This window comes from Enhydra lutris, unplaced genomic scaffold (assembly GCF_002288905.1).
Source record: "Enhydra lutris kenyoni isolate GAN:26980312 unplaced genomic scaffold, ASM228890v2 scaffoldscaffold6, whole genome shotgun sequence".
NCBI classification, from domain to species: domain Eukaryota; kingdom Metazoa; phylum Chordata; class Mammalia; order Carnivora; family Mustelidae; genus Enhydra; species Enhydra lutris.
Genome location: NW_019154090.1, coordinates 41,140,389 through 41,650,790, shown reverse-complemented (window position 1 = coordinate 41,650,790; position 510,402 = coordinate 41,140,389). Strand labels below are relative to the sequence as shown.

The window sequence follows — 510,402 nt, the reverse complement described above, 5'->3', positions numbered from 1 at the left end:
AAAGAAAGAAAGAAAGAAAGAAAGAAAGAAAGAAAGAAAGAAAGAAAGAAAGAAAGAAAGGAAGGAAGGAAGGAAGGAAGGAAGAAAGAAAGAAAAAAGAAAAGAAAAAGGAAAAAAGAAAGGCAAGAGCAAACTCCAGGGACTATAAAGGCCGTCAGGCAGAGATGAAATTATCCTGGACCAGGTGTCAAGAGCATCTGCTCTTCTTCCTCTATATTGTGATATCTTCACCATCTATACTGGAGAGGGATCAGCTATTTGTCCTGTGTCTAGCTACAGCCTGTGCCACAGACCCCAGGTGACTGAGACTCAGGACAGCAGGAACCAGAAAACCTTATGCAGACCTACCATTCTGAGCCACACTCTCCATCCAGCCTGTGCCCCAGAAGCCCTAAGTCAGGAGATGGAGACATCTTCTGGTGCTTGCCTAACGTTAATTCACAACTGTTATTTCACAACTCACTTGGTTCTTTCACCTTGTAGGTGTCCTTTCCTTGTCAGGAGCCTCAGGAATATGGGATCTGGAGCACCCAAACCCAGATTCCAACCCCTCATGTGTATTTTAGCCATTGTATACCTTCCTGTTGCTCAGAGTGTCCATTTTGAAAAATGTAATAATGTAATACAAAAAAAAAAAAAGCAATACTATGTCACATGAGGGCAGAGGTTTTGAAGAGAAGGGCAGGAATGTTTTCTTTTTTTTAAACTTAAATTCATTAGCAACCCCATCCCGCGCCCCCCCCCCAAGAAAAAAAGATCTCACAAGCTCCATTCAAGGTTGTAAGCCATAACGAGCAGGGGTTAAATTCAGCCTTCCTTTCAAAATCTACATTCTTTTAAGCTTCAGGTATGAGGTAAAGTAACACATTTCCAATTAGGCTTTAAATCTCCAATTACATATCTCTTTTAAACAAACCCACAGTTCTAATAGATGAGAGCTGCACGGTATCTTTCCCCCCTTCTTGGAACTGAAGTGTGCACTGAGAAGTACATCACACCTATAGTTATTAATGTTTAAGTAAATTCTTGCTCCAAGGAATGAGAAATGTCAACCTTAGGCTCAATGCACGGAGTTTAAATTTTAATGGTGTGGGGGAGGAAAACATTTCCATTCTTACCTTCTAGGTTCTTTGGCTGGCCTAATAACTGAATTGACGTAAATCAGATTAACAGGAGAAAAACAGATTTAATTTCGTACACATAGGAACTCATTGGGGTGTGGGACTCAGAAAAGTGACCAAAGCTGGCAGCTTTTGCCTTTCAGACAAAGAAAAACTAACTTGTGAAAAATTGACAAAACCAAGGGATTTGGGTTTCGGGGTAGCTATTTAGGGAAGCCGTAGCCAGGTTTGTTTATGCAGACTTCCCTGCCCTGAATTCTCTATCTCTGATGACCAGGATGCCTCCTCCCCTCCAGGTGCAGGGAGGGTATCCTTCCCATGGGGAATTTATTTCCTGCTTTCTGGGGGACAGAGGAGAGTCAGAGTGCCCTTCTTGCACAGGCTCTTTCTTAAGTAACTTTAATTCAAAATAATTGATATTGGGGTGATATATTCTGCTCCCCTTCAATTGTATCCACAAATGTACAGATACTCCATAAATATATCTGTGTGCTTAGGAAGCTCTCCCAAGAAAGGTTAAACAGGATGACAATGGCAAAGGAGGGGAATAAAAGGGAAGAGATTCATGTGGGGTAAAGACAGATGATGCTATTGAAATTGACAGTGCATACATTACTGAGGGGTAAGGAAGCACTATTTTTGCTTGAAAAATAATGGGACATTGTAATCATCTTCTGGAAGAAGCTGTAAAGCTAGGAGGACATGATAGCTGTTTGAAAAGCAATTAAGCAATCTCCTAGAGGAGACTGAAAGGGCTGTAGGAAGAAATGCAAAATAGCCTTCAGTTCTCATCACATGTCAGCCCTTCACTAGCCCTGAGCCTTCCTGGAGCTGAGGAAGGGTGTTTGGTGAAATGTTACACCAGGAGCGAGGCCACACACAGCTAGATCATGAAGCAAAAGGACCGTGTTTCAAATTATGAGGAAAGGGAATTGCTGCTGCTCATTTGTAACAAGCTGATTGCAAAATGGAGGTTCTCTCTATGCTGTTGTTGCTCCAGAAGGTGTGGTGTCTGTGTGTCAGGATAACGCAGCTCTAACAGTCTGTTACATTCAGAAAACAGGGCACCTGGCCAGCTCCGTCCGTAGAACCTGTCACTCTTGATCTCAGCGTCATGAGTTTGAGCCCCATGTTGAGGGTAGAGATTACTTTTTAAAAAATTATTAAAAAGAAAAAGAAAAAAACAAAAACAAAAACGTGGCCAGATAATTGCTTAGGTCTTCCTAGCGTTTGTCACTCATACACAATTCCCCCGCTGATTAATAACACCCCTTAGAGTAGGCTTTCTCCACCCGGACATTACTGACATTTAGATCAAGATCGTTCTTGGTTGGGGGCACTCTGGAGCACGTTTAGCTAGCTAGGCTAGCCTGTTTAGCAACACCACTGGCCTCTACCTGCTCTTTCCCAGTAGTGCTCTCCCTCTCCTGTCGTAACAGTCAAAAATGTGTTGGGCGCCTGGGTGGCTCAGTCCGTTAAGGGTTTGACTCTTGATTTAGGCTCAAGTCATCATCTCAGGGTCCTGAGATTGAACCCCACATTGGGCTCTGCCCTGGGTGTGGAACCTACATAAGATTATTTCTCTCACTCCCTCTCCTTCTGCCCCTCCACCCACCAAGTGGGGGGAGGGGGAAATGTTCCTAAACATTGCCAAATGTCTCCAGTAGGGGGAGGGGTCTGAGGTTACCACTAGTAGAGAATTACTCTGTTAGATGAAGTAGAAAACTTTTTTTTCTAACTTGCATGGTGTCCTGGACAGCTTCTGAGCTTGAAGCCAGGTGGTCCAGGGGCATTCCCTGCTCTCATGCTTCGTAAGTGAATGATTTGGAATCTCTTTCAGCCACTCCATGGCGCCCCTGGAGGCGGCTGGGAGTTGTGCTGATTGTTTCCCAGAGGAGCGTTTGCTCTCCCAGCTCAAGGCACTGTTGCTGCTTTTCTATTAATGAATTAAATCAACTAAAACAGTCTATAAGCTCTGCAGAGAGACATACGAAATAGGTCTGAAAGTGAAATGCCAGCTTCCCCTAATGTGTGAATTTTCAGATCAGTTGAATTTATTGTAAGGTCAGCTGTAAAGGTGTATTACTACCTCTATCTATGCCATGTGACAAGCAGATTTTAAGACTCTGTGTGTTGGAAGGAAGAGGTGGGGTTGGAGAGTCGTCGTCTCTGCCCCCCCCCACAAGGAGGTGGCCCTGACACTGAGGATTCTGAATGCTACATAGTACGCTCACACCAGGGGTTGCTGACTCAAGTCTGGAAATGTCTCTTTGTGTGCCGTATTCTGAGATTACCACTGGGTGTCACCCTGGTCCCACCAAAGTTCCCACCACAGCTAACTTGCACATCAGAACTTCAGGGTCCGTGAAAGATGATCAAGGAGGAAATCTGAGGTTGGATTAGCCCCACCACAAGCCTTAATGGACGATGGGCCAGAAGAAAGCTCAGCTTTCTTGACAGATCCAGACAGCCTAGCAGGTGGACCCTACTGCCCTCCAAGGCCGTGGTGGGATCAGGCAGGAGCTGGACACTGCAGGGACTTGCTGGAGGTTGCATTCTTGTTGAGCTCATTCCTTATCCTGCCTCCCTTCTCCCTTGCCTGTTTCCCTGGAAGCCACGCTTCCATGAATCACTGTACACAAATCATGTCAGACTGCGCTTCTGGGGAGCCTCATGCAAGACACTGGTGTACAAGGTGTTCTTATCTGCCTGCTTCAGGCAACAGTGGGACTGGGGGACACATCTCACCTAGAGTCACCTTCTCCTGCAGGACAGACCAGCACCGCAAGACTATCCAGCCCACCCACCCTCCCTTATCTGCCTACTGTCCCTTGTGGCCTGATTGAGGCTGGCGCCCAAACCTGTGTGTCTACTTATGGCCCCTGGGCGTCAAGGCTCATGTTTTGTGTGCTAATCCATGTGTGGCATTAGTAGTAACAGGAGGCTCAAGGAAAGATCTAGGATGAGGGCGGAAAAAAGAGCCTTAAGTCATTTTGCCACCAGGGGATGGGGAGAGAAGTAAATTAACTCCTGAGTGACTGAGGTCCTGCCAGGTGGGTAGGTGGACAGCCAGGGACAACAACTTAGGCTTTCTGCCTTTGGTTTGTAGAAATCTCAAAGCCCACACGGGTTCCCCCCACCCTAGCCCCCACAGTTTGAAGAATTCCTCAAAGGGATTAACATTGCCACCTCCACTGAAGCTTTTGGCCAGGATAAATTCCCCTGCTGAAGGAAAGAGGAAAAAGGGGAGGGAGGGCAAGAAAAGAGGAGAGGCAGGGACTGTGGGTGACGTATTAGTAACAGGGCCTCATCTCTGCCTCCCAAACACACTCACTTGAGCGCAGCGTCTGCTTGGCGAAGAAATGATTAAAACAATTGCTCACATGTGACAGAAAAGTCATTTACATTTAGAAAAATATTTAAATTACAGCTTGGGAGCTTCTCTGTCTTTGTTAATGATGGGTTAGAGGGAGGCTTCTCGAAAGCGTGCGGATCGATATGTCGTTTTTCCCCATTAAATTACTGATCTATGGTGGTATTTGCAGGTTACGCGGTCAGACACTGTAACACGGGAAGGCCTTTACAGTCCGCAAAACTGGATTTCAAGGATAGGACATGGAATAGTATTAGCTTGTGTAATTTCTCTCTGACTTTTTTCCCCCTCACCATTTCAGACAGATGAGGCTGATGGTTGAAGAAATGAGATTTTCTTCCTGGTGCTCGCTTTTATTTCTTCTCTCCACTCAGAGCTGAAATACCCACTTCCTCCAGAGATTTGTTTAAATACTACACGAAGGCGTTTAATATTTCCCTGTATTAAATCAAATCCGGGAGGGCACAGGCATCTCCTCAGCCAATAAACATGAGAGGCAATAAAAGCCCCCATTTATCTAGGGTCAGGAGTGGGGGAGGCTAAAGGCAGCTCCATTTTGACTTCTCTTTCTTTGAGGCTTATGAAATCCGCTAGGGTTTTCTAAAATTTGACTGCACAAAAAAAAAAAACCACTGCTGAATTTAGTCACGCCACGAACAATGAACTAAGTCACCTGTGACTCAAAAATTTTTCACACCAACTGTCTTCACAAAAGCAGTTGGGGCATGCGCCCCAGCAACTTGGATGTTTCTGGTCAAGTTGACTTGAAGCCTGACATCCCAACCATCACCCCACTTACTCCGTGTCCCCATAGCAAGTCTGAAAACCCTTGCTAGGCTTGGTTAGGAGAGAGTCTTAGAAGTTCAGGGTTGGGGGTGGAAAGGATGGGTTTCCAATCTTAGTATCTGCTGGGGATTCTGATGGTCTCTCTTACAGGTTTGCAGAAAGGAGAAGTAGCATTCCCAACGACTTGCCTCTTGAATAAGAGGTATGGCTTTTAACAAAAAGAATTGATATTCGCAGGAATATGCTACCTGACTTGCAGGGAAGAGTTCTCAGCACTTTTCCTGAGATAATCAGAGGCCTGCCTTCAATTGTCCTTTCTTGACATTTGCTGGTGTTTGCTCCTGGGAAGTGGCCAAGGGAAGGAATTCAAAAGCTTGTACTCTGAAAATGAGGTGTCCTTCAGATCTATAGACTCGATAATTAGAGCAATGTTCCTTGTTTCTGCAGGACTGAAAGGATTTTACTCAACAGGACCCCTGGCCACTTATTTATTAGTCATTCCAAGCAGATGTCACCATCACAAACACTCAGAAGTCGTATCTGCCGTCAAGTCAAGTCGCTCTTGGCTGGGCACCAGATAACACAGAGAATCCCGGGGCTCGCTGCCATTTGCAAATTCTCTGAGAATAGAGGAGGATGAGGGAAGGAACGGCTGGAAGTTGGAGAGGGCTGGGGCTCTGTCCTTCCAGGTGTTTCTTCAAAGTCTCTTTGACAGAGCACCAGAGACATTCCCCTAATAATGATGGCAGGGGACCTGTGCCGTCCCAGACATCACAAACAGCATTGGTCAAGTTTTACATGTGTGTACGTGTGCGTGTTTGTTCATATCTTCATGATAAGTATTTGTAGTATGCCCTGCGTACAACTTCCAGAAAGCCATGGGGAAAACACAAAATATTCCAGAAAGAAAAGATGCTAAAGATATACTTTTCATTCACTTAAAAAAGAAAGAAAGAAAGAACAGTTGTTCTTCAAAAGTTTCAAAAATGCTTGAAAAACCTCTCATCTAGAAGTTCATTTTACTGCCATTTATCACACACCCATCGTATACTGTGTACTGGTACAGTGCTGGGTGATTTTACGTTCTGTATCTCATTTAATTTAATCCTCATAGTTACCCCCCAAAGTTAGTTATTATTATCCTCAAAGGTATTCTTATTCCCATGCTTAGATGAGTCACATGGGAGGAGAGGTCTTCATGAACATGGCTACACAAACAAGAAAAGACTGAGCCATCAGGCCATGTGACCAGTGAGAGCCCCAGGGGGTCTCGGGGCTACAACACACATTACAGTTACTCCACTGGCTTCCCCGTGACATGGGGAACCCGCCAAATATAGCCCATTCAAATTATGTGGAACTATAAAAATCACTAGTATTTATTACAGGATTATTTAACATCACAAAGGTGTAGCCAGTAAGAAACCATATACTCTGGGGTATCTGGGTGGTTCAGTCAGTTGGGTGACCAACTCCCGATTTTGGCTTAGGTGGTGATCTCGGGGAGGTGAGATCGAGCCCTGCCTGGGGCTCTGCACTCAGCACATAGAGCCCGCTCAGGAGTCTCCCTCTCTCTCTCTCCCTCCGCTCCTCCTCCATGCCAAAAAAAAAAATGAATAAATACATTAAAGAAACCACTATTGTAGACATCCATTCAGGCTCACTAGCATGCATTCCACACCCATGTGTACTTTTTAGAGAAGGAATAGAGTCTCGGGTGGGTGCCTGGTGTGGTCCGTGGAGCTCTTCTCTCTTCCTCACACCATGTGCTTCGGGTCTTGTACAAGGCTCTCTTCCGAGGGAGGGTTAAAAGGCCTGGCCAGAGATGTGAACTTCCAGCATCAGGAGAGCCAGGAACCATACTTACCCTCGCAGTTGGAACGAGTGCCATCAAGCTGTGGAAATCTGAGGTGGGACATGCCGCTTATGAGGCTGCTTTCCCGAGAGATGTTGTTATTTACACCCTTGCTGGGATGGTTAGACGCAAATGAGACGACCCAACTTTGCCGAGCCTGAATACAATTAATTTCTGTGCTAATGTCCATCGGGCTGTACGTCTCAGAGATAAACAAATATATAGAGAAACTAATATAATGATTCTTAAAAAGTTGGGGCGCCTGGGTGGCTCAGTGGGTTAAAGCCTCTGCCTTCGGCTCACGTCATGATCCCAGGGTCCTGGGATCGAGCCCCGCATCGGGCTCTCTGCTCAGCAGGGAGACTGCTTCCTACTCTCTCTCTGCCTCTCTCTCTGCCTGCCTCTCTGCCTACTTGTGATCGCTCTGTCAAATAAATAAATAAAATCTTAAAAAAAAAAAACAAAGGTGTGGGGGCCCTCAGTGGGATGTAAATGACCCTCCCATTAAGAATGAAGAGCTGTTAATGAAGGGATGTGGCCAGAACTGGGACTTCAAAATTACACTCACACACGCCACACCTTGTCACCAGATTGCCAGTGGAACGACTTGGGACTCTTTCAGGTAATTTCAGGTGTTTTCGGGGTTTTTTTGTTTTTGTTTTGATAAATGAAACCACAAAAAACAAAACAAAACAAAAAAAAAAAACGCATGCAATCTGGAACTATCTTCGGCTTAGAAATCCCAGATGGTCTGAATGGGAAATTACAATTTCTTATCCACAAAGCCTCTGGTAGATTACTACACAGCTCCTTGAGGGAAGGTCACTCTCCCTTCGACCCTCTCGGGTCAGATAATACTGGCTGTCACTTAGGGGTCCCACTCTCAGGGGCCCCCGTCTTCTATTTCACACCCCATATGACATTTAAGCCTTGCAATAACCCAGCAAGGAAGATGATGTGAACCCCCTCAATAGCCAAGAAAAAGGAGGTACAGCAAGGTCAGAACTTTATTCAAGCATGCACACATAGGGAACAACAGCTCTGAAAGAAATGGACAGCCTGCCTTGTTCCCTGCTGCCCTGGGCTCTGGGCTCACCCGACTTCTCTGAGCCACCAATTACACAGTTCTCTTAAACAAGATTTCATTTCATTTTATTGCCTGCCGGGTCTTCCCTGCCCTGACTGTTCTCACCTCGGATGAGTTTCAGTGCTTTTCTCGTCTAGCCCTGGTAACCCCTTTGAATAGCTCTGCTTGAGGCCAAGTCTCACCATTTGCCCTAAATTGGCTCCTGAATCCACTGGCTGTATTGTTTCCCATGTTCTGTGAGGTCAGGGGTGTGGAAATTCTTTTATTATTATTATTATTATAGTTTCAGGGGCACAGTATAGTGATTCAACAATTCCAGACAAACTCAATGCCCATCACGGTAAATGTAGTTTTGATCCCCTTCACCTATTTCCGCCCAGCCCTCCACCTGCTTCCCCGCCGGCAACCGTTGGTTTGTCCCCTAGAGTTAAGAGTCTGTTTTTTGAATAAAGAGTTAAAAAAAAAAAAAAAGAGTCTGTCTCTTTTCTTCTTTCTTTCTTTGTTTCTTGTCTTGTAAATTCCAAATACATGAAATCATAAGGTGTTTGTCTTTCTCTGACTGACTTATTTCACTTAGCCTAATCTGTGTGGTTGCAAATGTCAAGATTTCATTCTCCTATATGGCTGAGGAATATTCCATTATAGATACATAAGGGATGATGAAAGCCTTGGTTTTCTCCCCAGAGGAAATAGTACAACTATATGGAAAAATGAAACACTACACAGATACACACACCTAGCCTCAGCTTGGGAGTATAGAGGAAACCTACAAGCTGAAGTTCCCTCAGGGATCCCTAGACCTAGTTGTTTGGGTTTTTTTGTTTTCTTTCATGTCTGTTGGGGGAGGTCACGGAGAGGATGTGACCACCAGTTGACCCTCGAGCTGGACACAAAGAGCGGTAGAGGTCCCCCACTCATCTTGCTGCCGCCCACAACAAGCCTGTAAGTCCCCTCCTTCGGGAAATGGCCCCCTACCCATCTGGAGTGGTCTACCTCTTTCCCAGTCTCCCCATGCCCTCCCAGGGCCCGGTTCCAGATTTCTCAGGAGCTCCTGAGGTTGCAAAGCAACAACGTCCATAACTGAGAACCTCTTAGAGGCAGAAGATACCCTTGGTCGTAGTGGGAAGGAAGGAAGATTCCCCAAGAGGCCTCATTGTCCTCCAGACTCTCACTTCTCCACCCCTTGGCCCCCCTTTCTCGAAGGTAGAGGTCTGTAGACACTAAGCCAGTGCCTACAACGTGGGGTGGATGTGGGGGTCCTGGTTTAGGAATGTGGAAATCCTGCCTGTTCAATCTTGGGAGAGCTGCTTCAACTCCCAGGTGCTCTTGTTTTTTTCATTTATTTCTTTATGTGTCGGAGGAGAGTAGAGAACTAAAATGAGTGTTGCTTATAACCTTTAATGTCCAAGGGATTCAGAACACGGTACCGTAGAAGATGCCCTCTGGTGTATTGATAATTTTGAGCTGAAGGTGGGAGAGAAAAGTGCAGACACAGGAGGGGCTCTGATCTACCCCCTTTCCACCTAAAAACAGGCCATAAAATTTCCCACAAAGAAGGTGCCCCTGGTGCGCAGGGAAGGGGACGTTCTTATCCCTAGGCCCTGAGAGTCAGCTCTGGAAGGCACCCACGCAAACGATCCCTCTGCCATCACCCTTATCTTCCACTTCTCTCCTTGTATGTTTCCTAGTCAATGTCCCACGATTTACTGCCCTGTGCCCAAGCCACTTTGTCTTGTCACGTCCCACAATTTGTTGTTCGTTGTTGAAAAAGGTATATAAGTACGTGACTCTAACGGCTTCTTTGGGTCTTCATTTTCCCTTTGAAAGTTCCGATCTCCACGTAAAAACATGAAATTAAACACACATGCTTTCCTCCTGGTAATCTGTCTATGTCAGTTTAATTCCTAGGCCCAGCCAGAGACGCAAGGAGGGTAGAAGGTGGTTTCTCTTTCCCTCCCATGCATCCATGAATCTCGAATTTGGGGGTCTTGTGAAAAAATGCAGATTGTGATTCAGAAAGTCTTCAGTGGGTTCTGCCTTCTTAACCAGCGCCCAAGAGAGGCCCATGTAGCTGCTGGGCCAGGGATGGCCCTTTGCCATCTGAGGGGCTAGCTGGTGTTTTAAAGTCCCTACATGTACTTCCATTCTGGTGATGCAGCTCAGCCCCCAGAAGATGGAAACCAATCAGGGACCCCAAAAGTCCTGGGTGAAATTGGTTCTGGTGAAGGGGAGGCCGGTGTGGCCAGGAGGGACTGTAAGCCCAAAGCCCTGCTCTTGGGGGGAAAGCTGGAAGCACGAGGCCAGACAGATGGGGACTTTGGCAGACAAAGGTTATCATAGGGATGCTGGGTGTCTTGAGGGATAATGGGGTACCTGAAATGGGGGAACCAGAAAGTGAGAGGCAGATAGAAACAGAGGATAAATGCTTCTTATCTTAAATTGTGTCGACCTTCCTAGTTGCTGCCTGAAACATTTTATGGCATGCAGTAAGACAGAGGCAGTGGACTGATGGGTTTGGGTTTGGGGGGCTTTTTTGGGGTACCATTGCACATAATGGAACCTCATTAGAATTTGGCAAAAATATATTCACCCCAAATCATAGTGGACACAGATAAAAAAATGACCCTGGAGTGCCAGTCTCCATCTTGTCCTAAATGCTCTCCTCCTCATCCTGGTGGGATGAACAGATCACAGAAAACTGAGGAACCAACCTCATTTCCAAGCTCCTTCTAACTTTTGACGCCCCCAGGTGAAAAATGCTTTAAAACAATTTTTAAGTCAGAAATTGTCAGTTTTTTTGAGTACAGGCATTTTAATTACATGTAAACAGACTCATGACTACATCAAAAGAATTATACTAGGAATGAACAATCAAAGTAAATTTCCAATTAAATGTAGAGAAACTTGTATGTCCATTGGGACCACCAATCCCCCTCACCAGATTTCTTCCCACATCATCCTTGACTCGGGGACATTGCACAGGAAGAGGAAATTCGAAGTTGAAAGAGAAGTAGAAAAATAACCCACAGACTTTTTCCCCCTGTCTCTTGATTGGAAGCTCGAATGTTTGCAGTAACAGCACTCACAAAGGGGAAACTATCCCATTACAAATATTTCATAAGCTGCTCCTCCCTTATTACAGACACACATACTTACTTAAAAGTAAAGAGAAAGAGGCAGAGTCCAATATCTATGAGTCCAAACAACTCGTCCATTCGCACCAGTTTCACATCTCAAAGGCATCAAATATTAAAAGTAACAACAATCCTGGCATATTCCTTGAGGATATAGCCCCTTTGGGTACATTATAACACTCCCAATGGCCAGTAAGACAAATAATTAGAAAACAGCATGTCCAAAGTAAGACCTGTCACCTACCAAGTTTGTATAAGGAGCCAAAGAACTGGCAAGAATTACAGTGAAGAAGTAATACAAATGAACCGTCTTCTGTATGCATTCCTGTGTAAGAGAGGATTCTCTAGGCTGAAAAAGAATTTCTGCTTTCAATTCTCCCCCTTGAGCCAAACATCGCCCTGACCTCCAGGTGGTGGGAAGACCAGGCCAGCAGAGAACTGAACAGAATTTACTCCTTCATCTACCACCACTGGCCCCCAAGACCCAGCCCTCCTGTAATAAATAAAGCCTTGAAACAAAAGTCAGAAATTAGGGACACATATTTTTTGTTGTTGTTGTTATTTCACTGTTTATATTGTTTGGTGTTTCCTTTTTATTTGCAGGTCTAATTTCTTACTCACAGAAGAAGTCAATATCCTGGGGAAAAAAGGCAAAAAAAAAAAAAGAAAAAGAAAAAAGAAAAAGAAAAGAAAAAGGTTGAACTGAGTAGACAGAAAACAAATGCATTTTCTTTATTTAAAAAATCATAGGTCATCAAAGGGAAATCTGGATTTAAAATAAGGTTGAACCCCAAAGAATATGACATAATTATCACCTCAAGTCAAAAACTACTTAAAATGAAGGTTCTCAAATACACTTTTAATTGGTGGTTATTTGACACATTCAAGCTCCATGCTCAGAAGGGATGACAAGTGAGTCCCGTTTGTGTGGGTTGGGCAATGTTTTGAAGTTATTTCATGCAGCAATTAGCTCCAGGAGAATGTCTTCAGAACAACCACCTTGCCAAGTAGCTCAAAGGGGATCTTTTATGTCTCTTCTGGGGTTTGCAAGACCCCAGGGCATTGGAAAGAATATAATTCCTTTTTCAAACATAAGTAGAATCTATCTATCACAGAAATAAGGCATCCAAAGATTTTTTTTTCCAGAATGTTTTGATTCGATTAAATACAGGTGCTGAATTTTTCCCAGCCCAGGTGCTTTAGTAAATAAATATAACCCTCAGTTAAGAGTCCGTGAATACTATATTCCTTTCTTTTTTTATGACATGGACTCCTTCCTAGGATAACTTGTATCTAAAAACAAAGGGGGTGGGTTCAATAACCTTTCAACAGTGGGAATAGGTGTAAATGTTCGCCCAAACCTCCCTGTCCTCGGGGAAGCCTCCACGGCAAGTAGGGGGGTTGTTCAGTGAGTCTTGTAAGAGACGTTATGCATTTTTTTAAAGCTTTTTTTTTTAAATTTTATTTACTTATTTGACAGAGAGAGAGAGAGAGATCACAAATAGGCAGAAAGGCAGGCACTGAGAGAGAGGGAAGCAGGCTCCCTGGCTAGCAGAGAGCCCTACGAGGGGCTCGATCCCAGGACCCTGAGATCACGATCTGAGCCGAAGGCAGAGGCTTAACCCACTGAGCCACGCAGGCGCCCGACATGATTCATTTTTAACACTTGCCTGCATTAGCCTAGGATCTGAGTCCATCTCTGGCCTCAGAAACACTTACCGTGGTGGGGACTTCCTTGGTGGCTTCTTGGTACACGTGTTGCTCCTCGACCACGCTGCTGGGAAAATAGCCCAGGGTGCCCATCTCGTCCTCATGGTCATCTCCATAAACCTGAGTGCCCAGAAGAGTAACAGTCAGGGGATTGCGGATGGAGGTCCACTTCTAGAAACCCTCTGGGCTCGCATTTGCTGTGAATGAGAATTACAGAATTGCAATGTCCCGCTTTTTCATTCTGGGTTCCAGGGGCCTCAGATCCAACTTTGAAATTTGAAGCTCATTCACAGCCACTGAGTCAAGCCACAGAAAGTGTATCTCTGTTCCTCTGTGGCCCCGTCTTCCTGGTCTCACTGAGCATTCCTTTATTTTATGCAATCTTGTGAGCTGCCCGAAATCTTTTTGGAACCCATAAACAAAGTCAGTACTTTTATTTTTTTCTTTTTTCCTTTTTTAAATTTTATTTAATTTCTTTTCAGTGTTCCAAAATTCATTGTTTATGCACCACACCCAGTGCTCCGTGCGATACGTACGCTCCATAATACCCACCACCAGGCTCACCCAACCACCCCCGCCCCGGCCCCTTCAAAACCCTCAGTTTGTTTCTCAGTCAGTACATTTCTTAAGAACAAAATAGATACTTTTATTTTAAAGAACAGGTCTTTCTCAGTTAAAAATTTGAATGCACAGATACTTGAGTGAATTTAAGATTTAATCATTCATTCCTTGAGAGTCTGTCTGTGGGGCTGCAGATGAGAACAGGAAACCAGCTCGGCTTCATCCCTCCCTAGGGTCCACCCCCTGCCGGTTTTCACTGAAGAAAGCAGATTCTCTGGAACTGAGGAGAGTGTTAGTTTCCTTTAAAATGTTGAAGTGGAGCCTGACTGCCAACACGCATGCCTTTTCCTTGGCAAATCCGTGCAAACATTTTTGAGTAAGTTTCAAGCTCTTTGGGGTGTTCAAGCCCCCACATGGTTGACTAGGTCTTGACAACACATCACACAAACCTATATTTGGTTTTGTTATGAAATTTTCTTTTTTTCTTCAAAATGTAACAAAAGCAAATGTGTGTGAATTTCGACACTTGCATCTAAACCTCTCCATTGTTCTTAAGAGCTTATTCCAAACACTGAAATATATTGAAGGTAGATCAGAGAGAAAACATTAAGAGCAACCTATGTTCAGATGTGTGTATATTTTTTTTAAAGCATTTTTATTTTTTTTTTTAAGATTTTATTTATTTATTTGACAGAGAGAAATCCAAGTAGGCAGAGAGGCAGGCAGAGAGAGAGGAGGAAGCAGGCTCCCTGCTGAGCAGAAAGCCCGATGCGGGGCTCGAACCCAGGACCTGGGATCATGACCTGAGCCGAAGGCAGCGGCTTAACCACTGAGCCACCCAGGCGCCCCAGATGTGTGTATATTTGAAAGGATCTCATCTTACACTGCCAGCCCAGAATTCTCCAGCTCCATTTTCTTGCACCAGCTTTGAGTAAATGTAAATCTGCTGTCCTTTTTTAACATTAATGAACCTGCAGTCTGGGGCATTGTAATCTTCTCGAGCTCGGGACAGAGAAATAGTGTCTGGAAGAAAAGAAACATTGAAATGACTACATTTTAGTCTCCTGGATTTTGTTCGTTCGTTTGTTCCTTCCTTCCTTCATTTCTTCCTTTCTTCCAGATTTATTTGTGTATTTGAAAGAGAGAGAGAGAGAGAGAGAGAGAGAGAAAACTCATGGGGAGGGGGAATTGTGGAAAAGGGAGAGAGAGAGAGAGAAGCAGATTCCCTGCGGAGCATAGAGCCTGACTCGGGGCTTAATCCCATGACCCTGAGATCATGACCTGAGGCAAAATTAAGAGTCGGATGCTTAACCAACTGAACCACCCAGGTGACCCCAGTCTCCTCGATTTTCTAACAGTAAAAAGGCTAGGCATATCAGAAAACTAGGAAATCAGAGAGATCAGTAATTCCCAGTTTATAGTTCCCATTCAGTTCAAGAAGAGTAATATAGCCAAGGTCTGAAAGCTGAGAATCTTAACTAAGTGAATTCTCCATAGTAAGACACCAAAGGTACAGACCATGAGAAACAGAGCTAGCGACATACACATTAGAGAAGATTCACTTAAAGCCAATTAGATGTTCAGCTATTAGTGGATTTTTTTTCAATTCTATAATAGAAAGATAATAAAAGGCATAAAAAAGGTCCTTACACACGCACTCGTCATCTGCACACAGTTTCTTGGAAGCAAGTCTGTCCATAAATATTCCATGCACGGCACATATGGCCACAAGACCTGGGAGGGAAAATAATAATAGCCTGGCCATCTTCCTTTTTTGGCTGTTTTTGCTGTCGTCCTTTAACTAGAAGTGGAAGCTGACTGCAGTGGTTCCTGTCTTTTATGTGGAAGCCAGACATCTGGGTGAGTGCCCCCCCGGCCAATGGGAAGGTGCCCACCGTTCCTTCCTCTGCTTTCCTAACAGCCCCTGGGATCCAGGGGCTTATTTGCATCTGATTTTCCAAAGAGACCCAAACTCGAGGTCTTTTTCTTTTTTTTATTAATACACAAATGATATCCCAAACAGTCCACCATCGGTAAAGTCTTTTTAGCTGTGGTATATTGCCCTAGCAGGGAATTGTGGAAAGAACTATGAGAACTTTAAATCATTTAAAACTGTTTTTTTGGCTCCATTTTCATATTCTTTCCACTTAGGAGCAAAGAGGTTCTAAGTAGAGGAATCTGCTGAAGATGAGAGATCCATATCCTTAGGACACAGTATGTTCGTTGAAACAAATCCGATTAGTAAACATGTGGATTTATAGACTAAATAAATCAAGGACGCTTAAGTTTACAAATCACCCATGATAGAATTTCCAGAAGTCGTGTCTGTCCTGAGGCAGATATGGTTTGGAACACATGAGCCATGACCATATCTAGACCCCAGCAAATGTGGAAAGGAGGACATAGATGAGTTGGAAAGAATGGAACCATCTTTTTTTTTTTTTAACCCTCTGGGACATTTGAAATTCAGTCTCAAAACCTGCTCCTGGGTAGAGACAGAAGAAAGCTAGAGGCTCTTGTTACCGCCCTTCTCCCTGCTTCTGGGAATCTTTCCCATGGAAAGAAGAGTGCTGCTAGAAATCACCAAAGTTGAAGGGCCAATACCCAGCTCCCATCTAGTCAACAAATATTTCCTGAGCGCTGTTCCAGGCATAAGAGATATAGCTGTGAATAAAAAAAATTCCCTGGCCGCAAGGATTTACTTTCTGTGAGGAGAGACAGACAATAGGTTGCTGCTTTTTCTAGTGTTTGGGGCTGGTGTCTCTTTCATAAGATTCACACACACACACACACACCCGCACCATTGTTTCTAGAATAGAGGTCCCTGTCAGGATGCCCTGTCAGACTTGGCTGATGACGAGATTTCAGAGCAGAACCTCCCCCTCCTCCCTCCCCCTAGCGTGCCGTCACCTCACAAGATGAGGGACAAGCATTCAACTTACAAAATAATTTTGTACAAAACTAGGGATAAAATGGTAAAGCAAAAATATACTTACAGTATTATTTTTTTCGTAAAAGGTTTTATTTGGGAGTGGGATGTGAGTATGTATGTGTTGTTTTCAGAGGACAATCTTTTATACAGCTGGCCCAGATTTAGAAGCTCATTTAATTCAATATCTTCATTATAGCTAAAGATACTACAGCCTCTACAGTCCAGAACTACTTTTTAAAAAAAAAAAAAAGATATTGTTTTATTTATTCATTTGAGAGAGAGAGAGAGAGACAGAAAGAGCACAAGCAGAGGGAGAAGCAGGCTCCCCGCTGAGCAAGGAGCCCCATGCAGGACTTGAACCCAGGACCCTGTGATCATGGCCTGAGCTGAAGGCAGACGCTTAGCCAAATGAACACCGAGGTGCGCCCGAATTGAGATTTTAAATTCCTCATTTCCTGTTTCCCTTCAAGGAAAAGATGAACGAGAAGTCATTTCCAAAAGCAGGTTGCCCGTGCTTTTTTCCTTCCTTATAAGCTAGGCGCCTAAGAGAGTCTCTGGGAAAACTAAAGCATTGATTAAATCTTCTTAATCCTGATCAGGCAGCCATTTTACAGTCTGTGCCGGTCTCAAGCCAGCCCTCACTACAGGAGAGCTAGAAGACAATTGCCACTTAAGAGGCATTTAAGGGAAACAGGGATTGCCACCCCGTGTCCAAGCGCCCCCACCCTTGCCCCCACAGCAGGGTGAAACATGGAAGAGATCCTCAACCAAACCATCACAACAACTTAGCAAGCTAAGGCTGGTATTCACACCAAGCCATTATTGGCTACTGGAAGGTGGAGAAGCAAAGAAAAGAGATGTCAAGCCATCTGAGCACATCCCAGGCAGGCCTGGGATGTCCTAGCTTTCTGTAGCGGGCAGAGGTAGGATGCAAATGAATGTTTTGCTCTCAGTTGGAATTTAAACTTACAATAACTTGCGAGCATTTGTCCCTGGAGGCACACTCCAGACCTTGCAGATACTGGGGGTCTGGAGAAGGACCTTCTCTGTCCTGAGCAGGCTCACCTCCTTCATCTGGATTTCCAGGTGTATTCTCTGAGCCTCTATTGCCCCAATGACATTTTCTTTTTAAGATTTTATTTATTTATTTGACAGAAAGATCACAAGTAAGCAGAGAGAGAGAGAGAAGCAGGCTCCCTGCTGAGCAGAGAGCCGGATGCGGGGCTCAATCCCAGGACCCTGGGATCATGACTTGAGCCAAAGGCAGAGGCTTTAACCCACTGAGCCACCCAGGCGCCCCCACAAATGACATTTTCTGCTCTCGTTCCTAAATTAGTTTTCAATCTGCAGTTCTTAAAATGGAGCCCATGGCTCCTTTAAGGTCTAAAAACCAGCTTGGGCGGTGGATGGGGTGGAAGCAGCCCCCTTGCTGTGACCTACAAGGCCTTGCATGATCTGGCCCCGAGGCCCCTCCGGTCACTCTCTCCCTGCCATATAAGCTGCTCTGTCTTTTGAAAATGCAAAGCTCATTTCTACGTTAGGCTTCCAGAGCTGATTGCTGGGGAAGGTTTCACTCCACAGACCGGCCCTCCCCCAGATAGATGGGTTTCACACAGCCATTCTTGTCCTCCTCCAACTCGGTCCATCCATCGTGTGACCCTGGCACACCGCCTCGTCACTTATCACTACCTGACAGGCCTTCTTGATTTACGTGGAGGTGATTTGTCCCCGTACACCACAGTGAAAGCTCCGGGACATGGGGACCTTGTCGATCTTGCCCTTCGCTCTATCACCAGCACCCAGAAAAACGGGTATTCATTGAATGAATGACCTCCCTGAAGTTGTGTGCTTAGGTGTATACATACACGTTTTTTGTTTTATTTTTGTTTTTCCTGGGGAGAACCCTTAGGATTTATCTCAAAAGAGGTTTTTAACACCCCAAAGCCAAACTCACTAAGTTATCAGGGCAAAGACTTGGGTTTTGTCACCAAAGCATAGCCCCAGAGCAGCAACTTCAGCATCACATTATAAATTAGCCTCTCAAACCCCACCCCTCAGGGTGCCTGGGTGGCTCAGATGGTTAGGTGACTGCCCTGGGCTTGAGTAATGATCCTGGAGTCCCGGGCTTGAGTAATGATCCTGGAGTCCCAGGCTTGAGTCCTGCATCAGGCTCCCTGCTCAGCAGGGAGTCTGCTTCTCCCTCTGACCCTCCCCGGTCTCATGCTCTTTCTCTCTCTCTCTCTCTCAAATGGACAAATAAAATCTTAAGAAAAAAAGAAAAAAACCCACCCCTCTCCTCCAATCCTGCTAGATCAGTCTACAGTTTAATAAGCTATGAAAATGATTTGGAAGAACATGAAAGTTCGAGAAATATTGATCAAGGGCAAATCAATTATAGCACCAATTTTTAAAAAAGACTTTATTTATTCACTTGTCACAGAGAGATATCACAAGTAGGCACAGAGGCGGGCAGAGAGAGAGGGGGAAGCAGGCTCCCCACTAAGCAGAGAGCCCAATGCAGGGCTCGATCCCAGGACCCTGAGATCATGATCTGAGCCAAAGGCAGAGGCCTAACCCACTGAGCCACCCAGGCACCCCAATTACAGCACAAATTTTAAGCCAGGGCTTCACACTCTTCATTAGATCTTTACTGGATACAATATTTCCAAGGATAAAACGCTTGCTAAATACCCAAACAGAAAATACTTCGAGCCTTAAAGTTCAAAATGGAGATAGGAACCTCTTGCAATGTTTTCCTTAAAAAACAACAACAAAAAAAGATTATTTGAGAGAGAGAGAGAGAAAGAGTGTGAGCAGGAGGGAGAGGAAGAGGGAGAGAAAATCTAAAACAGACTCTGTACGGAGCACAGAGCCCAATGTGGGGCTCGATCCCACAACTGCAATATCATGATCTGAGCCCAAACCAAGAATCAGACACTTAACAAACTGAACCACCCAGGTGCCCCACAACATGATCCATTTTCACACCAGTTTCTTTTTTTTTTTTTAAAGATTTTATTTATTTGACAGAGAGATCACAGGTAGGCAGAGAGGCAGGCAGAGGGAGAGGGAGTAGCAGGCTCCCCATTGAGTGGAGAGCCCAATTCGGGGCTTGATCCCAGGACCTTGGGATCATGACCTCCGAAGGCAGATGCTTAACCGACTGAGCCACCCAGGTGTCCCACACCAGCTTCTTCTTATCAATATACTGCCTTTAATACAATTTGAACTAATGGTCTAACCATTATAACCTGCTTCGAAAGGTAGAAATCTGGTTTGTTAGTTCCTAACTCACGTTGGAATCACTCAGGGAGCTTAAAAATATTGATGACTGGGTTTCATGGCTAGAGATTGGGATATAATTGATATAGGGTATAGGTTAGGCATGGGCTTTTGGAAATGTTTCCTAGATGATTCAGATCCGCAGTGGAAATTAAACTCGAAGTTGAGAACCACAATAGATGGGCACATCTTACTTACTTACTTTTTGGAAAACTCCTGGCAACTCCAACAGATGGGCACAAGATCCCAACATGATCAAATCATCTTCAAAGGGTAGTTAGCTCCTTTTTTCTTCCCCCTCTTCCCTCTTGAAGACTTGCTTCCCAGAATTTGGTTATATTCCAGGAGATTTAAGCAAATAAGTAAATGCATTGATCACTGGGAGCAGAGGACTTACAAAGAAGGAAAAGGAGGTTGGGGCATCTGGGTGGCTCAGTGGGTTAAGAGTCTGCCTTTGGCTCAGGGTCCTAATCCCAGGGTTCTGGGATTGAGCTCCTGCTCAGCAGAGAGCCTGCTTCTCCCTCTCCCCACTGCTTGTGTTCTCTCTCTCTCTCTCAAATAAATAAAATCTTTTTTAAAAAAGGAAAGGGGGAAGCCCAGAAGAAACCCAGCATTGTCAGATTGCAGTTAAGGGTACTGCTGGAAATTCCTTTTTCATATAATTGTATAGAAACAGCCACAAATACAGACATAGAGATATCTCTCTATACCATTAAGAAAGGTAAGGACAGGGCTGCCTGGGTGGCTCAGTGGGTTAAGCCTCTGCCTTCAGCTCAGGTCATGATCTCAGGGTCCTGGGATCGAGTCCCACATCGGGCTCTCTGCTAGGCAAGGAGCCTGCTTCCTCCTCTCTCTCTACTTGTGATCTGTCAAATAAATGAAATCTTTAAAAAAAAAAAAAAAAAAGAAAGGTAAGGACAGGTTGAAGAATGCATAGGACACTGAAGACACAACCACATGGGACATGATCCTGGATTGGAATCCGAGATCATTTTTGGGACATCAGCAAAATGTGAATCAGATTGGATACTGCATTAGTGTTATTTCCTGATTCTGCTGGTCACATGGCAGTTCTGTAGCAGAGCAGTCTCGTGCTTAGGAAATACACACTGAAGTATTAAGGGGTGATGCAGGGTCAAGGTGGCACGACTCCTGAATGGTTCAGCGACGTTTATGGAAGCTGTGTACTATTTCCGCATTTTTAGATACATTGGAAATTATATCAAAATAAAAAGCTTTCAGAGGTAATCAGATGTTCATAAGCTCTTTATTTCTAACAGTCCCAAATTAAAAAGAACCCAAATGCCCATCTACTGTAAAAACTGCTAATGCAGGGGCACCTGGGTGGCTCAGTGGGTTGAGCCTCTGCCTTCGGCTCGGGTCGTGATCTCGGGGTCCTGGGATCGAGCCCCACATCGGGCTTTCTGCTCGGCGGGGAGCCTGCTTCCCCCTCTCTCTCTGCCTCTCTGCCTACTTGTGATCTCTCTGTGTCAAATAAATAAATAAAATCTTAAAAAAAAAACTGCTAATGCAGAGGTGAACTTCAAAAACATTCTAATGATTTTTTAAAGTAATCTCTACACCCAACGTGGGGCTCGAACCCGCAACCCTGAGATCAAGAGTTGCATGCTCCACTGACCAAGCCAGCCAGGGGCCCCCAAAAGTATTCTAGACGGGGAACAATTATACTGATAGAAAGCAGATCACTGGATGCCTAGGGTTGGGGTGGGGAATAGATTAACTGCAAAGGGGCAAAGGGAGCCTTTGTTTTTGAGGAGTGATGGAACGCTCTCTTGATTATGGTTATTACACAACTGTATAAAATCATCAAAATCCATCAAATTGGGTCACCATCCAAAACTCACTGAAAATGGGTGAATTTTATTGCTTGTAAGTAACCCAATTTAAAAAAAATCTGAGGGGCGCCTGGGTGGCTCAGTGGGTTAAAGCCTCTGCCTTCAGCTCAGGTCATGATCCCAGGGTCCTGGGATCGAGCCCCACATTAGGCTCTCTGCTCTGAGGGGAGCCTGCTTTCTCCTCTCTCTCTGCCTGCCTCTCTGCCTGCTTGTGATCTCTGTCAAATAAATAAATAAAATCTTCAAAAAAAAAATCTGAATTGCCCATTTCAAGGAGTTTAAAAGCAAGTCCTGAAAAAGGCCTATATAGTCCCATCTTACTCTCCCCTCCCTCGCTCTCACCCCACTCCAGCTACACAGACCTTTCTACTTCCGCTCATATAGACACTCAAAGCAGAGGCATCTGTGAAACCTTTTCTCAGACAAGGTAAGGACAGTCAATGAGAGTAAGAAGTTAGAAAATTAAACAGCAACTAGCACTGCTCGAACATCTCAAGAGCATGGTCCTTTTTCTAGTAATTCATTCTTAATACATTTTACAAGCAAACATAAACTTGGCAAATAAGTTATTCAGTAAGTCAGGCTCTAGGGGCACCTGGGTGACTCAGGTGGTTAAGCCTTTGGCTCAGGTCATGATCTCAGGGTCCTAGAATCCAACCCTTGTCAGGCTACCTGCTTAGTGAGGAGTCTGCTTCTCCCTCTCCCTTTGTCCCTCCCTCTACTTGTGCTCTCTCAAATAAATAAAATCTTAAAAAAAAAAAAAAAAAAAGAGAGAGAGAGAGAGATAGAGATTCTAAATGTGGCAGCTTTGGGAATAAAAACTATTTTGCTTTTTCCTCCTTATGTATACGGAAGAGTGACCTGACAAAAATCTACATAAGTCTAAAAGTAGTCATCCCGTTTACAATAAAAATACAAACTTTTATTCAAAGAAATATTCAAAGAAAAATATGAAAAAATTATCAAGTGTCACTTATGTGTGCTGTAGGTGCAAAATTGTCCACTTCTAAAGATGCCCATGGTTTTACAAGCTGGGGACTGAATCACAGCCTTAGGTATGAATCAAAAGCTAAAGAAAATGAGCTTTGGTGTTTAAGAGTTAGACACTGATGTTTGAGAATTACAAAGAGGTATTAAGATTAGAACTGGCAATTTTTTACAAGTCAGCCTATTTATCTTAAAAAATTTTCTAGACTGTAAATTCTTTCCCTTGGAGGGAAACCTTCCTAAAGAAGAGCGTAGATTAGACAAGCAGGTATTCCTTAGGAAAAATTCTGCATCAAGAGGATAGGAGCATGAAATAGGAAGTTCAAAGATAGCATTCTCTTTCCTTGTTTTCCCAGAAAACATGTTACTCCTAGATGGCCTTTAACCAATTAAATGCTGAAGGAAAACCTTTGTGAAATGCCTACGACCAGCAAATTATACTCATTTATTTGAAGAACACAAGTTCAAATTTGGTTCCTGTCCAAGTCTCATTTTCTTCTAACACTTAAGGCAATTATTTTTACCATTAACACCAAACACACACACACACACTCTTACCATTACCACACACACACACACACACACACACACACACACACACCCCCAGCAATCCATATGAAAAAAAAAAAATTACAAAAAAATCTAATGAAGGGCTTGATCTAATTCTCCTTTTGTTAAAATGATTCAATGGGGGCATCCGGGTAGCTAAGTTAGGTGTCTGACTTAGGCTCGGGTCCTGGGATTGAGTTCTGCATCCCTGCCTCTATCTCCGTACTCAGCAGGGAGTCTGCTTGAGGATTCTCTCTCCCTCTGTCTCTGCCCCTCCCCCTATTCTGTTCACATTCTCTCAAATAAATAAAATCTGGAAAAAAAAAAATTCAATGGTTCTTTGCTATTAGCTGCTCCAAAATAATACTAGGAAAGTATCCAATTATAGTTTCATATACTTCCTTTTTTTTTTTTTAAAGATTTTATTTGACAGCGAGACAGCGAGAGAGGAAACACAAGCAGGGGGAGTGGGAGAGGGAGAAGCAGGCTTCCCGCTGAGCAGGGAGCCTGAGGCAGGGCTTGATCCCGGGACCCCAGGATCATGACCTGAAGCGAAGGCTGACGCTTAAAGACTGAGCCACCCAGGCGCCCCACAGTTTTATATTCCTTAAGAGGTGCTCCAGACTAGCATAAACATTTGGTAATAGGACAATGGAATAAATGAAGTATTAGGTAAAGAATACAAATAGAAGTTTATTATACAAAATTGAGGTCTTCATATTTCATAGTTCACTAAGGCTAAACAAAGACTAGGTATTTTTTAAAATCATTCACAAAAATTTCACTTTCACTCCCCCCTCACTCCAACTATTAAAAAATGGCCTGACCAAATGTTATCAAAACAAACACTATAAATAACACCAAGTCCTTTAAAGACAACTATCCAATATGTTATTTCTTGGCATAGGTGATCTTCATGGCGTGGGACGGTGTGATTTTAAATCCCTGTAAAGCATCCCTGGCAGCTCCAGCCTGTCCGTCATTTTCAAATTCAACAAAAGCAATGTCATGCCTCCCAGGTACCAAACGTACTTCCTTGAAGCCAGGAAACCTGCAAGAGGAGAACAATTTATACACGTAAATATATAAAGGATATCAAATACATAAATGCTCAGTGTCTAAATCAGCAACTTCCCAATGCCGATCTAGGAAAAGTATCATATCCTACCAAGAATCCTGAAGAGGCTCAAAGAGTCTAAAATATAATTAATAATGCCATGAAAGAAGTGTAGGTGTAATGTAAGCTAGTTCAATTTTGTCATTGTACCAAAGCTTTGTTTTCTGTTTTACTCATCAATTAGAATAATTCAAACATTAGAGGTAATTCAGCTTTCTATTTGCCAAATCTACAGACTGGCTTCAACTTACATCATTAACCCCATACCAAATCAAGGAAGCTACAGGAATTACTGTTGTGATACACAAAAGGATTCAACCCACAGAAGAGCTATTTGTCCTGTTGGGAGGCTTTCAGAACTGACTGGTTTATGAAAAACTTACTGATTAAACAGCATGGATAACATCATCTCATTAGTCTCTTCTGGTAAATTATTGAGGAATAAAATATAGTTTGGAGGGTAATCAGGGACCTAATACAAAGAAAAAAGGCAAAGTTAGCTTTAAGTATAAAAAGTATAGCAAGCCACTTCAGAGAGCTACATTCCAGTTTATTAAAGATTATGAATGTAGCACCACATCAAACACTAAAGCTAAAACACAGTGACACCAGAGAAATAAACATACACCTAACAGCAACTAAGCAGACATTCAAGTCACTTCATACAGATCTGGATAATTACAAATTTTATTAAGTTTAAGGTATTTAATAGTATTTAAAACAATGTTTAAGTTTTGAGCATCCAGAGTCACTTGTACAGGAAAGACTGTCAATTAGATTACATAACGAAAGAGCCAAACAAAGCTAGGAATGGCAGCAGTGTTGCCCGACTCCAGCTGGTTACCCCAGTAACACTCAGATTTCAATCCTCAGTTACTGTTTACAATCTCCAAGCATTTAAGAAAATTCAGAACTACCACTTTGAGTAAAAGTCACTACTACTTGGCGACTTTTAATACTGTCTGCAAGTAAATGGGATCTACAGAGCATCTAGTTACAACCAAATGGAACAAGTATTATTAGATGTTAAACTAGTTATCTGATACCCTAAGCTGCGGTTATAGAGAATTCTAGGGACAGGGTCATCCTGTACCTAAGAGCCTCTCTGTATTCAGGCTACTTTCATGAAGAGAAAAGATGACGTTTAAGGCTTAGAGAATTAAGTGCTGGCATTTGTAAACTGAACTACAACTGCTGAAAGACTCCAAAGGAGGGAGGTGGATAATAAAGGAAAATGCACAAAACTTCAAGTCAGAGAAGAAAAGCTCTGAGGTGTAAGGAATTCTCTGGACTTAAGAATCTTGTCAGACTCTAAGCATCCAAGGAACCAAGGGGAAACCATCAATATCTAATTAAGGCTTTCTCTTTGAGGCTTCCATCAGGGGAGATTTGCTAAGAGGTTTCTAAAACCTATATATAAAGAGACATATACTTGTTCTCAGAAGCCAGAGCAAGGGTAACTATAAAACCACCTTGCTCTATTAGAAAAGACAGTTCAGTGCTTTGAGCAACTGGTATGGAAAGACAGCCTATTCATCTGGCCAGTTTCCCCAACCTGTGTGTTTGTAAAGCCCTGGGCTTTGTACATACTGTGGGGAAAATAAAAATGTTCGCTCCCAGCCTTTGTAGAGTTTAAAATCTGTCATTTCTATTCCATCACTGAAACATTATGGAAAGAAAGGAATAAAGTCAGATGTCATTTTTTTACCCCCTTAAAAAAATTAAAATGTTTTGAGACGTGAGTTTCTATATTGAAATGTTATATAATTTAATGTCTTATACAAGGAATTTTTTTTCAGTTTTTGGAGAGAGGCAAGTTGTTGTATATTACTGGTTTATAATTTTACTTTAAAAAGGAAGCACCACATGGAAACAAAGATTACCTGAGGATTTGGTGTTGAATTTCCTTGGGTATTTGCTGCATTTGGTGCTCCCTAAACAAAAGAAATAGAAAATAGTTAAATTGCTGATTGCTCTAAAAAAGCAACAGGTGATTATAATTTTAATTACCGCATAAAAATAACATTAATTTTTAAAAGACCACCTACTAAATGGGAGAAGATATTTGCAAATGACATATCCAATAAAGGGTTAAGTATCCAAAGTATATTACCAACTGATGAAACACCCAAAAAACAAATAATCCAACTAAAAAATGGGCAGAAGACATAAACAGACATTTCTCCAAAGACATACAGATGGCAAACAGACACATGAAAAGAAGCTCAACATCACTCATCATCAGGGAAATGTAAATGAAAACTACAAGGAGATGTCACCCCACACCTGTCAGAAAGGCTAAAATCATAAATACAAGAAACCACAAATGTTGGTGAGGATGTGAAGAAAAAGGAACCCTCGTACACTGCTGGTGGGAATACAGACTGGTGCAACCATTCTGGAAAACTGTATGGAGGTTCCTCAAAAAATTAAAAATAGAACCACCCCACGATCCAGTGATCACATTATTGGTTATTTACCCAAATAATACAAAAGCACTAATTCAAAGGGATACACGCATCCCAATGTTTACAGCAGCTTTCTTTACAACAGCCACCCAAGTGTACATCGATAGACGAATGAATCAAGGAGGTGTGGTGTATATATACAAGGTAATATTATTCAGCCATAAAAAAGAATGAAATTCTGTCTTTTGCAACAACATGGATGGAACCACAGGGCATAATGCTAAATCAGTCAGTCAGAGAAAGACAAATACCATACATTTCACTTATATGTGGAATTTAAGAAACAAAACCAACAAATAAAGGAAAAATAAAAAGGGAAAGAGACATAACAACAAACAGGCCCTTAACTACAGAGAATAAACTGATGGTTATCGGAGAGGAGATGCAGAGAGGGATGAAATAGGGGACAAGGATTAAGGAGGGCACTTTTCTTGAGGAGCATGGAGTCATGCAGAGAAGTTATACTATACATGTGGAACTAACAACACTTATTCTAACCCTACTGGAATTAAAATCTTAAAAAAAACACATTAATTTAAAAATATTCCTTATTCCATTTAATTTTACGTTAAGAATTTACACTGTATCTGAGTCAAACTTTAACTTGTCAGTTAATTTTGAAAGATCTAGTCCAAAATTTTAAAGACTGTATCATAAAACTTAACCTCTAACCTTTAAAATTATGGAGAAATATATACGAAAAACAAAGAACCAGTCTTCCCCTTTTTTTTATAAAAACAATTAGACAAAAGTCAAGCATTATACTTCATGAAACTGATTTCTAATCACTTTCAGTCCAAAAGTAACTACATTTTGGATGATAATCTCACTTTTATTTCAAATTAGATTTTTGAATCCCTCAACTATTCAAAGAAAGCAGCTGTGTGGAGCACTCAAGATTAAAGATAGTATCTACAGCATTACTGGCAGGCAGTAGAACTTGAGAAGCCAGCAGATATTAATATATTTTGAAGAATGATGGAACTAAATGTCATACAAATTCAAATAAAACTGTTTAATATAAATCTGCATATGTAAAGGTTTATATTTAATTTGGGGCTTAAAGATAAATATTGGAATTCCAGAACTCAACCAATTCCAGCTTCTAGAAAGTGCACCTTTTAAACACACATAGGCACATACAGATACCCCCCTCCAACCAAAAATCATCCCTTAAGTGGAAAACGGACATCTCTGTCAAGTTCTTTACACCAACAAACCTAGGAACTTTGTTCATCTCACCTGACCAGGCTTTTTGTTTGCAGTGGTTGCAGTCTGTTCCACAGTTTTTGCTTTTTTCTTTTCCTTCTTCTTTTCTTTGTCAGCAAAAGTGCCACGCATTTTAGATATTATATCAGAATCTGTTTTTGCATACTGGATTCGCTGTTTTAATTATTTGGAAACGGTTACTATTCATTATGCTGAAGGCTGTTTATACTCTTCATTAATATTTCAAATTTCATTACATAAATACACTGCAAGCCGGTTTTAAACACACCCCTAAGGAAATCTGTTAAATACACTGAGCACCAAATGAAAATAAATTGTGATCTCTGATTCACAACTTAGACAAAGTTAGACAACTATGCTTATTAGAAGCAGACCCATAGATTTTCATATGGGAAACACAGAACTGTGAAACATCTGCACCACAGGTTCTCTCAATTTTATGAAACAGAGAAAAACGCATTGGAAAGTTGTCTACTCCTTGGTAAGGACTCTCAATTAAGGGGTCAAGATGTGTCGATTAGCTGTGGAATGTATCATATGGAATTTGTTATTTCCACAAGTAAAGTACTAAAGATGGAGAATGATTTCCCTTTGAATCCAATCTATGATTTTTAAATAAAATGACTAATAGTGGCAACAACTTAAACTTTAAAATGCTTTGAATAGAAACAAAGAATGGCATATCTCAGCTAGTGCAACCGGGCCAGCAAGAACAGTATGCCAGCGAGACAAGAGGTTTGTGTTTAAAAACCCTAGTCTAGGAGAGCATTTCGTGAATTTTATCGTGCATTCTAACTACATGGAAGGCTGCAGATGCTGATGCAGTAGGTCTGAGTGAGGCCCAAGATTCGCAATTCTAATAGGCACAAAGTGGATGATGGGTCCCACGAGTAGCAGGGCCCTGACCTAAAGCATTATCACACAGTTAGATTCAACACCAATCACCCAAATTTTTGCTAGGAGTTAAACTATTTTCTAGGGCGTATTTATCTGCAAACTGCAATTTCTATTTCCAGGAAACATTTCTTCTCTGGAGCTGAATGAGCTGAAACCAACTCTCTGCCTATACCAAAACACAAGAGTCCTACAAATGACTATCTAAAATTGCCTTACAGAGTTAAGCGTTGCATCTCAGTCTGAAAGGAATGAGTGACCTTCTGAAGTAGCATGGGTCTGAAAGCAAAAATTTTGCTTAAACCAAACGAAGTCTCTTTTTTTCTCCCCTAGAGATGTGTGTGCTGGGGAAACAAGAGAGGAGCATCCTAGCCTCACCTCAGCACCCAAAGCTTTCTCTGGCTACTCTGGGCTGCTGTACCATAGGGTTTCTAAGTGGACTTATCCCTGTAAGCAACTGCTGGTTTTGCATGTCATCATCTAATCAGAAGGATAGGCTTAGACTAACTGACTTAATCCCAAGGACTCCCTGCCATCTCCTCTGTCTTCAACCTTCTCCCTGACCTGAACACATCTTGGGTGACCTGTCCTTATGACAGAGTCACCTGTGAAAATCTCTGATCCCAGTCATCATTCTTAGCTGGCTGGTCTACACTAGTGATTCTCAACCACAGGTGGTTTTGTCCATAGGGGACAACTGGTGCTCTGAATGGAGAGAGTCTGGGTTGTCATGCTACTGGCATGTGTGGTACAGGGATGCTGTTAAACCCTCTGCAATGAAGGCGACAGACCACCACAACAAGAATTATTCAGGTCAAGATGTCAAAAGTATCAATGCTGAGAAACCCTGGTCGAGACTAAATACCCATAAGGGATAAAAAAGTACACCCACTGCTTAGAGAAGGAGCAAGGTTTATATTTATGCCAAAGGTTTCATAACAGAAGCCATTTAGGAAGATGGTTCTACTTTACTGAGGCATTTTTTGGCATTAAATAACCAAATATCCTTGAATCTGGGTAATTTTGTTATGAGTTCCAAGTTACAGCAAATTTTGCTTACTTCTGATCTGGTATGTTGGGAGTTAAAACAAAAGAGCAACTAAAACCACCTGAATAAACACAAAGCAAGACAGCTCAAAGAACATTCTTCTTCCTCTTCCAAGATGCTGGAAATTTGGCAGTCTTCCTGCCTTGAAAGCCTTCCTGAAGGCAGAGAATGGAACTCATAAAATACTTTCAGTGCATTTTTAGTCCACTGGACTTTTTCCATTGACTTAAAATAATTAGTTGGCAAAGTGAAGCCAGTGCCAACAATTTCTAGCTTTCCTGTATCTGAGTAACCAGCGCATGCAAACTTGTCATCTCAACTCAACAAAACAAAATCCTCTACAGGATGAAACTGTTCCTCCATATTAATGTAAATTTAGATTTAAACTAAAACCCAGTCTTATGCTACTGCCAACTGCAATCTTCTCCATTATACTATTTCTTCATACTTACTAAGACAGACAAACTTGTTTCAGGAAATTCCAACTTATTAAAAAGAGTGTATGTAGGCACAATCCCAGTTTTCTGAGGTGGGCCTTTCCACACAGCTGGTGCCCATCAGATGGGAAGTGATGGGAAAAGGGGAACTGGATAGAAAAGGAGAAGAAAACTTGCTCTAGTAATAGAGAAAAAATGCCCACTCCTGAATTAAACAATGTGTTACGTAAAGGCCACTGACCATGGCATGAACCACTGAACACAGCCAACATTGCCTCTTTTTGTAAATCAGGTCTTGTTGGAACACGGCCACATCATCTATGGCTGGTTTTGCTGCCATAAAGACAGAGTTAAACAGCTGCAGGAGAGATCATCTGGCTCACAAAGCCTAAAATACTTACTATTTGGCCCTTTAGGACAGTGTGCCAACTCCTAGTTTTGGGGGGAAAAACTGTAATACTGGTTGTCAGGTTAGGTTTCGAGGCTTTGTACTGCCATCAGTTGTACTAATATAACCCAGACTGGCACCTAACCTTTCTGTGCCTGATTCTTCATTTCTAAAATAAAGGGATTAGACCAGAATCTGCACTACAGACCATGGGCCAAATCCACCCAGGCCATGGCCTGTTTTTGTATGGCCCATAGGTTACGGACTTTGTTTTTTCCTACAGTTTTAAAGTGTTGTTAAAAAACACACACAGACACAGGAATATATGACAGAAACTGTTTGTGGGCCATAAAGCCTCAAATATTTACTACCCAGTCCTTAATAAAGTTTTTGATAACCTCTGAATTAGCCTAAAGGATAGCCAATCTGCTTGCATTTTATAGGTACTGAAAATGAACACAGGCACACATCCAGTCAATGGCAGAATCAGATCCAGGGCCTGGAAACTCTGGACCTTGGCTCTTTCCTCAAGGTCTCTTTTCATTCCATTCCAGTCTCAGGAAAAAGCACTAGGAATCCGTACCCAAGGTACTCTGTAGGTACACAGGGTTCCATTGATTAAAAATAATTAGTTGGCAAAGTGAAGCCATGCCAACGATTTCTAGACAGTGGCCTCCTAACTGAGTTCCCTAGTCCCTCTCAGCCCTCTCACAATCCAGTCCTCACCCAGCCGCTAAATGTGAATCTCAGGTCATTCCTGAGGTTAGTACTCTCTATGCATAACTATTTCACTGTTGCTCACCGTTTATTCATCAGTAAAAACCTAGGACTTTAAAACCTATTGAACTTTTCTTAGATCACTGCTTTTTCGAGATTGCATGGCTTCTGATACGTATTTTGCTATGCTATTTTCTGAAACTTCATATTGATCTCCTCTTTGACCCATGATTTTTGTGTTCCGTATTGTTTTACAAGTTTACAAAGGTTTCTTTTTCATCTTCTGAGTTAACTTACAGTTCTGAGATGAGAATATTGCCAATACTGTCACTATTTTTTAAACATTGTACACTTTGATATATTTTGTTTTTGCCCATCTGAACTATAATAAACTAGTGAATTATAAACTCTACTATTACTGTGTTTCTAGAAACACAAATGTGTAAATAAAATAAACCCAAACTTGCTTTAACAAATAATTAAAAGCAGAAAGAACAGCCATAATTTCAAATGTGTATCTACAAACCTAACATACCATTAACAGTGATTAAAATAATACTGCCTTACCATTGGTTTACCATAAAATGGAAATCCTTGTAACTGTCTCAAGGCATTTGTGGATGAGCCCAGTTCCTTAAAAATAACAAAGGCTTGCCCCCTCATCTTCATCGTCTTTAAAGCTACAATATCTACAACGTGGCCAAACTGAGAAAACAGGGCATACAGGGATCTCTTCAACTCTGAGCAAAAGCAGAGGGGAAAACAATTTATTTGTGAAACAATAACAAAACTCTTCATAAAATGATACTGCACTGAGTGCCCCCCATCATGCATTTACTTATTTACACAAAGTTACATATTTTAATAAAATCACATTATACTACTGGCCATCTGGTTTTTAAAAGTTGTTTCAAACCACTTTATCTATGAGTGAAAACACATTCACCAAATTTTCAGTCCTTACCTATTTGTTTTTAAAAAACCTTAAAATTCTCACACAAAAGGAACAAGCCATTATTTCAGGTACCGACAAAGATTACTACATGAGAAGCTTTGAAGCAGTACAGTTTTTAAGACGCTAGTAATTAAACACACTTTGGTTGTGAACAAATGTTTTTTAAAAGCACTCACCTTCTTTTTTAATTTTGTCGTTCATATTGTTGATGTAAATTGTATGATTTGGTCTGATATCCATGTCTGGAGTTAAAATGTTCAAACTGCCTAAGGAGACAGTAAATATTCTGTTATAAACAGGGAGCATTAACTCACACTGTTGTGTGGTATCATAACACAGGGACTATTAACGTCTCAATTTTCTTTCAATCCCAAATGTCAGAAAATACCAGTTCGTGAGTAGTCTTTAAAACTCCAGCACTTGCTAGCGCCTTCCCCGCCCCGGCCTTTTTTTAGTGTTTTATTTAATTATATGAGAGAGAGAGAGCACAAGTAGGGGTGAGATGCAGAGGCAGAGGGAGAAGCAGAATCCCCATGAGCAGGAAGCCGATGAGCAAGGGGCCCATGAGGGACAAAATTCCAGAATGTTGGGATCATGACCTCAGCTTGGGATCATGACCTCAGCTGAAGGCAGATGCTTAATGACTGAGCCACCCATGCACCTGGATTAGCCCTCCTTTTTAAACAAAAACAACAGTTCTCAAGCTCAAATCTTGGTGGAACACCAGTACCCAGGCAGATTTTAATAACATTTCACCCAATATATTTATTTTTATACTTACCTTTCACTTGCAACGAACAATAGTTTTTTCACTTGCCTAACAAAATAACTTTTTTTTTTTGGACAGAGACAGGCACAGTGAGAGAGAGAACACAAGCAGGGGGAGTAGGAGAGGGAGAAGAGGCTTCCTGCTGAGCAAGGAGCCTGATGCGGGGTTCAATCCCAGGACCCTGGGATCATGACCTGAGCCGAAGGCAGACCCTTAATGACTGAGCCACCCAGGCATCCCTAACTTTTGTTTTTTAATAAAATTATATTATTTATTTACGTAGGATCCACACCCAGATGGAGCCCAATACAGGGCTTGAACTCAAAACCCTGAGATCAAGATATGAGCTGAGCTCAAGAGTTGGATGCTTAATTGAATGTGCCACCAGGCACCCCACTTAATGAAATTATTTTTAAAATAATGTTTTAGGCTTTAAGGGAAATGAGAAAGAATCTAACAAACGTGTGCCCAGTAAAAATCATTAAGAGAACATATTAATGAAGTTTGCCCAGCAATACTTCTTGAGTACACTTAAAAAGTGCTTTCCTACCAGTTACTTAATTTATACACACCATCACCAGCTGTCCTGACTAGAAGATTAACTCTAAAAGACTTGAAATTATGGAATTCAGAAAGAGCAGTATGGCATGATGGTTAAGAGCTCAGATTCTCGTACCAACCTCCTCTAAATTCAAATCCTATCTATGCTTATTACTAGTTGCTTGACTGAAGACAAGTTCCTTAATCTCAGGTCCACGGCTGTAAGATGGGGCTGGTATAACAGCATTTATCTATCAGAACTCAGAAGACTAGATGAGATAAAGTTCTGGCACAGCTCTCCAATGGGCATGGAGCACTTCGAGTAGCTGTTATTAATGGCTAGTACATGTAAAGTACTTGCCTGCCCACCGTTAGACTAACCGTTAGCTAATAAACAGCAGGCCTGGGGTTCCACCCTTGTTCTCCTCGTCTTTTTGCACTTTTCTTTCACACTCACTTCGCTATTTCATTTTTTACACCGTTTTTAGTTGCCAACTGTGACCCTGTTTTATTTCCGTGGGTGCCCCTCAAATTCCTTCATTTCACCAATTTTAAATCCACTGTGGGCGAACAGTATAGGAAGCCTGAAAAGGAAAGAGCCTACAGAGGGACTGCACTAGCGCGCAACAGGTGAAGGGTAACGCTTCTCAGATTTGCGATCCCCTAACCTGGAAGGGCTGGGGTCGCGAAAACGACAAGACCAAAGTGAGAGGTCAAACTGAAGGCGGAGCTCTCAAAAGGGAGGCTCTTGCAAGATTTCCCGCGAGGTCTGAGGGTGGTGTGGACCAGAGCAAGGCACCTGGAGTCCAAAGGGAGCCTCCCACCTCTCCAGCCACAGGCACGTTCGACCAAAGCCCCAGGAAGCGATCAAACGATCGCCGACCCCAACCCTTCCCACTAGAGACAATTCTCCTAAATTTGTAGGCCTAGCAGGACCAGCGCGGCAGTTTCCAACCCCCACCCCCACTCCCTCGCCAACACCTCCGCGAACTCGGGAGCAAACACACGCCATCCCCAGCACCGAGCCCCGTCCAGTCCCTGTTCCCACAAACCGACGTCCGGCCGAGCGGCGACCCACAACCCGGAGAACCGAAACAGCGAAGAACGCGTTCCAACTCACCAGAGGCCTAGGCCAGGTCCCAACAACCGAAAGCCGGAAACGGAGCCGCTACCGGAAGTTACGCTACCACGCACCTCAATCAATCGCCGACAAGTCCAGCAGTCGAGCTCAGAGTCGATCGATGCCTTCTGGCTCCAGCGGCGGCGGCTGGGACTCTTTCTGCGCATGCGCTTACCTGGCGGGCGGGAAGGGTGGCTGGGGAGCAAGAAGTTTGTAGGAACCTAACGGATTAAATTGGAATCCTGGGGTCGTGCAGCGAGGCGATAGGGAAGGTCGGTGATTCTTTACCCAGCCACGACTTTGTGTAGTTTTACCCCACGCGACGGTGCCTTTCATCTTTCCAGATCCTGTGTAGTTTTATAGGCAGCCCCTCATGCCAACTACCTGGGAAGGTTCCCTGGTTTCGCCCTTCTGAGAGCTCTGAGGCATCTGGTTTAACATCACCTTGAGGGCCCCTGGTACGTCCCCCAAGGGTCCTCTGATTACTGATGCTCTTGAGGGAACGCTTCTTACCATTCTGCTGATGAGCTTGAATCCCGGAAGAACTCAGGTTGAGGCTTCAAAACAGAGGGAACTATGTCTTGCTTCCTCTCTCTCACGTGGTAAGGCAACCACCTCGAATAATTGCCAAGCAAGCACCCCTAAGATCATCTGCCTAAATTCACTGGGGGGGGGGGGGGGGGGGGGGGAGCCCCTACCACTCTAACCATATTTTCTCACAAAATGCCTAGATTGTTCTTGGATAATACAAATTGTTGATGTTGATGTCTAGCTGAAGGGGAATCCAAAAAAGTACATGCGGTTATTCTTATATTCATCGAATGTATGTAAAGTATCATCTGAAATACGAAGCGGTTGTTAAGAGCCAAGGGAAATCTCATCTTGTATCTTCTGATAACCTTAAAAATAAAACTTACTTTACCAGCAGTGGGTTTACTTGGGAATGGCAGGGAATTGTAAAATTCAAGACAAGCGAGTACAGCCAAACCACTGGCAAACCCCACAAACACAGTAGGGGAATGTTATTTTTATGGAGAAGGAGGAAATTGGAAGGGATTGTTTTGAAAGAAAGTCCATTGTTAAAAAGCAAGATATCTGGGTAATGAGGGTTTCTCATTGGCTGAGTTGCAGAAGTAATGAATTTCTTAGAAGAGAGGCATTATACATCTTTTTTCTTTTGGGACCTGTAATTGATTATTCTTTCCCACTGAGGATTCTTTCCTTTGGCCTGTGATTGATGCTAATTTTGGAGTCTGTAATTGACAGTTCTTCTTGTAATTGACATTGAGTGGTATTCCCCTGTCTAGCCTCCCCAGTCCACTTTAGTGAGGTTTCCCTTTATTAATTTTCATGCTTCCCCTTAATTATCTCTCTGAGCCTCCTTTCCTCATCTGTAAACTAAGGACCATAGTAATACCTCCTTTTGGAGCTATTGTGAGGATTAACTAAGCTAAATGTGAAGTGGTTAGCACACTGTCAGACACAAAATAAATTTTTATAAGTGTTATTTCTAAATGCTGGCTATGATTTGTACATATGAGGAGGCCAAATTGGTTGGTTTTATAACATGGGCATTTTTGTTTTTTAGAAGACCACCTGAAGTTGGAACAACCTGAAAATAATGTAAGCTCCTTAAGCGTGGGGGTTTTTTGTCTACTTTGTTCACTCAAGTACCCTCAGTAACTAGAAAAGTAACTAATAGTCAATAAATATATTGAATGAATGAATGAAACTTCATGAAAAAACCAAGCAGCACTAAACAAATGTGATATTTTATGAAGATGCACTTAAGTATAGGACATAAACAATCACAGAAAAGCCTTATTTTCATATATATATACAAATATATATATGTAATAGAAGAACTATAACTAGTTATGTCTCAGTTAAGGAATTATGAGGGAATATAAAGGGCATATCCTTAACATGTTAAAACAGAATATAAACTAAATAAAATAATTTCTGAGTAACAAAGGTTGAGCTGCCCTGCACATTAATATGGGCATCTGTGCCATTAATTATTTGTTTGATGCTACTGGGGATAGCTAAACTATTTCTCTGAAAATAAGCTATAACCTGACAGTATTATGCAAGTGCTTCTGGCCAAGAACTTATCATAACTATTAAAAGGGAATAATGTCGGACTTTGCCAAGATGGGAAGAAAATACCACAGGAAATACAGAGACCCAAAGACAGACTAAACATCGCGTTGCATTAACAACTAAATAATGGCTACTATACATTACGCCATGAGAAAGAAATCATCTAATGCCAACTGCATGGTATTTCCCAGGTTCTTCTCAAAAGAGCTAGTGCATTTGCCTGTCCTTGGGCAGTTGCTCCGCTCTTTCTAATAGCCTGTTAATGGTCCTCCATAGTTTCCTGAATGATTTTGAGAAACTGGTAATTGAAGGCAGGAATGAGAAAGGAATGAAGAGGAGAGAGGAGCTTTTCTGGTCTTGTGAGAAGCCTTGCATGGCCTGGTTATAGAACTCTATTAAGAGTGTTATAATAGCTAAACCTTGGTCAGACGTATTATAAAGCAGCTGGGGCTGGACACCCAGTTCCTGGACCTACTCTGAAAGCGTTAACAGAACTATAGTTCTGTTAATTGCGTTATTAACTTAGCTCCACGTTCTGTTTTTTTCCCTACTTAATTATGTTTTATGGACCTCTTATCAACCATAAACTTTGCCTTTCCCACTCCTACTCCACTCCTACTCCTACTGTTTACCCACTGATTGTAGTAACCTGATGGGGATCTGATGATGCTAACATTTTTATTGAACTTATCTGCTTACCTGGTCACCAGGTCCCAAAGGGTGCCTCATTGTCTGAAAGAATGCATACCTCTGGTTGTGTCAAGGAACGCCCTCCCCTCTCAAGGTTTCAAGGAACCTTTCACCCTCCTCTGTGTATTCACCTCCTTCCCCAAACATATATAAACTGTCCCTAGGCTCAACTGGGCAAAGACACTTTGCGAATGATCCCCTGCCTTCTCCTTGGGCTGCCCTTCTGATAACAAAGCTCTCTTTGCTTCAGAGTCGGTGTCTCAGACATTGGCTGGCTGTGCATTGGGCTCATGGACAAGTTTGAGTTCTATAACAGAACTGTCATTCCTTTATAATGAAATTCACCTCTTGAGGATCAGATCAGGAGTCAGTGTCAAAAACTTACGTGTTTTTAAAAATAACAGAAGAGTAAATGGGTTTCCTTGGAGTTCGACTCAGTTCAGTCTCTCACATTTCAGTTAAGCAACATGATTTACTTTCCTGTGGAACAGGTTTTTTATCAAACAAAGCCCAGAGGCAGTGCTATGACACCTTGTCCAGGCTTTATGTGTCTACTGATGATGAAACTCGTTTATTTTAGGGGTAGCAGAAAAATGCCTACAAACAACAGGGAATAAAATGGTGTCAAGACATCTAAATTACAAGGATGATAACTGAGGTGTCTCCTAGTGACTTGGAATATGCAAGTGTTTACTTACCTTATCTGTACATGGTTTATGTTTCTCATTAAATGTTTTCAGTATCTTGCTGGAGTAGTTCTGAGATGGAGCCATGTTTAGAGGAAAACGCATCATAAAACTGGTGGATAAATTTTGGCTTATTTATGTTAAGAGCCACAAAATGTACGACCATTTGTTTGTACCTTCTTTCTCTCCCCAGGTGGCAATTACATTAAGAAATTTATGTAGAGTGAAATTATTTTCACAACAAGCATTAAACAAACCCAGGCATTATTGTTGAGCACTAAATTAGGTTTACCTTTTCCTAGCTGGTTGAGATTATGTTTGCTGAAACTTCCTAAAAAGCACCCCTACCCTTGCAAATTAGGGAGGAAATCTTCACTTCAGCCCTTCGATTTTATTCTTTTTGGAAATATTCTTGTTTTCAAGGAAGAAAAAAAAAAAGTCCCAGAAGTGACTATCACTTCTGATATGTACTACTGTGTTAATGGTAATGCCAGAGTGCCATTCACATCCCCAGGAATAATACCCTCTCCCCCAAATGGGTGGGTTCTGAGCTAGGCTGTCATAATATATGCATTCCTTAAAGTCTCAAAGCAGTAGTTTGCCTGTGGAGACCTGATAAATAATCCAAAGAGCTTTGTGTGTTGGGAGGGGGGACCTGAACTTCTTATTGTTTAATATTATGATACATGCAAGTTGTTCTTGGCATGGTGTCATCTGACCTCCCCTGAGGTCCTTGAAAGTAATGTCACAAAGCTGCCATTCTCTTCAAGACTGGAAAAAATAAGGTGCCAGTCTCATTAGGCCCACCTAGCAAGCAAAATATTATGAAGATAACAATTTTTAAGTAGAGCAGGTTTTGTTTCTATGATTTAAAATGTAATTTTTTTTAGTCTTGAGCCCTGTGACAATTGGAAAATCCAAATTTGAAAAAAGAAAGGTCTTTTTTTTTTAAGATCTTATTTATTTATTTGAGAGAGAGAGAGCATGAGAGAGGAGAAGGTCAGAGGGAGAAGCAGACTCCCCACAGAGCTGGGAGCCTGTTGCAGGACTTGATCCCAGGACTCCGGGATCATGACCTGAGCCGAAGGCTGTGGCTTAACCAACTGAGCCACCCAGGTGCCCCAGAAAGTTCTTTTTTAAATGTTGGAGCTCAGTTATGGAATTTCACACATGATACAGAATTAATTTTATGGATTTACCTCAGATATCCTAATCCAGCGCTTCTCAAACATTCATAACCACACAGGTCACCTAGAGAGTTTGTTAAAATCAAATTTCAATTGAGTTGATCTGGGATACAGCCTAAGAGTCTGAAATTATAGCAGGCTTCCAGGTCGTGCTGATGCTGCAGTTCTCCCATGATATTTTAGGTAGCAAGATCCAAAGCATTTCCTCTTTAAGAGAATTAATTAATCCATAGATTATCCAGTATCTCACAATAGTTAGCTCTGAAGTCACAGAGCTACGATCAGATACAGAATACTATCTTCCTAAGCAAACACAAATCAACTATTTCTTTCAAAGGAGGTACTATTTATCTGAAGCTTTATTTTAACTGCCTTTTACTGGGCATTTGGAAATAAATTTTAGGTAAGTGCTTGCTTCAGCAGCACATATACTAAAATTGGAAGGAAATAAATTTTAGGTGAGAGTGACGAAGTCTGGAACTTATATTCCTTATTGACAAGAGATTGCTTCATTGTTCATTAGGCCCAGGGTCACCTTCTAATTCGTGGTACTCATCATACCTGTGCACAAACATTCTGGTTCTTACCTCCTTCCAGGCTCATGGAGGGCTTGAACTTGTCCACAGTCTTTGAAAATCATCATAGTAGCGTAACTTGTTTTAGCTAATGAAACATATCCCAAGACGGAACCTCTGTCAAGTGTAGGTCCCTGAGTGATTTCAATGATCAGGCACCTCCCCTACACACACATACACACACAGCATATGCTGCTTCAAATTGGTCATGTAACATAAGCAAGAAATAATTAACTGAGATTTTGGGGGCTATTTGTTAAGGTGGCATAACCTAACCAATCCTGACTTACATACTAATTGAAACCATCTCTGAGAATTAGTTCTTAGAAAGTTCAAGAGTTTGGGGATCCTGGCTGGCTCAGTCAGTAGAATATGCAACTCTTGATCTCAGGGTTCTGGGTTCAAGCCCCATGTTGGGTGTAGAGATTACTTAAGTAAAATCTTTCAACTAAAAGAAGGTTCAAGAGTTTTACAGAAGTAGTTTCACAATTAAGGACTGTTTTTGAGTACATAAGAAGTTATGTAGCTGAGGTGGCTCATTTCTGTTGAAAGAAAATCAAAGTAATGAATTTATAACTGCAATTGGCCCTTGAACAATGCAAGTTTATACTGTGTAGGTCCACTTTGCAGATTATTTTAATAAATTCAGTATAGTACTGTAAATGTATTTTTCTCTTCCTTACGATTTTTTAGAAATTTATTTATTTATTTTAGAGAGAGAGCGCGGGAGGTGGAGGAAGGAAGGGGCAGAGGGAGAGAGAAAATCTCAAGCAGGCTCCACACTGAGAAGAGAGCCCAATGTGGAGTTTGATCGCAGGACCCTGAGATCAAGACCAGAGCTGAAACCAAGAGTTGGACACTCAACCAACGGAGCCACCCAGGTGTCCCTTCATTATGATTTTCTTAGTAGCATTCTCTTTTCTCCAGCTTACTTTATTAAGAATATAGTATATCTCATATATAATATACAAAATATGTGTTAGTCAATACTTACATTATCAGCAAGCCTTCTCATCAACAGTAGTAGTTAAATTTGGGGAGAATTGAAAGTTGTATGTGCATTTTCAACTGCATGGGGGTTCAGTACCCCTAACCCCCACATTAGGGTCAAATGTATATGATCCATGTTTTCAGTGGCCTTTATGTAGTAATTAATTCTAGATTTATTGGGCACATATGTTAGATGACTATATAAGAAAATAACTTGAAGCCTAGCTGAGAGAAGAATCTGTGGTTGGTAGCTTTTTCACATACCTTCAGAGAAGGGTTCTAAAGAAATAAAGAGATGTCACGCTCACAGTCTAATTTTAGAGTGGTCAGAATCATCTTGCAACAAGAGACCAAGATATATATAAAACATTTCAGGCAAGATTTAACATCATGAGACAGTTTGGATGCTTATCACAAAGAAGTTGAAAGAAAAAAAATGAAGCCTCTAGTTTGAATTGCAGATTATTTTTGGACAATACAACCCTGGAAATTATTTCTGTCTAAGGAATCCAAAACAATTATGTAAATGAGGCTAGTACTTGCCATTCTATTTTGTTTAAGGTGAATGGGGATCAGTTCAACTATTGTAAATTTCCCTAATATCCACTGGCAGAAACATCATCACATACAGGTTAATGAGTTTATTAAAATGGATGTTGAAAAAATAAATAATATTTATCTATTATTGATATGGGATAGTCTCTCCTTAATCAGTCTTTTATTTTTTCAGGTTTAATATGAAGCTACTTTCTGACATTTAATGTTACCAAATTACTTCAGTTCCTGAGAGATATTAATATAACATAATATATTTTGTCATTTCAGTAGAAGATTCTGAGTAAGACCGGTCAGTTGAGAAGTCTGAAAGAAATTAGTTCTAAGCTATTTCCTCGTGACTGAAATTGCAAATGTCAGATTCCATTACAAGCGGCCAAGAGTAGAAGAGCTTCTCCCTTGCTTCATCCCAGGGTATCCCAGAAGCCTTTGTGTAGTGTTAAGCTTTAAATAGCTTAAAACAGGACTAAGACTTTGGGACACTCTTATCTTTATTCAACGAACCCCATGCTAACTACCGAAGACATGATTATAAGCAGCACAGACATACTAGCTGGTCTCATGGAGCTTCTCATCTCTTGAATGTGTCAGACCAATAAGTAAATGCTTGCGAACAGCTACTGTGGAGATGTTCCCATTACTCTTGCTGCATAACAAACTACATGAGACTATGCCTCATGGACTCTGTGGGTCAAGAATTCAGTCAGAGTGTGGCTGGGTGATTCTTCTACTCCTGGATTGACTGCAGTCACTCCGTGGGACTCAGCTGGTGGATGGACTGGTCTAGAGGATCCAAACAGCCTCGCACACATGTTTGGTGGTGGGAGAGCCTAAAGGACTAGCTCACATGGCACACACAACTGGAGCACCCATGCATGGTGTTTCCAGCCTGGTGGTCTCCGGGTAGCTGAATTTCTTACATAGGGACCAGGTACCCCCAGACCATGTCTCAAGAAAATTAGGTGGAAACTTCGTGACATTTTTGGACCTAGCCTGGAAAGTCACACAACAAAACTCACAGCAATTTCTTATTGGTTAACAAGGGAGTCATAAGGTCAGCCTAGATTCAAGGAGAAAGAAATTGGATTCTATTTCTTGGTGTGGGAATAGCAAATTCACACGGTAGAAACCTTGTGGGAAGGGAGATACTAGTATAGCCATTTTAATTGTTAAAGAATTTGTACTTAGAATTAGCCAGCTGAACTAAGTTTAGATGATTCCACTTTTGTTGGCAACATCCAAAGCACCATAGTCAGGAGCTAGTTGAATAGATGCTTTATTCTCTTCATCAGATTTGTTCAAAGTGTTGACCTTGACCCCATCCAGTATCAGTGTCTTAGAGCTTCTTCATAGCCTGTTTGGTCTGGTGCTTGTTGGTTTTGACATCCACAAGGAAGAGAAGTGTGTTGTTGTCTTCTGTCTTCTTCATGGCTGACTCGGTTGTCAGGGGGCTTGATATTGGCATAGGGGTCAAACTTGTTTCTCCTGGGGGTACTCTTCTAGGGCTATTTGGGTTGCCGTTAGAGCCATAGTGTCTTAGGCTATCAAAAGTTGGGTGATATGAAGATCTTCTTTATGACTATCTTCAAAAATACAACCTTCCAGAAAAAGAAAGAAAGAAAAAATGGAGTTGTAGGGAAAGACTTTATAGAACTAAAAATAAGAAAGACGGGTAAGAAAGACAATAGGAGGAAGACAATGGAGACCTCCATAGGCAGAGTAAATACTTCTTGCAAAGGCCCTATGGTGAAAAGGAGTTTGCCAAATTTGAGAAACAAAACAAAACAAAAAACAGCCGGAGCTGGAGTTTGGAGAGTGAGGGAGAGGGTAAGTTTCAAAAATCAGGTAGTATCTTGCAAGCCATGTTAAGACATCCAGACGCTCTAGTAAGAGCAGTGGGAACAAGATGTTTAAGCAGAGAGTAGCATGATCTGAGGACTTGCATGGATCTTTCAGAATAAATTGGAGGGGTCAGTTCTGATCTAGTTAGGAAATTGTTGCAGTGTCCATGCTGATGATGAGGGTTGCCTGAATTAATATGGCAGACAGATTTGAGTTTCATTTAGAGACATAATTAAGAGATCTTTCTGTGGATTGAACGTAGAGAGGATAGGGATTGTGAGATGTATTAGTTTCTGACAGCTGCTGTAACAAAAGTCAAAAGTGAAATAAAATGGAGTCAATTATGTCAAGGGGTCTTAAAATGGAGCCAGGAGGCCATTAAGAAACTGGGCCCTTTGCATACTCTCATTGGGTAGAACCATGAACTTTAGAACTGGGCCAAATCCCAGAAATTCCTAGGACTCTACAACTTGCTACAGCAACAGACTTTTGCTTGTGACAGCCTTAGCAACCATTTATGTCTACCAAGATGTTTTCTGCCACCAACACCAATCAATATCTTTATAAAGGGGGCACCTGGGTGGCTCAGTGGGTTAAGCCTCTGCCTTCAGCTCAGGTCATGATCCCAGGGTCCTGGGATCGAGCTCTGCATTGGGCTCTCTGCTCAATGGGGAGCCTGCTTCCTCCTCTCTCTCTGCCTGCCTCTCTGCCTACTTGTGACCTCTGTCTGTCAAATAAATAAACAAAATCTTTTAAAAAAAAAATCTTTATAAAGAACCTATACAGGGCGCCTGGGTGGCTCGGTGGGTTAGGCCTCTACCTTCGGCTCGGGTCGTGGTCCCAGGGTCCTGGGATCGAGCCCCACATTGGGCTATCTGCTCAGCAGGGAGCCTGCTTCCTTCTCTCTCTCTCTGCCTGCCTCTCTGCCTACTTGTGATCTCTGTCTGTCAAATAAATAGAATCTTAAAAAAAAAATTAAAAAAAAAAAGAACCTATACAAGCATTCCATTCTGTCTTTAAAAACTCCTGGCTTCTCTTCTCTAATGGGACACAATGTGGGTTACTACCTGAATCTCTGCTCCCCAAATTATAATTCTGAGACCCCAAATAAATGCCTCTGTTGTTTTTTTTTTTAATGCCTCTGTTTTTATTTCAGCTCAGCCTCTTTTCTTGGTTGACATAAACTACCACAAATTAAGTGGCTTAAAACAACAGAAACTTATTCTCTCATAGTTCTGGAGGCTAGACATCTGAAATCAAGATGTCAAAGGGTCATGCTTTCTCCAAATGTTCTAGAGAGGAATCTACTTCACGTCTTTCTCTTGGCTTCTGGTGTTACCAACAATCCTTGGTCCCTTAGCTTGTAGAAGACACTTCGGTTGTCATATGGGGGACTTCTGTGTGTCTGTCCCTGTGTCTCTTCTTTTCTTCTTATAGGACACTAGTCATATTGGATTAAGTGCACACCCTGCTCCAGTGTGACCCCATCTTAACTAACTACATCTGTAAAGGACCTATTTCCAAACAAGGTCACACAGATACCAGGGGAGGGACTTCAACTTACCTTCTTGCGGGGTATAATTGAATCTACAATATGAAGAGAAGAAAGTAATGACCAGAAATGCCTCTCAGATTCCAACGTGCATTCTCAGGGGAGTAGTAGTAAATAATGTTGAGGCATAAGCAGACTGGAGGAAACAGTGGGAAATCCAGTGTTCATTTTAAATAGGTTAAATTTCACATGGCAATGAGATGCCCAAGTGGAGGGTTCAAGCAGGTAGCTGGATAAACAAGTCTAGAGATTTTGGAGGGGAAATCTGGTTAGGAAGCCCTATGGAGAGGGAACTATACCCTGCTGAGGGACAAGCAAGGGAGTGCAGGAGAACTGGCTGGTGAGAACAGAGAGAAAAGCCTAGAACCCAGGGGACCTCCATCCAATGTCTCAAGACATCCAGTGTCTCAAGACCTTGAGAAAATCAAGGTCAGTGTTATGCTAGTAAATGTTTAACAACTAGTTCTCCAGGGGGAGGAGAGAAGAGGAAAGCCCTGATTTATAGAATCGGCCAATTTCTGTGGTATAAATATGGTATAAATACTCCTACTATGATCACAGACTCGAAAAATTCCTGAAAATTTAAAAACTGGTTGCTTACAAGCTGGAACGAGCTGGCTCTGGCATATCCCTGAGGTCAAGGCCCTGGTTCATGCTACTAGTTGTGTAAGCTGAAAAATCAGCTTATCCTTTCTGAGCTTTAGTGTCTTTATCTCTGAAATGAATGGCTGCTCCTAATGGTTTCTTCAGGGTTCCTTCCTGCTCTCCCATAACATAAACCCCAACAGTAAAACTTGGCTCAGTTTTGATGGTCATGGGCCCTTTGAGGCCCAGGTGTATGGGCAGAGCGTGTGGTATTTTCCAGTAAAAGAGCTGAATGGGTAAGGCCTAAGTTGTGACACTCCTATTCTGTGCCTGTCAACTCCTGGCTTTCAGATGTATACGCACACACATAAAGGAGGAAGACTGGAAACTATGCTCTGAAGTCCTGTTGGCAGGTTTAAGCTCTATTCATCTCTGCTTAATTTGCCTTGGACAAAGTCTGCCCTTAGGTGTGAAAAGGTCCATGGGAGTCCTAGAAGAGGACCCAGGCCATTTAGATAGAAGATTCTCAAGTCCCTGGATCCAGAGCATAATTTAGTAAGGAAAGGGATATAGGTTCCGGTTTTTACAACCAATTTGACCCCATGAATTGGGAGAGGCTCCTCTGACCCTCTCCCCTAAGGGGATGCTGTCGAAACACATGGAGTATATGAGTTAAAGTAATAGGAAATAACCTACTTTGTGTTTGACACGTGTGTATACACACACACACACACACACACACACACACACACGGGCATGCTTTATCCTGTGGCGGACACCAGACATGCATAATATACCATCTCTTCTCATAGGCAGGACAAACTTGTTAAGGAAAGGAGACACTTCAAGAGTGTAACTGATCCAAGAGACATTTTATGAAATGTACAAAATGGGACATGCCTTGGCTCCGTGGAGTGCAGAGAAGTGGGGGGAATTCGAGCTCAGAAGCTCAAAGGAAACCACACAGAAGTAGCTCTGGGAATAGACAGACAAATAAAGCATTCATAGGTCATATTCAGGAACAATGAGCAGACTATAGCAGCATGTTAGAGTTGGAAAGCAGTGCTAAATAAACTGGAATAAACAGTGCTGACCAGCTTCTTTCTGTCTTTGATGCTAGAAAGTGAAGAGCCATTGAGGATTTGCTTTCTTTTGATGCTAAAATAAGTCAAAAAAGTTACTCAGAGATTTTTTAGGTTTTTTTTGCATGCAAATTGACCCTTTGCCAAGGAGATGATCCAAAGGCTGTTAATGGGCCAAGGCAAAAAGGAGGATTTATGAAAGAAAGGAGAAAGAAAAGAGAAAAACTATGGATGGTCTGGAACTATGAACCTTGGGTTACTTGTTTTGGGTAAACTGATTTGCTGGCAGCTGGCAAAGAGGTCAGCTGGACCATCCGAACTTGAGCAGGCCAACTGGACATTGAATACAATCATTTTATTTCTTTGTGGATGTGGGGAAAGCCCTTGAAAGCTTCAGTGTGGCACACACATGTCTCTGCATAGTTCCTTCATTAGTATGTCCACCTTCTTGAGGCCACACCACACTGTGTCCCTCTTCGGAGGTGATTTAGTGACAATATAGGAGACTTTGAAAATCAGGCAGAAAATCACCCTTTTAATACAATTTTTCTATCAGGTGGGTATTACTTCATGATCTATTTCATGTGCTTATTTGCATAAGTGTAATTCTGGTGAGTACCTAATATTCATATAAAATCTTGGTTTTTATCATCTATTACATCACTGCCCTCTGAAGCGTTCTCTATAGCTTCATATCACTTCTTCTCACTCCTAGCCCCTTGGGGAGTGGGGAGCTGCTTGGCAGATGGTTAAATGCGCACCAAAAAGGTGGGTGGGACAGTATTTAGAGAAACAAAAATTCATAAGAATCAAGAAAGAGGTCCTGGAGCCTGCATGGCTCAGTGGGTTAAGCCTCTGCCTTTGGCTCGGGTCATGACCTCGGTCCTGGGATCGAGGCCCACGTCAGGCTCTCTGCTCAGCAGGGAGCCTGCTTCCCTCTCTCTCTGGGCCTGCCTCTCTGCCTACTTGTGACCTCTCTCTCTGTCAAATAAGTAAGTAAAATCTTTAAAAAAAAAAAAAGAAAGAAAGAGGTCTGTATATAGTGGAAAATTTGCTTGTGGAGGAGGAATCTGGCTTGCTCTGAATGGTTCCAGAGCTCTCAGTTGAGACCAAGAGGTAGAAGTCACAGGGAAACATATTTTGCCTTGTAGAGCGCAGCGAAAACCAGGCCATCTCTGGGTGCTGAGTCCCTGTGCATGGAGGAGTCCAGGTGAAACAGGAAGGACCACCTACCGGGGACATGCCTGCGGGGTATCTAAGCCTGGCCTGTGAGATAGGAATGAATGGCATCTCAGAACCTGACATTCAGCTTGGGTTGCTCTGGTTTTCCATAGTCATGAACAAATCGTCTTACAAATTAGTTGCTTGAGACTGCAATAATCATTTGATTATTCTCTCTCACAACTCTGGGGGTTGACTAGGCTCAGCTAGACAGCTCTTGCCAGGATATCTATGTCACACCGTGGCTGGGGTTGAAATCATCTCAGACACTCCTCCCTCCTATGTCTGAGACCTGAGTTGGCAAGATTCAAACAGTCGCAGGACTAGAGTGCTGGGCATTCTTTGGCAACTCTCTCTCTCCTTCTGTGTGTCTGTTCAGTGCTGTGCCTGTAGGGGGTGGACCTCTTACAGGGCGGCTCAGAACTAGAAATGCATGTGCCAGGAAAAGGACTGAGAGAGAGTGCACACTCATGCACATGTGGCAGGCAGAAGTTGTGTTACTGTCATGATTCAGCCCTCAAAGTCACATAGAATCTCTCCTGCTGTTATCTGTTCATTGAGACAGTCACAGAGACCTGATCAGTTTCAAAGGAAGAGGGCATAGACTCTACTCTTGATGAGAAAGTGGAAAATTCCTTTTTTTAAAAAAAAGATTTTATTTATTTGAGAGGAGTACATGAGCAGGGGGAGGAGCAGAGGGAGAGGGACAAGCGACTCTGTGCTGAGTGCAGAGCCCAGTGTGGGGCTCAACCCCATGACCCTGAGATCATGACCTGAGCCAAAATCAAGAGATGGATGCTTAGCTGACAGAGCCACCCAGGTACCCCAGGACCAGAGTTATTCTTGTGTTCACTTTAGAAAATACGAACTGCCACCTGAACTTTCTAGAGGAAGACTTTTCCCACATTTCTCGGTGGGGGTGTCAAGGTGACATAACTCTAACTCTCTCGAGGTGCCTCAAGCTTCTGGGCCAGGGTTGTCTCTAATATAAAGGTCATCACAGAGGTTTGCAGTTTTTATGTGAGGAGAGAATACTTCTTACTTTCCCCAGTTCCTGAGATCAACCTAGAACTGAAGGAAGGGGAAGAAACAGGACTGATGAGATAGTGGCATAAATGAGCGGTGCAGGGAGCCAGACATGGGCCTAGGTGCATATCCCTCTCCGCTGGGATTCCTAGGGAGAGGGAGACACCATCAGGACCCACTGATTCGTCTTCATCTATAGGTTGGGAAAGATGGATTATACATTTCTACTCATCTGCATCAGTGGGACTTAGGTTCAAATGCTAAGAGCAAAGATTCATTTGCAATAGCTTAACTCACAAAGGTTTATTATATAAAATACAACCAAAAATCAGCTGGCTAGGGCAGTTCCACAAAGTGTTCATGGGTCAATCTTCCTTTTATTGTTTTGTTCTATTTTCTTGCTCTGTTTTTCCATTTCCTTTCAAAAGATCACCTAATGGTTCACGGTGGGTACTGGAGTTCCAACTATTATATCCACATTCCTGGCAGCAGGAAGGAAGGAAGGAAGAGGAAGCATATCTCACTGTCTTTTAAGTAGGCTTCTCAGAAGTCTCAAACTATACTTCTATCTATATCACTTTGAACAGAACTTCGTTTTATGGGTTCACCTAGCTACAAGCAAGCCTGGGAAATGTAGTTTCTCTGCAGGAGATGTCTGAGGTCTTGCTTCCTAAAGACAAAAAGTGAAAATTACTATTTGCCTTATCTGTCAAATTTTAACTTAAGGGATAAGATGCCCAGTTAAATGAATCATAGAAACCTTTCTAGTGACATGTAATTGTGCTAACATTTCTTCTTTTTGAGTGCCTTCAAGAAAGGAGAGATTTAATTCAATGTTTCAAAATCTGAGATGCGAAATAGATTTTGTGGAATCTATTTCCACTCTGAACAGTTGATGACAGCATACAAATCATGTTTTCAAACCACCCGCATCCTTGCCACTTCCCCAATTTGCCCTTTTGGTCTAAATGACTGAAGTCACAGCTAATGCAAGATATGAGAGGACAGTTTGAACCTTAAAGGATGGCACTGACTCTCTGAAGCATTCAGTGAGCTGATCCCTGAGACTCCCATCGAGGTGTTGGCAATTTAGGTAATTGTTGCTATTAAGACATTTGCTCAGTGTTACATACACACAAATGTGCATGCCCATCCACCCAGATAATATCAGGAAGTATTTTCCTAGCTTCTCCACCTGCTAACATCTTAAACTTAAAGGCCCACCTGAAGTCCCGTTTCATTCCCGAAGCTTCTCCCAGAACATGTGCTCTCCTATGTCTCCCCTCTCTGTACTCAGGGACTGGTTCTACTGTTTGCATTTAACTGTTAGTACCCAACATTTAACATTAAGAGAACGTCTAACTTGAGTCCCAAACACTTTGGGACTTCAATGTGGCATGTTAGTGTCATATGTAAGATTCTTATCTCCCCAGGTTGAGTGTGAGCTCTTCAAAGGCCTCATACTTGTTTTGTATCATTCCGTTAAATACTTCCCAATTGATAAGAGTCCTGTAGATTGCTCTGGCGCTAGGCATCTAGAAACCAAAGGAGTATATACTAACCAGGTCATGGAATGTTTCCATTAAAGGAAAAAAAAACTTACTTAAAAAATTTTTTTTAATTAAACTTTATGCCCAATGTGAGGTTCAATCTCATGACCCTGAGATCAAGAGTCACCATGTTCTACCAACTGAACCAGCCAGGCACCTCCTTACTCCAACAAATCTTTGAGTCTCAAAAGCAAACTAACACATGTTCCAGAAGAGCTAGAATGGAAAAGACAGACAATACCATGGGGTGGAATCATTGGAATGCTCAAATGTTGTTGGTGGGTGTGCAAGTTACAGCCACTTAAAGAAAACTGTTTGACTGGACCAACTAAAGTTGGATGTAGGCATGTTTTGTGACCGGGCAACTCCACCTTTCTCCATGCAAAACCAGCAACAACAGCAACACAACAACCATGCACTAGAATGTTCAGAGCACTGTTTGTAATACCCTTAAACTAGAAACTGCCCCTATGGCTTTCGACAGTATAATGGGTAAAGACATTGAATAAAATGTAAATTCGCACAATGGAATATTATGTGATGACAAAAATGGACAAACTATCACGACATACAACAGCATGGATAAATCTTACAAACATGACGTTGAGTGAGAGAAGCCAAGCATAAAACAGGCCTCACTGTTTGATTTCATTTATGTACATTTCAGAAACAGGCAAATGAATCTAGCCTATTAGAAATCAGGATAGAGATTGTCTGCAGTGGAAAGGAGTTGCCCATGGGAAGGGGCTCAGGGAGGGTTTTGAGGGTGCTGGGAATGTTGTATTTCCTATCTGAGTACGGGTGACATAGGTACATTGAAACACAAACTGAGCTGCACGCCCATGATTTGTGCATTTTTATCTGTGTTGCATCTCAATAAAAGCATACTAGAAAATAAACCCAGAAATGACAGGCTGTGGGATACAGTAGGTAGTCACCCGTCCCAACCTGCCCATGTGCTCTATGGGGTACCATAGATGGAGGGGCTTACCAGAAGACCTCCTAACTTGCCTGTAGCTCTAGCATCCTATGCTTCTATGATTCTATTGGGTGCCCATTGGAAAAATACTAAGAAATGTCCTTTGACTTTAGGTCCCAGAAGGAAATTCCAATTGGCAGGGAGGAGCCCTGGGGCCAGCCATCCTCTGTGCCTGAGCCCACTGGTGGGTGTCCCAATTCCTGGGAGCCATCCATGCACAACCGTGCAGAGCATCCTCAACAGAAGAGGCGAGAGGCTGGGAGGCAGGCTCCAGTGGCACTTTCTAGATGTCCTCCTCCTCCTCCTCTCTTCCATCAGCCTCTGTCTCCCTTACTTTGTCAGCAGCTTTCCCTCCTGGCACCCTCCGTTTTCAGGGCTGAGAGTTGGCTGGGAGAAGTGCCTCTTTTCCTTTTCCCTCATTGGCATCTGTCTCAGTTCTTCTTCTAGGGCTGCTGCTGTGAGGCCACATGTCCTGTGTGTGGTGGGTTCCCCACCCACCTAATAAGCTAAAGTCACCCTGTTTGCTTTTCTTAATGACACATAACATTTCAAAGTTAAAAACATTAAAAACTCCCTGTCTGCCTTATGTCTTAATGGAACACTTGTCCATTTCAACGTGCTTCACTACACTGACAACTCAGAAAAAAATCATTGAGGGTTGGGGAAAAAAATCAAGAATAGAGGTGCTACAGATGGTCAGAAGGACCAAAGGGGAAGATGGACATTAAGTAACCCCGCCCAACTCATCACTTAGTTATTAAGCACTCTCTGCTCACACCTGGGGCCAGGTTACAGACCATGCAAACAATGCCAGGGGTGCCCCCCACAAGCTCCTGACCTAAAGGGCATGCGGGATGTGGGCAAATGTAGAGGTAATCAACAACAAGAAGTCACAAATGAAAAATAATGTAGTGATGAACTGGAAATGACAGGGGGATACCAAGGGGCATGGGGGTCCCCAAGACAGTGCCAGTTGGATAAACAAAGACTCGTGGAAGGCAGGCAGGTTAAAATTGGAAACACTTCCAGTGCAGCCCAAGTCGGAGGCTGGTTGGGGAGATTAATGTGGCAGGCTGGCTCCATAATCATGAAATTGAGACAGCATGAAGTTTGGCTCTGTGAGTTGCACTTTTCCTGGAAGTGAGTTTCACTTTTCCTAGGAAGATGATTTCCTAGTCAGGGGGAATAAACAAGGGTGACTGTGTGAAGCTGAGGAAATTTTCTTTTTTTGTGTGTGTGTGTTATCATAAGTAGCACACTTTTATTGAAATTATTTTTCAAGAAAAATGGTGAAAAGAGAGGGATTGTTTTATGCTTTTCGAACCCCTCTCTTGTCTGGCTCAGCAGCGACTGCTGACAGCTCCGTCTGTGGATTCGCGGCTTTGGTTGAAGGACGAGGACAGCCAAGCCCCACGCAGACGCAGGGCTGGAGAGCAAAGGCATATTCTAGTAGCGTTTTCAGATACTGCGGATCCTTCTTCTTTGATATTACACCAAAACTCAGCGAGTTAGAGACCCTGCAGCTTAGTCATAAAACTGAAACCCTATGGATACCTTCCGTGTGTCGTGCTAAGACCCACTGGGAGGAAATTTTCAAACAAGGAGAAGTCCGATCTAGTCCATGGTGGAAGAGTTGTCAGGATCAAAATCATGGAAGTTCTACCACTCGTTGTACTTGAAGCATTCAAGGACCTGGCCTTTCCCCCTCCCACCCCCAGTGCATGGTCCGGGCTGAGTCCTGCATCTTTGGGTCTGATGCGTTCACTGGGACTCCAGGGGTGGACAGTGGGGGAAGTAAAGAATATTGATTTATTCCTGCCACCCTCCCTTCCCACCCTGATATAAAATACCAGTCATAAAACAACCTAATCCGACTGTTAAAGGATGAGCCAGATGTGATGGGGTCCGTCTCATCAATTTTTAATTTGTGTGATTTTCTGGACTGAAAACCAATTGGATATATAATAGAGAGAAATAGCCCAAGTTCTATGGGATCTTCATGCAGTAGACTCACGATGCTTGAGGCTGGCTCTCACTGCAAACTTTAAGGATCATCGTCTAGAAAGCCATCAGAAGATGAAAACTGATACAACACTGAATAGTAAACGTCCTAAGAGTCAATGTTTTTATGGGGTTTACAGGGGACGAGTTGGTACTTCCAACCACAAACCTGTGATAGAGTCACTCTAACAGTGCATGTTTAGAGAAATAAAGAAACTCAAGAAGAGGGATGTCTGTTACTTCATTCATTCATTCATTCATTTAGAATGAATTTTGAGGTCCTATTGCCTGAGTAGACACAGGAAGTGCTCAATTGCACATTAGTGCTGAACATCTAGGTGGGTCTCATTTTTAACTTAGTCACCTCTTTCAAAGGGCTATTTCCAAAGAGAGTCACATCCGGATGTACTGGGGGTTAGGACTTTAGCAGAGGATGGAGGTAGGTTGGGCATGGACACCACTCAGCCTATTACAGCTGGGAAGACCATTTGATCCCTTGACCAAGATCATGGGACCCTGACTTCATCTGTCTAAACTGAGGCCTGAAGGTTTCTTCTCCCTAGCAATGTCAGGAGTCACAAAAAGTCTAAATCCTGAATGCATGGAATGCAGTAGAAGAAATACATTGAGGCAAGTTCCCACATTTGTGATCCAATGGTCCACCAATCGCAGTACAATGATGACCTGTGCAGACCAAGGGAGGCAACTGTGTCCAACTGCCCAGACTGTTTGCTAAAAACACTGAAAAGGAAACATCTGCCTATACTATATTTTTTCCTTTTTTTTTCCCCTCCCCCTCTGAATGCTTCGAAAGTGAATGAAGTGGATTTCAGTAACGCTGCCACACAAAGCTGGATTCATGCTTTCAGTAATCCCTTCTGTGCTTGTCACATCCATTCCTGCTCTGAGGCACTTCCAACACTGTTGATTCATTTTTCCATGAATCTGAATGAAGGTAATACGGTGGAGCCAAGTTGTTCCTGCTCTTCCGGGTGGGATTTCACGGTCTATCTGCCAACCCATTAAAGAGCACCCACCCGTTCCAGTTTTCCGGATTTATTCTGATTGTAATTTCTCTTAGTCTTCTTAATCTTGAAATAAAGACCGTTTGGACCCAGCAGTGTATTTTGTCCACTACAATATTCATTTACTTCCATCCCTCAAGGTGATTTGGAAGAACATTTGAAAATGTGGAGAAAGAGGGTGAACGTGGCTGAACAATCACACGGCATTGCCTACACAAGGCTTTGAACATGCATCCCCCACTTGAACTTTCTCTATTCTTTTAGAAGGCAGGGAAATAAACAGTTCAGATGCAGCCAGTCTTAAGAAGATAAAGATCATTGTATGTTTCTATACAATGTTTCTTTTCAAACACTGTGTAAATATCCAAGCTTGGAAACCCAGGTACTACATGGCACCATAATTGCTTGTCTGGAAAGGCTTCAGATAATTTGGTGCAGCATCTAGCTCCCGCCTGCTTTAAGTTAAAAAGGCTGCCTTTGGTGGACAACAGAGAGCAACCATCTGCTTACTCAGGAGAAACTCCCTTTTGTGCAGGAGAAGACGCTGGGAGGACATGCATTCTGTGTCGAGGTCTAATAGAGATTCCTTCTATCACTTAAGAGATCATTTTACATCCCATTGCCTCATGTTCCTTCCCATTAAGGTGGCAATGCTTCACCAGGTTCCTCGCTCACAGGAGTCTTATGCAGAACAATTAAGGGTTAATTAATTAATTGGAGAACAACCAAGCAAGAGAGATAATGGGGATTTCTGCTGCATTTCCTTAGCTTTGGGTAAGGCCACTACTAAATCAATTTTAATCAGAAGCTTTGGCCTCAATTTTTCATTAGTAGTCACACTTCAAGGCTTAGAATGAACATGAATCCCGTGAATATAATTTTTCCCATATCAGATATTTTCCCCCCTGCAAGAAAGATCTCTACTAACTACCTCACTGGGTTAATCAATAAGTTATCTTGCATTAAATTTTGTAGTTCTATTGTGAGTCAATGAAAATGACAAAGGTTTTTTTCTTTGCTATTTAATGTGGAGGGTTTTTGTTGTTGTTACTGTTGCTGCATATTTAAGTTAAATGGGAGAAATTCCATAGTCCAATATGAGTTTGCTTATTTCCATCTTTTATCTTCAGAGATAGTCCTGGCCAGAACCCAGGACAGAATAATGACAGACCTTGGATGCAAAGTCAATGACTTAAAAAAAAAAAAAAAAAAAAAGATCACCTGCTGATTATCCAAATGCTAGTTTTCTAGGGTGAACATGACCTGTTTTCCTCCCTCATCTCCCTCCTGGTGCTCACTCTGTTGATGGAAGATTGGCTGGAGCTCACATATGTAGACCAAGAAGGATGCATGGATGGATTTGCTCCCTGCTGCTGGGAGAGCTGGTGCTAGTTCTAAGCTCAGCCCTAAAGCGCTGTAGTTCAAGTGTCTTTAATGTTCCAGATCAGTGATGCCCAGGTTCAGGTGGCTGAACTTTCATTTCCTTATCACCCTATTCTATTCTCCTTTTTTTTAATTTTTATTTTATTTTATTTTTAAAAAAGATTTTATTTATTCAATTGACGGGCAGAGATCACAAGTAGGCAGAGAGGCCGACAGAGAGATAGAGGAGGAAGCAGGCTCCCTACAGAGCAGAGAGCCCGATGCGGGGCTCCATCCCAGGACCCTGAGATCACGACCTGAGCCGAAGGCAGAGGCTTAATCCACTGAGCCACCCAGGTGCCCCCACCCTATTCTATTCTAAACAGAATGGGATTTCTCATTCTTGTCCTGGAGAATGCAAGATGGAGTTCCTCCCCCTTACCGAACAACCTGCTTTCCCTCCCTCATGGCCACAGCACATCATATCACTTTCTTCCTGAATGTAGAAAACCTCTAATGTGGGATAGAGGTACAGCCTGCCCTGTTGCAGTTTCCCAAAGAAAGATGGTGCTACAGTCCTCGAAGAAACATATTCTTCTTCCACTCAGTGCCAATCAGCAACTTTTTATTTCAGTTCATTCAACCAATGTTTATTGATGATCAACATGTGACAGAGCTAGGAGTAAACTACTAGGAACACAAAGAAGATATCAGACACAGTCTGTCCCAATGAGGTCAATGTTAATCTAGGGGAGGAGAGCTGCATAGCAAGGCAAGAAGGTTAAGTCCAAATTCATTAGTTTGACCTCTCCATAGGAAATATGGTCAAAGACTGAGTTAAGAGATAGAAAAAAGTCCAAGAGAGGATGAACATTTTTCTTCGGGGATAAAGTATTCAAAGTCTGAATCTGGAAATATTCAGAACTCATATTCTTGGAATAGAAATTCCTGTACTTTCATCAGGTTCAGAAGAATTTTTTTAAGTAAACTCTTATAGATAAATGCCGAATTTATTTTTACTAATAATGGAGCAGAGGGACCTCAGAGATAACCCAACCCCCTCATTTTAAATATTAGAGGATCTGAGCTCCCAAGTTAATGATTTGCCTAAACTCATGTTAATAAAAAAGAAATGGTGGACTGGGTCTAGAGCTCAATTTTCCTGTCCAAACTCATGTTACTTCAGGATAAAAAAAAATTACTATATATTTGTTGTAATTTCCTGCCACATTCTTTCTTACCTTCAAGTTTGTGGGGTACTCTTTAAGCTACATTAATTGACTTAATTAAAAATGTAACCTGGTAGATTGGAAAATGGTCTTTGTTAGTGGGTCATCAGCAGCAAGAGAGGTGGGACAGAGCAGCTCTAGACTCACTTGCTCTTCAGGTAGCCTGAACATTTATTAGTGTGGAAAATGGTCTTGGTAACTGGCTTTAACTAATGGGGCATGAACAAGAGTGAGGGTAGCTGAAGCCTCAAGGGAGCTCATGCTTGGGGCTTGCCCTCTGGCTTCTGTTGGAACTCAGCCTTCATGTGACAGAATGAACACAATGTGCTGCTGATGAGAGACACATGGACCAGTCAGACCAGTTGCCTCATCAGCTAACAGCCTAGGCAGCCCTGGACCAAAGCACCAACTGGCTAAAGACACATGTGTGAGCCCAGTTGAGCTCAGCCAAACCTAGCACAGAAAAACACCCAGTCAACTCCTGAGCTTAAAAAAAAAAAATGCCTCTAAGCCCCATAAACAATGGGGTTGTTCATTGCAAAGCAAAAATAGCTAATACAATGGATATAAGACGAATAAAAAACATTGCAGAAGTGAGTTCGAGAGGGGAGAGTGCACTGTTGCTAATCTGAGTAAATGGTGAGAGGTTCCTTTTGAAACCTACACTTTATATTCAAGAGAATAGAACCTTAGTGCCAAATTTGCTGTTTTATGAAGGAAAAGGCAAAAGTTCTATGCTATCCTTTCTTCCTAGGAGAAACTTCCTCATGGGATGGATACAAGTTCTCATTACCTTGTTTCCTAATTTAATCTCAAGCCTTGGCCAATAACTGGCCGCTAACCAACATGAAATCACAAATAAAATTTCATATTAAGAGCACACAGAGGCACGTACACATGCATGCACACACATGCCCATAGACAGACAGACAGACAGACACACACACACACACACACACACACGATGCTGGCAGAGGCAGAATTGTGCCTCCTCTTACAGGATCATTTATCCGGGAGACTGCATATTGTGATCTCTTCCAGCCAGAGCTCTGTTTACTGTGGATTTCTGCCAAGATAACCCTTGGCATTCTTCAAAGATTTCTCTTTTAACAAGAACATCTCTATAATGCAATATGCTTTCCAGGGGTTGAAATATAACCCTGATAGAATATAAAGATAACTCCTTGTAATAAATAAATGCAGCACTATTTCCTGTGTTCTTTGAGGACAAAACTTAAAAGAAAAACAGTTTTTAAAGTCTATTCAAAAAAAGATAGGGTCCTGACAATATTTGGTAACTTCTCCTTTCCACTGCACCATCTTAGAAGTTATGGGAGAAATGTCTATCTAAAAACAAGTACAGTGTGGCAATTGTGGCCATTGCTGCTATGAACATTGGGGTACAGATGGCCCTTCTTTTCACCACATCTGTATCTTTGGGGTAAATACCCAGTAGTGTAATTGCAGGGTCATAGGGTAGCTCTATTTTAAATTTTTGAGGAATCTCCACACTGTTTTCCAAAGTGGCTGCACCAACTTACATTCCCACCAACAGTGTAAGAGGGTTCCCCTTTCTCCACATCCTCTCCAGCATTTGTTGTTTCTTGCCTTGTTAATTTTTGCCATTCTAACTGGTGTAAGGAGGTATCTCAATGTGGTTTTGATTTGGATTTCCCTGATGGCTAGTGATGATGAACATTTTTTCATATGTCTGTTAGCCATTTGTATGTCTTCAGTGGACAAGTGTCTGTTCATGTCTTCTGCCCATTTTTTGACTTGATTATTTGTTTTTTGGGTGTTGATTTTGAGAAGTTCTTTATAGGTGTTGGATATCAGCCCTTTGTCTGTAGTGTCATTTGTGAATATCTTCTCCCATTATGTGGGTTGCCTCTTAGTTTTGTTGACTGTTTTTTGCTGTGCAGAAGCTTTTTATCTTGATGAAGTCCCGAAAGTTCATTTTCGCTTTTGTTTCCCTTGCTTTTGGAGATGTGTCTTGAAAGAAGTTGCTGTGGCCGATGTTGAAGAGTTTACTACTTATGTCCTCCTCTAGATTTTGATGGATTCCTGTCTCACATTGAGGTCTTCCTACCAAAGTTATTCATTAAGTGAAATGCATAGAACCCCATCAACCTCATCATTATCAACAAATCATCAATTATCAACATAACACATGGAATTTTTAAAAAAAAATTTTTAAATTTCTTTTAAGTGTTCCAGAATTCATTGTTTATGCACTGCACCCAGCGCTCTATGTAATATGTGCCTTCCATAATACCCACCACCACGCTCACCTTCAACAGACTAATGGATAAGATGTGGTCCATATCTACAATGGAATATTACTCAGCCATCAGAAAGGATGAATACCCAACTTTTGCATCAACATGACTGGAGGAGATTATGCTGACTGAAATAAGTCAAGCAAAGAAAGTGAACTATCAAATGGTTTCACTTACTTGTGGAACATAAGGAATAACATGAAAGGGAAAGTGAAGGGGGGGGAATTGGAGGAGGAGACAAACCATGAGAGACTATGGACTCTGAGAAACAAACTGAGGGTTTTGGAGAGAGGGTGATGGTGGGATGGGTGAGCCAGGTGGTGGTTATTAAGGAGGGCACGTATTTCATGGAGCACTGGGTGTTATACATAAACAATGAATCTTGGAACACTGCATCAAAAACTAATGATGTATTGTATGGTGACTAACATAACACAATAAAAAGATAACTTTGGTAAAAAATAAATAAAAAAATAAGAAAAAATACATAATCAGTTTGGAAAATAAGAAGATGTGTTTTCGGTAGATTAGGAGGAAAATAAAATTGTACTATAAAGAGTAAAGACCCACATAGGAAAGGACTGCTTTAAAATGTGGGGTGCCTCCAGCCTAAAGGTAGAAAAAATGGGGGTGGACAGGACCTGGGTGGGGTGGCTTCTGGATCACTGGTTGGGATAATTCCAACAAACAAGCCAGATGGTTGACCCTTCTTCCCTGCCTACCTCCCCACCGGCTAGATGGTGCTCGTTGGACTGTCCTCATCTAAGTAAAGTCAATCTGGCAGCTAGATGGGAGAGGCAGAACACAGTCCTCAGGAAGATGGTGACCAAAAGGAGTATTGGAAATTACTCATGCCCAGAAGATGTCATGCCTTGCCCACCAGCACACACTGTGTCTAGGTCTATGCCCAGACCTAGACAGTGATGGCAGTGTACCCCACCTTGAAGCAGAGCCTTCTCCTCCAGCAAAATCAGTCATGGGGGGCCATGACAGACAGAATAGTCCCAGAATCAGGTCAGCAGGAAATCAGGGCAAGAATCTATAAACATTTGTGTGAATCCACAATATGGAAAAGGCTCACCAAACTCAACCAATGGAGAAACACAGTTAACACAGCAAACAGAAGAAGCTAATCCCTACTCTTTGGTAAATCTTAGAGGATACTGTAGTCATAAAAAAAAAATCAATTAGAGATCTAGGAAATTTTTAAAAATATATTCTTAAAATTAAAAACTGAGTAATGGGGGGAACAGCAAAATAGACATTGATGTAACATCAATGGCTGGCCTGGGAGAGGAATTCTGCCAGAATGCAGGCAAGAGGACAAGAAATTATAAGACATAGAAGAAACACTAAGGGATTTGGAGGAACAAGTCAGAAGCACCAACATTATCTAGTAAGCATTCTGGGAGAGGATGTGAGGACAATCTGGCTGCGACATCTGTCACCCCATTGATCACCAGGGTTGATACGGCTGATCTGGCTGACTAGGCAGGTGTCCCCTTCCTCCCTCACCACTCCATGTGCGTCCCTCCCAGTCGAAGAAGACGACCTTCCCCAATAGAGGAGAGGACCGTTCTTCGGTCAAGGGCATACGAGTAACTGTGCTCCCCTGCTAGAACCTCCAAACAAGCTCTCAAGGTCCCTTTGTAGGAGAACGTAGGGTAGTCAAGCTTCCAAGACTCCAGACACATCCAAGTGAAGCGCTGTGTGTGGCAGTCTGCCTTTCTTAAAAAAAAAAAAAAGAATTCTGAGAGAGACTAGAGTGAATGGTGAGCATGAGAACACTCAAAGCCATAATAGAAAAGGAAGTCCCAGAATAAAAGAAAAACACCACTTGAACTGAGAGGCCTTGCTCTACGCTATTGACAAGAGATATATCTATACTATAACCATTGTCAAAGGTTGAAAATAAATACATGTAAAAGCTCTACTAGGTAAAACCTACCAAAAGAGGGCTGAAGAATGGTATTTCTAGGCAAATTAGAATCCAAAAGCATTATAGGGACAAGAGGTATTTCATATTGATAAAAGGAACAGTTGTAAACACTGCAACAGCCATAAACTCTAGGTCCCTTATTTCCCTGCTTCAAAATATGTAAACAAAAAATGAATTGAAGAAGAAAAACTAACAAATTCATCCCAACTGACACTGGTGATTACATCTGGGGAGGAGGGTGAGATTGGTTAGACAATAAAGAAGACTTTTCTAAGTCTGTATTATGTGAAATTATGTTTGCAAATTAGATGTATCTATATATTAATTTTATATTTAATAAATTTTAAAAATAGGATATAGATATATATATATATATAAAATATTGTACTATACTTAATAATACTTTGCCTATTTAAGTAAGGAATAATTCCAATCCCAGCCCAAACTGACCTTCCTCCCTCATCTACTAAAATCTGGTTTATCTCTGCTATACAGCTTTCATCACTAAATTTCTTGCCTGTTTCATGAAGGAAATTTCTGCACTGTTGTCTGGTTATTGTTCAGTGAAAGTCAATCACGTAACTTCAGTTGGAGTTATCTTGGATGAAAGGGATTTTTCTTATATTCTAAGTAATAGGGGCGTCTGGGTGGCTCAGTGAGTTGAGCATCGCCTTCAGCTCCGGTCATGATCCCAGGGTCCTGGGATCCAGCCCCTCATCTGGCTCCTCGCTCAGTGGGAATCCTGCTACTCCCTCTACCCCTCTCTGTGGTCACACACACTTTTTCTCAAATAAATAAATAAAATCTTTAAAAAAAAGAAAATGTTTTGTAATGAGGGCATATAATGTGGCACTTTGTGTTATCTCATTTAATCTTCTCAATGGCCCTTTAGAATCAGTACCAGTACAGATCCCATTTTACAGATGTGGCAGTTGAGGTTTTTTTTTTTTTTTTTTTCAAATTAAATAACTTGTCCAAATTCCCAGCGCAAATAAGAATAGAAAAAAAACCAATAATTGAAAGTAGGTCTGCTTGATTCATGATTCTGAATTTTAACCACTGTGAACGGGTCTGGGCACAAAGAACCCGCTCGACATAGGCTGCAATGATTAATGGCTGATTTCACATCTCAGGAGCAGTCCTCCTGTTTCGTGACATCAAGCTCTCCTATGACATCAAGAGGAGGAATCAGAATGGGAAATTGTGAAGTGTCATAATTAACAGTTTTAAACAGCGGAGGATCTCAGCGATCATTTTACAGGTGAGGAAAATGAAGCCCAGAGAGCTTAATCGAGTAGTCCAAGGTTAGTCCAAGGTGACAGAGCTCGATCCTGGGAGAGCTGGGACTGAACCGAACTCTCCTGGATCCCAGATGCAGCATGATGGAAAGCAACGTCAGAGTGGACAGCAACGTCAAAGACGTGGCTCCTGCAGCTTCCAAGCAGCCCTCCTGCCGTGTTGTGGGCTACAGCTCTTCCAGCTGTGCAGTCTTTACGGAGCTGGGGTACCATTCCCAGCCTCTGAGACCCAGCACCTGTGTCTTGAAGGGGGCCACGCGACTCAACGCTGTTGGCTTTTCCAGAACGAAGGTGAGAAAATCAGAGGTTATTCCAGGAGCAGAAAGCAGGACCTCAGACAATAAAAGGGGCACTGAGGGGCGAAAACCAGCGAACAGTCACAGACGGACAACAGGAGGATCCTGAGAGCATCCAGACGGCAGAAGTGGGACTGTCGCCGGGAGAGAGTAGCTTCAGACAGCGACACCCAGAGGTCTGGATGAACGTGAAGCTCTGGCCATAATTCCAGGGCTCCCGTTTCTCTTCGCCCTGTTGGGGGTGCCTCCTCTGTGAGCCCTCACAGCGAGAAATACCTCGTTTTGGGCTTTGTCTAGGGTTCAAACTATAGTCGATGAGGTGACCCGTGAAATAAAATGGCTTTTCTTTTTCTTTGTTTTAAAAGATTTTATTTGAGAGAGTGTGTGCAGGCACGAGGAGGGGCGGTGCCGACAGAGAGGGACAAGCAGACGCGACACCCCCCACCCCAGCCAAGAAGGGAGTCCAATAAGGGGGCTGGATCCCAGGACCCTGGGATCTCGACCTGAGCCAAAGGCAGATGCTTAACTGACTGAGCGACCCAGGAGACCCTCTTTTTCTTTTTTAAGAATACCAAAGCGTTTTCTTTAAACCATGTATTTCAGACGCACAGAGATATTTCAAAAATGAAACCATGAACACCTGCATGCCCTTTGTCTCGACTCCCAGAATTTTGCCACATTTCTTTCTGTACTTTTTCTTGCTGAACCACTTCAGAATTTCCATATATCCTAACTCTTTACCCTTGAATACCTCAGCCCACATATCCTAAGCACAAGGATATTCCCCTCTTGTGATTCAAACACGATGACCAAATCCTGGTTATTTTACACTGACACATGATTATTACCTAACATACAGTCCATGCTCAAATTGTACCAGTTCTTTTAATAATGTTCTTCATAGCATTTTTTCCCCCGATCCAGAAACCCATCTCAGATCCAACGCTGCATATGATTGACATTTCTCTTTAGGCTCCTTTAATCTGGAACCGTTCCTCAGCCTTTGCTCTTCATGACCTTGACATTTTGAGGAGTACTACCCGTCCCTCCTTTGGGGTTTATCCAGTGTTGTCTAGTGATGAGAATCGTTCAGTATTTATGGCAGGCCTACCGCAAAAGCAAGGTTGTGTTCAAGTGAAATGGTTTTAATCACAATAATTTTATAAGATATTAATCCTGTCAGATGTTCTGCTTCTTACGTTCAAGAGCATAATGCTAAATGACACCAAATTAGCTAGGAAGCGAGCCCCGAGGAGAGAACACCATCCCCAAAAGGGAGGTCACTCTGTTGATAGCATTCTCAACTACCTGCCTGTTCAGTATGCAAAGCAACTTCCTCTCAATCCAGCTCTTATCACGCTGACCTCTTTATTTCTACCACGATGACACCATTGAGCAGCCTTAATTTCTCTATAAAAGGGAGGAAAAAAACCTACACGGAAAATTATTCCCCATTTCAGTCTGCCCATAAATGAAAATTTGAAAACTCTCATTGTCAAACATAATCATTTCCCTTTGGAAACATCATAGTCTTCAAAGAATTTGAGGAGTTGAAATAATTAAGTCAACTGCCTAGTTTTCACCACTGAAATTTTAAAAATGATGAGGTAAGCATGTAATCTTTAAAGATATCTATTTCATTGTGTGCTTATAGCATGTTTGGGTTAAGGGCCTTTTGTTAAGCTTTCATTTAGGAGGCTCAAAGTTGAGTTCTGAAAGCTTGAAAATGCCTCCTGCGTTTACTGGTTTCTATTTCCCAAATCTGTCCTCTTCTTCCCTTCCAGCACCTGCCAACCCCTCTCCAAGATTCCTTTCTTCAACACTGTCCTAATGGTTTCCTGACTGCAATCAGCCCCCTTTCTTGCTCCCCCATAATGCAGCTTCCACAGAGCAGACAGTCTGATTCCCCTGGAATGTAGACATTCCCCTAAATGCCCAGTGACTTCCTCTCCATTGTACTTACTTAAAATCCCAGTCACCTACGATAGCCAACAGAACTACCCCTGCCTCTTTCTCCACCTGCCTTGCCTCCTGCTCTCTGCCTCAATCTGCCTCTCCCAGTCACACTAACTGCTTTGTTCCTTGAGTGAGCCTCTCTCATTCACCTCAGGGCCTTTGCACTTGCCAGTCTTTCTGCAGGGAACCCTTTCTCTTTAGCTTGACCCAAGATAGTTCCCTCTTGGGTCTCTACTTAAACATCACCTCATCAGAGAGGCTTTCTGTGATGATGCCACCTGAAGTAAACTCCCCCCAAATCAGTCACTTCCTCCTGTGTTTCTTACTTTCTGAATGTCTTTCAAATTCACCCTGCTATTAATTTTGTTTATAATTTCATCATGTAGCTCCACTACAACATAAAGTCCACGGAAACAACAGCAACAAAAAACACGTTTTTCTTGCTCCCTGCCAAATCTTGAGTGCCTAGAATGCTTTCTGGCATGGGATGAATGCTCAAGAAATACCTGTTGGAGGAGTGAAAGAAAGATTACAGATTACAAATAGCCATCACTGAAAGGGGCCATTTATCTGGTGCTAGAACAAAACACCCGTCACCTTGAACACTTACCCACCTTGGTCACTAGATTTACCTCCAAATGTTTTAGCTGTTTCCAAAGATGGTTCCAGCAATTAATAGGAAATGAACAAGAATTGAGGCTGAAGTATAAGGGAATAAAGACATAGAACAAAAGGGCCTCATACAAACGTATGTTCCATGAACTGAGAATATGGTTTATTTAACCCACCTTAAGTAAGGACGGCAATAAATGAACTGGAAACAACGAAGCTTAGGAAGTAGGCCATCTACTGTATGTGATGGCCACTTCCTCTCCCGCTTCCCACAGCCTGCCGCCCACCTTCTGTGAGTCTCTATAGCATTCCATCTTCCTTCTACTCCTGTCCCTGAAGGTAGACATTCCTCCAACATGGATGCAATAAACAGTCTTCTTTCTATATACACCTTGTCTCTCAGAGTTCTCATTGATGTCCATAGATAGGCCCATCATTTTTCTACCAGCAAATCCCAGATTCATCTCTCCAGTACATTCCAGATCATTGCCAGCTGGAATTGCTTTGGCAATTTGAATCCTTCCTAGAACTTCTCAGCAGGTCTAGTTTGTCCAGATGGCAAAAAGCCCCTAATTTCCCGTTATTCAAAAGAGTCTCTTAATTTCTGCCAGGCAAGGATTATATCTCATTTATGATATTATATTTTCTTTATGATATAATATATGATTATATCTTCTTTATGATAGAATAGACCTCCACTCAGGCAAGTTTGAAGTCCCATAACTTTAACAGAAAATAAAGACTTTACTATGTTAGGGGATATACACACATTGCATGGTTATTTCTGGGAAGTAAACTACCCCAAAGTTAGTGGCTTAAAAAATAACCATTTTCTTGGCTTTAATTCTATTGGTTAGGCCTATGGCTAAGTTTTGTCTAGTTGGTTCTTCTGGTCTTGGCTGGGTTTATCATGCATCTACAGCCAGCTGAAGCTGTTTATCTCTGTTTATCTCTGCTTCCTGTGGTCTCTCATCGTCCAGGAGGCTAGCCTGGGCTTATTCTCAGGGTGATGATGGAAAGGATCCCACAACAGTTAAAAAAAGAAAAAAGGAGTGTGTAGAGCAACTTGACTCTAGTGCTTGGAACTAGCACACAGCCATTTCTGCTACATCTAATGGCCACACAAATCATAACATCAGCCCAGACCCAAGGCCTTCATCTCTCGATGGGAGATGAGGCAAAGTTACATAGCCTGGCGGTGTGGACACAGCAAGGGAAATTATTGTGGCTATTTTTGCCAACAGTTCACCACAGTGAATAACGGTGGGCTTGCGGAATGCATCTCTTCGAAGTATGCTTAAAGAGAATATACAGACAATAGTAGACAGGCCAGGAAGCCTAACTTCTTTTTCCATAAGCCATGACCTCATCCTCCCTAAGTGCGCTTCAGGTTGCTGCTTCACAGGAAGGAAGTTGGAATTGCAACTGTTCCAGAACAGCTGTGACCCAGTGGGGTCCTATCTGGTCCCCCGTTGATTCTCTGGAAGCTGGAGGTTCTGATAACCACAGCAAGGAATGCCTGAGATGGCAGTCTCTGCAGATCTGGCCTGGAAGGGCTCAGTTAATCAATCACTTGCCTGAATGGGTGACAGAAAGGCTCAGCTCAGCAGGATGGCTTCTGGGGTGATGCATTTGGTCATTCCTTTCCAGCCTGCCCTGTTGCTATGACAACCGAAGGCTGCCTCTTAGATTCATCAAATATACAGGGGCATATCTGAAGTGCAGGAGAACTGCTTTGATGGACGTGGTTTTTTTGTTTTTTGTTTTTTGTGGCTTTTTTTTTAATCCTAACTTACAACACGCAGGTGGTACTTCCTGAATTTTTTTCACTGGCAGTCCCAGATGGAAACTGACATGCCTATCAAATAATATTTAGGCTTTCTCAGACAGTTAGAGGAAGGTGCTATTGTAGTGTTTCTCAATCCTGGCTGCTGCTTAGGATTCCTTGGAATGTTTTTCAAACATATTAGAACCACACTAGCAAGAAATAATAATTGGATTAGGGTGGGGCCCCTTGATGATTTTGTTTCTATTTTTATTTTTTTAAAGATTTTATTTATTTATTTGACAGGGAGAGATCACAAGTAGGCAGAGAGGCAGGCAGGGTGGGGGGAAGGAGGCTCCCCGCTGAACAGAGAGCCCAATTCAGGGCTCGATCTCAAGACCCTGAGATCATGACCTGAGCCTAAGGCAGAGGCTTAACCCACTGAGCCACCCAGGTGCCCCAAAGATTTTGTTTTTAAAGCTGCCCAAAGTGACTAACGTGTCCCTAGATGGGGACTTGAATGGCTGTGCAGACGTAATGAACTCAAAGTCCTAAAGAATGATGTTGAAAAAGAACTTGTAGTTACATTTGTATTTCTGTATGTTTGTATTTGAATTATGGTTCCACCACCTTCTACCTGCTTGGGTCTGGGAAATCGCAGAATCTCAGTGTGCTTATCCACATAATGGGGTCACTAATAACGCCTATTGCATGCCACTTGTGAGGACAAGAGATAGCATTTTTAAAGTGTAAAGTAAAAGACAATTAAAAGAAATATTAAATTGTAAGGAATGGCCAAGAACAAAGGAAAGTGCTTGGAAAAGCACCTCCTTGTCCTCCTCCTCCTCCACCATCACCACCCCCACCTAGCATGATGATCTGCCCACAGGTGGCACCAGGACCCACCTGCCATATTAGTGATGACAACACTGGACCCATAGAGGCTGCAGGACTCAACTCAAGGGCCCTTAGTTTGATGGAAAAGGCAAAAACACCAGGTCTGACCTAAGTGCTGGGAGCAAAGGGTAATCATAGGTTCGGTCATGGGGCAGCATCAGTCGAGGTATCTTTCTGGGGAGGAGAGTAGGAGAGAGGGTTACCTAAGCCTCTTCTGAATGAGGAGAAGCTGGATTCATCTTCAGGGTACATCCAGCTCTATTTTGGAGCTCCGTGCCTTGTTGGCCCTCGGTGCATGAAAATCAGTGTCCGATGTGAAAAGATGCTGAGCTCATCTTTAAGTGGTTCAAATTACAAGTGCTGGAACATTCAGAGCAAAAGGAAGTGGCCTTGAAAAGTGAATAAGGCTTGGAGAGGCAGAGGGAAAACTGAAAGGGAATGGCTTTTCAGGAACCAACACAAAGAGGAACTGGCTGGCACCTTGGGACTTGGGGAAAATACTGGCTGGAACCAGAGAGACACGTGGGGAAATCAGATTAGACATGTCACCTGGGTCCAGATGTGGGACGGCCTTGGAGTCAGGCAGAGAAATACACAATTTGAAATGGTGGGAAAGAGGCAACCATTGAATATTTTTGAGCCGAGGTAATGAAAAGATTTATTTTCGCAGTAGCCCTTGAAGCTGTAAGGTTCTTGGGGGGACAACTGTGTGAGACACAATAGAGATTTATTTGAAAGGAAGATCAGCTAGACTTGGTACCTAACGAGAGATGGGGAATAAGATCGGAAAACCATTTCTAGTGTGAATTAAGAAAAACAGGTGGTCAGCTTCTAACATTCTTTAGCTAAGTTCTAGACAATCTCCACTTTGGCTGAACAAGGAAATCATCTGGATATTGTGTTCAAATGCAGACCCACTCAGTGTGTCTGGGCCCACATTCTGCATTTCTAAGTAGCTCTTTCGTGAAGCTGGTGTTGCTGGTCCACGGATTAAACACGTTCCCAGAAGAAAAGTTCTAGAACAATAGTTTCCAACTTGACTGTGCACACGAGTCTTCTGGAGAGCTTTTAAAAACCCAAACACCCAGTCTGGACCACTTCACTCAGAATCTCTGGACCAATGGGGTGCAGGTATCGGGATTTCTAAAGCTCTCCAGGGGTTCCCTCATGCAGTCTAGGTTCAACTGAGCATTGGATACTCTCGATTTCAGAGGTTAAAAGAACACATTTGAAATGTCTTCAAAGGTTTCCTGGGTATATTCTCCAGAGCAAATGACTTTCTCAAGACTTTTTTTTTTTCTTTTGGCGGGTGGGTAGTGGTTCCTTAAATAACCTTTAAAAAACAAACAAACAAACAAACAAACAAACTTGTGCACATCTGGGACATCTGGGTGGCTCAGCCAGTTAAACGTCTGCCTTCAGCTCAGGTCATGATCCCAGAGTCCTGGGATCAAACCCCACGTCAGGCTCCCTGTTCAGCTGGGAGCCTGCTTCTTCCTCTGCTGCTTCCCCTGCTTGTGTTTCTCTCTCTCTCTCTCTCTGTCAAATAAATAAATAAAATATTTTTTAAAAATGATTGGGTAACTTAAAAAAATTAAAAAATTAAAAAACAAAAAACTTGTATGCGTCCAATTATCAACAACAACAAAAAATCACAATGTCCATTAAGATGCCAGGTACGGGAGTAAAATAACAGCAGATCTTTGAGGCTACTGCAGCGAGTACATTTTTCTAAATGGCAGAGTGGGAGATGTCTTGCAAGGCCTGCAAATCCCAGTGATTTATGAGCCCGAATGCACAGTGCAGAAGCAGCCGAATTGCTTCAGCTCATCAAAGAAGCTTCTCTCTGAGAGTTATTTTGAAGACTTCCTGCTGTGTGTTCAGTCCTCATTTCTGTAAATCCATCTCCGAATGGTCAGGGCTCCTCTGGTCCCATTTCTAACAGGAGCCTGGGCTCAGCCCTCTGCCCCTTGTTAATCTTTACCAGTCTGGAAAAACACACACGGCAAATCCTATGCTGAGTAGCAATTAAACTGCTTTACAACAGGCTGCAAATTTTGGCTGTAAAAGAACGTTCCTCCCGGGCTTTCTCCCGGGGCTTTCTCGCAGCGCCCTGAGGTTCATAGCAAGTGGTCTTCGTCCAGGTGGGTATTAGAATTACACAATGCCAGGCACTGGGCAGAGAAATTTAAGAGGCGGGGCAGAGACCCTCACCAAATGCGTGAGCCCCTTTGAATCTGATTTCTGCTGGGCAGCCGGGCTGAGAGAGACACAGAACTATGGCATTTCTCCCTGCATGCATAGAGAGCAGTGTGGGATCATGCAAAGATCCATGGTTCGGGAGCCCGGGGACCCAGTTTTTGCTTGAATCTCACAGTTTTAAGAGCTGGAGTATTCTCATTATGTAATCTGGAATCAGACTGCCTATTTTGGAGGGATTGTTATGATCGGGGATATGCTGGTAGATGTCTGATGCCTAGCTCCGGTGGGTGGAGGGGGCCTGACCTGTACTGTTTGCCCATTTCGGTGGTATTAATACCCCCACTGTAACCCATTTCAGACTCCTAACCTGACACTCTTGAACCTGCAAGTGGCAAGCCCTCCATAGAATGCTCACCGCTCAGATACAATGACTCCCACTTGCAGAACTTCCAGGCCACGGCTGAAAGTAAAATGCGGTGAAGTAATTAGAAAGTGAGGGCTTTTACATATTTATCAACTCTTAAAAATACCGTTTGTTGAATTCTAAGTTTGTGCAGCTTGATCTTCAGTCATGGATGTTTAAAAACCAGTTGGCAAATGCCTGGAAATGTTCAAATTGACTCTTGCAGGCCAGGAGAAGGTGGCTCCAGTCTATTCCAGGTCTGGATGACCTCATGAATTATCATGTGAAAACATTCAGCATATTCATTAAGTGTAGGTTTGCGAGGGCAGTCAGAACACAGGAGAGCAGATTTGGTGACTTAAGCCACGGAAATTCATTTCCGAGCTCACAGTTCCAGAGCCTGGAAGTCCAAGTTTAAGGTGTTGGTAGGGTTGACTTTTTCTGAGGCCTCTCTCCTTGGTCTGCGGATGGCCACCTTCTTGATGTGTCTTCACATGGCCTTTGCTCTGTGTATTCTTATCTTCTTACCTTATAAGAAGAATATCTTCTTCTTCTTATAAGGATGCCAATCCTACTGGTTTAGGGCTCCACTCTAATGACTTTATTTATCCTTAATTATCTATTTAAAAATCCTGTCTCCATATGCAGTCATATTGGGAGTGAGGGTTTCAACATATAAATTTGGGAGTGGGCACAATTCAGTCAATAACATTTAATAAATATAGGTTGAATATAAATCTAAATGGTGGAGTTTCAACAATGAGCTGAGAATAACCTATCTTCTTCTCTTACAAGTATTAATTTTTGGATTTTTTTAAAAGATACTATAGGTAGACTTGGGCTATCTATGTCCAAGAAAACCTTGGCTGGGGGGTCTGTCTTCACTATGCTGAGGCTTACAGGCAGATGGCCCAATGAAGTGCAAAGGGCTGTACAAATGGAAGATTATTGCTATGGTTACTATTTCTTTTTCTATTGTAACTGGTTGTTGTGGTGGTTATTTTCATACTGGCTAAGATTTCTCTCCAACTCATGTACGCCCTTAGGGACACTCTTAGGCATATAACCGTCCATCACGTATGTGATTACTCGTGTTTTGTTCTTTTTGCTTCCTTATGCCTAGAGGCTGTGGAGCATAGAGGTTAAGAGCTCAGTCTCTAAAACCAGAATGCCTGGGTTTGAATCTCAGCTTCACAATTGTATTGTCATAGGTAGAAACCACAGGTATTGTCATATCATGTTATGATTGCTGCAGAAGTTGAAGGACACTATCCAAAGATCACCAGGAATACAATCATAATTGTATTCCTGGTGATCTTTATAAATAAACACTAAGTTTATTTAGCTCACTGTGGCAAAGGAGAACACACAGAGAAGCCACAGATGTCTGAGTAAGAAGGAATTAAGGTGGGATTATTGTAGGACTGGTCTTGATAGTATTTCTAGGAAGTTTGAAGGAAGTGGCTGGAGGTGGTGGTTGAAGAAGAAGGCATTTTTGTCTGGGTCCTGTCGATACAAGGGGGTCGTACAGTGATTGGGAATCTATATCATTTTTATCTAGAGGGTCAGATCATTAAAGCAAGGTGAAAGCTGTAAGTGGCAAAGAAGCTGGAGTCCTTTGTGTCAGTTCTAAGAGGGGAGAATCCAGTTACTTTTGTGGCTCTAGAGTGTCCTGGTCTTTGTCTTATTTAAAATATTGTCACACAATGAATTTGTCTGATGATCATTTATATTCTTTGAGCATTGTTTATTTCAATTGGAATCATTATGGTCTATGGATATTTTCTCATAGGTGTCTCAAAATAGTATTCTCACCACTACTTAGTTATTACTATAAGGTATTATATAATAATAATAATAAGGTATTATAATTATTAAAGAAGCATGATTTAAGGCATGAATAAAGAAACATATCACATATATTTTGTGAGATATACACACCTATATGCTATCTTGACAAGCATAGCCAGTATGAGTGTGGGTTTTCTTTTATTTTGTGCAATTTAAAAACATTATTCCGAGAAGGAATTCATAGGCTTCACCCAACTGTTCAAGAGGTCCAAGGAACCCAGAAGTTTAAGAGCATGTCATAGCCCGACCCTCTCATTTTATGGACCAAGTAACAGGTTTAAAGAAGACAAATGGTTATACTGTACATTGATGGCACAGCAAGGATGAAAATTTACCTCTTCTCTGTCCTAAGAAGCAGAAAGGAAAAGGGAAAAGAGTATGAAAGCCACAAACTTTGGAGACCGACAGACAAGCATTTGTTGGGATAATAACACTATCTCAGCATGGGTCTCCTTGAATTTAAAACAAGTGGCAAAGCTTCCTTAGTATTTTACTGAAGGGGGCAACCCCAGGCACTGAGAGTGAGAAGAAAAGGAACATGAGACAGGGATGGAAGGAAAGCAAGTATAAGGTGGTTACTGAATTTACTGCAAGAAATCGCAGACAATTACTCAGTCAGGAGGGTGCCCAACAGCAGCAAAGAATTGAAGTCACAGTCAGAGTGGATACTAATGGAGGAGGCACCAAGTCCTAAGTCCACAGCCTCAACCTGCCTTCATACTCCCCTACAAGTTTGGCAAGAACACATTCTTCATGGATTATCAAGAGGTAAGATAATGATGGTTGCAGCAACATTCTCCATCACGAGATGCTTGGAACTGAAGAATTTTGGACAGGTGCATACATTGGACTTAATAGAATATCTCTCTCGTGCCATTGTCGTGAAGATTAGAAATAAAACATTGAACTCAGGAGCAAATTCTGTAATTGGAATATACAACATAATTGGCAGTATCACACCTGTATACACCTCTGGCATTCTTTCCACCGTACCGTGGAAACTTCCCTCAATGACCTTTCCTCAAGGAACTCAGAATATGGTAGTCTCTTACTCAGAAGTCTCTTATTTCTTGCTTGGCTGCACATTGGAATCAGCTGGGGAATTTCAAAAATAATGATGTCTGGCTCCCACCCCAGTGATTCTGGCGCCATTGACTAGGGGTTCAGCCTGGGCATCAGCTAATCTCAAAGGAGGGTTTGCGCCATGATTATGAGAGCTTGAATGCCAAACTGAAGACCTGCAGCTTCTTTAGTGGGTCTTAATTTTATTCCTCAGTTCAGCTCTCTACATTCCTTGGTTTTGTTTTGCTTTAAAATTCTACTCTGATTGCACCTTCTGTGTGATCTAGACAGAGGGCTCCTGACATTCTTGCCATTCCCTTTCCCAAGAGGCCCTGAGAGAGAAATTTCTGTCTCTACCAACTTCATACAGGCAGTACATGCAACACCATTTTTTCCCTCCATCACAGCCATTCAGCTGTACATGTGAATGACACACCTGCTAATTGTGATTTGGTTCTAGGCATCGCAGTGGCAGTAAGTCTAAGCTAAAGCTAAAGTTTGGGGGCCAATGCTAATTGAATATCACTCAGGAGTAAGTGACAAATCTCTAAAATTAGTCACCAGGAAAATATTTAAAGGAGACCTAGACTCACAGGATTTCAGATGTTGGGAAGAGGGGATAAAACACTTGGACTAATCCCTCTCCATCTCGGATGAGTCCTTGCAGACGTGTGGCCAAAGCATTTGATTCAAGTAGATTAGCTTAACTCCCAGCTTTTCAGAAACTCAGCTATTGGAGAAAAGGAGGGCCATTTGGGGTCCTCATGAGGTTCACCAGGTGATAGGGAGTTGGAGTACAATGAAGCTGCCTGTTGTAATGAGAAACACTCAAGACATTGTTATTCTGCACACAAATGAAGAAGGAGATTGTTATTCAGGAGGCTTGTAAAGAGTTACCTTATTGCTATTCAAAGGGCACTTTCTCATTTGAAGAAGTCAAGGAAATCAATATGCTGTAGTGACTGAGGCATTCAGAAGCTCAAGCCACAATAGAGAATGAGCCCCTCTGCCCCCAAACCCACAGATCAAAATCAAAGCTCCAGTCTTGCTTGTAAGAGTAGAGACTTGGAAAATACACAAGGCAGGAGCTTGGCCTTGTTCCCCAGAGACATAAAAGGTTATGGTTTTTTCAAAGGATAAGAGAAAGCATCAAAGTCTGAAAATAAACATTTGAACTTTTTTTTTTTTTTTTGAGAATACTTATCTAAAGTCAATGGAAGCTTTTGAGAATGGCCCATCGTTTGATAGGATGTGTGTGTGCACACGTGTGTGTGCTATTAACAATGCCTGCTGCATCCAATATCAGCAATATATAATTTCTTTTTACTCTTGACTTTGAAACAACATTCAAACCAGATGTGGGAATATAAAAAGAGAGGTCTACTGGCATCACACAGCTCCTAAAAAACCCATTTCCTTAGTTTGCTATTTGAACATGGGAAACATATGCAAAATTTATTACCTCTTATTTTTGTCATAAAATTGAAATAAAGCCTTTATGGAGTATTTACAATGTTCAGGTGACTATGCTAAAGCTTGAAATTGAAACACATCTTTGCTATTTTAATATTCAATTCAGTTTAACCTGTGAATTCAGCCTTGTGTTGGGCACCTGAGTGACCAGCTGTCCCAGTTTGCCTGGGACTGTCCTGGGACTGATACTAAAAGTCCTATATCCCAAGAAATCCCTCACTCTCGGGCAAACTGGGACAACTGGTCACTCTATGGGGCACTGAGGAAATTGCCAAAGAAAGAAAAGTTCCTAAACTTAAGGAGTTCACAACTTAATTGGATTTAAAAACAAAGAAATCCAAATCAAACTGACAGATACCACTTCAAGAAAGAATACGATTAATACAAGCTTAGTCTATGATTAACATGGAGTAATGCTGAAAACAAGTACTATGGAAATGCTTATGAAAATAAGTGCTTCAGAGGAAAGAGAAAATAAATGCTTCAGAGAAAGAACTTGTTTTGAAGTTCTTGAAAATATCAGGTGTTGGGTCAAATATTTACTGAGGGATAAGCATAGCACTGAGGAGGGTATAAAAATGTCAAGCAAGGCATACACCTGCCTAGAGACTTGGTTGTGGTCTCTGCCACTCATCATACCATTATCATGAGCAAATCACTTAATGTTTCTGAATTTTGATTTTCATTTTTGTTTGTTTATTTATTTATTAAAGATTTTATTTATTTATTTGACAGAAAGAGACACAGTGAGAAAGGGAACACAAGGAGAGGAAGTGCGAGAGGGAGAAGACGGCTTCCTGCCCAGCAGGGAGCCCAATGCAGGGCTTGATCCCAAGACCCTGAGATCACGACTGGAGCTGAAGGCAGATGCCTAACTGACTAAGCCACCCAGGCACCCCTTACCTGTTTATTTAAAAGATTTTATTTATTTATTTGAGACAGAGCATGAGAGCACACAAGCAAGGGGAGGGGCAGAGGGAGAGAGAGAATCAGACTCCCAGCTGAGCAGGGAGAACCATTCGGGGTTCAATCCCAGGACACTGAGATCATGATCTGAGCCAAAGTCAGACACTTAACCAACTGAGCCATCCAGGGGCCTGCTGGTTTTTATATTTATAAAATGGGTATTATAATATTATCTTCCTTATCTACCTCATAAGGATGTAGGGAGAATCATATGAAATGTAGTGTACATAGAAACATTTTGAAAACTATGAGAGGTAATATAATTACAAAGGAGTAAGCCGATGAACAGAAATATAAACCCACAATACAATTTCAGTGGTCTACATTAGTGCTGGCCATAGCTACTAGTGGCTATTTGAATTTAAATTTAAATTTATTAAGGTTAAATACAATTTTTAACAAGTCAGTTCCTCACTCACCCTAACCACATTTCAAGTCCTTAATAACTATACACGGCTAGTAGCTACTGTATTGGATAATGCAGTGATCATGTCCATTATCACAGCAAGTACTACTGGACACAGCTGGTCTAGAAATAAGTGTCTAAAATTTTATATGTTGAATACAGTGATAATATATCTTTGAGGTAGGGCCATTTCTATATAAAAGCAGGAAGGTAATGATGACCCCATACTGTGTGGTCATAACACAAGTTGTGGTAGTCATCACTGCTGTTTACCATTTATTCCACTTCTCTTTCTTTTCTGGGCAAATGTTAGCATTGCACTTGCTAGAGCCTTTACTGTTGGTTAGGAACATGACCAATCCCTTTCAATAAGCTAGGAGCAAAAGTCAGGTATGTCACTTCCAGGTTGAGCTTTTAATTATTAATGGCAAGCCAGCTAGAGCTCTCTCCTCATTCTTCCGTAGTTACTAGAACCATCCCAGATAATGGCTGCTGATCACCCTGGGTCCCACAGGGAAATCGATCTCACAGAGTTGAATTGCCAGCTGACCCTCGATGGACATGTAGAAGGACCAAGAAATCAATCTTTGTTTGTATCAGCCATTGAAAGTTCAGGGGTGTTTGTTATTTTGGCATAGGCTAGCCTATCCTGACTGATACTTTAATCTTGAGCTAAGAACAACAAAAGACCTGATAGGCTAGGTCTCTGATCCTAGTTACTCTCTAGCCTTAACCAAACACACACACACACACACACACACACACACACACACACTCAGACTCATATGCACATGGAGTAAAAACAGAACAAAACACAAAAGATACAGCAGAGCCCCACGTACCCACAAAGGCAAGCAAGCTGCTCTGCCTTACTTCCTTGCCAAGAGAAGATCTGAAGCCATTTGTAATGCACAGGTTACCACAGCCAGGTTTTAGAAGCTGAGGACAGTGTTCTTGCTTTCTTTTATGAGGCTCTGGATAGTACAATTTCATGAGGACTAGAGTGGGTATAACTGGAACCTGACTTTTCCAAGGTGGATTCATACACTATTTACTGGACTGTACCTCTAGTCTTAGTCTCTCCATCTGTAAAACGAAGGAAGCTAGAAGAAAGACAGCCATCTCTTGGGTAGAGATGATTTCCCCTACTGAAGGGAAGTGTGGGATTTGCTAGGTTAATGACAGAAAGTACTTAGGTTTTGAAGAATGGAAAACGATATATTGGCACAAATTATTCATGTTCTGCTGCCTGATCCCAAAACAAAGGTTCCATTTTAAAATGCCAGGCAGTAATTGAGCTTTTGAAATACATTGCATATTAGACTAAAGAGATGCCATTGGGAACACTTTGTGAAGAAACTGCAAAAATCTCATCTTTCTATGCAAATAGACTGAGGCATCCCCATGGACCCATATACAATACCCTACCTGATGCTTTCATCGCTATTCATCAACATTGCTTAGCCCAGTGTCTACATGCTGCTCCCACCAACTTCCTCCTACCACCCAATTCTGTAAAGCATAGAGCCTGTTTGCAAGATTATTGGCTGTCACAGCTACAGAGTGTCTAAGAGAAAAAGGAAAGACATAGACATTAAATGCCTCCTTTGAATGAGATGTACCAAGCATTTTTCCTTCACATTAGCTTTTGGACCTTCATAAGAACTCTGAGAGGTAGCTAGCATGATTTCCATTTTTTCCCATGTGAAAACCAAGACATAGAGATGTTTCATAATGTGTTTGTAGCAGATTTATCATTCACACACACCCATTTACCAACAGGCCGGTGGCTTCTAATCACAAACACTTGTCAACTTTTGCCTGGTTTTCTCCTCTTGTGTGTGATAACACAGAGGCATGCTTTAGGCACTGCCTCCCAGAATTCCCCAGACAGAATGAGACACACTTGCCCATTGTTGTAAATTACTCATTAACATATCTTGTATAGGCTTCCTTTTCCTCACTGCTTCACTTCCCCACTCCCGTTCTAGTGCTTCTTAGAATCACCTCCTAAGTTCACTACTTGTCCTCAAAGCTTTTTCCCAAAGTCTGCTTTCAGAAAGAACCCAAGGTCAGACAATGTTCAAATCCATATAATTAATAAATGTTATAACCAAGACTCAAATTTGTCTGACTCCATACATCAGGAGAGACCAATTTTTCAAATGTTCTCTTGTCTCCATTCCAGACCATTGTGGTAGACACTGACAAGCCACAGAGGTAAAAGAAGATTAGAGCAGTGAGTCGTGGTCTCCACCAATGACCCCAGCACCTACCAGGGCCTTGACTTGATCCTTCCAAAGGCAGCATCCCCACGGGAAATCTGCCCCCAGAAAAGTCTTCTTGGCCCTTGAGCATCTAGGAAAGTGAGTACCACAACAGAAAGACACCCTTCTTGAGAAATCAAAAAGAATTTGGAGAGAAAGTTTCTGGGAACTCATTTTTGAGATCTCTCAATGCAGCGCAGGTGGCTGCATTCATAAACAGCTAGAGTTGTTAGTGGAAGAAATTCTACTCTGCTATTACCACTTTAATCACAGTTAAAGCATGGCCAGCCACCCCATCACCAGCGGTATCTCCACTTGCCTACTCAAGTCATGGCCATGAACCCAGTTATCTATGCTTGGAAACTCCCTGCAAGGATGCAGTTCCCTTACTTATCAACCACATAAAGCCATTTCAGGAAGAAAAGATAACCTAAACTATTGAAGACTGATTATCTTTCCTTGTAGCTTTTCCTGTTGATGCCTCACCAAATTTGATCTGGCATGTCAACTCCCATTTGGATGTTACAGTCTATGCCAAGTTGAGAATGTTTACCTCCATGACTGCCTTCACCAATGACATCACACATCAGAAAATGAGAGTCAAGAGTCTGGCCCCTGGACAGAGAGCATTGCCTAACACAAGCTGCAACTGTAGCAGGTATTTAATAAATACACATAAAGGAAATTGGGTCATGGTTTTCCATCTAATAAGATGCTTGAGCTAAGGTCAAATGATCTAGTTTTTTCATAAGAGAGATGAAGGGAAACGGTGATGAGAAATAGCCAGAATTTCAGTTCACAGAAAAATAACACCTTGCTCTAAAGTATCTGCTGCCTTGATATCTCCAAATGACTTTTTAAAATTACTTCATATTAAACATGGCTTTTGCCATTTTTAAGATTAATGAAATAGGTCTTAAAAGTTTTCATCACTAGAAAAAAATTTTGTAACAAGGCATGGCGATGGGTGTTAACTAGACCTATTGTGATCACTTTGCCGTATATTCCAACATCAAATCATTATGTGGAACACCTGAAACTAATATAATATGTCAATTACATCTAAACTTTTAAAAAATGGCTTGTACAATTTCTAAAGGCTCCCTCAGGTCAGAGAGATGATCATTTGAGCACTAATAAAGATAATAACTGAAAATGATTGAAACTTAACAAATATATTTAAATACATGAGTTTGTGATTACTTAAAAAATTACTTGGAAACCACTGGGGGAAGGAAACAAAACAATACATCTCATGTTTTTGAAAACTGGCAAATAAAGGTAATGCATTAATAAAAAAGTATGAAAAAAGTCCTGCATCCCATGCTGTGTACCAACAGAGGTCCAGATCCTGACCTATTACCTTCCAAGTGGTGTTGGGAGGCATTTTATTTTGTACTGAAGTGGACTCCGCCATATGCTTTCTTTTTCCACTGCTGGCTACTGCCCCCAGCTCCACCTGGCTCCACTGGGGCCATCTTCCTTTCACGTGTCTTCAGCTCATACGTTTCTTTAGCCTTTCCTCCATTGGCCCCCATTCAGCCTTTTCCCCATCATCAGCTTTTTCCCCCAAACACAACACTGTCATGAGCCAGTTTCATTTGGAAGACTTTAATTAGATTCTTGGTGAAATGGTGGCAGAAGAGAGCACAAAAACCAACCAATTAAAATTAAATAACAGACATCTCCATTTTCAAGTTCTTTGATCACACCCTTCTTTGGAGAATCTCTCCCATTTTCTGCAGACTTTGGCTGGTGTCATCCACATAGCTTGGGTCACCCCTCCTTTTCTTTCCTTTCAAATTTCTCTCAAAACACCTCTCCCCATCATCAAAACCCCCACCAACCTCTTCAAACTTTCTAAAACTTTTTATTTTATTAAGGCAAATAAGTTAACCCCTTCTTGATTAAATCTCTCCCTGTCCAGATTGTCCCCTTGAGAACTTGACAGATATAATCAAATATGCCCATTTAAATTGCTTTTCTTAAACAAAAAAGACATTTCTAGCTAATTAGAATTCTGGCTTCTTGATGGTCTCTGTGACTCAAACTCTGGTCAAGTTTTGTTTTTAATCTTCTCATTATAATGAAAAGTCTCTAAAATTTTTAAGCTTTTAATTTCAAGTACTCATTGGTGCTGTTAATCAAAGATGCATTATGTATACATTTCAAACAAACTTTATTAATCAGTCTGCCAATTATTTTTTATTTTTTGTGGTCTATTTCCCCCGCAGGCACCAGCCATCAGTTACTTTTGATCCAAAGTGCAAGCCTTTCAGCCTTGTTCATTGTAGTATTAGTCTATGACCTTCGAAAACAGACTGTTGCTTTGTTTGGGGAAAAAAAAAAAATCTAATTATGGTAGTTAAATGAACTGGAATTAATTAAGTTGTGGATACTTGACATTTATAGTTAATTAGTCAAATCTATCATAAAAATAAAAATTGGGCCTTTTATCTCTCTGTTTTATCAACCATGCTGAGAATCAATAACATTTCCAGAAGTAGGGGACAGGATGTGGGGGTGGGCAGGACCAAGTCCCACAGCCTGTTTGACCCAGAAGGAAACTCAGGACATTATTAAATGATGGCTAGAAATTTCTTAGTCAACTGGAGGGAATAGGTTTGGGCATTTGGAGGGACTTTGGAGATAGTATAATCTGGGGACATTTGCACAGAAGACTTGATACATCAAGGAAATGGGGGCTTTCTGCAGTGCTTGAAGGTTGAGTCTCCATTCCTCCACAGTCTCTGTGACCAAGATGAGCACTGTCAGCTGCAGCCAGGAGATGAGGGGCTGGGAGTCCACGTGAGGCTGGCTAAGGGTACTCAAGCTCCATGACTCTTCAGCCTTCCCTTCAGTCAAGGGAATTACGTATGAGGGATTCAGTTCATGGTGTCACCATGTAGGTATTAGATCACAGAAATATCAACAAACATGAAAAGATGAGGGACTTGTATTTTATTTGGGGGACCCTTACATAAGCTTCCAGTTGCCTTCCAGGATGGCTGGGGTACTTCATATTTCCACCAGCAATGTGTGAGATCATACTTCTCCCAGAATTGTACTGATATTATTGTTCTTCTGAAATTGTTTATAATCTGATGGATGTAATGTTTCTTTGTGAGGCTAATTTCAATTTCCTTGATGACAAGTTAGCATCCTTTCATGGGTTGACTTTTGGCAACATCCTTTGGAATTTATAGTCTTGGTGTATCAATTCCAATTTATTGGAATTATATAGTCTTGGTGTTTCAATTCCACTTTTGGAAACCAATTCCAAAACAATGATGCCATCATATGTAAACACTTATATTCATAACAATATTGTTCACAGCTAAAAACTGGACACATGCCAATGTCTCTTAATAGAGAACTGCTGGCTAAATTATGATATGTTGATAGCAGGAAGTATTATATAGGCACGAAAAAAGAACAAACAAGAGCTATACCATATGACAGGTAAGGATTTCCTTATATTGTTAGTGGATGAGTAAAGTAAAAAGTAGAAAGTAGGCACAATAACATCCTATTTTGGGGATGTAATGCCATCCCTGAACCCAGGCAGGAGAATCCTTTGCCCAGGGTCTTGTTCCAGGCCTTTTCCAGAGTCTCTGTGTGTAGAGATAAAGGGCTGTGCTTACCCAGGGAACGTATGCTTCCATTCAGACCTTGGGACCCTGAAATTTCCTGTTTCAAGAGCTCTAAACCCGGGTCTAAAGTCCACGAGGACCTCTTCCCTTGATCTTTCCTCTGAAGGGTGTCCATGCTATGTTATGCACCCAGAGGGTCAAAGGGAAGCCAAGGGGTAACTTTTTGTGGAGGATGTGAATAGAACTTGAACTAGTAGACTGAGGTGTCCAGGTGTGTGGGTATAAGGTCTCTTGCTGTGTTGGACAGAGTCAGGGCTAAGAAGGGGAAGGGACAGACCAGGGACTGAGGATCTCCATATATATTCTTGCCACAGTCCTATGAATATTAAAGGCAGTCCACCCACAGACATGTGCATTTGACCAATGACCAATGATACTGCACACTGAGAGGACAAAGGCCCCAGAGAACAGGTATCCCTCCAAAGAGAAAGCAGACATCAAGCTATCAGCATCTGCAGAGAAGTTCTAACTAGAGCCCCAAGCGTAACTCTGGCAGAGAACAGTCTGGACATTCCCTGGCAGATTGGACCCATGAGATGACCCAGAAATGCATCCGAAAGTCCAGCTCAGCCTCAGAGCCTGTCCCTTACCCACCCTGGATCAAGACTGTGGATACGGCTCAGAACCCACTGGGGGATCTTTCCTCTGAGTGGCGTCTATGTTTACCCAACACAAGGCTACAGATTTCTCACTACAGACAACAAATCTGGGCATCACCGAACCTCTGCATGTATTTTTATACATGGATACCTCGGTGAGGTGGTTCCTGTGTAAAGACACGAGTCAGGATTTTACCCAAGAGTGATAAAATCCAGATACGGAGCATCCCTTCCAGACTCCTTTTCAATGAGATCATCTTCTCTGCAGATTTTTTATACTTCACAGAAAAAGTTCCATGGCAAGAGATGTCCTTTACTCTTTTTCTTACCCAAATGCTTCAGATATTTATTTGGGCTACAGATGTTGAAAATATGTGAAGTTATCACATAATCATAACATGTTTCTGTTTGAATGAAACATTTACTCCAGTAATTTTTCAAAGTTTTTTTTTTTTCAAACCCTAAAGCAAAAACAAAATGGATAAAAGCTCAGCTGATCTAACTGAATTAGAGCTGGGGATTTCCATCTCCACTCACTGGCTTTCCCTGATCCATCTCTCCATGGAAAATTCTGGGATGTGGGATGAAGTGGTGTCCTCACTAAATCCCTTGCCTATTGAAGCCTAACTTAAATATCACAGATCAAGTTCCTTCTTTTTACTTTAGGTAGAGAAGTGGTTATTAAGAAGTTAACCCTTGGAAGGAAGTAAAAATTCATTATTGTGCAAAGTATGTGAAATATTCGGATATAAGTATAATAATAGCTACAATAGTCAGCCCATTATGAGCACTGTAGGCAAAGCACTGTACCAAGTCTCTTACCTCTATTACCTCATGTAATCTTCTTAACAACCCTATGAGACAGATGTTAATATTATTCCCATTTTCAGATGAGAACACTGAGGCTTTAGGATCCAGCAAGTGGAAGAGCCTGAGTTCAGAGGTGCGGATACTGATGCCAGACTTTTTTTTTTTTATTTTATTTTTTCAGTGCTCCAAGATCATTGTTTATGCACCACACCCAGAGCTCCATGCAATACGTGTGCTCCTTAATACCCACCACCAGGCTCACCCCTTCTCCCCCACCCCCAAAACCCTCAGTTTGTTTCTCAGTCCACAGTCTTTCATGCTTCATCTCCCTCTCCAATTTACCCCAACTCACTTTTTCCTTCCTTCTCCTAAGGTCTTCCAGGTTATTCCTTATGCTCCACAAGTAAGTGAAACCATATGATAATTGTCTTTCTCTGCTTGACTTATTTCACTCAGCATAATCCCCTCCAGTCCCGTCCATGTTGATACAAAAGTTGGGTATTCATCCTTTCTGATGCTGATGCCAGACTCTTAACCTCTACTCTCTACAGCAGAGTTTCCCAACTGTGGGCGCCACTGACAACTGCAACCACATTAAGTCTGGTTCTAGCAGCATCCCTGGCCTCTCTCCCCACTGGATGCCAATAGCACCCTCTCAGTCATGGCGATCAAAGAGGTCTCCATACTTTACCAAATGCCCCCATGACAGCCAAATCACCCCCACTTGGGAAACATTGGTCAACAGATAGACTAAGTACTCATAAAAATATTTTATGGAGTGTCATCTTCACAGGTGGCCCAAATGAATCGATAACATGGACCAGCTATGTTGCTGATAGAAGACTCCATACAATAGCCACTGTGGGGAGTCACTGATGAAAGAAGTTGATCTTGGGTACTCAAAGCAACAAGTGTATTGACTACATCCCTTCCAGGCTGTCACTGGGTTGCTCCACGGGCACTGGTCCAAGTGTCTCATGCATATTAATCTCTTTTGGAAAAAACGTATCCAATATAGGGCAGTTCCAGATTTGGGGGGGCCCGGAGATGATTCGGTTTGGGGGTCCATTTGAGAATAAAGGAATAGAAAACGTCTAGGAACACAAAATTCAGGACAGAGCCTTGGAGGGGCTTATGTAAGTAAGTGAGGGAGGCCCCTAAGCTTAAGTTTCATTTGCTTTCCTGTAGATCCACTTCTGCACGCATAGAAAAGGTCTTAGAATTCTGCCTCTTTTATGCACACATCAAAAATCCCGATGTAATTTAGCATAGCCACTTAGCATTCTTCCATGCTCAGGTGGCATCGCCGTTTTCTCTTTTATGATGGCCTTGCTCTATCAGAGTGATGGAAGCTTCCTTGTTGCACTAAGATTTATGTGCTCTCGCCTGAAAATACCCTATCCAAATTATGGGAGGGATTTTTCTTGCTTAGTAGCAATTTAATATGACTGGTGGAAAGTAAAACGGAGTAAATACTTGAAAAAGTAAGTTCTGCTTCACTGATGAAAATCATATTGCCGGTCTGAAGTAGCCAACTTTCTGACTATTAAGAAGAATTATGTTTCGCTACCCTGCTCGTAAAGTGTCCTGTGGAAGTCTTCTAATCAATAACCTTTCCTTCGCTTTATTAAGTACAGAAAGTGATTGGGTGGAAAAAATCAACTTGATAAACCTCAGCAATAATTTAATTTGCCTTCTTTAAAATTTCTCACCCAGCAGGCAGGAGTAAAAACTGTGGTGAAAACATTAGGGAGAAGAGTGGATTATGGTAATAAGGAAAGGCAGCCTGTCCCATAATGCCCACCTCGGATCGTTAGCACGATTTCTACTTCATTTGCTGATCTGAAGAAAGGCAGCAGATCTGTAGACGCCTCGCTTTACCCAGCAGGTCCCGCCACACTTCCTAATTAAGAAGAACAACCCCTACCCTGCTTTCCCTCCTCAGGTTCATATCAGGCTCCATCTTTCTTTGCAAAGCATCCAGTGGCAAGATCAAGGCAATAAAGTGATCCATCCCCATCTCTTCTTCTCCCTCTGCATCCTCTGAAAAAGAGCAAGAGTAGAGGTTACATAAATGCTGCTTTCTAGGACCTTCTAGAAGGGATTCTAAAAAGATCCCTTGGTAATACTCACAACCTTAGAGATAGATTCCTTCACCAACAAGAGTCTCTGTGCCCCAGCTGCCAGGGGTGTGGTTAGTACAGCACACACAGCTGTTCCCTTCTCTGGAGGACCGCCCTTGCTCAAAGGTGCACTTGTTTGCTGGGGCTGACTTAACAGAGAACCACAGATGGGGAAACTTAAACATCAGAAATCTGCCTCCTTACAGCTCTGGAGGCCAGAAGTCCAAGATGAGGGTGTTGGCCACACTGGTTTCATTTGGAAGACTCTCCTTGGCTTGTTGACAGCCATCTTCTTCTGGTATCTTCTGGTGTCAACTTCTGGTATCATGCGTGCTTGCACATGCGTGTGCTCTCTCTTTCTCTAGGATAAATAAATAAATCTTTTTTTTTTTCTTTAAAGGTTCTATCTCCAAATATAGTCACTTTCTGAGGTATGGGGCATCAGGACTTCAACACATGAATTTGGGAATAGAGGGGACAAATTTTGGTTTATAAAAAGGGGCACCATGGTAACACAATCCTCAGCTGTTCACAGCTAACAAGTGACATGGGCTTCAAAAGGCTGGCCCTCTTGTCTCAAGATCAGACCGACTCTGTGGTGACTCTGTGCTCCAGAGTTCCCCACGGGATCAAGCCGAAGCTTGTCCGCATCTGAAACCACTCTGCTGCTTAGCTTTGATTCTCTGTCCTATCCTGCTCCCCTCACTTCCTTTCTCCTGGAAGTCCTTCCCCAAGAAACCATTTTCATAAGAATACCCATCTGGGGCTCTCCTTCCAGGGAACATGGTATTTTAGGACTGATCAGAATCTTAGAAAACAGAAGACCCAATTTCTGGCCATGGTGCAACTTGTTGTTTAGCCTTGGGCAATCTGAGCATCATTTTCCTCATGTATAAAATGATGGTAGAGATAAGATGAACCCTAAAATTCTTGCCAGCTCCTGTGGCCGTATGTCTTCTACAAACCGCCAGTACCCCCATATCTCTGTGGTAATTATCGCATCCACTGCAAAACTTATCTCCGTGAAATTGGACTCCTTAGCTGATGCCAAGTGTCTTGTCTTATATTTTTTCCTCCTAGTTTAAGTGGCTAAACAAGAGATGATAAGCAGCTACATAAAGCTGCTACCAACATTGCCCCAGAGACATCCCCAGAGCCTTCCCCATCTTGACCAACTTTAGGGAGAACATTGTATATACCCACATCTGTAATAGGCAAAAGAATTCCTTAGAAAGTATTAAATTGCCAAGTAAAATAGCACAGGAACATTTGTCAATCAATCTGCTAAAACCAGTTTCTTTTCCCATCTGGCATTTGAACACATACCAAGGCTAACTAGTCCACTAGATGGAATTTTGTATTTCAATGAAACTAAAAAGTTATCAATAACACATTATTATTTTATGTACCATTCAAGGAAAAAAACCCACCAATTCCCACTTAGACATGACACATTCTTATCTGCTAGAATCTGTTAATCTAATGAAAGAGAATTTTATCTGCTAGAATCTGTTAATCTAATGAAAGAGAACTTTGTATTCATGTTGAATTTTTTATCTGTATGAAATGAATTAGATTCATTTAAACACATTTTTTCCATCTATCACTCAGACATTAGAAAAGGAAGGTAGACAGGAAATATTATTTAAGATATTCTTAAAACTTCTTCAGGGACGCCTGGGTGGCTCAGTTGGTTAAGCAGCTGCCTTCGGCTCAGGTCATGATCCCAGTGTCCTGGGATCGAGTCCCACATCGGGCTCCTTGCTCAGCAGGGAGCCTGCTTCTCCCTCTGCCTCTGCCTGCCATTCTTGCTCTGTCTGCCTGTGCTTGCTCTCTCTCCCTCTCTCTCTCTCTCTGACAAATAAATAAATAAAATCTTTAAAAAAAAAAAAAAAACTTCTTCACATTTGGAGCTTAATTCTGAATCACTTCCAACTCCATTTTATCAGTGACTCTGTTGATGTCATCTTTCATGTCAAAAGCAAAAGTGACGAGTCACTTCTTAAAACACATGCCCCACGATTACCTATAGGCTTTTCTTCTAAGCCACTTATGCTATTGTAAGGGTTTTTTGGCGGGTGTTTTGTTTTTTACTTTTCATTATGGAGAATTTTGAACAAAGCAAAAAAATGGAAAAATGAACCACACTTCCAGCAAATGCCATCCACAACTTCAAGCACTTTCTGCTCCCCTGTCCAATTTTGAAACAAATGTCTGACATATCATTCCATATGACATGTCGTTCTGACATGTGTCTGAAATATCATTCATCCATAAATCTTTCAGGATGTATATCTTTAAAATCTAGTATTATTTTTAATAGAATCTCAATACCCCTTCAAATGCAAAGAGGAATTAATAATTCCTTAATATCATCAAATATCCAGGCAACATTCGAATTTCCAATTATTTCATGAATATTATAACCTTTTCAAAAACTTTAAAAAATAAGGATCTAAATAAAGTCCTTACATGGTAGTTTATTGATATGTCTTTAAAAAGAAAAAAAAAAAAAAACCTCTCCCTCCACTTTTTTTCACTGCAATTTTTTCTTGAAGAAATTGGGTTGTTGGCCCATGCAGAGTTGTCATCATCTAAATATTGTTGAATTATCCCTGTAGTGTAATTTAAAATATCCCTTTGTTGATTGTGTTTCCTGTTAATTGTTTTTGTTTTTAATCTAAAAGCTTGATCCCAAGTAGGTTTGATTTTTTTTTTTTTTTTTTTTTTTTTTGGGCAGGAACACTCCATATATACTATTGGATTCTTCTGTCAGGAGGCATATAATGTCTGATTTTCTCTTCTTGTGATGTTATCAGCTCTTGATGTTTAATGCCAAGATCCATTAATTCATTAGCAGTTGCAAAAAAAGGTGACATTCCAATTCTAGAATTCTTCTTCATCTCAAGGCTACGAGTTTCTGTAAAGAGACGCTTTCTCTCAGCTACCAATTCTGCAAGTTTTAATATGTGCACCACACAGTGATGCTTATTTCCAGGACCAACTGGCCATGCGGGAGTGAAATAATAATGTAGGTATGCATAGAAGGGCTGTGTGGTATGAAAATAATTCCTTCTTTGGGCATGGCAATCATACTTGTCACTGAGTGGTCTCACATAAAGAGCTGAATGGGAGTCCAGGACAGTTGGGAACAGATGATGCATTTCTCCTAACTCACATTTTCTTCCAGAGTTCTGCATGTGTGCATTTGTGTGTACATTTGTGTGTATATTTGTCAATTGTGAGTTGAACTCACATAAGTTAAAAGCAAATGTGGTGTATAATATTACAAACTTTGTTATATTGTAGGGGTTAGTTCTGTGTACTGTGTGTTTCTCTCCCCTAAGATTAGAAGCACACTTACATGATCTTCATCAACCTCAAAGTCCTCAAAGTCAAGATTCTTGCAAAAGTCACATGCCTTGGATCCCCTCATTCTTAGCTCCCCTTCTGTCTGAGTAGTCCTTAGTTGTGTTCTCCCAGCCACTGCCAAGACAGGAGCCCTGCACAAAGATGCCATGTCTCTAGTAGCTGGGGATCTTATCTATACTGTAACCTAAGCCCTGTTTCCATGGCTCCATGGTGCTCAAAAAATCTAAGCAAAGTAACTATTATTATCCATGTTTTTACACGAGAAAATTGAGGTTAAGGGACATAAAGTAGCTTATGAATAGTAAAAGAGTTAGAGTACAGTTAATGTACCTCTACATTTTCCAAACTAGATTCCATCTAGTATCTCTTTTTCCAGTATAAAATTTTTTAAATGAAGTATAACCTATGGAAAAGTGCAAAAATCACAAGTGCATAGCTCAGTGGGTTTTCACAGAATGAACACAACCATGTCCTCAGAAACCAGCTCAAGAAAGAGAACAGAACTGGTAGCCCCTTCATGTTCCTTCCAGTTACTACCTCATCGAACAGTAAATGTATAAACTTCCAACAGGATAGATTAGCTTTATCTGTTTTTGAACTTTATAGAAATGGAATCATACCAAGTGTACTATTTTGTGTCTGGCTTCTCTCACACAACACGAGGGTTCATCCGTCCAAGAATTACATTTCCCAGGCTCCCTTGCAGCAAGGCAGGGCCATGTGACTAGTTTTGGCCAATGGACTTTGAGGGAGAGTATTACCAGCAGGCATAACTGGTAAGAATCTGGTGTGCCTTCCTCATATTCTCCCTATGCCTTCAGTGAAGACCCCTGAAGGTGTGTATTGAGCCTGGTAGTGTTTAAGCTGGAAGGATGCTGAATGCCTAGAACACTGCTCAGACAAGGAGGGCAGCCTAACTGGGAACATCCACATTTGACTTTGCATGTGTGAGAAATAAACTTCTATCATAGTGAGCCATGAAGGTTTGGAAAATATTGGTTATGGCAACTGGCCAACCCTGATAGATACAGGTGAGCTCCTGGGTCTCTCTATCTTTCAGGACAAAGTTTCAGAGGGAGCGATCCAATGTGGCAAAAGAGTACTTTTCCCTCATGTCTATCTTGCCCCTTTGAAAAAATGATTTCTTTAGCATAGGAAAAGAAAACTGAGCCCCCAAGTTTAAATGTCAGAATAAGGGAGTGGGGGAGGTAGGGAGAAACCAGCTATAAAATAAAGGAATAAAAAAGTAAGTCTATGAAAGAACTGAGAAACACAAGATTGTATTATGATGGAAGGTGTTCACTGTTTTTTTTTTTTTAAGGTGAAGTGTAGTTGACACAATGTTACATTTGTTTCAGGTGTACAACGTAGTGATTGGACAAATCTATTTGTTATGCTGTGCTCACCCTCAGTGTAGCCACTGCCTGTCACCATACAACACAGTTACAGTCCCATCCACTATATTCGCTAGGCTGTGTCTTTCACCCCTGTGACTTATTCATTCCATAGCTGTGGCCTGTACCTCCCACTCCCCCCACCCATTTTGCTCATCCCCTAAGTGTTCACTTCTTACTTCCTTTATGTTTAAAGAACAGAAAGTCTTTTCTCCTACATCTCTATTTCCACATGACTGGAGGATGATAGTGTGTGTTGGAATGATTACAGATTTTTCAGATGTTTACTCCTGAAAAAATATGCCTGGATGGTTCCTGTTCTTTTCATGGCAGGGAAGACAAGTGAGGAGCGCACTTGAATTTTTAATCTAGAACAAAGGTTAGCGAACTTTTTTAGTTTGTTTTTGTTTTTGTTTTTAGTTTGGAGCCAGATCGTAAGTATTTTAGACTCTGCAGGTCACATACAGGCTCTGATGCATATTCATCTTCGGGTTTTTGATTGTCGGTTTACAAACCTTTAAATGTGTACAAGCTGTCTTAGCTCAAGGATCATAGATATACAGGCCACTGGCTGGATGTGGCATGTGAGCCATGGTTTGCCACTCCTGGTCTAGAACGTGACTCACTTTGACTTGGATCCTGATGCCTCTGGATCCTTTCCACACTGTGGAAAGAACCTGCCTTCTAACCCATAACCTGGAGCAAAATTAAACAGGGTGATTTACTCATTCTTTGGAGGTTGCTGGAGAACGGAAAGAGGCTATTTCCCCAGCTTCCCAGCCCAATAATCCTCAGTGAGTTTAGTGGTGAAGAGCAGTCAATAGCCAGAGGCCTGGCAGCCGTGGCTTTGAATCCCTCTTGCCTCACAGGAGGTGGATATGGACCACAGAACCCATGATTTCCTCATGCCCTCTGGCGGCATAGCATGTCCTGGGTGCTATTAACACGAGGATTGCTCATTTCGATTCTGGCTAGGTCACTTTGTAATGGTGATGTTTTGTTTTGATTCTAAACCCCAGAGGCCAGGAGGCGGCCTCTCTAGTCACTGCAACCTTTGAGTTAGAGGCCACTGAGTTCCTAGACTCTCCCAATGCCTGCAACTTTTTGCCCTAGAGTCAGTGTGAGGCCCTCAGACAGATGCTACTAAGCCATTGTGGACACTTTCCCCAGATAGTTGTTTCACTCTTTCTCAGGGGCTTAAATTCCCAGCTGCTCCAAGTGTGGCCTCTGAGCCAGAAACCTCAGCATTCCCTTGAAACCGGATCAAAATGCGGACGTGGGACTCTGCCTCAGAACAATTGAATCTGCATCTGCATTATTAACAAGACCCCCTGGTGATTGGTATGCACATTCAATTTCAAGGTGCAGTGCTGTATCATTCATTTTGTAGACAGTTCAGCTGTATACAAGGTTCTCAACTCCGTCTGTACACTGAGCCATGCAAGGAACTCGAAAACATGCAGCTGCCTGGGTCCCACCCTCACAGTCTCCAATTGATTTTTTTGAGGTGCACATTAGGATCACGTAAGCCCCACTACAAATCAATTAAATCAGAATCTCTGGGAGTGGGTTTTTGATTTAGCAAATCTGCCTCTGCCCCTGGCCCAGACATACTGGCAGTTTCTGTGAACAGCCTGCGCATTTTGGTGTGGGCTGAAGGAGACTTTGTAGTAGGGCTTTCTAGTTAAATACCGCTACATTACAAACTATCCCCGAAGCTCAATGGCTTAAAACAGCAAACATTATCTAGCTAATGAACCTGCTATTTCGACAGGGCTCACCAGGGACAGCTTGTCTCTACTCTAGACAGTGTCAACTGGGACAGCTTACCTGGGAACCATAGGATTTCCTTCCAAGATGGCAGCCCCATGTGTCTGGCAATGTGGTTTTCTCTGTATGTTGGTTGGGAGCTCACAGGGTGCTGGGCTTGGGTACTCTCCATGTGGGGCCTTTCCACTGGCTGCTGGAGCTTCCTCACAGCATGGAGGCTGGGTCCTTACAGTGAGCGCTCCACAGAAGAAGCAGGCAAAAGCTATGTTGTATTTTATGACCTAACCTCAGAAGTTGCATTGTATCCCTTCTGCCCTAATCATGAGATTCAGGGTGAGGAAATAAATGGGAGTAGTATAAAGTCATACTATCAAAAAGAACATGTAAGATGGAAGCGTATGTTGCAGCGATCTTTGAAAAACATAGGTGGCCCACGGCAGACCAACTAGAACATGTTTATATGATGATAAAATGATCAGGGTCAGAACTGTCCCATCAGTTATAACACTAACATAAAAATCTTTCGATATCCAGAAGAAAGAGAAGCCTAACACCAGTATCTAGAGGCTTGCTTTAAACTATAGTGAATTCACAGAAAATTTGAGATCTAGAAATGCCAACCAATCAGGGAACAATGGTCATTGAAAAGATAGTTTGCTTCTCACAGTTCCTGAGAAGAGGTGGCATGCCACATTGTGGGGTGGGGGGGAGTACGTGAGAAACTACTCAGCTTGGTCACATGCAGAGAGAGAAGGGAACTGTGGGCAAGAGCCCATCTGTGGTATCTGCAGGAAAGAAGAGCGGAAGCAAGGTCAGCAGGCTCAGGATTGGCTGGTTTGAGTATTTCCACAGGCCCTGGGCCATAGGAGCTCTCCCTGGTTGTCTGGTCCTTAACCCTGGGACGATCAGGCAAGTGGACAGTGGCCCGGAGAGTCAGAGCCTGTAAGACCTGAGGTCTCTGCAAGACCCCCAGATATCAAAGCAACAGAACAGATAACAAAAGACAGGGTTAACACAATTCTCTGGTAGGATCTATGTTTTTCTTGGGTCTTTTTTAGATCGTCATGGTAACAAATGTCACACAAATGTCATTCAGCTAATATCTGAGTGGCTTAATTGCTCATTGTTCTCCTTCATCTTACACAAGAAGGGACCCTTCTTGGTTGTTGCCCCCAAACTAACTTTTGTAATACCCAGGCAGAAGACTTAGGTCTTGGCAATGAAGAGGATTAAATCCTATCATGAGGGCTCCAGAGGTACAGAAAAAAAAAAGTCTATACATAATCCTATTATAAAGGATTAAGTAGGCAGAGGAGTCCGTTCTCTGTGTATAGAGAATCTATGGGATACTTCCTTTGAGGGATACCAGTTCAGTGGCCAAGGAGGTGAAATTTAATAGGATTATTAAAGTCTATCTACCCTAGAATTTTCCCTCCCTGTCCATTAAAGGGAATTCTGGTTCTCAACACTCATTCTCTTGCCCAGAATCTACATTCAATGAGGCTGTCATCAGAAAAACCTGCTCGGGCCATCTCCATGTGGCTGGGTTTTCTTACAACACAGCAGCTGGGTTCAGAGAGGGAGCATCCCAAGTGACAGCATTATAAGAAGTAGCCAGTCCGAGGATGCGAAGAAAGGGGAACCCTCCTCCACTGTTGGTGGGAATGCAAGCTGGTGCAGCCACTCTGGAAAACAGTATGGAGGTTCCTCAAAAAGTTGAATATAGAGCTACCCTATGACCCAGCAATTGCACTACTGGGTATTTACCCTAATGATACTAATGTTATCTTTAGATACTAAAGATACTAATGTGATCCAAAGGGGCACATGCACTCCAATGTTTATAGCAGCAATGTCCACAATAGCCAAACTATGGAAAGAGCTTAGATGCCCATCAACAGATGAATGGATAAATATACAATGGAATACTATGCAGTCATCAAAAAACGTGAAATCTTGCCATTTGCAACATGTGGATGGAACTAGAGGGTATTATGCTAAATGAAATAAGTCAATCAGAGAAAGATAATTGTATGATCTCACTGATTTGAGGAATTTGAGAAACAAGACAGAGGATCATAGGGGAAGGGAGCAAAAAATGAAACTAGACAAAACCAGAGAGGGAGACAAACCATAAAAGATTCTTAATCTCAGGAAACAAACTGAGGGTTGCTGGAAGGGAAGGCAGTGGGACAGATGGGGTGGCTGGGGGATGGACACTGGGGAGGGTATGTGCTATGGTGAGTGCTGTGAATTGTGTAAGACTGATGAATCACAGACCTGTACCGCTAAAACAAATAATACATTATATTTTAATTAAAAAAAAAAAGAAGTAGCCAGTCTTCTTACAGGCTAGGCCTAGAACTGACACAGAGTCATTCTGATACATCCTACTGTTTTAGCAGCCCCTGGGACAAGCTCAGGGCATAGGGAAGAAGGACAAATTCTACCTCACAAAATGCAGTGATGAAGAATCAACAGTCACCTTTTTTTTTTTTTTTTAAGATTTATTTATTTATTTTAGAGAGTGAGGGAGCATAAGCGGGATAAAGGGCAAGGGGAAAGGGAGAGAAGCAGACTCCCTGCTGAGCACAGGGCTCACCTCAGGGCTCCATCTCTCATGACCTGAGCTGAAATCAAGATGAGCCACCCAGGCACCCCACAGTCATCTTTAATCCATCCCACAATGTGAAGCCTGACGACAAACCAGACTGTCTTCTAGATTCTGAAAGTTCCAGAAACAGGGACTGTTATGGGCTGAAGACCCAACTTGATGCTAATATTATTCTTTTTCCTCTGCTTGGCAAAGGAACATTTTACTGTTTATTCTTGATTCATAATTTCATCAGGATGTGCTAAAGTGTGTGTCTTTTTTCATTAATCTCATTTGGAGCTCCATGAGCACTTTTATCTGCAAACCAAGTCTTTGTCAGACAAGCGAAGTTTTCAATTACGTGTGTGATTAACTCCCTTCCATCTGTTTCATCCTCTCCATCTGGAATGTCTATTAGTCTCTCGTAGGTCTCCTAGTTCAGAACTCCAGATCTTTATTTTTTTCTCCTTGCAGCTTCTATTTCTGTATTATTCTTTCTGTTTTGAGAGAGATTTTTTTTTCACTTTGTACTTTATCTTCTCAGCCACAAATTCAATTGTTAGCAGAGACCACTGTTTTCCATTTTTCTATTTACCGGGGCAAGGCGGTGGCGGGGGGCGGGGGTGTTTGCAGGGGTAAGGATAGGCAACACACCTGAAATTTTTATCTCCAAATTAAATATGAATAAAATCATGCTGTTCAAACTCAGGGAAGCCTTTTGCCTATAATGTATTGTTCTCTCTCTGTGTGTGTGTGTGTGTGTGTGTGTGTCTATAACCTATGGGTGCCGAGGTTTCCACTTACACGTGGCATTTATGAGAGATTAGATAAGTGGGCATCTTTCCCTTGGCCAATTTTAGTACATAACCTTTAAAACTAATTACAACCGCTCAAAATGTGTTTTAATATAATTAACATGAATGATTAATACCTTAATATAGAATACAATTGCTTAAAATTATAGACATCTGGTAAGGACAAAACAAGTAAGTGATGTATTGTATGTTGCCTCAAAAAAAAAAAAAAAAACACAGAGAGAGAAAATTGTAACATTTTAATGAAATGCAAGGATACAGAACAGGTAAGATGACCCAAATGATGACAGACCTTTTCCTTGGGGACAAATCCTGTGTGGGTTTCTTCACATCTGAGTCTCTGCCTATAATTATTACTATATTACAAGTGATCTGTTTTATTTGTTCAGTTGCTGACAGTAAAAACAGGAGGCAGATGTGGGGTGAATGAATAAAATAGTAGCAGCACTTCTTTAGGGGATGTTCTTAAAATGTGAACCCTGGCCCAGCAGCAGCAGAGCCTGAGAACTTTGGAGAAATGCAAATGCTTGGACTGCACCCCAGACCTACAGAATATGGAAACTCTGAAAGTGGGGTCCAGGGATTGGTGTCTTCACAAGTCTTCCAGGCGACTGTGATGTATGCCCAAGCTGAAGAATGTTTTCTCCAATCTGTAGTGCAGTCCAATAAGGCCCAAATCGTCACCTTTCCTATAGACCAGGAAGCTGACACGAGTCACAAAGGTCAAGTTTCTTGTAACTACTCCCTTCTATCCCAATGCACCACACGTTCTTCATTCTCCTCAAACCTCTCCCAGTTCACGCTTCCACACTCTTGGACAACCGCTTAGCTCGTATTTGACATGCCTTAAAAATCATTAAAAAAGAATTATCCAGGGGACGCCTGGGTGGCTCAGTTGGTTAAGCAGCTGCCTTCGGCTCAGGTCATGATCCCAGCGTCCTGGGATCGAGTCCCGCATCGGGCTCCTTGCTCGGCAGGGAGCCTGCTTCTCCCTCTGCCTCTGCCTGCCATTCTGTCTGCCTGTACTTGCTCTCTCTCTCTCTCTCTCTGACAAATAAATAAACAAAATCTTAAAAAAAAAAAAAAAAGAATTATCCATGTAGGCGAGTTTTCTGCTTCTCAGGGTCAATTTTAGTAATTTGTTTCATAAACATTTATGTGTTTATTGTAGGTCACCAAATGTATTATTCAACATGAATTACTTTTTATGTCCTCTGGAGTACACCCAAGGTCCTTTATTTGCCACAATAATTACTTTGCTTACATTTTTTCTAATGTTTTATTATAAAAAAATCTTCAAACCAAAAATGGAAAGAACTGTACAATGAGCCTCCAGATGCCCACCATCTAGATTCTATAATGGTTGGTGTTTTGCTTTATCACAAACCTATCTATCAGTCCATTTTATTTTTTGATAGTTATTACTATGTTGTATATATCAGTACAGTTTACCCCTAAACACTTCAGTATGAGGATTATTAGCTAGACATCAGTATTTGTTTATTTTTTTTTTAAGATTTATTTTGTTTATTTATTTGTGAGAAAGAGGGAGTGCATGTGCAGAAGCAGGGGGAGGAACATTGGGAGAGAATCTCAAGTGGTCTCTGTTCTGAGCGCAAAGTCTCACTAGGGGCTTGATCTCATGACCTTAATATCATGACCTGAGCCGAAATCATGAGTCAGGCACCGAACCAACTGAGCCACCCAGGTAGGTGCCCCCAATATTTGTTTGTTTTTAAGGTTAAATTTCCAAACAGCGAAATGCTTGAATCTCAACTGTTAGATTTGATGAATTTTGGCAAATGCATATACCCTTACGCCTTGAATCCATTCCAATCCCCCGGAGTGCCGGTAGGGAATAGAGAAAGCTGCTATAGAATGATCAACTCTGAGATCAACTCTGAGATGTGCTGGATATTTATTGAACAAAGATAATCATTAGGTATCCAGTCAGGTAAGAGTCATGTGTAATGGAGGAATTAAAACCAGCCTCGAGCACCTCAATTCTAGAAGGAAGTAAAATAATATCAGAAAGACCTGGAGGGATGGTGTGGCCCAATCTCTGTGAATTTGATTGGGCAGAGGAAAGAGAAGACCTGATATTCTTATCACCTCAAACCATATCATACCCATGAGCCACTATCAAAGAAGACAACTTTTAAATAAAATATAGCAGCCAAGACTAGCAGAAAAGCCACAGCATGACTGGTGGAGATAGCGATCTCCGTATACAAAATGAAGATGAAAAACTGAGTAACGTGGTCTAAAAGGTAAATTTTATATGCTTAGATAAGGCGAATAATTATTTTACCAATGCAGAAGTAAAAAGATAGGAATAGCCGCAGCTTCCTCATTTTGTATAGGGCTTGTTCAAATTTTAAGCCAAGAAGTAGAAATGGGGCAGATGAGGAATTTTCTCTCCTGCTCCCTTGTTTAGCTGTGGCACAGGCCCCACCTCCCTCCTGGAACCAAAGCCCATCCCAGAAACATGCAAAGGGGTCTCGGTAAAGTGATGAAAGCCGGCCTGAGTGTAACCACCTACTGGAATTATGTGAAACAGAGACTCACCTCGGCAGCGGAACATTTTATCTTGTAAATGCTTCACTCTGATGCTCACATTAAAAAAAAGGGGGGGGAGGTGTAATGACTGAGCTGGGCTAGAACCACTGAGACATGAGAAATGGGATCCTGGGGGCAGAGTAGAGGGGCCAAGAGGGCCCCTCCAGTGGGCCACACGGGAAGGGGGAAAGAAAGCGAAGGGAGAGTCGGCCTCCTTTACCTCCCCTCACTAAGTTAACAAAGGACTTTTTCTTAAATCCTCACTCTCATCCAGATCCTTGTTTGCTCGCTCCACTGGGCTCTCAGAGGCCTGCACCTTCCCTGCAGCCTGTGAATTTCTTCATGTCCCTGGCCTTCCTCTTCCTTTCTACAAAATGGAACAGATCATTCCCGAATGCAGTAAGGCCTGGGCTGATGAATTTGTAAGGTCGGGATGAGGTTTGACTACAACAGGATAAAACCATTTTGGGGAGTGTGGCCCAGGCCAGCCACTCCTATGGGATACAGTCTGGCCCACGGGAAAGAGGCCCTCTACTGTCCCACACACCTTCGTTTCTGAATGCAACCACTAGATTACTCTTCCGTGAGGCAGAAAGCTCCCCCTTCCACCTGCAGCCTTGAGTTTTCTCTGTGAGGGTCATGTGGCGTCTCTGTCAAAGCTGCAGGGGTAAGACATACAAGGAACTAGTGACAGTTAGTCCTTCCACCAACTTTGACATAGCGGAAACTGACCAGACAGATGGCCTTTTCATTCAACATACCAAAGAATTTAATCTCTCTGAATTAAATTTTCTCTATTAATTAATTCATACACGTTTTTCTTTAGAGCAGGGATAGAAGCCACAATGTCTTCCTCTCTAATGGATCCCATGAAGGGCCATGGATGCTCCCTCCCTCCCTGGTGTCTGTAGGGACCATCCCTGTGTAATGATTCTCATACAAGGTCTCGGATACCAGTGAAGTCCAGGACTCCGGCCAACAGGTCGACCGCTCAGCATTAATTTAGCAGATGGCAGGTACCCCTGTAGCTCAGAACCAGTGCCGCCAAGCAATAAATACCTATGTTTCTTTTGAAGCTTATTTAATGAAATATAGTCGTGTTTCCTCTATGGCATAGCAATCAAGTTATACTTCGCAAGTGAATAAACCATTGTTCTTATTCTATTAGGAACGTCTTCTCTGTGATTGGTTCCCCCAAGAGTCTTGCTTGCTCAAACCCTCACCATGATTGGCTATATGCAAATTAGCCAACCCTGATATACACTGACCATAGCTATGATTAGTGCAGATATTGCTCTGCTACCCGATTTCCCAAACTGGTCATACACTTCATGGATTTTGTAAACCAGCAACCGTTACAGGTTAGTGATGACATTTAATGACAGCGCATCCTCATAATGTGAACAGCCCTCACGTGTGCGTATTGACAGTGAGATGTGACCAGAAAGGGTGTTTTAAAGTCATAGTTCATATATTTATTAACCTTAGTCTCCATAAGACAAATGTCAAGTTCTCATAGGGTCCCCTCAGTGCCCTCCTCACTAGGCTGGAGATGAGAGTGGGCAACTTGCTTCTCTCCTCCTCTTCTAAACACTCTTGGTGAAATAAAAGGAGAAAAAAAAAAGCCACATCCTTTTTATACCCAAGATGTAGGTGTTGTCTTCATCACTGACCAGGACTTTGGCATAGGTGACCTAGAACCTTGCTACAAAATGTGGGAGAATTTGGCATCTGTTTTTGTTTTATTTTGTTTTAAGCCCTTGGAGGACTTGATGGAAACTCACAAAAAAGGTTCTGCTTTTAACATCCTACTAAATATTGCTGTTCTGTTTAAATAAAAAGACATTTAAGTTTGTAAGAAGAAAACCTATCCATGAAACATTGCAAAATCAATTAGCCCAATATGCCAAATGTAAACAAGCAACAGACGTGCTTAAAAATTGTAAAGAACATGCTTATCTTGGTGACTTGAAGACCCAACAGATGCTATTATGAATAAGCCCACTGATGCCGTTTTAATAAGCTAATATCCCCCCAAACATCATTTGTAAAGGGAAAAAAAGGGAAAATTGACTTTTTCCTCTGTGTTGGCTGCTGAGATTACTAAAATAACACACACACACACACACACACACACACACACACACACAAAAGCTTAGAGTCAATAGCTTGTTTTATTTTTAGTGAAATGAACTCATCTTCAAAATGGTCATCATTTCATTTTGACCCTCTGTGTAGCACATAGACTTAAATATCTAGGTGGGAATTGGCCCTGGATGTCTGGCTCACCACTCTATTGCGTCACCAGTGCACTCCACATTCAGGCACTGGGTCACCTTCAGTGACACTTGGCCAAGACACCAAAACCAACCACTTGCTCCTGGTGGGACATGGAGGGTGGCCCTTGGTCAGAACCGGCTCAGGGACAAGGTGTGCTGCACTTGAGGATTCCAAACATCGGCCTCCAAAAGAAGGAGCAAATAAGTTGAAGGTAAGGTCAGTCCTCAGGCATTATCTGTGGTGAAGAGGAATTAACTCTGAGGTAGGGTGCTCAGAGCTTGGCTGAGGTCTGAATCCCAGCTGTGGCTGGCAGCATCTCTCTAGTGGGCTCTGTCCAAAGCCTCTGAGTCATCAGAGTGGTCTGGAATAACACTGGAAGATCAAGACCCATTATTAGTAACAACTGGCAGTGGTCAGGATGCTGGAGTTGACCTTGAGGCTGCAATCATTTATAACATCATCAGTCACTGGCACTTTTGCATGCAAATGGGTATGAGATCACCATTGAGACTCCCAGGGATATTGGGCAGATGGAGAAAGCCTGAAGGTGCACAGGTGAAGGAGAAGAACATTGATTTTGGACAGAAAAGCCTCTGAAAACACAATGTAAGTAAGAACGCATAGATCAACTGTGGGTAGCTGAGGAAGGAGGAGATGATCTGCCCATCAATTTGTTCAACCAGGCAGAGAGAGGAGTGTGACAGAGGGCTCAAAAATTTTGATTTGCATTAGCCTTGTGTCTTATTCATTTTTTTGGACCCATTTTCTTCCAGCTCAGCTGGTCCAGAAAGAATTGTGTTTATTTAACATTGAGAAGCTGGATCCCTCTGGTTCCTACTTGCTTTGAGCAGCAGGAGAACCAAAAAAGAATGAATTCTGAGTACTCAGAAAAATCAGATTTGTAGCAATCCACTGGAGATGGTGTTTGAGAAGAGTTTATTCAAGGGAAACTGGAGCTTTTAGGGCCTGCCAAGGCCAGTGTGTCCTGTGGTGTTGCCCCATGGATTGGCATCCATGCTTCCTGTCAAGAGGCGCCCACCCTCCCTTGCAGTCTGCTCAGGAAGCCCCTGTCTTGATCAGGTCTTGCTATTCAAAGGGTCATTATTCAGCATCATGGCTTCTGCCTCCTCTCTGCCACTTTTTGACCATTTCACTGCTTGCTAACTTTGCTGCCAGGAGGCAGGCAGCAGGGGAAATTAAAGGAGCTGAGCCACGAACCCGCCATTGTTGCTACTGCTGATGAATGGTTGGGATGAAAGGAGATGGAACTATGCCCCAGGTGGAGGAGCAGGATATTCTGAGAATTTTTCAGAGCTCATTCTATCACTCACATGGAAATTTGACAGCTAACTATACGGAGGTCAGAAGTAAGGCAAGACTCAGACCAAACAAGCAAAAAATACATTTATCCTAAGTGATTGTTTTGAGAGTTTGAAATATAAGTTTATGCTAAGTGATTGTTTTGAAAGTTTGGTTTTAGAGTCTAAAGAAAGAAGGGAAGACAGAGAAGCAGTGGTTTTGAATACGAGGCTCCATGATGGTGAAGTAGCTAAGTGACTTCTATGACTCACCAGCACTCCTTCTGGTGACTTCAGGGAAAGCACTTCAGTCAAAGGCTGTCAGTCCATGAACTTTTTGTCAACCTATGAAAGAAAAATTGAGTTTGGGAACTCTTGGGAATTTGAATTAAGCACCCTAGAGAAATACTTATTTTAGAAAGTAGTCTTAAGACTAAAGGAGACTTCCTGGGCCGTGTTCCGGTAAAGATGACAAAGAAATGGATAATCGGAAGAAAATTGAAAGATGGAAAGAAGTAGACTCATTAGCATGTAACTGAGTCATGTTAGTTGGATGTGTAAAGACTTGGAAACATCTGCTGCTGGTGTCTCTGGAGCTCTCTTATGAATCTGCATTTTTTGCTTGGGGAAATAATTCTTCAAAGAACATTCCTGAACACAGGGGCACATTTCTGTTGGGCATATACAAAGGAGTAGAATTGCTGGATAACAGGGTATGCAAATGCTTTAGTGTTTATGGATACAACCAAGGAGTTTTCCAAAGTAGTTGACCATTAGCTTTCTCTTAATGCCTCCTTATCCCTGCTCCTACAGTTTTGTCCAGTCCTTACCTGCTGCCATCATCCATCTCCCATTACTTGGAATTCCAAGCTTGCCTACTGCCTTTGATTGTCCAAGGTTTGTCTGAACACACACATACCCTAACCTTGCATGACACTAAATGTTCTGGAGCTTTCTCTTTGAAAAAGAAATATTTCCTGAAAACCTACCTGTATTCCTCCAGTCCCTAAAATGGCAGGCTAATTGCCTCCAGGATCAAGTTTTTCTTCACACAAGGTCCCTTAAAGACTCAAGGGCACAGTATACCTGTTGCTGTTATGGTTGCTTGGATTCTGATGATTCTCTTTCATGTCTGACTTGATCCACTGTTGGCTGAGTTCCATTAAATCTAATGTGTTCTGTGATCCAAGCCCTCTGCAAGTACCCCTACAAGGGCAAGGTCACATTGCTCCTGTACAAACTCAGTGCATTGGCACTCTGTGCTCCAGTGTCCCATCCATTGCCACCCTCTCTTGGTGCCCATCCCCTGAAGATTTGGTGCCTATGGAGCAGTGTCATTTGGGCTAGGTGGCTTCTTTGGGAGAGGCACCATCTAGGAATCCAGAACAATGTCAACTTTCACAAGTGGACCTTCTGCCCATGACCCAGGGTTCCATCAATGCTATGCATTTTCTTAACATAGTGAGCTGCCTACCCAAGAAGGAAAAAGCACCAGGGGAAATATTTGGGGGAAGGCAGATCTTTCACACCATCCTTCCACTTCCAACTCTTAGCTGCTCTCTGTGCTTCAGTGATAGTAAGCAGCACTCCCAGGTCCTGCATTTCACTAATTCATTAAGAATCTAACAAGGTTGGGACTAGTTCCAGTGTACTTTTAAGACATAATAGCAATGCTTTTTTTTGTTTATTGAATTTTAAAAATTAATAATCTAATAGAGTACCTAGATTAGCTTACAGTAGTAGATATTAAACAAAAGTATGTTTTTATTAATGTTTATATTATTGATGTATTAATTGTGTTTCTATATGCAATTCAATGCAACAAATATTTATGGACCATTTATTATGCGTGAAGTATTGCAAATAAATTACAGTTTCAGCTTCCAAAGGAGTCGCAGAATTTAGTCCTTAGGGAAATGATTACTCTTGAGGAGTTAGGAGCCATCAAGGATTTTACTGTTAGTATTTGCAGGTCAGTTTGCCCAGAAATAAACCGTGAATCAAAGACATGAGGGTAAGTTGTGGGGGAGGAATTATAGATGTTGCCAACATCTTGCCCACACCTTGCACTCATCTCGATAGACCACAGTCGATGACCGAATACTGGGAGTTGAGAGAATATGGTCAAAGATCAGTCCCTTTGAACTCAAGGTATGACAACCCTGGGATGGCAGTCATGCAAGAGAGCCCCCACATGAGATCAGGCTGAACCTAGACTTCTCCTAAATCCACATCCTTGCTCAGATCCTCCCCCTGCTTATCCTGCTTCCCTCATGAGCTAAAAGTATTTTCCCTCAAAAGCACTCCCTCAATTAATTACTTGTGTGAGACTCCCCATCTCAGGCTCTCTTTCTAGGGAACCTGACCTAAGATAGGAGGGAATCCCAGGAAGCATCAGTAGGAAACAGGTGAACTGATACAGAGAAGGAAGCCAAAAGAATCTGCAGTATTAGCAGATCATGGGGACAACAAGGGTTCAAATCCTTTAGGGTATGGTTACCAAATAAAAATGCAGGATGCTCCATTAAATGAGAAGATTTAACAAACGATAAGTTATTTTTCTTTTAGTAGAACATTGTCCCATGCAATATTAGGATATATTTAATGAAAACATTTTTTCATTATTTGTCTGAAATTCAAATTGAACTGGGAATCCTACATTGTATCTAGCCCCTCTCTGCAGACCTCTAGGAGAGAAGACAGCCTAGAGCATGCCTCAAAGTTGGCCCACTCAAGGGATGAGGGACCTGGGGTATTTATCCTCCAACTAATTCATCACTGATGAAAGGCTACACCTGATGGTATTAACTCGTTGGTTCTTGTGGTTGGTTCCTGTTGGTCTGGTGATGGACTGCGATAAAAACCACCAAGCAGAGAGTAACAATCTTGCAGAAGAATGCTCTTAATTGGTATTGGAATGGTGAGTGCAAAAGGACACAGGCAGGGTGCCAACAGTACAGGCAAAATTGGACCTTTCCTGAATTCCTGACAGCAAAGTTAGATAAAAGACAGAGAACTGTCTTTCCTCAGTTCTCTGGCTGAGTTCAGATTATGACCACAGGATGTGAAGGAGAGAATTAGGTTGAAAGGAACTAGCTGTTGTGTTAAATTACAGCAGACCGAAGGGTGTGTGTTTGTGTGTGTACTTGACAGAGGAAAGGTGGTGTTTACTAATCCAGAAATGGCATGAGAAAATGAAAATTTCCTGAACTGTCATTTTCACCAAAAGTAACAGTGCAATTACAGGAAGTGTCTGGGTAGTTCTAAAAGTCTTTCTGAAACAAGGGAATAAGTTTGCTTTCCATTTTCAGTTAGAATAATAAAGCCAAGTGATTGCCTCTCCATCATCAAGCCCAATTAGATTTTCAAAATTCTCTTTACACCAATAAGTGTCAATACTATGGATATGTATTTTTATCATCAGTTCATTGAGTTTCCCTATGCTATCTGCTCTAACACAAGGGGAGTGTATATTTTCTCTTGTTTTTACCATTCTTTGGGAATTGTTTAATCTCTAATCAAAACCACAATAATGTGCTATCTCTTTACTTGTTTCATAAATGTGTGTATTCTTCTGGTCTAAAGGGCCATGGCCTCACTTGGGAGCAGTACAATTCATTTAGACAGTGGTGAGAAATCTTTTTTTTTTCCCCCTGGGTTCTCTTGGCTCAAATTCTAGTTCTAAATTATTGGGAATAAATGTAATTTGGTCTTGTGACATGTGATATATTCAACTGCTTTAGGGAGAAATCATAAAATATTAATGAAGTGAAATGTCTTTTAGTGGCATGTCAGAGGTTAGAAGTTGAGTTTCATTGTTTCTAAATAATGTTAAGAACATTCAGGCTTCAGTTCTTTTTTTCCCTTTTTTCCTGTTCTTAAAAGGTGAGTATTATATTTGATTAATTTTTAAAGTCATGGTAATGACTAATAGCCTATCCAAACTGGACCATGAACCAGCTAGACTAAGCCCCATTTGTATCTCTGTCTTTAGAAGCAATGTGAATGGACAGTAGCCAGGACAACCATGTACATTTGTACAGGTTGTCTACAAAGATGTTCAATCAAGTTATTGAGTTGGGGCAAAAATCCAGCCATATTCCATTCATGAAGTCATGTACCCTGGGGCAGGGATATTTCCTTCTTAGAGGAAGGGGCAGTTTCCTTAAAAAACACAGAGGCAGGGGTGCCTGGGTGGATCAGTCAGTTAAGCATCTGCCTTTAGCTCAGGTCATGATCCCAGGATCCTGGGATTGAACCCCACATCAGGCTCCTTGCTCACCAGGGAGTCTGTTTCTTCTTCTCCCTCTGCTGCTTCCCTTCTCATCCTCTCTAGTTTGCTCACTCTTTCTCTCAAATAAATAAAATCTTTGAAAAAAAAATGAACACAGAGGAGGCCAAATGAACTATTAAAACTCCTAGCCATAGCCCTCCAAGGCTTGGTTTCTTCTAATTTTGAAACCAAGATATTTTGGCATTCCTGGCAAATTTTTGACCTCTACCTATTCTACTGCTGTGCTTCATCAAGACATGGTAATTTATTGATAATACCCAGGATCTCTTCATTGTTGTAGGGTCCTTCCTCTCAAGGCCTTCAGAAAATTCCAAAGTCATCTAGTTGTTCCACAGTGCGGGGGGTGGGGGGGAGGCAAATGTCCCTATTCTCACAAACAATTTGGGGTAAGGAATTTTCCAGGCCATGTAAGAACTGTCCATCACCACAGATTTCTCAACCCAGAATGGGTATAACACTGTTTGCAACACAGCCCTTTTGGGGGGATAATTCTGTGAAGACAGGCTAGGATTGAGTGGGGGAGAGCAATTCTTATCACCTTGAGGCTGTGACATAAATCCAGGGTGTCCAGAAGGCTAGTGCCAATTTAAGTTTTAATTGTTTTGGAAGTACAAATGCTATAAACTTAGGACAAATGGCATTTGAAAGTTAATTATTGGGGTGTCCGTTTGGCTCAGTCTATAGAGCATGTGGCTCTTGATCTCAGGGTTGTGAGTCCAAGCCCCACATTTGGGTGTGGAGCCTACTTAAGAAAAAAAAAAGAGGGATGCCTGGGTGGCTCAGTCTGTTAAAACGTCTGACTCAATTTTGGCTCAGGTCGTGATCTCGAGGTTGTGAAATCAGCTCCGCATCAGGCTGTGTGCTGAACATGGACCCTGCTTAAGATTCTCTCTCTCCCCCTCCCTACTCCTTTTCTAAAAAAGAAAAAAAAAAAAGAAAGTTAATTATTAAAATTTTCAGGTGGTAATATGTTCTTACTAAATTTAACATAACCAACTACCCTGCCTTATGTATCGCTATAGTCCATTTTAAACATTGTAGATTTTATCAGCTGCTGTTCAGTGATCATCCAATAAGAGAGGCTTCACCACATATATGATAGTATGGACATGACTCCCCAGTGAGACAGCCTAATGGAGCTACATCAGGCGATGCCATTGCCAAACAAGAAGAATCCCACGACAAATCCACTGGCCTGAGAGGTGTTACCTGGAAAACTGTTGCATGTAGAAAACTCAATTGAAGATGTATGGTGTAAAATGTGTGAAAGTGAACTTAAGCAATCACACTGTCAAAAGATTTTTTTTTTTTTTTTGGTAGATGGTAACATTGACACTTCTGAAGTCATTCATACTTAAAACTACACAGAAACTTCTGGAACAGGCCATGTGGTTCTGTAGGATGATGCGAAACTTTCACCTAGTACCATATTTAATGTGCCCAGAATGCCACGAGGTCAGCTTTCTGCCCCCTCTTTATGATCCAGTAAGCTGGATCTCCAGTTCTGGGCTGTTGACACAGGGGCTGCCAGCCTTATGTGGCTACTGAACACTGAAAAATACTAAGACAGAACTGGTATGTGATAGAAGTCTAAAACACATACAAGATTTTCAAGATTTGGTAAGAAAAAATCATGTAAAATATTCATAAAACTTTCATATTGATATTCATTGAAATAAAAAGAGTTCGGGTTGGGTTAGAGAAAAAATTTTCAAATTCATCCTACCTATTTATTTTTAATGTAGCTGCTAGAAAATTTGTAATTACATCTGAGGCTCACTTTATATTTCTGTAGGACAGCACTGTTCTAGACCCATGCATCAGCACTGGCTGCCCACAAAGAGAAGTCTGTTATGTGTGTGTTTCACAGCGAGGGATTCACTGGATTAATGGAAGGTATTTGGGGGCTATTTCAATTTTCTGGAAGAGTGTTGAAGACTACAGAGTTTAACCTAAAGGATTTGTTTCTAATGATTAAATTCAGGAACCATTTTGGATGTGTAGTAACTTATTCCACTGAGAGATAAAGTCAGAATGAGGGCTGAGAAGACCTCAGAAAGATGCCCTGTATCTAAGCTGTTGCTTTGCCTCTAAGCTTTCAGGAACCAGCTTCCAGAAGCTTCCATTTCTCTGTCAAGCTAGGAGGTGACACCAGAGCACCTGCAAAGCCATCAGCAGGGGCCAGCAATGTCGGATGTGCAACTGTTGCCAGCTTCCTTCATTAGGGCAGGAGAGGAGAGCTGGTTTGGATTATAAACTCATTTCCAGCTCAGTCATGCTTTTTGACTGTATGTTAGGAAAACTAACAAATACCAAGAAATCTTACATAAGATTCCATCTGGGTGAAAAGATTTTTTCTCACCTGGGAGCAGTACTTAAATATGTTTATACCTCAGCCTCTAGCTTAAGGATCTGGACAATTAAGGCGGCTCCTACCTGATGGCCTAGAACCTTCACTTCATCATCACTAGAGTGGAAGAGAGTAACACCCACCTCATGAAATTATTTGTGTGAACAACAGTTATGAAAAAAAAACCAAACAGCCATGAGGTGCATCAACTAGCCTTTGCTGCATAACAAATGATTCCAAAATTAGCAATTTATCTCAAATTATCTCAACATCCCATGGCTGTCTTTATGGTTTTTCTGCACTGAGCTTGGGCTCATTCATGCAGCTGCATTCAGCTTCAGGATTGGTTGGGCCTCTCTCTCCATGGGGTCCTTCATTCTCTAGGGGGCGAGACTGGGCTTCCTCATATGGTCATGGCAAGATTCCCAGAGGGAAGCACCAGTGTACGTGCACTTATCAAGCCACTACTGTCCTCCCATTAGCTGAGATCTCATTGGTGAAAGCAAGTCACATGACCAACTCCAGCCTCCTTTTGAGTGGTGTTAATACTGGGTGCCATGTTGCCTTAAGTGCCATTTTTTAAACAATCTACAGCACCAGGCTACCAGTTACTGAATCTTTACTATCGCTAGACACGGCGATCTCACAGATCTTATGTCATTTAACTTACAACCTTGGGGAGGTTGGTGCTTTTAGCTCCACTTACGGATATGACACAAAGGCTGAGTGAGATGGAGCAATGCTGCTCAGGGTTCGGTAACTAATAAATAACAGAACCAGGAGCTACTTACTGGCCTCAATCCCTCTAAAATTTTGTTCTAAAACCACTAATTACACCTCACACTCAATATTAGGGGAAAGAAGGAAAAGAGAAGATTCTACTCTCTGCAGTGCCTTGAATCACCCTCAAGGACTTCCTCTGGCCAGAGACTTCGAGGTTTCAAGAAACAAAGCAAAGAGCTAAAGGCACGGGACAGCCCCACTTAACAGCAATCCGAGATGCCTCACCTTTTCAAGGGTTTGCCTCTTAGCACGAAAAACCAAAGAACATCAGATGGGGGAGCCTGGAGTGACCACGGCTATTCCACACATTCTGACAGCTCTGAAGTTGCAGGAGCTGGTAAGAACGGTGAAACTCACTGAGATTTCAGTACTATTTGATTTTCTCCCCTTTCTCCCGTTCCCCGTTGATTTTTTCCATGTTTATTTCTAAACTCCATACCCGAAGAAGCAAGATATTAGACAAATTAAATATTCCACCCAGCCTATAAAGTCAGTGAAAACGATCACAGACAAGCTCCCGCAGAATGGGGGTGCCATTATCTTTCTTAGAAAATGGGATATGGCTTGGCAAGTGAGCGTCGCCATAGAGAGGCAGAAACCCTCTCCTTAGATAAAAATCTCATTAATAATTCTTTTCTCAAACAGGAAAGGAAGAAGAAAAGATTTGTTGAGATGGAGACTGCAGAAGCAGATAACAGCGATCCCTGGCTGCAGCCCCGAGATGCTGGAGGAAGGCGCGGAAGGTTACGTCAAAGAGGATCGTTAATATTCATGGCGGCATCTGGTACTATGTTGCCAGGAGACAGTAATGAGAACAGAGCATCTTCCAGGTCTAATGGCACTGCGGATGCCACATCAATCCCGCCGTCCCCAGAAATGAGATCTCTATCATTTGCAAACACGGAAGCGTTGGTGGCTTGGCTGTCATTCCAGAAGGTCACTAAAAGATATGCAAATGAGATGCCCATATTTCTTGGGCTGACACCTACCAGGTTCCCTGCACAGCTCTGCCTTCACGGACATCTTCTGACAAGGAAAGTCATGCAGGGGTAGAGGGAACTGGGTATCTGCTCTTGATCCTGGGAACACTTTGTGAACTTCTGTCCTCCTGGATTAGGTTTACCTCGAGATAGTCTCTACATGAATATCTTTGGAGGAATTTATCCTTGTCAATTTTGTGCTCTCAAAACTTGTGTGAATGTTTTAGCTTCCCCAACTGTAAGCTCCTCAAAATCAGCCACCAAAATAGGTAATCATAACCCCCTAAGCCCTGTGCTTCCTTGGGTTCTCCCAGGAGCAGACCCTGAGAAAAGATTCAAATTATTCATTTCTTCCCAGGATTAATGGGATTCTAAATGGGGGAGTCGTTTCAGGATCTTATCCGTCTCTACTTTCCCCCTAATGGAGCTAGAACTTTTCTTTGTACATGTTTAGAGACCAGGTACGTGTAAAATTCCTTTTACATTTGTATCAAAATTTCTCAGTTCCCAGTTATGCTCACCACAACTTGGTGGGCTATTTATTTTGTGTTTGCCGCATATGGATGAGGACACATGGTGAATAAAACTAGAGGAAGTCCTGGACCTCTTGGAATTACCTTCCAGTAGGGAGTGGTGGGGGAAACAGACAATGAGCACACATATGCATTAATTCATTCATTCATTCACTTAGTCATACTTTCAGCAGGTAGTTATGGATCACCTATTCTGTTCGAGGCATCCTTCTATGCCCTGGGGATGCAAATGGGATGAAACAAAGTTCTGCCTTCTTAAAGATTTTGACTCAGTAGGGGACAATGAAAACTTAGAAATCCATCATAGGTGGAAATAAATGCAGTGAACCAAAATAAGACAAGAAGAATGACTAGGGCTTGGTTGTATCCTTTCACCTGGTGATCAGGGAAGTCCTTTCAGAGGAGGTGACGTTGAGCAGAGACATGAAGAAGTCACCCAAACCCTGGTGCCCTGCGCCGGCTCATCTTGGCTCCCAAGTATTGATGGAGCACATATCTTCTCAACTCCATTTTCAGTGACATCACGCTGGGAGCATAAAATTAGCCACGGTGAATTTGTACACCACAGATCAGTAAGTGCTATGGATCAAGACTTTTTTTTTTTCCCCAGAGTCTGTTATTAAGTATTTATCAATACCCGATTGGATGCAAATACCCAGGGAAAGAGTTTTCTTGGCAGAAAGAGCATCCAGTACGAAGGCCCTGGATGGCAAGAATGCTTATCAGAAATGTCAAAAAGATCAGTATGCCTAGAACTGGGGTCCTTACCACCTAGGACATTTTTAGACTTAAAAGTTTTGGGGTTCTATCTCAGACCTCCTGAATCAGAAATTCCAGGGCCCAGGAATCTGCATTCGAAACCCTGCTGCAGGTGACTCTGCTGCAGGGGAAAGTTTGACAACCAGCGGTCTAGACTAAGCACAATTATGAAGCAGGTCAGGGGTCAAAGCAAGGTTGGAGAGTGAGGCTTGATCACAGGGGGCTTTCTGGCTTTGATAAGGACTTGTGATGGTTAACTTTATACATCAACTTGCCTGGGCCACAGTGCCCAGATGTTTGGCCAAACATTATTCTGGATTTTCTATGGGTAATATTCTGGATAAGATTTACATTTAAATTGCTGGATTTTGTGTAAAATGGATTGCTCCTCACAATGGAGGTGGTTCTTATTCAGTTAGTTGAAGGCTTAAATAGAGCAAAAGACTGACTTCCCTGAGCATGGGGGAGCTGTGCCAGCAAATGGCCTTTGACTTGAACTGCTATAACAGCTCTTCCCTGGGTCTCCAGCCTGATGGCCCACCCTGTAGATTTTGAAGTTGCCAGCCTTCGTAATCACATGAGCCAATTCCTTAAAATAAACCTCTCTCTCTCTCTCCCCTGCTGGCCCTGTGGTTTGGCTTCTCTAGAAAACCTTGAATAATACAGGACTCAAGCTTTTTCTCTTAGTGAGGTGGAACACTGAACAGCAGGAGGACAGGAAGAGGAAGAGGTTTGAATCAGAAGCATGACATTAACTGACATGTTTTCAAAGCTTCCCGCTACAACTAGGGCCCTATGGCTCCAGAGCTAAATACTGACTTCAGCCATTTCAGACAGCTAAATGCAACATGTGATCCTGCATTTGAACTTGGTCCGGGAACAGGACATCAGTGAACAGATGGTGGCATCTGAATAAGGTCGGCAGGTTAGTTAGTAGTGTTGTTTCAGTGTTAATTTCCTGGTAGTTGGTCTTCATCTGTGATGTATTGAGAGGTCCATGTTTGGAGAAGTTGCGACAAAAGTGTGCAGAAATTCTTTTGCCCACATTTTGTAAATCTTGTATTATTTCAAAGTGAGTATTTGAAAAAGGAAGCAAAAACTAGCAAAAGCAAAGATCACTAGCTGCTCTTGAAGAGCAGACCGTGGGGGAGCGTTAATAGTGGCTGGGACTCTGATGGGGGTAGCAGAGAGTAATAGATAACCTAGAGATAAAATCAGAAGTTGAAGTGGTCATAACCTCTGGACTACAGTGGGCTTTCTTGTTTATTGATAAAAGTCCTCCATCTCAAAAGGGATTAAACAAAAAGGAACTTGTTGACTCCCAGGACAGAAAAGTCTGATGGCAGGTGTTAACCTTAAAAATAAAACAGCCAGGGGCACCTGGGTGGCTCAGTGGGTTAAAGCCTCTGCCTTCGGCTCAGGTCATGATCCTAGGGTCCTGGCATGGAGCCCCACATTGGGCTTCCTGCTCAGTGGGGACGCTGCTTCTCCCTCTCCCTCTGCCTGCTGCTCGCCCTGCTTGTGCTCTCTCTCTCTCTTTGTGTCAAATAAACAAAGAAAATCTTTTAAAAAAAATAAATAAAATGAAACAGGCAGTTAATTTACCAGCAAAATGGGTTTATTCCAAAATAGCAGAGAATTGAAACTTGGGACAAGCAAGCTTTGGCAAAACTATAGGCAAGCCTGGAGAACAAAGGAGAGGAACATTCCTCTATAGAGGAAAGGAGGGAGTTGGGGGGTGGGGGACAGGAGTTATAAGCAAATAGTGTAACGGGCTAAACTGAGAGCTCAAAGTGTTGCCAGGCAAGGGAAAATCTTTCTTCCTCCTGCGGGGGGAGTAAGGTAAAGACTTCCAGTGGAGAATGCAAGACCTCTCTTCCTGTCCTGGTTTGTAATTGATGTTAAATGGCTGGGAGTGAGAGCTCCCCCTTCTGGCTTACCTCCTCCATTGTAATGAGGTTTCCCTGTATTAATTTTCCCAAAGATACGGCCGGCTTCAGGAGCTCAAATACCATCATTATGGCTCAACCCTCCTTTTCTTCATGGCACATTTCGGCATTCCTCTATATTGACATAATCCACAAGCTGACCACAGCGTCTTTGGGCTTACATCCTTTTTAAAGCTGGTAATACCATAGGAAGTAGGGCTCCTCATTTCCGAGTGGTCCAAGGAGAGTCCCAGAATTAAATAATTAGGCTCACCTCAGGTCATTTCCCCATTGATGGACTAATTTTGAAGGAAACCAAAATATGTCACCTCAAAATACGCCTCTTTGACCTAAAAATTATTTTGAGCTGAAGGCAATTAGGAAGCAGTAAACACAGAAAAACCTTCCCCTCTCAGCCTGAAAGCCTGAAATAAATTCTGCTTTTACTAGAGACAGACTCTTATCAGCCCATTGGGGCACCAGAGGAATCTGCAAACAAACTTGTTAAATTCACCCTTATCTCCATAGTCACTTCCCCATTTTACTGCCCCAGCCCAAATCCCTCTGTCTTGTCAATTCTTCCCAGATTTATTTCTTCAGCTAGGAGGTATAAAAGCTTCCTGCTCTGGTCACTTCTTTGGGTCTTCATTCTCAGCCCCCAAGCAGACATAAAGATTTAAAATAAAATGTGTATGCTTTTCTCTTGTTAATATTTGACAGTTTCCTTTTCAGACCCAGTCAGGGACCCTAAGACGGTAGAAGAGAAATTCTTCCTGCACTTGGAAGGATCCATAGAACACAATGACTGGCCAGTACTGGGTCATCTGACCACCAAGGTGGCTAAGGCCAGGGGCGAGGAGGGGTCATTTTCACCTAAATCTGTGGGCCAGGAGTTGGGGAGGGGTGATTTCCCTTTAAGAAAAAAAAAAAAAAAAAGATGTTATATCTGGAGGGAGATGGATGATAGGAAAATTAAATTAACTTAAGTCCCATATGGTAATGTGGGTAGGACAAATATTTTAGTATTTATGGACAACTCAAGGTGATTTACTTAGAATGATAATGGTGAATAAGTATTTAAGCAGGTGATCCAACCTCTGTCTCAGAATTCTTACTTGTTCCCCCATGGTCAGTCACAGAGGTCTGTCCTTGGAAGGGTGTACATCAGTTCCCATAAAGATAATTTTTAGTCACTGGAGTTAAGAAATTAGGCTGTACTCACTTTGTCTTTAGTTGTCAAATTGCTCTCCAAACTGTTGAGAAGAGTGAACACCAAACTAACTTAAAACTTTAAAACCTTGAAATTTTAAAAGCATCATCCTTCCTTCTTCCATAAAGTTCTTCCCCAATTGCTGGAAGTGAGACTGTGGTTCATTCTCCCTGCCCTTTATTTATTATCCTGACATTCAGTTATTACTAAGGGAAGTGGGGAGCCAACTCAATGTCCTCTAGGAGGCCAGAGCTCCCTGCAGCCCAGTGAATTCATCCGTCTTCCAGTCTGTACAGCCCACCGACAAGGCTGGGGCAGCAGGGCAACAGACGGCAATATCTCTGGAGAGGATCAGAAAACCTCCCACCAGCAGCTAACTGGATTTTGACCTGTGTCAGCTCACAGAGCCCTGTCCTGAGTCCAAGGGATGACCAAGCCATGGGGGAAGGGGAGGCAAGTGAGGCTGGTGGGTCTATAGGCTGGTTGCCCAGGGAAGGAACTACCTACCGCCCATCCCACCCTTGTCCCCCTCCCACCCATGTCCCCCTTTCCCTCCCCGGCTCTGCCCGACAAGTTTTCTGCCTTTGGTGTGGACAACGTGGGCTTATGGTCTGGTCATCACGTTTGGACATCCAGAATTCTACTTGTTCATTTTCCACGTCTGCTGACAGACTCAACCCAACAAATGTATGTCAGAAAGATGCCAGCTTACTAATGTGCAAGAGAAGAGATGCCTTTTCAGTATTCAGAGTACTCGAGTTCTCCATCCAAGACACTGTTTCCAAGGATGAAGGTAGATGGAGAGTCAGAGCAATTATTAGAAGGCTGATTGCAGGCATTGCAGGGAGGCTGAGCCGCAGAGCCAAGGGAGATGGGAGGTCCTGTCTGATCCTTTACTCTGCACATGGCAGAGTCTAGCAGGTTGAGTCAGCCACGAAGGCCCTTTCCAGGGACAGAACTGGGCTCAGACATCACTAATCCATCACCGATCTCATTCAGGCCAAGCCTAAATACAACTAAATAGGGTATTCCAAATATCTACAACCAAATTATTGGAGGTGGCACAAGAGATGGTATCTCTTAGGTGTGTCTATTATGTAGTAGGCGTATATATAAGTTAGGTATATACACGCACACACACATTAGTTTGAGGATTGTACGAAAGTAGGTTGTGACCAAATTTGGCTTAGGAGTGGTAGTTTGCCAATCCCTGACTAAATTATAGGCCTTATTTTAAATACTCTGGTCAAGAGATACTAAGCAAAAGGGAATGGATTGGGGCGCCTGGGTGGCTCAGTGGGTTAAAGCCTCTGCCTTTGACTCAAGTCACGATCCCAGAATCCTAGGATCGAGCCCCACGTTGGGACTCTCTGCTCAGCAGGGAGCCTGCTTCCTCCTCTCTCTCTGCCTGCCTCTCTGCCTACTTGTGATCTCTGTCTGTCAAATAAATAAAATCTTTTAAAAATTTTAAAAATTTTTAAAAAAGGGAATAGATTTCTGGTACAAAACACAGGCAGCCACTTGGAATATTTGGTACCTGTCATGACTAAAGGTGCTAAGACCTGTTAAAAAATTTCAACTTTGGTTTTTTGGTTTTTTTTTTTACTTTTTTATTTTTCCTAAGATTTTATTTATTTATTTGACAGAGACAACACAAGCAGGTGGAGTGGCAGGCAGAAGGAGAGGGAGAAGAAGGCTCCCCGCCGAGTGGAAAGCTGGATGTGAGGCTCCATTCCAGGACTGGTCCCAGGACTCTGGGATCATGACCTGAGTTGAAGGCAGAGAAGCTTAACTGACTGAGCCACCCAGGTGCCCAGGTCAGTGAGTTTAAAGATTTTAAACTGAGTGAGTTTAAAGATCTAACTGGCATTATTCAATGATTTAAGAATCAGGCAGCATCTTTTTTAGCAAGTAGAGAGATGTTCCGAAGAGTTGTACAAAATGGAAGGTGAGGGGGCAAGGAAGGTATTAGCAAAAGAAAAGAAAGGGCAAGGTCAGCTTCTCTTAGGGAGAAGATCAGGGGGTTATAAGACAGATCACCTTATCTTCCTTTGGGGCATGGAGAGGGCCCATGTGGCAGATTACCTTAACTGGTGCTGACAGAAGATTCCTGACTGGCCGGTTAAGACTACATTTCTGGAGGAGGTTAAAATTGCAGTGAGGTATTAAGTCCAGGTTTGGTGACTTGGCATAAGAGGGTCTTTATAGAATAGAACCAGGTGGAGTCTACCTTTCAATCCCCACATACAAAGAGTGAGGGTATTTGGGGAGTTCCAAATTCAGGGGTCAGGATGCTTCTATTCTCATTAGCATGTCAATGACAAGGTCAGAATCCGAGGTTCAGAGACCAAGGTGCCAAAGACAACCTTTCCAGTTACTTTGTCTACTGCCCTTGGTTTCTCTATTGCAAGATTAGTAGTAAAACCACTAAAAGATCTACATTCCTGTCTTCAGGGACAGCAAAGAGGAGAGCTGAGAAGACCTCTACCTCCAGTCTTGGACAGGGTCCGCAAGGCCGAATGGCAACGGTGGGGACAAAACCCAGGGGGAATCCTGAGCCTCAGGCATCAGCCAGGAGGGAAAGGAGATTCATAGAGACTGGGCTTCAGACATGACACTGAGCACCATGCAGTAAGAAGATGGGTTTCTTCTCTCCAGTGCCAAAAAACAAGTCTAACTCTGATTTTAAAGCATGAACCGAAATCAGAGTCCTCAAAAATTCTATTGCTGAAAGTATGGCACCCCGGCTAGAGAAGGTTTATGGTCTCTCTCTTGCCTCCCTCACTCTTGCTCTCTCTCTCTCTTCCTCTCTGGAAATGAGATTCACAGTGAAACGAATTCTGCCCATGTAGCCTACTGATGCAGAGAAGCTCTGTTGTCGTTACAGTCCATTAACTTTCTAAGGCTCCTCTTTCGGAAAATTGTTTTTGGTCACATGCCTTAAGACAGGAGAAAAACACTCTTGGAAAGCTGCAGAAGCTTTAAAAGGATTCGAGAGGCTTTCAAAAGCACTCCAAGCCATTCTAGGTGTCACACGTGTTGACATATCCCAGAGAACCTACTTCACAGTATCTTCAGATTTGGTCTAACAAATTCTCCTCCCCTTTTCTGCTGGTGCCACGGCTGAAAGAAACAGAGTTGAAGGCAGGCCAGGTGGTGAGTCTGGCATATTCCCAGCAGCCAGGAGCATTGGTGCGGACTGACTCCTTTTTCAAATTGAAGAGATGTATAGAAAATAAAATAAACAAAGGGACAAAAGGACAGAGCCACCTGGGATGCTGCTATACCACATTTTTTGGAAATTGACCTACCATCTCACTGAGCTTAGAACATAGTCTGAGGTGACTTTGGTCTCCTGCATCCAGGGACAGGAGAAGGGGCAGGAGAAGAGGACATCATGCATTCCCAGCGTGGCTTCCTTAGTTCCCAACAGCAATGTGAATTTCCAGAGTGTGAAACATCTATATTAAATTAGCAGTTCTAACGCAATATTAAAGACAAATATAAATGTTTCAAGGCAACCTCTGTTGGTTATTAATCATTTCATTATCCATTAATGAATCGAAATGATTCATTTCTTTTAACGTATGATTAATGCGTGTGAATAATTCAGAGATGTTGTCTCCAAGTAGAACTTCTTGGTCTTTGTCCTTCCTCCCTTTTTCTGATTCAGTAGTGGTTTCAACTGCAGTTGCCCAAGCCACCCTATTTCACACAGAAAGGGATCTACTACAGGGAAGCAGGTGCTCCCAAAGCCATTGGGAGGATGCAGAAAGGCTTGAGGTTGAATTTCCAGAAGGACCTTGGGAACAGACCTCCTTAAGGAGCTGTTGCTGGGGCCATGTTCAGGTAGCCATAGATGCTCCCCACAGCCCCAGGTCATATGGGCTCTGTAACGATCTGAGGTCAGGAAGCCATCACCACACCATTAGCTCCATGAACATGTCACCTTGGCTGTGACCCCTCCTGGTAAGTAGGTTTCTCCTGCCTGCTCTCTGAGAGCCTGGGACCTCCACTATCATGGCTGCCAGCAACTTGCTCTCTCTCCTTGGCCACACTCCACTACAGACACATAAGAGGGAACAAAGAAGCAGGAAAACAGTCTCTATCTTCGTGTTGCCTTCGAATACTCTAGCTGTCTCCTGAAAATAACTGGGTTACCCCCAGGGACAATGGAGTCCAGCAAATGTAGGCTTTATCTTTCAACCTCTAGCAAGAAGGTTAGAAGTAGGTGGGGTGGAACAGAGTAGACAAAACTGGGATGTCTGCTCGACCTTCCCTTCTTACATTGTGATATTTTCATTTAGAAACTTCTTTCAAAGACTAATGGCAGCCAAAGTGTTCCTCTTTCCAGGTTGATCTATATGAACTGAAAATTTTAAATGATAGGGTTCTTTATTAAGTTGTCAGATAACAAGCCTCAGGATAGATTTATAAAATTATACCATATTAGAAAACCTATGTGAACAGTGTGTATGTGGGCTTTTGTGCAGATGTGTGCATATACACATATGTACATGTACAAAACATGCTTATACAAGAATCAGGACTGTGTAGGCACAGACATAAGTGGAAGCAGAACACAGAAAAGTCTAGAATGATATACATTGCACCCATCAACAGTGATCAACTCTGGGTATAGAAATAAGGCATAATGTGGGAGAGAAATTTTTTATTTTTATAGCTTTGTAATATTTGAAAGTTCTTTTAAAAAGCTATATGATGTTTAAAGTATTTTAATATATTTTTTAAAGATGTATATATTTATTTATTTGAGAGAAAGCACGCTGCAAGTCTCCTGCTGAGCATGGAGCCCAATGTGGGGCTTGATCTCCAAGACCCATGAGATCATGACCTGAGCTGAAACCAAGAGTCAGATGGATAACTGACTAAGCCACCCAGGTGTCCCTAAAATAGTTTAATACTTTAAAAGTCTTGAAACCGTATCATCTGTGAAGAGTTGTGGCAGAGACTTCTGGGGTGCTGATCTGTACAGTGGCTCCATGGGAATCTACATAGGTAGAAACATCCATTACACTGTACACAAAAGACTGTCATAGTTTACTATACATGATTTATTCTTCAATAAAACACTCAAGTAAAATAGATAAAAGATATAACAGTCTCAGATACTTGTAAGGTATGAGAGAGCAATGTGACAGCCACAGCTAAATAATGTCGAGTTATGTGGCCTTTGGCAAGTTATTTAACTTCTCTGAAACTCAGTTTTATTCATCTGTGTAATGGGTATTATACTAGTTGCTATCTCAGTATGATAGCAAGAATTAAACCAGTTAATTTATATAAAATACTATGTTGCCTGGATTATATAATAAGCATATAACAGTAATTCCGGAGAGAGTCCTTGTTCTCATCTATCAAAGTAAGTATGTTATTTTTTCTATGTCTCTGATAATAAATTACCACAAACTGGGCGGCTTAAAACAGAAATTTATTTTTTCACGGTTTAGGAGTCCAGAGATCCAAAATAAAGGTATCAGCGGACTGGGAACTTCTGGAGACTTTGAAAAGAGAACATACTCCATGCGTCTCCTAGCTTCCGGTGGTTGTTGTCGACCCTTGGCATTCCTTGACTTGCGGACTGTCAAATTAATTAGACAAGGAGGCCATTACCGTGAAGTGGCCCTACCGCGGGGGTGGCCTCTACCTACCGCGGGGGTGGCCTATAGAAGCAAACCAAACCTCAGCCTATAAATGCCCCAGGGTTAGGGATTGGCAACCTAAGGGTAACCAATCACAGGCAACTGGGCTTTAAGCTACAGCCAATCAAATCACTTCTTTTCTTCGCTTCCTTGCCTTCTCTGTATAACCCTTTCCCTCACCGGATCCTGTCCTATGGGTGCTCCTTTTTCCGGTTTGATGCTGCCAGACTCGAGTTGATTTTTGCTCCAGTAAACTCTCCAAATTTGTAATATGCCTCAGTTTATCTTTTAACAAGGTCCCGTGGACTTCTGCCCTATTAGCCTGTGTCTTTGCGTGATCTCTTTCCCTTACAAGGACACCAGTTACTGCATTTAGGGCTCACTCTAATCCAGCATGACCCCATCTTGACTCTGAAAAGACCTTATTTCCCAATAAGGTCCCATTCTGAGGCTCTAGGTGAACCTGAATTGGGGGGTGACACTATTCATCCCCCTGCAGCCAGGCGTCATGATGGAGAACGGTTGCCAAGAAACATTTAAAGGGCTTCCTGGGTGGCTCAGTCCTTTGAGCGTCTGTCTTCGGCTCAGTTCATGATCCCAGGGTCTTGAGATGGAGTCCAGCATCCGGCTCCTTGCTCAGCAGGTAGTCTGCTTCTCCCTGGGCCTGCCGGCTTCTCCGAGACCCTGCTGTGCTCTTTCTCTCTCTCTCTCTCTGATAAATAAATAAATTAATTAATTAATTAAAATTTAAAGGGTAAGGGAGTGGGGAGGGTCTCTCATTCTCCCCAGAGGCAGCCAGGAATCAAAATTCCTGACTATCCAGCATTTGCAGACTTCTAGTTTACCAGGTTTTTTTAGTGAAAAATAAAGTGCCAAGGGAGGCTAAATCACAAAACTCCTATGGCTACGATCCAGCCTGTTATCTTAACAGCAATATCGTTTTGCATAATAAGATGCAAACTTTTCCCCACGATCAATAATAAATAAATACTATGAACTCCCAAGTCTTGTGTAAACTCTCTATTTGTTTCCTTCCCTTTTAATAGGCAAGACTGGCCTCTGTGATACTTGAGGTTGCTTTTTAAATGTGCCACTAGAGGGAGGAAAGGCTGTATGTTTGTTTTTGAAGTGCATATTGCAGGGTAATGAGGTTTTCTTTGTGCAATTACTGCAAGTCTGAGCTCCGTGCGTGTGATTGCAGAGTAATTCTGTCTAAATGTTGGTGATGCACACCGCACCGCAGATCAAAGCGAAACAGTATAAATCACAAGCTGGTTTCCTATTAAAAGCATATTGTTTGGACAGAGATGGGAATCTATAACAATTGAAATGCTTTCTTTAATCACTGAAGTTCAAATTTACTTTTAAAATTGCGCTTTTGCAAAGTGAGGCTGGCCATTGCCTTCCACGCAGAGTGGCTTCCAAAGAGAGCTGTGGTGCAGGCATTTGGGGAGAAGGAAGAGACAATGGAGAGAGTTCAAGATTTGTACTTTGCAGCCCCATATGTGTGACCTCTCAGGCTTGTTTTTATGCAAATGTGGGCATCATGCTGCTAAGCAGAGGGGTCTACCCTGAGAAAAATACCAATAATAATAATTAACACTTTGTGGGCGCCTGGGTGTCTCAGTTGGCTAAGCATCTGCCTTTGGCTCAGGTCATGATCCCTGGGTCCTGGGATTGAGCCCTTCATCAGGCTCCCCACACAGCAGGGGAACCTGATTCTCTCTCTCCATCTGCCCCTCCCCACCTGCACTCCTGCTCTCACTCCCTTGCTCTCAAATGAATATATAAAAAACCTTTGAAAAAAATTAACATTTAGGCATTACTTATTCTGTACCTGCACTTTACATATATCTCATTCTTCCAACAAGCTTTCAAAGTAGATAACCCATTATTCTCCCCATTTTACAGACAAAGAAACTGAGGCTCCTGTTCACAAAGGTAGATACCAAAATTACATGCAGGGTCCAGAATCTTAACCACGATGCTATGGAACCTTCCAAGGGAACTTACCAGGCTCCAAGGCCTACCCAGATGTTTTAATAGTGTACCAAATCACTCTATGCCTATTTTAAACTAAAATTTAAAAAAATAAAAATAAAAATAAACCAAAATGGCAACACCAAGTACTGATGAGGATGAGAAGCAACTGGAACATTCTTGGTATGATTCAGTCCCTTGGGAAACAGTTTGGCCATTTCTCCTATAAAGTGAAATATAAAAAGACCACGTGATGCAGAGATCCTCCTTCTAGGTGCTTATCCAAGACAAATGAAAACACGTCTGCATAAAAACCTGCACATAAATGTTTACCTCTGCTTTATTCATATTTGCCCCAAACTAGAAACCATCCAAATGTCCCTCAGTTGGTGAATGGAAAAACTGCTTACCAGTTCTGAAAAGGAATACTGCTTAGCAACTAGAAGGGACAGACTTCTGCACAAACATGGATGAATCTTACATAAATTACGCTCAATGAAACAAGCACAACTCAAAGAACTACATTCTGTATGAGTTTATATGACATTCTGGAGAAGGCAAAATTCTAAGGATTGAAAGTAATCAGTGATTTCCAAGAGCTGGGGGTGGAGGAAGAACAGACCTAGGGAAGGCATGAGGGAATTTGGGGGATGAGGGAACTGTCCTAGGTCTTTATTGCCATGGAGATCACAGGCTTCCCATTCGCAAGCCATCTGAAGACAGACTGTGGAAGTGTGGATTTAGAGCAGAGAACATAATAACTATCATAGGTGTATACTCAGAGCTCATTCGTTCATTCGCCAAATGTTTTTTGAGGCTCAGATACTCAGCCAGGCAGGGCTCCTGTCCTGAAGGAGCTGAAACCAAACAAGAAAACATAAAGCAAGCTAAGCAGGGATCCTGGGGTGTGTGTTAGGTTGGATCAGATATAGGACTTTCTCTGGGGTGGGGAGGGGACATCTCTTCCAGGTATCAGACACTTGGAGCAGTAAAGCTAGCACATTATTGCTCTGTATGACATCGAGACTCTGACTCTCTTCCTAGGAAAAGGACGGACTCCGTGCTCTCCTGACATCCCTGGGTCACCCTATGAGATGGGCAGAATCTGATAGTTTGAGTTACCTAGAAGGAGTCCTTCATGGTGTTGTTAGCCCAGCAAATCCTGATGGCCAAGCTTCTCTGGGTTCCTGAGTGCTCCAGTCTCTCCTCCATCCTCCCGAGTTCCTTATGAATGAATGAATGAATGTGTGAATGAATGAGTCCAAAAAGTCCAGATCCCATTTAGAACACTTTAGATGAACTCCCATTGCCTTTTGCTTATTACATATACAGATACATATGTAGCCATCTTCATAAAGGTTGACTTGACTCAATTACCCAGCTTCAAGACAATTTTGATTGTTCAAGCTGGCTTATTACTAACTGTAGACAAAATGTCCTTTGGCTTAGAAGCCTGTCTTATGCTCAGGCAAGACCTTGTTCCCATCCCAGTAAACTGCCTTCTAAATGAAGCCTAGCTCAGGCTCTGCTAGTGAACCTGACATAAGCCATCAGTTATTCCTACAAGTTCTCAAAGTGAATCATTGTAGGTGCCCCCAAAGCAATTAGGTGCAGTCACCACCTGCTGCTGATGGGTCTGCTTCTATGAAAACATCACTCTCCACACTAAGGATGACATCACCAGGTGTGCTCAGAGTTTATAATCCTCAGGGAGATGGGCTCTGTGAGGAACTTGGGGGGTAGAACGCAGTGCCTAGGCATCCAGAAGGGCCAAAGAAGCCCCCATTCTGTATGAATTGTTTCCATCCGTGGTGATCCAGGAACTGCTACCAACCCAACCCATTAGGCCTGAGTAAATGGGCCATGTCCTTGTGTCAAAGTCAAAGACATAACAGTCAGGAGATACTTGGGCTGATGGGCTTGACCTTCCCAAGTTCAGTTTTCTTCTTAGTGATTCTGAGTGTGTAACACTCTATAGGAGAGTGTGAGTTTTGGAGCTCGTTCTGAAATAAGTGGTGGCTTATAAATCACTTAAGTTCTCTGTCCCTCGATGTTCTCATCTGCAAAATAGGACCATGATACCCACATCACAGTCTACTTGTGAAAATCACATTAATCCGTGTGAAACAAACAACACGAGGCCTGGTTCTGTTCAAGTGGCAGCATTGTAGGTTCTTATTAAGGGGCTGCAACTACCCTTATCACAGGCGTGGTCTTCACTCTCTCTGGTCCACTCTCCCTATTTTATTCTCACGTAAATGAGCACAAATATTCACAGTCCACCTGGCCTAGAGCAGGGAGACACTTTGCTAATCCCCACAGCCACTTGGAATTTCCTGTATCTTACATTGCTTCTTCTTCCTCCCCTCCCCTTCCTTTGCCCTCTTTCCATTCCTCTTTTGTCTCCTCTCTTCTTCCTCTTTCATGGCTCTTTCCCTGAGCCATATGCCAATGTTAGTAAGAAGACAGGCTAATCCAACTTTGGAGATCACATAAAAGCATCACAGACCTGCCTCTTATGCATTCAGCCTATGAAAGAGGCTCTCACACCCCGCCGGTATCCCCTTGGCACTCATCTTCTCCATGGATGTCCTGCAAACACCTAGGACCCCCCATGGACTTTCTTTGTCAAGCTCAGTCCATCACAGGGTTGTCTGAAGTGCTAGGGTTGCTAGGAGCAACCCCCAGACCAGAAGAAACAAGAGTTGGAGGATTAATGCCTCCATTTCCTTGCCTCTTGGGTATATCAATTCTGAGGCATGTTCTTCACAGTCTCATGGATGTGCCAAGCAGGAGTGAACCCCAGTCACTCACGGGAGAAGCAACCTAATCATTAACACGCCTTGGATTTTCTCCCCCCGCTTCCCATCTTACTTGTCCTCTCTCCTGCTGGCGCATTCTAATACTTATCTTGGGTTCTGCTTGGAGTTGGGGAGTGGGCAACTTGACATAAGACACCACCCCAATCCACCCAACATTTTCAACCTCAGGTCGGTCCCTCCCTGTCATGATCTAAGAGCAGGAACCAGGCATCCCACGCTAGAGAGAAGAGATGTAGTGAAGATCTTCCATAGGGCACCTGCTACCAATTGTCTTTGTTTGTTTCAAATAAGAAACATCATTATGGTCATAACTCACTGGGTATTATTAAATCTTTCTGGCTCTCGCTTCCACAGGCATTTGTCACACAGCATTATCTCTTTATTATTTAACCATAACAGTTTTCTCATTTCTCGAAAGACATAGTACTGTGAACAATGAAGACAAAATTGGCTGATAGGGGAAATATATTGGGGGTACCAAGAGCTCACCAACAAAGAGTTATTCAAACATCTCCCCAGTACAGTTAAAAAAAGAAAACCAACAAATTGTTCCATATCAACTAATGTGAAGGAAGGTAGGTCGGGGGAAGAAAGAAGAGATTCCTTGGAAACATTCTCATTTTTCTACTCCCTGGCCTGTAACAATTAGATGTCAACCACAAACACCTATTCTTCATCCGTTCCCTTTTGTATTTCTCTCCAGCCAACACTCCTGCCCGAAATCGGAAAGCTGAGAGAGGTAAATTTTTTTTTTCTTTCAGCAAACTTAACACTAATGGTCAAATTTAAGTGACAAACATTCCTCATGATAAAAATAAGGCCCAAAGCTCCAACACTGGCTGCACATTGTTTTCCATTCATCTAAACCCTTATTATGAGCAGAAGCTAAAGGATATAGTGAGCGGAGACTTCCACTAGATGTGTTCATTGTTAATTTTAAAGTTTTCTGTGAAAAAATATAGAAAGCCTACAGAAAGGTAAAATCATTCATAATTTCTCATACTTAAAATATTTTGTATTAAATAAGAAATTAAATAAATTCTTCCTCCCAATGCCTCCAATCACCCCTTCCCCTCCAGGGGGGGCCATAATTCCACTGTGACAGACATACCTCTAGCCCCCTTGTGTGCCCACCAGGTGTATTGGTATTCACATTCACCCCCTGCTATTTTTCTAATGAAAATAAAGGAATGTGCTCATATTGTTGAGAAATGTATTTCTACCTAATAGATTGTGGACATCCCTTTAACAATTCACATATAAGTCTATTGTGCCCTTTGTAATAGTTGTATAGTATTCCAGGCTTAGCTCTTCATTTCCCAAAGGGTGTTTAATGAGAACCACTCCTCTGAGATGTGGACTCTCTCATATATGTGGGTGTGTGTGTGTGTGTGTGTGCACGCGCGTGTGAGCGCACAGGCACATTTGTGTAAATTGTTTCAAATTATAGTTCACCCTTTTGCAGATTTACAGTGCATATTAAGGATTTTGACAGGTCCTGCAAGCCCCCAATTTTTTATTCGGTAACACAAGGATCACAAATTCCTTGGATCACAGAATCCTCTGTTATGGGAATGTCCAGCACTCAACCAGAAAGCATACCCTTGAATATACTCAGAGAAGCATTCATTTGGAACCTCCTAGAATTCATCTAAAGTCAGAGGAGAAACCCCTTGAACCATATGGAGTCAGAGAAAGAAGACAAGGAGAAAGTGTCAGGGCTGAATCATCCTGGGGACAAATACTAAAGAGAAAGTATGGTCAGAGATCCAGAAAAAGCAATTCACAGACCCATGAGATGCTTGCTGCCCCCATGTTCTGAAGCCTTTGAGCTGTACCCGGTGTCACCCTGATAGAACAGAATGTCCAGCATGAAGAAGGGGCTGCTGGTTCTTTCCTTTAAGAGCTTCTTAAATGGGTGAGAGTTCAAGGGGAGCAGATTATGCCACCCCAAGATATGCCCCTTTGGTATAAGGATTCTTTTGAACTGATTATTTTGAGAAATTACAGATACAGGAGAAGCTCTGAAGACAGATTAGAAATTATCCTTTGCCAGAGGAAGTTTCCATTGAAAAAGCCTTTGCCAGCAAGAGAGGTATTACCAGAAATATCTGGTCAAGTTACCTGAGAGCCCAGTGTCTCCACCGCAAGGCACCCTTTGTTTATCAAAATTTCCTTTTCTCACCTTCCCCTCTTTGAAGTCCGGGATCCTTACTGCTTTCCTTAGCCTGGGCCTGGAAGCCTCAATCACCTGGCCTCCTTCTGAGTTTCCTGTCTTTGTGGGGCTCCTTGACCTAAGTGCATACATAAGAAACATTGTGGGTTTTTTTTTTTTTTTTCTCTCTCTTGTTAATTCTTCTTTTCTTACAGGGGCATCTTAGCCAAAGACTCAGCGGGGTAGAAGGAAAATTCTTTCCCCTTCCCTACAGAATCACTGCGGAAGAAAGAAAAGCAAGGAGGAAAGAAAGAGCTAGCCACCCAAAGCCAGTGTCATCCTCCGATCAAGCCCCGTGGATGAGAGACTGGGAATAAATACCACGTGACGTCGTAATCTCTTCAAGCAGAAAGTCCACCAGGAAGCTTCTTGGAGTGACACCAAAGTCCTCTGCGACAGAGAGACCACAACTTCTCTAAAAGGACTCTGGAAAGGTAGAAGACTTGTTAGGCCAGAAAGCACACACAAAGCTGATTATTTCCTCTCCAATTTCTTGAAAGATTGATATTGGCTCAGCAAAGCCTATTAACAATGATGCTGTAGGTGTTAAAATAACAACAACAATAATAAACAACTTGTTTCGCAGCCTTTTGAGGCCAGTAGAGAAAGTTTCAATAGCACAAGTCAATATGGGTCAATGCTTCTGCCTGATTTTTAGTAATAATACTAAGTTATTTAGCGCTTACTGTAGTCAGGCTCTAGGGAATGAAAACTCACGTGAATTAGCTCATAATTCTCAACCCTCTGAGTGAGTACTACATTATTAGGTCAGGAAAGGGTTTACTGACTTGGTTGAGGTCATACAAATGAGACTATATGATCCTGGACAGTCTGATTCTAGACTGTTCCGTTCCAGTCTACACTGCTTCCTGGGATGTCCGTTTCTCTCCCTGGCAGCTCAGAGTGAGGCTGAGTCTTGCTCCGTCTTAAATGCCTTGTGGGTCTATCCGATGCCAGGTGCAGAGCTGCTTCCTGGACCTTCGCTCATGTCTAGATGTCCTCGTTTAGCTATTGGTCATTGCTGCTTCTCTTGGATTTCCTATAAATGTGACATTTGAAAAATTCTAATGCCACTGATTAACTCAGGAATTAAAGGGAAATTTTCTTATGCCTTAGTCCAAAATGGAAAGGAAGATAACATAGACTTCATGGCCCAAGACAGTGAGAAGTGGTGTGAACCATCCCTGTTACTCAGAGTGAAGGATGGAAGCTGGGGATAGAGTGAGAAAGTGTAGAAATGTGTATGGTTACCAAGGAATCAAGTGGAGACAAAGATGTTACTCTCATCTCTTGAACTGGCCCCTCACAGGGCAATGAGAGGCCGGTAAAGAGCTTGCATTTGCTATGTTGGTTTTGTTTTGTTTTAAGATTTTATTTATTTATTTGACAGAGAGAGAGAGAGATCACAAGTAAGCAGAGGCAGCAGTGTGGTGGGGGGAGTGGGCTCCCCACTGAGCAGAGGGCCCAATGCAGGGCTCCATCCCAGGACCATGAGATCATGATCTGAGCTAAAGGCAGAGACTCAACCCACTGAGCCACCCAGGTGCCCCACATTTGCTATATTTTTATTCCAGTCTGACTCTACCCTTGGTTGTTCTGGTTGATGGGATGGGGAAGGGAAGAAGACAAAGGAGAATAGGGAAGCACAGTTCTAAGCTGGTGGTAGGAATCTTCTAGAAACTGAGCAGAGAGATGGATGTGTCCAACCTGGCTCCGTTCTCTCTAGCCCACCCATAGACACACATTCACCTAACTTACCTTTAACACCAAAAAGAAAAGTACTAGTCATGTGGACACAAGTAAAAGCGGAAATGGCCCTCCAGGACCCTCTTCTTCCTCCATGGCCCCAAATGGGAATGACTCAGGGCTCAGCTATGTCCACCTTGGAAGGGAGGAGGGCATGAGGCCCCTGAGTCCTCCTGATTCAGGGTTGGCCTCACAGGCCTCCATCTTCCCCAAAGCAGACAGAGCTATAACCCTAGCCCCAGGACCTGGCCTGCTCCCCATGCTATCCACACTCTCAGGCCCAGCCTCTTCCGGGCTGCCCCATGAAGCAGTCGATGCTTCCTGATAAGCTTACCTCCCCCCAGTGCCCAGAGAGAAGGACTTGGGCTGTCATTGCTCAATCCCTCTTCTTTCAAAGGGGACAAGTTTGATAGAACAGAAATTATTTTGGTTGGATTTATAATGGCCAATAATGAAAAGTATCCTTTTCATTCAGGGTATATTTTAAGCCAATATATATCCACTATAAGATAACTAACCATTAATTAGTGTGTGTGCGTGCACGTGTGTGTGTATACACATCTATATATGTATATGCGTGTGTGTATTTTTTTAAGGAAAGCAAACCATTTATACAGGAAAGTTCCATATACAGGCCAGAGGCTGCCTCACTTCCCTTCATCGGCTTTACTTAACCCACCCCAAGATTAGAGAATAATATGCTTGATTTTAAGAAATAAGCTCCAGGGGAGAGACAAGTCTTTATCTGGGAAAATGCCCTCAGGCATCTCTGAGTGAGAATTTGGAAGCTCCACAGTAGAGCCAGACTAAAGGAGATGAGCGCCTTGTTTCGGGGGGGTTCTGTACTTGAAGTGAGAGGAACATGGAGGGTCTGAGAGCAGCCTGAAGAGCAGGGGACAAACCCAGGGAAGTTTTCCGACAGAGACAGGCAGCTTCAGGGAAGATGGCAGGATTTACAAGGAAGGTCAGCTCATGCAAAAGGATGGGGAGTGGGGAGTAGTGTTATTTCTGAGCTCAGATCGTCTAACATTTACTTTTGTTAAAAATAAAAACCATAGGCTCAAAATGGTGTCATTTAGTCAGGTCACCAAACCAAGTTTTAATACCTATCCTAATCATAGCTTCAACCTTCATCAGAAATGCAGTTTTAACAGGTCAGTCAGGAGTTTGCTGGTCAGCACCAGTGAGGAAATCTGTCACATCAATCCCTCTCCATCCCCACAAAGGAAGATGAGATCATCTGGAGGATTTGACCTCTTGTTCTTCCCCATAAGGGAAAATGACCTTGCTTAAAACAATCCTTGTCTTTTGCCAATAACTTCCTTGCCCCCACCCTCCTTTCTATAAAAACCTTCCATTTTGTATGACTCTTCTGAACTCCTTACTCACTCGATGGGAGGCTGCCCAACTCATGAAAGGCTTAATACAGACAATTAGATCTTCAAACATAGTTGAATTTTTTTCTCCGTCTTAAAGTTATTTGCCAGGCTTTTATATATTTCTTTTATTATACTAAGTCTTTTGTAGGGGAAGGAAAACTTTCCACTACTCTTCAAAAATGTCTTCTATCTGGTCTAAGAATTAAATTGACATGAGACAGGTTAACAGAAGAAAATTAAATGTAATTTCACATACCCAGGAACCTCATATACAGGAGAGGCTCAAAGGAAGAGGAAATGAGGTTTATGTGCCATCCTGAGCTAAGGAATGGGATGGGGGCCTGGAGCTTCAAAGGGGAGGAAGATAATTCACGGGGCAGTAAGGAAGATGTTTGGTAATGAGACATTAACCCCACCATACAGATGAGTCATTTAAATAAAACCTACCTCTTATAACAACTCTAATTCTGGGAAAGCTCCCAATTGAGATTCTTCTAGGCAATTAAGGGAAGGACAAAAATGTCTCTTGAGACCATAGGGTCTCATGTGCTTTCAGCTCAAAATGGTCCACATGCCAAAGTTCACATTCGGGAGAGACTTAACTCTGAACCCTTCCGCTTTGAAAACTCAACTGGACTAGCCATGGTTCCACAGAACACCTCTGTGTTCTACAGCTGCCATGTTGGACAGCATGGATTTAGATCACTAGAGAGAGGCCATGCTTTAAAAATGGCAGAGTGCAAAGTAGAAGCAGACTGAGTCCCTGGATTTGTGGAGCTGCCCTGACAGCTCTGAGTAGCTTATCTCTAAACTCTGTTTTATGTTAGAAAGGAACGTTCCTGTAGAGATGGTTTACATTCTTAAACACACACACGTGTGTGTGTGTGTGTGTGTGTGTGTGTGTGTGTATGTATATAAAAATATATATATGTCTTCCTTAAGCTATTGTTGCTTTTGATTTTCTGCCACTGGTAGCAAAACCGAATTCTCATGGATTCACAATACTGTGTTTTACAAGGTCCCCAATCTGCTCCCAGCCCTGATATGCAGCAGGCACATTAGGGAGAGTGACTCTGCTGTGCTAAGCAGGAAAGAATCCACAGAGATGGTCCATGGAGACCCACATCAGGGTTTTGTTTGGCCTTCCCAGTGTTGGCTCAACATTTAAAAATCAGCAATTTCACCTAAAATCCAGACTTTTAGCTTCTCTCAAAATATCAGATGAACTGGCAAGGCTGAGCCAGCCCTGACTGTCTGAGGTGGAGACCCTATGGTCCTTTCAGACAGGCCTGTACTCTCCATTTGCCATGGTCCCTTTTTCACTTTTCTTAAGACCACAGGTCACGGATGTTTTGTAGGTGTTGGCTGTGATCTGGTCCAGTGTCTGCAACCTCCATCTTCCATGGCTACTGTGTTTGACAGCTGTCCCCTTCTCTTTCTCAGCCATGGGGAAGCGGCCTCCTAGGAGGCAGTGTGCCATCTTCCACAAGAGGCACCTCCTTGCCAAGGACTGACTGACCTAAGTATGCAAAAGGCTGGCCTTCTTGCCTCAAGGTAGGACCAACTCGTAGCAGGATTCACGCCAGAGCTCCCCATGGTACCAGGCTGCAGCTCAACTCCAGCCGAACTCACATCGTGGATCAGCTTCTTCTTCTGCTCTACCCGGCTTCCCTCACCCCTCTCCTGAGTGTGCTCCTCCAACAGAGCCAGCACACCAAAATTCCCAGACCTGGTGCAACTTCCAGCCCCTTGTACCAATCTGAGTTTTCACCCTTGGATTAGGGAGACACCTGAAGTGTGCTTAAACAGTTAAAATACAACTTCTGCCCCAAACAGGGCTGAGTAGCTGTGCAGAAAAGGCATGCTTCAAGCAGTCACAGTCAATCTTCAGAGGTCAATACGACTGTCAGTTTGATGGGTATCATGAGGGACCCAGAATGCATTCTTGCAGTAGTCTGAGAGAGTTATTGTTCTGAGCAAGCACATGATTCCTCATTCCGTAGACCTGGGCTTACTTGTCTCCTAATTAGTGCTCACCCTGACTTGGACGTCCTTCCTCTTGTCATTAGCTAGGCAAACAGCTTGTCCACAGTCAACGCCATGGAACGGCTCTGATCCCAGACTGCTGCCAGGAAGGACCAGCATGTGGGGGCGACTTCCTCCACATTTGCCTTTCCAGAAGAGCTTAGTTTCTGGGCACAGGATAGCTAGCCCATTATTTTAGACTAATTAGGTAATGCTCCATCTTCATACTCTGCTGGAAATGACTGAATCTCTAAGAGCATGCATATGGCATCCGTGGAGTTTCTAAGAGAACCTACTGAGAGAAACGTCATTGGATGAGAGCCTCCAGCTGCTACAACTTCAGATCCACTCAGCATTCACACCAGGGCTGTGCTGCTGCCAGCAAATGATTAAACACTGTGGGGGTGAAGAAGCAGGGCAACCCTTGTTCTGAGGCTCCCCAGGGGCCTGGCTGGGACCTGAGGCACATCCTACCGAGTCCCCCTCCTCCCCCCCCGGCCCGTCTTTCTCTGGAGTCAGGCCTGTATCTGCTCAGAAGTCTCTCCTTGCCTCCTACTGTGCCCTTTCCCTTTGCTTCTTTACAGGCATTTCCCCCAGGAAATTTCTAGCCTTTCTTAATCCATCCTGGCATCTGCTTCTTGTAGGACCCAAGCTGACACATTAGATTTAAGCCCTGTGGTCTGATTTGTGGAGCTATGGGTGGAAAGTGAAGATCAAGTACAAACAAGACATTACAATGGAACCCAAGGCAGGAACACCTAAAATTATGGTAAACATTTGCTAATTGGCACAGAAAGGTGTTTATGATTAAGTAAGCAGAGGGGTTATGAAACAGTACATATACATATTCCAAATTTGTTTTGAAAAATGTCTATATAAAAACACTTTAAAAGGCTCTAGGTTGAGATGTTGACTGGTTGGCGGGAGTCTTTGTTCTCGTCTTTTTTGCATTTTCAAATTTCCCAGAATCAAATTTGTTTCAGCCCAGAGGAGGAGTACCTTAGAGCCTGGAGTACTTCAGGAAGATCACAATGGCCTGAGATCCCACAGAGCCCCAGGGCCACTCCATGAAGGCACACCATGTGGGCACCATGTGGACAAGGGCCTAGGAATGAAGGGATCCTGGAAGCATGAAGATCTGAGGAAGGTCCCAAAGAGAATATATGAGAGATTCTCTTCCCCTTGTCAAAGCAGGGATCATTTCAGTGCCTATCCCTACCAGTGTCACCTATGTGATTCCCATGTCTTCCCTTTATGACCCTATAGATCTGGTTACAGGTACTATTATAACTTATTCATTCATGCAACCAAAATTTATTTATTGAGCTGTAGTCTCGACTCAGGCTTCTGTTAAGCTCTAAAGATTCTGGGACATGGCAGACACCAACAGTTGCATCCCAATATCCATTACTTCCTTTCTTTATTAAGAAAATGCCCAGTTTGTTCAGGGCAGCAATGTGTCTAGACACAAACCTTGTGCCCCAGCCCCTTTGCAGCTAAGAGGGATCTGGCTCAATGAGCAGGCATCTTTGCCCATCAACCTGTACCCTTCCTCACCTCTGGAAAGTAGACTGGGTGTTGGAGAGGAACAAACACCTTAGGACCATAAATTGAACATGAGAGACAAAGACCATATATTAAAGATTTTGGAACAATAATCTTGAAAGAATCCATCACTGGCAGCATGATCAAATCACTAAAATGGACCTATAGACTTCTTGTTATATGAGAAAAACAAACATCCTAATTTGTTTAAACCACTGTTTTGTTTAGTTCCTGTAATTTTCAGCTCAAAATCTTAAGTGGTACAGAGAATGAGTCATAAGCCCTACCTTATGTCTGGACAGAGAACAAACAAGTAAAAGGCGATTGTAACCCAATGCTATTAGCAGTATAGAAGGGAGACACACGGTTCTCTGGGAGCACACACTGAGAACAACCCAGAGAAGGGGAGCTCACAGAGGATGTTCTAGAGGAGACAAGATTTGGGTTGAGTCATGAAAAGCAAGAAAGGATTAGGGAGACAAAGGGAGGTTCGGTGTGAGTTTCTGGTTAGAAGCAGCTCCCAATGGTTGGAGTAAAGAATGATAGTGTGTAGAAAGGGGGCAGGGAGGGCAGAGATAGGCCTGGGGTGCACATCTTAATACCATACTCAAGGTGAGGAGCCAGACTTTTATCCTTAGGACGATGGAACCATCTGTTTGTATTTCAGTAAGAGTATCTGTCCTACTCAGTTTGGGAAAGGATGGGTGGGGTTGGGTTGGGTGACGCACGGACAATGCTGTCATCCAGGCTCTTGGTAGCCAAGAGCCTCTGAGGATGGAAAGGGATGTCAGGACGATGCCTGAGAGGGAGCAGGAGGCCATCCCTGCATCTGAGCCCTGAAGCATAGGAGTTATATAAGAAGGAAGAGTAATAATATAAAAGCATTCGGAGAATATGCAATCTGGGGGCAGAGCCAGGGAGGGCTCAATAAGGCCAGACATAGAGGGAACATTTGGGGATGATGTCCTGTTTACCAGCGTGACATTTCTGAGGTTTAGTGGGAAGGTCTGACAGGGCAGGAGCAATGGGTTGGCGGGTCTGAGCAGAATCCCTAGAGCCATGTGAGCAAAGCGAAATAAAGGTGGATAGCCATGTTTGCCACTGATGGTGGGGATGTTAGGCATAGGGGGTTGGCTGCTTTCCAAGAGAATTCAACCCTGCAGTCTCAGCCTAGAATGACTCACTCCACTAACAAAGGCAGGTGACACCTACGAATATGCCTGGAAATGTGGATTTTAACAAGGCCTCTTAGGACTTCTAGTGCCCACTAAAGTTTGAGAACCACTGGTCTAGATCTGTGTTTCTCAAACTTAAATGTACATCCTTTGAGAATCCTGCAAAGTGCAGATCTGGGCTGAGAGTGGAGAGCCTGCATTTCTTTTTTCTTCCTTTCTTTCTTTTTTCTTGGAGAAAGAGAGAGGGATAGTGCAAATGGGGGTGGGGGAAAGGGAATGGCGGGAAAGGGAGAGAGAGAATCTAAAGCAGACTCCATGCTGAGTGTGCAGACTGATGTGAGGCTCGATCCCATGATCCTGAGATTGTGACCTAGGCCAAAATCAAGAACTGGACACCTGACCAACTGAGCCCCCCAGGTGCCCAAGTCTGCATTTCTGATGAGCTTGCAGGGGCTGCTGCTGTTGCTGGTCACCAAACACACTTTGAGTAGCAAAGATCTAGACAAGAGAACTTGCTGAGATTGTAGAGAAACACTTTTCCAAAAGATCAAGGAATTGACTGCTTGAGCCTACAGAAGGCTGAGAGATGATTTAGTGGCCTTGTTCAAAGGATGTTAATTTTTTTTTTTTTAATTGAGGTCAAGGCACTAGAGAAATGGGCCAGCTTTGAAGCAGGCATAATTTAGGACAGGCTGATTTTCCCCTGGCTTAGGTAGTGAAGTCTTAGGAGAGCTCATCTCAGGGCTTCTGCCAGCTTGGGATTTCCAGAGATTTCACCACCCTGCCAACATCTAGAGTCTCTGCCGTACTAAGTCTGAAGACGACGTACTGGAAGCAAGGCAGGATGAAGGTAAAGGTCGAGTGAGTTGATTGACAATGGTGGAGGAGTGGTGGAATGTTAAGGAACACCACCAGTAGCTGTGGCTTCTCCCAGTTCCTAAGGGAACCTTGTTGGGGGTGGAAAAGGGCTGGAGTGCATGCCACAAATGCACTTTGTCCCACTTGACTGTCAGCTGAACCTGGCAAGGGCAAACCCGAATGCCTTCAGATGGTGATGTGTGAACCAGCAGAAGAACGGTCTCTAGGAACCACCTCCCAGCTTCAGGCCAGTGAAAGACAAATTTATGTAAACATAAGCCCTTATCAGCTCCCACCTTCACCTGGGTCTCTGGGCGCCATTCGCCAAAGCTTTCCCAACTAACAACTCTCTCCAAGAGGAAAACTACAGAAGAAAATGCCTATAACATCTTTCACACACCAGACAGATAATATGAATGGTTGTTAAATTTACCTGGCTGTGGAATCACAGTATCAAGGCTTGAATACAAACTCCAGTATTCACTAGCTGTGTGTTCTTGGGAAAATTACATTACCTCTCTGTGCTTCAGGTTCTTCATCAGTCAGCTATATTTGTGTTCTCCCTTTGGCCAGGCTATGGGCTAAGGACAGTGCGTGCATTTTGCTCAGTTTTTGTCTTCCGGTGGCATCTGGCTGAGAAGTTTCAGGTGCCCCACAATTCATTATATGATTTAAGTTGAGAGCTTCAGGCAGTAAGTGCCACTGGCTTTCTGGAGAGGGAGGAAAAAGCGCCTGGACACTTCTGGCTGTTGTGCTGGGAAAGTTTTGGAGAAGAGAGGCCATTCAGGCTAGGATGGCATAAACATACATTTCAGAGGAAGCGACAACTGCTGGGGTCCAAATGATGTCCTCAGGTTTCAGGCCCTTTCTCTTGCACAACTCAGGCAGCTTCCCCAGCATTGGCTCCTTCTCCACCTTGGTTCTCCGCACGGTGAGCGCACGGAGCCTCCACTCTACGTCACCTGAAAGAGTCACGGTTCTTAATCATTCTAACGAGTCCTGGAAATGAGCCTTTCTAGGACTCTGATTGGTGCGTGAGCTGGTACCGCTGGTGAGCATCTGCTCTTATTGGCCAGGCCAGGGTCACATGCTCAGCCTGGCTGCTGAGTTGGGGTGGGGCCAGCAGTACCTACTCCTACACCTTGTGGGCTGTTGGTGGAGGGGTAGTGCACCAAGGAAATAGCGGTGTTGCTACCAGAAGCAGTGGGAATGTATGTTGCAGGCGGAAACAACATCTGACTCTCAGAGCATCCAGCCCTGTGCCCTTAAATCCCTGACTCTTCTCATATTCCTATTCTCCCAACCCAGGATGCCGGACATGGTTGGCACCTGGCCCACACTCCAGTTTCTCTTATCTTTCCACTGCCTACATCGGATTCCTGAGCTCAGCCCAAAGGATTTAGCAAAATTCAGGGAAGACCAGAGTCAGTGACTCCAACATATGGTGCAGCCCCAGCCCCTATTTGACTTAACTTGGGTCTCTATGGCCAATGTTTATTCCATTGTTTCAATGAGAACAGCTGCTCTACAAGTGAGATTTTTGGGAAGTATTCAGAGACTAGGGATGCTCTATTCCCATCCACACCAATACCCATGTGTCTTCACTCTTCCCACCTCTGGTAAAATAAAAGCAGCTGACCAGGGTGTCCTCAAGCAAAGGCCATAAGACTCAACCTTGGCTTCCGATGGTAGTTGAAATGTTGTACTACTCTGACTATAGCAGGGGCACGGGGGTCCAAGAGCGCCTGGCAATGGAGGTCCCACCCAGTCCAGGTTCAGCTACTCACTGCTGGCAAAATCCAAAGGCAGGGAAACAAGTGGGGGTGAAATGGGAAAGGAATTTATTTAAATGAGGTCAACAGAGGGAAGAGAGCGAGCAGACTAGCTCTCAAAGACCGTCTCCAAAGTGCCAAAAATACTTGCAGGTGCATATAAGGAAAATGTGGGACAAATTTCAGTGGGGACATGCAGGTGGGCAGTGAAGGTCAAATCCATCATTGCCGTGTCTTGCTGGCTCAGGGCCATCCTTATTGCTTGAGGGGGTAGTTTGGGTTCCCATCAGGCGATAACTCTGCCTGCAGGATCTTTTGCCTCGGAGTTGAGGTAAGCTGGAAAGAACTTAATGAGAAAGTCTGAGGTTGAAATAGAGGTAGTTGAAGTCCTCTCTTGTGACCACTTCATCTATTTTTGTGACTCTCCCACCATCATCTCTCTTCACTTTTTCCCTACTTCCAACCCCAACACCACATGCTTCCCTCACCACTCACTCCTGTCAAATCAGGCAGCATCCCTGCCAAGAAGAAGTAGGGATTGCCCTTAATTTTAAGGGATCAGAGGCTCTGCTTTTCTAACAAATCCTTCAATCAAATCACAGCCAGGTAAGTAGCAGAAGCAGTGTTGATGAGAGGAGTGGAGAAGCAGTGTTCACAAGAAAAGACAGCCAACAGGCAAATCACCTGAGCGAGGTAGGACTTCTGGGAACACAGCAATGAGGGCAGGAAGAGGAATAGAAAACAAGATTGTGATGACTTGCATTGTTACATCTTGAAAGGTTCTTTAAGTGCAAGCAAGACAGACTCACTTGGGTACAAGAATGGAAAAATGCAATTTATTAGAGGGCTATGAGTGCCCTCTAATAATAGGAAGACAATATGACCAGCCACGTCTGAGAGAGAATGGGAACCAGAATGGTTTTGAGACTAGACAGAGGAAACATTTTCTTCATTTGAGTTTCAGATTTCCTGGAGGCTTCTTGGCCCCCTCCTGAGAACCCACCAGGAATGGCATGTGATGGAGAGAAGCTGGTCCCAAGGGAAAGCTGAGGAGCTGTTAGCAAAAGGCAGGCAAAAAAGCAATTCTGTATTGCAGAGGTCATCAGACTATATTTGTGGGCTTGCCATTCTGTGCTGTTTCTCTATTTTTTGGTGAGAACTACAAAGATAAAGTTTCCAAGAAACACATTCAGTAACAAACAACATTCCCCGGGCATTTTACTGAACGCCTATGTCAGACCGTCCGCTGGTCATTGCACATAAAGGCACAAAGAAAACATTATCATGGCCACTGAGGTTTAGGAGCAGGTGTCTGTGGGATTGATCAAGGGCAATGCAATATTGTTTCTGCTGTGAAAGAGGTGTGTACAGGGAAAATGGGAGTCTGAGGGGGCGTGGCCAGGTCTGCCAAGACCATGGAGACTCAAGAAAAGCATCCTCTAGGAGGTGACCCTGAGTTGAGCCTGGAAAGGTGAGAGGTTCAGCAGGGAGACACTTGGGTCAAGTAGCTTTTGGGGTGGCATTCTAGATCGATGGGGAATGCTCAGAGCAAGAACAAAGGCACAGAGCCACCAAGTTCTCAAATGCTGAGGATGAAGCAGGGTGTGGTTAAAGATAAGGCTGGCCTGGAAATCAGGCCAGGCAGGACCATGGAAAACCCTTGTAGTCTTGGTGAGAAAGTAATGCTCCCTGCTGCTCGTGGATCCATTCCAAAGTCCTGGATTTTGGACTTTGGAATGGATCCGCAAGCAGCAGGGAGCATTACAAAGGTTTGAAGCAGAGAAGTGACATGATCTGATTTGCATTTTAGGAAGATCCTGCTGGCTTAGAATGAAGACTGGAAGCAGACAAAGAAGATTATTACAAAAAAGCAATAGCAAGGAGAATGAAGAAGAAACAGCAAGTCAGTGCGATGTTAAGAAGGAACCATTTACAAAACTTAGAGCTGATTTGTTGAGGAAGGTGAGAGAGAAGAAGGCACCCAGCATCACCCTCAGGCCTGTGGTTTAGGGAACGGGCAGATGTTGACACCTTTCTTCAAATCCAAGGTTTCTGTGGAAAAAAAAAAAGAATAGATTTGGGAGAGAAAAGTTTAAGTTCAGTGTCAGATATTGGATCCTGAGTGTCTGTGGGGGCACCCAAGAAGAACTCTCCAGTAGGATGTTGGATCTTAACATCCCAGGGAAGAGCGACATCAGCATGAGGCAGATGGATGTATGGAGTGTTTGGGCAAGAAGAAAAGATGGCCTTAGGGATGAGTGATTAGGAACAGAGAATGAGGAGCCAAGAGAGGAGCCAGAGAAGGAACTGTCAGGGAGGTAGGAAGAGAACAAGAGTACTGTTGGAGAAGCCAGCAGAAGGTAATATTTTCAGAAGATGAAGTGCCCACCAATGTCAGAAGTTCATAGAGTTCCCCCACAATGAAACTCAAGAAAAGTCCATTGGGTTTGACATTTGTAATGTCATTCTTGACCGAAGATAGATATTTTCCAGTGGAGTGGTTGCTTCAGAGGCCATACTGGGGTGAGTCCAAGGGTGAGCTGTGCATCAAGGAGAGGGAGCTATGATCCCTAGGAAGCTGACTCCCTATATACCTCCCCATGCCTGTGAGCCTACGCTGCTGGCTCCAAGATGATCTGGGGCTCTGAGGAGAATGGAGTAGAAATCATTCATTCATTCATCCATTCATTTATCTATTTGTTTATCAAGAGTCTACTACAGGGACGCCTGGGTGGCTCAGTTGGTTAAGTGGCTGCATTCGGCTCAGGTCATGATCCCAGCATCCTGGGATCGAGTCCCACATCGGGCTCCTTGCTCGGCAGGGAACCTGCTTCTCCCTCTGCCTCCGCCTGCCTCTCAGCCTACTTGTGATCTCTCTCTCTCTCTGACAAATAAATAAATAAAATCTTTAAAAAAAAAAAAAAAGAGTCTACTACATGCCAGCTACTGTGCTAGGCACCGAGACCAAAAAGATGAGGAAGACCCAGCTGCAGCCCCAGGGACTCATGTGATTTCATTGGGAATACACACACAAAGATCAGATGTATTGCTCTGTGATGGAGTCTGTGTTATAGCGGAGTGATGAAGGATCATAGAAGTCGTGGCAGGCTTCATGGAGAAGTGACAATTGAGCAGGGTGTTTAAAATCTGTCATATAGACAATGGTCAGCCAAGAAACCTTTTGAAGCAAGGGTGCGATATGATCAGATTTTTGTTATTGTGTTATGCATAAAACCGATGAATTTTCATAAATTTAATGCTTTCCCATAGCCAACATCCAGACTAAGAAGCAAGACATGACCGGCCCCCAGATGCTCCCCATATCTCCTTGTAGCCACGGTTCCACTATTATCATGATTTCTTTGCCTCCTGCCCTATATACTCACATTAAAAGATTGTATAGTACACATTTGTGTCTTCTGTCTTTTGGCAGTCATTACGTCTGTGTGATTCCTTCCATATTGCTACATACAATACCGGATGTTCACTCTCTAAATCGTCTTTTGGGAAAATCTGACAAAGATGTGAATGAGTGGATTGTGAAACCCGGTCCCTTCCTATGCTTTATGGTCCTGGTACATAGAATTAACCAATACCCTTGACTCCTTAACCCTAGCCGAATTTAAGGGGGTGGCTTTGGATCTCCCCATTTCCACACCTCTCTCCTTAAGATTCATTATTTATTCCTCAGATTGCTGACAATGTTCACTTAAGTACAAGGTCTCTTATATGTCTGTGGGTGCACATGTGTGTCTTTGTGTATGTGTGTGTGTGTGTGTGTGTATGCATATGTGTGTTGTCATAGAGGGAGAGGAAGGGAACTCTGTAGGGTATGCTCCAGCCTGTGCCCCATTTGGGGGGTGGCAGGTAAGGCTGACAGGCTGTCCCAGAGAGTGACAGGCCTCTTTGCAGGGCACACAGCTGTGATGGACAGAATGGGAAGTGGGGCCATGGACAGAGTGGCAGAGTGTGAATGATGGAGCCTGAGCCCAGGCTGTCCCCATAATGAAGGGACCACCCTCAGAGGAGACCTAAGTCATTACTGTCATCCTAACTGCCACCCTCTCGAATGCTCAGGAAGCTTGCAAATCCCAGAGCAATTCATTCCCCATTTCTGCTGGAAGAAAAATGAGAAATCATACACTGGGAGGAATAAGTAATTCCTGCCTGTCTGCTTAAAAATACATCAAGACCCTGCAGAGAATTTGCTTTCAAACCAAGGCCTTCAGACACTGAGCTGTCGGGCGGCTTCTGCTGCCAAGGTCCATGCTGCCTGACAGCTCCCCATAAAATTCCTGAAGGAAGAGGTTATACTACTAATAAAACCTACCCCCGGAATCTCTCTTGGCTGAGTTTTGTCCTATGAGCCTTTTATTCTTCCCCTCACTTATTGAGAGGTAAATATGCTTGTATTCTCAAGAGCAGCTCTAGATGCAAAGGAGAGCTGGCTCTTTTCTCTTTCCACCAAGAATGAAGATTTGTTCCTTCTTAAATTGACAGTAGACACGTTTTGAGAACTGACCAGCTATTTGAAAGGACTCCAGTGTAAATCCAATAGGGCCAAGAGCCTTGGGGGAGAATCAGTCTGGGGGGTCAGGGAAGATGGTGACTTTCAGCCTCTGAAATATGCATTGGCTTTCCCTCTGCGAGCCTCTAATCTAGCACTTTGCCATTGCTCTCTCTCTTGCTCTCTTGCTCTGTATTTGATGAAACTTCATATTTGAGAGAGTTTCATTATCGTGGCAGGGTGGCCGGGGGGTTAGAAACAACATCTTCCAGTAGCCTTAGGATGTTGATTGGGAGACAAGACGCTGAGAAGTAAAAGGGTCTATCCAAGAATTTCCAGCTACTTAAAGATAGTTTTAAGATCTGTTGTCTCTTCCTTCCCAAACTGAAGTTCCTCTTTTCTATTTACTTCTCAGCAGTCTTCTAGTGAGAGTTCTCTGATAATCCCCCATCACCTCTCCATGATTAATAATCACACGAGGTTATTAATGTCTGCTGATGGGCAATGTGGAGTCCCTGAGTCAACACTATCTGCATGTTAAGAGCTACAGGCACGCCTACCCCTCAGATGGTCCTCTGTGTGATTTATGGTGTCCCAAAGTCTTGCCTGCTCAGCGCAAGGTAGATTGAACTTCTCCAGCCCTGTCTAATCAGGTGTGACCACACGACCTTCCTTGACCAATGAAATGGAAGTAGAAGTGACGTGTCACTTCCGGTGCAAACTGTGGGAATCTCTGTGAGATTTGCCACATTCCTTTGTCCTGCTTCAGCAGTTGTACGGGTGTGTCAGGGTGGGTCTGGTGACCCATGTTAGACCTTCAGGGGAACGAAAAATAAATTTTGTTGGATGAAATCTTGAGATTTGGGGAATGCTTGTTACTGCAACATAACCTAGTATGCCCAATTCTGATAAATATGCTGTAGAATTTCAGGCATTGGAAATTGCATGCCCGATGGTACTGGACCGTTAGAGGTCATGAATTTGTCACTGTATCCTAGAGTTCTGTAATCACCGTGCTCCAAGCCACAGTTTGGGGCATCTTGAGTGTACCTAGCTGTAACTGTCCCTCAGAACAATGTATTGCTTAGTTATACTGGTCTTCAAACATGCTTAAACATGTACCAGCACCAGGCCTCAGGGGGAGAGGATGATACACGTCTTTGAAGCAATCAGCTGGGAATGCCCACCGGCTCAGGGTGGAACACCGCCTGCTTCTACTTTCTGTTATCTCCCCTTCTCTAGAGATCACCTGTAGTTAATTAGATGATCCCTTTAAATGTGTTTACTCAACCACAAATCCCACACTGCTAGATCAGGCATATTTTGCTTTTCTTCTTCCTTATCTATAATCTCCTTGGACTCCTTTGTTGATTGTTATCTTGTACCTAATAAATATGGGACTGGGGAGTTGTTCCAGACTGAGGAGTTGTTGGGGCAACAATCTTCTCAACTGACCACCCCTGCTCCATTTCTCTTGCAGCTGACTTGTTTGTGCCTCATTCTTCTTCCATGCACCATCGGGAAGCCGCACCTAGCATCTTGGCTGTACTTATCGGGGGCATTCATTGACTTGAAGGTGGAAGGAGTGGGTCCCTAAACACCTGTTTCATTCCTCTTCAGGGCTAGACAGCACTAAGTGTGTGTGTGGCCAGGTATGGACTCTTTGGTCAGGCCTAGAAGGTGATGTAGTTTGGGCTATAAACCCAGGCTGTGTACATTATGGGATTGTAATTGACATTCCTTTGCCCTGATTTGATTTTTCCCTGTGAACTACTTATATTGCTTAGACATTGCTTTCCCATAAAAATAAAACATAAATCTTTGTGGTCAGTGTTTCAGAAGGCAGTCAAATCCATCCCTGTATATTCCTGATTAGAGCCCCAAAGTTATCCATTGTAAACTCATTTTCACAGAGTTTAGTGATGGTCCCTGCCCCAATATTCACAGTCTAGCAAGAAGATGTCACATTTAAAATTAACTAAAACAAGATGGGATCGGGAGGGAGACAAATAAGAGACTCTAAATCTCACAAAACAAACTGAGGGTTGCTGTGGGGAGGGGGCCTGTGGAGAGGGTGGTTGAATTATGGACATTGGGGAGGGTATGTGATATGGTGAGTGCTGTGAAGTGTGTAAGCCTGACGATTCACAGACCTGTACCCTGGGGTAAATAATACATTATATGTTAATAAAAATAATCAATAAAAAATATAAAATAGAAAAAATAACTACATGATATATGATATAGGAATATTTTTTGCTTTTGAATATGTACATTACCAAAAATGCAAATAAATTCTTAAATTAAAAAAATTAACTAAGACAAAGCAAGGTACTCTGTATAGCCCATTCATTCCATAAACATGCAGTGAAGACTGCTATATTCTAGGTAATAGAAATTATAGAAAGTGTAGATGTATCATGCTAACATTTAGTGATAGAAACACTTAGGAGCAATTGTGTTTTTCTAGAGCAAGAAAGGTGTTCTGGATATTATTGCTTCATATCAAACCACTTCCAAACCTAATGGTTTAACATGGCCATTGTTAAAGGTAAGTTGAATTCACAGTTTCTGTGGGTTGGGAATCCAGGCAGGGAAGAGCAGGAATGCCTTATCTCCTTATCTCTTCTTCTTGAAGTTTGGGAAGACACTGAAGCTGCAGGTGATCTCAGGTGATCTCATGATCTGGGACTGGAGTCAATGGAGACTCCTTCATTCACATGTCTGGTGCCCGAGATGGGATGATTCAAAGACTGTGTTGCTAGGACTGACAGCCTATATGTGGCCTTTTAATATGACTTGAATTTCTCATGGTATGGACTCTGGGTCCCAAGAGGGAGTATCTCAGAAGGAAAGTCAAGAAAATGAGTGTTCCTAAAGAAGCAGGTGTAGCTGTGAAAGTCTTTTGTGACCTAGACTCACAAGTTTTGTAATGTCACTTCCTCTGCATTCCATTAGCAATAAGTGAGTCACTAAAGCCAACCCAGATTCAAGGGGGTGGGGCACACATGCCATGTCTCAATGAGAGGAGTTCCCAAGAAATTCTAGATGTGTTTTAAAACCATCACAGTAAGGATACAGAGCTTGCTAGGTGTCTGATTATGTTCCATCTTTACCTTCTTAGTATCAGAACCTCTGTATTGTTAGTTAACTCAGATTTTTTAAGCCTACATTTCCCAGCCTCCCTTGGAGGAGTCATGAGAAGAGACCTTCAGGTCTCTTTAAAGAATAAGTTCTTTAAAGAGTCTGCTCTTCTGGAAAGTATCATGTTCCCTTCTCTACTTCTTGATTCTTCCTTTCTGGAGTAGGAGCTCCAGTAGCCATCTTGAGACCATGAAGCAATCTTCAGGATGGAAGCTACCCAGTAAGAATAACTGAGTGGAACATTAAAGAAGACCAAGTCCTGGGAGACACTGTGGAGCCAACATGCCAGCCCCAACTTTCTACTTAGGAATTTCAGGTCATGAGAGAGAAAAATAAACCTTTATCTTATTTGGTAATCTCTATCATCCAAATCAATTCCTAATGGACACATTTGCTAAAGTGAGGAGGAGCTTGCCAGATGAACAATGTGAGGAAGAACATTCCATGCAGAGTGAACAGTATAGTTAAAATATCAAGGAAGTGGAGAAGTCTATGGTGAAGACATTACTTTTTCTGAGAAAGAAGGTGTGTTACACTTGCTTGATAGTGTCTAGTTGCAAATTATATTTGATGATTCCAGAGATAGAAATAATGGAGCTTCAAAAAAGTTGAAAGAGGTAGGGTGGCACATGAATATTTCACAAAAAGTTGTACTTAAAGTATCTTCTCATTTTGTATTATAGTTAATAAAGAGACACAGAGAAACGCCAAGTCACTGTGTAAGTGGTCAGTAGCTACTTGGAGACTTTCCAGCTGATTTTAGAGATGACTCTACCTCAGTCAATGACAAGATATTGTAATTCTATGACTATGTTGGTGATGTTATTCTTGACCTTTGTTTTAGGATGACACATTAGTATGAAGTTGCTCCAAGTACCAGGAAATGAAACCCATATACATTGTAAGGGATCAACTTGATGTAATTAAAAACAATGAAAAAATAGTGTTCTTGGGCCAATGTTGCATTTTGCATTCAAATTTTCTGAAATGACTTACTTTCAGAGGCTCCAAGAAGGCTATACGATTTCTAAAAGCTAACAGGAGATCTTAATTTCTTGGGTACACCATTCAAAGGACAACTAAAAGAGATAAGACAAACTCTGTATATACTTAATTCCTGAACAAAGATCCAAATCCCACCTTTGGCTGCTTTGCTGAGAGAAAATAAAATGCAATGGTAAACACACGGGATCCCGAGGGCCAGCTCCCTGAATAGCTGTGTGACCTTGGGCTAGTAACTTAGTCTCTCTGTGCCTCAACTTCCTCAATATAAAATGGCAATAATTTACGCCTACTTGGGAGATTCATCGTGAACTTTGAGAGAGGTCAGTCTTGCAAAGCGTTTAGAACAGTGTTTGAAATGTAGGGAGAACTCAATAAATGTCAGTTATTGCAAATGTTAATTTTCAAATTATGTCTCTTAGAATATCATAGCTCCTTTGGGGACATGCATTGCCATTTTCATGCAGTGCTGGTCTAATGTCATTCATATAATCAGTGCTCTCAGTAAATGCTTGCTGGTTGGCTTACACAGAAGAGTTGGCTTACACATACACTGGAAAGGAGCAGGGCTGGGAAGACATTTGTTGTTGTTGTTGTTTTAGATTTTATAACACATATTCACCATCCAGAAATCCATTTTGATTCATTCATGGCTTATTTTACTCTTCAAGCTTTTTTCTTTTTTAACTTTTTTAAAAAATGTCTTTTCTGTGTAACAGAATTCATTGTTTATGCACCACACCCAGTGCTCCATGCAATATGTGCCGTCCATAATACCCACCACCAGGCTCCCCCACCCTCCCACCCCCCGCCCCTTCAAAACCCTCAGATTGTTTTTCAGAGTCCATAGTCTCTCATGGTTCATCCCCCCATCCAATTTCCCTCACCTCCCTTCTCCACTCTTCAAGCTTTTAAAAACAAAAATACAATTTAAGAGTTGATTAGGGACTTCGATAAGTAAGGCAATCCATTTATTCTCAAGTTATTTGGTGCAGGGATGATATTTGTCTAGGGAAGGCTTTTGTTGTAGCTGATGTTTGGGTACCATTCTCCACTCATTCCCAACCACTCTTCCATCCATTGGTTCATCCACTAAGTCATCATGGAGTCCCTATCATATGCTATTGTCAGTGTTAGACAGTGGGTCTATGGTGCTTTTTAAATCTGTGCCCTGGTGATGCTTACGATCCAATGGGAAGACAGACTTCAAATAACCACACTGAGAAATGCAACATTGTAATCACTAGTGCTCTGAAGAAGAACAGGTATGGTAATTTATCTTGACACATAAGTGTGTGTACATATGTGTGTGCCTGTGTGTGTATGTTCACACACTTGCATGCTTACATACATATATGGATATGCACAACTGTTCAACATGCATTTTTAAGTCTTGAGTGTCATGAATTTAGTTAGTCTACCAGTTCAGATCTAAACCAAAATGCTACTTTTATGTAATATTGGTATGAAAATAGACAATCACCTTTTCTTTGTGCATATTCTGTCTCTTTTATCTTTCTAGCTATTAATAACAGCTACTTGTTTTTTTTTTAAGATTTTATTTTTAAGTAATCTCTACATCCAACATGGGGCTCGAACTTACAACCTCAAGATCAAGAGTGACATGCTCTACTGACTCTAACCAGGCACCCCAATAACAGCTACTTGCTGAGCACTAACAGATACCGTGTTAAAAGCTTGAATATTCCTAACAATACTATGAGGTAGAAACTACCATGATCCCCATTTCCAGGTTAGGGACTGAGGCATGTTGAGTTCGGTATCTTGTCCTGCATCAGTCACATGACACCTTGAGTCTCTGGCCACCTGCTTTTGTCTTTCCTCACCAAACAGAGTAGAAAAATGGATTCTGTGGAAGGCAGAGATGTGCAGGGTTCTTCAGGGGCAAGAATGTGGTAACAGTTCAAAGAGGAGAGCTTGGGAGAACCACAGGGTTGGAATCTTATTCACCAGCTGGCCCCTTGCTCTCCCTGAATGAGCTTGACTGTTCTACCACTTCAATGGCCTCTTCTATTTGAACAGCCTCTCTTCTCAGTCCCATGTTGAACTGGAAGACATGAATTGCCAGCTCTACTCAGGATACCTTAACCTGATGGTGTCTGGCCCTTCAAGCTCAGTAGGACCAAACTCGTCATCATCTCGTGTTCTCATTACTATCGAAGGCATGAATTTCAGATTCCTCTTCAGCTTCCTCCACCCGCAGTGTGAAGTGGCCCACAAGGTGAGTTGATTGCATCTCAGAAGCATCTTTTTTTCTTTAAAAGATTTTATTTATTTATTGGACAAAGAGAGAGAGAGAGCACAAGTAGGCAGAGTGGCAGGCAAAGGTAAAGGGAGAAGCGACCCTCTGCTGAACAGGGAGCCCTACGTGGGGCTCGATCCCAGGATCCTGAGATCATGACCTGAGCCAAAGGCAGACACTTAACTGACTGAGCCACCCAGGCCCCACAACGTCTCAGAAACATCTTATTTAACCTCAAGATTCTTCCATCCCATGGCTCTTGTCTGAGGATGAGGTGGTTCCCATAATCCCCTTTGAGGCATGTCTTTCTCTGCGGACATTCCTCGTCTCCTCATTTCCCCAAATCTGAGTCCTTCCATGACAAGACAAGACACCCATTTACCCTGTGCTCCCTAGCTTGGGTGCTGAGAGTTATTTCCATGCTTGAAATGTGAATTACTCTGGCCACGCTTGAAGGTCCCAAGGGATTTCTGCAACAGGAAAGTGGGTCACATTTCTTCTTTGGGAATAGATACTGGTGTCAGCAGATGCACCAGTCTTTGAAAATTGAACTTGGCAATTCCTCAAAAGCACTTGGATCCTCCCCAACGCCATGCTAGTGGGCCCTCTGAAGAGGGCTGCTTCTGACTGCCCTGAAGTAATCTGTGAGGAAAGCCAGCTGCTCTGAGAATCTGGGGCCAGTTTTTCGGGGGCCTGTGCCAGGTTAGGTTTCAGGCTGTGTGGGCGGGGCCTGCTTGTACATGCCTGGGTGGGCGGCAGGTGGCATCTAAAGTTCCCAGGCCGTCAGGTAGGGAAAGCATGTCCAGCCACAGAAAGAGGTGAAACTACTAAAAACCGTTAGTGGTTGGGACACTTCACAAAGGACTAAATTTAAAAAAAAAAATGATTTCTATGTCTGCACCAAATATTAGTGATCATGAACACTTACAAAGAGCTTAATGGTTTTAAAAGTACTTCACATATGGTATCCTGTTTGGTTCTTTTAAGAATTTCAGATGAAGGATTTATGATCTCACCATGTACCTTTCCTTCAAAGTGTTTATCGCAAGGACAATTATGTATTTCTTCTGAGATTCTTTTTAAATGGCTATCTTCCGTATTAAACTGTAAGAATCGTGAGGACAAATCTTATTTGCACTCAGCATTCCATGCCTAACACTTACAGCAATGCCGTGGCGCATAATAGGTGCTCAATTACTATTCAGTGAACGAAGGAATTCAGTAAGAAAATGAAATGACTGTATGATAGTTGTTGTATAGCAAACATCACCTAAAGCAAAACATTATCCCTGACAGATATGCATCTAGGACTTTTGTTTTCAAGTGAAGAGAGATTCTAATCTTGTTATTGTTTTATTCTTGTTCTCATTTTACCTGTGCCTAATGTATCAACAGACTTTGTAAGAATTTTTATTTTGAAATAATTACAGATTCTGAGGAAGTTGCATGGAGATCACAGGGAAGTCCCATGCACATCTCTTTCCCCCAATTTTGAAATCTTGCATAACTATAGTACAATTCCAAGCAAATGTTTTTAAAAGCTGTGTTTTAGAAAAGATCTTGAAGGAAACAAACCCATTATTTTGAAAAGATATCTGCATTCTCATGTTCATTGCAATAGTATTTGCACTAGTCAAGACATTGAAAAAACCTAAATGTCCACTAATGGATTAATGAACAAAAAAGACATGATGTATATATATAGTGTGCCTACAATATACATTGTGCATACACACACACACACACACCTTATATCTATCTACATTAAGTATATAACAATATATATACATTATATATAAATATGTAACACATATGTAATGTATGTATTATATTCATACACACACACACAGTGAAACATTATTCAGCCGTAAAAAAGAAGGAAATCCTGCCATTTGTAACAACGTAGAATGGATATTTAGGGCATTATGCTAAGTGAAGTCAGTCAGACTCACAAAATCAAATACCATATAATCAGGGCGCCTGGGTGCCTCAGTCAGCTAAGCTGATGATGATGATGGCTCAGATGATGATCTCAGGGTCCTGGGATCGAGCCCCACATTGGGCTCCCTGCTCAGTAGGAAGCCTGCTTCTCCTTCTCCCACTCCCCCTGCTTGTGTTCCTTCTCTCACTGTGTCTCTGTCCAATAAATAAATAAAATCCTTAAAAAAAAACATATGATCTCACTTGTATGTGGAATATAAAACAAAAATGAAAATGAAAACAAAACCAAACCGAACTTGACAGATACAGTGAACAGACTGCTGGTTGCAAGAGGCAGGGTGAGGATGGGCAAGATGGGTAAACTTGATCATAAAGGTACAAGTCTCCAGCTGTAAGAGAAATAAGTCCTTTGGATGTGATGTACCGCATAGTGACAACTGTGAACAAAACTTTCCTGGATTGTATAATTGAAAGCCGCTAAGACAGTAAATCTTAAAAGTTCTCATCACAAGGAAAAAATGTTGTAACTTTTTGTGGTGATGGCTATTAGCTAAACTCATTTATGTTAATCATTTTGAGATATATATGCATATATATACATATATACCTATATATGTATATCTCAAATCATTATGTTGTACACTTTAAACTAACACAATGTTATATGTCAATTATATCAGTAAAAAGAAAAAGACCCAGAAGAATAGAATGAGTCATACTTGATAAAGAGCCATCTCCGTTCACTGAGGGCTCATCCTGTAAAAGCCCCTCCCACGGTCTGGATAGTCCCCTATGTACTTAACTGAAGTGGATGTGGAAGGAGTTGCCCAGGTGTGTGTAGACCAGGACCCAAAGGCACGCTTAGCTGTTCCTCACCTCTGTTTTCCTTGGAACCTCCGAGGCCCTCCCCCAGGACTCGAGAACTACACATCCGAGTTGGCTTTACCACTTTGTGCAGTGACCGAGTCTGAGATATTCATCTCCGTGTTCATTAGCAGTAGGACTTAGGGAATAAACCTGAACTTGTTTCACCTCTGTGAATGGTACTTACTAGAATGGAAAGTTGTATCTTTGGAGGTTGGTGTGAGATGCATTGGATCAATCTCCCCTTGCACTGTATATTATTGTCACCAAAAAATCCTGAAAACGTTGAACAAATCAGAAGACTAGTGCATGTTTTTCTTCTGTAGTGCACCTAAGGCGCTGTGAAAAAGGTTGGCCAATCATCCATCCCATCTGCTACTCCTTAATATGGTAGGAATTCAATGCTCTTTTTTCCTCCAGCCAAATCGAGCTCCCCTGTGGTAGATGGGCATAGAGCTCGTGGATGGGCTGGAAGTGTCTGATTTCTGTAACATCCTGTTACCTTAACACCTACCCCAAGCTGTAGAAATTCTTTACTTGTCTCCCCTCAGTGGACAAGTGGGAATATGAAAGCTAGGATCGTAACTCCAATAATTTTCAGTGTTTATGGATTCAGTGAAGAATGAATTAAATCAATACTGAATGGCAATTCTTGATTTCTTTTGAATACAATTGGAAATGATGAACCGCCCGTCTTTACCAGCCAGCTCCCCTGGCCAAATTAAACCTTAAGCCCAACCTGCTCCCATGTCTCATCGTTTCTTGGTGTCATCTTGGGATTGCTTTGGGTGCAGGACAGATATGGTTTGGTTTCTGATGGATTGTCTCCTTCTTCACCTCCTCACATCTGATCATGAGTCAGGGTGCAAGGAATGGAGAAGACTGTAGAGACCCAGGGAGGGAGACCTAGATGTCACTGCAGTGCTGAAGCACATGACCCTTTCTGGGTGACCAGAATATTATACGTAGAGAGAATTGGCCATGCCATACATCCCGAGTCAGTTCCTTGAAGCTCAGCTGCTTCCCAGAAAAGATATTTAAAACATTTTGTCTCTCGCTTTGCCTTAAGTTATCTGATTTGACTGTCCCTACAATTACCAAACTAATCAGACAATTATCCATGTATTTCAGCATCGCTCATATGCACAGTGTGCCGACCTGAGATTGTAAAATGAAACTGGGATTTTTTTTCCCCTGGTTATCTGACAGTTTTAAAATTATTGCAGAAATGTGGGCAGTTTTCATTTAGTTTATTTTACTTGTGTCTACTAGGATATTTTAGAATACTTCTGAATCCTCAACCCAGGCAGCCTGCGAGGGTCACAAAAGCACAAAGGTAGTCAGGCTGAATAAAATTCAGTTTTGTCAGAATTTGCGATTAGCCCAGAGACTTCTCAGGCAGATAACAAGCTGCTAAACATTAAAATTTGAAATTCCTCAGACAGAAAGATAAATTTAACAATTGATTTTATAAACAATACTGAGTTGTATCGTTTGGGACTTTTTTTTTTATTCCACAAACAATGTTGCCTACTTGCCATGTTGAGCTTCTGTAAACAAATGCTTGTCTTGTAAGCCAATATTCTAGGGGCTGCAGCATCCCAACAAGCATGGTTGGTGTGTGTCTCTTGGATGTGTCTTCTATCATTCATTTCTCTGGGTTTGGAAGTCTTGTTTCAGTCTATTCCATGCTGTTTCTTTCCAACTTATTTAGTACATATAGACTGATGGGCCTCACTCTAAGTTCCATGGGGTTAGGAGAAAATAAAAAAATAAAATATAGGGGCGCCTGGGTGGCTCAGTGGGTTAGGCCTCTGCCTTTGGCTCAGGTCATGATCTCAGGGTCCTGGGATCGAGCCCCACATTGGGCTCTCTGCTCAGCGGGGAGCCTGTTTCCCCCTCTCTCTCTGCCTGCCTCTCTGCCTACTTGTGATCTCTGCCAAATAAATAAACAAAAATCTTAAAAAAAAATAAAGGACAGTATGTTGGCTATGGAATGTATCATACTGTTACTACATTACCCTGATAAATAAGGCGATCTGGATAGCTACTTGGTAACTGGTGAAAACGGCCCATGTCAATGAATGACACTGATGAAGATCTGGACTTGAGCCATTTCATGTGCTATGTGAGGCACAACAAAGAAATGGCAGTAAGACTTCTTCTATCTTGGTGAAGATGACCAAGGTCTGCCAAGGATAATGGATCCCATCTTTCTAGGTGGACTGCAGCTAAGTATACAGTGTGTGGACGGGAACTGGGTTCCTGTTGCTGTTCATTCCCAACCAGGGGACAGCTCTTTCTCAAAATCACATATAAAACAGCCCCCTTTCTTATTTCCCTTCTGTTATACTATGCCCTCACTCTCCCCAAGATGAATGGTGCTAGTATCAAATCTAGAAAGCTAGTTTGAAGAGCCTTTCACAGTGTCCTGTTCCAGCGCTCTGACATTTTTTTCTGGTGCTGGTACATGTAACTATATATTTTAGCCAAACATGACTGGAATGTTCTTTTTCTTTCCCATAGTAGTCAGTGTGTTCATGCTGTGCAACAGAAGGAGAAGAATACTTATTTCCATATTTACTTTGTTTGTTACTTCACCCCCAAGTGATTGATCATTTAAAGCAAGGTATTTGGCATTCTTCTTGAAAAGCACTAAATTAAAAAAAAAAAATAGAAAAGAAAAGCACTAAATTAGTCCTTTTCTTCTCCAATGCTGCCTTTCAGCATAGAGATGCATATAGTGATGTTAAAAACAAAATCAAAAACAAATAAAGCTTTTGTTTTCTTAAGCCAACTCTATTGAGACATTCACATACCAATTCTGCTTAGCTATTTCACAGGCACAGTTTGATGGCTTTATTTTTTTTTTAAAGATGTATTTATTTTAGAGAGAGAGAAAAAGAGAGAATGAGCATGAATGGAGGGGCAGAGGGAGAGAGAGAATCTCAAGCAGATTCCATGCTGGAGTGTGGAGCCCGATGCATGACTCGATCTCACAACCATGAGATCATGACCTGAGCCAAAGGCAAGAGTGGGGAGCTTAACCCACTGAGCCACCCAGGTGCTCCTAATGGTTTTTGGTATACTCGCAGAGTTGTGCAGCTTTCACCACCATCTAATTTTAGGATGGTCTCCCCCCCCCCCCCCAAAAAACTTTGTACCCATTAGAAGTCACTCCCCGTTGTCCCCCTCCTTAAGCCCCTGGCAACCACTAGTCTATTTTCTGTGTCTATAGATTTGGCTATTCAATACATTTCTTATAAATGGGCTCATATATGATCTTTTGTGACTGGCTTCTTTTCCTTAGTGTAATATATTCCAGGTTCATCCAGGTCATAGATATATTAATACCTTATTTCTTTTTATTGCTGAGTAGTATTCCGTTGTATGGATATACCACATGTTGTTCATGTGTTCATCATTTATGGACATTTGCATTGTTTCCACTTTTGAGCTATTATGAATAATGCTGGCATGAATGTTTTTGTAGACATGTTTAGATGGACATGTATTTTCATGTTTCTTAAATTTGTAAATGGGGATGGAATTGCTAGGTCATAGGCTAACTCTTAAGTGTAACATAGAAAACTGCCAAATGGTTTTCCAGAGTGTCTAGACTTAGATATTTAAATTTTAAATGTAAAATTCTCACCACCAAAGGGTTCCATGTTTTCCACATCTTTGCCAACGTTTGTTATTGTGAGTCTTTTTTATTATAATTCATCCCAGTGGGTGTGAAGTAGTATCTCATTTTGTGGTTTTGATTTGCATTTCTCTAATGACGAATAATGCTGAATATCTTCTCATGTACTTCTTGGACATTTGTATATCTTTGTTAAGGAAATTACTACTCAGACCTTTGCCCATTTTTTATATTAAGTTGTCTTTTATTGTTAAATTTCTTGTCTGAGTCCCTTAACAGACATATGATTCACAAATAATTGAAAAGATTTTCTCCACTTGAGTGGACTGTCTTCATTTTCTTGTTGGTGTCCTTTGAAATACAAACATTTTTTATTTTGATAAAACCCAGTTTAATCATTTTATACTTTGGCATTGGCATTTTTGGTATCATATCTAAAAAGCTACTGCTTAACCCAAGGTCATGAGTTTTCTTCTGATGTGTTCTTCTAAGGATCTTATAGTTTTCAGCTCTAACATTTAGGTCTGAGATTCTTTTTGAGTTAATTCTTGCACATGGTGTGAGGAAGGAGTCCAACTTCATTCTTTCAAATGTTGATATCCAGCTGTACCATTTGTTGCAAAGGCTGTTCTTTCTCCAACGAAATTGTCTTGGCACCCTTGTCAAAACTCAATTGACTATAAATATAAAGGCTTATTTCTGGATTCTCCCATTCTGTTGATTAAATGTCCATCATTATCTGGTACCACCTTGACTTAATTATTGTAGCTTCGTAGTAAGTTTTTAAATTGGAAAGTATGAGTCTTTTCTTTTGCCTTTCTTTTCCAAGACTGTTTTGTTATTCTGGGTCCTTTGAATTTTCATAGGAAAGAAGGCCAGCTAGGGTTTGGTAGAGACGGTGTTGAATTTGTAGGTTAATTTGGAGAGTACTACCATCTTATTATTTTGTCTCTCTATACATTTATTCCTGAGTATTTGATTCTTTTTGACGCTAATGTAAATTTCTTAAATTCATTTTTGGATTCTTCCCTACCAGTGTAGAGAAATACAATTGATTTTTTTCATTAATGTTGTATCCTGCAATCTTTCTAAACCTGATTTTCTGTATATAAGATCATATTCTCTGCAAGTACAGAGAGTTCAATAATTCTTTTCCAGTCTGACTGCCTTGTGTTTTTTTTTCTTCTTTTTTTCTCCTTTTCTCTCTCCTCTTTTTTCCCGAATTGTCCCGACTAGAACATCCAGTATAATATTGAATAAAAGTAGTGACAGCAGACTCGTCTTGTTCCTGGTCTTAGGGGGAAAGCATTTGATCCTTCACTATTAAGCATGAAGAAAGCCCTTGTGTTTATTACGTATAACTGCTCTCACTTTACGCTGGAATGTTCTGGATAGAGGGATATAGGAATATAGATATGGATATCATAATGTAAGGCCAACCATCAACTTAATCACTGGGTCTTCCTTTGCTTTTTTTTTTCCTTTGTTTTATTTTATGTTTGCCCCAGGTAAGGAAACCTAAGCTTACCATGTTCATTTCTCCTGATCTTCTTTAGCATGCTATCATCAGCAGTCTGCTGCAAGTCCCTTCTCTTGTTTTATTCTTGTTCTTTTCCTCTTTATTCCTAATTCTCATCTCCATTTTCCTCCCCCCTCCTAGGCACCCATTCTCATGTGCTAATGTACATCCCTGATATGCCTGCATTCTTTAAAAACTCTTAGCATTGTTTTCTGTCAATGTGAGATTTTAGGGTACACGAATGGTATTAAAGGTCACTTGCTGTCTCCCTCAATCTGTTTCCTGATTTTTTTCCCTTAACATTTTCTCTTACCATGGCTCCTTGCCACTGAATGTATCTTCAACCTGCTGTTTCTGACTGCTTCGTTGTATTCCCTGGCGTGTCCACTAGTTTTGTTGATCTTGCCCCATTGTGGGCACCAAACTGCCTCTTCCCACCCCCTGTACCACACACCATGCTGTGATGAAGATCTTCATTCATATTTTCTTACACGCCTGTCCAGGAATTTCTCTGAGATATTCAAGGAAGGGATTTCTGCCTCCTTTGGCTTTAACATAGTTAATGGAGTGAAACAACATCAGTTTATTTTCCAGAATGGCTGTCTGAGTTGACATTTCCAACATTGTGTGTTTAAGTTCTTGGTTTACTCACAAACACTTGTCTCTTTTCTCTCTTTCTTTCTTTCTTTCTCTCTCTTTCTTTCTGTTTCGCCTTCCTTTCTTCCTTCCTTTTTTCTTTAGCATTTTACATTTTGCCATTCTAAGGAGTGCAAGGTAGATTCCTTATTTTAATTGTTATTTCTCTGATTTCTAGTGAAGCTGAGGAGTGTTTCATGTACTTCTTTTCATCCTTTCATTTTCTGCCTGCAAACTGCTTATCTCTATTCTTTACCCCATTTGATTTCTTCCATTTGACTTCTAGATTCTCCCTATTAATTTACAGGAGTTATTTATATGTTTTAAACACTAATCCCTTATCAGTTTAAGTATTGCAAATATTGTCTCCTAGGTGGTCATCTATTTACCTATTTTTAAAAGATTTTATTTATTTATTTGAGACAGAGAAAGAGAGCATGAGCAGGGTGAAGGGACAGAGGGAGAGGGAGAAGCAGACTCCCCACTGAGCATGGGGCTCAATCCCAGGACCCTGAGATCATGACCTCAGCCGGAGGCAGATGCTTAACTAACTGAGCCACCCAGGCATCCCTCTATTTACCTATTTTTTATTGATATTATTATAAATAAACATATTTTAGTTTTGTGGCACTAATAGACTAAAAGGATGACAATGGTCTAAGCTTTTTGTAACTTAAGAATATATATGAAAAGATTTAGGCACATGAGCAATTGGAGTGTCCATCTTTTCAGATCCTAAAGAGGTCCAGTCACTAGCAATATCACACACACACACACACACACACACACACACACACTACTACCCTTTTTAAATTACTGATTTTTTGGTTCAGTACTCAATGACTTCTCACTGGTTTCATTTCATATTCTTTTTTTCTCTTTATTTTGAAGCAACTTTCTAAATGAACAGTGGTCACTGCATTTAAAAAACATCAACAGGACACCTATTACGGTGACAATTATAAAAAAAAAAACAGAAAAGAACAAAGGTTGGGGAGGATGTAGAGAAATTGGAAACCCTGTGCACTGTGAATTGTGCAATGTAAGTGGTATAAGCTTTGTGGAAAATGATACGGTTGTTGTTCAAAAAATTAAACATAGAAGGCCATATGACCTAGCAGTCTTGCTTTGGAATATATACCAAAATACCAAAAGAATTAAAACCTGGAAGTTGAATAGATATTTATACACCCACATTCACAACCATGTTACCCACAACAGCCTAAAAGTGACCAACCAACAGACAAAGGACCAACAAAATGTGTTATGTACATACAATGGAATATTATTCAGTCTTAAAAAGGAAATTCTGACACATGCGACAACATGGATGAACTTTGAAGACATTATGCTAAGTGAAATCATCCAGTCAAGAAAGGACAAATGCTGTCTGATGCCACTTAGATGAGGCAACCCAGTTGCCAAATTTATAGAGCCAGGAAGTCCAATGGCAGTTGCCAGGGGTTGGGAGAAGGGAGGAATGGGGAGTTATAGTTAGCTAATGGATACAGAGTTTCAGGTGGGGAAGATGGAAAAGTGCTGGAGATGGATGGTGGTGATGCTTGTACAAAAATGTGAATGCGCTTAATACCACAGAACTGCGTGTCTTAAAATGGTAAATTTTAGGTAATATATATTTTACCACAATTAAAAAAAAATACCCAAGGACTGGTAGATGTCTGGCCATAAGTGTTGCATCCACCTGGAGGTGAATTAAAGATGTTTTGAATCTGGGAGAAGTAACAGGTCACGGGACCTTTCGCTCCTTCCATGGAGGTATGTCGGGCTCGGTGGAAGCCTACTGCTCAGAAGACCCCTGGGATGGAAAACTCTTTGCAGAGTAGAGCTAGCAATCTGACACCTGGGACTTAGTAGATGTTGTGACAGGCTGTTGTTGAGTGAAGTAGGGTTGGGGACCAGGACATTAATGGTGTGGCTTCCTAAGTTGGCCAGAGGCAAAAGTGAGAGGGGGAGAGTACTGAGAACCATTCTGATAACCTCACTGTGGCCTGACCGCAGGAGACCCCTGAGCTGAGCGTGCCTTAGTGACAGGTAAGAGATGCACCAGGGACCCCTACGGCCATCAACATCAAGTGTATCCTTAACCTGTTTAAGCAACAACTTGCCCCCACCACCACATCCACCTGTCTGAGGGTCTTCTTCCTGCTTACCCGTGAGCTAACGGAGGTCTCCGTCTCTCCTAGCTGGCCGCCTGCAGATTCCCCGGTGTGCCCGGCCACGTGCTACCCAACAGCTCTCTACACTGAGCGGAGGACCATTGCACCATCTTTTTCAAAAGGCAAAATACCCAGGGATAAGGTAGACCCCGGAAAGTCATTTCCCTTGGAAAGAGTTCAAGGAGACTTGAGGCTTACGGTGGTGATGAACTGAGCTATAATTGTGACAGGCTAATATTGGGCCTGGGTGCAGCAACAGACTTCAAGCGCCAGAGAGCCCGGGAAACAATGTCTTTTAAAAAGATGAAGCACAGATAATGGTTTTATTTTGTCTGAACCAAATAGGAAATCACATCCCAAACCCTTTCAATCACCCTGCGATGTCATTACCCCACTCCATCAACACTGCTCATAACCCCTGACAGTGACAAGAAGACCTCCATGATGGCATTTATTTCAGGGAAATGGATATATTAGCTACTTGTGTGACCTCGGAGAGGCAACATTCGCAAGCTGAGAGGCATCCACAGGAGCTATCCCTCTTGGTGGGAGTGAAGTTGAAATGTTGTTGCTGGAATTAGATCTGCTCTGGAAAATAGCTGCATGGGAGAAAATGCCAGTCCTTCCCCCTCGCCCCACGCTCTCTTCACGCTATTTTCTGCATTCGGTTCGGCCTGGTCCCGTGATAAATGCTGTCCTCTGTATTCAGCAAAGGAAGAATCGGGGACTGCCTGCTCCACTCTGGAACTTCACTAGTAACTGACCTTTGCCAGGCAGACTACAATGTCCTGCTCTCATCCTGCCTGACATGGCCTGGTGTTGAGAACCCCCGAGAAGGCTTTGTGCGTGCCTCAGAGAGCAGGTACTATAGAAGACCAATTCTCCTCTTGCTTTTCTCATTCCACTCCTATTCAAATAAAATAATTTTTTATTTAAAAAATTATTTTTAAATTATATTATTATATTATATCATATTATATTATATTATATTATTACATTATAAATTGTTTATAAATTATTCTTAAATTTTAAGTAATCTCTACACCCAGTGTGGGACTCAAACTCATGACCCCAAGATCAAATGTCACATGCTTCCCCTCATGAGCCAGCCAGGTGCCCCTCCAGTCCTGACCTTATAATTTATGTTTTAAATACAAAACCATGCACACCCGGTACGAGGAATATCAAGCTGTAAAGCTTTGCAACGCCACGGTTCTTTGGAGGTAACATTTCTAAGGGGGTTTCCAGATCTGGAGTTTGGGGACTAGGACATTCAATGCTTCTCTTGCTCTCGAGGAAGAGGTGAGGAAGGAAGACATGCACAGATGCAATGACAGGAAAGACTTGATGAGGTCCTAGGAACTACAGACACTCAAATGGCGATGGTCATTATATAAGCATCATATATAAGTGGTGCATATATGTGTGTACATAATTCTTTTATGTAGACACAGATATATATACAAACAGGTAGTGAGATATAGTCGTTGGTATAAATATAATTTAAGACTGAAAAATCTTACAAGATAGATAATATTTCTATTTTACAGATGAAGAACTTTAAAATTTTATGAGTTCAAACTCTTTGCCCCCAAACACCCCAAACTGAGATTCCAACTCAGATGGTGCAGGCCCAATGGCCATGTGGTTTTTCATCTGCCCAGTGTCTGTCCCCTTCTTCTGGTGATGACATCACAGTTGGTCTTCTTAGGGGAATCAGGCTTCTCCCATGCTGCACAGTCTTCCAGTGTCAGTCAAAGGGCAAGCTGGTGATCACAATCAGGTTAAGTGGACTTTGTCTCCTCTGAATCTGAATCCCGAAGGGAATGGCTTAAGGATGGTTGGGCTGATTCATCGCCATGGTCATTGCCTAGAGAGTCTGTCCCATTTGTTTCTGCACTGCAAATCCTAATGGCCACTGGGCCATGTCCTTTCTGACAGTTGCTCCTTCAGGCTGTGCCTCCATGCCAAGAACTTCCCTGTATCCTAACAAATCCTGTTCTGTGTAGGTCGGCATGTTGGACATGGGAGGGTGCCACCAGGTGCCCTCTCTAGTCCCAAACACTCCTTCTTCTGCTGCCACTGTGTTGGGCCCTGATGGCTCACAGCTGAGGCCTTCTTGGCACTTGCCCTCAAGCACACAGAGCTTCCTCACCGAAGCTGACACCCTCTTCCAGGGTACAGCCTGCTGGGGTACAAAAGCCAATGCCCTTGTTCAATCTGGACAAGCCCAAAGGCCTTCCCGGGGCCAGAGCTCCCCTTAGGACCCACCGAGGCCTCTCTTGCAATTACATCACAGTTCAACTTCTCCTTCTTCCTGCTTCCTCTCCCCACTCCTTGCGGGTGTGGCTGCTGTGAACACTCCCACTGCTGTTTGCACATTTCTGTCAGAGCCCCAGGAACGTGACAGGACAGTAGATCTGTCTAAACTTCTAAGACTTGCACCAGAGACCCCTAACTGATTCAGCCTATGCTGCGCAACTCTCCATCTGTTGGCTGGGGCCCCCATGACAAAGTACCCCAGGCTGAGGGTCTGAAACAACAGACATGTGTTTTCTCACAGTTCTAAAGGTTTAAAGTCTGAGATCCAAGAGCTGGCAGGGTGGGTTTCTCCTGAGGCCTCTCTCCTTGGCTTGTGGATGGCAGTCTTCTACTTTTGTCCCCACAGGTCTTCCCTCTGTGTGCATCTGGTTTCTAATTTTCTTGTCTTGCAAGCACACTAGTCCTTGGATTGAGGCCTACCTTAATGACCTCATTTTAATGTAATTATCTCTTTTAAGGCCCTGTCCCAAATACAGTCACATTCAGAGGTACTGGGAGTGAGGACTTCACCATATGAATTTGGAGAGGTCACAAGTCAGCCCTTAACAGCCTCCAAAGCCTGAGTTCCTGTGACAAGTCCCTGTGGTTGAGAATTATATGGTTTGCCATCTAGGCTGTGAGCAGGGGAGTCTGAGTACTTGACTCTCTGTGTGTAGCTCTCTTCAGAGGCAAATGGGATACAAGTGCAGTCTCTAAGTCTGAAACCAAATGAGTAAGTCAATGATAGTACAGGATATGTCCAGTAGGAAGTGGAATTAAGAGGTACTGATTTTAAGGGAGAAAGAACCGCTACTTCCCTTTAAATGCAGCCAAGCTCTCAGAGCAGCAGAGGTGGGATAGGGGAGGAAGATGAGTAGGTCACTGGGGCCAGGGTAACCAGAAGCCATGTTGTAATAAATCAAGTTGGAGCCTCTTTTCGATTATTATTACTATGAAAACCATGAAAAAAATCTATTTTATAATTTTGGTAATAGGAAGTGCCTTTGAAGAAAGTCACCATATCTGGAAGCAATTTTTAAAAGGGATATATGCAACCACATTAAAAAATCACCATTGGGGGCACCTGGGTGGCTCAGTGGGTTAAAGCCTCTGCCTTTGGCTCAGGTCATGATTCCAGGGTCCTGGGATCGAGCCTCACACCGGGCTTTCTGCTCGGCCAGGAGCCTGCTTCCTCCTCTCTCTCTCTCTGCCTACCTCTCTGCCTACTTGTGATCTCTGTCGGTCAAATAAATAAATAAAAAATCTTAAAGAAAAAATCACCATTGACAGGACATGTGGGTGGCTCAGTGGGTGAAGAGGCTGCCTTCAGCTCAGGTCATGATCTCAGAGTCCTGGAATCGAGTCCTGCATGGGACTCTTGGCTCAGTGGGGAGTCTGCTTCTCCCTCTCCCTCTGTGCTCTCATGCTCTCTCTCTCTTGCATAAGTAAATAAAATCTTTAAGAAAAAAAATTCACCATTGAAATCCTGAATGACATGCAGCTGATTATGACCGGAGACAAGTAGGGAGCTTTGGGAAGCCACACCACCGAGGGTTCTGAACATGTCCCTCTGGTCCCTTGGGCTGGAAGTGCTTGACATCAAGAGGAAACTGTGTCCTTGCTTTTGGGAATGTGTTTGCCTATGTCTGGGGATGTTCCATCAATACCCATTGTCTTCAGTGGACCAAGTGGGTCCTAGCTCTGCCTGTGGAAATGGTTTATACTTCTCAGCCAAGGTCTTGCTGGCTGATGCACCTGCATTTGTGGCCGCTTCTGCTCCCGCTGCTGCACAGCTTTGGCCAAGGTTAAAGCAAAGGCCAAGTCAGAGGAGTCCAGTGAGGATAAGGGACTAGTCCCTTTGACAACTCACCAGAAAGCAATCCGCTCAGCCCACTTTTGTTTGTGAAACAAGGAAATAAAGTCTTACTTCTTTTTAAAATAATAAAAAAAAAAGGCATGGGAACAAAAACACAACAAAGCAACCCAAAATGGTAAAAAAAAAAAAAAAAAAAGTGTTTAAATAAATAGTACTGAAAATGCTAATTTCCCCAATTTATAAAGAATGTCTACAGGGTAACGAAGAAATCATGCAATTTACTGGGCAAATGATGGAAATAGCTCAGAGACAAGGAAATGCAAATAGTTCCTAGACATTTGAAAAACTACTGAATGACACTAAAAATGAGAGAAACTCCTCTTAAGTCCAATGAAGACCTCTTGGGATGTTGTATTTTAGCTATCAGAATGGTAAAAGGTAAAAAAAAAAAATGTAAGCACACTCAGGACTGTTGGGGGTGTGAGGAAACAGGTATGCTTATATGTCAGTGCGGGTGTTCATTGTTCCCTTATCTGTGATGGCAATTGGGAATACTCAGGAAAATAAAAATGCACACACCCTGTGACCTAGAAATTCTAGAAATCTTCCCACAGAGTATGAAATGGAATGTTCACAGAGTTCTCTAGTTCATCGGTAAAAGAGTGAAAGAACTGACAGCAATTCTGGGGCAGAAATGGATTGTTGTACTCCAATACCCACTCTCCCTTCCTTCTTTCTTAATAGATCCCAAACTTCAACAGGCTCCTATGAGGGTCCCCCAATAATGGGTCTGTGATCAAAGGCGTGAGACTGATGCAAAGCGAAGGTCAAGCAAAGCTTTATTTCGTGCCAAGCATGGAGAATCAAACTGACCAGTCAGGGCTCTCTCTTTTCCAAGAGGCGAGGACCCTTCCTAGCCTCACAGACTAACTTTTATAGAGGTGGATGAGCCTGGCTTATACACAGGTGGCCAATGAGATTGCAATACACAGGGGAAACTGCACAGTCATGTTAGGTTGGCAATATGGGTGGCCAATTGAATTTCAGTTTACCATAGTAAATATATGTGCGCCCTACTGATTGGATGTCTCCACCCGGCCTGGCCTGCCCTTGTATCTGGGCTTTGCAAGTAAGTTCTTCTGGCAGGGGCAGGGTCAATCTAAGTTTACAACCAAATGGCTCCCTCTGGCTAACCAGGCCCTTACAGCTCCCTAGATTGTGACTGCATTTCCCATCCTCCTTTTCAGCTAGGTGTAGCTTTGTGACTAGGTTTTGGAAAATGGGGTATAACTGGACGGACTCTGTGAATTGGGAAGTGTCCTTCTTGAGGGGGAACAGATCAACTTTCTTCAGCCTGGAATGCAGAAGTGAAAGCTAGAGCTTCAGCAGCCACTTTCAAACCCAAGGGGAAAGATCTTCAGTCTTTGTGACACTAATTACCAATACCAGCCCTGAGCCACCTAACTCTGCTCATTTTTTTTTTTTTGAGATATAAATGTCTATCTTTGTTAGGCTAACTCATTATTTTAGATACCTTAAAAAGGATTTTGGTAACATTGGATATTAAACACTCTTTAAAAGAAAGAGGAAAATTTATTAAGGCTCTCAATAGTATATCCAAGTATAGAGAGATGAAATGCTTTACAATGTACATATTTTATATGAAAAAAACAGGGTGCAAAAGGTGTTGCAGTGTGTTGTTATTTCTACAAAGAATATAAATATCTAGATTGTATGCTTGTCAATGTATTGTATATCTCTTTCTGGAAGGGCACAAGACACTGATGACCCTAGTTGTGTCTGAGCAATGAAATGGGGGGAGTGGGGAAGGAATGGAAGAGACTTCTATCTCTACCCTTTTTGTACCTTTTCAATTCAGCTTTTGTGCATGTATTATCTATTTAAAATAAATAATAAACTTAAGAAAAATGGAAAGATGCAGCTGAGGTTGTTGGCTATGTTCCTCTGGGGATGAGGCAGAAAAATGGAAGTAGCTCGAGCAGGGGGATAGAAGGGACATAAGGAACTCATGGGAGGTGACACATGCATTACGGTCTAATTGCTGACGGCACACCATTAGACCCAGCAGATGGGGCAGACAGATGCAAATGAATAAGGCATTAGCAGGGAAATCCAGAGAGAAGCAACAGGCCAGGGAGGAATTTGTGTGACAAATCCGAGCAGACCAGGTTCTGACTATGTGTGTTTCCTGCCCAAGTCAGAAAAATCAGCTGTAGTTACTTTTAGAGAATAGCAGTGTATGGTTCTGTGCATATGGAGGGCAGAGCGGTAAAGTGATTGAGTTCTTCTGCAATCCCCGGAGTGTGACAATTTGTTTACTAGAGCAGAGCATTTTTTTTTCTCCCCTTCCTCTAGCTCAGAGTGTTCTTGATAGATACGTTCTTGAAAGTAGAAGCCAGAGGGATGTTGCATTTTCTGGATACAGAAAACACACCTGAACAAGGTGATTAAAGGTAGGTTGTTGAGTGTTTTAAAGATGCCAAAATGAAGTGAGGATCTTTAACCTTTAGACATAACCCGTAGGACCACTGCAGGGAAGACACAGGACTCTTGGTTTTAATGATGGCACAAGGAAATTGGCATGGATGTTGCTTGGGATATAGACAACTAAGGAAAATTGGACGGAACCGGTAAAAGTAACTCCAGTCAGGACTGTGAATATAAACTGCCTAACTGGCATGCAGCCAAGTAGCTCTCGTGCATATAGTGAGATGTTGGCGATCAATTTTAACTCTTTTCTGAAGACTGCAGTGAATTCTATGAACGTGTCTGCTCCGCTTGGAAAATCTGTGCCAGGCACCTGGTGAAATGACTTGAAAGAAAAGACAGCAACTGGCATTGCCAAGTTCTGGTGAGAGCAGGGAGCCTCTAAAAGTCTCATACACTGCTGGTGGGAAGGCAAAATGACCGAAGTACACTGGAGAATGGTTTGGTTTTCTTTGAAAAATTGAAATTTAACGAGTTTAGCATAGAGCAAGAGATCCACTTCCTGGTTTTCTATCCCAAAGAAATGAAAACTTAAATTCACACAAAACCTTGTATGTGGATGTTTACAGTGGCTCATTCATAATTGTTAAAAACTGGGAACAACCCAAAGGTCCTTTAACTGATAAATGGGCATACAGAATGTGGTATAATTAAGTACTGCTCAGGAGTAGAAAGGAAGGAACTATTGACACACACAACCACATGGGTGAATCTCAAGTGTATTTGCTAAGGGAAAGGAGTCAGACTTGAAAGACCACATACTGGATGATTCCATTATATGACATTCTAGAAAAGACAAAGTATAAGGATAGAAGATGGATTAGCAGTTGCCAGGGGATGGAGATAGAGAGAAGGTTTCACTACAGAGGGGCACAGGGGAATTTGGGAGGATGGGTCATGGTATAGTTTTATATTTTGATTATATTGGTAGCCACACATCTGTATGCACTTGTCAAAACTCCTAGAACTGCCTTTTAAACATGGTGAATAATACCGCATGAAAATGATACCTCAATAAACCCGACTTTAAAATAAAAAGCCTACCGGGGTGCCCAGATGGCTCAGTTGTTTAAGCATCTGCCTTCAGCTCAGGTCCTGATCCCAGCGTTCTGGGATCAAGCCCCGCATCGGGCTCTCTGCTCGGCAGGGATCCTGCTCCCCCCCTCTCTCCGCCTGCCTGCTTATGATCTCTTTCCCTCTCTCTCTCTGTCAAATAAATAAATAAAATCTCAAAAAAAAAAAGATTAAAAAGATAAAATAAAATAAAACCCCTGTAGCTTGAGGGAGATTTCTGGGATGGTGTACCCATGTAAACATGCATGGTGTTTACATGGGTATAAATATATAAAACAATTCATTGAACTGTACACTCAAGATCTGTATGCTTGATGGACACCAGTGAAGGCATTTTACATCTTATTTAAAAAATAAATGAAGAAACAAAAATAGCCTGCCACACCTAATATTTATGAGATAGAAAGATGGGATGCTGGAACAGAGAGGGTTGAGTGACTCTCTACAGCCCTTTGGGATTGATATAAGACCCTGACTATGATGTTTGAGAATAGCAAGCAAGAAGGCTGTGGACCCCCAAAACAAATGTGACAATATCACAGTCTTGCTTAAGGCTGACTACTTTTTTTTTTAAGATTTTATTTGTTTATTTGACAGACAGAGATCACAAGTAGGCAGAGAGGCAGGCAGAGAGAGAGGAGGAAGCAGGCTCCCTGCTGAGCAGAGAGCCTGATGAGGGGCTCGATGAGGGGCTCGATCCCAGGACCCTGATCCTCAGGACCTGAACCAAAGGCAGAGGCTTTAACCCACTGAGCCACCCAGGCGCCCCAAGGCTGACTATTTATATCAGTGTATGTTTGTGTTTTGATTGTTTTTCTTCTGTTTCTTTACTCAAGTCTACTTCTGATGGCTGTGTTTCCATTTCTAGCAATTTTTACAATGAATGCTTAGTTGGAGAGTGCAAAGAGAAGGCCTGGCTCTGAGGACACAGACATTTGGGTTAGAAGCTATATGACCATCGGCAAATTTCTCCATACTTTGCCATCTGGCAGATTTTTCCTCAATGAGTCACACATTTACACAGAAGGCTTAGTGCCTCAGGGATCTTCATGAACATTAATCTTTCAGCAATGAGTATGAAACATCCCACTTTGTACTAATACTCCTTCTTGAGGATTTGACTGGTTTCTGGAACATACTTTCTGGGGTGGTAACAGAGAACCATAAAAACTCCATGGCCTCATTATCACATCATTTGCACGGGGCCAATTGATCTGTATGATATAAATTCTGTTAATTCTTCCCTGGAGTGCAGTGGGGCAGAGTTCCACTTAGTTTTTCTTATATAGAACAAAAAACGGCTACAGCTCCCAAGCATCCTGACTTTATTCCCAGAAATACAGAGAAGTTCAAATGTGTGCCTGCCCCCACTGGTAATGGACTAGAGTCACATGGGAGCATGGCGGGCTTGTCTTAACATGGATAGCAAGAACAGTCATCCTCCACCTCTGAGGTCAGGGAGAAAGGAAATTTCAACACGTTCTTGAATACACCAGGATAGGAGTTTAGCAGGTTTTGTTTTTTTGTATTTTGAGTAGGGATATAGAGTTCATGCTCAGGTTATTGGTCACTGAGAGATTTTGGATCCAATGCTGCTGTGGGCTCACTGTTGTGCATCTATGACCTGCTACCATCAAACCCTGGACGTATCCCAGAACTATGAAATGTGATATTGGCCCCTTAATTGTCTATCATGAGCCTGGGGGGGCTGCTTTGCTGTGGCTGAACCCTGTACAATCTGTCAGCCTTTAAGGGCTTCCGTTTTCTGGTTCAGAGGTGCAACGAAGCAAGCTGCTTGGAGCTGTGCCTTCAGTCATCCTACCACGGTTTAAGTAGTCAGTGTGGGTTAACAGTGTGAAGGTTCGATCAGGTGAATCCGATGAACAAAGTATTTCATTTCCAGGCTTAGTTTTGCCTGGTAGTGTTTGTCTCCTTATGTAAAGAGAGTGCAAATTACTATCCCATCATCTTCTCTACTGTATTGAATTATCAATATAATTGTAATCAGCACTTCTGGAAAGTGCTGATGGCCTATTTTGTACTTGTTTGTGTTAATCAATGTTAATTACAAAGCAAGAACAGGGGTTAACAAATTATAATGGGTTTAATTAAGCTTGACAGTAACAAATGGCATAACCTTTATGTTATGACCTGGTTAGAGGAACAAAAAAGGACAAAATGAGCCAAAGAATCATCACATAGAAATTCATATTTATATATTGGTTATCTACAGAAACAGAATAACGTAATGAGTTTATTGCTTTTGCTAATTATCAACTTCGACATTTACTGATCTGGCAACACTGAAGTACAGAGAACTCTAAGACCTGTTCTTTAGCCTTGAAGGATTTATAATCTGATGGGAAGTGAGACACAGAAAACCAAGGCTTAAAATTCTCCAGTGAGGGGGGCCTAGGTGGCTCAGTGGATTAAGCATCTGCCTTTGGCAGCTGAGGTTATGATCCTGTGGTCCTGGGATCTAGCCCCATGTCAGGCTCCCTACTCAGTGGGGAGTCTGCTTCTTCCTCTTCATTTCCCCCACCCACCTCCTCTTCATGCCTGCATGCACTCTCTCTCTTGCTTATTCTCTCTCAAATAAATACATAAAATTGTAAAAAAAAAAAAAATTAAAATTAAAGTTCTCCAGCAAGCAGCAAATGAGTGCTGCCAACTCTGGTGCGAAGCATTTGGTAGAGGGAGTGATCACTGTGAGTTCGTAAGCTAGGGGAAGACTACAGATGGTAGAACCCAAAGGATGAACTGAGGGTAGGAGAGGAAGAGAGGAGATGGCATTCCTGCTGGATGCACAGCTGAATCAAAGGTATGTCAGTGGAAATGCAACGGATGTGTTCAGAGAACACATCTTCTTCCATGAATCTGCTTCATTGATTTAAGATCCACCGAGATGGGTGGGTGGTGAGGAAAGTGATCACCATAGTCTCATTGCTGCTCTGAACCTGCCTGCCTGTCTCATGTGTAAACATAAGAAATGGCCATGAAGACTCTTCTAGCTCCAGATTATATGTCCAAAGCCCTTGATGAGGGCCCTGGCTCACAGCTGTTTTTTTTTTATGTCACTCATATTTCTCTTTTTAAAAGTTATTTATTTATTTATTTGACAGAGAGAGAGAGAGAGGGAACACAAGCAAGGGAGAAGGGAGAAGCAGGCTTCCTGCTGAGCAGGGAGCCCTATGCAGGACTCAATCCTAGGAATTGAGAACCCTGGAATCCTGACTCCAGCAGAAGGCAGATGCTTAATGACTGAGCCACCCAGGCGCCCTGTCACACATATTTCTATATGAGTAAAGGTCTCACGATTCCCCATATCCATTGAAAACATTTCTCATTATATAAGATACGATGTATCTGAACGCAGGCAATTTTAAGACACACACACCCGAAACCAAATGGCTTAAGCAACAAACTGGGTTTTTGCTCATGAGATTTGTCAGGGAGGAAAAAAAGTTTTTCTTTACTCTCAAGTTACAACCTGGGGTGTGTGAATTAACCTGGCAGAAGAGAGGTTAACAGGAGAAAGGGCTTATTTTGTCTGCACATGGAGGGCATCACAGAAAGGAAATGGAAATTCCCCAAAGTACTCTGACCGAGGCGCTTAATACCATTTTAACAAAGAGTGATAAATTGCAGAGGAGACTAGACAAAGGAAAAAGGCCTGGGCTTCCAGTGTATTATGAAAAGGTATATATATGAGGGAAACTAATGGAAGATGAGGGGTTTTTTAAGTCTCTCTCCAGTAATAGGGACTGTTCTTATTTGGTAGGGGAGAGGAGAGAAGAAGTACCTTCACAAAGGGGATTTTATGTCTGGCTTCTAAGCAGATGGGGGAGGGAAAAGAGTTCTTTCTGAGTTTGCTTCTTCTAAATTGCCTTCAGCTTAACATAATTCTTATGTTAGAGTGACATATTTTGGGGTAGAATATTCTGATCCCCTCAGTCAACAACAAGTGGTCTGGATGGGCTCTGTGACTCTGGGTTGCCCTCACTCATTCATCTATGATCAGCTAATGAGTTGGCAGGGGCAGGCTGGGGCCCTGTGACCCCACTCCCATGTCTGGGGGTTGGCTGGCTATTAGCTGTGACACTGGGTTTGACTAGGTCACCTCATCATCCAGCAGGCTGGCTTGGGCTTCCTCACACGGCAGCAGTACCCTCCCTGGAGTGAGACTGGAAGGATGGAAGGCCTTTTGAAACCTAGGTTTGAAGTAACACAGTTAATTCTGCAGCATTCTGTGAGCAAGATACCAGGGCAGCCATATTAGAAAGGTGGTAAAACAGACTCCATCCCTGCTTGGGGAGTTGCTGCATTGTGACATCGCAATGTGTAAGTGTAGGAGGGGAAGCATTTGTAACTATCTTAAAATCTCTCACACTCTGTTTTAGGTAAAGAGGCTTTCTCATTATTCCCCTACTTTCCCAACGCTGAACATTTGTTCAGTGTATTTTTTTCTGGCTTGGAAGTCAGCTCTTCACCCATCTTGGAGTTCAAATTCCATCCCTTCTGTGAGGCCCATCTTCAAAGCTAATTCATCCATGGAACTTTTCCCCATCCCTTCAACCAAATAACGGTTCCTCACTCTGAGTAGTTGAAAGGCTGCCACAGATGCAGAGTCCATAAATTCTGAACTATTTGTAACCACAGGTATAGTTATACGCAATTGAAACAATCTTTTTTTCATCTTCGGATATGAAATGACTATGATTTAGGGTGATCGTTTCTATTAAATTGAACCTTCTGTGATTTCTTCATTCATTTCTGCTGTAAAACCTGGCATTCATAGCTACCTGCTATAGCTTTGTAGCAAAATTTCTATGCATGATTTTGTGATTATCTTTACTGTTACTTTGCTGTTCAGGTTTCACACTCAGGTTCCAAAGCACACTTTTTCAAATTACCTTTGCATTTAATGTTTAGTATTTTAGAAGATTCTAAATTTACCTTTGTATTTTATGGCTTAGAAAATGAAAATGGTTCTGGGTTTGGATTTGATATCTGTAATTTCTGTCTCTGAGACTATTATGCATTTGTTTGAAGACCAGAGAACTCATTTTTGTTTACTGGCTCAACTGCATTGCCCCTAAATTCAACTTAAGTTGCATAGTGTAAGAAACCCCCACAAGGAGATATTAAGTGCATTGTGTGATAGAATGCTTGAGGTCGGTACTTCTAGCACATAGGAAAACAGATGGGTTTTTGAGATGTTGGTTGTATCCTATGTTCCAATTTAAGTGCACCTGTTTGCTGTTTATCAAGGTTTTTTAAAAGTCATGTTTGTGAGAGAGTAAATCAATTTTATTCCTTAAAGTCTGGGGGAAGAAATACATAACTGGATATATAGCTGATAGGGATGTCGTATTTTTTTTTTTTCCTTCTGATGGTATTTTAAGATGATTCAAATATTTTGAGGCGGAGTGAACATTCTATTCTAGCGCTATCTCACTTTGAAATGAACAAGCAAAGACTCAGGGAGTTTCAATCACTCACAACTATTTGACAGTAAAGAGATTGCTAAACATCAGAAAAAGACAAAAGAAGAACAATAAATGAAGACCCAGATAAACTACATCAAAACAAGTAAAATACTCCATCCCCACCGCTGGGTGCCTTTGAGTTGAAGCCTAACTGCCTAGTCAAAATCTCCAGGCCAGACCTCTGGGTTCTAGTGTGCCCGCGGGGCTGCGATGCTGTTTTGTGTCAAATGGCAATGTCAGAGGAGGGGAGTGGGTTTATAGGCATGGGTAGGCTGCTGGGAAAAAAATTAAAGAACGAAATACTGAATTAAACCTCACAAGCAACCAACCAATAAAACCCCAGGCACAGCAAATCGCTCTGATTAGTAAGCGAACTCCTCCTACAAAGTTTAATTCGTTGTCTTTAAAAACTGAGCTCTGGCGCAGCAGGGCGTGGGCCCCTCAGGTATCCGTGCGCCCAGATCCGACCCCGGCAGGATGGTCGCGAGCACTGGTGCGGATGATTCGCGCGGGTGTCAGGCTGCACCGTCCCAGGAGGGAGACGCGCGGCTGTTTGTCCCCAAGCAGCTCCCATATAAGGCGGACCCCGCCCCTGCTTGGGGTAGCGAAGGCGGTGCGCCGGCTCCCTGGAGGGGCCTCGAACCAGCCCGCCCCTATCGCGCATGCTCCGGGAGGCCCGGTCCAATTTCCGGCTCTCCTTGTTTTCGTGCAGCTCGCACTGGTCAAATCCGCACACAGCTCTGCGCCCTCAAAGCCGGGGGGAACCCAGGGTTTACAGGGCTGTAGAAGCAAATGGGATGCCAATTCCAAGCTAGCCGCCGGGCTCAGGAAAACTGGGGAAATAATGACTTCATATGCGAGTGGGTCACGTCTGCCGACATCATCTCACTTAATGCATTAGCCAACTCCATGCAGTTTTCAGTTTGCTGTAAAGGCAAAAGCCTGAGGTGCACCCGCAATGCAGGCTGGAGGACACCCAAAGCTAGTGTTAGTGTAGGAGCTGGGACTCAAACCGGCAGTCCCCGCTTCACTGCCCCTGGCTTCCTGTCAGCTGCCCGAGGGGGTTGGGGGTCCTGGGGCTTGGACCGGCGTGGGTTATTTGCACCCCAGGGACCCGGAATGGGGCAGTAGGAGGAATGCCGAGCTCAGGTCTTGGTTATGGCCGGCGCCTAACCCTGTGGCTCACAGCGGGGCTCCTGGGTGTGTGTGCACAAATTCATGAATGAATGGCTGAATGAGTGAATTCACATTCTTCAGGAAGGGTGGGGGGAGTGGAGTGAGGAAGGACTCAGAAAAAGAGGCTAGGTCTGCCCTCTTAGGACTTCTTAGGTCCTAAGCTTTAAAGAGAAGGTCGCTCTCACCCAAGAATACGTTATGATTGAAACTGAAAAAACAGGGCGCCTGGGTGGCTCAGTGGGTTAAAGCCTCTGCCTTCAGCTCAGGTCCTGATATCGGGGTCCTGGGATCCAGCCCCGCATTGGGCTCTCTGCTCAGCAGGGAGCCTGCTTCCCTTCCTCTCTCTGCTTGTCTCTGCCTACTTGTGATCTCTGTCAAATAAATAAAATTTAAAAAAAAAAAAAACCAACCAAAAACTGAAAAAACAAAACAAAAAACTACTGAACTGTAACATAAGTGCCAAAAAGTACTATGAAGATCTGATTTCAGACAATGTAGCCATTCTCACCAGCATTTTTAAAGATCCAGCACCCTTTTTATTTTCATTTCTCGGTGTCCCTGAATTGAGGGATCCAAAACACACACTTTGGGTGGGTAGACTGCAGCAGAGAAAGCCCTAGTGAATGGTGCTCCCCACAAACAGGCTATGATAATCTCTGTCCCTCAGCTTCTTGCTCTGTACATCGGATGCGCTAACTCCTGCACGGTGGGGGTAAACCCAGGTCCCTGTTAAGGCCTGAAAAACCGTATTTTCCGTCATCGGAGCCCCAGGATTGAGGTCTTTGCTCTGGCTCTACATTACTGCGACCCCTTCCTCTTCTTCCTCCTCCCCTGTTTTTCAGGTGGTAAGGCCGGGGTGCAGCTTTCCTGAAATCACTCCTCCCCGGTAACCCTTGGTGACTTACAGGTCACCTCCTGCAAGAAGGTTCTTCCCGAATCCGCGACTTCGGGTGGCGGCGCTCAGGCATCCCAACCCCGCCCCTCCGCGCCGCCCGACCGCCGCCAAACCCTGGCGCGCGGATCACGCGGGCCGGAGCGCTCTGGGCATGCTCAGTCGCCCGGCAGGTGGGGCCGCCGCGGGACGCCTGGTCCGGCCGGGAGCAGAGGGGCGGGGGCGGAGGGAGGGAAGTGGGCGGGAGCCGAGGGCAGAGTCGCGAGAGTCGCCGGCGGCCGCGGGGCGCTGGGCAGGTGGGACCCCGCGCGGGCCGGGCCGGGATGAGCTATGGCATCAGTCAAGGTGGCCGTGAGGGTCCGGCCCATGAATCGCAGGTGAGTTGGGGGCTGCCATAGGCGGCCCCTCGATGCACCCCCACCCGGAGTAACCTAGTGTCCAACTGCCCTCAAGGGCCAGCCCGGACTTAAGTGTCCCGGGACGGTCTCTGGCCCACTGGTTCCTGGCCGTGGCCTCTGGGGGCCTGGAGCACTTCACGCTTTGCTGTCCCTTTTACGCTGCCCTCTTGGAGTCCCTGGGGCTACAGAGTTCACGAGGCCAGATTCCTGACCCATTAACTTGTGGAGGTTTACGTGTTCCCCCCTTTTCAGAAGCGTCAAAGGATCACTTTCATGAAGGCTTGAAATCCTTGTTGGGGGTGATTTAAGAGTGGTCATGGGACACCGCAGCCCTCGGGCGAACTTCCCTCAGTTGTGTCAACTCAGGAGTTCTTTATTAACAACAATGTTTTTAATTGCTTAGTGAGAGATGATGCTAGTTCCCTGAATGTGAACCCTGACTTCTAATCGGTAACTGAGCAGTTCTTAATTTCACGTTCAAGAGTGGATGGCAAACTTTAGCAAAGTTTTCACTTCAGGGGGAAAAAAAATCAAGGACACTTAGGCACACGTGTTTGAAATCCGCTGATGTTAAGAGCGGGGAAGAGTTATAAACACATTTAGAATCTAATCTTGTATTTTCCTACAAGATAATGCTTTTCAGAATGATTTGACTATTCATTGAAAAATAATCCCCCTTCTCAATGACCTCTTTATAATCAGTATAGAAAGATGCTTTAGAAGAGTTACTTTTTAAATTGGTTTCATTTTAAAGAATGAAGTAGACCTAGATAGGATGTGTCCTTCGGAGTTGACAGGCCCAGTTCATGCAAGGCCATTTGTTTTTTTTGGCTTCTCTGTCAAGTTGTTGGATATTTGACTTACCATATGGCCTTTACACTTTCTCATATCAACTTGTGGAGGTCATTGTTTGGTAGTTCTGACAGCTGATTGGGGCATCTGAAGATCATAAAATCAAGTGATCGCCAGAATCCTCTTTGGCTCACCTGAATCTGTTTTTTCTATTGGCAAATAGGGAATCTTTATTCTGGTTGGTAGATGTTGAAAACCAGTGCTTTTGTCATTTTAAGTTATTTGTAAAACTTTTTAGGGAAGGAGTTTGACTTTTATGTAAGTCCAAGGGGAATATGGATGTTGGTATGTATAGCCAGTCATACAGGACAAACAGACCCCAAAGTCATTTAGATGATTTAAAAAGATTTTTCTTTATTTTGGATTTACATGTATAAAGTTCCTTTTTCTCTTTGGAATAACATGAACACATTCTAGAAGATTGTAGTGAGTGACTTTAGAAAACACCTACCAAATGCGCAGCCTTGTCCTGGGTGCTATAGCGGGGATAAGGTGAGTGAGGATTAATGAGTGTCTTCTAGGAGCCCAGTATCTAATGTGGGAAGGACTACATACTGGCAGGACTCTCCTAAAACATGGGGCTGGTTGGAAGTGATGGTCCAAGTGCATTCCTTTGCCACTGTAGGCCTGGAGCCCAGTTATATGGAGGAGCTGCAGGAAATGTCCAAAAGCCATGTGCTTTGAGGTGATAGATTGAAGTGATGGTATTTGTACTTTCAAAAGAGAACTCTGGTGGTGGCATCAGGATTAGGGCAAGACCCAAGGAAGTGGCAGTCTGAACTAAAGGTAGAAATGGGAAGGCTGGTTAGATACACTGAGATGATTTCCAGGCAGAATTAAGAGGATTTTGCAGATCCTTGGATGGGAAGAAGGGGAAAGGCGAAGAATATAGAACCGTTAACTAAGGTTTGATGATCAAGGAGGTGGAAGAGGTTTGGGGAAGGTGAAGAGTGAGGTTGGTGTATTCTGTGTTAGATCTGTAGAGTCATATGAGATGCAGTTAAGTGTCAGTAATAAGCACAGTGTTGCCACAGAGTGAGTGCTGCCCTCGTGTTGACCCTGTTGATGATCTCAAGTGTGGGGAGGGCATCTCTCTGGTGGTCTTCAGTAGACTGTTAGAAACATGGGTTTAGGTCTCAGGTGATTTGAGGATGGACATTGGGAAAGCTTTTGCACATAGATGACAGTTTAAGAATGTTACAGTGAGATTTCTCAGGAGGAGAAAATCTTATCTTTATGTATATATAGAGATATATATATATACACAGATATATATATATGCATATATAGACACACATGCACACATATGTTTACATGTGTGCAAATATTTGTGTGTGTGTATGTATATATATGTATATATATATGGTTAAAAAATGTTACAGTGCAAAGAAGAGGGTTGGATCCTGGGATATGCTTTTCTTTAAAATTATAGGCAGAAGATTGGCTTGCCCTTCATGGAGGAGAACCAGCACAGCAAATTGTCATGGCAGGGAAAGGAGCAGTGTCTCTTGAAGGAGGTGGTGGTTGTTGGTGTCAGATGTTGCCAAGATGGTGCCCTGAGGGTGTGAGTGAGATGAGGTCTTTGGTCTTGGAGACAATAACGTTGGTAATCTTCCAAAGGGCAGTTTCAAGGAGAGACAATGATCCAGAAGTTGTCAGTGAAATGGAAAAGGGTATACAAATGGCCAGCCAAAAGTACCTGACTAGACATGCAAATTTATAGTAGTAGTAAGAAACCATTTTTTATTAGTGAGGTTGGTGGATGTTGACTGAACATCAGGTGCTGGTGAAGGAATGGTGATGAAATCATAAAGGGTCAGAACCTCTGAAACTTTCTTACTGGGAAATTTGACAGTAGCTCTCAAGAATAGAAATTTATAAACCTACCGACTGGGCAGTTTTCTTTCTAAGAATTTATTTTATAGATTATATTCCTACTTACAAAGATGTATGCATCATCCATGAACATGGGATTGCAGATGTAAAATTTTTGCTCTGTTAATCTTTAGAGGAGCTTTAGGCAAAGAGGGAGCAACCAACAGGAAGGAAAGACCTGGGGTATTGGGAGGTGAGGAATGCTGTTACAGGCTCTAAAAGGGTGGAGGCCAGGGGTGAGATGTGACCTTCTGAGCCAGGCCTTTGCCGTAACTGCTACTTGCAAACAAGCATCCAGTGCTTGATTCAGGCTAAGATGTGATGCCTTTGTTTTTACTACGGTGGTGCTTTGGGTTATGTGGCAGAAGTAGTTGTGAAAGAGCCCTTACTTTGCATCACATAACAGCAGCTGCCTTTGCTAAGAGTTCCCTCTGTGGCACTGGTACAAAATCTAATTTAATCTTTGTAACAGTCTTAGTAGGTACAGACTATTACTGTCATGCCATGTACAGATTGGGAAACATAGTTAATTTGCCCAAAGTCAATTTCATAGTCAACAGCTCTACTTTTTGAAAATGAGTAAAACCTTTGCCAAAACAATTTGCTCATAGTTTTTTATGGGCAAATTTTAACATTTATGTATTGTCTTTTTATGCCTTATGTATGTATTCTGTTTCCTTTGAGATTTCTTCCATTGGTACACTGGTTTCATATTTTACAATTTTATGAGATTTTTTTTTTCCAACAAAGTTCCAACAAAAATAATGATTTGGTAACTAATTTGTCCATTTCCTTTTGGTTTCACTTGTTTTTTTTTTTTTCATGAAAACACTATATGATTCTGTCCCTTTTTTTTTTTTTTTTTGAGAGTGTGGGAGTGGTGGGGCCTGGACGGGCAGAGGAAGAGAGAGAATCTTAAGCAGGCTCCATACTCAGTGCAGAGCCCGATGCAGGGCTGGATCTCACAACCCTGAGATCATGACCTGAGCCGAAATCAAGAGTCCAACACTTAACCAACTAAGCCACCCAGGCGCCCTCCCCACCAAGGATTCGCGAGTGCCATCTATCCTGTCCCATTGATTTGCCAGTGTTGATGGGGCTGGGATCTGAGGGCAGACCGCGTGGGTTCCAGTTCTGGCTGTCATTTACAAGTGGAGTAAAATTTGAGCAAGAGACTTAATTGTTCTGAACCTCAGTTTTCACAGCTGTAAAATGGGTGATAGTAATTGTACATACTTGATAGGTTGTGAGGCAAGGTCGTTCTTCATATATTTCTTTTACTGTGATTCAGAGATGACACATTTGAAATCGAAGCTCTGTGGATATGTAAAAGATTTATAAGGTGTTACATGCAATTCACTCATATTTTCTGTTCTGTCCTGTTTTATTCTATTGTCTTGTTTAAAAAAATGCTATTTCTAGATCCACTAAATTGACTTCAAGATCTATTAATGATTTGCAGTTGGCAATGTGAAGAACAACTGTTGTGAGGTTCAAATGAGATCGTGTATGTGGGTAACACTGTCCACACAGTGCTGGGCATGCGGCAGGGGCTCTGTAAAGATTAGTTATTGTTATTACTGTTATTTTTTTATAATTTAATGATTGTAACTTTATTCAATAACAATATATAAGGTTTTTTTTTTTTTTTTTTTTTTCCGAAAAAGTATTTCCTGAGTGCTGGCAACAGGCCAGGTGATAGCTTTTTAAATATACTTTCTTATCTGATAAGGCAAGACCACCTCATTTCTTCCCTTTTTTGACTGTTTTTAGCTTTCCTTTCTCATTACCTTTTCAGGTGGAATTTACAGTCATGTTTAGTATGTTAAAAAGAGAAGAAAGAAAAAACCACCAGTGGTATTTTGACTGGGATTGGCCTCTTTAGGGTATACTGAGTTCTTCTCATTTTAAGAGTGTCAGGGACTAGTTCACGATGGTATCTTGCATCTCTGATGAAGACAGCAGATAGCTTGGTGTTAGGGATGGAATACGTCTTGCTCTCTTTTTTACCGTGGCAACTTTCTTTCCTGCTCCCACCGATTGAGTGATTGAGGGCTTTTTATGCCCATTTAGAGGCGAAACTGAGAGCCCTCACGTAACAGTGCCTGGCGTCTGGACTTGAACCAATCTTTCTCTCATTTCTGAAGCTCCTCCATTATACAGAACGCTTAGATGAGAGGAGGGGAGGGGACCGAAAGGCAAGTAGGGACGCATACAGTTACCAGCGGTCTTAGACCACCTGAAGCGTTGTGTAAGAATTAGTTGAGAGGCAGGTAGACTGGGTGTTGTTAGGACTTCCCTTGTTATCTTGGGAGTTTGGGCTTTCATTCTCCAGTTCGCTGGCTAGTATGGTAGCTCTTGGCCCCATGTGGCTATTTCAGTTAACATTAAGTAGAATTTAAAATTTAGTTGCTCAGTTGCACTAGTCACGTTTTAAATACTCAGTAGCCCACATATTGAACAGTGCTGATGCAGAGCTTGTCCATCATTGTGGAAAATTCTGTTGGATGGTAAGACTGAACTGGCTTGAGTCCCAGATTTATGACTTCTTAGCTTCCTGCCTTGGCATGGAAGTGCCCTGTGCTTCAGTTCCTTCATGTGCAAATGGAGATCTTCACAGGACCCACCCCGTGGGGCTGAGATGGTGACTGAATGCACTTAGGCTAACACTGTTGGGCCTCAAAGCGAGTGCTTTATAAATATTGGCTCTTATTTTTAGACCCTGGAGGCTACTGATGGTTTAAAAACAGGGATCTCATTTGCCATTTAGTATCTTCAGAAGTTTCATCTAATAGCAGTGCAGGGAAGTGCTACCAGGACCAGCAAAAATGACCTTTTATATACTATTTGCCAAGCACTGTGTTAAGTGCCCTTTATGCACTATTATTATCCTATCGACTTTCCTTTTGTTCTCAGGGATGCAAGACTCGGGGCTTAACTGTCTGTATGAGTGGGCAGAGGTCAGTGTAGGAAGACCGTAAGGAACTGAAATATGACCCATGACAGTGTGATTCTGGACTAGATTGGAGTTGTAATAGGCGTTAAAATTCAACCAAGTGCATTCAAAATCTAATAGGCTTTATTAAGCAATTCGTGAAGCAGGCAGCATCCTCATCTAGCAAGTAGAAAGGAGCTCCAAGGAGTACAAAATGGAAGGTTTTTATAGACAGGAGGTTGGGGCAAGAAGTGATTAACAGAAGAAAGGAAAGGATTGTTTCAGGCAAGGTCACCTTCCATGAGGGAGAACAACAGAGTCTTATTGGGTGGATCACTTTGTCTTCCGGTGGGGGATGGAGAGGGCCATGTGACAGATTACCTCAGTGGTGCTGACCAGAAAACTGATGGCCAACTGCATTCTGGGGGAGGTTGAAACTGCAGTTAGGTTAGATGGTAAGCCCCAGTCTGGTGACTTGGCCTAGCATATGTGACTCCATTTTGGAAATAGGAACCATAGGGAAGGGCACAATCAAAGGAAAGACTTGTAAGCAAAATTCTAAAGAAGCTTTCACTGTGTTTTCTGAGTGTGAAAATAATACATGCTTATTAAAAAAACGTATGTTCTACAGAAAAGTGTACCAAAGAAATCAGATAGACAAATCGCTCAACTTCCATGATCCGGGGATCACTACTTGTAAACTTTTGGTGCATTGGGATCCAGTCATTTTTCCGTGTTTGTGTGGCAACATAATGTATACACTATTTTATACCCTACTGTTTGCATTTGCAAGAGACATCCTGAAGACCAATCAGCAGGACACAGGGAGGCCAGACTCAAAGATGAATGAGTGGTTTGGGCTGTTAAGTGGAAGAATGCCTTTCCCAAAGTCAGGATGCCACCATGAGCTGGTTGGGGAGGAGGGACATGGTGGGGAGTTGAGTTGGCTCCGGCTGCTGGTGGGGGAACCAGGAGTAGGGACCCAAGAGGTGTCAGCTCTGTGATGCACATTTGGATGTGGGTCTCTTAGAGGCGATAGTGGATGTAGTGGAAGTGAGTTTGGTTACCAAGGAGGACAGTAGTGAGGAAGGAAGGGGATAGTAGAACGGCATAATTGGCTGTGTCCTGGGCAAGTGGATTTTACTGGGTCTTTAGGGTTCATTTCTTTTTTTGTAGCACACTGATTCCCAGTGTGGACCAGGGACAGCTGAGAATCACTTAGGCTCTTTTAGGGCCTTCCCAAGGTCAGAACTACATTTGCAGTAATACTAAGATAGTTTTCCCTTTTTTACTCTTCTCTCCTGGGGTTATGGTGGAGTTTTCCAGAAGCCGTGGGGTACAATAATGTCATGGCTCCATGTGCTCTGCATTCTGTGTTTTAGAAGTGTCTCAGTTTTGGGGTGCCTGGATGACTCAGCTTTGGCTCAGGTCATGATCCCATGATCCTGGGATCAAGCCCCGCATCGGGCTCTCTGGTCAGTGGGAAGCCTGCTTCTCCCTCTTCCACTCCCCTGCTTGTGTTCCCTCTCTTGCTGTGTCTCTCTCTTTCAAATTAAAAAAACAAACAAACAAACAAAAGAAATGTTTCCCTTTTAATTTCTTGTACGGTAACTCTCAGTAGATAGTACTCCTGTTCTGCTCCTTCCTGTGGGGCCCAGGGCCTGGCATGGGCCCCATCCCTCCTGGGCATCTCAAACCTAGGCTAGGCAGAGGAGAAGTGTGGTGGTGTGTGTCTGTTTTTGTTTTAAGGGAGAGGAACAAAACAGGTAGAGAGGTAGAGGGTTGGGGGAAGAAGGCTGCTGGGACAAGGGAGGGAGGGATGGTGAGAAATAGAGCTGATTTGGGGGGCACCTGGGTGGCTCAGTGGGTTAAGCCTCTGCCTTCAGCTCAGGTCATGATCTCAGGGTCCTGGGATTGAGCCCTGCATCAGGCTCTCTGCTCAGCAGGGAGCCTGCTTCCCCTGCTCTCTCTGCCTACTTGTGATCTCTGTCTGTCAAATAAATAAGTAAAATCTTAAAAAAAATAAATAAGCTAATTTGGTATTAACTTCTGCTTTGTTTTACTCATGGAGGCTGTGGCTGAGAGAGAGATCAACAGTGTATTTGCCTTTTCTGTCTGTCTGTCAGAAGTTATTTAGAGATGTCCAGTTGTGCAATGTATAGTGCTTTGGCTTAAAGTTGATTTGCTTTGTTTGTCCTCATTTCATGATTAATTTTGTAAAGTATTTCAATAGCCTTTGCTGTTTTCGTGGGATGCAATCTTGTTTTGTGAAGGGAAATGTTAGAGTTAAACGCCTGCAGCCTGGGGGAGGACGTGATAGTGCCTTACGGTCCCCAGCCCCCTTCCCTGGGACCGAGAGCCTCTGGTTTATTTTGGTGGCTTGGACTACCTTCTGTCCAGCTCCAGTTGCAGAGACCGTCCAGGATAAAGTCCTTCATGGGAAGGTGGGCATCGTTCCCTCGAATTCAGCCTGCTGATTCACATCAGGCACAGAGGAGGTTACTAGGAGCAGGGCCTGGAAGCTTTCTCTCACTCTGCTGGGCTGAGCGCTTGTTTCCTGCTCTGTCCATTTCCAAATACATTCATTATTCATTGTTGCTGCATAGTAGAGGGGAAATAGCTATTTCTATGATCAGCATAGACAGAGCGAATTTCAGGGGGATATGTAGAATTTAAAGTCATTTGAGAAAGAGCTTTCAGTATTGGTGTTGATAAGTGATTTTTGCCATCATTTACTATTGCTAGCCACTCATTCACTTATTAGGAACTTTGCTAAGTCTTAGGTGGTCTCTGTCTAATTTAATCCTAGCAATAGCTCTGTAGGGCTGAATATGTTTAGCTCCATTTCGTAGATGAGAAAACTGGGGACCAGAGCAGGATCAGGTTCAGGTTCCAATTTTAGAACATAACACTGGTTTTCTGGCTTCATACATTTACCATTAACTGAGGGTGTGTATGTGTGCATGTGTGTGCACCTATGAATGTATTTGTTTGTTTGCTTTTTTATTGGCTCCCTACAGGTAAATTCTGTGAGATCCAGTAACCTTGTCAGTCTTACTCATGGCTCTTTCCCCCAAACCTAGAATGGTTCCTGGCAGAGATGGGTTCTCAGAAAATATTTATTGACTTAATAACTGCCACCTCGGGACGCCTGGGTGGCTCAGTGGGTTAAGCCTCTGCCTTCAGCTCAGGTCATGATCTTGGGGTCCTGGGATTGAGCCCCATATCGGGCTCTCTGCTCAGCGGGGAGCCTGCTTCCCCCCCCCCGCCTCTGCCTGCCTCTCTGCCTACTTGTGATCTCTCTCTCTGTCAAAAAAAAAAAAAAATCAAAAAAAAAAAAAAAATCCAAAACTGCCACCTTTCCTGTCCTTCTTCCCCATCTTTCAGCTGTGGATGCTTGTAAGGAATCAGGAATCCCTAGCCCAGTGTCTGTTATAAGGAATCAGGATTTCCTAGCCCGGCATCTGTAGGATGTCTCTCTTTGCTCCCTGTGAGGAGGAAAGGGAGTTTTGGTGATCCTTCTGCTGGGTATTAGGAAGAGAGGAGGGATGAAAGCAGGCTGAGAAGAGCCTGGGTGAAGAATGACAGCTCCGGAGCATTCCCCGTGTATTAGTTAATTACATGCAAATTATACATCAAATACTCATTATGTTTATCTCTTACGGTTAGAGAGTTAGCGATAAAACACTTACTGTGTTTAAATGATGCATAGTTTATGGGACAGAACATTCATGTTCCTTTCTTCAGAAAAAGGTTTTTTTTTTTCTTTTTAACTTTTTATCCCCAAATAATTTTAGACTTACAGTTCCTGTATGTACTTCATCCAACTTCCCCTAATGTTAACATCTTATATAACCATGGTACAGCTCCTGAACCAAGAAATTAACACAGTCCAAGACTATTAGCTAGATTCTAGTTCTACCTTGACTGTTCTTCCTCTGTTCCCGGAGCCAGTGCAGGACCCCACATTGCATTTAGTTGCTGTGTCTTCTTAACCTTTTGTGGTCTTGACAGTTCCTTGGTCTCAGAAGAGTGCCAGTCAGTTAGCTTGTGAAATGGCCCACGGCTTGGTTTTCTGTGATGCTTTATCATGACTGAACTGGAAATGCGGTTTTGGTGAGAACACCATGTATTGTTCTCTTCATTTCACATCATGCCAGGGTTCATGGTGTCAGTTTGTCTCCTTAATGGTGACGTTGACCTTGACCACGGGTTAACCTGGTGTCTGTGGTTGATAAATATCTGTGGGAGATATTTTTTGGGAAAATTTTTTGATTTGTTTGTAACCCTAGTTTTTCCCCGTAGGAACCCATTTCAGATATTCTGGTAAAAATTATTGTGAATGTAAAATTCACTTAAAGCATTCCACTTACCCAACTTAGTGGCAAAGGATTTATCATACTTAAAGCAGAGGACATTTATGTTTTGGAAGGCTGATGATGCTTGTACAGGACTGTGGACTTCACAGACTTTTTCAGTGAAACATTTATCAACTCAATGCATGCTGATGTTTTCTATTCTCTACTGTTTCATTAAGAAAAAAAAGATAGTTGTTACCCACTAAATTGATTTAATGATCTGCAATTTGAAAAACACTAGTGTAGTGAATTTATTGTTCAGAAGTTGATAACATCTTTTTTTTTTTTTTTAACATGAGAGAACATTGAAGTTAGGTTGTTGTTAGATTGAAATTCAATTCTATTTCCTCTAGGAAGCTGGGGAGCTCTTGATCCCAAGAGGATAAATCAAGTTTAGAAGGAGAATTTTCACTTTTAAGAGTCTAGGATTCTGAACCCACCATGAGATGTCCACTCTGAGGAGCTTGCTTTCTTGAGCCCTCATGGCCTCATGGTCTCTCGCCAGGTTACACCTGCTGATTTTTGTTTTCAGGGTTTTATTAACAAAATCTAAACCATCACAGTGATTCTGCTTAGAAAATGTGGTTGGGGCAAAGGTAAATCACTGTATGAGCTCCCTCTTAGTGGGACTTAAAGTTCCCCAGGGAGGTTTCAAGAAAAAAATCAAGGTGGTGGAGACTAGCTCAAAAGGGAGAAAAATTGCAGCGATGTAGCTTTTAAAAATAGATTTTGGTCTGTTTTCTTCCTTTTCCTCAGGTTAGTGTTTCCCTGTGAGCTATTGCTACTTGATCAGATTGAAAGACAATTGTGAGAAAAATGCCACTAGTCCTGGGGCTGGAGCTCATGTATGGTTATCCAAATAAGGTGTTTCTTTTCTTCTTCTTCTTATTTGTTTTGATGGGGGTGTGGGGTTGTCTAACCTGCTAAGCATCCTGAAAGTGTTGAGCCAGAACTCTGTCCTGTCTAAAACACTGAACTGGGAGCGTCTGGGTGGCTCAGTGGCTTAAGCCTCTGCCTTTGGCTCAGGTCATGATCCTCTGGGTCCTGAGATCGAGGCCCACATTGGGCTCTCTGCTCAGCAGGTAACCTGCTTCCCCTCTCTCTCTGCTTGCCTCTCTGCCTACTTGTGATCTCTCTGTCTGTCAAATAAATAAATAAAATCTTAAAAAAAAAAAAAAAAGAAACACTGAACTGGGGGTGCCTGGGTAGCTCAGTTGGTTAAGCATCTGATTCTTGATTTTGGCTTAGGCCCAGATCTCAGGGTCTTGAAATGAAGCCCTTAACTCTGCTCAGCACAGAGTCTGCCCTAGACTTTCGCTTTCCCTCTGCCCCTCCCCACCTCAAATAAATAAATAAAATCTTAAAAAAAAAGTACTGCACTGGTCTCTTACATGAACAGGATTGAGCACCAACGGAGTACTCCCCCAACCCCTGCCCTAACCCAGCTGCAGATGGTGTGGTCCTTCTTTTCTTCTATTTTAATATTTAAAATTTTTCATTTTGGAATATTTACAGAAAGTTGCAGAGTAGCACAGACATAGCTTTCACCCAACTTCCCTAAATGTTATAACCTTAGAAAACTATAATATAACTAAAACCCAACAAAGTCAACATTGACACATTACTATTCACTAATCTGATTTATTCAGATTCTCCAAATTGCCCCACTAGTGTCTTTTTTCAGGTCAGAGTTCCAGGCCAGGATTCACAGTGCATTTAGTTGTCTTGTGAAACATCTTAATTAAACTTGTTTTGTTCTCAGGGTCCACGTTGCCTATCCTGGTATGATACTAAGGGTAAGAATAGGTAACATTTCCCTTGGGATAGCTCTGTCTGTTTGAAAGTTTGAGGAATTACGTCTCCTGGCATCTTTTGTTGGAATATAGACAGTTTGAGCTGTTAACACCTTGGTTGTATTAATTATTCCACATGTCAAACTGAAAAGGACACGTGGGGACCTTTCATCCTGGGGTGGAAGGGTCTGGAATTCAGAGTGAGTTAGGGGAAGGCAGGTCTCAGTGGTGTGTCAAGGGATCAGTTTTAGGCATAGTTAGCTAAATCTGTAGTACAGGGGCCACAGACCCAATGCCTACAAGGACCAAACAGGCCTGCCTCAATCCTCATTACAAACTCTGAGCACAGACGACCGGATAAGCAGCCGCAGATTCTCAGCTTCAGAGGTGGGGAGGTAATCATGAGTGGAGGGGCACTTGCTGGTTTCCCACCTTTTAATGGCTTCACACTAAAGTCACCAAGACATTTATCTTTTGCTCATGAAAGCGGATCACCAAGTGTAGCTCCCAGTCAGCAGGTGCTTTTCTATTTCCTGGAGCCTCACCATCTTGTCTCTCCAGCTAGTGGAAGGGAGGTGGAGGGTGGGGCAGTGTACCCACCTCTTGTCCTCCTTGGTGTGGAAGAGACACATCACTGGTGCCCACTGTCCATTGGCCACATGGCCACACCTGGATACAAGGAAGGCTGGGAACTATAGTGACTATTTGACTTTATAGGCTGGCAACGTAGTGACTGGTTGGGACACCACTTTCCAGTGATATTTCTGTACATAAAGGAAACGTGTCTATTTCTACTGCACCCTGTGTTTCGAGAGATGACTCTGTTCTAGCCAGTGATACCATTGAGGACCTTTGCACTTGCCTTTCCATCTGGTGCGCGTGTGGTGCAGATGTCCACGTGTCCTGTTTCCTCCTTCCTTTAGGCGGATGTCACCTCCTCAGTGATCCCAGTGAAAATAGCACCTCCCACCCCCGGTGTTCCCTATCCCTCTTCTTGATTTTTTTTTTTTTCTTTTATCACACTTATCACAACCTGGCCTGTTACATATTTTCCTTATTTATCGGTATATTGTCTGAATCCCTCTATGAGGATAGGGGCCATTTCTTCTAGTTCTTGGCTATCTTTCTCGTGCCTGACATGTAGCAAGTGTTCAAATGTTGAATAAAATGAGAACCTGGACTGATCAAATGTTAGCAAGGATTATAGCTAAACAAACAAGCAAACAGATCACTGTGCAGGCCAAGCGGACCATGTCTGTGAATGCGATGCTGGCTGCCAGCCTGGGTCTTGGGTGGAGAGCAGGTGCTGGGGCTGGGGCCAAAAGACATAGGTTTGTTTTCTAGGTTCACCACTTGCTCATCGTGTGACCTTGGGTGTGTCATTTTGCTTCTCTGGGTCTCAGATCCTCCTTTTAAAACATGAGAGTAATTGTCCTCCCTCTGCCCCCTACCCCATGTTACTGTGATGATTAGATGAGGTAGATGGTACCTAAAAACACCCAATATGCCATGGGTGCTCAGTTAATTTTTGGGCTTATTGGGTATCTAACTGTGTGGGAGCCTGTGCTGGGTATCAGAGGAATGTATGCTGAGTGGGGGCAGTCCCGGCCCATTTCCAGGGACAGGCAAGGCTTGATCTGGACCTTGTAAGATGGGAAAGAGTCATAGCAGAAGGAAAATCTTTCAGTCATTAAGTATTTATTGAGCAGCTGTGTGTATAGGGTACTGTCCAAAGATTGGAGATAATTTGCCGAATAGGATGGGTAAAGTGGCTGCCCTCGGAGAGCTTATATTCTAGTATACTGCTGTCTAATAGAAAGGCAGTGTCAGCCACCTATGTACTTGAAGATTTTCTGGTAGCCACATTACAAAAATAAAAAAATAGGTGAGGGGCACCTGGGTGGCTCAGTCTGTTAAGTGTCTGCTTTCAGCTCAGGTCATGATCTCCCGGTTCTGGGATCCAGCCCCACATTGGGCTTCCTGCTTGGCTTGGAGTCTGCTTCTCCCACTGCCACTCTCCCCACTCATGTGCTTTCTTTCTCTCTCTGTCTCTCAAATAAATAAATAAAAATCTTTAAAGAAAGATAGGTGAAGTTAGTAAGTTTAACCATCTATTTAACCCATTATATTCAGAATCCATTGCAACAGGAAATCAATAGAATAAGTATAAATGAGGTATTTTAACTTTTCTGTAGCAAGTCTTTGAAGTCTAGTGTGTCTTTTTACATAGCGCAACTCAATTTGGACCAACCGCATTTTAAGTGCTCACTAGCCACACGTGGCTGGTCACTTTTATATTGGACAGCACAGGTCTAGGGAAGAAACAAAGATCGTATGTAATAGCAGGTAGCTGAAAGTTCTATAAAGAAAAAAAAGCAAAGGGGTAGGTAACCACAGACACCAGTGGTCACAGAAGGACTTTTCGTGTAGATAAAAGAAGGTGATGAACTGTGGGAATATCTAGGAAGAATGCTCTAGGTGGAAGGGATAGCAAGTACAAAAGCCTTGTGGCAAGTGCATGCTTGGAATATGCACTGGATGCAGAAGGCCAGTGGGACCTCCTATGCAGTGAGATGGGGGAGTGTGGTGCATCATGTAGAGCTCAGTAAGCCATGGTAAGGTCTTAGGCTCATTCTAAGTGTGGTCAGGGCCACTGGAAGAGTGAGAGAATAGACTGACCTGATTTGACTTTAGTTGTCCAAAGGTCAGTGGTGGAGAAGGGATTATAAGGGGGCAAGAACAGAAGTGGGATGATCTGAGCAAGAGGTGTAGGTGTATATGATTCATTCACCCTGCAAACACTCATTGGCCTCCTATGAAGGGCCAAGCATTGTGCTTAGGCACTGGGGACACCAGTGGGCACGATCTGTGTCTTCAGGAAGCTCAGGCTAGCAAATGAGTGACCGGCTGGTTTGTGGTGGCAAGGTTGAGTAGAGGGGTGGATGGAGAAGGCAGGGAGCCATTCTGTTGAGAAGGTAGGCGTCGTGCTGTCTGGCTGTGCTATTTCTTTGATTGGCTCATCACCAGACTAGAGTGTCAGGCTAAAGGAGCTTGGGCTTAGGGGACCTATAAGACCTTCCTAGTACTGAGGTCAATGCTTTTGTTCTGTGAAACGTGGACAGCCACTGCAGGTGAGTCAGGGAGATGGGGGTTGATGCTCAGCATGTTATGTGGGCAGTGGGTCCATGACGAAGGCAGGAGGAGAGTGAGGAGGGAAGGGAGGAAACCCTGCAAAGGCAGGCTCTTTCTTTTCCCCCAAGGGAAGCTGCTTTCCAGTAGTAGTGATAACTTAGTCTGCACTTTGTACTAACAAATAGTTTTCAGATTTTCTGCTCTTTCTGATGACCAGTAAATGAATTAAATAATTAGCGGAAGGAATTCATTCCTCCTTTCCTGGAACATAAGTGCTTATGGAACCGATTTAATGGTAATTTCATCTTGGCTGGAATTCCTCTCTCCTTCGATTTTGAAGAGTCGGAGGCTTTTGTGGTGGTTTCTGCTTTTGCTGTCTTTTGCCTTTTTCCTTTTTCTGCTCTGCCTTTTGAGAGGCAGCTACCATGAATCAGTCCTAGATATATCTGATTTATTTTCTGTACTGTATTCCTTAGCCTTTCCAGCAGGTTTGTAGTTCTCGATGTGCCATTTCTTATTCATTTACTCATTCCTTCATTCAGCAGACATTCAGTGCTTTCTGCATACGAGAAACTGCTTTCTTTGTGTGTCAGCTTTTCCTTGGAGGGATACCTTCAGATGGTTCCTTGATTAAATTAGTGAGGCAGAGATTGCCCTGTCCATAAACGCACACTTGCCCACAGTCCTCAGTACAGGGGAGGCGTGGATGCGGAAGGGCAGGTAAATTGGGTGGTCCTCAGGCTGCTTCCTGCCTTTGCTCCTAAGTACCTGCTTGGTTTTCTAAAGGATGCCTCAGTCTTCTGAGCTCTTCTTTCCTCATTTGTTATGGTGGGGACAGTAATACCTTATTCATAAGATTATTTTGACAGCTGCAGGGTGTGCTTGTATCCTGCTGTAGAGCAGGCACCATCAGTCCTAACTTATAATTTTCTCTTGCACCTCTTGGGATTTCACACGGATATTGTGATGGTGATGCACAATGTTACATAGCTCAGTAATGAATGGACAAAGTCCACTAGTCACCAAGCATTCCGTTCTGCTGTGTAGATAATAAAGTACAGTAGGTATTCAGAGAAAGGAAGGTCAGTATGAGCTCAAGTCTGCAGGTAAGGCATTATGGCTGGAATTGAACTTGGAGGTCTGACTAGGCTTAGCTTTGTGAAGAGCAGATGTTTTCATGGTGATCTTGACATTTATCTACCTACTGAGCTATTATTGAGCCCTTTCCTTTGGTCAGAGATGATTGAGGGTGTGATTCCTACTCTCTAGTAGCTCTTGATGTAAGGTGGGCAACAGAAACAAAGGGAGCGTCCCAAGTTCTCCAGGTGATGATGATGTATTCAACGCATGATGCATGAGGGTGGGAGTGGGGCTGCTTCTGAGGGCTGGGAAGAATACCCCAGAGGAGGCTACCACGACTGAGGGTATGTGCCAGGCCTTGTGCTGGACCAGGAGTTCTCTAATTCCTACACTCTTCAGAATTTTTGAGGACTCCCCAAAATTTATGGGTTACATCAGTCTGTTGTTTACCACATTACGAATTAAAACAGAAAATTATAAAACATAGGAATATGTACGTAAGCATACATTCCTTTAGCCGTCAGAATGATTCATCACACGTCTTCTAACTTCTGGAAGACTCCACTGTGTACGTGTGAGAGAATGAGAGTGAAGAAGGCAGATAACATTCTGGTGTAATGATGAATATACTTGTCCTTTCCCAGCCCCCCAACATCATTACAGGCTGCTGGTTTGCATGGTGGGGATGTGCTGGCGCATAATCCAGGCACAGTCTGTGCCTTTGTTGGACCAGCTCCTGTGGTGCTGTGTACGGAAGCTTGCGGTTAGGGGCACAATCTAATTCAGACTTGGGGCATCAGGGAAGGTCTTGGGGGGAGAACCATCTCAGCTAGATTGGAAGTGGGCATTAGCCAGGAACAACAAGTGTAGCAGGTGGAGGGAACAGCGTGTGGGAGGCCCAGAGACCTCATTTGCAGAGCTGAAGGAACTTCTGATGGCTGTGTGTTAATAATGCATTTGCTACAATACTGGCAGTTTGCCTTCTCTGCAGCTTTGGCTCGATGTGATTTTATCCACTCGTTTGTTGTCAGAGGCACACACGGCTGTTCCCCATGTGACTTGTAGGAAGTTAAGGGCCTTGTTTCTTTGCACTTGTGTTCAAGAGCTTCCTGTTTCAAGTGCTGAACTGGGTTTGTGAAGCTTTGAAAATGCAGATGGAGCAGAGCCGTGAAATGTGAGGGGGCTCAGTGTGTCAGAGAATGGAGCCTGACTTAGAAAGCGTAATTAATCATGAAAGGAAGGAAAGGTGCTACTTGAGAGTAGCGAAACAGAAGTAAAACCGCACGTTTGATGTCATCATGTGATCGTAGACTGAGGCCTCGGCTGGGACTCAGCGAGTGCCGTACCCTGCATGCTAGCTCTAGCCCCCTTCTCCCTCCTCCTTTGAAATGAGGTCCAAATCAGAGGTGCAGGTATTACACCAGGTGCAACTGGGGCCTGCCTTCGCCCTCATATAGCAGTTGGAGGAGGGGCCTGCTTTATTGTGCATAGACTGTTGGGTCAGCTGAGCCCCAGAAATGAGGCCAGACCTGTTTTGCTCTCTCCCTCTGTGTTATTTCAAAGAGCATCATGATATCAGAGGCCTTTCTTACCTCAGGCCCTTCTGGCTTGATGACAGGGTTATTTCTTTTATTTCTGCATAAATCGTGGTAGTGTATTCAGTTTCAAGGAATCTGGGGTGCATTCTCGAGTGTTAAGAATCTGCTAACACTGCCCCAGCAGTGCAGCTCTGGAGACCTGTGGCTTTACTGTTCAAAAGTTGCCTACCGTGAGGGTCTCAGGAGGTGGAAATCCTGGCAAGGAGTTGGAAGGATTGAAAATTAAGGTGTAGTTTATGCCTTAAAGACAGAAGGAAATGAGACAGAAAGCCCCTCACTGGTGGTTTCTTTAAGAAAGCCTAAGGAAGAAATTAGAAAACCTTATTTGCTTCTGGCTGGCTTAAATCATGTTTTTTTTTTTGTTGTTGTTAAAAATCAGCTTGATTGGGACACCTGGGTGGCTCAGTTGGTTAAGCGGCTGCTTTCGGCTCAGGTCATGATCCCAGGGTCCTGGGATCGAGTCCCACATCGGGCTCCTTGCTCAGCAGGGAGCCTGCTTCTCCCTCTGCCTCTGCCTGCCACTCTATCTGCCTGTGCTCACTCTCTCTCTCTCTCTCTCTCTGACAAATAAATAAATAAAATCTTTAAAAAAAAAAAATCAGCTTGATTGGTTTCATCACATCAGCCAGCATTGTCACTGCTCTTGTCCCTAGAGGCGCCATGGGGGGGGGGGAAGAGAAGAGTCCAACAAAAAGCACAGGAAGTTTGAGGAGCCACAGTCAGATTCTTTAGATTTGCTGCCAATTAGTCATCTTAAAAAGTTTTTTTTTTTTTTTCCCCTGTTTGAGGCTTAACCCCGTCTCTGAAGGCTCTCAGTTTCCTATGGGGGTCTCAGTTCCCATGTCTGGGGAACTTGGGGAGAGCTGCTGAGCTGTGTGGGCTGCAGGGGGAGGCCCTCGTCAACTCCTCTTCTGCTGTCCTGTGGAGTGTAGTCATAGGAGTGCCGTGTCCTCTCATATTGCAGGACAGTTCAGAAACCCAGAGTTGCACATACTGATTTTTAAAGTATTGACAACTAATTAAACTATTCTAGAACACAGGGTGCAGCAGTACTAGCCTTGGGTTGCTGCTGAAAAACATCGGGTTTAGAATGAATTTTTAAAATTCCTCTCCTACATCAAAATAACAAGTTCCTGCACAGCGAATGAAACAATCAACAGAACTAAAAGACAGCTTACCGGATAGGAGAGATATTTACAAATGAAATTTCTGATAAAGGGTCAGTATCCAATTTGTATAACTCAACACCAAAAACACAAATAATCCAATTAAAAAATGGGCAAAAGGCATGGACAGACGTTTCTCCAAGGAAGACATACAGATGGCCAACAGACACAGGAAAAGATGTTCAGCATTACTTATCATCAGGGAAAGGTAAACCAAAACCACAAGGATACCTGCCAAAATGGCTAATATCAAAAAGACAGGAAATAATTGTTTACAAACATGTGGAGGAAAAGGAACACTTGTGCACTGTTGGTGGGAATGCAAATTGGTGCAGCCACACTGTGGACAACAGTATGGGGGTTCCTCAAAAAATTAAAAGTAGAATTACCATATGATCCAGTAATCCCACTACTGGGTCTTTACCCGAAGAAAATGAAGACATTATTCAGAAAGTTACATGGACCCCTCTGTTAATATCAGCATTATTTATACTGGCCAACATATGAAAGCAGCCACAATGTCCATAGCAAGACAGGAGAACAAAGAAGATGTGGTTATATATATACACAATGGAGTATTCCTGAGCCATAAAAAGAATGAAATCTTACCATTTGCAACAACGTGGATGGTTCTAGAGAATAAGGCTAAGCGGAACCCATCAGAGAAAGACAAATACCATATGATTTCACTCGTGTGGAATTTAAGAAACAAAACAAATGAACAAAGAAAAGAGACAAAACAAAAACCAGACTCTTAACTATAGAGAATAAACAGATGGTTGCCAGAGGGGAGGTGGGTGAGGGGATGGGTGAAATAGGTGATGGCGATTAAGAGTCCACATACCATCCTGAGCACTGAGTAAATATATAGAATTGTTGAATCACTGTATTGTACACCTGAAACTACTATAGCACTATATGTCAATTACACTGGAATTAAAAAAAAAATCTTTCTCCTTTATTTGCTTTATTTAAAACTCTTTGCTTCAGACCATTCCTGCATTACAGGTGTTTCCAGTATTTGGGCGAGCTGTTGTCTTTGAGTGCTCTTGGCTTGGCCCACTGTTGCGTCATAAGCATCCTTGAGTTTCACTGAATGCCGAGAGATGCTGGTCCTTCCTGTATTGCTGTGAAGACCAAGAAGGAGATGTCTTGGGTGGGGAGGAGGCTCCTCAAAGATGCAACCCCAAAGTGGTTTCTGCAAACAGTGCTGGTAATGCTAAGGACAGCAACTGCTTCTGCGTAAGTGTGTCCTTCACTGTGCTTTGACTCTGTGGCTTGGTGGTCCTCCACGCATTGGTCAGTTAGAGATGTAGAATGTGAACCTGGCTCTTTGGACTGTGAAACTCTGGGCTACATCGCTCTGATTGTGTGCACTCTGCATGCCTCGGCTCAAAGGCGTTTTCTTCTTTGCTGAGGGTTTTGGTGGCCTGTTTGGTCTTTCTCTCTGTCACCTGGTCTCCTGCAGGTCCATGGTCATGGTTTGTGTTCTCCTTTGGGCTTTGCTAATGACGGCTGATTGTTGGGGAGGCCCTGGTTGCCCCTCTGAGACATTTAATGGCGGAAGTGAGAAACCAGGAGTTTAGGACACTGGCCTCACATCTCCACTGATGGCTTCCCACCCCAGAGAGCGGATTTAACTGGGACGGGGTTCAGCCGGGCAGCATGAATTTTACAGCCCCTTGGAGACTCGTGTGTGCAGCAAAGGTGGGCAGCTCGTGGGTTGGGAGTCCTAGCTGGGAGTGTGGTTACTAGTGACACCCCAGCAGCCAGACGCCCAGGATGATGTCCGTGTGCTCACTTTCCATTGATGCCTGACATTTTCTAGGTAATGGCAAAATGAAAATCTGCTTGGAGTGTGGCTCCTTCCTCTATATTGTTTCTTTGCTCCTGTGTGTTGCATCACAACTCAGAAGCTGCATATGTGGCATAGCATCTTCCGTGTCTGACCAGCATGAGGAAGAGCAAGACAGGGCAGGCAGGGAGCAGCTCTTCATCAAGCCTGCCGGTGTTTAGGCACTGGGGAAAGGCAGTGTGACTCGGCTGGGTGTTCCAAGAATATCCTGGAAAAGAACTGTCTAGTGACCGACCAGACCCGCTTGTCTCCCAGGATACAAAATGTGGCTGCTGCTTTAGGCAATGATTGGACTTCCTTTTTGGATGACTTCATTTTATTTACCACGTCAACCAATATCAGATCTCTTCTTGGTCTGGCCTCCCATGCCTGGGGTGGGGTGGGCCACTCATCCAACCCCAAATGGCCTTGCTTTTAAGAGGCTGTTTGCTCCCACCCATGTGGGGCGATCGTGGGCCGTTGAAGGGCAAGAGCTATGATCATACATCTCTATCCCCGAGAGCCTCGTACAGGGGAGACTTGTGTGTGTGTCCACTGACCTACTCCTGCCTCTAGCCACTGTTGCTCTCTTTAACACACAAGCGAGCATTGCAAGCTTGCCCATGGGGAGGGAGGGATGGGGCTGCTGGGCAGGAAGGACAGTGTGCATTTCCTGCCTTCTGATTGAACATTCTGTATATAGGCAGAATAACTGGACATCTTTCACAAGTATTTAAAAATAAGTGAAAGAATTTTGGTGTTTCTGATTTTTTTTTTTTTTTAAATGAACTGTGGCCTCTGGATTATGTTGATGAAGATAAAGCATTTCGTAAATAAAACCTTTGAAGGTTAACTCTGGTGGTTCTTCATCTTTTAGAGATCTGGCTAGAAAATTTGGCAAAATGTGTTTTCCAGATTCTCTCTGTTTCCACTCACTCTGGGGAAGGCCTGGAAAGGTTGTTAACAGATCTGCCCACCAGAATGTTAGCTCCTGGAGGGCAGGGCTTTGCATGGGTTCTGTTCACCGGTGTGTGTCCGGTGCCTCAGACAGCACAGGCATGGTAAGCGCTTGCTGACTCCTGTATGGATCTTGGGTTTGTGATGGAGATGAACTCACTGACTGTTGGCTCTCTGCCTGGCCTTGTGTTGCCTGCTTTCTTCTAGTACATTTTTTGGCAAATAAATGATACATCAGGCTAGCTCAGCCCCCACAGCCTTGCACAATCAGTGTGTGGTAAGTGAGGGAACCAAGGCTTGGCAAAGTTAAATCAGGTGCCAGAGTCACCAAAGATTTCAACCTGGGTCCCCAAAGGCCAGTGCTTTCCCGCAAAATTATGAAACCACTTTGCTTGGCAACATCAGAAGCCGGCCTTGCATCTTATTCTACTCTGACTCGAAGTGAAGTCTTTTGAAGAAAAAAGTCTTGCAATTTAGTATTTTGAAGGATACCTTTTTCCGATCTGGTATATTTAGCTGGCAATGTTGTAAAAGGAATCAATCTTCTTTTTACAAGCTATTGTATGGTTTTTTTTTTTATTTTATTTCAAAAGCTGTCACTGAGAACATTTTTCTAAAATGGAGATAAATCTGGAAGGAGGATTGTAGCGATGACGTGGGGAAAGAGCAGAGAAAACTCATTTCTTTGTGTTCCGTGGCGCTGCCACATGAAAGGAAGCTACCTTTGGACATAAAATAGTTGGTTTAACATCTGAATGCAGGAAATCAAGATGAAGTATTAGTAAAGGTCTCCATGTTTACCCTTACGCCATTCCTTTTAAACTGCCACTCTTCTTTTACCAACGTATTGCTTCTTTGTTTTGGAGAAGCGTATTGAAGACGTTTGGACGTATGCACATCCTTATTTTTCCTCCCTCCTGTGACTCAGAAGAGACCCAAGTTCCTTCTGCCTCTGTCCTGGAGTCAGAGCACAGCTGTGGGTCTTTGGGAAGAGCCAAGCCTCGTTTCTGCCTTTGGAGTTAACAGCTGTCAGGTTGACGGATATGTGTAGGGAAAACACATCTGCACTTAAAAATATATAATAGGCTTTGAAGCATTAGCTTCCTTTTAGTGCTTGAAATTCAAGAGTAGTATCTTGTTTTCAATTCAGCTGTTTCATTCATTCTTCCATTGCTTATTCATTCATTCATCCAGGGGCTTTCTGTATGTGAGGGTAGTGCTAGGTATTGTGGGATATGTGGTAAGTAAGGCATTATCTCTGCCCTCAGGAAGCGACTGGATTGGTAGAGAAAGACAAACATGTAGATACCCAACAGTAAACAGGTAGAGGTAGAAACTGCTGTGGTGTGTTGTGGAACATCACACAGAAGATGTGTGTTAGGCAATAGCTCATAGATGGGGTGTGGTATGGAATCTCAGATAGAAGATACTGGCTACGAGGAATTTGGGAAGGCTTCCTGGAGGAGGAAACATCTTTTTTAAAAGCTTTGAAGGAAAAGTGAGATAGAGGAGAAAAGTACATTCCAGACCGAGGAAACAGCATGAAGGTTGTTGTTAGTCCTGGAAGAAGGGACAGTTTGGAATGGGATGGGGGTTTGGATGGTGCAGATGTGTGGGTGATGAGGCTGGATGGGATTCTTATGCCCCTGATGAAGTGTCTCATGGGGTAGATACCTTGCACCCTGTTTAAATAGTACTCTTAGTGTGGATGGCTCACATGTGCTGACTGGCCCATGGGAGCCCAAGCCTACCTAACTCCACTTTCAAACAGAGGTAGCTGAAATCAAGTTTGGGGTTCTAGCTTTACACACAGCCCGCAGCCATTCACTGTGGCTCGGGAGTGTTGACTCCTTACTTAATTCTTTAACTTTCCACAGTGCTGACTCTAGTCACAACTTTGAGCAAGTCCCTTAACCTCCTGGGGCCTCACCTTCTCTCCGTGTGAGTCAAAGTCATGCACAAGGTCTCCTGCTCTCTCCTGAGTCCATCCTCTTCTTGTCAAGTGTTCCATTTCTCTGAGCCAAGAGCCTCAGCTTGGCTTTCAAGCCCTTTACCATTTTGGCCCCCAGCTGTCCTCCCTGCGGAGTATCCAGAATTCCCTGCAAAGTGTCATTATCATCTTTAGTCTCCAGCAAAATTTAGTTCTTTATGCTTTTGAGCTTGAATTTTGTAGTGCATGAAATTCTTCAGGTCTCTACTGGTTTTTCTCAACTGGGCCAGGGTTCTGTAACAGAATTAAGTTATTCCTAATGCCCGGAGTAAGGCATCCACTCACTGATTAATTCATTTCTCTTCTGTGCTTCTAGAATGGTACTAGTTATGTACTGTCCTTAGGAGCATTGAGAAAATAGTTACTCAGTATATGTGCATAATCTTTTTCTTCCCTTCTTCCTTTCTATTTAACTGCAAATTAGTTTCTAGTTTTCACGCTGCTTTGCTACTTGCTCTTTCTTCCCACTTACCCGTGTTTTTCAATGACTGGTGTTTCCCGTGTCCAGAAGAGGAGCCCTGCTTGGAAGCCAGCAGTGATAGCTCTAAAGGCGTAATCCAAATCTGGAGTTGTGTTGTGGAATTGGGGACGCGTGGGTTGGGCTCCCTTCAGAGGAAGGGATGAGAACACCTAGTGAGATGCCATTTCAGAAGGAGCGAAGGGGAGCTAAGCTTCCTCACTGGTCCAGTGTCTCAGTGGCTTCTTTTCTCTATTCTTGCCCCTCTGGAGTCCATGCACAGCAGCTAGAGGGAGCATTTAAAAATGCTAAGTGCAATTTTTACCACTCCCCGCCCCCCCGCCCCATTCCACCTTCCGGTGTCTATGGCCTATCACATCTAAGTTCCAGAGTCCGGGAAGGCCTGATGTAAATTCCCCCTGGCTTTTCTGACCTCATGTCCCATTTTGCTCGTCCCCCTCTTTTCTGCAATCATGCTGGTCTCTTGCTTTCCTCCTCTTCAAACCTCAATCCTTGGACTGGTTCCTGCCCCAGGGTCTTTGTCCTGCTGTTCTGTTTGCCCGGAATGCCCCTCCCAGATCTTTGCCTGGCCCTTGGCCTCCCTGCAGTCAGGCCTTTGCTCCCACGGTACTGCCTTGGAAAGGTCTTTACTGGCCACTGGCCTCCCACCGCCTCTGTCCTCAGTTCTCTCTCATGATACCCTTTCATGTCTTTGTAGCACTTACCAGTATCTGAAATGGTATTGTGTTTACTTTGTTCCTCTCCTGTCCCTAAAATGCAGACTGCAGAACTCTTGTCTGTATCATTTACCTCCTTTCCCCCACACCCAGAGTATTGTCTGGCATGATAGGTACTCAGTAAATATTTGAAGACTGAATGAGTGCATAAATCTCTTTGTAGGGGCGGGGTGGGCCAGACAAGCATTTGTCAGCCTTTACCTCCACCTTCTCAGGGACAGTCCTGCCCTCCTCGAGGCTGCTAATCTGTACTGAGACAGTTCTGATGGTTAGGCTATCCTTCCTTCTGCTGGAAACAAAAATACTAGGAAACTGGGCTTCTTGCCCAGTAGCTCCCACTCCTGGCTCTGCTGGAGAATTGGGGTGGCGGCTGCCACGGTCAGCATACTCTACACATGGATTTGAGGGGACTTGGGGTGGTAGGCCCTGTGCTTGCCCACCCCCCCGCCCCCGGATCTTCCTCTGCTGAATGGTGTTGCCCAGCCTGGCCTTCAGGGTCAGCCCTACAGGGCTCAAGGTTATGCCCCTTCGCCAGGCTGCCCACAGCCCCGGGACTGTTCCATGCGGACTGGCCACTGAAGGCCATTGTGGCCCCAGCTGGGCACTCTGAAGGGCCTGTGGGCTCAGCCGAGGCTGCGCTGGGGGCCTGTGTCACAGATCCATGGTCTTCTCTGGCTGGTCCTGCTTTCTTTGCCCTTCTCCAGGTGTCCACCCCAAGGGTGCCCCTAATGAACACCCTGTTTGCTAAACTCCCTCACAGTGCCTCTCCGGGACCCCAACCTGCAGCAGCTGGCTCATTGCTTAATCTTCTTAGGTTTCTTACACCCTCTCCAAACCAGGGAAGGTAAGGGAAGGTAAGGCTTCATAGCCCCCTCCTGCTATGGCAGGGTCGGCGGGGGATTTCGTTGAGCATGGGACGCTCCTAGCATCTGAGACTGTGACAGCACTGCTGTCCCCGGCTCGTCCATGGTGGCAGTCCACGGGGCGTGGCATGGGGGCTCTGCAGACTTTTCACTGGCCGCCGCTTGAGGCTGGTGCCACTGACCTCTGGCTGGCGGCCGTGTGCTGAGGTGTGTTCTGAGGAGCTGACATGAAGTCTGGGTGATTGCCTGAGAAACCCACTCCAGATTTTTTTTCACCATCTGTCTCCCCTGGGTCTTCTCCAGAAACTGAGCTGAAGGCTTTTATGATTTCCTGGAGAGCAAGTGAGAGTAGTCAGTGATCCCATGTTCTTTGGATGCCCAGAACCAGCCAGAAGGGTTAAGTAAGAAGAAGCTGGTTGCAAGAGACTAGCCCTCCCTGACTTTGTTTCCACACTTAGACACAGGCGAGGGGACTCGTACTTACGGAGCCTCTGCTGCTGCATTGGGTACTGAGCGTGCCGGTGAAGGTGAGGACTCCGCTCAGTCGCTTTCTGGGCTTGAGGAAGGGAGGCAAACCCCTTTGCATCTGAGGGGAAGAGCCTGCTGGGTGCACAGCTCAGCTCAGAGGTGGTGGGGTCTGGGGTAGCAAGTGACAGTAAAGTGTGAGTAGATCGCATGCGACTTTTAGGATATAGTTCTACTAAAAAGTCACTTGTTTATCTGAAACTCACATTTAATTGGGTGTCCTGTGTTTTATCTGGAGCCCTAATAAAAGGGAAAAGAGACAGGTCATTGGGTAGAGCAGAGGGACTCAGCAATTCATTGAGAGAAGGTCATCAGAATACAGTATACCTCTGTTTTCAGATACTGTACAATATCTACTCATACTGCTAACAGGTTCCTCTTTTTCCTTCCAGAAATGTTCAGAAATGTTTTGCACATCTGGAAGCATATAAGCGCGTATTCTTTATGCTTTGTTTATCTACTTAACTGCAGACCGGATCATGGTCCGCACGCTGCTGCTGGTTCTTTCTCCTACTTAGCAGTGTTCCTTGGACTTGTTCCATAGTGGTACCCATGGAGGTCACACGTTCTTTTAAAAAATGCCTTTTTATTTTTATTTTTGCTACTGAGTGCCCTGCCACCAAAGTAAAAGCAGTTAAATATTAGTTCGTAGTATGTAAGTTTGCATTTTTTTTTTGAAGTTTGGTGGATATACAGTATTATGTTAATTTAGGGTATCCAACATAGTGATTCTACAATTATATACAAAGTATTTGAGTTTTAAGGTGAATTTGGGGGATACCAATTTACTTCAGAACTTGGGGTGAATAAGCTATTCTTTAAAATCTGCTTAGATAATGCTTAGTTTGGAGATCTCAGTACCACCCAGTCAGGAGTGACCAAACACCATCAACTGAGCAACTGGAATCCATTTGAATTGCTGAATAATTTAAAACCATTTCAAAATTATTGAATTAACATAGGGTTTTTTGTTTTGTTTTGTTTTGTTTTTTTCCTGATAAGCTTACTCCTACACACAAATCTGAGAGCTAACATAATTCTTCTCTTTTTCTGATTGGGCATTTTACTCTTTTCCATTCCTTCCTCCCTCTCCCTCCCCCCAGTATTGATCTATAACTCAGTCTACTTACTCCAGCTGGTTCGTTTGTAGCATCTTGTGATCTAGTTTCCAGACCTTTCAAATAAATTACTCATTTATATGAAGGAACTGTAATTAACTTTTCGGTTGAGAAACCCAATTCACCAAAGTGGCTTGGGAGAGACATAGTTCATTTTGCTCTATTATCAAATCAATGTTCAAATAATATTTTAAGATTATTTATTTTCCTCAATATGAGAAAAATGTCAGGATTTATTTCCCATGTTTCTTAAATGTCAGAGGAAATTGACCTGAGCTGGGGGAACCCTCCGTGCCTGGCGTTTTACAGTTTTCAGCCCAAGGATTAAGAGACAAAGCACTGAGCCCTGGTTGTGATTATTGCCCTTGTGCTCAGTGGACTCAGGTCGTGGAGTATGAACGAAGCTGGTTCTTGCTTCTCTGGGACTTGCTAGCCTAATTGGAGAGGTGATGTCAACAAGGTTGAGACCTGTGTGATTGGGAGGAACTAGGCGGGTGTATGAAGGGAAATTGTTTCTGAAGTTTTATCAAGGGTGGGTGATTCAGATTAGCCCAGAGACAAGCCTTGCTTTGGAATGTGGATAGGAATTGGATGGCATCATAGCCTGTGGGAGAGCAAGAACCAGGAATGGTATAGGAAGGCTGGCATTAAGTAGCGAATGCATGTGGAGAAGACTAGGCTGGGGTAAGAGGCAGTTATTTAACGTTCAGTCAGCCCATCACATTCAGCAACCATTGGATGGGCACCTCAAAGTTGCAGGTGCTATGCTAGGGCCTAGGGCTGTAAACCCAGATGGGTAGAGTCCTTACTTTGAAGAAGTTTGGAGTCTGGTGGTAAAGACAGGGAGGAGGACCCTCTGACTAAGGGTTGGGATGGAGGGCTCAGTGAAGGTTCTCCAGATGGGCGAGATCTCAGCGGAGTCTGGTTGGATGGCTGGGAGTGGGCCAGGCCAGGATAAGGGGATGGGATTGATACAGTGTTGAATGACGACATTAGCTGGGGTCAGAGCAGGAAGGACTTTGTATACTGCTGGAAGTTGGATTTTATCCTAGAGCCTTTGAGAAGTCACTGAAGGAGTTAAAGTGCCTGGGTTTGGAGGAATCCAGCTGACAGCAGGGTAGAGTGTGGGTGGGAAGGGACAAGGCTGGAGGCAAAGATACTGGAGAGGTGTGCGGCCCCTGCTGGGACAGTGTCTGGAGCAGGGAGATGTGGCATGTGGCCCAGATTGGTAGATGAGCTATCGATTGCACAGGATTAAGTAACTGACTCTTGGCTGTGAGGATGAAGGAGTGGGAGGTAAGGCTGTCATTGGAGTGTCACATGGACCCTGAAGTCGTCTCTGATAGTTAAAGGCTCTGTGGTGAAGTGAAGACTGTGGGTAGTAGTGTGTCTCCAGTGGACAAGGGGCTGAGCGGGATTGATGAGCAGGGTGTGGCGGGAAAGAGGGGACTGGAGCCTGCCTTCTTCTTTCTTTCATCTCTGGAATATCTGGAAGTTGACAACTCTCCTGGAATCTACAACCGATGAAAACACTGTCATCATTTAATAATTCCGACCATCATAAGCCCTTTGGGGAGATTACAGTGGCTTTTCCATGGGTATTTTCAGTAACTACAGTGAAACTTGCTCTGTATGGCCTAAAATATGCTTGGTATGACCTAGCGTTTTAATTATAAATACTAATACTTTTGGAGGAAAGATACACCTTTCTCCTATAGTTTTAATTTTTAGGCCCAAGAAGGAAGCAATCTAGGAAATTGTTGCGTGTGAAATTTCCTTTCTGGAACAGATGGCCTCTGCCTTAATCTTGATGACCTGTGATTATTATTTTTTTTAAAAGTTTATTTATCACAACTTTATTTTTGGAATCACAAGTAATTCAGAGTGACCACCACTGAGGCCTCTGTTGATTTTCCAGCAGAGCTGCCCCAGTTTTAAGATTAAGCAGGATTGCGCTTTAAGATGAACTAACTTTCAAGATCTTCAGAGAAGAAAAGCATTGCTTCTATCTGTGCTTTTCTTAGGCTAAAATCGTATTGCAGAAAACTCTACTTTCAAAATTAACACAGCAGTAACACAGTATAAAGTACCTGCCTATTTTAAAATCCTCGAGAATGTTTTCTTGTAAGAAACTATTTAGCCCATAATCAGCATGAAGCCTACACAGTATGTGGTCCAGGATATGAAGGTTCCCAGATAGAATTCTGTTCTCCAGTACTCGTGCCGCTGGAATGTCACTCAGTCGTCACGATTAACAGTGCCGATGACCGATTAACAGTGCCGATGACCGTTCCCTTTAACAAAACATCCTCGCAAGTGGCCGTCCCCTGCAACTGTGAAGGGATCCATTTCAGGCATATCTGGTATACTTTCAAATCTCTTTAGGTAATCCTGAACCTCTGTGAAAGAACTGCCTAATTTAACCAAGGGCACTGGAGGAAAATTCCTGCTTTCCTGGCAAAGATCCCGTGTTAAGACTGTAATAGGTTTGGGGCGCCTGGGTGGCTTAGTTGGTTAAACATCTGCCTTCGGCTCAGATCATGATCCGGGGTCCTGGGATTGAGCCCCACTTGGACTCCCTGCTCAGTGGGGAGCCTGCTTCTCCCTCCCCCAATGCCCTTGCTCCTGCTTGTGTGCTCCCTTGCTTGCTCCTGCTCTCTGTCAAATAAATAAGTAAAATCTTAAAAAAAAAAAAAAAAAGACTGTAAGAAGTTTGACATTACAAGCGAGAGATCTGGTGTGGTTTTGACAGGCGGAAACTGCCTTGTAGGAACATTAATACTTAGATTTTAAAACCTTTTCCAGGTAGCCCTGACTGCAGTTTCTGACTGAGTGACATTCAGCCTTCCATCCAGTCCCTGGATTTACAGTGATTTCCATGTCAATAGCCTTTTGCTCCTGCAGGCTTTTTAACTGCTGCAAGAGAGATATGGATCTCAGGTTGTTGGCAATAAATATTTGGAATTTTGATAAGACTCAGACTCATCAATATGTGCTTTTGGCCCTTGAGCGATTTCCATCAGTCACCAGACTTCATACTGAGTTTCCCACCCTTTACTGTGTTTTATTTGTGACTTCCGCGACAAGTTCACAGGGTTTTCCATTGGCTGGGTTCATAAGGACATTAGGCTCCACCATGGCACTCAGATTATCTACATTAGACACAGAAATATGTTCTTTGCCTTCTCCCAGGAGGGTATCTAGCAAACCAGAGTTGCAGAAACTGGCGTAAATGTCACCATGACTTGGGGTACCAGGCTTCTGTGTTCTCCCCTGAATAAGACACATTCTTTGTTGCAGGCAATCAGAATTCTTTTTTCTTTTTTTCTTTTAAAAATTTTATTTATTTATTTGACAGAGAGAGACAGCAAGAGAGGGAACACAAGCAGGGGGTAGGGCGGGGTGGGGGAGGGAGGGAAGCAGGCCTCCTGCTGAAGGGTAGCTCCATCTCAGGACCCTGGGATCATGACCTGAGCCAAAGGCAGACGCTTAACGACTGAGCCACCCAGGTGTCCCAGCAATCAGGATTCTTTATTAATCCTTGGGTACCTGCTTTGATTAATAATGTAGATTTTTCACATGAAATGTTTGGTTTTTCTCTGGTATTTATTTTTGTATCTTCATTTGTATTAAGAGAGCTCATTAGTTCATTAGAATAAGAGGAACATTTGTATTGTAGATTTTGTTCAGACACTCAGTTTGTTGAATGATTCCATCTAAAAAGGTGTTTTCATTTTGTACACCTGTCTGACCTTTTGGGCTTTTGCAACCCATGCTGGTCCTCAAACTGCCATTGAGTTTTATAACCACCAGCCAGTTCAGCACAGAAGATAAATATTATTAGGTAAGCCCTGGCCCTCATCTCTTCATAATGCTGCATCGAATCTTCTGGAGGTCTCTGGATTTTTCCCCAATCCACAGAAGGTCCCTTTTCTTGCAAAAATCTGTGAAATAGCTTCTGAAAATCCAGTAAGGTATTTCTTTAGCGTGCTTAAACTCAGGTGATGGTGCTCTGGTATTTTTTCTAGTTCCTTCTTCAAAGATCATTCCAGCTCTTGTTGAATGACTTTTTGAAACTGAGAAGCATCATCTTGAGCCACGGCTTTGCTAATAAGATCTTTTCTGAGTCATGCTTCTGTTTCCATAACTGGCTCTTCCTTTCTTCTCTTACTCTCTGAGTTTTTTAAGATTCTGTCCCCTGGCCATTTTCTCCCTCAGTTATTCCCTAACCCTGACTATTTTTAAGAATGACTTCAGGCTATTGGTGGCAACCTCACCCTGACATTGGGAAACAGTCTGGGGATAGAAAGGGCTAGAAGCTGATGGGTTTGCTGTGTGCTGGGAATGAGGTCGTCTGGATGTCACAACACTCAGATGACTTCTTAGGTCCCAGTAAGTCAGACACTTGTTGTTTTCGTTCAGAAGCCACTGAACAATTTACGAGCCAAGAGTAAAGACAGTGTCAGCTGATTTAGGTTGTACCCATATTCTGCCATGTGACTTTACAAAAAAACCCTTAAAGGTCAAAGTATAAGGGTAGTGAGTTTCCCAGTGCACAAAGTAGGTAACATTAAGGAGTGTGTCTCATGAGAGTAAATGTAAGGCCAGTAATCACTCTGTCAGATTGATAGTGTCAGCACAGTGCTTTCCAAGCTTTCCTGTTCACTGGAGTCATGAAGGGCTCTTGTTACAGTGCAGGTTCCCCCTCAGTAGGTCTGTGTTGGGGCTTGAGATCCCTCCTTTCTAATGAGCCTTGGGGCTACCAATGCTGTTGGTTCCTGGGCTGCATTTTGAGTCACAGGGGTCTGAGCTGGAGCACCTGTCTTTTGGGGGTCCAGAGCTCTTTGAGAAAGTGAAGAAAGTTATAGACCTCAAGAACAGTGAACCTGCCACCTCCCCCCTCCTGCCGCCACATCACAGTGCAGATGATTTCAAGGTTGTGAACGCTTTGAAACCCACCCAGCATCTCAGGTTTCAGAAGTGGCTCATAGATGCTCATAGGACATAATGGTCTTCCAGTTGATGTCTTCGCTAGTATTTTTATAGAGTGGATGTTCATTTCAAACTCCAAGGGAGATACTGCCATGGCTACCTATAGGGAAAAATAATTGATCATACAGAGGGATCTTTATAAGGTATAAGGCTGTGAGCCTTGGAATTACTTTGTCTCTGACTTCTGTAAGAGCGGTGGACACAGTGTAGGTCGCATTCCTTCATGTCTTATAAGTCAGAATTGACAAGTCGTGTGAGCACCTGTTGGAGTCCCTTCTGATCTTCCATCCCTGGTTGATTGTGTGCTCCCAGCAGGTATTTGTTGCTAACAGGGGTTTTAAAGCAAAAGATCCAGACAGGTTAAGAACAGAGAAATGACCCACATGGGAATGGGAGGGATTGAGATGTGGCAGCTCTTGTGTTAATAAAACTGTGTAGTTCTCTCACTGTGGGCAGGGCCTGCTTTTGGTAGTTGCACGCTAAAGAAAGGGGTAATTTTGTGAAGTATTTATTTTACAGCCACATGAACATGTATCCCCAAGGCAGTTCTCACTTTTGGGTCCAAAATGGACCTGCCCAAGATCTGGGTACTGAGCACATGGTTGGCGGGGGTGGGGGGTTCATTTATTTGTCTTTTAAGCTACTGGTCTGTTCATGACCTATATTTCTTCAGACTGGCTTGGAAAAGTTAAATCAGGCCATAGTAATTCATTGTAGTTCTTAATGGTGTTTGCAACATACTGTTTGAGTTTCATTGTTCTGGCTGGTATTTATTCTGCCTCTGCATCCTGGGTTTGCCAGGACACCTGGTTCCCCCACCTTGGGATTATTTTAAGGAAATCTCAGACCTCATATTATTTCATTTATAAATATTTCAATGTGTGTCTCTAAAAAGTTAAGACTGATAAAAAAAAAATCATGAAACCATTATCATACCAAAAATGGCAGTAATAAATCTTTAAAACCAATTTGTATTTAGTCAGTGTTAAGATTTCTCTAGATATCTTGTAATTTCTAAAAATGGCTTTTTTTCTGTTTGCACTGAAATCCCATTGGCTGATAGGTCTTTTTTTAAAATTTATTTATTTTAGGATTTTATTTATTTATCTGTCAGAGAGCGAGAACATAAACAGGGGGAGCAGCAGGCAGAGGGAAAAGCAGGCTCCCTGCTGAACAAGGAGCCTGATATGGGACTGGATCCCAGGACCCCAGGATCATGACCCGAGCTGAAGGCAGATGCTTATCCGACCAAGCCACCCAGGTGTCCTTGGCTGATAGGCTGATAGATCTTGGGCAGGTCCATTTTGGACCCAAAAGTGAGAACTGCCTTGGGGACACATGTTGATGTGGCCTTTTTTCAATCTATAAGTTCCACTTCCCTCTTTATACTCCTTGCAGTTTATTAGTCTTGTTATTGAAGGCTGGGTCACTTACCTGCTGCCCTTCCCAGAAGCTGGATTTTGCAGACTGTGTCCCTGGCATTGTCTGATGTGTTCCCCCTGCTCCCTGTGTTTCCTGGCATTCACTGTCCGTCAGCTCTAGGTCAGAGGCTGGCCTTTTCCTTGGGCCAGGGACAAGATTTCTGCGGCAGAGGTGTTCATGTTTCAGTTTCCCTGGACAGCATGTCTAGTTGTCTCCTGGTGGAGTTAGCAGCCGTTGATGGGCATTCCCTGGAGCCATGAATTCATCAGAGTTGCAAAGTGCTGACATTCTAATTCTTTTGCTTCTTCTTCATTTATTAGGTAGAATACTCTAAAAAGAGGAGCTTTCCCAAACAACTATTTGGTTAAACTTAAAAACACTTGACTGTTTAGGAAATGCTTGAGTCTCCCCTTTTATTTACTAGGTTTTTGTTTTGTTTTTAAGATTTTTATTTCTTTTGGGTGCCTGGGTGGCTCAGTGGGGTAAAGCCTCTGCCTTCGGCTCAGGTCATGATCTCGGGGTTCTGGGATTGAGCCCCGCATCGGGCTCTCTGCTCAGCGGGGAGCTTGCTCCTCCACCCCCTCCCCGCCTGCCTCTCTGCCTACTTGTGATCTCTCTCTCTCAATTAAATAAAATCTTTTTTAAAAAATATTTTATTTATTTATTTGACACAGAGAGAGATCACAGTAGGCAGAGAGGCAGGCAGAGAGAGAAGGAGGAAGCAGCCTCCACGCTCAGCAGAGCTCCATCCTGGGACCCTGAGGTCATCACCTGAGTCAAAATCAAGAGTCGGATTCTTGGGGCGCCTGGGTGGCTCAGTGGGTTAAGCCTCTGCCTTCGGCTCAGGTCATGATCTCAGGGTCCTGGGATCGAGCCCCACATGGGGCTCTCTGCTCAGCAGGGAGCCTGCTTCCCCCTCTCTCTCTGCCTGCTTCTCTGTCTACTTGTGATCTCTATCTGTATCAAATAAACAAAATCTTAAAAAAAAAATCGGATGCTTAACTGACTGAGCCACCCGGGTGCCCCTGTTCACTAGTTTTTAAAATAATGGGGTGACTCTTTTTGATTTCCAAAGGGCACCATTCAGTTTTTACTTTTTTCCATTATGAGTTCATAAGTTGATGCATATTTCAAATGATTCAGGTTGGTGCATATTTCACATTCTTTCTGCTGCTCAGATGTGGCTGGTGGGAACTTAGTTCAGGTTGGCTCCTGAGTCCTTTTGACGTAGCTCTTGTATTGATATTTCTTAACTGTGTAACACAACCGAGGGCCTTAGAACCCCTAAACTGCCAATTTAGGGGCTTATAACAACATCTATTACCTCACCGTTTCTGTGAGTTCAGGGTTGGGGTGGGGTTTATTGGGTTTTCTCACCCACTCACGGTCTCTCAAGGGTGCGGTCCTGGGCCTTCCAGCCTGGCTGGGGGAGAGGCACTTCTAGGCTCACCCAGGTGGCTGCTGACTCTCTGCTCTTTGTCTCCGGGTGAGTCTCTGCTGAAGTCTCGCAGTGTGGCACCTGGCTGTCCTCATTGCCAGGACCCTGAGAGACACACACGCAGGAGCGCCAGCATATCAGAAATCTGAATCTTCCTGTAATCCAAACTAGGAAGCATCAGACTATCACTTTGGGGGCCTTAGTGTTCTAGTCATTAGAAGTGAGTTGCTAGATGCAGCCCACTCCCCCAGGATAAGGGATCACATAGGGTCCCAGATACCAGGAAGGCAGGGATCACCAGGAGCGGTGTGAGAAGTTGCCTAAGGACAACTTGGACAAACTAACTTTTGATATGGTGGATTCCTGCTTTCTTGTGTGATGAGATAGTTCAAATATTTGTTTTGAGTCGTCCTCCAGGTAGCCCTGACTCTGAATGGAATTTAGAGACTATAATTTGGGCGTAAGATTCTAGGCCTTTTCAGAGGACAAAGCTAGGGAGTACTTTCTTTTCCTTTTTCAATTTCAAATAAAGTTTATGCTAGTTCCTTTCAGATTCAGGACTACAGAGTTTTTAACTTAACCTCATCCATCTTGTGTTTTATCTCTGTTCATTCAAACCCCTTGGTTCTCAAGGCCACCACCATAATTACTGAGGTATTGTCCATAGTACACAAATGAATGACAGTGCTTACTTTACCAGCAAAAATCTGATTAGTGAAAGTGCTTTAAGACTTCTTTACAGTTTTTTTTCTCCTTGGGCTATACCCCACTGCATTCTACAGTCAGAGTTCAGTATCTAGTCAAAACTGACATCGTCTCGCACCATGTGGTGCCAAAGCCCAGTTAGGTTCACCTGCCTCAGCTTATTTTTGTGTCTTAGTTCCTTTTATTTTAATTTTTATTTTTCTCTTATTTTATTTTTTAACATTGGACGTAAGGCCTGCACTTCAGACTTTTCTTTTCTTTCTTTCTTTTTTAACACTGATGTGTTTCAGGTCACTTTAAATAACAATCTTGTTTTGTTTTTTGTGTAAATTATTGTGCTCATTCTAGAGATGATCTATAGATCAAGATACTTTGTAGAAATCTAGTCTCTGTCTCTGTCTCCTCCACTCTGTTTTCTTCTTTTTCCGTAGTTGGCCTTTTGAAAAATACGTAGGTTATCGTTTTTGTTTTTAAGTAAAAGTGGTAGCATTCTCTGTAGACTTTTCTCCACTTTGCGTTCCCTTCTTAACAATAGTACATCCTGGCTACCACCCCCTAGCAGTATATGGAAACTGTCCTCAGTCCTATGTCAGTGACAGACCACTGTGTGGATACGTGTCATTTATTCTCGTGAACTGTACTTCTTAGGAGTTCTTTGGATTTCCAGTTCTGCAGTTTTCCAGGAACTGCAGTTTCTGAATGCTTATGGAAAGAAGATGAGGGGAAGGGGCAGTGCCCTGGCTGCTTCTAGAAGCAGTACCTGTTTGTGACCATTCACACCAGTTTTTCTTCTTGGTTCTCACCCTGGGTGAAGGGGAGGTGTCAGTCTTTTTGTAACCAGGTAACAGGAAAAAAAAAAAAAAAAGAAAGCATGGCTTCTTTTATGAGTCACACAGCCCTCCACAGTTTCTGTCATTTAATTTACACTCCTTTTGGCTCACAGTTAGAAATTCTTTCAGGTTTTGAGAACACACTATTTGTCAGTCTTAAGTTTTTTGATGGTGGCATCTGTTTTGTGTGTCTTTGTGTTTATATTAGTAAGGATTTGGGAGGAGTGGGACCACAGATTGTGCTTCATATGCCATTTAAAAACAAACCCCCATATGTAAAAAGTAAATAAAACAAATGTTTTCCAAACAATCTTTTCTCTCCTAACTAGTACTGAATTATTTGTGTTGCAGGGAAAAGGACTTGGAAGCCAAATTCATTATTCAAATGGAGAAAAGCAAAACAACAATCACAAACTTAAAGGCAAGTAGCAACCTGGCCTTGCTCCGGGAGCCTCCAGTTTTGTTTTTTTTTTTTTAAGATTTTATTTATTTGTCAGAGAGAGAGAGGGAGAGAGAGCAAGCACAGGCAGACAGAATGGCAGTCAGAGGCAGAGGGAGAAGCAGGCTCCCTGATGAGCAAGGAGCCCGATGTGGGACTCGATCCCAGGACGCCGGGATCATGACCTGAGCCGAAGGCAGCTGCCTAACCAACTGAGCCACCCAGGCGTCCCTCCAGTTTGTTTTATTGTCAGAATGATCTGTTGGTAAATGAAACACATCTGCCATTTCCTTTCCCCTCCTTCTCAGTTCAACTAGCCACATCAGCTTGCACTTGGCTAGGGATCATCCGTGAAGCAAAAGGGTGATGCTCTGTCTCCTCTCCTATCCCTGGTTTCATTTGACCTCAAAGTCCTGGTATGTGAGCTCATGGGTTTAACCCAGACTCAACATTGTTATCCTGTATCCTGTGGAAGATCCTTAGTTTGGTGATTGGCTGAATTCTGTGAATCATTAAGTGTTGGCCCTAGATTGGTTTCCATTCTTAATGAAAATAGTCATATTTTGTAAACTTTGCAAGAGGAGCTTGTGTTATTATTCAAAACTCAAGGGATGAAAGATTTTTAAAAAATGGATTTTTTTTTTTTTTCCCTGAGAAAGATACTTGAAAAAAACCAGAATTTTCTAGGATGGCATGTTCTTCCTTTTGCATGTTAAATATCCTATTTTTTTTTCCCTTTGGTCAGTGAATTTTTTTAAGGACCGTGAATACTTTTCACTTGGGGGGACGGATAAGAGTGTAAAATTAATAATAATAAATCATGTGCTTTATGGACTCAACCCCTTTGTCCTCCTATGTTTGTCACTAATTTACAGGTTTGGGTTTCTGAGGCCTGCTGCTCCATGGCCAAGTGCAGATCAATCTCTAATTGGATTTCTGTTAATTTGTGGCTCAAGGGACTGGATGCTTTGAAATCCAGTCTCAAAGTAGTACCACTTGATCTCCAGTGGTAGAAGCTAGGGAACGCTCCTATCTCCCAATTGGGCTGTGCTCTGGATAATTTGATAGGCTTCCTTTGAAGCCCTGGTGTTCCTTTGCCTGAACATTCTCTAGTGAAATGTCTGTCTTTTTTCTCTGACCACAATCCTTGTACCTTCTAGCTCTGTCTGGCCCTACTTGGCTTTCCCTCCTTTGACCTACCACATCTTCCCCCATTTCTGCCAGTCATCACTTGGCTGTTGCCTCCTGTTACTTACATTTGCTTTGCTTCATGTATCTGTGTGCTCACACTGCTTTGGTAAAAGCTTAATCATTAAAAGATTATATTTACCAAAACAGAACAAAGAGACCCTTGGCTCTGGATGCATCTCTTCTTGATGTGTTATTGAATCTATTTTCCTTGATTATTCTGTTGCCTTTTGACAAAGTTTTACAAACATTTCCTCATCTGATACAACGAAAACTGATGTCCAAATTTTTAACATTTTAATAATAAGAACCATAGGAATTATTTATTTATAGGATCTGAATTATGTTGGAAAATATGGTGCTCATTAAATTTTTTCAGCATGTGTCCAGGGAAATTTGTGAAACTTTGGTGGCTTGTGGTGATTTTTAAACATGGTTTTTGGTTCAATTTAGGTATATAGCAAGGTAGACAAGCTACACGGACATGTGCAATAAACTCATTATAGAATAGGTCCTAGGAGAATCTAGTCTGTTAGAAGTGGCAGCAGTTACTTCTGGATATAGTGCCCAAGGGGTAGCTTCATGGAAGAGAAGCATCTGACCTGGAGTTTTCAGTGGGGCTGCCAAACTGCATAACTTTTTTTTTTTTTTAAAGATTTTATTTATTTATTTGACACAGAGAGAGAGAGAGATCACAAGTAGGCAGAGCAGCAGTTAGAGAGAGGGGGAAGCAGGCTCCCTGCTGAGCAGAGAGCCCGATGCAGGGCTCGATCCCAGGACCCTGAGATGATGACCTGAGCTGAAGGCAGAGGCTTAATCCACTGAGCCACCCAGGTGCCCCCAAACGGTATAACTTTGAGGGGCTCTAGTCACATCACAATCCATGTGATTAGCATCCCCTAGAGTCCTGCAGACACCAACTCTGGTGGTTTCAAGTGGAGGGAACAGTAAAAAGTATTGAAGCTAGGGGAAAAATATGAGTCTGGTTGGAGTGTTGGGTTTGTATGAATCATGATAAAAACTCCAGAAAAGTAGCCTTCTGTCATAGCCTAGAGAGCCTGGATTGCTGGAAGGAGTTCAGGATCGATCAGTCTACCGACCTACCTACCTACCTACCTACCTACCTACCCAGGGCATGGTCAGGAGGAAGTAAATGCTTTTTAGAGTGTAAATATGAAAAATGGTGATCATTGTATATTTCTAATGAACTTTTCTTTTCTTGAATTGGATAGATCATTTAGCTGTGAGTGCTTTTACATTATTATCATAATCCTTTCCCTGTAGATACCAGAAGGAGGGACTGGGGACTCAGGAAGAGAACGGACCAAGACCTTCACCTATGATTTCTCTTTTTATTCTGCTGATCCGAAAAGTCCAAATTATGTCTCACAGGAGATGGTATGATATTTTCATAATCCTTATTTTGATTTCATTTTGAGAAGAACTCTTTAAAACATCTTGCTCATTTTTTGGGAATATAATTTATATAAAATTTGCCTCTGCTAACTTGGCTTTGTTTGTTACATTGCACCATTTTTATCTTAATTAAGCCTGAGAAGAATTCAGTCCACACAAAGTTGATTTTGTTTTTCACTTCTGAGCATGATGATCATAACCTTTTTTTCCCCCCAAAACTTGGACATGGCTGCAGTTTTGAAGGTGCTTGGCAAATAAAGCAATTTGGAGGCACCATTTGTATATTGCTAAGTCTGGCAGACAAGCCACTCAGCTCTGAGTCTCGCCACGAGGCAGAGCTTTAGGAGTTGGAGTTCTAACCTAAGTCCCATTTGCTGTGAGTGGATCGTTGTAGGATCATTATAGGATTCTAGAAAGAAGGATCCTAGAAGGATCTCTCCCCCCAACCCCCAGTTTTCTAGAATCTAGACTATAGATGAAGTTTGTGGAAGAAACCTGTGCTATAGGCTTTTATTTTCTAAAATGTGGCTGTGATATGGGCATAGAGGAACAGACCCAAAGATCCTTGTGGGAAACCATTGCATGTGAGCAGGGCAAGGGCATGTCTCTGGGACCAGCTGGGTGTTTGAGCAGAGCAGAGTTATGGGGAAGCACCAGTGAGAGAGGAGGATTATGGGCTTCTTCCTGGATTGTTCATAGCTTCTTTAAATATATTGCTTCAGGCCTGATGTCTTATTACTAGGATAAGAATTCCTGTTTTGCCTGCTCTGGGTTATAATCCATGGGGTGGCATCTTAAAGTGGAATTCTTGTCAAGTTGCTTGCAACTTGGTGTGTCCATGTATGAGAATCACCGCATTGCCTAGTAGGTGTTAAAAATGCAAAATCTTGACCAATTTCAGACCCACTGAATCAACCTGAATTTTTAGCAGGTTCCCAGGTGATTTGCACACACCTCAACATTGGAGAAGTACAGTTGGTTAGGAAATAGTTTGTGGAAGCGATTGGCTTTACTGAAGCAACGTAAATGTTGGTGTTAAGATATAGACAACTTAGAGGAATTGTTCAAAGGAGATGGTGGAGTGACTGTATCCAGAACATGTGGATTCAGTGTCAGGGCAAAATAGAAAGGATGACAGCAATAAGAATGAGAGCCACAAAGAGAGAGAGTTGCCTGGTATGAAAGAGGGACCAGCCATTAATGTTGCCTGAGTTTGCTTTGGAGTTTACAGCTGTGCTCGGCACTCACATATCCTGTCTCCCTTGATTCTCACAAGACCAGATTTAACTTTAGCACTCTGTTTTTCTTTGTCAAAGAGACTCAGTGAGCTTAAACAACTCGCTCAAGCTCATGGATCTAATCGACTTAATAGTAGCAGAGTTGGGGTCCTGGGGCTGAGGTGTAGGTCAGTGGAGATGCCACTGGAAGGTCTTTAGGGCATAAGAGTAAAGGGTTGGTTTGTTCTAAATGATAGATAGGACAGCCCTGTTGATGAATAAATGGATAAATGAGTAGTGTTAAAAACCAAAATTCAGTCAAGTAAATTTAAAGATCTAATTGGCTTTATCATCGATTCATGAATCCTACAGCATCCCATCCAGCAAGGAGGAAGGAGCTTCAAAGAGCTGTACCAAATGGAAGGATTTTATAGGCAGAAACAGGGCCAGACAAGTAGCAAAAGAGAAGAAAAGATTGGTTCTGGCAAGATCATCTTCCCCCCGGGGGAAGAGTAGAGGGTGTTAGTAGGTGGATCACCTCATCTTCCTTTGGGGGATCGAGAGGGCCCATGTGACAGATTACTGCATTGGTGCTGACCAGAAAATTCCTGACGGACCAGTTAAGACTACATATCTGGGGGAGGTTGAAATTGCAATTAGGTCAGGTGTTGAACCCCGGTTTTGTGACATGGCCTAGTCACACAATAATAATAAGTAATTCCATTTTGGGCCTGCGGTTTTATTTTTTAACAGCGATGCAGAAGACTTTGCTGTTGAAGTAGCTGATTAATCAGCATTGGTAGCTGAGAGCGTGGTGAGGAATAGAATGTTACAGGTACTGGAATCCAGATTTTGGCTTTAATAATGGAATAGGAATGAGGTGGCTGGTGTGAGGGATTTTGTTAAGGGAAGAGCCAGTTCATTCTACAGTCTTCAGGCTGTCTTCCACAGAGGACTGATGAAGAGCTGTGAAGTTTCCACTTCTAACTTACCCAACGAGCGGCTGGATTTTCCTCGTTATTTAACTTGAGTTGGAGGCCTTTTGGGAATGGAGGGCTGTGTGGAGGGAAAGTCCACAGTGGGAGCAACAAGAGCGGTGTGTGATAGCAGGGCCTGGCACACTGGAGATGCTCAGTAAGCATTTGCTGACTGACAGAACTCGTTTACAGATGGTGGTTAATTTACAGGAACAGATGACATTTCCTGGTTCTACAAGAGTCAAGATCAGGGAAGCAGGAACAAGTTTAGCTTTTTTGGAAGTTAAAAATAAATGCTTTGGGTTTAAAAATAGTTTTAGTTTGTGAAAACCTTCTAACTGATAGGGATAATTTCCATGCTTCAGGTGGATGCGTAGTAGCGTCTCTTCTCAGGTGTTTTGGGTTTTTCGACTTTATTTGTATGGTTATATATAAATAACCTGACATTGTTCCATTAAATTACAAAACTAAAAAAGTAGGAGATGTGTTAGTAAATACTACTTTCTAGCAGGATCACATGTTAATAAAATCAGCATAGATACAGGAAAATACCTGTTTTTTTTTAAACACTCTGTTAGACGGATGGGTAATCTTCCCTCACCCCTAATGGTAAAAAGAGCTTCAGTTTTGACTATTGATTAAAGTTTTCATGCTGCCTCATCTGGCACAGGATTTCAGCTGTCAGGTTGTATCCCAGCTATTAATAGGGGAAGATGCAAGCTTAGCATGATGGTCGGTCGTCTATTCCTTCTCATCTGAGTATAAAGGCATGTTGAGAAAATGTACCATGCCTGTTATATAGTTCAGCTCAAGTTTCCTTTACCATTAAACGAATACCAAATAAGATGACCAGCAGTATTTCTTACAAATTAATTTTAGATTTAGAAAAAAAGAAATCACTGCGTGATTTAAGTCTATACTCACATAAATTAAAGACCATTAAATAAGGTCTAATTTTCCTCATGGTTCTTCAAAACTCCAAAGGGAGGCTTTGATCTCACACAGCCTATTCCTTGATTCAACCCTGGAGTAACTTGAAACCTACAATCTCCTTGTTGACTAGCTGCATGGGTGAGTCTTTTGTTTTAACAGTGCCCTCTTGTGGGCAGTTTCCCTCAAGTGAGGCCCTGTGATGCCTTGGATGACCTGGAAATCAGCTTGAAAATCTGTGCTGAGACAAGTAGCAAGGGGAATTTTGGGTCACCTGGCCAGATGAGGATCTCAGCAGGGTTTCTGATGCCAGTGGGGGAAGGCAGGTCGTAGGTCTCACAAAGCAGCTCTTCCCTCCCCACCTTGCTTTGACTGGGGATGCTAAACAAGTCCTTCCTGGGAGCCGTAGTGGGGTAGCCTGTTTTCCTTGCCAAGAACCCTGAAGATGTGAGCAGTGTCCTGCTGCTTCTCTGGGACCTGAGCCAACTTTGGGTGGGTTACTTGAAGCTGAGACTGAGCCTGGTCCGGGTCTCAGCATCTCCAGACTTGCATATTCTAGGACTGTTTTGCAGTAATGTCTACGATGTCCCCCCACCCCCTACTTCCACATACTCTGGGCCCCCAAGTCTCTCAGAGAACTCAAGCTGAATCAGCTTTCTGGAAAAATAGGTTATAGTAAAATGATGGGTGGGATTTTAACCCTGGGAAAGTGTTTTACTTTGAAAAGTTTTGGGTTTGATTTAAATATATTTTCTATGACTTTGCTTTAGCCTCAGGCAAAGGTATTATAGAAGATCCTTCTCTTATTCTTTGGGAAGTTTATGTAAGGCTGTTCTTCCTATCTAGTGACACCCTGTGACATGGTAAAAATGATAGATAACTTTTACCATTTGTGTAATCAGAATTGAAGAAAAATTTAGAGTTTCTCCTCATGTTCCATACACAGTGCTGAAAACTAACCTTGGATGGGTGGTCTGGAGCTGTGAGTCTCCCTGGGATTCTGGGCTACTTCTTCACAGTTTATGGGAGGAGGTCCTTTCAGGGAGGGCTGGGACTTTGTGGCTGATGTCAAGGATGTGAGAAGAGGCCACATCGTGATAAAGTCTTTAGAAGCACAGTTTTGGGGGTCAGAAGTGCCCAGGTGTAAATCCCAACTCTGCCACTCACTGTATATGCTCACTCATCTGACTTTTCCCCCTGAAGTGGGACCTAAGTGATGCTACCCATCTAGTAGCATTTTATGAGGACTAGTATGTGAACACAGTGTGATCTGCTGTCATCGTTGAGAGTTGAGTAAGTCAGGCAGAATTTGAGAGTAGTACTAGAAAATAGCCTCTCTTAAAGCTGAAATGGATACAAATGAACAGCGTGAATGAGACCGGTCATTTTGGAAGTGACTCCATTGAAACGATAGTTTGTAAATCTTTGACCAAGAAACTGAGAAAACAAAGTCCAAGCAAGATGGCGGCAAGATGGTGCCTGAAGAAAGCCAAAGTCTGGTTGGCTGTGCTATTATTTTGTCCTTGGGTGCCAGACTGTATTATTAACAGGAATGGTTTACGTGGAGCTGAGATCCAGAGGACTGGTGTTCATTGGCCCTATCTAGGGGGTGGCTGGAGGGCTTAGATCCCGCAGGAGAGATGCTGGGTTTCAAGTTTATCTAATCCAGCATCACTCACAGAGACTGAATGCTCTTGAGGGGTTGATGAGGCTCCCAGCTGGACTGTGGTGACCCCACAACATAGTGCTCACCTCTTCCTGGCTCTGACAGGAACCTAATCATGCTGCCTCTTGACGTTTTTTCAGCTGCTGATGCGCCTCGTTTTTGAAGCAGGGAGGTGTTTTATGTGGCCTTAGTGTGCCTATTGTTCCAAGAAGACAGGAGGCAGCTTGAAGGCTCATGGGGTTTGGAAAAAGTTCTGGTTGGTTCCCTTCCCAACTGTGTGTACCTAGGATGGCCACACATCTCCACTGGCCTCATTTACATAAGCTGTCTGGGTGAAGTATTTGTCCTTCACCCTCTGTCATTCCCCAGAGTATCCCCCTTCAATTATGTGGTGTGACAGCCGTGGACTCAGACCTTGTAGGTGCAACCCCAGGGCCCCACGTAGCTCATCTCCCTGCCCTCTCCATCCTGGGCATACCTTCAAATAGGAAGAAGCATCTGGCCTCTGACACAGGGGAGCCCGACCATCCCAGCCTCATTCACACCCACTCACCCCTCAGCTCTCAGACAACCTTCTGAGACTGATTTTGATGGATAGCTGGGCCCTTAAAATGACGGCATTGATTTGGCATGGTTTGAGCAATATCTTCTGGCAGCTGTGATTTTCAGGTTTTGAGTATTTAGTTTCTGGAAGCTCTGATAGAATGAGTAACTCCATAAGTTTATTTAATTTTGAAATGGTAAATCATCATGCTTTAAAAATCATCTTTTCTTCTTAGACATGATTGTCACTTGGCCTTGTTTACATTTTTGTATTTCAGGAATTTTTTGTTCAGTAGGAAAAAGGATGGGGTTGCTTTTTGCTTCCTTAAAAAGTTTCCTTTTGATTAAAAACTGGGGTATGTACATATTCTGTTAATAGTTCTGTGATGATTTATTTATGTGGTGTAATCCTTATAAGACGAAAGTAGCATTCAAGAATATTGTCAACATTGAAGGAGCTTTTTATTAAAAATCCATGGTAATTGTGTCTTTTGTGTGTGTGTATCTGTATTTTTTCTGCTTTCAGATTTTCAAAACCCTCGGCACAGATGTCGTGAAGTCTGCATTTGAAGGTTATAATGCTTGTGTCTTTGCATATGGGCAAACTGGATCGGGAAAGTCATACACTATGATGGGAAATTCTGTACGTTGTTTTACACTGTGGAAGAAAATTTCTCATTATCTCTCTTTGGACTGATAGAATTATCTCTTTTATCTACTTGGTCTGTACTAACTTGCTTTTCATGTTCTGATCATTCTTTAGCAATAAGATAAAACTCAGTAATAAGTTGGACTAAATTTCCTTTGAGAGATTTTAAATTAGAAATAGTTTTAAGCTTATAAGCATGAATAATGGATGCAAGTCTCAGTTCGTTTTCTGTTTTTAAAGGCTTTATAATCTTATCAAAAAAGTATGCTGGGCCCATAAGTAATTTATTCTTTTTTTCTGCCAGCACAACAGTTTGAATAAAATTACCGAACTCCGTTCTTTTTAAAATTATTCAAAACATATTTTCCTCAAGAGAAATGTTAAAAAAAAAAAAAATCTCTGGTGGAAAGGTACTACATAACCTCAGCATATACATAAAAAGATAATTACTCTGTTTACATAGAGTTTATATAGTTATGGAGTATGTGAGGTTTAGTAGTTATGCTATATAAACTAACAGACATTAAAGTTATACTTGCCCCAAAATACGGAGGAGTAAAAACTAGACATTATTGCAGGTACTTTATCTCGTTCCATGTTTTCTCCAGATCCAGATAGTGCTGGTGTGTTTTATTTATATCATAGTGAAAGCTCTCCTCATTGCCTGTCAGACCTGTGGCCTCTTCTAGCTGTGGAGGTTCCAGCCAGGGATCAAAGGGCTTCCTGCTGGCAGGCACAGTGGGTCTTAAATGCCAAAGGTTTGGTGGTTCACAGAAGTTGTGGTAGTGCATTTTTTAAAAAAGATGTTATTTTTATCTATTTGAGAGAGAACGAGCAGGGTGAGGGCAGAGGGAGAGGGAGAAGCAGACTCCTCGCTGAGCAGGGAAACCAGATGTGGGGATCATGACCTGAGCCAAAGGCAGATGCTTAACCAACTGGGCCACCCAGGCACCTCAGAATAGTAGTAGTGCATTAAAGGAGGGTGGGTCTTTCCAGATGGAAACATTTGAGTGCCTGTGAGCTGGCTTTTAAATTCAGGCTTTTCCTTCACAGGAGTAGATAAATGCTGTGCTGTGAATCCTCAGTGCTGAACAGCATGGAAGAATACATGGGAGAGCAAGCCGTTAGTTTCAGGAGTTTCACATTTCTTTTTATCATTACTTCTCCCTTCCTAGTTTCCCACTGTGGCTTTGCAAAAAAAAAAAAAAAAAAAAAAAATGCCTTCTCTAAAAATGAAATTTGCATGTTGATCTTCTAGTAGCTCTTTTACGTTAAGTTAAACATTCTTAAAGCACTCCCAAATCACACCTCTTTTTCTCTGAACTTATAGTTAGTTGAGCACTGTTTGGGTCTTCCTTTTTTATTTTGTGTTTTTAAAGGCACAACAACATCAAAAAAAAAAAAATATGGCAAAACGCCCTATTTTCCATGATAAGAATTGGTACCAACTTAATGGTGTAAGGGAAAAAAGTTCTCTTAATGCTGTGATGGTGTTTTTTGTTTGGGGTGGGGCATGTTGGGTGAAGGTAGGGAGCGTCTTCGGAAGGAAACATGAAGCTCTGAAGTTTTGGTTTCCTAGCAAGAACACTTAGCCTCATCTTTAACATCGTTCTGGGTTCATCAGCTTGTCAATGCCAGCTGAACCACGAATACTCCTGAAGATACCCACGTCGCAGAAGTCACATGACGTATTAAAATCTGTCTTGGAAGGCCGAAGTTGGGATCAGTGCATCAGGAGAGGGATAGGATACATGTTTTAATTTGGTCATGTCACCTAAGGGTTAAGAAGATTACCAGCAACTTTGAGTGCCTACCAAGGTCTCATTGGTGTTTTTCTTTTCTGCTCATTGTATATTTCACCTTTGGTCATTTGACCCGATCAGATTTTCCACATTTATTCTATAGCTGTAGACCACCTTGTTGGAAAGTTTAAGGAATAGATCTATGTTTTCAAGTCAGGATTTAACTGATTGAGAGCTGATAACTGTATATTACTCTAGACCTAGCATGTGCAAGTTAGAAAGCTCTGTCCTCTCATTTCAGAGGATAGGAAGCAGTCCTGAGGGGGTAAATGGTGTATTTGGGGCCCTGCGGTGGTAGGCCTGGGGTTGACGTGCAGGTCCCTTGAGTCTAAATCCACTCTGGCAAATTGCAGAGTCAGCCATCAGTTGCTTTTATTTCAAGTGACAGCTGTGGCATTCTTCCTTCCCACTGCAGGGTGATTCTGGCTTAATACCTCGGATCTGTGAAGGGCTCTTCAGTCAGATAAATGAAACCACCAGATGGGATGAAGCGTCTTTTCGAACAGAAGTCAGGTAGGGCCTGTGGGCTGAGTAACTGTGTGTGTGAGCTTGGTTGGAGTTTCTCCCCAGGCACGAGGAGTAGATAAAGGATAAAACCTTTGGATTCCTGAAGGCAGAAAGCATTTTCCCCTCCTATACTATCACAGCTAGAAGCAAAGCTTAAAATATGTCTGTTTTCAGTGACTTTCTTGGGTGCAGTTTGGATTAGGATTTGGGGAGGCTAGCAGAAGTAATCCTGCTTGGTCAGAAACTCTGACATAGGATGTTTACCGCAAATAGAATGAGTTTTTGACTTTTAATGTGTACCCAGTTCACTTGCCTTCTTTTATCTGAATAAAGTTTGTTTTATTCTTTGTGTTTGTAGGATCACTGTACAGCTAATCTTTAAATAAATCTGTATGGTTGAGGTGTTTTGTTTTGTTTTGTTTTCTCCTTGAAATTAAAACTTGGTGGGGAGCCAGTCTTCTCTTTGGTTTTGAGGACAGACATAGCAATTGGAGGTCCTTATGGCTGCCTGACCTCTGAGTGGCTGTGTGGCCTTGGACAAGTTGTTTAAAAAAACTCTGAACCTCTATTACCTCATCTGTAAAATGGGATAATAGTAGTACTTGCCTCTGGGCTGTCATATGGATTAAATGAAGAAATCCACTTACTGTACTAAGCCTAGTACCTGATAAATAACCTCACCTATGAATATATGTTGCTGCTATTATTGTTTTGTTGTTATAGTAATGTCTGAAATCATTTTACTGAGTTCAGTCCTATTTAAAATTTTTAGTTACTTGGAAATTTATAACGAACGTGTGAGAGATCTACTTAGGCGGAAGTCATCCAAAACCTTCAATCTAAGAGTCCGAGAGCATCCAAAAGAAGGACCGTATGTTGAGGGTAAGAGTGAATATTTCACAGCTTTGTTCTTCTTGAGAATTTGTGTAAAAACAATAGTTTCAGGGGAAAAACATAAGATAATGGTGAGATGTGAAAAGTTTCTTTATCTTTGGCCTTTTATCCTAGTAAAAATGACATGCTGTCACTATAGCTGTCATTAGTGTGAATTTATACTTCACTGGGCAGTTACTGATTTCATGGACTCACCAGTAGATTTCCTCTGGCTCTCAGGAGAAGAAGTCTCTGGAAATTGGTTTTCCAGTGTTCTCAGGCAGCATAAGCAGCCCTACAAGCTGTCTCTTCACGTGGCCTTGTGTCTTAGTGCTATGTTTTTACTGACCTTAACGGTAACTTAGGAACATAACAAGATTCTAAGACTTCTTACCTTAATGGAAGAGCACTAACAGAGTTTCCTGTGCTGTGGTCCTCAGCATCTGTGTTGTGATAACACTGGCTGTGTTATGAGAAATGCTGGGCCAAGGGCTGGTCCTTGCTAAGTATTCACACATATAGGCTAGGTTTAAAGCTGTCTTGATAAATGCAGCCACTCAGCTGACTTGCGGAGGTGGCTGAGTTGTGGCTGACCATAGGAATCACACCCAGAAAGGTGCTTTCCTCTGGTTCTTGTCCTTCATCTGTGTCTCGTTGGAGACAGAGATAAGAACTGGTCCTGGGCTTAAAAAGGTGTTCCTCTTTTGGTTGTCTTTTTCACCTTGGTGATACCAAGTGTTCTGACAGGACTCCATCTGCATTTTATTAAATTTCCAATTGAAATTTTGCTTTTTATGCCCAAAGTAAGTTGTATAACTAGGTATTTGTTTTGTGGAGCGTGGAATAGCTATTATTGTTAATAGCTTTTAGGCAAACTGTGCCTTCATGCTTCCCTTTAATTGTCTTATCAGATGCTAAAACATAGTATAAAGCTGGTTTATGAAAAGACAGAATAATCAAACAGGGGAAAACATCCAGAATCTGATGTAGAGACTTAGGGGGATGTAGTTTCTAATAAATCTGATATTCAAACATTGGAGGAATATTGGTTGTTAAGCTGCCTGGGAGGGGAAAAAAAAAAGAGTAAATTGGTACCATACTCCATTTCTATACCAGGAGAAATGGCAAATGGAACAAAGATTTTAATGTCAAAAGTGACATAGTAAAATGAGTATAAGGAACTATGGGTTAACTATTTTTCCAGAAATCTGGAGAAGGGAAGTCCTTTAAAAAATTTCACTTAAAACTCAGAAACCAAAACCAAAACCAAACAAAACAAAACAACTCTGAAACCATGAAATAAGAGTATTAAATTTGAAATGGTAAAATAATAAGACTCGGCAGAAGCACCATCAGCAAAGTGAAAGGACAACTTACAAATTGGGGAAAATCTTTTCAATTAAACTTTCAGATAGAAGACTAATTTCCCTAATCTATAAAGAGATCCTATAACTAACTAACTAACAGCAGAGTCAACAGCCAAGTAGAAAAATGAACACAGGATGTGGATAGACTGTTCACAGAAATGAAAATGCAGGTGGTTTTTAAATGGAGGAAAGAATGCACAGCCTCACTCATACTCAGAGAAAAACAAAACAAAACGGTCTTCAAGATAACATTTTTTACCTATCCTTGGTAAGTAAGCCTGATAAGACAGTGTTGGGAGATGGGCAGTCTCATATGTTGCTACTGCTGGGTGTAAATTGCCTTCTATGGATGACAATTTTGCAATATCCATCAAAATTTCAAATGTGCTTGGATCTAGCACTTCGGCCCTTAAGAATTTACTCTGCAGAAATATTCACACATATTTGAAAAGACTTTTATACAAGATTATTTGTAGTAGTGTTACTTGTAATTGGAAACAAAATGTAAACAACCATCTATGGTCTCAATAGGAGACTGGTTAAATTGGGTATGGTACCTGCATACAGTTGAATGCTCTTCAGCCATATAAATGAGTGAGGAATCACCTTAACTGATATAGAATATTCTTCAGTTATTATGACATAGAAACAAACAGGATGCAAAGCAATGTTTATGGTATGCTGCCATGTTTGAAAGGGGCAAGAAGATGGTTTTATGTATATGTATTGGTTATTTCTAGAAGGGTATGGATAAACTAATAACACTGGGTTACCTGACAGAAGGGAAGTGGGGAGCGAACTTAGGATAGGGGTCAGGGAGACCCTTTACACAGTATACCTTTTGTAGGCTTCGATTTTAGAACCATATGAATGTTCCCCAGAAATGAATACAAAATGTTTTTAAAGAATTAAAAAGATGCTCTCTGGTTTGGCATGAAGGTAGTGTTTGTATTTACCTTGCTCTGACTGATGCTCATGAGGTTGATGAGAATAACCAACACTTATACAAGTATGCGTTATTAGAGGCGACTGAGCTCAGTGAGGTTAATTGACTCACACGTAACCATGTAAGTCCACTAGTGGGCGGCAGATTGGGCTTTGATCCTGGACGGTCCCAGCCCTAGGGTCCGTGTTATAAACTACCACAGCGTAGAACAAGTGAGATCTCTAAACCGGTCAACGGATCTGTTCAGTTGTGTGTTCTGTCAGAGAGGTAAATTTCTTACTCTGTTTACTAGAGATTAGGGAGATTTCCTCAGCTCCCCCCTCCACACTTTTTTCTTTTCTTTTTTTTTTTTTTTTTTCCAGATTTATCCAAACATTTAGTACAGAATTACAGTGATGTCGAAGAACTAATGGATGCGGGAAATATCAATCGAACCACAGCAGCGACTGGGATGAACGACGTCAGCAGCAGATCTCATGCCATCTTCACCATCAAGTTCACTCAGGTGAGGGCAGCAGCGGGACCGGCTGGCTCCATCCCCGAGGTCTTTACCAGGTGATTAGCACCAGCTGAGGACCGATCATTGTTGAACCAGGAGCAGCAGCAGGCAAAGGTGACTGCCTGTCATCTCCTTGTTAATTAGAGTCGAACATGTGCTGTGTGCAGAGTCTCTCTGTGGTTACAGTCACAGTCGTTTGAAATGTCCAGATGTGTACCCTTAAGAAATACTTAGCAGGCTTCTACCCTGCTCTGGACGTTAAAAAAACTTGCTTTGTGCATAATGAAGCCAAAGTTTTCATTGTTGTGAGCTCTGCGGGAGATAATAGATTGCCAAGTCAGGCCAGCTGGGGGCCAAGGTGAGTAACTCATAGTGGTACATTATGGCTCCATGGCACTCACCCCACAATGTTGAGTAGGATTATGAGAATGACATTAAAGGGCAAGCGACATTTTTAAGTATTGATGTAAGAACTCATTCTGATCAGGAGGTGGAGAGCATTTTGAATATGTGTGGAAATTATTGAGGGTAACTATTTTAAGACCTAGGCCAGTAGAACACATGAATGTAAACGTGTACATAGGGTCCTCTCGGGGCTTCCACATGGGTTAGGAGTTTGGGGATGTCCTGACCTATATTAACCATTGAACATATCAGATACAAAAAGATAGTGTTTAATTAAGGAGGGGATCACAGAGCAAAGAAAATAAACAAAAAAATTCTCAAAGGTCAATCAGAACAAATCCCTTCACATCTTTACCTTTAGTTAGATCTTTGTTTTGTTTTTTTAAAGATTTTAAAAAGATTCTGTTTTGGTTTTTTAAAGATTTGACTTATTTATTTGACAGGGGCGGCGGGGGGCGGGGAGGAATAGGAGAAGCAGGTTCCACGCTGAGCAGGGAGCCCTGTGTGGGGCTTGATCCCAGAACCCTGGGATCATGACCTGAGCCAAACGCAGATGCTTAACCCACTGAGACACGCAGGCACCCCAGGTCTTTGCTTTTTGATTTGCTGTAGTTTATTGGATTTTCTCCTTCCTGGTTAATGTAGATTAGGTTGTGGCCATCCCTAGTTTGTAAGAGGCTTACATTTCTACCAAAATATATTAATTTCTTTTTGGCATTTTGGTTTAGACTGTTAAATGTAAGTTAAAAGTCTTAGGGAGTGTAAAATTTTGGTAGAATTCAGAATCAAAGAATACATTATTTAAGGTTTTCAGTTTTTTATAATTTGTGAAACAAGTTTTAACATTGGATAATCACCAAATTATCTTTTACATAACTGTCTGCATTTATCCCATTTTGGAGAGCCCTTGTGCTTGGAATGCTGAAGATTCTAGATGAGAACAAAACTAGTTATTTGTTTACTTCTTTTTTCTTTGCGAGTGCCCTCAGTGACTTGCATCCTGTTCTGCCACAGTCAGACTCAATAGCCTTTGTTGGGAACGACCGAGTGATGATTGGAGTAATGGAACAGTTCTTCAGAAAGTTTAAGAATGACATATGGTAGACTTCTGTTGTATTCAGTTTCATCTGGAAGTTTCTGTAATCAGTGAGAAGGCCTATGAAATAACAAGATTAAAAAAAACCAAAAACGCAAAAAAACGAAAAACAACTCTGCCCTGAGAGATCACAGTGAGGAGTGGAAAATAATTAGGATTTGTATCACAAACAACATCAGTGCTCTTTATACCCCTTCAATTTTGCTTTTATGTTTTGCTGCAGGCAAAATTTGATTCTGAGATGCCGTGTGAAACCGTGAGTAAGATCCATCTAGTCGATCTTGCTGGAAGTGAGCGCGCAGATGCCACCGGTGCCACTGGGGTCCGGCTGAAGGAAGGGGGGAATATTAACAAATCCCTCGTGACTCTGGGAAATGTCATTTCTGCCTTAGGTGGGTTTTTGCTCGTCCTCTGCTGCCTCTTACTCTTCACCATACTGTATTAGCATGAAGCAATTACGTTTAACGTTTGTGTTACAGAGCGAGTTTACAGCCTTAAGGTTTTCTGAAGCCAAATTAGAGCGAAAAACATCACAGTTTTTTTTTTTTTTCTTTTTTGTCTATGCAGCCGACTTATCTCAGGATGCGGCAAACCCTCTTGTGAAGAAGAAGCAAGTTTTTGTGCCTTACAGGGATTCTGTTTTGACTTGGTTGTTGAAAGATAGCCTTGGTGGGAACTCTAAAACCATCATGATCGCCAGTAAGGATTCCAGGTTCTTTTCCTCAGCATATAGTGTTTTATATGAACTAACTGTAGATGTTTAAGTTTCAAGTGTCTTGTTGGGAAATAGTACCTTTTTAAAAATTTTAAAAACAATAATTTTTCTATCTTGAAGAAAAGCACTGTGATCCCATCTACACTATCCTATTAGTAACTCTCCTTCCCATTTCCTATTTAGATAAACTTGCCATGTGTTGTGTGCAAGCTGGGATACTATGTGCAGAATGGCTCTCACCCTGTCTTTGCTCAAAGTATAGGATAGAAACTTTTCACTTCACGAGCTCACAGGAGAAAATCAGTACAGGAACATAAAGTGAAAATAACCCAACTTTTGTTTTTCTATTCTGAAGCAGTACATGTAGAATTTAAATGAGGAATTGAGAGGCAAAACAACAAGGTACATAAATAATGGTAGCAGTTCTAGATGTTGCTGCTGCATTATCACTAACTGGAAGAAATGTAGCAGAAAGGAAAAATGGGCAAAGAGGAGACAGTTGCCAGGGGGAGCTCAGAAACTTTTAACTCCACTTTTGCTTGCCCCCTACTCCTATTCCCTTCCCATGTTTGCATCTCTGTCACTCCCCAGGCCTTGTATAAATGCTGGAGCAAAGGGCTCTGTCTTGGGGTGTGTACCCTGGGTGCAACTATCTAGTTTCCCGAGCCCTACAGGCTGTGGTGAGGGAGAGGGCAGTTCACCAAACTTTAAGAAGAGAAGAATACACTGACCTACTGTCCGTTTGAAAAATGATCATGCTCTAGACTTTTATAGATGGTAGGCTTCGCCAAAACCTTTAAAAGCATTTTAATTTCTATGTAATATTGAGGTGTACAGGTAGTCTTGAAATCATCTTCCTGTGTCTTCAACAGAGAAACTCCTTGAAGCACAGAGGAGTATATCTCATTTTAGAGTTGGTTGGATAGCTGGCTAATTCTAGACTTAAGGGGAGCAAAATGACATTTAATTTGGTATAGTGAGCACCTTTCCTATAAATCTTAGATAATTTTTAATATTCATTACTGTGGCAATGAATATTTAGTCTATCCAATGACCTGGGGTTAATCTGACTTTTAAATTACGAACCAACTTTGTGTTAAATGAAACACAGAGTGCTGGATAAATTATTTTTTGAATTCATTTTTCACAGCCATTTCACCTGCTGATGTCAATTACGGAGAAACCCTAAGTACTCTTCGCTATGCAAATAGAGCCAAAAACATCATCAACAAGCCTACTATTAATGAGGACGCCAACGTCAAACTCATCCGTGAGCTGCGTGCCGAAATAGCCAGACTGAAAACGCTGCTTGCTCAAGGGAATCAGGTTGGGTTTTTCTGAGATTTATGGATAATTTTCTTTGAGTAATGACATCTATTTCTAGATCTTAATGAGACAATTATCTCACTCGTTGTATTGATTTGAGTAAATAAGTGCTAAGTAAAGCTTTGAATGAGTTAGCCAGTCTCTCCTTTACATTACCCTCCCATTGGCCTTTGCATTCATTATGGGCTCTGTGTGGAAGATTTTATCCACTAAACCTGAAATGATTAACTATCTAATAGTTATCAATTATGGATGGAAATTTAGCATGCAATAGGATTAGCAGCATAATCTCCATTAGTGGAAGGAAATTGAGGTGCTTGGAGTAATATTTAAAATTCTACCCATGCATTTTATGACTTGAAAATGTATTTTAACAGAATGAAAGACTTGTTTGAGGACCTTTCTGAATCTATTTTGTATTGCCCATTACAGGGGTGGTTATGGTGTTACGGTGACATGTGTGACAAGCCTGCGGCTGGCTGAGATGTTGTCCCTGAGGCCTTGCTTGATTGTCAAAATGGCCTTACTTCAGGATCTTTGGGGTTCTAATGAAGGGGCTTTGTCCTTTGATTTTTTTCACAATGAACTTGCTAACCTACGTAGTATACACACAGAGTTACATTTTGAGATGAGTAGTGTGAATTAGGTTCTGATAGGTTTTAGATGCTGTTGTGAAGAAAGGCCACCCTTGAAAGAAGACCAGGGATAGCTTTTTTAAATATTCAACTTAGAATCAAGTTAGAAATAAACAAAGATCCGTTTCTTCTCGTTTTCTTAACCCGCATATGGATGCCTTAAGTGTATAATTAAAAAAATGCTTTTTTTTTTTTTAAAGATTTTATTTATTTATTTGACAGACAGAGATCACAAGTAGGCAGAGAGGCAGGCAGAGAGAGAGAGGGAAGCAGGCTCCCTGCTGAGCAGAGAGCCCGATGCAGGACTCGATCCCAGGATCCTGAGATCATGACCTGAGCCGAAGGCAGCGGCTTAACCCACTGAGCCACCCAGGCGCCCAAAAATTGCTTTTCTTTAAATGCAGAGTGCTCTCTCTAGAACAGCTTTTCATTTAGGAATATGTGGCCCTTGAAGCCCTAGTACCAGTACCAGTGGTTTGGCCCCTGAAACCATCACCAGGATGAAAACCTCATTGAGTTTCCTGTGTCCTGAAATACACCTGATGGTTCTTTCCCGTAAGATGACAGTTGAATAGGAATTGTTCATTGCACTTAGAAATATCTCCACGTATATTTTATGTTTTGACGTGGACCTTTCCTGTGTGTGAAAGGCAGTTGCCAGAGTGAATGACCCAGCTGTATGTGATGTTGTCAGGCTCCTCTAACTTGTGACATGATATTTGCTTTAATTTGCACACCATGTTATTGGGATCTTGTTTTCAGTGTTATTAAAACATTACCTATCTGAGGTGAACATTTAGGGGTGATGTGATAGGGTCATCCAAACTTTACATCTGTGAGGGAAAGTATTTGGAAAATTCTTTTTTTTTTTTAATTAAAGATTTTATTTATTTATTTGACAGACAGAGATTACAAGTAGGCAGAGAGGCAGGCAGAGAGAGAGGAGGAAGCAGGCTCCCCGCTAAGCAGAGAGTCCGATGTGGGGCTCGATCCCAGGACACTGGGATCATGACCCGAGCTGAAGGCAGAGGCTTTAACCCACTGAGCCACCCAGGCGCCCCTATTTGGAAAATTCTTGGTGCAACTTGTTCTCAATGGTTTACTGAGTTATGGGAATGAAGGGAGAAAAAAAAGGAAGAACAGCCTTTTTAAATTAAACTGAGGAAATCCTTGAAGGGAGCCTTATCATATGGGCAGAAAACTTTAAGTTATTAAAACTTTACATATTCTATCTGAGGAATGTCTTTAGAGGTATTGTATGTGCCAGTGGCCTTTTATCTTCTTTTATGACCAATGGCTGCAGTATAATTAAAGGAGTATTTTTGTTGCTGTAGTTTTGAGGGTGAAGATGGAAGAGACAGTTAAGTCTATTTTAGAATGCATTGAAGATAAAATTCTTTGTTAAACTTAATACATTATAGTAAAAACAGGAATCCCAATTTAAAATAATTTATTACACTATGAAACTAGAAATTGTTGTGAGACAATACAGGCTTATCCTAAATTAATTAAATTTCTGATGCTCAATAAAATAAGCAGGTGTTCTTAAGTGCCCATTAAAAAAATCTCTGTAATTTTTTCTGATGACATTGCTCTATTCTGGTGATATTCCAAATGCTGCCATGGTTCACTGAATATTCACATCAAAGTTCCATTATTTGCTTAAGGACAGCTAAATAAAAATCAGCTCCTCCTTTTAATAAGTTTATGTATTTGCCATTGCCCAGGGTCATGTGCATCAGAGTTTCAAAAGTACAACGTAAATAAAGCACAAGAATCGAACATGTATTTGCTTCTCCTACTACACAGATAGAGATATACAGATATATATGTAGTGGTTTGTATATACATATATAGGAGCTCTTTATTGAAGAATTGTGTAGGTACAGGAAAATTCCATATTATAAGTATCCAGATCAGTGAATTTTTGCAAGCTGAACCTACCGTCTAACCTGCACCCATATGAAGGAACAGAACTTACCAGGACTCTGGAAGACCCCCTTGGTGTCCCTCTTCCAGGTGCTACCTGTCATTTCCTTCAAGAGTACCCCGACTTCTGAGGGCATGGATTAGGTTTTATAGTCGTCTGTTTTTGTTCTTTGTATAAATGGAATCATGCAGTATATACTCCTTTGATCTCTCTTCCATTCAGTGTCGTGTTCATGAGATTGATCCACGTTGTTGCCCGTAATTGTGGGTCGTTCCTTGTCCCTTGTGTACTGAATTCCATCAGACACCTGTGTCCCAGCTCATTTCTCCCTTCTGATTCTGATGGGCATTTGGGGAGTCCCTTTCTGGGACTGTTAGTGTTGCTATTGAGTCTCGTCTCCGTGTCTTTTAGTGAAGGTACAGATGCATTTCGACTAGGTTTATACCTAAGGGTGGGTGGAGTTGGTGGGTCAGAAGGTGTATATATTTGTGTATATATTTGCTAATACTGCCAGACAGTTTTCTAAAGAGCCTCTACCAAGTTAGATTCCACCGTCAGTGTATGAAGGTGCCAGCTCTGGTTGCCGCGGGTCCCCAGCCACACACATGGGATTGTCCATTTCTCCTTGTAACCATCCGATGGATGTGGAGTTGGGCTTCAGAAGGGTTTTAGTGTGCACTTCTCAGATGGTTAATGAAGTCAAGCATTTTGATTGCTTGTCTTTTCAAGTATTCTCTTTTGTTACATTTAAAGCATATTTTCAGACTTCTGCTTTGAATCTGGCAAGAGAGAATGTCTGTGAACTCCTTTTCTCTTGAATGTATCTGGAGATAAGAAAATTAGACAATACAGAAATGAAGTAAGCCAGAAAAGTCAGGAGGCAAAGAAAGACAAGAAGAGAAGATGGAAGTAGAATGGATTTCTTATTTGTGTAGCTGGAGTCACAGAGAAACTTTAAATGATAGCTGGATAATAAAAATGTCCTCACGGGCAAACTTTTAAGATGGACACATCTCTGAGAGGGTCACATAGTAAAACTGTTACATGATGTTTGTAAGACCAAGCACAGGTCCACTAGGTAATTCAAAGGGGAAAGAAGGAGGTATAAAAACTGCATTATGTTGTTTTTATATTTTATATAATGTATAAATAAAAAAGGCACTTTATTATAGCAAAGAGTGCAATTCATAACTAAAATCAAACATGATGTCAGCTTTTATAAAGGAAAAAAACCCACAACAACACTATAGGAAATAGCAGTAGACAAAGCTAAAAACATTTGCCACAGGGAATCATAACTCCTCTTTCTCATTTCATGAGAGCTCATATAGGCCAAGCTAAGGAACAACATAGCATATTTATATGACACCATGAAAATTTGCTCTAATCAGTGCAAACCAGGAAAGTAAGATAGCCAACTTGTACACTTTCTTTATTATGAAAAGAGCTTCTATTAAAAAAGATAAGAAAGAGGCACATGGGTGGCTCAGTCAGTTAAGCATCATCCTTCAGCTTAGGTCATGATCCCGGGATCCTGGGATGGAGCCCATGTCGGCATTCCTGCTCAGCGGGGAGCCTGCTTCTCCCTCTGCCCCCCTCATTTGTGCTTGCTCATTCTCTCTTTCTCTCAAATAAGTAAAATATTGAAAAGAGATAAAAGATCACAAGCTGATAGAAAAGTGAACAAAGGATGTGAGCACAGTTCACAGAAAAAAGTTTCGGATGGTTCCTAATCTATGAAAATATGCTCAACGTCCCTTGAAATACAGTAAATGCAAATACTAAGAATAGTGAAATGAATATATATACAAAAATGGGCACACTGACAAATAGTCATTAAGCTATGTAAATTATACCTCAAAATTCTTAAAAAACCTATCGGAAGGGCACAGCTCCGCAATGCTTGACTGCAGAGTACGTTGGCAAGGGTAGGAGGCAGCAGGTGCTGGTCCATGTGGTTAGTAGCGTTGATAACGTTGCATTTTTGATGTAGTGTAATTGATTTAACGCATGAACTTCATCTGAGTATTATTTAATCCTGAACATTTTTCTTCTAAAAAAATGTTTCTAAAAAAATGGACACCCTGCAAAGAGTACTTTAATTGAAAATGGTTTAGTTTTACCTGAAATTTCTTTTAAAAGGACTCAGGTTGGGTTTCCAAAAGGTGTAACGGTCATGATAGCCTGCATGCTTGTGTTCAGTCTGATTATCTGCTGAGTAGTTGATGCGGTAGGAATGTTTCAGCTTTTGAGTAGAGAGGAAAGATGCCAAGAGTGGAGTCTGTAAAATTAGCCATGTTGTAAAGGGGTTGCTGATTGTTTTGAAAATTGCCGATCATATATAAACAGTGCAGTCATAATAACGCCCGCCATTTGCATTTCTTCACTGGCACCTCTTTGTTTAGTACCATCTGGGTGCAAGACAACGTGCTAGGTGCTGCCTCCATGTGCCATCGTCATGCATTAGCAGAACTCCTCTCCTTTCACTAAGGATGAAGTTGCTTTACTAATGGTTAACTTGCTGGCTTTATTCTCTCTAATCTGGAAAACGTGGGATGCCAGCTTTAGAACGGGGCAACATCTCTGATGATAAAAATGACCCCTTCTAGAAGACTTGCATCAGGATTAGGACGGACTATACATGAACTATAAGTGTGTGCGGGAAGCCATGATTTTGGGTTTCTCTGAGTGCAGTGACTGGTAACTGGGTGTGTCTCTTGTGGACCTCGGGGGGTAGGCCTCTGCAAGAGATGTTGCCTCCTGTGGGGTGTGGGGCGTCTAAGCCAAGGTGAGCCCCCCACCTGCAGGTTTGAGTCTCAACCCTTCGAGAGGGCCAAAGACAATAGCTCCTGACAGCTGTGAGGACAGTTGCAGAGACTTCATGAGGACCTTGCCATCCTGTCATTAGCTCTGCTGTCTGCTGAGGAGACAGAGGCCAAGTGTGGCCCCCGGTAGTCTTGTTAGCCTGAATGTTGAACTGAGCCCAAGAAGATCACCTTGCGGCTGTTGCTTTCATTTGAATAGAAATTGAGAGGTAAATAATAATGAAAAAATGCTATAGTCTCTGAGGAGGACAACTTGGCAATTAAAAAGAAAATCATACATATAAATGACTCACAAATTCCCTTCGAGGAATTTATCGATACAGCTATGTATAAGGTAGGCAACTGGTATAGGATAGTCATTTATAGCATTGCTGGTGAAACAGAAGATTAGAAAAAACCCTGCATTTCCATAAAGAGGGAAGTATTAACATAAATTATGGAATATCCATATCGTGGAATATTGCACAGTGTGTTGGAATTAATGAAGTGGATTTATTTGTACTGAATTTTTTCCAAGATATATTGTTGAGTGAAAATGGCACTATTCAGAATAGTATTCATGCTGTTTGTTTAAAAAACAACAAAAATATGCTTGCATACACCCGAAAAATTGCAGATTTATGCAGTATATTGGCTAAGACTGGTTGCCTGTGGGATGGGAGGGAGGAAGACCCTTTTTTTTTTTTTGAGTCTAGTTGACACACAGTGTTACATTAGTTTCAGCTGTACAACAGAGTGATTCAGCTTCTCTACATGCTATGCTCACCACAAGTGTAGCTACCATCTGTCACCGTATAATGCTGTTACATTGTTGACTGTGTGCTCTCATCTCTACCTTTTCTGTGACCCCTTTCTTTTATTTCTGATGACATCCTAGGGAGTACTAGGTCCCTGCCTCTCAGATTATGAGTTCCCAAACACAGTCAGAGCCCCTGTGTGTCCCACCTGGCTCCCTTTGCCTCTCCTGCTCTGTCTGCCTTGTCCCACTTCTAGCCTGATTTTGGTGTTTATCGTTCTTATGTCAATCTTTATACCTTTGCAACATAGATTAAAAAAAAAAAGTGGGTACATAGATTGTGGTTTAGCCATACCATACATGGAGTGTAATCCAGCAGTGAAAATAAATGAATTTCATTTGCATGTATCAAGGTGGGTAAATCTCAGAAGCCTGGGGTTGAGCAAGATTTATGCTTCTTTTTGAGTTTTTACATTGTGCGTGTTTATAACAGATGAATCCTTTCAGATCTAGGGATTTAGGTTGTGTTTGATTTTGGCAAAATGTCAGTATGTTACACGTTTGTCTTTTTCCTTTGCTTTACTGATTTGTATTGCAAATGTAGGTTTGCTAGGATGCCATGGTTTTGAATATTACGAGATATGTACCCCATCGATTGAAGACATAGTGATGACTGACACTTTTTGGGCGGTATGGGACAAGACATTTTACCTCTGCTTAATAGTTTATATAGTACTTTTTGATAATTGTCAATCATGGACAAATCTTTCCTGCAGATAATTGCTGTTTACTAATTGCTGTTCTCTTTTATGGCTTAAATTGTAGATCGCCCTCTTAGACTCCCCCACAGCCTTAAGTATGGAGGAAAAACTTCAGCAGAATGAAGCAAGAGTAAGTGATACCTCAAGTTGTTTTTTTAAATCCTGACTTTTGCTATTATTTTAAGCATGTTTTTTGGTACTTGCTGTCCAAAACTCATTTTCCTTCTTCATTTCACTTAACCTTTCCTCTGCCGCACTGCACTTTTAAAGAAGCGCCATAGGGGCGCCTGGGTGGCTCGGTCAGTTAAGCATCTGACTTCAGCTCAGGTTGTGAGATCTCAGCGACCTGGGATCGAGCCGGACCCCTGCCAGTTCTGTGCTAAACAGAGAGTCTGCTTCTCCCTCTGCCCCTCCCTGCCCCTTGTGTGCTCTCTCTCTCAAATAAGCAAAATACTAAAAAAAAAAATAAAGAAGCACCATAGTCGACTTTTTATATATCTTATCACATTCTCTGTGACTTAATAAATGTTTTGTACAGATAGTTAACTGCAATTGAAATTCACTTGCAGGCAGTGCTGATGAAGCCGCAAGGCTTCTGGGTCCTTCAGAGCAGATGGGGGTGGGGGGGGGGGGGGAGGTGACTAGGGCGAGGGAGGCCATGTTCAGCATTCATGAGGCACCGGTAGTCCCCACAGCTTCACTATAGCTGAAGCATGACCACTGTTTAGGTTTTTTTTTTTTTTTTTTTTTTTTTAAATCATTCTTTTACTTTGTTTCTGGTGGGAAGTGCAGCCCTTGGAGAAACTCTGAATAGTCCTGATAGATGCTTACTGTCCCTCAAGCTAGTGAGAGCTGAAGCAGGAAGAGTGACTGGCAGAGAGGGCAGCTCTGGAGATGCTGTGGCCCCTGACATTTCATGGGTGACCTGGTTCTATGCTATTTTTGTTTTTTTTAAAAAAAAAAAACACTCCTCCATGGAAAGAAAAACAGGCATTGAGAACATTTTTGGAGATTGGAATTTGTTCACTGTGCTGAATGGTTAAAATAGATAGAGAAAGAAAATTGGATTCTGTTGGTAAGCTCTTCAAGACTATACAATATTGAAAATATAAATTGGGTTGTAGTTAGGAACTTGTTGACATTTCCCTAGATAATTATGCTGATGAATTTGCTGATAATAGCATTAGTAAAAACATTAGTTTCTTAATTCCTATTTTTCTCATGAAATTTTATATTTTAGTACTCAAATTCTAATTTTGAGTGCTTTGAAATGTCCTGATATAGTCTTAAATTGTTTCTTAATAATCGTTTTCAGGAGTACCTAGCAAGTTAATAGAAACCAATAAACATTTTAATTTAAATGTGTTACACATGCTGTGACAGAAATGACTACCTATCTTGTTCATAACAATTTGTAACTTTTAATCTAGTTTTTTGCTGACCTTTTACAATTGTTTGCTATCTGCTTGGCCATAAATCTTATCACCTGATCATTTGTTAGAGGTGGTATCCCACCTCTGTCTGTTTTATAAGTGAAGATTATTTGCTTTAAATTTAATAGTAAAATCAACTCAAGGCATACTTAACAATTTGTTTAAAGCTAGAATTATTTGATTGAATTTGAAAAGGATTGATAGGCTTGTTTCTTCAGGGAGAACATACCTGCTGGTGAAATGCAGAAGCATTTACTGTTGAATGCTGCGTTTCTTAGATAAATTGCCAGGGAGAATCTGTTAACTGATTATTATAATAAATTGGTAAATTCCATACACTAATCTTTTCTTCTCCTCTAGGGAAAGAAGGCATAAAACTATTCCCTCTCTGAAATCTTCTCCAAAACAAACCCTGATAGCCACGTGGCTTTAACTGCTATCATTAGAGACTGAGGCTGGTGTCACGCAGGGGATGAGAGACCGGAGCATGCATGCAGTCCCAGGCAGCGAAGACAGTCTTCGCAAACCATTAAAAACACGCAAAAACCAAAGCTAGAGAGGGTTGGTCCTGTGTGTTGTATTTATTTATTTTTAACCAAGAAGATGATGGATTTTCACTGTGCTCACTAGTAAAAATGAGGAGATAATGATTTTAACTTAGTCCAGCCCTGTGTGGGGGTGAATGGAGTAAAGTGAATGGCCCCTGAACGACTGGATATAGGTGGGTTAGGTATGTTTTGGTTTTGCTCTTGGGTAAACCATTGCTCCAGTTTCTTCACTTGCTGTCAGTCACAAAGGCTTTCTGTCAGGGAGGTTTCTGACATGAATGCCCTTTCTAGTTACTGTACTCAGTGGCCTGTGGGCAGGGGCTTCCCTTGGAAGAGAGTGTGCGGCAAGAGTATTAGGCATGCACTTTGGCCTGGTTAAGGAAGCCAGCTCCTCAGTGGGAAGAGCAGTAAGTTCAGATGGGACAAGAGTGCGGAAGCAGCAGAGGTGTTAAATTAGGAGAAAGGCTTTCAAAGGACAGAGTGTCTTCTGTCTAATCGTGTCATATTCCGCCCCCCCCCCCCCCCCGCCCGCCATTACTCTGTTTTAGCTTCAGGGATATTCCTTTTTACGGGACACATTCTGTTTTTTCTACCTCTCAGTCAGGTACTGTATCACTGGGTTACTTACTAGAATCACATACTGGACCATTTAAAAAGTTTTATGGAACCAGCAGAATATTTTCATTAAATTTGAGAAGCAGTTTCCAACTGTGCTATGTTCAAAAATTGTGGATGCTTTCTCCCCTGAGTTATAGCAGACTGGGAAGAAGCTGATTTTTATCAAAAGATTTTTGCTTTTGCTAAAAGAGTTAATTAAAAACCTTTTTTTTTTAAAGATAGAATGAGATTTATAAACCCTATTAATTAGCTAAAAAAGCAGATTATCTCTTAAAGAAAACTGCAGCACCTAGGGTGATTTAATCACCACATCTAATTAGAAAGAAACATAAATCACTATTTTTTAGACCCTAAAGTATAATCAGGAAAAAAGTAACTGATTTAATGGGACATTGTCATCCTTAAACTTGTCATTTTCAGTTAATATCCAAGGAAGCAGCTTTTATTTAAGTATACCAGGAAAAAGAGTGTTGTAAAACTCTAGGCAACTTGAGAAATTTTTTTTCCTGTTCTTTTCCTTAATGTAGGTGTAGGACGAGATTAGCTTTTTTGATTTATCTTTGGTGATAGTTCTTTCAAAGATTGAAATTGCTATCTAATTCAAAAAATATATCGTACATCCTTCGATAAGCTCTAAGAGTTTGGAAACTTTCTAGAAGAAAATCACAGTAAGTTTCTTATGGAATAGTCTCACATGTCTGTTTTTCCTTTAGGTTCAAGAATTGACCAAGGAATGGACAAATAAGTGGAATGAAACCCAAAATATTTTGAAAGTAAGGACTGTAATATGGTGCCTTAATCTTACTCTCTTGGCCTAAATAGGTAAAACATTTTTTCTTTCTCTCTCAAATATGGCTATTATGTGCTTTGCTTAAGGTAAGATCAGTGACTTTTGGGGGATTGGGTTTCTGGTTTGATTTTGAAGACAGGTTTTTCCATTTTTGACTCAGCACATATTAAACTCACCTTAATATTCAAGGGCATCCTTGATTTTCAGGGGCGTCCTTCCTGCTTTTGTTAAACCCAGTGTAAAAGCGATATGTTAGATGAGGGGGGGAAAATATGTTCCATGGCAATATTGTAGAATGCGCATGCATTAGCATGGCTAGATTTCAGGAATTTCTGGACTAGTAATTTCCTATTGGAATTTTGCTCCGTCTCAGGGGCTAGACAGAGATGGTCTGCCTGTTTGACGAGGCTCATGGTGAAACGAGTCGTCAGTGGCTTCCAGTTTTCATTCTCAAAATGCTTCAATATATGTATTTCTTTAAGTTCCCAGTTTTTGTTGGTTTGGCGGGAAACCTGAGTCATCTGTTGAGGGTCAGCCGTGCTAGGTGTGTTACAAGCTGAATATAAGTTTTGATAGTGTCTGACTTCACGAGAGAAGGTGATTCAGAGACAGCTGAATCCTAGCTTTGTTTTTGAGGCCCATTCAGTCAAAACTTCCCGGCAGGAGGGGTCTCCTCTACCACTGGCGAGGCTGGAAAGATGAAGGTTAGCTGCATGTCTTGGCAGAACCCTAACTTGGATCCCCTGTACCTGAAAACGGGGCACCCACTGAACTGTGTCATGGAGGCGAGTTAGTTCTGTGTCTGACAACTCTGAGAGGGGTCAGCAGTGGACTGTGTTCAGTTCTCCATGTGCCGTTTAGGTGGCCTGGCCTGCTCCGGGGCTTGAAAAGACTTTCTGGTGAGGTGGGAGGTTGTGCTGTGCTGCTCATTGTGGGTGGGTTGTGGTGTCTGAGAGCTGACACTTCCGGTAACAGAAAGCACGGCCCTGAGTGAGGGTTTCCCAGTGCGCCCTTTCTTTTCACCCCTCCTGGTTCTGATGATAGTGTCGTATTATTTTGAGGTACTTCCTTGTTATTTCCTGTGTCAAGAGATTTTTGTGTGGAAAACAGAGCCAGGACCTCACTCACATTTCAGGGTAGTCAGGTGTGGAATTATGCCCCACCGCAAGATGTGGGTAGTTTTCACCCTGCAGCGGCATCAGCTCTCAGAAGCAGTGCCACCACCCCTGACTGTGAAGCCCACGTCGTTTGACCTTTCATGGCACAGTGTACACTTTGCTCAGTAAATTTGCTAAGAGAGAGGAAGGAAATCTGTTCCATTTGAGGAAGAGAGAAACCAGATGGTTAGCTCTGAGAATCACTGCGTGTATGCCAGTCCGCACAGGCAGCAGCGCAGCAGTACAGTGAAGACTCGAGCCTCTCCCTTCTGCTGTGTGCAGCCCTGGTCCCTGGAGAAGGGTTTCTATGGCAGCTGCGTGGAGGAATCCGGCCTGAGAGCCGCCATGATGGACCCCTCCGCTCCTTTGTTACATTTTTCCTCCTATGGTGATCCTGGGCCCTGAAGTTAAGTCGTCCAGCCATTCCAATTCCATTATTCATAAATCTCTTTATTTTTATAGTTTTATAACTTTTCAGATGAGAAGAGTGGAAATGTGAGGTGTGTTAGGTGTTAAAGGTTATGAGGAAGGCTGATGATATTTCACATTTTTCCATCTCTTGCTCTTATAAGCCTGTTTTGGATTTCTCTGCTGGTATTTGTGTTTTAAATCTGTAGTGGTTTTCTGCTCACGTTTGATATTTTAAGAGCTGTCTTATTGGAAGACAGTGCCTGAAGCCTGAGGTTAAAAAAAAAAAAAAGGCAGCTACTCAAATGCTGCATTTGAAAACACACTTTGGAAATCGATGAGGAACGGGCTTGTTATCCGATGGGTTTGTATCTGTGTGGTTTATGAAATCCCTTCCCATGTTTCTGTTGTCAGACTCTTCCCTCAGTCAGCTTTTGCTCCAGTAATGCTGTATAGAACCCACTCCAACCCAGTGACTTAAAAGAGCATTTTCTCTCATGCATGTGCAGGTTGGCTGGGGGTTGGCTGGGCTTGGGTCCAGGCTGTGGGTGGGTTCGGAGTCTGCTCCACATGTCTCTCAGCCTCTTGGACCAGCTGTTGTCCACGGCATACTCTTCTCATGGTCTTGGCTAAGGTACAGGCAGGCAGGCCTAGTTGTACAAGCACGTTTTAAGTTTCTGTGTGCACCGTGCCTGCTAGCATCACGTTGGCCAAAGCAGGTCACTTGACTGAACTGAAGATCAAGAGGGAAAGAAGTACACTTCATTCACAATAAAGTGATGCCAGCGGTGTAATTGTACAACCTGCTTTGAGATCAGTGGTTTAATTTACACACGCCCATGGTAAAAGGTGAGCCTTCAAATTCTGGGAACTCATAGAGAATTTGCACATTTTGTAGAGACCGGCCCAGTGAACCAGTAAATTCCCAGGAGTATGTTCATTGCCAGGACCCAGTTGTGGACTCTGCCTGTTTGCCAGTTATTGGCCTTTTCAAGCCTCCAATTCTGAACACCCAAGGAGAGACTTTTGGGGAGAAAAATGAAGAGAGTTAAAATATTCGGGCGATTGAAGGGAGAGGCAAGGGTGGATTTGGTGTTTGTTAGTACCACGAGTGTCTGCCTTGTTGCTTTTTCTTGTCCGTGTGTATCGGCGAGTCGTTTCAGAGGAGACACATGGGTATTGTTTCAAGAGAGGACCAAGGAGAGGAGCATAACCCATCTTTTCAGTCATCAGAATGATCTTCTTTGTCAGTATTGAGCCATCTGTGCCGTATGCTTGTATCTCCTCCTTCAGTTATGAGACCCAGGATTAGTCTATCAGCATTCATTACGTGGAGTTGCTTCAGGGGTAAATGGGAGCCCCCTCTCATGCAGGGGTAGGAGTCTCAGTCAGTGTGTAAGGCAGAGGTCCCTTAATGGCAGAATTACACATGGAAATCCCTTCATTTCCTTTTAAATCGCTAAATCCTGAGCTCCTGGATGCTCACAAGCCAAGGAGTAACTTTGTTCCCTTCTTTTAATTTGGTCTGTGGCTTCCCTTGCTCTGGATGAGTGATCCAAGGCCCTCTTGTGTGGGGGTGGAGGGAGAGTGGTAGGCAGCCGGCCAGACTGGTGCCCTGAGAAGGGATATGGCTGTTCGCAGCCAGGCTGGGGGCACCGTGGTGACAGTGACAGCCCTAGGCTTTGATCTGTGGGGCTTGCATCTCAGGCTTCTGTTCCCTTTCTGACTCACTGAGTCATGACACTTAACCCACAGCTGTCACATACTCTGGTTCCTAGCTTAGAAATCAGGGTGGACGGCAACCTCTTCCCTAGATCCAAGGTAATAGACTACAGCATAATACAGAACTCGGAGTTATTTTGAAAGTGGCTAATGAAGGTACAAAGTATGTTAATCTTAAGGAGGCTGTTCTGGGGCAGTTAGGAAATGAGAGTTTTATTATCCTCCGTGATGTACTCTGTGTATCCACTCTCTTGCCCCTTAACTTGCCTTCCTTATTTTCATTGATCTTCATTTCCTGGAAATTAAAGTCTAGACTCCCAGAGGCAGTGGTCTCCTCAGTTCCCTGTTTACTTGGACAGTTCTGCCTGCCCCAGGACCCCTGGCATCCCGCCCTGCCAGAATTCCTGTTGGTCCCAGTGCATACTTTTGTGATGGGTCTCTGAGTGTTTCTTGGCCTTTGCCTGTGTTGCTCCACCATTCCAGATGCTTCCTTCCCCTTTCTAGGCCTGTCAGAATCCATGTGGAAGTGCTTTCTCTAGTCAGACTTCTCCCCCTCTTTCTAACTGGAATGATTTTGTTCTTGTGCCTTTATAGCATTCGGTTTTACCTCTGTCACAGCAACCATCACAATCTGAGGTTGGTTGCCTTGATTTCTCCCTCTGAACAGGAGCAGGGTCTGGGCAAAGACTGTCTCTTTATCATCCTGGGAGCCAGCTTCTGGAACTCAGCTTCTCTACAGAGCAGGCGTGCAGCAAAAACTTAACTGCATTAAAGTAGTATCAAGAAACAAAAACCAAGACCTTAATATTAATTTGCTGGGGTTGTCAGACAAAACCTCACAGGCTGGGGTGCTTACACAGCAGAAATTCATTTTCTCAGTTCTGGATACTAGAAGTCTGAGACCACAGTGTTGGTTTCTCCTGAGGCTTCTGTCTTTGGCCTGTGGTTGGTGCCCTTCTGTGTCCTCACGTGGCCTTTTCTCAGTGTGCCTGCACCGCTGGTCACCCCCTGTGTGCTAATCGCCTCTTTTTATAAGGACATCGGGCAGATTGTACCCTAACTGCTTCATTTTAGTGTAATTACCTCTTTAAAGGTCCTGTCTCCAAATATAGTTACATTCTGAGGTACTGGGGAGTAGGACTTCAACAGCTGAATTTTAGGGGGAACGTTCAGCCCCTCACGACCTGGAAGCATACACAGCTGATGGAGCGGTGGGAGAAATAACACGGGGTGTTGTGCATGCAGTGGTCTTGTTCCTACCTCTACCCTCCATCGTATGTTCCTCATTCTTCTTTGAAAGGCTTGTTTGTGAGTGTGGTTTTTTTTTTAATCTTTGGAAGGAATGTGCTGTGGCTGCCTTGCTTTAGATTATGGTCCCGTCCTTCATCTGGATCAATTAGATATCTGCCTTTTGAAGTGTGACTCCTGAACCAGCAGCATCACTGTCATCTGTGAGCTGGTCGGAGCTGCAGGCTCGCAGACTCCTCCTCAGAGGCGCTCTGTCAGAATCCAGGATTCCTGGGTCTGCACCATAGTGTTTAAGGAAAGGGGGGAACGGGCTTGGTTTCTTTGCTCTTGAACTCTTCTCCCCCTTCTCCAGCTCTGCCCTGGGTCATGAGGGATGGACTCCTGGGGCCTGACGGGCTCCTGTGGTAGTCCCCGGGAGATTGGAGCAAGAGAGCAGACCTCTCGCTCTCCAGCTTCTTGTGGCATCCACACGACGCCTTGGGTGCTGTCCTGCCTGGTGACACAGGCCTCACCCCTGTGTCTCTCCTGCCCACGAGTGATGCCCATTCCCGCTGGTGTCAGTTTGAGGGTAGCCTCACCATCCCCCATGGCTTTCAAGCTCCTCCTTCAGCCAGTTCCCTGTTTAAAGCCCCTGGGATGTAAGCCCTGAAGTGGCTTCTGTTTCATGGTTTGACCTGGTCTGCTACCAGAGTGCCACATCCCAGTCTCTTGCCATGCTGTGCCAGCCCCAGAGACTCCGTCTGGACTCTTCGTCTCTTTCTCCTCTCTCTTTCTAGTCTCTTAGAATGCGGCCCAATATGTTTTTCATCCTGGCTGAATTTGTGTTAAACGGTGATAACTCTCTTGGGTCTCGGAACTTAATGTTGTGATAAATCCAGCAACTAGAAGCCATGGGATCAGTGCGTTCCCAAGGCCACAGTATCGGTTCCCCATTTGCATAGCTTCAATATCGTGCCAACTACTCAGTGTTTGAAGTGGTTTATAAAGTGACTACTTGATACCCCTCCCGTGTGCCTTTTGGCTTGGTTTTTTATAAATCCCATATGTTTTACTGCTGATGAATTTTTCCAAGTAACGAGCCCCCAAATGCTTTGTCCATTCCCACTTTCCTCCCCTCCCCTGCCCTACCCTTTACATACCTCTTTGGTTTGTCTGCTCAGTACATGGTTTGATTTCTCTGTTCTCGCATTTCATCAACGAATGAAAAAAAAAATGCTCGAAGATATGTTATCTGACTTCCAGATAACTCCTTGAATTCTGTGCTTCAAAATAAATCACAGTCAGTTTGGACCACAGCATAAAGCTCTCGAGTGCCTGACAGATGGCGTGGCAGAAGGGAGCTCTGACTCTGGGCACGGGCCGTCCAGAGCGCCGCCTGCAGCCTGAGAGCGCTCTCTGTTTGACTCCCGCCAGCGCTGGCTACTCTTCCCATTGTGTAATAAATAGGGTCTCCTCCTTCCTGAAAACACACCCTTTGATGACTGTGGGGTTTGACTTGCTTTTGTGTTTTCATTGCCCTGCACAGGACATCTGACTGTGACTTGGCACCCGGGAGGGTCGGGGAGGAAGCAGGCTGCCCAGATGCAGAGGCTGCAACTGGAGACACTTGCCCTTGAAAAGTGAGCTGGTTGTAGAAGTCGAATGAAGGTTGTTGTTGTTGTTTTCAGACATTAATTAAGTGGAGTTTTTTTTTTTTTTTCTTTTTTTCTTGCACACACACAGTAAGCAATGTTTCTGAATGTGGGGGATGGAGCATACTTGAGTCTATGTGATGGTGGGATCCTAATGCAGATAATTTAAGTTTAAATCGTACCGGTGTCTTAATATTTCATCTCTGGGGAAGAGAAGAGGCAGGCCACGACAGGTGCATGGCAGAGCTGGGTAACACTTTGATGGAAGAAAATGTTTTGCTTTTTCAGAATGTTTTGACTAATAAGAAATGGAGTAAAGTGAAATTGGAATCCTTTCTTGGCATAAGGTTTTCTGACTTGAATTTCATGGATATGCTTACTTTAAACCAGCTGATCTCTGTTTTATGATAGAATCAGTCAACTGAACTTTTGTCTCTGGAAGATTATGGCAACCCATAAAAGATTTTTTTTTCCCCAGGCTGTCTGTGGTTTTCCATTTCATGGAGCAGACGTGTGTTGGGGAGTATAATGGGTTGGGAAGCAGCACTAATAACTGGGGCTGTTGCTCAGCAGATCGAGGCAGGCCTTTGGATTCCCACCGCCCAGGGCACCGAATCCTCTGCTTTCTAGAAAACCTACAAGCAAATTATGGGAGAGGTGATGCTTCGTGGCCTTTGTCTCCTTTAGATGTAATTAATCTTGACCTCTTCTTGGTACAAGAAATGAACCTGGGGGGCAGCTTTAGGATAGAATTTTGTTTATGGACATGGATTTTGCCCAGATTTTGGATTAAGGAGGAGGCATCTCTGTCAATCATGGGTCACCTTCCTTTTTAGCAACTGTTCGGGCATTTGATGGTTCAAAATTCTGACCTCACACAGTCTCACATATTGTTTCTAGCTTATAATAGCATCTAAAAATATAGAGCATTGTCTCTAGGGCTCATGTGGCTGTGTGAAGATACTGCATCGAGTTTCCAAGTGTTCATCCAAGCAGAGACTGGCTGCAGTGGGAGATTTGGAAGTCAGTGCTCTTTCCCCTTTGGTTTTCATTGTGAGAAGAGAGTCGGTCCGGCTGAGCACCTGCTTATTAGTGCCGCCCATGGCGGGTCATGCCTTTTTGATCTTAGTAACTGCCGTGTGAGTTTCATTTTTGTAAGTTTTAAAAACTTTATTTTCAAACTTTTGAAAGCTTTTTGGTAAAGACGGGATGAGAGGTAGTGAGCATTTTTTTTGTTTGGACATACCAATATCCTAATAAATTAGGATTACTGCCTGCATCGATAAAGAATTTCTAAGTGTTACTATGAATTTAAGAATACCCTCCCTGTAATGGCTTGCCCAGCTTGACTCATTTTCTCTCTTCCATCCATCTATCCACCACCTGTTTATCCATCCATCCATTCTTGACCTCTCCTCTCTCCCTCCCTCGTTCAGTAAACTTATGTTTATTGAGAACATTTTCTGTATTAGGCATAGTTCTAGACGTTGGGTATAGCCAATGAACCAACCAAAAAAAAAAAGGGGGGGGGGACGCCTGGGTGGCTGAGTGGTTAAAGCCTCTGCCTTCGGCTCAGGTCATGATCCCAGGGTCCTGGGATCGAGCCTCACATCGGGCTCTCTGCTCGGCAGGGAGCCTGCCTCTTCCTCCTCTCTCTCTCTGCCTGCCTCTCTGCCTACTTGTGCTCTGTCAAATAAATGAAAATCTTTAAAAAAAAAAAAAATATGTTATTTAAAAAAAAAAAAAAATCCTTGCCCTCATGGAGATGATTATATCCTAGTGCTAGAAGACTTTTTCCCCCAATCGTGCATTCTTTGGTAAGCTCCCATAACCTCTCTTTTCCTTTTAAAAATAGATTTTTGGGAACACCTGGATAGCTCATTCAGTTAAGTGTCTGATTCTTGGTTTGGGCACAGGTCGTTGTCTCACAGTTGTGGGATGGAGCCCCACATCAGGCCTTGTGCTCAATGTGGTCTGCTTCTGATTCTCTCTCTCCCCCTCTCTCTCTCTCTCTCTCTCACTCAAATAAATACCGTCCTTAAGAAAATAGATTGTTGACAAAACAATATAGTCTCTTCCTCTGATGTGCGATGTTTGAGGCTTCAGATTATGTAAACTACATGTCTTACTTCTCAGTTTTAGTATTTTATTAAGTTTACTTAAAAGGATAACTTATGCTAAGTGTATTAGTATATCTGTCTATATTTATAGTGCTTTGAAAAGCCCCAGAAGCATAGAAAGCTTTTTTTTTTTTTTTTTTTTTTTTTTTTTTTTTTTAAGGGGAAGAGAGAGAGCGTGCATGGGAGACGAGGTAGAGGGAGAAGGAGAGGGAATCTTAAGCAGGCTCCGCACTCAGCACATGAGCCCAATGCAGGACTTGATCTTACAACCTTGAGATCATGACCTGAGCTGATATCCAGATTTGGGCACTTCACCAACTGAGCCACTCACCTAGAAAGCATTTGTAACATTGATATCCATTAAGATGTAAACTCCATGAGGATATAGTTTCTGTTTCTTTTGCTGCTGAACAGGTTTGAACGCTGAATAAATGGAAGGCTAGAATGGCCGCATGTGGGGATATGTCACTAGAGAAGTTGTTATGAATGCGTTCATCAATGTAGGCTCATCGTCCCTGTTGTTAGGTTATAAACTCCCGAGGTCAGGGAACATGTTTGTTCATTTTTGTATCTCTCATAAATTCTAGTGCTTTATATACTAGTTTTTTTATAACTAGGAAGTGTTCTGCGAATAATGGTTGAACTTGGTCAACTGTGTTTTCCCATTTCTGAGAAAGTTTCAGGACAAGTTGGAGGACTTTTGCTGCATAACAATCTTCCCTAAAACCTAGTGGCTTTAATAGACTTAATATTTTCCATGATTTCGTGATACAGGCTGGCTCATCGGATTCCCAGGATGGTCGAGAATGGCTTCACTCACATGGCTGGTGGTTGGCTCGGTGTCACCCGTGCATGATCTGGCCTCGTTTCTCTCATCTTGGGCTCATTGATATGGTGATCTCTTGAGAGGCTGAGACCCAGTATCGAAGCATTTTTCAAACCTTCACTTGTACTTCATTTGATAATGTCTCCTTGGCCAAAGCTACTCATGTGGCTAAACCCAGGGTTAGCTATGAGGGAATTACCCAATGGCCTGACTTCAGGGTGAGCGGTGATTCTTTCCATTTTTGCAGAAAAACGTGACCACAAGCATCTTTTTTCTCTGTTCTCATTCTTTGTCCCCTTGCCTTACCATCCAGTGACAGTGATTTGCAACAGAGTGTGTACGTGTGAGCATGTATTCCTGTGTTTCTGTAGAGGATGGTATGGAGAAGAGAGAGGATTTGGGATAGGGATTGCAATAAAGATGAATTGAGAGAGTGTTGTAAGAACTTGTGTCTCCCCCACTCTAATCTGCAGACTAATGTGGATGACTTCATGTTTGAACAAAAGTCACCTACAAAAGCCCCATGTGCAGAGCCCTTTATCTTTTTTAGTGCATTCACGTGTACTATCTCCTTGATTCTTTCTTGATCTGAAGCAAGAGGAAAAAGATGTGATTGCACTTGACTTTGTATGAAGTTGTTAATTTGTCAGCCTCTCATGGAAGTTAGACTCTGGTTGTTAATTTCCATCAGACTGTGTGTTCTGCCTTTCCCAAAGTTCTGCTCTTGCAACTGTTTGTTAAGACTAACGGCAGAGTAATAGAGTTCATTGTTCTCTGAAATTGGGACTCGATAATTAATGGGGGGACCACTGTCAACACTACAGCACTGGAGGTTGACTGAAGAACTTGGCAGGGTCAGAGGCTAAGTGAGCAGTTCCCAGAACCAGCTCCCATGCTGTTAATAATGCCGAGGCTACCATATTTTCCATGGCTGTTTTCATCTTGAAGGAACTGCGCATAAATAAAGGCAATACAAGTATATGTTGGTTCTTACTTTTGAATAACGTTTCTGGAGCAAAAGGCTCAGAAATAAGTCAAATGCACCCTGTTAAATGTTGGAACCATGCGATAAATTATTTTGAATACATAAGGGATTTTCCTTCTGCTCTTTGGCAGTGAGGCATGTGTGCTGACGGGCTCTTACTGCATATTTATTGCCACGGTCAGGGAGGAAAAGATTGCCTGGTCCCATGAAAGTGTGCTTTATGTGCACCTGAGCTCACTGGGTGTGCTGAAGTGTAGGAACTTGGTTTTGTTGGCAGGGGTCTTAAAAAGTGACCATATCATGGTACAGATCAGTTTATTGTTCACGTCACCCAGGAGCACATCTAACTCATCTTGGATGAGTTCTAGCCATTGTGGGTTTGGAGAGGAGTATGTGATGGGGAGGGGAAGGGAAGGGTGTGGAGTGAGGAGATGGCTCGCAGCCTGCCTCACCTAGAGAGTTTTGCCTGCGCACTCTTCTGACCTGGGTCATGTGGACCTCTCTGATTCCCAGAACCTCACTGTGAGATGCTGCCAGTAATCACACCTGTCACGTAAGGTGACAGATGAACACTTATGGGACGTGTTTACAGTGCTGTCCAGCACATAGTTAGCAGTGTAAGCATTGCAGTAATGTTAACCATTTTTTATTTATTTGGTTTTCTGGGAATCCATCCTCTTATATGTAAAAGTACCAGTACAGATGTCCTCCCAACTGGGCAGAAAAAAAAAAAATTAACCTCTACAGAAGCTTTCAAAAGTGTATAGTTTTATGCGGTTACAATGTGGCATTACTTCTAAGACATTTTATGGTGTAGCATTTTATATTTGTTTATTTCAAGTAGTAGGAAATCCAATTCCAAACTTGCTTAAATGGTAAAGGGGTTTATTAACTCACAGAAGAGTAATGGTCTGGAGGTAGCATGTGATTTAGGCATGGTTTGATCAAGGCACTGGCTCTGGTTCTCTGGGATTGTTCTTGGTTTTGCCTTTTTGTTGTAATGACTTCATCCTCACACATTCTGGTCTTGGAATGGCAAAGCAATAGTAGCATTTATAGCTTTATATCTACCTGCCACACCATCTAAATTCGAGGGTTCTGGGTTTGAGAGTCCCCAATAGAATTTTGAGCTTTGCCCTGAACGGTATGTTTTTTAACGAACTGTTGGGGCCAGGGAGATACCCTCTGCGGACTGGCCTTGGCTTGTCAAGTCAAATCAATCACTTTGATAAGGGAATTGGTTGAGATGAACCAGGGCCTACCTTGGGAGCTGCGGTGAGGTCGAGACGCAGCCGCTGTGCACTGTGCAGTGCGGGGAGTGGGTGAGTCTTGGTGAAGCCTAGGGTGTCATGTACCGGGGTGTAAGATATCTTCAGTGCAAATGAGATGCAAAGTAGCTGAAACATTTTTTTTTTTCTTAAGAGAAAATGTTTTTGAATACTTTCTTTATGACTCAGAAGTCCTATATTCAGCTGGAAAATTATGTGAAAGGGCCAGTTGAGTATCTGTACTGTGGTGTGAAGATTTCATAGGAGAGAAACTGCTCTTTTCTGGTGTTAGAATAGAATGATGGCACACAACACATTCCCTGTATTCAAACGCATTTTCCTGTTCTCCTTTAGATTGATTACTTTATTTAAAATGAGCCCTCGATGTGGGTGTGTTCTCCTCTCCAGCTTTTCATATGTAGTGTTGAATTTAGCTTAATTTCCAGTTGACCCCTTTGGCTTGATGTTTCCCAGCCCAGTCTACCTAGCAACAGTTACTATGAGCAGGGAGCTGGCGTTGCCCTCCATCTGTAATACAGCAGCAGGTTTTAAGAGATTACTTTTGCTTAGCATCCTGCTTGATTTTTCGCTTTGCATTATTTAAGGATGACAGCAGTTTCTCTTAACTCCATGCAGCAGAGTGATTTTTTTTTTTTTTGAGCAAAAGTGATGGTTTTAAGAAGTACGTATTTGGTGGTTCCTGAGTGGCTCAGTTCGTCAAGCGCCATCACAGGGTCCTGGGATCAAGTCCCACATTGGGCTCTCTGCTCAGCAGAGAGTCTGCTTCTTCCCCCCACCCCTGCCTGTCCCTCCCTCTGCTTGTGCTCTTTCTCTCTGTTAAATAAATAAAATCCTTAAAAAAAAAAAAAAAGCATGTATTTGTAAGACAGTATAATTAGCAAGTGGGCATCTACTGAGCAAGAAATACGGACCTAGGTGGCATGTAGATATTTATTACCAGGATATTCTGTTACTTGCAAGGGAGAGGAGATGGCTATACGTTTCTAATATCTCATGTACTACTCTCTAGCACCAGCTTTGCCAGCTACATACAGCTTTCCTGAGCAAGTGGTGTAGGTCTCCTAGATGAGAGGAGTTAGTTTCCAGTAGTTGTGATTTCCCCTTGAAAGAATGTAACAACACAGGCCTCGCTGAATGGGGTCATTTCCCTCTGGATCCAGTACGCTCCTCTGTATTAATGTGTTTTATGTAAGCTTTTCTTGTCCTTGCCATTAAAGCAAAAACTACAGTGGCATTCTTAGCAGATTGGACTGAAATCTGCAGCAGAACTTGCTGCGACACTTCTTTAAGTTGCAAAGTCCGGTGTCTCATCCAAAACCACTTAAATGTCAGTTACTCCGCATGTCACAGAAGTTGATTTTCCATGCGCAAGTGGTTTCCACCCGACACCACTTGTGGACCTTTTTCAAAGTCTCTCTTGGGGGTTCTGCAGACTCAGGCAAGGGGAACTGTGGGAGGTGACACCCCCAGATCTCCACTTTGAACAGGTGCCCCGTGCCTCCTCAGGAGAGGAGGGCCTCCTAGCACTAAAGCACATGGGAAGATCATCCCTTAAAGCACATCTTGACGTGGTTCTTGCATGGGCACGGGCCCCCGGAGAGGCATGGCACACACGGCTCCGGCAGTGTCCTGTGGTCCCCACACTGGGCAATCACACAAGCATTTGGAGCCTTTGGGTGATGCCGTTTGGAAAGAAATTTCAACTCAATAGATGATTTGTTGGTATTGTTAAATAGAATGATTTATTCACAGGACCTTTGGGAAAAAACTGTGGGTATTTCCTTTTTTAATGGAGGTTCAGCATATAACCAAGTGTGCCCACCTGAAGTGGACAGCTCATGCATTTTGCTCTGTGCGTCCACGCCTGCAGCCCACACCCAGATCAAGGTAGAGAATACTTCCTACTCCCCAGAGTCTCCCTCTTACCCCTGCCCGGTCCGATATTTCCTGTCTCCCTCTCACTGAGGTAGCTCCTGTTTCGACACCCGTCACTGAGGTGATGTTTGCCTGTTCTCAAGCTTCATACAAGTGGAGTCACACAGTATATTCTCCTCCTGTTTTGGCTTCTTTTGGGCAGCATGTTGTTGCTGTAAGGTTGACCCATGCTGTGTGTAGCAGTGGTTTCCTCTTCATTATGTCACTCTGCCACACCCATTTTACCCATTCTCCTGTTGATGATCTTTGTTTGGGCTATTATCTCCTGTCTTTTGGTTGTGATGAATAGTGTTTCTGTGAATGTTCTTGAACCTGTTTTGTCCGGTGCATGGTTTCACTGGGCCCCCTTTTTTCTGGCTCTCATTTTGGTAGGAGTTTGACCCCAGCTTGCCTTTCTCTGGTGTATGTCTGCCCAGTCTTTAAGAACCGGGGTCCTTGATCCAAATATCCCATTCCTTGCGCAGCTGGCTCTTAGTCTGGGCAAGGCCAAGGGAGCCAGCAAGACCCCCGCCCCAGTGGATCAGGTCTGGACCCAGCAGGAGCAAAACCATTCATCCACAAGCAGCAGATGTTTGCCTTCAGTTGGTGTGGGTTCCTCATGTAATTTTTTTTTTTTTCTGTTTTCATCTGGATCTAGTTTAATTGGGTGATTAACCCAAATCTCTTCTGATTTCTATAGATTTGTATAAAGATAATTTTGAAGGTTTTTAATATATTCTGCATTTTTTTCCCCTCTAAGTCTTCTTTTTTCACAGCTAGATATTTAATAATTTGTGCACTATAAAGCTGTTATAGACTATCTGGTTCTCCTTTGCTAGATTCTGAGGTCCAGAAGGTAGAGACCTGTTTCAGTTGTATTTGGAGCCTTACTGTGCTGCCCTCAAATTGCTTTGCATCCAGCAATTTAATATTAAGAAGAATAATAGTAGATAATATTTACTGCACGCTTACTTGACTGTGTGTTAGGTGTTACTCTAAGTCAGCAATGTTTAATAGAAATGTAACACCAGCCACATAGTAGGGATTTAAAATTTTCTAATAGCAATGTTAAAAAAATAAGAAGATATAGCTGAAATTAATTTTAACCCTACACTGTATTTAAGCTATTATGTAAAAAAACTCCACTTTGACATGTAATCAATATAAAAATTATACCGAAGTATTTTATGTTCTTTTTTTTTAATGAGTCCTTGACATGCATGAATTTCACATTTACAGTATATCTCAACTCAGATGCAAAATTTGTCTAAGATACAGTTGATCGGTGTTTCGATTTTATAAAATTTATAGTTGAAAAGCAGATTCTCATATTAACTCTGTCCCAAACATATTTAAAAGTCTTCCAGTAAATCAACTGAGTGTAGTCTTAGAATTTAAACGAACAAATTAAATAAAAATGAGAAGTTCTGTGTTCCCACTGCATTAGCCACATTTCAAGTCTCCAGTAACCATGTGCATGCTGTGGTTGTAAATGTCATGTGTATTAATTTGTGCTGTTCAGTGGCCTCATGAAGGTAGCATAGGATTAGTATTTTCCTATCAATACACAGACAAGGAAACTGAGGTCCACAGAGTGCACAGTTAAGGAGGAAGAGGTCAACAGAGGTCACAGTTAAGGAGGAAGAATGCTATCTTGAGGTCTGGGCTCGTGACTCCTCTGTACTGCCCAGTTCTGGTCTGTTTGAACCTGACCTTGGTTCTTTCCGCGTTCACACTCATTGGCTTTTGTTGTGCCTTTCCCTAATCCTTGTCTTTTTTGCTTTCTCATACTATGAAGAACAAGGGGAAAAGCGGTCTTAGAAAGTGGCCCCGTATTTGCCGTGAGTTTGGTTGTTCATTAGTGTTTTAAAAACCAAAATAGATGATGGCCACAGTTTAAGTACCATCTGCTCTGTTATCTCTGTAAATGTCAAGACAAGATTTGCTTTCTTTGAAAGAACGGCTCAGTGTTCCTTCTGTGTTTGGTAATGCTCCTTCTTTAATAATGATTCTGATTTTTTTACTTCCGCCAAGGTTGGGCTTGCTCATCTCTTTTGCTTTGACCCCTTTCTAAAGTCTTTTTCTTAGGCAGAGAGACATGCTTATTTCCCTGACTGAAAGCCTTGCTGATTACATAAACAGTCGATTAACACATACTCTGTTTGTTTTATGTATTATAGAATATATTTTTATAATGAAGTAAGCTAGAGAAAAGAAGATGTTACTAAAAATAGGGAAGAGAAAATACCTTTACAGTATTGGATTGTATTTGTTGAAAAACATCTGCATATAAGTGAACCCACACAGCTTAAACTTGTGTTGTTCAAGAGTCAGTCCTATTGTTATTTTGAGTGCTGCAGCCTAAGGAAAGCATTGTAGCGGTAGGGTGATAACCTGCTGTGTCTCACCCGCAGCGGGCTATGTTCCAGATTCCTCTAAGGTTGCATTCTCTTCCCCTCTTGATGACGTCCCTGTTCTCTTCTCTGTGGATCTTGTGTGCATCCCATCACCTTGTCACTGCTTATCTCATTTGAATGAAATGGACAAAGGCCTTGTGCTTTTTTGCGTTCTTTCCCTTTCTGGGTGGTCCCATAATTCAGGCTTTTGAAATACCGTGACTATTTTATAATTATTTAAGTCTTCTGAACTGAGGTAACCTGGTTTTTACACTTGGATTTATCCCTAACTAATTCTGTGACTTGGACCAAGTAGAACCCCTTTATTTTGGTCTCATTTTTTTCAGTCCTAAATGGAGTGGGCTGGTTTAGATGAGCTCTAAGCTTTCCTTCCATTGGAGAAGATCTTGGGTTCTTTCTCCTGAGGCTTAATGGACTTATCCCTGCGGGCCTCATACCGTGGGTATAGGAATCCTGCCCTGCTTCTCTGCTTCACAGGTCTACAGTGAGGGCTTCCTTTCTGTCCCTTGCTGCTGGATTTTTTTGGGAGGTGGGGTGGAGACAACTCTTCTTTTTTGAATGTCCCCTGGTGGCTTGTCTCAGGCTGGGTGTTTATGTATTACACACATAGTATTATACAAATCAGAAGTCTGCCACTTGATGGGTTTTCAGAGATCAAACATGCCCACATAGGCTACAACCAGGTGAAGAGACAATGTTGTCAGTGCCTCAGTGTCCCTGCCATACCCCCTTACAGGCACTACTTTCTCCACAGGAGATGTCTAGCCTGACTTCTGAGACTGTAGCTTTGTGTATCCTGCTTTTACATATGGAATCCTACAGAATGTATTATTATTATTATTATTATTATTTTTGGTGACTGGATTCATGTCTCAGCATTATGTCTGTAAGATCCATCTATAATTTTGCACATAGTTGGATTGATTTTACTTGTGTAAATGTCACAATTTGTTTATTCATTCTATGCTTTGAATTTGGGTTGTCTCCTGGTTTTGGCTGTTAGAAATGGTGCTGATTTGACCCTTCTCGAATGTGCTTTTGGTGAACATATATACATATTTCTATTGGGTAGATACCTCGGAGCAGAACTGCTAGGTCATAGAGCCAGATGGATGTTCAGCTTTCGTAGATAGTGAACATAGGTTTTCAAAGTAGTTGTACCATTTACACTCCCACTTATATGAGAGGCCCAGCTGCTTTCCCTCCTCAGCAACATTTGCAGTTTTCTTTTTTTTTTTCATTTTAGCTATTTTCATTGGATCTGTCAAACTGTGGTTCTACTTTGCATTTCCTAATGGTATTAATAAACTCCCCATTACTTTTAATTAGCCTCATTTTCCAAATGACTTCACCTCAGACCTTGTCATGAGGTGAGTTGCCCCAGCGTTTGATGCCCTGGGTCACGGGGTGCTCCTCCAGCTTTCTCCAGCTCTCTTCAATTTGTTTATGCAGGACTTTGCTGCTCAGTCATCTTGGAGAGCTGTCACTCACTCTGTCACCAGCCCCTCACAAATGCCCAAAGGGGACCTTCTGGGATACTTGGGGCATACCAGTGCAGTGATTTGGAGCCAACCCAAATCTGGTGGGTCTTTGGGATTCAGCTTACCTCATTTCCTGTCAGTCTTATTTGTTAGAGTGTGACTACCCATCCTGCTGGCTCTCCCTCTCCCGAGCTCCCAGCTCTTGGGAGCTGTAGCTATTATTTTAGCCAGGTCAATATTCTTTTCTGCAAAGTAAGAAACTAATAACCATAATTGTAGCAAAAAATTGCAGGCACATTTTAAGTGAATTGTATCTCTTCATCTTAGAAAACATCTTCAATGAACATTCCTAGTAAACTAGATAAAGACCTCAACTTACTCTGGTGGCAGTATTTTGCTTAACCAGAATGTTCATGACTGTCCTGGTTTAGCAGCAAAGCCCACTTAAATTACATTGATTTCTGAAGATCTTTATTAAAAGGCTTTAGACAGTACATATGGTTGAGAAATTGCAAGGTCACAGTAGATGCAATTTAATGTGTCTTTGATCTAGGTCTGGAGTTATTATCTAAACATCTTAAAGAAATCTTTTATGTTCCACACCAATTCCCATTCAGACTCCTTTCTTTCCCCGATGGCACTATCTTCCTCAAAGTGCTGTGTCGTTGTGTATGTTTTAAGTACTTTTAAAAAAATGCTGAAAGAGATCTCAACCATCATCTTACTCACAGAACATGGGATGTTAGAACAAGGGGGACCAGGCAGGAACCTTGGTGAAACTCTTCCCTTGTCCTAGCCTACTTTTTTTTTTTAATGGAAATTGAGGCCAAGAGAAATTAAATGACTTGGCGTGAAAGTTCTAGAGTAGAACCAGGGCTAGCTCCTGTTTTCTTATTCATAATTCAGTGCTCTTTAATTATACTTTACTTATCTTTTAAAATGGTTTCTAGACACCTAGATTCTTAGTACAAAGATGGAACTTTACTTTGATGAAGAGAATATAGCTAGCCTGCATCTTTTAGGATATAATTTTAATATGTAAAATTTGGAGACAGGATTTAGCCTGTGGCATATTTAAATCAGCAAGCCATTCTATAATGGGCTTCATCTGCATTTAAATTATTCTTTAGAGATTTTGAAAGTTGGTTTTGAGTAAATGGCTTGTATTTATTGTTATATTAAGCTGGAGTGCTTTTTGGTTCAATTTAACAGGAAGCCTTTTAATGTCTGCCTCCTACCATTCCAGTCTGCTGTTAGTAAATAAAGACGTGTTTGCATTTAAAACAAACAAAAACACTGGAGAACAAAATGCTTTCTTTACTTCAGCCAAGTAAGTGTATCTTCTCAGTGGGTTAATCTTAGGAGATATTTTAAATTTTGGATTGAAGGTAAGTGATAACTGGCAGTTTTAAGTATGAAAAAGGACATCTATTTTAGAGTTGGACATATTCCACTTTCATAATACACAGTTAATGTGATAATAATTTCAAAGAAATATTGTGCGGAGGGCGCATTTTGGCTTCTTACCACTAGGTGTCGCCACAGATAGGAAAAACAAGCTCCCTGCCCGTTTAATTTCTGGGTCCTTGGTAGTGAAGTTGTCTGAGAGGACATGACAGGTTCTGCTATGTGGACTTGGGTCTGGTGACTGATTTCTGGGTGCTGAGTCTGTGTGAGAGATAAATTGTGAAGAATTTAGTAGAACTCATGTCTCGTTGCAGCTAACTTGAGAATTGCTGCTGAAAGTTGTAAATGTACCTTCATGTTCCTGGAGATTCTTTTCTCAGTTTTAAAAATCATCTTCCTAAAATTGCTGCAGGAGCAGAATACCCAGATAATACCTCAACAGCTAAGAGTTTTCTTAAATCTGAGTATAAGGTAGTCATTTTGATTAGCTTGCCGCTAGAAAGCTATCTTTGTCATTTGCTTATATATGTCACTTAAAAATTTTCTTGCTATGGCATTTCTTCTTTTACCTCACATTTTCCTCATTTTCAAGTCCAGATATTCTTGAGAGAATTAAAATGTATCATCCCCTGTTTTCTTTTTGCTTTACCAACTGTACATTTGATAATATTTCCTCTCTTGACTTTTGGTATAGTCCCTTGATTTTTGGCAGAGTTCTCCTCCTTGGTTCCTGCTGGATTGTGAAGCTAGGAACCTTCAGAAGTATTCAGGTTGAATTTTCGCCTAGCGTTTTCCTTGTTCAATTCGTAACAGTTAAGGATGCAAGCTCTGACACCGGACTGCTTGAAATGCAGTCCCAGCTCTGCTGGTTGCTAGCAGTGTGACCTCGGGTGCCTCAGCCTCCTCATCTGTGAAATGGAAAGAATAGTCCTGTTGGGTCCCCCAAAATTGGGTACCCCAATAATGGGTCCGTGATTAAAGGAGCGAGACTGATACAAAGCGAAGGTCAAACAAAGCTTTATTTCGCGCCAAGCATCAGGAATCAGACCGACCGTCAAACTGACCGGTTGGGGCCGCCCCTACAGAGTGGACGACCCCTCCCTGCTTTCCAGACTAACTTATAGAGCAAAGGCCATGTGGTTGGGCCTGGCCACGCACAGGTGGCCAATGAGATTGTAACACACAGAGAAAGCTGCACAGTCATGCTAGGTGACCAACTGAATTACAATTTACCCTAGTAGACATTTGATTTAGCCTATCACACCTTGGTTAGGATTGGTGCCAAAAGGCTCCCAAAGGGCGGGGGGCCCATACTCCTTGGTAGCTAGGAGACAGTATGCGCCCCCACTGATTGAATACCTCTACCAGGCCTGACCCACCCTTGTATTTGGACTTCGTTACCTGGGACTGGTTTCCTGGACTTGCTTTTAAATAAGTTCCCCTTGGGGGGGCAAGGTCAATTTAAGTTTTACAACAAAATGGCAGTTCAACGGGGGTGGGGTCGCTCTGGCTGAATAGGCCCTTACAGTCCCTATCTCACTGAGTTGTTGTGAGGATTTAATGAGTTGTTTGCAAAAGCACTGAAAGTAGTGCTTGGCCAATGATACTCTCATTTTAGGAATTGTTAAATAAAAGACTTTGGTTTCAGGCACTCTATGGGCACCTTTATAAATACTAAATAATCTAAAGCATATTCGGTTTAGTTAGGGAGAGAAGAAGAAACATTTTCTTTCCCTTACAAATGAACAGCAGACAAAAGATAATGGACATTATTGTCACTTCATTTATTCATTTACCATTTTGGAGCACCTGCTTGGTGAGAGGTGTTGCGTGAACATGAATGAGATTATTCGCCTGGTGAGGAAACCAAAAATGTAAAGAAATAATGAAATAAGTTGTTACAGGTGTGAGGCTAATAATGACAAGAGTTAACCATATCAGGGATGCCTTTGGCAACAGATACCAGCAACCTGGGAAAAGGTCCCTTAAGCCAGTTAAGGGCTGTCCCTTTTCCCTCCCTGGCTGGGAGTTACAGAACAAGGCTGGTGGCATGGACTTAGTGGTACACGGTTTTGAGACCATTTCTGCGATCACTTAATCTCATCTGAGACTTAGGGGAAGGGCATTGGGGATTGGGGAAGGGCAGTGGGGCATATGTTAGCTGAGTCTCCCCCTCTTTCAAGCCCCACTCAACAGCTTTGCTTTGCAAGGAAGGCCAGGAAATGGCTTTCCAGCTAGGCACATTGCCATTCCTGCCAAAACTGGCTTTTTGTTCATGAGGAAGAGAGGGAAAGCAGAAGGTGGTCTTGACTACAAGCACTGGCTGTGTGCCAGTGTTGTCTGAAGTATCTGACATATAGTAACCCACTGGGCTCTCGGAACAGCCCTGCTGCATGGATATTCATTATCATGCTCTAGGAAATGGAAGCTGGAGTAGATGAGAAGCTTGTCATACAAGCTTGGCCACACCAAGGTGGCCAGAAATCAGTCTGAGGATTTGCAGAGACTCAAAGGAGGGCTTGACCAACAAGTCAGACCTTCTGGAAGATTGTAGTAGTAAGAATCAGGAGGGGTTCAGAGAAGAGTTGGCCTTGAAGCTAACCATAGAGCTGAGCTGATGTTAGGAGTCTTGGGCTGGGGTAATGAAGGCTTTCTGATGGCCTGAGCTTAGAAGAATCCATTACTCTGGGGAACTGAAGTTTTGGGGGAAACCCTCAAGGGGCTGGGAGGAGGGAGGTGCCATGGCTAGTAGAAGAGCACGGATCAGACCATGGTGGATGTCATTTCCCCTTTAAAGCTCCTGCTGCTTCATTATTGCTTTAGGAAAAATGCTCAGAGCTAATTTAAATTCTGAACATATATTCTGAGGACATTTTTCCAGTTTAGTTTCATTATCTGAGCCATCAGTATGTCTTTTGAAGTGTCTAAGAAGTATATTGAAATTTCTTATTCATTTCTCTCATTTCACATTGAATTAATGACATAGAATATTCAAAATGGATGGAGGCTTAGAGCTGATCTTATTCAACCTTTTCATGTCATAGTTGGGAACATCTGAGGCCTGAACACGGTATTCCCTTGCTGAATGATCTCCAGGATTACATAGGGAGTCAGTGTCTGAGCCTAGGCCAGAAGATAATTTTCTCATTCACAGTCCAGTCCTCCCATCATTCCAGTATTGCCCAAAGTGTGTTCTCTGGTCCCTGTGTATCTCCTTTGCAGTGTACTGATGTTTGGATAATAATTTGCAATGTCGTGTTTGACATACTCCTCGCTGGGTTCTAGTTCTAGTCGTTAGCTGAACGCTTGACACAAAGCAGACACTCAGGAACTGTTTGTTGTTGGACCGCTCCAGTGTTAATGTTCCTTGAGAGAGGAAAAAACAAATCCTGTTCAAATAAGTCTTGGAAATACTGGGTTAAACCAAATTAAACAGGACTGCTTATAGAAAGTTGGAAGAGCCTTTAATATACTCCTGTGCTCTGTGGCTCTAGGATGGTTCTAAAGAGGTTGCTGCTCACTTTCGACTTAATGGGTTCTGAGGATTCCTCAGTTTTGATATCAGGCACGTAAGAGAACTTACAGCCTGAGTAGATTCCTTAGAACAAAAGTGCTTTTTAGTCTTTTTAGATTGCCTTTTGGTCTTTTGCTACTAAAACGAAGAGTTTGCTGCTAAAAATTCTGTTGTTTTAGAAGACAGTGGTGGTTTGAAACATCATGGATGTTCTTCATTTCTCAGAGCCTTGATTTTGTTTTTGTCCATCAAGTATTGGTACTTGGTTGTGGTCAGATTCTAAGGTTGGCCTCCCAAAGTCTGTTTATCTCAGGGAAGGAGGTGTCCTGAGATAATGACTTAATGCAGTTTTTGGAGAGGGGATTCGCATGGTGACAGCACAGAAAATAGGTCAGCAAGGGCAGAATGCAAAGCCCATGGGCTGTGGTCAGTCCAGAGATTGGCTTGGGCCCTTTACCTTTGTACCAGTGAAGATTTCTTTGCTTATATAAAATTAGGATTAAATTATTCTGCCAGCTCCCGCTCAGTAGAGCTTGGTGGCCTAGAGCATCTGTGTTAAGCCAGTGAGTTTGGGGCGGAAGCCTGTCTTGACCTCTTGGAGTGAGTTAAGCTGAGTTACTTTAGCTTCCTTTTCCTTATTAAAATGGGGATGATAACCATTTATACTTCACTGGAATAATACACGTAACGATGTAATCTGTATAACTACTTTGTACAGTGTCTGTAAGAGAGGTTGGCATACTTCCCTTAAAGGAACAGACAGTGAATATTTTAGGAGCCATATGCATGTTACTAAGTGGGAGAAGCCGATCTGAAAAGACTATATACGGTAAGATTCCAACTAGATGGCATTCTGGCAAAGGCAGAACCCTGGAGTTGGTAAGATCAGTGATTTTCAGAGGGAGATTAGGGGGAGTGAAGGATGAATAGGCAGAACACAGAAGATTTCTAGGGCAGTAAAATTATTCTGCCGTGGTGGGTACATATCAAAGCCCACAGAATGTATAACACTGATAGGGGAAGTATTTTTTCCCATTCTGTGGCTGATCTTCTCATTCTCTTGTCTTTTATAGAGCAGGGGTTTTGAATTTAATAAAGTACAGTTTAGCAATTATTTCTTTTGTTGGTGGTGATGTCGGAGTTGTGTCTAAAAGTCACTTCACCGTCAGCATGCCAGAAGTCGTCTAGGTCTTCTCCTGTGTTATCGTCCCTGGAGTTTTATTGTTTTACATCTTACATGGAGTTCTGTGATCCATTTTGAGTTAATCCTTGTGAAGTGTTCTTGCATGTTGTCTGCTTTTTCCAGTAAAGCCCTTAGCATATTAATCATAATTTTAAAAAAGTCTTAGTATGGTAATTATAACTTTCCTGCTGTAGGACTCTGGTTCTTGTGCCTTTTCAGTCTCTTCATATTGTGTTTTTATCTTTTAGTGTGCCTTGTCATTTTTAGATGGAAGAGGAACTATGGTAAATAGGCCTTCAGTAGTATAGCAGAAAGGGTTGGGAGGAGGGAAGCATTCTGCATTCGTATGATTAGGTCTCAGTCTCTTGGTTGAGCCTGTGCCCTTGACTGTGAATGTCATAGTACTTTTCACTTGATTCCTTCCCTCCCCCTTTACACCTTAGGTGGGACAGGATGGCCAGAGTGAGCTGGAGTTGGGTATTTCCCTTTCCACAGGTAGGTTAGACTCTGATAAGACCCCAGCAGGCTAGGCTTTGGTAAGAGAGTTGATTGAGGACAGTACTTGTTAAGAAGAACAGAATGTTCTGCTGTATTTCAAAATGGCTGTTTCCCCCCACCTTCTACTGGAAGCACAAGGGAATTTTTCATTATATTCACTGTGAGTGTCTGGTACATCTCCTGGGGAAGGGGGGTCTCACAAAAGCTTGGTTGGCCCTCTGGAGTTTTTAACCCTCAGACTCATCCACACCAAGCCTCCACCAATTTGTCAAATTATCCTTTACTTTACTATCCTGCACGTTCTCATGGGTTTCTGCTCCAGTAACTTGTGATCCTCTGTGTCTCACTGTCTGTCTCTCCACTTTTGGGGTTGGGGGTGTAGCAGTTTGTCCTGTGACCTCACTGCTCCAACAGATCTAAGAAAAATTGCTGTTTTTCCAGGTTTTTTTTTTTTGTTTTTTGTTTGTTTGTTTGTTTTTTAGCTTTTTACTGTTGTTAAAATAGAGTGGTGACTTCTAAGCTCCTTACATGGCAGACTAGAAACCAGGAGTTAGTTTTCTTTTTTTCTTTGAAATTAATCCCAGAGTGGGTTCTCATTCAGACTCTGATCTGTGTTTTGTCATATTAGCTCACTATAATAATTTATATTTTTATTATAAAGCTATAGTAGTCAGAACAGGATGTTCCTGGCATGTAAGTGGACATACAGACCAAGTAACCGAGTTGAGAGCTCAGATATAAGCCCACATATATCTGATAAACTAATATTTGACAAGGGTACCAAAATATATAGAATGGGGAAAAGATAGTTCCTACAGTAGAAATGGTGTAGGGGAAAACTAAATGTTCATTTGCAAAAGAATGCAATTAAACCCCATCTAATGCCACTCACAAAAATTAGCTCCAAGGGAATTGAAGACTTAACTTTAAGACCTGAAATTGTAAGACAAATATAAGAAAACCTAGGGAAATGCCTTTTTGAGATTGATACTGGCCTAGATTTTTTGGAGATGACACCAAAAGTGCAATGAATAAAAGCAAAAATAAACAGGTGGGGACTACATCAAGCTAAAAAGCTTTATAAAGCAAAAGAAACAGTTAACAGAGTGAAAAGGTGACTTACAGAATGAGAGAAAATATTTGCAAACCAAATATCTGATAAGGGGTTAATATGAAAAGTATATATGGAATTCCTACAGCTCAATGGCAATGAAACAACAGTCCTATTAAAAAATGGGTAAAGAACCTGACTAGACATATTTTTTTTTTTCCAAAGAAGACATACAAATGGCCAACAAGCACGTGCAAAGATGCTCAACATCACCTATCTCAGTGAAACTCAAGTCAGAACCACAATGAGGTATCACCTCACACCTGTCAGAATGGCTGTCATCAAAAAGACAAGAGATAACCAGTGTTGGGGAGGATGTGGAGAAAAAGGAACCTTTGTGCACTGCTGGTGGGAATGCCAGCTGATACAGCCACTCTGGAAAACAGTATGGAGGTTTCTCAAAAAAAAAAAAAAAATAGAACTACTATATGATCCAGAAATCACACTTCTCGCTCTCTCTCTCTCTCTCTCTCTCTCTGTGCGTGTGTGTGTGTGTATGAAGGAAATAAAATAATTATCTTGAAGAGATCTGCACTCCCATCTTCATTGCAGTGTTATTTGTAGTAACCAAGACATGGTATGAATCTGAGTATTCACTTATGGATGACTGAATGGATAAAGATGATGTGGTATGTTGTGTGGAATATTCAGCCATTAGAAGGAAGGAGATCCTGCCTTTTACAGCAATGTGGATGGACTTTGGAGACATTACACTAAGTCAGTTAAGTCAGAGAAAGGCAAATACTGTATGATCTCACTTGTATGTTAGAATCTATAAAAGGTGAACTCATGGAAGTAGAGGAAATAGAGGTTGTTAAGAGAATAGATCTTGAATGTAGGGAATGGAGGTGTTAACTAACCTTGTTAATTATAATTGTTTTGCAATATATATGGGTATCAAATTATCACATTGTACAACTTAAACTTACATATGTTATATGTCAGTAATATCTCAGCTGGGCAAATAATTTATATTTCAATATAAGTAAGCCAAACAGGCTTCACTTAAAACTGTTGCATTACTTACCTGCCCTGCATATCTAAAATGTGTGGTGGTTGAGACTCATCCTTTCTCTTTGGAGCCCTGTTTCTGCGCATCCGTTCTACAAAGTAATCACCAGGTGCCTACTATGCTCCAGGCAGGGTCCTAGATACTGGGCATGTGGGATCCCTTAGACCAGGTCTCTGCTTTCATCAGACTTCCATCATGCTGATTTTCTCACAAATTTCATTAAGTTTGAGGAAAGAAGAAGTGTAAGAAGAATGATTTTCTCTATTCACTAAGAATTTCACTTAGAATTTTTTCTTTTTAAGTGAGGAAGAAGATAAATCTGCTTTGTTGAGCCTTTGTTATGTAGAACTTTATATGTGATAGGATTATGTAAATGTTATGTACCTGTATAATGTGTGTGTTGGGTTCTTGTTGGAAGTCTTAAGAATGATTGTTTTTTTCACCTTTAGTTGTTGAACCGTTTAGAATAAATGATGTAGAGACTTTGTGTATGCGTATATGTTTACATATAGGAATGCATATGAATGCAGTTACATATTTTAAAATAACATGTGGAACGCCTGGGTGGCTCATTCAGTTAAGTGTCTTGCTCTTGATTTGGCTCAGGTTATGATCTCAGGGTCCTGAGATCAAGCCCCACATCCGGCTCTATGCTCAGTGAGAAGTCTGCTTGAGATTTTCTCTCTCTGTTTCTCTCTGCCCTTCCTGCTGCCCACGTCCATGTGTGTTCTCTCTCTCTCTCTCTCAAATAAATGAATAAATCTTTAAGGTCATGTGTATGTTAAAATAATTTAAAATAAAAAATTAATGCAAGGTCCACTGGAACGGGGGCACACAGTACTTTAGAGGTATGTGGAACGCTACGCTGGTGGAAGACAAAGCAGCTTGATGGACTGAGATTGACCACTTCTAGTGCTGTGAGTCTGTGGACCTAAGCTGCATTAGCAATGAGTATTTCCTGTTAAAGAACCTCTTGACTTCCCATTCATTATGGTTCAGTACCAGCGTGGCCCCCAGCTCTTTGTGGAACGGGTGTGTTCTGATTTATCTAGAGGCAGAGAACATGCTAGAATAAATGACTACTTGAAGTCCATTGTTAGTTGTTGTTATTGTTGTTGCAGTGTTAGGCATTTCTTTCTTTTAGGAGCAGGAAATGCTTTTCCAGGCATGTATTAATCCTCTTGAGGCCACTTTTGCAGTAAGGCAAGAGTCCTTATCTCTTGTACATTTATTTTTAAATAGGTGGAAAACTGCCTGAAGCATCCAGCAGTTAAATGATTTATCAGAGGTCATGCCTAGAATTCCTGGTGGTTAGGAACTCACTCTCAGCCCCTCTTCATCGTCCAGACTTCTGATGTTTTATGTCTGATAAACGTTCAGCTTAGAACAGGTTCTCACAATTACTCTCTAACCTTTGACAAATGACGTTTTATTTAATTTTGAAAACCAGTACTTTGGGCATGACTGTTGTCTACCGTAATGGTGGACAGTTGGGGTACATGTGTGAAGGAGTGATCAAAGGCACTGCGTGTCCAGGTTGCACAAAGAACTTAGTGGTGGGCCACATATGCTGCTGAGCAGGGATCGGGATGGAGGCTGGAGCTTGGAGGGCGTGCCTGTCCCAAGCTGTTGAGCAGGTGAGGAACTAGACTGCAGAGACCGCCTGACTTCCTTGCGTATCTGCCAAAGGAACTTTGCAAAACCCTGCACTCCCTTTCATGTTTGTAAGTTTGTATCTAAGTATGTTTTGTCACACATTCAACCTCTGCACAAGATGGAACTTCTGGTGCTCTTTGAATATTAACATTTTAAAATAAAATTTACATCACTCTTCTAAGCAAATCCAATAGAATCTAAAATCACAGGGATTCAACATCCACTGTCATCTATGTAAAAATGAATTCAAGTTCTCTTTTTAACTGTTGGAGATTTTACATCATTCGCTTTTCTCCTTGAAGTTGTGTATCCAGTTTGCCCTCTAAATCTTCTTCCTAGCATAATATATTTTTGTGCTTGGAAGTTTTTCTTTGATCATCCTAGCCTAATCTCTTATACTAAAACCATGCAAATAATTTGAAATGTAATTAAAAATATTTCCTATAATCATGAGGCTGTGATTATTAAGAAAATTTCTTTCAGAGTGAGCTACCATTATAATTATTAGTTGTACACACTTTATCAGAGCAACATAAGTATTATGCATTTTGATAACTAATTATTAAGCCTTAAAAATGCTGTTAGAAAATGTGTCATTTACCAAAATGTGTGGGACTCTCCCCTCAATTAGATGACTATTCACAAGGACGTTGATAGAGGGGCTCTCTCACATAGATGAGTTGATGGGAGTGGAAGGAGAGTCATTGTTCAGTGTCCTTCAGTTCCTCCCAGTGATTGTAGGTAATAAGTAGAAAGTCACATGGTGATATATCATCAGAAATTACTGTTAATACTTTGTGCACTGACAACTAGAGATTTAGTCCTCCTTCAATTTTGTTGAAAGTTAAGAATTGGAAACCACCCGACTTCCAAAAAGGCTTTGTTATCCAGTCATTAAAATCATTCACTTTCTCAGTTTCTGGGAAGTTTACCAAAAAGTCTTTACTTCCACTCATCAGACCACTATCAATCATACCTGTTGCTGTTTTTCTTTAAGGCACCTTTTAAAATTCTGTGTACTGTGGGAAGGCTGAGAATGCATTTTTATGTTATTGGCTTTAAGTGTAGTTTTGTCTGTATATTGTGTGTGTGTGTGGTGAAAACCATGGGGTTGTGAAATTATTATCTTTCCAGTTAGAAAAAAACGGTCCTCTGGTTTAGAAACATCGGACTCATTCTTCAGTTGAGACAAATACATTAATATCTGTTCCTCTGGCATCCATGTCATTTCTGTTCTCCAGCCCTCAGATGGTAGATGGGGGGAGCTGGGTACGGTGCCTTTGCCAACTCAAAAAAAGGAAATGATCTTCAACGTGTCTTCTCATTCCTTCTGCTTGCCTGTTGCCAACATACTTTAAAATATCTCAGTTCAGGCCAAAATACCCAGGTTCTATCCCCAGCTTTGACTTCACATACAGAATGTGTGTACAGAAAGCAGGAAGTCCTATAATATGCCTTGAGGGAGGCGGCTTAGGTTTAAAACAAATACTCACATTTTCTTCTGTTTGGCACCTTGAGTACAATTAGGATGCATAGCAGGTGTGTCTTTCTGCCATAAAATGGAAGAACAGTGTGGATTAGAAGATGGAAGAGGAGCAGTGTTGGGGGTGGGTACTGCCCAGGCACCTTCTCAGCAGATCTGTTCTAGAAAAGCATGCACGTGAAAATTGGATATTTGGAGCCTTTGACTATGTCCATGCTTAGTATCCTTGGGAAGTTTCCCTCTTTGGACAACTTCCAGTTTGAGACTTCTGTTTTGGGGCAGTGATTCTCAAACACCTCTCTTTGTTCTAGAAGGCCAGAAACTTGTTAAACATTCATGTCTTTTCTATAAATTCTTCTGAGCCTATGATGTACAATTCTGTGTTTGTTCTTTTTTTACACTTGACAGTTACTTGTTAGTAAGTTAGGCCACTGCAACTTGGTATTTATAAGAGTAAGTTGGGAATGACTGGTCAGTATTCCATAAGAAATCTGTAATTTTCGGGAAGAGCTGTGCTGTCAATCACTGTGTCTTCAGTGTGCACTTCAGTGTGCGCTTGAGCTGGTCATGGCTTTCAATCATTGATATTCTTGATTTAAAAAAAAAAATGTGTAAATTTTAGGTTACATTTAGTTTGTCGTCACAGCGATCATTATACTTTGCTGTGTGTGTTTTGTCTTTTCATGTATAGTGATGAGTGAAATGGGCCTGAGCTGGCATGATTTTGTTTCTTTTGTTTCTTTCCAACATAATTCTGATTTATTTTTTTTTCCACTGAAAGTGGAACCAGTGAGTCTCATAAGTTTTTGGGTTCTTTATGTTAGTTAAAGAAGAAAAAAGTTTGGAAAGCCACTATTTAGAGGATGCAGGAGAGAAATTATTTTAAAAATATGTTCTCTTTCTCATTACTGATTTTTTGTATTTATATTTTTCCTCCTGTTGTTAGACCTACTAAAGGTTTCCCTTCTATCCCTGTGTATCTTCAAGTCTTGTGTTTCGTTTTCAAACTATTAATTTCTGCTTATGTCTTACTTCCTTATCCTCTTATATTTAAAAAAAAATCTTTATGCTCTTTGTATAAAAATGAAATTATTTAAGGCTGTGCATTTTCCTTTGAGTATAAATTTGGTATCCTGTACATTTTGATATGTAGTATTTATATTTTTGCATAAGTATTCTAATTGTTTTTAATTAGTTTTATTTTCTTTGTTGTCTCAATAGACGTTGAAGAGAATATTCGTTTTGAAAATATCCTTGAATTCTTGAGATTTTAATTCCAGATTTGGGCAATGATTCTCAAATACCTCTCTTTGGTCTTTTTATTTTTTTTCTTTAAAAGAATTGTTTTTAAAGGTTTTATTTATTTGAGGGAGAGCAGGAGAGAGAGAGAGAGAGAGAGGATTAGCATGGGGTAGGGGAGGGTCAGAGAGAGAAGCTGACTCCCACTGAGTGGGGAGCCCAATGTGGGGTTTGATTCCAGGACCCTGGGATCATGACTTGAGCTGAAGGCAGATGCTTAACCAACAGAGCCACCCAGGCACCCTTCAAGGTCTTTTTCTTTCTGTGTTTACATCGTATGCTCTGTTCTTCATTGGTCCCCACCAGCGTGTTTAGTCACTGGTCTCTTTGCTTTGAAATGAATGGAGGTATCATTCTCTGGGATGCTGGAGGCCTTTGTAGTAAAAGACAGTTGGATTGCTCGTAGGGCTTATGATGCTTTTGTCAAAGTTCAAGCTCCATTTTCTTCCAAATCCTGGAGTTGAGGAGAAATCTTAGACCATTTTACTTTAAATCCAACTTGCATCTCATTTTTGTTTGTACTTCTTTGGGACGTATTGTTACGAGATGTGCAGGTTTGGGTGCAGGTTGCTTCCTGTCATTCTGTCTGGACGCATAGCATAAACAACTCGAAATCTCCATTGTAGCTATATTGCCCCCCCATACAACTTTTTATTTTCCCCATTTTTAAAATTTTATTGTTCTTTTAGATGAGGCATTTGTGAGTGGAGAGTGAGACTTGTGAATTTGACAGTTTTGACTCTTAAGAAATAGCTGAGTGCTAAAAGAGAGAGGCTCTTTGAGCACAGGCCCGAAGCCAGAGGAAGGCTGGAAAGTGTTTGAAATGTTTTAGAAACTTATACGCCTAGGAGAGACCCCTCCGTGCACATATCTTCAGAAGGGTTTTTGAGTTTCCCAGCCTGCAGGAGATTAGCAAAAAGCAAATTAGAAGTGGGATAGGAGCTGTGAGGAGGAGGCCCAGATAGCAGGGGTAAATGACAAACTGCTGATTTTAAAAGAGGCAGAACAATTTAAACAATTCCAAGCACTTTGATGGCTCCTTGCTCAGGATAAAAGTTGTCTCCACACCCCCTTCAGAGGGCCCAACCTAAGGCATGGACTGAGTTCTGTTACACTTGAGTCATCTGGGGTCATAACGATGACTTGGAGTCCCGGAGACGGATCACAGCGCATTCAACCCAAGGGCCTGTAAAATGTGCTATGCCTTTGAGGAAAATGTTTCTCGAATATAATTCCATCTTAGAAAATGGCTGAGAACGTTACAAAAGGAGGCCTATACTTCTGAGAAAATTCCTTTGTGGAGAACATCTGATATCCACACTTAGTGACAGTGTTGGTTAAATATGATATTAGTGGATAGTTTTCATATTTTATGTGTATTTTATGTACAGTTGCAAGTTTCTTGAGGTCAGGGACCACGTTTTGTGATTCTCTGTATTACCTTGGGTAGGTAGGTAGTTACTAAATATCTGTGCCTGTGAGAGTCTTCGTAGTTAGGGCATAATTCTCAAAAGAAATGCCTGTATGCCTGTAATTAAATTTATATTACATTATTTGGCAAGAAATCCTTTCAGGCCCTTCTTAAAAATGATAATCATACAAGCATTAGAGTTGGTGAATGGGGAGTTGGTGTTTATTTAATATAAATTCTAAAAAGACTTCTGATTTGATTAATTTTCATTATTAAAAGAGAGCATACTGGATATTAGTTGTATTATGTTTCATATGGAAGTGAATCAAAGTGTCTTTTAGAATAATAAGGAAACGAACGCCTTCCATTTATATTGTACCTTCCTTCCAAAGAGTTCAAAGCACTTTCTGGGACTCATCTAATTAATCTCTTTGACTCTCCCACGGAATGGCCCGTGGGGCGTTGTGTGTGTATTTGAGCACGCGTGTGCACGTGCGTGTGTGCATGCAGGCACGGTTTTTACGTGGATTTCCTCCCTTCTCCTTTTTCTCCCTCTCTCCTTCCTGGTCTCTCTCCCTCCCTTCCTTCCTTCGCTTTTCATTTTGTCTAATATAATCTATTTTCTGGATCTAATCTTGGCTAGAACTTGGCATTTTGTTAAGTGTCACATTTCCAACAATCGCATGCCGTTTTTAGACTATCAAGCCGCATCGATTCATAATGACAGAGTTTTCTGGGAAAAAAAAAATATAGCATGTGCTACCCATACACATCAGACCATTTCTCAAAAGTTGATATCAGAAATGCTGTTAGAACATAAATTTCACTGTTGCTTCCCATTTTTGACTCTTATAGTAGATTTTGATTTTTTAGTAATTGCTTTTATTTTCATGCCCAGCCTTAGGGGAGTGAGCGAGTCGCCTGGGTGACAAAAGTAAGCAGTGCATAGGAAAAGTGAGGACAGTGAGAAGGTCAGGTTATTCCCAGTGTGACGTTTTCTCCTTACATGGGGCCCCCATGTTACTTTTCTGTTGTCTTCGTCTCTTCGCCAGACCTGCTCTCTTGGAACGCTCCGTATGCTCCCCGTGTCCTTTTCTTTCACTTTCCTCAGCAGCTCTCAGTGCCCTTGCGGATCGCTCTCAGCAGCTGCGTTTTGGCAGTAAAGTGGCTCATGAGCAAAACTATTCCATTTCGATCTGGGTTGTGGCAAAATCTCGAATGGATTTCCTCATTGATGAGGGTAGAAGGGCCTCACAATGCCACGAGGAAATATTGGTGCCCCCATCTCCTGAAACACTGATTTTTGTTTCCCCTCGGTCATGCTTTCCTCAGGCGGTACAGGTTACTTTTTTTTCCCTTCCCAAGAACATAAAGGGATTTTACATCCACCCTTTTCTTCTGTGATCTTGAACCAGTGATGCAGGTGTGGCCCAGCAGTGATGCTTTCCTTGACTTCCATGCCATCCTGTTTAAGTTCCTTGTCCATGGCAAAGGGGGCAGTTCCTTGTCTGGGGGAGGCCTTACTGTGACTCTTTATAGACATCTTGAGCTGGAGGCTTTGCGGAAGGCAAAGACGTCTCAAGGAGTTATCCATACTCCTCTTTGTTTTTTTTACCGGACGAGGCAAGGCAGCATTCCCATGAGACCGGCGCAGCTGTTGAATACTGGTTTATAAACCACAGCCAGGCTTCGCGTGGATGAGGCAAAGGAAGCCTTCAGATGCAGAGGCTCTTCAGGACCACCCCCCATCCCTTGTCCCCGCTTTTTTACGTCTCATGGAGCAGAAATGAAGGGCTATTGTGATATTGAATTGTAATTCTGTAACTTCATTTGAGCGAAGTCAACTGTTGACTTTTCATTATTAGGAAAATAGTGGTGAGTATGATTTCTGGGCAGAAATTTTGCAGCATTACGTGTTTTCTGTCCTTTCCAGGGTATACACATTTAGAAATATGAGGTTACTAGCACAATTTACTAATATTTTGTTTCCACAAAAAAGGAGAACACTTGTATGGCCTATCTCTAAAGTGGAATTTGACCAAAAGTCTTTCCATAATGTGTACCAAAGTGAAAGGTTATTTATTAATGTTATCAGCACGAGTAAGAGTTTGCTGGGATTCCAACCCAGAACCCATCATACAGGTCTTACTTGGACTAACTTGTAAATGAGACTATTTGGAGAATAGGATGAGGACGGGGGATTATCCTCATTTACATTTCTGTGTCTGGATACCTGTATGGAGTCTTCAAACATTGTTTTGTTCCTCCCCTGAGGCGCTGGGATGAGATAGCTCTAGGGAAGCCTCGAGCTGGATGACAAGGCAGGTCCCACCATAGTTGGATGAGCTTGTGTATTCCAGGTGTTCATATGTCAGTGAAAGTGATAAGTGAGTTAGGGTTCCATCCTTGTGTTCTGCCCCAAGCGAGCTGTGGCACAAACACGGGGACAGGTTCTGGAGGAGGGTGTATTGTTGAGAGGTAGTGGGTGTGGTGGTTAGCATTATGGTCTCTGAAGTCAGGTTACTTACAACCGATCCAAGGTGCATTATTTACTAGTTGTATAACTGGGTAGGTGACTTAACATTTTAGATGTTAATACTAGTGATCTCTTTAGGGCCTATCTTTTTCTTCTTCAGGATTACTATATGAGGCTCAGAGGGCTCCACCTTCCATCAGGACCATATTGGCTAAAGAGCACACAAGGCATGTATGTTTTAGAATGAAGGACTTGGGTGTGCGCTTGAGCCTTAATTGGAATAGGAAAATTGTGAGACTATTTTTAGAAAGATCATGGCCGGCCTTTTCTGTTTGCATTTTTGTTTCAAAGAAAGAAAAGCAATCTACTGCAAAAACATTAATGTCAGTTTGAATTTGAGAATTTAAGCATTGAGAGCTATGTATTCCAAATTGGGCCTCCCAGAGGAAATACGAGTCTGCCATGTGTTTATTTGAGTCAAATGTGGTGAGCTGGATTTTAGCTACATGGAAATCTTTCCCTAGATTCAGTCAGACCTTCAAAATTATATGCCTAGACTGGATCATATTAGCGCCCAGCAGAATTGCTCTTATTGAACTAACTTTTGGCAACATCCCATTAACCTATATTGAAGGACATTGTAAGAAATGCGCTAGAAAGCAGGTTGCCATGTTTAATCTGAGGAGTTGTTAAGGACTAGTTCGTGTGTCTCTGTGAGAGAACGCTTGGGGGCATTTCTCTTGGGATCAGGCAGAGCCGGTACTTGGCCCAGAAGAGGTTTTGTTTTTAGCTCGCAGGTACTGTGAAGCAGGTAGCCTTTCTGTATTGGCAGATATATTTAGGGTCAGAGATTTGTCTCACCCTATAAGAATGAGTGTGTAAGTCCTCCTGGCAGGCAGTTTGTAGCCTGTCTTTCACGCCTTAATTTAGGCTACCGACCTCTTTTCTTTTTTTAAATTATTATTATTATTAGGTTTTTGTTATTGTATGCACACTGTTGTTAGAGAGTGGAAGTGATAACGAATATATGTTGTCACTTTAGTTTCTGTGAACTGTTTATCCCTAGGCTTTGGCCATAGTTGATAAGTCGTGCCTGAGTCAACGATTTCAATAGAAGTTACAGAATAATGATTTTCTGATTTCATCTTTCCTCCCTCCTTCATGAGCCACTTCTGTGAAGTGGCACTTCACTCACCACCAGGTCCAGTTAGAGCCTCTGAAAAGTCAGGAGAAGTGCTTTTTCCCCTTTTATTATATTTTTAAGGTAAGAAATTGGTTTCATAGTTACTTAAAATGATGACAAATAAGAGGGTTTTTTTTTTTTTTTTTTTTTTCCCTTTCTGGCTTTTTTTTTTCCTTTTTCTTCTTTTTTGATTATTACTAACCAATCATGGAATTTCCTGGATTCAGGATTCGGTATGGTTTAGTTAACTATAATTATTATTCTTTTTGATATTCAAACTCTCACAGTTTTGTGGCTTTTTTTTCTACCTGTGGCCCTATACAACCTTATAAATCGTTTAAAGCCTACTTGCTCTGTGCTGGAATGTGATCTCCTATTGAATCTTTTTGTCTGAGATTTTAAATCAGCCATTTCTTAGGGGAGCTCTGGTTTCTGTTAGCAACAAATAGCATTAGAGACCAATCTGTGAACCCAGGGGCCTCACTGCTGCTGGGGTGCTGTGGCTTCTAAACCATCATACATAAAGTCTTTGTATTTGATTTCATAATTATGTGTTTTCCCTTAAGTGAAAATCCTGAGTCCTAAGACCATTAACAAATTATTTTTTTGATTTATTCTGTGTGCTACTTATTAGGTATTTTGAAAGCTTTGAAGACTACATTACTAATATTATAAGTAGTATAAAATTAATGAATGAAGCTTATAGTACATTTCTGGGTCTTTGTTCTAAGAATGTTAAGGAGGGTTTATAGGTAGAGTGCTGCATTATAAATTTGCCTGAAATAATGGTTACTTTTTATGTGGTTATGTTTTCATTTTGAAGAGTACTTGGATTCATTTATTTTGGTTTATTTTCAATTTTAGGATTAAAGGATTTAAATTGTTATGTTATGCATAAAGGATAATGTATATTTGCATATACATGTATTTATATGTGTATATATAATGTAAGATTTGTACGGTTCTACAATCTAAATCAATGTAGAAAGGTGTACACAGATAAATCTTAGTTTTATTCTTATCTTTGTAGGTAACCATTTTTGTTAGTTATTTGTTTATCTTTGCAAAAGTTTTTCTTTTGGAAAATATGAATATATGAATATGCTTTTGGAAAGCAAATATGAATATATATATATTTGTTCTCCATAATTGCTACAAAAAATAAGACAAGAAAATATATACTTTGTTCTACATCTTTTTATTCATTTTTCAGTAGATCCTAGTTTTCCTTAGAGATTTTCCTCATTAGTTTTTTTCGTAACGGTATGGTATATTGTGTCGATAGATATACTGTGTCCACCTTTGATTGAGATTTCTCTATTGCTGGGCACTTTTTCTTTAATGTTTTGAAGTATAAAGAACATTGTAAGGAATAACTGAATAATGTGTGTATGTGAGAGGGAGAAAGTCATTTTGTAATTTTCCATGTGAATCATAGGATAGAATTCTAGAAGTGAAATTGCTGAGTCAAGGATGAATTAATCTGTAATTTAGGAAGGTATTGCCAGGTCTTTTCCATAGGGGTTGTACTGTTTTGCTTTTTCAACAACCTTTCAATAGAATATGTTGTCCTAGTAAAATTTTACCAGTCTGATAGTTCAGAAATAGATCATGGTTGTTTTGATTTGTGTAATTATTTTTTCAGCAGCACATTTTTAAAAAGATTTTATTTATTTATTTATTTATTTATACATCTTACTTTTTTTTTTAAAGATTTTTTATTTGTTTATTTGACAGAGAGAGAGAGAGAGAGATCACAAGTAGGCAGAGAGGCAGGCAGAAAGAGAGGGGGAAGCAGGCTCCCTGCTGAGTAGAGAGCCCAGTGCGGGGGCTCCATCCCAGGACCCTGGGATCATGACCTGAGCTGAAGGCAGAGGCTTAACCCACTGAGCCACCCAGGTGCCCCTATACATCTTACTTTTATTTTATTTTATTCATGTTTCAAGATTAATTGTTTATGCACCACACCCAGTGCTCCATGCAATACAGGCCCTCCTTAATACCCACCACCAGGCTCACCCATCCCCCACCTCTTTCCCCTCCATAACCCTCAGTTTGTTTCTCAAAGTCTATAGTCTCTCATGGTTTGTCTCCCCCTCCAATTTATCCCAATTCACTTTTCCTTCCCTTCTCCCAATGTCCTCTATGTTATTCCTTATGTTCCACAAGTAAGTGAAACCATATAATAATTGACTTTCTCTGCTTGACTTATTTCACTCAGCAAAATCTCCTCCAGTCTCATCCATGTTGATACAAAAGTTGGGTATTCATCCTTTCTGATGGCTGCATAGTATTCCATTGTATATATGGGCCACATCTTCTTTACCCATTCATCTGTTGAAGGGCATCTTCTTTACCCATTCATCTGTTGAGGGACATTTTGGCTCTTTCCACAGTTTGGCAACTGTGGCCATTGCTGCTGTGAACATTGGGGTACATTCGGCCCTTCTTTTCACTACATCTATATATTTGGGGTAAATACCCAGTGCAATTGCTGGGTCACAGGGTAGCTCTATTTTTAATTTTTTGAGGACTCCCCACAATGTTTTCCAAAGTGGCAGCACCAACTTGCATTCCCACCAACAGTGTAAGAGGGTTCTCCTTTCTCCACATCCTCTCCAACACTTGTTGTTTCCTGTCCTGTTGATTTTGGCCATTCTGACTGGTGTAAGGTGGTATCTCATTGTGATTTTGATTTGTATCTCCCTGATGACTAGTGATGATGAACATTTTTTTCATGTGTCTGTTAGCCATTTGTATGTCTTCTTTGGAGAAGTGTCTGTTCATGTCTTCTGTGCATTTTTTTGACATGATTATCGTTTTTTGGGGTGTTGAGTTTGAGGAGTTCTTTATAGATCTTGGATATTGGTCCTTTGTGGTGTCATTTGCGAGTATCTTCTCCCATTCCATGGGTTGCCTCTTTGTTTTGTTGGCTGTTCCTTTGCTCTGCAGAAGCTTTTGAGCTTGATGAAGTCCCAAAAGTTCATTTTCGCTTTTGTTTCCTTTGCCTTTGGAGACGTGTCTTGAAAGAAGTTGTTGTGGAATTCTTATGAGTGAAGTTAAGAAAATGTTTTTTTAAAGGGCTAATTAATTATATTTTCTTTTCTGTGAATTGTTTCTATAATTTTTTAAATGTTTCTTTTGGCTTTTTGGTTATTCCCCTTTCCTGAATATCTAGAATTCTTCATATGTTAACCTGTTGTTGATATTCCAGATATTTTTCCACTTGATTTTTAAATTTTGTGTTTTTATTGTGTGATGTGTGTTTATACACAAATTATGTAGAAGTTTGCATTTGGGTTTGTTGGGGTGTGTGGGTATGTGTGTATAATATAGTCACACAGTAGTTTTTATAGGCAAATGTATTAATCTTTTTGTGGCTTCTGGATTGTGAATCATAACAAAGTACATTCTGTGCTTTGAGACTATAAGGGAAGTACTCGTTTTTTCATAGCATCTCTGCAGTTTTTTATTTTACATTTAAATCTTTGACTCACTTAAAGTTTATCCTTTGTAAAGTATGTAAACTTATGAAGTCAACTTTGTCTTTTTCTAAATGGGTATGGTAACAGTGAAGGGCAGACTGCCCCAAGATGTACTGCTTTGGTATACTGATCATTTTGTATTGAAGCACCTTGAGAAACAGCCAGTACAAGGATACTCAGACCCCCTCCTGTCCCCCGGAGAGCAGGAAATACATCTCTCACATGAAAGGCATCCTCTCTGTACTAGGAAGTAAAAAGACATCCTTATCACCAGAATTGGGGACTTTACAGCCAAGAAAGCTGTAGAAACAAACCTTGTTAAACTTTTTACTAATCTACTCCAGCCCAGAGTTCCCAAACATTTGTTTTTTTTAATCCTGTCAATTCCTCATGAATTTATTGTCCTTTTGTCTAAAAATATAAAGATTGCTTGCCTTGGTCCATTTCTTTAGGTCTCCAGTTCATTGTTTGGGCTCTGTGCACATGTAGTAAAACTTTGTTTTTTTTCTCTTGGTAATCTGTTTTTTGTCAACTTAATTTTCAAACCAGTTGGAAGACCTTGAAGGGTAAAAGGAAAATATTTCTTCCCCTGCACTGTGCAGTTGTCATACTACATACATTTACAAATTGACCTTTACCTGACTGTTTTGCTAGGTCAATCATTTGCATCATCATAATCTCCCACATGTATTTAGCTTTGTTTCTGAACTTTTAGACTTTTTTCTTTTGTCTGTTCACTCATCTATGTCACTGTTTACATGATTTGATTCTGTGTTATTTAATGTCAAGATTGTGACCCCTGCACTCCTTTGGCTTTGCATTTGTGTGCTCTACCATTGCTCCTTAATGTCATTTTGAATCTTCCTGATTCATTTTGTGTTAGGTGTCTCTATATCTGACAGAAGAAGGAGTTTTGCTTTGTTAATCAATCGGAAAACCATTGAATTAAGCCCTTTGTATATACATTGGTACAAGCAGTGTGATTGGTTAGTTCTGTGATATTGACTTACGCATTGCTTATGTATGCATGTGTGCACATTTTTACAGTATCTTTCCTGTATACTGTTTGCTTATCAGTGTGTATGGCTTTTTTTTTTTTTTTTAATACTTGCAGTGTTTGGAGAGATCTGTATTTTTGTGTTAGTAGTTAACTTTTGTGACCATAGGGCCCCCAAAGACTCTCAGTCCCTTTTTCTTTAATTTAGACCATGTCTGTTGGCTTTTTGCAATGAACAACAATGAAATTAACTTGTTTTTCTTCTTCCAGTTTCCTCTCCTTATCTTCTACCTGTGCTCTTGGTCCCATGTGTGGCATTACTTAGTGTTTGACTTTGTATCCTTAAATGAGATCATCAGCTTAAAATACCATCCTTTCTGCCTCAGCTGGTACCTGTGAGGTGGCCCGTGAGTTGCAGTATTGTCAAATTTTTGGTGCATTCATATTTCCATGCTCTTCAGTAATTTTCCCCCCATGTTTATATAAGTCTTAGTTCTACAGAGACATATACTTACGAGTCTCCTTCAGTCCATGCTGAAATTTCTCTCATCTCTTATCTCAAAGGTTATCCTTTGGTAGATTTCTCCAGAAGAGCTCTCAGGAAAAATACTCCCTTGAAGCATACATACACCTGGCTCATTCATTCTTTCTTTGTAGGTACCAGTCCATTATTTTCTGGCATTGAATATTGGTGTTAAAGTCAGTTGGCAACCTGATTTGTCTTCCTGTATACGTGACTTGGTCTTTTTGACCGGCTGCCCAAAAGATTCTTCATCTTTAAAGTCTGTTGATTTTCCTAGCCCATGTCTTGGTGTTTCCAGGCATATGGTATACCTTCCAATTCACAGGTTAGAGCAGGGGTCAGTAAGTTTTTTACATAAAAGATCAGAGAGTAAATCCTTTCAGCTTTGTAGGTCATGTGTTTTCTGTCACAGCTACCAACTCTGCTGTTGTAGTACGAAGGCAGTTAGAGATATTACTTACACAGATGGACAGGACTGGATTTGGCCGGGGAGCTCTAGGCTCTAGTTTGCTGATCCCTGGTTTAGAGAGTAGTGCTTTATTTCTGAGATGTTTGCTTGCCATAGATTTCAGATATTTGATCTCTTCTTTTGTTTTGGTTTTCTTGTTTGGATGGAGAAATACTATTTTGTTCCTTTGACAACTTTTTAAAATGTCTGTCACCTTTTGCCTTATCTACCAATTGATCTTGGTTTCATTTTCAGTGCTTTTTCATTCTTTGTATGTTTTACTCTGCTTTCTAGGATCTCTTGTTTTCTTGTATGTTCTTTGTGCTTTTCTTCATTTCCTAATTATTGTTTGTATCCTCCTTGAGTTCTGTACATTTTCTTCTTTCTTCCTTCTCTTGTACAATCACGTCTCTGAATTCTTGGAATGTTCTACTGTACCTTTCTAGCTTTGTGGCTATATTTTTCTTGTGAATATTCTTATGCTGGGAAATAATTTTTTTTTCTTAAAATGGATATGGCAGTTTTACTTGCTTTTTTTGTTCCTATTTGAGTTTTTGTGTTTTCTTGAGTTATTTACTAGTCGCAGGGTAGAGGACATAGGGCAGCTCTCCTAGTTTCTCAGCATGGTGTCGTCTTTGCGGCTGCTGCTACTGGAATGGGTGTTTTGTTTTGTTTTTTGTTTTTTTTTTCCTACATGGCACTGGCTCTTTGCACTTTTTTTTCACGTCTAAAGCCTTTTCTTTCTGCCTCCCCCAGTACTTCCTGCTCTACCCTGTTCATTCTCAGACTTGTCTAAAGCAGTTCCCAGAAAGGGTGAGCCCCTCTCCTTCTGGTGGTGAATATTTTTTTTGCTGGTGTTTTTCGGTCTGCTACTAATAAAGTCCCTTACCCCCCACCGTCCCCATTCTTCCTGACTACGTCCTTGCCCCCGCACATGGCTGTCACTTCTCGTGTCATCCATTCTGTTAGTGCAGATTTACTCCTCTGGGTGTTATTTGAAATAGGCATCCTAAAAGATTTTGTTTATTTTTCTAGTTGCTTTTCATGGTTTTTAGAAGTGGGTAATCCCCATAATTCCTTCTCAACCTGTATAGGTCCCATATATTCCTTTTGAAATAGATATACATGAGCTTATTTTTAAAATATTAAACACTAAAGTAAATGAAACCAAGGTCTGAACCAAAAAAATTTGGTTCTCAACCCTTTCTACGTCTGTTGGAATGTTTCCTGTGTGTTGGGTGTCTAAACTTCACCAGAACTGGATAGTATGAACATGAGACAAGGTTTGTTTCATAATCACTTCTTCTTCTGACTTCTGGTTTGCCAATTTCACAAGAGAGAGCTTTAAATGAACTTGATTAAGATATTCTGAGAAACAATGAAATTGTTTTTTTTTTTTTTTGAATGGTGGTATTTATTTCAGTTTAATGGAAATGGCACAGCGATCCCTAGAAGAAAGTCTTCCAGTTACTTAGGAGAGCTATTTTGGGTCATTTATGATTTACCAAGAATCACCATCAGTGTCAATTTAAATACTAAGTGAAGTGCAGTTGTGTATGCCTTATAAACGTTCTGAGTGGCTGGAGGAGCTCCATTTTTTCCCCTGTTCCTCATTATTCTATGAAATGTGTTTTCATGTCTCCCGAGTCTAACAGCATCTTACATTTGCTGCTATAAATGCCTCCCATCAGAAGGCCAAATAAGGAAGTTACAATTATAGAAATGTTTTCCCTAAAGACATTAGCCACATGAGATGCTAAATGACTTGCGCTATTTCAATCTTTCTCATTTGTAGGTTTTTTTTTCTTTTTCTTCTATGTGAGCTTGGAAGGCAGCATGCAGAATATATGCTGACAAGTCTATTTTCTGTGTAATGTGGAAGAAACATTGAGGTGGAGGTTGTGACTGACCCAAACCTTTCTGAGAATGCGCAGGAATTAGAAGGTGACACTGCCATGAGCCTGCTCCCCAGCACTCCATTCACACTCCCACATGACTTGTCACTTCAAACAAATTGTGGGATTTTTTTGGTGGAACACAATAAGCTATAACCTGCTCATAACATTTCACTGTTTATCTCTCTCCAAAGAGTGGCTAGTCAAGTCTCTTCAGAACTGAACTCCTGTCAGTTAGAATACAGATCTGAACTAGGATGTTTGTTTCCACGTGTCTTGTGTCACTTCTCATATAAAGCTCTGTTCAACCCCACATCATTTGTTCAGCATATACTGTGTACCAGATTCTGTTAGGTGCTGGGGTTATAGACCCGAACATGATGCATTCCTTGTTCTCAAAGACCTCTGCTCAAGGAGGGAGACAGTGGCTAATTACACTGCTGTCAGGAATAGAGCCTGGGTGACGTGAGGAACTTGAGCAGGGGAAGAGCCTCTTGGGTAGGATGTGTGTGAATTGGCAGGTGGGGCCACAGAGTTCTCAGATCCCTTTTGGTTCTCCTGTCCTTCATCTCCCTCTTGCTGGGAAAGCTTCTCCAGGAGAACTTGGCCAGCCTGAAGCCAACAATCTAGTATTTTGATACTGTAAACTGGAAGACACCTGATGGGTCTTTCAGCTCTGTGTACAAATGATTGATGATAGACTTGGGGCTTGTTTGTTCATTTCTATTGTAGTGCTAGACCCAGGATATATGAAGACCAAAACTTCAGATGTATGTAGGGGTATGTGTATCTTCTCTAGCTTTGTATTTATTTCCTTTGTGATCTACATCAGCAAAGACCTACAAAATTGGAAGAGGTTAGAACTCAAACACAAGTAAACTTTGCCATATATTAATACTGAAGTAGGCCTGATTGCATTTAGAATTAAAAAAAAAAAATGTGTTCACCCTTCCTATACCATGGTCCAGTGTTCCACAATATATCAATTAAAAACTTGCTTTTCTGAAAAGTAGAAATTATTGTTCTTTTCTTTTTCCTCTTAATTATTTAAACTTTCTTCTAGTATTTATGCTGTTCAGTCTCATACTTGCTATCATGAAAAACTGTCCTTCGTGTCCAATGGTGCCTTGCTCCTGGAGGTACTCAGTGAATGTTTGTTGAACCACATCATGTGAACTCAGATCAGTTTTAGCAGCAATTTTCTAGTAATTACTTCACCCCATCTGTCATCCATTTTACTGTTGTTGATGTAATGAGAGGTTTTAGATCCTAGTATTAATAATTCTATTTAATTTACCTCTCAATTTTGACATTTGCAGTCTGTTTTATAACGTTATTTCTAACAGTTAATACGGGTCTTTATTTTGAAAAAAAAATTTTTTTTTGGGTTGTTGAAGTGTAGTTGACACAATGTTGCATTAGTTTCGGGTGCACAACATGGTGATGGGACAACTCTGTACCTTTATGCTTTGCTCCCCCCAAGTATAGCTACCATCTGTTACCAAAGCTGTTGCAAGACCACTGACTATACTCCCTGTGCTGTATGTGTCATTTTCGTGATTTATTTATTCCATAATTGGAAGCCTGTCCTTCTCACTCCTCTTCACCTAGTTTATCCACCCCCCCCCCATTTTGATCTGTTTTCAGGGCTTACTGCCACTGACATTATCTCTCATGCCCATCTCCACTCTTGGGTTCTTTGTTTCTTACCTCAAAGTAATTGTTTTCAGAATGAGTTTGCAGACCATCTTTTGGTGCTGGTGATACTTTTGCAGGTGGAAAGTCATGTGGGTCCAGAAGTCTTTTGATTTTTTTTTTCCCTTCAAAATACTATGAATGTCACTTACGTTTCAGATTAAGTATTGCAAAGGAAATTCTTACAACATCCTAATATTTTTTTCCATTTGTGACTGTTCTTCTTTTATCTTGATGCTTACAGGATTTAAAAAATTTTTTTAATTTAAATTTTTAACAGAATTCTTCCTCCTCCTCCTCCTCCTCCTCCTCCTCTTCTTCCTCTTCTGTCTTCCTACTCAGAGATCTTACTCTTATCAGATTCTGGCCTCTTTATAGCTTTGTTCCATTGATTCTTTGTAGCTCTCTCTCATTTATTCTCTCCTCTTTCTCTGGAGTACCCATTTCCCTTCCTTAGATTTTCTGTTCTCCTTGCTCTGTGTTGTTCACCAATTTCATCCCTTCATTCTGTACACTTTGCTTCTTTGACTGCGACTCCTCGTCTCTGCCTCACTCATCTGGTTATTGGGAGCACAGGCTTAGTTCTTTCCTCTTGTCATACAGGAGTGAATTCTGAGTTTGCACTCACCTCTCGGCTGTTTCATCTTGATTTCTTTGATTTCTTTCCCTCTGTCTATTTTAAAGGTCTCATATTCTTGGATTAGCTTCTGTTTCTTATTGTAAACAGAATAGAGCAAAAAATACTTTATTTCCAATATCTTGAATACTCTGTTCCCCTTTATTTTACATGGCAAAGCCATTTTGCCCTCTTGTTGGCTTTTGTGGGCCCTTCTTCTTTGTTTAAATTGTTTGCTAGTCGTTGTTGCCTGTGGTTTGTTGTCAGAATGATTGAAGTTTTTTAAATTGTCGATGTTGTTGTTTATGGATTACTTGTACTTGTCGTTTGTTTTGGGGGGTTTTCTTTGGTCCCTACCACTGTTTACCTTGTTCCTTGTTAGAATTCTTTGCCGGGTTGTGAGGTGAAGGACAAATCTAGGTGGACTGAGCTTTGCCAAATTCTTAGTGTCTTCTGGTCATCTGTGTAGCTCAGCTTGCTTTTTCTGAAGAGGGATGGTCTGTTTCCATCTTATTTTATGGGATATTTAAAGGAAGATTTATTCATAATAAATAGAAACATTTGTGTTTTGTATCTTGGCATAAATGTGGCATGAGAAGTATCATCTTTCTAAGACACTGAATGGGTAGTTCTCTTCCTTCTGCCTCCACCGTATGCCCAGATGCTGTGCACCATGGCTTGTTCCTTCCATCCTGGCTGTGTGTGGCAGTTGGTATAGAATGAGCACCAACAATGGCTGTGGTTACACTGGGATGATGAAATAGTCTAGGTCATTTCGGAAAGATGGTTTCTCCTACCCAGAATTGGCACTGGGGCTGTGGAAAGGCAAAGGAAGGAAACTACCTGGCTGACTTGGCTGTTTTTCCTCAGATACTTACCTGCCCATGGTTTTATTTTAAGAAGTATCTCCTAGGATTTGCACCATTATTACCAGTATTACTAAATGCCAAAGCATTTGTTAGTTTACATTGATTTCTGTGTCTTTTTAAATGATATATCTTTTATTAATTTGCTGCTTCTTTTTTTTTTTTTTTTTTGAATTATGTTCAGTTAGCCAACATACAGTACATCATTAGTTTTTGTTGTAGTGTTCAACAGTTCATCGGTTGTGTATGACACCCAGTGCTCATCACCACACATGCCCTCCTTAATACTCATCACCCAGTTACCCCCTTTCCCCAGCCTCTCCCTTCTGTAATCCTCGGTTTGTTTCCTGGAGTCCAGAGTCTGTCATGGTGTGTCTCTCTCTCTGATTTCTTCCCGTTCAGCTTCCTCTTCCTTCCTCTATGGTCCTCCGCACTAACCCTTGCTTTCCACATATGAGTGAAACCACATGATAATTGTCTTTCTCTGCTTTACTTATTTCACTTAGCCTAATCCCCTCCAGTTCCATCCATGTCGGTGCAAATGGTGGGTATTCATCCTTTCTGATGGCTGAGTAATATTCCGTTGTATATATGAACCACATCTTCTTTATCCATTCGTCTGTTGAAGGGCATCTCAGCTCCTTCCATACTTCTGTGTTTTTATCAGGGTAGACATAGCTGAGAGTGGGCTGGTGGCCACTGGTTTTGGCAATTGCTGTTGTAAACCAGAAGTTCTTATTAGAGCTTTTAACTTGCTTTTAACTGGGGTGGACATTTTCAATGGACTTTTCCAGTGTAAGTTTCTAGCACACTTTTTCTCTCCTTAATGAAATTTCTGGTCACCCTCTAGGACCTCTTCACCCCTCTTCTCATGATTAGTGAAGTTGGATGCAGGTCTCTGATCTCAATTCAAGAAAGTGATCAAACACGTTAGAATATCTTTCACATCAGAATGAGTCTCTGGGATTTGTTACTTAGCTGCAACTCCCTTTGACTCTCTAATTTAAGGGTAGAGTTTTTAGGTCATAGTAAATCTTTTAGAATGGGAAGAAAGAATGAAAAGATGTTCTAAGTGGCCCACATCTAATGTAAATCAGATAAGCCCCTAAAGAGAGGTATTAAACTCTTTCCTCTTTTGCTGATTTCAAGTACAGGCCATGATTTGAGGGATGTAAAGTGCTCACTTAGTTTTCAGGGGAGCATTCATTTTGTGTTTGAGTGTCTGTGCTAGGCTAGGACTCTGAAAACCGAGTTAAAAAGGACAAGGTTCTTGTTCTTAAGAGGAGATGGGGGAATCGTGTTGTGAACATGAGTGGATTTAGGCCAAGATGGGAGTGACTTTTCTTTTTGAGTCCTAATAGTTTCTCAAATTCATCTGTAAGTTTTATATAGGAGCACTTACTGCTCAGTCTATAAAGTCTTCAGAAATCCACTCTTACCTACAGGGATATTTTAAGTCAAAATTGATACAATACCTAGGATTTAAACAGTATGGTCCCTAGTAATTAGATGAACATTTTCTCTGTTTAGCAGTTAGAATCCATGGACTTTTAAGGTGATCAGTGTCTGGCAGCTGTCATATATATATGTGTGTGTATCTATACACACATACACACATATATACATACATATATACATACGCATACACACATACATACACACACATATTTTTGAATTAAGGGTAAATCTATTTAAGGAATTGTTTTAATTTTGTAGATTTCTTTTACTTACATTTCTATATTTTAATCGGCCTAATAAAGCCTAAATTGATGACATTATTTTTTTTTAAAGATTTTATTTATTTATTTGACAGAGAGAGATCACAAGTAGACAGAGAGGCAGGCAGAGAGAGGGAGGGAAGCAGGCTCCCTGCTGAGCAGAGAGCCCGATGCGGGACTCGATCCCAGGACCCTGAGATCATGACCTGAGCCGAAGGCAGCAGCTTAAACCACTGAGCCACCCAGGTGCCCCAATTGATGACATTATTAAGGCATATGAGGACGCAGACGTAAAATGTTACCGTAGGGAAGTGTTAATGGAATCAAGATGGTGCAGGAGAGTGCGCCACCCCGTTCGCTTGCAGCCCTGAGGTATGCAGTGACATTTTAAAAATGTCTACTGAGGGGCACCTGGGTGGCTCAGTGGGTTAAGCCTCTGCCTTCGGCTCAGGTCATGATCTCAGGGTCCTGGGATCGAGCCCCACATCGGGCTCTCTGCTCAGCATGGAGCCTGCTTCCCCCTCTCTCTCTTCCTGCCTCTCTGCCTGCCTGTGATCTCTCTCTGTCAAATAAATTAAAAAAAAAAAAAAATGTCTACTGAAGCCAGACAGTCGGTTCATTAGATTAATTAAAGTACAAACTAACCCCAATCTGGTGTTTTGATAATGGCCACAGGGCTGTTGAAGTTGGAACCAGCCAGTGTTTGACAGTGCTTTCATTAAAGCCACGGTGGAATTCCCTCTATGGTTTCCCCTAAACTTTTGAATTTGCCTTTTAACAAAGAAGTGGACTTTGAGCATCCCTGATTGCTTCCTCAATGGTTAACTGATGCACAAAGGTAAATCTGATTTTTATTAAAGGTGACAGCCTCCTCTTCTCTGCCTCATCTCTCCTACTCATTGTTGGGGCATCTGTGACATCAAGGCAGCAACAACAGGCCTCCACTCTCCCATAGGGTTTCTGTTCTGGCAGAACTTGGCAGGAAGAGCAGGTCCTCTACACTGTCAGTGGTCACATGCAGATTTTAAAAAAAATTTTAATCCATTATACACTGAAACATCTGTATAAAAGTGAATTATTAGAATAATAAAATGGAGAACAAGATACACAAAAACACAAGTCCCAATATATTAAGTTTTTATTTAAATTCTAGTTAGTTAACATGCAGTGTAATGTTAGTCTCAGATGTACAATGTAGTGATTCAACACTTCCATACATCATCTGGTGCTCATCTCAAGTGTACTCCTTAACTGCCTACTTAACCCATCCCCCACCCACTCTCTTCACGCATCTCCCATCTACCTCCCTCTGGTAATCCTCAGTTTGCTCTCTGTAGTTAAAGAGTCTGGTTTTTGGTTAGCCCCTTTTTCTTTCTTTCTCTTTTCTTTTGCTCGTTTGTTTTGTTTCTTAAATTCCACATCTGAGTGAAACCATATAGTATTAGTTTTTCTCTGACTAACTTATTTTGTTTAGCATAATACTGTCTTGCTCCATTGATGCCATTGCAGATGGCAAGATTTCATTCTTTTTTATTGCTGAGTAATATTCCAGAGTGTGTGCATGTACACAGTATATACACACTATATATGTATATACACAGACACAACATGTGTGCGCACACACACACACACACCTTCCTCATTGTCTTTATCCATTCACCAGTCAGTGGACAGTGGGCTGTTTCCATAATTTGGCTATTGTAGATAATGTTGCTGTAAACATTGGGGTACATGTATCCCTTCAAATTAGTATTTTTTATCCTTTGGATAAATCCTAGTAGTGCAGTTGCTGGATCAGAGTGTGGTTCTATTTTTAACTTTTTGAGAAACCTCCGTACTGTTTTCTGGAGTGGCTGCACCAGTTTGCATTCCCACCAGCAGTGCAAGAGGGTTCCCGTTTCTTCACATCCTCAACACCTGTTGTTTCTTGTGTTGTTGATTTTAGCCATTCTGACTGGTGTGAGGGGATATCTCATGGTAGTTTTGATTTGCATTTCCCTGATGATAAGTGATGTTCGTGTGTCTGTTGGCCATCTATATGTCTTCTTTGGAAAAACGTCTATTTGTGTCTTCTGTCTATTCTTAAACTGGATTATTCATTGTTTTGGGTGTTGAGTTTATATGTTCTTTATGTATTTTGGATACCAACCCTTTATCAGATATGTCATTTATAAGTATCTTCTTCCATTCCATAAGGTGTGTTGATGGTTTCCTTTGCTGTGCTGAAGCTTTTTATTTTGTTGTAGTCCCAGTAGTTTTTTCTTTTATTTCCCTTGCCTCAGGAGACATATCTAGGAATGTGTTTCTACATTTAATATCAGAGAAGTTACTGCCTATGTTCTCTTCTAGGATTTTTATGGTTTCAGATCTCACATTTAGGTCTTTATTCCATTTTGAATTTGCTTTTGTGTATGTTGTAAGAAAGTGATCCAGTTTCATTCTTTTGCATATTTGCAGATGACATGATACTAGACATAGAAAACCTGAAAGACTCCACCAAAAATTGCTGGAACTGTTAAATGAATCCAGTAGAGTCACAGGATACAAAATCAATGTGCAGAACTCTGTTGCATTTCTACATACCATGTAGCAGAAAGAGAAATTAAGGAATCAGTCCTGTTTGCAACTGTACCAAAAACTGTAAAATACCTAAGAATAAACCTGACTAAAGAGGCGAAGGATTTGTACTCTGAAAATTATGAAACACTGATGGAAGAAATTAAAGACAACACAAAGAAATGTAAAGACATTCCATGCTCATGGATTAGAGGAAAAAATACTGTTAAGATGTCTATACTGCCCAAAGCAATCTGCACATTTAATGCAATCCCTATCAAAATACCAACAGCATTTTCACAGAGCTAGAACGAACAGTCCTAAAATTTGTATGGAACCACAAAGGACTCTGAATAGCCAAAGCAATTTTGAAAAAGAAAAGCAAAGCTGGAGACATCACAATTCTGGGTGTCAACATTTTATTACAAAGCTGTAGTAATCAAAACAGTATGGTACTGGCACAAAAAATAGACACACAGATCAATGGAACAGAATAGAAAAGCCAGAAATGAACCCACAATTATATGGTCAATTAATCTTCAACAAAGGAGGAAAAAATACGCAATGGGAAAAAGACTATCTGTTCAACAAATGGTGTTGGGAAAACTAGGCAGCTATATTCAAGTCCCAATATTTTATTATTAGATTCAGTGCTCATAAAAGTACTCTGTCCAGTTGCTCTTAAGTTTCTGAATACTTGCATTTAGTTTCTGTCCTTACTGTGGAGTGGTAGCAAAGAGTTTGCAGATCTGTCCATACTCTGACTCATTCTGTCCTGGACTTGTGTGTTACCATGTAAATACCATACCCTCTGATTCTGTGAAAAAGGACCTGATACACGTTCCCCTGAAAGTGCTGACATAGGCAAAATGTGATAGGACATCGAAGTCTGCTTTTTCAGAAAAGGGCTGTCGAAACTGCTTCTTGGTTGTAACATTTGAGCGCACTTGAAATTCTAAGCCATTTGTGACTTTAGTTTGTTATTCAAATTGCCCACTTAAAAGTATATTTAAATTAGTTCTCGTAAGGATCTTTGGTTGGAATGACTTTACAGTAAGGGTAGGGGGGAAATACACACATACACACACACGTGTGTGTGTATTTATATGGCATATATATGTGGTATATTATATGGTATATACACACACACATTACACATGTACAGTAAGAATAAATACATTGTTCATTCTTATCCCACCCCCCCCAATCTCTCACAAATGTACATGTGATAACACCATGTATGCTTGGCCCCTGGGAACAGAAGGTTTTTGGCTGCAGTTTAGTTTAGAACTTAGCTCATTTCAAGCCCAAGCCCCCAGGAAGGTTTTTGTATTGTTTCTGGTGTGTAATGAGAAGCAATTATGAATGTCTGTCCATTGCCTCAGCCAGCACTGAGAGGTTCATTGTACATGCAGTGTTACTCATCCCAGCACTGCTGGCAATAGTCAGTGATTGAAAGATTCTGAGAGTCACTTAAACGCCCATGAATAGATGACAGGTTAAATAAATTAAAGTGTATTCACACAATGGAATTGTTCATAACTGTATAAAACCCGAAGAAGCTCTTTATATACTGATACAGAATGAGCTCCAGAAATATTAAATGGAGAGAGAGAGACAGAAGAGGGAGGGTCATGGGGAGAGGGAGAGAGAAAGAGAAACAACACTCCGAATGGTATCCACTATACATTGTCAGCTGTGTACACAAAGGGAAGAGAGGTAAAGCGACAACAATGTGCTCACGTCTCTGCGAGCTTCACAGGAGCCTCTGGGGAAGGGCCCTGGTTGTCGGGGGCGTGGGAGTGGCATGGAATATTTTCACTGCATACTCCTTTGTACAGTTTGAATTTTATTCCATGTTAATGTATCACTGATTCAGAAAAAAGGAAGAGTAGTTGAAGTGACATAGTCCGTTGATAATTTAAAAAAAACAGCTCTGAGGCCATCAACATTAAAACTGTTGTGGGCTTGTGTCTCAGACCAGACAAGACTGTGTCCAAGACGATTGCTCCATTTCAGGGGAGATAATTATTTTTTTAAAAGACATTTAGCCCTGTTAGGAAATGATCGTGTGTTGAAATGGTGAAGATATAAATATGTAACACTTACTGAACTCTTGCTTGGTCCCTGGCACTATTATAATGGGTACCAGCTGCTTCGTGCGTACCATCTTCTTTAAACTCACATGCATTTTGGTAGAAGTACTCTGGTTTCTACTTTCAGAAACTGAACAAGGTGAAGGACTTAGCTAAGGTCAAGGTTATGTATGAGTAAGAGCCGGGATTGAGTCCCAGAAGTAGGATGGCAGAGCCCTGCCCCTCCTGACCAGGATACTATGGAGAGCTTGTTAATAGAAACTGTAAAAAGTCATGACAGCCATTAGTTCTCAAGTTCAGCCACGAAATTCTGGGAGAGTACCCAAGTATTGTGCAAAACAGAACACAACACAGCATTTTTTTTGTGTCTTAGGTCTGTAGTAGATGACATTCCATATTGAAAAGACGACTCAATGCCATATTGTCCTTGCTCAAAATAAGTAAACCACAAAAATATCAGAACAAACTAGCTGGTTTCCAAAAGGAGAATGTTTAGACTGAATGGATAACCTTTAGTCCTACTGATACTGTGTCTCACATCTTGTAAGAGCCCACAGTATTCTGATGAAATGCCTATTACGTGTGCCAGACACCACACGTAAGGAAAGGGTATGCTTAATCTCGACCTCAGTTAAGTACGATGGGAATGACTGTAACTGGGTAAATATTTTTTTTCCCACTGGGCATGTTAGAAGTATGTGAATTATAAAGTAAAACCTCACAGGGTTCCAATAGGAGGTATCCATAGAGTTAGAGAAGCCATCCTTTCTTTGATTGACGGATACTATGAATTGTTGTTATAGTGTCTGTTCTGCATAATCTTCTATTTATACATAATTTTCTGCATAAAATGAGTGAAAAGAATATAATACCATTTCTTTCCTATCCTCTGTGCCAAGCTCACATGCCTCATTAGTTCAGTGTTGAAGTGAGGGATTGGGGTAGTAGGTTCAAACCCTTTAATCCACTGATAACACTGCCCCTTACACATTTCTGAACATACTGCTAAGAAGGAAGGAGGGAGAGGAGGGAGGATGGAGGATTGAGAATATTTTTAAGATGGGCATAATAAGAATTTTAACTGCAACTGAATATTCCTTCATATTTTTTGCTTAACTGAACTGAACTTAACTATATATATATATATATATATATATACACACATTTTTTTTTTTTCCATTATTGGTGGATTGTGAACTTCACAAAAAATAAATATTCCTAATGGGGGGAAAACCCTAAGTTTTAGCTAATATTAGTTCTGTGAAACTTAACATTTTAAGTGTCTCAGAAGAAAAAAAAAAATCAGTTGTAAATACCTTCATGAGGTAGACCACCCTTTATTCTTTTTTTTTTTTTTTTTTTTTTGGTGGGATGCAGAGTGAATGACCCCAGATTCCTATTCCCTGCTGTGCCCATATTATATGACCCCTCCCCTCACGTGCAGGTAGGACCTGTGAATATGACAGGGTATCACTCCCATGATTATATAAGACATTATGTAAGACACTCTCTCCTAGCAGACTAGAGAGAGATTCTCCTCCTAGTTTTGAAGACATGAGCTGTCATCTGGGGCCCTTGGCTAGAACCTGAGGAGCTAACCCAGAGGTGCTGAGAGCAGCAAAAAGCAATGGGGACTTCAGTCCTACAACCATAAGGAACCAAATTCTACCAACTTGCATGGGCCTGAATGAGAGCCCTGAGCCTCAGGTGAGAGACCACAGTCTTGGCTGACAGCCTGACTGTGACCCCGAGCAGAGAACACTTAACCCGTGTCGACTCTTGGCCTGTGAAGACTGAAAGGAGATCTGTTTGTATTATTTTAAACTAAACTTGTGATAATTTGCTATGCAGCAAAAGAAAACTAATGGTTTTAAAATGTATGTGTCCTTTGATTTTTTTACCTTTTACGAAATTGCCCAGGGTGGTAGTTTAATATCAGTGGAAGGAATTGCCTTCCTGACCCTCTAGAGCCCACATTATCCCACACTTTTGTGAGCGAGGCATTTGCTCCAAGTTTCTGCTTTCTGAGTCACAGACGTTTACCTCTTAGAGCAGAGAAATAGAAGTGACCCATTTGGGGTGGGAATTCGTTCCAAAAATAGGTAACACAACTTTACCCATCATCTTAAACACAGCCCAGCAGTAGAACAGTGCCTTCATACTTGTCACGGCAGAATTTGTTCTTGGTGTCGATCTGAACAATGAAGGAATTTCTGGGAAGGGAGATGATGCCTTGGTGGGCCCAGAAAATGGCCCTGCCTCTGGCATGGCAACTCTGAGGAGTGCTCCCTCCTGGCTTGGTGAGGTGGGGCGATTAAAACCAAAGTCAGCTGAGATGTGACGTGCGACTTTGCTCTAGTGGCCGGCACTCTCAGTGTTCCTTAGTGACCCAGACACCATTGTTATGAAGCTTAAGTAAATTTTATGCCCCTGTACAGGGATAGTTTGAGGCTACACTGAGGACTGTGCTCTTTGGTGCTACATGATCAAGGTAACCATTTTTCTGATTTCTGTCTGCAAAGGCAGTCATGCCTGTGTTTGAACTTTAGACCCATGGAATGTCCCATCCCTTTTCTGGTCTAACTTCCTTCCTGCACAGTAGGTCTCTGATACTCATCTGCGGTGTTTTCTGTGGCTGCTGTTCATGTGTTCTGTTATGATGTATTATTATTCTGTTGTCCAAATAAATGACTGTTTACACATTATGCTTCCAATGGACATTTGGGTAGTTTGCTGGGTTTTTTTGTGGGAGTACTTTGAATAGTGCTGCCATGAAGGGGTTTGAGTATGCCTTTTAGGGAAGGCCCATATGCATTTCCCTGGTGCTGAGGTCAGCAGACTGCTTCTGTAAAGAGCTAGGTGGTGAGGAGTTCCCTCTCTGCGGACCATACTGCCTGTGTCACACGTCCTCCCATGTGCTGCTGGAGTGGAAAGCAGGCATGGACTCTAGTAAAGGAACGAGCATGGGAATGTGTATTTCTTTAAGATTTTTGTTTATTTATTTGACAGAGATCACAAGTAGGCAGAGAGGTGTAGGTAGGGGTGGGGCGGGGGATGCAGATGCAGGCTCCCTGCTGAGCAGAGAGACCGGGTTTGATCCCAGGACTCTGGGATCATGACCTGAGCTGAAGGCAGAGGCTTTAACCCACTGAGCCACCCAGGTGCCCCAGGAATGTGTATTTCAATCAAACTTTGCTGACAGACATCGAAATTTGAATTTCATACAGTTTTCTTATGTCATGAAATACAAAAAAATTTTTTTTTAACCCATCTCTAAAAATGTAAAACTCATTCCCAGCACACATCTGCGTATGAAACCAGGCAGCTGGCCTGATTTGGCCTTTGGCTGGCATTGGCTAACCCCTGCCACAGGGCATGGACCCTCCACCCCGACCCGATCCCCCCCTCCCCACCCCCTACCCCCCTGCCCGTGTGTGTGGCAGGGGAGAATGCTGGGTCACGTGGTGTAGCTCTTTCCCAGCCCAACTCTAGAGGATCCTGCCTGTTTCCCATAGTGATGGTAGCCGTGTACTTAGAACATGCAAGTGGTTGTTTCTTTCTTCTTCTTTTTTTTTTTAAATGAATGAAGCACGTGGATTTTAGAGTTTGGATTTTGTGATGGCTCAGGAAAGAGTTGTTCTTTACTTTTGAGTCCTGATTGGCTATCATTTTGAGAAGTTAGATGTTGAGATAAGCAGCTGGCACTGCACTTATTAACGGAAATAATTGGAGTGTGTAATTGGAAAGTGTTGCATGTGTATCTTTGACTTCGTTTACTGCTTTACTATTAGCAGACCAGATCAGGAAACAATCTAATTTTTATTTTGAATTTCATATTTCCTTGAACAATTCTGTAACCTTAGCCACACATGCTTTACTTGTAAAAAGCTTTCAAATGTAATTTCTCTTCTTCAAATGGATTACATTTCGTATTTTAATAAACTATTGGGGCCATGTGCAGTCAGCATTCACAATTGCATTTGGGTTTCTGAAAGCCCTCCACTTGCATAAGTTGAGTGAATGTGTCCTTTTGATTTACTGGGCAGTTTATCTTGCTAAAGTTATTAATAATGTTTCAAAGTGTAATGTATCACTTACAGGAATACTTGTGTAAAATATTGTTGGCCATAAGAGTATTTATACAACAAAGACATACATTTATATTCCTTCTAAATTGATTGGGGGAGGAGAAGCTGGTCTTTTGGGATTGGTGCTCGTGTAACGTGTTGTGATGTAAATTTGCAAAGGGACAGGATTTGAGTGGCAGACCTTTTGAAGAGGATTAACTCCTTGGGTTCCTACAGGATAGTTTATATCGTCATTTGTGGAATATCAGAGTCCCATCCCTCTGTGCTGCGCTCTCCTTGCTTTTCCTTAACTTTACTGCACAGCCAGGGCAGAAACTCACCTCAGACTGATGTGTGCTTTTGCCAAGCCCTCACTACTTACGGTGTGAGCAGTTTTCTGAGCAGTCTGGTTCATTAGACTGATTTGCTTTTAGTGCTTGGGGGTAGATATAGGTTAATACAAGAAAAGTGGTCATACTCTCTCTTTTCTGTAAAAAGCAAGTTTTATTACTAAGTAGGAGACAGAATGAGCCTGTTCATTTGGGGGTTTGGTCTTTACTGACTCACCAGTGTGTCTGCACCTTCCAGAAAGAAGCTGTGAGCAGCCAGTAGCGTGTCCCCTGCCTTTAACTTTCCCTCCATCTCTTTCTCCTCCTCCCTGTCTCCTCCTTTCCTTTTTCTAAGTCTCCTTCTGGTTAATGATAGGCTCAAGTGGCTAAGAAAGGACTGAAATCGACACGGAGTCCAGGAATTAAACCCCTCCCTCCTTCTCCCCACCCCCCGATATGTTCTTCCATTTTTATGTGAAAGAGGGGTAAAAAAGAAGCTTGCAAAACAAGGTGAACCTTAATATTTATTCCCTGCTTCATTAAGGTCTGGGAATCTAGATACCTTCTATGAGTTCCCACATAGAGTTTTGCATTTTATTTCCATAATTGTGTTCCTGATGCCTATGGAGGGTGGTAGATTTTTATTGAAAGCATTAATAGGTTTTTCAGGCATGATTTCTGCTAATAAAGGTTGGCTAAAAGTCCCTTTGGCTTCCAGACACCTGCAGATTTTCCTTATCTGTGTACCCTCTGTTTTACCGAGATATAATTGACATACAGCATTGTATTAGTTTTGGTGTAGAACGTGATGAACTGATATATGTTTCTATTGCAAAATGATTATCACAGTAAGTTTAGTGAACATTCATCACCTCACATAGTTACAAATTTTTTTTTTCTTGTGATGAGAACTTTTAAGGTTTACTCTCTCATTAACTTTTAAGTTATATGATATAGATGTTAACTTTAGTCACCAAGTTATACGTTACATTCTCATAACGTATTTATCTTCTAACTGGAAGTTTGTATCTTTTGACAACCTTCATTCATTCTACCTCCTGCCCTCACTGCCCCCACTTCTGGCAGCCACCAGTCTGTCTGTGTAATCTACGAGTTTGACTTTTTTAGATTCCACATACAGATGAGCTCATACAGTGTTTGTCTTCATCTGTCTGAGTTATTTCACTTAGCATAATGCCCTCAAGGCCCATTTGTGTTGTTTGCAAATGCAGGGTTTCTTCCTTTTTAATGACTGGATAATATTCAATTATGTATATATAAATGTGTGTATGTGTGTGTGTGTGTGTGTACACGTACATACCACGTTTCTTTATCCATTCATCTACTGATGGGCGCTTAGGTTGTTTCCCTGTCTTGGCTGTTAGAAATAATGCTGTAATGAACATACGGGTGCAGCTATCCTTTCAAGATCCTGTTTTCATTTCCTTCAAGTATATACAGAGAGGTGGAATTGCTGGATCATATAGCTGTTGTATTTTTAATTTCTGAGGAACCTGTGTATTGTTTCCCATACCGCCTGCACCAGTTTACACTTCCATAAACAGTGCACAAGTGTTCCCTCTTCTCCACATCCTCACCAACACTTGTCATTTCTTGTCTTTTTGATGATGGCTCTTCTGATGAGTGTGAGGTGATCGCCCATTGTGATTTTGATTGGCATTTCCCTGATGATGAGTGATGTTGACATCTTTTCATGTGTCTGTTGGCCATCTGTATGTTTTCTTTGGAGAAATATTTACTTTGTTCCTCTGTTCATTTTTTTTTATTCAGATATTTGGTATTACTGTTATTGTTGTTGGTGGGTTGTTATCACATTCTTTCCATTTTTTGGATATTAACCCCTTATAAGGTTTGCCTTATTTTCTCCCAGCCTATAGCTTGCATTTTCATTTTGTTGACGGTTTCTTCTGCTGTGCAGAAACCTTTTAATTTGATGTAGTCCCACTTGTTTGTTTGTTTTGCTTTCATTGTCTTTGTTTGGTGTCCAAACCCCAAAAGAAATAAAAAAACAAACAATCATTGCCAAAACTTGAGGAGCTTACTACCCTGTATGTACTCTTCTAGGAGTTTTATGGTTTCCGATCTTACATTCAATCCTTTAATCCATTTTGGGGTTGATTTGTGTATATGGTGTGAGGTATTGGTCCAGTTTCATTCTTTTGCATGTGGCTGTCCAGTTTCCCAGCACCATTTATGGAAGAGACTATACTTTGCCCCATTGTATATTCTTGTATGGGTGAGTTTATTTCTGGCCAGTTTTGTTCCATTGATTTAGGTGTCTTGTTTTTTCCCTTAAGATTTTATTTATCCATTTATTTTTTGAAAGAGAGAGAGAGCACATGAGCATACGAATAGGAGGGGAGGCAGAGGGGGAAGGAGAGTGAGAGGGAAAGAATCTCAGGCGGACTGTGTATTGAACACGGAGCCTGACAGAGGGCTCAAGCCTATGGTTCCGAGATCATGCACGACCTGAGCCAAAGCCAAGGGTGGATGCTCAACCAAGTGAGCCACCCAGGGGCACCATATGGATCTATTTTTATGCCAATAACCATACTGTTTTGCTTACTATAACTTTGTAATATATAGCTTGATATCAGGAAGTATGATGCCTCTAGCTTTGTTATTTCTCAAGATTGCTTAGGATTTTTAAGGGCTTTTGTGGTTTTATGCAAATTTTAGGGTTCTATTTCTATGAAAAATGACACTGGATTTTGATAGGAAATGCACTGAATTTGTATATCACTTTGGGTGTGGTGGACATTTTAACAATATTAATTCTTCCAGTCCATGAGCTTGGAATATTTTTCCATTTATTTGTATTGTCTTTGGTTTCTTTCATCAGTGTCTTACACTTTTCAGTGTATGGGTCTTTTACCTCCTTGGTTAAATTTATTCCTAGGGTTGTTTTCATTCATATATATATATATATATATATATATATATATATATATATATATATGTATGTATTGTTTTCTTAGTCTCCCTTTCTGTGGTTACTAGTTTATATACATGCGACCAATTTTTATGTATTGATTTTGCATCCCGGAGTTTTGCCAAATTTGTTTATTAGTTCTAACAGTTTTTTGGTTATGTCTTTAAGGTTGTCTATGTATTATCATGTCCTCTGCAAATAGAGGCAGTTTTATTTCTTCTTTTCTAATTTGAACACTTTTTATTTCTTTTCTTACCTAATTTCTCTGGTTATGACTTCCACTACTATGCTGAATAAAAGTGACAAGAATAGGTGTCCTTGTCTTGTTCCTTATCTTAGAGTAACAACTTTTAGTTTTTCACCATTGAGTATGATATTAGCTCTGGGCAGATTTTCCTTATTGAAAACATTTGGAGGTATAGTGTCTGGGCTTTCATTTTTGGATGATGAAATTTTGTCATTTAGAGTTCCATTTTCAGAATATTATATAATGTACAATAAAAATACAATAAGATTATAGCCTTGGAGATATACTTAAGATTAAGTAAAATATGTTTTAAGTAAATTGAGATACATTATGTTTTAAAAATTTTACATGAAAATATGTCCCTTTATTATTTAAAACATTTTTATTATATGTATTATTTTGATTATAAGTGTGTTTATTATGGAAAATTTGTAACGTAGATGCACCAGGATGGCTCAGTCAGTTAAGTGTCTGACTCATGATTTCAGCTCAGGTCATGATCTCAGGATCCTAAGATGATCTACGCACTGGACTCTGCACTGGGCATGGAGCCTGCTTAAGATTCTCTCTCTCTCTCTCCCTCCCCCCCTCTAAAAGTTAATTAAAAAAAAAAACAAAGATTTGTAATGTAAAGGGTATAAAGAAAAAAAAGAATACCCAGAGATAATCTCTGTTCCTGTTTTGCAGTAGTGTATGAGATGTGGGTCAGGTCCAGGCTCTCCTTGTCTTTTCTCTCTTTCTTATATTTATTTATTGTATTTATTGTATTTATTATATATTCTATATAGGTATATGACATAACACACACACACACACACACACACACACACACACACACACACCCCTTGCTACAGACGGAGTTATTTACTTCCAAAATCTGTATGTTGAGGTCCTAATCCCCAATGCAACTATATTTGGAAATAGGGCCTTTGGAGGGTTATTAAGGTCATAAAGTTGGGGTCCTAATCCAGTAAGACTGGTGGCCTTACAATGAAAGGATGAAAGATAAATCTCTCTCCAGCATTGCTTGCAAGCTCAAAGGAAAGGCCATGGGATGGGGGTGCTTGGGTGGCTCACTTGGTTAAGCATTTGCCTTTGGCTCAATCCTGGGATGGAGCACCAGGCGGAGCCTGCTTCTCTCTCTCCTCCCCATTTGTGCTCTCTCTCACTATCTCTGTTTCTCTCAAATAAATAAAAAAGAACCTTAATTAAAAAAAAAAAAAAAAAAGGAAACACCATGGGAGCACACAGGGAGATGGTGGCATCCTTCAAGCCAAGAGCAGAGGCCTCAGAATAAAACCTGCCTTGCTGGGACCTTGATTGTGGACTTCTCAGCCTCCTGAACAGTGAGAAATAAATTTCTGAAGTTTAAGCTACTCAGTCTTTGGTATTTTGTTACAGCAGCCCAAGATGACTAACAGACACACAGACATACATGAGTCTTGTATATACAGAGACACACATATTTTAAACAGAAATCGAGGTCATTTTCCATGTAATCTAGTGGAGTTTTTTTTTTTTCTAATTACAATTAGCATGAATTACGCTGTGATACAGTTATATTTTTTCTCATATATGCCACATGCTTTTCCATATTAAATCATCTGAGACTAGGTTTAAGTTCTTGTGTTGTGAATTAAAGCTTCATTTTGTTTTAAACATGGCCATTATATAGTAATACCTCTGAGCCTGTTGAGATGTGAGACATCTTTTTCTTTTTTGTTCATTTGCTATAGACTTGGAAGACATAACTGAGATTACTTAAATGATCAGTACTGCAGAAGTGGACAGTCACAAGTTCAGGTTTAAGACATGGGGTTTTCGAGGGTTGATGGGGGGAGGGGGGTTGGGAGGGGGGGTGGGGTTATGGACATTGGGGAGGGTATGTGCTATGGTGAGTGCTGTGAAGTGTGTAAACCTGGCGATTCACAGACCTGTACCCCTGGGGATAAAAATATATGTTTAAAAAATAATAAAATTTAAATTAAAAAAAAAAAAAGACATGGGGTTTTCTGTGCAGGCTCTAGAGGACTGTGTGAAGAGGTATGCAGCCTGCATTTTGGAGAACCTCTGTTCTGAGTTTAGCTATGGTTTTAGCAAACGATGCAATCTCAGGATTCAGTTTGTTTGTTTGTTTGTTTTTTGTTTTTGTTTTTAATCTCTGAACAACCTGGTGGGGCTTGGTAGTAGCAGCTGCTTCACAGAGATGTTCTGAAGTTCAGACAGGCAGCTCTGAATGTGCCTTTCCTCTGTGACATTGCTGGGTTTTCCTTCCTGGTTCTGGACCTTTCCAGACTACTAGTCTGCAGGATAACTCTGTGCTGGGTCAGGCAGGAATCACCATGTGACTCCGGCTTTTGCTTTTGTGAAGTGGATCTGGTGATACTTGAAGGCTCCCTTGAAGAAATGGTGTCAAATTAATTCATTACAGTAGTCCCCGTTATCTATACTTTCATTTTTCACAGTTTCTATTACCATCAACCATGATCCAGAAGTAGGGCGTCCTTCTTCTGATGTACCATTAGAAGGTCAGTAGCTGCCTAACCTAACGTCACAGCGCCTGCGCCATTTGCCTCACTGCATCTCATCACACGGGCATGTTATTATCTCACATCATCACGAGAAGGGTGAATGCAGTACAGTAAGATATTTTGAGAAAGCCCACATTCATATAACTTTTACTACAGCATGTTATAATTATTGTTTTATTATTGTTGTTAACTCTTACCGTGCCTATTTCATAAATTAAACTGTATCACAGTTGCAGGCGTATAGGGAAAAACATAGTATACATAGGGTTTGGTATCATCTGCAGTTCCAGGCGTCCACAGGGGTCTTGGAACGCATCCACTGCAGATGCGGAGGGGACTACCTTACATCGCCCAAAGGGAGAAAGCAAGCTCTGTTATCACGATGTTGGTAGAGAGGCCCGTCAGTTTTCTGTGGCACTGCGTGTCATTTACCTGCCTGCTGAGCTGAGTTACTAAGTGGAACTCTGGAGGAAGCAAACGCAATACAGGACTAAACCCTCAAGCCTGTCAGTGTCCAGCTGGGGCCAGTGGAGTTGAATTTTGCTACAGCTCGGGAAGTCTATGTAAATTCCTCATGGGCAATGAATTTTTTTTGGAATAAATATTACCCAGAATAACTCTGTCCATGTACCAAGACCTTGAAATTTTGGGGTTAAACAGACATGCTAGTTGTGAATTTCAGGGTTTTTGTTTGCCTTTTTTGGATAATGCTAATTATTTAAGCTAGTGGAGGGTAGCAAAGATATGGATGTTAATGGTAGTGCTACTCTCTGTAATACTGATAAGTACAGATAGATAAGTCTGCTTAAAGATAAATAGATTGATACATAGATATAGCTATTATATGTTTCTATAATAGATATATCTTTACATTATAACATTGATAGAGATCCAGATCTAGAGACAGCAAAATAGAGGTATAGATAACATCTAAAAGGGTGTCTGTTTTACTCACTCATTTATCCCCAGCAGAGACTAGTACCTGGCAACTAGCAGTTCATTAAATATTAGTCGAATGAGTTGCAGAAGCAGCCAGCTGGAGGGTGAGGGTCAATAAATGGTAGCACTTGATAAATCCTCAAAGTGCAACCAGAGCAGAGGTGTCAGTCATATGGGGGAATATAGAAAGTTATGGCACAATCCTGGATATGAAATACCTGGGAGCTTAAAAAATACCCATGCCTGGGCCTGCATCTGAGATGCTCATCTAAAGGGACCAGTACGGGGCACAGGCATGGTGCTTTTAAAAAACTCCTTGGGTGATTTCTTAGTCTAGCAACAAGATGCAGATCTTAACATCACTAGTCTGTATTTGACAGAGATCTGCGTGATTAGGCTAGTTAACTGTAGTCATTGCAGGGGAAGGTGTTCACTGCGGACCTGAGTAGGCTGTAAGTGTTTCCCAGGGTAAGGGGAGAGATGGGTTAAGAGTCAGATAGAGGAAGAGACTTCAGGGTTCTCCCAAGCAGACATTACGGAGCAAAGTCTGGGAGGTGGGTATGAGTGTGACATTTCCTGTTGGTAAGAAACAAGAGTATGCCAGCTCTCCAAGACCAAAGCTTAAGGCAGATGTCAGAGTGAAGCTTTCTAGGTTATAACATCCCATTTAATGCGACCCTTTCATTTAGCTTTCTAACCTGTGTTCAAGTTCGTGTTATAGGAAATGCCCTTGTAGAACCTTCTAGTGAACCCTCCTGAGTATTTTGGGCTTCCATTTAGGTCAAATATACTAAAGTACTTGAGATCACAAGATCCTGCTCTACTTAAAAAGTCTAGTTAAATATTAATGTGGGGAAATTTGCTCTTGCATATTTTCACACGTAATTTCTTTAATTGGTATTATGCATTTTGCATAATTTAAATACCAACATCTGGGTGATTTGCTCAGCCAGCAGAGGACTGTTTCCTCAGAAAGATCAACACAGCACCATCTCTGAACTGCCTGCCAAGAGTTAGCTGTTTGGCGTTTAAATAAAGAATGTTTTCTGCAGTGCAAAGTGTAGTGGAAATTGAACTGCCCCAAGAGTTTCTGTTCATTAAAAGCACAATATTAATTCTCTTTACTGTTAGGGGCTGACTGCCAGTAAGGCCAGAAAGTTTAGGTTTGTTAGCACCATTGGGTAGGTCGTGGCCAGATTCTGCTCTTCCCGTTTCTGCCCTGGTGAGTCTAGGACTGTTCACCATCTGTTCTAAATGTGTTTCTTTTGACTACAGGTACTTTCATGTGGATTGTTTCAAAGTCCTGGAGGAAGCAAGCCTTCTCATTCCTACCTTAACTTTTATGATGTAATAGAGGCCAGTCTGCTATCAACATCATGATGTTTAGTAGACATGTGTTGCACACTTCTTAAATTACGATGATAGTCTTTTAGAATCAGACCTTCACATTTAAGCAAGATTCCCTTATAAGCTTGACTTATTCTGGCCATTTTTTTTTGCATATTTTTATACATTATTTCATTGAATTTTAAAGACAATTTTATGAGGATTATTATCCCCTTTGATATATGAGAAGACCAAAGGCTTAATATACTAGATCAGTGGTTTTCAAAATGTTGAGTATGTACCTTTTTTTTTTTTTTTTTTTTTTAAAAATTCTGGCCATTTTAAGTATTCTTTTGATGTTTGAGAGCTCCTTTTGCCTAGCAAGGAGCATTAAAAAAAAAGGACTGGTTAGAGACTGTCTTAGCCCCAAGATCAGAGATCATGATACTGTTAAGTAGTTTGGCTCTCATGGACCCCATTCTGATCTCTCTTTCTTTGGGGATGACTTACTGTCCTAGATCCACTGTTGCTTTCTGGAAGGGTAGATGCACAGGAAATGTAATTTGGGGGGACTTGAGTGCTCTGAAAATAGTAAGCCAGATAGAGTGGTATAGTATGGGCCTGGAAGTAGGGGAATGGGGTTGAGTAGGGCATAAGCTTTATCTGAGTGGGGATCTTCTCCACCTGACTCACTGGTGTCTTGCTTTTGAGACAGCAGGCAGCATGTGTGATAAGAGCAGATTGAAGGAGGGGAGCAAGACATAAAGATGTCAGGGGAGAACTTCCCAGGCAGAGAGAACAGCAGGTCCAGAGGCCCTGCAGTGGGAATGAGGAGACCATTATGGTTGGAGCATTGTTCATCAAGTGCAGAGTGGAGGGGGATGTGGTTGGACAGGTGCATAGGGACCAGATGAAGTGAGATGTGGGGATTATTTTATTTTAAATTCTTGGGAAACCATTATAGGGTTTTATTCCCAACTTCTTGAAGTTTTGAAAAGGTGGCTGTCATATGCAGAATAGATTGTAGGGTGGCAAGAGAGGAAACAGAAGGACCAATTGGAGGACGTCAGAGACTCCAGGCGGGATATGGTGTCTGTCAGACCAGATCAGTAGTAGCAGTGGAGATGGAAAATTGTGGATGATTCAGATTTTTTTTGTGCAGGTAGAGTTGATGGACCAGTGATGGTCTAATTAGGAGATTTGAGGCAAAGAGAAGGACCAAGGGTGGCTTCTAGCCTAACCCACTTGATTCTTTCTTTCCTTTTCAAGCCATAGATTCCTAATTCTGCCTTCCCACCTGAACCTCATCCTTCCGGGAACTTCGTTCTGATTAAGGCTGATTGCCAGTGCTGCCTTGATTCTAGTCCATGGTATCTGCCAGACCTTTTCAGTTATAGTAGATTTCCAGTCCTTCATTAACTTCTGCAGACTATTTTTTTTTTCCTATGCACACACACATGTGTGTGTGTAAATCAGATTTTGGTTCAAAGAGCATAATTAGTAGAGCTCTCATAAGAAGGATTACATGTTACCAATAGCTTTGTAGGATCATAGAACATGCTGTTAACCAGCAAATATTATTTTTATCCACTTTTCTCTCATATGCTCTCTGGGAACACAGCAAAAGTAAAAAGTTATTTACTGGAGGAATGTGAAGATTCTTCCCCCTTTTCATCAGAGCTTACTCAGGTTGCATGAACAGAGCGTAAAGGAAGACAGGATGATAGTTGAGGCAGTTGACAAGTATAACTTCATTGATTTCCTGGTAATCTTGGCAGCTGCTCCCTTTCTCTGTTAGATGGACAGATTTCTTTCTATGTGTGGAAGAATGTATAAGAAAGAGTAGCTTCTGGTGAATGTCAGCTTGTGGTGTACTTTCAGGATTTCAGAGCTAATTAATTTGTGTTGCCAATGACTATTTATCATTTTTACATTATACCAGAAGCATGTAAATTACTTGCGAACACTTGCCAGTCAAATTGGTGAGTGATTTTTAACTCAAGTCACCAATATCCACTTGCTGAGCTGTCTGCAAAGTCTTACTAGTAAATGTCAGGATTTTTTTTTTTCCTGGCAATAAAAATCTTTGGGATATTTATCAGATTTTTGCAGCTCTTGCAAACTCTCCAGTTTCCTTATTTCTCATTAAGAGAATATGTGAAAAGGTTGAGAAGGATGTCTTAAGGTCAGTCCATCTAAACTGATTGTTATGGAGTGCGTCTGCCCCTACAGTGTCAACCAAGCTGTCCCTTCCTTTCTGATCCTGCTTCCCTTTTTTCCTCTCTCTTCCTACATCCTTAACAGATTCATCTTCTGAAGTATCAACCAGTTCCTGTTTTCAAAATTCTCCATGGCTTCCCAGTTTCTGAATCAAATAATGACCCATCTGCCTGGTTTTCCAGTCCATTTTTTCCCCAGGCTTAGCTGTTAAACTGGATTTCCAGGGGGTCCCTTGTATAGATACCCATGTTTTCTGCTTCCATGCCCTTATTCAAGAAGTCCCCCAAACCTGGAGTACCCCTATTTCCTTCCTTTTTATAGCCTGCCGAAATCCTAGTCTTTAAAGAGGCGTTTGAAGATGACATCACAGTTTCAAAGATAGGAGGAAATCATAAAAAGCAAAGCAAGCATCCCATGCTGTTACAGAAATACTGCTGTGCCTCCTAATGGGAAGCAGATGACAAAGTCATGAGCTGGCTGCCGAGGAAAAGGGAAGGTTGTAACGGAGTGTGTTCCTAAGCCTGTACATGAGAAGCTGAATCAGTGAGGGCTCAGAAAACCCTCCCTGAAACCCTCCAACCTAGGGACATAGCAACTGATTTTCCTCCCCTTTTGAGGGACCACAGTAGTGGCTGATGGTGGCAACTGGGAGGATGTGAAGAGCAGAACTGATTCTCTTTGTAAGTGAAGACCTGGTGAAACAATGAGTCTGAGAGCAGTCTTCCCTGTAGGAGTGGGCCCTCTTGTCAAGCGGGAGGAAAGAACTCAGTAGAGGCTATTTCATGACCTTTGTTGAAAAAAGGCAGAGCCCTGGCATTCAGACAGAGCCTTTAGGGTTGAGATGTGGCTGTCTGTCATTACATCTGGCTAGAGAAAAGTGTATAGAATGCAGACGACTTCGTTTTCGAACTTGACAAGATCACAGGTATGGTGGGATGAGAGTCAAGGAGTTTCCCATTCATGTGTTAGAGCATACAGATTTTCTGGATACTTAAGCATACACAAGTTGTGAGAAAAAAGTAGGGTAATTATAAAAACATGATTGCAGTGAGGGATAGGTAGAAAGATGGACAGACAGCAAAAAGGAAGAAACGGAATGTAGCATGCAAAGGACAAAGATCCAGATCTAGATGAAAACATATCTCAAGGGGTAGAATGGCATTCTTTACAATTGTTTCATTCTGTGGAACAAGTTAGTGAGAAATGTGAAGTCAATAAACAGAAAAGATGATAATAAAAAGCAGAATGAGATGAGGGGGGGAAGGGAGATTGCAGACCTAGAGAAAGATTTTGAGGTCCAAAACAACATCGAGTACAGGACTAATAAATAAAATTAGAAATACCAAGGGAAAGAATAGATGCCATTGAAATCAAATTACTGAAAGAATAAAGGCTTAATAATCTCAGTGAACCCAAATGAAATAATCAAGATATTAAGTACTGAGAAGCTAAAAGATAAAGAAGACAAAGACAGTGTAATATGAGGATAATTGGCATCCCTGAAATAGGCAGTCAGCAAATGAAACAAAATGCAGTAGAAAACAAGGCAATTTTCCTGAAATGAAAAAATAAACAAAAGAACTGGGTCTGCAGATTAGTATCAGATTACAAGAAAATTTGGAGTACAGAAGGTTCAATACTGAGATCTATCCTCATTAAGCTATTGAATTTCAGAGATAAAGGAAAAGTTCTTCAGATCCCCTGGGCAGAAAACCAGATTGTCTGCCATGGACTAAAAGTCCGTCTAACTTTCTGTTTCCTCAGAGCAGTGTTCAGTTTCTGAAGATAGTGGAGACATATGTTCAGCATTCTGAGAGAAAAGAAGTATGACACAACTGTGGCCCAGACTGACAATAGCTAAGATGTCATTTAGGTGTGAGGGCAGGAGGCAGGTATTTCCAAACATGTACAAACTTGACTAACAGTGCTTAAAATCAAAACACATTTGATGAATATATACACGCCATGCTCATGAACCTCTAAATATGCTTTATGACATTTTAACTTAGAAGGATATTTTAGGAAATATCTCTTGTAGTGAAGGCACATTTGGTTGAAATTCAACAAATACTTCAGTTTCTTTTCCTTTTATTAAGTTCATATAAAATGGTATGCAGTTTTCTTAAATGAGAAAGTAGCTTTGCTAGAAGATCATTTTATTTTTTATTAGTCTTCCTGTTTGCCTGACTTCCTCCCTCCTTTTCACACCCACAGTGGGCATGTGCTCTAGGGGGATCGTGCCATTCCCTCTCATCTTCTGCTACATGTTGTAGTCAAGTTGGCAGAAATTAAGTGCACTTTATATGTGAGTCAACTCTACAGAATTCCACTAGTTAGTGAAACATGTAATTCTCCATAGACTACCTTTCCACAAAAAGATTCTGACATGTAATTTTTGACTTATCAAAAAAAAGCATTCCACTTAAAATCACTGCCTCCCCAGTGCCTCTCCATGCCAGATAATCAGCACTTACTGAGTGACTGCTGTTTGCCCGGTGCAGCTGGGTTCACCTCACATATCACGGTCAGTATGAGGAAACACAGTTTCTGCTCTTGGGGAGTTCTTCATTTCAGTGGGGCAAACGCGTTCCCAGTTTCCCAAGTAAGATCCAGCTCTCAGGTAGGCTTCTCAAAAGGGAAAAATTGGTTTTTGTTGTTGATAAGTTTTTGTGGTGTTTTTCAGTTATTCATGTATTCAAGAAAGCTGTTGCCTTGTGTCAGAAAGTGCTAGACACTGAGGATATGGTTGTGATTAAGAGGCGTAGAATCTCTGCTCAATCTGATAAACAAGTATGGTGGTTATGTGGGGTGCTCCCAGTGTGCCAAGCCCTTGTGTGGGCTTCCCCCCTGGAATCTGGGCAGCCCTGCCTGCAACTCACCTGAACCACTGGAATGTGCCAGAAGTGATACAGTGAGCGTCACAGCACTGGACACATGTTTCAGGTTCAGAAACCGAAGAAAAACATACTGAACATATTATTTACAAATGTCACAAACGCAATGTTTAAAATAAGTTGATGCTGTGTTTTGACACTTTAGTCAGGCTGTAGTTTCCTTTTTATACAGATAGTGATTGCCAAAAGCTTTGTTTCAATACAAAATATGTGCAGATATAGTATAATATAATATAATATAAATATATATATGTTACCACTTTCTTTGGGACCCAGTGAACCTAGCATTGGGGGAGGGTTGGCCAATTCTGCTATGTTAAATATTCCATCTTATCAAAGAGGTGTTTCATAAATTATGTATAACAGTAGATGCCACTTAATAAATATTTTATATGTGATAGATATTTTTGTCTGAAATTACTTTTTCACTTGAGCAATGATTTAAACCCTTGTTTTTAGTTTTATGAGGTGACACTTTTATAATATCGTGTAGTGAATGCAGCTTGAATGTCATAGAGCTTTAGTGCAGCATTAATCATAAATTCATCTGTCCCCACTCCCAATCCTGGAAAACTTTCTCTTAATTCAGGTTTTACCCATTCAGCATATGGAAGTGTATGTGAGAACATGCTGGGTGTGTATGTGGGGGAGAACATGGGGGGACAAGTAATGCTTTTGACCTAGTGGCTCCAAAGTTATGAATTTCAAATGATTTTCAAAGTCTGTGAGACTTATTTTAAGGAAGGAAAAAAAAAAGTGTTTTTTAGTGGTTAAAAAAAAAAAAAAAGAATATGAAACTAAACTGGGATGTAGTCCAAAACAATTTTTCTAGTTTGAGTGGGAGCTATTAGAACTTAAAACATTGCCTTTTTCTTGGGTTATTGTCCACTTTTATGCAGAAAGAAAATACATATGGCTCTGGACTTATGAGAACAGTCACTCTCCTTTTCACATGGACCTAGAGGCCTGGAACATTCTTTGGCAGGTGGCTACCTACCATGCATGCAGTGCTGTCACAGTTCAGAGCCATCAGACCTTCCAGTGAGGACACTGTTTTATGAAATGGAACCGTGTGATTAAATTCTCTACTCTAACATATATCTTAAAAACAAAAACAAAAAAACCACATACTTTGCACTTCTGCTTGAATTCTACAGGCAGAGGAAAAGGACAAGTTCTCCCAAGACCTGAGAGGTAGGAGTAGAGGCTAGTTTATTTCCAGTACTCGTTTAGCTAAGATTTGCAAGGGCCTTGGTATAGTAAATCAGGATTACTGAAATCTCCGATATGGAAGCCTGAGATTCTGAGCTCTGGAACAGGAGCCTGGCTGATAAGAGGAGTAATTGAAGAACAATGACACGCTTCATTTCCTTTTCTTGAATCTAAGTTATGCATTGGTCATTTTCTCTGCATATCTATCTAATGGTTGTTAAATTGAATTGCTTTCTTTCAAGTGGTGATTTTTATTTTTTTAATTTTTTTGGCATTTCATTCTGTCACCCTCTTGCATGACTGCAGCTATGCCGTGTGTGTTTGAGACACAAATGTCTGCAGAAATGAAGACCCGGAGGGACTTCTCTCTAGTGCCCGTCCCTCAACGTCTTAGGAGCTCCCTTGTCTGCAAGGTTGTGAGGTTCTGAGTCCTTCACCTAGAAGATAGCATTGTTTTAATATTTAAATGACACCGAGTATATTGATTCATTCTAGGAATGTAAGGCATACTTAATTCTGTCTCAGGCAGTTCTCATGTTGGGGATCTAGAGCTGTGCCCTGGTCACTGTGTCCATTACAGGGGTTTGGGTGGGGAAGAGATTTGCTAGGAGTGTCTCTACCTGGAGCCCGGTTAGTAGCTTGGAACTTGCTTCCCTATTGGTCACCTCATACCTAAAATTGCAGAGCATAATGTGCTCTGGGATCTGACTCAGTCTAAACTCAGCATAGCCAAATCTCACGGCTGGAATTTTCACCTTCAGTCTTTGGAATTTATCTCAGACTTGTCTAGAAGCCTGATTTTATAGCTCTTTTGTCTTGGTACAGATAGATGGGCCTGATGTTAGGACAAAGGCCCATGGTCCCTTGCCTGACCAGTGCTATTAACCCTCCTTCCTTCATTTCTCTGAACTTCAAGTATCTGCCCATCCTTTCATTCATTTGACGAATATTTAGCAGTTACTATGTCAGACATGAAATTAGAGACCGGGTTACATTCTAATTTGGACAAAGTAATAAGCTTATATATAATGTCATATAGTGGTAATTGCTAAGGAGGGAAATGAATCAGGATAAAGGAGTCTATGATTACTATTTTGTATGGGTGATGGGGAAGGTGACTTTTGAGTGGAGGGCCAAGTTGTGTGTGTGTCTGTGTGTGTGTGTGTGTGTGTTTGGTCATTCTTCTCAACTAGGGCTGATTTTGTTCCCCAGGGTACATTTGCCAGTATCTGGAGACTTTTTGGTTGTCACAACTTTGGGGAAGAGGTAGAGTGTTACTGGGGTCTAGTGGGTATGCCGTTTGGGGTGTACCAAATTGAACACAACCCGGGGGAGTGTTGAAAGCAAAGAACTTTGTATTACTTGTTCTAAGTAAGAGACCTGGAGAGAGTGCTCAAAGCACTGTCTTCCCATGGGGTTAGTACAGGAAGCTTTTATTCAGTGTATTCGGGGACAGAGGCAGGGAGCTTGCATTGAGTTCAGTTGTGCATGCCTGGCATGTCAGCATGCTAGTACATACATCTCATGTTCAACAGTGAGACTCCACCCACAGGAGGAGATCCCGGCATTAGTGAGCTAAAGGTAACTTCAGGACAACTCGGGGGTTTCTGTACAGCTCAAGAGGTCCTAGCTCCGGGCGCCTGGGTGGCTCAGTGGGTTAAAGCCTCTGCCTTCGGCCCAGGTCATGATCCCAGGGTCCTTGGATCGAGCCCCACATCGGGCTCTCTGCTCAGCGGGGAGCCTGCTTCCTCCTCTCTCTCTGCCTGCCTCTCTGCCTACTTGTGATCTCTGTCTGTCGGATAAATAAATAAAAAAAAAAACTTAAAAAAAAAAAAAAAGAGGTCCTAGCTCCAATCTGACCCAAACTGGCATATGGAAGGGGCTATCAGGCAGGACACTCCTGGCAAGGGACTGTCAGGTCAAACACTTAGCTGGGCGTCTCCATGGCTGGAACTCTTGGTTCTGCAAAACAAAACACAGTCCTTTCCTAATTTTGTCCCTCCCTCTCTTCTCTTCTTCTGGTAGCTTTCCGTCATCTTATTTGCGTAACTTCCCATTGCATCCTAGCTAACAGGTAGAGGCCAGAGATGCCACTAAGCCTGCTGCAGTGCACAAAACATCCTCGCATAATATAGAATCAGCTTGTCTAAAATGTCAGTAGTGCCAAGGTCTGGAAACCCGGCTCTAGGGGAAGAGAAGGAAGAGACAGTGACAGAAGAAATAGCAGCCACAGAAGCAGAAGGAACTATGCCTGGAACCCTGAGGGGCAGACAGGCTGGCAAGTTTGAGCAATAGCAGGGAGCTTCCTGACTCCTACACAGGAGTGGGCAAGAGAGGGAGATGAGAACAGGAGGTCAGCAGGGGAGGAGGTCGTGTAGAGCTTTGTAGAGGCTTATAAGGACTTGGGCTTTCATCTCTGTGAAATGGAAGGCCACAGAAAGGATTTGAGCAGAGGTGCAGCCTGCCCTCACGTCCCTCTGGCTGCTGAGTAGAGCCCATGCCACAGGGGGGCGCCATTGGTGGTAGCCGTGATTATTGTGGGTTTCCTGTGGAAGATGATGGTGGTTGGGGCTCAGGAGGAACGTGGTACAGGTGGTTCGATGTTGTCGGATTGGGGGCATATTCTGAAGGGAGAGTCAACACTAAGCATGTAGGAATTAGAGAAAGGAGCAAAGTGTAATCATGGTTTTGGGTCTGAACAATTAGAAGGCAGGTTGGCGTTCACTGAAGTGGTATGGCGTGCCGATTTGGGAGGCTGGGGAAGTCAAGAGTTGGTTTTTCAATGTATTCGCTTTCAGCTGCCTGTTTAGTATCCCCACAGAATAAACTGAGGTAAGTGAGCGTATGTAGGCATGAGCGTGGGGTCAAGGGAAAGGACTGTCTAGAGGTTTAGATTTGAGTCATCGGCATATGGATTGCAGGTGAAGTCCAGAGAGAGGATGTGGTCATCAAGAGAGTGATGGTGGGTACTCTAGTCCCAAGGATGAAAGCCTGCATGGAGTAGGTTCCAGAGAGAGCGGGAGGGGAGGAATTGGAGAACCCACTAGCGTAGGAAAGTGTTTGGAGGTGATTTCTTCTAAAGGGGTACAGAGAAATTGGTGGTAACTGGACATGCAGGGCCAAGGGGTTTGGTTGGGGTGGGGGTTGGTGGCAGGAGATCTGTAGCACCTTGGTATGTGGGTGGGAATGACCTGTTAGGTAGTAGAACTTGCTGCAGGAGACAAAGGGTAAGTAATTCTGGTACAGGGGTCACTAATGCACAGGAGAGAGTTGCTCTGGGGAACATTCACAGTTTGGCCATAGTGACTGGTGAGAAGAGTCAGCGAATCAGGAGACCTCTAGACATTAAATGAAATAAAGATTCTGAAGAGGCAAAACGATTACTTTGTAGTGCGATCGTCCTGGGACCTTTCCTAAGGAAGGTAAGGTTTGAGCTTGGCTTTGAAGAGGTCGTACTCATCAGGCCATAAGTTTACTTCATTTTATGTTGAGTTTTTATATGTTTCAAGTTCACTTTACCTGCCATATGCCAGGATTCCAACACGAAGGTTTTCCATTTTTCTTGCAGCTTTTTTGATGAGAAATAAAATAGTGCTTATTTTAACACTCAAAAGAACACCTAATAAGAAGTTCTCTTTTCCTCTGAGTAACCTTTTCCTTTTCTTTCCCTCCTAACTTCAGGAGCAGACTCTAGCCCTTAGGAAAGAAGGGATTGGAGTTGTTTTGGATTCTGAACTGCCCCATTTGATTGGCATTGATGATGACCTTCTGAGTACTGGAATCATCTTATATCACTTGAAGGTAAAAACTGCTTAAGTACGATATACAATTTTGTGTTCAGTTTCCTCTTCAGACGCTAGCAAGGTTTATTTAATACTCCAGGTGTGTGAACACAGCTATTACATTAGAGAATACACTACAAATCTTTGAGCCCTTTGGGAATTTTCATCAGTTCACTGGTGTTCCGTGGAATTTGAAGTTCCCATGTTTATGGAGTTCTAACGCTAAATGAAGATACATTCACTTTGCCTTCCACTTTGTAGAATCAGTGAGAGGGAGGTAAGGAACAAAAAGGGATACAGACCAAGGAAGGAAATTTGCAACCACCTGGAACTGGGATTTGCTACATGTCGTTTTCTGGTCCCTTGGGTTAATTGTAAAGCGTGTCTCCTGCCTACATTATTGGGCCTGGTCCCAAACAGGCTGTTTGTGTAAGAGAACAGAATTAACCATGTTAGTATCAGCGGTTACCTCTGTAACCTTGACTTAATATCCTTTCTCTGATCTGTGACTTAAAATGAGAACGGTATTATATTTGTGCTTTGTAGCCATGAAGGAGGACCCCTGGCCCACGGTGCAGGGGGGCGGTTGCCAGAAAGGATCAGGAACACCATCAGTGGGATTACCGGCATGGACAGATTATTGATGTGTGCCAACCTATGATTTTGCCTTAAGCCTCAGGGTAGGAGCCAACCCATGACTGTGCCTTAAGCCTCGGGAGCTGTGTGGCCCTTTCCTGGACAGTGTGGGGGTATGGCCACAGAGCCTCAGTGAACCTTTGACGCATTGGAGGCTGTGGCCTGCCCAGGACACTGCTCAGCCTGTTGGCCACCAGCTTGCTTGGGTTTAAGTGAAAAGTAGAGAAACAGACCACTCCTCATGTTCTTAATAATAAATTTTACTTGACTTTTCTTCCTAGGAAGGACAGACATATGTTGGTAGAGAAGATGCTTCAACAGAACAAGATATTGGTGAGAATCTTTATAATTCCCTCTTCCCAGTGATTTTTAAAAAGCACTTAATGAAGAATTTTCTTTTGAATGACATTGAAGTCATTAGAAAAAAAAAAAACCTCTTTCTCAAATACAGTATTGATCAGTATGTGCATTTCTGTAATTTTGAACTCAATTCAAACAAGTGACACACAACAATTAATTTAATGAATTAAGTAGAACTACACATCCCCCCCCCATATATATTCTGTATTCTGTCACAACTTCAAAGAGTAATTTAAATTGTGGTGGGATAGTGATGGAAATATGCCAACAAACACAGATAAAAGGTATCAGATGCCTTCATGGGAAGGATGTAGACACTTCGCTGTATAATGGTGATGGGGAGTAGGAATACACACATGCACACGTATGGAGGTGTGACCTTTGGGTTTCCCGAAAGTCTTTGCTGAGGCACGCAGATGACTCCTGATTCAACCCTGGAGCAGGGTGAGGTCTTGTTAGGCTTTGAAAGCATAACTTAGGGACCACTACAGTGGTGGTGGGTGGTGTGTGTGTGTGTGAGAAGGTGGGCATTGGCAAGGGAAGAATTCTGTCCTCTCAGCTGTTTCTAGAATTGCTGGCATTCGACTTGCTCTCCTGCCAAGTGTAAGCTATTCATCAAGCCAAAGCTAGCGTAGTTCTACATGCTGCACTGTTTGCTGCAAAACCAGGTCCCAGAAGTCCTCGGCTTCAGCTGTACTTGAGTAGAACTAGGTGTTAGGCCTCTTCTTCTGATCGTTAAGTCGTGCGTTTGACCTTTGGGGTTGCTGTACATGATGATGAGTGGTAAGAAAACATGTTTTCTGTGCACAGAAAAGTTCAGTAGTACAGCTCTATGGGGAGCAGCGGGAACTACTGGATTTGTGCTTCTGAGAAGCTGGCCAAGAGCTGTGCCTAAAATCGTGTAGGTTTATTTGAACAGGCATTCATATCCGTGTCTGGTCGCTTAGCAAACGAGAATAACTCAGAAGAGTCCTACTAGATTAGGTACACGTTAGCAGCCTCGTGCTCTGAGAGGTCAGTGGAGGTCACGTGCTCTCAGATTTGGCACAGGCTGTGGCAGTGTGCATCCCAGCACAGCTTGGAGGCTTCCTTGGGCCTGCCAAGATCCATGCCAGGCCAAGGTCACCTTTGGTTTCTGCTCCTGGAGTGCAGTGTCTGTAAGTGTGCAAGTTATAACAAGTCCTTGACCCACGGGGCTCTTTTGTTGTTTCTGTCTTACTGTGACCTTTGGGTGGCTGGTGGGGAACATTTATTCAACATCTGAGTGACACAGTGATTTTTCAAGAATACAAATTACTCAACTATTTTCTCTCTGAAGATGAGATAAATTAACATGTGAGAACTTATTTCCTTACACAGGTGATGTCCAGACCCTTTGAGGTAACCTTCAGAGGATACCTTCAGTTCTGTCAGTTGATGTCACGAACTCTTGAAATTCACTTTTCTCACCGAACGTAAATGTTCACTTCACAATATTTACATGGAAGGGGAAGATTATTCAATTATGGAGAAATACATAAAGGTTGGGAATCATTGCACTAGATGACAAAGAAAACATCCTCTTTCTTTTATGTCTTTCCAACTTAGTTCTTCATGGCCTCGACTTGGAGAGTGAGCACTGCATCTTTGAAAATGTTGGGGGAACGGTGACTCTGATACCCCTGAGCGGGTCTCAGTGCTCCGTGAATGGTGTTCAGATCATGGAGGCCACACACCTAAATCAAGGTATCTGGTTTTTTTGGTTTTCAGAGTTCTGTGCATATGTCATTGCTCTAGCACGAGTTGGCTATGTAATGGGGGCACTTGTGCATCTTGGAATTAATTGCTGATCAGTTATAAAAAAATGAAGACTGTTTTGCTTCATTATGCTGTTTTCTGTTTTGCTGGGGGACTTCTTTCTAATTCCAGTTGTCTTGTTGAATTAAACATGTACATAGTTGTCTTAAAAGTTACCACTGTTACAGAAATATGACTTGAAAGGATTTTTTTTAAGTTAAAAAAGCACCTTTAAATGCAAAAACCTTAACACTGTGCCTGATGTTAATAACTTTATTTATTACCCTATATATTCTTTTGTGAATAGCTGTAATTATAACATACATACAGGATCTGGTATCATGTCTTTTCTTATTCTTTTGAAATTAATTTCAGTTTTATAGAAAATCTGCAGGTGTGGTACAAGGGACTTTTTAATTTCAAAAGCATTTGAAAGTAGATCGCTAACACAGTGCTGTGCCACCCCTGAATACTTCTGTGTTCGTTTCCCTTAAACAATAGCATTCTCCTTTGTAATTACAATATAAGCATCCAAATTAAGAAAATAACCCCGGTATATTCCTGCCATCTGATTGTCGTCCTTTGTCCAGCAATGTCTGGTGTGGGTCCAGGATTCAGTCTGGCATATGTTGTATTTGATTGCCACACCCGTTCTTGTTTCTTGCAGTCTGGAAGAGTCCCTTTGCTTTTCTCTGACTTTTAGGACTTTGGCAGATCAAATATATTATAGAATGTCCCTCTGCATAAACGTAGCATCTGTCCAATGCTTCCTCAAGGTGACACTTAATACTGTGCATTCTTGACAGGAATATCAGAGAAGTGATGCCCTGTTTTTCTCACATCATTACTGAGTAGTTACTCACTTTGGTCATTTGATTGGAATGGAGCTTGCCATTCTTCTTCACTGTGAAGCTCTCCTTTAGGACCTCCTTTTTATTAAGAAAGATATTGGGAAGGATATTGACATCATAAACATTCCATTCTTTATCATACTTTCACCCACTGGTTTTAGAATCCACGGATTTTGAGGGTTCTTGGTGTCTGGTTTAATTATTATTCAGATGGTTGCCAATCGGTAATTTTTCTTCCTTCTACATTTATTAGTTGGATTTTTACTGTAAGAAAGAGCTTTCTCTTCTTGCCATTTATTTATTTAAATCAACAGGGTCACGTGGCTTGCTATATTGCTTGGTAGGTTTTGGTCTAGTTCCATCATTATTTATTTTGATACCCAAATTGTCCCAGATCTGGTGAATGGGAGTCCCTCCAAGTTCATTTCTGTGTCCCTATGGCTTGTCCCGATCATCTGTGAGCCCTTCCTGACTTTCTGATACAGTAGGATATTCCAGGCTTATCTTCATTCTTTGCTGGGATCAGCCAGTTTTCCAAGGAGGCTTGGTTCATTTCAGTGGAGAGTGGGATTTAGAAACTAAGATCTAAGCACTTGGTGTGCTCCTGGCTGTTGTAGTGTTCCTGTTCCCAGGTCCTGTTGGCCAACAGAGTTAGGGAAAGTGTGGGTCTCTGTGTGTATGTATAACACATACAACTATATTTATGTCTGTACCAATTTCAGTATTTCAGTACCTATATTGCTGACCAGGTGTTCATACCAGTACCTCTAATTCCAACCCAATGCATTCTTTCTAGTTTTTTCCTTTTTCCTATTCGTAGCTCTGTTTTCTGCTAGTGATGAACCTGACTTCCATTATGTAACCAGTATTCTGTCACTTCTGTCCCCTCCTCATTCAGGGACCCTCTTCTTTCTGCTCAGGCTGTGATATCCCATGCTGGGCCAACAGTATCCTCACTCTTTCCTCCCATTCCCTTGCTCATGCCTGCTTTGCTCAACCCTGCCTAATGGCTTTTATACTGAATCATGTAAGAAGGAAGGAAAGAAAGAAGTTGACATATCTTGAGGCCTTTCTTGGTATATTATATATAATCTCTATAATAACAGTTTTTCATGGTTATATACCATAATGTATCTGCTGTGACATAGAAATTGGACAGATGGAGGAAACTGGACAGATGGAAAGCATTGGTGCTAGCAAAGTCATGGGCAGAATTAGTTGCAAGGAGTTATCTCAGAAATGAAGGGCATGTAACTTGGACCAGGATGATCACGTTTTTTAGGAGGAGTATAGAATCCATCGAAGACATTATAAAACAAAAACAAAAACACCACCTATGCACCCACCACCGACTCATCCACACACCCACTGATCTCCACTTGTTCTTGTACTCTTAGTATGTTTTAGTCTTAGGGTAAGTTGAACTTGGGAGACATTTAAGTGCCCTGGAGCTGGCCGGGAATGTCAGAGTTCAGCAGTACCAGGTGAGTAGCCCAAACCAGGGACACAGTGAGTGCCCAATGACGGTTACCAAAGCATTTTTTTTTTCTGCATTTTTGCAACCCAGACAAGGACTCTTGTCAGTATGGGATGGGAGTAGCTGGTTCTTGCCAGACAGCAGAGTAATAGTCATGGTAAGAGCCCAGATAGTGACTGTAATTGAGTAGACAGGAGGTCAGTATATAGGACTTTCCAGTGGTCGTCTCTGCTTGTGAACACACAGACCAGACCACCTGTTCGTTTCCTCTTAGGACCTCAGGTGGAGGTCCTGCTGCCATTCTCTAGGCAGCAGGGGAGGTGAGAGACGTGTCCAGTAAAGATCTCTGTACGCAGGGAAGGTTGACCTTATTATGATCACTCTGTGTTGTTATGAGGGGCTTGTATTGGTTTTCAGTATCATTGTTAAGGTATGGGTAGAACTTTGGAATTCATTTTGAAAGATTTAATTGTTTACTCCATCTGGGGTTGACCTAATTTAGTTTTTTTCCATATTGGCCTATCATTTATTAGAACTTTACCCTATCCTATATTGACCTCTCTTTTCAAGAAACTTACTTTATCAGAAATGAACACTGAGACATAGCATCATGTCTATTTCTTGACTTTCCACTTTGTTCCAGTGCTCTGTTTTTCTGCTTTTGTACCAGTATCGCACAGTTTTAATGCTTGTTGTATTATAATATGCTTTTATTTATATTCTTATCTGTGTGTTTTTTTGTTATCCATGCCTATTATTTTTTTTCAAAGAAATTTTTAGAATCTTTTTATTTTTGTGTTAACATATCTTTTCAAAAGTTGGGTTTTAATTTCATGTGATTTGTTCACATTATAACAAATACATTTCCATCTTGGGATTTCTATTTATTTGATACATCTCTTCTTTTATTTGAATTTTCATCAATTTCTTCCAGTGAAACTTTGGAAGTTTTGAATATGTGTTCTTATTGAACTGTGTTTATTCACACATACAAAGTTCTCCACATAGCTGTATACTTTAACTGGTCAAAAATGGGGAGGAAAAATCTTTTCATTCTGTAATAATCTATTTTGGGAATAGTATTGAAGATTTTTTGAGAGCCTTTAGGGATATCAGTTTAAAACCATACAGGGAAAGTGAGGCTCAGCCTATTCAGAGACCTCACTCTAGGACTTCTGTGTCTTGGGCATTGTTCCCGCAGATACCTCAAGTGCAGCCTGGGGTGTCTGTGGAGCCCCACAGAAGAAGGGATAGAGAATGGGTTATGGTTGGGATTATAATTGGGGGCATTGATTAGCTAAGCCACGCGTGAATGCCAGATAGCCCACAAAGGTCAGTGCTCTGCTGGGTCCACCCAGCTTTGTTGCCTGGCCCTCCACCTGTTTCCTCCTGTGCTTTCCCTGCTCTACCCACGACAGTCTGGAGCTTCTGGAGCTCACACCATCCATAGTCCTGGCCGCTGAGAAGGCTGAGGGGATGACCATGACCACCGCTTCTGCCATTCATGGGTTAAACAGTCTCCTCTGGATCCGCCTGGAAGCTAACTTTTATGTGTAATGGTGTTTCTGGGAGAAAAATCAGTCTTAAGTTCCAAACAACACACTGAAAAAGGAACTTTTAGAGCCCTTACTGTTTAACAGGGGAACTGCCTAGAACTTACTATTTAATATTGGGATTATCTTCTCTACCCTTTGTCCCTTACTCCCCCCCCCCCGAAAAAGAAAAGATTATTAGCTTGTTTATTTAGTTCAAAGAATTTGTGTATTATTCCATTGTCATCTGCTTATGTAGCTATGATTATGTCTCTAATTCTCTTGTGGATTGAAGCACAGTAGGTAAATAATAAATGTATCTCCTGTATGGTATTTTTATCAAGTGTTTTTTTATCTTAATTTTTTATTTTAACTGAAAGTCCATTTAAAAAGTATGCTTGTTTAGGTTAGTGATGACTGAAATGAAATTTTTGAGTTGTCCTAAGAAAGTAGTAGTGCTAATTGACATTTAAGGTTAATGGTCAAAATTTTCTTTTCCTTGGGCTATCTTAATTGCTTTATTACCATGGTGCCATGATTTTGGCTTGAGTTCCTCTGGTACTCTGCTGTGCTACAGACATAAAAATGCTATGTTCCAAAGTCTTAAAACACCTATGTACCGCGTAAAAATGTCATTAACAAGTCTTAGGGTAGTGAAATGCAAGATGACTTTGTGTTTCAAGAAATTACATGAAAAAAGCAAGACAATACCTTTTTAAAAAATGCACATACTTTAAGACTAGAAGATTCCAGCAAGTAAAGAACATGTCTAATCCTTCAAAAATTAGGGGTTAGACTTCTCCACTTAACATTTCTTTAGAGAGAGAGAGAGACAGTGTGTGTGCACACCTGAGGGTTAGGGGCAGAGACAGAGGGAGATGGGGAGAATCTTAAGCAGACTCCCTGCTGAGCACAGAGCCTAACGCAGGGTTCAATCTCACAACCCTGAAATCAAAACATGAGTCAAAATCAGGATTTGGATGCTTAACTGGCTAAGCACCCAGGGGCCCCAACAATTCTTAATTTTTGAGGATTATTAAAATGAGAACTGGAACATGTTTTAAAAGCACAAAGTATACACAAAGTATTGATTTTGGTTACGAAAATATTTAATAAAAATAAAAAGAGGTGAATGGCACTAACACATGCCTACTTTGGAATGGTGTTAACCTCTGGAGAAGAAGGGGGAGTTTTTGATCAGGCAGACTACAAAAGAATTTTCAGCTATAGTTATAAGATTTTTTTAAATTTTATTTTTAGAGTAATAACTTATGAACAGGTGAGGGGGATGTAGAGGGGAGGAGAGAGAGAGAGAGAGACATACAGACAGACTGTCTTTTTTTTTTCTTTAAAGATTTTATTTATTTATTTGACAAAGAGAGATCACAAGTAGGCAGAGAGGCAGGCAGAGAGAGAGAGATTGGAGGAAGCAGGCTCCCTGCCAAGCAGAGAGCCTGATGCGGGACTCGATCCAGGACCCTGAGATCACAACCTGACCCGAAGGCAGAGGCTTAACCCACTGAGCCACCCACGTGCCCCAGACGGACAGTCTTAAGCAGGCTCTATGCTCAGTAAGTAAAGAACATGTCTAACCCTCTGCTCAGTGCAGAGCCTGATGTGGGTCTTGATCCCACGACCCTGAGATCATGACCGGAGGGGAAATTAAGAGTTCTGGATGCTTAAATGACAGATTAATCAAATGTAAGATTTGATTTTTTAACATAAAAAGCAAGACCACTGTGAAAAAGAGAAGAATATGGACTTCATTAAAATATAGTAATAATTGGGAAACAGAATTAAGCATGGCAGTATATCCATACTCCAAAAATGACCTTGGCTTTTGCCCATGAAGCGGTTTAAGGAAAAGTATCAAGAACAGAGAATCCAGATGAATGTTAACCCAAATCACACTGATCTGACTGTAGTAACTCTGCATTTGACTGGATTCTGGGTTTACCCTGTACTACCAACAGCTTCCTGTCTTTTCCCTGCCAGTTTCCAGTATTTGCTGATATTTGGTATTTAAACATCTCTTTTCATTAGCAAATTACTTTGTTTGGAAATGTGTTAGTTAGGCTGTCCCATTAAAAAGCACAGGTAGTAATTACCACTTCCTTATCTAGATCGCTTAAGATACTTGTGAATGTCAGCTAATAGGAGATTTACCTACATTTAGAAGATTTTCACCATCACAGGGCAATTTTTTTTACCTGCATCTGTGAACAGCCTTACTTCTTTCATACTGCATGAACAGTACTTCCCCTGCCTTAAATTACAGGAGTGTTTCCATATGATAACATCAGGAAAATAAAAAGCCTTTGCCAGTACTGAGAGAATGAACTGTAATGACTTCTATAACACATGGTGCTGTAAGCCTGGTGTATGAAGCTTCTCTCCTCCTATTCTCTGAGTTCTTCCAGAAACCGTGCGTGGCTGTCGTAGCCCTGCGCCTGCCCATGCTCTTCAGTTGCCACGTTCTCTGGAGCTTGGCTTCCCTTACTCCCACGGTGCCATAGAATGATTGCACTGAATGATTTCATAGAATAATCCCATAGTGTGATTTGGTAGAAAGAGAGGCAATTGCTAGAGAAGAAAGCATGAATTTGACCAAGGTGTTTAAGGCCATAGGTCTTGAGCTGTTCTTGGTAAAGTTTTAGACCTTGGATTTTTCTTCTTCATCGTCGTCTTTCCCTCCACTCCCCATATGCTTAATATGAAACGGTGCAAAAATCAAGTGAGTTACAATTCAAAAATAGTTGAGCATTTTCTGTGCAATTCTAGGGCCTATTCTCTCATGTTAATTATTCTTATTTTTGTCCTTTTCCCGTAAATTGTTATTTTACAGCTGGTAGTTTTTAAATGAGGTAATCAGTTTTCCCATTCATATCCGTGGACTCCCTTGGTCGTCTTGCGGGTTTGTCAGAGCCGTTGAATGTTCATCTTTCCTTTTACACATGCTGCAAAAACTGCATCTGGGGACTTTACACCTAGGTGCATCTGAATGTGTTATGCTTCAGTGCCAAAATATATTTGCATCTATTCAAGCACTCAGAAAGAGGGAACAGGTGACTGTCTGGGGAGTGGAGCTGAGGAGGCTTTGATAAAATTTTCATTTGCTTTAGGGCTGCTGTGAGTTGTTCAGTGGCAAATTAAAAAAAAGAATTTTAGTGGAACTAGCAAGGGAAATGGATCTTCCAACAGTTTAGCCAAGGTATGTAATGAACAAGAGTCCTTTTGAACACTACAGGCAGCCAGCAGATATCGGTGGCTGGCCTCCCATTGAACTCACCTCTACTTGCTTATAAGCCCTCAAGATCATTAGATTTTTCCCTCACTTCAGTTTTTCACGAGTCGTACGGGTGATGCTGATGAATATTTAATGTGAGATCTGCTCACCCAAACCAATCACACTGAAGGTGTTTTTTTGGTGCCCAGATGTCGGTGTATACAACATCCAAATGTCAGTCTCTTTAAACTCTTCTTCTCTTATTTGCTTCATCTTCTCTTGTTAGAGTCATCATATCTATTTTTCATAATCTCTCTGTTCCTTTTTAGACGTTAAAACTTTCAACTTCACATCCCATAGGGAGGCTTGACACTGTGCCTTTGCATGGGTTTCTTGGTGTTTACCCATTTTGGATCTTGGATCTTTGGATTTTCTTGAATCTGTAGGTTCATGTCTTTCTCCAGATTTGGGAATTTTTCAGCCATTCTTTGTTTAAATATTTTGTTCTGCTCTGTATTCTTCCTTCTCTTGTTCTGGGGCTTCAGTTATATGACTGTTAAGTATTTCAGTATTGTTTCCACAGGTCCCTGAGGCTCTCTTTACTTATTTTTACCCTTTGGTAAACTTTTTTCTTTTTGCTTTTCAGATTAGGTCACTTCATTTGGTCTGTCTTCAAGTTTATGAACTCTTTCTCCATCCTCTCCACCCTTCTACTGAGCCCATCCAATTTTGCTTGTTGTATTTTTTTAGTCGTAATAATCGATTGTTCTTTATATCCTTTATTTCTTAGTTATAACATTTTACCTTTCAAGATTATTCTGCATTTGAATATTTTTATAATAGCTGATTTAACATCTTTATCAAATATGTCCAATATCTCTGTGATCTCCACATAACATCTCTTGATTTTTTTTTTTTGCCATGCACATCGAGATTTTCCCAGTTCTTCATATGTTGAGTAATACTAGATTACATCCTAGACATTTCTGATGTTTTGTTATGAGACTCTGAGTCCTGTTGAAAACCTCTGGGAAACATTGATTTTGCTTTGTTTTGTTTTAGCAGACAGTGGACCTGGTTGGATTCACTGTAAATTAGAATTAGCCTCTGTGGGCTGTGGTTCTAGCTTCAGTGCCAGTTCAGTTTTCAAAGGCTTTGTGGTGCTATTCTGGTCTGCCCCGTGTGTGCGCTACCCAAGAGTCAGTCTGGGACCCGAGCAGTGGTCTGTATCTTAGGTCAGTTCTTAAAGTCTTTGTGTGCTGTTGAGGGTCAAATCTAAGTGGCTCAATTCATAAACAATTCTGTGAGGTTGATTTCCTCAACTTCTCCTTCTGTGCCAACACTGAAGAGTCTTTCCTTTTCTGTCATCTGACTAGAAATCTGGACCTGTCTAGTCCTCTTTCATGTTTCATGTTCTTCCTGCTCTTGTGCCCAAGTGTGGGACCAGGAAGTGAGAGGGCAGAGAGAGGAAGAAGCAACAAGGGTTTGCCCCACCCTCTAATTGGAGAGAGATTTTCCCCTTCCTTGTAAGTTTAGGCATCCCCCCACCACCCCCCACTATGTTGCTGTCAGGGAACCCTCTCGCTCCTCCTCCAACCTTCACTAGAAGGCATCTCCTGGAGTTCTCATTTGTGCTTATGTCAGCTTTTCGATTTCTCCCAGCTAAGCTGGGGAACACCGGAGGGGGCAAGTGGTAAATTCCCCTTGCCCCGACCAGTGCTTCAGATCCCTGTCTTCTTCAGCCTGCCGGCTACTCAGGGCCCTCAACCAGCTGCAGCCTGCATTCTCTCCAAACTATAGTGGCTTCCAGTGGGAGAGACAGGGCGGGGAGTGCTTATTCCATCTGGTGCAGAACTGAAACCCCTCTGCTGAGGTGCTGTAGACTGCCAAAAAAGGAGAAACTTACCCAAAGCTGAATTCTGAAGTGGATGAGGTATCTGTCATAATGGCCTGTGGTGAAGAAGACATAGAAGAAGACGTAGACATGCTTGACCAAAGTGCATAGTGAAGAAATGTCTGAAGCCTGGAAGGTAGGTGAGGTGGATGGGGCAGTGGGGGCCAGGGCTGCTGAGTCATTCATAGCGGATGTGTAGTAGGGCCTGGGAACCACAGACTGGACACTGTGCGGTAGGCGCACAATGTGGTTGCTGAAGTGAAGGACGGTGCAGGGTGTATGTAGCCCAAGGGAGCTTGGAGATGGGCAGTAACAAAAAGGGACAAATGGAGGTAAGAGACCATTATTGCTTAGAGAGAAGGGAAATGTTTTGGAAGAACTGTTTTGGAAGGAACAAGAAAATATTGACAGCTTGGAGTGTGTAGGAGGCTAGAACTGAATAGTTGAGCTTGTTACTAACAGAATAAGTGGAGTTGTTGGTAGCAAAGAATATGAAACAAAGTAAAGTTACTAATAGCTTGACCACTTAGTATAATGCCTTCCATTTAGTACCTTAGAATTTGTCATCTTATGTTCTACTGTCTGGAATCACCCTCTACTTATTTCATATACTTTCTGCATTTTCCTTCAGAAGGAGGAGACTTGTTCCATATACTTTTTTTGTATTTCCCCCAAGGCTTTCAGAAGAAAAAAATTCCGTTCCCATTCCGTTCGCCACCCCCGCCCCCACACATATCTAAACATTTATTGGGGGATGGGACTAGAGCATCTTGGAATTTTACACAGCTCCAGGTTCAGCACGTGCACACAGTTGGGCAAATAATTCTTGATGGATTATTTGGCTGGAAACCTCAATAACAAAGACTGAAAATTGATTTACTTTTCTTTTCCAGAGTCTCACAATCCAGGTTTGCAATTTTTACTTTACCAAGAGTAAACAAGAGTTTAAGTGATTTATCTAAAACAGGAAATTGTAAATCCATATTTGAATTACAAATGCTGAAAGGGAGGGGACTGGGCTTTTTGGGAAGGTATGTGTATTTATATCTTTCACAAACACCAGCAGAGGACCTGAGGGCGTGCTTTGACACTGACGTCCGCTACCCTTGATGCTGAGTGCCTGTCACTCTTCCAAGCCAGCTGTGAACCCCAAGCCATGTGTCCTGTTTGAATTCATTAGTATTCATATGAAATTTTCTTACCACAAGTACCATGTCAGATCTTAACCTTCCCCATCTCTCTGCCCAAAGCCATTTTGAGTTAGAGAAGAATTATTATAAGTCAGGTGTCTGAAATAATAACAGCAATGTCATAAGAGTCCAAGGCATTTGAGCATATTAAGTAATGTGTTCTCAAGGTCTGGCATGTATTAGTGGAAATTAGTCCTTCTCTTTATCAGGTCCCCCAGTGGTGCCATCATCATAGCTTATTTTAATACAAATATTTTGCAGATGTTTTAAATCCAAAGGAAAATTATCCCATATAAGCACATTTTAAGAACTTCACCCATCCTGGGTGCCTGGGTGGCTCAGTGGGTTAAAGCCTCTGCCTTTGGCTTAGGTCATGATCCCAGGGTCCTGGGATCAAGCCCCACGTTGGGCTCTCTGCTCCGTGGGGAGCCTGCTTCCTCCTCTCTCTCTCTGCCTGCCACTCTGCCTACTTGTGATCTCTGTCTGTCAAATAAATAAATAATATCTTTAAAAAAAAGATTAAAAAAAAAAAAAAAAAAGAACTTCACGCATCCTGCTTCACCCCAACCTACATCTCAGTACCATTCTAGAAAATTATGTTCCCAGGCAGAGCTTCGCTTTTCTGGTGATTATACCCAAAATGAAAACCTCTCTCACCAGGCATGCTTTAATAGTGTGTTATAGCCTGTCTGTGTGTATGGGGGTGGGGCGGGGCTTTCTAAAGTGATTAAATTCAGAATTTGGATCTTGAAGCAGAATGTCACAAGGCCCTGTATTTTCCAGCCTCTAGACTCATATCACATTGGACCATTCACTTTTGGGAATACAGTTTTCTTATAGGTTTCCATTAATTATAACCCGGAATTAATTAATTTGTACACTGTCACCTCAGAAATATTCATATGACAGCATTTAATAGGAAAAAAAGTTGATTTACTTGCGCAGTTAGCAGAATTAGAAAATCTCACATAAAATTTAGGAGGTTAATTAATAGTGACATTAATGATTTTTGTCACTATATTCCTTGGAAATCCCTAGAAATGTTTACATGTTTAGTTTCATTTTCAGTGTATTGAAATACTGAAGCAGAAAATCTCCTATGAAATCAGCATTCAGTGGTTTCATTCACGGAAATTTAAGTGACTTTTGTGGCGGGGGGGGGGGTTTGTTAACAAGTGCCTCTGTGTCCCCTTTTACAATGTCATTTCCTTTCCATTTCCTTTAAAGACCATCTGGAATTTGTCTACCTTGTGGTATTTAACGGGCTCTGAGGCAATCTCAGAGAAGCTGTCATATATTTCAAGGAGGCTTAGATATGCTCCAAAAATTACAAACTAAGTGCATCAGAAAAGTCCATCTGCTGTGATTAATCATGTTAACCTCAGATCAAGGAGTAGTTCATAGTTAAAGAGAGTTTAAGATCTGGAAGGAGCCTTAGAAAGTATCCAGTTTGATGACTAGAAAAGGAACTGAATTCTGGAGAGGTTAAGCATAGCTTGCCCTTGGCCACATCAAAAGTTTGGGGCAAGGCACATGCTCTGGGTCTCATCCTTACACACAAGTGTTAGGTAGCTGTGTATACTTACGTATGTTCATGTGTGTATATATGTTTTATATATATTTGTATTTTATATGTACATTTATGTTTTATATGTATTTATATGTATTTGAGAGTAAATAGGTCTGTAGGTAAGTTGGTAGACAGACCGAGAGATTGATAGATGTCCCAGGTTTTTCTTCTAGAGCTTCATATTTCCACCTGCCAAAAGCATCTCAGATTTATTATGTGTAAAATCAAGCTCGTGATTTCTTTCCCACCCCAATGACGGTCCTTTTCCAGTGTTCTCAATCTGTGTGAACAGTGCCCTGTCCAACTAGTTATTCAAAGCCAAAACCCAGGAGCATCTCCTTCACCTCCCTTGTCCCCATATGTAGCCTATCATGGAGTCCTCTTAATCCTGTCCCCAAATGTCTTCCTGACTTGTTTGTTTTTCTCCTTCCCTCCTCTCCAGTCCAGTGCTGAACCACTGTCGCCTTTGACCTGGACACTTGCACTTGCCTCCTACCTTGTTTATCTTCATCTATTCCTGCCCTCTTTGGTTCCTTCTTTAAACAGTTGAAGGAATGAACTTTCTGCCCAAACTCTCCTCTAATCTCCTCTAATGTAATGCTGTTGCACAAAGCCCTTCACTGTCTTCCTCTGAAGCGACATGAAATAAAAGTTGCTTCACTGTATCTTGAAAAAGTCTATGTAGTCTGTTCCCTTAAGCTTCATCATGTGTACTGTTCTTCCCTGTTTCCTCTGCTATAAGCATTTAACTGTCTTCTAGGTTCTCAGCTTCACCACCACCACCACTGCCGTCGTCTTTAACTGCCGGAGGACCTTTACATATCGTACTCCCTCGCTACCCCTGCTTCATCCTCAGAGCTTGTCTTGGGCTCCACTTCCCACCTCCCTCAGGGCCTCTGTCCCTAATCTCTGCTATAATCAGCCTTCTTATGGGCTCTTTGAGCACTGGGCAGGGGATCTTTCCTTCAGTTGTAGCTTTGCATCTGATTGTGGAGTTTTTTTTTATATTCACCTCTCCCTCCTACAAGGGCAAGGCATGTGTATGACTCTGTAGCATGTGGTCTGGTTCTTGAGGTGCTTGTTGAATGAATGAAGGAATTAACAGCAGCATAAGGTAAAAATGAAGCAAATGTTTTAAGTCACTAGGTTTGTTGAGTAAAGGAATCTAATGAATAGAAGCCAGCCTTAACAGAACCTCTTCTTATATGCCAGTTTGTGCACCTTATTTAAATGGAAACAAGGAATGATCATAGGTAGTTTTGTTTTCTTTTATAACTCTTACAGGGATTTTTATGTATATTTCATGCAAATACATGGGTGGCAAGATTATTTTCAGTGATTTAATATGATATGAAATATGTCTCTGAAATCCCATTCTCTTTTTCCATTAACATATTTTAGCAATTTTCAACCTGCATGGCTAGGCATTTGATTAAAAGGAAAAGAAAGAATTGGATTAAAGGTAATTAACACACTGAATGTGATTGCCTTATTAATCTCTAATTTCACTTTGAGAGCATTAAATATACGTATATCCTAGACATGGCTGCTTAACTTTTGACTTCTTTGTATGCCACCCAGTTCTGAGCCGTGGTCATGAGAGGCGTGGAAAGCACCTTTCTTAATTGTGGCCTGTGGTGCCTTTCCATAATTGGAAAATACACGAATGCAATTTTACATGAGGGGGGATACATAGATTGTAAATCGGTTAGTATGCACTGCTGTCCATCTAAGTCTCCTGAAAGCTGTGTTCTTCTTTCCACATTGACTCCATTTCCACTAAATGATGACAACCACCACAACCAACCCTTCAGTTGCTCCCTGGGGTTATGATCTAAACCCCTTTGGTTTCAGTCATGTTGAATTTGAAATTCCTTTGAAAACATAAAAGGCGTATGTTGAGTAGGCAGGTGGATTACTGGTCTGAAGCCCTAAAGTAGCTCCCTAGGGCTCCGATATTACTTGCAGTGTCCAGGTGGAAATAGGAGCCAAGGGCAGAGGTTGATACCTGTGGTCACTGAGAGGTCACGTGCCCTGTCTGAAGGAGGCAGCCTTCAGCGGCTCAGGCGTTTTTGCCAAGGGGCAAGAAGATCTACTGTACCGTACCTTCTAGGTTTCGAAGAGAAATCAGAAAGAAACTCAGAGCTTTATGTGAAAACTGCAGATTTTTGCCTGTTGGCAGCCAGTAATTTCAGATTTTAAAAGTTTCATGGGGCACACAAAACATCTGTGAGCTGGAGATTTTCTCTGGCCATCAGTTTGTGACTTTTGGTGCATGTTCCCCACGCTGACTGTCCAGGTCCTCATGGTGTGTTTCTCCGTCATCTGTCCAGTATCTGTTCTTGCTGCTGTTTCTCATGCCCTGCGTTTTGGGTGGACTTGACTCCCTCCTCTCCCCAAACATGACAGGGCTGTTCTCCTGCTAAGGCTTAGCCCTTCCCCACGGTTACCCCAAACTGGAACCATCTTCCCTGTTCTCTAGCTGCCATGTGAGACCCAGCTTTGCTGTGTCCCCACCTACGGCAGCCTTGCGTGTGTCACTCAGATGTTCAACACCTCTGCCATCTTGTGTGGTACACTTTAGTGCGTGTGTGTTCTGTCTTACAAATAAGTTGCATTCTTTTTCTGGGCAAAGCCTGATCATGGGGCTGTCTTTCTGAGGTGTGGTAGACTCTCGGATATGGATGGGACCAGAGAACGCAGTGAATCTCTTCTGGAACATCGCTTCCCTTACTTAGGTGCCTCCAGTGACTAGGAGCTCACTGCCTTCCACGGCAGCTGGGCCGGCTCTGAACAGTTCTTAGCCATAGAAAGTGTTTGTTTGCTTATTTGCTTAATCATGCTGAAATGTGCCCTCCACCTAACATTTTTGTTACCTTTGGTTTTTACATTGAATTCTTTTACCTCTTCTGCATCTTCCAAACAAGCAAGACCCTGGTCAATCAAAGGGAGCCTTCCTCATATGTCTGATGTGGCCATCTAAATTTTAAGAGGCTTTTAACAAGAAGCAGTGTTTCCACATGGAAATAGACCCTACATGTACACAAGTTCTTTCCTGTTACGTTCTGAAGTTGATTTTAGTAGTGGTTCCTGGGCTCTGCCGATTTCGCCATGTTTTCCTTTGAAAGCACTTTCCTTTGGGATCTCTTCTTTTGTTGGCATTAATAAAGATTTCCCAAGTTTGTGACCATATGCTTTGCTTGGTATTACAGCATCACTTTGCAGAATGTATTTCTTCTTTTCTTCTCAAAATCAAGAGTATAATTATCTGGATATTAAGTTTTAAATCTTGTAATATAATGCTGGAATCCATTACTTCTGTCTTGGTAACATAAGTATTGTGACACTTGGCTGTAAAAATAAGAATATTTATAGATTTAAAATTGGCTTATGTAAGCAGACTTTGGAGACTAAGGCTTTCCCTTATTATTACTGTTTTATAGCACACTGGAAATTACATTTCAACTGTAAAATTCCACAATATGATGTTGTCAACCAACCAAGTTGCTTACTTGTGTTTTTGTATGTTCTTAGGTGCTGTGATACTATTGGGAAGAACGAATATGTTTCGCTTTAACCACCCTAAGGAGGCTGCCAAGCTCAGGGAGAAGAGGAAGGTGAGGAACCTAAAATCTCCAGGAGCCAACTCTGATCCCGGTGGGGCTGGGGCTTGATTTTGATTTTTTGGTCTGGAACCAGAAAAGTCATTCTGTAGCATGCACTGATTTTAGGGAGCTGTTGCTCATTGTATGATTGGCTGATTGAGTAGGACAGCAAGCTGATGAAGTCCCGAGCAGGTGAAATGGCTCCTTCTAGACCCTTCTCTTCACCCCTCCTGCCCCCAAAGGAGCTAGGCATTGTTTTTGCATTAAGTAGAGAGTGACTTCCACATATGAGGATCTGTTTTAGGAGTTAACCCAATATCAGAATCACTTTCACTCAAAAAGTGGCTCAATTTTTATTTTCAGCCACAGTGAATTGGACTTTTGGTTGGGGTGTGAAGCAGAGTGGGGGTGAGTTTAGTACAGCTGTTGGATAGACACATCCGAGGGCACTTGAAGTGCTGGGCAGGGGAGTTGGGTTGGAGGACCTGAGAGAGACAAGGAGATGAGAGAGAAATCTGTATTGGGACACTGTACTGTCCTCAGGCCGAGGAAAATAGATACTACAGCTAACGTTTCTAGGAGCCGGGCACTGTATGAAACTTCTACAGTATTGCACTGCTTTATCTGCCCAGTAGCTGTTCCTATCCCCATGTCACAGATGATCAAGATAAGCAACCGAGACTCACTTGTTCCTCACCAGCAAGTGGCGAACCTGTGCTGCAGCCCTGACCTGCTGACCTTTAGTGTTTGCCCTTCACCCCTGAGTCATATAGCCCCTTGCATGTCTACCTCCTTTTGTGAGGGCTGCCTGAGGGCGCCAGTGCCTTTGATGGGAAATAAGAAAGCTGCAAACCCCAGCCTTCTCTGGGACTGCCAGTGAAGCCTCTTATCTGTTCTGGCCCAGGGTCTCCTTGAAGGGTCCCCTTTGGTTCACAGTTGCAGAGGGCAAGAGGGAGGAAAATACATTTGCCAGTACCTTTCCTCAGAAGCAAACAGGTTAAGCTCTTCCTTTTTGGGTCTCCCTTCCCCTCTACCTCCTCACCTTTTTCCCGCAGTACACGTAGTGAGTGCTGCTGAGAACAGGACACGGCTCCTGCCAGCAACGAGGGTGACCCTTCCCGCCACTTCCATGTGGTATGGTCGCGGAGAGCCCCACGGTGGTACAGGTCCTGGCTAGCTTCGCTAGTCTGGATGTTTTGGGGTCCCAGGGGCCCTGCTGGGCTTAGCCGAGGCTTGGGTCTGAGTGGCATCCATCGCCCGGCTCTCCGTGATGTGCCGTCCTCGGATAGACCAGTTACGGTGCGTGCTAATGGAGGGTGGGGGGTGTGTGTGTGTGCACCTCATTGCTTCTCACCAGGTGAAAGCAGCGAGTCCAGGGCGCTGGCCCTCTCTTCCCCACTGAGGTAACCGCTCTGCCCTGTGTCTGCTCTTAGAGTGGCCTTCTGTCCTCCTTCAGCTTGTCCATGACTGACCTCTCCAAGTCCTGTGAGAACCTGTCCGCGGTCATGTTGTACAACCCGGGGTAAGTGAATGGCAGCGCCTCCTTCCCTGTGACTGTCACTGGTGTGTTTATTGTGCCAACCCCACTCGAGTCACTCGATAAAAGTGAGGCTACTGTAGTCACACCTCCATAGCAGATCAGCCTTTGTCATTTTCCACATCACTTGCCAGCGCTTGCTCTGTACGTACATAATTGTACTTCACTGTAATCATGACATAAATGGGATTGTATATTCAGATTTTTTTGCTTCACATCATAAGAATCATTAGTGAGGACTGTTACGCCTTTGTTACCACTTTTGTCATTGTCTCATAGTTTAGAATTGGCTCTCTGATTACTCAGTGCATGATCTCCTGGTCTTAGGCACTTTCATCTCATTTTATAAACTTCTTGTCATAACAGACAACTTTGATTTTTAGGGCATCGGGGAGTACGAGAATGTACACGCACTACTTGCAGGCCCTGGGGGGACCCCTGAGGACACAAACGATAGTGTTTTAGATGGACTTCGTGGCTGGGTGACCTTGGGCGGTTTGCTTGGCTGACGTGGTGGCAGTGAAAATGCCTAAGAACAGGGAACTGGAAGAAAGGACTTTGGGGACTTTTCCAGTTGCGTGAGGCCCCATATTTTATCTTTCCTGCAGCGAGAATGTCCTAGAAAGCGGCGGAGGTAAATGCAACAGCTAACTAAGTGAGATAAAACGGACAACGACATCTTCTAGGATTGTCCTGTACCGAGGAGTGGCTGTGTGTCTGGCACTGCACTCAGCCTCTCACATCCATTGTCTCATAATCTTCACCTTGACTCTGTCCCAGTTTGACATGTGGAGAGTTTAACCCGGCTTGCCAGCCTGTGGTCTCACAGTTAGAGCTGTGGTATGAGTCTACGCTACTGATTCCTGGCCTAGGCAGTGGCGCCTTCTCCAGCCGGGGGTGTAGTCAGACCTGGGGCCAGTTCCTGCCCAACCCCACCTCAGCTCAATGGCCATTGAGCCAGGATGAGCTGCAGGGATCCCTCCTTAGCTCAAGTCCCTTCCCTGGTTTGTGGAAAGCAGGTGTACCTGCAAGGAATTTCTTCATTTTCACAGGAGTTTACAACTGGGAGGGACCTTTGATCATGTTTCTGGATTCCTGATTTTATAGGCAAGCTGAAGCCCAGATTGGACAATTTGCTTGAGCCAAAACAAATAGACAAACAAAAACCCAAAGGGGAAAAAAAACCCAGCCCCCAGTTTGTGCAATATCGTGACTCCAGGCTCCTGGGCCTCTCCCTCCCTCCAGAACTCATGCAAGCACAGGCCACAGTTAACTGGCTTTGTCTGTACGGGTCAGCACTCGCCTGTGGCTACAGCGCTGTTGAGAGTGGCGCTCTTCAGATGAACCGGCCTTGAATAAGCCCTGTTGAGAAAGCCCTCTGAGTGTCTGGGTTCTCGATGTTTTGGAAGGCACATTTTGTCAGAGGTACTTGATCCCTTGCGGTCTGAGCAGCTGCCCATTACTGTGGCCGAGATGGAGTCATTCACATCCTCACTGTGTTCAGTATCAAATGCAGGGCTTTAGCGTTAATTTCAGTGTGAGGAGTCCTATCTGTCTGTTCAATACTGTTTGACGAAACATTCTGGAATGTGTAGCATGCTTGCTTGGAATCGCCTCCCCACCCTGGACCCGGCCCCAGTCCTGGAATCCAGATACTAGCTTCACTGTCCTCGATCCTGGTGCCTTTTACTTTGAAACCATTTGGAAATGTAACATGGCTTTTCAGTGTCTTTGAAAACCCAAAAACTGACCTGCTGTCAGCTCACTTCTTGGAGACCCAGGGTCACCGACTGTGAGCCCCTCTCTTCCTTGCATTTACAGATGGCAGCCAAATCCTTTCTTTTTCTCCTCCAAACATAGGTGGAGGTGTACATAGTCCTCTTCAAAGTGATGCCACTATTGGTGGTTTGCTGGTTTTTAAGTTACAACAGTTTTTCTCAGTGTTTATAAAAGGTAGTTTAGAGTATCTAATTTTTCATCTTCAGAACTTTTCATTGACTTTCCATGGTCTAAAAAAATAAAATCCCACTCCCTAACTGTCACTCAGGCCCCCCACTGTGTGATCTGTCCTCCCAGCGCGTCTGTGTGCGTGCTCTGGATTCCTGCCCTTTCAGGGACCCTTTCCATTGTTCAGAATTCCCTGGACTAGCCATGCCTTTGGGCCTTGTCTTTTGCCAGTTGCGGAGCCTGGCATGCGTTTTCAGATGCACATACTTGTCCTCTAAAGCACAGTACCCAGCCCAGCTCCTCTGGAAGCTGTCATCCAGTCAAGAGTCAGTGTTCCTTCCTCATTGTACATTCTTCCATTTTCATCATCCTGGTTTTGGTCTTCTGTGTAAAGGACACTCATCAATCAACATGTCTTTTCTGTGTACCTTCTGTGGGGGTGGGGCAGGGCTCTAGCCCAGGGGCACAGTTACCAGAAGCCTCTACAGGGTCCCTTTACAGCTGGCCAGAGGAGAGAGGCAGTCACAGGTAATTTACAAATAAGTGCAGAAAGGGAAAAGGAAATGAAATGTCTTGAGCAGTATTTGATGGCATGATCAGGGAGGGCTTTCTGAGGAGGGGACATTTAATCTAAGGCACTGAAGCCCCAGAAAGGTGGCGAGGGGAAAGTAGCTTGGATCTGGGTGGTAGCCTTAGAGATGGAACGTGGTGAAGTCAAGAATCATGCCCAGGTTTCAGATGAAAATAGCTGGGCAGATGGTGTGTCCATTCCTGAAATGGGGAGGCGGGGAAGGCCAGTGTGGGCCGGCATGTGCAAAAGAGTTTGGCTTGTGTGAGTGTCTTTCCTATTTGACTGGAAGTTTTTCGAGGTCAGAGGCTTGTTGTATTAATTTCTGTATTTTAAAGTGTCATTCACATAATATGCTTAGTAAATGTTTAGCAAACAGATTGAGTGAAATTTTAGTAGGATACACAGATCCGTCTGGGAAAGGTTTTTCACCAATTTCTCTGGGCATGGATGTTCCAAATAGTGGAAAATGGCTTATTCTGTAAAGGAATGTGTTTTTGTCACATGGGCCAATTCCTAACTGACACTGCAGTTATTTGAATAATCTCAAGGTCACATTCAAGATCCTCGAGCAGAAAGATGAGAAGATGGTCTCGTGATGAAATTAATTAGACCACGGCAATCAGAGAATTCGAGAACAGCATCTGTGTTAGATTGCCTTGCAGTTGGCTGAGGAGCTGGTTCTAGATGCATTTGATGCTGCCGTTCAGAGGCACATTTTGTCTCTGCTACCCCTGCAGTACTCATTTGTAAAAATTCAAATTAAAATTACTCCATACTTCACCAGCCTGACTTCATGCTCCCTGACGTCTAGCCCCCCTCAACTTGCCACCTGCTATAAAGAATGATTGCCCATGAATTAAAACATAATTGGAGAAAAATTTCCTACTCTGATTTATGGGTGTCACGAGGTGTCTGCTCCAGCATCTTGACAAAATGAGGCAGAAATAAAGTATCGCCATGTTGTTTATACCTTTTTTGAGGTTACAGGTGTAAATATTCTTGGCCTAAATTAAGTACCATGCGGTAAACTGGAAGACCATTGAAAGAAATATGTTTGCTACTTGGACCCTGGCTACGTAGTTACTTAAATCTAGTAATAAGCTGCTTGGACACAAAAGCATGTTAGTTTCTCAGGATGGAAAGGTAGCACTGAGGTGCTTTCACAGATCAGCACGTACTTATTGAGAGTCTTCTGTGTGGAGAACCTTTACATGTCAGATGCGTATTCTCTCTGCCCGGGAGAACCGGCACATGCTCGTGAAACCATTCTGAGCCAAGGCCAGGCAGTATGTGATTCAGGGTGGAGAGTGGTGGTGTAAACAGCCCACCCTGGGGAGGTCTGGGAAGGGATCCTCTTCATGGAGCGCCTTCCGATGTGTTGGGTAACTTAGAAGGTGAGAGACTTGCAGAGACTCTTTCTTCACGAGGAGATTGCCTCCAGCCAGCATTGTGGAATCTGAGTCCTAAGCCTAGTTCACAGGAACCCTTTTGTCTTCAACCCAAATGTCCCTATCATAACATTTCCCCTAGTTTCTACCTTGTTCATCCTACTCTCAATGCCATAGCCACACCCAGCCTGGAATAAATAGCCAGAACCCATCTCCAGAGAAGGGTGGTATGGGAAGGGGCTAGCGGTGGTTATAAGGATCCTAAGTGAATATCAGCTGGAAGCTTCTGGTCTTTCTTCTCTGTAGTTGAGGACATGACACTGTTGGAGGTAGTACTATCTCAACTTGGAGGACAAAGTGGGGAAGAATATTAACCGAAGAGTTGGCCTAAGCCCCCACCCCTTAGGAATCCAAATCACTCCTCTCAGTTCTTCTGGAGAATTCTCTCCATGTGTCATGTTTTTATAAATTCTGATTAGCATGTCCAGAACAAATGACTGTGATGAAGATATATGGCCCCAAATGTGATGGAGAATTATTTTCTATATACTTATAAGCATTTGGTAGCTCATTTCCTTACTCTATTTTACATTGTGACAACATACACTTAACATAAAATTTACTGCCTTACCCATCTTTAAGTGTATAGTTCAGTAGTGTTAAGTGCATTCACACTATCGTGCCAGCCAATCTCCAGAACTCTTTATTCTCTGGCTCATTAAAACAATAGCTCCTATTCCCTCTGTCTCCCAAGCCCAGGGCATCACCATTTTAGTTTCTGTTTCAGAAATTTGACTACCTTAGGTACCTTAAATAAGTAGACTCCTACAGCATTTGTCTTTTTGTGTGGCCTATTTCACTGAACATAATGTCTTCAAAGTTCATCCCTGTTATAGCCTGTGTGAGAACTTCCTCCTTCCTTTTTAAGGCTGAATCACATTCCATTGTATGTATACACCACATCTGGTTTATTTATTCATCTGTTTATGGACACTTGGATTGCTTCTACCCTTTGGCTGTTGTGGATAATGGTGACATGAACATGGGTGTGCAAATATTTGTTTGAGTCCCTGCTTTCAGTTCTTTTGGGAATATACCCAGAAGTGGAATTGTTGGGTCATATGGTTGATCTGTTTTCAGTTTTTTGAGAAACTTCCATCCTGTTTTCCAAAGCACCTATACCATTTTACGTTCCCACCCACAGCACCCAAGGGTTCCAATTTCTCCACATCATAGCCAACACTTGTTTCCTGTTGTATATATGTGTGTGTGTGTGTGTGTGTGTGTGTGTGTGTTTGTGTTTTAAATAATGGCCATCATAATGAGTATGAGGGGTATATCACTGTGGTTTTGTTTTTTTTTTTCCATTCTTTTTTTCCTTCCTTTTTTTTCCAGAATGTCCAGTCTAGAAAATACTGTCTGGAAATAAAGAAGGAAGATCTCAAAATTCAGTTTCCCTTCCCCCCAAAAGAATAGTAAATAACTGATGAACATAAATCTCACATGGATTGACTTCCTGGTGACCTCTCTCAAGCACTGCCCAGTTCATTTTAATCCGCTCATTGATGGTAGGCATCCAAGTCGCTTTTCTAGCCAAGGAGAGAGATTGGTCATCTGTGTATTGCGAGGGGTCACTCTGGCAGCGGAGTAACAGGGACACCAGGGAAGCTACAGGAAGGACGCATAGGCAAGGGCTTGAGCTGAGGTAGCAGTCAAAGTTACCTAGATGAAGAGATGGGCTCCAGAGCCATTTTGGGACAGGAAGTCTTGAAGCCTAGCTGAAAGATTGGATATGAGAAGTAAAGAGATTGCCCTCTGTTTTCTGGCTTAGGTAATTGGTTGGGGGTGGTGTGCTACCCAGCAGAAGTACACATGCACGGGAAGGAAGAGCAAGTTGTCAGGAGGCAGGGAGAATAATGAGCACAACCTTGAAACACTGGGCCCCAGGCTTTGAACTCTCTCCTGTAAGTGACTGTGCATTTGAGTACTCTGTCAGCCACCGTGTACCCCCTGGGCAAAGCTGGAGTCTGTGTGGCCTGTCAAAACCCCAGGATGAAGGTGGTTTCCCCTGTTGAGTGAAATCAATGTTCATAAGTTCTGCCACTTTTTCCTCATCCATTTAGCTACTGTTTGAGGGCCCATCATTTGTCCAGCCCTGTACTGGGACTCCGGTGAGTAAGACAGATTGGTGCTCAGTCACCTTGGAGCATGATGGATTGCACAGGCAAGACCTTGGTAAAAAGCCTATCAGAAATCTGGACACCAGGAGCAATTGTCTTTTGCACATGCCAAACTAGGATTCCTGGCGTACCTTGAAATTAGGGAAAACTGTGCAGTGCCACCCAGACCTGTCCCCCCGCGGTGTGCTGCATCTCACTGCAGCAAGTCCTAGTCACAGAATTCTCTGATCAGCAGGTGGCCAAGCCCAGTGATTAGCACAGAGTTTCATGTCCCCTGTCTCATCAGCAATCTAGAAATACTACTCAGCCATTAAAAAAGAGGGAAATTCTGCCATTGTGACAGCACAGATGGACCTTGAGGGCATTACGTATGGCTAAGGGAAATCAGTCAGGAAGAGAAAGACAAATACCTATGATTTCACTTATATGTAGAATCTAAAGAAATGAATCAACCAAAGCAAAACAAAACAACCCAAGCTCATAGATGCAGAGAACAGATTGGTCATTGCCAGAGGGGAGGAGGGTGAAGTGGGTGAAGGTGGCCAAAAGGTACGAACTCCCAGTTATAAAATAAAAAACGTAATACATAGTAGCATAGAGCGGGGTGACTGTGGTTAATATTGTATGGCTTATTTCAAAGTCTCTAAGTCGATATGAAAAGGTCTCATCACAGGAAGAAATTTTTTTTGTAACTATGGTGATGGACGGTGACTAGACTTAATTGTGGTGATCATTTTGTAGTGTCTACAAATATAGAATCACATGTTTACCTGAAGCTAATATGCTATATGTCAATTATATCTCAGTTTAAAAAAATAATAAAATAAACGGCCAATATCGTTAATACCTGAGGAGTAGTAAATGCTGGAATGCCATCAGGTTGACTGTGATGGCCCTTACGGTGATTCCTGACTTCCTTTATGCAGTGGCATAGGACAGGCTCATTGACCTGTCCCTGGAAACCTGTCCCAGCCTTAATTAAGTCACCGCTCCTCAGCCCTTCGCAGTAACCTCTTCTTTCTCTAAGACAGCTCTGCTTCCCAGCATTTGGCTTGGCCCCTCAGTTCCCTGTGTGATTACTTCTAAGCCCCAGCACAGTCATCCATGACTTTGTTCTCTAACATTGTCTTCTGTCACTTTCCCCCTTGAACTCTATGCTTCGGTTTAAGTGGTTGAAACATCTTCATAGTTCTCTCCAGGTCAAGCCTATGAGTAAAGCCTGTCCATTAAGCCATTACTAAAACCTCCCCACTCCTTCCCTTGGCCAGTACTCTTCGTCTTTCGAGACTGGGTATCAGAATTGTCTCCTCAAGAGGCAGCCTTTGCATGTGATTTGAGCTAACTGCTTCTCTATTCTATTCCAGGCATTTTGTACGTACTTTGATCATACAGTCTTTCTAAATCCACTTAACTGATGTTTATGTCTGCTTTCCCAGTAGGCTTCTTGTGGGCAGGGACTGTTCCTTACTCATCATTTAATCTCCAGAAGCTCCCACTTAGTGGACACTTAAGAGATGTTCATTGAGCTGTCCATTTTGGCCAACAGACGTGCTACCAGCGCGAAGGATGGGTCTGCTCCTAGGTCTTCATGTGCCCCATGCTTCAGATGGGTCCTCTCCACGTTGTAGTATCTGCACTTTTTAACTGGCCCCTAAAACTTTTTTGCATTTTTTGGTCATACAGGTATACTTTTTTTGTGGCATTCTTAACGGGTGAAAGTGAACATATTTCTTGGTTTCTTTGGTATTATACAGACTTGACTTTTTCTTTTTTTTTTAAATTTTTTGCAGTAGACTAAAAATTACTGCTTAGTACTCAGTTCCTCTTAGAGCAATGTCCTCTGAAAGAAGTATGTCTGGTTTGTAGATTATTGTATGCAATAAGAACCAACTAACCTTGGAAGCAACCAGTTCTTTTTTCGTTGTTCAACAGGTCATGTACTAATTCTTCATATAGCCTCTGTCTGAAAAACCCCGTGCTCTAAATCATAGTTAGATTTGGAGTTTTTGAAAGTGAAGTCCTTGCTGCCCAAGAACATTTTATTAGTCAAACTGGGCACATAAAGTTGGGTGTATCATTTCTAACAGAGTTTTGGAACTTACTGCTGGCCTGTATCTCAAGCTCCCTGGAAACCAGGATTTGTATACACACATGCATGGTACTTGGTGCCAAAGAAATTTTGGATGAGGCAAAGCAGCCTGGTGACTTCCTTTGGGAGTTAGTTCCACTTTGGAGTAGTGCCCAGCCGGGGTCTTTGCCAGGAAATAATTTTGCTGCAGAGGAAACATTCCTCCTCGACCGGCACAGTCTTTATGAAGAAAGCAAGCCTGCTGTTTAGGCATCCTCTGTCTTGCTCTGAGACTGCAAACAGACAGCTAATTTGGCAGGTTGTGGAAGCTTTCACAGCTTCTTGAAAGTGCCCTAAGCAAAATTATATACTTTCCAAATTCATTTCAGTCTTGAAGATAAAGGAAGAAATTTTCACTTGTGCATTAGCATCCTTTAAGCACTAACCAGTGGTGGGTTGATTTAAATGGATGTTTGAATAATTAAATTCTGAAGAGGAGAAACATCTGGGTTTCAAATCCATTTGGACCCCAAAATATCAAAGTCAAAAATCTGACATGTATTTGGCAAGCCATCCAAGGAGCATGATGGACTGTGGCATTCAGAGCTGAGAATTGGCTGGCATCTGGGGCACCTTGGACCTCAGTAGCTATGAAACGCTTCTAAGTGAGGATGGTCTGTAGTCATCAACAATCAAGGGGTGAAAACGGACGAGGGGTAATTATTCTTAACCTAGCTTTCTATTTTAATATGTTCAGTTCGGAGAATTTAGAAATTACAAGCAAAAAAGAATTTACACATAGTCAACATGTCACTGTATATTCTAGTCTGTACCTCTGTCCTATCATGTAGCCATCTCTCTCAGTCTTTCTTTCTCTGTATGTGCGTGGGCACATATGTGTATACTCACTTAAACACACGCTCATACTTACATATTAAATGTGTTCTTTTACCAAGATGAGTTCATATTGGACTTATTTTTTTTTACACTTGTTTACCTTTTCCTTTTGTAAGTATTTCCTACATTATTTTAATGTCCATGTGATATGGCATTCTGTAGGCATTTTGTAACTTGTCAGTAGGCATTTCATTGTCTAGTTTTAAGCCATCACAAGCAATTGGGGTGAACATATTTGTAGCTATAAATCTTTGTGTTTATTCATGATTATTTCCTCAGGGGGTAAAAAAGTAGAGATTACTAGTCCAGAAATATAAATTGTTTTAAGGCTCTTGATACATGTTCACGAAGTGTTCTATGGAATGGTTGCACACATCACCACCATTTTCCACCAATACTCTTTGAGAATTTCTAATTGCATGCCAACTGGAGAGGGATCTTCTTAAAGTGTAGACTCTACCACTATGAGTACACCCTCCTGGATGGAGCTCTAGGCTATGTTCACAGGACCAGGATTCTGGAGAATCCTGCTAACAATGGCGCTCTCTGGAAGCACGTCCTGGGCCCTGGGCATTCTGACCATCACCAAGGATTTATTAGGGACCCGGTGTGTCCTGTGCTGAGCTCCATGCTCTTTTAGAACGCTGTTTGTGCTTAGCTTCAGCCTTCCTGGTCCTTTCTAATGAAGAGTAGGTTTGACATCTCAGAATGTAAAGCTGGAAGGAACTAGATTGTGAATGAAGAGTTCTGGGATTTGGATCAAAAACTCCAGAGGCACCAAGATGGCAATGAGGACTTCTCACTGGCCAAAAACAATTATATGGAAAGAAGGTACAGTTGATCCTTGAACAACGGGGGTTGATCTTTGAACTAGACGTGTCCATTTGTATGTAGATTTTTTCGATAAATACAGTATATGACTGTACTTAAGATGTACTTAATATTTTCTCTAATATTAAGTTAAATATTAAGATATACTTAATATTTTCTCTAGCTTACTTATTGTAGGAATACTGTATATAATACTTGTAACATTCAAAATATATGTTAATTGACTATGTTATCAGTAAGGCTTCAGGTCAACAGGAGGCTATTATAAGATTTTGGGGAGTGAAAAGTTAAACATTTTCAGCTGTGTGAGGGGTTGGTGCCCCAACCCCTGCATTGTCAAGGGCCATCTTATTTCATTTTCCTTCCTGTCTCCCACTCTTCCCTGTTTCTGCCTTATGCTCTCCTTCCCCATTTCCTGCCTTCAATGGAAACGATAAATGTGTCACATTAGGGAGAAAATACGGAGACATCAGTCACAGGGTCATGTCCTGTGCTGTGTTGAGCCTTCACCTCACTGTGGATGACTGTAAGCTTCCAGAAAATGGGCACAGAAGCTAATTTGTTGTTCACTTAGTGCCCAGCATAGCACCTGGAACTTAGCAGACATCTAATAAATATGAATGAAGTGAATTTATTTCGCCCCACTTAATTGTACCAGTGTACAAGGGGCTTAAGAACCGGAATCTGGTCATGGCTGGACATACTGATGATGGGATTTGCATCTTCAGGTGAGGTCATGGTCTCCGGGGCACGTCCTGGGAGAAAAGGTCATATTGCCTAGGAATGCAGTACCCTGCTAGCTCTGCCCTTCTCCTGACTTCCCGGGACTGTATCTGTTCTTTATCTATTTTTCTCATGTTGACCTTGAGTGTGGAAGTTTTATACATGTAGTTGGCAATATTTATGTTGCTGGTGGTTTGGTAGTTAGCCTGAGTTTTCTTTGGTGGTTATTTACAGTGTTTGTCTCTGCAGTTTATTTTATCGGGCTTTGCCATTTTTCAAAAGTTTGCTTTGCTGCAAGGCTGATTTCTCCTCCAATTTTTGGTCTTCATTGTCTTGCTTTTTTATGGACCATTTACTAACTTTAAAGTTGCTGTAGAATGCCTTAAATAGCTTGTTAAGATACAGTCTTGGAGAACATGTGATGAAAGCAACTGAAAGAAGTAGGCTTCTTCCCTCCATTAATGGAGATTAGTGTTAATTACTGACTTTTTCCCCCCTGTTTTCTTTTTTGTCCTTGTGCCGTATTCCACTGTGAGCCACTTAAGGCTATGAGCTTCCTGTGTTTCCTGTTTCCAAAGTTTGCAGAAAGATGAGCTGTAGAATTTTTAAAAAACAGTCTGTCTTTATTTGGTTCCTTTAGATTTGCGTTATCTGAGGAGTGGGCCACATTTCTGCCTCCTTCATTTTATATTTGCACAGTCGGAAGCTGAACTATGAAGGTCACCTGAGGAAATGAGGCTTTTCCTAGTGAAATGATGAATGGTGGTTATGGGCAAGGATGGAAGATAGCAGATTTCCTCTTCGTGCCTAATGACAGTATGGTTTTCCTTTGATGTAACATATTGTATTACTTGAATACACACCATGAGCTCTTTGTAATTTGTTAGCTCATTTGATGAGAGCTTGTTGCTGGTTTAGTCAAGGGTTCCAATTGTGCATATCTGTTCTTGCTTCTGGGTATTTGCCTATGCTGTTTCCTTCTCCTGGAACACTTGTCCGTCCGTATGTCCACATGTGGACAAAACCTACAATAGTCTCTAAGATCCCAGTTTAAATGTTGCTTCTTCATAGAGGCTCTACCAGCCTCCACCCAATTTCATCTCCTTGACTGTTCACTCAGAGCATCCTCTGTCTTTCCTTTGTAGCCCTTGGAAGTTGATAATTTTGTCTCTTGGTCTATAGATTTAATGGTAAGTGAAAGGGTCTGACTTTCTTGATACTGCGTCTCTGCTCCTCAGTAGGTGTTTGAGAAATCATTGTTGATTGGACAGTTGAATGTGAATAAATTGTTGTGCCCTGACGAAGCAGTACCAACCCCTTCCTCTATCACAGACCATAATTCTGACCTTGAGTAGCCATGCCCCCATCAGAGTAGCTGTGTCCCCATTAGATGTTTAGTTCCCATTTGCAACCCCCATATCTGATGATCTACCCAGGTTAATCATCATTGTTGTTGGATAAAATGGAAATGAACCAGAGATTCACAGAAGCAAAAAGGAAGTAAAATGGTTGCTCTAATCACAGTAGATTAAGAAAAAATTTTGAAACAGGTAGTTTGTCTCATTATAAATTGAAATGCTTATTACAAAAAAGTAAAACATTCAGAAATGAATAAAGTAATCACAAGCATTCACAATCCTCCCACCAAAAAATGATGATTGGTTTACATTTGTAATATTTACTTATATTTATAATATATATGTTTAACTGTACATTAGGTATTATAATTATGCATTATAAAGATTACTTAAACAAATTTGGGGTGCCTGGGTGACTCATTCAGTTAAGCGTTCGACTCTTGATTTCACCTCAGGTTGTGATGTCAGGGTTACGAGTTCAAGCCCTGTGTTGGGTGACCTGCTGGGCATGGAGGCTACTTAAAAACAAAAAAACAAAATTGCGATCACACTAGGTATATAGTTCTACATTCTGCTTTTTCATTTAACATTTTATTGTGACCTTTTCCCCATGCCATTGAAGACAAGTCTTCATTTCATTTTTGTTTTTAAGATTTTATTTATTTATCTGAGAGAGAGAGACAGTGAGAGAGAGAGAGCACAACAGGGAGGAGAGGGAGAAGCAGACTCCCACAGAGCAGGAAGCCCGATGTGGGGCTCAGTTCTAGGACCCTGGGATCATGACCTGAGCCGAAGGCGGACGCTTAACCAACTGAGTCACCCAGGCGCCTCAGGTCTTCATTCTGTTTATATCATAAATGTAACTCTTGCTTAATCGTAAAGGGCTTTTGGAACTATTTTTTCCCCTCTCCACACACACGTAAATTGTTGGTTACATTGCAATTAATCCACTTATATAAATCTTTGCTACTTTTTTTTTCCTTTTGTCAGCTAAATCCACACCCCCTTGTTCTCTTTATTTGATGACAGCTGCTGCTCACATTAAAGCAACAAGGGAAGGAATAAAGAGATGTCAGAGAAATAAGGAAAGGAATGTTTGAGGGCCCAGACCATAAAAAGCATGACAGTGGAGGGCCAGGAGTGGGTGGACAGGCTGGGGGGAGGTACAACAAGTGCACTGGGGACCTGTGCTCACCCCCAGCCCGAGACAGAGGCATGCACTGAAAGCATTGCTGGTTAGGTGTGTTAACGTTTTGTCTTTCAACAGGCGATATCAAAGGAGTACAAATGTGGAAAGCAGATTTGTAACGCCAAAGCTCTTCACTTCAGTGAAGGGGGAGGAGCTATGATGCATTTTAAGTCTTTTTCACATTGTTAGACCTCCCTGTGTGCTCTCGTTTCTCTCTGCTTACAAACAGGTACAGCTTTTCTTAAACTAACTTCTTGGGCTGCACACTGTAGATCCCACCAAATTTTTATATGTCAGGTACTGTGGAACTTTCCAACAACATGTGATTGCTTACATTAATCATGGCGCAACCGGATTCTAGAATTGTGTGGTATTAAACTATGTTAGACAGTTAATAGATAATGATCTGGGGACTTGTCAAAAATATTCGTTAAGAGGAACTGTTACAGAATAAGCCATGTTGTTGGCCCCCGTCTGTGTGTATATGTGTGTGGCTGGAAGACTAAAGGTTGTATACCAGGATGGAACAAACAATCATGGTGATTGTATTGGTAAGTGTTTTACTTCCTTGTATTTTCTAGATTTGCTGCAGCTGATTAACTTTCATCTTGAGAAGGGTAGAAAGCACCAAAACTTGTTCTTTCTTAAGGCAAAGAGAGCTCTGCATTGACTGCCAGCATCTCTTCCTCACCTAGGTATTCTGTGACTGGGTAATTGGAGTCTGGCTCTGAGCCTTATGTCACTGACTTCAAAGCACTGTTCATGGCAGTCCTGGTTGAACACCTGCTATGTGCCTTGCAGAAGGCCCTTGGGATGGATACACAGTTAATTAAGGCAGGTCTCTGTCCTCAAGGAGCCCTGGTGGGAGTTCTGTCTGCCCTCTGTGATCTATAGAGCCCTAAGTGGTTTGCGTCCCGGCTCCTTCTTGGGCCATAGTTGCTCTCGTACCATCACCATCTCCTGGTTCCATCTACTCTCGCCATGCTGGTTTTGCTGTGCTTACAGCAGGCCACATACATTGTCTCCTGGTTGTTGGCCTGGCTTCTCCCTCATGTTGACACCAGATGCTTCCCCGTGGTCACTCCCTCCATTTAGCTCTCTCCTAAAGGTCTCCTTCACTCTCCATCCTCTCTCCTGGCTTCACTGTTTGCATAGCACTTATCACATACCATAGACATTGTTAGTTAGCTGTCCTCCTCACTAGAATGGAGGGTTTGTAACAGCAGGGACTTGGTTCCTTTTGCTGAATCCGCAGTGCCTGGCACCTGGATGCCATATTGAGCAAATGAATTCTGTACTTGGTACTCAGTGCCTTGGGCTGAAGACTAAGTGCCTTGGGCTAAAGAACCAGAGGTTGGTGGGAGGAGAGGTCGCTCACGAAGGTGCTCCCAAGAGTGTCAGCTTAACCTTTGACCTTCTCTCCATGGTTTATCTTTTGGGTTTTATTTCTCACCACTTCCCTTTATTTGTTCAGAGCAACAGCCAGACCTTCTCTTTACTGCTTCCTTTGTTTGTATCTTTTGTCTTCCTGCTCCTGTTTTTCCTCCACTAGATTTTTCCCTACTCACCACACTGTGCCCATTGTTATTCTGTCCATCTGTCAAGGCCCAGCTCAACAGCAGTTCCTTTGCAAGGCGTCCTCTCATCCCTGCAGCTATAAATGCTCTCCCTCCACCCCATCTCCTGTTAAAAATGGAACTTTCTCGGGTTCAACATGTTCTGTGTGATTGATATGCATGCATATTTTATTTCACTTGTAATCCACTCTTAAGAGGCAAAGGCACTTGATCTGTTTTGTATTGCTCTTGTACATAGTAGGTGTTGACACAGTTTTCTTGGATATGTGGCATGCGTGGCTGAATGGAGTGGCAGGAAAATCACCTGAACTATGCTATTCTGGTTTATCCAACAGAGAGAGGTACATCTTGGAATAATGAACTGTTGTTAACTACTGGAAGGCTGTTTCTAAGGTAAAAGTTACCAGGGTTCAGCTGCGGAGGTGAGGTGGAATTCCAGAGTTGAAGTAAGAATGGAGGAGGAGGGGTGCCTGGGTGATTCATTTGGTTAAATGTCTGCTTTTCACTCAGGTCATGATCCCAGGATCCTGGGATCCAGCCCTGCAGCCCAGCATTGGGCTCCTTGCTCAGCGGGGTGTCTGCTTCTCCACTGTCTCCCTCTGCACCACTCCCTGCTTGTGCTGTTCTCTCTAATGAATAAACAAATATTTTTTTAAAAAAAGAAGGAGGAGTAGGAAGAGGCAAACTTTATTCCTGGTTCCTCTAAAGTAGAGGTCATCTTGGGCCTCTCTCTAATAATCTCTGGGCCTCAGTCTCCTGGCCTGTAAAATAGTAGGGGGGCGGGGCAAGGTGTCGGTGTGTGTGCCAAGTTGAATGCATGATCTCTTGATGTGTAGTGGTAACTGCCTGTGATCTTGCAGCTCGATCAGGCAGGTCTCCTGGGCTTAACATGCGGTCCTGGCTGCCTTTATTGGAGGACGTTATACCACTGTTATGGGAAATACGCAGGGGTGAAATCTCACTTAAAACACTTATGGTACTGAATTTTACTATTTTTTTTAAGCAATCTTTGTTTCTTTGAGCACTTTTCATTTGCAATACAAAAGGCTTAAGACTGGCTCCTGAAAGTCTTTACTGAGTACTTTCTAGACTAGGGATTTGAAAGTTCATTAGAAAATCGTTGCCAGAGTACTAGGGATATTTATGTTATAAACTCAGACTTCTAACTAAAAGGGGTTTAATTTCACTACTTCCACGATTCAGTTGCATCGTGAGACCCTCATTTTGATATATGCACCTTGAATCACAGTTGTATGTAAGTCCCTGTACTGTAGGATAACCTGCTGTGTTGTGCAATGGTGGGGGGGTGTGTGGAAAGAAAGGGAAATGAGGAGGGAGTGGTGCACTGATTCCACTGTCTCCACAAAGCAGCTACTCTCAGGTTTCCAATAAAAGTTTCTAATGATGTACACAGGAAAAACCTCAGAGCCTTTCCATGAAGAGACAGGATCTGAATGGATGGCCAGGTTATTCCTTTCATGCATTTCCCTGTACCTACTGTGGGATCGTCTCTGGTTTCTGCTCAGCCTTTAAAGAACATCTAGAATATCAGGAAGATAATTGGATAGAACCTGCACAAACTCCAACATGAAAATCCAAACTTCCTCTTCAGTCTTTAAGATCCCCCAGTCTCTTTGGGAGTTTGCTCATTTATAAGGTGGTTTGAAACAGGTTAGAATTTACTGAGGGGGCTAGGGTGGGTAAGAAGATCAGCCATTGTGGTCTGACCATTACAGAACCCGCTGTTGTGGAAACCTAATACCTTGTGAAGGATCAGGGAGAAGTGAACCATCTGGCCTGGAGTTCTAGTCTTTTCTAACCGCTTTCCATATGCCCCTTACCAGGATCTGGGCCGTGGACTACCGCCACCCATTCCAGGTAACAGGCCCCAGGTCTTTAAACAATGACGTGTACTTGATTAGAATGCAGTTACATAATTTACAGAGTTCAGTGCATAATATAAACCTGGGGCCTCTTGTTCAAACAGTGAGCATTGCAAGATGGCGGCAGTAGACAGTGAATGCAGGGCCCTGTGCGCCCTTGGAGGTTGCACACGCACGGGGTTGTCTCTATATTTAATTGGAACCTAAAAATCAGGTGGAAAAAATTCTGGCTTATCCAGTGCCCAAGGATTTCCCCCTTACCTGTTCACATACCTTTGGAGAATATCTGTGTGGAGAATATGGAGACTGTCTTGCCTTCAGCTCACCCATGCTGTCAGGTGACTGCCTTCCAGTTGTACTGGAGTCTGGGGCTCAGTCTCCGCTGCCCTTCACACCCGCCCCCCTCCACCACTGCCAGCTTCAGTGTTGGCTGGACTTGTGTAGCTGTTTTCCTCCTTTTCAAACTTGAAATGACATCAAAGGTACGAAACTAATCACCATTGGCACAACATAAGGGCTCGAATATTTATGCTTTCAGTTCATTTAGAATTTTTCTTTTCTTCTTTCTTTTTTTGATAATCACAGTCTCACTTTCAATGTCATGGTGCGAACTGAGAAATTCCCACCCCCTTGCTTTTTCATTGCCGATGATAACAGGAATATAAATCACAAGATGTGCAATTATACCTAAAAATGCTAGATGTCTCAATGCAAAAAAAAAAAAAGAGAGAGGCTGTTTCTCATAAAAATAGATTGCATGCTATGCTTTTTTGTTGGACCTACCACAGTATATGTACTTCCAAATGTCATTTTAAAATGCTAAAAACAGCTGCAAAAATCACATCCTTTTGTGGCTTTCCTTTTAATTGTAACATTTAGGAAATTAGCATTTGGGGCCAAGATAATTCCAGTAAAATAAGATAGTGAATTACACTTATTTAAAATGAAGCCACATTAAAATACAATTACAGTTGATATTCTTTCTTTGATACTAACACATTCACATTTATTTTATAATCTGTTGAGGTTTGCTATTTGAAATAATTATCATTGATTAAGGAAAGAGGTGCATTTTTTAAAGTATGATTAGTAAATATGTAATATTTAATGGAAATCATACAGTACCAGCAACAGCCAATATCACCTCATATTTTAAAACACAGTTCTTGACTTTGTAATTATGAGTCTCTCCTCAGAATGGTTGGGACTTGGTTTTAAGTTAAGAGCTAGCATCTTATATATTTTCTTGACTCTTATTTTTTAGGAAGTGGAAGTCATTAGTTATTGCAGACATAACGCTTTTGGTAGAAAACAGTCCAGATTTTTCCTTTTTTAGTAACAGGCCATAGAAATGAACCCATACGTCTTCATTAATAATTAAAATGGGAATGTGTCTCTGATTTCTTGACTCAACTTCCATGTCATTAGATGCCACTCTTCAGGAGTGGTCAGAGCTGGGACCTCATACAACTAAGATTGACAGCCGCCACTGGTACAAGTACTTTTCCTTTCCTCATCACAATCAAATGTTCCCAAATGAAAACTTCAACCAAGGAAAAGCCAGGGATCTCATCAGCCCAGAGACTCAACTGCCCTCAGACCACCCTTCCTGTGCCCCGCAGAGCACTCTGATCTGTTCACTATGGCACCTGGCTCTCCTACTCTTTGCCTATCCTTACTGTTGTCATCTGCTTACCTTCTAACTTTCTAAGCCATCTTTTTCAGTCCTACCATTACCTTGGGTGATTCCATGTGGATACTCATGGTTACATTAGTGAATTCACGTCTTGAGCCTGGAGACTTCATGGATTTTTCACTTTCACCTGCAAGCCTTGCCTTGTCACCACTTACTTCTCTGTCCAGCCAAGTTTTCATCCTCAACACTTGAGCCATCCTCTTTTCAAATGCTCAGATGGTCCCTTGGTTTTCTTCACTTGTCAAAGAGACCCAGCTGGGTCCATTAAACTATCTCCTTGCCCTGAACCTGTATCCAATATCTCAGCTCAGTGCTACAAGAGAAAGCCACATCAACACAGAGATTGCTGTCTCTGTAAATTATCAGTCTCTAAACTTGAATGATGCCCACCGACCCCCTATTGCTTTTTGTTCTTATCAGTTCTCTTGCTTGCTGGTCTCTTTGTCTATTACCAATAATCTCCATGTTCTTTATGCCTTCAACACACCATCTTCCTCTAGCAGAGAACCTTGCTTCTGACATCACAGACAATACAGAAGTCTAAGAGAAAAATACTGTTTTTCAATACAATACATCACAGACAGTACAAAGTTCTAAGAGGAAAATCCCAATGGCTGAATTGCTCTTGTCTTCCCCTACCGGTACTATGGATGCTGTAGGATTCATAGCTAATATTTATTAACTGCTAAGTGCTCATTATATACTTTCATGGGATCCTCCACTCATCAAGGACCAGGATTATTCTTGAGTCTAGTTCCTGATGGGGAAATTGAGACTTAGAGAGGTTGAGAACCAGGATTTGATAGACTTTGGGATAGATTAATTCCAGAGCCCATGCTCTTAGCCATTGTTCTGTCCTCTTCTTCTTATGCCAGCTCAGGGACCCTGTCCCCAGTTTTTTATATCCTCTCTGTTCTGGCTTATGTATACTAGGGTTTAAATGTATACTAGTCTCTTCCATTAAAATAAGCACCCATTCTCCTAAAACTACCACAGCCCCCCTTCATAACTAAAATTACTGAGAAAGCTTTCTACTTTCCTCGCATTCAGTCATCAGTCCACTGTAGTCTGGCCCCAACCCACAAAGCTCACTCCAAGTTTACCAGTGACCTCCATGTTGCTAAGTTCAGTGAGTTCTATTTGGGCCCTATCTTACTTGATTTTCCACAAGCATTTCATACTACTGCTCCCCTTTCCCTTTGCTTCCACTGCCTACCCTTTCTTGACCTTCTCTCTGTTTCTTTAACTGTTCCCTTGCCTTGTTCTCTGCTGGTCACTGTAGTATCTGTGGTCTTCCAGACTTTACACTAAGCTCCTTTATTCTCATTCTGTACGTACATCCTGGGTAACCTCGTCCACTCTTGTGGTTTCAGTTCTGGTCTGGATGCTGGTGAATCCCAAGTCTGTATTTCCTCCTTGAAAAGGTCCTGAGAGCTAGATCTTTGTATGTATCTTCCTTCCTCTTGGATGACCCTCTGGAATCATTAGATTCGACAGGTATAAAATTGAGCTTAACTTTGTGAAGGCGGGATGGGGAAGAGATTAAAATTGTGAGCTCTAGAGTCAAGGTTGATTCTGCCATTTACTAGCAATATGGCCATTTCTGACATTTAAAATGGCACCTACCTCCCAGGGCCATTATAAGAGTTAAATGCAAAGTACCCTAGAACCAGGGTACAGAATGAATCTTCAGTGAATGTTAGCTACTACTCTTGTCTTTGCCACTGGGAGCACTAGCACTAGTGCAGCTACTGTTGCTACTTCTGCCGCTCCCACTGGCTCTGTCCCCAGTGCTCCTCCTCATCCCAGTGGATCCTACCAATGAGAAGCAACACTAGAGCACCTAATATGTGCCGGTGCCCTACATACTCTGTATTACCTCATTGGATCCTGGTTATAACCCTTTGAGGTAGGGCTTATTATTTTCTTTGATTTCCATGAAAATTAAGTGTCCAAGGTTAAATAACTCATACGTGGTCTCCCAGTCACTAGAATTTTTGTTTAGACCTGCAGACCTTTTAACTCATCCTCTTGGTAGCTAGGTTCTGCCCTCCCACCTCCTATGTAGCCTGGCCAGAGACCTGAGGGGGGATCTCAAACTCTTCCTTTCTCATCACATCCCCCAAGTTCTGTCAGCTTGACCTCCTGAAGATCAGAGATCTCTTTATCCCAGTTATGCTAGGTCTTGCCTCCATCAGCTCTCATTCATGTGACTACAATGGCCTCCTAGTTCTTGGCTTCCTGTATTGCTCCCTTCCTGTCTGTTCTCTGTCCTGTCCTATTAAGCTTTGTGTCTTGTTACTCCCCCCCCCCCCCAATAGAAGGCCAAGATCTGGTTTTTTTGAGCTTTTCTTAAGTTTCTCTATCATGCTCAAAGAAGAAGGGCACAGCTTAGGTTTAAGTTTCCTGAAGCTTGATTCTAGGTACTACCAAATTCTGGGATCAGTACTCCATTCTGTATGTGATAACACTGTGTCCTTCCTCAGTCCTGGCTTACAACTCATTGGGTGCCCATTTATATTTATTGACTGTCACAGACTGGGAGTACCGTGGGGTCAGAAACCATGTCACCCTTATAGACTGCTGCATCCCCGGAGCCCCCCCATGCCTGATGCCATGCTCAATTAAAAACAAACAAACAAACAAAAAATAGGTGCCCAGAGCATCACATTGGAGACGAAGATATCAAAACCCACATTTTGTGACCTCCTTAGGCCACACAGCTCCCTAGTGACAGTCGTAGTGGTCAGCAGCCCAGATAGTAATAACCACACTTAGATTCAAGTTCTTCCTCTGCTGCTTACTTGTTTTAAGCCTCAGTTTTTTGTGTAAAATAGGGATGAGACACAGTTCAACCTGGCAGGGTTGGGAGAACAGAGTGAAGGTACTGCCTGCTAAGAACCCAGCCCAGCACTGGCCCCTTGTAAAAACAGTCCTCAGCGACAGGATTTCATTTGAACCCAGGTCTCCCAAACTCTCAGGGGAGCATTTGGCTTATGACTACGTGCCTGTGACATTGTCAGAGCAGGATGTGCTTGTGGTTATATGAGGTGTGCATAGAAAGTAAAAACAGAAACTAAAGACAATTCTGTTAGGGAAGTTCTCTGGTTTTGAAAGTATTTGATCTAGTGATGCCTTTTGACTATGTAAATATTTCTAGAAAGCCTAGACTGCACTGAAGTCTAAAGAGGTATTTACTATAATATATTTCCAAAGTTCTATTTATTATTGTATAAAAGAGAATAGTCTTATACTAACTTTAATGAAACCTATCCTTACTTAGCATAATGACATACCTGCTGAGCTTGGGGATTGGCAAATACCTTTCATAAACATTTATGTGATTGTTTTCTCATGGATGGCAATGCCTATAATCTGCAGATTATTTTCATTTGATAGTAGGATAGTTATAAATGACAAGTTTCAGTAAAGGATTTAATTCTTTCATTGCATGTCACAAATCTGAGCGTTGCTTATGAGTTAAATGACTGCTTTGGAAGTAGGCTGCCCTGGGTTCAAATCCAGGCTTCACCACATCTCACCATTATGACCTTTGACAAGCTCCTTTGCATATGTGAGCACTGGGTTCCTCATCTGTGTAATGGAGATAATATTTGTTATTGTTAGGATTTTCTGGGAAGACAAAGTAAACTAACATGGATAAGCACTCAGCACAGCACGCAGGTCTGCTTACAAAAGCCACCAGACATCTTCCGCTCAATATTAGTCCAAATGAAATGGGTAACACATCTAACTGAAATATTTGTTGGCACCTTGTAAAGTGAACTTTGGCCAATCTGCCTTTGCCCATTATATGGGAAAGTTGGTGATCAATTTTTCCATAGTCAGCTTTCTAGGTGTATCTGGCATTTACCGTAATGGGAAAATGTGTGATTTTAAGAATTACCTTTCATGCTATTTAAGAAGAAGAGTGAACTCTTGGTTATTAAGTCTAATATTTGAGAAGAAATCAATTTCTGTTAGCAATATTTTAGCAAGTTGTTTTAAAATTCCCAGTGACTAGCCCGCTTTATTTTGCTCTCATTGTGGTAAACCCATTCACAAGCTATGTAGTTCCCAAGAACTTGTATCCTAGAACTACTGGTCATAGGAGAATCCTGATGAACTTGCCTACAGTAGAACCATGTACCAAGTAGTAAAACTATGGATCTGAACACTGTCCCAGTTATTACTGGTACTCATTTTTAGTGCTGCCATTGCGATGGGAAGTGTGCAAACATAACACAGCTTAGTCTTTGGAGTCTTTGCTTTGAGAAATTATTGGGAAATGTGATATGTATAAAACGCCATTTCAATGTGTGCATGTCTATTGGCTTTTAAGTACCTTACTGCTTTTCTCCTGATGTTTCCCCCAGTTAATTCTTTTCTTAATTGATGTCTGTGCTCTCTCCCTCTCTCTCTACCTCCCTGGCAGTCTTTTCCCTATAAAAGGACCCATCTGTCTAAGGTAGAGATTCTCCATTTTTATATACACTCATCAGTGATTAAGCTGCATAGAGTAGACATGCTTATCATTCAGAAGTTCCTTTAACCCTGCTTTTTCAATACAGTGGTGCTTTGTTTGTTTTCCTTCAAGTAAAATATGTTCTTTTTAGCCTCAATGCAAGCACCCAAACGTATGTCTAATTTCTAATCATAGTCATAGAGCGAAGAAAACATTTTAAACTTGCTAATCCATCATAATTAAAAATAATGCTTAAAAAATGGATGCTCCTTATAATATGCAACTATATACAGAGAATAAGAGAGAGAAAACCTCTTTCAGAAAAGTGACTCATTTTCATTTGATTTTTTTTTATTAGGCTTGAATTTGAGCGGCAACAGCGTGAAGAACTTGAAAAATTAGAAAGTAAAAGGTAAGCCACTTGGGGTACCAGTTTTAACACTACTGTAGTCTGTGGATTCTCACACTAATCTTCCAGACAGAGTTTTTTAGGGTCTCTTTCAGGACCTCCCTCTGGTTCTGTGTCAAGTATTTACCTGTTTAATGACTGCAGGTCATTCCTCTAGCTGGTTCGTTTTACTGCACGTTTGAATTTTCAAATAGTACATCTTCAAATACTCGTGAGAAAGGGAATAGAGTCAGTAGGCAAATTTCATGCACTTGTTAAATTTAATGCTCCATGTATGTACTTGTTTATATTTAATTCAAAAGGCTATCCTCCTTAGTAATATCGCCTGAGGTTTTAAAAAACCCAGAGAATGACAATTCCTGTCCTTATGCCTCTTCCCCTTTTAAACATTTTTGCTTATGTTGTTTGGCCATTTGTATTTCCCTTCTGTAATTTGCTTCTTTATATTTTTTTGCTTACTTTTCTCCTGTGTGTGTGTGTGTGTGTGTGTGTGTGTGATTGCTTAGCTGATTTGGGGAGTTTTTTTAATATGTTCTGAATGTAATTATCTGATAATGCTAAGCATTTTCTCCTTTTCCCCCCTTGTCCTATTTAACATGCCAAGAAATGGAAAAAGGATAGATATTGGAGTAGAAACTAAGGCCACAGAAAATCTGCAGATTGGATATTTATTTTTTGGACTCTGGAGTTTAGATGTTACAAATGATTTAGTTTGGTTTCCAGCGTCATATAAGATAGATGTTAGGTGGGTCAGGAGATGGAGGCCATGTACTGATAGTTGTGCATACCCTGTGTTTTTGCTTTGGAGGCCGTCCCAACCTCAAAACACAGCTCTAGCCCCCAGTGGGGATCATCTCTTCTCCAGGACCAAACATAACATGTCACTCCAGCAATCTGCATCTCAGTATTCTCATGGAGACTCATATTATTTTCAGTGTTACATGTTAATAAACTAATATTTTGGGCCATTTGGTGATTACCATTTGTCCTAAACTAGTGATTAAATGCTAAATAGCATGTGGTTATTTGAGCTGGAACAATGAACTGTCAATTATCTTGACTTTGATATTTGACCCCAATGAGTTGAGGACAGCATAAGCATTTTTATTTAATGTCATTTTGTAACTGAATTTCTATTGAGTTTTAGCCATTGGGCTGAATAAAATTATTCCCATTTAAATTTAAATTGGGCATGCTTCTTTCTCTTTGCGCTCAGGGGGCTTTTAAAATTATATCATGCATAACACATTATGCTTATAGACTCTACAAAGAAATGATATCAGAGGCTACTTCAGGAGATTAGGCAAATGATATGTTGGACAGTTACAGAGTAAAAAAGTGAAGCATTATGCTGCTGGAAATGAAAAGGAAGGCAGTTCCCCCACTTTTTATTTTTGCGAAGCGTTTGACTTTGCGAAGGGTGTCGTGTGTCCATTTTCAGAACATTTCAGTTGGGGAAGTTAGCACGGCATTTGTACGTAGCCATCAAATGGTCATCAGTCTGCTTTTGGCGTTTCAGGAAACTCATAGAAGAAATGGAAGAAAAGCAAAAGTCAGACAAGGCCGAACTGGAGCGGATGCAGCAGGAGGTGGAGACGCAGCGCAAGGAGACGGAAATCGTGCAGCTCCAGATCCGCAAGCAGGAGGAGAGCCTCAAGCGCCGCAGCTTCCACATCGAGAGCAAGCTGAAGGACTTGCTCGCGGAGAAGGAGAAGTTTGAAGAGGAGAGGCTGAGGGAGCAGCAGGAGATCGAGCTGCAGAAGAAGAGGCAAGAGGAGGAGAGCTTTCTCCGTGTCCAGGAGGAGCTCCAGCGGCTCCAGGAGCTCAACAACAACGAGAAGGCCGAGAAGCTCCAGATATTTCAGGAGCTGGAGCGGCTCAAAAGGGAGAAGGACGAGCAGTACGCCAAGCTCGAGGTGGAGAAGAGGAGGCTGCAGGAGCAGGAGCAGGAGCAGGTTGTGCTCGTGGCGCATCTGGAGGAGCAGCTGCGCGAGAAGCAGGAGATGATTGGGCTCCTGCGGCGGGGCGAGGTGCAGCGGGCGGAGGAGGACAGGAGGGACCTGGAGGGCATCCGGGAGTCCCTCCTGCGGGCGAAGGAGGCCCGGGCTGAAGGGGACGAGGACGGTGAGCCATTAGAACGGGCTCAGCTACAGTTCCTCGAGTTCAAGAGAAGGCAGCTGGTCAAGCTGGCCAACTTGGAAGAAGACCTGGTTCAGCAGAAGGACCTCCTGGAAAAGGAAATCGAGGAAGAACAGGACCTCCTGGAACGTTTAAAATCTGCAAATGAGGAAGATGTTAGACCGCTGGAGAACAATGATGACAGCATCACAGATGTCACCCCGGCGGTTCCAGATTTGGAGAAAATAAAGCCGGCAGAATCCAGACTGCAGTGTAAAGCCCGCCAGCTCCAGTACCTCCTGCAGAATCACCTGCCGACCCTGCTGGACGAGAAGCAGAGAGCGCTTGAAACCCTCGACAGAGGTCCTCTCGGCTTAGACAACACTCTGTATCTAGTGGAAAAAGAAATGGAAGAGAAAGAAGAACAGCTTGCGCAGTACCAGGCCAATGCGAGCCAGCTGCAGAAGCTCCAAGCCACCTTCGAGTTCACTGCCAACATTGCTCGTCAGGAGGAAAAAGTGAGGAAGAAGGAAAAGGAGATTCTCGAGTCCCGGGAGAAGCAGCAGAGGGAGGCGCTGGAGCGGGCCGTGGCCAGGCTGGAGAGGAGGCATTCGGCCCTGCAGAGGCGCTCCACCCTGGGCCTGGAGATCGAGGAGCAGAGGCAGAAGCTGGCCACACTGAACAGTAGCAGCAGCGAGCGGGCCGGGCTCCGGGCCAGCCTGGAAGCTGAGCAGGAGGCGCTGGAGAAGGACAGGGAGAGGTAAGACCAGGAACGGAGAGCATGGCACACTGTAGGTGCCAAATGATTGCGTGTTTTCTACCCCTTCTGGTGTGTCTCTCACTGTCTTTTACAAAAGTAATTCTTTTTTGCCTGTGTGTTCTCTAATACACCAGCAAATGGTTATTGTCAAACAAAAGCTGAGAAGGTACCCCTAAACATTTTCTTTTCTCCTTGGGAGCCTCATTTTAGAATCGTTGGTCTACAGTTGAAAAAAACACACAAAGAAACCAAAGCCCTTGTCCCTTGCTCCACTGACCCATGGAACGAGAATGTTTTTGTATTTGATAAATACGACCTCTTCCAGCCCGTCCCCTCCCTGTGTCTGTCCTCTCCCCTCCTTCCCTGTCCCTCCTTTGGCCCTCTCCCTCTGTTTCTCTTTCCCTACCCTTCCTTCCTCTTTTTTTCCTTCTTTCTGCCCCTTACTTTACCTCCTCCCAGACCGCTGCTCTGGATTTTTTCCTATCCTCCCCACTCCCTTCATCCTCGCCATGGGCGTACCATCTTTTTTGGGACCAGCACTAGTTACAGTAAAACATCATCCCTTTGTGCACAGACTGCACCGTGTGCTGATAGCCACACCCGGTGCAAAACCAAAAAACAGCCGTTCTCCTACCCCTCCTGATTCACAGGAGGCGCCAGGATTCTGCCTTAAAAAGTAAACTACTAATCAAACAAAATTCTCCAGGTGATTCTGAACACAGTGGTATTTTTAAGCATGCGTAGTGATGGTTTACTCATGTTTCTTTTGGTGTTGTGAAAAATAAAACCAGAAACTAACACTGTTTTCATGGTAAAGAAAGAGTATTTATCTTCTCCCACCCATTCCTTAGAAGTCACCACGCTTCCCACATAGTAGGAGGAAATCAAAAGGAGTAAATACATGAATTTGAGAACACTTTCTCTCCTAGCCCAGCAGACAGAATGTCAAGACTCCCAGAAATCTGTAGGCTGCCTGGTGTGCAAACATCACCCGATTTGCTGTCCCACAGAGGTGGGGGTTCAAACCCTGCCCCTTTCTGTCTGGCTGGCCTTGGCCGGCTCAGAAGCCTGGGATGCATATTAATGACAAAGCAAGACCTACTGTGAGGGCTAGAGTCTCTCTCCATCATTTTTCCGAACAGGTTGGGGCAACCTCCCTTTTGAATATGCTTATACTGTGGGTTCTATTTACCTTTGCTCTCTGGTAATTTCCTCTGGCAAACCAGCAAGAAATAACAATCAAAAGCCATAATGCTATTACTTCGCAGAAATAGGTTGGAGGTTTAAGAAAATGATTGCAGGTATGTTATGTAAATGAAATTGCTGGACAAAGCCCCAGCCCCAGGAAATTTAAAGTAGTGGAGGGCGTGCTCTCGATTTATATCCTGCAGCGTGCAGTAAGAATGCCGCATGAGCTTTGAGCTTGACGTCCCCCGCTTTTGTCATCCGGCTTCACTCCCTGGCCATTTAGTATTAATACTCTATTACAGCAGATACAGTATTGCGATTTTCATGGAAGTGAATTCCCAATGTCAGCATTCCTCCAGAAGCCACACAAAGGATGCTTTTAGCTTCATGTGTTTTGATGGAGTAGACTTCGCTAAGGCCTAATTCGGGCCAACGTGTTCTGAACCCTGCTCTGACTGTGACGCTCCTGCGGCCTTCTTTGGGTGTTGGTTTTGTTGTTATTATCTCTCTGGGTTCTCATGGCTAAGCCAGGGCCTGCCGTGCAGCCCGAGTTCATCTCTCATGAAGTTCCATAAGTGTGAAATTTTAAATTTACATGGAACCAGATCAGACAGCGTGCGCTGAACTTGGCTTTCCTCTTTTGGCTTCCTTATAAACAAGATCCAGTTTATTCTCTTGTTGTCTTTTCCACCCAGTGGTTGTGTAGCCAGCGGGGCCAAGTGTCATGCAGTTAGAAGGCGGCAGGTCTGCTCCCTACCCCACTCAGGGCCGCTGGGTCCTCTTGGCTGCTGGCCCAAGGGCTGTGGCCCAGGCTGGCCAGCTCTTCACCTGTGCTGAACCGTGTCCTGGGATGCCCTGCTTCCCTTGCCCCCCGCATAAATCCCATTTGGGCTTCAGGGCCCCGCACCAAACCCTCGGCTCTGTGGAGTCTTTTCCATTGCCTCAGTGCTGAAGGATGTCCTTGAACAACTCTAGTATGTGTCATCTCAGTTCTGAACATTGGCAATTACTTTCTTACATGCAACTCATTTTCCTTACCATCTCTGAGACTTTGTATTAATATCGCTCCCTGGTTCTTTGCCCACCAACTGGCTCGTAACATCAATTTTTCATGCTTTTTTCGTCCTCCTTTGAAAATACTTCATACTGTGTAAGTTGATGCTTCATAAATACTTGCTCATCAGTAGACAGATGAAGGGCTGAGTTAAGCTGGGCATTGCCTTCTGTGAAACCCATGAGTGACCTTGTAAACCACATCTCTGAGAATTAAGAACTTGGCTCTCATGCAGAACAGAGCAGTTGAATTGCTGTTGGTAACGCCAGAAAGCTGGCAATATCATGGTGCGCCAGCATCTGAAGGTAGAATCTCTAAAGTTTGGAACTGAGGGAATTTGGAAGACTCATTGATTCTCTCATTCGGCATATGAAGAACTTGAGACCCAGATTTCATTAATTTGCCCAAGTTCACACAGTGAGTGAGCTGTAGCCCCTAGCTGGGTCTCATGTACCGGGGGCCATATTTACTGGAAAGCTTGGCCCTTTGGGCTCATGGCCCTGGATTCAGGCATGCTGGGGCCAGCAGGAGAATGACCTTATACACACTTGACCTCCTATTGGATGTATCATTTATCATGGGAAATAAATGTTTGATTCAACTATTTACGGTTTATTTTAATTTCTCAAGATACTCCCCTTGCTTTCCTAGGTCTCTTGCCTATTTCCCTTTTCTTCACCCTCTGCCTTAGCCAAACTGGATTCCTAGTTTTTGTGACTTAGGCCTTTGTTCCTGCTGCTTTCTGCATCTGGAGAACCTTCACACTCATCTCCAAATGTCTGAATTCCCATTGGTCTCTGAAGGCTCAATTTTGAACTGCCTTGACCCTGTGGATTCTCCTAGATGGGTGGTTTTTAGAAAATTCTTTAAAGCTTGGGTCTCTTTTGTCAAACTGAAGTATGTAGAGGGATCCCGATACATAGCCAAAGACCATTTGTTTCTTTGAAGCGGTGGTAGGGGGCTCAGAATTATGCCCATCTGCCTCAGAGGGTTGCCTTGGAGCACCGTGGGAATATTTTTGCCCTTGATAATTAAGCTGTCTCTAACTTTGGACCCCTATAGCATTTGTTCCGAATCCTTCTTGTGGCTCCTTATCACCTTATCCCTTGTGTGATGTGGCACCTTTTCTACTAGAAAGTAAAAGCTCTTTGCAAAGAGTGTGTAGATCCCCATGTTTCTAGAACAATGTCCCACCCAGCGAAGATGCTCAGGCAATACTGTCAATAAATGTATTAATGTAACTCCTGTCTCTGTAGATTAGAGCATGAAATCCAGCAGTTGAAGCAGAAGATCTGTGAGGTTGATGGCATTCAAAAAGGGCCTCGTGGGACCTTGGAGGGGAAGGCTCCTTCTTCCAGCTTGCCATCCAGTGCTGAGAAGTCTCACCTGGTCCCTCTGATGGATGCCAGGTACTGGACATTAAACTGATACCACACCTACATTTATGATACGATTTCATGACTCACTGTACCTCATATTATCCAGTTTGCGTGTGGAGGGATCAAACAAAAGCAGCAAGGGATAGGTGTCCTTGAGGTATGTGTGCTTTGTTTTCATCAACCGCTGCCTCGGGGAGAGAGGTATCATTTGAAGGAAACCAAAGACGTGGGAACTGGCCAGCTCCATCTAGGGAATGCTGGTGCAAGGTTGTGTGAGCACATAGAGCTAGAAGGCCTAGAGAACCCACCTCATCCAGAAAGGAGTGAACCAAGGCCAGGCTGAGAGGAGCAAAGAAGTAAGGCTAATTGAATCATACCAAGAAGAAGGACCTTGTGCTGACAGTTAATTTATGGAAATCATTAATTACAAATAAATGAAGTCTGTTACAAAAACTGTACCAGTGTATTCAGAATGATCATGAATAGCATATACATCTGATGCTACTACAGTAAAATGATTTTCAACTTGAGCGGCGTTGTAAATTGCTCTGTGGCTTAGAGCTTCCAGATAAATTAACTTAATCATTTTTTGCCTCTAAGAAAATGGATTATTTTCCTCAGATCCAGCTGTGTCATGGGGACATCTCCAGTTGGGCAGTCATGAGCCCTAGGCATTAGGCAATACGTATTTGGATATCAAAATGTATTAAGAACGCTATGAGCTTCTGCATTCCCTTAAATCTAGGTCTGCGTCTTCAGTGGGGCTAGTTTAAAATTCAAGTAAAGGTCCAGAGAAGTAATTCATTTGTAAGTGCCCTTGGCTCTGGGTCAGCTGTGTATGATTTTCCTTTCAGTGCTGAAAGGTAACTACCGCACTTTATTACCCTATCCATTTTTGCCTAAAATATTAGTATCTTTACCTAACATTTCAGAAAACCATCCAGGCATGGTCAGTAGTACAGAAATGTTTCTAGGACTATGCATGTGTTTAGAGAGATGAAAGCAGATTCTTTTTCAGTGTGCTCAGACATAAACATGCAAAACAGTTCATTTTAAATAATCCATCTAATCAGTGTTTCTAGAACTGGGGGAGGGAGAGCCTACGACTAAGTGAGCCTTCCATGTGAGCAGCCTGAGCCACTAGAAGGATTTTAGCTGGAACTGAAATCCTCTGTTCTCCCTCCTTCTGCTGGGTGGATGGTTGTACTTTGTGCAATTTCACCTACATTCTTGAGGATACCAGATGCCTACATGACAACTGTCTCAGTAGTCAGCCATTTCTTGCTTCCACCGTCGTGACCGTATGCCAGGGAGTTTGGAAGATAGAGAGGCTTTTAAAATATGGTTTCTCCCAGCCAGGTGCCAATGGAGAGGCAAGACAGAGCAGAAACAGTTCAAGCCATTGTTCCTTGGGAATGGTGATGATTCATAGAAATTGTGTCCACTCCCCCACCCTCCCCCCACTTCAGGCCTCTTAAATGACATTGTGATCTGGGAAATAACTGTCACTCTTTTCCATGTGAGGGAACTGAGGCTTGCTGAGTGAAGTGCTGGGTCTCAACGTCAGGGCTGAGGCCATGGAGCCTTCTGAAAGCAGTGTCTGTGATTCTCCTCCGCCCTGCAGCAGAGAGATCCAGGAGAGGTTTGGATGGGATCACTGACTCTGCCTTTTATCCTCAAGATTCTCTTATTTGTCCAATACTCTCTTGTTTGGGGAAAACCCAAATAGTGAACACATGGCACTAGATTTCTTAGAATGTAGGGGAATATTCCAGGTCTGGCATTTAGCATGAGAAGTTTCCTTGTTTCGAAGGGCATAATGAAGAAAGGATCTCATGTGCCCTGTGTGGTTAGATCTTTGAGTATTACCGTCCCTACCTCTGCTGTTTGCAGGATCAGTGCTTACATTGAAGAGGAAGTCCAAAGACGACTTCAGGACTTACATCGCGTGATTGGTGAGGGTAGCAGTGCATCGGCCAACATGCTGAAGGTGAGCTGGGGGACCAAGCTATCAGTCATTTGTTTCCGAGATGACCTTTCCATAAGGTGGTGGTGGTGGCAGTGATGGGCTCCTTTATTATCATTTGTCAGTGAGAAAATTGAGATGCAGAATGTTCTAGAAAAATTAAATATTGCTTGGGTAGAGCTTAACAGGTGATAAACAGTGCTGATTCAAGAGAAACTTTATTTATTTTTAAAGTCTGTACTTCTGGGGAAAAATTCTTAAGTGAATGTAAAGTCTCCTAAAACATTTTATTTACTTTGTTTGATTTATAAAGATTCTACATGTAAGGTTTTTCTGTTTTCTCCAGAAATACAACCAATTTCCTTAAGCATTTAATTTTGCTTGATAAATTATCCTGAGTAGATCTATAATTTTGCTTTGGAGAAGGTATGTATTTGCGATGTTGATTTTTATCAAAATAAAAACATTGCCTTCCTATTCTGCGACTTAAGAAATGTCCTAAGGAAATTTTGCTTTTAATATTATTCTTAGCAATTTTAAGAGTAGGACTAGATGCTTCAGTTCCCTTACAGGCAGATGGATCGATAGAGTCGTGTTTACCTTGGGAATATAAATTCTGTAGAAGGGTTGTCATTGTTGAGCAAGTATGCTTCTTTAGAATTTTGTTCCCATAAATATTTCTAATCAAATCAGTTTCTTTTCCCTCTATGAACAAGCTATAATTTAATATAGAGGGCTTTTTATTTTCTTATCAGGATAATGAGAAACTCCACAATGGCACCATTCAACGTAAGCTAAAATATGAGGTAGGTAATGATTTTTCAGATTGATAAGGTCGCCTTAAATTATGGCATGCTTGTGTGATTAAATTTTCTTAATGTTTAGTTGCATAATTAGAATTTTGAAGTCCCAGTCAGATTAATGGCTAATAGGGGAGGCAAGCTATTATACAGACTTAAAATTAAACGGAATCCTGCAGGTTGAAAACTGTTTAGACTTTACTTGAATGGCATGTGACTGTGGTGGAGGCTTCTGGCCCCTTTTTCATTAGTAACAGTATCCTTTCCTTTGGTCTGTATTTAAAAGGCAGAATTATATAATCAGAATCAGATACAAGGTTTGGAAATGAAGCAGAGTACCTATCACTGTTTTACAAACCCTGCTCATTTTATAGACTGCAAGTTGGCAGTGGTACAAAGGACATACTCTTGGTTGATTCACTTATTTCTCTGGTGAATAGAGAAATAAGTGGACTGTCAAACCAAGGTTTATTTGGGCACAGGACTTGTAAGGTTTTACTTGTATTTTCCCCCACTGAGGGACTTGTCCTTCCCATACACTCCCAAATTAAATCAAAACAAAACAAAACAAAACCCCAAAAATACTAGGTGGTAAAAGTCTTGTAGATGGTGCCCATACATTCCAAAACAGAACAAGAGGTGAAAGGTGGGTGTTCCATAGGAGGCTTAACTGACTTTGGCCACCACCACACTTCTCTTCCAGTCATCCAGTAATGATGTTGTCTTCCTCTGGACATCCATCTCCCTAGCAGATAACCTAGGGAAGAGTACGACATTGCCGTTCATTTCTTTGGGTCCACTACACCTGGCCTGTGGCGGGCACCCAGTAGGCCTTTCACAGTGCTGGTTTGTAGCTGTGGCAATGGTGTTCTTACCAGGGCAGGTATAATTAAGAATTGCCGTGAAGTGAGGCAAGAAAAAGATGACCGAGGTCGAAATACTTGTCCGTTTCTTTTGGCCTTGTCATCTGATTTTCATTAAGTAAGCCATGATTCCTTTTACATTTTGGACATAGGGTCATGGGCTTATTTTCACAACTGAAGCTGAACTTTTGAAAATTGAATCAAAGATCTTGGGATTTATTTTGGAGCAATTAAAATATTAGACCAAGAAATCGATACTGTGCATCAATCCCATGCAACATATTTCTATCAAATATTTGACAATTTGTAAGATAAACAATATGAAAATTGATGTTCTGTGTGTGAATCAGATCATCTGTTCTTAAATCATGTATCAATCAATATGAATGGCTTGGGCTTTCCATTCAACCTCTGCATTAATCTACCCAATGAAACCAATGACTGCAAGAATCTTCATGTGCAAAACATTTGCGAAAGGTGCTGCCACATCCCCATTTCAACTGTTTTTGCCATCTTGAACAGAAAAGGTCTCTTGACCCTCTGCTGCCCAGAGAGGTCACTGAGGCCTGCAGCAGAGAAGAGGGGCGGGACATGGATGGGAACAACCACCAGGGTCATCCCTTGACATGGAGCTTCTTAGGCTCTCTGGCGCCCTCCGCAGGATCCCAAGAGAGAGCCCACCGGCGAAGTCATCCGCCCTCAGAACACAAGGCGCCCCAGTACAGTGATCGCAGACATAGTCATCCTGAGCATACAGGCTGTTTTCAACCAGAATGTTTCAATCTACCCGAAATCACTTTTCTTAACGAAAGCAACTCTGGCGACACAAAACGTGTTCTGCGTAGGTCAGGAAATCTCAGTGAGCTGATGACTCATAAAGATGAACACAGCTTGGGAGTCGAGTCCAGCTGGACCTTGCTGCAAGATTTGTCCCAAGAAGTGTCTATAAAGAGTGGAGGCAAGCAGACCAGGCAAAGCAAGTTACTCTGCGTTGTCCTCTCTGAAAGCATTTCTAGTGAGGAGAGTGCCTCCCACAGCATTCCTCAGAGAGCACCAGCCTCAACGTTTTGTGGTGAGCAGCAAGTCGAGGGAGAGTTAGCTAAAGAAGTTAGCTCTCCACGGTCCCTGATAAATAGCAGGACAGAAGGAACTGGTGGGTTGGGCTATATTTACCACAGGCTCTCAGACCTTTATAAAGATACCAGCAGTCACCTGCTACAGTCTGGCACAGAGGTGGTCCACCACGTGGGGAGCCTGTGTGACCCCCGTGGGCTCACCTCCCGTGCGACTACATTGATCAGAAGACTGCCGTTTCTGAAATGCTTTCCCCCGGATGCACCCCTGAAGTCACACAGGGTGTCATCGGAGTCTCATTCTTTCCCCAGAGAGGCTCAGGTTGGCAACAGCCACAGTGAGGAGGCAGGGGCCGCTAGGCCAGCAGAGAGCATGACGCCTTTCAGAGCACCAGGCCTTCCTGCAGCCTCTGTGGCTGTGGGCTCCCCAGGCTCCTGCCCAAGCTCAGTCCGCTGCCTTCAATACGAAGGTGCTAGAATGACCCGGGCATTTCAGCAGACCCTTGTGCAGTTCCCAGCCCGGATGCTGAAACTTCAAGAGCACCCTTTAGAAGACTTTCTTGAGCACGTGGCTTGTTGCCTACCAGAACTGGCGGGCAACGTGAACGAAGTCCAGGGTGTTTACTGGCTTGCTGTTGCTAACTGCACAGAACCTGAGCCTCAGCCGGCATGTTTGCTCCTGCTTCGTTCCATGCTGTATGCTTTGGTTTTGTCGGGTAGCCCGTCTGGCCCAGTGGCCATTTTTCATGCTCTCCCTCTCTCTGGACTAGAGGAGGTTCAAATTGGCTTCGGTGGGCAGAGCATTAGATTCCTGGGCTCTGCGGAGAGTCTTTTGCTCACCGTATTTAGTTACAACAAAGCCCTCTGTCAGCAGATATGCCGTGACCTCCTGAGCATTCTGATGCCTGAGTCTGAGGTCCCTGCCTGCACCAACCATCCTTTGTTCCAGCAAGATCTGGTTCAGCTTTCTCTTGATTGGAAAGCAGAAATCCCGGATTTAGTTTTGGCAAATGGACTTCGGTTGTCAACCAGATTCCAGAATACCTTGGTGAACATGATTTACTTTCTGCATGGAAACATGAACGTCAACATCCCCTCTCTGGCAGAGGTGCAGTTACTGCTCTACACGACTGTCAGAGTCGAGGGTGACCCCAGCCCAGATGAGTGCCAGTCGTTAGTCCTTCTGAGCACCCACATTGCCCTTCTGAGGGAAGATCGAGTTTTCTATCCCCATACCCCATCTCTAAACACACCTCCTCCAGGAACACAATTTGATGTGACCAGATGCCGTGCTTTGAGCGAATTCAGGTGTGTTGTTGTTTCAGAGAAGAAGACACTGTCAACCGTCGAGCTTGTCTTCTTTGCTAAGCTCCAGCCCCCACCCGACTCAAGAAGTAGGCCAGCCAGGCACTTCGAAGAAGCCCAGAACATCCACTTGTTCGCCGGCACCCTGGGTCTTCAGGACAGTCAGAATGCGGCGCCCGAGGTCTGGAAACTGACCCTCAGCTCTCAGGACGAGACTCTGTGGCTCATTTCACATTTGACAAGGCTCAAGGGAGGAAACTTGTAAAAATTTTCTGCATGTTTTTTGGAGATTTTTAATAAATAAACAATATGAGAAGAATCAAGGACTGAGAATATCTCTGTGTAGCTAATTGATTGGAAATTGGAAAAATGCAGACCTCTGAAATAGAAAATATAAATATTCTAAATAGCTACGATGAAAGAAAAATAGGGACTAGCAGAGCACTGATAACATCTCTTTATCACCACCCTGCGTCATTTGCTTAAACCTCAGCCTTGTAAATTTGGGTCTGCCTCATTATTTGTGAGGTGATTAAAGCCTTTCTGATTGTTTTTGGCTTCATGTCGCTTGTAGTGTGGTGGCTTGGTCTCTGTGTCTGCTGGATTCCAGCAGGCTAATTTGTGCTGCTTGAAAAAGTGCCCAGTTGGCAGTGACCTTCACTGACACCCTCCTTTTTTGTCATGATTAGGACAGCTCTGTAGCAGAGCACATTAGTAATGCATCAAGCTTCCTGGAAGGACCCAGGGATTTAAAACATGCTCTCCTCACTCTAACACATGGAATGGAGACAGCACCACAGGCCCTGTGGTGTCTTCTTCCTCAGTTAATTGCCTTTTCCTTCCTCCTCTCAGATTTTTTGACTATTGCTTTCCAACCCATGTGATTTCAGCTCATTTGTTGATTTAGTTTTGACAACCCTTCGCCCTATGCCACATGCCCCCCACATGCCAGTTCTTTCTCGAGCTTCTTTCTGTCCTTGAAAGGCTCTTCATCTTCAAGTCTTTTTCTCACAGCTCCTTCACGCGATCTTATCAGCTATATGGTCACATCAGAAGGCCTTCAGCACTTTCTCCTGGCTGCCCTCCCTTTCTGCCTCCCATCTCACCCTTCATCACTCATAACCTCTTGGCCTCCCTTCCGAGACAAGTCATGCCCATAGCGGCCTCAGGTACATCTCTCTTCACAAAGTACCATCTGGTACTCAGCTGCCCTCCTCCTCTGTGAGAGGCTTGACACTGAGCCCTACGGAATCTTTCTCTCCTCTGACCCTTTCTTTTTTACCCAGCTCTGTTTAACATTCCTATGAGGAATCAGGTTGTGTGTCTTTTATTTATTAGTTATTACATGGGATCCTGGGTTGCTCAGCCAGTGTTCTCCTGTTTCTTGGATGTGTATGCTCTACTGAGCTCCAGAGTCTGAGAAGGAAGGAGGTGTTTTCTTCACGGCTCCATCCTCCCTCTCCCACTAACAGCCAGGATCATGTCAAACTCATGGTAGCTACTCAGCGAATGTCATAGGCAGTTGAACGAAGTGATTCCACAGAGTCATTTATTTTATCCCTGGCATGGAGGGGTCATTCTTTGTCATAGCCCCCCTCTTCATTTCTACTCCTAATCGACGAGAGAGTCAGTGTCAAAGCTTAGCCCATCCCGAAACTCATTGTCTCCCTTTGGGCAGGAAGTACAGACCTTCCCTCTTTCCCCATCAGAGTTAACGAGCTACTTAATGGGTTCTCTGTCTCATCATTAATTTTCCTCTACCCAGGTCAGGGGCAGCAAACAGGAAAGGGCGGGAAACTGGAGAGCACATTAGGGTGCCAGTCGTTAGTCCTTCTGAGCACCCACATTGCCCTTCTGAGGGAAGATCGAGTTTTCTATCCCCCTACTCCGTCTCTAAACACACCTCCAAGCGGCTGCTGCCTTGTCTGCAGTAACCAAGTGGAGGCTTTTTGCCTTTTTGAGGCAATAGAATTCAGATGTTTTTAAGTGGAGCCTGTTTTTGTCACCGCCCCCCAACCCCGTGTACACACACACACACACACACACACACACACACACTCTATTGCCTTATGCATGAGGGGTTTTGAGTCTCTGATGAGGACATTGTTAAAATTGGTTAGCTAGTCACATTCCTGGCTGGAAGATCTTCTGTTGTAGAAGAAATTTCTCAAATGAACCATAGTAGTCTTCTAATATCTTATCAATAATTTTTACCTAATCTCAATTTTTTTTGCCTTTTTCAGGAAATGCTTTCTTAAAAATTGCCCCATTGAGTATTTTCTCAAATATCCTTGACCAGAAGAACAGAATTAATGCTCATGAAGAGCAGACGGAGCGAAATTTAAGATGTCAGCAGAGGGATGCTGTAGTTGGAAGGGAAACCGTACATAAACAGTACAAAAATTTTAACAAAGAGTGAAAAATATTAGACTCGCTTTTCTTCATAGGTTAAAAAAGACATAATTCTACTAGGTTTTGAGTTGTGGTCTTTACTAATGTTCATAGACAGAGCATGCAGCAAATATGAGCATTGCATGAGGTCGTGTTATTCATTATAAACTTCTTCAGTCTGCTTTATGATCCAGGCAGGCCACAGTGAGGATTACAGTCAGATCTCACTACACCATAGAAGCAGCCTCCAGCAATTCAAATTTTACATGTCTGTTCTCTCACCGAAGCATACTTTTTACCTTGAGATCAAATATAGTCCCTGATATGAAAATTTGACTTACTATCCATGAAGTAAGTACCAAGGTTGTCCTACCTTAGGGTGTCCCTGTAGAAGCCAGGGGAGTAGTATTTGTGCCATGACCCACTGTGGCTTCAATCCTGGTGGCTTCCCTCTGTCTCCACTGGTGCATTCTTTAGTAGGAGTTCTGAGCCCATGACACTCCTGTTGAGCAGTATGAGCAGGTATGAGCATCTCCATATCCAGCCTAATGTGGGGTCTCAGTTATAATGAATTCCTGCATCAGGGGAAAAAAAAAAAAAGGTTCATACATACTTTGTTATGTGGCATTGCTATTGTTGTCCTATGGGCATAAACATTTACATTGTGGAACTCGTTAATGCATTCTAGACAACACCTCTTTGAGTACTTTGAAATGGTGATTTCATCTGAATTTGATTAAAATCCATTTTCCTCACAGCTGCCTGTTTTACAGACTTGTGGTTGGCAGGGTGAATTTATTTAGTCTTTGTTGAAAAACATTTCAAAACCGTTTGTCTTCCCTTTCTCATTACTCAAAAAAATGTGAGTGCATCCTTTGGAGAGAATACCTCTGCCTCCCAGCAGTAGTAATTACGGTAATTTTTATTTACATTCTCTTTCCTAAATGATTTCAAGTTTTGAATGAAACATAGATTAGAGCACTTTTATTAATGCTTCTTTGCAGGGTAGGCAGTCTTTTTGGTTAGATCAATTTTTAGTGAGGTTATTTTGTTAATTTAATTACACGGCCTCTAGGATGCCTCTTAGTTCTGCTTCATCATTTATGATATCTTCTGTGATAGGTATTATATCAGTCAGCTCTTGTCAGGTGACCTCCCCCCAAATTTAGTGGCATAAAAACAAAAGCTCTCATTTCTTACTGCTGGTTTATAAGTAGGTTGAGGTGGCTTTACCGTGGGCTCCAGATGACCTGCAGTTCAGATGGGGTTAGTCTGCTCAAGATGTCTCATTTTGAGGTCTGTGCTGAAGGGTCAGTGGCCATCCTTATGATGACAGAAGCACAAAAGATGTGGCTGTGTCATGTCTGCCAGTGTCCCATTGGTCAACACAAGTCACGCAGCCAAGTCCAAAGTCAGAGATCGACAAACACTCCGTCCACCAAGAAGCCATGGAACACTGGACATATGCTGCTACTGTAAGGAAGAGAAAAATCGGGACCAGTAGTTCAGTCCATCATGGATATTTTATGTCTTAGGCTTTTATTTAAAGTAAAAATTCAGATAAAACTTACAGGACTTCTCCCCAAAGGAAGTATTCAGGTACTGGGGAGAACATAGGTCACAGGACCTTTCAAGTTACTTAGTTCAAGTGGCTTTCCGGTTCATTCTTTTCTTGACACCTCCAGGCTGATCACTGCCTGCCTCAGAGCAGTTCAACGCTGGGGACTGCTCTCGTTGTTAGAGCATTCTTTCCGTAATCCTCATTGCTGGGATCTCCGTCTGCAGGGTCTGTCCATCCTTCACATTCTTCTGTAACAGAATAGAACGTGTCTGTTCCACAGTCTGTTTTAACCTGACCATCCTTCAAAGAAGACCGTTCTCTCTCTCACCTCCTCTGATTTTTCTTTTTTACCTCCAACACCCTTCAGTTTCTTCGCTGTTTCTTATACAACACGATCTCCAAACCACCATCATCCAATCTCTTGTTAGGATTGCACCCTTGTAATTTTTTAAAGCCTTCTTTGTAAGGAATGAAACTGACGGATTCAGTTAGTAAGAAGGAAAGAAAGTCTATTATAAATCACCCCTCCTGCCTTTTAATATCTGGTTCAAACCTTTGGTAGCTGAAGATACAGCGGATTACAGTGATAACAATCCCAACCAACCTTTTTATTGTGGTTCACAGTGTACTAAGTTCTTTCCCATATATTGCTCCTTTGAGCCCCACAGTGATCCTCCTGGGATGGGTGAATTGTCATCAATCTCCACTTCATATTTAGGAGTTTAACTCGGAAAGGATCACTTGATTTAGAATTGGAATCAAACCCAGACCTTCTTACTCCAGAACATATATTCTTTCCACAGTGCCCAAGTCACTCCCTGGTCACAGTTATTCTTGACATTGTCTGGGTACATTTTTTTTTTAATTGATTTATTTTTCTCTTAGAAACGACTATGCTAGGGATGAATATTTAAAAGAGTTATGAAGTTGATTTTTTTCTGACTTATAAGTTCTTTTATTGGAATTTCTAGACATTAAAAATTATTTCTCTTTTTAGGAGTTGGGTTTTTTTCTTTTCCCCTCCCAAAAAAATACCCATGGAAGTTTCTTTGCAACTTCATCATTCCCTTTTGTGAACCTAAGTTTCCTTTTTTGCTCTTTGCATTTTTAGTTCCTATAGAAGAAAAGCTCGGATACAGTCCTAGTGTGAACATCGCACAGATAACCTTGTATGCTCAACATTGGTCCTCTAACGGAAGCTTAAATAATATGCTCCACCGACACCTGATGGAATCCTCCCCTGCTTTCCAACTTTAATTTCTCCTGGGCCTTAGGACTGAGCACAGATTGTACCAAAACTAGGGCTCCACAAAAATCAGTGAAGATGAGGGATACCTTCATGAGTAATCAGTCACATCGTAGAATTAGAAAAAATACCACGTTTTCCTTCCTGAACATCCGAAGTTGTCAATATTTATGTTTGGCATAAGAGCCACTTAGCATTTTTTGCCCTGTTCGCCTTCAGTCATACTAGACCCATTCTCGAATCTTTTGAGAATTTCATCCATTTAATGGTGAGTTATCCAGAGATAATGGGACCAGTCTTTCATGATCTAGAGAAAGATGGTAAGGTTTTTAATAGTTTCCAGTTGAAACATTCATCAGATACCTGGTCTTTCAAACTTTGAAACAATGTTGGTCACCTCAGATCTAGAGGGATGAAATCACCTATTTTGGTAAGAGTCGTGGATTAGCTCCTTTTGGATTTAGATCCAAACCCTTTTGGATTTGCCCTAAGGCCACTAAAGGTAAATAAGGTACTCCACAAATATCTATGTCCAACAGTTTATCACTTTCTGGTTAGTTTATCCCTAAAGATCTATAATCAAATTGAAAGGAATACTCCTTTATTTGAAAGCCCTTATTCCTGTTTCCTCATGCAAGTATTTTTAACTCCCGTCACTTTAAAATGAGATCAGGTTAGCGTTGTCTCTTCGTGGTCAGAGGATGCCTGTAGCATGTGTGGCTACATCCCTTAGCACACTCCACTCCAGCTCTGTGTACTCTGATTTCAGAGGCCATGTGGTATTAGCACAAGGTCCCCTCACAGCCGAGGCAGGTGTCCCCTTCTGGAGATGAATATAAACATGTCTTGACTCTCGACTTTATTCATAATCTGCACATGCTCACGCAAGGTCTCTGTATTCTCTGCCTCTGGGGCATAGGAGGTCCTTGCTACATCATAGCTCTGATTAGAACCATCATTGTGGCCTGTGTGGTGGAAAAGAGGAGGGAGTCAAAATATCAGCTCTGCTGGGAACAGAGAGAGGAGAATTGGCAATTGTGTTAAAGCTGATAAAAAGCCAGGGTTGCCTGTGTTTAAGAAGCAAACCTTGGATATTTGGCTCTAGGAGATCAGATGGCAGTCCTTAGGTCTGACCTTGTCCTAGTCAGAGCATACACTGAATTCCACCATCTGGTACTTAATTAGAGTATTTAGGGGAAATGTTGATGACTCCCTGTAGGATTGGTCCATTCTGTGCCCTCTGCGGTGCCGACATTGATCCGAGTGGATGTTAACGCCACTTCCTATTAATTTCCTTAATTTGTCCCTTTTGAAGGAGACAGCCTGAGTAGGAAGAGAAGATTCTAATCTGAATATTCAAAATGTAGCCCATGTTCCGCTTGCTTTCTTTGGCTAAGGACCCGACTATAGTGTTTCCCCAACAATGGAAAAGTAGCATAGTTGTTGACATAAGAGATTATTTCATTAAAAGCTACCAGAAAAAATTTTTTCGTATCTTATCTTAAAAGATGGTATTTCTTATTTAGAGAAATATAACCCAAGTTATTCACTATGTACTTTTGCCTGACCTTTCATTTCTAAATAGAACCACTCCACAAGGCATGTAAAGTTCCTTGAAATGTCCCGTGTGTTTATCCAGCTCTGCTGTAAGAGGTGCCTCTGTCCTGTCGTGTTTCTTCACCTCCTCATAAGATGTATGACCAACTTCCTTTCCAAGTCTAAGCATCTTCTTTGCCACAAGTAGGGAAACTGTGATTGATTCCAAAATAAATAGTTCCTTGGGAATTTAAAAGTTCCCTTAAATAATAGGATGTAATGTGATACAGCACACGTTTACTTGTCTAGCACAAAACTCAAGATACTCAAAATATAGCTATTTTCAAATAAAAACTAAGTTTAGGAGACATTTATGTTAGTTCTCCTTCCTTTCCAACATAAACATGGTTTAGGAGTATGTCAGGAACCTTTCATGCCGTGTCCTGAGAAGTCTACATTTCTCATAAAAGTTGACTGCAAAAAGTAGTTTCTAAAAATTACATTGCAGCAGTGGTTTGATGGAAACACATAGTTTTGATTTGTCTCTCTGTTCCTCTCTCCATAGATAAAGCTCAAATGTCTTCAGATCCCTAGCTTATTTTTCAGTTAATCGTTTCTGCAATTGTACGTTTCTCTACACTCATTAATATTTAGCTACTCTGAAATCTTTGAGACTGAAGTAAACTGTGCCTGTGAGTGGTAACAATATCTCTAGCCCCCAACATGCTATTAAATAATGGAGAGAGAAGTATCTATCTTCTCAGCACAGGGTGCAGTTAAAAGTCACTGTCTGATCCTGTGACTGGGGCAATGGCTTTTTTTTTTTTTTTTTTTAAGGATTTTATTTATTTGAGAGAGGGAGCACAAGCAAGGGGAGAGGCAGAGGGAGAAGCAGGCTTCCTGCTGAGCAGGGAACCCGACGAGGGGCTCGAGCCCAGGGTCCTGGGATCACGACCAGATTTAGGCGAGTGACATAAACATTATAAGATTTAGCTGAGCAACATAAACATTACAAGATCCAGTTCTTCCCAGATAAATGGTCCCTATTTCATTCATGCACCCATTTACCCAAATTTGTAAATTATCCAATGCATGGCTTTTTTTTCTTAAAAGGATCAGTGAGCCCGAACTTTAAGCAGCTTTCCTTTCATTCGGGATTGATTTCACGATTATAAAATTCTTAGAGAACTTTCCAGTCTTAAAATGTCTATGTAGTAGCCAAACCATCAGTTTCAGTCTTATCCCTCTTAGAATGTTGACTTATAAAAAGGGAAAGTGAAGTTGGCTAACTTTAGAATGTAATCCATCTGGAGTGGAAAAACCAAATCTTTGTTCAAAATTTGATGCAGCTGAGAAAAACTAAAGGTCTTAGAAACTACAGAGACTTTGTAGAAGTTATTTTATTTTGTATTCCTAGGACCTAAACTTGTGCATGGCACATGGTGGGTGCTCAGTAAGAGATACCAGTGTTTGATTGTATACCCGAAGGTGCCTATAAGAAAAGGTACTCAGGAGGTTAAAATTAAGTCTCCCTTGCTTAGTTAATAATACATCTGGATATTTTTGGCTGCAGCTCTTCCTCAGTAAAAGTCATGGCATTTAGATAGCTGCCACAGTTTTTCTTACTCAGTGCCCCATCACAATTTTCTTTTTTTATTTAAATTTTTTATTTTAATTCCAATTAGTTAACATCCAGCATTATATTCACTGTAGGTGTGCAATATAGTAATTCAGCAGTTCCATACATTACCTGGTGCTCATCGTGACATGGACACTCCTTAATCCGCATCACCTAGTTCAGCCATCCCCCTACCTGCCTCCCCTCTGGTAACCATTAGATCGTTCCCTATAATTAGGAATCTGTTTCTTGCTCTTTCTGTCTGTCTCTCTCATTTTTTCCATTTGCTTATTTGTTTTGTTTCTTAAATTCCACATAGGCATGAAATCATAAGATATTTGTCTTTCTCTGACTTATTTCACTTAGCATAATATGGTCTGGCTCCATCCATGTTGTTGCAAATGGCAAGATTTTTGTTCTTTTTTATGGCTGAGTAATATTCCACTGTATGCCTACATCACATCTTCTTTATCCATTCCTCAGTCGTTGGACACTTGGCCTGCTTCCATAGGTTGGCTGTTGTAAATAAGGATGCTATAAACCCCCATCACAGTTTTCTAATCCTGCTGGAATTATCAGTTTACTTGTCAGTCTCCCTCTAACCAGAAGTCCCCCAGGGCAGGACACTGTCATGTTCACAGCTGGGTTCCTGCTGTATAGAAGAGATTTGCTAAATACTATGCCCATTTCCATAGGCATGAGACTGAAGTGCAGAGAGGGTGGGTGGGTGACTGTTAGGCTCAGACAAAGTCCTAATGCTAGAATTTGATTCTGGGTCTTCTCTTTCCACTCTCTGCGTCTTTGACATGACTTACCCGTGGGATCCCAAGTGATATTTCAGGGATGCCCGTAATGGTAGAGGTTCAGGACTGAGTATTTATGCTCGATGCTATTATCCACATAATAGCATGTGATATTTTTTAAGAACCCATAATACATGTGATAATACACCGCCCCTCATGAATTTACCTTCCTCCTTCTTCCTTTTCCTCATTCTGACCTCTTGGGACAGAGAGAGCGTCTCATCAAATGAGCTGTGGCGTTAGCCTTTGGGTGTAACTGGTTGAGAGGGTGAAGTCCTCCTAAGGCCGAGTGCATGGGTTTGATTTCTCAACTCATATCACCAGTTGTTGGCTTCAGCTCCGGATTACAGCATTCCCCTCTGCTGAGGGCGTTCTCCCTCAGCTGCCAACTTCGAGCTCCAAACTCACACACACTACAACCATTGGATTTCTCAAGTGACTGTGGCAGATCTGGTGAAGAGGTTATGTTCCTACTTAAAAATGTAGCTGTTACGTATGGCATCGAAGATTTTGGGGGCTTAGGGAGCAAGGCAAGACTTCATGGCTCAACCATAGAGACATTTCTTAACAGTAAATGTGCTCTTTGAAAATAAATAAAACCACTGAATTATTTCTCTTCCTTTTCACCCTTCAAAGAGATACACATATTCCATGTTTCAGGAAATGTCCACCTTTACAGTAATTTGGAAACATACTGTCAGTGAACCAAAAGGTCTTTGGCGGTGCACATGTTGAGAAATTATTTTTTCTAAAGAATTTCCCCTGGGGTCTTTGACATCGGGGACAGCTAAATAGGTGTACCATTGCGATAAAATTAATGGTTCTTGTTTTGGGTGACTGGTCACGCAGGGAAAAAATTAGATGCTCTAGAAGGCTTTGGTTAACTTCGTAGCATGCCAGAATATTGGCAGTGTCAGCTAGATGAAAGCAGCAATCTGAGCCACATTGTACACCTCTCTGTCATCCAGAAACCCGAGCTTTCATTCACACAGCTAGGTTGGGTCTTCTGTGGTACACCCGGCTCAGGATCCAGGACCACAATAAGTGAGTTTGACTGCAGAATCGTGGAGTTTCCTTCTTAAATTCTGTGTATGTTTCAGTGTTCATGAGCTGACTCTATCTCAGATGGGCGAAATTACTTAAAAATTTCCTGATGGCAGTAAAGCAGTTGGTGGAGGTGGGCTGGAAGGCGTCATGGTGCACAGGTGGGCACTTGGTTAGCCTGAGTTCGAATCCTAGCTCTTCCCCCTGCCTCCTTCATATTATCTCAACTCTCAGCCTGGGGCCCCTCATCTGATAAAGAGGGTTCAGTAATGGTTAATACCTCACAGGGGGATCATAAGGATTAAATGAAATGATGCATATAAACTCTCCAGCACAGTTCTTGGTATACAGTAAGTATTCAATACATGCTAACTATGATTATGATAATCATTTTATTATGGCTACTGCTTTAAAAACATATTTTCTTGTGTTGTCTAAAGCCCCAGGTTAGTGCAAATGATAAGGATTGTTCAGAGATTTCCACCCATTTATACTCAAGGGAACTCATTTTGAAGATTTATTTTTTTTCATAATGCTGCCTTCTCAAACCCCTCTGGCTTCCTACCATCCAGACCATAAATATTTGTCAGAGCCAGGTTGATTACTAATCATATGAAGCCTAAAGAAAATACTTGGTATTTATTTTAATTGTGGTTTAAAGAGCTTTCTGTACTATATAGGCATATAAAAATGCCTTGAAGTTAAAAATGAAGTAAATTTGAATAAGATCTCCAGCTTTTGGAGCTTTATGTACAGCAATCTGATAGTCTGTGAAGAAAAAAGAAGTTTGTCAGATGATCAAGACTTTTCAGAAAAGAGTCTGGTTTACGCTGATTTTTTTAAAAGTCGGGATATGTAATCTGTCTCTTTTTTCACTTGTTCTTATAAATTGGAAGGAACTTCAAAGCCAAACAACATTTGAAGTGCTTTTGCCCTAATTTCTTGGAATAGTATACCTAAAGAAATGGTCCTTTGTGATGAGAGAGACTTAGCATTTCTCTTTCAAAGGAAGCCATCATTTTTCTAAATAAACTCTACTAGTTTGATGCTCTCTTCTCTGCTTGAAACACATTTTCTCCCGCCTGCCCAAGCAGGGTATTTGCTGAGGAATGATCTCGGTTTCTCTTTGTTCTCCCTATCTGATGTGCCTTTGATAGCGGATGGTTTCTCGCTCTTTGGGAGCAAATCCAGACGACCTGAAGGACCCAATTAAAATTAGTATTCCACGCTATGTGCTGTGCGGGCAAGGGAAGGACGAACACTTCGAGTTTGAGGTCAAGGTAAGTGCCCCTTCTTTACTCTTCTGGAGGAATGGAGGCTTAAAGCTCCTAGGTCTTTCTTTGTCTTTTTTTTTCCCTATAAAGGGAGATGAAGCTACATGTGAACATCTTGTTTTGTAACATATTGATCATGCCCTCCTACAAAGTGGCCTGTGCCGAGTCTAGACTGTAGCACATGGAGAGGTTATCCCATAGAAGGTGGTGGTGGTTGGGGAGTCAGGCAGACATGGAAGAAAGTTCTGGTCACTTGCCAGCCTGGCAAGTAGGGTGACCAACCCGTGCAGGTTATGCAGGAGTTTTTGCTATCGGCATTGGAAATTCCACACCCTGCGAAACCATTAGGTGCCAGTTGAAACATGACAGTCAGTCACCTTATCCCTGGGCTTAAGCTCGATTTTCTTATCTATACATATGGGAATAATAATGTTTATGTTACAAGGATATCAGCTCACATAAAATGCTGAGTCTAGTATCTGGTATATAATAATAAGTTATAACCATTGCTTTTATTACTACTGCTGTTTTTTTGTTATTTCTGTTATTATTAATTTAGGAAGCTTTCCTAATCCGTTTTAGGCTTTATTTGATTTATACAACTTTTCAGGAAGAGATGTGCCTGCTTCCTTACATCATACTTTCCAAAATAATGACTTCATCTTATTCCTAATTTAGTTCCATTAACTCATAACACTTCATTAAATATTCCCAGATGCTCTCCCCTCCTCAAGGAATTAATGATGAGTCACCCTTCTTTATTTTCAAGCATAGGTGAGGTTATTGATGTAATGACGTCCACTAGGGTCATAGTCTTTAGCTGCATGAGGGTGTTCTTGGAGGTTAACCTCCAGACTGGGAATCTGGATGCTGAGGTCTTCAGGCTCTGACTCTGCTGCATTTTGTTGAGTGACCCTGAGTCTTTACTTTCTCAGAGCCTCGGTTTTCTCATTGGTAGAATGGGGAAATTGGATCACACTAGTGGTTTCCAAATTTCTTCTCAACAAAGACATTTGTTCAGCAGATACTGATGAGGAAGGGCACTGCAGAAAGCGGACCAAACGGACCAAAGTGAAGCTGCTGTGGAGAGGGAGGGCGGAGGGAGCCTGAAGCCAGCCCCACCCCCTCACCCCCCCCCCACCCCCAGCCACTGACCACACCCTGGGCCTTTGGGATCCTTCTCTCCCTTTAGGCATGCGTGTTCTTTCAGTCTTCCTGGAGAAATAATGCAAATGAGTCTTAGGGTAAATCAGGCTCCCAGATTCTTATTTCTATATACTGTTTTCCTCTTTATTTTTTAAACCTAGGCATTAATTAATTTATTTGAGGTTCCTGTTGAGAGTACATGTTCTCTGGGTGGTGGTGGTGGTGGTGTTTTGAACTTTACTGGCCAGATTGTGTGGTTTCTTATTCAAATGTTATGCCCCATCTGTGAACCAGTACTTCTCACTGCCCCTGACTTAAAGCCTAATTCCTGCTCAGTTTCTTTTCTGTCATTTGAAATTGTGTGTGTGTAGAGCTCCCTTTGTACATACATGTTATATTGATATTTATACATATATCAAAATAATTTCTGAAGGTGTACATATTAATCCCGTATATTTTAAAAAGATTTTATTGATCAGAGAGAGAATGAGAGAGAGCATGAGAGGGGAGAGGGTCAGAGGGAGAAGCAGACTCCCCACTGAGCAGGGAGCCCAATGCAGGACTCAATCCTGGGACTCCAGGAACATGACCCGAGCCAAAGGCAGTCGCTTAACCAACTGAGTCACCCAGGTGCCCCTCATTCCATCTTTTTAGTTAGAGGGTGAAGACTGGCTTTTACCAGCTCAGAATTTGAATTCTCCTCAACAGAGAACTCACAGCACTGGAGGACATGTTTTGTTGATGCATAGATATATTTTATTATTTAAAACTTTTTTTAAAGATTTATTTATTTGAGAGAGAAAATGAGTGAGAGTGCAGGGAGGGGCAGAGGGAGATGGAGAGGATCTCAAACAGATTCTCTGCTGAGTGTAGAGCCTGTCACGGGGCTCCATCTCATGACCCTGGGATCATGACTGGAACCAAAACCGAGAGTTGACTGCTTAAAGGACTGTGCCACCCAGGCGCCCCAAGATATATTTTATTTTAACAGATAAGTGTGTTAATAAAATATAACTATTAAATTGATTTCATGCATAAAAGATAAGACATGGATAAAGAGGGTACTTAATTGATCTAGTGTGATCTCAGTTTTATGTGGAACCTGAAAAACAGACCATATTCACAGAAACAGACAACAGATAGGTGATTGCTTATCTGTAGGCGGGGTGGGGGGGGTGAGATGGGTACAGGTGGCCCAAAGTTATAAAACATGTCCTGAGGATGTCATTATAGATCACGATTATAGTTAATAATGCTGTATATTTGAAAGTTGCTGAGAGTAAATCTTAAAAAGTTCTCATCATAAGAACAAAAAAATGTAACCATTCCTGTGTGGTGAGGGAGATTCGCAAGACTTAGGAGGTGATCATTTAACAATATATAAAAATGGCAAATTATTACATTATACACCTGAAACTAATATGATGTTAACCAGTTATACTTCAATAACTCAAAAAAAGAAAAGAATGAGAACAAAAGCGGAGTTGGTTCAAATAAATATTGCAAGCAAATAATAGGTCAGGCCATATCAGATCTGGCCAATATCGTGAAGATGGTACTGTGAAGGCAGTTAGGGAACCCAGATACAGAAAATCATGTGGGACCTTTCAAAATCTCTGCTTCCACCTCAGGATATATAAAATCCAAATCCAAAGTGTGCAGCTTTCTTTGAACATAGCAAACCCAAGTTCTGAGAGCATGTCATTGTCTTGCTCCCTTTTTGTACCTATCAGGTGCTGTAATCAGCACCAGGAGAGGCCTGTGAGCATTTTCCTGGAGAATCCCCAGTTCTCTGTGCAGGAAGGGCCACCAGACACATTCGCAGGTAGGTGTGTGGAACGTCTCACATTCTCCGGGGATACTCAGTCACAGAAGTCTCAGGGCCTCAGTACTAGAAACAAACATGACCCAAATGTACAGTCCCTCTCTTGAACAAAACAAAAATGGCTGCACCAGCAAACACATAGCTGTTGGGATAGTGCTGGGTGTGCCGATGTCCCGTCCAGGTTCTGCCAGTTAATCTCCACAAGAGACTAACTGTAGAGTAAGGACAAAGACACCTGCCCAGCTGGGCTGGTGTGTGCAGCATTTGAATTTAGGTGTGTAAAGTGCTTAGAATGTCATCTGCCACTTCCTAAGTGCTGGATGAGTGTTTGTTTAAAAGAAAAAAAAAAAAGTAAACTTTTAATTTATTTTTTAATTTAACTTTATTTTTTCAGTGTTCCAAGATTCATTGTTTATGCACCACACCCAGTGCTCCATGCAATATGTCCCTCCTTAATAAGATTTTATTTATTTACTTGAGAGAGGGAGAGAGAGAGCGAGAATGGGAGGAAGGGAGAGGGACAAGCAGACTCCATGCTCATCGAGGAGTCAGACGCAGGGCTCGATCCCACAACCCTGAGATCATGTCCTGAGACGAAATCAAGAGTCAGATACTCAACTGACTAAGCTACCCAGATGCCCCATAAAAAAACAAGTAAATATTTAAAAAGCATGGGGACTGAGTGAGATTTTACCCTTGGAATCCTCTTAATGACTTCTGATACACATTGGGTCTGAGAATTTTGGACTTTTTTTTCAGTTTGAAATTGAATTTTAAATTTTGAATTTTAAAATTAAGTATGGGGGCTCCTGGACACCTAGGAGGCTCATGCAGTTAAGCAACTGACTCTCGGTTTCAGCTCAGGTCATGATCTTAGTGTCATGAGATTGAGCCCTGGGTCAGGATCCACATTTAGTGTGGTGACTGCTTGGGACTCTCTCTCCCTCTCCCTCCGCCCCTCCCCTCCTGCACTTGCTCTCTCCCTCTCTCTCAAATGAATAAATTAATCTTTTTTTTTTTTTTAAGATTTTTTTTATCTGACAGAGAGTGTGCACACATGCACAAGCAGGGGGTGGGAGAGCAGCAGGCAGAGGGAGTAGCAGACTCCCCACTGATCAGGGAGGCAGGCGCAGGGCTTGATCCCAGGACCCTGGGATCATGACCCAAGCTGAAGGCAGACACTTAACAGACTGAGCCACCCAGGTGCCCCGAATAAATACACCTTTAAAAACAATTAAGTATGACAGCCTTTTCCATCCATTATCTGATTATATGGTACATTGGCAAGGTTTTCTAGAACATAGAGTCACACTTACGGTAATAGCTTGGCTACTACTAAAGTCTTTTCTTGGTGAACCAGTGGATGTAAGGTGGTTAAGGTAAAAAGTTTTTTTTTTTTTAAGTTTATTTAGTTTTAGACCTTCTTTGAAGGAAAATCTGATGTTAATGTATATAGATATTTTATACTATTACACTTTAAACTTCAGAAAAATCTTTGCTGCTTCTTTTTTAAGCAAAAATCAATTTCTTTTTTCTACCCTTTCCCCTTGATGGTCTTAAAGGTATCCTGGGGTCCTGAATGCACCTGGCAACGCTCTATGATCAGCAGGGAAGGGTCTTAACATCTGGTATTAGACCCCCGTTGACTGTATAACTTGCTGGTGGTTGCTGCTAGTTCACTTAAAGGGCTAAGCTGACCAATGAACACCCAGGGCCCCCTGGGTGCAAGTCTCCATGAGCTGATTTTGCAGGCCCCAGAGAGGGGACTGGGAAGAGGCACTCAGTCATGTAGCTGCCCAGAGTTCTCTCCACTTCTCCCTCACCCTTCCTGTTCCCTCTGCCTGCCTTTGCTGAGATAGAATTTATTAGTTATTCAAGTCATGCCTTCTTGTAATCCCCAATGGGATAGCTCTAGTTGGATTGTTCGTGGCTGGATGAATAGTTGTAGTCATAATTAAGGTACTATTTGAGTTCAGGTACAGGGAGTGGGATTTGGGGGAGGAAGGGAGACAGCAGTGGTTCTCAAATGCTCATCTTCTGATTCCTGATCTGTCCCATGGAGGTTCCCATCAGTGGGCTTTAAAATGAGAAAAATTGTGTTTTTCATTAAACCAGAACTTAATATTTAATTCAAAAAAGACTGTCTTTTTGTATCTTCCTTATTCAGGGACTAAAAACAGCTTTCTTTTATGGAGTAACTATGAAAATAGATATATAGTGTTTTGTTTTTTGGTCACATTTAATTTTTTCAGTCAATTTTGTTAAGGTGTAATTTACGTACAGTGAAGTGCACACATTTTAAGTGTACTTTGATGAGTTTTGGCATGCCTACCCCCATGTAGCCAGCACCCCTATCAGGACTTCAGACTTTTCATCATTCCAGAAAGATTCTTGGGCCCCTTTAAACTCAGCGCCCCTGCCCAGCCTCTGGGTGAGCTCTGAGCTACTTTCTGTAACCACAGATGACTTGTGCCTCTTCTAGCGCACCATGTAAATGGGACCGGGCAGCATTTACCCCTTTGTGTCTGGATGCTTCTGTGTAGTCTGATGTGCTGGAGATTCATCTCTGTAGTTGACTATAACAGAAATGTGTTTCTTTTTATTGCTACATAGTATATGTATATATGTATGTATGTATACATACATATACATATGGATATATTACAGTTTGTGGAATGGTGTTTGTCTTAATGTCCTTATTTGATGCCACAGAAGGTTGTCATCTCCGTGATGCACTCCTTCCATCCCCCACATCCTTATTTTACTGATCCTTGAAGGACACGTGCCTGGGCATCCCAGGGTGAGGGCATCCGTTCCCGTGGCCCTTGCAGTGATCCCTCCCAGCAGGTCATAGGAATACAAACCCTCTGGGACTGTCCACATTCTCTCCAAGAGATGTATGTCTTTCTGACTTCTGTCAGAGACGGATGGAGAAGTGGGGGGTGGTGCCAGTCTGGCTGCTGTCTGAGAAGCCGAGTATGGTTGAATGTCACCTGCTGGCCAGCAGAAGGTGCCTGTCAGGACTGTGCTGGCCCTGAACCATGGCCGGCACAGGTTATCCCGCTGACCAGACTACTGCAGCCGTCTTAACACCCTGGCGTCAAATGCTTGTCCAGGATTGATAATAGGAAATCAGTTACAACTGTGTTACAATTGCCATTTTCAGTGAGGCAAGACCAGAGTGGAGAGAAATTAATTTTTAAAATTATATTTCATCAGGGGGCGCCTGAGTGGCTCAGTGGGTTAAAGCCTCTGCTTTCAGCTCGGGTCATGATCTCAGGGTCCTGGGATAGAGCCCCGCATCGGGCTCTCTGCTCTGCAGGGAACCTGCTTCCTCCTCTCTCTCTGCCTGCTACTCTGCCTACTTGTGATCTCTGTCTGTCAAATAAATAAATAAAATCTTTAAAAAAAATAAATAAATAAGTAAATTATATTTCATCAGGATACAAAACGGAAATCCTGTGGTTAAGTTCGAGGCTGGCATACTCTTATGTTCGAGAAACAAGCTGGTGTTTCTAGCATTGTTTTAAACTCTCTGCCATTTAACTTATGTATTAATATTATAGTGTAAAAAACATAAGCCAACACTGTTTTTTGTGGTTTTTTTTTTTAATATTTTGTTTCCTGATAGTTTTTATTCCTGTAAAAACTGTAGGTGATCTTACCAGGAGATTGCCTTCCTGTCTGCTTCCCAGAGTGGGGACTTCTGCAGTAGGGTCCCTCCCCTCCCACCCATTCCCTATCCTGTTACCCTGTTTCCTCCCTTCAGAACAGGTGTCACAGCCCATGGTCACATGGTTTTCTTGCAGTCACTGTCATGTTCATAGTAGGTCTTCTCTGGAGATGTAAGCCCTTGGGCCCTCATCACTGAGTCATCAGCCCTCCCACAGGCCGGGACTGGTAATGGTCACGCAGAAGAGGTCACTCAACAATATGACTCACACAAGTCCGCCACAGTGGGTCAGAGCCTGGGTAGAGCTTTGGGATTGTGTGACCGTGTGCCCTTTTTACACAGCCACCCACAGGCTCCCCATGCTCTCGACTGTGCTGCTGGATTCAGTCACTGATCAGCCATCCCACCTACTGGTTTCCTCATGACGTGGCTGCCTCTCTGGTCGTCCAGGGTGGGGACTGGCAAATCAGGCTCCTGGACCGTGTCTGCGTGCAAGAGAGCCAGTGCCTGCTGCCTCTGCCCGCCTTCTCCATTCCATCCTCCCACACGCCAGGACACATCCCGGCTCTGACGGTCTCCAGTACCCACAAAGGAGTTCAGTTCTGTTCCGTTCTGCACAGAGGAGTAGCCCTTGGCCCACCCCCTGGACGTTATTCTGGGCACCCCAGCCCCTTGCTCAGGAAGCACGTGTTCTGGAGTCTTCTGTAAGGAGCCCTCTGGTGCCTTAGTCATACCCTCCCATGCCCAGGCTGTTCAGGAAAGGACAGGGCCCTGCCTTTCTTCAAGTGGTGGCAGGAGATAGGCCCCTTTGTGCAGAATCACTTTGGTCCACTTTAGAGCAAAGGAGCACAGGACTACATACTTGACCTCGAACACACGATGTCCAAGACAAAACTGTTCCTCATTTTAGTCATCTGATTTTGGTCGAAGGTACCACAGGGACAGTCACCTCCTCTTGCCCCCAGATGTACCTCATTTTGTTCTGGCTCGTGGTCGGTGGCCTGAGGAGGAGAGGAGAGGCAGAGGGACCAAGGGAGGCCTGAGAGCAGGGCAGAGTAACCTTGAGGAAGCTGTTGGGCACAAGCCTGTAGGCTCCTGCCAGTATCGCCTGAGTGCCCTGCCCAGCGGTCCATTCTCTTTGCTGTCACGTGAGCTTAGGTACTTGAGTCCCCCTTCTGGGCTCAGTCAGTGCTGCCCCGGAGTTGGGGAGATGCTTAGTGCGAGAGCCCTTGGGTCCCCCGGGCCCTCCGCAGGCAGGAGCCCCTGAAGGTGAGATGCGGCAGCGGGCAAAGGGCCACCTGCCAGGGCCCTCGGCGCCAGGGCCCGACAGAGTTGTGCAGCAGGATGAAGGCAGCTGGAACAAACCAGGAGGGGCAGTGGAGGATGAGCTTTATTTTGCTCGAACAGAATTTCAAAATGTTCACTGCATTGTCACCATTTCAAACTTGGGAGATCTGACAGGGAGATCCAAATTCCCCAAGTTTATGTTAAACACCAGAAAATGTAAGAACCCAGACTGGTGTCCCAAAGGGCAGCCCTGCTTGGGGCCAAACAGTGGCTCCTCTTGGGATGGTTCCTGTGCCACAGACTTCACGGCTCCTGGGCAGAGGAGATCGCCTGAAGGAATGGTCCACGCCAAGTCCCCACTACTCAAAAAGGCTCACACACCGAAAGAAGTCTCTGATCACCCAGTTTATTAAGTCAGTTTAAACAAACACAGATGCAGGAGGAGGAGGGGCAGGTAGACGCGTGGAGGGTGGGGCCGGCAGGGGAGCGGCCCGCACTCTCTGAGCTCAGGGTCACCCCACATTCTCCTGCTCTGTCTCTCTTTGCCACTGCAACCTCTCCCGCTCTGCTTGCCAGGACTAGAGCTGTGAGCAAGGTGTCTGCATAAACACCGGGCACCCAGAGGCAGTGCCACTTGCTGCATGGCAGCATGCCTGCCCGGTGGCCTGCTGGACGGCCCAGGTTGTCACCAGCACTTCTTAGGTATAGCACATGTGGACTCAGCATGGGATCAGCTCATGGTCACCAGTGGTGTTCATGCGGGGCTGAGTTAGCTGTTGGTCCTGAGCAGGCATGATCATGACCTTACACTTTCTTTCTCTAGGTAACGTTCTAATCTGTTCCCTCATATTTCTCTATTCTGTCTTTCTCTGACACGCCCAAAAGGTTTTAGGCCCTTATTTAGCATGTCTTATGAATTCACTTGTATCTCGCAAGCTGCTTGAGTACAGGCTCTGTTCTGTCTGAGGTTTACCTATATCCCTAAACTGCAGCTTACTTGCTGGCAGCGCTTAGCCCTTCTGATGACTTCCTCCCCCCTCTGTAGCGGCATTGAGAGCGCTCACGTAACTCGTAGACTCCTGCTATACTCCCTCTGGTCCGCACCCCCGCACTCGTGGAGCCTCTCGGCATTGTGTTCCTCACTGAACTCTGTAGGCCAGTTGAGTTTGTCCTCTCCTCAAGGGAGGACACCGTCATCCATCCAGCACCTTCTTCGGCCCAGCCTCTTTGCCAGACATTTCCACAAATGTGCAAACTGTACCAAAATGGGGGGGTATTATTTGCACTTAACAAATTAGGAAATTAGGAATAACTTGCTCAAGGCCACACAGCTAGGAGGGTGAACCAGGTACCAAATACCCATCAGATCTGAGAACTCTGAGCCATGCTGGTGCCCTTGCTTATTCATTTTAATGTGCCTTTTGCAATTTCACTACATTCTGTACTTCTTCAAAGTCAAGGCCATATTTTAGTGTTGGTCTAAACATGGTGACCATTTCCACATCCTTGCCCAATATCTGCTCTTATTTTTGTATGTATTTTGATTTTTTTATCTCGAGTTCTGGCCAAGTTGCAGGCACTTTGTAAATTGGGGGTCTTACTGAGGCTTTGATAAACCTGGAGAATTTAATGGTGGATAGACCTGCCAGGGAGTGTGAAAAGGAAATGCCCAGAAAATTTGCAGTTTGAGAGTTGAAGCAATCACATTTATAGTCAGAGAAATTTCTCTTTATTTGGCAGAACAGAAATAAGAGCCATTCCAGTCTATTAGATAAACTACGCACACATACTTCTTTTAGAAATACTACCGACTTGATAGAATATAAATGTTCAGAAGGATTTGTGTGTTGGCATCTGAGTCTCTGCTTATTAGTAACTTGATAGATGATCTCCCTGCATGTGTATTAGCACAGCTGAGACAAATGGAGTGTTGCATAAGCCGTGGTCCATCTAGATCCCAATATTCAGTTTGTGTATTATTTTCAAACATAAATAACAAATGAAAGAAATAACATTGGGACTCGAAGAATCATATTTTATCCTTTTTTTTTAAGCACCCCTTCTTGTCTCTGAAAACTCTGTCTTTCACTGACAAAAAACTAAGAAAAAACATTTTCCCTTTTTTGCACAAAGCAACTAATCTTTTATATCACTTTCATTTGAGCAGTTGCGTTTGTCTTCACAAAGTAAAGGCTGCATATATGAGAAACGGCAAAGAAGAAATGAGATTGACTTCCAAGCACCAAAGGAAAGCAATCATTGTGTTGTGGCCATGCCTTGAATTTTCATTTCAAATATGTTTTTTCCTTATAAGAATATATTAATATTTTGTCTTCCATAACTGCAGAATTTGGGGGGTTTTACATCTCTTCCTGAAATAAAATTGGTTTTTTTGGACTCCCCTCTTTGCAGTTGCTGCCCAAGGATACCCCTTGCCTTTCCATCGTGCATAAGAAAAGGCCTTTCCTTAGGAACATGATCACAGGGCAAGGAGTTATCATTTACTAGGCACCCAGACACCCTGATGGTTGTTTCATATGCTTCTCGTTCATCTGTAGGTTAGTATCGTGAGCCCATTTCACAGATGAAGAAACTGAGGCCTGGAAGGATTGTGTGATAGAGCCAAAGTTGCATAGCTAATTAGTGACTGGGCTAAAGTTAGGATCCAAGTCTGTCTTAATCCAGAGTTTTTCATTATTCCATTCTCCAGTGATTCCTGGTAGAGAGTTTGCATTCTGGACTTTGCCTCTGAATATCTTGGTAATTTGAAGGAAAATTGGTTAGGCTGTCATTCTCACAATTTCCCACAATTTTAAAGTAGAGTAATTTTTCCTGTTCCTCACTGGTTTTACAGAGGTGTTAGGGGAAGGGAAAAGTACTTATAAGTAATGATCTTGGATTTGAAAGGCATCCATCTTATCAGAATCTTAGAGTGTTCTTACATTCTTTCAGATTTACCTTCAAACTACTAGACAGAGTAAGTACACTAAAATAAATGATATTATCCCAATTTTGAAGGTGCTGAAATTGAAGCATAAAGAAGTCCTAATTCCTAGTTATTGCAAAAGGCTGAGACTTCGGTCAGCTAGAAAGCGCTGTTTGATTTTGCACCGCTTCATGGTTATGTAGATACGGTGTAACTCAGCAACCAGCTGCTAGGCTCCTTTCTTCATGGCAAGCCATATTCAGACTGGTCTGGAAACCAAGGGCTCTGAGGCACTTCCTGTACTTGTTGGTGCTACATCTACATAGAAGGATGTCTGGGGAGTTTCCTGATTAACAGAGCTGAATAATCTTCTATCTGTGTGGGTCTCCTATTTTCAGATGTCTTGATGCTCCAAGCTCCATACGTCTCTCCCGTCCGTGTCACCAAGAGTTGGCAGATCTAGGACTGGATTATAGATTCCTCTCTCCTTGCCCAGTGCACTGGCTTTAAGACCGTGCTCCTGCTGCTAGGGCCTGACTTCTTGACTCAGGAGCCTGCGAGGTAGAATTCCCATAGTCGGTAGGCTGTAGGCTGCTGGTTCCTCGGCCGCTGCAGTGGAGGAGGATGCCTGCTCTCGCGGGGATCTCAGGACGCAGTCTGTGGGCGTGTTTCACCTGGCAGCTCTTCCTTCGCCTCCTAGGTGGTTGCTGACGCAGTGAGCTCAACACTCCTTTCGGTTTCTCAGAAAGAAAGGTATATAAACTCACCTGGAACTTCCCCAGGGAAACCAAGGAAGGAGGTGCATTGCACATCTCAGAGCAAACAATTGAATATACCCTGTTAGCTAATTATGTTCTCCCAAAACCACCAGCCTTCCCTCTCTCTGCTGCCTAGATATCCTTTGAGAGCTCCAGGGCTGCCCCTTGCTAAGTGGAAAGATTCAGCTTCGGCCTGCTTTTAAGCATCTTTCCCAAGTTTACGTACCCAAAGGACCTGGACATTCAGAAACAAACACTCTTTTGTTCCTAGGACCCACCCCCTTAGAGCAACTTAGAGACCACCTTTTGTTTCTTGATATGTTTTACTTCTTAACCTCTATTTCCCTTACCTTTCTTACCCCAAACCTGTCATCGTGGTATTTCTTCTACATCAGCAGACTTCTGTCTCCAAAGGAATTAGATAAATAACATTTTCTCTTTCTTTGTTTTATAATTCTTTACCCTCTCCCGTTATCTCCTGTAATGCTTACTTTCTAAAAACTTAAAACAGTTATAGGTAAGCCAGAAAAGGACTAAAACACAGGTCTTTCCACTGCCCACATTTCAGCATAGAAAGGGAACTAGGAAGTGCTGCAGAAGAGCATTTATTGAAAAGAGACTCTGGGCTCTACTGTCTCCATTATGCGTTCATTTATTATTTAAAAAAATACTCATTTGGTACATGTAACATAGTGGTATTGTTTTTTTTAAAGACCATGCTGGAAGTATCAAGATACTGAAGAACAGGAAACATGAATAAATAGTTCATGTACTCTCTGGTCCACTAAGGGGGTGGGGGGGAGGCATGCAGAACAATGCAGAGCAAAAGGGCTGTGGAAAAAGAGCAGTCAGGAAGATAACATCTTTGTTTACCTGAAGAAGATGGGTGGATTTCAGTGACAAAGGCCTGAGGGCAGACAGAGACAAGTCATCTGTGGGTAAGAGGAAGCAGTGCAGTTGGAGGCCAACCCTGGGGAGTGACTCTCCTTTAAGTAGAGGTGAGTGGGAACAATGAAGTGAAGATGAAGAGGTGGCGGGGGGATGGGGAAGATGGGAATGAATGTGGCAACAGCATAATTTTGAGACCTGCTGGAAGGTGCTCAGGGAGTTGGTCTTGAGTAACCCTGATCACCTCTTTAAAACATAATCATTGTCCTTGAGGCTTGAAAATCTAGAACGTTTTGAAATACTCATTGCGGAGAATGTAATTTGGAGGGATTTCCAAATAGGAGTAACCCTCTTGAGTCAAAATAGCATAAATTGCATACATTCTGCTATCATGGGGGGCAGCACACTGCAGAGAAAGCTGATACCAGAGACTGCCTGATTTGGGGGGAATTATTCTAATGTTTCCTAGAAGGTCTAGGGAGCTAGGGAAATGAGGACTTGGTCCTCCAGTGGTGGGAAAACTGACCTGGAGTCCAGCCTGGAACTGGAGGAGGCAGAGGGAGCAGAAAGGAAGAGATGAGTTAAGAGACCAGAAGAGGTTTCGGGCAGTTCCGGTGAAGACAGGCAGTGGACTCCACAAATGCAGAATGAGCATGCTCATCAGAAACACTTTGAAGAACTTTGAAGAACTGGCCATCTTAGAGGTCCCAAAGCAAGGACATAGAGGATGATGGCAGGCTGTGGTCAGTGAGGTATTAGTCTCTTTCCAGTTTAGTTCCATGTGTGACAGTTCTCTGAGCTTTTAACTAAGTCTGTTATACTAATACTTGCTACCATACAGATTCCAGTATTTATAATATATTTCATGTTCCCGCAGACATGTTCACAGTTCTGTGGCTGCAGAAGACTATATGTTGCACAAATCTGATAAAACTCTAGTATAAAGTTTTAGTGTAAAAACTTGTAGTGTCTACTAGGTTGGCATCTGACTTACTAAATAGAAGGCATTTTATTTTTATATACTTTAGGCCACTCCTCAAAATGTTGTTAGCAAATAAATGTTGGTTGAGAGAACTCTACAAGTAACTATTTACAAGGAGGCCAGTTAGAGTATTTTTCTTTGGGTGAGAAATTGTAGACTCTCATCCTTAACACAGATAGATATACACAAGGGAATATATACTGATGACAGATCTTAAAATCGACAATTCTCAAACCAGCAAAATATGTATATAACATAAATTTGTGGAAAGCACTCAATAGAGAATTGGTTATAAGTAAATGCAGTTCATCTCATGGACATGTTTATGGTGGTTAAGTTGCACTTGATCATTTTATGGCCCAGAAAAGATGGATTTGTATCAGCAGAGCCATCCAGTGACAGAGACGTAATGAATTTGCTCCTCAAAGATATGGAGTAATGATGCCCTGCTTTCTCAACATAGAAGAACAGAATCGAATATTTTGACCTGATTTATTTGGTGTAGTGATCTTCTATCCTTTCTGTCTGCATCAACACCTCATCCCATGCCCATTTTTAATTTGGGGTGAAAATAGGACTTCAGTATATATTTCCCCCCTCTGTGTAGGTTTTCCAAACTTCACATGCACCTTTTCCCACCTCCACAGGTGATGGTGTCTCCATTATAGAGAAGGGACTTAATATTGACTCCACGTTTTCTTGTGGAGAGATGACACGTGTGGTTGCCTTGCCCCATGCTCCCCTCCCCCACCCCCCGTTTCTGCAGTGATCATGACCGGCCTTTATGCTTTGTCATCCTTGTCCTCATCCTGTTTGCATTTTGGCAGACAGGAGAGATTTAAATGTTTAAATAGAAAGTAGGAAGCTTGAGCCATTGCAATCCCTATACTTAACCTGGGGTCAGGTCAAGATTGCAGGGGTGAAGGATTTAGAAATCTCTATATATGTCACTGTAAACTTGTGTTATAGATATACTGAGAAGGCACCATATTCTCAGTGCAGTCAAAAAAAAAAAAAAGTAGATCATCATACTGTGTGACCAAGTCAAATAATCTGGCTCAGCTAAACCTCAAAGAAACTGCTAGAACAGGGTATGTGGAGCCAGGATGGCAGCAGGCCCTGTTTGCCATTTTGACAGATCTGGGCCAAGCCTGGAGCTCTTACCTGATTGGAAAAGAAAGATAATCTTAAGTACATCTTTCAGCAAACTGCCTGCATCTAATGTGATGCCTAACACGTAGTAGTAGCTCATTAAAGGTTTATTTCGACAGTGAACGGTTCTCCCACCTCCACCCCAATTACTGCCAAAGGCTCATTCCCTCAGAAGGCTTAAAAGTTTGTAGGGTAGCAAGGCATTTATATAATTAATATCAGTTCTGTAAGTTAATTAATACAACTTTAATTATGTAACTGATATCCTGTGATAAGTGCTCTGGTTAAACTGCGAGCTACATGCTAAGGAACCATGGAGGACGGAATGATTTTTCCAGCTTTTCCAGGGAAAGCTGCCTAGGGAGGAACTGTGGTTTGGATGCCACCCAGGAGAGAGCTGTCTAGTCACAGAATGGAGTATACACCTGAGGAGGCCATTCCAAAGACTGCAAAAGACCAATGAATAGGCCGTATTTCTGGGTTAAGTTGTCTGAAGTATGAGATTTCTGATCCACAGGGAGCTGAGGTTAGGTGGCGTTGGGTCAGCATGGAAAAGACCCTGAACGCCACGCTGAGGGCCCTTGGCCATGAGGGAGGGAAGGAGTAGGGGGAGAGGAGGTGGGAGGATGCTAGCACACCAGATTTGATTTTCAGGCAGTAGTACTAACAGTGATTTACAGCAAGCCTGCTTATACCAAAACCCCTAGAAGGTTTATTAAAACAGATTACCAGGCCCCACCCCAGAGTTTCTGACCAAGTAAGTGTGGGTGAATCCTCAGACTTTGCATTTCTAACAAGTTCCCAAGTGAAGCTGGTGCTTGCTGGTCAGGCATCACACTCTAAGAACCAGTAGTTTTGACTACAGACTGAAAGTGAGGGTAGAAGTCATTCAGATCTGGGGGCACCTGGGTGGCTCAGCGGGTTAAGCCTCTGTTTTCAGCTCAGGTCATGATCTCAGGGTCCTGGGATCGAGCCCCGCATCGGGCTCTCTGCTCCGCGGGGAGCCTGCTTCCCCTCTCTCTCTCTGCCTGCCTCTCTGCCTACTTGTGATCTCTCTCTCTGTCAAATAAATAAATAAAATCTTAAAAAAAAATTTAAAAAAAAAGTCATTCAGATCTGTATGTGGATTTGTTAATTTGAGTTTATTAACATAATCAAGTAAGATGTGAAGCAACAAAATGAATCATTACCCAGAATGTGCCTGTAGTGATCTTCATTATTAAACATTTTGAAGAAATTATAATGGTTCCAGAAAATCCCCTTCCTCTTCATTAATAGTGGGACTCTTGGAGTCACCAACATAACACAGTGAAGATAAAGATCCCTCTGATGCCTATACTGACCTTATTAAGCCCAGTTCAAAGGAGTACATGTATCAAGCTTGTGATAGGCCTCTGCACTTTGGGCCATCTTTCTGTCAGCTCTGCACACCACCCTGGTAGCATCCCACATCCTTTTGAAAGCACTGGGGGCTGATACCAAGAAAGCAGAAGGAAGTGCATTGGATACTTTTCTGGGGGCTCCCTCTGGGACTCTTTCATCTCCTTGCTGACTTGTTGGCTTGTGCCAAATGCCCTTGATTCTTCTGCCCAGGAAATCACTTAGCCAAGTCATGACCTCCCCAGTATTTGGTATATGCATGCTGTTAGAGAAATTGGTATCCCTTATAAAGGCAGTATTCTCGGGCCACCATGGAAAGAGGAATGAAACCCCAAATTATGAAGTAGACTTGGAATAGCCATTTCATTAGTTAGAGATTTTAAATAGTAGTCTGACGTGAATGAGCTGAGAAAATAGCAAAGTGGGAAAGATTGCAGTCCGAAGACCTACAAGCTAAGTGTCCACTTTACCTTTATATCCTTATCCTAATCTTAACTTGAGGCCATCTCTTCTACCCAGAGAGATGAGAAAAGGTGTTGCTGGCTCATTGTCCCTGAGAGCCTGAGCATTTGTAAGATAAATCCATCTTGGGACTGGCCCTCTCTTCCAGCTCTTCATTTAGGATGCCTGTGTCATGCCGAGTACCCTTTAAAGGTGCAGTGAACACCAGCTAAAAATCCCATCTCTCCTGGAACTGACATTATAGTGAAGAAAGCAGACAAAAGGTAGGAGGTAGTGCCCAGTAAAGGTGTGACAAAAGGTATGAGGTAGGAGGAAGTGCCTAGTAGAACAGTAAATTAAAGTAGAGGAGCAAGTAGTATAAAGATGGGAAAGGGATGCCATTTTAGATAGTGTATCTGGAGAAAGCATCAGCGAGAAGGTGATTTTGAGCCTAGACCTAAAGGAAGTGAGGGTGCTAATCATGTGAAAAGAGTATTCCAGAGAGAGGGAAAAAAATCTCGTGAAAAATCCCTGAGGCCATACTTACTGTGTAGCCCATTTGAAGTGTTCCAGATAAGCGAGGAAACCGGAATGAGCAAGGGAACGAGCTGATGGAAATGATGCCTAGGAGGAAACCAATCATAGCGATCCATGCAGTTCAGTTGAAGAACTTGAATTTGTATCCTGAGTGAGACGGAACAGCTTGGAAGGATGTCCTCTTCGAGCAAAGAAATGACCCCATCTAACTTCATTTTTGACAAGATGACTTTAGCTACTGTGTGAGAAATGAGTGGAGGGAAAGTTGGGGCAGGACAGGGTGGTGGGGAGACTACAAAAGCAGAAGCAAAGAGACTGACTAGGAGGCTGTGAAAGATAACCCGTAGGAGAGAGGATGTGGCTGAGACCAAGAGGTGAACAGTGGTGATGGTGAGAACTGGTCAGAGTCTCATTACATTTTGGAGTTAGGTGGAAAGGATTTGCGGTCTGATTAGACATGAGCTGTGAGAGAAAAAGGACCATTAAGGATGGTGCCAGATTGAACAGGTGGGGGAGTGGCATTGTCATTTACTGAGATGGGGAAGCAGGAAGGGGAGGGAGTTTGGGAGATAAAGTTTGATAAGTTTAGCCCTGTTAAGTCTGAGATACAATCAGACATCCAAGTAAGCAGTAGGATACACGAGTCTGGGTTTTGGGGGACAGATAATGAGCATTGAGGGAATCATCAGCATATAAATGTAAGCTTTGAGATGGGATGAGATCATTAAAGGAGTGAGTGCAGGTAGAAAATAAAACATGATCAAGGTCTAAGCTCTGGGACGCTTTTCTGTTTAGAGGTCAGGAAGATGAAGAGAAATCTCAGCAAAGAAAACTAAGGTAAGAGAGGGCAGCAACCTGGAAGCCAAATGAAGAAGGTGTTATAAGGAGGAGCTGTCAGGTACCTCACATCCTGCTGATAGATTAAGTAAGGTCAAGACCAAGAGTTACCAAGTGGATTAGCAATGTGGGGGTTGTTGATGATGTTAGTAAGAGTAGTTTGAGTGAAATGCTGAGTAGATTGGAGAGGATTCAAGGGATAATAGGAAGAAAGAAATTGAAATATCAAGAATAAACTCAAGCAGTTTTGTTGTGATGGGAGGGTTAGAAATGGAGTTGTAATTAGAAAGAAAAGGGAGGCCAAGATGGGAGTTTAATATGAGAGAAATAATAGCTTGTTTCGATACTGATGGGAATAATCTAGTACAGAATGATACAGAATGAGAATGTTGGTGCAGGAAAGAAGAGAAAATTACGACTTGCGGTATCTTTCAGAAGGCAAGAGGGGATGGAATGTAGTGTTTAAGAAGAGGGCTTGACCTTCACAGGAGATCTGATCCATATGTCATGCCTGGTAACAGGGAGAAACATGAGGTACAGGGTAGAGGGTGGCATAGGAGACTTGCTTAAAGGTACCTGGGGAAGTGTTCTTCTGATTTCTTTCATTCTCTCAGTAAAATAGGAATTCAGGTTATCAGCTGAGGACAGGGAGAAAGTGATGAAAGCTTCAGGGGAAAGATGAGGTAAACTATTTACAAAAGTGATATCTAAGAGAAGCGTGGATAGGACTGGAAAAATGGGATATGACAGGTGGGAGGCATCCGGGCTGACCTGAAAGTGGGGATTGTGACTTTCAAAGAGACCAGTCAGTCCACGTCATGGTGTGTTTTTCTTTCACATTCTGCTAGGCAGGTGCAGGCCTGGAGTAAGCAGACAGTTGGATTTCACCAAGGTTATGGTTTAGTTATTGGTCCAGGGAATTTCAAGAGCAGGACGAAGAGATTTGTGGTTGAATGCAAGGGAATGGTTGTCATGACTGCCCATGGTATCCAAGTTGAGGTGAGTAAGGAAGCAGGGCAAAGGTTGAGGAGCAGGTCAGGGTGTTGGAGGGATCATCTGGGTGTTACTGGAATGACCCAAGATTCACGGCAGGTTTTCCAAAGTGTTGGAGCAGATGACAGTGAGCAGAATCTAAGACCTTCAAGGAATTAGAGAAGTGACTAAGGTGAGTTGAAAGCTGCAAGAAAGATGGACGGAATTTAGGGTCTGAAGGCATGAGCTTCACAGAGGAGGGATTTCAGAATGGAGAGAGGAGCAGTGGTTTGAAAGTTGGGTAGAAGGACAAAGTCTGCCTACATCCCAGAGCAATGGGAGGAAGAATGTGGGGAGAAAACAGTCCCTACTTGAGAGGGCTGCCAGGGAAGTGACTCCTCAGGGAAGAGCCAGCCTTCATTTAGAGTGAAGATGACAGGGATGTTCCTGGAAGAGGCTCAGGATCTGGGGTCTTTTGCTCACAATTGACGAGGAGCTAAAGAGGTACAGTGGAAGCACCCAAAGAGCGCCAGGGAGCACAGGACGGATGAGGGAGTCCTAGGCGTCTTTGGTGACTTTCATAACACAGCAAGGTCTCACCTGTGAGCATCCAGCCTCTTACTGCTCCCGGGTCACAAGTGTGGCGCCATGAACTTTCTGGACTCTCTTGGCAAGTAGGCAGCATCCTAGACCTTCCTGTTTTCCCTTTGACACCTGGTTTGTGTCCATCCAAAGCAGAGTATTGCTGTGTTCTCACCCTAAGGAAGTCCTCACACCCATGCTGATTGTGGTGGCCTCTGTCACAGTCCTTTGTGGGGTCTGTGGAAGAGAAGAAAACCAAGAGAAGGCCCCTCCTCCCAGCTTAGCTGCAGGGTGCAGTGTTTTCCAAGCTTGAGTGACTTGCATACCAGCTTTCAAAACTTAGAGCTGCTGAGCTACTGTACTATTTTTATCTAATGATTTTTTTGGTAAAAACACTTACCTTTTTTTCCTTACAGAACTATCCTTTTTGAGGGAATTCATCAGAAGAATCTGCCACAATTAAAAAATTCATTGTAAATAATGAATACATTGGGGCACCTGGGTGGCTCAATGGGTTATGCCTCTGCCTTTGGCTCAGGTCATGCTCTCAAGGTCCTAGGATTGAGTCCCACATCGGGCTCTCTGCTTAGCGGGGAGCCTGCTTCCCCCTCTCTCTCTACCTGCCTCTCTGCCTACTTGTGATCTCAGTCTGTCAAATAAATAAATAAAATCTTAAAAAAAAAAAAAGTACAGAACCAGAATGTTGAAAATTCTTTAACAAAAAAAAAAAAAAAGAAAAAAAAGTACATCCTTATATGACTGAAAATCATTTCACTTGCCACTTTGGGAAATGAGTGAACCCAAGACTGGCTGATGGGGCGCCTGGATGGCTCAGTGGGTTAAACCTCTGCCTTTGGCTCAGGTCCCGATCTCAGGGTCTTGGGATCAAGCCCCGCATCGGGCTCCTGCTCAGTGGGGAGCCTGCTTCCCCCTCTCGCTGCCTGCCTTTCTGCTACTTGTGATCTCTCTCTCTGTGTCAAATAAATAAATTTAAAAAAAAAAAAAAAAAAAACTGACTGAGACTCAAGACTTACTCATCCTGAAACTACCCACATGGGAATTCCCCCTACTACTACTTCTCCTCTCCTACTGATCCCATGTGGGAGAGTCAGGCTGAATGACAATGCTTGAGAAGGGCATTGCTGTCCTATGCAGGATACAATTTCCCATACAGGAACAAGGCCCATGCAAATGCCCAGGGTGGGAAGTAGTATGTGCCTTCAGCGATTGTGGCAAGAGTGAACACACCTAAGGGGAGACACGCTAGAAGTGAGGCTGCTGCAGGCAGTGGGTTAAAAAATTAGAATTTGGGTCTTTAAGATAAAAAAATGTAGATCTTTTTCTATGAGCAGCATGAAACTACCAGGTGGTCTTGAGTGGGGGAAGGTGTGTGTGGAATGATTGGATTTAAATTTTAAAAAGCTGCCCCATCAGTTATGCAGAGCAGGGATTGGAGGGGACACATGTGGACACAGACAACTGGGGGAGTCCCTGGTAAAGGCCATTCTGGGACCAGATGGCCCAGAGTGACATGGTGATGATGGTGGTGGAGGATGGAAGGATAGAGCTCCAAGAAATGTTTACAAAGCAGAAAGAGCAAGACCTAGTACCTGTTGGACTACTGGTCATGTTGGTGGGGAGGAGGGGGATCAGGTGTGGCTTCAGTGTCTGTCTGGTGGAGCTTGCTGGATGGTGTAGTGAAATGGACCAGACAAGAGCTGAAGTTAAGACTAACAGCGAGCACTTGAAGTTTGGTTTTAGACAAGATGACTTTAGAGTTCTTGTGGTGTGACATGTAAAGAATGACATCTCTAAGTTGAGTACATGGGTCTAGAGCTTAGAAGAAAGTTGGGAAATATAATGGGAATTTGAGACTCATTAGCCTGTCATTATCAAGGCTGGTGGGGTCTCCCAGCCTCCCATTGTCTTGTGACCTTGATATGTGAGCTGATGTGCCACAGGGCCTTTACATGTGTACCAGTCAGCACACTCAACAGGAACAGTAAGTTCAACTACCAGTTAAAGGCTGGGTTGAGAATTCCTCCTCAAAAATAAAGCAAGAATATACTGCGTGTTTTTATGCTAATAATTGAGATGCAGAAATTTTGTTTTCTCATTTTTCTTTGTCCTCTTTTCTCCTTCCATCTCCACTTCCTCCTTTTTTTCTCAGCTTTTTCTTCTCTCATTTTTTTCCATCCTGTCCACTATGGTGGCATGTGGTAACCTACACTGACACTTTATGTGGGCATGGCACCATAACAGAAAGGTCATCCTTTGGGATTTACTTTCCTCAACCCAGGTGGAGGGTTAAGGGACCCTTTTTATAAACAATTGAGAGGTAACTGTTTGTCTCTCATTTTACATGAGCACATACTGCTTATAAGCAGATTTGAGAACCAGAGATGCATCCTTAAGTAGAGTACGCTTTTATTTATAAGTCTTATTTATGCAGCTAGATTAATGTTTTCGGTTCTGGAGAAATTTTACATGCTAATCACTTTTTGTTAATTTTAAAATTATTTTTTTAAAAATGCTAGTCATTTTTTTCCTCTAATTAATGCTGATTTATTTTGATTTTCCCGGTTAATAGATTACTGTCCTAGATGAGACATGGACCGTATTCAGACGCTACAGTCGTTTTCGAGAAATGCATAAAACATTGAAGTTAAAGTATGCAGAGGTAAGTTATAAAATAATTATCTCCAATTAAGAACATTTATTTTATAAAGCAAATGAGCTGATTGCATTATCAATGCTCCCCCCCCTTAAGTATCAGCTTGTAAGTGTCACCAAGTTTTATTGCAATTACTCATCTGTCAAAGGTAGTTTTTTAACTTCTATTCTTTCCAATTCCATTCTACACAATTGAAACATTTCCTAAACATAAGATTTTGAAAGTGATAGTAAGGTGATGGTAAATGAATTCTATCCTTTTCATAAACTTTACAGCGCATTTTAAATAAATATTTTAATCAATTTATAACTTTTGAACTGTAAGACCTAGTAAAATGAAATAGTAATAAATCCCTCAATAGAGATTTGCCTTTTCTTCTCTTAAAAAAGACTGTATTAATGCTTAGACTTCTACTTAATGAGAAGTTAAGTCTTAAAAGTTAATTTTCCACCAGACATGGATGGAAGATAGATTGTTAGAATGGAATTATCTAGAAGCAAGGAGGCATTTCATACATCTGATCAGATATATTTTGCAGATATCTATTTCATAGATCTGATCAGAGTCTGTTGATACATTGTTATTCTTTTCCTCTTTAGACAAAGACTGGTTTTTAAAATACTTCTTACTTGGGTTACCCAGGTGGCTCAGTCTGTTAAATGTCTGACTCTTGGTTTTGGGTCAGATCATGATCAAGCCCCATATCTGTCTCCATTGGGGAGTTTGCTTGAGGATTCTCTCTCTCTTTCTTTCTCTCTCTCTCTGCCCCTAACCATGCCCCCCCCCTTCACACTCAGTCATTCTCTCACAAATAAATAAATAAATCTTAAAAAAAAATACTTTTTAGCAGAGAAAAGTATTCCTAAAATTAATGTGTATCTTCCAAGTGAATATTTATTTAATTACTTTTATTTCAACTAAAGGAAACCTTGTATCAGCACAGCTCTTTGGGAATTTTGGGTTGAACTGACTACAGATCAGTCAGTAGTCACTGTCTAATGCCTGCTTTCCCTAAGTATTGCTTTTCAGCACTATTTTTATAGTTTTTTATGATATCCTAAAAAATACTTTAGTCAGACATTTTTTTTCTAGTTCAGTTCACATTAAATAACTGATGTTTTCTTAACCTTTCCATGCCTTCTCCTCTTCCTTATCCCATATAAATACAAAGAAATTTCCTTTTAGTAAATAAGATGGTTCCTTAAGTTCTGGTAAAATTGAATTATGTGAAATCTGGTTGTTAAGTATTAATAGTATTCAATTAAAAATTGAAGAAGCTTCAGGTAGGAATTTTACTTCAGTGTTCCTCAGGAAGCTTCAGTTCCAGAAGTAACTGCATCAAAGTCAAGTTATTAAGTTTCTGCAATTTACTCTTCATGTCCCAAGTTAATATTGATAATAAAAATTGGAAGTATCATGTACATATTAATGTATAGAGTAACTTGTTTTTAATGTGAGCTTTGCTGCTCATGACCTGCTTGATTATAAGTTATTATCCCAATACTTTAATAATGTACAGGTATCATATTACTTACTAAATTCCCTGATGATATAAAAGTGTATATATCATATCAATATAATATATATGTATCATTCATTCCGTGATTTATTTCATATCCATTCTTTCAGTGACATTAGTTCAGGGCCATACTATGTAGGCAAATTTCATAAATTCTAATAATGGAGTGGTGGACAAGAACAAAAATGTCTTCTCTTATGTATCCTCAACTCCTTTGGACAGACTGACAGTCAACAAGGAAAATAAAATAACTTGCACTTAATGAGTATGCTATGTGACGATCACCATCTTAAGTGAGCTCCATGCCTTTGAGGAAGAATAATGGCAAAATGTAATGGGGCAGAAGGTGTTAGGCATTTTAGTACATGGTTGTTTCAGAGTTGGCTTTCTGACGAAACAACGTACTAGTTGAAATTTGAGTCCAGAGAGATGAGTTTGCACAGAATTCACAGCCCTAATCAGTGTTTTTGAAGAAAACTTCAAAACAAACAGAAGCAATTTTTTAAAATATAATAGAAGAAAATACACCTGAGGTTAACAGTGATGTAAACATGTAAATCAAAGAGGTTGCCTGTTAGCAAGTGAAATTAATGAACAGAGTTGATCACATACGTAAAATTCTTCTCAAGGAAAGAGAATATATTACACACCTGCTGAAAAAAGTTCAGTGACCTTCGAATGAGGGAAATCAAGCTGATCTCATTCATTCAGTCATAAGTCTGTATTGAAAGACTCCACACTGAATACCACTGTGAGCATGATGGCCACATTCCCTCCTCTCACAAAGCAGAGAGAATGAGCAATAAACAAGCAAACCAATAAGTGAGATAATTTTAGACAACGTTAAGTGCCGAGGCAGTGTGATAGCATGATAATGTGGCGTGATAGCTGGACACGTGGGGAGAAATCTGAATGTTAGAAAGGAGGCAAGCATGAAAACCTGGGGGTGAGCTTATCTTCAGTAGAGGGAACAGCAAATGCACAGGCCCTGGAATAGGACCAAGCTTGGCATGTTCTGAGAACAAAAAGACCTGGGAATGTCAGGTGTAGTGGAGATGAGGGCAGGAAGTCGGTAGGGACTGTATCATGTAGGGCCGGGAGTTCAATCCCATGTGCTGTAGGAAACCACGGGGTGATATTAAAGAAGTTCTGAACATTCAAACTAAGCTGGGATTTTTATTTTTTCCATGGATGACTTCTCAAAGAAACCTTTTTCCGAAAGACAGGCTCATGATCTAAATGACACCCAGGATTGAAAATTGCTTGTCTGTATTGAGTCTAACTTTGTGACACAATTTCTTTCTTCTCAGGGCAAAAAATGTTAAGAACTTTTTTGTGTACCTATTTGAAAGAGAGGGGGTGATGTGAGTAGCTATTTGAAACCATGTGGCCATATCCTAAAATGCACACTGCCTCTAGAAAGGGAAGTTATGCTACTTAAAAAGGCTGAGGGGATGCCACCGAGCTTTGCAATAGCCACACTCTGGCTAATTTCCTCACAAGTAACTGAGTGCTAATGGTGCCCTGGGTCTTGTGTTAGGCTTTGTGGCTCATGACCTCCTGTGGTTGGAGCCAGAGACTTGCTTCTTGTCACACAACCGGTCAGCAGAAGCCAGTGTGGAAGGCCAGGTGGTTGGACCCCATTTACTATTTCTAACCAAACAATACTATACAAATAAAAATAGAGGGGAAAAGTTGATCTATAAAAATACGGCAGCATGTCATTGTAGATCTAGATAAATCTTATTCCAGTGAGGGGAAAACAGCATCACCCATTTAACATTTTCAAGATGAAGCTTAAATGTCAAGTTGAATATCAGCTATATTTTCTATCGTAAAGTTGACTTTTCCTTTTGTGCAGCCTACTCTTACTTGCTAAGTGTTCGTGGGGACTTGAGATCAATAATGTTTATTAGGTCTTCAGCAGTTAGGACTGCCCTTAATATTGCAACTATTATTGCCATCTCTGTATATAATGTTAATCTTACTGAAGTAATCAGCTACCTCCAAATGATCTACTTGGCCTGACGGTGTCCCAGAAATCACTTGACTTGTCAAAGTCGGAGCTTCTTCAGGAACGTCAAAAGGTTCAGATAGAGGGATGCTGAAAATTTCCTCTCACAGATGACTGTTCCATAGCCAGAGTGGGAACATGTTTTATTTACCTCACTCCTTCACCAAATTGAGGTCATTATTTCTATACAAATAGGAAACTACTCTTGTTTTCTCAGTTGTAAGGGTAACAAGATGGTTGATTTTTTTTTTTTAATGGTGATACATACTAAATTTACCAAGTTATACAAGGTTTCACATTTTTAATCAAGCTGAGAAAATATATTTTTTTAAAGATTTTATTTATTCATTTGACAGAGATCACGAGTAGGCAGAGAGAGAGAGAGAAGAGGAAGCAGGCTCCCTGCGGAGCAGACAGCCCGATGTGGGGCTCGATCCCAGGACCCTGGGATCATGACCCGAGCCGAAGGCAGAGGCTTTAACCCACTGAGCCACCCAGGCGCCCCAAGCTGAGAAAATATTGAAAAAATATGCTTGAATTCAAAATACACGGGATTTGTAATTATTTGCCAAGATAGAGAATCTCTGTTCACCTTAAAACTTTAGTTTGAAAAGAACAAAAACAAAACAAAACAAAAAAAACTTTAGTTTGGGTTAGAGATTATAATCTTTTGGAACTCTTAACTATATCCTATTCATTCACACTTCCTTCGGGAATTTAGGCCTGTTTTTCCTGGGGGATATATCTCTGAAGAAGTTTAACGAGACAGTTCCTTTTATGGAGATTTTCTCTTTTCTTCCAGGGATGATTTCTTTCAGATCATAAGTTACATATTTATGGTAAAAGATTGAAATTATTCAGAGATGTGTACATAGAATGTGAAAGTTTCTCTTCATCTAGCCCCCGGAAGTAAACGTTCACAGTGCCCTCAGAAGGTCTTCTTGGGTCCAACTAACCATTCAGTTTCACAGGACTCCCATAGGCCATACTTAGCATTTTGAGGGACCTGAGAAAGGTGTAAGACAGATAGCTCTGCTTGCCAGCAGAGTACCTATGGGGACATGCTGAGTTACAAGAGTTACCTCACTCAGGGAAGGCTGGAGCTCTGGCTTCCCACCAGTGAGCTGTCACTTCCCCAGTCTACCAACACTTTATCCATTTACCAAAAGATTGATCATTCTTCCAAAGGCAGTGGTCCTAGTAAACAAAGTTGGCATACCACCTTACTGGATTTTCAGAATCCTTTTCATGGACATATGGGTAATTTCTAGATTCTTGCTGTTGTGATTACCTCTCTGTGCATGGTCTTTTTTTTTTTTTTTTTTTTTTGAAAGAGAGAGAGCTGGGTGGTGGGGGTAGTGGCGGTTGGGGCAGAGGGAGAGGGGAAGAGAATCTCAGGTAAGCTCCATGCCCAGCACAAACCCAGCATGGGGCTTGATCTCACTACCCTGAGATCATGACCTGAGCCAAGATGAAGAGTCAGATGCTTAACCGACTGAGCGACCCAGGTGCCTCCTCTTCTTGAAGATACCTACACACCTTCTGATTCATATAGGCATACCTCCCCTGTGAAGCAATTTAGTAATTGCTCCACTGTTTTTAAAGACCAATTTACAAAGAATCAAGATTAGGAAAAGAACACACAGAAACTGGGGAGACTGAGAGCCCCAGGGCCTTGCCTCCAGTAGTGACAAGGTTTTAAGAATTCCTTCCTGTCACTCAGCTAAGTCTTCTCATTTCCCTGTTTACTTACTTTTATTTCCTTAATTATTTATTGTATACTGTATTATCTCCTTAAGGAGAAGGAGATCAACTAAAAACCCCTCAGGGATACTTTATATACACTTGGGTGGTGAACCAGTTAACGCAGGGAGGGGTTGACTATTAGCTGTAATGTATGTCTGTGAAGAAAACAGAAGGGATTTTGGATTATTACACACAAAACAAATCTGTGAATTGAAGGACCAAGGAGCCACTGGGTCCCATGAAATGCAGGCCTGGAGACTGAGGGCATGAGCGAAGCAGAAACCGAAGAAGAATTAGGTCCATTGCTTTTGTACAGTGACAAATTTAAGAGTAAAAAAGAAAAGAAAGTTGTTTATCCTGTATAATACTAAAGAAAAATAGATTGGCTGCAGGTGATCTCAAATCCTAACGGAGTGCTATGCTCATTCTGTTTTCAGAGTTCCTGTCTGAGTAGGCTGAGCCCTCACTGGAGGTGCTGCGTAATTCAAGGTTTTTAAAATTGTTATTTTATTTTTATTTATTCATTTTCCTTGATCTTAGCACTTTCTTCTGGATTCTAAATAGGTTTCCCTTTTGTCTTGAATTAATTTGTCCTTTTGATAGACTGACATGTATAGTGCTTTCTTTCTTTCTTTGCTCCCCTTCATTGACCTCGTATGGAATCTTAATCAGATTAAACCCTGTGTTTTCAGATTCCACGTCTGTACAACGATAATGCCACAGCCAGTTTGTAAAAGCTTGTGAAAGCCTCAGCTAAAATATGTTATTGCAAGTGACTATGGAGTCATATGAAGCATCTGCTAGAGACCATGTCTCTGCAATTTTATCATGCACATCATTTCTGCAGAGCTCTTTATCTGTATGAAAATTTTTTTACCGTGTTAAAATCAGTAGTATAATTAATCCCTTTAAACATCAGTCAAGTTAGATGCTCAGAAACGCATGGTCTCTCTTGGCCACAGAAAAGGCAGAGTTCCTGTTAATGTCTAGTGTCCACGAAGTTTACCTATGGATCCACATCCTAGTCTAAGGGTCCATCAGATCAAAACACAGCTCATCAAGAAGCTGAAAAGAAAGACTATTTGAACACCATGTTCCCTCTCAACCGTTAGAGCGAATAGTGAAGACATAGTGTCCCTGCCACCTGCTTTCTGGATGAGTGGGCTAGTGGGCTCTGAAGGTAGTTAATGAAGTAGTAGGACATGGGGCTGGAAGATGAGAGGGTCACTGACAGCTGCTCGTTCTAGGAGGTTCAGAGACACCAAACTCTGATTTTTAGAGGACTTTATTTAATACATTTAACAAGAAGCCCTCCCTTCCAAGTGCTGGAGCCTAGTGGGCACCTCACCTCTCAGGAGAACTGTCTCACGCCGGAAGCAGAGAGGCACTGGAGTCCATCACCGAGGGCCCTTTTGTAATCGTGGCCTAAGAGCGATTCTGAAGCAGGTGTGTGTTGGTCTGCCTAGTGGCAAGAGGATGAACCATAGAAATGGGCTATGTTATGGATTGAAATGTACCGTCCAAGTAATGCTAAGGGAACTCTTAATGCCTGTGTGTGCTGAGAGCCTAAGTCCCGTGGAACATGACATGGGCCTGTCTGCCTCATAACTGAGTTGCCACAGTTAGAGTTGAGTTGGACTCAATTAGAGTCCCCGAGCGGCAAACAGGAGATTAGCCTCCATTGGCCGCATCCCCAAGTGGGCTCCCTTCTTCCTACAGAGCTAAGGGAGAAAAACATTTTCAGAGCCTTCGAGTAAAGCATGAAAGATTGCTGTATTAGAGCAACTGTTCTATCTCACGTCTGGCAGTCTCCGGGTGCCCAGTAAATACCAATGGGAGAAGGAAAAAAACGATTAGGCAAGAGGTGATTTAATTTGTATATGAACTTTCAGTTTGTGCTGATAGAACCATTTCTCACCGTCTTTATTTTCCAAGTAATTTCCCTAAAGCAGCACCAAAACAAAAAGAAAAAAAGAAAAGAAACTGGCTGTTGGCCTTGGATTTGTTTTGGACAACTATTTACCATCCATCACTGAAATGCATTCTCAACAGTTTTATAACCAGCATTCCAAATTTAATATAAAAATTGCAAATCTACTCACCACCCAAATTACAATGCTACCCACCATAGCCACAGGGAGCATCCAGTAAGCCTTAGATAAATTCACCTGCACCAAGCCCTCAGCCCCCTTGAATTTTTAAATAGCAAACAGCTACGGAGGCAAAAATCGAACGCCACCTGCCAGCTTCCTGACCTAGTATGTTATGAGAGACCCAGGCATTTTCACTGTATGGTTTGCATCATACCATTCTCTCCACCCGATAAACAAACAGTATTTAAATCACTGCTTTCAAGGGTAGGGGTAGCTGGGAGCAAAAAGCATCAGAATTTGCTGGGAAGCTTTTCTGGGGTATGTGGGCACAGACGCCACACTAGGAAATTCTGATTCGGTAAATCCAATGTGGGGCCTAAGAGTGTGTAGTTAAGGACCAGATTCCCCAAAGGATGCCCTCCGGGCCACTAGTTAATATGCTGCCTGTCATTTCTTTTGCATCCACCTTGGGAGCATTAGTTGATTTTTCATTATTATAGGTCACCAGTTCTAAAAGGTAATTTTCCAGGGACCAATAATCTTGTCAAAGTTAATGACAGGCGAGTTTAAGCCTAGACAGTGAGAGCATGTGGATTGTTTCTTTGACCACCCAAAACTCTGAAGCATAGAGTAGCTGACGAGGAGACTTCTATAGCAGGGGTTGGACCCGTTTGCACACTACGAAATGTAAGTTCACCATGGCACCTTAAAGATCTGGGTACTGCATGGTCTCTCATTTTAGACATGAGGACTCAAATGCCCAGACAGAGTTTTGTTGCAAGTCACACCAAGACTTGGGGTGTAGGCAAGGTTCATGTCTCCAGATTTCTAGTCCTTCTTTGTTTTGAGTCTCCTTCTCCATGACCGTGTTCCTTCAAGAAGAGGGAGTTTTCAGAGTGCCCCAGATGAGACCAAAGAGAACATTCCTTCTCTGCAAAAATCTGTTACATAAGCAAGTCCCCACGGAGAACTAGAAACTGGGTTTCTTCTGTGAAATGTGTGACAATGACAGGTTCCTGCCATGCTTCCGTCCCTGAAGGGGCAACTAACATCATAATAAAAGATGGAAAATGCAAGCATTTGAGTTAGTCCAACTGTATAATTATTCTTAAATATGCAGTATTAAATTCTCACAGATCTGAAACATTTCTTACTTTCAAAAATCGTTGCAGCCCATATGAATGTCCTCAAATCTGTCTTCCCTGGCTCATGCCTAAATAAGATTGACACTGGCTCTGGGAGGAGTAAGATTTTACGTGGAAAAGTTACAATCCTTATGCCGAATATGACGAGGTCAGTGCAGTCTTACTGTGTGTCCAGTGACGGTTTTGTACCCAGGATGACTCTGAGTTTCAGCACTTCAGTGACAGCAGGACAGCGGCTCTGTCAGTGGTGTGTCCTCATTGTAATTGCTGGCTGCTCCACATGGACTGCCAGCACAGAGGCCTGCCTTGCTCCCTCATTCAGCAGATGTTCAAGAAGAGTCACGAATGTGCCCGGCTCAGGGCGAGGCATGTAGCAAGGTATTCATAAATATCAGGGGTGTGCTTGTTCTCATATCAAAGGTCCAAAGGTAACTCATCGCTCCTTCAGTAATCCCCCTAGATTGTTCTGAAGAGTCGCTCCTTCATGCCTCCAAGTTCTTCCAGAACTTGGAAGAGAATTGCTTATTTGTTTGTGAGTATATTTCTCAGTGACAGCTGCTCTTATAAGGCCTTGGAAGCTGCTATTAATTTTCAGTAGTCAGAAATGCTCCCACCTCGTCAGCTGTGAGAATTATGACAGCTCCTTGATGAGTTTTCATTATTTGCATTTCTCAAAAGCTGGAGTGGCTAAAATTTACAGTCACAGACCCGCAGGGTGTGGATGTTTCAAATGCAGTCAGTCATTGTGAAGGTATGTCTACTTGTAAAAGACAGGTTAATTTGACCAATTAGAGTGCCAGATGGAAGCCCCCCCCCCCGCCAGTCTTTAAAAATTGGGTACTACTTAGGTAGCCAAGTGTTACAGGAGTAAGGGAAAAAAAATGCCTAACAAATGAGGAATGAAAATAAAATACACTTTTATTAGGTGGTAACAGAAGTCAAATGTTTTTCTTTCATTAGTAAAGATTCCACACTTTATTAGTTGTTTTCAGTTTTCTTTCAGTGATTTATAATCTAGTTTCAGCAGCTTAATTGTTATAAAATCATAAAAGAGAAGCAAGACTTTTTATCACTCATTTAAATTTTTGTATAAGGGCTGCCTTTATTTATATCCAGAGGAATAGCGATGCCATTTATCAAAATCTGTGCTCTCTGTTGCCTCTGAGACCACCTGGACTTAATAAGGGTCTGGCTAACCTAAAAAGTGAACTTGGCCAAAAGAGAAAGGCTTATAGTAGAAGCAAACTTTTTCCATTATGTATAATTTGTCTTCTTGATGGCAGCAGAAGGGCTGACCTATCTTATTATAATCTAGTAAACACTGAAGTCAGGATTTGAGCGTGATGGGTCTCTGAAGATAATTGGGCTATGTCAGTTTACCAGGAATCAGAAAGAGAAAAAGCAACTTGGAGATGAACATTTCACTCTGAGATCATTAAGATCATTAAGAAATATTACAAAGCAACAGAGAATGCTGACTACGTTGCTGATACATAGATACGTGGCTAGCTAGCATGATGGATGAATAGATTCTCAATGCTTTCATTTTCCTTAAACTGAGATTCACAGATAATTCCATAAAGTGGCTGTTAGTTATAAGCAGCTACTAACTGTCTTATCTGATTTTGTTGATTGTTCTTCATGTAGATCTGTTGTTCAATCTATAAAATTAGAGGACTTTTGTTCAGAATAAAATTAATAACGTGGGTTTTTAGACTCCACAATCACTGAAGAAGGGAAAGACAAATTTCACTGGAAATCAGTAGGCCTCAAAATTACTGATTTCATTTTTCTTTTTTTTTTTTTAAAGATTTTATTTATTTATTTGACAGACAGAGATCACAAGTAGGCAGAGAGGCAGGCAGAGAGAGAGGAAGGGAAGCAGGCTCCCTGCTGAGCAGAGAGCCCGATGCGGGACTCAATCCCAGGACCCTGGGATCATGACCTGAGCCGAAAGCAGCAGCTCAACCCACTGAGCCACCCAGGCGCCCTGATTTCATTTTTCTAATGGCTTTTATTTCAGTCTTTTTGTCTTTAGAGTATGTTTTATTTACTGAATTGCAGAACAAGCTTGTCATAATGTTTCTCTTAGGCCAAAGAAATGTGCTGTTTTATCCTCATTTGTTTGTTTCCTGTGTTTTAGTTTGCATAATCACATTTCATAATTATACAAAGTAGGCCATAGGACTCCTAAGTTTTCTTCCAGTGTTCTCCAAGACTACCATGTCTTCCACAGATATCCAATTCATTTGATCTTAGTCATGATTTTTAACTTTAACGTACAATTTTCCCATAAGGGCTTAAATGTCTTTACATCATTTCCCACTTCTGCTGCAGGGATAATGGCTGTAGCAGGAAGAGGTACCATTTTAAGGGATTTCTCATGAATACTGCATTCCCATTTGTGTCTGTCCTTTTCCTGTTCTACAACCTCTTCAGAAGTAACATGCTTCTTTACTGTATTGAGCCCTATTTTCCTTCTACCTGCCTTGGCCTGTCTTCAAATAAGAATGCTGCAAAGATTCTACAGGAAGTCAGTATAGTCCTCAAAGGCAATACAGCCAAGAGAATAGGTAAAACATCTCCCGGGTACCTGAAATGCTACTTCTAAGGTCCCACATACAATTTTAATCATCGGTACTTGAGATACAGAATTTCAGAGCTGAAAGGGAACTTGAACCTCTTCGTTCAACTCCTTCAGGTTTCACAAGTGATAAAACTAGAAACTAGTTTTCGTATATTGTACCAGCAGCTCCATGCTGAACTGAGACTTGAAATCTGATGGTCCCAAATCCCAGGTTATTAAAAGAAAAGGACATATGGTGTTAATTTAACTGTTCCATTAAATCTGTAAAGAGAATAATCACTTTTTTTTGTTTCTATAAAAATGATGCATGCTCATTTATAAAAATTTCACATAATACAGGGAGAAAGCAACAGATTGCCCAAAATCATTCTCTAAATATAATTAATGTTACTATTTAATGAACATTATCTTAAGTACTTAAATGGATAGGCATGGATAAAAGGATGGATATGTAGGTTGGGAAAAAAATTAAAATGAGAAAAAGAAGAAAGAATGCAATACCTTTATAACATTAGGTTCACTCTAGATATCCTATCTTTAATTGCTAACATTAAATTTAATTTTACTTGAAGGTGTCAGAAGTGAAAGAAAATGAAATAAAACTGAAGAAATTGCTGAACTTCAAATTAAATGTTGCTCTGCCAGAAGTTATAAGTTCTCTAAAATATATGTGACTTTTAAGCAGAAGGATTATAAACAAACATAAAAATGTGAGTTGCTAGTTTTCAAATGTGTTTCCATTTTACAAATTATCAGTTGTGTTTCCCTTTTATGAACAATCAATTGACTTTTGAGCACGCGTTTGGAGGTCCTAGCAGAGGAGCGCAGCTACTCATATACCCTTGACCGAAGAACAGTCCTTCCTCTAGTGGGGAAGGTCATCCTCTATGACTGAGCGACTGAGCAGGAAGCTTCCAGGGGGAGGGATGCACATGGAGCAGTGAGAGAGGAAGGGAACACCCGCCTAGCCAGCCAGATCAGCTGAGTCAGCTCTGGCAAATCGTGGGGTGACAGAGGTCCCAGCCAGATCACTCTCACATCCACCAACTGATTCTTGTGACAAAGACAAAATTAGCACGCTTTAACTCCCATCTTCCGAATTTTAAAAGTCATTTTATATTATTATTTTACATTGTCAAGTTATATAGCATTCACATTCTTTTATACCTAAGCCAAATATATTTCCCTCTTGGTTGTGAGTTTAAATAGAGACAATGATCACTTTACCATCATTTCTTCATTCCTGAGATCTTTATATGGTGCTGCTCTTGGTTGGTTATTTTTGATCATCCAGTACCTTTTGGAAAAGATGCCCCTTGATGTGTTTTGAGTTCTTACGTGCTTGAGAATGTCTCTCTGTGGCCTGCACGCTTGAAAGACACTTCGGTTAGGTCTAAACCTGTGGGTCACATTCCCTTTCCCTTTCCCTTTCCCTTAGCACATTTCATGTTGGTTATTTTCTTTATGTACTTTATGCTCATCTGTTTTCATTTTATTTATTCTACTTCTGTTTCTTCTACTGGGACTTTCATTCCAATTAATTTTTTTTTTTTTTTTTAAGCAGGTTGGGGGTAGGGAGGCTAGGTGAGGAGTAGGCACAGAGGGTGTGGTGGTACTGATTGTTCAGTCAGCTTTCTTTATTTGAGAATAGTTTAGATGCTTTTTGTCTGTTTGTTTTTTGTTTTTTTACCTTTCAGCATGCCCTGTTCAGTTTTTGCTGAAAGCCAGATATGGTGTATTGCCTAAAAGGGATTGAGGTAGATGGGCCTTTTGGTGTGAGGTTCTAGGTTCATGGGCTGGGATGCAGATGGTGTTCCCAGTTTGCTGTAGCTGTGGTTTCGGAAGCTCACCTTTCCCCCAGTGCCCTTGGTTGGGTCTCCCCTAGAGAGGAAACCCTTTGGGTTTTCCTAGAGACTTCTTCAGTAGAGCCCGAGGCTTGCAGTTCTTTGATCTGTAATCTGTTGTGCGGGAACCTCCCCTGATGCGTGGTGAGGTGTGGCGGGAGGGGAAGGCCCTGTAGGCCTTTGATCAGGTTTCCTTTTCCAGTGAGCCTGCTGTTGGGCATTCCACTCTCCCTAGGTTGGTTAGGCTTTGGTTACCCAATGTATGGTTAGATTCCAGTAAAAGAGTTTCCCTTGAGTGCAGGCTCTGGGTATATTCAAAATGGTTACTTTTTCTCTCCTCCTGCCAGAAAGTAGTGGATTTTTCTGTCATCTCACAGTGAAGACGTGGGTGGAGGTAAAAGTAACAGAAGTATGTGGACCCCACCCAGACACCAAGCTTGTAAGGCAAATACCGCTCTGCACTGAGCCTCCAGTAACTCCCGGGTTACAGCTGGAAGGTTTCCGGACTCTTCCTGGCCCCAGTACAGGCTTCTGCTCCCACGAGGCTGTTATTCTGTCTCCGCCCACCTGTCTCCCCAGTTTGGGGACATCAGTTTGCCCATAACCTCAGTTCTTGGATGGATCAAAGAAGAGCTGTTGAGTCTTTCAACATCTAGTCTGTTCAGCCTGTTTCTTGTTGTGAGTACAAGGACGATGGCTTCCAAGCTTCTAACGTGTCACATCAGAAACCAGAGGTTCTATTCTAATAGCTTTAGATTTACGGCTTCCCTATTATTAACAGCTTATGTGTATATTGTACCTACGTCACAACAAGTGAACTAGTACTGATACGTTATTATTAACGAACATCTAATATTTGAGAGAGAGAGAGAGCACACAGGTGGCAGGGGTGGGGGAGTGCCGGGCAGAGGGAGAAGCAGGCTCCCTATGAGCAGGAAGCCTCTTGCAAAACTTGATCCTAGGACCCGAGATCATGACCTGAGCCGAAGGCAGACATTTAACCACCTGAGCCACCCAGGAACCCCTTACTTCTCATCTTTAAGTGAAATGGACTGATTGTTGAGGGAAGTAACTGGTTTATCACAAGGGCAAGGAGGGGACAAATATTGGGGATAATGACAGCAACCTATTGCTTACCTAAACTGCCTGAAATTTTTCTGAATTTCTTTCTACCAGTTTTTTCTTTGTTTTGAGAAACTTGTTCCCTTATTTTCTGTTGTTCATGAGGGCTGTGGGGTCACTGTAGGGTCAAATGCTTTCCCTCTAACACTGTGAGCTTCTCCAGGTTCTTCTGCCCACGGTCCCTTCTCACCTTCCTCTTTGCTGTAGGTGTCCCCCACCTTTTCCCTGTCCCTAGAGTTTTAGCCTCTTTTTTTTTTTTTTAAAGATTTTTTTATTTATTCATTTGACAGATAGAGATCACAAGTAGGTAGAGAGACAGGCAGAGAGAGAGGAGGAAGCAGGCTCCCCGCTGAGCAGAGAGCCCTATGCGGGGCTCGATCCCAGGACCCTGGGATCATGACCCGAGCTGAAGGCAGAGGCTTTAACCCACTGAGCCACCCAGGCGCCCCAGTTTTAGCCTCTTTAATCACAGTGTAGTGGAACGCCTGAGAGTTTGGATGTTTGCTTTGGTGGATCACTCATGGTGCCCGCAGTCTGGAGGTGAGGTGAGGAAGGCCCTCAGCAGTGCTCTCCCTGGGTGCCGCCTGGCCTGCAGTACGGGGCTGTGGCAGTTTCCTAGTCTGGAGACAGAGTGTTTCCTTTTCATCTCTTCTGTTGTTTCTGATGGTGCTTTTGAAGGAGATGAGCTCCACCATCTTTAACCAGAACTGGTTCCTTACATGTTACGGTTTATAGAAAGATTATTTTTGTTAGAATCATACTTTTCAACACGAGACACTCCCTCTGTGAAAGGTATAAAGGGAGAATGGTGGCACTTGTTCTTTATGAAAATGAAATCTTATATAAAGAAAATTATGTTTTCCTTGTTACTGAATCCCAGTATATTGATAATTTGTAGATGAGTCAGAACTATTTATCTGTGTCCCTCTAGAATTTAGCTATTGTAAGGAATATAAGACTTAAGGAACTGTGATTTTTTTTTTTTTTTTTTTTTAAGAAATGTAGGCCACTGTATTTCCTTTGTCACAGGTTACAAAGGAAATCAGAGGAGTCTCTCCTCTACCTACAGATTGCCATTCACTGTTCCTGACAATGTTTCTCATGGAAATCAAGTCTAGACCATCTTCTAGATTAAAAAATGAGGCAATAAAAATGAAAATTTATGAATATAAAGAACTTGAGAAGAAATGAAAATGTCCAGGTAATATATCTTACTTAAAAATCTCTGTTCAACATGAGAAACCAAGCAAGCAAACAAAAGATGCTGATATATGTTGGACTTGAATGGAAAAGTCAGGGAGAGTTTGGAATCGCCCGCCTTTTAGCCCATTCTTGTATTGTTAATTTGTTGGAAATAATTACTTTTCAGACGGCACTTTCAGCAAAATATAAGAGTTTCTGTTTCTCATTTGTTTCCTTTTTGTCCATTTCTTTGTTTGCTTGTTTTGGCTCTCCACATACTTTATCCTGACCAGTGGCTCTGGGGATCTTGGTAAATTATCCTTTTTAAAAATTATTTGGACCATTTAATTAATTCACAACCCAGAAATGAAACTTACAGAGGATTGCTTTTGCTGTCTGTTTTAAAATAAATGAGGCAATCAATCAATCAAATAAAATAAGATAAAATAAATGAGGCAGTCACTTCATACTTGTAGAGAGAAAAAGTAAGTTTAGGCCTCTTATCTATCCTAGATTTCGAAACTCTCCCATGGATTTTTATAATATTACAGTCTTGAGAACAAAGCAGTCATTGCTGTCCTTTTTCCCTAGTCCAGGTAAAGACACTGTTGTCCTGTTACCCTTCTGGAGGATGGGCTGATTCAGGTGACCGTGACGGAATGTTCTGGGTCAACAACAGCTGTTGGTCCCCAAATGGCCTTCTGCACCACCTACCTATGTTCCCAACTCCTTAGCCATTTCATTGCCCTGGATATTTTAATATAAGATATTTCTAGTTTAGTATTATTTTGGGGTACTTTAAGAGAAATATTCTTTTGAAGGAATATTGGTTTGATATAGCCAACTGATAATCCATCAAATGAGAATACTTACGCTTGGCAAGTAAAGCAGATGGGAATGTATCTTTTGCCCTAGTGGTTGCTTAAAAATGTCAAAAGTTTTATGCAGGGTTTAACCAGGTGAAATTGCTGATATTCAACCATTTTTAACTTACAAAATTGGCAATTTCATCTCATTTAGCCTAAGAGCTTATAGATAACAAGGGCTAAAAAGCCATGTTAAGATTTCTCTAAAGAAGGAGAAATGGAGGTCAGTTCCTTACTACTGGGAGGAAGAGAGTTGAAGAGCTGTTTCTGATGTAAATATAATTATTTTAATGAAGGTAGTATTTTTCTTAATTTATCTCACAGCCTTGCCTTTCTACTTTAGTTTGCCTGTGTCACAGCCCCACCAATAGCACTTGGGCCCAGGACCGTGCCTTGCTATCGAGAATCACATTGGAATTTCTGCTTCTGTTCATTCTCTTCCTCTTTTTGTCCCTTCAGCTACATATAAGGAGAGCCGCCATCATTCTGACTTTTTATGGGGAGAGGAGTAAAGTGATAGGATCCGACTAAACTTAAGTGTCCCAGGAGTACTGCTGGGAGCCTGCCTCCCAACCCAGCCCCTTCCTGTTACTCCCCCTGCTATTGCTCTCCTCTGTCTTGTTCCTGCTCCCTTCGTGGGTACCCGTCCTCAGTGAGGTGCTGTTAGCTGCTCTTGGAACCGTTGGCCACTGTCTAGTAGCTCTACATCATTTTTCTGGTTTGGTATACTTAAGGAAGAGTTACTTTCCTCCATCTGAATCCTGGAGCCACGAGGACGTCAAAGGGATTATTCCATACATTGTGGGCCCCCACTATGGCATTGTGGTGAGACATGTAGAGTCAGTGTCAATTCCTCGTGTGGACCCAGCCACCCGGTGACTGCGAACCTTTCTGTGTCACCTAATTCTGGAACTGCGTTTCCTTGTCTCTAAAGTTAAATGGGTGAATATTATAGTCCCCTGATTATATATGCCTGAAAGTTGTTAACAGGTACCCTTTTCTCCCTAAAATCTGAACGACAGTATTACACATAATTTATACGTACTTATTTCACAGGGTGGATATTAACGGCCCCAAATTTTATCCTCCGCTCCAGAATAGAGTATTTGCTGGGGATGACGAGGACATTTAAATGCTTGCTTCCCACCTGGTTCAGCTGCCTGAAGTCCTTTTAGTGCACCATTTCTGATTGAGCATGCAAGTGTGACTATAAATTTTCCCTGACAGAAACCACATCACCTCATCAGCCATATAAGAAAATGACAAAACAACCAACTGTGAAAGCATGCCTGCCAAGGTTCCAGCATCACCGCAGTGGGGAGAAACACACTGTACAAGATAAAATCAGGGCTGGATAAAGCCCAAAAGATGCTCTTGATGTACCTGTCTTCTCTAAGCTGCAACATATGGGAAGTGTGTGTGTGCTTGTGAGGCCAGGGTTCCAGAAAACCCTCTGCTTCTCGAAGCCACATCACCAATCCAGGGATAGGAAGAGGGTCCAAGAGGAAATGGCAAGGTGCTTTCTTAGTCATAAGCATATCTCTAGCAAGTAAGAACAATAGCTAAACTCTCTGTGTTGTTACTTCACTGAATCTTCACAGAAACCTGGTGAAATTTAGTATCATTTTCTGCCTTCTTTTCAGCAGAGAGTATTTAGGCAGAGAGAAACATGACAGTCAGCTAGATAGTGGTCGAGCCAAGATTCAGACTGGGTCTGTCTTACCTCAGTGCCCATGGTCTTTCACGTAACCTTGAACTGACTTTAAAGCTCAGAGTCAGCAACAGAATTGGAACCTGGTGAGAGAAGGAGGAGAAGGGGTGGTGCACCCCATCCCTCCCCAGTTTTCTCTGCTTTGGTAGAGAGAATGCTAGAGTATGAAAGGAGTGAATGTCTGCCCAACTGAAGTTAACTTTAGAAAAGGGCCATAAAGTCATCAGAGATATCTTGAAGAGAGTAAAAGGGAGAATTACTCTTAATAAGAAAAAAAGATACCTAATAAAAAATGACCAAAAGAGTTGAACAGACACTTATCAAAAATGACTAACCAGATAGTCAGTGTGTATGTGAAAAGATGCTCAACATCATTAGTCATTAGAGAAATACAAACTTGAACCGCAGTAGAAACTACTGCATACGCACCAGAATTGCTAAAGCGAGAAGCCACAGCACTAGATACTGGTGGTAATGGGAAGCGATTGGATCTCTCAGTCACTGCTGGTGGGAGTGTCAGGTAGTTAAACCACTTCAGAAAACCATTTGATCATTTCGAGTACAGCTGAACACTTTCATACCCCAAGATGCAGCATTTTACTCCCAAGACTCTGACCAGCAGAAATCCCTGCGTAAGTTCATTAGAATGCCTTTGGGAAAAATATTCATAGCAGCGCAATTCCTAATGGCCTAAAACCAAAAAGCCCAGTAATGAGAGACTGTTGAACAAATAAACGGAATGTTCATGTAATGGAGTAGTACACTGCCACAGGAATGAATGAGCAAACTGTTGACATACACAGCAACGTGAATGGATCTCACAAACATGGGGCAGTGTGGCGAAGGCACGCACCAAGGAGTTCGTGCTGCATGGTACCATTTACATAAAGTCAAAAATAGGCAACGCTGAGCTGTACTTCTTGGAAGTCAGGCTAGGCTAGCTAGCGTCATCCTTTCTAGAGTTTGGGAGGGCACGACTGGGAGTGCTTGGGGGAGTTCCTGGGTGCTGGGCATGTCCTCCTGGTGGCAGTTACAGTGTGTTGAGATGTTGAGAATTCATCAAGTTGTTCACTTATGGTATATTCTTATACTTTAATACTGAGTTTTGAAGGCACTGTGTGTATCAATGCTAGTTCTTAATTTTTGATTCCCGCTGTGGTAATAAAAATTTAAATCAAGTAAGAGATTTGCATATATATAAAACAGGGATTTGTGGCATGTTGTGGAAGAAATATTGTTCATTTTTTCTTGATAATTCTTCATTGACTTCTCGATTTGTCTGAACCTGACCAGGTGAGGAAGGCAGGGCGTAGTGAATTTCATCAACACCAGCAATTACTGCTGCTTAGCATTCATTCAGCCAGAGCAACACTGGCTGGTCAGGTTCTCACCAGATTATACAGTTCTTTCTTGCCTCCCAGTCTATAATAAAACTTATCTTTTTATTACAATTTTAATACCTCCAAGAAGAGAAGCACAAAGAAAATAACTATGAAATCCGAAGACCTGGCTCAAAACAAATTCTGAACCTTTATTCTCTAAGGAACGAGGTGAAAAGATTCAAAGAGAGGTCCTCTTTTCACACAGGAATTCTTCATTTGTAATAGCAGCTATAAAAAGGCAATATGGAATGTTTAAAGAACCTGAACAATGGTCTCAGAACTATTTTATAAAATGTTCAGGTAGTGTGCAAGTTAAGTTTTCAAATTCTTAGCTCAGCACAAAAATAATTGAATTCTAGTGTAAGGAGGGGACTAAAAGAAGAACAAACTTGTGTTTTAACAAATAAACTTGTGAAACACCATCTGGCCAAGCATCTAATACGTTGCCTGAGACAAAATACTGAGACTCAGATCTGTTTTTTCGCTTTGAGTTCCCGTCCCTCCTTCTCATTTGACTGTCGTGGGATCTTGCCCTGTCTGTTCAAGGTCACGCAGTCAGTTGGTGACAAAGCAAGGGAAGACCTGCCATCTTTAAACTCCCAACATCTTCCCCTTTTTGCCCCATGATAGTGACTCTAAACAATAGATTAGTAAACACCCAAGGGTCATTGGTGTGATATTAATACATCTCTTATAAAATATGTATTTCAGCTTGCTACCCTTGAGTTCCCTCCAAAGAAACTATTTGGAAACAAGGATGAACGTGTGATTGCTGAGAGGCGAAGTCACTTAGAGGTAACGGAATTAAGCTTTTCTTTCTCTGGGTAGAATTTGTGCCATCTGATTGACCAGTGAGAGTTGTTCGTGTTATAAACACCATGGCTCTTGTTCACGGGTGTGAAGGTGCTGCTTCATTAACACCAGAAGTGGCTGCTGTGTACATGAGAAAGTAACAGTATCCATCTACTCTAGATGTAAGCCCTTTTCCCCCTCTGGTCTAATAGAACGTTTTTCTGGCTTGGGAGGAGATAACATTTATTCTAAGGGTTAGGAAGCAGGCTGTGGGTGAGAACTAACTATTCACAGAGACAGATGGTCTGTAATAGAGAACGAGGTACAAAAGCTTGCTGCAAAAAAAAAAAAAATTTGCATTAATTAACTGAAGATATATACTATTGCATTATTGTTACTTTTTTGAGAGAGCTGGAAGCAAAAAGACACATACCTATTTTAGTCACGGTTAGGTTTTGTTTGGCTTATTTTAATTTCATCTTCTGAGCCGGCTACATAGAGAACTTTGGTTCAACACAACTGTTGTTTTTCCAAGGGACTCACTGTCAGTGGGCATTGTGGGCTGCTTTGTGTGGTTTGTATTTCTTTTCAAGGTAGACTCGCTCATTTGGTTGGAATCTGATGCTCATGAGGCTGTCTTTGTGCAAAGGCACGGTCACCAGTATCCTAGGTGGTATCTCTCACCACCAAGGCGGGCATTACAAATAGCTGACTGCAGTCTCCTGTCAGCAAGCTTTCTTGGGGCCTCGCAAAGTCCGCTTCACTACTTCTTTAAGAGGAATAATAATAAGACCCATTGCAAGTGAAATCAAGTAAGAGAAGGCCCAAGAGAGCCCCTTCTGAATGCTGAAGTTCTACATAAAAATGAGGTCTCATTCTCATTCCTACTGACAGCCAGGGTGACTTAGTGCCAGGGAACCAAGGATTAGGGAGACATCCAGAGGCTGGGCGGTGGCGGGGGGGGTCCAATGAGAGCAAAAGAGGAGGAGAAGTGGAAACCAGTGAAAAATGAACAATTATGAGACTGTGGTCCACAAGGGGCAGTTGAGTATTTTTGAGATCCTCGTCTAGAACCTCTAAAGAAAGACTTTCAGGGGGTAGCCATGCTTCCTGGCCATTTGAGTTCTACTGTGAGAGTGACGTGCTCGAAGAAGTTCTGGATTTATGACGTCTGAGCCTTGGATGAGTCATGGCAGATTTCTGAAAATCATTCCATGCGTTGGCACGACCCTGACACCCAACTGAAGAACTTGCCTTCAAGGGAATGATGAGTGTGGTGAGCCTGCTCGATTAAATTCTAGTAAAGGTCTGTTGTATCATATAAAAAATGTAAAAATAATGATAGAAGTGGGTTTGGTTTTCTTTTCCAAACCTTTACCTGCCTCAGTCATCTAGACTTGTCTTTAATGGGAATGTCGAGGATGATAGGATATAGAAGCAAGTGTATGAACCAACAGGAAATAGACTGTTGTCATGCTTAGCTTCTCAGGGCTTTAGTCAAAGTCACTTGGTGCCTGGCACTGCCACAACACGTTCGCACTCTGAGTGCGGTGCATTTGTGAGCTCTGCCCTTGGTGAACTCTTCTCTTTCCATTCTAGCTTCCAGGGTCAGAGCCCAGCTCAGGGTCCTCTTTCATTCCTGGTGTTTAAGCGGACCCATGTTTGTTCTTTCAGTCTTTCTTCCCTAATCACTTCGCCCTACTAAAGCTGTCAACAGAGCTGAGGAGCAGAGTTCTGTATTAATGTCTCTGCCTATACAAGGACCCCTTCCATTGCCTGTGACTGTTACTTGTGGTATTAGCCTTTAAAGAATGGATCCCACACCTCGTGGAAATAGGCACTTACGTTTTAAATTAAGTGTATTTCTCCTAATTTTGATGGTTAAATATTAGCATATCATGTCCTTTTCAAGAGCGAGTATAATTCAATTTCACTTTAATGGAAAATTAATCTGAGATTCTTGAGTTTATTTCCCACGACTATTGTGACTTTATTTTTTTCATCGAATATCAGAAGTCACCATTTGATTTAGTGTTATTTTCATGTGAAAATTAACATAATTACTTTCCCTGAGTTTCCCATTTGATTTAATTCAGTATACATTTATGTAATTCCTAATACATGCTGGAGACAGTGCTAGGTGTTACATAGACTATAAAGAGAAATGAGACATTTCTTTCCCTCTAAGAGCATATATTTAAATTTCCTATATGAAACTTGACCTAGAGATAAAACTAAATACATAAACATATACAGAAAATTGGATTTCAGTAGACTACATTTGAATTAGTACACACTAGTATACATAGTGTTTGCTCAAAAGGAATTGTCTGACAATTTTTTAAATCCAGACATGACACTTTATAAACTGCCTCACCCCACGTAGGCTCTATAAAGCAGCGTTTTGAGCAGGTATTCATTATGTTTTGATCTACCTTTTTATTAAAATGTGTCCAAAATTTGGACTTTGTGTCTAAGTTTATCAGCAGAAAGTATAAAGTATTTTCATCTCAAAGACATAGACACTCTGTTGTCACCACGATATGTAACCTGTTACAATAATTATTTGTAAAACCAGTGGGTACTGATAGGAATTTCTAACTGTCATGAGATGTTTGGGAAACGCATTTTCTTCCTTTGGAAAGAGCAGTATTAGCTGTGCATGCAGCGGTGGTGGTGTGAATATGGGAGCCTGGGGGTGTAGCATTGCCTATATGGCCCCATAAAAGGCAAGAGCCATCGAGAAGGTGACGATGGGAAGGGGAGGGGTAGAAATATGGCCTCCAGTGCTGTGTCTCACTGATAACCTCGTGTGTGCGCTCTGCTCACACAAAGTTACTGGGTAGGCTCTAGTTGGCCTCTCATGCTGGAAAGCCCACCCAATGCTTTGGTTCCCAAAGAGCCGGAGAATCTTTGAAGGTTTGTGAGATAGGAGGATCTCTCTCTGGCTTCCTTCCTGGTGGCCCTGGAGAAACCAGTTCTGGGCAGGTGTGCCTGTCCTGAGCGGATCCTGCCCTCAAGCGGTCAGAGGATTCTGATAGCCACGCCCCCCACGCGAGATGTGCCTCCCAGGCTCATACATCCCTACTTGTAGCTTGGACAGCAGCCCAGGAGACGAACGTTAGCAGATATGATAGTGAAGGTGACAGGAAGCAAATACATCGGTCTCTGATGAGGTATTTTGACCAGAAACGTTCTTCTTACTGTATTTGAAGCCAGATACATTTACCATTAGGTCAAACCATAAGAAATTGCCATTGTTGTAGGTCGGAATGGTGCAAAATTGGCAGCATCGTATGCTTCCACGGAATGCTCCTGCTATCTCCCATTTCCTAGGGGTTAACTGAGCACTGGGCATGAGTGAAATGCTCATATGTCATCCGCTTCTCCCACTTAGCTTGTGAGGTAAGCTCTATTATCATCTCTGTTGTACAGGCAAGGAAATCAAGTCCTGAGAAGGATAGAGAAAAGTCTTACACCTGGTCACAGACAAAGCCTCAGCTCATACTAGAACGTCTTTCAAAGCAAGCCCCTCTCTTTAAGAATTAGCACGCTCTAAGTTTGGAATGCAACTAGGTCTTCCCCTAAAGAAATGGCTTCTCCTTTGAAGAAATATCTTCCAGCATTATACCACAGTGTTAACTAAGATCTGCTGCCTGGTTATTTATTCTTTTTTTTTTTTTTTTAAAGATTTTATTTATTTATTTATTTGACAGGCAGAGATCACAAGTAGGCAGAGAAGCAGGCAGAGAGGGGGGCGGGGGGAAGCAGGCTCCCCGCTGAGCAGAGAACCTGATGTGGGGCTTGATCCCCGGACCCTGGGATCATGACCTGAGCTGAAGGCAGAGGCTTTAACCCACTGAGCCACCCAGGTACCCCTGGTTATTTATTCTTCACTACCTTTTTTTTTTTTTTTCCATTCAGCAATTATTGAGCACCTACTCTATGCCAAGCAGTGTTCTACAACTGAAAAAACTCTAGAACAACACAGTATTTCTCATCTCTTTTGTCCTCTTCTGTTAATTGGCCACAGCAATAAGAGTAACTTTTCATTATAACCTTGTCTTTTTTCATTTAAGGAAAAATGCTTATCGTTAATTGTTGATTTTTAAATATTTGCTTCATGGCTCATCAAAGGTTCTGAATCTCAATTGCTTCTGCCTTTGTGTATTTTTAAGGCGTATCTTTAGCCTTGATGTCACATAATTCCTATGCAGATTTATTTCCTCTCTGAATTACCAAAGAGTATAAACTCAGAATATCTTTAAAGATATTTTTGTGACTTTAAATATTACATGCAAGTATTATATATAAAAAACATATGTAGTATATTCTTATATGTATATCCAAATGGCTATCAAATGGAGTTTTGGTTTTTTTTTAAGATTTTCTTTATTTATTTGACAACGAGAGATAGCGAGAAAGGAAACAAAAGCTGGGGGAGTGGGAGAGGAAGAAGCAGGCTTCCCAGTGAGCAAGGAGCCTGACGTGGGGCTTCATCCCTGGACCCTAGGATCAGGACCTGAGCCAAAGGCAGACATCTAAGGACTGAGCCACCCCTCAGATTGAGTTCTAATAAGTAAGATGTGGTATGATACTAACACTAGGCCTTAACCACAGCTTTAGAATATACTGCTTCTCAGACTTCAGTGGTAAAGAACCAATTATCTATACTTGATCATTTATCAGTACTTTTGCAAAATGAATGAGAGTTAATTACTAGAAATGTGAAATGAAAAAATGAAATAGAAAGGTCATATGAAATGTAAGCAGAGTTCTTTTATTTTTTAAAGATTTATTTTTTTATTTTAGAGAGATGGGGGAGCATGAGTGGGAGGGGCAGGGGGGTAAAGAGAGAGAGAGAATCTCAAGCAGACTCTCTGCTAAGGGGCTGGATCTCATGACCTTGAAATCATGACCTGAGCTGAAACCAAGTGTCAGACTCTTAACCGACGGTGCCACCCAGGTGCCCCCCCCCTTTTTATTACATGTAGATTCAGTAGACATGAAGATCCTCTGTCACACTGCAATACAAGAGTCTAAAACACTTGTTTGATTCTATAATGTCCAGGAAATCTCACCTCCGTTCCTGATAAGACTCCTGTCACTGTTTGGCTTGTGCCAAAAGATGTGTTTATGTCTCACACCTCCGCTGTTGCACTCTTAAGTTAGTTGAAGGCAACAGTATTGACATCGCACTGAATTCTTAACTATCCCATGGTATTTCACACATGCCTCACAAATTCATTGAATTATTCAAGGAATATCAGAAAATCCATCCACATTAACCCCAAATTAATGAGTTTTTTGTTTTACTCTTGTTGATTGGTGAGAGGCGCATTTTTTGGTTATAAATTTCAGGGAACATTATCATCTACTTGGAGACGTTTCTGCTAATCATCTTAATAGTCCATCATTTCAAGGAGTGATCTGTAATTAATGAAAACAAGTGAAATCCTCTAAAACGATAAAGCTTTCAAGAATAATATAGCCACCTTTGGAAGTAAGAACCCAAGGATTTCTAGGAAGTTTTCTTGAAAGGACTAAGAACGTGCAGCAAGCCCAAGGCTACTTCTTTACTTCTTCCCCAGTATCATCTCATAAGCTAAGGCCTCATTAAGGGTAAAAAGCAATATGGTAACTAAGAGTATGGGCCTTGGGGCAAATCATCCAGTCTTGAATCCCTGTGCCGCCCTTTTGGGGTCTTTAATGTCACTTGATCAGTTTCCTTATCTGCAGAGTGAGGATAAATACACCAACACGACCTACCTAGAGTTGATCTTACGGTTGAAGGGGGTCATGTACATAATGTGGACTCTGCTCCAGAGAGAAGACTCCAGACCTCGGTGCGACAATGATGGCAGTGAAGCTAGTGGTGATGGCGGTGCTGATGGCAGTGTTGGCAGCGATGGAGCCTTTACAGCATGTTTTAGACATGCTTACGAGCCAGGGAAGGACAGAAGAGCCCCATCCACCGGCAGCTGTAACATGTAACAGTATGAGTATCTCAGTTTGTCACCTGTACTGGCAAAATCAGCATCTGAGGGCAAAGACACTATCACGATGGGGGTGTTTGTATTCACAGTGGCACCTGGAGGATGCAAAGAGTCTCTCCCTGTAATGCCAGCCTTTCTTTCAACCTGTAAAATTATAATCTGAAAACTAGAAATGTTTTCTGACGACTTAAGCCTGATCAAGCTGTTCTCCATTGTGAGAAAAGAGAAGAGTCACAGGATCATTAAGAAATGAGCTCACTTGGGGCGCCTGGGTGGCTCAGCGGGTTAAGCCTCTGCCTTCAGCTCAGGTCATGATCCCAGGGTCCTGGGATTGAGCCCCACATTGGGCTCTCTGCTTGGCGGGAGGCTGTTTCCCCTTCTCTCTCTGCCTGCCTCTCTGCCTACTTGTGATCTCTGTCTGTCAAATAAATAAATAAAATCCTTAAAAAAAAAAAAAAAAAAAAAAAAGAAAAGAAAAGAAATGAGCTCGCTTCCTCCACAGTTCTATAGCTTCTGTTCCCAGCTGGTCAGTTCTCCTCGCATGTGTCCTGGGTTACTGACCGCATGACTGCCCACTCTGGGGTCCCCAGCTGACACCCACTGTAGCTCCTGAGCTTTTGCCCCTGAAATTCTAGACAGGTGTCAGTGCCTTTCAGCAGAAACCCCCAGAAATATAGCTCTTTTTGAACCATGTTAAATGTATCCATTCACTGCACTCAGGAAGGACATATACAATGGGAAGTATCCCAGCCAAAAGGTGTTACAAAGAACTTACAGCAGGATTTGGCCTATTTTAGGTGATTTCAGGGAGAGTGAAAGGAAGTGGGGCTTTGTTCTGGACTGGATGCTGGGCTGATTCTATGCTTGGGTGTCTTAGTAATTCTTACCTTGAAGGCAAGAAGAAGAGAGTGACGTTAAAACTGTGATTGATACAAAAGCAGTCACCCACATTAGCCAAAATAGGGGGATATTTGTTCATATTCATGATTTGAACACCATTCATGCTTTTGTCTGTATCTGGACGTGTTTATGGAATGGTCTGTGTGTGTATCCACATGGCTCCTTCAGGATCAGAGCAGACTTGCCCGGTGTTAGTATTCTTTGAAATTGTTTACGATTGACAAGAGAACACAACTTAGCTGTAAGTACCAGGCCAGCTCCTAGCTGTTTTTCTTTCCTTTTCCTTTTTCTTACAATAAAGGGATGCCCAGAGTTTATAAGTATTATCCTTTCTAATGGAAATAGTGTGCTAAATGAAGAGTTGTTTCCAACGTAAGTCGTGATAGTTCAAATGCCTTATCTACCAAACACAATTACCAAATACTGGTTTTCAGTATGGATGCCACCCTCCCTCACTTACCCCCCACTCCCCACTGCCAAGAGTCACTTTCCTGGTTTATGGTGCTTGCAACACATACAGTCTCTTTTTTCTGACCAAGAACAGGGCATCAATCTCCTTTAGTTTTATGTTAGTTTCAAATCTTAGATTCCTAACAATAGAATCATTGGGTTTTAACATCTTATGGATTGGGCCCTTTCAGTTTCCAAAGTAATTTTCAGGAGGTAAAAAATCCTTAAGTTTTCTCATTCATTTAGCTATCTTAAAGATATCTAGTAATTCTATGCTTAATTTAACATCTTTTCCATCTATGTTCTGCTGATCTTACAGAATGGATAATGGCAGAACTGTTATCAAATGTAGGCAGAGATTTAAGAAGTACTTCACACAGAGGACCATTTTCTTCCTCATTAACAGTTTTTTTTTTCCTTCCGGTTATCTGGTTATTCACATTAACTGTTTTTTGTTATTAGTCCATTAATACCATCATCAGTAGAGAAGCGTTTCTGAAGGGGGTTAAGTGACTGTCAGTGCGTTAGAGGAGACTGAGCCCATTTGGCAGCTGGTCCATCTTGGTGCTTTGTGCAGTCAGAAGAACTGAAAATGCTGTGATCCTGGGGCTAAGATAGAAAACTCTATGTGGTACTGGAATAATGTGGAAGGTTCTAGAGTCAGACCTGGGCTTGATCCTGTCTCTGATACACCCGTGTCCGTGTGAACTTGGCATCTTTCTTCCGTCTCTGAACTTGTTTCTCACTTAGTAAATGGCGGGACTAACTCTGTAAAGTTATTGGAATTACCTGAGAAATCATATATACTGGGATATGAAGTGGGGAGAAGGAAGTATGAGAAAGAATGAACTCCAGCAGCAAATTGCCTGTCAAGCCTTTTTTGGAATTGATAAGCCATATGGCAAGATTGCAGGATACAGGTTAATATCCAGTAGTCATTTGTGTTCCCATACACTGATAATGAACAAGTAGAATTTGGAATTAAAAACACAGTATCATTCACATTAGTGCCCACAAAAATTAAATACCTAGCTAAAATCTAACAAAATATGTATAAGATCTATATGAGGAAAATAAAACTCTGATGAAAGAACTAAACAAATGAGATATTTCATGTTCATGAGTAGGAATGTTGTCAATATATCAGGCTTTCCCAACTTGATCTATAGATTCATTGTAATCCCAGTCAGAATCCAGCAAATTATTTTGTGAATATGGACAAACTGACTCTGAAGTTCAAGTGGAGAGGCAAAACATCCAGAATGGCCAATATAATTTCAAAGGAGAAGAACAGAGTTGGAGAACTGAAACTACCAACTTCAGGACTTAACTAGAAGCCATAGAATCAAGACAGTGTGTTATTGGCAAAAGAACAAAGATGTCAAAGGAACAGAATAGGGAGCCCAGAAATAGACTCACATAAATATAGTCAAGTGATCTTTGACAAAGATGCAAAGCCAATATAATGAAGCAAAAATAGTCTTTTCAACAAATGGTGTTGGGACAAGTGGACATCTGCATGCCAGAGGGGGAAATAATGAATCTAGACATAGACCTTACAAAGAGGAACTCAAAATGGATAATAGACCTAAATATAAGACAAAAACTATAAAACTCCTAGGAGATAGCGTAGGAGAAAACCCCGATGACCTTGGGTATGGGTGATGACCTTTCAGATACAACATCAAAGGCACAATCCATGAAAGAAATCTTTGATAAGCTAGAATTCATTAAAATTGAAAACTTTTGTACTACAAAAGACAGCACCTAAAGAATGAGAAGACAAGCCACAGACTGGAAAAAAAATATTTGCAAAAGATGTCTGATAAAGGACTCTTATACAAAACATACAATGAACTCTTAAAATCCAACAGTAAGATGATGAAAAATTAAATTGAAACATGGCCAAAAGGGCACCTAGGTGGCTCAAGTGACTCTTGATTTCACTCAGGTCATAATCTCAGGGTCATGAGATCGAGCCCCATATCAGGCTGCTGGAGATTCTCTCCCTCTCCCTCTACCCCTCCCCACTGTGCTTGCTCGCTCTTTCTCTCTCTGTCAAATAAATCTTTTAAAAAAATGGGCAAAGACGAACAGACAGCTAACAAAGAAGACATACAGATGGCAAGTAAGTTTATAAAAAGGATGTTCATCAATGTATCATTAGGGAATTATAAATTAAAATAACAATGAAATGCCTCTCCATACCTATTAAAATGGCCAAAATCTGAAACACTGAGGACATCAAATGTTGGTAAGGATGTGGAGCAGTAGGCACTCTCATTCATTGCTGGTGGGAATGAAAAATGGTAACAGCCACTTTGAAATACAGTGTGAAAGTTTTTCTAAAGACACTCTCACCATTCAGTTCTGTAGTCACACTCCTTGTGGCTTGCCCAAATGAGTTGAAAACTTATATCATGATTGTTTACAGCAGCTTTATTAATTAGTTGCCAAAACTTGGAAGCAACCAAGTTGTCCTTCAGTAAGTGAATGGATATTCATGGTACATCCAGAACATTAAATAGTGTTCAATACTAAAAAGAGATGAGCTATCAAGCTATGAAAAGACATGGGGGAAACTTAAATACATATTACTAAATGAAGGAAGCCAACCTGAAAAGACATATACATATATACTGTATGATTCTAACTAGATGACATTAGGAAAAGGCAAAACTGTTGAGACAACGGAAGGATCAGTGGTGACTAGGGTTTAGGTGGAAGGGAGGGATGAAGGGGTGGAGCACAGAGGATTTTTAGGGCAGTGAAACAACTCCGTATGCTACAACACCAGGAGTGAACGCTAATGTAATCTGTGGACTTTGGGTGATGATGTGTCATTGTCAGTTCATTGCTTTATAACAAATGTGACACTCTGGTATGGAACTTTAATAGTGGCTAAAAAAATTACATCACCGCGTAATCACATCATACATTGATAATCTCCTTCCTTTCCTTCTTTTTTCTCCTCATTCCTCTTTCACTTCTGTCCTCCCTTCATCCTCTTATTTTTCCATTGTCCCTTTGCTAAACTGAAAGAGGGAATAAGAATGCATAGATGGGTTGGTGAGTGGATTTGATACCATTACATCTTTTTCTTACGAGTATAAGGTTAAACTCTTGTTAAAAGAAAGGTAATCATCCTCTAAGCCAATAATATTTTTCATACACATGTTATCCACTTTTAAGCAAATGATAATATATTTTCCATTAAGATCAGCTCACTCATTACTCTGAAACTTGAAAGTCACTATTTTATCTGTCTTTACCAAGCACGATTTTTATTCACTCTCTCTTTCCAAACTCAGAGTAGATATCTATGTATATATGAGTCAGTGCTTTTCAGAGTCTGCAAATTAATGAGGTGCCCATCCAAAGACCAATCTTTGAAATTACAACATTTCAACACAGAAACAAAAAAGGAAATCTCTTGTAATTGCATGCAACTATAAAACAAAGTTAAAGGCCACTTGGAATATTTATATAATTGACAAATGGTTACAAGATCCTTTCCCCCTGTAATTTTCATATATTACTACAAAGACTTTTTCACATTGACATTTGGTTCAGAGGACCTTTGTGCTCGTCTCTCGTGTAATATCACTTAGGATATTCTAAGCGACCTATTATTACATTTAATTACACAGTATAATTTGTAAGGAGTTTTTCTTTAAGTGTCAGTTAAAAAAAAAAAAAAATCTCAATATAGGTTGCCCTTTCCTCTACCTCTTAACTTTCTCCTATACTAAAACTAAATGTCCCTCCATTCTGTCAATTTAGTATGAAGAGCCAGAAGGACTTGAGCACATTCATTTTAGCATCAAAGTGTGGCTAGAAATTCTCACGGAAAAGAGGAGGACATCTCTACTGAAGAACATGGCCCCAGGTCTTCTTGGTAATCTTTGGTAATTCTTCGCAACCCATTCTGGTTCACAAGAGGAATTGGGTTTCCCGAAGAGTGTTGTATTTGTTAATATCAGGTGTTCAAACAGTTCTTCATATCAAAGAATGCAGTCCCATTCCATTTGCCCATTTCTGTTCTGTGAAGGTTTATGCAGCCACCTCCCACTTGACAAACAGTGATGCATTAAAGAAACTTTGAAATAGTGTAATATAGAAATCAATGACCTATTCTACCTCCTTTTTGCGCCTTATTTCTCAGGACAATTTTGACAAAACCAAAAAGAATAATGTAATGAACCCTACTGTGCCCTCCCATGTTACCCAACTTCAGCACTTCATTAGCATGTGTCTAGTCTATTTCATTTGTACCCCTAGGCATGGCACAGCACACACACTTGATTAATTTAGAACCAATACCATACATCATATATTTTATCCATAAGTATTTTAGGTTGTACCTCTTAAAAAGCAAGACATTGTAATTTTTTAAAATTTTTTACTTACTTTTTTTCCAAATTTTTATTTAAATTCTAGTTAGTTAAGATATAGCACAATATTAATTTCAGGGGTAGAATTTAGTGATTCCTCACTTACATATAATATCCAGTGTTCATTATAACAAGTGCCCACCTTAATACCCATCCCCCTTTTAGTCCATCGCCTACCCACCTACCTCTATCAGTCTCTAACCTTAAGAGTTTGTTCTCTAACCTTAAGAGTCTTATTTGGTTTGCTCCCCTCTTTCTTTTCTTTCCCCCTCCCATACATTCACCTTTTTTGTTTCCTAAATTCCACATATGAGTGAAATCATATGGTATTTGTCTCTCTCTGACAGACTTACTTTGCTTAGTTTAATACTTTCCAGTTCTATCCACATCATTGCAAATGGCAAGATTTCATTCTTTTTGATGGTTGCGTAATATTCCATTCTATATTTATACCACCTCTTCTTAATCTGTTCATCTGGCAATGGACATCTGGGCTCTCTCCATAATCTGGCCATTGTTGAGAATGCTGCTATAAACATCAGTATTTTTGTGTCCTTTGGGTAAATACCTTGTAGTACAATTGCTGGGTCATGAGATAGTTCTATTTTTAACTTTTTTATGGAATCTCCATACTGTTTTCCAGAGTGGCTGCACCAGTTTGCATTCCCACCAATAGTGCAAGAGCGTTCCCCTTTCTCCACATTCTCACCAACAGCTGTTTTTTCCTGTGTTGTTCATTTTAGCCATTCTGACTGGTGTGAGGTGGTATCTCCTTGTGGCTTTGATTTGTATTTCCCTGATATTGAGCGATGTTGAGCATCTTTTCATATAGACACTCTGTTTTTTAAAACATAACCATTATCATCACACACCCATACACACACACATACACACCCTAAGAATTAGCTAATCTCTTAAAATAAATAACCCGTCAATGTTCAGGCCACACCAATTTTCTCTCATTTTTTTTGTTTGTTTTTGTTTTGTTTTTCCAATAGATGAATCAAGAGCCAAATAATATCCACACATGGCATTGGTTTATATGCCTCTAAAGTGTCTAATGATCTATAGCTTTCCCTTCCCTGTTTTCTTCTCACCATCTGTTGTCAATGAAACCATACCATTTATCCACTGAATTCTTACATTTTGGTTTTGCTAATATGGCATCTTTACCGTGTCATTCATCAAGCTCCTCTAATCTGCATTTTCTGAAAACCAGTAGTTAGATTGAGAAGCTTGATCTAGTCTAGGTTTGTTTTTGTTTTGTTTTTTGGCAAGAACACTGGTGGTGTCCTTCCCATCTCAGAGGAAGTGTGTGGTGGTCACTTGTAATCTTTGATCTTTATGAAAGCAGTGCACTGACAATTGTCCATGTTCAAAACTACTTTCCATGCCTCAATTGTCCTACATGTGTGAGACCATGGTGCCTGTCTTCAAAGAACTCTTAATTCTGTTAGTACAGGCTCAACAAGTAATCACAGGCCACTGTCACAACTCCAGGGATAGTCACAAGCTGCCTTTGCAGTTACCAGAGGATGTGATTTCCAAAGTAGTGGTTCTGAAATCTGTATGGCTGAGCTTTGAAATTATCTTGAAAAAACACAGATTTTCAGACTTTGTTCCAGTATATTTTGATTCAGCAGAATGAGAGTAGGACCAAAAAAGAAGAGAGTGGTAAAGAGATAGACAGGGATGGAAAAGCCAGATCCCAAAGCCATCTCCGTGACTTTGGACCTGATCTGGTGAACAGTGAGGAGCCAGTGGAGTGTTTTAAGTGGAGGAATGGAGTGGTGAGTGGGTGGGAGCAGGGGAGATAGGAGGCAGGAAGGGCAATGACCAAGTTGTAGCTATCTTCGGTAAGATACAACTGTGGCCTGAAGGACAAGGTGATGGCACTTGGGATGGAGAAAAGTAGATGGATAGATATACAAGAGGTAGAATCAGCATGGCTTGTCACTCCATTGAATGAGAGCTGCGAGTGGTAATGGAAGCTATATGGACGCCTAAGACCTGGACCTCCGTCGCCACAGTGAAATCTGGTATTAAGTGTATTTGTGAATTTTACATTTCTACATGTAACTTACGGTATCAAAATAGTGTTTTATTTTTTTTTTTACCACTTCACTAATTTGGTTTTGGAAACAGGAGTCGTTGGGGATCTCCTGAGAAATAGAACCAATAAAGTAAGTGTGTATGTATGTGTGTGTAAAGAGATTTATTATAAGCAGTGGCTCACACAATAGTAGAGGCTGAGAAATCCCCAGATATGCAGTTAGCAAGATGGAGACTGCGGAGAGCCAATGGAATGGTTCCAGTCTGAGCCCAAAGGCCTGAGCGCGCTGAGAATTGATGGTGTAAATTCCATTCAAAAAGCCAGCAGTCTTGAGACCCATGAAGAGCTGATCTTTCCATTCATGGCCACGGGCAAGAAAAGACCAGTGTCCCAGCTCAGGGCAGCCAGGCTGGAGTTCCGTGAAGGGTCAGTGTTCTGTGCAAGCCTTCAACTGATTGATTGATGCTTCCCGCGTTAGGGAGGACAATATCTGCTTTACTCAGTCTGTTCACTCAAATGTCCCTCTTACCCCACAACACCCTCCTGGACAAGCCACACTGTTTGACTAAATTTTGGGGCAGTCAAGTTGAGGCATAGGATTAACTGTGACAGAAGCCATTCTGCTCACCCCAGATACAGCTGCGATTTTACCATTTGTTGGACTTTTGATATTCTAACATCAATCCCAGCTACAGCCCCAACTCATGTGCCATCCCAGCAGTAAATCAGTAATGCCTGTCATCTTTCCAGGTCCCTTGCTCATTTACAAGGTGTTTGGGGCTTGACAAATACCTAACAGATTGTCCAACTCTTTCCTATTTATTGAAATGGCATCAGATGAAAGTAACACAGCACAGCTCAAGATGGTAGACTTAGGAGCTCTGCACGCTCTCTTCATGGAGTTCCGTATAGAACATTTTTCATTTCCCTGGTTACTTTTAAAAGCGAAATGAAATGAAGCCTGAACATTGCAGTGCTAAACAGCTGGAGGGCTGTTCCTACTCTCTTCCTAGATACAGCGAGGCATCGCTATTTGTTTTCTTTTATTAAATGTCTCATTGCCTCTGAAACACAAGTAGATATTACAATTGGCATGGACTATGGGAGCCTGCAGCATAAGCTCCCTTCTCTGTCGCCTATACCTGGAGCTAGCTTGCCTGCTTGTTCAGAGACAGATGTCAGCTTCAAGATGCTATTGACCTTACTGTTTACTCTGCTTAATTAAATACCATTTTAATATTTTCTCATCTGCCACTCCTTACAGCTCAGATTCATGCTGTGGCACAACACTGGGGAGAAGGAAAGGTCTTTTAAGCTGGAGCATTTAATTAGCTCCCAGGCCCCAGGGGGAAGCATCAGATAGAAATACAGCTAAAAATATGGTAAAGAGTAGCATACCTGGGGCACCTGGTTGGCTCAGTGGACTAAGCCTCTGCCTTTGGCTCAGGTCATGATCTCAGGGTCCTTGGATCAAGCATCAGGCTCTCTCCTCACCAGGGAGCCTGCTTCCCCCCACCCCCACTCCCCCACCTGACTCTCTGCCTATTTGTGATCTCTGTCAAATAAATAAATAAAATCTTAAAAAAAAGAAAAAAAAGAGTAGCCATACCTGAGAGAGAGCCCTTGATGATCAAGAAGACATTGACCACCTTCTGATGATGCCCATGTTATTAAAATTGTCTTGGGGGGACAGTGCCTGAGTGGCTCAGTTCGTTAAGCACCTACCTTTGGCTCAGGTCAGTCATGATTGCAGGGTCCTGGGCTCCCTGCTCAGCAGGGAGCCTGCTTCTCCCTCTTCACCTGCCCCTCCCATCCCACTCATGCTCTTTCTCTCTCAAATAAATAAATAAAATATTTTAAAAATTGTTTTGGAATTAATGACGATTTTGAATCACGTATACAATAGTAACATGTTTGTATTGCTAGTACCCCTGTTTTGTCAGTTACACTTGCTCGTGTGTGCCCGAGGCTATTTTTCTCTTACCCCAGTGTATACGTCATCCTTGATTTAAATAAAACAATGGCCCCACCGTGAAGTTCTTAGTCCCTTTCTGCACTGTCATGTGACCACATCGTCATTTAGCACCTCCTGACTGTGTTGTTTTAAATGCAGTCACCATCTTGTTAAGACTCATTGGAGGAGGAAATTTCTCGTACAATGAAGTATTATTATAAAATAACGTAAACCATGATATATGATAAGTTACACAGATTAAATTATAGATTATATTATACAAATAGAGGTATAGTTATAAATATAGTTATGTAGGTAAAATATAGACATAGGCTCTAGATGTATATAGAGATGTCAATTATAGATATAATTCAATGCTGGATATAGATATATAGGAGTATTGTAATAGAATAAAAGAAAAATCCGTTCTTGTCGTGAAAACCTAAAACACAGGAGTTTCTGGAAATGATGGCAGCACAGCCCTGTTCCCTTAGTGCAGGCAGCTGTTCTGGCTCATTCCTGTGGAGCTGCCACAGCCCAGCCCCGTGGATGTTGGCTAAGAGGTGGGGTGGGGGCTCGTAGGTAGCTCTTTATCTTCTGAATGCTCTGGAATCTTTTTTTTTAAGATTTTATTTATTTATTTTACAGAGATCACAAGTAGAGAGGCAGGCAGAGAAGGGGGAGGGGGGAAGCAGGCTCCCTGCTGAGCAGGGAGCCCCATGCGGGGCTCAATCCTAGAACCCTGAGATCATGACCTGAGCCGAAGGCAGAGGCTTAACCACTGAGCCACCCAGGTGCCCCTGGAATCATTTTGACCATGAACTCACTTAGGACTGTGCTTGAGCCACAGTCACCTCTGTGTTATAGCCTAAGGTGGCAGTAAAACTTGGATATTAAATCTGTTAAAAATGCTTGTTTATTCTTGGGAAAATAATGAGTAAGCTTGCCGTGAATCAGAAAGTCCTTATCAGAGAACCACAAAGGCTAAAGACTAAGTAAGATGCTGCGGAGGGAACAAAGCAGCTGGAGCCAAGAGCAAAGACTACCTACCCTTCCCCTCCCCCCAGTACCCTGGCTCCCCAGGGTGGTCAGCAGGCACCACTGAGTGAAGACCTCCCTCTTCACGGCTAAAGCTGGGATCCCCTTAATCACCGCCAGCTCCAGTCCCATCCCACAGCCATTCCGTGTCCCCTTGACTCTCAGGTGATTCTGGCCACGGCCGTGGAGAACAGCCCCACTGTGTGCCGCAGCGCCTTGGGCTCTCCCTGTTTCTCCCTCAGACTGCAGCCCAGAGTGTGGACAGAGGTGTGGGGCCTGCAGGAGCCTCCCAAAGTGAGAAACAGAAGTATGGGTAAATGAGAAGCACATTCTGCGTGTTTCTCAGAGGGTCCCAGGTAGAGCCGAGTGCTGCCCTGGATAGGAACCTGAGTATGGACAGCCCTGTACTTAGCTCCTTTCTCCACTCTTGCTTTCCCACCCCTTTACCTCTGCCACCAAGATCATCCGAAAATAATCTCCCTCCATCTCTGCTTTCGCAGGATATGAAACGGAGGCACTGCCCAGAGGGATTTCCTCTTCTGGTTGGACATACATCCCTTCTGACCATTTTTCTAAGGAGAGAAAAAGATTTTAAAACTTTTTTTTTTTTTTTTTAATCAGTGTCAGTTATGGATATACTCAAATAGTTTTAGTAGGCTTTTCTGGAAAGTAGACCTCCACCTTCCAGGCATACCCTCCATTCCCCTTTCCCCAGTAGAACCCTCATGACTACATTTTGGTATTTTCCTACACACTAAAATTGTATTCGCAGGTTGTTTCTTTCTAATTTTTGTTTCAATGTGTGGAAATACTGAGACCATCGAGTGTTTCCTGAACACCGTCTCCTTGACGAACTCTCTTCTGGAAACTTCTTGCCTCTTTTAGTCTGGCTGAGCTACAGGTACTCTGATCCTGCGTCTCTGTCATCCTTTGCTTGCTTTGTCTCTTGAATTGTTTCCCCTGCTTCCTATGCCCCATGTTTTCCTTTCTTGCCTGACTCCCTGATTGTGATTGTGATGAAGCACATCTCTAGTAGCTTCCTGAGAGAGCGTATAGAAGAGGTAAATTTCTAGAGATATGTCTGAACATGTCCTTCTTCACCCACACTCTGGCAGGATGTATATGTAAGTGGAAACCATGTTCTTTCAGAATTTCAAAAGGATTGCTTCGTTGTCTTCTATGGTGGGGCCTTCCTCTGTCCCTAGGGCTCTGAGTGTTCATGGTTCCACTTTGGTGAGCAGCCCCTCAGTTCTGCAGAACACTCCACGTGCATTCTCTGTCTCGTGTCCTTCATTTCTAGGTGGTTTTCGTGATGATTTCCCTCTGTAGGGTTTTTTCCTGTTGTTTCTTTCTGGAATCCCATTTGTTTGTGTTGAACCCCCTGGCTGGGTCCTCCTTGAATTTTCCTGTCTCCTCTGTTTTCCATTTCTTTCTGCCTCTCTATCTCCTCCCCCGCCCCCTTCAGTTGGTCCTTCTCTGCAAAGTGTTTGAGAAGCACTGGGCAGTGTGATCCACCACATTCTTCCTTCCCTTGTTTTAACACCGTGCTTGTTGCTTTTGCATCTCTTAGTGCTGTTACAAACCTGAGGGCCTAGTCTCTTACTTCCGGCACTAATCGGTTGTATTTATTCCCATGTTTTTCTGTACAGTTCGTCTTCATCCATTCTGTTCGTTGCAACAGCCCGAAAGATACATGCAAAATTCTTACTGTGCATCTGTGTATCTTAAGAACCACTTTCTCGGTCCAGTCTCTAGTAGTCCTCTGCTCACTGTTTATATCAGCATTTAGGAATCATCCTTTCTCTTTTATAAATTTGAATTAGACTTTCTCGAAGATGCTTTGATTCCCTTAGCTCCATTTATTGAGATTTGTTTTCCAAGTTAAGCTGTGCCTTTTTTTGAGAGAGAGAGGGAGATGGAGGGAGGGGCACAGGGAGAGGGGGAATCTTAAGCAGGCTCTACCCACGTCCAGTGCAGAGTCCAACACAGGGCTTGATCTCACAACCCTGAGATCATGACCTAAGCCAAAATCAAGAGTTGTATGCTTAACCGACTGAGCCATCCAGGCGCCCTGTAAATTTTGCTTTTCCTCAAGGTGTGCACTGTAGCCTTTGCCAATCCACCTCTGCACTGTCCTTTCATTGCTTTTGAAAACTGCACTTTTGTTTTAGAATTCAGGTAGTTACTTTTTTCCTTTAATGGTTTCCCCCCTTTTTTTTTCTATATGTCACTTACATTTCATAGCAGTAATGAATCAGCATATGTTGCAGCCCTTTGAAACAATATTTGGGAGAAAGAAATGGTAAGAACATCAATTTGTTCCAATTCCACACAACTTTTTGTCTTCATTGTTTGCCTGTCGAAAGCTCCCATCCATTTTTAGATAGACTTATTTCTGTTCCCAGGAATTCACAGCAATGTGGTTGCATTTACATATATTCATTCCAGGCAACCAAAAAAATAAAAAAAAAAACTGAGGACTTTGTCCAATTTGTTTCCTGAGATCACCTGTGTCATATTATTTATAAGTAAAATCGAGAAACTAACACTAAAATCAGGAAAGTAATTGTTAATCAGAGTTGAAGATGGCAGTCAATGATGCTGCCACCTTTTTCTCGGTGGATTTTGTAGCTGACTAGAAACAAAGCCCCAGTGGATTGCAGATTTTTTATTTCAGAGCTCTGGATAAGTGCTATGAGCAAGAAGACCGTCTGCTCTAACCATCTCGGTAGGCTGGGATATCATGCTTTTTCGTATCTGTTGCTGCTGATTCACCTTTTCTTTTCCATTTATAGTGCTTCTCTTCCAGTTTCCAAAAATGCCTTTTTTTGCAGTTTCTGATGGGAAAGAATCTGGGCATAACCAAGTACTAGCTCAGTCAGTACAGACTGACATTTCTTACTTTGCAAGGCAGTTTCCTCGTGGCAGAAACTGGATGTCACATTAGTCCAAATGAGCCCAGGATGTCTTAGATTAAATGGTCTCATAGCTTTCTGCACGATCCCCCAGCTGGAGCGATTTCCCTTTGATCTGTGAGATCTTCCTTCCACGTTTTGCCAGTCCTCCTGAACTTGTACCGAATTGCTTTCAGAGCGTCCCAGCTGAGAACAACCTTGAGCGCTCAAGGTGTTGACTCAAAGTGGTGCTTACACAGGTTCAGGTTCATTTGGCAGTTAACAGAGCCAGACACGAGTACGCAAGGAGGCCCTGCTTAATCCACGGCTGAAGCGACAACATTCCCAACTGCTCTTCTGCAGCAACTTCTCACATTTGAAGGGGCGCCACAACAGTTTGAAGAGTTTCTCAAGTTTGGCTTTGGAGCACGAATTAAGATTTGATAGACTTCTTCTCTCCAGTGATTTAGTAAACTTCTCTTGTTCCAGAGAGAAGATACTATATAAATCTGTGAAATTTTGCTGCAAGGGGAGGTCCTAAGGAGAAGAAACCCAGGCTTCTCATTGTTCATCAGGACTTAATAACGTTACCTAATATTCATTGTATCGAGCACTTAATGGAGAGTGTCTTTCCAGAGGAAAGCACTCTGCAGGATTTACATATTTTCAGTATAAATCTTTTTCAACTTAGATGCTTCATTGTGTGGATGATAGCTGGTTGGTAAAGGAATTTTTAAAAATCCACAAATAACACATCCTTCTTAAGAATTAGAGATGTTCTATTAGAGAAATTTTGGTCGTGCTTTTCTCCCTGCCTCCTCCTTTCCCCAACATAGTCAAGCCTCCATCATTGTCCCCAGTGAAGGGGATCATTGGTGCGGATAATCCAAATCCCCAGCTAATCCTCTCTGTGGGGTGGGGTCACAGACCCACCACTCAGGGCCACAGGCCTCATCACACCTGGGGCATGACCATGGCTCCCTCCTGGGACGTAGGGCAACTTGTGGATGCTGAGGAATAACTCCCAGGGCAAGAGGATAATCTGCAAGGCAAATAGTCCCACAGGGATCATCAGGAACCCCTAGTCCAGAGAACAAAAAAGGGGCAGTGGGTCTTCCCTCCTAGGCTCAAGACGTGACCCTCTTGCCCTGGAATTCAGGGATGCATTGGTATTCAATGATGGTCCAGTCCAAGGCCAGCCTGAGAAAACCTGCCATCAATATGTAAGTGACCTCAGGTCAGACATTAAAGGGGAGGATGGTTCTGCCCAACCACAGGCACAGATGGTAGAAAGGAGTGAGGTAGTCATTAAGGGTTCCTGAAGCATCACCCTGTGTCCAAGTGCTTGGCTCCTAGTCAGGGGGAGACTATGGGAGACCAGAAATTAATTCTTACGATTCTTTGCATTGGAGTTTAAGTACATTATAGCCAAGACGGGTACCATACAGCAAGATTCTTTCTCATTTGAAAGTCTGTCAGTCAAATTGGTCATTTGGAGCAGTCATTCTGTCTCAGAATGTCAGGAACCTCTTTGAAGGTTTATACAGTACAAGAAGGAATCAGGAGCTGAGAAACAAAGAATCGTTCTTTTTTCCCCCAGATGGCATTTCCCAGAATCTCAATGTCCAAAATGTATCTTAAAATGAGCTTTGGGGGCATCATTAATTTACCTGGTGTAGCCTAGAATTTTAAACTTACAGTTACGATTCCCCATTTTGAAAAACCCATTAACTCTTCCTTACTTTAAAGCAATTTTTGAAATGAAGGATCTGCCAGTATCCGATATGAGGTGACTTTGGGAAAAAAGCCATTCCAGACTTGCTGTCTTCCACTTTCCTTTGAAGGGGAAAACATTAAAGCATTAAATACTTCCACATTTTAAGCCCACGTGTCTCTAAACACCTAAAAGGGGAGAAAATGAATATTTTGCTGGTTAACTCCTGAGGATAAAACTGTGTAGATAATAATGTTACCCACTTAATAAATGCATGGTGTGACTTGGGCCTTGCCCTATGCACCTCACAGGCACAGCTCATTTCATCTCCTGATTGAAAAGGGGGTATAATCAGATGAAGAAACCGAGGTGCAGAGGAGTTCAGGGACTTAATCCAGACTCCAGTGCTGCAGTGTCCCTGTGCCCAGCGTGGTGGCTGCTGCATGACTGGGTGTCCCGGGATGTGGCTCGCAATTCCAGGGTTGGACTCCAGTAGTCATGTGGTCCACACGGCCAGCTGAGTCCCCGGGCTGCTCTCCCACCCTCCCCGCCCAGATGCTGGACAGTTGAGTTGCTGTGCCTCCGTGTGGAGCTGTTACCAGTCTCTTAACCCAGATCCAGTGAACAGAAGTCAAAGAACCAGGATGAGCGCTGGAAACTACACTTCTCCCACAGTCCATCCTCTCATATTTTGCTTCCACTGAGTAAGGTCGAGAGTGGGGCCTGTCAGACCTTCTGCAAGCACTGGGCCTGCTGCCTCACAGCTGACGTGCCCTTGCTTGCAGCTCAAGGTGCAGCCTCAGCTCTTTCCCTCGGTGAACCCAAGAGAGGGGCCTGGTATTGACTTGGGTTTTGGAGAAGAGCTCACCCAGCTTCACAGTCTGAGCAGATTTGGGGCTTTCTATGTGGCCTTTCTGTGGGGCCGCCCGCTCAGCTTTCTGGTCTACCGGGCCGGTTGGTCACAAACCCTGGAGCTATGCTCAGTACCCCAAGCAGGGATGCCAACCTGTAAAAATTGAATATCACGTGACTTTAAGTGCACATTCCTTATAAAATTTTTAAAGCTCGCTGGATTTTATTAGAATATGTGAGCCAGACTGAGTATATTAAATTTATGAGTCCAATTGATGCAGTACCATAATAATTCAATACAATATGCTTGTGTCATTAAGCTCATAAAGAAGATTCTCTGAATAGCTGTAATGAATAGTTCCGATTCTGTAATCACAGACTAACATTTTCACCCTGATGAATTTTAACTGGGAGCTCTCAGAATTCTCTATAAAATCAAGAAATAAATGCCATATTTCAAATGATGACTACTTATTTCAAGTATTTACTTTAAAACCTAGGATGGATGAAAAGAAGTACCTGCTAAGACAGAATTATTCATTAGAAATACTAAAGAGGTTGGAAGAGGTTAGCATGAAGTAGAATAGGACTGTGATTTATGGCTAGTCATAAATTATAAATAAAAGCCAAAGAGACTTTTCTGCTTTGACTAATTTCATGGACTCCCTCATCTCTTACCTTCTTCCCCCACACACAAAAGTTGGTTATCTGTCACATGTAATAAACTGCCCCCAAACTTAACGTCCTTAAAGCAACTGCCATTTTATTGCTTCTGAATGCTATGGTTCTGGAATTCAGGCAGGGCTCCGCCAAGTGGTTCATCTTTTCCTAGTATCAGGTATCAGGTCAGGTAACTTCCATGGCTTCATTCTGATCATGGCGCCACTAAGGACTAGGCCTACCTGGGGCTCCAGAGCCTGCCAGGTGACAGCTTTACCTCGGGTGTGTTCCCTTGGTGAAAATAAGGCTCAGGCTCCACCCAGAAGGCCTGACAGGATCCAGGAATCAGAAGAGACACCACCAGAGCACAGTGCAGGACCCCCAGCGTGAGGGTCAGTAGAGAGCCAGTCTGGCGAGCAGAACATTCCAGAAGTATGTCCCCGATGCTAAATGGGCCCCACATCATGTGCACACAGTATAGTCATGTGGACTCTTGGGGACACTCCAAGCTGTGCACCCTCACCATGATGCTTTGCACATGCTCTCCCCACTGCCTGGAATAGGCTTCCTTCAAGTAGCTTCCACCAATATTTTCTCCAGTCTGATTCTTACTCATCCCTCAGCTCTTGGCATAAATGTCCCCAGTTCCCAGAACTAGGCTGGATGCCTTTTCTGTGTGCTCCAAAAGCATCTCATTTCTGTTCAGAGAATGTAGCCTTATTTTAATCAGTGCTTTACCTATCCAACTCCCTGGAATGCCTACACATTACTCAGGGCAGAAACTGATCCTACTACTGAATCCTCAGCGGCACTGGCGTGTAGAAAGCTCTCAACAAATATTTGTTGGGTGCATGAATGAAGTCTCAAGAGAGAGAAGAGCCAAAAAAGAACAAACCTTGTCCAGTGCTTAGAAGACAAGTAGGATTTAGATGAATGATTCTGAACAGTGAAGACATGATACGGGGAAGCCCAGGCTCTGTGTCGGTTTTAATCAACATTGGACACTCAGTGCCTGGCCCACTGCTCCCTGTAGAGCAGGTGTATGGTAACTGCGGTAGATGGATGAGTTGCTTGAATCAAACTGTCCTAATTTCATCAGTGTGTGGAGGACATTTAGGGGCAGGTCGGGAGAGGAACCCAGTATTTTTGATCCAGTGGAGACAAACTTTAGGACTCCTAAATAGCCAGAGAGAGAGGTGTCAACTAGAATTTATGAGAGTTTGAAACTGGAAAACCTTGAGTGATTGAATATTGACCCCACTGGGTTCATTCATAACACATAGCCAGTGGTAGCCAGACCTCGCTTGGATCTGGAAATATCCATCCTGGCTTGATCTGTCTTCAGAGCCCATCAGTTGGGGATGAATTTTCCAAGTGCTGCAAGGTAAATGAAACTTCTAAGTCTTAGCAGACTGATCGTTGTCTTTAAGCTGCCATCATGGCTAATGGCTTCTGGAAATGAGGAATTCCAGCAAACTGTCTTCCCTGTTAATATGTCAGAGTGGAAAGGTGGATAAGGCCCTACTACATTTTTAAAACACATTTTAATAATTTCAATAACTTGAAATTAAATTATGGATGTATGTAAGAATTTTGTGACATGAAGTGGCTCGACAACAGTGAGATGGCTGGAGACATCAGGAGTGACACAGCTGGGCAGTACATGGCCATGTACGCGGCAGGCTGCAGTTACAATCATGAGCCTGTATGACTCTGTTATATAGGCTCACATGTAAGCCTGTATAACAGTCTTACGTTCTAGAATATAGACTGTTCCAGGGTTTATAATAATAGATTATAAGCCCCAGTAAAGCAAGCTTTTTAGCAACCTAAAATAGTCATGACTTTATCCCCACGATAATTAAAATAGAAGGAAGGGAGCCAAAAAATATAAGAAGGTAGGATCTTTTGAATGCTTCTGAGACCCTACTCTCATTCCCATGTGTTCTCTACACACACACACACACACACACACACACACACACACACACAGTGGCAAATTCTGAGAGCCTCTGTGAGCATGGCCTCAAAAGAGAAGGGCTGTGTTTACCTTTACTCACTAAGATTCAGGCCTCGTGGGATTGTACCTTGTGAATTATATTAGACCATCTCACTTTCTCCTGAATTTGAAGAGCCCATCCTTTGTCAGTGTCTGTGGTCTGTTGACATGGGCTAAGTCACTGCCTCTGGGGGTCTCTGTAAACAGGATATGCATACCTTGTCCTCCTCTTCCTCACCCTGTCCTAGGGGTCCCGTGAGCTCATGAACTGGGAAGTGCTTTGTACAGAGTGCCTGTAGACCCAAATCCAGGTTTGGGGCCCTCTGCGTTCCCCTTCAGGTCCTGCTGTTCCCCACACAGAGCCCTGCACATGCCAGCCTGGCCCCCTAGTTCACACTATTTGCCAAGCATGGATACCACTCCATCTTCCTTCCTTTGTAGACCTCAGACCTGAAAGGAAATGGCTGCAAGATGGCAGGGGCCGCACTGTTTAACTTCCTGCTCATCTCCCACGTTTTTGCCTGGATGGACTGTAGACCACATGGCCAGTCCCGATGACCAAACCAGCATTTCACCCAGAAACTCCAGACTTGAACAGCCCACCAGAGGGTGTCTGAAGGCCAAATTTTAGTTAGGTTCTTCCAGTAATTTAAGTACTTTCCTTTCAGCTAGAGCAGAGACTGAAATTGTATTGTAGGTCACACATGAATCATGTTAACAGAATGACCTTCATCAAGAATGAAATAAAAATGAAAATAGCATGTAGCAGCACATTATATTTTCAATTTTTTCTTCCTGATGCAGTGTATTGATTGAGGTACCAGGCTAAAGCTTTAAAATAATTGACTAAATTCTTGCTGAATTGCCCTTTATTGCTGTAGGGAGTGTGTTTCACCTTTCAGAACTCATTAACATAGCCAATAGACCATATTAGCCTGTGTTTTGGTTCAAAAGATTAATAATGTTTAGATATCTTGAAATGGTGTTGGAATTTTGAAGATTGGCCTATGTATATATCAGGGTTTGGGGCAAGAACTTTCCAGGTTAACGCTTGGCTGGGGATGGACCCCCAGAATGCACTGACCCATCTGAAATGTTATTCACTAGAGCCTCCGTAGATGGACCTTTTCCTAAGAGTGGGGTGTCCTAGGCAGATCTTGATATGACACAGTCCAGCCTCCTAGGAGCTTGGGTGTGGTACAGATGGAAGGTTTCCTCTGACCCAGACTGGTGCCTACAACCTGCCTGCCAGTGTGTCAAGGGTCATTGTTAGTTAACTTGTTCGCCAACAGTAGAAAATCGCAGTGGCCCATTGCCAACAAATGGATGCATCCACTCCCAGGCTTGGACATGGTAAGACCAAAGGCTCTCCTGCAGCTGGCTCTCTGAGAGTTCCCTGAGCTTCTTATACTCTTGAAAATGCCCTCTGGCAGTGGCTGTGCAATCTGGAAGAGCTCGATTCCAGCAGAATCCAAGTGGCATCTTCCTTAGCTCCTGGGTTATGGGGGTGCTCATCCCAGAAGATGAATGGGAAAAGTTCACCAGTCCTCTGCCCTAAGTCAGATGGATAACCAATCCCCAAAGGAGGGAGAGAGAGTTTTTCAGAACGGAATCTGAGTGCTATTTGGGAAGGAAAAAGGAAACAGGGCAGTTAAAAAAAAAAAAAAATGGCCCAGCGTCCACCAAGACTCTGAGGAAGTTATGGAAGCATGGGCACAGACTGCACATGGAACACAGATGAACTCCAGCTTCACAGCAAGAGGTGTTTTTCCCATCCCCATGTTTGTATGGAACATTAACTCTTAAGAACCCAGAGACCCCTCCATCTCTGTGAGAGCAGCCTCAGGCCTGGGAGAAGCAGTGTATCTGGCTCAGGGTAGATGGATGGCCTTGCCCAGTGAGAGATGGCTGTGCTCAGGAGATGAGGGACCCAATAGGCAAATAGGGGGCTGGTATCTGCTTGACAGCAGGCTAGTGATTGAGACCCACCCTTTGGGGCTGGAAGATGTGAGCGTGTGTCCTTCAGGGCATTACTTAAGCCTCCTGTTCCTCAGTTTCTACATCTAGAAGATGGGGATAGTCATGGTCCCTACTTTATAAAGTTGTTGCAATCATTAAATGAGATATACCATGGAAAGTTCTCACTATGCCTAGAACACTGCAGGCCCTTGGTAAGTGGTCTCTCTGTAAGAATAACAAGATGGCAGCTGGTCAGCCTGTTGTGTGCACGTGGGAGACAATTCTCAGGAAATGTGGGGGGGGGGGGTCTTGGCAGGTATGATTGGACCACTGTGGAAAGAAGAGGTCAGGAGCCTAGTGCAGGTGTCTCTGCAAGCTATATGTCCTTCATTCATCCTGGGGTCTTTTGGCCTCCTCTTGAAAAGCTCCTAGTCCCCTACAGGATTTTGTCTTGTTTGGGGGTAAAGCACCTGCCTGTTTAATGTTTTGGAACAAACCCATGCAGTCCTGTCTTTCCTGGTTACTTCTACCCCCTGCTTACTGCTCCCTGCATAGACCTTAAAAAAACAGTAAGGTATACCCACAGACTATAAAAGAAAGGCACTTTCTGGAATCAAGGTTCTCTGCTTCAGTACTGAAATATGTGTTCAAGATCAGCCATCTAAACCTGATTTTCTGAAATTATTGATAAGAAAACACCTTATACTTTAGTGCTGGTCCTAGTAGCAAAAAGTAAATTACATAGATAAATGTCTCATCTATTTCTTATTAATCTTAAATCCTTTTTTTTTTTTTAAATGCCAAATGGATAAATAACTCCTCGAGCTGGGTCTCCAATGTTGCTGTGCTATTTCCTTCTCTCCTCTGTGTCTTCTGTTCTCCCTCTGTCACAACCCTTCCTCTGTCGCCCTCCCCCAGCCAGCGCCTCCATCTCTGTGTGGTCCCCTCCCTTTCCTGCCTTCACTCATACTCAGAACCTCTCCCAGACCCCTTCTTGCTCTGTACCATGGGTTTGCAATCTTATTGAAAAAGGATTTAGTTTAATCTGACTTTCATCTTCCAACTACCCTGGGCGAGGCAGGACTGAAATGGTGCACAGCCGCGGGGGCTGCAGCTGCCCATTCGCAGTGGCCCGGGTCGGAGCGTTTAATGAAGCCAGGACTCGGGTGAGACACCCAACACCAGGGTGGGCAAGGGTTGCCGGCCTTCTGGGGTCCCTGACAGCCACAGAGATTTAAATATGCCTGGTTTTTGTTTCTTTTCTTTTTTAATGGAGAAAATGCCATGTGAAAGAAACAGAAATTGGATATTAGATTTCACAAATCCTTCTCCTTCTTTGCCCTTCTGACCCTGAAAGCCACTTAAACTCCTAATGTCCTTCAATTTTTGTAATACTTTTTTATAAAGTGAAATGTCCTGGGAAAGCAGCTTGGCTTTTCTGGATTTATTTTTCACATACTGGGGAGGGCTAGACAATAAAAAGGGGATCACTTGAACAGGAAGAACTTTAATTTTCTCCCCTCAGCCACAGATGCTGTAGAAAACATTGTGAGCACAAGCAACAGAAATGACAAATGTAGGGAATATGTGTGTCTTTAAATGTGTATTTTACATATAATTATAATATATACATATTAAGTAGGTATAATAGTAGAGTTCTAGTCCATTTGCAGATCTTGGTCTGAGCCTAAAATCCTGTAGGGGAACTGCTTTACAGGAGAGAAAGCTATAAACTCGATTCACCAGACACCATTGTGTGGAGGCACATTTCGTCCCTGAAGAAGAGCTCAGAGGGAAGAAGCAAACCAGTCACTGCTGCGTGCCTCCCTGGGAAAGGCAGTCAGAGGGCATGTTCACACGTGGAATACTATACAGCCATGATAATGGACACACTGCCACTCTACCCAGCAGGATGTGTGAGTCTCATGTACATCACGTTAAAGCCCAGGAGGCCAGACATGAAAGAGTGTCTGTGTGATTCCATGAATGTGAGGTTCAAAAACTGGCAGAACTAATGGATGATGGGAGAAGTCGGATAGCCTTGTCCTTGGGGAAAGGATTGTGAGGGAGAATGAGGAGGGCTGCTCCTGGGTACTAGCAGGGTTGTCTTGTTTTTATCTTTGTGCTGGTCACACAGGGATGTCCACTTTTTGAAACTTCATCAGGTTGTGCACATGTGCTGTTTTCTCTGCGTGCACTTCAAATTTTAAAGGTGAACTGCTCAGTTTCAGTCATCAGGGTTCCTTCCAAGCATTTGTCCCAAGCTTAACAGTGTGTAAGGTTTGGTGGGGGTTCCAAAGAAGAGTGATCTGCTGCTGCATGTGACCTCAAGAAACTTCTGGAAGTTTAGTTCTGTCTTCTGTGCCCAACCCTATGCCTAGTCCTTGGGTTTTGTCATTTGCCAGAAGTTTGGCCAGCCCGCTGTCAGCCTACAGCACCAAGCCTCCCATGCCTCACTTGAATACTTCAGAGCTCCTGAAGCTCACTGCGAAAACACTCTCCAATCAAAGCATTTCTTTGACCAAGGAAGCATCTATGTAAAGGGAGCCCAGGCTGCCCCATCCTGCCAAGCAGAGTTTTGCAATGTAAAATCTCTACTGCAATGTTTGCAGTTCACTTTGCAGAAATCCTTCTCTCTTGAGTTTCCATGGAGACATGCTAGTGAGTTCATTTAAAGAAAAAGGCACTACCTACACCTAGTTTTTGGTTTTCCTGGTCGTGGTGTCCTGGTAGGGAAGGGCTCTCTGGTACTTTCTCTTTTTCTTTTATTTACATTTTAACTTTCACTTTTCACTGTACCCTTTGGGCTCTACTGGCCCTTTAATTTAAAGCCCCCCACCCCCTCCTTGTGAACTAATGATGACAAATGTTGGTACAACAGCCATTCCCGGATATGAGTACCTTCCGTTCTGTTGGAATTCATCTTGAAGGCAAGTTGGTTGTGAGCATTAAATGCAGCCTGTGGGAACCCTGCAGCAGCGGGGCCGCTCAGGAACTCCGGAAGGGACGGCCGCCTGACTCTGGGCGTGCTTTAGACTGGGAAAGGGTTGCGACCCTAAGCTCCAGGCACCCAAGCTCCTTGTCATCCTTGTTCCAAACGCTTCATTCTCAACCTGCCAACACGCACTTACTGCATTGCGAGCATTGGCTCGCAGGCTGGGTGTGGTCTCCCACGTGCACTTGTATCCATATTGGGTGGACCACAGCTCCCTGTAAATTTGCTCTCCTCAGCTCCCTTCCCCCAGGAAAGTTGAAGTCCAGTTCCCTTTTGCCTCTGATGCAAATAAGTCCTGGTGTGAGGTCTTCATTTTTCAGTAATTGGCTTGGGCCCCTTCTTGCCTCCGCCTGATTGCTCTTTCAGGCTCCTTTCCTGAGAGATTACTGTGCGACCAGTAAGTTGGGTATATTGAACAAAAAAAGGCAGAGGCTGTGTTAAAAACCCTTGTTTTTAAGTCCCCTCTCCTGATCCGCAGCCTTGCTCGCTTCTACAGCAGGATCCTCACCCAAAAATGGGTTTGACAGTAAAAAAAAAAAAAAAAAAAAATCAGGTAATTCTAGGCAGAGTACGATGATAGCGTAAATAGGTGAGTTCAGAAATTTGGGGGCATGGTGCAAGGTTACATTCTTATGCTTTGGGGACGGCTTCACAGGGGTATGCATGGATCAAGATTGTCATCAGATTGTTTGAAGAATGTGCAGTGACTGCATCAGCAAGAAATTAGAAGATTTTTAGAGACTAAATTACTATACAAATGTTAATTAGTAATAATCCTCATTATTATGTTTAAGAAAACAGGAGACGGATTTTCCTCCAGCAGAGTGTCTTCTTTCAGAAGTAAATTTCAGGCTAGCAATACATAGAGGAGGCCGAATTCCACTGCCCTGGGCCAAGGTTTCCCTGTCGTGCTGGCATGGGGCTGTCCTGTGCGTCACAGGACAGAGTGGCAATCAGTGGAAAACATTTCCAGACACTGCTGTATGTCTTCTATGGGGCAAATCGCCCCTGATTGGGAACCCCTCCTTCTAAGGCCTCGGCCGTGTTTCACAGACAAATTTCTTTGTTACTGAAAGTCTGTAATTATTATGTTTAATTTCAAGGCTTGTGATAGGATTGTTTATATTTTTTTAAACAAGCTGGGACCCTGCTAGAGATGTAGGCTTATCCACTCCACTCCACCCCCACCCCACTGCATTCGGGCCCATTCTGTTATAAATAACATTTGCCTGACCTGAAATACATTAACTATTTTTGTGTGTCCTGTTTTCCTTTAATACATCCTGCCAGCAGCCACGTCTCATTCCATCCCCAGCATCTCAGATCCTCGTCTCAGACATGCTTTGCTTGCTGGGTGCCAGAGAAGGTGGCGAATGCTGTGACAAACACGTGCAGTGGGGAGTGGGGAGGGGCAGCGCAGGGGGGGTTCAGAGCAATTACCCTCAGGAAGAATTTTTTTCATCGATGATTATAGGTTTTGCAAAATGATTTATAAATATTAGTACTTGGAATTGACCCTCTTGTCCCCAGTATTTCTTTCTCCTTCGGTTTATAAGACAGATCCAAAGCAGACAGGGACGGTATCATTTAAAAATGCTAGTCGGTGGCACATTTAGCATTATACAGATGGCTAGCCTTTTTTTTTTTTTTTTTTTTTAATTTTCTGTGCCTCCTTTTAATCAGCTTTCTATTTAATAAGTAAGTTGGAGGGAAATGAATTGTTACAAAATAGGATTTAACTAGTGCCACTGTTGCTGGAAAGCAGACCCCCCCCATGCCTGGCACCACATTGGCATTTCTCTGGGCATTGTGTGCAGGTGGACTTGAGGCCGTGTTGCTGTGAGTCCCAGAAAAGTCACCTGCATCATGGGTGCTGTGGCTGTATTCCCTTGGGTGGGTCTGGTGACAGCCAAGGCCACACACAGTCCCCGTTGCTGTTTCTAATAACAGCAACAGCTCCAAGTGGGTGGCAATTTGTATGTGGAATTTCTTCTCTCCTTGATTCCACCCAACGACATCTAACCATGTTTTGGCTCTTGTCTCTTCCTCAGAAATACCTCAGGGACTTTTTCAGTGTGATGCTCCAATCCACGACGTCCCCCCTGCACATCAACAAGGTGGGGCTGACCCTTTCCAAACACACCATTTGTGAGTTCTCACCGTTCTTCAAGAAGGGAGTCTTTGACTACAGCAGCCACGGGACGGGGTAGAGCTGCGGAGGGGGGGACAGAGGAACCACCAATGCAGTGCCTTCTCATCGAAGGGGCCCTCCCGGCGCAGGGCAGCCTCACCAGGGCCCCCCGAGTGCCTGAATCTGGGACTGGATGTTTTGCTTGGCTGACGGGGACCCCGACGGGCAGCTGTTGCTGTCCCATTGCCGTTGAATGTGGCCTTTTCCCCATAGTGCTTCCTTCTCATCCCAGCAGAGTCTGCCTCTGTGGCAGAATGGACGTGGCTGGGCTGTCGCAGGTTCTCTGAGCGCAGCGGGCCCAGGGCCTCCCCAAGTGAGTGGGTGGCTCACCAGACCTCCCTTCAATGACTGGCATCTGGTTTCCTCTTCCACCAAAAGATATATCTTATTTTTTATAGTCCTTCCATGTGGCTAGCTACATCCCAAGAGGAGCATTTTAAATGATTTCACTATATTTTTTTTTTCTTTTTCCCCTCATTTGAGTCAGAACTTTTGTACAATACCTAGCCACTGATGTTTACACAGAATTTCATATTCTGCAAAAGGGAATTTTGGTCCAATCATGTCTGGAATCTTCCATGCTTGACAAATTGGATGTAGGTGACATCACTTAAAACTTCTGTAAATCCATACAAATAGGAGGTTTGTTTGATCTTGAATATTTAAGGGAATTGCCCCAAATGTAAATGGCTACTGTGCATTCTTGAGCTTTCTCCGCTGAGCACAAAAACAGGCGCATAGCTGAATGCCTATTTTTAAATATTATTTTTTTTCACACTTTTGTTACAGAATCTACTGGATCTTTGGCTGAAAGACTAGAATTTACAGTAGTTTATTAATGATCCCTTAAATTACTCAGGACTTAATGTAGCATTGCATATCTATGTACAGTAAAACTGCTTTGTTTTACTAAAGAGAAAAATGTGAGTAGACAAAATATAAATGTGGCATATATGGAAATGTATATAATTCTACCTATAGATTTATATATGCACACAGGCCTGTACAATAGTTGTATCAAAATATATAATCGTTCACACCAAGTTTATTAAATGTATTTGCTTTTTTCAAAATTTAAATTGAGCTGCTATCAATATTAAATGATGTCATAGAATCTATCGTGTTGCTCAGTTTATTTTAAGTTTGCAACATGATCATCGCTACTGGTTTGTTTAAAAATTTATCTTATGTGTTTGGGAAGATCCAATGTGTATAAATTAGCATTTGTGTTGCAGAAGATGCCATGGGAGTAACATTTGAAGCCACAAACTAATGGGGTAACAAAACGTATTTTCATTCAGTCTTCTAGAATATGCGTGTGCAACTGAGCTCTCCAACCTGAAGAATATGTTTAAAGATGCAATAATCCTCATAAGGGGGGGAACTATTATTACACTAATTAGATGTCATAGTTTAACATGAAAAAAATAAGGACTTGAAAAAAATTGCCGCAGAAAGACTTGCTTTTGTCTGCAGTGGTGATTACAGGCATAGGTTTAGAGGCAATTACTACCCAAGAATTTAAACCTGGAGATAAAAGGATAAAAGCTGGGAGATAATAATTAACCACAGGTCATTTATTTAAAAGGAGTCACAACACTACAGATTGTCCCTCATTTAATGAGTAAACCAAATGGTTTTCTTCAGCAGACCAGATAATCTGTCCCCTGCCCTTTACGACCTGTACCCGAGGCCAGGCTGGTGGCACACTGTTCACTGAAATGACAGAGGATACAGTAATAACGTAGCAAGAATAAACAGATGTGTTCGTAAGAAGTGCAGGAACCAGAAGACCCTATGACTCCAATCCTCATCTTAAGTACTCAAACTTGAGTTTGAAGTTCAAGCGCTCACCAACTCCGGCTAAAGCCAGCTTGGCGGAAGTATGTCATTTCCCCTCTCTGAGCCTCAGCCTCCCCATCTGAAAACCGAGCTGTTGCACAGGATGATCTCTAGGTCCCATTCTAACCGTGCTCACGAGCAGGGGAACAGCTGCTCCTGGTGGATGGACCATGTCCGCCCCTGGGGTGTGGACGTGAACTACAGACTTCTCATCGGACTCAGAGGCAGCCTGACCTGAACCAAACATGAGGAAGGATTGAAAAGCCAGTGAGAGGGGCGTCTGGGTGGCTCAGTGGGTTGAGCCTCTGCCTTCGGCTCAGGTCATGATCCCAGGGTCCTGGGATCGAGCCCCACATCGGGCTCTCTGCTCAGCAGGGAACCTCTCTCTCTGCCTGCCTGTCCGCCTACTTGTGATCTCTCTCTGTCAAATAAATAAATAAAAAACATAAAAAAAAAAGAAAAGAAAAGCCAGTGAGAAGTCTCACCTAGACAAATAGTGGAATCCCTTTCAGGAACGAAGACAAAAGAGACATCAGAGCCAGGATGACAAAATTGAAGCTTTGTTCATTTAGACAGATGCACAGGAGTAAAAGACAATTAGCAAATGCATATTTTATTACTTCAAGCGTATCAGATAAAGTAATGCTGAGATGAGCATTTTAGGCAAGTCAGATAGAGGTGCCATCAACTTGTACTATTTTTATAGCCAGTTGGACAAATCTAAGAAACTTAGAATTCTTTATTTAAGCTGTTTCAGCCTGTCCTAGGTCTTGCTTCCACAAGAAAATATGTGTACGAAACTTGTTTATAATCTCAAGTGGTATAGGCACCTTCAGCCTGGATCCCACCCAGACCTTGCTATTTTGATTAATTTGCGCATGTGGATAGGGACTAACCAAGGCATGCTGGCTCCCTAAGGATGGACATCTAGAAGATTCTCTGGCCGATAATGTGGAGAGGCTCTGAAGATTTTTGCACGGGGTACCCAGTCCCAGGGCCATTTCTATTTACATTTATATGTAGAAAGACTCCGTTCTGCTCAATGTGGCCCTGTTTACCCACTCAGTGTTCTACATAGCATATGTTTGGCAACGAGAAGTTTCACAGCTTAGAGCATCTGTGAACTCACGACGTGTAGCTGCTACAGGGCCATGTCTCCAGCCTCAGAGCTGGGGCACGTTGGTGTTCTGGGTTCAGGTTTCAAGGATGAGATTCGGACACCTCTTCTCCAGGGCACCAACCCACGTGCACCCCATCATTTCCTCAGACATGCTCTTGGAGACGAAGAGCAGTGTTCTGTTGTCATGTGGCTCATTATCACTTAGACTGAGCCTACCACAGGGCAAGCCTCATCTTCTTAGAAGAAGCATGGGTACCAATCAAGACAGTCATGAGAAAATATTCAGTAGCGTCCCGCTTTCCGATCTGTAGTGTTGAAAAGAGGTTTTAAATATACTCCTTCGCAAATGCCTAAAATGATGCCTTGAGGTGTCCTTAGTCCAGAGCCGAACATTTCTGCCACATGAGGCCCTTGTCTTCCCATCTTCTGACACACGCGTGCAGGAGTAGTTCAAATTGGACTTTGTTACTGGGTAAGTATTTTGGTTTTTGTTCTTTTCATTTTGGATAAGACAGGTAAAGAAATTTAGGCAAAATAATTCCATGGCAGAAGTAACTGCTTCAGTTTTATTTAAATTATCATGACAGGTGATTTGTGTTGTGGGAAAACTAATTAAAGACCATTAATCTAAGGGCACTCATTCTTGGCGAATTAAGACTTGTATATCCCTTCTTTTAATGGCAGTGCTCTTTCCATAAGCAAGAAGAGGACCTGGTTATTGACTTTTTTGCTTCTGTTTAGAGTGTTTTTTCTGATGATAATTACAAGGGTGACGATTCTGTGGTGCTGAGATTTTGAATTTCACACAATACAGAATTATTTCAGAGTTGAAACAAATCCAGCATCTGTTATAAATTTCTAAAGCATCATATTTCAAATTGATCCTACAGTGGTACATGGATTAATCAGGGGCCTTGGTGGTGTTGGCCAGGCTTTACCTTCAGAAGGCTTTTTCATCTGGCAGCCCAGTAGAACCTTGTTACACTTCAAAATGGTAGGAGAGATAGACAGTTGGCTGAACTGAAGGGGTTCAAGGATAGGAGTTTATCCTTGTTTGCTGCAAATAAATGCAATTCACCTGCATTTATCACTGTCGAATTCTGCACACTAGGCTCTGGCACTGTCTCCTGAGGTTACCCCATGCCTTTCTAGAATGTTCTCCGTCTTGGAAAATGACTAAGCAGAAAAACGTTCTTTCTTTGACTATACCCATTTGGTACCCCTTCCTCTGTGCATTAAATAATGAAGATTTTTTTTTTTCCCTCTGAGGGTTACCTCTCCAAAAACTGGTTCTTCGGTGGGAATTTGAGGTTCATCAATTTGATTTTGCTCCGTCCCCATTGCTGGAAAGGCAGAATCTTCCCCATTCAGGGAGAGAGAAATAAATGTGTTTGCAAAAAGATGCACAAGCCATCTCTCATCACGCATTGAAAATGGGAAAGTGCACTAGGTACAAAATTGGCAGTGTGTAGAGAGAAATGCATCAGCAAAAGGCAAAAAAGCCCCATAGGGTCAGCATACAAAGCTGTTTGGTACCATTAAGGCAGGTCTCCAGAGAAAGAGAGAAACCTTTCTCTAGAATTTAGGATTTGGGGGGAAAAAACATGAAAAATATAGTTAAATATCTTCACTGCTTGCAGAGTTATTTTCCTCAAAGTGTCACGAATCCTTATGTGCAGTTAATATTTGCAGAAGTGTTTCCAGTAGCACTTAACGTTGTGCCTGAGAGCTTCTCACTAAATTATAGCCTGAGGGTCTGCTATTCCTGAGGCTCCGTCTTCCTTCTTAGACACACGGAAGGAAGGAAGGAAAGGGAGGGAGGAAGGAAGACGGCAGCTGCTTTTCCAGATCTGCTGGGGAATCTCTTAGAGGAGAGAATCGCAGGGAACAATCATACCAGTTTGTGATGATTAAGAGCTTTTTTTTTTTTTTTTTAACATTTGCACTTTTGTTGATTCTAAATTCTGTTAGCTTTTCTCCTAAAAACAAGTTGGAAACCATGGGGGAAGGAGGTTGCCATTATAAATGACTCCTTTTGTATGGTGTTTTAAGCCCTAATTTTAATGAAGTTGTTTCACAGTGCAATTCTTTGGTTGCAGAGTGATATTAAAATGCTGTTTATCCTTTAAAAGCGATGGGGAAGGTCATGTTTTCATGATAAAGGATTCTCTTTGCCTTCTGGTACAAGGGCAGCAGCCTGAGTGTACCCACATGTGGGTACTTTTCATAAAGAACGTGTGGCTGGGGCACCTGGGTGGCTCAGTCGGTTAAGTGTCTGCCTTCAGCTCAGGTCGTGATCCCAGGGTCCTGAGATCTAGCCCCACATTGGGCTCCCTGCTCAGTGGAGAACCTGCTTCTCCCTCTCCTTCTGCCTGCCACTCTCTTACCTACTGCTGCGTGCTCTCTATCTTTCTGTCAAATAAATAAAATCTGAAGAAAGAAAGAAAGAAAAGGAAGGAAGGAAAGCAAGAAAGAAAGAAAGAGAAAGAAAGAAAGAAAACAAACGAACACGTGGCCAAACAGTGTGGTGCTCCCCTCGGGTCTGAAGCACAGAGTGTTCTGGGGTGGGGTGTGCATCTGAAGAGCTTGCTGTCCACTGGGCTGGGGGGCTGTTGCACGTTTGTGCGTGTCTGATCAGGAAATCGTTGCCAGCTGGCCCAGCCCCATGGCATGCACCTCATTCCCTCCCTGTATAAGCCATTCCTCTCCATGCCTGGCATACGCCTCTCTTGCTCTGTGCCCCTTGAGGGCTGGGTGGAAGGACAGAAGAGCACAGTAAGCCTCAGGAAGTTCATGAAGTCTGGTCCATGCTTGCCCTCCTTAGAGCCATCTGTGTATGTGTCACTGCCACCGCCCCAGCCCCTTCCCGCCATGGGGACGGTGAAGGAAGGATCCGACCAAACGGCAGCCATTCCTGTGATTCCACTGGCCACATGCTGAGTGTCAAGATCCTAGCTGAGAGGGAACAGGGCACAGAGAATGTCAACCACACTGGCTGCGTTCTGTTCATTCCTGGTTGTTAGAGAATCTGTCTGCTTACCATTGGTACCCCATGTGTCACCAGTCATTCAAAACAGACTCATGACCATCTTCCATAGCCTAGTGTGGGACTGGGCTCCCCACACAGGGGTGAGCAGCACAGCCAAGGGCCTGCCCTCGGAGAGCTCTTCCTCCACTCGGCAACCAACCAGAGCTTGCACGACCCTGTGATGGCAAAGCCTGATCAATGTCACAGAGCAAGAAGAGACGGTGCTGGGAGAGAGCGTACTAGACAAGTGATCTCCTCTTGGAGGCCCTGCAATTTCCCTGAGCTAACACCTGAGCAATGAGGAGAAACGAGCGCCAAAGAGGGAGAGAGGTTGCTCCAAATTGAGGAAAGATGTGCAAGAGGGAAAACACTCATCACTGCTGTCCCATAAGGGAACATCCGGGACAGTGACAGATTGCAGAGAAAGAAAGAGGCCAGAGGAAAGGGCACCTGAGAGGTTGCTGGCTGAAATTTTGTAAACGAGATCACATTTCCCGTCAGCTACCACTGTTTTGGAAGGATATTCCTGGGGAGAGAGAGCATGAGACAACTAGGGCTCTTCTTTAAAATCATATGTAATGAGGGCGCCTGGGCGGCTCAGTCAGTTGAGCATCTGCCTTCGGCTCAGGTCATGATCTCAGGCCTGGGATCAAGCTCTGCATTGGGCTCCCTGCTCAGTGCGGAGTCTGCTTCTCCTTCTCCCTCTGCCCCTACCCCCTCCCATGCTTTATCTCTCTCTCTCCTCTCAAATAAATAAATAAAAATTTTTAAAAAAATCATGTAATGAAGAGAAGCAAACTTCTTGATTAAAGTTAACAAGTAGGGCGCCTGGGTGGCTCAGTCATTAGGCGTCTGCCTTCGGCTGAGGTCATAATCCTGGGGTCCTGGGATCGAGCCCTGCATCAGGCTCCCTGCTTGATGGGAAGCCTGATTCTCCCTTTCCCATTCCCCCTGCTCGTGTTCCCTCTCTAGCTTTCTCTCTCTCTGTCAAATTAAAAAAAAAAAAAAAAAAAAACACGTTAACAAGCAAGGGACAAGATCCGGGTGAGAGTTCTGTCCTGTGCCATCTCGAGGCTGGTAGGTCTGCTCTTGGAACACTGATTGTTGGTATATTTCAGGTTCTGAGATTTAGGCGCTCTTGCCTTAGAGAAGTGTCATCTCCACCGAGCCGCATATGTCTTGCTGGAGTGTGTCCAAACTCCCATACTACCGTAGCCAGCAAACCCAAGTAAAGTTCATGTCTTGTCTTTGGGCTCCCACCAAATCCTTGCTTTGTACACAGAAGAGTAGGGAGCCCCATGCACTCACAGCTGTCAAGCAACTTGGAGCTGGTCGTGTGGTTTGGTTTATGATTTAGACCAGTGATAGCACAGGGACACTGGTGTCCTCCTTCAGGCTGGGGTGCCGTGACCTGCAGCCCCACATGGACCTCAAGTCCTCTCTCTACCTTCTGGGCCTGAGCATAATCATCCCAGCCTCCCCCTGTCAGAGAAAAGATTGTTTTTAGATTAAAGCAAAAACCTGTAACCCATCCTTCGGATGTACAGAGACGCCTCTTCGCTGGCATGGAAATTGAAACACCTCTCAGCTAGCCTGAGACTGTGGTCCAATGAAGCAGGTCAGTTTCTGCAGATCAGGTGGCTCAGAGGCTGACATCCCTAACCCAGGGTCTCCAAAAACTTTCAGGATGGTCCACTTTGTATGAATTTATTGCACCATTCCAAAGGACTGTTGTTCTTCATGCATTAATTCACTGGGCTGTTTAGCGAACAAATCTATTGAAGTTAGAGACCAGGGCCCCCTGGTGGCCCATGACACCTCTCTTCGCCATCTGGTAGCGTCAACTTCCTGCTGTCTCTACTGAGTGCCACGCCAACCCCTTTGCACGTATGACCGTGACCTCAGTGAGCTGGGTGGGGCTCCAGAGAGTCTCAGAGACTCTTGGAAATGGTAGGAGCCCTGCTAGTTTCCCCGAAATCCATGACCATTCTGCTACCAGTGTCTAAGCCCCTTGGGTCCTTAAGCCAAGCCAAGCATTCAAAGCATAGAAGGAAAGCCTCCATCTGTTCTGGAAAGCCTGCCAGTAAGGCAGCATCTTGTGGATGAGGAATAGGTTACAGCACACAGGCCCAGGAGGACACAACTTCAGCATCCTTGTAAGACCTCCAAGGAAGTCTGTACTGCTCAGAGCAGCCCCAGCCCAAGAGACACTTCCTTCTTGCATTTTCTTCCTGTGACTGTGGTGGAGCTGAAATTACATCAGTTGAGTTGTACCACCTCTGGGACATTCTCTAAGCTCCCGGTAAAACCACAGGTTGTGATCAGGACAGCCGTGCATCTGGCTGGAGAGAAAAGGATGACTGAACTGGAAGAAGCCGGAAGAAGCTGGAAGGAGCCTCGGGAACAATCTGGAATCAGGATCCGTTCGGATACTAGACAGCACACAGGTGGATGGAGGGGACATCCTCCACCAAAGGGACTTGAGATCATGTTGCTGAAGTACACACATAGGCACCTGGCAAGCCTGTCACACCAGCAGGCCCCTCTCTGCCCACGGTTACCACTTGTGATCTCTGATTTCAGTCCATCTCTTAATTTACCAAAGGTAAAGCAGCTGGAGGGAGGTTGTGGCTTACCCAAGCCCCTGACCAGAGCCTCAGTGTCCTAGGTTAACTCCAGGCCTGCTGCCACTGCCTGGATGAGAGGAAAATGCTCAGTGTTTTCAATCACGGACAAGTCAGGAGATAGAGAGCACACCAGTTATTTTCATAAAGAGAATTTAAAATAATCATAGTTAACTTAAAAGGTGAAAAGCAGAGAACTCAAAGGTAGCACAGAGATAGGAACGACAGGAAGCAGTGGCCACCTTCAGGGCTAGGGAAACAGGAGAAGGAGAAGGCTAGTGGAATTATTAAAACTTGGCAGCATGGAGGACAGCCCCCTCCCCCCACAGAGTTGAAGCTGAGAGGTCAAGGAGAAGGGGGCACCGGTGCCGGTGCTGGCGTCTGAGCTGGGGGAGGCGTCCTGTGGGGCTGGGACCCAGGCCTCCAAGGAGGAGGGGCTGGCGTCTCTGCTTGTCAGTCCTGTTGGGAAAGTTGCAAGCTGGACTCAGCTGGGGCTCCTGGGTTTAAGGAGTGTGGCTGAGGCAAAGCTGACAGGAACAGGAAGTCCTCTCTTCAGAAAGGGGAAACAGACCGGAAGTGTGGCTGAGGTGATGCTCCCAGGAACAGAAAACCAAAAAAAAAAAAAAAAAAAAAATCCCTTCTCGCTCCCTGCGCCATGCAGTCTCCTTCTAGGGCCCTGTCTTGGCAGAGACTACCTGGGAGCAGCTGGCAGAGCAGAAATGATGTTTACAGAGTCGTAGTCCCTGCCTCCCAGAGCAGACAGGTGCAGGTTTAGGGCTGGGAGATACGTGTTCAGTAACTGGCCCACTGAGTTTTTGTTCCCATTGAAGCCTGAGCCCAACACTCAATGGCTACCAATCAATTTTCAGAGAACAATCTGGAATCTATGCCTGCAGTCCCCCAACAGAAGCTATCACTGGACATCCTTGGGGTGCTGTGTATGCCGATTGCTTGGCAGGGGACACTCTGGGAGTTCATCTGCATGTCCTCCATCCTCTAGGAGCTTACCTGCAAAGAAAAAATTTGTTCCAAACATTTATCAGGTGATCCAAGAGACTGGACACTTGTCTCTCAAAACAGTGACAGACATATGGAACCGGCACAGTGCAAGGCTCATCATGCAGGAAATGCTACCTTGAGCATCTCCTGACTTACCTGGACTTTGCCACAGGCTCATTTTCCTGAAATGGAAAGAATCGTTTAAAGACTGCTTGAAAAAGACAGGGAACCAAAGCATCCTAGGACACCCACTCCTTCACCAAATATCCCCTAATATAACCAAGAAAATCACTTTGGAAGGATTTGCTCTAATTCCATGGCCATGTAAGGCAGAACTACGGTCTCCATAGGCCCTGCAGGCATCCAGGAGGATGCTTCCAGGGCATCTAACAGGGGAGTGAACTCTGTGGTCCAGGGCTTGGGGATCCGGAGTTTCTATGCCCTGGATCAAAGGCAGTAGTTTCTCGTGTTCTTTTTCCAACCGACATAGGGCCCTTCCTAGTCTGTATGGGATCACCTCTGATCTCTCCACTCAAGGTGGGCAGCCTCGTCCCTTCTGCCCAAGCCATCTGTAGAGCTGCTCACCTGAGAAATTACTTCTCTGTGTTTATCCCCACGAGAGACAAGATTGGCCATAACATTCCTGGCACTGGGCCATGACATTGACCTTCAAAGACCTGCAACGGCTGTTTCCCTGGCTGTTGTGAGCTTCAGAACTTGAGAATAGATATTTCCTGAAAACGTGTAACATCCCGTGAGCAAAGGCGTTGGTGGTGCCGTCTCGTCTTGTTTCTCCCAGGCTCTGGCTGGCCTCTCTGTAAGACTGCGTTCTCCCCTGGAGGCCAGTTCTGCCAAGCAGTGGAATCCAAGGCTCGGCTTCCCGTTTGAGCTTTCCTGCTCACCCACACCAGGAGGTAGACCCAAGGGGAGTGGACGCACTGAGTATGAAGGAGTCATGTAGGAAAATGGTTCTGACAGAGAACTGGCCGAAGAGTCCAGGATCCCAAGAAATCATGCTGCTGACATAGAATAAAACTCCTGGCTCTGGGGCTCAACCTTCTCTAATTATCTGAGGGAAATCTTCAAGAAGTGAAATGGACATGTACTAGTCGCTCTCTTCCACATCTCGCCCCTCCAGTCAGCCCACAATGGCGGGGCTGGTATTTGTCTTCCTCTTAAAATGGATGCTGTCTAGGGAACTCAAAGAACTTCATTTATTTTCATTAAATTTCCCGGTTATCAGTGACAGACGATCGGCTCATGGGGGTGGGGGATGACAAGTGGTTGAGAGGACATCTGATCACAAGGAAAGCTTCATCCTATAAAGGTGCAGAAGTGTGAGTTGTGACGGCCTCCGCTGTCTGAGAAATACATTGTCATGGGGCTTATCAATGGTGACAAGCCAAAGCCAGACCTAAGAAGTCAAGAGAATTCAATTAAAAGTGAGGTTTTTCAGAAGGGGATGTCTGAATAGATAAGACATATTTTAAGCAATCTCTGTGATTAGCCATCATCCACTTGGTAAAGAGGGAATGGCAAAACACAGGTAATTCAGAAAATTTGTTCAAGTACTTAAGGTTGAACTTCCTTCTCTACTGCCTTAGAGCAAACATCTCTGGTTCAGAAAGTACTAATTCGAATGGTACTTTCTGTCCTCTCTGAGGGCGGGCAGCGATGTCTCAGAAGGATGGAGAGTGCACGTGGAGAATGGCCTGATATGCCATCTTGGCGTCCAAGTGTCAACAGGTTGTGAAGCGCAATGTATCTTTTGAAGCTTGGCAGAATGCTGTTTCCTGGAACCCCTGCTATCCTGAGAGACAGTTGAAGGCAGAGACAGACTGACAGTTAAGTGTAAGGCTCTCACATGCACACACTCCTTCCAGGCCCCCCCCCCCAGGTTGTCCCATGAAGACCTGGCAGGGAAGAAGCAGTCCAGGTCATCCATGGGAGGGAATAGGGGTGAGGGAGCTGTGCCCTGCACAGGGGTCATCCCCCCCCTCCACTTGGTGGTCCTATTGTTACTACGGCAGGGCTGGCCTGCAGGCTGGGAGGGCAGGTGGGTGGAGGATGGGTCTCGCTGAGCTGGACAAGTGACCCCCCCCACCCCACCCCCACCCGCCAAGGCCAGGGTCCTAAGAGCTAGCACTGGGGGAGGTCAGGGAGCTCCATCTCCCAGGATATGCCCTGAGGCAAGACGCTCTGCCCACCTCCCCATAGTGTGGCATTTCCAGTAACAAGTTGTGATGCCCAGGAAAGCCTATTTTCTCTTGTCTCTAAATGTGCTGTTACATCATTGTCTGATGCAGAAGTGATCAAAGAAAATGTAGCAAAAAGCAGCAGGAAACAACTATTATAGAATTCAGTCCAGCAATAAATTAATAACGACTCTTTAATATAATTACTGGGAGACTCCACTTATAGGACAATCCAGAGAAGGCAAAACCACAGGGAAAGGAAAGACAAGTGCTTGCCTGGAGCTGGTGTGGTGGGGGGGAGTTCCCCACAAAGGGCCAGAACATGAGAAAGTTTTGGGGTGAGGGGCTGTTCTAGATCTTGAGTGTGGGGATGGTTACACAAGTATAGGCATTTGGCAAGATTTATAGGACTGTACATTGCAAAGGACTTTACTGTATGTAGTATTCCATACACAAACATTTTTTTTCCTGGTAATTGATTCAGTAAAGTGTGTTGACTCTCTGACTCCATTGCATATCAAGCCTGTTACTTCTTCCTTTGTAGCAGAGTCAGCAAACACAGTCCTGTAGGAGAAAATTTTTTAAAAATAAACAAAGATTCAGCCTCCAAAATCCAGTTGGTGAGCTTGGGCCCCAGGGCTGCACTGGGAGGGGCACATGGGTTTGTTTGCAAATCTGTCTCCTCCCTGTCACCTGTCAGCCTGCGGATGGTGGGGACTGGGATGAACTTAGTGGCTCTCAGCAGGTGCTCAGTAGCAATGGTGAAATAGATAGGGATGGGAGGGGTCACCCAGCACACCAGCTCAGAGCCCTCTTCCCTCTCCCTGCCTCATACTCCCTTCTCCATCCTTCCCTCTCCTGTTTCCCCTCCTTCTGGCTCCCTGCCCCACCAGGAAACCCGGGACAGTGTTTCCACTGTCTCGCAGCTAAGCGACCAGGGGGCCAGATGAGGTCGGCATGGCTCCTCCAGGAAAACAGTTGGAGGGGGTTTCTTCCAAGTCCTCCAAGTCTCTCGGAAAAGGCTTCTGAGGTGGGACACCAGAATTCACCAGGAAAGCGACTGCAGGACTCTCCAAGCACGCAGAGCATCAGATGCGCAGGGCTGGAAGATGAGAATGTTGTCACCTGTGTTGGAGGCCAGCAGAGACCCCAGGTGCTGAGGCTGTGTGGGGTGTGGGGTACCACTGAGCCCACTAGGGCGGAGTTACAAAAGCACCCAGTGGGGGGTTCGCTGTAGGACTCAGTGACAAATATGAGACAGATAACCACTGTCTGGTAGCCTTCAGCTTCCGTGTCTGATGCCCTAAGTGAGGAGTTCTGGAAGGACAAGGCCACATTCTTTTGTTCGCTGCTGGTTCCCCTACTTTGGCACCTGGCATGGCCCGTGGCTCTTCCACTGAATTGGTCTGTATGTTTGGGGTCAGGGGACTGAGGGTAGTAATGCCTGACGGTCTAAGAATACTCCTCAAGCTATTTCTTGGAAACAGACTGGAGGGGCCAAAGTAGAAGTGAGACACCTTAGGGAGGCCTCGCCTGGGGAAGCCCCTGTGGGATCAACAGATTGGATGCATGGATAGATGGACGGACGGATGGATGGTTGGATGGACGGACGTCTAATGTCCTTGAGGAAAAAAAAAAAAAGCAGCAGGATGAGATCTTTGCCTTTAAAGATTGTGTTCTGGCTGAAATCCTGCACTTGTCAGTATTTGGAGGAAAGGAAAAGTCAAAGTTCGGGTCAGTCAACCTTCCTTGCGTTAGCATGAATGGATTGGAAGTGCTACCCCAAGCCCCAGAGGCCGAGTGTTGCTTCCAGGCTCCTAAATGTGTTCCTATTTCTTGTTCTAGTAAAATGCCGGAGCAAGAGCAAAGGGAAGGCTTATAACCAGAGGCTCATGGACATTCCAGCTGCAACAGATCCTCACTTATGTCTGTGAGACACAGAAGAAGGGAGATGGCTGGGTTTCCAGGGAGTCTAGAAATCTGGGGGACTGTCAGGGCACTGTTAAGGCCAATTTAATGTTAAAACCTGTTTAACTATTAGGGCCTGCTTAGCCAGAGCAACTCCATATTGCCTAGGTAGCCATATTGTTGTTTACATCCACGGACTTCTTTACGAGAATAAACGCCCCCGTAGTTCCTGGTATGGTTCCGGGTATCGATTCCGGGAGTAAACGCCTTAACAATAGAAGCCACGTACCTTGGGTCTGCGGTTATGCCCTGTAAAACCAGCCTGTGAGATCGGGAGGGGGTCGCTCTCTTCGGAGGCGGCCCTGGCCAGTCAGTCTGACTTCTAATGCTTGGCATAGAATAAGGCTTTGCATAACTTTTACTTTGTCTCAGTCTCGTTCCTTTGATAATGGACTCCAATAGGCACACTGGAGCATGAAATCAGATTTTGGAGGGGGAAAGTTTGCAGAGGCCTGGGGAAGGGTTCTCAGCCAGAGGTTTACATGGGATCTCAGGCGGAGCTGGCTTTGGTTTATGGACGAGAGAAAGAGGTGCCTTAACCCAAGGTCTTCTCGTGGCCCTAGTTCAGCTTGGACAATCGGTCACTTCAGGTGTATGGGCATAATCAAATGCCGAAGTGAGCCCACCAGTCCATCCTCCTCTTTTCCACCCAACCTCAGCAGGCTTCTGTTTGGCCCAAGCCTCGAAACCTGCTACCTTGCCCTTCTTTTCTGCCTTCTCTTAAGCTTTCTCTTCACTGCCCCATCCAGGGACGGAATCACAACCCAGAATCACAACCCAAGATCATCTCTCAGAGAGGACACTTACACCGTCGTGGACTGGATCAGCAAATCTAAAGCCTCTAGGGCCATGTTGATGGAGGGAAGACCACATGTAGGGTTATCCACGGCCATGGGCAGAAGTTATCATTCACAGACAGAATTTCCCCTCACTCTCCCTCCCCAAATCTCAGTCCTAGTTTTAAAGCCTTCCAATGGATTTGGTCAGGCCCCATCCAAATTATCCAAGATGCCTCCCTTACTTAAAGTCAACTGATTTGGGTTTTTAATCATAGCAGCAAAATACTTTCACAGCAATACCAAGGGTAGCATTTGATTTCTAACCTGGGGACTATAACTTCATTATCATACACCCACCCCCGTAACAGGAGCCCGGCTCACCATGCAGGCTATCCAGGCCTGTCAAGTTTCAATCTGCTCCAAGCCAGAGAAGTGCGAAGAGCCATGACTTCTCTGCTGGCTGTTGAATGACATTGTTCTGAGATGCCCCGGGCTGGCTGTGAAGCTGCAGAAGGGAAGCTGGTGGTGTCTGGAGGCTGCTCTACAAGCACGGAGGAGAACAGTCACACTGTCATTCCAGGGGCTAAGCAACAAGCTAGATTTGGTCCCCCATGGGGTAATGAGAAATCTTGGTTTGTTGTGATAACTCAGTTGAGACTCCTAAATCAGCTATTCCTCTTCCAAGACCCAGTCTAACCATGAAACTCTCCAACAAGACTAGTGGGAACTTTTGATCCCAGCAATGCAGCCCATGGTGAGATATGTCACCCAGCACACTCCCCTGAGTGTGTCTCCTAAACAAGCATGGTAGATACTCCACAGACCAGATGGTCAGCCCAGGAACTCACCCAGAGGACAGACCTGAGAAGATGGGGGGCACAGGAGAAGCTAGACTCGCCGGGGCTGAACGTGACAGTGATATTGGCATGAAAGGATACAGATGGTGTTCGCATCATAAACAGTGCAAATCACAACCTGGGAAAATAGTTTGCAACATAATACACGACAAAGAATTAGTAACACATGAAAAGCATTCTTTCAAATTAATAAAAATAAACTCATAGGCTGTTTCTTTAAAAACATCTTTTAAAAACTCTTTGATGTTTACAATAGTAGGGAATGTGAACATACAATTAAGACGAACGAGAGAAATTTAAGTAGCCAGCAAACATACCAACAGATGTTCAACTTTACTAGTAATTCAAAATTCAAATAAATACTTTATTTGAATTTCACTGGGCTATCATTTGAGACACCTCAAACTGATAAAAGTTTAAAGAGATTCTGGTACCATAATGGATGGAGACACTGATACGCTGACTTTCTGCTGGAGGGATGTTACTGATGAACCTCTCCGTGGGTCAGTACTCGTCAAAAACCTTTATGATTTTCATGTGCTCTGAATTACCTGTAGATTGCTTGCAAAGATGGCCAGAATGGATCCTCCCATCCCACCCACCCTGTAGCAATAGGAGCTCCCATTCTTCCGTCTGTCAGTGATCTGGGCTCCCCTGGAGGCTTGCTTTGACCAAGAGAAGGCTGCAGAAGTGAAGCATATAACCTCAGAGACTAGGTCTCAAGAGGTCTGGCAATTTCCATTTTGCCCTCTTGGCACTCTGAGCCACCATGTAAAGATGGCTGGCTACACAACTGGAGAGACCACATGGAAAGAGATGCTCTGGCTGGCCCCATACTGCAGCCGGATGAGTGATCCCAGCCAACACCTCATGGAGGGGAAGAACCGCCCCCAAAGCTCAGCCCACCCATGCAATGGTGAGAAATGATACATTGTTGCCATAAGACGGTATTATTACATTTTAGGATGGTTTGTTACATAGTAACAGACAATATGTTTAGAATTCTATAAAAATAATCAGACAAATGCCCCCAAATACAGGAATATTTAACGGTAGTACCATAACAACAAAAACACTGATATGATTTTGATGAAACAGAAATAATGCCTATAAAGGAATAGCTGAATAAATAAGGGTGCCTCTATCATGTGAAATGCAATGCAGCTATTAAATGAGAATGCAGTCTTTATTTATTGATAAAGAAATATAAGTACCATACAGTAAGTGAAAAAAGGAGGTTATGAGAGAGTGGGAATAGCCTAGCAATGGAATGTGCAGGCTCTAGACAGCCGACTGAATGTGAATGTGCTCTCCACTGTCAGTGTGCTGTGTGATCTTGCAGAAGGCACTTTGCTTTTCTGAGCTCTCTGTTTTCTCGTCTAGAAAAAAGAAATTTATCATAGCACCTGTTTGAGATTCATGAGAATTAAGTGAGGTAATTCAGTAAATAGCTTATTAATACTATACTATATACTATAGTATATATATATATGTATATAATATATATATACATAGTATATATATATACTACGTATAGTATAGCTTATTAATGTATAAATTTAACTCTTAGTAGAAGCTCAATTAGTGGTAGCTTCTGACCCCACTATTGAAATATATGATTATTGATAGAATAACATTAATATCAGTTTATTATATAATATTCATCTTATATATTTAATATGTTAATAAATAGCACCAGGAAATCCTATTTTTATAGAATATATACATACATAATCTATTTTATAATTAAGCATATATAATATATATATGATGGTGGATTTAACAGATATTCCACTTTTTTCTCTATTCTCTTTTCCATTTTCAGAATTTTTATGGTAGGCTATATATTTTATTTTTTATAGCCATTTCTGAATTTTAAAAAAGCAAATTACAAAAGCATTCTGTTTTCTACACTTCTTGATAATTTACTTGAGCTATGTCATGAAGAGTTCCCTTAAACTATGTGTGAGGGTGCATATGTCTGTGTTCCTTGCATATAATTCCAAAAACGGGGGCCCCCCACAATTGATAACAAGCTCCAGTATTGTTGATTTAAACACATTATTTACCAAGACATTGAATAAATGTGCACTTTCTAGTAGAATCCGTATTAGAACATCTTGTCTTCCCTAAATCTGGTGATAAGTTGCTTAAGGAAATGTGACATACCATTTTAAAAAAATCTTTGAGTTATTTGTGATGCATAAAATATAAAAAATAAGTAGACAAAAATCAGTTTTTCCCTTAATAAAAAACCTCTACTTTACTATACATTAAGAAACTTAGTAGTGTTAGCACTTAAAGATCCCTACAGTCTGCAATCTTTCGGGACAAACTTCAGGATTTGTTTTCAGTACCACAACAGGGTTCGTTAGAAGCCTTAGCTAATTTTTCCCAAGCTAATACATGGAACACGCTGTTGTGGAGATGCAGAAGAGACAGTGAAGGACCCAGGTGCACGGGGACTCACACCATGGATCATTTAAGAGAGGAGCTCTGTCCCTAAAAGCCCACGATGGTTGTTCGTGGTTCAAATACACATCATTTCTCTTTTTGTGGAACTTTCAAGGCATTTTATAATATTGAGATTTCCTATAATTGATGCATTAAAGAGGTATTTTTATCCAAAATTTTTTGAAATCATGGGGCACCTGGCTGGCTCAGTCAGTGGAACATGCCACTCTTGATCTCCAGGTTGTGAGTTCGAGCCCCACATTGGATGTAGAGATTACTTAAAAGTAAAATCTTAAAAAAAATTTTCCTCAAATTGTTTGATCACAGAATTATGGAATCTTTTTGGTAGCTGCTGTTGGTTTGGAAGAAGAGGTGATTGTTGGTAGAAATGAGACCATTTTTTATCTCACAGGACACATACTAGTGACTAAATGGTGGATGGACTAAAAGATGGACAGAAAGAAGAGAGGAAAGGAGGAATGAAGAAAGGAAGGACGGTAGGAAATGGCATAGAAAGAAAACGAATGGGCACCTGGGTAGCTCAGTGGGTTAGGTGTCTTCTTTCCACTGGGGTCATGATCCCAGGGTTCTGGTTTGGAGTCCCATGTTGGACTCTCTGCTCAGTATGGAGTCTGCTTCTCCCTCTCCCCCAACCCCCCACTCATTTTCTCTCTCTCAAATAAAAACAAATTTAAAAAAGGAAAGAAAAACAAATAAGGTCTGTATTTTTAAATTTGTGATTCCTAACCCAAGAATGCTCTGACATCAGGAAAGTTTTTTTTTTTCTCCCCAAATTAGGTGGCAAATCTTGACCAGAAGTGACATGAAGTCATTTATAATCTTTACTGAGTCCTCCCAGTGAGAATATTCCTATGTTTTGCTGCAGAAATATTGCAGTTAATGATGACGGGGTTTTCCCTCAGTCCCTGATGGGCATCACATAATCTAGGGTCACTGAATCATGGGACCTTTTCCAAATTCAGATGGTTGGAAGACATCCTGGTAAGCCACAGTGGATCTGTTTTGCATTCATATTTGTAAAGCTGTGCATACCAGGTATATTCACTTCCTGGCCTAGGACGTGGGGAGAGGGTCTCCCGGCTTTATTTGGGTGGGTAAGGATAATAATCTATGCAGAAACCCAACACACTCTGGACATGGTATGTGCTTCAGAATGTCTGCTGCCTTCTTCCCACTTTCTGCTGGGCTGACCCAGCAAGCCCATCAGGCAGCATCAGTGCTTCATGGTCCCTGATCTTTAGTGTTCTACGTCAGGAGAGCACAGGGCAGAAGCCAAGATAATGTCCCCTCCCCATGCAGAAACCCTGACCTAATTACCGCATATGTAAATTCTGTCCCAAGAAGCTATGCCTCAGCTTGTTCTGTTTTTTTTTTTTTTTTTTTTTTTTTTTTTTTTTCATACAGCTTTAATGATCTTCTCCATGTAAAGCCTACCGTTTTAAATTTTAAAAAAATTAAAAATTCAGAGGCAGATCTCCACACAAGACAGTGGCAGCTTCTGTTGGGGGCCACAGCTTTGGAGCACACTCTCATGCCCAGGACCGTGTATACAGTTAGAAAAAAGAAAAATGACAACTCCCTCATCATATGCTCTGTGTGAGTCTTGCATTCTTGGCAGGTTAGGAATGGGAGGAAGAACGGGAATTTGGGAGGAGTAGGAAGGCGTGGGAAGTAATAACAAAATACTCAAAATAATTTTTTTTTCTCATAATACAATCCAAGACATTTAGACAGAAGATGTTAGTAGGAGTTTGAAAGGTTGATAACAAACCACTTTGAGTTTCTTGGGAAATATAGGACCAGGCTCAGATGCTAAGAAGTCTTCCAAGTTAAGCAAGAAGAATGCCAGGGCTGTGGGTTTCCTGCTTTAAAAAAAGAAAATAAAATCTGGAGTCAAGATGAAGAAAGGACTTGGAGAATGAGTTGAGGCTTGAGGTTTGACCTTCCATGAGCTATCTTCAGATCCTCCCTGTAAAAACAACTCTTAAGCAGTGTAACTTTCCACCCTCTGGCCTCAGCTTCTATTTCTGTTTGGCATAAAATTGTTTATTCAAAAGATCATTATTGACCTGCAATGTTCCAGGCACTGTTCTAGACACAGAGGTGATCACAGGGAACACAACAGACAGATCGATTCTTGATCTTGGCAGAAGGGCAGGCATGAGCATCTGACCACTTAAACATCTTGGGATGCTAAGCCAGGCAAGGGCTTCTGCTGACAATGAACACCCTTTGTCCCCATTCCTTAGAGTCTTGGGTACCAGATCTATCCCTGTGTCTCTCCTGCTAGTTGTAGTGAAGATGGCTAGCTGTGCATTAATTTGTTCCCACCTCCTTATTAACTCAGCTGGAGCTGGGCAGTGGATACCCAGACAGGCTCTTCATATCCCAGCCCAGTGTGGACTTGTGAGTACTTCTAACCAATGGAATGGAAGTGGAGGTGTTGTGATCCATTTCAAGGTCAATGCTTTTAAGAAGTGGGTGTACCTGCTGCATACTTGCTTTTCTTTCAACAAATGGATACACCCCCTAGGACAAGACCCTAGGGGGTAGATGTGTGTCCTTGAATCATCATAGTGAGGAGAATCACTTGCCCCAGTGAATAAGTAAATTGCTACTATACTTTATTTACTGCATTGGGGGGTATATTTGTTGCAGGTCTTTAACCTGTCTTAAGTAAAACACATCTCTTAGGTCTTACTCAATAGCATATCTCCATATCTTCCTTCCAAGTTCATTTTTAGCTCTCAGGAATCCTTTGTCTTTCCTCCCTTTTACTCTAGTTATCCCAATTCCTTCTAATTCTTTCTGCATTTTGTTGTTTCTGTATGTTTCTACTCCTCTTGGGACATTTTACATTATGCTTCTTCTTTTTTTTTTTTTAGATATTCATTCATTCATTCATTTATTTAAGAGAGAGAATGAGAGAGAGAGCATGAGTGGGGAGAGGGGAGAGGTCAGAGGAAGAAGTAGGCTCCCTGCTGAGTAGGGAGCCCTTGATCCCAGAACTCCAGGATCATAAGCTGAGCTGAAGGCAGTTGCTTAACCAACTGAGCCACCCAGGAATCCCTACCTTATGCTCCCCGCCCTTTTTTGGCCATACATTCTGACAGTTACTTAAACCTCATTCTGGTGCACCTGTCTAATGAATGATTACCTTAATTTGTAAAGATCTCCTATAAATCAATAGAAAAATGGGAAAAGTATCTAAGGAGATGGTTCACAGAAAAGTAAATGCAAAGAGGACTTACATGAAAAAGTACTACTTTTCTAAAATAAGAGAAATGTGAATAAAATTTGATTGAGATATTTTTCAATGATTACCCTGGAGAAGATAAAAGAGTATATTAATCGTAGACACTGTGGACAAGAGTGTAGGGACACAGGCACCTCATACAGAGCTGTAAGGAGTGTAAATGAGTACATGTTCAAAGAGCAATTTGACAGCATCTGTCAGAATGCTTCACATTTGGGCCAGCTAATCAATTTATAGGGACTTAGCCTACAAATATTTTTATGAGTACAAATTTATGCACGGTCAATTTTTTTTTATTGCAGTTGCCATAACTGCAAAATATTTTTCTATAACCAAGAGGTTATCATTGAGGGACTGGTTAAATTATGGTATATCCATGAAGAGGAATATTTAGTCTTAAGAAATAGTGAGAAAGATCTAAGTGAAAAAAGTAGAGAATAGTGCCTAGTATACAATTCTTTGGATAAATACATACATACATAAATATATGTGGTAATATAATATATATATATGCTATAGGTGCAAATACATGGTCATATACTATATATATGATTGTGTATATATTTGCCCATGCACTATATATACTTATATAAATACCATATACACATATCAACACATATAGGTATATACACATATGTAGTATACACACATATACACACATACACACACACACAAATTCATAGAGGATACATTTGGGAAGCCGCACAAAAAATTGTCACATTATTTGTTATATGGAGGAAAATTAGGTAGATGCAGGCAGAGGAAGGATGGGAACTTTTCACAGAATATATATTTCTAATTTTGAACCATAAAAATATGAAATCTACCCAAAAAGGAAATAAATGTATTTCCTAAACCTATTATATTTCTGTCACAACTCTTTATTCACTAGACTCATTATTTGAGCTGAGATCTTGGTTCTTAAACATTTTGGAAATTATGGGCACTTTTACAAATCTGTTGAGATCCACGGATGGAGAATGTAGTAATTTTATATTCAGTCCCAGGGTATTCAAGGACCTCTTCAGCTCAGTCAAAAACTCCAGGTTAGTAGCTCCTGCTAAAAAAACCAAAAAACCCCAAAAACAAAAAAAGCAGGCAAACAATGGAGGACAAAGGAGGAGATCTAATGTCTCTATTTCTCTTGTCTTTCCCTCTTAGAAACTGCGTCCCACCCTGTGTATCTCATTGTTTTTTGTTTTAGAACACCCACTATTCTTTATACCTAATTGTTTGGATTTCTTTGTGATTCTCCTTTAAAAAGAAGCCTTTAAAAACTACATGAGTTCTGTGATTATTTTTTAAAAAGACTTCCCTTTAATTTCCTACTTCTTCTTGGAAATTGATTTCCCCTTGACACACTTTCAGAAACACACTTTTGCTCACCCCTGGGGCTCACTTTTGAACAACTGTTCTTTTTCCTGTCCTTGAACTCATTTAGTATAAACCTTGTGTCCCTCTTTACTTTGCTAGTAGTATGCTCACCATAATCCAGATTTGGAAGAAATTTTCTTAAAATAAAGCCCCAAGAACTGGCATTTAAATTTCTTCCACTAAAAATAAATAAAATAAAATAAATTCCTCCTAACTTGTAAAATCAGGGAGTAATTAGAGAGACTCTTTATTCTCATTATCCAGTACTCATAGAATCCCCCTTGTGATAGGGGAAAAAAAAAAAAACAAAAAACCAAAACCACCACCAACAAAAAACAAAAAACCACTCAGCTGAATCCCTCTCCCAAGAATTGCACTTGACTGACTAAAACCCTTCCCTTGGGGGCAGTCCAATGACTGCTTCATGTGAGGCATACAAATGGCTGGCCCCTTGCCTCTGTTCTGGGTAATCTGGAAAATCTGAGCTCTAGAGTGCTTTGTGGGCTGTGCTGAGACTACTGTTGTGACTTCACTGACAGCCCAGCTCCTCCTTCTGCCCAACTCAGTTTCCCTCACTCCCTCCCGGATGCTATCCCAAGAGCCCTCTGCAACAACCACCTGCACCTAATTCCCCATCTCAGAGTCTCTTGCCTAAGGAACACAGGACTCTAAAACTCTCAGACATCCAGTCATTCCAGAACACTGCTTCTGTGAGAGCTAATAGTGCAATGAGCATCAGTTTCTTTTACCCCTCTTCTCCTATCAGCCACAGTTTATGCTCATAACCCTTCCTCTTCTCCCATGCTACAGTAAAGCTGAGTCCCCACCTCTTCCCAGGCCCCACCCCCTCACCCCACTCAGGGGATAGATGACCTAGGCCTAGCCAATTAGAGCAGTGCATTGCCTTGGCCACTTGGCAATGGTTGATTGGTTGGGGATGGCACATGTTCACAGCTATGCCGATAAGGTCCTTTCCCAGGATTGATGCTTCAACATTGGGACAAGAAAACCTTCTTTGTCATGGAGTGCTGAACTGACTGCATGGCAGAAAATTTCAGAGGATGAAAGGTCGGATGAAAAGGTGAAGATCCTTAATGACCTCATTTGACCACGTGAATCCACCTAGTTCTCAACCCAGATCAATCAGGAAGTTTCACTTGGGGAGTTAATGCATTCTCTTATTTGCTTAAGCTCATTTGAGTGAATATCTCTTCATTGAGACCAAACGGATCCTGTCTGATTAAAGGGTTTGTCCTTTAATTGCCCTCAATGAACAATTATAATAATTAATAATAACAATAATGAACATTTTGAGTTAAACTTTTTTCTAAGATGTATCCTTTGCTGCTTCTTTTATTTTTCATTTTTTTAATTAATGAATTTTAAATTTGTCTATCTTTATTCTTATTAATATATAATGTATTATTTGCCCCAGGGGTACAGGTCTGTGAATCATCAGGCTTACACATTTCACAGCATTCACCATAGCACATACTCTCCCCAATGTCCATAACCCAGCCACCCTCTCTTTCCTCCTCCACCCCCCAGCAACCCTCAGTTTGTTTCCTGAGATTAAGAGTTTCTTATGGTTTGTCTCCCTCTCAATCCCATCATGTTTCATTTTTTTCCCTCCCTACCCCGCACGACCCTTCACTCTGCCTCTCAAATTTCTCATATCAGAGAGATCATATGATAACTGTCTTTCTCTGATTGACTTTTTTCGCTTAGCTTACCCTCTAGTTCCATCCATGTCATTACAATTGACAAGATTCTGTTCCTTTTGATGGCTGCATAGTATTCTATTTTATATATATATATATATATATATATATATATATATCACCTCTTTTTTTTAAAATTTTTTATTTATTTGTCAGAGAAAGAGAGAGCAAGTACAGGCAGACAGAGTGGCAGGCAGAGGCAGAGGGAGAAGCAGGCTCCCTGCTGAGCAAGGAGCCCGATGTGGGACTCGATCCCATGATGCTGGGATCATGACCTGAGCCAAAGGCAACCACTTAACCAACTGAGCCACCCAGGCATCCCTCACATCTTCTTTATCCATTCATCTTTTGATGGGCATCTAGGTTCTTTCCATAGTTTGGCTATTGTGGACATTGCTGCTATAAACGTTTGGGCGCACATGCCCCTTCAGATCACAACATTTGTATCTTTAGGGTAAATACCCAGTAGTGTGATTGCTGGGTCATAGGGTAGCTCTATTTTCAACTTATTGCTCTTTGAAGAAACTACCTCCCAAAATTTTAAAGAAAGAAAAACTTATATATGCAAAAATAAGGGTAAATGCGATGAAGGGATGGAATATAACTGTAAAGATGAAAATTCAAAAAGATTCTAAAAAAGGTATTGATAAGAAGTTGGTTGAAAAAAAGAAAAAAAAAAGAGGAAAGAATTTGATCAGGCTGGAGACTAGAATAAAGCCATGTGCTAGATTTAGGGTATATTTTGATCTATTAGAAGAAACTGTATCCCAAAATTTTAAAGAAATGAAAACCTATATGTATACAAAAAAAAAAAGGTTAAATACAATGAAGGGATAGAATAAGATCATAACAACGAAAATTTAAAAAGATTTTTAAAAAGATATTGATAAGATAAAATAGTTAAAAACATTAAAATAGGAAAGAGGAAAAATTTTTTAAAGTAGAATAAGAAAAAAATAAATTAAAAAAAATTAACTTTGAAAGACTACAGAATCATGGAAAAAAGCCATGAATTCTACACAGTTTTCCCCTAGCTCTGGAGTTCTGCAGTTCTCATTGACTGATGAACTTGGTTTTGGCTGGATGTTCTTGCTGATCTTCTGCAGGAGGGGTCTATTGCAGTGATTCTCAAATGTCTTTGCCTGAGGTGGAATTGCACTGCCCTTGCCAGGGGCCGGGGAAGTAATCTGCTCAGGTTTGCTCTCAGGAGCTTTTTTCCCTGAATGCTTCTGTAGAGCTCTGGAGGATGGGAATGAAGAGGGTGGCCTCCCAGTCTCCAGCTGGAGAAGCCGAGAGCTCGGGGCCCCACTACTCAGTGTGCCCTCAGAGAAATGCAGTCAGCTCCTCCCATCTCCCTGGTCTCTGGCTGCACTCCATGCTCACCTGGCCTGTGACTGAGAGTTTCTATCTCTGGTGCACAGCCCCATTTGGAGTCTCCAAATCCAGAAGATTCCTTCTGCCTCCTCCTGGAGGAGGAAGGTGAGTCTCCCTGATCTGCCACTTGTGGGGTCCCTGCTCAAAAAGCAGTGGCCTGACTATGCCCTGGCTCACAGTTTAAGGTAACCCCGAGCTGAGACCTCACTGCTTGGCGTTGTCTCTGCAGCCAGCTTCCCGGCTCCGATACCTGGGAGCTCTGTCGCACTCAGACACCCCTGGTCTTTCTGTGACCCCATGGGTTCTGAGACCACACTGTCCCCATGAGGGCTCCACCCTCATGGCCTCTGGAGCAGTGTCCCCCCGTGGAGCAGACTTCTAAAAGTTCTGATTTTGTGCTCTGCTGCTCCACCACCTTGCCAGGAGCCGGCCCCTCCCCCGCTGTCTCTCTTCCCATGTGTTGCCTCAGATTCACGTCTCCTCACGTCCTACCTTCTGGAAAGTGGTCAATTTTCTGTCCCTAGAATTGCTGCTCTTCTTCTCTTTGATCTCCGGTTGAGTTTGTAGGTGTTCAGAATGGTTTGATAACTACCTAGCTGAACTCCTGGGACCTGATGATACCTCAGTCTCCTACCTCTCTGCCATCTTGCTCCTCCTCCTCCTTCTTTGTTGCTTCTCAAACAGAGATCCTCTACTCAACTTTTCCTGAATGCCTCTGGGACACTCCTTGTCATACTTCTGATATCTGACACTGATGCCCACAGAGCTACCTTGGGCTTTTGTATCTGTAAGACTTGACATATAGGGCTTATTAAGTTCTTATGTCTAATTACTTCGAATTAAAAATCTCTTCCCTTAAATGAAACAAGATGGGATTGGGAGGGAGACAAACCATAAGTGACTCTTAATCTCACAAAACAAACTGAGGGTTGATGGGGGGAGGGGGGTTGGGAGGGGGGGTGGGGTTATGGACATTGGGGAGGGTATGTGCTATGGTGAGTGCTGTGAAGTGTGTAAACCTGGCGATTCACAGACCTGTACCCCTGGGGATAAAAATATATTATATGTTTATAAAAAATAAAATTAAAAAAAAAATCTCTTCCCTGACTCGGGTGCCTGGGTGGCTCAGTGGTTAAGCAACCAACTCTTGATTTCAGCTGAGGTCATGATCCCAGGGTCCTGAGATTAAACTCCACATGGGGCTCTGTGCTGCAGGTGGAGCCTGCTTAAGATTTCCTCTCTCCCTCTCCCTCTGTACCCTCCTGCCACCCTAGAAAAAAATCTTTCCCGTTACTGCCAGGGTGTTGTTCTCTGTCTTTTCCTTCTGCTGCCACTATCATTGCTTTTAGCAACCCACCTCCTCTCAATTACAGTTTTGACTTAGAATCTGATCTCTGAGTTCATTTGGACTGTGTGTAAAGTAAGTGAATAGAGGTTTTGAGTAAATGCCCGGTAGGTCTCCTGCACTTTGAGTGTGAAGGATTTGGATATGTGGACATTGGACATTTAGTTGCATTTTATGATTTTTATACTTGTCATGATATACATTTCCAATCAGGAAGTGTATGGATGAGGAGACCTCCATAGAAGTAAGATGTGATATTCATCCCTGCAACCAGAAATGTTGGTTGGAATATTGTTCTATCCTGAAAATAATGTTCTCAAATGAATTCATTCCACAGGAAGCAGTGCAGTGACTTTTTGAGTCGAGAAAACTAGAATGATGCCTACAGTAAATAGGTCCATAGATACAGCCATACAAACCCAACTAGCATTTATGCTAAGTGATTTTTCACTTCTGTGGGTGCACTGTGTACTCTCTGGTTACTGATCTTCTTGGGTTTTCTATAGAGGTCCAGATGAAAGTGGAATTTCTGTCATTAAGTTGATGTCTCAGCTTGATTCCAAATATGTTTGTCTCATGAACTTGACTTAGAGAGGCTGGAAGATTTCTATTGCTAGCGCCAATGACGGAATCTGGGAGCCTGTAAGCAGAGAGAGGCACGTAGACTGGGAACGGGGAAATTGGCTTCTGTGTTCCCCCATCTCTGGAGAGCAAAGCACAGATCTAGAAGGGAGGAAAATGTTCCCAAGAAGGGAGGAAATCTGACAGCCCCAGATAGTCCAACATCCTCAATTAGCATGAAAATAGCATGCATTATTTTTGCACAAAGAGAACTACTTTTGCCAATCACTTCAGCTCCTCTTTATTGCTTTCGAGCATGTTTATTTTGACGGCTTTTTATTTATTCATTTTTTTTTTCCAGTGGTACATCAGAAATATGGCTCCATCTGGAGACAGTACACAACTTGATGCTTTCCCCCGCCTTCCCAATCAGGAGTAACTACTGCTGTCGGGGGAGCACTGAAAAAATGTCAATTAGCTATAAAAGTTCCACAAACAAGCATTATGTCTTCCTCTTACGAGTCCCTGGGTGCAGCTCAGAATTGAGCAATAATGTCCACAGTTAAAAATGGCTGTTGGGGCCCCCAACACTTGCTTTTGCCATTAATAATGGCTTTGGCGCTGAGGCTGGAGCCACGGTGTGTGTGTGTGTGTGTGTGGTGGGGCCCAGGCAGCTGCAGGGTGTGTGTGTGTGTGTGTGTGTGTTAAGAATAGCTACAGCTCTCATCACACTGATGGGGAGGGGATGTGACCCCGAGTCCCTCTAGGCACATCCCACGTAGCAAGTTCATCCAGTGGGCGAAGGAGGAATGCAGACTTGAGCCACGTCCAGCCTCCTGGTTATTCTCCTCTCTCCTGTCCAAGTCTGAGAATCACATCAGGATTTGCTCTGGCTTCCCGAGGGGGGAATTAGAGAGCAGTCTGCCTTCTGGTGTCACTCGTTGTGACTGTCCAGGCACCACCCCATGTGGCCTTTATTTATGGACAAGTGCGCTGTCCTCTAGGCTGAAAAAGCAAAGCCAGTCTCTTCTACAAGCGAAAGCCGGCATGTGGGGCCAGGGGCCAGGGTCTGCCTTGACATGTGAAGTGCAATGAAACCTTATTTAGGAAAAGAGGCAGCTGGCCCAAGCACTGTACTTTGTCAATTTAATATTTTTTTAAATGTTGCATTAAAATATTATTTATCTTGACTACTGAGGTTTTTGGCAACCCCTTAAATCTTGTGCCCAAAATCAGGGACTCACTCTCCTCACTTTGGTTCCAGTTCTGCCTTTTAGCCAGAGATGGTGTGGACGTGAATCCTTCTACAGGGGCTTGCCTGTGGGTTTCGAGGAAATGACTGTCCTACTTAGCTGAGTTGGGGAAGAAAGTTCCAACAGTGCCCAGCATGGAGACAGTGTCTGGAAAGAGCATGAAGACAGACCCTGGTTTCTAATTCTTGTTCTGTAGCTGTGTGACCTTCTGCAAACCCTCCAACTTCTCTGAGCCTGGGGCTTCCCATTTACAGCACTGAAATAATGATATTGACCCTGAAGAGGGGCTGCAGAGATGAAATGAGATGTATGTCAGGTGGCTGGCACTTGGTAAAGGGTATTTCACCAAGTGTTTGCAGAGTGAATAATCAACACACAAGATATTGGTTGAAGGACCAGAGGGTTTTATAGCATTGGATTGCCTTTAGCTCAGGGACAATTTTTGTCATTTCGTTTTCTACATCAAGTTTTCATGATTTCTGCACAAGTTTATGTTCTGTGCTAGACCCAAGGGTGGGATTCATATATAAATCGTTTTTGTATCTCCCATTATGCTTTGGGCAAGCAACTGATAAATATTTGTTGCATGCATGGAAAGAAAGGTTATTTTTTTTAAAGATTTATTTATTTGAGAGAGAGCAGGAGTGGGAGGCACAGAGGGGTAGGGAGAAGGAAGGAATCCCAAGCAGACTTCCCACTGAGTGCAAAACCCAATGTGGGGCTCAATCCTATGACCTTGAGATCATGACCCAAGCCACAATCAAGAATCAGACACCTAACTGATTGAGCCACCCAGGCACCCCGGAATGAAAGGTCATTAATGAACAATTGTATGAATAGATATAAAACCAGGGAGAGTGGTTCTGCATAGGTGACCCAAGCCATTTACCATACTGTCAGTTCTGGGACTCTTAGGAGGGTTGGAGTCAAAGCAGATAAGTCCAGGGACCTTGAAAGCTACAGTCACCCCAGCAATTCCCAAATGGAGAATCATCTACATAGATCATTGGCCAGGTCCTTGTCCCTCTTACCACAGGTGGCAAGGAGAATAGAATTTAATGCTTTTGCTGTTTCCACAGGGTTGGCCTGTGGAGATGCAGTTAATTCATAACTGCTCAAGAGTCAGAAAGTTCTGGGTTATCAGGAAAAGACAATGCTGGGGACTTTTTCGGTAAAAGATGTTGAGAGGCAAGCTTATAAAATGGATGACCATGTGATTTATTATTCAAGCTGGGGTAATTTGGGAAGTTAAAGGGGATGCTGTTATAATTATGCTGGAATGAAAGACACCAACCCAGGCTGTTCTGGGCAAAGCAGGATACACATTCACTCTACTTCTAAGGCAAGCATGTAAAAAGCCTCCTGCTCAGTGTTGGAAAGAATAAAGATGTCGGTGCTTCTGCCTGGTGGGCAACACTGGCTTCTTTTGCATGTCTGCACTGGGCAGCCTACTGCTGTCCTATGATTGGACCATTGTGCCTCTCTCTGCCTGCTGTGTCCTCTCCTTAGCCAGAAGCCATGGTCCCCAAGAACTGAGTTACTCACCTGTGGCCATAGGCTGGCTTTCCTGTCACACTCGGAGTCTTTGTTTGAAAGAGTGTTGTCTTGCAGAAGCTTGAAACATGGAATCAGAAGCAGAGAGGCCCACAAAGGCAGAATGCCAAAGAGGTGAACAGCGTGGGATGCAAACTATCTTCTAGATAAATGACTGCTGTTTAAGAGCCAGAAAAGATGGTAGAAAATCACCGAGTCCAGTATATGTCACCTGAGAGCATCTGCGTGCACCCAATTTACTGCTGAGGAGAGTAAAATCAAAATAGTAAAATCAGGTGCTCAAGTTTATGAACTCCTTCAAATTCATGTCTCTGGCCTATATGCCCTCTGTGGATTCCAGACTTGAACACCCCATGGCTTGACATCTCCACTGATGGAAATATCAGACTCAATGTGTCCGGGCAGGGCCCCTGAGCGCCCCCATCCTCCCCACTCAGCCAACAGCAAGTCCTCCCTGCCAATGACTCAGACCCCAAATCTTGGAGTTACTTGGGACTCCTCATGTCTTCCTTCATGTATCACCTTGAATCTGTGAGAAAATACCATGCAGAATACACCACTGTCTGACCCCTGCCACTGCCTGCTTCAATGCCCCAGAGTCTCTCATGGTGCCTGTTAGTATTACTGCTTCCTAACTCCTTCCATCTGCATCTGCTGACAGTCTTGTTTTCACTAACAGTCAGCTCCATCCTTTGAAAGCCTAAATCAGGCCATGTCATTCCTCTGCTCAAAATTCCCAAAGCAGTTTCCCATCTTTCTTCAGACTAAAAGCTGGAATCCTTAGTCTGCCCTCAAAGCCCTACACAAACCTCAGTCACCAGTTGCAGCTCAATCTCATCCTCTAAAGACACTCCCTTGTTCATCGAGCTACAATCATTCTGCCCTGCTTGCTGTTCCTCAAATAAACCAGGCATTACCCTGCCTCAGGACCTTTGCACTGGCTGTTTCATGTGCCCTGAACTCTCTTCCCCTAGATCCACCTGGCTAAATCACTCTCTGCCTTTAAATCTTTGCTCAAATGTCAGCTTCTATGAACCTGCTACTTCCTGTTCCTTTCCCTGGTTTTATTTTTCTGCATAACATCCATCACCTTCTCATATACTCTCTATTTTATTTATTATTCTCTGTTTATTGTTTCCTCTGAGTGGAATACAAGCTCTCTGAAAGTAGGAATGGTGGGAATGTGTGTCCCTGCTGTGGTCTCAGAGCAGGTGTCTGGCACAAAGTAGAAATTCAGTGAAGGTTTTCTGGCTGAATGAATTCTGTAGGTCTTCACCAAATGCTAGCAGGTGTCAGGTACGTACCAAGTACATCAAGATGTCCACAGTTAGATCTTCCTCTGAACGTGACCCCGAGTTTTGGGATGGAGGCATGGCCAACCCTAGTGGGACATAGTAATGAGACATAATGGTGGTAAGGAGGCAATCTGCATCCTCTCTTCTTCTACCCTGGGATGAGAACCGGCAAGGCTTCCCCAGAGCAGATGATGGAATGGGACAAGTGAGTGGAATTTTACCAGGCAGTGGAGCAGTGTCGCCAAGCTGTCCCTCACGTCTCCATGGGTTTTCACTCTGCATACTGATTCAGAGGGCAGGCATGGCAGCAGGGAAATAGGGATAAGGAATTAATTGCAGTAGTCATGTTGCTCAGACAACACGTTCTTTTCAACAGACAGAAGGATGACCTGACTGCTTCCCGGGATGTTCAGAGTCACCCAAGTGATCCAGTTTGCTCACCTGCTGGTGAAATGAAAAGCAATTTCCTTTGAGAGCAACCTGGGCAGATGACCCTACAGCACTAGAGCCATTGCGCTGGTCACCATCCACAGAAATCACTTGATGAGATGGAAGGATGCACTGCTTTCCCCCCAAAGCCTTTTCAGAACACAGTGTGGTCCTGTTTCCAATTTTCCCTGGACTCTCAGGAAGCCCTGGTTTGTTAGAGGCCTTTGCCTTGTGATTTCTTAAGATACTCTCCTTTGAGTCAAGGTATGCCTGTGGTGGAATTGAGCTGTTTTGGTTGAGTTCAGATTCCCTCTAAGGAATAAAGAGACCACCAGATAATTGATGTTTATTAACTACTTCTGTGGCATCACTGAGAGAAAGAACATTCACTGAAGCCCTTGGCAGGTGCTGCTTTCTGGCTTGGGGGCCACTAGGACCACAGGATTTTTCCAAATTCCACCATTGCCTATCTAGGTAAGTTTGGCAGTGCTGGTGGTAGTGATGGTATAACAGTGCACTATTTCTATATAATGAATCACTGCTTCAGTTAGTGCCTAAACCGGCAAGTTATCACTTCTTCCAATACTATGGATTCCCTGGATCAGTCCCCTGCCAAATTTTGTCTGAGATAGTTCATGAGACTATGACCAGCTTGAAGAGTGGGTTGTCTGGAGCTGGGCTTAGCTGGGATGGCTAGAAATCCATTCCTGTTTCTTCATAGTGGAGTCTTCCTAGCATCATAGTCTCAGGATAGTAGCCTCAGAAGGCAACCCCCCATGCATATAACACTTACCAAGGGCTTACGTCTTGTTGACTTTGCCCAAATGAGTTGCATGGGCAAGCACAGAGTCAGTGGGGGAGAGGAAGAATACACAGGGGTGTGGATACTGGGAGATATGGTTCACTGGACCATGACTGTAACTATCTTACACAAAAAGAAAAAAGAGATCACCAACCAGGTGATCTTCCTAATCCAGGTCCTGTGTCTCTTCTTTCCTGCCTTCTGATGTCTTAAAGTTCCCACCTGTGCTCTTATGTGCATGGCTGAGCATGCTGCTAGGTGATGGGACCAGGCAGCTCCTAGAACAATATGTATATCCATATTCCATTACCTTCAGTGATGTTTTTAGGAAGGCAGGCTCTGATTCTAGCTCTGATTCTGACCCTGGGCACCCAGACCAATTCTGGGTACATGCAGATACCCCTTCTTCTTTCTCTGGAGTCACAGATAGCACTCTGCATCACGAAAAAGCAACACCACTGGAGTTTTCCTCAGACATATATGAGCTCAGTGTCTGATGGGACAATGCCTCTTCACTTTCATGCTCCAATGATCTCTCTAAAGAGCAGGTCTCTTATCTGTCATGGTCATCTCTAAGATGGTCTCTAAAGACCCCCACTCCTGGACTTCATGCCCTGTGTGATCCTCTTCACTTGTGCAGGAGCTGGGCTTACTGACAACAGAAAAGTGAGGTGACTTCACTCCTGAGAATAGGTTATAAAAAGGCTGTGGCCTCCATCATGAGTGCTCTCTTGCACTCTCTTGGGTCCCTTACTCTAGAAGAATCTGGCCACCAGGTGGTAAGGCAGCCCTGCGGAAAGACCCACATCAGTGAGCCTGATAGATAATCTTCTGAGTCCTCTTACCAAAGCCATGTGCGTGAGCTCAGAGGTTATCCTCCCCAGGCCAATTCTTGAGCTGACTGTGGCCCTGGCTGACACCCTTAGGGCAGTCTGTGAGAGAGCCCATAGACTCTCTCATAGGCAACGTGTCCCTGGATCCCCAGCCCACAGGAACTGTGAAATTACATGTGTTTGTTGTTTCCAGCTGCTATATTTGGGGGCAATTTGTTACACAGCGATAGGTAACTAATACACAATCATGTCCCCACTTTGGGACACAGCCCTTGTGAAAATGTGCAGAGCTCTGGATCACCACCCCCACCTCCAGATAGTGAATACAAGACGAGGTGAGGCAGGAAGGAGGAACGACAGGGAGAGAGTGTGAGTCAGGAGGCTTTCTTTGGCCCCTAGAACCATTTGTCCCAACTTTCCTTCGCTGGGTGTTGTGGTCTTTCAGAATAATTGTCCAAGCAAAAAACAGTCCTCTCAGGGTTAAGAGGGTAGCAATAAGTAATTTAATACTTTCTTTTGATTCAGTTAGCGGCAAAGACATCAACTAGTCTCTAGATGAGACAAGGAAAGTTTAGCTGTCTAAATTAAATCTCTTCAGCATCATTGGTTTGAATAGCCTCTTATCTTTGCTTCAGATGCTCTATACATTTTTGTTTCTGTTATTCTGGGGTAGGAGGAGAAGCAAAAATGAATTTTCTTTTCTTAGGTAGGAACATCCCATGGACATACCCCACATATCTACTGCAGCACATATGGTTTCCAGCCACTGAGAATAGTAATGGATCTGCCTGACTTGGTTGAGCACTGGAGCAGAAATTCTCCCTCCTTTTAACACTTTGGCTCAGTAAGGCAGGCCAAGCCCTGTAATCATCATTGATTATCTCATTTGGCGTGACTCCTGGGAAATCTTGGGTGAAAGTAAATTGAATTGGATATTTGCTGCCACTCTTGTAAAAGGAGACCATCCTAGATTAATTTCAGGCATGATGGCAGCCTAGAAAATGAGGTCCCAGAGCAGTGTGGCCAAGGGGGCTGTCTGGCAACTGTGAGAAGATACTGCTCTTGGGAGTTGATGTATGTAAAGGCTTTATAGCAAAGCACAGTCTTTTAACATAGAGGATTAGTCACAGAGGGGAGGCTCCTTCATAGATGAGCTTGCCCAGCTGGCACAGGGAAAAGGCTGATTGTTAAAAAAGATTAATTAAATAAAGCCCATGCCTCATTGTTCCTGTGGGTGTCCTACGCCCCCTAGGGAGAGAGGGCTGCACCAGGTCTCTCGGGGTAGGATCTTAGACATAAAGGGAAAAGAAACTCTTTTGTGGACTTTGGTTCATTCCAAGCAATCCCTAGCCCTTAGCGGGGGGAAGATGAATAGGCCAAACTTAAAAAGGCCAGGGGCTTATTTAATGAGAGAGGAGGGTTTGGGACTGGCTAGTCCATCCTGCTGGAAGCCCAATGGCACTGCTGAGACACAGAGTCGCCCTCAGACTGGAGCCCTCAGCCACCGGCCTCCCTCAAAATCATCCTGCCTGACCAGAAGTGGGGCCTTCCTGACCCTAATGGAGGAGATCCCGAGAGGACAGTGGTCGTGAGATTAGGTGACAAACATGGTGCCGATTGAAGAAAGCCAATGATGTGAAAAATCAGCACGTAGGCACCAACCCTGCTGGTGAATGGAGCACACGGGTATTGCCAGGCAGAGCGAGCAGAACTCCTGCTGTGGCCCTGGCAAGATTTTATGATCAATAACATAACATTAATAATAATAATGACAATGGCACTAACACATCCTATGTATCAGATACCTTCGACATGGCAGGATGTTTAGATCTAACTCTCTGTAGAGTATATCTGGATATAGATATATAACAGCCCAGCAAGATAAGTCTTATTTGTGGTGAAAAATGTTGGGACTCCACCAAGATCACCTTGGGTCCCCTTTCCCCCATTTTGAGTGTGCTCTTGCTTCTAAACAATAAGCACCTATGCTACTGTCTATAGGATTTCTCTTGGGCTCATGGAGCTCATTTGCAGACATGGAAGTGTCTCAGCATTTATATCCATGCTCTTCTCACAGCCCTTAAACAGTGTCTAACAGGTGCAGAGATGCGAAACACTACTGGGGAGGGCCAACTTGGGGCATAACTTGCAGCCTGGAGTGCTCTTCAGGATGAGGCTGAGAATACCCTTTGTAGGACTTCTTTTTTTTTTTTTTTAAGATTTACTTATTTATTCATTTTGGAGAGACAGTGAGGGCAGGGGAGGTGGGGATAGGTAGGAGGGAGAGAGAGAGAGAGAAGCAGACTTTGTGCTGGGCATAGAGTCCAATATGGATTCAATCCCATGACCCCAAGATCATGACCTGAGTCAAAACCAAGAGTCTGGTGCTTAACCGACTGAGCCACCCAGAAACTTCTGCCTTTTGCAGGACTTTCGCCTGAGGTTACACTCTTACTTATCTTTCTCCATTTTGTCTCCTGTGTCTCCCACTCATCAAATTCCAGCCTCCCTAGGAGTGCTTCCTTAATAATACAAATCCTCATCTGGGGATCAGTTTCTGGGAAACCTAACTTAAGGCATTATCCCTGATGTGTAAGTTAGAAGCTGAAGCTTATGGTGAGGTGAAGCTTGAGCAGTCACACAAGAAAATGTCTGGTTTACAACCAGTCTTGTCTGACTCCAGGGTCCATGTTCTTCACCTTGCCCCCAAAAGCCCATTTCCAAAGGGGAAGTGTTTGTGTAGGAAAAACTTGGAAAAAAGCTTATGCTTATTATCATACCTTAATTCCCTGCTGGGTGTGTTTCTTGCCCATGGGACCAAGAGTTGGTCAAGGTCAAGACACCTCTAGCAGCAACATCCTTGTAAGTGGATTTGTAGCTTCTACACCCAGATTATCTTCTGTGCCAACATAGTGCTGGCATGTGGGATATATCATGGTGAGAGGTCATCTTTCCGTGTTCATTTCCTTTGAAAGCTAGTGTCAGCCAATGGCGTTGCGATCCCTTCATTGCTCTCTGCCTACAGAAGAGCTAGTCAGGCCCCAGGGGAGACAAACTTGGAACCCGATAGAGCCCAAGCACTGGTCTTGGTCCCAGAGAAATTACTTAAAACTGGTGATGTAAGATCAGGTTGGCAAAAAGACAGGCAGAGGCTGGAGACCGGGATTGCCTTGGACTCAGAAAGACCCGGATTGAAATTCTAGCTTAGAAACTAGATGTGAAACTTCAGACAAACTACTTAACTTCTCTGGGCCTTGGGTCCTCCTCTGCAAACTGGGAATTCTAACTGTCTCTAGTTAATAGAATCACTGTGACTTTTGAATGAACTAAGGCATGTACATCCTATTGTAAGGATTGGTACATGGTAAATACTGAATCATGGTACCTGTGCTTTGATTAATAGCTTAACTGCAAATATTTTTTGCTTATTTTAAGTGGGAGGAAATGGTCAGGAGACTGTATAAGATAGAGCTGGTGTGTCGGTGTATCTGAGCGGAAACTCAAACTCTAGCAAACCGCCTGCTCACTAACCAGTTCTTATTTGTGCCTGTGATTGGGGCAAGGGAAGGGAAGACCTGTATTCTAACAGTTCCATTTTCTCATGGTAGTGTCTTTCACAGCCTGTTCAATGATCATAGCACAAAAGAGGGCACCTATGGCTGTGGATTTTTAGATTCTGGTGGAGTCTTGTAACCTTCAGACTTACAATTTTAGGTCACATGGAAGCTCTGCTTCAAGTTATGGGTTTAGTCAGGTCTGTTCCTGTGTCTGTCTTCTGGGGCCCAGGCTGAAGGGGCAGTGCTTTGATGGATACACTCTGCTCATGGCGGTCACAGGCCAAACCATGCCAGCCCATGGAAAGCCTCTGCATGTGTTACATCGGCTAAGGTTACATTGACCCAAGTAATTGTTGGGCCAAATCACATGCCAAGTGAGTGTGGGGACATACTCTGTCTAGAGTAGGGGAGGGTCTCCAAAGTCCTATGACAAAACTTGTGGATTAATAATTTTAGAGTGAGAGAAGGAATGAAAGTGTAACAATAATCCAGTATACCATACAAGAATAACTAGACATCATACTGTACCCAGAACTAGGACAAAAAACAGAGACAATCAAAGAGAGATCAGTGTTAGCTCTGATGTTCTGAGCATCTGCTGTGTAGTCAGGACAAAGAACACTGAAATTACCCCCAAAGTTTCCCTTATCTACCCTGACTTGCTGATGATTATAAGTAAACAGATAAAAATAAATACACATGTATATATCATAAATTAATGATATGTAAATGATACCTCCAGGTAGATAGTCACTACTATGGCATGGGGGTGGCAAGAGAAACTCACAGATTCTTGTTTGAATAGAATTTTAGAAGAAAAATCACAATTTCTTGAGCTGTGTAGGATTTTTTATGCAGGTTTTTGCTTGTTGGTTTTTGTCACTTGAATTCTCTCAAAGTGGCTCTGTTTGCCTTTTTGGTAAGCCAAGCATTCCTATAAATACATATCACTGAGTTGCACGCATTTTTGAAAAATTAAAATACTTGAGGGCTTGTCACCATGCTCTAGAGCTCTTGTCCAGTGAGGGTACCTGACAGAAATCAGGGCTGATTGGGGTATATCGTCCGGTCCCTCCTTTCCCAAAGTGTGATGTCATGGTAGCTGTGAGAGGCAGTCATCACAGTAAGCAATGGCATTCCTGGGAGAGCTAAGTGGGCAGAGCGAGAATCCTTAAAATGCTTCTGGGTTTCTTATCCCAGCCAGGCTTGAACTCATGGTTAAAGGTCTTCAAAAATACACCTTCCCTCTCATTGACTGGGTAAGTTCCTGATGGAAGGCTGCTGACTCGATGAAGCTTCTAAGAACAGGGAGAGACATAAAGTAAACCTTGGTGAAATGGATCTTGGCCTCTGCTGTTGAAAAATGGGGCATGCTGTGACCAAAGCACACGTGGGAAGTATGGGTCCCCTGTATACCAGCCACCATTTGCCAGAGCTAAAAACTGACAGCCCACAACAGAACTTGGCCAGCCAACATATTTGCTATGGAAAGTGAGACTGTAGACTTGTCTCTTCCATGCAGTAGACCCTCACAGTTGCCTCGCTGTCCCCTGCCCACTGGATTGGTGTCTGTTATCTGACTGTCCCTGCAGCAATGGAAGCCCGTGACAATCCTGAGCCTTGTCTTCCACAATGGCCCAGTGTGAATGAGGTCTGCTTCACAGGGTCATGAGGAAAATCTAACACAGCCACGTGTATGACATGCCCAGCCCAGGTTAGTGCCACATGAACTGTTTCTCTTTCTTGTCTTGTTTCCTTTTTCTTGATTTCTCTTTTCTCTTTCCTGTTTCTCATTCCTCTCCCTCTTTATTCCTCTTTCTTTTGTGATGCCTTGATACTTATTTTATCTCTTGGGTGAACTTTAAATAGATTTTTGCTCGTCACTGGGAGCTCTGGGTTATTCTGGCTTATCTGGAAGTGAAAGTTGTATTGAGTGTGTCTTCTGGTCCCCCACAGTATCTGGATTGAAGGAGACATATCTAAAAGACACAGAAGTGATTCAGCACTGAGTTAGTCAAGATGGGGTTCACTGCTCTTCTCTGGATTCATCCAGCAGGCAGTTGAAGATGGTGGCCTTACAGCTCACCTGGGGCATCTTACAGGTAGTGAAGTTAAGTTGATTCACCATTAGAAAAGGAAATAAAAGAAATATAATTCCAGTTCCTTAAGATCCACCTAAATAAGTGTACACTGCAGGAATAAAAGAGCAAAGGGGAGTTATCAGAGACTTTAAGAATTCAGTGGACACGGGGACAGACTCTGCCAGCTCCTTTCTTCTACAGTTAATGGAACAGAGACTTATTAATTTAAGGGACTGTTGGTGGCACATGGGTATTTAGTGCCAAGGATTTTTGCACTGAGTGTCCAGTTTTCATTCTTCACCTTGCAAATTTGCTGATTTCAAGAGTCTAGAAGCTTTTCAGTGTCTGCATTTTGAATAACAGGAATTGAACTGGAGATAATAGGGGCAAAGGTTACATAATCAATGAAGAGATTATTGAGTAACAATGCTGACCTTCCTTGTGAAAAGGGAAAAGAAGGCACTGCCACAGTATTCATAGAACCCAGGAGGAGGGGAGGGAAAACTTCTTTGAGTTCATTGAGATCTCGGGATAAGCTCTGATTTGGAAACTTTCCAGCTATAAACTTGAAAATGCCATTAAATTTCCTTAAGCACTGTTTCCCTCATTTGCAAAGTAAAGATAATTATTTCTGAGTTTATTTGTGAGTTTCCAAATGCAGATTTTTTTAGTCCAGTGAAAACATTTACTGTGCACCTACTATGTACCTACAGGCACTAGAGATTCATAGATGAGCATAGCAAAAACATCCTACATATGCTAACTGATGGAACACCTGTGTGCATAAGAGAACAAACCATTATATGACCACCTTGAGAGTTGTTCCCTTCTCCTTGGAAGCAGTGACTAGAGAGATATCTATCAATGTTTCCATCCCACACACAGCTCAGATCTCTAGGATTTATTGCTCTTGGTAGTTACAGAGCACATAAGACACTATCCAATGGTCATTGTTTAAAACAGCACTTCTAATTTTTTTTCTGCCTTTATATATATGTGAGTTTCAGGGGTGACTCACGTGTTGTTCTTGATGAAGAATCATGATCCAGAAGGGAAAGTGTAAGACAGAATATTATGGATCAAGGGCTGAATTTCTCAAGTTGCTCCATTCTCAACTTGCTTTAAGGTTCTGGGTGACTCAATCAAGTTTTCTGAATTTGAATTTCCCCCACTCTACAAGGAGGAGAAATCTTGCTCTCTTTGCTCTGAAGGTTTCATGGGGATTCAAGATGGCAGTGGGTATGGAAGCTTTTTGTTTGTTTGTTTTAATTTATAATTGCTTTAAAAAAAAGGTTAGAATCAGGCCTGCAACTTATTTATTTGGGACATCTGGGAAAGAAAAAGATAAACCAGACAAATTTCCTTGCCAGCTGACTAGTAACCAGATTTCCTGAAAAACCATTTGGTAAATTATATTTACCAGCAGAATGATAAGGGAGAATCTTTGTCTATGAGCTATTACAGCAGGATAAATCTACTCTGTGTTGGCTGCTTATTGTAAATAAACCTGAAATTTATGTATTTATGGGACATGGCTCATTGGAAAAATGTTTCATAAGCTATGTAATATATTTGCCAATTGCTATATCTTGCTATTGCTTATAAACTGAATCAGAAGTAAACTTGGTGCTGGGTCTGATCAGTGATTCACACTGAATCTCATTTGCATTATTTTGTGTTATGTCAGGTGCCATCGTAAGTAAGGTATGAAAAGACAGATATAAAAAGGAGGTATTTCATAACTGAAAGGACTCCTCTGTTCAAGCAGTTGTACTAGATGCAGTGCTTAGACCTCACATGTGAAATCTTAGCCAAAGTAGTCCTAGAGCAGCACAGAACAGACAACTGGGAGTTTTGTCATCCATCTTAGATCTTCCTGAAGGAGGAAAGGTTGGCTGTGTCTTGCTATTTCTGGTAAACTTTAAATCAGAAATAAATTTGGTACTGGCTGTTGTCAGTGGTTTGAGTTAAGTCTCATTTGTTTAATTTCTGTGCCTCCTCACAGATAAGGCATTGTCATCACATCGTTTTTGGGCATCACCAGGGAAGCATCTGTAAGACCCAATCCAGTCTTTAGGGTAAAGATTTTGTGCATGTGTGAGATGTAAACAAACAATAAAGAGAAATGCAGACTCTACAAAATAGTATCTTAAAACCTTTGAAGCTGGGTTGAAGCTGGGGATGGGGGTTTGGGAGTAGAAAGAAAAATGCCTTGGGGCTTTGCTGACTATTACAATCAAGCAAGTAACAATTTAGAACTGGCTCTTGGAAGGATTCTTTGGTCACCTGTTTCAGCAGTGGGTATGGTCACCAATGGCCACAGCCACAGACATTCCTCTAGATCATTCTTATGGTTGGATTTTCCCTTCCCAGTTATCTCCTGACCAGCCCACAAATCATTTGTGGTCTCCTTTCTTGCCCATTAGGGCAGTAGCATACTACCTAATATTGCCTTCCCTGTCCACTGCCATTACCTTGACATATATGACATATGTACATCTCAAAGAGCAGCAGAAATTAGGTGAACCTGGACTCCCTTCCCAAGTGCTCTGTCCTCTTCTCCCTTTTCTCACACATTGTCCATCACCATTTTGAAAGCCAAGGGATAGAGGCGAAGACAAATGTCAGAGATGGATATTCTCTTTAGTCTAAATAAAAATATTCCTTAGGGGGATTAACCAAAAAAGGAAAGAAATAAATATTTTAATTTCTTGGAATTCACAAAGGCTTAGATTTGCAAGCCCCAGGCAGAGATGGAATTGGAGAGAACAGACAGTGGTTCTCTACCTTGACTCTCCATCTTGACAGCAGAATTACCTAGGGTCTTTTTTTTTTTTTAAAGATTTTATTTATTTATTTATTTGACAGATGGAGATCACAAGTAGAGAAGCAGGCAGAGAGAGAGGAGGAAGCAGGTTCCCTGCTGAGCAGAGAGCCTGATGCAGGGCTCGATCCCAGGACCCTTGGATCATGACCGAGCTGAAGGCAGAGGTTTTAACCCACTGAGCAACCCAGGCGCCCCAACCTAGGGTCTTTTAAAAAAATGCTCTATCTGGGCCCCACTCCAGAGAGTAGTTAAATTAGAATTTCTAAGAGTGAGTTTCAGGCATGCAATTTAAATGTTTCCTAAGTGTTTCTAATGGGTACCCATAGTTGCAAACCACTAGGATAGACATTTTGTGGTCATTTGTTTTAGTCCTTATGAAAAGAGTCAGACAGTTAATGTATTTGGGAGCATAAAATGACTCAAGGGTGAAATATTTGCTATTGTGTGAGAAGTTACATAAAATGGTAACCCAGCTGCAGACCAGAGTGTTGTCAGTCTATCTATGAAACAATTTATTTTGATGTTTATAGCACTAACAAATCCTTAGATGGTACTGTCTGAAGAGAATGTGTTTAATGACCTGAGTCCATCTATGAGCTAAAGAAATACCCTGATTTGACTTCTCCTTTGACAAGTTTATCAGCTTGAGGAGGACATTAATGTTTTTACCATTTAACAAAATGATTTGCAAGTGGGATCTTATTAAAAAGTGTGAGATTCAAATCATGTCAGGGATAGAACCCTCCCTACTTCCTTCCAACTCACTGAGTTGACACTTCTGTTTTCAGGAGAAAAATCACTGAATTTGTATGTTATTCCAGAAATTCTGAACTGTGCAGCCAACTGGATCACTTTAAGGACCCAAATGGGAGACATATTTGTAGTCAATGTCTGCACATAAGGAATTTCTCTCAGCATAATTTTGCTCTTAAGGATGATGGAATGAACTCTACTTTAATTAAATGCAGAAGGAACACTACTTTGAAAGGCACCACTAATCCACTTATTGGCAGCCAAGGTATATAGATACTAATGGGACTTTCAAGAGAACAGGCAAAAGAAGGAGACCATTTCTAGGAAATACCCACTCTTGGAATAGACACCGTTGTGTCTATATCCCTGATATCCAATGGCTACCAAGCAACCCCAAGTTAATCCATTATATTCTGCTTAACTCATGGCTGTGTCTTCATTAGGGAGTTATGTACATGACACAAACAGTTTTTGGCAAGCAAATGATATTAAGAAATTAAGATTCTATTTATAATTTAGTTCTCTTAAAAAATATAATTTAGTTCTTATAACCATTGTACTGTAGTTTGATCTTCTGTTAATAAGCTTTTGTGTATGTACTCTAAACTTCAAATTATTTTTCTACTTATTATTATAGTTTTATATTTCAGTTCTGTGGAAACTTTAAAAAATGAGGTATATGCTACTGCATTTATTTGTGTTATTATGAATAATTTCATGATATTTTTATTTTCTTCCCTTAAACATACACTGGAACTTCTATAGCAAATTAGTCACTCATAGACTACGATTGTTGCTTAGGAAATGCTTGAATATTTTCAGCAGAAGAAAGAAAAATATATCTTCATCATTTTTTTGGCAAAATAGCTGAATTGTCTAAGAAACATGCATACACCTTGCATACACTGTCATTTTTTGCACTCTCAGGACTGGTCCAGGAAATCCTTCATTCTTCCTATTCTCTTCATTGGAAGCTGAAGAAGGGAAGAACACAAGAAAGGAAAAACATGTAGGAAAACATGTAGAGCAGGAAAAGAGAAGGATCTCAGGAAAGTTGGAACAATAAAGCAGACATTAGTGAATATATACCATGCCTTTAAAAATACAAGCCCCATCCCCAAACAGCTTTACAATCTCCTCTGTTAATCTTATGATGCTTCATTAAAAAACAAAAGCACAAACAGAAAAACTTCTTATGTGATTCAGATAGACTCAAACTCTATATTTGACAATTAACTATGAGCTTATTTGGTAGCTAAGGTGGAAAGAATAAGCATTTATTATATGACTGAAACATTCACTCTCTTAGTATGCATAGTGATTTTATAGGCTAGAGATCATTATATTCATTTGTACTCTGGAAAACTGTTATAGAGTCACACAACTAACACAACTAGTGAATTTGAGGTTTGAACCCTGGAGTTGCCTTGAAGCTGGTTCTAAGGGAGCATAACATGAATGCAACAATTCTGGACAATGCATATCTTGAAGACACTGGAAAGTGATCAAAAGTCAGCAGAAACTTCTATTCTTTGAAGAAAGGACCAGCACTGAGTTTTTAAATTTATTTTTTACAAATTTTAACCTGAGTAAAGACCCCACTCAGTATCACATAGGTAGACTAAAACTTGATAAAAACCCTATAGCCACTGCAAGGGGAAGGGGAATCCTAAAAAGGTGAGAACTGAAAATCAGGAGCCCCAAATTCTATGTATAAACTCATTCCCATTCTCTTGCTGACTTGTCAACCATGAGTGCATGGAGCAGAAACCAAGTATCCCACTAAGGTTAAAAGAACCGATCTGAGATTTGAACAGCTACCCACTGCAGGGAGCATAAAATTTTGAGTTTTAATACAGCCAAGTTGAATGCTAAAACAAAACAAAAATAATAAAACAAGAACAAAAACAAACTTTTTGGAAGAACATAACAGAATCCAGTGTCTTTATAATATAACACACACAATGCTCAAAACACAATCTAAAATTACTAGACATACAAATAAATAATACAAAGGCATTAAATTGAAACAAGTTTCAAAGAAGAGGAATTCTGTGTTTCAACTTTCCTGAAGCACCATAGCAGCCTGGCAGGGAAGGGAAATAAGCTAATTAAGATACTATGTAGGCTGGGGGATAATCTGTGTGTGGAAGAATTCTTCCATGGAAGAATCATAAGTCAGAATCACAAGTTCTATGAGTGTATGGAAAACATGGCTCCCTATACCCCAGGGTCTCTCCAACAGGTGTTGCTCAACAATGGGCCTTTCCCTCAGAAACAGTGCTTGTGGTTGCACAGGAGCATGGATTGGGATGACGTGGTTCACTATGGGGCTTTGATAATGTTTGGTTAGAAAGCCAGTCTTGTCTCAGAATGGGGCTGTAATCAGTATGAATGGGTGACTACAGTGCTCCATTGCTGTGAATTACCATGGAATACTCAGTTTCACACTTGTAAAGAGAGTATAGAGGGAGAAGAAAAAAGATCAAACTTTCTGGAGCTCCAAGGTCAAGTGGCCAGAGAGAGGAGGGTGAGACTAAAGTAGAGCTAGAGAAGGAGGTAGGAAGGAAACCCAAACAGTGTTGAGTAATGAAAGTCAAGGTAAACATGGCTCTCTATCTTTTGGTGTCTCCATAGCAGGTAGAGTTCGATAACAGGTTTCCCCAGACAGATGAAGTCCCTGTGGTTAGTTAGGTACAAGGATTGGGATTGCATGGTTTCCACAGGGCTCTGATCATGATAAAAGAATATTTCAAGGAGGGAGAAGACAGTTATTTTGAATGTTGCTGAAAGATGAAGTATGGTGGTCAATACTTTGTGTCTCAATTTACTTTCTTATAAATAAGACAAAATTCAGATTAGCAGTTCTCATTTAGCAAAAGCATTCCTTTTTAAATAAAGGTTTTATTTATTTGAGAGAGAGAGAGAGTGAGCATGAGTAGAGGGGAGGGGCAGAGGGACAGGAATAAGCAGACTCCCCACTGAGCAAGGAGCCCTATTCGAGACTCAATCCCAGGACCCTAGGATCATGACTGGAGCTGAAGGCAGACGCTTAACTAACTGAGCCACCTAGGCATCCCTGAGGCATTCTTTAAAACAGTAAAAGTACTGATGGTAAAATGCTCATTATTCTTAACTCCTAAATCCATTTATCATTAAATACTATCCTATAATTCATCTTGCAGTCTTGTGAGGGATCTCATTGAAATGATAAATGTGTTAATACATTCTAGATTTTTCTCATATACACACTTCCAAATTTGCTCTCTTAAAAATGTTTGGTTCCCTGATTTGCATATGACATCTCTTAGAGCCACAGTTTTGCCAGCCCATTCTGCTTCCACTCCCAGCAATGGTCAACCCACTTCTATGATTCAACACATCAACATTAAAAGAGAGCCCAGGCTGTATCTTTTCAAACTGTGTTCAGTCTGAGCTCCAAAGATGGTAGAAAACGTTAGTGATTTCAGCATAGGAGAGAATGGATTTTGTTTTAAGAATTAAGCTTTCACAGAACTATTCTAGAGTTTATGTGGCAGGGTGGAGACTTCACTTACCATAATGGCTCTCATAGCAAGCCCATCCATGGGAAGAAATTTCCTGATAAGAACATCTCACTGAACCATTTGAGTTTTGGGATCTCATCCAAGATAGATGATGGACCCCATACAAATGGTTCTTGATTTTGAAGTCTACACTGTCAAGACTCAGTGGCCAGAAGGCAAGTATATGTCTTAGGTATTACTATTGTGGGATCTATGAAATGCTTTGGATCTAAGATTGGATAGACAGCAGGAAGATGACTATTGATAATCAGATGCAAATCTCATAGACTGGATTTTGTGTTTTATCTTAACTACCAAACAATTTCTTCTTCAACTGGAGAGAACGCTTTCTAATCTCTAGTTTGTTCTCATATCCTCTAATAGTTGGGCTGTAAATATTTGTTGTGGTTCTTTGTGGTTCATATACTCCTCACCTCCTTCCAAGTTGAGATGAATTTCAAGTTGAATTTTGTGATTATTAAATAAAATCTAAACAAGAAACAATATGCTTATGTTCCTATAATGGTTAATCCTCTCACCCCCCCCCAAATACAGCCAAAAGAACAATGCTGCAATCAACAATGACATGGTAAAAGTCTTCCTGATAACTGTTACAGCAGGGTAACTTTTACTCCCAACATAGAGGAGATTAAGGTTCTTCTTCTGAGGGTTGTACCCTCAGAAAGTAGTTCCAGGTACTGCAGTACCTTGATATACTTGAGGTATCCACAAGATTCTTAGTTGGTAGCTCCCTTTGTCTGAGGACATGAGGACACTCCCTTTGTCTGTTGACTGAGGACATGAAAACTAATTTAAAATATTTAAAAGAATAGGAAGAAGGGGTAGCCCTTTTCTGTCTCACCGTATAGGACAGCTAAGAACAAATATTAGGAGTTCGCTTGAGAAAATTTCAGCTCAGTTTAGTGGGAGACCTGCTAAATTTGAGAGCTTGAGTTGCTGTGAACTACCCCATCACAGGACCTGGGGTAATGTGACCATCAAACAGATGATCTAGAAGGTCTTATACTGGGACCATGTTTGGTGCAGAAAACTTCTAAGATGTCTTGTTTACTAATTTATCACCTGCTTTTATATAAATATCACAACCAGATGACCCACGTTGTCTTTATTAAAGACATGGATGATTTTTTAATGGTTCTCTCTTAATCACAGACCTCGAAGTTCAATCCTGTTATTAAAGTATGATGCAAAGGCCATCAGGCATGTCTATTCAAACCCTGTAATAGGGTTGTCATTTCTTCTCATTATTTTATTACTTTTGTTTCTACTATTCTTTGTGATTCTCAGAGACAAATTCTTGATTCCAACAATAAAGTTCTTTTGAGAAAAGAATGCTCACCAACATGATGCTTTTATTTATTTTTTATTATTAAGCAAGCTCAGAAGGAAAATAATTATGTCAAAGTTCATGGTCAAGATATTTTGTTCTACAATTAATTTTCTGTATCTTTCATTTCCTCTGTGGAATATTAAGAGCACATGGTTATTGGAGAACTCTGGGGTGAATCAGGCTCTCTCAGGTCTCTTTAATATTTGCCAATCCTTCTCTCTTTTTTTTTTTAAGATTTGATTTATTTATTTGACAGAGAGAGAGATCACAAGTAGGGAGAGAGGCAGGCAGAGAGAGAGGGGGAAGCAGGCCTCTTGCTGAGCAGAGACCCCGATGCAGGGCTCGATTCCAGGACCCTGAGATCGTGATCCGAGCTGAAGGCAGAGGCTTTAACCCACTGAGCCACCCAGGCGCCCCGCCAATCCTTCTCTTTGACTTCAGATGTTATGCTTAAGCATATGCTCATGATTTATCCTGAGGCTTTACTGAAGGATAAGTTCTTAGAGAAAGTAATGGGCAACTACTTCTCTGTCTAGATTGTCCAGGTTTACAACAGAGAACATGGCGTCTCTGAGTGGTGATTTGACTTTATTTATTGCAATAAATGGTAATTAGCTCCTTACAAATAGAATGAAGATGTGGTCAATGATTTTTAACATAAAAAAGTTCTCATGCTAGCTGTGCCTTTATTACTATTGTGGTTTTGAAATTTAGTCTTCGCAGGGCTCCTACTTCAAAGACTACTAACCGTAAGTAAAAAGGTCACTGCAAACTAGCTGTGTGATCTTGGATAAGTCACTTAATATGTTCAAATTTTGCTGATAAAATAAGATACAAATTATATGATCTTCCCCCTCCCCAAATATCTTGTTCCTGATGTTATATAATTCAGATTTTCAACACACGTTCTGGGTTCATTGTATTTTTTATTCTCTTTGCTTTTGTCTTCATGCAAAATATTTTGTTAATGAGCTTAGAGTTTAAAATAAAGGTGTCTTTATTCCTGTTCTGTTAAAATTTATACTTGTTCCTTAATACTTAGTTTTCTATTTTCAGCTCCCTATTGAATTTAGGCCAACTCATATGACTTTTGGATTAAAACAATGCGAGCAGAATGACATATGTTAACTTGTAGGATTAAGAGTGAATGATGATTCTTCATCCTCTCTCTCCCCCTCCCACAGCTGTGATTAGCTTGGGTTTCTGAGTGAAGGTGATGTGCAACAAACCCCTCCATCTACAAGTAATGCACTTACAGCACAACTAAGTCTGCTCTTCACACCCCTGAGCTCTGGGGATTGTTTGTCACTGCAGGATAACCTAGCGTATCCTGATTAGAACAACTTCCTTCATCCATTACAAGTATATTATTGACAAGTAGCATTTTGGGGAATTTATTGTCACTTAGGTCAGAATTGACAGATAAGCCATACCTCTGACATGACATTGTAATACCACCTAGGAAGAAACTTAGCTGTTATAGATCATTACTTTACCTGTCACTGGACAAAAACCTGCAAGCGATTTAAACAAAACAAACTTTTGGCTCTAATACTGTTTCTCATCTTCCTGTAAAATATTTAGGAAGTGGCAAATTTTTGTCCATAATGAATTATCAAAGGCTGCTTATATTCTTAAGATATAAGAGGTTATTTATATAAACAATTGCTAGAAATTAACAAGCCACTCTGAAGACATCGTATATTTTTATTATTGTTCTTTCTATGGTCGCCAATGACTTTTGAATGAAATGACTTTTGCTACAATGAATTAAATCATTCTGAGGGTGAGAGATCTGGCTCTAAATACGAATTTACCCAAATGACACAAATTCTCCAAATTAGCCATTTAAAATAATTCCCTTGAAAGTAAGACTTGGAAAAGCACACCATAGAAGAAAGAAGAGCTTTTCGAGTTTGCTAATGGCTGCTTTATTATTCTCATTCTCCTGGGGTCCTTCTCTCTTCTTGCTCTACATGTTCTTTCTTTGTCCTTCCTTTCCTCAGTTTCTAATGAAGAGAACTAGTAGCACAGGAAGAATAAAGGGTTTTCTGAGCTGGTTTTGGGAGTCATGAATGAAAGTGTGTGCTGAATTGAGCCAGGGCTTAGGGGTACAAAAGCAGATATGAAGGCCAAGGGGGAAATCAAGTCAGGGGCAAGAAGTGCAGTCAAGAAAGGCAGTTGACAATAAAAATCAGCAACAGGGACTCTGGAGAATCTTACAAAATGATTGCTGCTTTTTTGACAGCTTCATTGTTACAGCTGCAAGATCTGTAGAGGCATAGTACAATCCCTGTGGGATTCAGCTGCCATTTTGTGACCTTCAGGATTACCTCTAGCTGAGCTGTAGACCAGAGTTTCTCTGACTCTCCCTCCCTCTCAGTCCAGCTCTCCTTCACTACTCTGTCTCAATGATGAGCTTCTCTTCCATCACTGTTCCAAGCCAGAATCCTTAGTGTAACTCCTCAGCTGCTCTATTTTCCTCACTGTATACATTTAATCAATCCTGATGTTATTGGGAAATACTTATTCAATTCAAACTGCTCTGTCTCCACTGTCTTGGTGCATTTTCCTGCCACCAAGCTTTTCCTGTTCTATTTCATCTGACACAGGGTGCCAGAGTCATCTTCTTATAGAGGAAATGGTCATGCTGGTATCTCAGCTGTGGCAGGATAGAGAAATGATAGGGTTATTTTATTCTGAGAACCAATGAGTCCCTGAGGAGTTTGTACAGAGGATTTGGGGATAAACAGGTATGAAAAGACCTGCCAATGTAGGGGTTCTTTCTGCCAGGCTCTGGTCTCTCTATAGGTTTCCTTTACTTCTAGTAGGCAACATAAATCTGACCCAAGAGTGAGACCCAGGGGACCATTACTGAAGGATTTCTCCCCAAGCTCTGTCCTAGACCACTCTACTTCCTGGAATGGTTGACACTGGAAATGACCACTCATTTTGAGAAAGACTCTGTCTTTCCTCCACAAAGATGTTTTATGGCATCTACCAGATATACTTGAACAGGTACAGGGCACTTAATATTTGCAGGATTGACACAGAGAAACCTGGGATGGAAAGTTGAGGCAGGAAATTGGATCTAAAGGGAAGGCCTTGGAGCACTCAATCCAAGATTATCAAGGGTCTGGCTTTGCAGAGAGGGGACAATGGACGTTTTTAAGCAGGAATGAAACTAATTCCCATAAAGGATGAAATTGAGTGCTCCTATGAATTTGGGACAATGCCTGTATTTGAGTAGGAAGAGATATATTTTAGTGTGTTGCTCCTAATGCAGGTACTTCTAATTTCATTTATTATTTATTTATTTATTTATTTAATAGCCTGTTGCTACTTTGGGTGGCAGAGGTGCAAAGAGATTAGATCAACAATTCCCAAATAATCTCAAAAATTTTTATGTGGATTAATTTTATTAGTATATAATTAAAACACAAAAATTTAAATCACAAGACCCCACAAACACACATCCTAATATCCACCAGTGCAATAACAACATCACATGTCTCATAGTCTCTCCAAACTTCTTGTGAAAGAATGATAGTGAAAAGACAAAGGACATCTTGGTATTTTTGTGAAAATAGATTTGACTTTGTATAGCCCTGAAAGGGCCTCAGGGACCCTTAGGGGGATCACACTCTGAAAATCACTGCATTAGATAACTATTCTGACATGGCTAGTAAGTGTGGTGTTGGTATTTCAATTCAGATCTGATATTACATCCAATGTTCTTTTTATTTCTATCAAAAATGTGATACTTGATAGGAAGGAATCCAGGCTCTTACCCTTCCCTAGATGCCTTGGAAAAGAGCAAACAATAGAAACCCACATAGTAGGCATGAATCATCTTTATTGGAATACAGATTTCTTAGGATTACTTTGGTATATATATTTAGTTTGGGAGATTAGCAAACTACCTCATTTGGGCTTTCAATCTGGTCTCTTCCCTGGGGTGGAAGTCACCTGGCTTCACACAGTCTCATCTGAAACTTTCAACAAGTACTTCACTGTGGGGCATGAGTTCGGGCCACCAGACAAAGGTACAGGGGGAAATATGATACAGACTCATTTTATACCATTGCATTTGGTGCTAGGAAATGGTGGACATGGCTGAAGTCAGAAATGACCATGATCCCTCAACACACTGACTACCTCAAAGAAATTTATATGAAATCCAATTGCTTTTTCTGAGAGCTTTCAGAATTCACAGTGAGAAGCAGCATCCATTGACCCTGTGTCTTAGCCTCACCCCTGCAAATCACTAAGTCTCATTGGAGTTCCTCTTACAGAACACCAGTCCCTCTTTTGGAACTCTAGTGCATGGAGGAGCTGCAAATCGGAGTTGCTTCTTATGGGCACCATAGTGTCACATGTGCAAAATGCCAGCTCTCAAGCTGTGGCCTGGGCTAGGTTAGGCTGTGAGGATGGTGCAGTGACAGCAGTCAGCTCAGGAAAGCATGGCTCCATTTCTAGTTGTCTGGTTACATGCACCTCCAGGTTTATCTTGTCTTCTAATGACTCTGTTCAGAGAGATGTTTACTACTCACATCCCATTGGCTGGGTTCTTCAATCCATGAAAACCCCTTTTAGGAGTCATCATGTACATCTGTAAATGTCTGGAAACCAATGCCATTTAGCCAGTGGTAGTGACCTTTCAGAAACAGAGATGATTTCAAAATGACATGTGAAAGATAACATCCAGTAGTTCCAATACAACACACAGAATTTCCAATATCACTTTAATGACCCTCTCTTGCAAAAATGGAGAAAAAGCCCAAGCTCAAGAAACTTCAAAGGCAGGTCTCAATCTCAAGAAGGAATGGAAGTTGGTCTGATTCGCAAGAAGGGTGGTGACTGCCAATTTTTATCCTCTTTGTACACATTCGGTTACTCCAGGCCTCGTAGAAGGCAGAAGAAAAGAGGATCAAGACTTTGAGACTAAGGCTTTAGATTCTTGTCTTACATTTGCTTTGTGATTCTGCCTGATAATATTCTCTCTGGGCCTCAACTTCTCTATATAGAATGAGGTAATAATATTGTATTTACTTCAGAGATTCAGGAGGAGGTTTAGAAACCTGAAAAGTGTTTTCTTTTAAAATAATCCTTTCAGGGGCACCTGGGTAGCTCAGTGGGTTAAAGCCTCTGCCTTCGGCTCAGGTCATGATCCCAGGGTCCTGGGATCGAGCCCCGCATTGGGCTCTCTGCTCAGCAAGGAGCCTGCTTTGTCCTCTCTCTCTGCCTGCTTCTCTGCCTACTTGTGATCTCCATCTGTCAAATAAATAAATAAAATCTAAAAAAAAAATCATTTAAAAGGCAGTATATATCTATTTTTAAAAATTTAAAAAATTAGCTAAAGTAAGACACTAAAATAATTTGAAATCCCATCACCATTTTTTCTATGCATACATGTTTTCTTATGTACGTATGTATTCACTCAGAAAATGGGATTATATTGAGTATACTGTTGGTAACCTACTTTTTTACTTAACACTATATTGAATGCAGGTTTTCAAGTCATTCAGTGTTTTCCCCATAACTTTTCTTGATTGTATAATATTCCACTGCATATTTGGAGCATAATTTATCCAACCAGTTTCTAATGCACATTCATGTAGTTTCTCTCTTTTTTTATCTTTCTGCTTTTCTTTTTGTCTTCTAGTCTTTCTCTTCTTCTTACTTTCTCACTTTTTTCTTTCTCTCTTCTTTCTTCCTTCCTTTGTTTTTTTCTTTTTTTCCTTCCCTCCTTCTCTCTCTCAGACCTACCCAACTCCTTCTTTCTTTATTTCTCGCCCTCTCCCTTCCTTTCTTTCCTTCTTCCCTCCCTTCTCCCTCCCTCTCTTCCTTCCTTCCCTCCTTCCTTTTTCCCCTCTCCTTCCTTCCTTCCTTC

General features: G+C 42.3%; 3 protein-coding genes across 5 annotated transcripts; 1 reads left to right on the top strand and 2 right to left on the bottom strand.

Moving 5' to 3' along the window:
* Positions 1 to 11,969: 11,969 nt before the first annotated feature.
* Positions 11,970 to 15,392, bottom strand: LOC111141306 (otoraplin). The gene is made up of 4 exons (XM_022493765.1): positions 15,278 to 15,392; positions 14,511 to 14,650; positions 13,076 to 13,186; positions 11,970 to 11,993 (listed from the first exon to the last, which is right to left on the bottom strand). Exons 1-4 carry the CDS (start codon positions 15,390 to 15,392, stop codon positions 11,970 to 11,972), a joined length of 390 nt encoding a protein of 129 aa, XP_022349473.1.
* An 8,507-nt stretch (positions 15,393 to 23,899) lies between these two features.
* Positions 23,900 to 34,986, bottom strand: LOC111141702 (small nuclear ribonucleoprotein polypeptide B2). Of its 3 annotated transcripts, none has more exons than XM_022494471.1 (7): positions 34,917 to 34,986; positions 32,664 to 32,753; positions 32,100 to 32,272; positions 28,061 to 28,201; positions 26,234 to 26,284; positions 24,734 to 24,822; positions 23,900 to 24,284 (listed from the first exon to the last, which is right to left on the bottom strand). In XM_022494471.1, the coding sequence occupies exons 2-7, from the start codon at positions 32,725 to 32,727 to the stop codon at positions 24,125 to 24,127; spliced, it is 678 nt and encodes a 225-aa protein (XP_022350179.1). In that variant the 5' UTR covers positions 32,728 to 32,753; positions 34,917 to 34,986; the 3' UTR covers positions 23,900 to 24,124. The 3 variants fall into 3 exon arrangements, with proteins under 3 accessions (XP_022350179.1, XP_022350180.1, XP_022350178.1); XM_022494472.1 differs by having other exon boundaries at positions 32,664 to 32,749; positions 34,917 to 34,938; XM_022494470.1 differs by lacking the exons at positions 32,664 to 32,753; positions 34,917 to 34,986 and having other exon boundaries at positions 32,100 to 32,401.
* A 140,299-nt stretch (positions 34,987 to 175,285) lies between these two features.
* LOC111141654 (kinesin family member 16B) lies at positions 175,286 to 457,819 on the top strand. The gene is made up of 26 exons (XM_022494378.1): positions 175,286 to 175,443; positions 212,473 to 212,542; positions 215,033 to 215,146; positions 221,024 to 221,140; positions 223,364 to 223,461; positions 224,228 to 224,337; positions 227,004 to 227,146; positions 228,865 to 229,033; positions 229,209 to 229,340; positions 230,507 to 230,682; positions 237,634 to 237,699; positions 240,882 to 240,941; positions 315,684 to 315,803; positions 316,702 to 316,753; positions 318,368 to 318,505; positions 333,831 to 333,913; positions 335,335 to 335,423; positions 358,570 to 358,623; positions 360,140 to 361,498; positions 364,997 to 365,149; positions 367,013 to 367,109; positions 367,841 to 367,891; positions 382,483 to 382,605; positions 404,576 to 404,665; positions 424,582 to 424,665; positions 456,572 to 457,819. Exons 1-26 carry the CDS (start codon positions 175,397 to 175,399, stop codon positions 456,728 to 456,730), a joined length of 3,954 nt encoding a protein of 1,317 aa, XP_022350086.1. The 5' UTR covers positions 175,286 to 175,396; the 3' UTR covers positions 456,731 to 457,819.
* Positions 457,820 to 510,402: the final 52,583 nt, after the last annotated feature.

Coding starts and splice junctions, on each gene's coding strand:
- LOC111141702 (XM_022494470.1), bottom strand. CDS start 32,366: ATGCATGATGGGGGGCACTCAGTGCAGTATCATTTTATGAAGAGTTTT. Junction 28,202..32,099: donor CATTTTATGGTAAACCAATG/GTAAGGCAGTAT, acceptor TAATTAAAACAG/CGAATCCAGTATGCAAAAAC. Junction 24,823..26,233: donor ATTCAACACCAAATCCTCAG/GTAATCTTTGTT, acceptor TCTTTGTATTAG/GTCCCTGATTACCCTCCAAA.
- LOC111141306 (XM_022493765.1), bottom strand. CDS start 15,392: ATGGCCAGGCTATTATTATTTTCCCTCCCAGGTCTTGTGGCCATATGT. Junction 14,651..15,277: donor TGCAGATGACGAGTGCGTGT/GTAAGGACCTTT, acceptor CTTTTCTTCCAG/ACACTATTTCTCTGTCCCGA. Junction 13,187..14,510: donor GAGAATTCTGGGCTGGCAGT/GTAAGATGAGAT, acceptor CTGGGCACTCAG/GTTTATGGAGATGACCATGA.
- LOC111141654 (XM_022494378.1), top strand. CDS start 175,397: ATGGCATCAGTCAAGGTGGCCGTGAGGGTCCGGCCCATGAATCGCAG. Junction 221,141..223,363: donor ACACTATGATGGGAAATTCT/GTACGTTGTTTT, acceptor TTCCCACTGCAG/GGTGATTCTGGCTTAATACC. Junction 240,942..315,683: donor AAACCCAAAATATTTTGAAA/GTAAGGACTGTA, acceptor TCCTAACTTCAG/GAGCAGACTCTAGCCCTTAG.